At 39.6% G+C, this 425,086-nt stretch overlaps 3 protein-coding genes and 1 long non-coding RNA gene across 17 annotated transcripts; 2 read left to right on the plus strand and 2 right to left on the minus strand.

Annotated features, from left to right (window-relative positions):
* Nucleotides 1–19,338: 19,338 nt before the first annotated feature.
* dnah5l (dynein, axonemal, heavy chain 5 like) lies at nt 19,339–280,733 on the minus strand. Its single transcript, XM_059972318.1, has 76 exons — nt 280,572–280,733; nt 275,946–276,046; nt 275,185–275,373; nt 272,559–272,633; nt 270,257–270,340; nt 270,075–270,146; nt 268,726–268,827; nt 267,552–267,738; nt 266,144–266,309; nt 261,880–261,973; nt 261,629–261,727; nt 261,361–261,542; nt 251,976–252,095; nt 238,806–239,007; nt 237,212–237,307; nt 236,955–237,128; nt 236,514–236,603; nt 236,241–236,396; nt 232,308–232,447; nt 231,092–231,243; nt 230,436–230,643; nt 225,298–225,385; nt 224,809–224,932; nt 222,863–223,041; nt 215,766–215,858; nt 215,447–215,650; nt 212,810–212,890; nt 212,309–212,713; nt 200,876–200,994; nt 198,579–198,715; nt 193,656–193,818; nt 191,983–192,094; nt 189,211–189,339; nt 188,490–188,689; nt 186,494–186,647; nt 185,592–185,858; nt 183,663–183,791; nt 170,292–170,507; nt 168,304–168,450; nt 168,043–168,215; nt 167,292–167,470; nt 165,873–166,060; nt 165,530–165,724; nt 161,132–161,266; nt 159,818–160,007; nt 159,301–159,518; nt 158,627–158,938; nt 158,149–158,238; nt 157,823–158,059; nt 156,154–156,321; nt 147,770–147,976; nt 147,334–147,663; nt 145,687–145,893; nt 137,947–138,189; nt 137,007–137,161; nt 135,297–135,961; nt 132,374–132,654; nt 130,085–130,300; nt 125,209–125,376; nt 124,371–124,589; nt 123,192–123,368; nt 110,497–110,691; nt 104,850–105,005; nt 104,051–104,233; nt 100,612–100,782; nt 97,402–97,780; nt 82,576–82,847; nt 76,869–77,033; nt 70,627–70,894; nt 62,278–62,399; nt 60,416–60,763; nt 59,331–59,519; nt 49,661–49,793; nt 33,100–33,308; nt 28,241–28,462; nt 19,339–20,563 (listed from the first exon to the last, which is right to left on the minus strand). The coding sequence occupies exons 1-76, from the start codon at nt 280,717–280,719 to the stop codon at nt 20,345–20,347; spliced, it is 13,968 nt and encodes a 4,655-aa protein (XP_059828301.1). The 5' UTR covers nt 280,720–280,733; the 3' UTR covers nt 19,339–20,344.
* A 98-nt stretch (nt 280,734–280,831) lies between these two features.
* Nucleotides 280,832–330,941, plus strand: ift57 (intraflagellar transport 57 homolog (Chlamydomonas)). Of its 3 annotated transcripts, XM_059972335.1 has the most exons (12): nt 280,832–280,970; nt 289,180–289,283; nt 292,883–293,045; nt 301,085–301,203; nt 305,344–305,434; nt 309,303–309,377; nt 309,880–310,002; nt 320,437–320,508; nt 322,953–323,084; nt 323,167–323,229; nt 323,989–324,055; nt 329,958–330,941. In XM_059972335.1, exons 3-12 carry the CDS (start codon nt 292,926–292,928, stop codon nt 330,134–330,136), a joined length of 1,041 nt encoding a protein of 346 aa, XP_059828318.1. In that variant the 5' UTR covers nt 280,832–280,970; nt 289,180–289,283; nt 292,883–292,925; the 3' UTR covers nt 330,137–330,941. The 3 variants fall into 3 exon arrangements, with proteins under 3 accessions (XP_059828318.1, XP_059828319.1, XP_059828317.1); XM_059972336.1 differs by lacking the exon at nt 289,180–289,283 and having other exon boundaries at nt 280,834–280,970; XM_059972334.1 differs by lacking the exons at nt 280,832–280,970; nt 289,180–289,283 and adding an exon at nt 291,480–291,773.
* Nucleotides 330,267–331,771, minus strand: LOC132395552 (uncharacterized). Its single transcript, XR_009512666.1, has 2 exons — nt 331,640–331,771; nt 330,267–331,228 (listed from the first exon to the last, which is right to left on the minus strand). It is a non-coding gene; the product is annotated as an uncharacterized LOC132395552 (long non-coding RNA).
* LOC132395548 (zona pellucida-binding protein 2-like) lies at nt 331,655–418,415 on the plus strand. 12 transcript variants are annotated; one of them, XM_059972321.1, is made up of 10 exons: nt 331,655–331,984; nt 346,105–346,272; nt 362,951–363,076; nt 371,740–371,883; nt 375,502–375,714; nt 377,272–377,351; nt 397,517–397,679; nt 402,636–402,797; nt 404,593–404,665; nt 417,771–418,415. In XM_059972321.1, the coding sequence occupies exons 1-10, from the start codon at nt 331,840–331,842 to the stop codon at nt 418,159–418,161; spliced, it is 1,665 nt and encodes a 554-aa protein (XP_059828304.1). In that variant the 5' UTR covers nt 331,655–331,839; the 3' UTR covers nt 418,162–418,415. The 12 variants fall into 12 exon arrangements, with proteins under 12 accessions (XP_059828304.1, XP_059828306.1, XP_059828307.1 ...); XM_059972323.1 differs by having other exon boundaries at nt 375,502–375,666; XM_059972324.1 differs by having other exon boundaries at nt 363,023–363,076.
* The last annotated feature ends 6,671 nt before the right edge of the window (nt 418,416–425,086 follow it).

A 425,086-nucleotide genomic window follows, 5' to 3' on the forward strand; every position in this document is an offset into this window, starting at 1 on the left:
ATTGGGATTTCTGATTCCTCAGAAATAGGAGGGGAACAAAAACAGGCAGAATCACAATTGACAATCTATTTTATTTCCAATTTATCAGTCAGTCTAAGAAGAAGTTACTTGTCTTTGTGCAGGATATAAATGCACGTTGCTCTTGGCTGAGTCTGAAGGAAAAGGAAGGTAGATGGAGCATGATCATTTAAGGAATCGCAGAGAAAAGAACATGTAAGAATTAATGGAAGTGAATTCAATAAGAAAATTAAACCTGACTTGGTTCGAAACAGAAAACAGGAACAGGAGTAGGCCATTCAGCCCTTTTGTCCTGTTCTGCTTAATATGATCGAACCTGTTCATGCACTTTATTCCCTTGTTCCACTTTTTCTCCCTATCCATTAATCATTCCAGTTAAAGTCTGGATAATTAATGCAAACAGAATTTGAATTAATACATCAAGTTCATCTTGTTGAAACTGAAAATTATGGTCCATCTCCAGCGGCTGCACTTTAAAAAGTAATACTCAAGAGCAAGCACAGCCAATAGCTTGACATAGCTTCCGTTCTGGACTCAGTAACTAAGGTAAACTAAACATTGGAGGAAAACTAACATTTTCCTTCCATATATAAAATGGTACTATCAATGTCCAGCATCATCTGACAGGTCAGACAGAAAACTTAAACAGCCTTTGCAATTCGCTTCCAGCTTTTAAACTATCCTGATGTTCAAACATCTGAAATGGTAATAAAGTAAACTTTCTTTGTGCCTTTGCATTGCAAGTTTTAATGGAGCTTCAAGAAAAAGGGGCTCCTGTCTCTTCCTCATGAAATGAAAGTGGCAGCTCCTGAACAGAAAAGAAAAGCCCAAAGCTCAGCTTGCACTGAGCAAGGAATCCCCAGTGGCTGGGCTTGACACACGCTGCTGTGTGACAACCCCAGGTGCAGCAGGCAGAGAGGAAACTAGAAATGGGCAGTAACAAGCTCAGAATTCATTTGAATATTTAAAGAGAAAATTCTTTAATACAACCTCTTCCGTTTCTTCAAATAATTGATCAATTACAGTAAAGTAATATTTTTTGTTTTGATCTAAATGCTCACTTCCAAAATAAAGGTCAAATCAGTCATGTTCCAAAGTTGATATAAACATGTGTTTGATATATTAAATTTAATTAAATACACCATTAAATGTCAGGCAGATTCAAATTCTTTTTGCTAATTTATTGGCTATGCTGATTTGACATTGCAATTATAGAATAATTCTCTTTTATGGTGGGGTATTTTAAAAACTAAGCCAGTTTTTATTTGTATCATAATCCTTATAATTAGCAGTTTAGAGAAGTTGAATTGAATTACTGGAGCAGCAATATATCCATTGAAAGATAAACACATTCTCATAAGAGAAAAATTAAGCAGTCGTTCAGCATTGACATTGTGCTGGCACACTTCGAGCACAACAATTTGATGAAATTTTCACAAAGCAATATGTACGCACGCCCTAAAACCTTCCTTAGAAATTGCCTTTCACAAGTACGTACTTATAAATGAAAACAATTAAGTGATAATGGAAAGTGCTCATCCACGAGAAACACACATTTATTAAAGTGAGCTAAGATGAGTTATGGATTCATATCACCATGAAATCATATCACTATGAAATGCAAAAAAGTTTTTACTAATTCCTTTGTTAATGTATTGGCAAAGTTTTTAACTAGCACCAAAGCTATTTGCAAAGATGAAGTAATCTGGCTATTTGTTTTACATCACATGTTTTGTACCACCACTTTATGCATAAAAATATTAGATTTAAGCAGCAAAGCAAATATATATTTTGCCTCAAATGTTGTTTTAAGGAAAAGGAAAATGTAATGTCTCATGTTGGACATTCTAGGGATCAGGCTGTGTAAATCGATGCATTCTTTAAAACAGTATCCATATAATATGGATCAGAATCACAGTTGATCTGTCCTTTGAATTAGACCAGCATATAAGCTTCAGTAAACCATAAAGAAATTTTATGATATGAAATGTTGATCTGTAAACATGCCCTTTGGCAGATGTGAAATACCAGATATAATTTTTTAAAAGTCTCCAAAGAAAATGAAAATGCTGGAATATGTTCACAGATCTCTTCATACCTGAAAAAAGAATTTATGTCTCTAAAGAAGATGATTAATCAAGAGCTATTCACCAGAACATTAACCCATCTTTCCACTTTTCCATACTAAAGACTATCTGAAGATTATTTTCTCATTGTGACACTTTCTGATTTTACTGCAGATTTCCAGCATTTATGGTTGTCCATTTCTCAGGTGTGTTCACCGCAGTTTTAGCAGAAGAATAAGAGACAGCCTTGCTTCCCAAGTTTCGAGAGGACTCAAAGGACCTATACTAGGATATATATTTTATTCTTTCATTCACTATTGCATGTGCCTATTTAGAGCAGTGGCATTTCCTAGAAATGATGATATCATTAATGTGTTATATTCAACATTTTCCAATTACAGAACATGGAAACGCACAGAGAATGAGCTTAAAGTTTTAAGTACGTATGTTAAGCTGCAAGCTCTTTTCCTGACATCTCCCTAATTTCCACAAGCTGAGAGGCAGACATACATATAAGTTTGGAAGAAGCAAAATAAACCATCTTCTTCTTTAGTCTAATGTTCGATGCTCTTCTCTATGTTTTAGGCACTTAAACAACTGCAAAATATCCGTTATGCTGCTGTTCATTGATTATAGTTCAACAATTTCATCTCCTCAGTACTAATCACTGAAATTCTAAACCTGGGCCATTGTACCACCCTCTACAACTGGCTGCTCAACTTCATCATTGGGAGACCACAGTCATACAGATTGGTAATAACATCTCCTCCTCACTGATGATCACCAAAGGAGTGCCTCAAGAACATGTGCTTAGCCCTTTGCTCTACTCTCTCTACACTCATGACTGTGTGGTTAGGCATTGCTCAAATGCCACTTATAAATTTGCTGATGACACCCCTGTTGTTGGTGAAATCTCAGATGGCAATGAGGAGGCATACTGGAGTGAAATAGATCAACTGTCCATCAGTGAGATAAATCAGGAATGAGATAGTGGTGTTGCAAAAAGCAACTTCACATGCAATGTCGGCCAGATCAAGGAATTGGTTATGGATTTTTCTATGGGAAAGTGGGAGAACACATGCCGGTCCTTAGGAGGGCTTAGCGGGGGAAAGCGTACGAGCTTCAAATTCCTGGATACCTTCTGGGCCCAACACTTCAATGCGAGCATGAAGAAGGCACACCAGCGGCTTTGCTTCCTTCAGTGCTTGGGAAGATTTGCTACATTACTAATGACTTATATAAATTTCTGTAGATTTACAGTAGAGTGAATAATGAATTCTAACTAGCTACATCACTGCCTAGTATGGATGTTCCAACGCACAGAATCGCAAAAGACAGAAGGCGGTTATAGACTCACACACAAAAGGCTGGAGGAACTTAGCAGCTCAGGCAGCATCTATGGAAGTTAATAAATTGTTGACATTTCGGGCCAAGACCCTTCCTCGGGACTGAAAAGGAAGGGGGATAATGCCAGATTAAAAAAGTGGAGGGAGGAGGAGGATAACCTGAAGGTGATAAGTGAAGCCAGGAGGGTAAGAAAGGGAAATGGCGGGATTGGAAGGAATCTAATAGGAGAGGAGAACATCTTCAAGGGGCAGCATCCGTCATTATTGGCCCTCAGCATCCAGGACATGCCCTCTTCTCATTACTACCATCAAAGAAGAGGCACAGGAGCCTGATAACCCATACACAATAATTCTGAAACATCTTCTCTTCCATCATTTGATTTCTGAATAGCCCACAAACCCATGAACACTAACTTGTTGTTCCTTTTTTAACTATTTATTTGGTTTTGTAATTTCTAGATGTTTATGTTTTTGCACCATTACCTCTGTGGTGAAACAACTAATTTCACATCATATAGCGGTGAATCAGATTCTGTTTCTGAAATAATGAGACTCTAGCTTCACAAACCCACTGAAGGTAATGTTCATTCAGTGCAATCATAGTTGTTGGACATTTTGTTGGCAGATTGGTTCAGATTGTCCAGGATAGTGAGGGTCTGTAATGGTGGTGACTGATGCATGTGTCTGCAAACTTGTAACATTAATTGTGCCAGCGACTGAATTGGGAAGGGAGTTACAGCAAGCTTTGCTGACATCTTGTGGATGTGCATAGAGTAAGTAGATCATGATGTTGAGCAGTAGCAGTAGAGCTAAATTGCAGCACTATACCACCATACCTCAAGTCATTCTTGTACAAATGATTGCATGAAGAACCCCCATGCCATCAGATAGTTGTTTTCCACTCTGATTTACAATTACTCTACGAACGCTTGCTGCAGTCCAGTGCTATTTAATGTTGCTGAAGTGTACAAACAGCAGTGCATCGTGTATTTAAGAACTTTGAAGAAATTTTTGCACAAGGCAATTGTTCCTCGGCAGAGGCCGATCAGCAAGCCTTCTACCTGCACTGAAGCAAAACTGGCAGGAGGAGCAGAGAGCAGACAAGCTGAACCAAGCTTGTGAAGGTAAGGGGCAAGGAAGAAGGAGAAAGACATACCCTGATGGCGCAAAAGTAGATGGAACGGCATGTTGAGATGAGAATATTGTGACTCTGCAACGAGATATAAATTATTTGAGTGGATGGGTGAAAACCTGGCAAATGGAATTTAATGTGTGGAAGTGTGAGGTGATGCACTTTGGAAAGAGAACCCAAAATTAAAGACCATGATCTAATGGATAGAACCTCAAATGAGTAAAGTACAGTGGGATCAACGATAAAGTAGAGAGGAACAGCTTTATGGGCCAAGAGTTCATACTGCACTGTAGGTTTGGAGGTTCTAAGTACTAGGTGTTCTCGTTCACGAATCACAAGAAATGTGTGGGCAGCTGCAGCAACTAGAAGGCAAGTGGTGTTTTGACATTTACTGCAAAAATGATTGTGTTTAGAAATAGGAAAGCTTTGTTACAATTGTGTTATAACAGTGTTGCTGAGGCCACATAGGCACAGTTTTAGCTCCCTTACCTAGATCTCAAAAGACGGGATATAGTTTCAAGTAAGAGGCTAGTTATTTAAAACTGAAGTATATATTCATCTCTCCTCACAGAGCCTGGGCTCTCTACCCAAGGAGTTGTGGAAGCTAGATTATGAGCAATATTTAAAGTAAAGAAAGCTACATTTTTGATAGACTGAGGAATTGCGGGCCTGGGAGCTCGGAACAGAGGGGGAGTTAAGGCCTGCATTATGTAGTGGGTGGGCTTGATTAGGACAGGTGACCTGCTCTTGTTCCTATGTGCTGGGTGTCTTTGATTCTTGTGTCGCATTATTGGAGGAAAATTCCTCGCCTGAACTTCAGATTGGAAGGATCTGTGAGGCACTAACAATTCAGAAAGGACTGAAATATGTTGGCTGCTTCTTGTAAATTGATTTAAATAAAATTAGTTAAAGGCACTAATTCCTTTCAAATGACTAGAATTGTGGGGGAATGAATGAAGCTGGTTGACCAAATGAGAAAAGCATTCCTTCTCCAGAACACGAAAGCAGCGCTTTGTCAGTGGTGACAAAAACCAACATCATTGTATGATTATTTACCCATTCAATTTATGCACTAGACTACTTCCAGGCAGGACCAGGAGATAATTACATCAGATCATGGCTGCATTAGGGAAGCAGTTGATATGGTCCTTCCCAGGAGAGCTGAGTATAATTGCTTGACTCATGTCAGAGAACAGGAGGTGCAGCGGGCAGTCAGTGTGATGAGGAAACCAGTTTTCAATGAGTTCTCCATGTCAGCACTTGGAGCTGTGCAACCACTGACTTCCTCAATGACCAGCCGGTGTCTGACCAGACACTGTGCATCATGTAGGTGTCTTTGCACTGAGCAGCTCTGATGACTTCTTCATTCTGTTGCAGTCTGCCCTGTCTCTTGCACCAGAATCAATTCAACAAACCAAAGGTTGGCTATTGAATGAGAAAACATGTCTTGCTCTGGAATCCATGTACAATACGTGTCAACAAATGACTTGTTATTATAACAGGAGAGACTAGTAGTATCCTCAAATCGATTTGCCCAGTCCTCACTTCACCATCAACCCCATGGCGCACTAATCCTGTGTAGCCATCTGCCTTCTAAGGTCCGCCTGCATGACAGTCTAAAGCTTTCCTCAACCACAAATAGCAATAAGGCTGCAAGCAGTGGACACGATGGCCCTGTTTACTGACCATTTTGGAGAAAACTTCTGCTACCAGCAGGCCTTCCCAAAGATCTCTGATAATCAATGATGTTTAAAAGCCGTTGAAAGAAAAATATGCAATTTAAAGTATATTTAACTTATGCAAATTAAGGGAGGATGGAGTTGCACAGAGTGGAAGATTAACTGTTGGCTCCATCTATCTGGCTAGTGCTGGAGGTTATGTATGTTCATGATGAGTCCAGGGACAGAACCAGACAACAGATGCACCTGGTCACTTCCAGTTCTACTCCAGAGACTTGCTGATTACTTGTCATCAGTGCATTCTGGGTTAACAAACCTACAGCTGACACCACTCAGGGAGCGAGCTCAACATTTGATTGCCAACACACCTAAGTTTCTTTACTGCTGTTTAAAAACATAAGAGAAGCCATTTAGCTCATCTTGGCTGCTCCATTTTGCATTAAGACCATGGCTTATCTGTTGTTTCAGCACCTCTTTCCACAACCATGTCCCTCATTTCTCCTAATATCAAAATATCTATTGATTTCTAGTTTAAATAAACTCAGTAACCGAGCTTCCACAGCCTACTTGGGTGGAAAATTCCAAATATTCACCACTTCCTGGTTGAAAAAATGGTGCCTATAACAAGTATTCTCCCGCTTGGAAGTTCTCATGATTTGTTGTTTTACAACTTTGAATCACGGTGGATTTAATTTTTGATACTGATAACAGAAAAAGACACTTTTGTGTCAAAGTGAAAACAGACCTCTGCAAAGTGATCTAAATTAATTACAAATATAAAACACAAAATATTTGATTGCATAAGTTTTCACCCACTTTAATTTGACACACCAAATCATCACTGGTGCAGCCAATTGGTTTTAGAAATTGCTTAGTTAGTTAAATAGAGATCACCTGTGTGTCATCAAGGTGTGTCAATTAATTATAATTAAAATACACCCTGCGTCTGGAAGGTCCAACTGCTTGGGAGTCAGTATCCTGGCAAAAATTACACCATGAAGACAAGAGAACACTTCAAGCAATGTTGCAAAAAGGCTATTGAAAAGCACAAGTCAGGAAATGGATACAAGAAAATTTCTGGTTACTTTTAAGTCAATCATCAAGAAATGGAAATATATGGTGTACCTGTAAATCTGTCTAGAGTGGGCTGTCCTCAAAAACTGAGTGACTGTGCAAGAAGGGGACTAGTGAGGGAGGCTGCCAATAGACATGTCAACTCTGGAGGAACTACAAGCTTCAGAGGCTGAGGTGGAAGTGACTGTGCATACAACAACTGTTTCCTAGGTACTTCACCAGTTGCAGCTTTATGGAAGAATGCAAAGAGAAAAAAAATCTAATTTGAAATATTGGCTAGAGTTTGTCAGAAGCATGTGGGAGACTCTGAAGTCAGCTGGAAGAAGGTTCTATGGTCTGATGAAACCAAAATTGAGCTTTTTAGCCATCAGACTAAATGTTATGTCAAACTCTGCACAGCATCAGAAACACAGCATCCCTACCGTGAAGCATTGTGGTGGCTGCATCACGCTCTGGAAGCTTGAGAAGGTAGAGGGTAAAATGAATGCAGCAAAATACAAGGAAACCCTGGAGGGAATCTTGATACGGTCTGTACAAGAGCTGTGACTTGGGAGGAGATTTGTTTTCCAGCAAGACAATGACCCCAAGCATACATTCAAAGCTACACAGGTATGGCTTTAAAACAAGAAAGTTACTGTCCTGGAGTGGCCAAGTCAGAGCCCAGATCTCAATCCAATAGAGAATTTGTGGCTGGGCTTGAAAAGAGCTGTTCACTCATCATCCCTGGGCAATCTGATACAGCTTGAATAGTTTTGCAAATAAGAATGGGGGAAAAATTGCACTGGCCAGATGTGCAAAGCTGGTAGAGACCGAACCACACAGACTCAAGTCTATAATTGCTGTCAAAGGTGCATCTACTAAATACTGACTTGAAGGGGTGAGAAATTATGCATTCTATTTTGTGCTTAATAATTGTAATAAATTTAGATCAATTTGTAGAAATTTGTTTTCACTTTGACATGAAAGACTTTCCTGTTGATTTGTATCAAAAAAGCAAAATTAAATCTGCTGTCATTCAATGTCATAAAACAAAAAAAGTGAAAACTTGCAGGGAGGGGATGGGTGAGTACTTTTTATAGGCACTGTATATCTTTTCTTCATTCTAACTGGCCAGAATTCTAGCAAAATGTGGGGAAATCCTGGATGATCCCCAATTCTAGGTATCCCCAGCTTAGATGAGCATCTTCCCCATATCTGCACAGACAAACCCTGTAAGGTCTCCTTGTAAACACTGGAGCATATAAACCCAGCATGTTAATTTTCCACACAAGATGTTAACTTGCCTCTCAAATCAGTCTTGTGAGCTTCATTACCTTCCTTCTATCTCAAGGTACCTCCCTAAGTAGGGAAACAAGACCTGTACAAAATAATCCTGGTGGAATCTCATTAGGGGCTTGCATAACTGCAGTAATCAACATGTGCAAACACGCTGGAGAAACTCAGCAGGTTGGGCAGCATCCGTGGAAACAAGCAGTCAACGTTTCAGGCCGAGACCCTTTGCCGTTTCCACAGATGCTGCCTGACCTGATGAGTTCCTCCAGCGTGTTTGTACGTATTGATTTGACCACAGCATCTGCAGTGTACTTTGTGATAACTGCAGTAATATGGCTACTCTTGCATCTTTTCTAACAAGCTACGGTAACTTCAGTGATTCTTGTTCAAAGATGCCTAAATCCTTTCAAACATGAATGCAGTTAAATGTCTCATTATTTAAAAAAATTATTCTACAATCAAAGTAGTTAACTTCAAATTTTCTCTACATTGCATTTCATCTTAACTCATTAAGGCTATCAAAATCTTCCTGAAGACTCCCTTCCTCTTCACAACCTGGAGCTTCATCCTATCCCTGTAGTTTGTATCATCAGAACACAAGTATATATTGCTGATTAATCCTTTCATGTAAACCATTGATATAGATTATGAACAACTGGACATCCAGCAATAATCTCATTGTATCTCACTTGTCAAGGGCTTCCAACGTCAAAATAAGCTTTTCTGTCCTGGTCTCTCTCATTTTGTTACAAAACAACCAACTCGCTTAACTCTTTTTACATTTGCTTATCATTCTGAAGGTGGTTAAAGGTATGAACACACTAGTAGACATTGTACTCAGAGGGCACTGTACTCTGTGCTTAAACACGCCAGGAAACACCTTTCCATATTGATGATTGATCCTTTGGTCAGTCCATTGTGGAACAACATTTTTTAGTGCATTTTCAATAAAAACAGCTCCACTATTATTGATATCCTTACAATCAGTTTTGGGCAAAGGGTAACCAAAGTACAAAGTTAACATTCGGAGGAATTACGTGCTGCAAGTCTTATGCAGATGGAAATGTTTGTTTTATTTTACTAAAATAATATTTTGGGTATGATACTGTAAATTTGACATGTATAGCTCAGATAGTTTTAAACTTGCTCTAATCAAGTTTCACCTATTTGCAGAAGATTGCATAATTTTAAAAAGCAGTGGGAGTTATTTACTTTGAATCTATCTGGTAGCTCTAATGATCTGTGTTCTGTCCAGGTCTCTGGTGCTTTCCATCTGCAGTTTCCATGTTCTTCCTGAGTGTAGTGTACTGGTTTCCTCCAGTGTATCTGATTTGATCGGTTAATTTCCCACTGTAGTCTGTAGGTGAATAGAGTAATCTGAAGGGAGCTGAAGCTAAGGACAAAGCAAAGTCAGTAGCTTGGTCTTCATTGGCCCCCTTCTATGTCATGAAGAAATGCCATATGGTAGAAGAGGTTTGGCATCCATTTGGAAGTCCACTAAGATGAAAATCAGATAATTATTGAAACTGGCATTTGATCCAACCTGCAGGATTAGTTGAATTGGTAATGTATATTTGCTGTGAATAATAATTATCACTTCAAAGTTGTCATCTCTAGCTGCCTTTGGGCTGCAACAATATTTATAGCTAGTTTCAGAGTCCATCTGTGAAGAGTCTTTGAATAAATTCTAGATAGTTTACTGTGATCGCTATGTCTCTGGTGTATAGGCATGTTCGGTCTGCAATGGATTTCTAGAAAATTGAGATTCCCTGACTGTTCTTAGTTTACACAAACATTCAAAAATTGACTCAGTGACTTTACTTGCATTAATATTTTGTATCTTTTCTCTCTTTCCATTTACCTTACCCTTTTCTCCCTCTCTTTGAGGACTGAGAGAATTGGTGATGATTATTCTTGAACCTAGAAATTCCAGCAATCTACTAACTCTCTGCCCCAGATTCCTATTCGTATTCCCAGCTCACCATGCACCCTAAGCTTACTTAATGCAATTTTGGTTGTGGTTTAATCCTTCCAGCTTTGCTTCCCTCAGCAACCTTGGAAGGCTGAAACCAGCACATAATTCTCTGTAACTTCCGCCATCTCCAACGAGATCGCACATCTTTTCTCCCCTCCCCCCCCCCCCCAAACTTATCGCTTTCCACAGGGATTGCTCCTTGCGCATCTCCCTTGTCCATTTGTCCCTCCCCACAAGTGGAACAGGTGCTACACCTGCCTCAACACCACTCCCTCACTATCATACAGGGCCCCAAACAGTCCTTCCAAGTGAGGTGATGCTTCACCTGTGAGTCTGTTGGGCTCATGTGCTCCTGGTGTGGCCTCCTGTATGTTGGGGAGACCTGATGCAGATTGGGAGACTATTTCAATGCTCTATCCGCCAGGGGTGGGGGGGGGGGGGAGAATAGGATCTCCAGTGGCCAACCATTTTAATTCCACTTCCCAATCCCATTCCGACATATCAGCTGATAGCCTCCTCTAGTGCTGTAATGAATCCACACTCAGGTTGTCACAACAGCCCCTTGTATTCCATCAGTGTAGCCTCCAACCTGGCAGCATGAACATCAATTTCTTGAACTTCCAGTAATGACCCACCCTTCTGCTCACCGTTCCCCATCCTCTTTTCCCTCTCACCTTTTCTCCTTTCCCACCCATCACCTCCCTCTGGTGCTCCTTCCCACTTTTCTTGCTTCTATGGCCTTCTGTCCTCTCCTAGTTTCCCCCTTCTCCAGCCCTGTGTCTCTTTTACCAATCAACTTCCTAGCTCTTTACTTCATCCCTCCCCCTCCTGGTTTGATCACCTTATGGTTCTTCCTCCCCTCCCAACACTTTTACCCTGAGCCCTCTTTTTTTTTCCAGTCCTGATGAAGGTCTCGGCCACAAATGTCAACTGTACTCTTCCTGACCTGCTGAGTTCCTCTAGCATTTTGTGTGTGGACCTCGGAAGGATCACATTTTGACCTGGAGTAATGTCAATTAAATTCAATTCATCGGTTTCATCCAATGTCTTCACCACCTCATTCATGGTGATAACTTCAGTGAAAGGAAGTGGAAAGCATTTTTTGCCTCCTTTTTGTTTCCCCATTCAGCTTTGTTCTCTATCGATTGTCAACCTAATGTTTGTGATTGGTTTTTGTTTAATTGTTTTACTCACCATACACATGTCTCGAAATGGATCCTGCTTCCTTCCTTAATGGAGAAGAAAATACTTCAGAAATTGTTCCCTCCTTTCCCCTTTGCTATATGTTTAGACAATAAAAATAACTCAAAATCACCATACTTGTAACTATACCCTGTAGTTTCCTTTGCTATCTTAAATTTCTTCTTTACTAAAGAATTGTAGCCAAGATTAGAAATTGTTTTACCTATGAAACTGCAGCATAGACTTTAGATAGATAGATTCTTTATTGGTCCCAAAGGAAGTTACAGTGTCACAGTGGCACTACAAATGCACAGATATACAAATATTAGAAAAGAAGTAAGAAAGAATTAAAAATTATTTGCCTCAAGCAGCCTAAAAGAAGGGGGCCATCACTTCCCTGGCTGTAGGTTGACTCATTATAGAGCCGTAAGAATAATCTCATACAGAGCTCTTTGGAGCACTCTTTGTCTTAGTCTATTACTAAAAGTGCTCCTCTGTTCAGCCAAGGTGACATGCAGAGGGTGAGAAACATTGTCCAGAATTGCCAGGGTTTTCTGTAGGGTCCTTTGTTCTACAACTCCCTCCAGTGTGTCCAGTTTGACTCCTGTAACAGAGCCAGCCTTTCTAATCAAGTAATCGAGCTTGTTGGGATTACCAGTGTTGATACCATTGCCCCAGCACATCACCACATAGAAGGTAGAAGATTGTACTGGCAACAACAAACTGGTAGAACATGTGAAGTAGAGAGATGCATACTTCAAAAGACCTTCTCCTCAGAAAGTTGAGATGATTCTGGCCCTTGTGCCCTGTGTTGGTGCTCCACTCAAGTCTGTCATCCAGGTGCAACCCAGGTACTTGTAGATCCTCACCACATACGCATCCTCACCTTCAACAGCAACAGGGAGCAGTGCAGGCTTAGTCTTTCTAAAGTCTATTACCATCTCCTTTGTCTTGCATGTGCAAACGTGTTTAAAAACTTCATCCTGCATTGATAAAAGTGCATAGGACAGCAGGTTGGATTTGGGCTGAAGAGAAGCTCATTGAGTGAGATGGAATGAGAGTGGTAGTGATGATTGGGGTGGGATGTAGGCATCTGGGGAGATAACATGATGGTGAAAATCCTAAGGATTGTTTGTGTAAGTGGGCAAAAGGGAACAGCAGATCTGATGATTAGCAAAGGAAGACAGTGATTGGAGAAAGGGTCATATAGAAGTTCTTGGGATCTTGAAGATATTGTCTGATGTTGGGTTGGTATTAAGTTTGATCAGAGTGTAAAGAACTTCACTTGAATATCTCCACGTCCCTCTATCCACTTGTTATTTTTCCTACTTGCACTGTAGGTCTCTCTGAAAGCCCAAGTATGGGTAGATCCTTTAGATAAAATAGTGTGTCTCAAGTCTCTGTCACTGCTTAAATTCTGTGCAACCACAAGTGTTGTTGGCACATTTAAACTTTGTCCTTGATTTCATTCATGGATGTATACCAATTGATTACACCGTGCAGCATTTGTATGAAAGATTTGGACTGGACATCGCAGGTACCTTGCACATGCACAGGATGTGATGACATTCAATGTTTTTCCAAATTTACTCATGTAACATGTAAAACTTTACACCGTATGAGAAAACAGAAGGTCAAAGTGTTCATTCATCCATTTGTTTGGGTATCTTCCAAGTTATTGTTACTGTTCTATCAACTCATGTGACTCATTTGGTAAATGATGTTCAAACAATGCACACAAAATGCTGGTGGAACACAGCAGGTCAGGCAGCATCTATAAGGAGAAGCACTGTCAATGTTTCGGGCCGAGACCCTTCGTCAGGACTCAATGTGATAAAATGATATTCAATGTGTTTCTTTAAATAGTACATTTTGTATGAAAGAATATAGAAGCAAAATACTCCTGGGAAAATCTATCTAAATTAGTTAGATATATAAATCATTGAACCAACTGATGCAGTTAATAAAATCCATGGACTCAATTTCATTTCTAGAGGGGAAGGAAAGCAATTGTTTTAAACCAACTCTTGGCTTAGGTTATAAATTGAGTACTGTGTACAATGCTGCTTTTCATAAGCGTAGAAAGATCTGCCAAAATGATACTAAGTAGGGCAGGGCTCCTTCTCCAAGAAAAGAGAACCTCGAGTGATTACCTGATAGAGAAGGTTTGATAGGATATGCACAGAGAAGACACTCACATTTGCAAAAGAAATCAGAATTGGAGACCAGAGACAGAATAGATCTTACAAACTAGTAAGAGAATAAAATGCCATTATACAGAAAAAGATTAATTAGTACATGGAATCATAAGTAGTTGAACTGTCTAGCACTGTTGTATTCAAAGGGAAGCCAATGAAAGATAAAGTAGAAAAGGATACTTCAATGTTTTTAGATAAAAAATCATGCAAGAAGGTTTGTCTAAAGTTTAAATACAGCTAGAAACATATTGGGCTCATTTTGGTGCTGTAAATACCATGTAATATCTGCTTACCAGCATTGTATAACACGCACAATCCAATGACAAACACATTGTTTAAACTATCTCAATTTGCCCCATGTGTTCCTTCTTATTTCTAAAGTCCCAACATCTCTCCTACACTATTTCAGAATCAGGTTTAATATCACTGGCATATGTCATGAAATATGTTAACTTGGCAGAGGCAGTATAAAGTAATACATGATAAATGGAGAAAAAAATAAATTGCAGTATGTAAACTGTATATTTATATTAAATAGTTCAATTAAAAATAGTGCAAAACAGGGGGGAGGGGAAGTGAGGTAGTGTTCACAGATTCAATGTCCATTTAGGAATCGGATGGCAGAGGGGAAGAAGCCGTTCCTGAACCGCTTGAGTGTGTGCCTTCAGGCTTCTGAACCTCCATCCTGATGGTAACAATGAGAAGCGGACATGTCCTAGGTGATGAAGGTCCTTAATAATGGACCATAAGACACAGGAGCAGAATTGGGCCATCTGGCCCATCAAGTCTTCTCCACCATTCAGTCATGGTTGATCCTTTTCTTTAAATAAATAAATAGATCTGCACTGCAATCCTAGTTCCTAGCCTTCTCCCTGTAACCTTTGATACCATATCCTATTAAGAACCTATCAATCTCTGCCTTAAATATACCCAGCGACTTGACACCCACAGCTGCATGTGGCAACAAATTCCACAAATTCACCACGCTTCGGCTAAAGAGATTTCTCTGCATCTGTTTTGAAAGGGTTACCCTCTATCCTGAGACTGTGCCCTCTTGTCCTTGACTTTCCCACCATGGGAAACATCCTTTCCACATCTCTGTCTAGGCCTTTCAACATTCAAAAGGTTTCAATGAGATCCCCCCCCCCCCTCATTCTTTTGAATTCCAGCGAGTTCAGACCCAGAACCATCAAATGTTTTTATATGATAACCCTTTCATTCTTGGAATCATCCTTGTGAACCTCCTCTGGACCCTCTCCAATGCCAGCACATATTTTCTAAGATGAGGAGCCCAAAATGGTTCATAATACTCAAGGTGAGGCCTCAACAGTGCCTTAAAGCTTCCGCATCACATCCTTGCTTTTGTATTCTAGGCCTCTTGAAATGAATGCTAACATGGCATTTGCCTTCCTCACCACTGACTCAACCTGCAAGTTAACCTTCAGGGTATTCTGTACAAGGACTCCCAAGTCCCTCTGTACCTCGGATTCCTGGATTTTCTCCCTGTTTAGAAAATAGTCCACACATTTATTTCTACTGCCAAAGTGCATGACCATGCATTTTCACAAGTTGTATTTTTTTTGCCACTTTCTTGCCCATTCTTCTAATCTAAGTCCTTCAGCACCTTACCTGTTTCCTCAAAACTACCAACCTCTCCACCAATCTTCATATCATCTGCAAACTTGGCAACAAAGCCATCTGTTCCATCATCTAAATCATTTATATACAGTATAAAAAGAAGTGGTCCCAACACTGACCCCTGCAGTACACTACTAGTCACTAGTAGTCAACCAGAAAGGGATCCTTTTATTCCCATTCACTGCCGCCTACCAATCAGCCAATACTCTAACCATGTTAGTAACTTTCCTGTAATACCATAGGCTCTAAACTTGGTAAGCAGCCTCTTGTATGGTATCTTATAAAAGACCTTCTGAAAGTCCAGATGTACAACATCCACTACATCCCCTTTATCTATCCTACTTGTAATATCCTCAAAGAATCCAACAGGTTTGTCAGGCAAGATTTTCCCTGAAGGAAACCACTTTCAGTGAAGTACTTCACTTTCAGATGAAGTACTCCATCACCTCATCCTCGACAATTGATTCTAACATCTTCTCGACCACTGAGGTCAGGCTAACTGGTCTATAATTTCCTTTCTGCTGCCTTCCCCCTTAAAGAGTGGAGTAATATTTGCAATTTTTCAGCCCTCTGGCACCATGCCAGAGTCCATAGATTTTTGAAAGATAAGTTCTTATGCCACTACAATCTCTAACGCTACCTCTTTCAGAACACTAGGGTGCAGTTCCTCTGGTCTGGGTGACTTATCCACTTCTCTTCCTTCACACTCTACAACATTGGGCATACTGCTAGTGTCTTCCACAGTGATGCAAAATACTCACTTAGTTCATCTCCCATCTCTTTGTCCTCCTGCCTCAGTTTCTAGCGGTCCTATATCCACTCTCATTTCTCTTTTTAACATACTTGAAAAAGCTTTTACAAGCCACTTTGATATTATTTGCTAGCTTACTTTCATATTTCATCTTTTCCCTTGTAATGATTTTTTAGTTGCTCTCTGTAGATTTTTTAAAAAACTTCACAATCCTCCATCTTTCCACTAAGGATGAGGTAATGGAGTGATTGTGACATAAGGGAAAATCTTGCCTGATGAAGCTGTTGGAATTCTTTGAGGAGATTACAAGTAGGAGAGATAAAGAAGATGCAGTGGATGTTGTATATTTGGATTTTCAGAAGGCATTCGTACATGAGGCTGCTTACCAAGTTAAAAGACCATGGTATTACAGGAAAGTTACTAGCATGGTTAGAACATTAGCTGATTGGTAGGAGGCATTGAGTGGTAATTCAAGGATCCTTTTCTGGTTGGCTGCCAGTGACTAGTGGTGTTCTGCAGGAGTTGCTGTTGGGACCACTTTTTATGCAGTACTATTTTACCATTTAAGTACTTCTTCATTTTTGGAATACATGTGTCCTACACCTTCCTCATTTCCCCCAGAAACGCATGTCATTGCTACTCTGCTGATATCCCTGCCAGCAGCTCCTTCCAATTTTCTTTGGTCAACTCCTCTCTCTTGCCCTTACTCCACTGAAATATGGCTACATCAGAATTTACTTTCTCACTATCAGATTTCAAGTTGAATGCAATCATATTGTGATCACTGGTTCCAAAGGGTTCTTTTACCTTAAGCTCCCTAATTGCCTCCAGTTCATTACTTAACACCTTATCCAGTATAGCTGATCCTCTAGTAGGTTCAACAACAAACTACTCTAAAAAGCTATCTCATTCAACAAACTCATTCTCTTGAGATCCATTACCAACCTGATTTTCCCAATCAACCTGTATGTTAATATCTCCCATGACCACCAGAACATTACCCTTTTGACTCTCCTTTTGTATTTCCTGTTGTAATCTGTGGTCCACTTTCCAGCCACTGTTGGGAGGCCCGTATGTAACTGCCATCAACGTCCTTTTACCTTTGCAATTTCTTAACCTAACCCACAAGGATTCAACATCTTCTGATCTGTGTCACATGTTTCTACTGATTTGATGCTATTCTTTACCAGTAGAGCCACACCACATTCTCTGCCTACCTTCCTATCCTTCTGATATAACGTGTAACCTTGGACATTCAGCTCCCAACTACAACCATCCTTCAGCCACAATTCAGTGATGGCTACAACTTCATACCTGGCAATCTGTAATATTGCAACAAGGTCATCCACCTTATCTCTTATAGTATGCAATTTGGATACATCACCTTGAGTACTGTATTTCCTATCCTTTCTGACTCTGCATCCCTAATGATTTGATATTCAGCCTTTTGGCTGCCACTAAGTCCCATCACCTGCAAGCCCTTCCTGACAGTCTGACTGCACGCCATCTTTACTTTACTATCCGTCCTTTCCCGAGTCCCTTCACTCTGGTTCCCACGCCCCTGCCACATTAGCTTAAACCTTCCCCAACAGCTCTAACAAAACTGCCCGCAAGAATATTCGTTCCCCTCTGGTTCAGGTGCAACTAGACACTGCCTTTCTGAGGCACTGCTCCTTGAAGAAGTCCTGGATATTACAGAGGATAGTACCCATGATAGAGCTGACTAATTTCACAGCTTCTGTAGCTTGTGATCCTGTGCAGTAACACCCTTCCACCCCACCCTCTCATACCAGGTGGTGATGCAGCCAGTCAGGTACATCTCTAAAAAGCTACATCTCTCCATGGTACATCTGTAGAGGTTTTCAAGTGTCTTGGGTGACAAAACAAATATCCTCAAAATCTTAATGAAATATAGCTGCTGTCTTGCTTTCTTTATATCTACATTGATATGTTGGGTCCAGGTTAGTTCCTCTGAGGTATTGACAAGCAGGAACTTTAAAATGCTCACTCTCTCCACCTCTGTTCCTTTTATCAGGATTAGCTTGTGTTCCCTTGTCTTACCCTTTTTTGAAGTCCACAATCAGGTTTTTGGTCTGATACTGAGTGCAAGGTTGTTACTTGGAGACATCACTCAACTAGCTGGTATATCTTGCTCCCGTATGCCCTCTTGACTCTATCTGTGATACTGCCAACAATAATTGTATCATCAGCAAATTTATAATGTCATGTGAGCTATGCCTAGCTACACCGTTATGGGTGTAGAGAGAGTAAAGCAGTGGCTGAGCATACATCCCTGTGGTGTGCGAGTGCTGATTGTCAGTGAGGTGGAGATGTTTTTTCTTACCGCTGCAGTCAGAGGGGAATGGCTTGAGCTGCCTTAATGACCATCATCCAGTAGTGCACTCATCTATGATCCAGAAACTACAGATTGTGATATTCCAGTTAGGAAGTCGAGGAACAGTTGCAGAAGGAGGTACACCAGCCCAGGTTTTGTAGCTTTTCGATCAGTACTGTAGGAATGATGGTGTTAAATGCTGAGCTATAATCAATAAAGAGCATCCTGACATACATATGTACATTGTCCAGGTGATGCAAGGCCACTGAGATCAATTCTGCCTTAGACCTATTGTAGAAATAGGCAAATTGCAGTGGGACAGGTGTTGATTCTAGTCATAACCAACCTCTCAAAGCAGGTGTTGATAGAGGCCATAACCAACCTCTCAAAGCACTTCACCTTTGTAGATGAGAGTGCTACTGGATGATAGCCGTGAAGGTAGCTCAAGGTGCTCTTCTTGGACACTGGTATAATTGTTGCCCTTTTGAAGCAGGTGGGAACTTCCAACCATAGCGGTGAGAGGTTGAAAATGTCTTTGAATACACCCGCCAGTTAGTTGGTACAAGTTTTCAGAGCCTTTTTTTTAACTTGAAGGTTTTGTGTTCAAAATTAGACTTCGAGCTTACTCTGATGAGGTGAATAATACGTGAACACAATTTTTTATTTTTTGGGTTCAAACATTTTATTCAGGGTGTATTATTTTTTCAATTATTGTTATCTACAGTAAAACAATTATTTAATGGCATGGAGAAACAAATACCTCAACTCTGGAATAATTCATTTATTTTTGAAGAATAATCTAGGAAACTAGGTAGCCTAATCACTAGAGTGTTGCTAAAATGAAGAGTTTCTGATAAGAATTGTTTAGGCCCCTTTTAAAAGTAAATTAACTTCTTAAAATATTAATGCAGTAAGGCATTCTTGTGAATTTTTCCCTGTTCAATTGAACTATTTATGTGAATACAGTGTTTCTTTAAGAAGATCATTCCCACTACATCCTCAATGGCAGTTAAACTGCTGATGTTCTTCTGGTGGAGGTACTCCTACAATGCTCCTGGGGAGGAGTTAGATGATGGAAAATACTGTTTTTCAAAATCAGGCATGTGAATCGGAGGAGAGCCTACAGGGTGCTGTTTCCACGATCCTGCTTCCATTGTTCTTCTTGCTGATTGAAGTCATTGGTGTTATCAAATATTGTAGTAACTATAAACTCTGTTTGCCTGTGTGGAAGGAGCATGTTTACGGTGATGCAAGGTGTGTTAGTCAATGGGGCTGCTTTCTCCTTGAGGTTATAGGTATTGTTGGAGCTGCATTCATCCAGGCAAGTGGAGTATATTCCTTCACATTGCTTGATAGATGAAGAGAGTGGTAAGGTTTTGGGGATTCAGAGATAAAACCCTGTTTTGTACGCTGCCTAATATTGTGAGGCAGACTTCCTGTTCATCATTTATATTTGTGAAAGAAGATCTGGTAAGGTGTAACACAGGTTGAAATAATCCTCTATTCTCCAAGATTAAGTGCTAAACTTTACAGGCCATGTTCAAACAACTCCCAGAATGCTACACATACATTACAAGATTATGCAATAGGATAAACATATTCTCAGCATGTAATTTCAGGTTGCATTAAACACAATACTTAAATGAGCTTTGCATAATTTGCATTGCTTTTTCTGTGTTTATTTGGAGTCACAGAGTAAAGCAACACCACGCAGAGTCCAGTGATCTGGATTCTGCATTGTTTTCAGATACAGAGAGAAGATGAACGTCAGATCAGTTCTCCTGGGCTTCTTATACACAGGGCACGAATACATCGCCCCCTGCTGTTTCTTGGAATCAGGAGGTGCAGTGGCACTAATGGCATACACATGAACTACTGGAAGCAAGGTGAACAGTACCTGCAAAGACAATTGGAAAGAAGAGTCATTCAAAGAAACACAAATAGGTGTACAGAGGCAGACTTGTCAGCCCAAGTATCTATGTATATTAATACCATTTTCCAGGACTTGTTTGCAGCCTGCGGCACTCTTGTCATTTAAGTGTTCATCCAGATGATTTTTAAATTTCGTAGAGTATCTGCCTCCGCTGCTAACTAAGGCAGTGCATTTTAGATTACAACCACCCACTGGAAAAATGATTTTCCGTTGGTCCTTTATAACCCTCTCACTCCTCACCTCTAATCCATGTTTTCTGGTCTTGGCCAGCCCTTGCAATGGGGAAAAGGTGTTTTTTATATCTCAAATCTTTTAAAAGAGAATTAGTAAGAGCTCAGATCCACTGTAAGGAGGAAAGGCAAAGATGGCAGAATGAAGGAATGATAGATGACAAAAGGTATTGAGGGACTGATCAGGTAAAACTAAAGGAAACCTATGGCTGGCATGGGCAACTGCAGAATGAAGGAATAACAAGTGTGCAGGAGAGGTGGCCAAAAGGGACCATGAAATGATCCTGACCATTAAGATTAAAGAGAATCCCAAAATCTTCTCAAGTACATTAGGAACAAGAGGATAGAAATAGCTTTGATGCTTCTTCTGACCTAACGTTGCATCTTGGAGTGTAAATCTGAAAAACTCATGGGTGCAGGAGAAGTAGTATCAGAATATAGTTAAGTATTTTGTCAAATCTTATTATTAATCATTAATTTTCTCTGGTACTGATTTATGATCTTTCAGGTCTTTTATGTTTATATTCCCTCTTATCTCATATTTTTCTTACATACTTTGAAAATGGATATGCTGCAACACTTAATTATCACTTGCAGTTCCACAAATTGGATGCAACCAGACAAACACCCGACCACAACATTTTTAAAAGCTATAATTTAACCTCAGTTTGTGTCATTAACAATGGGAGGAATGAAGGTCTTGGGGATGGTAAGCTGTTTCCACATTTTTCTGTTTGCTCTGATCTTGCCACTCGTTTTGTTTGTCAGAACAAATTATGAAAAATTAAGGTTGCTGTTGCTGTTTTAAAAAAAAACCTATATAGAGTTGTAGAATTATACTGCACAGAAAAAGGCCCTTCAGGCCATAAGTGTCCATGCCAACAAAGATGCATCTTCAAGCTAATCCATTTAGCCCATAACCCTCTAAACTGCTGTCATCCATGTACGTCCACATACTACTTAAATGTATCTACTAACCTGCTTCAACCATATCCTTAGGCAGCTGTGTAGAACAATTGTGTAAAATTCATACAGCTTGGAAACAAGTCCTTCAGCCCAACCCATCCATGTCAATTCTGTTGCCCAATAAGTTAGTCCCATTAGCCTGCATTTGGTCCACAGTCCTCGAAACCTCTCCTATCCACATACTTATTCTAGACATCTTTTAAATATCTCTAATGTGCTTGCCTCTGGTGGCTCATTACAAATATGCGCCGCCCCTTGCATGAAGAAGCTGATCCTAATGACCCTTATAAATCTTTTGCCTCTGATATTAAACCTATGATCTCTTGCTCATAGTAGCCTTTCACTTCACTCCCTATGTCGCTCATAATCTTCCATACCTCTATCAGGTCACCCCTCATTTTTCTATGTTTCAAGGAATAATATCCCAGTCTAGATCCAAATTGTTTATATAAATCATAAACAAAGATCCCAGCAGTGACCCCTTTAGACACATAAATCACCTTCTGCTTCCCACCAATTATGAAGCCTGTCCGCCATCTCCTCCTGGATCCCATGTAATCTAATCTTCCAGACTAGCCTGTCATGAGGTATCTTGTCAAAAGGCCTCACTAAAGTTCATAAGCAAGAGGGTAGATGAGCGTAGGGCAGAGGACATTATTGATTACCTCCTCAAAGAGCTTCTGAATTGTTTTTGTTGCCCTTTCTAAATAACATTATCACATTAGTCACTCTCCAGTCTTCCAGAACTTCACCTGTGGCCAAAGATGAAGAAAAAAGTCTCTGCAAGGACCTTCACAATTTGTTCCCACAAAGTCTAAAAATCCACCAGGTGAAGATCTGGGTATTTATCCATCTTAATGTATTTTATGACCTTAAGATATAGGAGCAGAATTAGGCAGTTTGGCCCATCGAGTCTACTCCACCATTTCATCATGGTTGATCCAATTTTCCTCCAGCCCCAATCTCCTGCCTTCTCCTTATTTCTCTTCATGCCCTGACCAATCAAGAATTTATCAACCTCTACCTTAAATATACATGAAGACTTGGCCTCCACAGCTGCCTGAAGGAAAGAATGCCATAGATTCAAGACACCTCAATGTGGTCCAAGACATCCCACTCATTTCCTTAGCTTCATTGTTTGATCCATAATAAAAACTGAAGATAAATATTCATTTAAAATATCACCCATTTCCTTTGCTTCCACACAGACTATTATTAAGGACTTATTCTCTCCCTAACCACCATTTTACTCTTAATAGACCTATAAAATTTAGTTTGACATATTCATTAGCACAAAGTACGATTAGAGTAACACTAAGTTTGAGAAAAAAAGCCTCCAGTGAAGAATCTGCAGATTTTTTCTTGTTTGTGATTGGATTACTATACTGTAGTGTCTTCTAGGGATGCCGACCCTGAAGAAGTTTAAAACTTTCCTTTGACAGGAGGTCAGTAAAACCACCTCTCACTGCTCCCCCTCAGATCTCAGCAGCCCTCCAACTCCTCAACCATGTGCTCACGAGCCCTGATACCACAGCCATATATCGTCACCACCAGCTTGTACCATGCATCTCATAGGATCCTTCCGCCACCTTTTAGATCTACTCCTCAGCTTTTTTTTTCTCCAGCCCTGCTTAAGGGCCTTGGCCCAAAACATTGACTGTACTATAGAACCATAGAACATTACAGCACAGTACAGGCCCTTCAGCCCTCCCTGTTGTGCTGACCCATAAAATCCTTTTTAAAAAAAGTACTAAACCCACACTACCCCATAACCTTCCATTTTTCTTTCATTGTCCAAGAGGCTCTTAAAAACCCCTAATGTTTTAGCCTTCACCACCATCCCTTGCAAGTCATTCCAGGCACTCACAACCCTCTGTGTGTGTGTGTGGGGGCGGGGGGACACTTACCCCGATGTTTCCCCTAAACTTCCCTCCCTTAATTTTGTACATATGCCCTCTGGTGTTTGCTTTTGGTGCCCTGGGAAACAGGTACTGACTATCCACCCTATCTATGCTTCTCATAACCTTGTAGAACTCTACCAAGTCCCTTCTCATTCTTCTATGTTCCAAAGAGAAAAGTCCCAGCTCTGCTAACCTTGCTTCATATGACTTGTTCTCCAAACCAGGCAACATCCTGGTAAATCTCCTCTGTACCCTCTCCATAGCTTACACATCCTTCCTATAATGAGGTGACCAGAATTGAACACAATACTCTTAAGTGCGGTCTCACCAGAGATTTGTAGAGTTGCAACATGACCTCTCTACTCTTGAACTCAAACCCCCTGTTAATGAAGCCTAGCATCCCATAGGCCTCCTTACCTACCCTATCAACCTGCGCAGCAACCTTGAGGGATGTATGGATTTGAACCCCAAGGTCCCTTTGTTCATCCACACTCTTAAGTAACTGACCAGTAATCCTGCACTCAGTCTTCTGGTTTGTCCTTCCAAAATGCATCACCTCACATTTATCCAGATTGAACTCCATCTGCCATTTTTCTGCCCAATTCTGCAGCCTGTCTATATTCTCTTGTAACCTTCGACAACCTACAGCTCCATCCACAACTCCTCCAATCTTCATGTCATTTGCACACTTACTCACCCATCCTTCTGCCTCTACATCCAGGTCATTTATAAAAATCACAAATAGCAGGGATCCCAGCACAATCCCTGTGGCACTCCACTAGTTACCGACCTCCAGGAAGAATACTTTCCTTCCACAACTATCCTCTGCTTTCTTCCTTTAAGCCAATTTTTTTTATCCAAACAGCCAAGTTTCCACTTATCCCATGCCTCATGACTTTCTGGATGAGTCTCTCGTGAGGGGCCTTGTCAAATGCCTTGCTAAACTCCATGTAGACCACATCCACTGCCCTACCCTCATCAATTTCTTTTGTTACCTCTTCAAAAAACTCAATCAGGCTCATGAGGCATGATCTTCCCTTTACAAAGCTTCTCTTCCATAGATACTGCCTGCTTTGCTGAATTCCTCCAGCTTGTTGTGTGTGCATATTGCTTGGATTTCTAGCATCTGCAGATTTTTTTCTTTTTAGTGAAGAATCCTATTTGAGCAATAACATCAACAGAAGCATCCAAATGTGATCTTGTGTAGTAGCTAAATCTTTTTGTTAAGCTAGTAAACCAAAGCTACGTTGGGTCTGTGACGTGAATAAAAATGACCACATTGCATTTTCTATGAGATTAGAGAAGGAGGGTATATCCCACAGTCAACATTACTAAAACTGATTGCCTGATCATTATTACATTTCTTTTTATGGGAGCTAACTGCAAAAATTGGATGCACTATTTCCTATGTTAGTACAATAATCCCACTTCAAAAATCAATTTTAAAATGGTTTCGGACATCCACAAGAGAATAGGAAAAGAACAACATAACTGTAGATCTTTCCTTTCTTAATTACAGTCTGAACACTAAAATGAATAATGAAAGACCTTCAGAATAAATACAAAGATTTCAACATGTGCCTAAGTGCTGTCATAAATTACTGCTTAATCAAAATGTATTCATCAAAGGACTGTGCTGGGGCATCTGATGTTTAGATAAGGGACTGATGGTTTGCTGATGATGCAAAATTCTGTGGAATGCAAGTTGTGAGAATAGCAAAGTTTATGAAAATAGCCAGAAAGAAGACAGATGCTGTATAATGTGCAGGAATATGAGGTAGTCCTATTGGTAGGCAGAAAAGCAGAGTAATATATATATCTTTTTTATGTTAAATAAATATTAGTGTTTTCAGAGATCAGGGTGTTCTCTTAAAAGAAACAGTATAAGAATGCAGATAAAGCAGGTGATAAAGAAGATAAATAGAATGTTGGTCTTCCATGCAAAGAGATGGAATACATCAGCCACATAGGGTTTTCACAACTTCATACTTCAAGTATTGATTGCAATGATATTCTAAATTCAGGAGACTTGCATTCGAGGCTGGTGCACTGATGTTTCACTAAGTTGATCACGGATTATTTTATGGAGAAAAAAGAGCAGACTAAGTCTCTACCAAAGAGTTTATAAGAACGATATATATCAGATTCATTGAAACAGGTAAAGTTTCGACAGAGCTTTATAGAGTAGATGTTAGGAGGATTTGATGTCTTATCTCTGTCACATATGTAGCTCAATAAAAATCTTGTATTGCATATTACATGTTTTACAACATAGAAGGATGTCATTTGGCCCATTGAGTCCATGCGAGCTCTCAGACAGATCACATCAAACTCAATCCCCTATTTCCCTGCAATCTGTTCTCTCATACATAGGCAATTAAATACTGGCTCAACCTGTCAAGCCAACACCCCATGAATGAACCTTTTTATATAAAAAAAAGTCCATTAACCTTCCCCCAACCATCCCACACCCTTCAATTCTCCAATCACCCTCTTGCCATTGACTGTTTTAGAGTAGCCAATCCACCTAATAACCAGCACACTTTGGGAATGGAGAATGAAATCTAAGCCCCCTGAGCAAACCTACACGGTCACGAGGAGAACGTGCAAACTCTACACAAATGACACTCTGGATCGGAATTTAATCCTGACTGCTGTGCTTATGAGAAAATACCGGCCGGAGTCCCGCTGCTTCCCATTGAGAGAGCTGAACTAGATGAAACTAGTTACTTGTCTACTAGAGAACACACAGAAAGAGAAAGACTGACCCTTCTGTAATTTCTTTTAATTTACTGGCTTTATTCCAGTATTTATTTATTTCTATTTATTGAGATACAGTGCAGAGCAGGCCCTTTTGGTTCTAGAAGTTGTGCTGCCCAGCAAACCCAATTTTATCAATAGACAGTAGGTACAGAAGTAGACCATTTGGCCCTTCAAGCCTGCACCGCCATTTTGAGATCATTATTCCTAACCCTAGCCTAATCACGGGACAATTTACAATATTCAATTAACTTACCAACTGATATGTTTTTATACTGTGGGAGGAAACCCAGGTGGTCACGGGAGAGTGTACAAAGTCCTTACAGATAGAGGCAGTAAATGAAACCAGGTGGCTGTTACAGTAAAGCGTTTTGCTACCCACTATGTTACCATACTGATAGATAAGGCTAAAAATGTTAGTCAATGAGGCTATGAAATTTAAATTCCATGCCTGAAAATTAATCTACTGGGTCAATGTGGACTGAAAGGCAGCAAGTTATGTAAACCAAGTGAGATTATATAAAGTCACAAGTCATCAAACAGAGTAATGAGGGAGGTATTAGAGAGAAAGAGTTGCACCACATAAGGATCTGTCTACACCAAATAAACTTCAATATATGAAAGAGACCACGTCCTTATATCTTAATGATAAGGACAGTGCATTGCACTCTACCATGAAGCCCTTCAATAAAAACTTTGACAATGTATTAGCTACTTTATAAGTATATTGTAACCCACCTAGAAATGAAACATGAACAATATTGGGTCTTTATTTGTTCAGAGAGAATCTTTTGGTACTTCCTTATTGGGGCTAGGCCTGTTACCAGATAATTGCAGCCTGGCCTGCTGCATTCCTCCAGCATTTTGTGTGTGTGGCACGAATTTACAACATCTGCAGGTTTTTCCTCTTGTTTGTGATTTGGATGATGGAATTGATGGCTTTGTGGCAAAGTTTGCAGATGATATGTAGATGGGTAGAGGGGAGGGTAGTGCTGAGGAAGCAATGCAATTGCAGCAGAACTTAGACAAATTTGAAGAGATGGAAAAGAAGTGGCAGATGGAATACAGTTGGGAAACGTATGATGCATTTTGGTAAAAGGAACAGTAGTGTGGATTATAATCTAAATGGAGAGAAGATTCAAACATCAGAGATGCAGAGGGACTTGGGAGTCCTCGTGCAAGACTCCCAGAAGGTTAATTTACAGGTTGAGTCTGTGGCTAAAGAAGACAAATGTAATGTTGGCATTTATTTCAAGGGGAATAGAATATAAGACACAAGTCAGGCCACACTTGGAGTATTGTTAACAGTGTTGGGCCCCGTATCTCAGAAAGGATGTGAGTTCAGAGGAGGTTCATGAAGATGATTCTGGGAATGAAGAGGTTAACATGAGAGTTTGGCAGCTTTGGCCCCGTACTCATTGAAATTTAGAAGAACGCAGAGAGATCTGATTGAAACTTGCCAAATGTTGAAAGGACTAGATAAGGTAGATATGCAGAGGGTGTTTCCTATGGTGGGGATATCCAGAACTAGACAGCACAGCCTCAAAATTGAGGGGTGACCTTTTAGAAGAGAGAAGGAGGAATTTTTTAGCTAGAGAGTGGTGAATCTGTGGAATGCTCTGCCACAGACTGCAGTGGAGTCTAAGTCATGGGTATATTTAAAGCAGAAGTCAGGGCATCAAAGGATAGGGTGAGAATGCAGGCGTATGGGGTTCAGTGGGATCCAGGATCAGCCATGGTGGGGCAGATTTGATAGGCTGAAGGCTTCTGAGTCTTATACTTACCTTTGGAGATGATTCCATAAGCCTTACATTTTTTTTGTCCCAGCCACCTCCATCCAGAAATAGGCCATAGACATAAACACCACCAATATCTGCAGCAGGAGGAGCATTAACGTCTTCTTTCATCATTCTGGTGACTTCATTATAAAGAATAACACTATCTAGGGCCCAGCCCTTGCTCAGATTCATCCGTGTGGTTTCTTGTCGCATTGCCGTCAAAAAACCCTGCAAAGAGATATCCCATTTTAGATTTTTTTAATACAGATGTAAGATCTACTAAATATAGGTATCTGTACAATTCATTGAAGGAGAAACAAAAATACATTTCAATGCTAACTTTACATGATAGGATAGATGGATGATATTTGAAAAATTCCTGCATTCTAAACTTGAAATATTGTTTCAATATTGTTTGTAAAATTAATATTGTATGGCTCTCCATGTTATCTTAGAGACTTTCTTTTCAATTGTTGAACAATGATCAATAAATAGGCTGTACTAAGATATTTCCAATCAGTTTATTCAATATACAGAGAAAATAGATATAGCTCCTGGATATCAATATAACTTCCTCATTTCAAGTCAGTAACTATTCATTGCCAAAGTTTGAATAGGGACAGATTTAGATGGATCCTATCAGCTAAGTGGTGGCATTTATGGGCAGACTATCTGAGGTCAGACCGCCAAACGGGAACATTGGCCAAACGAAAATTTCACAAAACCCCACAGTTGAAGTCCATAAGGGGATGATCTGTACTGGAAATGTTGGCCAAGGGCTAGCATTCACGGATAGTGTACACTGCCTTTTTGTTTGTGGAAGCTGAATGATTAGGAACTGCTGTTTTAGTAGCTAGATCCATTTTGTACTAATCCATTGTGCAGCCTTGCTGAAGGGTATGAATATTTAGAGAGATGGAAAGTACCACCAATTTGGTGGGGTTACTTTACTACATTCAAAGTGGTCCCTCTGTTATTAGAATTGCACTCATTTAGACAACTGGAGAGTATTCCATTGCACCTTTTTGTCACTGTGTTGATGGTGAAGAGGCTGTGGTGTATCAGGAGATGAGTCAGGAAATCCAGTCTTGAAACCAGGATATCTGCTCTTACGTTAGAGTATTAATTTGGTACTGTAATGATATTATATCCTCAGGACATTGATAATAGGGGACTGGACAATGGCAATGCAATTGAATATTAATAATAGTTGGTTAGACTCAGTTGGAGAAGGTTGACACTTTTATGGGGCATATATTACTTTCCAGTGCGGCTCAGCTGATTAGGGAATAATCGGAAAGAGATCCTCAAAATTATTATTAAAACAATAATAATATTTTCCTAGCGACTCACTGCAGATCAGTAGCATTAAATGAGCTATATAGTATACTGCTACCATATAACAACAAATTTCTCACATAGATTAAATAGATAGACATATGTTGGTGATATTAAACCTGAGTCTGATAGTTTGTTATGCAGTGGCTCTGTAATTTATTCCATTGACTTCAACATTTAATACTACAGACCAAGGATGAAATTCTCAATATAAATATGCAAATGATCTTAGATTGTAATAAGAATGCATAAATTATGAAAAAAAAACAATGGAAAAAACACAAATTTTGATCCAAACCCATATTACTGTGGATATAAGTCTGCAATTTAAAGATGGTTATGGGGAGAAGAGGGGAATTGGACCAAGCAGAAATTGGTTAAACGGCCTATTTTGATTCTGGGACATTTTACACAGAAATACAAATGTGTAAGCAACGGCTATACCTTACTCTCACTGGTGTGAATGGATTATTAACTTGTTGGCATCAATTACTTCAGGTTCCAGCATATTTTGAATTAAGTGTATTACTTCATTTATTTTGATCACTGTTTTACAACAGTTCTGACTTTGGTGACAGTGTCCTACAATAGCTGAACAAGGAGTAAAATCTCTGGACACAGTGCCATTCTAGAGGCAAGACAAACAAGACCCACCAATACTCCTACTGAATACAACAATGCCAGATTTTTGTTCATTTATTGTACAGCCCTGGCTACCCACCTTGATGGAAGCTGACTACATGCATCAAGCTCAGATTGGTAAAACATTCAGACATGGATCAAATCAGGTCAAGTAGCCCTGTCATGACAGGGCAGGATTTGTTTCATATTACTTTGTGTGAATAGAACATTTGGGAATTATTTTATTTGTTGCAAAGGTTGGATCAGATATATCAAATATCTGTTATTGGTGTAGGAACTCAATCTGGTTTGCATTGCCATTGTTGGGTTGGATGAGGATCAGGTTTTAATTTTATTCCTGAGCACATACCTAATTAATTTTATGCAACAGAGAACACCTGGTGATCAGAAAATAGTCACAGACTGTGTGAGAAATGTTACATTCTATTCACAATTGCTTTTACATTGAGTCAATGCTATACAACTTGCTCCACAATACAATGGCACAAATTCCTTAACACTGACAGTGTATAATCCTGCAGTGTGATTAAGCCAACAAGCAGAACCAAATCTCCGAAGAAACAAGCCAGAAAATTGCCAAAAGATGAGTCTAATTATGCTAAAAGAGATTCTGCTCAGAAATGAATTGTGACTCAACACGATTCAGCCATACAGAGAGACTGATGCACTATACTTGCAGAAACAATTAAATCCTAGGGTTGGGTGGACGATTACAGAGAGGAAGGAGGATTGGTGACTGGGGTTGGAGAACTGAGGCAATGCCATTGGCAGGGGAATACATGGGTTTGGAGTTTTAACCAAGAGTGGGATCAGCTGGTGGTTGGACTGCAGCTTAGGTAACCTGGGGACAAGAAGTAGGTGAGCACAGAAAAACTAGAAAACCTTTTCACAGCGTCCATAAGACCAGCTTCCAAATGTATTAGAAGGGATCTGCTTAAAAAATTGTTAATCCTTCTAAAACGTATGAGTCTCTCTCGAACCAATCTATGGATTCTACTAGTACAGTGAAATAGTTATTGTAACTTTCTGACCTACCAACCCTCTACTGCAAGTATTGGCTTACACCAATCATGCAACGGACTGTATAACCACCAATACACCCAAATCATGACAAATGACTTGCAGTAAGCAAATACTCCAAATCATTCAACAGTCCTCCAAACATGAACCTCATATCCCAGCCATGCACACACATTTCCTAATGCTCACAGCACCCACCCACCCTCCCAACTGACCACCCCAGCCATGACTACTAACCACTCCCTAACATCACCTATACCCATGCCAACGTCAATCTTACCTTCTGAGTGCAAAATCCATCTCTCTGATCGCCAATCCCATAGCTAGACTATCAATTCAACCCCATTAACTATAATCCCTTCGAACAACCACCATTCAAAATTCTGACTCATAATCCCTCTGCCTGATGATGAAGGCAGATGACTACAGTCCCTAGCTGTAAGAACTCGGCCTGAATACCCTGTTGATATGTTCCAACTTTACACCTTACAACTCTGTTGCCAGATCCAGCTGTGGATCTGACCCAGAAGGATAGGATTCCCTCTTCCTGTTTGGAAAAAGCGTAAGTGTGCAAGATCTGTTCTTCTTTGCACTGTGCACTTGGGTTCACACTCTCTGAATTTCCCAAAATATTCATTAGACTACTGCAAAGCATCTGACACGCCTATCATGATACCAAACATTTTCTCAGTGCCTCAGTTAGCAAAAAATGAAGCTTTAGCCAAACAGTTTGCTAATTACAGTCTCCCAACAAAAAACACTAGTTTAAGCAGCATGATGTATTTATTAGGACCTTTAGTGTAGCAGTACATACCAAATCACTTCATAACGGTATCATGAATTTTGACAGTTTCATAAAATGATACTGGATCAAAAGCTCAATCAAAGATCAGTTTGTAAGGAGAACTTTAATGTGGAAAAAAGTGATATGGAGATTCCTAGATTTTGGCAGCTAACTGGAGGATTTGTATCAGTGAGGTAATTAACCTTGTGGATAATAAACAAGCCTGAATTGTCATTAAAATTACAGACATTAATTGAGTGAAGAAATGTACAGTAGACAGGATTCAATATAATAAAGTGAAAGATAATTTGGACCCAAACAAGATCGTGAAAGGCCAGGAACTATAAGGATCAAAAGAGCTTTTGTGCACAGATCACAAAAATGTAATAGGCAAGTACAATTTAACTACTGGAATGTTAGTCTTAGGACCTAGTGAAATGACATAAAAATGAAGAGCTTTACCACAGCCAAACAAAGATGTCAATTCAATAAATAGTTTCAAATTTATGATCAATAGATATTTTCCAGTAAATAATAGTAATGTAGGTAAGAGGAGTTTAACCATACTCTCATTGAAAGGTAAAGGGACTAAATGACAATTCTTGTCCTTCTGCTACTAAATTGTGTTCACCCAGATGGTGAAATTAAATGGGAGAGAAATGCACAAAGAAGAAATAATTGCTTTCTGTCTAAAACTTTATACTGAGCTTTCCTTAATATCATTACAGATATATATGCAAATTAGTTTCTCAGTTATTCAATTGAGAATTAATGTAGAGTAGATCACGCACCCTCAGCCTACAACAATCCCTCATTTTGTAGCTGATTCCTAATACCCAACCCCCCCCCCATGTGTTCCTGATGAAGGAATGAAGATTTCTTTATAAATTTTCCTGATATTTGTCTTGCATTTTCTAACTTATTACTAATTCAGTAGAGGCCTATAATTGCAGCTGTGAACAATAAATACATTTTGTGTTGTCAAAATTATAAAAGATAATAGTAACATTCACTTATTAATACTTTTCTGCTAAAGCTTTAGTAGTGATCTGTAAAAATGTTTAATATTCATTGCTCAAACCTGAGGATTAAAAAATCCCGTCATCCAAAATTGGTTTGGTCGTCCATCAAAAATCCAGGTGTGAAATTGTTGATTTCTTTCAAGCAGCTCTGTAAACCAGAATCCAAGAGTAGCCGACTCCCAGGAAATTTTAAACCAGAGTTTTGGAATCCGGGCATCATACATGTTGTCAAGTGCATCTCTAAGATCCTCAGACATTATGATTGTTCCTAAATTAAAAAGGCACCTTTAGGAAACACAGTGATGACTGTTTTGTCTTCTCAGTGTTGAACAATCCTTTAAATACTGGTAACAATTCTATAATTTCCTGCAGCTAGTTTCTCCAAAGACTGTTACTACTATGTTTTATTGTTCCCCATAATTCCTTTCCAGCTACAAACTGACACAATTATGTTACAAGCACTCTGCAAACCAGCTTTACATGGTTTATTGATGACAACTTGCCACACATTTGCCTCCAGCTGTTCTTTGCCATATTTAGAGTCTTGTTGTTATGAGTCTTAATTTTCTCACCCTAAGTAGCTGGTGTGCAAGTGAATTTTGTTTTTAGCAAGATATTCTCATTCTGCATTATTTCCTTCTGTACCACCTTAAAACGCATCCGTATGCAATGGTCTGTCTGGATAGTATGCAAACTGAAGCTTTTTGTTATATCTCAGTACAGATGACAATAATTAATCAATTACAAATTTCACTCATTCACAGAAATAGCTACATTTCATACCCTGAAGAGCCCAGATCAATACAAATTAAATTCATAGAGCAAACACGAGGAAATCTGCAGATGCTGGAATTTCAAACAACACACACAAAATGCTGGTGGAACACAGCAGGCCAGGCAGCATCTATAAGGAGAAGCACTGTCGACGTTTTGGGCCGAGACCCTTCGTCAGGACTAACTGAAAGGAAAGATACTAAGAGATTTGAAAGTAGTGGGGGGAGGGGGAAATGCAAAATGACAGGAGAAGACCAGAGGGGGTGGGATGAAGCTAAGAACTGGAAAGGTGATTGGCGAAAGTGATACAGAGCTGGAGAAGGGGGAAGATCATGGGACGGGAAGCCTCGGGAGAAAGAAAGGGGGAGGGGGGGAGCACCAGAGGGAGATGGAGAACAGGCAGAGTGATGGACGCAGAGAGGAAAAAAAACCAAATAACTAAATATATCAGGGATGGGGTAAGAAGGGGAGGAGGGGCATTAACAAAAGTTAAAGAAGTCAATGTTCATGCTATCAGGTTGGAGGCTACCTCCAATTTATATTTCATTTCATCCAATTTTGGCTATTTGATATTCAAATAATATTATTTTTCAGATACTAGGTCTTTAGAGATTACAAAGTACATGAAACAAATAGATCTGCTTAGCCTGCTTTTAACTATATTTGTCTTTATTGTCCAATACTAATTTCTGTTAACAAGTACTGTACATTTAGTTAGAAACTACAATCTTTTTTAAGTAGCAGATATAGGAACCTTAAATGATGTGTTAAGTATTTGAATGATAATTTCCTATAATTTGATTATTTTGTTAGGCTGATAGCAAGTGAAGGTACTTCAATGGTGTCTCACTTGCTTTTTATTATATTTTTGTATATAATTATTCTACAACAAAGGTGAAGAAATATGAAATCCAGAGAACACTATGGATTTAATACATATACATAAACTGTTTCTAAAGAATGAACTCATATTATTTTATGGTGGTGTTCTGAATTACATGTCTTTAAGAACAGTATTAAGTACTTTAAGTATTTACACATTGACTTGGACAAAATATTTTAATCCGATCCTTTTGAGCTTTATAATTCAATTGGAAAAAATAACTGACTTTTCTAAACTTAACTTCACTCCAAGCACATAAATGATACACAATATGAAACGGGCATAATATTTTTCTCATTTATATTGGGATCTAAAACTCACTTATAATAAAGTCACACAAGAATTATTGCTTGAGGTATAATTTCACAGTCTTGTCATTCTCTATGTAGAATTCCAATGAGAAACATTAGCCATCATCTTTTGTAATCTTAATGTAAAATTCAACAGGAATTGCAAGAAAGTTTGCTCGATTCAATCCATTAGAGTCTTGTAGAGTAGATTAATTGCTTATTATAGAACCTATCAGACATTCATTCTGATGAAAATTGGAAAGGTTCAATAATCAACATATGATCTACTTTACTCCCAGACAAGGAAAACTAAAATAAAATACTTGGGTTGATGCAGAATGGGTTGTGAGGTAATTCCACGTTCATTATGAAATTGTTCCCTTTGAGTCTAATCAATAATTGCACAAGTTGAAAGGGAAGAATGTCTGCTGAAAACCTGGTCAAAATGTGGGTACAAATTGCCTTATCATTTAAATTTCTGCTGAAACTTATCTGCATAAAGACAGAAGTAGAATAGCTAATGAACTAAGCCATTTGGGTGTTTGAAAATACAACTTCCATTGAACACAATAATATATCTTGATGTGTTTAAGAGTAACCTGGTGCACTGGTACTAATGCAGCTGAAAATGTGGTTATCATAAATAAACAAAGCATTAATGATCAGAGTATCTTGTTCATCACCAGTGAATAATCTGATGCAATAATTTATTGTCATAAAGTAGTCAGGCTCTAAGCAAAATATTTTGGAGATCTTTAAAGAAACATCTTATGACATCCACCTGTATTCTCCTTGAAATCAAAATAGTTAAGATAGAACTCAGAAAATGGGTGCATTACAAAAAAAAAAATCTGTTGGTTGATTTTTCCTGGGGAAATGGACAGTTTTGTAGGCAAGGCAGTCACACTATGACGTTTTTCTTCAAAAGAAATAGTACCAGACATCTAAAATTGTACTGAAATCGATCTAACTGACCTTGGGCAATTTGTAGCAAGGAAAAAAGACAGTGTAAATCTAGCTGAAACTCTAGACCATACTATTTATTGCTGAGGCAGGAAAGACCTTTGGCTTGTTTTGGATATGTTATCTCAAAAGCCATGGAAATAAAGATTGGTTTGACGAAGTTTCATTCTATCTAATTAACCCATTTGAAATCTATTCAGATTTCATTGTTACTCTTCTATTCCCATGACCTGCTGAAATTATTATTTCAGAAACAATGTAAGGTTAAAACATGAAAGGTGACAGTTCGGCTCATTAATTTCATGTCTGTTCTATAACAAGAATAATGCATCAGTTCTTGTATGCATAACCTATTGGATTGCATTTCTTTTCCTTTTAGGAACTTGTACAGTTCTCTCTTAACATCCATTATTTCCCCTGGAGTGCATTCTAGATTCTAACCACTCGTTGCTTTAGGAGGATTTTTCTTATGTTTAATTGTCTTGATTGCATATATGAATGTTTGTGACTTTGTCTAGACACATCATTGATCAGATATTGTTTCAACCTCCTTTGTTCCGAAGAGAATAATTCTGTTTACCCAGTGATTCCAGTAAAAATAGTACCCCATTCTTGAAATCTTACTGTAAATTTCTTCTGCACTGCTTCAAAGGTCGTCTTGTCTTTTTCAAAGTGAGTTACAATCAGCTGAATACAATGTTCTTTCGGTCAAAGTTTGAAGTAAATTTATTATCAAAGTATGCATACTGTATACAACCTTGAGATTCATTTTCTTGCAGGAACCCATAGGAAAATAAAGAAATACAACAGAATTCATAGAACATAGAAAGTTACAGCACATTACAGGTCCTTTAGCCCACAATGTTGTGCCAACCATGAAACCTACTCTACAGACTGCCTAGAATTTCCCTAGTGCATAGACCTCTATTTTTTTAAGCTCCATGTACCTATCTGAGAGGCTCTTAAAAGACCCTATTGTATCCGCATTCCATACATCCACCACTCTGTGCGAAAAACTTAACCAACTTCTCCTCGGTACCTGTTTCCAAGCACCTAAAAACTATGCCCCCTCGTGTTAGCCTTTTCAGTCCTGGGAAAAAGCATCTGGCTATCCACATGATCAATGTCCCTTATCATCTATACACCTCTATCAGGTCACCTCTCATCCTCTATCACTCCAAGGAGAAAAGGCCAAATACACTCAACCTACTCTCACAAGGTACGCCCTCCAATCCAGGCAACATCCTTGTAAATCTCTGCACTCTCTCTATAGTATCCACATTCTTCCTGTAGTGAACCCCATAAATATTAAAGACAGAGTCTACAGGCAGTGGAGTCGGTGCTGAAGTGAGTGAAGCTATCCATGTGGGCCCAGGGGCCTGATGGTTGTAGGGGAACAACTCTTCCTGAACATGGTGAGGTGGGACCCAGGACTCCTGCATCTCCTGCCTGATGATAGCTATGAGAAGAGAGGTAGGTAGGTCAAACACAGGCAAATGGATTGAGCTCAGAGGGGGTATCTTGGCTGGATCAGAGTACTGGGACTAAACACGGATTCGTTTTCCACTCTTCGGCCTTGACACTGTAATCTGGCTTGAAGTCCACCCCAGCGTCCTCACTTCTGGCGATGGACGTACCTGCATTCCTGACAGTCTAGTTCACCCACCCAACTCTTCGGAAGAAATTAAAGAAGATTCAAAATTTTGTTTTTTAAAGATGAGCTGAACAATGCCCAGAAATTAGATCTATATGCACCTGTTTTTTTTGTGTGTCCTGCCTGCTTTGAAGCATTTGTGCCTGTTTTCTTCTAATGCTGACCCTAACCACTCAAAAGGAAATTGGGCTAGGTACCTATTAGTCACCTAATTAAAGTGTCATTCCTCCATATTTCATACATATCAGGACATCTGTTGTCAACAGAAATTGGCTTAAAATGTCACAAACTACAGCTTGGTTTAACTCTCAACATAAGAAGCAGATCATGTTGAAGGTAATGAATCACGTGAGATTTAAAGTGTGTGCTTGAGGGTGATATATTTATATTTTATAACTCTCACTAGTCAATTTAATGTATTAAAATTTAATTGTCCACAGCCTTGAGCAAGGTCAGAACATTGATACAGGGCCATCATCAGCTCATCAATGCCTTGCTCTGTAGCTCAAATGCTAAGAGTGCCTGCAGGGAACAGGGACACTGGCAGTCTGGGATAGGACTACATTGTGTATCTGGAAGTCTCTATCAGGGGAGCTATACACAATTAACCCTGTCCTTTCCACCACCAATTTCCTCACTCACTCCTCATGAGTCACCTGGTGACTGGTAGAACAGTGCTTACTTACTTGTGTGAGCTAGAGTTTAATATTTCTTAAATGGTAGTGACCATGATAATCATTGCAATGTCATCTGAATAGGTTAAAGTTCTTGTGCTTTTAAAATAATGCATGTTTATTTTTCTTAGTATCCAAACATGCATTGATTATTACTTGAAGGTTATACTGTGAGATTGAAGCCTACATTACCTGCTGAGATTTATAAACCTAAATTGGATGAATCATCTTCTGTGGATTTGATCTCAAACACAAAGAAAGCCACAGGCTGAATTTGATGGGAATAAATCCCAGAATTCACACTATTGCCAGCAATGTCCAAATCCTGAAAAAGGTTTTACAAATGCACTGGCCTAGCAGAAATTAAAATTCTTGCATAGAGTATAGACTTAATTCTGTCTGTTCCTATCTGTATTATGACAGTAAGGACACCTTTTTTAGATTAATGTTTATTGACTACAGCTCCAACCTGTGTACTACAATTTTAAGCAAAGTCCTCTAAACTCTGATAAATGGGACTCAACACCTCCCTTAGCAATTGGATCTTTGACTTCCTGACCAACACTCCGCAGTCAATAAGGCTAGGCAGCAACACCATAGGCAAGATTACCCTCAACGCTGGTGCTCCACAGGACTGGGTCCTCAGCCCTCTGTTCTACTCCCTAGACACTCACGACTGCATGGCCAGATTCTATTCTAACTTCCATATAACCATAAAACAATTACAGCATAGAAACAGACCATCTGGGCCCTTCTAGTCTGTGCCAAATGCTTACTATCACCTAGTCCCACCAACCTGCAATATAACCATATAACAAGAATTCATCTAGAAGAATTCAGATAATACCACTGTAATGGGTCGCATCTCAAATAATGATGAGTTAGAGCAAAGCATGGTGATAGAGATCCCAATGACATGGTATCATAACAACAACCTTTCCCTCAAATTCAACAAAACAAAAGAGCTGATCACTGATCAGGAAGAGGGGTGATACACTTGCTGCTGTTTCTATCAACAGTACAGAAACTGAGAGGGTTGAGAGCTTCCTGTTTCTAGGAGCGAACAACACCAGTAGCCTGTCCTGGCCCAACAAGAAAGTTCATCAGTGCCTCCACTTCGTCAGGAGATTACAGAAATTTGGCATGTCCCTTTTAATCTCACCAATTTTAAATTGATGCAGCATAGAAAACATCCTATTCAGATCTATCACTGCTAGGATTGGCAACTGGTCTGCCCATGATGCCAAGAAACTGCAGAGTTGAGAACACAGCTCAGCATATCACAGAAGTCAGCCTCTTGTCTATGGGCTCTGCCTACGCTTAGGCAGCCAGCATAATCAAAGACCTCGCCCACCTGGGCATTCTCTTCCCCCCCCCCCCCCTTCGGGCAGTAGAGAGCTCGAGGACTGCTTCTATCCTGCTGTTATAAAACTATTGAAAGGTTCCGTTGTTTGATAAGATGGATTCATGACCTCTAAACTTGTCTTGTAAAGACTTTGCAGCTTATTGTTTACCTGCACTGCACTTTCTCTGTAACTATAACACTTTATTTGCATTCTGGTATTGTCTTACCTTGTCCTATGTATCTTATTACACAATTGTAATGAAATGGTCTGTATGAATGATATGTAAGACAATTTTTTTTCTCCGCACCTCACTACATTTGGTAATAATAAACCATTTTACCATTTATCCTGCAATTATCTGTGTAAATATCTTGGGCAACATCATAACTGCTTCTCTCTCAAATATTCAGTATAACTATCAGCATCTGCCCATATGACTTGCTTAAGTCATATGAGAAGAGAATGATATGTACAGTACCTTGACTCAGCGCATATTTTTACAGGTGCAATTCAAGACTTAAAATGGGCCACAGAGCCATAGCTTATACAGCATGGATACAGGACGTTTAGCCCAATGCTCTCATGCTAACCTAGTTGTGCTCCTGATCTAATCCTATTTGCCTTCATTGAGCCATATCCCCTTAAGACTTTCTTAATTATACACCTGTGTAGTGTCTTTTAAATATTGTAATTGTACCTGTCACTTCCTCCAGCAGCTCATTCCACTCACCTACCATCCACCGCAAGAAAATAGGCAAGCAGTCACAAAAACAGGCATCCATTAATTCTATTTTTTCTGCTGCTGATGAACAAGTCATCGATCTGCTTACATCTGATTTGTATTGTTAATTCGATGTCATTAATTAAAGGAGAATGCTAAAAAAACTCGTTAGAATGTTTTTAAAAAACATACACAAATACACAAATCTTTCTCATTCTATAGTATGTATAGCAGAGTAAATTGTATGGGATCCTCTGTGCATGTACTGCATTGAAGCAAGAAGGTGTGGCAGTGATGGGAATTAGCAGTCAATGCCTAATTGTTATTGCTAAAACAAGATTATAGTGTAGGTACTTATTTTGATGTGGTGAGGGCTTTGAGTGCAGGATGAGGCCTTAAATGAAGAGTCTCTCCCTACACAAGCCTTTGTCAAGGTGGGTAGGATGAGGAGTGGAAAGAACCAATGGTACAGAATTACATCAGATAGAAAGACATGGTATCCACTGCCATAATCTAGCCACCACTGGGAACAGTAGTTCCACTACTTCAAGTCAAGTCACTTTTATTGTCATTTTGACAATAACTGCTGGTACAATACATAGTAAAAAAGAGACAATGTTTTTCAGGACCATGATGTTACATGACACAGTTCAAAAACTAGACTGAACTATGTTTTTAAAAAAAACACAGGAAAAAAAACTACACTAGATTACAGACCTACCCAGGACTGCATAAAGTGCACAAAGCAGTGCAGGCATTACAATAAATAATAAACAGGATAATAGGGCAGTAAGGTGTCAGTCCAGGCTCTGGGTATTGAGGAGTCTGATAGCTTAGGGGCTTAGCACCAGACGTTACATAGTCTGGTCATGAGAGCCCTAATGCTTCGGTGCCTTTTCCCCCAATGGCAAGAGGGCGAAGAATTTGTATGAGGGGTGCATGGGGTCCTTCATAATGCTGTTTGTTTTGTGGATGCAGCATGTAGTGTAAATGTTGGCAGGAAGAGAGACCCCGATGATCTTCTCAGCTGACCTCACTATCCGCTGCAGGGTCTTGCGACCCGAGATGGTGCAATTTCCAAACCAGGCAGTGACGCAGCTGCTTAGGATGCTCTCAATACAATCCCTGTAGAATGTGGTGAGGATGGAGGGGTGGGAGATGAAAGTAGAAGTAGAGACACTGCTGGGCTTTCTTTGCAATGGAGCTGGTGTTGAGGGACCAGGTGAGATTCTCCGCCAGGTGAATACCAAGAAAGGTCTCTACCGAAGAGCCATCGACGTTCAGTGGGGAATGGTCGCTCCGTGCCTTTCTGAAGTCAACAACCATCTCTTTTGTTTTCTTCACATTCCGAGACAGGTTGTTGGCTCTGCACCAGTCCGTTAGCCGCTGCACCTCCTCTCTGTAAGCTGACTCATTGTTCTTGCTGATGAGATCCACCACGGTCATGTCATCGGCAAACATGATGATGTGGTTTGAGCTGTGCATTGCAGCACAGTCATGGGTCAACAGAGTGAACAGCAGTGGACTGAGCACACAGCCCTTGGGGGGCCCCCCGTGATCAGTGTGATGGTGTTGGAGATGCTGCTCCCAATCGGGACTGACTGAGGTGACAGTTGTAATTAATGGGAAAAGCTTCTTTAAAATTTGCATATTATGCAAATGTGTTGCTTACTTATTTCCTAGACAGCAGGAATTATTAAGCCCATGAACATCCTGATGTTATTGTGATCATCAAATTATAATTCATATGAATTCAAGTTTTAAATATAACTAACCAAACGCCAAGTATCATAGACAGAAAACATTCTCTTCTAGACGTTAGTCATAGTCATAGAAAAGTACAGCTCAGTAACAGGCCCTTCAGCCCTTCTAGTCCATGCCAAACCATTTAAGCTGCATACCACCATCAACCTGCATTATAGTGCATTCTTTTGTAGAATGTGGCATTAAGATAATCACTAAAAGGGTTTCTGGCTTGTTCTGAAACTCAAACACATAATGCAAAGTGACAGTAATACATTTTTGCAAGGTCTCTTGCAGAAAGAAAATTAAATGTACTCTTAATATCAGTGTGCTATTAGGGGAACTTTAACTCCCAGGCAGAAAGATGACAGGATACCAAAGCTATTTTAATAACTGGATCTCATTAATATTCCATTGGTTGTCTGCCTGCATGAAAATGGCTTTTAGGAGCAATTCAGACTGAGCTTTTCAGCAGTCGTCAGATAGCAATTAAATACAGTGCACAGGTTCGTTTTGAGGCAGAAATGAGGAGGGAGGAGGATCCCTTTATTTTAAAGAAAGCTTCGAAGTTTAGAAAATGAATTATAATTATGATAGAATGTTACATTTCTCCTTGTTTGGGAGCCCCAAACACAGTATTATGTGTTTTTTTTAGAAAACAAAGCCATGGAATCAACTCTGTTAACAAAGGTTTTCCTATTGTCAGCAATCCTGAGTAGTAAGCTATCATCTCATTAGACCCAGTAGGCACCAAAAGAGTTCAATAGCTTCAGGTATACGTCTTATCTTCACCATAATAGCCATATTTATAATGGTCAGCTTATTTAGATAATCCAGCTGTAAGTCAGTTAGATCTTCTACAATAAGCACAAAGTAACATCGAATTCAGACTCTCACAAATGCATTGATGGAATTCAACGTGAGTCTACATGACAGATAATGCACCCTCTTCATTTTAGGAAGTTAGTTGAGATTGAAAATATCCTGCCCTTGTGCTGGTTTTGTGCATTCTGTGATGACTAATTAGGCCATTCTGAGAAACACAGATATTTACTTTGAAAGAGCAAGAGGTGCCTGTTGGAGTGCACAAGTGGGTAGTTATGAGATTATGGACTCCTTCCTCTGCTTAAACCAGTCCTGGTGTAAGAAGGGACAACCTTGAGTCCATGGATTAAATGTTATTTATAATCATTTTGATTACTTTACTTTGTTTTTATGTTTTAATTGTACATTGTACATTCAGAGACATAACGTAAAGACTTTTACTCCTCACGTATGTGAAGGATGTAAGAAATAAAGACAATTCAATTAATTTATGATAAATTAATACAAAAACTAATTTTATTATTTTATATCTAAATATGTTTTGATTTTTTAAAAATCTACTCTTTTAAAATGACACAGTATCAGAGACATTTGAAAATATTGCAAGATGCCTTGACATTAATTAGTAAGAGGCCATACAGACTTGGGGGAATGATTCTAGGTCCTGGTGTCACTCTCCACCCCCTCCACGATGTGCAAGAACTGCAGTGTGGTGGCCTCCAGAATAGACCATTTAATGAATGCTACACAAGGTAAAGGGGGCTTGTGATTAGTGTGGGAGATGGAGCAAATTGGGCATAATTCAGTTCTTTAAATTGTAGAGAAGAAAAGAAAATTGTCAAGCTCCTACAAAAAAAGGAAACTAGCGATGAAGATGTACAGTAATTAACCAGAGAAAATTTTAAAGCTGTAATAGAATGAAGATAATTGTAGTAATGAGAATGTGAAATGCACAGAAGCTGCTAACTTTCAATGGACATATTTAGAAAGGTAATAACTGCATTCTCAGATGGTAAGGATCCACAAATTAGAATATATTTTTAAAAAATCATAAAAATTAGTGCCAGTAAGCTCTGTTTCACCGAGTAAGATATTGAATTTAATTGTCTTTTCATTTTTTTAAAAAATACTAATCATCAAAACCTACTCTGGAGATCGTCTTAAATTAATTTAATACAATTTTAGTCCAACTGACAGAACTTCTTAGTGAAACTAGATAGTAATTAATTCTCACATCTTCAACTCCAGAAATCCAATGTAGAGTCATGACATACATAACAAAACCTATGGCTTTGGAAAGGCAGAGGAGGTGCAATATGCTTTATGATTAATTCCTCATGGCACACAAATATGGGCTTACTGTCCCTGTCCTGTTCAACTGACTTGGAAAATCTGGCAAACAAGTGTTGTCCATTTTATCTGCCATGGGAGTTTTCAGCCATCACCTTGGCAGCAGCGTATATTCCAGCTCAGACCCATATCAAACAGGCTCTAGATCAGGGGTTCCCAGACCTCTTGCTTAATGACATTGGTCCATGGCATAAAAAAGTTTGGGAATGCCTACTCTAGATGAACTGAGCAACATTATCAACAGATGTGAAACAGTATAACCTGATACCTTCCCCATCATTTTAAGAGATTTTAACTGGGCTAGCTTGAAAAAAAAAATTCTAAATAATCATAAGCAACTGGTGGAATCAGAGGAGTCAACACACAGGACCACTGTTATACTACCATCAAGAGCACTTACGGTACCATCCCACGCCAGCACTTTGTAAAGTTTCATCACCTGGCTGTATTTCTACTCCTTCCTTGAGAATAGGCAGAGATTGAAAACTGCAGTACCAGTAGAGAGGGCCAAGAAGGTATGGACAAAGGAGGCAAAGGAACACCAAAAAGGATTTTTTTGAGTGTGTGGACTGGACAGTATTCAGGGATTAAATTTGAGTCCGAACGAATACACTACTGTTGTCACTAACCTCATTAAAATCTGTGTGGATCGGTGTGTGCCCATGTGAACATACCACATATACCTAAATCAAAAGCTGAACCAGGAGATTAATACTCTGCTGAAGCTAGGTCTGTGGCATTTAGGTCTAGAGATCCAGAACTATACAGTAAAGGTATGTGCGACTTATGGAGGGCTATCTCTAGAGCAAAAGAACAATTCTGATTGTGGGAGGCGAAACTGGATCTACATCAACTCTGGCAGGGTTTGCAGGGCATTACTTGCTACAAAGCAAAACCTAATGTCATGAATGGCAGTGATGCTTCCCTCTCATTTAATTTAAATGCCTTTTATGCTTTCTTTGAAAGAGAGAATAAAACTATCTCTTTCCTGCAGCACCCAGTGACCCTATGATCTCTGTCTCAGAGGCTGACAGCAGAGAGTGAACCCTCACAAGGCAAAAGGCCCCAATCGTGTACCCTGTAGGGCTCTGAAAACCAGTGCCAATCAACTGGCAGGTGTGTTCAAAGACATTTTCAACCTCTCACTGCTACAGTCAGAAGTTCCCAACTGCTTCAAAAGCACAACAATCATACCAGTGCCCAAGAAGAACAGGGTGAGCTACCTTAACAGCTACTGTCCAGTAGCACTCATGTCTATGGTGATGAAGAGCTTTGAGAGGTTGGTTGTGGCTAAAATTAACTCCTGTCTCAGCAAGAACTGGGACCCACTGCAATTTGCCAATCACCACAATAGGTCTACAGCAGATGCAATTTCATTGGCTCTTTAAGGGGCCTTGAATCACCTGGGCAATACTAATACTTACGTCAATGATTACAGCTCAGCATTTAACAGTCACTCCTACAGTTCTGCTCAAAAAGCTCCAAAACCAGGGTCTTTGTACCTCCCTCAGCAATTGGACCCTTGACTTCTCCTGACAGATGAGGATAACTTCATTCATCTCAATTCTGAACTTATTCCACAACCTACAGACATTCTTTCAAGGACTCTAAAACTCATGTTCTCAGTATTATTTATTTTGTTTGTATAATTTGTCATCTTTTTGCATATTTGTTTTTCAGTCTTTGTTTTATGTACAATTTTACATAAATTCTATCTATTCTATAACCTTATTTTCCTGTAAATGCCTGAAAAAAATTAATCTCAAAGTAGTAAATGGTGACATATATGTATTTTGGTAATAAATTGACTTTGTTTGGTCCACAAAAGAGCTATGGGATCCACACCTTAGTTTCCATGGATCAAGTCTGTCACAAAATAACTTGTAGACCTTTGTAGAAACTGTTTCAAGCTCGTCATCTGATGCACAAAAGAATTGTATCCGCAACATTTTCTATCCACTGCTTGGGCAATTTAGGGGGGAAATTGATTCTCAGGTGGCTGTCAGCTCTTCCTCACCATGAACAATAAAACCACCCTGAACAACATATACCACGCCTGTCAATAGCTACAGCAAGTCACATAAATAGATAATAGTCCTGAAAAAAGGCTTTGAACAGGAATATCTAGGGCAACTCTGAGAGGTAAACTAGAATGTTTCAGAATGACCAAAAGATGCAAAGATTTGTATTTTCAAAATCAGAAGTATCAGAATCAGGTTTATAATCTGCCTGTGTGGCAAAATTTGTTCCTCATCAGCTATCTAATCTACAACAGGTACTCACACTTAGGCAACAATGAGGACTTACAGATTGTGGTGATGGCATTTGAACTTGTGACCTGATTTACTCCACTGGATCCAGCACTACAGTTCAGTTATATTCTAGTCTCTCAGTTGTCAGCAGTGCTGTCTGGGTTATTCTGTGAGGTTAAGGGTTAATGTTTTCCTGGGTGCCCTCACTGAAATAAATTTTGTTTTATTCTGTCTTGCTTCACCAATTGTTCGATTTACTTGAGAGAAAATTATTTCCTCATACTCTTATCCTTGATGTATAAAAGATATTTTATACAGTATTAGCTATCCCATTCACAGTTTTAAGTCACAGCAAATGCACGAGCAGTTACTTTCTCATCATACTCACAGGTGACAGCTTCTTTCCTTCTGGGAAAAAGTTTCAAATAGTGCAATAGGGTAGTGAAACACTAGTGATGATTCTAAAATCCCATGAGTCTGAGCAGGCCCCTCACCCATGACCTGAAATCTCATTTAATCTCTTTACCAAAATTACTACTTCCCTTCAGATAGAAGAAATAATATAGCTGCACATGGAATCATTAATCAAACTCCTGGATAAAGCTGTAAATGTTTTTGAACATCTACAGCTTTAATGCAACTTATCACAAATGTGCAGCTATTTGACAACCTACAACCTTCGAAATGCGTACTTTCACCCATTCGAAGGAAAGATTACTTTTCAACTCAAACATCATGGAAATGAAAATAAAATGGGAAGTCTAAGTAATTAACCTATTCTTTTACAGCTAAAATGGAATCCATTCACCTTTGGGCACATGGGAAATCAATTTCTGTATTTGAATTAAATTCTGTGGGGAAAGATAGCAAAGCTTTAAACATATAAAATGACAAACTGCACCATCAATCTAATATTGTAACTTCCTGAGATAAAAGGTTAAAATAAAATGGAAGCTCTATGTAAAGAATACTAATACCATCACACTGCTGAGTACATGAAAACTTTGCAGATTCCTTCCCATCATGAAGATCTGAGTCTCACCTGGAGAACACATGCTTCCAGGCTAGTTGTTAATAACACACCATTGACCATATGACCATAAGATATAGGAACAGAATTAGGCCATTTGGCCCATTGAGTTTGCTCCAACATTTCATCATGGCTGATATATTTTCCTTCTCTACCCCAGTTTCCTGCCTTCTCCCTGTATCGCTTCATGCCCTGACTAACCAAGAATCTATCAACCTCTGCCTTAAGTATACCCAAAGACTTGGCCTTCATAGCCACCTGTGGTGACCAATTCCACAGATTCACCACTCTCGGGCTAAGAAATTCCTCACCATCTCCATCCTAAATGGATGTCCCTCTCTGCCATCTGGTCTTAGATTCCTTCACCATAGGAAATGTAAATGTCCTCTCCACTTTGTCAAGGCTTTTCAACTTTCAATAGAGTGTTGGTAATAATTAAGTTCTAACCTGAAATTTCAGATGCCCACTTAGCAATTGCAACATAAACATAATTCTATAATAGGTATAGAAGCATAACAAGGTTGCCACTTAAGTAATCCAGTGGTTAGTATTAATTTCCGAGTGATATCAATTCAAGTTCTGCCATGCCAACAAACTTGATCTTGGTTAACTAAATATTTGGAGTTAAAAGGCTAATATAGGCTTACAGTAAAAAACAAACAATTTGGTTCATTAAAATTCTTTAGGGAAGAAAATATATCATCCATAAGTAATCTGGCACAGATGTGACTTAAGACACACATAATGTAATTGGTTCTTAAATGTCCTCTGAAGTAGCTTCATATGCCTCTCAGTTGTACCATCTCAGTACACAGAATGAAATCACATGGACCGCTGAGCATCAAATGAGGTATTCTCTCGGCTTTGGAGAAAGTGAAGACATCCTTAGCCAACATAATGCTGCAACATCCTCCTCAGAACTATCAACAGACTAGTCAGAACTACCAGTAGACTGGCCAGTCAGCTGCTGGCACTTTCAGACTCACATAGTTATGTCTCTTTGCCAATGTCCTAGACTCCTCTATCACAGATCATGGGTACATTCTGTCCCACAAACAGGACCAGCCTGATAGACAAGGTAACACAGCAGCAGGCATACTGGAAAACTAGACCACGGAGTCCTTAAGCTTGCATCCAGACCTTATACAGACTCCATGCATAAGGTCAAGGATGTAAGCCTTTTGTTCCTAAACAAATAGTCCACCCTTGGTTGATGAGTTTGAACTCCTCCATGTTGAACAGAAACAGGAAGAAGCAGAGTGCAGTATAGGCACAGAATGTGTAAGCACGTCAATTTTCATTACCAAAGTAGATTGAGTACCACCAATGAACTAAGTAGTTGACTTCTGGAAGTTAAAACTGTAAGAGAGTGTAGCAGACAGTGAGGTCCAAAAGAAGGGAAATATATATATGTGACTTTTTCCTCATTAACCTATCTGCTGCAGGTGAATTAGCTCAGGACAGTTTTAGAAGGTGTAACCACTACTCGCTGAGACAAAATTCTGAGAATATTCTCCAACATGTGTGGAACTAGCACCATGGAAAGTGGATCAAGAAGTTGAAAAGCGGGTATTCATGTATGTAACAAACTGTAACCAAATGGCTCTGCATATCCTTTGATATCGGGGATCAACCTTAATTCAAACAGAAGCATAATTCACATCTGTTACCTGGGAATTTCCTTGTCAGCTATATGACATTTAGGTACATTCAAGATTAACATAGAATATATAGGTAAATAAATATCTACTCATTAAAACCTATTATAGTCAAATAACCACAAATAAAACAATACGATGAAAATATCGACAGAAATTGTTTTGAATATTCATCACATCTTTAATTATTGTCATTATTTTAAGAATGATATCATAGGCACAAAGTCATTGTTTTTCCTATTGCAATGCATTCATGAGAACACCATATTGTCTCCTTCAGAAGAACAGGGCTTTTAGTCTGACAATAAAGATGATATAAGCCACAGACTGAGTGTTACTGTGTAATTAAGAATTAGTTCAAAGAATAAAAAGACATAAACATTGGTTTCTAATACAAGTTCAATATTGTAACAAGTTTTTCTGATTTCTTGCCATGATAATGAAAATTAAATCTTACCATCTATAGCCAATTTCAGGTCTGTCAGTGTACTCCGAACTCGTGAAAGAACTCGTTGCATTCGATCAATTTCCTGACGTAAGAAAATGTTCATTGGCTGGATTGCACCCATTTTCTGCAGTCGAGCTTTTACCTGCAAATCATGGTGTAAATAATGTTATTTTACATCACCCTTTGATATATAACATAGAAAGGTGCATATGATATACTCTTACTAAAATTCAAATAGCTTTCGATACAAAAACAAACGTTCTGTGAAATAATTTGCCAAAAAATAATCCAATATCAACACAAGTAATTGTCTGTTAATTCCTTCCATACATTAAGCATGACGAAAATGTCAATCCTGAAAAGTGACATACATTTTATTCAATATAATGGCAAATACTTACTGCATTATTATATATTAATATCAAAAGTCTATGGTTCAACAACTGCTTTCACAGAGATCACTCACGACTTCAGAGTAAAATTTCACTTCAGTAGATGTAACCATTAACACTGCAGACAATGAGAAATCAAGAATTTGACAAATCTGAAACATTAACTCTATTTTTCTTGCCAGGTGCTGTCTGACCTGATTAGTGTTTTCAATATTTTCTGTCTTTACTGCAAACATATTTTAATGTTTTCAGCAATGATCATGTTGGCATTGATCAGTACAAAGTAAATCAGTAAGTCACAAAGAGCTGCAATGAAAGTGATGCTTTAAACCCATTCTGGGTTAGCTGGCTTGGTACTGTAGGAAATAATTGGACTCATTATTCCACTCACTGTCAGACATTTGCTTAATATAGAGGTTATACTGCAGCAGTTGTGCAAATAATATGAATAAGAAATCTGATAACACAAAGTTTTACTAAGGATTTAATTTCACATATAACCTTTTCTCTAACAAGCAAATGCTTAAAAAATGTGTTGCAATGAAATAACGCTGAAAATATTTATTATGCATGTTAAAAATTCTTTAAGAAATACAGCTGAACCGTCAAAAACAAACATACCCAAATACAATCTGTATTATCCAGACTGTACAAATATGTAATTTCCATAGCTCTGATCTGACACATATCCCATGAGAGCTCAGTTCAGTTATTATATGCAGCAGGTTAGTTCATACTCTGTTTTAGTCTTTCCAATCTCTAGTTTAACCTTAGGCCATTCTCATTCTTATTCATCATACTTTTTCATAGTAAAATGCATCTTCCATTTTTATGCAACTCTGCTAACCTTCCCATGTCTTGTTGAAAAATGTAATAATCCTCGATATTTTCTAAACATTCTTTTTTCAGATTTGAGAATGTATCCTCAACATCCAAGTCCAAATCACTTATATTAATCAGAAACTTCTGATGTACATTTCCAATTCTTTAACCAGTTTGACCACATTTCTTATCTGTCACAATTGAGTGTTAATGGGGCAGAAATATAAAACAAAATAGACAGTGTTTTATTATTATTTTCTTCCATGAACTCAGAAACAAACACAAGGACAAATTATTCTTCCTGCTTCTAAATAGGAATGATCCAAGTGAAATTACCATATCTGATTAAAGAAGAAACATAAATATCATTACAAAGTGTTTGTGGTAGTGATTAGGGTACTGAACCAGGCTTATACTTCAGTGTCCATAATTATAAATTATGAAACTGAATTTCATAAATCTATTCAATCGTGAATTAGCATGAGATAAAAATAACCACACAAGTTTCTGAAAAGTTGTGGAACCTCAATAATTCAATGAATGCAAACAGCCATCCCTACATGATTTTGTCCATACATACTACATGCCCTCATTTACAAGTTTAACTCACATAAGTATTTCTCTGTTGTAAAACCAACACAATCAAAGCTACACATGGTTTTAATAAATGAAAGATCATCTTAATGGGCTGAGTGGCCTATTTCTGTTCTTAATTTCTATGTACATTAATATTATTGATGTCCTTGTTAAGTATACTCTAAGATATACATGCTTAGAAATTCATAATTGCTCACTACCATTAAGTGAACTGTATACACAAAAATGATAGCAATTGTTTAATGCTACCATCTGCAAATGAATTTCTCAGCACTATATTTTAGATTTGCATTATGCTCTCACCAAAGTTTCATATAAAATGCAGCTCATCTTAAAGCAGCGAATGGTTTAAAATTTGGTGAAGAAAGGTAGCCTTGAATTATGGGAGCTATATTAAAGCTGGATCAGGAAACGATATCGACTGCTGAGTTCCCCAAGGACTTCTGTCAGAACCATATTTTTCACTCATTTTATTGAAGCAGAATCAAACCTTATTAAATCTAAAGACACTAAAATACTCTGCTATGATTAGGCCATGCAAAGATGAAAATGAGGATTTTCAGTTTTTGTTAGGATGTTACTGAAAGATGTCCAGATTGTAGTATTAGATTTGTTAACTAAATAAATATAGATCTCCCTTCAAAATTAATCCATGATAAGTGGACAAGATGACAAGTTCAAACCACTAAAAAGAAAAAAAAATCATATAAACATATGTTCCTGCATATATCTTGTAGAGTTGTGCAAAATATTAGTGAGACCACACTTGGAATGTTATATATAATTGTGGTCACTGTACCATAGGAAGGTTGGAATTAAACTTGAGAGGGTACATAAAAGATTCAGGAAGATGGTGCCTAGAACAAAGGGATTGAGTTAAGAGGAGAGATTGGGTAGGTTGGGACTGTTTCTCCTGGACAAAGAAGGATGAAGGGTGATCTTAAAGAGTTCAATGAAATCACAAGGGTCACAGAAAAATGGATTGACTGTCTTTTTCCCAGGGTAGGAGAAACTAAAATGAGAAGGCTTAGGTTTAAATGAAAGGAAAAAGATTTAAGTGTGTCAGAGACAAGCTTTTCACACAAAAGGTAATGGATATTCAAGGTCCAAAATTGTTTAATATTTTTAGGACAGAAGTGTAAAGGAGAACAAAATATTTGCTACTCTGGATCCGAAGAAGCACAAAAAAGTACAATACGATATAGAACACAATAATAACAAAAATAAATATAAAATTTTATATACATAGATTGACTGTATGTCCATAAAGTATCGCTAGGCACAGGAATGTCCGTACATAAGGTGACTGACAGGAAATGATCATGCTCTGGTGGGTTAGTGGGCAGTGTTGTTGATCAGACTTGCTGCATGCAGAAAGTATCTGCTCTTGAATCTGATGTTGCTGGTGTGGGTGCTACTTAGTCTGCTCCCTGATGGGAGTGGGATTAAGCCAGAGGAATCCATAAAGGTAGGGACAATTACAACATTGAAAATACATTTGTATGAGTACTCGGAGAGGAAAGGTCTAAAGGAATATGGGCTAAATACAGTCAAGTGGCAATAGCTCACGTTGACTCCTTGGTTGACATGGAAGTATTGTTCTGAAGGATTGTTTTCCAAGCTGTATAACTCTTTGTAGATCAGTTTAAGATACTTACTCTAAAGATTAAGAATTTCCTCAATGAAGCAGCCCAGTCATTTATTGATAAAGAATGATTTAGCTCATACATTGAGAAAGAAAATATTCTAGGATACAGGTGCTTTAGGCAATACAGGGACAGAGGTGAACTTGTTTTATTTAATTAAAGAGAACATTGCAGCAGTGGCTGGAAATGATATTACTGAAGAATTAAATGGTGAGGCTTTAAGGGTGGAACTGAGAAATACAAGAGGAAGATTACCTTCTTGGAGTTGTACTACAGTTCTCAAAATAATTCTTGGGAATTAGTGCACCAAAGGTGCAGGGAGATTAGGGGGAGTTGTAAGAATAATACATCATAGGAGGTTTCATAGGTCTTCAAAGGAGATATTAATTTTCCTAACTTTGAATGGAAATGCCATAGTGTTAAAGGTCTAGATGGAATATAATTTATTCAGTGTGTTCAGGGAAGTTTCTTCAGGCTGGATTGAGAAGACCCCACTAGGGAGGCGCAAACCTTGATCTACCCTTTGGATAAAAGAAGGGGTAAGAGACCAAGGTCATGGCAGGGCAGCCACTTTAGAACCAGTGACCATAATTCTATTAGTTTTCAAAGTAGTTATGCAAAGGGATTGACTGGAATCTGAACTGGGGAAAGGCAAAATTTGTCAATATTAGACAGAAGGTTGCAGAGGTTGTTTGGGTTAAGTTGTTTGCTGGCAAATGGCCCTGCAGCTAGTGGGGAGTTTTCAAAAGTGAGATAGTAGGAGTTCAAGGAGTATATGTTCTTTTATAGTAAAAAGCAAAGGAATTGGGAACCTTAGATAACAAAGGTTGTAAAGCTGGCCAAATAAAAGGAGGCTTCCGGAATCAAGTGAACCTCTGGAGATATGTGCATAAAGGATTCCAGGGTATACTGAAAAGGAACACTATGAATGTGAAAAGAGGGAATGAGATGGCTCTGACAGAGAAAATTTAAAGAGAATCCTAAAAGATTTTTTAAGAATATTAAGGGAAAAAGAGAGAGAGCAGGGTGCCTCAAAGACCAACAGCATAGATTTATGTGTGGAGCTGCAGGAGCTGAACACTTTCTCAATGTTTTTTTTACCATGAAGAAACATGTGAAGACTTGTGAACTTGCCAAAGTTAATTGAGATGTTGTGTGAACTGTCCATGTTACGGTAGAAGAGCTATTGCACGTGTTAAGGTGTACAAAGTTAGACAAATCTCCGAGTCTGAATGAAGTATATCCAAGACCACCATGGGGAGCTAGAGAAGAAATTGTGGGAGCCCTCACTGGAATATTTGTAAAATACCTATCCTCTGGCAAGTAGACTGGAGGATAGCAAATTTTGTGCCTTTATTTAAGAAGGGCAACAAAGATAGACCTAGTAATTATAGGCCAGTAGGTAATTTACTGGGAAACATTCTGAGGAATAAGATATACTTATATTTGGAAAGACAGTTAATAATTAGAGATAGCCAACATGGCTTTGTATATGGACACATTTGTTCATATTTGATTGCATTTTCTGATGATATGACAAAGTTCAAAATAAATTTATTATCAAAGTAGATACATGACACCATATACAACACAGATTCATTTTCTTGTGGGCATACTCAGTAAATACAAAGATGCAAAAATACAAGCAAAATAATAATGTTAAATAAATCTGCAATATATATCAAGAATGAGGGATGAAAAGTCCTTGAAAGTGAATCTATAGGTTGTAGGAACAGTTCAGTGTTGGGGTGAGTGAAGTTTATTTCCACTGGTTCAGGGGTAATAACTATCCCGGAACCTGATGGCATGAGTCCTGAGACTTCTATACCTCCTTCCTGATGGCAGCAGCAAGAAGAGTGTGTGGCCTGGTTGGTGGGGGTTTCAGATGATAGATATGCTTTCCTGTGACAGTGCTCCATGTGGATGTACTCATGCTGGGGAGGGCTTTATCCCTGATGGACTGGGCTATATCCACTAATTTTTGGAGGCTTTTCCATTCTTGGGAATTGGTGTTTCCATACCAGAGTGTGATGCAGCCAGTCAATATATGCTCAATTACACATCTATACCAGTTTGGCAAAGTTTTAGATGACATGCCAATCTTCGCAAACTTCTGGTTCAAGGCCTTCCGCTTTCTTCCTTTTGAAGTCAATAATCAGCTCCTTGGTCATACTGACTTTGAGTGAGAAATTGTTGCTGTAGCACCACTCAGCCAGTTTTGAATCTCCTGATTCATCAGCATCTTTGATTCGGTCAATGGCAGTGGTGTCATCAACAAACTTAAATATAGCATTGGAGCTCTGTTTTGCCTCACAATCATAAGTATAAAGCAAGTAGAACAGGGAGCTAAGTACACAGCCTTATGGTTAGAGGACAAAGAAGGGTAAAGTGGTAGATGTAGTATATATATATATATATATATATATATATATATACTTCAGTAAGGCTTTTGATAATGAGCATGGGAGGATGCTCTGGAAAATTACATTACTGTGTGAAGGTCTTAGGCACATATACTGTACTTAGCTAGAGTGCCTAAGACTTTTGCACAGTACTGTATTTGTCAATGTGGTGCAGAAAGTGAGTTTGTAAATCTGGCGGGAGCAAAGGGTATTGGGAATGGCAAGGGAGGAGAGCTGCATGAAGGATGTAGGACAAGTGGAGGAGTGCCACGGGTGGTGCGGAGGTGCTGTGATGCAGACACACCCAGCCCTGAGACACCAGGCAAGGTCATTTGATTCCAAACAATTAGTTTATTGATCATTACAGAATGTCAGTGGAGAGGGTTCAAAGGAGGGTCAGAGGAATGATTTTGGGATTGAAAGGTTTTTCATATGAGAAGTACTTGATAACTCTGGGCCCGTATGAATGGGGATCTCAATGAAACCTATTGACTATTGAAAGGATGTAGATGTAGAGAATATGCTTCCTATGGTGGGAGAATCTAAGACGCGAGGACACAGCCTCAGAATAGAGTGACATCCATTTAGGATGGAGATGAGGAGAAACTTCTTTAGCCAGAATGGTGAATCTGTGGAATTTGTTGTGACAAGCAGCTTTGGAAGGCAGATCATTTTAAGCAGGGGTTGATAGATTCTTGATTAGTCAGGGCATGAAAGAATATGGGGAGAAGGCAGGAGACTGCGGCTGAGAGGAAAACAGATCAGCCATTTTGGCCAAATGGACTAATTCTGGTCCTATACCTTATGGTCTTATATCAGAATCAGGTTTATAATCACAGTACTGTGCAAAAGTCTTAGGCATCCTGCATTTTTAATGTAAATTTTGTTTTGGGTGTTTCGTTTTCGTCTTCTGTATTAGTAACTCAGTAGAAAAGAGCAAATTTTAGATTTCAAAACATTCATTTTCCAAAATGTTAAATGTTGCAGCGATTTTTTGTATTTTGTTAAAAAAGTGGCATATTAACTAATAAACCACTTTTCAAATTAAAACTTGATTACATTGTAGGTATACAGCCCAGTGTTTGATTAAACAAAGGTAACAAACAGGATGCTAATGATCAATGACGTAATGAGCTGAGTGAACTAAACTGATTAACTGACACAGAAATAGGTGGTAAAAGGAATCAAACTGGAAAAAGGAAAACACAACTAAAAGGTGATGGTGTGGCAGATGTGACAGCTTAACCTTCAAATTATCGATTCTTACATCATGGCTAGAGTGAATATAGCAACAAGACACAAAGTGTCTCTCCCAAGCAGAAATGTTGCTGCAGACAGGAGTTTCAAGGTGTGTTGTCAAGCTCTTCTGAAAAAGCATTAAGAAATGGACAAGGTTGAGGACCAGAAACGCAGTTGCCAGCCACAGAAACTGAGTACAGCAGATGGGAGATACAACGGATTGACATCCCTTCTAAATTGGAAGTCCAGCACTACTATCAGCTCTGAACTCGCAGAAACTACTACCTAAGTCCTCTCTACAGTCCGCAGAGATCCTGTCAGAAGTAGTCTTCGTGGAAGAATTGCTGCCAAAGAGCCGTTCCATTGAAGTGGAAACAAAGTTAAGAGACTTACCTATGCACAAGAATCACAAGGACTGGGTTGCTGAACAATGGCAGCAAGTGCAAAAATTTGACATTTTTGGCTCAAACAGCAGACAGTTTGTCCGTAATAGAGCTGGAGAAAGCTACATACAGCTAACAGTGAAGCATGGTGAAGGTTTCCTGCACGTTTGGGGTTGCACTTCTGCGACTGGAATTGGTGATCTGGTCAGATTTAATGGGATATTCAATGCTGAGAAGTAGAAGCAGGTTCTCATCCATCACACAATACCGTCCGAGAGGAGTCTAATCAGTTCCAACTTCGCTCTGCAGCAGGACAATGACCCCGAACACACAGCAAAGGTCATAAAGAAATACCTTTAGTAAAAAGAACAAGGAGTTCTGCAACAGATAGTGTGGCCTCCATGGATCCCTGATCGCAACATCAGCAAGGCCTACTGGAATTCCTGCAGAAGAACTGTGGCAAGTTCTCCAAGATGATTAGAGTAACCTATTTTCTTGTAAAACTACACAATAGTGTACCTAAGAGAACTGATGCAGTTTTAAAGGCAAGGGTGGTCACACCAAATATTGATTTGATTTAGTTTTTCACTGTTTACTACTCTTTATAGTAACCTTTTTGATATTTAGAAACTTTTCATTTCATTATTTTTGAAAGCATGTTTGCTTTATGGTATTTTTTTTACATGTGTCTGAGACTTTTACACAGTATTGTGTGTCATGAATTTTTTTTTTTGTGTGTGGCAGCTGTACAGTCCAATACATTAAATTACTACAGTACTATGCAATAATCTTAGGCACCCTGGCTATATATATGTGCCTAAGAAATTTGCACAGTACTGTAAATCACATGGCACCCAGGGAGAATTAGTAAACTGGGTATAACATTTATTGGACAGAATAGGATGCTGAAAGGATGTTTCTCATACATCTGTGTATAATGGTCTGCTCCAGTGGTTGGTGCTGGGCCCACCTATTTGTCATCTGCTGTATATAACAATCTAGATGAGGAGTGGCAAATGGAATTTAATTCTGATAAGTGTGAAGTGTTATATTGTGGAAGGATAAATCAAGTTACGTTGAATGTAAGGCTTTTGGGCACTGTTGCAGAACAGAAGGGCCTTAGAAAACAGGTATATAGTTTTCTTAACATGGAGACATAACTCTACCATGGACAGTCCCAAATCCAGTTGTGACAGGAGGAGCCAGCAACCCCATCCCATAAAATACCCAGCACTACAGGAACATCAACAGAAGCTACCAACACCTCATTGTTGGGAGAGGAAGGATACACCAAGAAGATGGGTTACACCTGGGAAAACGTGAATAGCTGACCCAGGACAGATGACTCTGGTGAGCTACTGTAGGGGTGATGGGCTTCAGAAGGAGAAGAAAAAGAAAGAGGAGCCACTGGTAGATAGGGCAAGGAAGCATACTTTTGCATGTTGACTTTTATCAGTCAGTGCACTGAATATAGAAGTTAGGTGGTTATTTTACAATTGTACAAGACATTGATGAGGCCACACTTGAATTACTGTGTTAATTTTGGTCACCCTGTTATAGGAAAGATGTAATTCAACTGAAAATAATGCAAAATAGATATACAAGGATGTTACCAGGGATTGAGGGACTGATTTCTAGGGAGAGGTTAGATAGGCTGGAGCTTTACTCCTTGGAGTGTAAGAGATTGGGGAGTGATCTCATAGAAGTTTATTAAATCATGTGGGGCACAGACAGGGTGAGCAGCCTTATTGTCAAGGTTGGATAATCAAGAACTAGAGCATGTAGTTTAAGGTTAGAGGTGAAAGGTTTAAAATAAACCTGAGAGAAACCTTTTACCCAGCGGGTGGTAGATATATGGAAGCAGATGCTAGAGGAAGTGATTCCGATTAGATTAGATACATTTAAGAAGTATATGGACAGATATATGGATGACTAGTATTTAGAGGGACATGTGTTAAATGCTGGGAAATGGGATTAGCTTGGATAAACATCTTGGCCAGTATGGACAAGAATGGGCCATGGGGCTGTTTTCTTTGCTGTTCGATTCTATCATTATGTCAAATAGAACATCTTTTCACATTTGCACAGGAATTGACAATTAATTTCAAAATGATATCAATAAAGCAGCTAAAAGAAGTTTTATGATGTTATTTCTTATCAAAAGAAAAGGTGAAAACCTGAGGTGTTTCATATTTTACCTCATGTGGGATATAGTCTGGTGGCAGCTTTTCCAGCATTTCATTTGCAAGCCGTTGTACAGTGCTTTCTCTAGTCTCTCCTCCACCACCACCACTGTCCTTCGGTTGGATGTTGACTATCGTATTCAGAGTCTCATTTGCCATGTTAGTCTGATAAGTTATATCTGCATTTGAATGAAGTCCAAATACCTAAAAGGATAAAATATTCTAAATGCCTTTTTGTTACATTAAGTGGTAAAGTAGATTTCAAGTTTCCCATTAATGTTAAAAAATGGGAATCGAGATGTGAACATGTTGAGTTAATTTTGTAGTGAGTGGTATACAATTTTTAGTTCTAAAAAAGTAACTTATTTTTCCCTATGACAATGATTGACACATACTTGTTGAAGCATGCATATACAATAAGACAAAAAATGTAAACATTACAGACAAAGAGAAAATCTGCAGATGCTGGAAATCCAAGCAACACACACAAAATGCCAGAGGAACTCGGCAGGCCAGGCAGTATCTATGGAAATGAGTCTTGGCCTGAAACGTCGACTGTACTCTTTTCTATAGATGCTTCTGACCTGCTGAGCTCCTCCAGCACTTTGTACATGTTGGCCCGAAACATTAAATTTGTTTCTCTCACCACAAATGCTTCTGTATCCACTGAGTTTTTACAAAATTTCTTGTTTTTATTTCATATTTCCAGCATACAGATACTTTGCTTTTGTAATTACCTTGCTTAGCTTCTTCCTCCCACTTCTTTCTGAATTAAAGTTTCTCCAAAGGACAAATTAAACAGCAGCCCTGATATCAATAATACCGCCCTTTTTAGAAGTCATGCAGTTACAAAAAAGATCTAACCAGTAGTTACTACCTCAACTCTATGATATTATCTTATTATTTTTCCATTTGTCAAGTTATTGATCAATCATGTTTCTCATTTATCAATGTTTATTGTATCCTGTAATACTGTTTTTGATGCCTTGAACAAATGCATGCACAAAAGGTGGATAAGTAGCTGGTTCACTCATATAGTACACAAATATTCAAAATGCTGTACACAATGATATGATCTTGGCAAATAAGTTCTTAAATACCTCAGGACTATCAACCAGTGGCAGACCCTCAATGTACTGCAGAATATCTTGGATTGTCTTGCCGTTTGGAATGACATAGCCTTTGTAGAAGCAGAATTTATCTGTGAACATGCTCTCCCCAAACCAGACATTAGCAAATGTGTTGAGTAGTCGCTTGTCCAGATCATCTGTTACACGCCCTCCATACTGTACTTCCCCCAGCATGTAGCGCAAGCAGTTCCAGTTCACACCGCGTTTAACGTCCATGTCATCCAGGTGATTTTGCACAAACTGAACACTGGCAGTAAAATCTGCCTGATTAAATTCATATGGTATATTCCATCCAAGAGGACCAAACTTACGCCTTTCCTGGAAGGTTCATTGGGAAAAGGAATATAGAATATTTTAAAATTGCATATAATCATTCCTGGAACTTCAAAGCTCTATTGTGCAAATTTGGATTTTCCTATATATAGTCATCGTAATAATATGAACCTGTGTTGGGGTGATAAAATTTTTTCAGCAGCAGTATGCTAATTATGCTCAGATAATGCATAATAATGACTTCAAATTAAGGATAAATACTGATGAGCAAGTATTCTTTTGATCTGCTCCAAAATAAGCCTCATCATCTCTACATCTGCCTGAGAGGACATACAAGGCCTTCAGGAGCTCTTTAGGACTATTATACAGATCATCCTTCTCATTTTACGTAACAACTCTTCCACTAACTGTTCTTTCATTGACAGTATTTCATTTAGGTATATTGAATTATATAAAATAAACAAGTACAATGCCAAAGCTTGGTAGACTATGTGTCTTTCATTCAAATGCATTTACAACTGTTGAAATTGGGTATCACTTGGGTCACTCCATTATCTAGAAATTCATGAAATGCATTGTAATGTTCAGATAAATGTCAGAATTGCTTCATTCTCAGCTGTGTGCTTCCCAAAACATTTCATATTTAGCTTCCAATTATGTTCAGTAGGTTGATGAAATTAGAAAATAAAAATGTATGGAAATATCTTTTCAACAAGTTGATAATTGTTAATGAAGAGTTATTTCTCCAGCATATAAAGGCAAAAATTAAAGTTCTCATTTTGCAATGTTAAAAAGGTATTTGGGCAGATACTTGCAATGAAAGAAGCCAAAGGGATACAGGCCTAAGGTAAGAAAATGAGATTAACGTAGTTAGACAAAATGGTCAGCATGAATGATTTGGGCAGAAAGGCCTATTTCTGTGCTGTACAGATCAATGATTCTATGGCTGTGTTCATGCACATAGCACACTTTTCCTTGAAAACTCTCGCAACTTCTAAAACATATACATTTTCCCTTTCTATGGTTCTCTTTCAGGATTTGTATCAGCTATAATGCATCCTTCTACCATTACTCAGTTTCCTTGTCAATTGTTAGATCTCATCGATAAGGCAGGCAGACACTTGGCAATGCTGCCCACTAAGACCCCAAGTGCCTTTCCAATCAATTTTGTAATCCAGCACTTACACTAACGAAACAATATGTGAATTCAAGAAGACAGGAACAGTTTTAGTTCACTGTGTGAGACAAAAAAAATAACAATTCTGGAAAGATTTGGCAAAGTAAAATAAAATGAGAGGCAGTTTGATTTTACTGTTGCTAATGGTAAATAACTATTATCCACAAATTATAAAGGCATTTACACCCCATGGACAATTGAATTATTCATAAATTTTGTTGTAGATGGTAAGAAGAGAATGGTAGCTGCAGTCACAAGTGATCTTTAGCAATGGATGACCATAATATGGGAGAATTTTAGTGACTTAAAATATTTAATATTGTGCCTTATAGTTAGAAATGTGCCATAAATTAAGATCTAATTAATTAAAAGAGGGAAGTACCTGGACAGTAGTATGGAGGAAGGCCACAGCATATAATAAAGGTTTCCACTGCGGCATGTTACTGACATCCAGCTGTTCCTGACTAATACTGCAGTAGGTACGCTTCAGTCCAGCTTTCACACCTACACATTTAGAGAAACAGAGACAGTCAATCTGTTTTAGTAAGCCTATCTTTAGTCATTCAAAGAATATACCAGGTTTGTTATCTGCATCCAAAGTCATTTTTTTAAAGAAATTAATTACATTACTTTTTTGATGTGGGACCTTCAAAGAAAGTAAATTTCAGACAATTATTTCTAAATTGTTTCAATTTTGAGTATAAAATACAAATTACAACAATAATGACCAACATTTGTTAATGACGAGTAATAACTAAATCAATGATTCTCTTATATTTGCTTTCTCTGAAGTTTAAGTTTGAAAATAAATTTATATCATGAAATATGCCTTCATATACATATAGATAAAGGCTTTATATGGTCCTTTGAATAATCTGCCTGTACTTCTGCTGAAAAACTATATAATAAGACATAAGTCATAGGAGCAGAATTAGGCTACTTGGTCCATCAATCTGTTCTGCCATTTCATCGTGGCTGATTTATCAACCCCATTCTCCAGCCTTCGTCCCATAACCTTTGCCACCTTTACTAAGTAAGAACTATCTGTCTCCACTTTAAACATACACAATGTCTTGACCTCTGCAGCCGTCTGTTGCAATGAATTCCACAGATATACAACTCTCTTGCTGAAGAAATTATTCATCTCTGTTTTAAAGGGACATCCTTCCATTGTGAGACTGTGCCTTCTGGTCCTAGACTCCTCTGCAATAGGAAGCATCCTCTCCACGTCCACTCAATCTATGCCTTTCAATATTCGATAGGTTTCAATGAGATCCCCTTTCATTCTCTGGATCACTCTCATGAGCCTTCTTTGGACCCTCTCCAACCCCAGGATATCTCTTTTTAGATAGGGGGCCCAAACTGCACACAATACTCCAAGTGTGGTCTGACTAATGCCTTACAAAGCCACAGCATTCCATCTTTGTTTTTATATTCTAGTTTTCTTGAAATGAATATTTGCCTTTCTTACCACCAACTCAACCTAAGCAAGTTAATCTTTAGGGAATCCAGCATGAGTACTTTCAAGTCCCTTTTCACCTCTGATTTCTGAATTTTCTCCCCATTTAGAAAATAGTCTATGCCTTTATTCCTTCTATCAGAGTGCATGACCATAGAATTCCCTGCACTAGATTCCATCTGCTGCTTCTTTGCCTATTCTTCTAATCTGTCTAAGTCCTTCTAGACTCCTTGTTTCCTTAGAACTACCTGCTCCATGATCTATCTTTGCGTTGTCCACAAACCTGGCCCCAAAGCCATCAATTTTCTTATCCAAATAATCGACAATTGTTCTCTATTATAAATGAAGATCATCCAGAACAATTGCCTAGCACTAGAGACTAGAGGAGGATCAACTCAATATAGGACATTGATTCTTCTAGAGGAGAGAGTGCAGGACTTGATGGGTGAAGGGGAAGATAAGCCCCATAACCAGGAGAAAAAAAAATAGCCAAAATCTGTATGATTTCATTGCACCTTAGGAAAACTTCATTCATTGGTACAAGTGTCTTTACCAATGGGAACTGCACTAATTACCAAAGAGGTTCATTTCCAACCACTTTCAATTAATGGAGCTTTCACACGTATGTAAGTAGAACATTAAATTAATACATTAACAGTTGAAAGCAATAATCCATTGGTCATGCATTATTGAAGGGTACTATATAATAAGTGGACATCCCAGCAAAGTCAAAGTTTTTTTTTGCATAACCGCATTGCAAGTCCATAGCACAGTACTTCTTTCCTATGTCAAAACTCCAATGTAAACCTGTTGAAGACTCACACCATCCTGATACCAGAAAAGGCCCTTCATAGTCGGTGGTCCAGAAGATGAAGTCACATGGGATCTATAGTGGGTTAATAAATCGGTTCCAAAATATACTTATTTATAGAAGACAGAGTAGTAGTGGAGGGATTTCTTTTTCTGACTGGAAATCTGTAACTAGTGTTTCACAAAAATCAGTGCTGGGACCTTTGCTGGGGACTCAAAAATCCTAATGATTTGAATGGAAATGTAGGAAATTGATTTAAATAACTAACTTGAGTTGTTTTCTCTGTAGCTTCGGAGATTCGGGGGTGACCTGGTTGAAGTATGTAAATTGATGAGAGACAGAGATAGGAGAGATGGTCAGAATTGTTATATTAAGTATTGAAAGGAAGCAACTGCTGAAGATGGAGACACAGAAGACTGAAGATGCTGCAATCTAGAGCAAAAGTAAATTGCTGGAGGAACTTAGTGGGTAGAGCAGCATCTGTAGGGGAAAGGAGTTATGGATGTTTTTGGTTAAGTCCCTGTAAATGGACTAAGAGTAGGGAGGGAAGATTGCCAGTGTATAGAGGAGAGGTGGAGGGATGAGACATGAGTCAGTGGGGATTATATGGAAGCAACTAAGGGGAAATAAAAAGGGTAGATAAAAAGGAGAGGAGAGGGTACAGGTGGAGATACTGTAGCTACTGGAGGATGATAAAACAGAAACACAAAGACAACCAATTCTGGGATCCAATATGTAAAGAAGGTGACATGCACAAAATGCTGGTGGAACGCAGCAGGCCAGGCAGCATCTATAAGAAGAAGCACTGTCGACGTTTCGGGTCGAGACCCTTCGTCAGAACTAACTGAAAGGAAACATAGTAAGAGATTTGAAAGTAGGAGGAGGAGGGGACAATGTGAAATGATAGGAGAAGACCAGAGGGGGTGGGGTGGAGCTGAGAGCCGGAAAGGTGATTGGCAAAAAAGGATTCAGAGCTGGAGAAGGGAAAGGATCATGGGACGAGAGGCCTAGGGAGAAAGAAAGGGGGAGGGGAGCACCAGAGGGAGATGAAGAACAGGTAGGTGGAGAACAAGAAGGTGATAAGGTAAAACATGTGGATGGATGCAGGAGGGCGTCAAATAAGTGATGAGGGCTGGAGGGTGTGCATGGGGAAAAGGAACAGAATTGGGAGAACCAGAGGTAGATTGGAAGGAGAACACAGGAGTTAAGAGTCAGCTAAAGTTGTAAAATCCAATGTTCATATCATTGGGCTATAGACTACCCTGGAGGAATATGAGGAGTTGTTCTTGTTTGCATTGGACCTCACCCTGCCACTGGAGACTGAGTATGGACAGCTCAGTACAGGAATGTAAAGGAGGTTTGAAATAGCGCGCTGCTGGGAGCTTGGCACGCCCATACCAGATAGAGCACAGGGGCTCTGCAAACCAGTCGGCTCTTTTCTTTTCTGTGATGGATCTCACAGAAGCAGAGTAGGCTGGGGAGGTGCCCATGAACCTTGAGAGAATAGTCAGCCTTAATTTCCTTGATAACTCTTGGATTTTGTCAATGTGCCCTGTCATGTCGTGCTGCAACCACGTCTCAGGCTGTCCTCACTGGCATCTCCTAACACTAGTTTGTATGTCGCAGAACAGAGCCTGTTCACGCAGGGCACAAAATCATTATGTACTGCACATCGTGACAGGGCATCCATCTCTCAAAGACAAGAAAAGAGCCAGCCTTTCGGCAGCTAGCAGCCGCCACAGGGGAGGCACAATGCTGCAGCTGTGGGATTTCCAGTGAGAAACACAGAACAATGAGATGTTAATAGTAAGTGGATTTTGATTCATTGTTTTGTAACGTTTTCCTTACACCTTGATATTTCATTTCATTATAGCTGTTATTTTTCCCCTTGCGCTGGGTGAAGCCATTTAATAAACAGCACATTTTATTCCTGCTTTTCACTTCTCAGTGCCTTTCCCTGATTCAACCAAATTAAGTAAGCTGAAGGGATTGGAGAGCTTGTGCATCTGTCACTTTGAGACACAAGATGAATACCAATGCAAATGGATGCAACCTGCATTCTATTATCAAACGCTCAAGGGTATGAAGTCCCTTTCCTGAGTGAAACTTGCTCACTGCAGCGATAATCTTCAGACAGTCACTCATAGGAAAGGACAGTGAGCCTAACCTAGAATGGTGCTTATGAAGGAATTCACCAAGGTTATTTTAAAGAATAATGCTGCTGGCCAGCAGCAGCCGACAATTGACAGGCCCCCTTATGGTGTAATGATTTATTGCTGGCGATAGCAGTAGAATCATGAGGCGGTTCAAAGGCTCATAACAATGACTCATTATAGAGGGAGGATTTAATAATTTTGATTTTTTATTTAGAGATATATCACTGTATCCGATCCTTCCAGCCCAATGAGCTCACACCACTCAATTACACCTATGTGGCCAATTAGTCTACTAACCCTTTGGAACCAGGGGGGAAACCCATATGATCAAGGGGACAGCATTCAGACTCCTGAGAGAAAGTGGTGGAATTGGTGCTGTTATGACTTTACGCTAACTACTACGCTACTGTGCCAGCCCTCTTCCCTCCCCCAGAAGTTGTACAGTTGGGAATAACACTGTAAGGTACATGATCCTACTGACAGACTGAGTACCCAGTCATTGAGATGTTTCTGAAAATCTGAGAAAGACCTTTCACAAAAAAATTACATCAACAGATACCACACTTAGAAATAATTCCATTTCTGTTTCAGAAGTGCCTGCATTTGAAAAGTCATCATTGTTTCAAAGCAAATCAGAATATGTTGTAGATATGACTACTTGTGTTTGAAGCACCTCACTGCACAGCTCCAATGTCATGTTTCTTTCACAGAAGAAACCTGGAAGTAACAAGGCTGTCAAAATCTGAAGATGGATCTGTAGATGAATTGATGAATATGCTGAATAAATGCCTGCATTGTTGGGCTGTAATTCAAATGAGAGAAAGCAACTACTAACAAACAATAATTGAGTCCTGAAAAAGGGTCTTGGGCCAGAACGCTGCCTGTTCATTCATTTCCATAGATGCTGCCTGACCTGCTGAGTTCCACCAGCAATGTGTGTGTGTGTTGCAAACTCTGCTGAACTAGATCAGATAGATGTTATTAAGTGTCCTTCTGACCTCATTGTTTAGTCCCAGTACTTTGTATCATCAAATATCCATTAGCATACTTGACTGCTAGAGTTGTTAAGCAGGATATTTGATGAGCACCTTGAGGGTTGCAGAAATACATGTTATGAAGATATTCAACCTCTGAGACTAATTTGTGACGCAACTACCTCAGGGCTTGAAAACTGAAACCAATGTGGATAATGGGGCATGACATTTAGGTCTTTTAGAAGAATAGACAATTGTGGCAATGGACTTATGCATTTGTCTTTTGTTCTAACAAAGACCTTGTCACCATGTCTGAGTTGGTCTGTGAAATGAAATAGTAGCTTCAGTTTTCTGTTGATGGGAGAGAACTTCCTAGAAATAATTTATAGTTGCAGATGGCTGCCATTGCCTGCGTCATGCCGATTAAAGAATGTTCATCTGGTACAGCAGTGGTTTATAACACTTTCTGATATGAGTGTGACTTGCAAGGGATATTGGCTGTGGTCTTTCCAGATTCAGATATTGCCCATTGGACATTAAAGAAGGAGTTTTCTACCGTCAAACTGGTGGGAAGATCCTACTGTTGTAAGTCCAGACTGAATATCTTCTCCAGCTTCTCTTGGTTATCCTATTAATAACTTTCATTTGTGGCTCCCAATCTCTTATCTACCCTTCCCCCTTGCTCCCTCAAGTGGCAATGTGTTCATTTGATGGCAATATTATGGAAAGCACAGCAACACAATATTCTGGATACTGCATATGTTACAGCTTCACCAGGATCGTACCAACAGTGAAACTGTATTTTCGACACCCCTGCAGTGGTCTCCCTGAGGTATTGGGCATTGGTATGGCTTTTGTTGTAGCATGACTATGCTGGCTTGTCAGAGCAAAATAATCAACTATTTTGACTATTCCCCAAAATCCATCCTTATGGGCATTGTGACTTTGATAGATGAGAGGCAGCTGTGATTTCTATGAATCATGCAAGATTGTATTATACATGGAATTGATCTTCGAGTCTGCGACTTTCATCCTGTTAATGAATATTTCCGATTGTAAATAAAAGCTATAATGGGTACTGGGTGCAGTTTGTAAATGCCTGATCTTCAGGAAAGCCTACAATTCCAGTAAATACCTTTGCTTAGTCTCTCTACTCTTGCGGACTGAAGATGGAAATATCTCTTCCTCTGGAGGAGAAAGAGTCTGTGTCCTGCTTATTGCAATGCTAAGTGGCAGCTAAGGGAGTGCAACTGCGATTTTGAAATAATCCTGAGGCTACAAAGGTGAGAATTATGGTGACCTCAGCTTTGACTGTATGTGGTAAGTATACAAACAACTCCTGTGTTATGGACCTTCACGCTATGAAAATTCACCCTGACAAAATTCACAGATCACCACCCAAAAATTTGAGATAATGCACAAAATTTACTCTCACAGAACTTATGGGAAAAAAGTAAATAAATCAACATAATCTTTTTCAACTAGTGTTTCTTGATGTAAGCATAGATGAAAACTTTGCATTACAAATCTTTATGTTATGGAAAATTATAATATGGATCATTTTCTAGGATAGCAACCCCTGTAATATGGTGGTCACCGGTGCATTGAACAAAAAACAGTACAGCACAGTAACATGTCCATGACGTCTGCGCCAACCATATTGCCAATTCATATTAATACTGCATATGCTCTATATCAGTCCATCCCCAACATGGGGCCCATGGACCCCTCAGTTAATGGTAAGGGTCCACAGCATAAAAAAGGTTGGGAACTCCTAGTCTAAATGCTCCTTAAATGTTACTGTTATAGCTTTCTGCCGCTTCGCCTGGCAGCACACTCTAGGCACTTACCATAATATGTAAAAACAAAACTGGCCTTGCAAACTTTCTTTAGACTTTTTACTCCTCACCTTCAATCTATGCTATGTAGGGTCTGACATTTCCATCCTGGGGACTCTGGTTATCTATCTATGCCTCTCATTATTTCATCTGATTGATTTATTGATTTATGATTGATATTGGTATGTGAGACTGATGAAATCATTGAACCTGTAGATGTGCAGATGGTCAGCATTGTTGCTTTGAGAAATCAGATAAGGATGCAGTTCTTTGGAAACCCTGTATAGGTAAAGTCTCAGGAAGGTGACTCCAGTCATCTGGTTTCAATGTGTGCCTGAAAGGTGTCTTTTGCTGATCCATTCAACAAAAGAAACAATTCCTGCATGCAGTAAATTGATTCAAAGTTCAAGCTGTCAGCATGTGCAGAGTTGTATATGATTGGCTTTAAAAGAATACTTTTGGGCAATGAAGTCAACAAAAAAGTGATCTTCATGGATTGGACAGCAACTGTTGTCTTTTCCCAGATATTCTCTAGCTTTTGAATGAAAGGAAGTTGAAACTTATCGCTGATGATGTATTACTATCAAAATCACTAAGGCATTTTGGTACTGAAAAATAGCACTAGTGATAATAAAATGTTGCCCAAGAATAAGTGAACAATATCAGCATTTAGCAGTGAAGTACCAAGAAAATAGGCAAAATAGTTTCATCCTGCATTAATCTACTGTTCAATTTTGCAATGCCATTTTTGGCATTGCAAAGGTTAATTTTTAAAGTAATAACTGTGGATAGAATTCTACCTTAATAATTGCATGGATCAATTATTAGGTACTACTGCTTATTAAATCATTGGAAATTCATGTCCATTAACTTTGCTATAGGAAAAAACTTATTTCAATGCAAATAGTAACAAAACATTCTTCAATTTTGCCAAGTTTTAAGTTTTAAAGATGAAAGTTTCAAAGTGCATTTATTATCAAAGAATGTATGAATTATACAGCCTTGAGATTTGCTTGCTTGCAAGCAGTCAAAAGCAAGGAACGTGAAAGTTTCAACTACTTTATTCTTTGAGCTATAAATCAAATAGAAGTGACCTGTCAGTTCTATTACCATTCATTGTATATATCCATAGGTTTTAAATAAAAAGAAAGCTAAGTGGGCAGGAAAAGAAGTTTTCTTGGAGTTGCTGCTTCTTCATTACCATAATTTCACTAGAATTCCACTCAAAATTCTTTTTATTATTAAGGGGGCTTTTTGCCACATTTCATATATTGTTTTTAAATAAAATCTATAGCTCTAAAATAAAAGGAAAATTGAATGTGCATAAAGAGACAAGAAAGTGTCTTAGAATTGCTCCTTCTTCACCACCACAGTTTCTTTGGAGCTCTGCTGAAATCCGATTTATGCACATAACAATATTTTATGCCTTCATGCCACATTTCCATTGTTATGGAACAACCACAAGAAAGTTCACAAAACAAATTCCTTCTTACCTTGAGGGGGCTCATTAGTAAACTTAATAGATGACTGTAATAAATTGATAGGAAATTTTGGATGGACTTCTGTGGTGATCCAGGTCCTAAATCCATCGTGCATTGTCTCTGTTGTGGTTAGAGTATCTAAAAGTTCATCCATGAAATTCAAGCCCAAATGGCAGTTCTGTAAAAGGAGCCAGCCACCATCCTGCATGCTCTGAGTCAACAAACGCCTTGCATGAACTTCCTGACCCTGGCCCATGGATATGGCTCGACAAGGGACATTCTAAAGGAAAATTTTAAACAGTAAGTCTTTATCTGCAGAAAAATGAAGTTTCTTCACTCAGTGTTCAATTGCTTCCATGCAGTTTGAACTCTATGTTCACTACCAATCATTTAATTTGAACCATCAGAACATTGGAAGTTTAAAAAACTTTAGAGTTATAATGTAAATTGTTCGATTTTAAATTGCAAGTCATTAGGTTAAATTATAGAAACAGAATTTGCGATTAAAATGCAATGGATTTCAAAAATAGCTTTGCATGTTCCCATTTTTGTATATTTACTGTCTTGTATAATTTATGTAAAACATTTTCTGTGTGTCATTTGTAGCTAAATGCCTGTGATGCTGTAGCAATCAGGTTTCTCAATGTACCTGTATCTCACTGTATTTGTGCACTATAAGACTATAGAACAGTCCACTGATTGAAGATATATGACGCAACTTCACAATCTACATAGCTATGACCTTGCATCTTACAGCCTGTATGCACTGCCCTTTCTCTGTAGGTGTTACACTTTATTCTACATTCTGTTGTTTTCTCTTGTACTACCTCAATGTACAGTAGAGATGAAATGATCTGTATCCCTGGTATGCAAAAATAAATCTTTCACTGTACTTCATTACGTGACAATAATAAGACAGTTTATTAATTTACATGACAATAATTTGACTTGACATCAAAATGCAATTCATTACATAATTAGCAAAGGGAAAGAGTAACTTAGCACTTAGATTTAGAAAGAAATGTCAGTTATAATAAACATATGCAGTGGATTCCAGTTAATTGGGCCATCGGTTAATCAAGGCAGCCACTTATTTGGGACAACTCTTAAAGAACAAAAGCTATTAAGAAAACTGCAGGGATTCCTTTACTTTATTTGGGACACCATGCCACTTAATTGTGGCAAAAGACTATTGCTGAACAGTTTTGAACTAATGTCAGTTGCAACAACATCCTTTGAGTGAAGATTTAAATAGCTCCAATTGCATGTGTTTGTGTCATTGTGCCATTCAATCATGGCAGATCCTTTATTTTCCCTCCTCAGCCCCACTCTCTAGCCTTCTCCCTGTAAGCTTTGATGCCATGGCCAATCAAGAATCTTTCAATCTCTACCTTAAATACACCCAACGACCTGGCCTCCACACCTGCTTGATGTAATAAATTCCACAAATTCACCACCATCTGGCTAAAGAAATTTCTCCACTTCTCTGTTTCAAATGGACACCACTCTATCCTGAGGCTGTGCCCTCTTGTTCTAGACTCCCCCACCATGGGAAAGATCCTTTCCACATCTACTCTGTCTAGGCTTTTCAACTTTCGAAAGATTTCAATGAGATCCTCCCTCATCCTTCTAAATTCCAACCAGTAAAGACCCAGGGCCATCATACATTCTCATATGATAACCATTCATTCTCGGAATCATCCTTGTGAACCTCCTCTGACCCCTCTCCAATGCCAGCACCTCTTTCCTTAGATAAGGAGCTCAAAACATTGCATTTGTCTTCCTCACCCTGACTGTTAACCTTTAGGGTGCTCTACACAAGAACTCCCAAAGTCCCTTTGCATCTCAGAATTTTGGATTTTCACACTGTTTAGAAAATAGTCTGCACATTTATTTCTTCTACCAAAGTACATGACCATGCATTTGCAACATTGTATTTCATTTGCCACTCTCTTGACCATTCTCCTAATCTGTCCAAGTCATTCTGTAACTATCCTGATTCCTCAACACAACCTACCCCTCCACCAAACTTTGTTACATCTACGAACTTGGCAACAAAGCCATGTACTCTACATCTACATCACTGATATACATCATAAAAAGAAGCGGTCGTAACACTGACCCCTGTGGAACACGACTAGTCACTGGCAGACTACCAGAAAAGGATCCTTTTATTCTCACTCATTGCCTCTTACCAATCAGCCAAAGCTCTATCCATGCCAGCAACTTTCCTGTAATACCATGGCCTCTTAACTTGCTAAGCAGCCTCATGTGTGGAACCTTGTCAAAGGCCTCCTGAAAGTCCAAATATACAACATCCACTGCATTGCCTTTATTTATCCTACTTGTAATCTCCTCAAAGAATTCCAACAGGTTTGTTAGGCAAGATGTTCCCTTAAGAAGACCATGCTGACTTGGTCCTGTCTTACCCTGTATAATCAAGTACTCCATAGCCTCATTTAACAGCCAGAGGTGAAATTGAAACTATTTCACTTCTTCAATAAGTTAGAAGCTATGAAAAATTTGAAGGATTCGACAATGTTACAATAAAAATGAAGATTTGGAGGGTGCAATCATCGACAGCATTATATAAAGGTAGTCCATTATCTGCACTGATTTTGTTAACTTACAGTCAAAGGAACATGACACAGATGAATTTCTCCAACAATAAGAACTAGGAAACATCTTTCATTAAAAAAAATTCCCTTCCCCCTCTCCTTTTCTTCTATTCCCAACACTGGCCTCTTGTCTCTTCTCACCTGCCCATCACCTCCTCTGGTCCCCTCCTATGGTCCAAGTCATGTCTCCTATCAAATTCTTTCCTCTCCAGCCCCATACCTTTCCTACCCACCTGGCTTCACCTATTATATTCTAACTACTCTCCTTACCCTCCCACCCCTCCCCCACCCCTGGCATCTTCCACCTTTCTCTTCAGACTGGAAGAAGGGTCGCAGACTGAAACGTTGACTGTTTATTAATTACCATAGAGGCTGTCTGACCTGTTGAGTTCCTCCAGCATTTTGTGTGTGTTACTTAGGAACTAATACACAGTTTTATAGTACTGCAGTAGTATTGGTAGTGTTCTAGTTTTATACTGTATTTCAGTTAAATACATAATTTGTTATTCAGTTTGTCTCTTTTTATACATTTTCAATTATTTCCATGAAACCACAGCGGATGGGGACAGCCATTTAATTGGGCCAAGAAGTACTGGTCCCAACATGTCCAAGGTAAGAGGAATCTACTGTATTTGATTTCACTCACTGCAATTTTAAGACCTTATTTTTAACAACTGCCACATGCAGCTGTTCTACTGCTTGTGTTGCATCTTAAATGTAGTTTGAACAGCGTTTGAGTAGGATACAGGTGTGGACTTTAGAACACACAACTACCACAGTTTTACACTGTGTGACTTTCTACTAACAAATTCATTAACAGAGAATCCAGTTGGGCCAAAAGGCTAGTTTCCATGTTGTATGACCCTATGACTATAAGTGGATCAATGTGTTTATACAAATATATGTAAAGTTCTTGCATATTCATTCATAATGGGAATAATATTAGCAGACTTGGTTACTTTGCCAGGAGGTTGGAAATTCAGAAATGTTCTTTTTTCAACTACTTGTTAAATTTTCACTTGCTTCCTATTTCAATTGGCTGTAAAATTCCACTGCAGTTTTACATCCACTGCATTTTGCCATACCTTTCCATCACAATGAAAATATTCTGATTAACTTAACAGAATTTTCATAATTGGTTCCTATTATGTTTGGCAGGATCCATTATCCATTTTCAACACCAAAAGACAAAAGATATAGGAGCAGAATTAGGACTGGATATATAAGTATTTGGATTGATTACGTCAGCTTGGCTTTGTGCATGGTAGATCATATCTAACCAATCTTACAGAGTTTTTTCGAAGAAGTTACCTGGAAAGTTGATGAAGACAGGGCATGGCAAGTCACGTTTTCTACACGGACATTAGTAAAGCATTTAACAAGGTTCCGCATAGGAGACTGGTCGAGAAGTTTCAGTCACTCAGCATTCATATTGCGATAGTAACCTGGATTAAACATTGGCTTTGTGGGAGAAGCCAGAGAGTGGTAGTAGAGGTTTGCATGTCTGACTGGAGACCTGTGACTAGTGGTGCGCTGCAAGGATTGGTTCTGGGCCCATTGTTGTTTGTCATCTATATCAATGATCTGGAAAATAATGTGGTTAACTGGATCAGCAAATTTGCTGATGACACCAGGACTGGGGGTGTAGTAGACAGTGCGGAAGTCTTTAATGGCTTGCAGAAGGATCTGTATCAGCTGGAAAAATGGGCTGGAAAATGGCAGATGGAATTTAATGGAGACAAGTGAGAGGTTTTGCACTTTGTTAGGACCAACCAGGGTAAGTCTTAAACAGTGAACTATAGAGCTCTGAGGAGAGTGGTAGAACAAGGGATCTGGGAATAAAGGTACATAATTCATTGAAAGTGGTGTCACAAGTAGATAAGGTAATAAAGAAAGCTTTTGGCACATTGGTCTTCATAAATCGAAGTACTGAGTATAGGAGATGAGATGTTATGTTGAAGTTGTATAAGAACTTGGTGAGGTCTAATTTGGAGTATTGTGGGTAGTTTTGGTCACCTGTCTACAGGAAAGGTGTAAACAAGGTTGAAAGAGTACAGAGAAAATTTACAAAGACGTTGCCGGGTCTGGTGCACTTGAGTTATAAGGAAAGATCTAATAGGTTGGGGGGCTATTCCATGGAACATAGAAGATTGAGAGGAGATTTGATAGAGGTATACAAAATTGAGGGGTATAGATAGGGTAAATGAAAGCAGGCTTTTCCCACCGAGGTTGGGTGGGACTACAACCAAAGATCATGGGTTAAGGATGAAAAGAGAAAAGTTTAAGGGCAACATGAGGGGAAACTTCTTCAGTCAGAGGGCTGGGAGAGTGTGGAATGAGCTGCAAGTGCAAGTGGTCCATGCAAACTCAATTTCAATGTTTAAGAGAAGTTTAGATAGGTAGATGAATAGTAGGAAAATGAAGGACTGTATTTCCAGTGCAGGTCATCGGGAGTAGGCAGTTTAAATAGTTTTCAGCATTGACTAGATAGGCTGAAGGGCCTTTACTGTGATGTACTTCTCTATAACTCCATTTGGCCCATTAAGAGTGCTATGCCATTTCATCATGGTCAATCCATTTCCCTCTCAGCTCCATTCTCCTCCCAATCTCCTACACGTATATGTAGTGCTGATCCCCAACACTCCTGATGGTCACCCTGCTGTCAATTCTCACAAAGTCTCCAGCATTTGCAACTCTGTCCACAAACATTTTATCATATCTATTCTTCCTCACATATAACAGGGGTTTGTGGAAAATGTGAAACTGCTGATGCTGGAAAGACCAAACCAAATGGAGAATCCAGGAATATTCAGTAGATCGGGCAACATCTCTGAGAAAGAAGGTTAATATTTCAGCTGATGACTTCATAAAACCACTAAACAGTTCTAATATGAACAGAAAAGTCTGGTTATTTGATTATTTTAAATTTTGTGCTGAAGTATAAGGGCTGCAAAATACGTAATTGGAAAATGAGATTCCTTTTCCTCAGCCTTCTGTTAGGTTTTGTTGGAAAAATAGCTAATTGCAATAAAATGTCATCTACCTGAAATACTACCTCTGATTCTCTCTCCACAAATACATTCATAGAGTCACAGAGTACAGAAAAAACACTTCAGTCCACTGAGACTGTCTCAACCATCAAGCACCCATCAATACTAAACCCTTTTACTTTATTGACATTCCCACATTGTCCCTAAAGATTCTACCACTTACCTACACTATAGAAGAGATGTACTGTGGCCAATTACAAACCAGTATGCTTTTGGCTATAGAAAGAATCCAGGTGCCCATGGAAAATCTTTATGGTCACAGTGAGAGTGTACAAAATCCATACGAGCAACGTCAATGGTCAGGATTGAAACCCAGGTTGTTGGAGCAGTAAATGGAATAACTGTACTAGCTATGGCATCATGCTGCCTTGATTTTATTTCAGATTCCTGTCACCTAGGGTATGGTGCTGATCCGGTTGAAATCTTTGTTTTCTTCTCCTTAATTCTAAAAGTTCTTGTTTTTAGATGTGGTTGTTCATATAGCAAAGTCACATTTGTGTGTCACTATAAAATTAAGAAAATTAGCACAGATGACATTGTCACCAATAAAAAAGCCTCACTCAGACCCTTCCACTTTTTTTTGTACCTTGGTCTTGGCCAAACGCTCAATATTTTCAGTAGGATCAGAACCCATGGAAAGGAAGCAAACCAAAGGTGTTCGATTATCACCTTCTGCCCACATTGCTTCCATATCTAGAATAACCCCTTCTGCATATTTTGGTCCAAGGGACTCAGCAATATAATAACGTGCCTAGAAAAAGAAAGATTACTGTGAAATATGGATGCCATCAAATGTACCAGAAGATGTTACAAGCTTTTTGGCTGTTGAAGAAAATTCTCTACAAAAACTATACATTAGCAAATTTTGGGAATATAATTTGAACAAAAAATATATGTAAACTGATTGATGAAAATCATAACCAGCAATATAAAAATGATTTATTGCACTTAAATAAATATAGACTGACTAAACAATGCAAAATTAATCACATTTTTATGTTCTTCGTGAAATCATTTCAATGTTCAATAAAATAATATGTTCTGCTTATGCCTCATGCACTGTAGGGAACAATTACCAAATGCACTCAACTGATCTTACTTTAAAAAAAACATTTAGTACAAGGTCATAATTTGAAACCTTAAAATATTTTTGTATTTTTTCTTATTGTAAGTTGTATTGCAAAGTATAAGATATAATGCCTTGCATTGGTGAAATATCTATTCAGAGTTTCTTCAGCAATAATAACTTACAAATATAAACAAGTTCATTTGGTTTCACATTCAGTCTAACCAGTAGTTTTTGTATCCATAGCAACTCTTTCACTTTGAATACCCTTTGCTATTTTAGAGCTGTGTATGAATTTTAATACCTCATGAATGCAGCACTGACCTTTGAAACCCCTAAGCAACACACTATGGATAATACCTAAATAAAAAATGAATAACACCACCTCACTAATATCATGGCCTGATGCCTTTATGAGCATATGCTCTATCAAGGCATTCTGGTCATGAATGAACATAGACTAATGATGACAAATATACTTTAGTAATAGCTTGCACAGCATGAGATTGTTTACAAAGCAAGACACTGCTGAAAATCATTAAATACCTGTGCTTGTTTTTCCTTCTGGTAAACCTCTGACAACATTATAGTGTTATATTCAAAGTTATTTTGAATTCAAAGAATAGATAATAGTTGAAAACAGTAGCCATGTCAATGTTTCTAAGTTAAATTGGAAATGAAACACTGATGTTGGGTCTACTAATCTTTTTTAATCCAAGTTGTTAGCTTTTAGAGGATCTATGGGATCTGTAAAGATGACAGAAACAGCGAGGTTGTTACCCAGTCAAATGAAAGAATCCTCACTGAAACATGCATATAAATCAGACCTCCAAAATCAATTTAAATTTGACTGGATGTAACTCATAACTTAAATATTCAGGGTCAAAAAGGTTGCTTGTTAAGCAATGTAGGTGACAACAAAGCTTCACTCCAAGATGAGCCCAATGCCTTTTATGCTCGCTTTGACCATTAAAACATGGAGGCACCTTCACAAATTCCCACAGCCTCTGATGACCCTATGATTTCAGTCCCTGAGGCCAATGTTAGATCATCCTTCAGTGGGGTGAACCCATGGAAAACATGTGGCCCAGACAGGGTATGTGGTCAACTAACTAATCAACTCACTGATCTCTAGCCTCCTGCCTTGACAGTCTGAGGTAACCACCTGCTTCATGGCAGCTTCAATTATACTAGGCCTAATAAATTGTGTGGTAACCGGGCTCAATGACTATTATCCAGTAGCACTTACATCCACTGTAATGAAGTGCTTTGAGAGGTTGGGGATGAAACATACGAACTCCTGACTGAAAAGCAGCTTGGATCCTTTCCAATTTGCCTACCGTCACAACAGGTCAATAGCGGATGCTACTGCATTGGCTCTTAACTCAATCCTGGAATATCTAGACAATGATGCATACATCAGGATGCTCTTCATTTACTACAGCTCAACATTCAATACTACTATCACCTCAAAACTTATCAATAAGCTTCAAGTCCTGGGTCTCAACACCTCCTTGTGCAACTGGATCTTCAATTTTTTTCATTTTCAGACCCCGGTCAATTCAGATTGGCAATATCATCTCCTCCACAATCTCCCTCAGCGGAGGTGTACCACAAGGCTGTGTGCTTCAGCCCCTGCTATACTTGCTTCAGTAGATCACAGCTCCAAGGCCATATTTAAGCTTACCGATGACACCACTGCCATTGGCAGAATCAAGGGTGGTGATGAATCAGCATATAGGAGGAAGATTGAAAATCTAGCTGAGTGGTGTCAGGACAACAACCTCTCACTCAATGTCAGCAACACGAAAAAGCTGATTTGTTAATTCTGGTGGAGGAAATCAGAGAACTATGAGCTAGTTCTCATCGGGGATCAGAGGTGGAGAGAGTCAGGAACTTTAAATTTCTCAGTGCAATTATTTTAGAGGATCTGTACAGGGTCAGCATGTAAATGCAGTTACAAAGGAAGCACGACAATGCCTCTACTTTCTTAGGAGTTTGTGAAGATTTGGCATGTCATCATTTGGGCATGGGCAAACTTCTATAGGTGCATGGTAGAGAGTATATTGACTGGTTGGATTACAGCCTGGTATGGCAACACCAATGCCCTTGTATGGAAAAGCTTATAAAAAGTAGTGAATACAACCCAGTCCATCAAATGTAAAGCACTTCCCCACCACTGAACACATCTACATGGAGCGCTGTCTTAGGAATGCTGCATCCATAAGCAAGGACCCGACCACCTAGGCTATGCTCGCTTCTCACTGCTGCCATCAGAAAAAAAGGTATATAAGCCCCAGGATCTGCACCATGTCAGGAACAGTTATTACCTGTGAGACATCAGGTTCTTGAACCAGAAAGGATAGATAACTTCACTCGCCCCATCACTGAACTATTCACACCGAACTCGACTCACTTTCATGGGTTCTTTATCTAATGTTCTCAATACTTAATGCTAATTTATTTATTACTATGATTGCTACTTTTTTCTATCATTTTGAACTTTGAAGAATTCACTATTTAATTTATTCATTTTTGAAACATTGCCACCGTTGAAAAGGTTAGTATTTGAGGAGCTGAAAAGGTGGTGATGAGGCGTTTTCTTGAACTATACTGCATTTATAGTCTTCTTTAAAATATGGTTCCACAATGCTGTGGGCAGATTTATCCACAATTTAGTCTGAATTATAATAAAGGAACAAAGATATAATCTAGTTCATTATGTAGTGAAACTTTGAGAGAAAATTGAAGTACCTGTTGCTCTTGTCATCTTAATGGTAATGGGTTTGTGAAGTGTAGTCAAAACAGTCTGGACAAGTAACTCCAGTGAATTTAAGGCCTAGTTTGTGTCAGGTTTGTGGGTGGTGTGATGGTAGAGGGAATTAATGTGAAGTCATTTGTTGCAGATATTACTAAACTGGAGAATATAACATCCTGTTCCTGGATTGTGCTTATCAGATGATGAAAAGTCCTTGCAATGTCAAGTGGTGAGTTACTCACTGCAGGGTACTCAGCCTCTGACCTGCTCTTGAAGTCACTTTTTTTATGTCTGGTCAAATTCGGTTTCTGGACAAAGCTGACACCCCTTCAGTGACGGTAATGGAACTCAATATCTCCAAGAGATTCCCTTTGACCCTTCATCACAAATTGCTAATTATCAGCCCGTGCTTGAATGCTGTCTCAGACTAGCTACATGTATTATGGACTATTTTACTTGTTGAGGAGTTACAAATGAAAGACTCTGGAACAGCAAACTAACTTGGATCGCAACTTGCAAATTTCTATCTTAACTATGCGTGGTCATGCTCAAGGAATATCTTTTGGCTCCACTACAAAAGAACAGAGAGTGCTGTAACATCACCACTACTCACACTGGTAAAAATTAAAACAGGAAAGCCAATTTATACTCAAAGGACAAAGGGAAATACAAAATGAAGAAAACATGGAAATGGTGAATGAATAAATAATGAAATTCAATAGAAACAAATGGAAAATTCCACAGAGGATGAAAAGATGGGAAAAAATTTAGTCCATGAATTGTGTTGAACATCTAAGGATGAAAATGAAAAAAAAAAACATAAAATTTGATGCCACTGAAGAGTACTGGACAACAAATTATACAAATTTCTGAAATGTACAGACAAAAACTTATAGAAGACTCAACCTATTATCTGCCAGCTTGTACTCCTCCCCCTCCTCCACCTTCTATTCGGACTTAGGGACAAAAGAGCTGATTGTGGATTTCCGGAAAGGTAAGGCAAAGGAACACATACCAATCTTCATAGAGGGATCAGAAGTGGAGAGAGTGAGCAGTTTCAAGTTCCTGGCTGTCAGGATCTCTGAAGATCTAACCTGGTCCCAACATATTGATGCGGTTATAAAGAAGGCAAGACAGTGACCTTTTTTATAGTTAAAAGTTTAAAGAAATTTGGTATGTCAACAAATGCACTCAAAATCTTCTATAGATGTAGTGTGAAGAGCACTCTGACAGGCTGCATCACTGTCTGGTAGGGGGGGTGGGGGAAGCTACTGCACAGGTCCGAAAGAAGCTGCAGAGGGTCGTAAATTTAGTCAGCTCCATCTTGGGTACTGGCCTACAAAGTACCCAGGACATCTTCAAGGAGTGGTGTCTCAGAAAGACAGCGTCCATTATTAAGGACATCCAGCACCCAAGGCATACCCTTTTCTCACTGTTACCATCAGGTAGGAGGTACAGAAGCCTGAAGGCACACACTCAGCAATTCAGGAACAGCTTCTTCCCCTCTGCCATCCATTTCCTAAATGGACATTGAACCCTTGGACACTAACTCACTTTTTAAAAATATATAGTATTTCTGATTTTTGTATGATTTTAATCTATTCAATATACATATACTGTATAAAGTATACTGAATAAGATTTATTTATTTATTCTATATTATGTATTGCATTGAACTGCTGCTACTAAGTTAACAAATTTCACGTCACATGCCAGTGATAATAAACCTGATTCTGACTCTGCACCCTACCTTCCACTCCTAATGAAGGGTCTTGGCCAAAGCATCATCTTTTTATTTCCCTTCATAAATACTGCCTGACTTGCTGAGTTCCTATAGTATTTTGTGTGTGCTACTCAAAATCTCTGAGAAAGCTGTAATCAAACTGCATGATGTTTGGACAGATAACATTTCAAGTATCAGTGAAGCACAGAATCATTAAAGCACCAAAGGTTGTATTGAGAAATGTCAAATAGTTTTTAGTCTTGAAATTATCTTAGCCTTGTAATTTTTAAGATTTTTACAAACTTGCATGGTGACAACAAAACATGAAAATTTACTTTGAATGTGATTACATGGCAAGTAAGCAGAATTTCAAACTACGAAAACAAACCGAGGATTGAAATTAGTTTGTATGCGAAAAGCCATTAATACATTAATCACTTTGAAAAAAAAGTAACAAAATACAAAAATCGTTTAGCTACCATATTGATACCACAAAAAGGATGGTTGTTCTGTTTTTTTCCTGGATAATCAGAGTAGAATTATTCTGTTTAACTATTTTGTATCTTCAAATATTATGGTTGTGCACAGATGTTCTTCAGAAAACTTAGAACTTTAATAGAGCAACCTAAGACTATTGCAGTGTTACTCATGTAATAGTGTTGACCAATTTAATATGCATGCAGCATATACACTGCTCAACATAGAAATCAATAAGTATACAGACTATAAAGATTGAAGAAATTTACCTGAGCAATAGTACGATCTGGGCACCAGCTCCGAATAAGCAATAATTTGCGGAACGTGTCCAAAGTCGTGTCGTATCCATCAGGGAGAGGTGATTCCTCAGGAGCTTCTTCATCAAACCAAGCCTTCCAAGCTTTATCATTTTTGGTCACTTGTGCAAGTAGTTGGGTGAATGGGTACGATTGAGAGAGCTGTACCAGATTTAGCCAGGTTATGTCAATGATCCATTTCTTTGGTTTGGTCTCTACAGAATTGAGGTCTAATGATGCCCCACCTGGCCAAGTAAAATAATGTTTATTGGATTATTACTATTAAACTCAGAAACATAGGAAGTGTAAAACTTCATTACTAATCTTCAAATTTAATACAACATGGAGAATTATTAAGAATGTATCATTTAGCACTCTATGCTTTCCCAATACAGTACTCTTTACCATCAGTTAAAATTAATTGCTAATTCTAAATCTTATTTATTGATATTGATTAATGAACGTAGGAAAAATGGGTACACAACAGTTAGTCATAGTTCAACCATAAACTCAATAAACAAAGGATAGGATTAACAGACAATCTGCTGGAGGAACACAGTGGGTTGGGCAACATCATTTATGTGAAAGGAATTGTCAATGTTTCAGGTCTTGATTCAGGGTTTTGCATTTCTCCGATGACATTTTGCTCCAGATTCCAGCATTTGTTATCTTTTGTGGTTCCAAGGGACAGGGTCAATTGGCTAAGAAGCCTACACCTTTACCTATTTTTTTAGATCTGAGAAGGTTGTGTGAGAGGTCTTCAGCTGAAGAGAAAAGGTCAGTGTATTCCCTTTACTGCTCTCTTTCAGTCTTTAACTTATTAAGCTGACTCTAACATTGCATTCACATTGCTTCCAACATTGCATTTATCATGAGTAGCACCTTATCATCTTTCATCACTTGTGTGACTAATTAAGTAAACAGGTGTTCTGAGAAAGCTGCACCAGAGTTGACCAGGTCATATCAATGGTCCATTTGTTTGAAGGGAGTTCTACAAGACTAAGGTCTAAGAAAGCCCCAGGAGGGAAATTAAAATGAGTGAAGTTTGAAGATATATGTTGCTATGCACAAATCACCAAAGTCAATAGGAGGTTATGAGGGCAAATATTAACCCTTATTGCAAAACAGTTTAGAAATGAGGACTATTGTTAACAGTATACAAGATGCTGTTGAGGCCGCTCTGGGAAAAAAAAGCATTAGGAAAGTTAGAGACCTTGATAGTGTCTCACCTGGCACTCTAAGGCACTGTGTGGATCAGCTAGCACTTATCTTCACTGAGATATTTAACACCTCCCTGAAATTAGGCAGGGTACAGGACAGGACAGTTTTGAAGATGCTACAGTTGATTATAAGCCAGTCACTCTGACTTCAGTAGTTATGAAAATTTTTGAATGTCTGAAGTTGGCCTATCTTAAGCCCATTATTAGTCCTCTATTGACCCACTACCGTTTGCTTATAGAACAAATTGCTCAGTTAACGATGCAGCTAACTTGTGCCTTCATTACGTTCTTCAACATTTGGACTTCCAACACCAATGTATGGATCTTGTTTTTAGTTCCGCTTTTAACACTAATGTTCTAGAGTTGCTCCAGAGCCAGCTAACCCAGCTAGCTGTGCCCAACTTCCTGATTACAAACTTCCTGACAGGGAGGAAGACTTGTCAGATGTAACGTCTATAAGCACAGGCTCTCAACAGGGCTATGTTCTTTTACCCCTCCTGTTCTCACTTTATACAAATGCCTGTACCTCCTTAGACAATCCCACTAAAATCCTAAAGTTCATAGATGACATGACCGCAGTTGGTTGCATCTCTAATAACGCTGTGACCTGCTAGCAAAGAGAGGTAGACCCTCTTGCAGTATGACGTGCTCATATCAACTTAAAACTCATTACTAGCAAGACAGTGGAAATGAGGATTGACTTCTGCCAACAATTTCCTACCTGCTCCCCCTTTGAAATTAATGGGTCAGGCTGTGTCAAGTTATTCAACGTCCTGGAGACAACCATTATTAATACATTGAAGTGGGAAAAGCACACCACCAGGAAAGCCCAACAGAGATTGTCTTCCGACACCAGATTAGGAAACTTAACATCTCAGGGTGTATCCAGATGAATTTTTACTCAGCCATCATTGAGAGTATTGTGACCTGCTCTATTACAATTTGGTTTCCCACCGCCTCCTCCCTCTCCAAGTCCACATTGCAGCGAGTAGTCCACTCAGCAGAGAAGATCAGTGGCTGCCAGCTACTGACACTAAAAGAACTCTTCATCACCAGAGCGAAGTAAAAAGCTGAAAAAATTACTGCTGACTCAACCCATTCTAACAAATTGCAATCAGGGAGATGCTACATGTCTAACATCACCAGGTTTACACGTTATCTCCAAAGCTTCTTCCCTGTAGCTATCCAGCTTCTCAATAAATCTCACTCAGGTGTTATACCTCAACTGTCCCTGCACAAGGTTCATTAAGACCATAAGATATAGGAGCAGAAGTGGGCTATTTGGCCCATCGAGTCTGCTCTGCCATTCAATCATGGGCTGATCCAATTCTTCCAGTCATCCCCACTCCCCTGCCTTCTCCCCATACCCTTTAATCCCCTGTCTAATCAAAAACCTATCTATCTCTGCCTTAAATACACCCAATGATTTGGCCTCCACAGCCATACGTGGCACCAAATTCCATAGATTTATCACCCTCTGACTAAAGTAATTTCTCCGCATCTCTGTTCTAAATGGGCGTCCTTCAATCTTGAAGTCGTGCCCTCTTGTCCTAGAATGGACTTCCCTGCTCTCCATAGAACCATAGAACACTACAGCACAGTTCAGGCCCTTCAGCCCTCCATGTTGTGCCAACCCATATAATCCTTAAAAAAAAGTACTAAACCCACACTACCCCATAACCCTCCATTTTTCTTTCATCCATGTGCCTGTCCAAGAGGTTCTTAAATACCCCTAATATTTTAGCCTCCACCACCATCCCTGGCAAGTCATTCCAGGCACTCACAACCCTTTGTGTAAAAAACTTACCCCTGATGTCTCCCCTAAACTTCCCTCCCTTAATTTTGTACATATGCCCTCTGGTGTTTGCTATTGGTGCCATGGGATAGGTACTGACTATCCACCCTATCTATGCTTCTCATAACCTTGTAGACCTCTATCAAGTCCCCTTTCATTCTTCTATGCTCCAAAGAGAAAAGTCCCAGCTCTGCTAACCTTGCTTCATATGACTTGTTCTCCAAACCAGGCAACATCCTCGTAAATCTCCTCTGCACCCTCTCCATAGCTTCCACATCCTTCTTATAATGAAGTGAGCAGAACTGAACACAGTACTCTAAGTGCGGTTTCACCAGAGATTTGTAGAGTTGCAACATGACCTCTCTACTCTTGAACTCAATCCCCCTGCTAATGAAGCCTAGCATCCCATAGGCCTCCTTAACTACCCTATCAACCTGTGCAGCGACCTTGAGGGATGTATGGATTTGAACCCCAAGGTCCCTTTGTTCATCCACACTCTTAAGTAACTGACCAGTAATCCTGTACTCAGTCTTCTGGTTTGTCCTTCCAAAATGCATCACCTCACACTTGTCTGGATTGAACTCCATCTGCCATTTTTCTGCCCAACTCTGCAACCTGTCTATATCCTTGTAACCTTCGACAACCTACAGCTCCATCCACAACTCCTCCAATCTTCATGTCATCCTCAAACTTACTCACCCATCCTTCCGCCTCTACATCCAGGTCATTTATAAAAATCACAAATAGCAGGGGTCCCAGGACAGATCCCTGTGGCACTCCACTAGTCACCGACCTCCAGGCAGAATACTTTCCTTCCACAACTACCCTCTGCTTTCTTCCTTTAAGCCAATTTTTTATCCAAACAGCCAAGGTTCCACTTATCCCATGCCTCATGACTTTCTGGATGGGTCTCTCATGAGGGACCTTCTCCTTGTACTGTTGATAATTATTTAGTCTGTTTGTATGTTCATATGTATTTGTTTGATAATTGACATTTGTGCATATAACCATTCTGCTAATTGTTGATTGCTCATGGCAGTCTGCACTACTGCATTGTAAATTGTTGGTTGCCATTGTGTTGTCCATAACATATTGTTCTGTGTTTTATACTTAGTGCCGAACTACAGTCAATTCTATTATGTTTCACTCACTGGCAATAAAGTTCTGACCAGCTGTACTGAATTGCAAGACAGGCTAGAAGGGCTGTGTATCCTACTTGTGTTTTTATTCTTTTGCTCCTGCACTTTTACTGCAGCTGACATCACTGGCAACATTCATCTAACATTTCTTTAGTATGTTAGTGGGCTTCTTCCCATTATGGTAAAGGAGATCATTGGCCTTGTTCTCCTATGCATCATATCCAGGAAGCTATTATTAAAATAAGCTCAAGCCTTTGAACGGCAGTTTATTCTGTTGTATTCCCTAATGTCTAAATTCTGTTGATCTATATTAAAACACTGGAATTAAAATTGCCATATGCTGATTATTTTAATCAACAACAAAAACAGGATGCTAGAAGAACAGAGCAGATTAAGCAGCGTCTATGGGAGCAAATGATTGAAGTTAATGCTACAGGTCCAGACTTTGCATCAGGACTGAGAGGCACCAGGAAAGATAGCCAGGAATCAACAGTAGGTAAGAGGAAAGGATAAAGGCAGGTAGGGAATAGATGGAAACAGATTGGACTGGGTGATGGGCAGATGGGAATAAGAGGGGGAAAGTGTGGTGACCCAGAGGCTAGTAAGGTAATAGGTAGAGCCGGATGAGGAGTGGATGATGGATAAATGGGACCAGGTGCAGGAAGAGGAAGGTGGACTGGTGTAAGTATGAGTGAGAGGAGAACATACGGAGTGTAGGTTACTTACACAGGAAAACTGGAAATTAGAATTGGAAAATTCAATATGTGTATGCCTTACCATCATAATCTGAGTGGAATGTGAGAAGACAGAGTGTCCAATATGGGACTGCAGAGAAGAATCAAAATCATATGTATGCAGACAGAGCACAGGACCTCTGCCAAACAATTGCCTAATCTATGCATGGTGTCACCAAAGTGGAGGATGCCAAATCACAAACACTGAATGAGGAGAAAATGATCAGAACATGGAGTAGAAAATGAAATTATTATTTTCCATGCCAGCCCCTGATCTTTTCCATATCCTTTTTAGCGATTTGGAAAGAAGCATGGACATGGAAATGCAGAGACTAGGTTAAAAAGCCATTGCCAAGTACTTGTTGCTTCCACACATATACACCCACCACACAAGGATGATATTGCTGTTAAGTTGCTTAACGAGGACTACAATTGTTTCCTACATTTAACAACAAAGATCAAAGGTTCCTTTAAGCTTTTTAAGAGACAAGAAATATTGTACTTCACTGCTTGCACACAGTAAAGGAGGTGGCATTCCCAATTTCATTTCCAATTTTATTTTGTCTGATTAATGTAAAATATAAACACAAGAGATCCTGCAGATGCTCAAAACCCAGAGCAACACATTCAAGATGCTGGCGTAACTCAGCAGCTAAGGTAGCACCTATGGAAATGAATAAACAGTCAACATTTTGGGATTCAGCCAGAAAAGTCGACTGTTCGTTAATTTCCATAGATGTTACCTGAGCTGCTGAGTTACACCAGTATTTTCAGTATGTTGCTCTAGAACGTAAAATGATTATTTGTACCTAATTTTAACTAAGACAGTAGTAGAGTTTGCAGAATATACAAAGTCAGTACAATAACCTGAAAAATATTACATATAATAGAACAATATAATCTTAAATCACAAAAATGGCTTCCTTAAGCTAGGCATAAAATTTCCTGAACACGTTAATGAAAAATTGTGATTGGAATTCAAAATACTGCAGCCCTTACGTGAGTCATTTTATAGTGATGACAAGGTGTGGGCTCTGTAACTTTGTGACACCACAAAGTATAAACAGCCCATTACACATCAGTCATAAAATATTATAGCCAATAACCATAAGTGCAACAGAAATAAAATGGTTCATCAGCTGCCACTAAATTACTCCATGTAGGCCATTAACACATTCTATGTCTTTGGATATGACTTGCTTGTTAATGAGTGATTAATGGGAAGCAGCATAGGACATAAAGTTCAAGGCTATCTGGGTTTATTGAAAATTTACTGCAACAAAAAAAAGCTTGTAAGTATTTTGCAAAATGTTCTCGAGAGATATTAAGGCCCTGGTTAAGAAGAAAAAGCAGGTATCGGGTGGAAGGAGCAAATGAAGTTCTTCAGTAGTATGAGATATGCAAGGGAACAGTTAAGAAGGAAATCAGTAGGGCTAAAAGAAGACATCAGGTTGCTCTAGCAGACAAGGTGAAGGAGAATCCCAGGGGATTCTACAGATATATTGAGAGCAAAGGGATAAAAAGGGACAAAATTGATCCTCTGGAAGATCAGAATGGTCATTTATGCATAGAGCTGAAAGAGATGGGGGAGATCTTAAACTGATTTTTTGCATCTGTATTTACTTGAGAGACAGGCGTAGAGTCTATATTAGTGAGGCAAAGCCCCAGTGAGGTAATGGACCATACACAGATTACAGAGGAGGAGGTTTGCTGTCTTGAGGGAAATCAGGATGGATAAATCTCCAGGGCCTGACAAGGTGCTCCCTAGGACTCTCTGGAAGGCAAGTACAGAAATTCCAAGGACCCTAGCTGAGATATTTAAAACATCCTTAGCCAGGAAGAGGTGCCAGAAGATTGGAGGATAGCTGATTTTGTTCTGTTGTTTAATGAAGGCTCTAAGAATAAGCAGGAAATTATAGGCCAGTAAGCCTGACAGCAGTAGTGGGGAAGTTATTGGAAGGTATTCCAAGGGACCAGGTATAGAAGGAACTAATTAGGGATAGTCAACATGCTTTGTGCATGGGAAGCCATGTTTAACCAATCTCATAAGGTTTTTTGAGGAAGTTACCAAGAAAGCAGATGAAGGCAAGGCAGTGGATGTTGACTTTAGCAAGGCACTTGACAAAGTCCTGTTTGGGAGGTTGGTCAAGAAGGTTCAGGTGCTTGGCATTCAAGATGAGGTAGTAAATTGGATAAGACATTGGCTTTGTGGGAGAGGCTAAACAGTGGTAATAGATGTTTGCCTGTGACTAGTGGTGCACTGTAGGGAACAGTGCTGGGTTAGTTATTGCTTGTCATCTATATGAACGAGCTGGAAATCAGCAAATTTTCAGGTGACACCAAGTTTGGAGGTGTAGTGTACAGTGAGGATGAATATCAAAGCTTGCAGTGGGATTGGACTATCTGGAAAAATGGGGTGAAAAACAGCAGACGGAAATTACTACAGACAAGTGTGAGATGTTGCACTTAGGAAGACAAATCACGGTAGGATTTACACGGTGAGTGACAGGGCACTGTGGAGTGCGGTAGAACATAGGGATCTGGGAATGTAGATCCATAAATCCTTGAAAGTGGTGTCACAGTTAGAGAGCATCATAAAGAAAGCATTTGGCACATTGACCTTCATAAATCTAATTATTGAGTACAAATATTACGTCAAAGTTGTACATATAAGACATGTAAGAGTAGGTGAGGCCTAATTTGGAGTATTGTGTTTAGTCTTAGTCACCTACCTACAGGAAGGATGTCAATAATATTGCAAGACTACACAGAAAATTTACAAGTATGTTGCCAGGACCTGAGGACCTGAGTTATTGGAAAAAGTTGAATAGATTAGGACTTTATTCCCTTGAGCATAGAAGAATGAGGGGATATTTGATAGAAGTGTACAAAATGATGAGTGGTATAGATAGGATAAATGCAAGCAGGCTTTTTCCACTGAATTATATAAGACTACATGGGTACATTGGAGTCATGGATTAAGGGAGGCAGGTGAAGAGTTTAAGGGGAACATGATGGGAAACTTCTTCACTCTGAGGGTTGTGTACATGTGGAATGAGCTGCCAGCACAAATGGTGAACGTGAGCTTGATTTCAATGTTTTAGAGAAGTTTGGATAGGTACATAGTTAGTAGGTGTATGGAGGGCTATGGTCCCAGTGCAGATCAATGGGAATAGGCAGCTTAAATGGCTCAGCAGAGACAAGATGGGCTGCAGGACCTGTTTCTGTGCTGTACTCTATGACTCTATAACAGATAGGGAAAGGCAATAAATTCCAACTGACACACAAATGCAAAGGACAAATCCTTGAATTATATTCATCGTGTACACATTCATCATTTCATGTTTATGATCCTGATAAGCATTTAATTATCAAGAATAGATCCAAAAATAGTTAGGCCAGCTCATTACAATATTACCATCTCTTTCATGCTATCATCAGTCAAGATGAAATTATAATACATTATGCAACTTAAAACTCATAGTTAAGCAAATGTGTGCATGACTCTTCACTCCACATTTGTATAATGTTCTACATATCTTCAGGGCCAATGTGTAAAGTTAACACATTAATTTAACAGCTCATTTAATTCTTTTAGAGGTGATATTTAAAACTGACAATTTTCTTTAATTTGAAAAGTGAATAAAGTTAATCCTTTAATTAAAATGCTTCCTTCACGATCCTTGCAGGATGAATGAACACTATTACACTGGATCTCAAAAAGATATAGAATTGCCTACTAAGTACTTTCAGCAACATTTCAAAAACCCATCAGCAAGCCACTAATTCAATAACACAGCACTTCCCCATGCATTTGACCATAATGTTTGTAATGATAACATATTGTTGTTCTCTTATTTATTAATGAGATCTGGACTACATGATTATAATACATTAGGCTTAATGTCAAATACGTTTAATATATTTATTCTGACAGCTACCACGCTTTTTTGTGCTGTACAAAACAAAGCATGTTGACTTCCTAATCAAGAGTAAATATCATAATAGCATAATAATTCAAATCATTTTTAAGTATCAGCAACTGAAATAAAGGTTTTAGAAACCTTTTTTTTTTCCTGGTGCAATTCTCCCTGGTTATCCATTTTGATGTTTTACACACAGATGATTCCAGTGTTTAACTTAGGATACAATTAATCAAACTGCACAGTTAACTTTTGTATTTTGTAGAAATGCTATTAAATATGTTACATTACTGCAGACTTGCTAAGTAAATTAATATATTAACATCTGGGCAGTGCAGTTTTTCCATTAAAAAGAAACTTTCTGATAACCTGATCCATCACAGTAAGGAATAATTAGAATTAAAAGTAATTTTTACCTGATATCAGTTAATCATGGAACATAAAAGGTAGAAAATCTACAGCACATTACAGACCCTTTGGCCCACAATGTTGTGCCAACATCAGTGAATATCACCAGCAATGTTCCCTCTAATTTTTAGTAGTCAGTGTGCACAAAAATCTTATGTTGTGCAATTTTTTTTCCTGTGACAAAAGTATGTGTGCACTGAATGCACACATGGCAGAGTTTATGTAGGTTTACAAAATATTTGACATAAAACTTCACAGAACAACAACAAAATAACATACCTATTTAAGTCACTCAGTTACTTTTTCTCTCTCCTGTCTTTGGCATTTACCCATTCTTTGTAAACTCTATCTAGAATAATAGAACTTCCATCCAATTAATAGTATTTGATTCTCATTTACATATCCAAATGACATTCACCTGAACGGTTTCTCAGGTTGTTTTTGAGTTGATTCATTAGGCTAAAACCTCACTCACAGTCCGCACTAGACACAAGAAAGGTCCCCCCAATGTCCATCAACTGCGCAAGATCACAAAACTGTTCATTTTGAAGTACAAATGCCACCATTTGAGCAAAGTTTGAAATCAGTACAACAGCAACACACACAAAATGCTGGTGGAGTGCAGCAGGCCAGGCAGCATCTATAGGAAGAAGCACTGTCGACATTTCGGGCCGAGACCCCCCCCCCCCACTGAGTTTACTAGTTAACAAAAACATTTAGCTAAAAGATTACTTTCAATAAGTATAATTATTAATTACTGCCTTCTCCCCATATCCTTTCACATCCAGACTAATCAGGAACCCACCAGCCTACATCTTCAATGCACCCAGTGACCTGGCCTCCACAGCTACCTGTGGCAATGAATTCCATAGATTCACCATCCTCTGACTAAAGAAATTCCTCCTCACCTCTGTTCAAAATAGACATCCCGCTATTTTGAGGCAGTGCCCTCTGGTCCTGGACTCCCCTACCAAAGAAAAATTCCTCTTCACGTCCATATTATCTAGGCCTTTCCACATTTGATAGGTTTCAATGAGATTCCCCCTCAATCTCCTAAACTCCCATGATTACAGGCCCAGAGCCTTCAATTACTGCTCGTATGATAATCCTTTCATTCAAGGAATCATTGTTATGAACCTCCTCTGAACCCTCTCCAAAGTTAGCACATCTTTTCTTAAACAGGCAGCCCAAAACTGCTGACAATATTCCAGCTGAGGCCCCACCAGTGCCTTATACAGTCTCAGCAATACATTCTGACTTTATATTCTAGTCCTGTTGAAATGAATACTAATATTGTATTCGCCTTCCTCACCAATGATCCAACATGTAAATTAACCTTTAGGGAGGACTGCACGAGGACACCCAAATCCCTTTGAACCTCTGGTTTTTTTAAAACTTTTCTTCCTGTTTAGTAAATAGTGTATGTTTTTATTCCCTCTGCCAAAGTGCATGACCATGCAATTCCCGACACTGTATACCACCTGCCACCTTTTTGACAATTCTCCTAATCTTTCTAAGTCCTTCTGCAGCTTCTCTGCTTCCTCAACACTACCTTCCCTTCCACCTATCTTCATATCGTCAACAAACATGGTCACAAAGCCATCAACTTCATCATGCAAATCATTGACATACAACAGAAAAAGAAGCGGTCCCAACACAGACCCCTGTGGAACAGCACTAGTCACCATAACTCAAAAAGAAGAAGAGAAGAAAAATATCCCTTAACTCGGCAGTGGAGTTATTGGGGCACAATGATGACGGTGTTTCCATAGCAAGCTATTCTTGCTTTTACAAGGCCAAGTTGCTAGCTTGACGCTCAACCCGACTTGGATTCGAACTCGGGAACCTTCGCTCCGGAGTCCGGCACTGATATTATTGCGCCACCAAGCGGGACAGAACATATAAAAGAGCCATTTATTCCCACTCTTTGCCTCCTGCCAATCAGCCAATGTTCTATCCATGCTAGTATCTTTCCAGTAATATCGCAGGCTCTTAAGTAGTTTAGCAGCCTCGTGCAGTACAGTACCTTGTCAAAGACCTTCAGAAAATCCAAGTACACAACATCCACTGATTTTTCTTGTTTATCCTGCATGTTATTTCTTCAAAAATTTCCAACAGATTTGTCAGGCAAGATCTCCCATTGAGGAAATCACACTGCTTTCAGCCTATTTTGTCATGTGCCTACAAAGAATCCGAAACTACATCTTTAGCAATCAATTCCAACATCTTCCCAACCACTGAGGTCAGGCTAACTGGCCAATTTCTTCTGCCTCCTTCTCTTCTTGAAGAGTGGAGTGACATTTGTAATTTTCCAGTCCTCTGTAACCATGCCTGAATCTATTGATTGAAAGATCTTTATTAATGTGTAGTCCATCAGGTCAAGGTTACTTACCTACCTTTGGAGCTTTCAATTTCCCAACTAACTTCTCCCCTGTAATAACAACTGCACTCTCTTCTGTCCCTTGACACTTTCAACTTTTCTGCATACTAGTGTCTTCCACAGTGAAGACTGATGTAAAATATCTATCTCCAGCATCATTTTCAAGTGATCTGTTATCTATCTTTGCCTCTTACTCATCATACACCTGTAAAAATTTTTGGTATCATTTTTGATATTTTTGGCTAGCTTACCTCATTGTTCATCTTTTCCCTCCTTCCTGCTAATTTTTGCTTTATTATATGCTCTCTCTTCTGCTTTTATGTTGGCCTGGACTTCCCTTGTCAGCCGCGATTCCAGCATCCTGCCTTTAGAAAATTTCCTCTTTTTTGGGATGTATCTATCCAGCACCTTCTGAATTGCTCCCAGAAACTCCAGCCACTGCTGTTCTACTATCATTCCTGCTATTGTTCCCTTACAAACAGCTTTGGCCAGCTCCTCTCTCATGTCTCTGAAACTCCCTTTACTCCCCTGTAGCACTGATTCATCTGACCTTAGCTTCTCCCTCTCAAATTGTGGGTGTATCCCATCATATATGATCACTTTTTCCTCAGGATTCCTTTACCTTAAGTTCCCTAATCATATCCAGTTTTTTGCAAAACACTCAATCCAGAATTGTTTATCCCCTAGTGGGCTCAACCACAAGTTGCTCCAAAATGTCATCTTGGGGCATTCCAGTATTTCTCTCTCGTAATCTAGCATCAACTTATTTTTTTCCAATCTACGTGCGCATCAAAATCCTCAATGACAAATGTAACATTGCCTTTTTGACATGCTTTTTCTATCTCCCACTGTAATTTGCAGACCTCATCCTGGCTACTGTTCAGAGGCCTGTAAATAACTCCTACTGGGGTCTTCTTACTCTCTGCTCTACTCTTTGTATACATACGACTGTGTGGCTAGGCATAGCTCAAATACCATCTGTAGATTTGCTGACTATACAGCCATTGTTGGTAGAAACTCAGGTGGTGACGAGAGGGCGTACAGGAGTGAGATATGCCAAATAGTGGAATGGTGCCGCAGCAAAAACCTGGCACTCAGCATCAGTAAGACGAAAGAGGTGATTGTGGACTTCAGGAAGGGTAAGACAAAGGAGCACATACCAATCCTCATAGAGGGATCAGAAGAGGAGAGAGTGAGCAGCTTTAAGTTCCTGGGTGTCAGGATCTCTGAGGATCTAACCTGGTCCCAACATATTGATGTAGTTATAAAGAAGGCAAGACAGCTGCTATACTTTATTATGAGTTTGAAGAGATTTAGCATGTCAACAAATACACTCAGAAACTTCTATAGTTGTACTGTGGAGAGCATTCTGACAGGCGGCATCACTGTCTGGTATGGGTAGACTATTGTATATGACTGAAAAAAGCTGCAGAAGGTTGTAAATCTAGTCAGCTCATTCTTGGGCACTAGCCTACAAATTTCTCAGGACATCTTTAGGGAGCGGTGATGCAGAACAGCAGCATCCATTATTAAGAACCTCCAGCACCCACAGCATGCCCTTTTCTCACTGTTACCATCAGGTAGGAGATACAGAAGCCTAAAGGTGATTTAGTAACAGCTCAGTGATTTAGTAACAACTTCTTCCCCTCTGTCATCCAATTCCTAAATGGACATTGAAGCTTTGGACACTAATGCACTTTTTGTAATACACAGTATTTCTGTTTTTGCACATTTAAAAAAAAATCTATTCAATACTGTATTTACTTCTTTATTTATTATAATGTTTTATTTATTATTTTTTCTCTCTCTAGTAGATTATGTATTGCATTGAACTGCTGCTGTTAACAAATTTCACATCACAAGCCGGTGATAATAAACCTGATTCTGATTCTGATAGAAAAAGAGAGAATTTGTGGAATGCTCTCAGATGGCTTTTTGGAGCAGGTTGTGGTTGAGCCCACTAGTGGATCATCAATTCTTACAGTTTCTTAACTCTACTCACAAGGATTCGGTGTCACCTTTCTAAAGATTTGATTTTTTTTTAACCAGGAGAGCCATTCATCTTCACCTGCCTACTTGTCTGTCCTTTCGATAGATTGTGTATCCTTGCATATTAAGCTCTCAATATAATTGGTTTTAGCCATGACTCAGTGACACTCACAACATCATACCTGCCAATATCTGACTATGCTACAAGATCATCCACCCATTTCATATTCTGCATGTTTTCAAGTATAACACCTCAGTCCTGTATTTGTCACACCTTTTCAACTTTGTCTCTCTTTTACACTGCAACCCATCCCACTGACTGCAATGTTGCCCTATTATCTGCCCATCCTTCCTGACTGTCTCACTGTACACAACCACTGCTTGTAAACCAACATCCCTACCCTCAGCCCTATCACTCCGATTCCCATCCCCCTGCCAAATTAGTTTAATTTAAATCACCCCCTCACTGAACTGTTCCTACAATCTGTGGACTCACTTTAGAGGACTCTACATTTCATGTTCTCGATATTTATTGCACATTTATTTTTATTTTTTTGCATTTGCACAGTTTGATGTCTTTTGCACATTGGTTGTTTGTCCATCAAGTTGGGTGCGGTCTTTCATTGATTATTGTGTTTCTTGGATTTACTGAGTATGTCCACAAGAAAATAAATCTCAGGGTTGTATATAGTGACATATATGTACTTTGATAATAAATTTACTTTGAACAGGCATGTTTCAAGTTGCAGAAAAGAGGCAAATACTGAGAGAACAAAGGAAATGGCTATGGAGATCAGCAGAGTCTGTGATGTATATGGCAATGATGCTGGAGAAAGAGTAATGAAGGCATTATTTACTGTTGTACCTGGAGAAGATGTAAATAATGGAGATGATCAGGACAGAGAAACATATAAGTTGTGAGATACAGACACAACTCTAAACAATCTCTGAAAATATTCAACATGTCAGGCAGCAGCTTGAAGGAGTAAAAGAGAATTAATGTTACATTTTGACTGTCTTTCATTAGCATTGGTCGACTGTGAAGCAAATGAACACTCAGGGATACCCTTGCTGATTGAATGGAGGGGTCCACGAAGTGGCCCCCAACATACATTTGTAATTTCCATTGTACAAGAGATTACATTTCTAATGACTCTGATGCTAAGTAAATTTAGACTATTTACAAATTATTATTTCATTATCACAATTACCTTTAATCAGAGTCTGAAAGTCTTCATGAGAAATCTTCTTGCATTGCAAATCAATCTTTAGTGCCATAAGCAGGGTGAAGAGGTATTTGTGATTCTCATACAGGCCCCGAACAGTGTACCTGAATACTTCGTAGGTAAGATATTCAATGATATTGGCAATTCTTTTGGAGGTGACTTGTGATTTTGCTGATCTCTCCATGGATATGTCAAAAATACCCAGGAACTGTCGAAGTGATGTCTGGTACATCACATTCACTAAACTCATTTCAACAATGAGGAAGTAAAGAATGCTGCCACGCGATGCCACAGGCCGATATTCCTCACGGGCTGCGTTAATCTTCACCTCTGTTTCTGCCGCTATACTCAGTTTGTCACTCACCTGAAAAAAAATTAAGTTAGAATCATACTAAAATATCTGTAAAAGTCCAATCACAAACAAGAGAAAATCTTCAGGTGCTGGAAATCCAAGCAGCATACACAAAAGAACTTAGCAGGCCAGGCAGCATCTATGGAAAAAGCTACAGTTGACATTTCAGGCCAAGACCCTTTGAGGAGTGAAGGAGAATATGAGTATATTTAAAATATGGGGGAAGGGAGGAAGAAACACAAGGTGATAGGTGAAACTGCGAAGGGGAGGGGGTGAAGTAAAGTGCTGCGAAGTTATTTGGTGAAAGAGATACAGACCTGGAGAAGGAGGAATCTAATAGGAAGGGACAGAAGGTCATGGAAGAAAGAAAATTGAAGGGGAGGGGGAGAGGAGCACCAGAGGGAGGCAATGGGCAGGCAAAGACATAAGGTGAGAGAGAGAAAGGGGGATGACGAATGGTGAAGAAAAGGGTGGTGGGCCATTACCAGAAGTTGGAGAAATCAATGTCATGTCATCAGGTTGTAACCAGTCAGAATATAGGGTGTTCCTCCTCCAATCTGAGTGTGGCCTCATTGCAACAGTACAGGAGGCCTTGGTTTTACATATTTGAAAGGGAATGGGAAGTGGAATTAAAATGGGTGGTGACCAGGAGATTCCGCTTCTTCTGGCAGATGGATTGTAGGTACTTGGCAAATTAGTACTTGGTCCACTTGCAAGGATAAGTGCCAGGAGGGAGATCAGTGGGGAGGGATGAATGGACAAAGAATTTGAGTGGGGAGCAATCCCTGTGGAAAGTAGAAAGTGAGGGGGAGGGTAAGATGTGCTTGGTGGTGGGATCCCATTGGAGGCGCAGAAGTTTCAGAGAATTATGTTCTGGATGCAGAGACTGGTAGGGTGGTAGGTGAAGACAAGGGAAACCCTATCCCTGGAAAAAGCACTGAAAGTAGCAACATACTTTGAGTGGAAGCCTTCAAAGTCCAACAAGAATGACTGAGTAGAATGACCACTGAACTGAACTGGCCAAGTCCGAAAAGAAATAGCTGGCAGACTGCATCTGCAGCATATAATGTATCAATCAACATGAGGAATCAACTTCCATTCATTTTCTGGAACTGAGCCAGCATTAATCCAATTTTCTCTTGAGCTAGTGGGGTGGTGAACTACTTCCTTGATTGGTAGAGTCCTTCTGATGAAGGTAGAGAGTTTCAGAATTTAGTTTCAACATCAATGAAAGTCACAATGCTGTGTCATTTGCAAGGAAACCTGCAGGTGGTCATGTTTTAATACACCTGCTGTCCTTGTGCTTTTTGGTGATAAGTAACTCAATGCACTTGTGATGAAGGGAATTAATATAGAAAATCTACAGCACAATACAGGCTCTTCAGCCCACAAAGCTGTGCCAAACCTTAGAAATTACCTAGGGTTACCCATAGCCCTCTATTTTTCTAAGCTCCATGTACCTGTCCAGGAGTCTCTTAAAAGCCCCTGTCATATCCATCTCCACCACTGTCGCTGGCAGCCCATTCCAAGCACTCGCCACTCTCTGCATAAAAAACTTACCCTTGACATCTCCTCTGTACCTACTTCCGAGCACCTTAAAACTAACCATTTCATGCTAGCCATTTCAGACCTGAAATATGTAGGGTGACTAAGGCCAATCAAGCAAATAACTGAGTTTTGTGAAAATTGTTGGCATTGCAATCATCACAGAGAAATTTCCATCACACTACTGCTTTGTCCCTTGTAGATGGTGGAAAGGTCTTTAGGTGAGAAGAGGTCAGTCATTCATCAGACAATACGCAACCTCTGATCAAATCTTGTAACCACAGTGTTTATGTTACTAGTGTAGTTTTGTATCTGCTCAGCAGTGACACTCATGATTTGATGCTATGTAATGGCCATTACTTTGAATATTGAGGGTAGGTGTTCAGACACAATCTTGATAGAGATAGTCATGGTCTGGCAGATTTATGGTGCTCTGCAGTCCTGATCCTGAATGGTAATGGACATTTAAACAGTTAACCTGAAGGAGAAAGCTTGAGGATTATCAACCGTGGTGAATCCTAGCACATGATTACTGATGTATTACTGAAGTATTCACAGCAAAGTTCAGCCAAAAATGCAAGTTGGAAGATCCACCTCAGCTTCCCCAACCTATTCAAAATACTCTATATGATGCCAAGAAATAGTGAAGACAGGGAACCAAGCAACATCCCACTGTAGTACTGAAGACCTCTACCTCAAAACTAGCTACATTTCAGGCCAAGTTGTTTCTTTGCAGTAACTTCACAGGCTCCTGCCCAATAATGTGGAAAATTGCTCAGAGCTGAAGCCCAGAAGTGAACTGAGAGTGACTGGCCTTGACAGTATTATTCAATTGTGTCAGCAAGATGTCCTGGAAAAACACAAGGGCATCAGGGAGGAAACACTCCTTTATTTGGAGTCATATTGTGCACGAAGGTGGATAGTTGTAATCATTGGAGGTCAATTGCCACAGCCCCAGGACATAACTGCAGGAATTCCTTAAAGTGGTGTTCTGCTGCTTCTTCAATAATCTTCCTTCCATTATGAAGATGCTTACTATTTTTGTTATTAAATGGTATGAAACAACACAAACAAAACAATAATTTTATTTTGGTGGAACCAGCATTTTGTGTGTGTTGCTTGAATTTCCAGCAACTGCAGATTTCCTCGTGTTTGTGTAATCATTTTATTTTACTTTCATTTTGAGTCAGCTTTTAAAAAAAATTAAAATGGATTGACTTGACTGGAGTTGTAAGAAACAGCATGGGCCAAACTAGCCGAACATAAAATTAAGCTTTGATTTGCAAATTCGGTTTTACCTCTTCAGCTGTTATCTTAGTAACCCGGAGCACTTCAATCAATGATTCATCTTCTACTAGTGATCCTTCAGTGCTGGTTAAACGATATAGCAAATTATCTTCCAACTCCTGCATTCTCCTTTTGTTTGATGTAACCTCTTCCATCAATTGTACTCTCTCCGATTCCAGTTCCTAATGTATAACCATAATGAAAAAATACATTTGTACAATTCTCTTAGTTGTGTGAGCCTAGAAAGCAGAAGGCATCTTTCCAGTATTTTTAGCACAATATGTTTGAAAACTGTATTTGCAATTGGTTTATTATGAAAACCCCTGGACCACATTGCATGAATTTGGAAAATTATTGGGCACTTCCTGGTGATTATCATCCTTATGAATCTAATGCAATTTGTGTATCAACGGTGCATGTAGTGGTAGCTATCCACATGTCTCACTCCTTTAAGAACACCAAGTATAATTTGGACCATGTTATACATAGAATAACAATCACTGTACACTCCTGAGGTAACACATTCTAATTTGTGTAGTACTGACTTGAAAGGCAGCCAAGGTTGTAAATTAATCCACAGGATCAGCCCACCACATCCACATAGATAGGGTACTACATTAACCTTACCTCCTAGCACTTGGCACATAGCTTTCTATGCCTAGGCAATTCAATTGCTCATTTAAACATTACTTAAATGCTGTCAGTGGCTCTGCCACTCTCTTGGACAGTTCTTCCAGGTACTCAACACTCTTTGGGAAAAAATGGTCCCCCAAAGATTGCCTCTAAACCTATTACCTCTTAACCTCTTAGCAGTATTTCAAAGGAGTAAAGGAAATGACAGTGGTATTTGAGAGGAGTTGGCCAAGGTAAATTGGAAGGAGATGCTGGCAAGGATGACTTCAGAGCAGAAATGGCATGAGTTTCTGGGGAAAATGAGGAAGGTGCAGGATAGATGTATTCCAAAAACGAAGAAATACTCAAATGGCAAAATAGTAGAAAGCTAATTTAAAAGCAAAAGAAAGGGCATACAACAAAGCAAAAATGAAAGGGAATATAGTGAATTGGGAAGTTTTTAAAAACCTACAGAGAGCAGCTGAAAGTATCATTAGAAGAGAAAAGATGAAATATGAAAGCAAACTAGCAAACAATATCAAAGTGGAAAGTAAAAGTTTTTTCAATTACATTAAAAAAAGGGAATTGAAAGTGGATATAGGATCACTAGAAAATGAGGCCAAAGAAATAAAAATGGGGGACAAGGAGATGGCAGATGAACTAAATGAGTACTTTGCATCAGCTTTCACTGTGGAAGACACCAGCTGTGTGCCAAATGTTGAAGGGTGTGAGGGAAGAGAAGTGAGTGCAGTTACCATTACAAGGGAGAGGGGTGTCCATTTAAAACAGGGTTGTGGAGGAATTTCTTTAGCCAGAGGGTGGTAAATTTATGGAATCTGTTACCACAGGCAGCTGTGGAGGCCAGGTCGTTGGTTGTATTTAAAGCAGATCTTGATAGGTTCCTGATTGGATATGGCATCAAAGGTTACAGGGAGAAGGCAAGGGAGTGGGGCTGTCGAGGTGAGAAAAAGATCAGCCATGATTGAATGACAGAGCAGACTTGATGGGCCAAATGGCCTAATTCTGCTTCTATGTCTATTGGTCTCATGTCTTCTAGTTTTATCTACTTCTTTAAATCCAGAACAAGAGGAAGAGAATATAAGGAACTACTAAGCTGTTAGCCTAATTATTAGTGATTGATAAAATGCTGAAATCTATAAGGAAAAATGTAATAACAGAACACCATAGAATAGAATTATATAATTAAGCACAGTAAGCATGGATTTATACTTGATCAATCATATTATACATGATTCCTCCCAGAACTTGCAACTGGAATGGGCTTGAAAGAAAGGAGTAAAGTGTTAGTACAACATTATGGGCCAAAGGGTCTGTACCATACTGTACTGCCCTATGTTCTATGTTCTGAAAGGTATAACATCCATATTGACTCAAGAGATTCCAAGGAATCTATGATCCAAGAACATTCAACCTGACAGACAAGTTTTAGGAAAAGCAAAGGAAGGAGGTATGTAACATTCTCCAAGCAACCCACCCATCTATGCACACGTCCAGCTCCACGAGTTAGAAACTATGAAGTATTTGAAGGTATTGACAATCCTCTTGAATGTTATAATGAAAATGAAGATTTGGAGGATGCTACTGTTGATAGCATTGTACGAAAGCAGTCCATTATCTACACTAGGTCTGCGCTGAATTTGTTGATTTACAGTCGATCAAAAGGACGCAGCAGCATAAACTTGATTAATTGTTCCATCGGTAACTAATACATAGTTTTTCTGGTACTGCAGTAATAATTATAGTGTTCTAATTTGTTCTGTATTTCATTTAAATACATAATTTGTTAGTCAGTTAAATGGTAGTTTGTTTTTTTTTAATACATTTTTACTATTCCATGAAACTTCAGCTAACTGGGACAGCCGCTTAATATATCCACTTCTATATACAGTGGATTCCAATTAATTGAGGCACATTGGGACCAGTACATTTTGGCCCATTGAAGCAGCTGCCACAATTAGCCAAAGTTTCATGGAAATTGTTAAAAAGTTTTAAAAAGGTATAAAAAAGACAAACCAACTAACAAGTTATGTATTTAAGTGAAATACAGAACAAATTAGAAACTACCAATATTACAGTGGTATAAAACTGGGTATTAGTTCCTAATAGTTAACATCAGAGGAATTAATCCTATGTACGTACTGAACAAAATCAGCACAGGCATCTAGTACAGACAATGGACAGCCTTCATAAAATGCTATCAATGATTGCATCCTCCAAATCTTCATTTTCATTGTAACATTCAAGGTGATTGTTGATAGCTTCAAATTCTTCATAGTTTCTAACTTGTTGAAGTAGTAAAATCATTTCATTGTCACTCCCAGTCATTTCTGGTATGTCCCGGCCTGAATGCTTTAAATCGCAGTGAGGAAAACTGGTCTGAATTGTCTTACTGCATATTTCTCGTCAAGTATCAGTTACAAAACTCAGTGCTTTTTGAACATAAACACACGCAACTGACGTTATGTAAAAACTATTCGCTATAAGGACAATGTAGCAGCCAAACAAATACAGGTGACTGACTGTTTGCCAACAGCCTCCTGTCCCAATTAAGCAGCATAGTGTCCCAAATAAATGAAGGGAATCCCAGCGGTTTTCTTGATTAGTTTTTGTTCTTTAACACTTGTCTCATATAAGCAGCTGCCCCAATGGCCCAATTAACCACAATCCAATGTATACATATCAGGGCTTAAGAGCAACACAACAAAATGTATTTTTGATGTCAATCAATTTAAATACATAATTGCTGATAAAAATTGAATATAAAATCAGTAGTTTGTTTGCCATGACTTCTCTCTACCACTGCTTGATTCTACCTACCTGTTTTTCGATGAGGATCACTCGACCAAGAAGTTGGTCTTCTAGTCCTCTCATTGTGACAGTAAAGTCAATAATGGCTGTTTTTGCACTGATTTCAGGTGTATAGGCAGGATTGGCTAATTTGGTGGTGATATACAAGGTAAATCCCGACATTACATCAACTTCTTTGTCACCAACTTTCACCTAACATGAAGGAAGCAACAGGCATAGTTCCTTTCATTCATTTGTTTACATTTTAAGTAAATATAAACTATAAAATGATAAAACTATCTGAATACTTCCATATTATAGACTTGGCCTTGAGATATTTGCTTATCTGAAATAATTTGGGTAGTTTTTGTAATACTCTTGTGCTAATTTAAGGAACAATATATTGATTTAGTTCAATTTAAACCAATAATATATTTTAACTGTTTTAATAAAAAGAATTTTAAGATTAATGTCAAGCTATAGTCTAAAATTTTAAACTAGATCATATTCTTGCTCAGTTTGAAAAGTATTGCTTCTGCAGCCACTATCAAACTCAAATTCCACCAGTGCCTTTTAACTTTATAATATTGGTACAATGAAATTCCCCAACACTATTGATTGTACAGTTCTAATCACTGCAGCAGTGGATTAAGTATTGCATTCTAGCACAACGACGCTTTTGCTGTCAAACATAAGTCATCTATTGGTCATTTTTTAAAATCAATTAGTTTTGATTTTTGCATGAGATATAATTATAACAATATAAAAGTCCCACTCTGAATAAATATTGCAATTTTTAAAGGCATCTTTTTTTTAAACATTATCTTACTTTGTAAGTTGATCCTGATTTAATAAAGTTCTTTTCCAACACATTGTCAAGAGCAGGATCCAGTTCCTCGCCTATATCCTCCATTAGCAGGGGGCGCCCCAAAGAAAGACAGTCCTCTAGATGTGTCCTGAAGTACTTATGATTCAATGATGTTATCTACGGAAACAAAATTTTCAATTATTTGGTTACCACAATGCAAAGCATTAAACAAAATAAATAAGAAATTCAATGTACCATAAATTCCGGACTACAGAGCGCACTTGATTAAAAGCCGCACGCTCTAATTTTAGAAAGAAAATCAATTTTGTACTTGTACAGGCCACACCGGATTTTAAGCCGCAGGTGTCCCATGTTGTAATATGAGATATTTACACAGAAAGATATTACATGTGAGGATTTTTTAACTTTTAATTAAATCCGTATGGTAACATAAACAAATACATATTGCAAATGCTTTTTTTCGAACAGTGCCTGTAACACAGCTACTTTTAAATATACATACGTATCGGTAACACACAAATTACATTGCGTATACTTTTTTACTGAACAGTGCACAAACAACATTCCAATATCTCCTAACGACTGGTAAAAAATATATATATACTGCAGCCTACCAGGAAAAGTTATTGATCGCCTTCTTCATCTTCCTCCGCTATCTTTGTTTGAGTGAATGTGCGGAAGTTAGCAAGTTTTTCCTCGTGGTCGGGAGGGAGCTGCTGACACAGAGTCATGCGTACCCTGACGGACAGGCCTTTTCGTCTCATAAATCTAAAACACCACGATGGCCCACCTCTAAAATCTTCGATTTTCATTTTGGTGGTGATTGCTTTAGCCTTCAGTCTGATCTGCACGGTGGAAACACCGCGGCCGCCTGCTCTCTGTGTGTTAACCCAGTCTTCAAGAAAGTTTTCAAGTTCGGGCCATCTGCTATGATTACCTCTGAAAGCTTTTGTCGTCTTTTTGCATTGACTCAGTTCTTCACGCTGGCGTCTCCACCGTCTCACCATCGATTCATTTATGCCAAGATTATGTGCAGCAGCTCGATTTCCTTCTTCAACCGCCAGATTGATCGCCTTTAACTTAAAAGCTGCATCATATGCTTTTCTTCGAGTGTTTTCCATGTTGATCAGGGTGAGTACAAATGACTGATTTACAATAATTTAATTGTGAAAGTGCGCTTGATTTATCGTACAATTTCATTGGACCTCTGTGAACTACTCATCAATTTTATTGGTCTACTGTTACGAGGCAAAATGTTTTTGGCGGCATGAAAAAAAAACATGCATTAGCCGCACCGTAGTATAGGCCACAGTGTTCAAAGCGTGGGGAAAAAAGTAGCGGCTTATAGTCCGGAATTTACGGTAGTTCCAAGAACTGCTAAAGAACATTCATGAATTGAAGACAATGAATAAGTACATCCTGTCAAGACAACCTCTTTCTCCCCCTTCTTTTTCTTTTCCTTTGGAAGTACAGGACATGCCTAGTGCTCTTCCATGGGTGGTGTTAGAGGCAGATGCAGAGCAGACTCAATTGGCTTAATTCTTTTCCTATGTCTTATGGTCTCGTGGACATATAAGAGACTCTTAGATAGGAACATGGATTAAAGAAAACTGGAGGGCTATGGGAGAGGGAAGGCTCAGTTTGGTCTTGGAATAGGTTAAAAGTTTGTCACAAAATCCTGGGCCAAAAGCCTGTACTGTGCTAGGTTTTATGTTCTAGCCTGACCTGCTGAATGTATCTTCCTACTCTGTATTTTGCAATTTTGACATTCTTTTGACTGCATTGCTACTCACTCATTGAGCAGATAACCTTGTTTTCAGCTCATCATTATGGTCACCCTTGTTGTACCCTATCAGAGACAATCCCTCCCCTCCATCCCTGCAATTTAATGAACTTCTTTACGCTCCTTCCCACTTTGGATGAAGTGTCTTTGACTTGAAACATTAACTCTGTTTCTCTTCCCAAAATGCTGAATGTTTCCAGAATTTCAAGTTTTCCCTTTTGAATTTCCAGCATCTTTATTTCTTTTACCACTTTCATTCTCTCCAAGCATGTTTTCTTGTACAGTGTTTGTTAATTTCATATCAATTTATGTTACAACTTCCAAAAATATCCTATTTAACTGTATATATAGGAAGCTGATCTGATACATTTGCAAACACTTTAAGCTGACAAATGTACAAGTAATGCAAAAGAGTCTCTCAGAAAGTCTCCATTTTCTTGAAATGGCATGGAATTATATAGCACAGGAGAAAAATATCTGGCACACCATTCCATATTCATATGTTGCAAATATGAGATATTTACACTCTATTACTGAAGATACTAAATTACTTGTAATTACAGGAAAACTTGAAAGACAGGTTCTCAATAAAATTAATACCAAAGTAGAATTAAGCATTAATTAGAAACTTATAGCAGTTTGGAAATAATACAATTATTGTTTATGTGTGGCTGAAGAGATAATAACTAAACAAATGATTTATTGCCATATATTTTACAGAGTTAAGTTGGATAGTTAAGCATCCAAAGTGATGCAGATATATTGGTAAAGGCAATAATCATATCACTTCGTCCCACTGCAGCCCTTACTTTACTTGAGGGTTTCATCATCAGATAAGTAAATGCAGGTTATCTGAAGGAAGATGTCTTGCAATCATTCACAGATTGTCATTCTCAAGTAAATAAGCCCTAAGTTCCCATGTCAAATGCAACTGGCCCCTACCCCAATGCCATGAGCCACTTTGTATACAGTCATTACAGGAATGAATCCTTATTTTCATCAAATTCACACAACCATTAATCACACATGAAACTTAATTTTACATTAATGCCATGTTTTAAACCTCCGCATCTTCTCAACAACCCTGGATTCTACTGCTCCCTTACGTACTGGGGACAAAGGCCAATTAACCTACCAACCCACACGTCTATGGGATATGAGAGGAAACTGGAGAACTCAGAGGAATTTCATGCCATCACAGGTAGAAAATGCAAATTCCACACAGACAGCAACTGAAGATCAGGACTGAATACAACTGTCTTGCACTGTGTGGAAATGACTCTAATAGAGGCACCACTGTGCTAACAAAAAATGTCCAAGCTAGGCAAAGACTTTTTGTGGGTATTCTACTTACGTTAAAAAATAACCTGCATTTTTAGTTTTAATTAATGATGTTTTCTTGTGTGTTTGTATAAAGCAAGGTACCAATGAATAAGATGGTCAATGCATGAAGATAGTGTTGTCCTGGATGAAGAAAGTCAACTGGTGTTTTGAGTTTTCAAAATAATTCAATACTTACAGAGCATCACATTGTTACATCCAATCTTATCATATCTTCTTTCCATAATAAGATTATTAGAAATTATTTTTGTAGAACAAATAGCTAGAAATATCTGAGGGCACTGGGGTAATTTTATTAGGCAGTTCCTGGCAAACCAACAATGATTTGAATAAGTTAATAGCACCCAAGCTCTAAAATGTTACACATTCATGGTCTTTTCCTTGCATACTTTGCCTTAATGGAATTCACAAAGGAAAACATGTAATCCAAGACTAGAGCTGAAAGTTTAGAGGCCAGAGGGACCGGGGGTGGACATTTATCAGAGAAGATGAAGGATTGGCTCACATTGATGGGGAAAGCAGTGAGGGTGAGGACTGGCTCAAGAGGATCAGTGGCAGTAGAGTCATCATAGCCTAGGAAGGGGTAGAATCATAAGTTGAGGGATGAGATAGGTACATGGAGCTTAGAAAAGCAGAGGGCTATGCACAAGGGAAATTCTAGGCAGTCTCCAGAGTAGGTTACATGGTCAGCACAACATTGTGGACTGAACAGCCTGTAATGTGCTGTAAATTTCTGTGTCCTATGTCCTATGTTGAAACATGAGAGTAAGTTCAGTGACTGCAAGGATGATATTCAAGGATAGAACTCCAACTTGAAGAATAGGGCTTAGTAGTTAGGGTTTCCAGTTGTAATCTCTAGACTTGGGCATGCATTCAGTGGCCAAGATATATCAATAAACGCAAAATACCAAAGAAACTCAGCAGGTCAGGCAGCATTTATTTAAGAGAATAAACAGTCAACGTTCCAGGCCAAGACTCTTCACCATGACTGGAAAGCAAGGGGGAAGAAGCCAGAAAAAGAAGGTAGGTGGAAGGTAAGGCATACCAGCTGGCAGGTAAAACATTGAGCCAGGTGAGGGGGAAGGTAGATGAGTGGGAGGGGAGATGAAATGAGAAGCTGGGAGGTGATAAGTGGAAAAGGTAAAGGGCTGAAGAAGAAATAATTTGATAAGAGAAAATATAATAGAGAATATGATTGCTGGTCAGGTACTGTTATCAGCAGACCTGCTGGATCAATGGATAGAATTGATGAATTCCATTGCTAGTAAAAGATGACTATAGGGAGCAGTGATTATAGGCTTGGGTGGTTTGTCAACACCAGTATGTTTGGATGAGGCTAACTGGGCTTTGAAGGAGAGTTATCTTAAGTAGCTATCTAAATAGAGTAATTATCTGAACAGAGCTCCTACCATTGACCTAGGATGTACTCAGGTAGGCTCCATTCATTAGGACATTCTGAAACAGTTTTCACAGATACTGCCAAAGCCTTATTTTGACATGAGTGATAGGTTATTGCATGTGCTAGTTTGTCAGATCCATGGAAATAATATTTGCATGAAATCCTTGATTTTCAATAATATTTCAATTTTCAATGATATGGATGCACAGTGCACTAAATATGACACCTCATTCATTTTCTAGCTCTGGGACTTCTATTTCTACACTTCCTTACCATACCTCTGTCTCATAAAGCCTGACATACAATTAATAGCTTTATGTGCATAAGAGTTCCTGCAGCTGAGGGATATCCAAGCATCATACACACACACACACACACTGCTGGAGGAACTCAGCAGGTTAGACAGCATCTATGGAAATGAATAGACAGTGAACATTTCAGGCCAATGCCCTTCATCAGGACAGGAAAGGAGGGGAGAAAGCACTAAAATAAAAAGGTGGGGGGAGGGAAGGGGGACAAACTAGAAGGTGATAGAGGAAGCCAGGTGAGTGGTAAAGAGCTGGAGAAGACACTCTTTGATAGGAGAGGAGAGTGGACCATGGAGAAAGGGAAGAAGGAGGGGCACCAGGGAAAGGTGATAGGCAGCTGAGGAGAAGCAAGAAACCAAAGTAAGAAGTAGAAGAGGGAGGGGAGAGGAGAAAAGATAGAAATACCAAAAGGAGAAATCGATGTTCATGCCATCAGATTGGAGGCGACCTAGACAGAATACAAGGCCTCTTCCAGCCTGAAAATAGCCTCATCGTGGCAGAAGAGGAGGCCATAGTCCTCCTCTATGGCCTCCACCTCCGTACATGCACGGCTCCTCGATTATGCAGAGGATATGTGACAGCCATCTGGCAGTACAAATTTCACAAGCAGCAGTGGCACCAAGTATTTGGGTATACTGTAGTGCTTGTTAAGTAATAACTACTGGTCAGGATATATTGAAATGTCCTGGTATCTTTAATAAAACAAAAAGGTTGAACAGAAATATATTCTTCAAAACTTCAAATCTGTATCTGTTAATTAGATTTTAAATTTTAATTACTTAAATGTATAACATACAAGTAAAATTCCACACTTGCCTGCAGTTCATTGTCTTTTTCTTTATTTTTAATCCAGATTTTGCCTTGTCCTTGTGGATCAATCAGAAGAGGGTACCTTGTTGCTTTGGTTACTATAATGCCATTCTGTATTGACAGGTCATCACTTGGAAGGCCCTGCAGATTCCATTCACCAATGGTAGCATTATCAACCAGCATACTAATTAGATTAATGTCCTGAATGTTAAAAGGAATAAAAAATAAATCAATGTTGGAATCATTTTACAAGGTTGGCAGCAATTCATAAATATAAATAACACACACAAAATGCTGGAGGAACTCAGAAGGTCAGGCAGCATCTATGGAAAAGGGTAAACAGTCAACATTTCAGGCCGAAATCCTTTATCAGGACCTGCAATGTAACTTTACGAATCTATGAGCCAATGAACTTCTATTAAGGAATCCCAATTTCTCACTTTTCTTTCTCAAGAGGTTCACAGTATACCCAGATTCCTTTGTACCCTATCATTTAGTCTCTTCATATTCTGTTTGATAAAATGGTAAATGTTTTTCAGACTGGAAAGCAGCAGACTAGGATGTTTCCCAAGGAACAGTGTTCAGGCCAATTTTTATGCATATTAATGACCTGAACACTTCTCTATTAAGTTTTCATTGCCACTTTTTTATATATTTCTCTAACTTAGCTCTGCCTATTCACAACCTGTTACTATACTCTCACTGTTGATCACATCTTCAAAGTTTGCAACATCTGAAGATGTTCAAATTTTCTCTCACATTAAATTGGGCCCCATATATCAGAAAGGATGTGGTGTCTTTGGAAAGAGTCCAGAGGAGGTTCACAAGGATGGTAGCTGGAATGAAGGTGTTAAATATGAAGAGTGTTTGGAAGCTTTGGGCCTGTACTCACAGGAATTTAGAAGAATGTGGGGGATCTCACTGAAACTGACCGAATGTTGAAAGGACTGGATAGAGTGGAAGTGGAGATGAAGTTTCCTATGATGGGGGTATCCAGAACTAGAGGGCACAGCCTCAAAATTGAGGTAAGGAAGAATTTTTTTAGCCAGAGAGTAGTGAATCTGTTGGATGCTCTGCCACAGACTGCGTTGGAGACCAAGTCCGTGCGTATATTTAAGGCAGAAGTTGGTCGTTTCCTGATCAGACAGGGCATCAAAGAATATGGTGGGAAGACAGGTGTATGGGGTTGAGTTGAATCCAGGATCAGCCATGATGGAATGGTGGAGAAGTCTCGATTGTCTGAATGGACTAAATCTGCTCCTATGTCTTCTGGTCTTATGGTCTGAATTCACAATCATTAATAAAAGTAGTGCCACACTGATCCTTGGGAAACATAACAGTCTGAAAAAACTACTACGATTCTCTGCTTTCCACACTTGAAATGTTCTTATCCATGCTGTGACTGCTCCGTTGACCTAAATGCTAGCAAGCTTTTTTTCATGTTTTCAATTGCCATCAGAAAATCCATGCACATAACATCTACTGAATCCCTTCATCAACTGTCTAAGATATGTTGTTTATATTGTAGGGTAATGTAATGAGTGACAGATGACACACATTGTTCATAATAGAAACTATTCTACATATTTCACAAACACTGCCATTGAGTTGTGTTCACTTTATGAGATGGAGTCTGAGGTAATGACATCATAGAACATAGAACATAGAATAGTACAGCACATTACAGGCCCTTCAGCCCACAATGTTGTGCCGATCTTCAAACCCTGCCTCCCATATACTCCCCACCCCACCTTAAATTCCTCCATATACCTGTCTAGTAGTCTGTTAAACTTCATTAGTGTATCTGCCTCCACCACTGACACAGGCAGTGCATTCCACGCACCAACCACTCTCTGAGTGAAAAACCTTCCTCTAATATCCCCCTTGAACTTCCCTCCCCTTACCTTAAAGCCATGACCTCTTTTACTGAACAGTGGTGCCCTGGGGAAGAGGCACTGGCTGTCTACTCTGTCTATTCCTCTTAATATCTTGTACACCTCTATCATGTCTCCTCTCATCCTCCTTCTCTCCAAAGAGTAAGGCCCTAGCTTCCTTAATCTCTGATCATAATCCATACTCTCTAAACCAGACAGCATCCTGGTAAATTTGCTCTGTACCCTTTCCAATGCTTCCACATCCTTCCTGTAGTGAGGTGACCAGAACTGGACACAGTACTCTAAGTGTGGCCTAACTAGAGTTTTATACAGCTGCATTATTACATCGCGTCTCTTAAACTCTATCCCTCAATTTATGAAAGCTTTCTTAACTACCCTATCTACCTGTGAGGCAACTTTCAGGGATCTGTGGACATGTACCCCCAGATCCTTCTGCTCCTCCACACTACCAAGTATCCTGCCATCTACTTTGTACTCTGCCTTGGAGTTTGTCCTTCCAAAGTGTACCACCTCACACTTCTCTAGGTTAAACTCCATCTGCCACTTCTCAGCCCACTTCTGCATCCTATCAATGTCTCTCTGCAATCTTTGACAATCCTCTACACTATCTACAACATCACCAACCTTTGTATTACCTGCAAACTTGCCAACACACCCTTCTACCCCCACATCCAGGTCGTTAATAAAAATCACAAAAAGTAGAGGTCCCAGAACAGATCCTTGTGGGACACCTCTAGTCACAACCCTCCAATCTGAATGTACTCCCTCCACCATGACCCTCTGCCTTCTGCAGGCAAGCCAATTCTGAATCCACCTGGCCAAACTTTCCTGGATCCCATGCCTTCTGACTTTCTGAATAAGCCTACCATGTGGAAGCCTATCAGTGTAAGGTGATTGCTTTTGCTTTGTTTCTTAATAGAAGTGATATTGATGCACCATCAATAACTCACACTGAGACGTAGGCGAGATATCGGCTTTTATTGACTGGAAGAAGGAACCAGGAGTGAGTGTCTATCATACAAGGTCCTGGAGACTGAGGCCGATCTTCAGGCCGCAGGTCTCCTTTATACAGGGGCCTGTGGGAGGAGCCACAGGAGCAGTCAGCAGGGGCGTGTCCCAACAGGCACATAGTTCACCACATTCATCCCCCCTTCGTTTGAAAAAGTCCTCATGTAGCGAAGGTTCTTACAAGTCAAGCCGATCAGGCGGTCGAATCTGTCGCTGCGATCTACGTAGCACCGGCTGTGACCGCATAGGTGCCGGCAACATTGGCGATTGCACAGGGGACGGGGGTTGCGCGTGTTCTTGCCCACTAGGCGCCGGTGATCCCTCATGCATGTGCGAGGCGCCTGGTATAAATGCGTACGAAACGCCCGGTATACAAGTGTCGTGAGGAGTCTGTGTAGGGCCTGGTGAGTACGGTGTCACCTCTGGTGCAGGGTTCACAGTTACCGGAGAGCCTTCAGGGTAGTGGTCTGCTGCACCTGCGGGTGCCAGGTCGCGGATGGAGACCGTGTCCTCCCGCCCATCAGGTAAGACCACGTAAGCATACTGGGGGTTCGCATGGAGAAGGTGAACCCTCTCCACCAGCGGGGAGTATTTATTGCTCCTCACATGTTTCCGGAGCAGCATTGGCCCCGGGGACGTCAGCCAAACTGGTAGGGTGGTCCCAGTGACAGACTTCCTGGGAAAAGAGAATAGGCGTTCGTGAGGGGTGGCATTGGTGGACGTACATAACAGAGAGCGGATAGAGTGCAGTGCCTCAGGGAGGACCTCCTGCCATCGAGAGACCGGCAACCCTTTGGACTTGAGGGCTAAAAGTGTGGCCTTCCACACTGTGGCATTCTCCCGCTCTACCTGGCCATTACCCCGGGGATTATAACTCGTGGTCCGACTGGTAGCAATGCCCCTAGCTAGCAAGTACTGGCGCAGCTCTTCACTCATAAAGGAGGACCCTCTATCACTGTGGATATAGCAGGGATACCCGAACAGAGTGAAGAGCTGGCGCAGGGCTTTTATGACGGACGTGGCAGTGGTGTCGGGGCAGGGGATGGCAAAGGGGAACCGTGAGAACTCGTCAATAACACTGAGAAAATAGACATTGCGGTCAGTGGAGGGAAGGGGGCCCTTAAAGTCAACACTCAGGCGTTCAAAAGGGCGGGTGGCCTTGACAAGTTGTGCCGTGTCAGGACAGTAGAAGTGCGGTTTGCACTCGGCACAAATTTGGCAGTCCCTGGTCATCGTCCTGATGTCCTCCAGGGAGTACGGCAGGTTCCGAGCTTTCACAAAATGGTAAAATCGGGTGACCCCCGGATGGCAAAGTTGTGCATGAAGGGCGTACAGCTGGTCGAGCTGTGTGCTAGCACATGTTCCCCGGGATAGGGCATCAGGGGGCTCATTGAGTCTGCCAGGCCGGTACAGGATATCATAGGTGTAGGTGGAGAGTTCTATCCTCCACCGCAAAATCTTATCATTTTTGATCTTGCCCCGCTGTTGGTTGCTGAACAGGAACGCAACCGAGCGCTGGTCGGTCAGCACAGTGAATCTTTTGCCAGCAAGATAGTGCCTCCAGTGCCTAACAGCCTCCACTATGGCCTGGGCTTCTTTCTCCACCGCGGAGTGCCGAATTTCAGAGCCTTGGAGGGTGCAAGAAAAGAATGCTACTGGTCTGCCTTCCTGATTAAGGGTAGCAGCCAGAGCGAAATCGGAGGCATCACACTCCACTTGGAAGGGAGCGGTCTCGTCCACTGCATGCATCGTAGCTTTGGCAATGTCCACTTTAATGCAGTTGAAGGCTGCGCAGGCCTCAGCAGAGAGGGGAAACGAGGTAGACTTGACCAGGGGGCGAGCCTTGTCTGCGTAATGGGGGACCCATTGGGCGTAATAGGAAAAAAAACCCAGGCACCGTCTGAGTGCCTTGAGAGTGGTGGGAAGAGGGAGCTCTAACAGGGGGCGCATACGTTCGGGATCAGGCCCAATAACCCCGTTTTCCACGACATACCCAAGTATAGCAAGGCGGGTGGTACCAAAAACACACTTGTCCCTGTTATAAGTAAGGTTCAGAGCTGCGGCCACTTGGAGAAACCGTTGGAGGTTGGCGTCGTGATCTGGCCTGTCATGACCACAGATGGTGATGTTATCCAGATAGGGAAATGTGGCCTGCAGTTGGTACTGGTCCACCATCCGGTCCATTTCCCTCTGGAAGACAGAGACACCATTCGTGACACCGAAAGGGACGCGCAGGAAGTGATAGAGCCGGCCGCCCGCCTCGAAGGCGGTGTAGGGGCGGTCCTCTGGGCAGATGGGGAGCTGGTGATAAGCGGATTTCAGATCTATTGTCGAGTACACCTTATACTGAGCAATCTGGTTGACCATATCCGCGATGCGGGGTAGGGGGTATGCGTCAAGCTGCGTAAACCTATTGATGGTTTGACTATAGTCCACCACCATCCTATTTTTCTGCCCAGTCCGAACAACAACCACCTGGGCCCTCCAAGGGCTTGTGCTCGGCTCAATGATCCCCTCCCTGAGCAGCCGCTGCACCTCCGACCGAATGAAGGCCCGGTCCCCCGCGCTGTACCTCCTGCTTTTGGTTGCCACAGGTTTACAGTCGGGGGTCAGGTTGGCGAACAGCGGTGGGGGAGGGATCTTGAGAGTGGAGAGGCTGCAAGTGTCGGTAGCGCAGCTGTTGGCCTGGTTCTGGATGGGATGTGTGTGTCCGTGTGTGTGTGTGGTCAGTAGCGGGGTATGTGAAGAAGTCCCACAAAACTGAGGATTCTTGACAGTGAGTGGTGGGAGGGGCCCGTCGTATACCATAGTCACACTTTCGAGATGGCTCTGGAAGTCCAGCCCCAATAGCACAGGTGCACACAGATTAGGCATGACCAGCAGTTCAAAGTCCCGATATACTGTGCCTTGCACCACCAAAGTCGCTACACAACCCGCCCGGATGTCTGCGGACTGCGACCCAGAGGCCAAATGGAACCTCCGACTGACCGGCCGCGTTGCAAGTCCGCAGCGTTGCACTGTGTCCGGGTGAATAAAACTCCCAGTGCTGCCCGTGTCAAACAGGCATCCAGTCCAATGCCCCTCCACCTGGATGTCCATCATGGATCTTGCAAGCTGGTGTGGGGCGCTTTGGTCGAGAGTCACAGTGGCCAGAGTTGGATCGCCGTCGGGGTACCCGGTCAGCATCGGAGGGTCGGGGGCGGGGCATGCTGACGCCGACAAAGATGGCCGCTCACATCCGGGGTACCCGGTCAGCATCCGAGGATCGGGGGCGGGGCGTGCTGACGTCGACAAAGATGGCCGCCCACATCCCGGCATGCAAGATGGCGGCCCCCACGTTTCACCCGCAGCGCTGCACTCCGCTCGAGGTTGAGACTTACAGACCTTGGCGAAGTGGCCCCGCTTTCCGCAGCTGGAGCAGGTCGCTTCTCGCGCTGGACAGCGTTGTCGAGGATGTTTCTTTTGGCCACAGAAATAACAAAGCACGAGTTTCTTACGGGCCACAGCCGTGGTCTGGGTCGGGGAGCTCGTGGAATGGCGACTGGCGGCGGCGTTGGCGAATTCGCTCCCGGGAGCCGGCGGTGGCGGGGTCTGAGGCGTCCACGAAACCGGCGGGGAATCGCGCGACTGGACAGCGTTGGCGTTATGCCGCGCAGCTTCTAGAGCGTTGGCCTTCTCTATCGCCGAGCTTAAGGTAAGATCCGAGTTCTCCAGCAGCCGCTGGCGCATGTACACTGACCTCAGTCCCGTCACAAAGGCGTCTCGCACCAGCAGCTCCGCATGCTGTTCTGCCATGAGCGTCTTGCAGTCACAAGCTCGGACGAGTGTCTGTAGTGCTCGGAGAAACTCAGCGCACGATTCGCCAGGCCGCTGTTGCCGGGTAGCTAAGCGATGTCTTGCGTAGACGGTGTTCACCGGCCGCAGGTACTGTCGTTTGAGGGCGTCCAGTGCCCCTTCGTAGGTCGGCAGGTCCCGGATAAAGGAGTAAACTTTGGAGGAGACCCTCGAGAGTAGGATTCTGTGCATAACGGCGGGTTCAGTCGCACGAAGCTCCGCCAAGTACGATTGGAAGCATGCAAGCCAGTGTTCAAAAGCGAGAGCTGCGTCAGGGTCTTGAGGGTCCAAATCCAACCGGTCCGGACGCAAAACGGGTTCCATGTTTTAAAACTTCCAGTCAATAAAATTGATGCACCATCAATAACTCACACTGAGACGTAGGCGAGATATCGGCTTTTATTGACTGGAAGAAGGAACCAGGAGTGAGTGTCTATCATACAAGGTCCTGGAGACTGAGGCCGATCTTCAGGCCGCAGGTCTCCTTTATACAGGGGCCTGTGGGAGGAGCCACAGGAGCAGTCAGCAGGGGCGTGTCCCGACAGGCACATAGTTCACCACAAGAAGTAAAGGATTGTGGCTTTTGTTAAGCACATAAAATTATTTTCATGTGTTTTATTCACAAAATCCTACACTCGTGACCCCAGCGCTCTCAGATAATTCCAGAGTTATTCAACGACATATCAACCATTACAGTTGCTTTGAAGCTGCTGGAGTTTTGGGAGCAACATGCAGAAGCCCAATTCACTTTGTGAGAAATCACCGCAGACAATAGCAAATTTTACTATGTTGTAGCATCGCTAAGTAGTTCCATTGGAGTCAGAGTGGTGAGTCTACTAGAAGATCCACTGCACATGATAAATGTCACTCTGAAAACTCACCTCTGGACTGTCTGTCTGAGCACACCAAACAGTTGCTCACCTTGCCTGGCCTGAGTGGTGCTAGGCCTTCAGAACTAATGGACCACATGCTGTCTCTCCTGGGCAATTCACCATCCTTGCTTTATTTTTAAAGAACTCTTTATGCAACAAATGCCTGATCAAGTTTGCATAGTCCTCACTAATACACCTGCAAATGACTGTAGGGAGCTTGCTAAAATGGTCAATTGTCTACACTTGGCTGGGTAGAGATGCATTGATCTTCCTCCTTGCCCTGTCTCAATAAGCCCTGTCAGCAGAGCCTGCAGCAGACTCATTCCCGTGGTTTAGAACCAGACAAGGCCAGGTCTATGTTTTTACCATGCATGCTTTGGCATGGAGGCCAAAAAGTGCTGACCACCATGCAGCTTCGACAGTGACAGCGCAGTCACAGGCCTGTGGTTGGCTGAAGTCAATTTCAGGGATGCAGTAGTTTCTCTCCTGTGCACGTCTCATCCAGTTGCTCTCACCCCATAGTGTCTGCAAATTCTAGGCATATTATTTTTAGCTCCATTCATGGCCTCTCACATCTGGGCATGAAGGCCTCACAGAAACTGGTTGCTTTAAAGTTTGTGCATCATCAGCACCTTTCGAGGTCACTGAGCGATGGTTTGACCACGTAACATGGACCTGTTTAGGCCTCTCCCCACCTCCCACGGTTTTACACATCTCCTTACCAAAGTGGACCTTACCACCAGGTGGCCAGAGGTCGTCCCTCAAGTGTCAACGATGGTTGCAGACGTGGCTTGAACATTCATCAACACCTGGGTCACTCAGTTTGACACCCCTTTGGATATTTCATTTGACTCCAGACCCCAGTGTACATTTGACCTCTGGACTGCAATGGCCCAGAACCTCAGTGTTAAATTGCAACATATCATGGCTTATCACCCGCAGCCCAATGGCCTGTGTGTGCAGTTTCATCCTTCCTTAAAGGCTGCTCTGAGGGCCTCCCTGATGGACGAGTGTTTGTACAATCATCTCCTATGCGTCCTGCTGAGGCTCATAACGGCTCCAAAAGAGGAACTGCAGTCCTCAGCAGCTGAGCTGGTATATGGGCAGCCACTACGAGACCCGTGATTTTATTCCTGATACCTTGACCAGCTAGCTGGTATCTCAGCAACATTCAGCTCTCCTCAGTAAACTCAATTATTTTATACCTATTCCTATCTCCCTTCACGGTGTATGGCACTCCTGGGTTCCAGCTGACCTACGTTCTGCCTGATTCGTTTTGTCTGCCATGCTGCACACCAACATCCCATTAACTCCCAATATGATGGCCCATTCTGTGATTTGGAACAAAGTGAAAAGTTTTTTAAAGTGGATAGGAAGGGTAAACGTGTATGTATTTCTGTCGATCACCTTAAAATAGCCCACCAAGATCTGGTTCCACTACCATACCCCCTGGATCATCACACGACCATGTGTGTGACACCCTTGACAAGCCAGAGGCACCTGCTGTTACTCCAACCAAGGTATATAGGACCCAAGCCAGGAGGCTCATACGAACTTCAGACAGACTGATAATGCCAGTTTTGGTGACTTCTGGGTGTGTGTGGGGGGGGGGGGGGGAGAGAACCTGTGTAGGTAATGTAATGGGTCATTGATGTGCATAATAGAAACTGCTCAGTGTCATTGAGTTGTTATGTTCACTTTAAGAGATGGTGTCTGACGTAATGACATCAGTGTACGGTTACTGCTTTTGTTTTGTTTGTATTGGAAGTAAAGGGCTGCTAAGTTAAACAAGATTTGCCTTTAACAGGTTAATGCTAACTTCTATGCAGTGACTTTAACTTCTCCTAGTGCTATTAATATATTTTCTGATTATTATTTCTAAAAGCTGCCTCACCACCAAGACTAAACTGACTGGTTCATGTTGTTGCACCTCTTTCCTGAGTGTTGCATTAGCCACTTTCCAATCATTGGCACCTACTTACATCCAGAGAGGGTTTGAAGATTCCTTTACATCTACTTCATTCAGTAACCAAAAATGGTTCCCTTCCAGACTAAGTGAGTCTTTAACCACAGCTAGTCTTTCCTATATGTCCTCCTTACCACTTATTGTACCAACAATTGCATTTACTATTTTACCTTCATTTTGGCAGCAACGCCTTTCTCCATAAAAGTTGATACAATAACTCATTTTCTTTACCAGCCAAGCCATTTGCCTCACTGCACAGATCACTTTCTTGTTTTCTAATTGACTTTGTCTTTCCTCCACTGCTTATTATTGCCCATTTTATGCTCTTGGATTCCTCTTTATGTTAAGCATATTTATCCTTTCAATTGTCATTTATCCATCTAATTTACTTCCTCATCAGCTTATTGTATTCAGTTTGGTTCCAAGAATTATTCAACAGTTCACGATATTCTCTATCTTATAAGTTACTTAGGTATTTCTAGTTTTTGTTTCATAGAATTCTACAGCACATTACAGGCCCTTCAGCCCACAATGTTGTGCTGACCATGTAACCTACTCTAGAAACTGTCAAGAATTACCCTACCACGTAGCCCATGTACGAGTTCTCTAAGAGTCGTTTAAAAGACCTTTATCTGCTTCCACCACTTCACTGGCAGTGCATTCCATGTACCCACCACTCTTTGTGTGAAAAAATTAGAACCCTCCACTTCTCCTTTCTGGTAATGTTCACAGTCCATAACTTTCCAAAAGTTACTTATTATTCTGATATAATTATGAAGCTGCAGATAGATACCGACTAATTCTGGCAAATGTGATTAGTATAGATAGGCATATGGTCATAATGAAAGGCCTGGTTCAGTGCTATAAAACTATGATTTTTTGAAATTATTATTTCTGTTTTTGCACTACTTTTAATTTAATTATTTAATATACAGATGTATACTTACTGTAATTGATTTACCTTTTTTTCTATATTATCATATATATTGCACTGTACTGCTACCGCTAAGTTAACATGTGCTGGTGATATTAAACCTGATTCTGATACTGATTCCATCATTCCATTGAAAATCTACTTAACATTAATTAGTACTATCTTAGCCTGGCCAGATCGCTTCCCCAAATAAAATGCCTTACTTTGATTACTCATCAACCTTCTCTGTAATTAATCTCAGATTTATAATATGGTGATTACTCCCCTCCAGCGTCTTACCACTGATAAGTTATCCAATTGGTCTACCTCATTCTGCAAATTTAGATCCAATGATGTCACATTCTGTTTTCGATACTCCTCTTACACCTGTATTTCTTTGATTAATTTTCCCCTACTCAGAACCTCAATTAGTTTTGCAGCATCATTCAACTTGGTCCCTTCAATCAAACTGCTGAAGCCAGGCCTCAAGCACTGATCTCTATTGTACTCTATTAGTCACAGCCTACCAAGCTGAGAAAAATATGTTTCTTCATACTCTGCCTTCTGACCGTTAGCCAATTCTCAGTTCCAAGTACTTTAATTGTGTTCACCATTCACGATAAGGGATTTTATGAACAAGCTTTTGAAAAGTTAGATAGACAAAATCTACTGAGGTTTTATAAGATCAGACCACATTTAGAGTCTTGTGAGCAGTTTGGGCTCCATATCAAAGGAAGAATATGCTTGCATTTGAGAGGGTCCAGATGATGTTTACAAAAGTGATTTCAACAATGAAAGGATTACCACATGAGAAGATTTTATTTCTTTGGGCCTGTACTCCCTGGGGTTTAGAACAATGATGAGGGGACCTCATTGAAACCTTATGAATATTGAAATAACTGGATAGAGTGGACATAAAGAAGATGTTTTCAATAGTGAGAGAATATAGGACCAGTGGGCAAAGCCTCAGAATAGAAGAATGTCTCTTCAGAACAGAGATAAAGAATTTCTATAGCCTGAGAATGGTGATTCTGTCAAATTCATCCTCACAGACAGCTGTGGAGGCCAAATCATTGGTTATATTTAAAGTAGGTATTGACTTTTTCTTGATTAATAAGGGTATCAAAGGCTACAGGAAGAAGGTAGTAGAATGGAGCTGATAGGGAAAATAAATCAACCATGATTGTATGACAGAGAAGACTTGATGGGCTGAATGGCCTAAATCTCCTCCTGTCTTATGGTCTTATAATCGCTCCCCCTTCATATATATTTCCTTTTCAAAAATCCTTGCCAGCCTTCCTGTTGTTGTTTTCCAAATGTTGTTGATGACAGCATTTTCCTAATATTAGTGTTAGGCTGATAGGTTTGTAATTCCCCCTTTTTTCTCCCTTAAAGGCGACCTTCCAATCTGCTGGAGCAGTCCAGAATCTATCGTACTATTGAGTAGGGAGTTCCAAGATTTAGATACAGCAACAATGGAGGACTGGCAATATACTTCCAAGCCAGGGCAGTGCAAAGTTGGAAATGATCCTGGAGGTAATGATACTTTTATCTGAATGCTGCTCCTGTATTTCTTGATGACAGAAGCCATGAATTTGAGATGTGGTGTAAAGTAAGGCAGATGATTAAAATTGGTGTACATTGTAAATGGTACAGACTACAACACTGTGTACTGGTGTGGGAGTTAATGTGAGTCTGGAGTGCTGGATGTGTTTAATTGGGCACAGTAATTAAGATTGGCACGGCTTTGTCTTGCACATACCCGGCTTTGTGAGAGTTGTTTTATCCATCCAGCAAAATAGAGTGGATTCTGTCACACTCCAGATTTGTGCTTTGTGGATGGTGGATAGGTGTCAAGATGATAAGGGATGAGTAATCCAATTCAGGTTACGGTAAATGGTGGTAAATGGTGAACCCCCACCCACCTCCATACACTGGGGATGTTGGTAGTGGAAATTTACTGATGGTAATGCCATTGAATGTCAAGTGCAGGTTGCTTAGACTCTCTTATGTTGAACATGCTCTTTGTTTGGCATTTATTTAACAGGAATGTTATTATTAATCACAATTTCATATAACATTCTGTGCCTGTGCTTGCCAAACTTACACTCCATGCTGCACACTCACCTAAGTGAATTCTGAACACGCATCCTCTATGGAAACTGCACACAGATAAAATACGAAAATATTCAAATTTCTAGAAGGGTACTTACATCACTGAACGGAATTTTGTTGCTACTCATCTCATCTTTCCATATCTGAAACAGAATGTTCCTGTATTCTTGATTAAAAGGGCCAGAGTAAGAGAGGAATCCAGTAGCTAACAGAACATCACCCACTAAACGTATAATCTGGTCCTGGAAGAGTTTACTGCTTTCTGTCCACCGAACCTGAAGAATTAAAGATCAAGAAAAAAATAATAAATGTGCTCAGTGTTGCTTCATATCTCTAAAATTAGATACATATGCAGCTTCGAAGCTCTTTTCTAACATTTAACTAATAAATTTGCTTATGTCTAGTATCAGCTTTAACACTTGTCTCTTTACCTCAGTGAATGTCAATGCTAAGTGATTTGCTGTACATAGGATAGGGCTATAAGAGTTAAATACCAGTGAATTCTTTATCGTAGATAATTTATATTTTCATGTTTTCCCAGTCTATGCCAATTTAATCATTGTGCCTATTTAAAATAATACTACGCAAAAAAAAAAACCTCACTGATATGCCTAATGTTTGGGAATGATCTTCAAGGATTTGAAAAAAACTATTGGTGTAAAGCCCAAATATTAAACAAAATTTTCAAACCTTCTGATTCTATAGAAGCGATTGATATCTGATTTTCAATGGCTTAAATTTTAATAGTTTTAATAGCTTTATTTATTCCTTCAAACTAAAATTGAACATTTTTTTAACTTCAGCTGCAACCTTTACAATTAAGGAATTGAATTTAATTAAATAGCGCATGAATAATTGGAATTAAATTCCAATATATTCTCTTATACAGCCTTCTGAGTTCGGAGTCTCCATTTTGCAATACACGTCAATGAATAAAAAAATGACCCAAAATAAATAACTCCCTTTGGAAAACATAATTTTGCTGATATTGCTTTTTTGACAAAATAATATGTGTTATGACAATGTTGTCTGAATTAATAACCCAATTATGTTCCTGCTCAAGTTACAACCCAGTAATTTTGTAAACCCCTGGGATTACAAAGATTATGAAGTCCTCTTAAAACTTAAATACCAGTTTGAAGAATTTAATATTATCAGTATTTGCACAATCACATTGCTCTAATTGCTTAATTTTATCTGTGCAGACAATGACTATTTTGAATTTGTTCAATATTCACTAAATATTGTCATTGTGTTTATGACAAATAAAAGGTCACCTTTTCACCACCCAGACCTTCAATGAGGGCCGTGGCATTATTCATTCGCTTCCTGCAGGCCTCAGCATCATCAAGTAATGCTTGTTTTTCTGACATTGCAGCATCGTACATGGCCTGTACTTGATCTAGCTCCCGTTGCTTCTCATCCAGTTGTGCTTGGGCATTGTTCAGTTCTTCTTGGGCAACAACTAGCTTGGCTTCTTGCAGAGTCAGATTTGCCTTTTTTGCAAATAGACACATTGAAGCAATTAAAAAATATGGATGGTGAAATAGATCTAATCTGATTCCAATAGCATATTCTTTCTAATAGCTATGCAACTTAAACGACTAGTCCTTAAAGTAACTACAGTTATAACTTTAAAATAATTTAAAGTTAACATTTGGTGAAAACCTCATGAACAGTGAAACTTAATTTTTAATATTGTGCAGAAACATTCATCCCAGAAATTAACCCACATGAAATTAAAACAGCAGGGAAAAAAACAAAAATACAGCAAATTTATGTTGTTGCACACACTCATGAGCATTTAAAGTTCATTTAAAGCATTTAATATGTGTATTGTATAAACTTCAGAAATCTCATAACTTGGAAAATTCCATGAACAATTGCAAATTCCATTTATACTAATTTTTATATGAAAGAACTGAAAGCATTCACTACAACTTTTCATGATTCACAATAACCTAAATAAAAATCCACGGGAGTTTATTGAATGATATCAATGGTATCACCACATTTAATTATCAAAAACATCCATGATAAGTTAGGTGACATACGGATGACATGGATCCCATGGATCACAAGATGTGCAATCTATTTAATGCATTGAAATTATACCTTCAATGGAAGTACTTCTTTATTAATATCATAGAAGCTTGCCATGGCCTTCGTCCATGAACATAGGCCTGCAACATTCCCACATACTTTTTTAGCAGTCTCGAGATTGTAGTCATCCATATCTAGGTATGGTTGCAGCAAATCCACAACCTCTCCTGTGATGCTATCCTGTCCATTAAGAAAAAAGTATTTTTTAAGCAAAGAGAATTAATTAGTTAAGAAGAGTTTTCCAAAACTTGAAAATGTATCCAAACAGTTGTAATTGGCAATAATATTACCAAACTAGAGATCTGATTCTCCTCCGAGTGAACTCCAGGGTATATATAGGCATTATATTTCTCCAACTAAAATTATGGACTAGACAACCAAGAAATATTATACACCTAACCTTGTCCACTCAACCACTAATCACCCCAAAATCTTCAGATCCGGAGACCACTAGTTTAACCACTACATTACCCTCAATCCTGGTGTCCTACAAGGTTGCATTCTCATCCCTATTCTCCCTAGTCACTTAGAACTATGTGGCTAAATTCTGCTCCAACTCCATTTATAAGTTTATAAATTAGGGTGCTATCAAACAAAAACTAGATGGAGTACAGGAAAATGATAGAGAGTGTAGCAGCATGCTGTCAGTACAGCCACCCTTCCCTCAATACCAGCAGAGTGAAGGAGCTTGTCATTGACTTCAGGAAATGATGTATACACACCCCTGTTTGTATTTAGGGCCTGAGGTGGAGATGGTTGAGAGATTCGGATTCCTAGGTATTATATAACCAACAATTCCTTTGTCCATCTGAATGCTATGGCCAAAGAAAACATACCAGAGCCTCCACGTCCTCAGAGGGCTAAGGAAATTTGTCATGACCCCAATCATTCTTCCAGGTGTGTCACAGTCTGGTATGGTAACTGCTTTGATCAAATCCACAAGAGAATTGTGAACAAAACCTGGTCCATCATGCAAACCACTCTACCCTCTATACTTGCCACTGTTTGATAAAGCAGCCAACATAATCAAGAACCCCTCCTACTCTACTCATTCTCCCTTCCCTCCTCTTCCATCAGGTAGAAGACATGAAAGCTTAAAAGTACATACAACCCAACACAAAGACAGCTCTTATCCACAGTTTTCACACTACTAAATGAAAATCTCATGTAGTGGAAAAACCCCCACTCCTAAACAACCTTGTTGTAGCCTTTGAACTTTATTTGTCTACCTGCCCTGCACTTCTTCAGTAACTGTAACACAATATTCTGCATTCTCTTTTCTTTTTACTGCCTTAATGTACTTATGCATGATGTGATCTAATTGGATGGTATAGAAAACAAAAGCTTTTGGCTATTTATCAGTACATGTGACTATAGTAAACCAATACCAACTACAAGATTGTCGCCCAAGTGACCCCACACCTCCTTCCTGGAAACAAGCTGCAGGTAATCAGTTCACATATCGCTACAATAATTCTTAAAAAATCTAGTCCCACAAATGTAGCCCTATCCTCTGGTCCAACCAAAACCAGTGACATAGGAACAGTACTATTAGAAACCCCTACTTGAAGGCTCACCTCCCCTTGTGATTATGGCACTGTAAGCTGTTATTTGGAAGGGCTGCCCCACAACGCTACTCAAGAAACTTCACCACGGAGAGTTTCTGGTCCTGCGTAATGATTGAATTTTAAGCCATTTTGGCATAATTGAAACTAAGTTGGTCACACAGAAAAGTCTATGAATATTTGGGACCTCAATTTTTTGAAGACTTCAGTTTTGTACTCCCAAATCTCTAATGCTATTGTCTCTACAGCAAAATAAAAACACTGGTATGAAGCATAATCACAGAGTCAAGCCATATGGAATATTTCAAATTATGAAGTATTAGTCATGTTTTGGAAAATAAACAAGATAAAACAATTCCATTTGCACTACATACTTTGACAAAGAGTAAGATGTTATAAGTTATATTTGAAAGAGAAAAAAATCAACCCTTCCTATTGGGTAGACCTATTACTTGGTTTACAGACAATTAATATTTGTTAATAATTTTTCATTGTGAGTGAAGAATACAGCAACACAGACATAGTGGTTTTCAAGAAAATATATAATTGCAGATGTGTTGTCAAGGTTACCATATAAGATGCAGATTGAGTGTGGGAGCATAATTGTCACGCTGAAAATAGTAGACCACAATTTTTTTAGCTATAGCAATGGAAGCTGTCAAGAAGACTTAAAATGCTGTTCTCAAATGGATATATGAAAAGTATTTCAGTGATAAACCAAATTATACAAATATCCAGATGAAGAACGTATACTAAAATATAACCAATGATACGAGTTGTCAATTAAACAAGCATGTGTTAAATAGGGACACAATGTATCAAGTGGTTTAAGGGGTCAGATTTTGGAAGAATTTCAGACTAAATATTCAAATTCACAGGTATAAATGCATAGAAGTTTTGTTACTTGCTTGGGTTAGATGAAAATTTGAAAAACTGGCAGACCCTTGAATTAGTTACTGAGACTTTTAGAGTTAAACAGTAAAGCAACAGAGCATAAGCAGTACAGATGAGCTATTGCAAGAAAGTGGTTTACAACTTTTGTAAAGTCACATACTTATTTAAAATGTGTTGAGGTAGAAAATGCTGTCTTTGTGTACAGCAGAGAATTGAGTAATTGTGATCTATTTCTTCATGCCATAGTTTATCAAGTGAGTAAGCCTTGAATAATGGCCCTCAGTTTTGTTCACTTCTAACTAAGCATTTAAAAAATAACAAGATCATGTTAAACACACACATATAATCCTGCAGCAAATAGTATGGTGCAGATATCAACAAAGATTGAGGAAACAGGCATTTCAAGTCTATACATTTTCACAATGATACAGCTACTGGGTAACTTCTGCTAAACTCCAGAACAACCATGTTGCACAGTAGATTAACTCCTGTTGAATTATTCTTGTATGTTCCCTCAGGACCAAAAATGACTTCTTCCATTCTGGTTCTTAGATGACTGATGAGACCAATGCATGTTTTTGTCCTCTGTAATGGGTCGTGCATTGAAAGCTACAGGGGTGGATAGTTTGTTAATGGTGCATTGCTATCACCAGTTATAGAAACATAGAAAACCTACAGCACAATACAGGCCCTTCAGCCCACAAAGCTGTGCTGAACATGTCCTTACCTTAGAAATTACCTCGGGTAACCCATAGCCCTCTATTTTTCTGAGCTCCATATACCTGTCCAGGAGTCTCTTAAAAGGCCCTATTGTATCCGCCTCCACCACTGTCGTCTGCAGCCCATTCCACATACTCACCACTCTGCGTAAAAAACTTACCCCTGACATCTCCTCTGTACCTCCTTCTAAGTACCTTAAAACTGTGCCCTCTCATGTGAGCCATTTTAGCCCTGGGAAAAAGCCTCTGATTATCCACACGATCAATGCCTCTCATCATCTGAAACACCTCTATCAGGTCACCTCTCATCCTCCTTCGCTCCAAGGAAAAAAGGCTGAGTTCACTCAACCTATTCTCATAAGGCATGCTCCCCAATCCAGGCAGCATCCTTGTAAATCTCCTCTACACCCTTTCTATTGTTTCCACATCCTTCCTGTAGTGAGGCAACCAAAACTGAGCACAGTACTCCAAGTGGGGTCTGACCAGGTGTTATTTAGCTGCAACATTACCTCTCAGCTCCTAAACTGAATCTCATGATTGATGAAGGTCAATGCACCATATGCTTTCTTAACCACAGAGTCAACCTATGCAGCAGCTTTGAGTGTCCTATGGACTCAGACCCCAAGATCCCCTGATCCTCCATTCTCCTACGAGTCTTATCATTAACACTATATTCTGCCAACATATTTGATCTCCCAAAATGAACCACCTCACACTTATCTGGGTTGAACTCCATCTACCACTTCTCAGTCCAGTTTTGCATCCTATCAATGTCCCGCTGTAACCACTGACAGTGCATTCTAATTATTTCACCAGCAAATTTGATATGATTATTCCTCCAAAAGGTAAATGTTTCAGCCATCACCATTCTAGCAAATATATTATAGTGCTAGGGAGATGAGAATATTTGATAACATTTGTCTGAATAAGGGAAAGCGATTAAAGAGAGAAAAAAATCTCAAAAATATATACAGTGAAAGTCAAACCATAACATTCAGTATTCCATTGTATGCTAATTTTTTCAGATTCAGCAACACTTCAGGATTTAGTATGATTGCACAAAATATGTTTGTGATATTAAACCCGATTCTGATTACTGTAGCTCAAATTAATGATTTAATTTTTGCATTTATTCTGATGAGCATTACTCAATTTCAACAGAACAATCATGTAACAGTATGCAAAATTATTACTACGTAATGAAATTATTTCAAGGTAAAGTAAAATTTGTATAAGTAACGGGCAGGCCTATGGAACTACTGTGTATGATTTCTTGAACCAGATGACACAGTACAAGTGATTAGAATTAGCAGTGTCAAGGAGCTTGGCTCTAAGTATGTCAAAATAAAAGTTAGAATATCGGAACTTACAGGTACCCATCGTTAATTAAAAACTAAATAATAACATTTTAGTGTCAAATTGCCTGATACCTTTGAACAGCAATGCAAAGAATCACAATTCTGTATTTGTAAGTGGCCCTTGTTCATTAACAGGAAAAGGAAGGGAAAATAAGGAATCCAGTTTTGGAGATCTGTAGAGAAACTTGGAATCATGTAGTCAACTGATTCCAGGTCTCCCCACTGTTCTGGGAATACAGATTATATAAAAATAATCACATAAAAAACCAGCATCAAACATTTAAATGAATGTGATAATTTACAAGTGGAAACACTAAATACTCACAAGAAGATAGCAATTATTGCTTATTACCTTTGCAAATGTCAGCAACATGTTAAGAAAGGAAGAGTTGTTCATCAACTTTGAAGCTTCACCCCAGGAAGGTTTCACACAGGGTCGATCTGGATCAACAGTGACAAGGTCTACTTTTCTTTGGAAAAGAAGCAGCACACAGTCCATGATTCGCATGATCAAGTGAGGTGGCTTGCCTAATTTGCGTACTGTGGCAATATCAGCTGGTTTAATAGTCTGTAAATATTTTTAAACAATATTAATAATAACTTATGACAATTTTTAATATTCAAGAAAAAAAATCCAAAAGAATACTGCAGATGCTAGAAATCCAAAATCAAAAGAATTGTTAACACTCAACAGGCCATGCAAAAAGAAAATAACAAAGTTGTAGAGAAGGCAAGAGTAGGAAGGGATAGAAAAAAAGGGAATATTTCTGATTGAAAACAGGGTTGCTCTGGTGATAAACTGCAAACTGCAATCATAATTTTCTGCTGACTGTGAAGACAGTCACACTCCAAATGTGAAAGTTTAAAATAAATTTATTATCAAACTACATATATGCTACCATATGCTACCCTGAGGGTCATTTTATTTCAGGTATTCACAGTAGAACAAACAAATACAACAGGATCAATGAAAGACTACAAACAAACAAAAACTGACAAACAATCAACTAAATAAATAAATAATACTAAGAACATGAGTGTCTTGAAAGTGAATTCATAGTTAGTGAATTCAGAGTGAAATTATCCATGCTGGTTCTGAAGCTTGATAGTTGTAGGGTAATAATTGTTGCTGAACCTGGTGGTGTGGGACCTAAGTCTCCTTCCTGATGGCAGCTGCAAAAAGACAGCATGGTGTAAGTAACCTTTAAGCAGTGTGCCTGACTTATAGCAATAATGAGTAGAGAACCCAGGTCCCCTTTGTCACATTATATTTTCCCATCATGTAATGGGATCACAAGAGCAATTTGATGATATTACATAAATATCACAAGCAGGAGAAAACTGACAGAAGGTCTGCTGGCATAATGAAGTAATGAAAGAACAAGAAAAAAATCTTAGGAACTGAAATTTGAGCTATTTATGGGAGTACAAATAGTCACTTCTTGGTGTTGTGAAATGCTAACATTTTTCTGAATACATAATTATTTGCTCATTTTGGATGACTGAATTATACTATGGAAGAATTAACGTACCACATTGCACTGGTTATATTAATGTTATCAGGTCTTAAGTCACTGATCTGTTAACAAAATTCCTAATGGCTATTTTAGCTACGACAATTATTAGTGATACCAATGAATGTGAAGCTGCTACTGAGATCTCCAATGTCCAAGTGGTAATGCTGATAATCAAATTGTTGAGGTATGATTTCTTTCCCAGTAAAATACTTCTCCATTCTTATTTAAACAATATCTCACACTTGATATACAGCTTTAGATACCAGGACGTCCATCTTAGCATAGCTCATGCATTGTATTTGCCCCCACCCAATCTGGGGTAGATCTCAGGTGTTCTGCAGGAAAACTCAAGGTTTAGCCTTGCTGCCATGTATTTGACCATGACCAGGGTCAAGGCACAGATGTCAAATCCTGAAACCCCAACACACCTCTCCAAGATGGCCTATGATGTGCTATTGTTAAGTGCCTTTTCAAAATGTTTATTATAATTTGAGAATTTAAAATACATTGATAAAAATTTAATTGCAAATCATTTAAATTATTAAGAATGTCAAGAACTGTAAATGTATTTAAAATACATTTAGATGCTATAAGTTCATTTTAAATTTTAATATTAATGGGAGGGTGTAATATTTATCATCATTGACTTTTTACATCGAGGTCAGAACTTCATTCAAGTGAATAGGATCACCCTAGATATGCCTTCTATGGTCGGCAATAAGCCTGTGCTAAACACAAAGAGTACTCTGCTCCTTAAAACATGGTTAAGCTCTGCCCTGGCCTCAGCGCTGAGTCATGGAGGAGACTGAGAAGTCAAGAAGATCAGAGCTGCCATGAAGAAGCTAATCCTCAGTAAGGACCACCCCAGGGACCTCTTCAGCACATTGCTAAAAGTATGAGCATTCTGTACTGACATTGAGGGTTAGAATGCCAACAACAAACATACACACTGGAATGGGTTCTGATCAAAATCACTTAGTGCCAGGGTAAGAGAACGTCCTTTTAATAACAGCTAAGTAAGTATTTGGGAACAAGAAAAGGAGCACGAGTTTCTCAATGGAATGGAAAAAAACTCAAGACAAACTTCACTCCATACATTTTATATTCAAGTATTGGTTACAAACCTGTAAAGCTGCTTCAGCTTCTTCTAATGCAGGCTTAGCTGCTTCCAGTTTAGTTTCAGCTACGTGCTTGTCAGCTGCTATTTCATCTACAAGGAGCTGAGCTTTGTCTTTCACTTTCTGAACCTGTGTTTTAACAGTCTCGGCGGCCTGAGCCTTTAAAGTCACTTCCTGCAGAACTCCATCTGCCTTTTTCGAAGCGACTGCTAAATCTTTTTCCTTAACCACCAGTTCTTTAGATAGTTCATTAACTGACACCTCAGCCTCCATTAGCTTAGCCAAACCTGTAGTGAAGGAGAAAAACATTGAGTAGGAAATAGGTACTGATTTTTTAAAAAACACTATTACAAACCTCCAAATATATCCAGATAATACTTCTAAGAATTATATTCTCAATGCGTTTATAAATGTTTTGGGAAACAGCATTAAGAATTTCTTGAGAAAAGTTCATCAAAGTTAAATAAATGACTGAGGAACATATTTCCTGTTGTATTAGGATATATCCCAAATATCAACTTTTCCTTAAGTCTGAAAACTTGTTCCTACTTCATTTTTTCTGACCACATTATGACCAAAGTAAGTGGCATTGCAGGGAGTTGGGGGTAAAAGATTTTACATCTGCTGATAATCTTTAAGGCAATGGAAATACAATATGAAAGAGCAAAGACAAGTTATTGAACTTCATTATATTCTGTAACATCCAGCATCTCTAAAAGGATCCTCCAACCAAACATATCTTTATCTCCCTCCCCTCTCCGCTTTCTTCAGGGATTGCTCCCTCTATAATTACCTTGTCCACTCATCCCTCTCTACTAATCTCCCACCTGGCACTTATCCCTGAAAGTGGCCAAAGTGCTACACCTGCCCATTCACCTCCCCCCTCACCTCCATTCAGGACCCAAACAGTCCTTCCAGGTGAGGCAACACTTTACCTGCGAATCTGCTGGGGTTGTCTATCCAGTGCTCCCGATACAGCCTCCTTCAAATGTAATCTTCACTATATTGGTAAGACCTGTCATAAATTGGGGGACTTCTTCATTGGACACCTTCTATCCATTGGCCAAAAGTGGAAATTCCCAGTGGAAAAACATTTTAATTCCCATTCCCATTCACATGACTTCCTCCTGTGCCATGATGAGGGAACTCTCAAGATGGAGGAGCTACACCTTATATTCCATCCGGGTAGCCTTCAACCTGATGGCAGGAATATCGATTTGTCTTTCTGGTAAAAAAAATTCCCTCCTCCTCCCTTCTTCTTCTGTTCCCTATTCTGGTCTCTTACCTTCTCTCCTGTCTATCACGCCTGCTTGGGACCCCTTCTCCTTCCCTTTCTCCTATGGTTCACTCTTCTCTCCTATCAGATTCCTTCATCTCCAGCCCTTTACCTTTCCTACCTACCCAGCTTCACCTATCACCTTTTAGCTATCCTCTTTCTCCTCTCCCACCTTTTTATTCTGGCATCTTCACCCTTCCTTTTCAGACCTGAAAATGGGTCTGAAATGTCGACTGTTTATTCATTTCCTTAGATGCCTGACTTGCTGAGTTCCTCCAGTACTTTGTGTGTATTGCATTGAATTTTAATGTACTGTCCAACAACATCTGCGTCAAACAGATCGGAATGTACAGTAGAATTTCCATTTGAGTCATGTACCTGAATCTTAAAGTACATATTTAGAAGTGCACATCACAAAGGATGCAAAAGAAAACTTAACAGTTGCTGTTTTTCTGACTTTCGTGCTCTCTCTTTCTTTAGCTTGTGTCTCTTAACAGTTTAACACAGCCATAAGATGTATTTTTTCCAGTTATCCAAGCTTTGCAGAGAAATAACATAAGTCCTCCATTCAAACTTACAATTTTAATGCCATATTTTACTAATACTGCCAAGAATTAAAAAGCTTCATATCTAGAGACACAGGAGACAGTAGATGCTGGAATCTAGATCAACACTCTGCTGGAAGAAGTCTGATGCTAGATGTCAGGTTCTGATGCAGGTTTTCAACCTAAACATTAACAATTCCTTCCCTCCTGAGTTCTTCCAGCAGATGATTTTTAACTTCACACCTAAATGTGTTTTGCTTGAACGAGTATGTGCAGATCTTTCCATTTGCCAGTTTTTGTTTGGGAGTTGCTGAAATGGTGGGAAAGAAGATGGGGAATTTATGTATAAGTGTTCATGACCTCAGGTTAAATATATTTTAATTCAAATAATTATTAAGGGACCAGTGCCTCTGCTTACCATCATTCCTCATCCCTTCCCATTACCCCACTGACCAGACAAATGCAGCATAGTTAGTACTAACATGAGTTAATAAAGCTGTTGGATCCATGCCTCAGTGCCTATCTCCTGATATATGCAAGAGAGCGAATTATTATTGGCAGATATTAATTAGCTGCTCAGTCACTTAAACTAAACAATATTCTGTCATATTCCCAATTAATACACATGGTCACTGAATGATTCAATTTGTTCCCTTATTAATTGTCTCTCAATTTGCAAATAAAATAACTTATTTCTAATCATTAAAGTTAAAATAGATTTTAAGGTAGGGATGTGTCTTGCAACTTTAAATCCATTTTGATTTTATTTAAATTGTTAACAAGCTGGATGTTAAAAATTTTAGTTGAATACCATCCAGCTAAATTAGCTTGTTAATAGTCCTCCTTAAATTTATAAGGAATATTGATGCAAAATAATATTGTTAGGTTTCAATGAATTAATTCTGATTAAATATTTCTGTTGCTGTTTAATTAAAAACTAAAATGCGAACTCATTTCAGTTTCTTCAATTAGAGTTTCCTGAATGAATTTTTAAAATTAAAAAAAAGTATTTAAACTGTATCCACACAGATGAATGCAGGAATTGTCTGCTTATAGATAATTATAGGTTATGAGCATCAACACGCTAATTAAATAGATAAATCCACACCTGTTTTCATTCTGTTAGACAACATTTCCACATGTGCAAATTTCTCTCCATAAATAGTTTTGAAGCCTCCAATAAAAGACAAGTAAGATTTGGGGGTCACATAGGTCTGACGCCTGAATCGTTCGAAGTATTCAACACATTTCTCTGCCACGGTATCTTGAAATGTCCCCATGGTGTTCACAACACTTTGTTTAACTTGTGCTGTGCACTCAATTTTATATGAAGCTAAGAAATGCTGAGCAACAGCAACAAGAGCATCTTTGGGCCAACGCTGAAACCAGTCCATTGTGCAACCAGAAATCAGGCCAGGAAATTTCAATGAACGAGTACGGAACTTCTCCCCAACAGGAGAAAAGCAAAGAACCACGTGTAGATTACTACGCACTCTTGAAAGGAAGTAATCATAGAGATTCTCAGGAGTAGGTGGTCGCCTAGGATACTCTTTTTTCATTACGGGGATTAAATCTTGGGTGATTTCGTCAACTTCATCACGAGCAAAGAGGTTTGAGACTTCACCAGAGGCGAGAACATTGTTCATGTATTCCAAGAAGGACTCATCTTTTATTTCATTGTCTGTAAATATGAATGCCATTCCCAAACCTTTTTGTCCAGCTATTCGGTATAAAATCTTCAGATCATCCATTAGATTGCTTGTGTTGTATGTTCTGAAAAAAACATTAATCTTGTGATGATATTCCACAGTGCCTTTAAGATAAGATTGCTCTATGGTATTTTAGAAAGATGAATAGTAAACAGATGTTATATCAGGGAGAGTTTCAATAGATGATTGAAAAAGAAACTTTGTTAAAGTTTTATGATGATTTTTTAAAGGGAAAATAGACAAAGTAACTTATAGACAGAAAGTAAAAAGAAAAAGAACAAGGCAATAAGGGTCTTTACTTTGTATTTACTTGACATCACTGGGGGGAGGTATAAGATAGGAAAAGGGAGCTACAGAGCAACATTTTATAGGGAATAATGATGACATCAAGGTGTTGCCCCAATTGTGGGGAATTAGATAAACTGTGACATGTTGGGAAGGCTTGTTTTATGGAGATAACCAAACCAACATTTATTAACAATTATTTTGTAATTTTGATCAATATTAAGGGCAGTACGGTGGCATGATCCTAACCCTCCATGTGGAGACTGAATATTCTTTGCATCAGTTTCCCCCAACTCCTCTGGTTTCCTCCCACATGCTGGCTGGTAAAATAATTAAAGCCAATTGCAGCTTGATGATAGAAAAATAGTGTGCAGTTGATGAGCATATGGGAGGGAATAGGTTACATGAGAATATGTGGGGGAATAAAATTGATTGCTTCGAAAGTTGGTATTGACATGATATGTCAAGTTGCCTCCTTCGACATTAGAAGTAAATATGAAAATATTAAAAATTATGAAATTATAGTGCTGTCTACACAATGATATTCCTTATTCACAAAGCATTATCAAGTCGTGTCAGCATACACATCTCAACAGTTTGATGGATGAAATTCAATACGGTTGTATCACTTTCACAATTTAATAAAAGAAAAAAAACTTTACAAGTTATATAATACATTATCCAATGTACTATATATGCAGTCAGTTGCATACATTCTGAATACTGAAGATTTACATAAGCATCTACCTTGCCAAAAGTGGACTAGTAAAAAAATAAAGTCATCATACAGAACTGGAACAATAAAAATACAGCAATACATTTACCTTGTGAGTATAATCTGAAAGCTTTGATATCCTGCAATATATGATGCCAATCTAGTAAGGCTCTGTTTTCCAGATCCACCGACACCTACCAGCAAAGCATTTCCTTGTGGAGTTCGAATGATCCGAGATATCTTTACCAAATGTATCATGGCATCCTTTTAACAACAAGTGATGACATTTTAAAATCTGAATAAAGTCACTCTACCGCACATGTTCTCAAATACTTCTCAGTCCAAGTCCTTCAACTGCTTACCCAATAGCACTGGGGGAGCACCTTTACCAAACAGACTGTAGTATTTCACTAGTTCAGGAAGTTATCTGATCATCACTTTCTCAAGAGTGACTATGCAATAAAAGTACATCAATCAGTATATGTGTTTTTTTCTGACATCACAAAAGCCTTTGAATGCCAACATAAGGGGAATATTGAGGATCTTTTCCATGCTTGGCTGTCTCATAAAATTTAACACCATCCCTTGTCTGCTTCATGATAACAATCAAGACATGATCCTCATCAACAGATCCTCCATAGACTATAGACTGTAATAAAAAGATAACGGTTTCATTGCATTCACCTTTTTCTCAATTGTCCTCACTGTGATTCTCCAAAACCTTTCAGGACGGAATTTCTCCAAAAGTGGAAGGAACATACAAGAACCCAATTAATCTAACTGCCCTTTCTGCAACAGAAATTGTGCATCCCACATAGGACTATACACAAAACAAATCATCCTTGGCTCACCCAAAACCGCCCAAAATATAACCCAAGGCTTTCAGGGACTAAACTTTAATGTGCTCTTTTTTTCTTCACCTGTGACTGTGAGGATATAAGTATTTCCAAATAAACAATTTAAAAAAATTATTGTCTCTTGTTCTTAATTACATTATATCAGTCTGCCACAATTGGCATTACCACAGACAAAACAATTTAAGCTTGTACCTTGAAAAACACCAAATCCATCTTTGCACCTCTGATAGCTTCATTGTATTGCTCCATATACAACTTCAGGCGTTCACTCAACTCATCAAATGATGGAATAGGTTCATAAATTTTAGGAGCTTCCAATTCCATGTCATCTGGTTCATCTCCAGTTGCCTCTGGAGCATCACGTAGGAAATCAACAAAGTAGGCTTCTTTCTGTATATTTGCTAAAATCGTATCACCGTGATCTTCTGAAGCTATCTGTATGGAAACATATTAAATTGGTGATTTGACAGCAAATGTAACCAGACAGATAGTGTAAATTTGGCATGGAGATACAGCAAATCATAGAAAGTCATGTAATATGTCAGCCTGCATTTAAACGTCTAGACAATGAGTAATGTCTTGCCACAATTGTACAAGGTTTTGGTGCAAACATAGCTGCAATACTATGTCAAGTTTTGATCTGTGTATCAGAAATAGATCTCTCCATGTAGATTCACCACGGAAATTTCTGTACAGAAGGACTATGTGAAAAGATTGAGCAGGGTGAGTAAAACTCATTCACCTGACAGAACTTGTTCTCACTTTTAGTGTGGGAGGAGCTAGAAAAGATAGCTCCAGAGGTTTTCACACTTCTGGGCAACTTCTACCAGTTTGTCCATGAAACAGCTTATTCTTCTTTTCTCACGTCTCTCTTTTCTTTTCAAGGTGGCTGGGGTCCTGTCGGAGTCCATGATCTACAGCTGCAACTCAAACTATGGTTCACAGGCAGTGGGTTCTCACTCTTGGACTTGCTGTGCAGCCTGGTGTTTCAACATCTCTAGGTGCAGCCAGGCAGATGTGTACCTTTGGGGTGCAGCCCCATGGACGACCTGATTCCTTGCTGATGTTGCTGACAGAAACATCACGGGAGATTGAAACATCAAGACAGCAGACTGTCGAAAGAATCTCTTTCTCTCTCTCTCTCTCTCTCTCTCTCTCTCTCTCTCTCTCTCTCATGTGTGAGAGACTGTGGCTCCTCAAGTTGGTGGGCTTGGGGAAGTGACAAAGCAGATGTTAACATCGAAACAGTAAGCTGCTGGTCTCCCCTCTTGTTGTTGCAGGAATGATATCTCTATCCCTCGCTAGTGAGAGAGAGTCTGTCTGAGATGTTGAAGTGTTGGGATATACAGCTGCTTTAATGGACTATAGACTATGGTCTCTTTGGGGGCTTTTCTGTTGGTTGCACAAGGGGGGTAAGGTTACAGTGCTTTTGCTGGAGCAAGTGGGAGGAGGGTTGTTGCTTTTGCTGCTGCTTGTGCATGAGATAGAGGAGGGTTTCTTTGGGGTTCTGACATTTCTGTCATTCAATCTTTGGGTTTTTTTCTGTCTCACGGACGTCTGTGAAGAGTAAGAATTTCAGGTTGTAACCTGTATACATTCTCTAGTGTTAAATTGAACTATTGAACCATTGAACAACTTCTACTTCATTTACTTTCTCCAAATCAAATGTGTTGTCTGGGCACTCACGTAGGCCCAAGTTGTGCCTGTATTTTTGGGGATTATAAGAGACTTTATTTCAGCCCTACCTGGGCCGACTCCCTCAACTCTTTTACTAAAACATTTATGACTGCACTGATGCTACCTCCTACGCTCATGCAGAACACAAATGGTTCATTCATTTTGCTGGCAAAATCCCATCACACTCCCACCTTACAAAGAACATGAAACTCAAGAATAATTCAGGGCATTGAGTACAGGAATTGAGACATCATGACACAACTGTAGAAAACATTAGTGAGACTGCACTTGGAGTTCTGGTTGCCTAGCTTTAGCAAAAGTATTATTAAGCTGGAAAGGGTGTAGCAAAGATTCACAAAGATGTTACCAGGATGGTGGGGGGGGGGGTGCTTAAGTTGTGAAAGACTGGATAGGCTGGAACTGTTTTTCCTGGAGCATAAATGACCTAACTGAGATATATAAAACCATGAGAGGCATAGACAAGGTGAATGACCAGTCTTTTCCCAAGTTAGGGGAGCGTAATACTGAAGGTCATAGATTTAAATGGAAACTAGAACAATTTAAAGGAACTTAAGGCAAGGTTTTCCACACAGAGGGTGGTGGGTATGTAGAACGAGTTGCTAAAGGAAGCGATAGATTCAGAAAGGCACATGGTTAGGAAGGTGTTAGCGGGATATCAGTCAAATATGGGAAAATATGACCATCTCAGTAAGGCAATAGACCGTATGGACAAACTGTACTGAAGGGTTTGTTTCCGTGCTGTATAACTCTATAACTCTATGACAACAGAATTGTTGTAGTGGCCAGTTTTAAATCCTCTATTATTGACTGAGATTCCCTTGATGTCAGTGGTGTAGTTGGGGCAGAATTTGTTAGGTTGTCCAGGAGGGTTTCTTGAACCAATATTAAAATCCTTTGAATCCCTATTGAAATAGTCCAACTAGAGGTATATTGGAGAATGAGCCTGGCCAGGTGATTGCCATTTCAGTTGGGGAGCATTTGGGGAACAATGGTCAAAATTCCATATACTTTAAGATAGTTGTTGATAAGGATAAGAATGGTCCTTGTGTAAAAGTTCTAAATTGGGGGAAGACTAATTACAAAAGTATTAGGAAGAATGTTGGGGAAATGGACTGGAGGAGATCAGTTGAAAGTAAGTCCGCTCATGTCGTGTGGAGACCTTTAAAGGCTAACTGAGTAGAGTTCCAGTCCAGCATGTTCTTGAAGGTAGAAACATGGCACTGAGAATAGGTCCTTGGTGCAGAAGGGAAAGATGAAGCAGAGGGGAGCGTTAGTGATAGGGGGTTCAATAATCAGGGCAACAGAGAGGAGATTCTGTTGACATGAACGGGACACCCAAATAGCACGTTGCCTCAGAAGTGCCAGGGTCAGGGACATCTCCGACAGTGTCCACAAAATTATGGAGAGGTGCGGAGAGCAGCCAGGTGTCTTGGAACATATTGGTACCAAAGACAGAGGAAGGAAAAGCAAAGAGGTCCTGAAAAAAGAATTTCGAGAGTTACATAGAAAGCTGAGAAGCAGGACCTCCCAGGTAGTAATTTCTGAATTGCTGCCTGTGCCACATGCCAGCGAGGGTAGAAACAGGATGATAAGGCAGATTAATGCATAGGATGGTTTAAAATAATTTGGTAGGGGGTGGCAACTAGAGTGAAGGGACTCAGGATAGGGCGAATGGCAAAACAGCAAAGGCAGTGTATAATCAGACTGTCAGGAATCAAAAAGGGCAGCAAATACAGTACTCAAAGTGTTATATCTCAATTGATGGAGGGGCAGGTAGTGCTGAGGAAACAGGTAGGCTGCAGGAGTTAGACAGATTAGGAATGTGGGCAAGAATGGTAAATAAAATACAATGTTGGAAAATACATGGTCATGCACTTTGGTATTAGAAATATATATGCAGACTATTCTCTAAGCAAGGGAGAAAAGCCAAAAATATGAGATGCAAAGGGACTTGTGACTCTTTGTGCAGAACACCCTAAAGGTTAACTTGCTTGGAGAGTCAGTGTTGAGGAAAGCAAATGCAATGTTAGCATTAATTTCAAGAGGTCTAGAACACAAGAACAGGGATGTGATCCTAATGTTTTATAAAGGCACTGGTGAGGCCGCACCTTGGGTATCATAGACAGTTTTGGGCTCCTCATCTAAGAAAAGATGTGCTGGCATTGGAGAGGGTTCAGAGGAGGTTCACAAGGATGATTCTAGGAATGAAAGCATTATCATACGAGGATAGCTCTGGTCTATTCTCAATGGAATTTAGAAGGATGAGGGGGAATCTCACTGAAACATTTTGAATGTTGAAAGGCCCAGACAGAGCAGATGTGGAAAGGATCTTTCCCATGGTGGGGAACTCCAGGACAAGAGGGCACAGCTTCAGGATAGAGGAGAGTCCATTAAAAACGGAAATGCAGAGAAATTTCTTTCACCAGAGGATGGTGAATTTGTAGAATTTATTACCCCAGACAGTTGTGGAGAGCAGGTTGTTGGGTGTATTTAAGGCGGAGATTAATACATTCTTGATTGGCCAAAGGTTATGGAGAGAAGCCTGGGACTGGGGTTGAGGAGGGGGAAAGAAAGGATCAGCCATGATTGAATAGTGGAACAGACTCGATGGGGCAAATAGCCTAATTCTGTTCCTATGTCTTATGGTCTTATGTTTAAAAGATAAGGATGGCATTATTTGGGGAACTTGGGATGACAGTGATATTATTAGTTCAGTCAAACAGATAAGGGAAGCATATACAAGGCATAGGAAGCTGATATCAATCAAAGCATTTGAGGAACATAAAGGAAGCAAAAAAGAACTTCAACAATAAATTCAATGATGTTGCTGTAGAGAAGGTGCCAAGAATCCCATGACGACCAGCAAACAGAGATCTTTCCACCATGGATTTAGCTGTGGATAGATTCTGGCTCAGCATCAAGGATATGGATGAAGAAGTGAAAATACAACCTTTAAACCCTCAGGATTGTGTAGGTGGATGAGTAATCAAATGTTACATGAAGGTGAAAGATGATGCTTGTTTATATGGTAACTACTTTAGAGCATGAGCAGTGGACAAGAGATGTGTAGGAAATGAAGTGAAAGAGAAATACATAAACAGTGATACATGAAAATCTGAGATTTGGAGCAACACATAAAACACAGGAGGAATCCAATTATGGTGGGAAATGGACAGGTGTCAGTTTGGCTGAATCACAAACAAAAATACACACAAAATGCTGGAGAAACTCAACAGGCCAGACAGCATCTACAGGAAAGAGACTGGAAAAAGTTTGCATTGAGACCCATCATAGGATTGAAAGAATAGGATTGATATTCATTATAAAAGGAGGAGAGAGAGTTGGAGCAAAAGCTAGTAGATATTACGTGGATCTGGTTGAGGAAGGAGAAATGGGAATGATGGCAGAAGCTGGGTGGAACCTATGAAAGAAACTGGATAGGAAGAATAATGTTCTGGCAGATCACAAGAAATTGTATAAAAGAAGGATCATTGGAGAAACCAACACAGAGAAGAGAAACCAACACAGAAAAATTGATGAAGTTCTGTACTGTAAGGAGAGTTGTCAAATGGTACAGCAGGACAAACATGAGTTCTAAATTTGTGTGGAGAAATGGCAGATGGAATTAAAATTTAGACAGGTGTGACATGTTGTATTTTGAGAAGTCAAATGTAGGAGATGTAATAAATAGTAGGAGCCTTAAGAGTAATGATGTACAGAGTAGTTTAGGATGCTCTCCAGTGGATAGGATAGTATGGAAGGTATATGGATTTTATGTTTGCATCCATGTGCAGGCAGTTGGGATTAGTTTAGATAAGCATTATGACTGGCATTGACCTGCTGGGCCAAAGGCATGGTCCTCCACTGCACTGTTTGATGTTCCACAGTCTATGATCCTATGACTGTATTCCATTCCCATTTCATCCATCTCTGTCACAAATGCTCAGATTGTACACATGCTTCTGAAATGTCCTCTTCTGTTATGAATCACAGCTTCCCCTCTACCATTGCTAATAAACTTCCTGACTGCATTGCATCTCAATTTTCTTTGTCTTTGCTCTCAAGCCTTCCCTCCTGGACAGTACAAGGATAGATTCCCCTGGACACGGAAGATGCTGCAATCTCGAGTGAATCTGGAGCAATAGTATCAACAGTTGGGGAAGGGGAAGGGGCTGGAATTGTTGATGTTTCTGGTAAAAATATTGGATCAGGACAGGAGTTTCCCTCATAGTTACCTTCTACCACACAGCCTCTGCATTCAACAGATAATATAATGAATCTTCTGCCTCCTTCAAAAGGATTCCACCACCATCTTCCCTTTACCTCCCTTTTCAGCATTTTGCAGGGACAATTCCCTTTCTGATTCCATGGACCACTGCCATGCCTTCTTTGTAACTTCAGTAATATGTTGAGCCCAAAATAGATCATTAGAAATGTTGACATCCAGGAACTTGAAACTGTTCACACTTCCCACTTTTGATCCCTCAATGAGGACTGGTGTGTGTTCTCTCGACTTCCCTTTCCTGAAGTCCACAATCAATTTTTTGGTCTTACTGATGCTGAGAGCAACATTGATGCTGCAACACTGCTCAACCAGCTGGTCTATCTCACTTCTGTACGCCTCCTCATAATCATCCGAAATTCTGCCAACGATAGTTGTGTCCTCAGCAAACTTACTGATGCCACAGCCACATACTCCTGAGTGTAGAGAGAGTAGACCAATAGGCTATGCACTCATTCTTGAGGTGCATCAGTGTTGGATGTCAGTGAAAAGGAGATACTATTTCCGATTTGCACAAACTGTGGTCTCCAAGTGAGGAAGTCAAAGATCCAGTTGCGGAGGGAGGTACATAGGCCCAGGTTTTGGAGCTTGTTGATTAGAACTGAGAGTATAATTGTGTTGAATGCTGAGCTGTAATCAATACACAGGAGCCTGACATAGGTATTACTATTGTCCCGTGACCCAAGGCCAAGTGGAGATGCAGTGAGATTGCATCCACTGTAGACCTATAGTGGTGATAGGCAGATTGCTGTGGTCTAGGTCCCAGCTTAGGCAGTAGTTGATTGTGGCCATGACTAACCTCTTGAAGCAGTTCATCACCCTAGATGTGAGTTCAAACTGGGCGATAGTCATTAAGGAAGTTCACCCTGCTCTTCCTGAGTATTGGTATGATTATCACCTTTTGAAGTAGATGGGAACCTCCAACTGCAGCAGTGAGAGACTGAAGATATCCCTGAACACTCCTGCCAGTTGGTTGGCACAGGTTTTCAGAGTCCTACCAGGTACTCCATAACAGCAGCTTACCTTATAACACTTAGGAATGAACACTGAACTTCTGACTTCAGGTAAACTGCTCTTTTACATTGCCCATGATGCTGCTCATGTTCTTGTCTCACTTACTTTCATCTACAGACCTTGTTAATCATCAGTACTCACTCACATTCTCTATGACGTAGAACATAGAAATTACAGTATGTTACAAGCCCTTCGGTCCACAATGTTGTGCCGAGCATGTAACCTATTCTAGAGACTGCCGAGAGATTCCCTACCACATAGCTCTCTATTTTTCTAAGCTCCATGTACCTAAGAGGCTCTTAAAAGACCCTATTGTATTCCCTTCTACCACCGCTACCGCCATTGCATTCCATGCACCCACCAGGCTCTGTGTGAAACTCTCACCCCTGACATCCCCTCAGTACCTGTTTCCAAGCAAATTAAAACTATGCCCGTCATGTTAGCCATTTCAGCCCTGGGAAAAGGCCTCTGGCTATCCACATGATCAATGCCCCCCACCCCCCATCAATTTATACACCTCGATCAGGTCACCTCTCATTTGTCACCACGCCAAGGAGAAAAGGCCAAGTATACTCACCCTATTCTCATGAGGTACGCCCTCCAATCTAGGCAACATCGTTGTAAGTCTCCTCTGTGCTCTCTCTATAGTATTCCCATCCTTCCTGTAGTGAGGTGACTAGAACTGAACACAGCACTTAAAGTCGCTTATAACCTACATATGGTATTTTGTCTTCAATTCTCCTCCCCGAGCTCTGCATCGAAAACTATAAAGCCTCCACTACCATTGATTGAAATGCTAGCTGATTCCTCTCTCTACAGATGGTATTTCTAATGTTTCTATTCTTCAATGGACAACAAATATCATGAATGTGTTTATAGATTATATTAATTTCCACAAAGACCCTTCTTTAGGTAGGAAGAAACATATATTGCCTAACCTTGTTTACAGTGGCATCAAACCAGTCCTTGTCCTGTTGATTGGTAAAACGATCTGCAATAACACGAGTACATTCATGCTGAAAGAGAGATACCAAAACATATGCAGACTGGCACACCTCCGATGTGACATTGAGAATTCCTTGCCAAATACGACTAAGGTCACGGAGATTGAAAATATAGTGAAATTTGGCTGGAGTGGGAAGCATCTGTAAAACAAAACATGTGAATAAAGTAGACGAGAAGATTACATTAGAAAATGACATAATCAAGAATGCAAATAAATGTAATCTATTCTGTTTCTTCATCGTAAGTACACTAATTTGCAAGTGCCCCATTTCAGCAGGCTGTTAATCTGGCCATTCCCAGTTAGCAAACATTCACTTAATTAATCTCTGTGATAACAGAAATTGAAATTAACTTAATTTCTCATTTAAGTAAAGTTTCAACCAAAAGGAGGGGATCTGGGTACACAAACATGTAAAAATGTGTGATTTTCTTTTTGATCAGGTTAATGGGAATGACTCTGTAAATTACATAAACCATTTAAAATGCAAAACAAAATTCATTTAGATTGAGCAACTCACCAAAATGCTGGAGAAACTCAGCAAGGGGTCAGACAGTATTCATGGAGGGAAATAAACAATTGACTTTTCCAGCCAAAACACTTCATCAGAATGGATTTTGGCATAGCAGAAGAACTAAGGGTTATGGGGAAAGGGCAGGTAGGTGGAGCTGAGTCCACAGTCAGATCGGCCATGATCTTATTGAGTGGCAGAGAAGGCTTGATAGGCCGTTTGGCCTAAAACTACTTCTATTCTTAAGTTCTTATTTAAGCAATAGCAGTCTCCTATCCCACAACAAAAGTCTACAACCTAATGATATGAGCACTGAACTGTCCATTTTGAGATAACCCAGTTCTTCGGTGTTCTATTCACACTCCCACTAGTCTACCCAGTTTCTCACTCCTCTTGTTCAAAGTAAATATATTATCAAACTACATATTCAACTCTGAGATTCATTTTCTTGAGGGCATTCACAGTAAATCCAAGAACCATGACAGAATCAATGAAAATTTGCTCCCAGCAGGCTGGACAAATGACAAATGTGCAAAGAACAACAGACTTTGCAAATACAAAAGAAAACAAGTAAATAAATAAATAAACAATAAATATTGAGACGTGAGATGAATAAGACCATTTCCATCCTCCACTCTGCAAACTCTGATTCTATCTGCTCATCATTGTTGAGAGAACAAACCTAGACTACCTTCATGAACCACTGTATTCATTTGTTGAAGAAACTCCCACTGCAGCAGATTTCTGGAATTCGAACTCAATGATGAAGAAGATCAGCTAAAGATACAAAAGCCTGAAAGCACATACCATCAGACTCATAGACAGCTTTCACCCCTCTGTTTTCAGACTCTTGAACAGTAAGATGGACTTTTGACCTCACAATCCACCTCATTGCAATCTTTCACTTTATTGTTTACCTGCACTGTTCTTTCTATATTCTGTTATTGTTTTACCTTGTTCTACCTCAATGCACTGTGTAGTGATACTGCATGAACAGTATGCAAGACAAGCTCTTCACTGTATCTTGGTGCAAGTAACGATAATAAACTAATACCAATACCAATATCGTACCTTAATCTTGGTAGCTTGCCACAATTTGCGAGTGGTTGATACTAAAGCTGAGGCTAGTTTGCAAACCTCTTCAGGAAAACCACGCTGCTCACAAAAATAGCCACTTGCAATGGTTCTGAAGATCTTATCAATGGATGCATTTGATGGTAATGTACAGTTATAAATTGTGAATTGTCTCTTGAGACGTTGAGGGATGTCATTTCTGCCACCGCCAGGATGGATCATGGCAGCAACAAACTGTACATCAACAATGCTGGTGAACTCTCCAGGTTTTTCTAGGTTGTAGAAGCCCTTCTGCTCCATTAGCTGCCGGACAATTTCATTGGTTATCTGTTTAATGAGAAGAGATTTATATTCAGCAAGCTAATGCACAAAGTGCATGAAAGCAGATTTTTTGAAAAAAAGTATCAACAACCGAATTAACGAACACATTTACCTGATCACCCCATTCATTGATCACAGGCATGTTAATGTCATCAATAAACACAGTCATTTTTTTACCACTGGGTGGACCATATGTACTGCCCATGCGTTTATCCACGTAACTTTCAACAGTCCTTTGGAACATATTTGGCAGAGTGGCAGAGGAGAAATTCAAACTTTTGGTTGCATGGACTTCAGGATTATACTTGCTCATATAGCCCTGCAAATGAATATCAGAAATGCAAATTAATGATTCAAATATAATCCAAAAAAATGGCATTCATCAATAAATGTACTAAGAAATTCTAGTACAACCAAATGGGTGCAGCTGCTGGGCATCAAGACTTTGAGAGCAAATGACCAAACTTTACACAGTTTCAAAGCTGTAAGCCAAAGATCAACAGCCATAGGCACAACTGTGGCCAGAGATGAATGGGCATCAGGGCTCAAAATCTTAGAATGTGAGGCAGTGGAGGCTGGGTCAGGACCAGCAACTGAGCATACAGGAGCTGGGGTTATAAGGGAGCATCAACTCTGCATGCAAGTGTGAGAGTATCAGTGAATCAGGACCTAGGACAGGTAGTTTGTGGTGAATGGTAAAGTAAGGGCAGCAGATCATAGGCCTAGTAATGGGGGCATGTTAGACCATCACCATAATAAGGGCCTAGATATGAGACCAATGATGAAGCTAGGAAATGCACTAAGCCAGAAAACAATGTTGCATTTTGAGTGGCCATCAATAAGCATCTCCCAGATAATGCTGTCCAAAAGGAGAAATTTTCAGGGAATGGCAACATATTACGTGCACCTGATATGAAAACTACATCAGTCACAACTGTGACTAATGCCACAAAGCAGCCGGGAATTTCCAGAGAAAGCACAACAACACTGAAATGGTCACTCCAAAATAAATGGGTTATAGCAGGACAATGCTGATATCGCAGTGCCACAAACTTCCAACCTTGGTAAATTTATCTCTAATTTCAGATTATGCCTCCTGCTAACAAGGAGAAGCAGTTTTTCTTCACATCAGCTGGTCTCCTTAATACTGTGAAACCTTTGCTTAAATCACTCTCAGCCTAAATTCTAGAAAACCACAATCAAAATTTGGTTTGGGATCTTTTTTTCTTGGAGTTCAGTCAATTAAATCAATAACAAACCTCCTCCAAAGTCAACATATCCTTCTTAAGGTTAGTCTTCTTGCTGTTCATAGTAATCCAAGTATTGTTCAACTAGCTAACCAATACGTTCTGTTTGTCTTTTTTTTAAAACTTTCAGTATTTATCATTGACAAGTTAACAATCTAATCATGTGGATCCCAAACTTCCTTTGGAGCTGTGTTTTTTTATATATGTTTTTCATTTATTCATTTATTTAATTTAAAGATAAAGGATAGTAACAGGTCCTTCCTGCCCAACGAGCCTGTGCTGCCCAATTACATCCATGTGACCAATTAATCTGCTGATTCATACGTCCTTGGAATTGGGATGAAACAGTTGCACCCAGAGAGAACCCACATGGCCGCAAGGAAACCACACAAACTCCTCAGAGACAGCAGCAGTTTTGAAGCCAGGTCAGCGGCACTGTAATAATATTACACTAACCACTCTGCTACTGTGCCACCCTCCATCTTGGGAGATATTAGTGTTATCCTATTTTGATATAAAATTATCACCATTTGGCCCCAGGTTGCTGGTTTTTCTCATTTGTTTATTGAATTCTCCTTGTAAGTTAATGTTTTAAAATCCAATAATTTAGAAAGTTAAAGAGTGATTTAATTGATTTCTAAAATATTAAGCTCACACAGGCTATAAACCAAGAGCAATTAAACTATTGCAGTGTCATTTCTTAAGGTATAGTGTAACTGATGGCCAGGTCACCAGGTGAATGCTCCTGCTTTTATATTAACCCGAGATCAGATGAGTTTTTTTTAATTTATCAAGTAAAGGATAGAAGTTACAATAGTGTTTACTGAGGAAGTGCAATACTGTGTTCATTACTCACTCAATACAGCACTGAAGAATCAACCTAAACAATATATTTAAGTCACAGAGAGCCCATCAACTGCAGAGTATAGAGTGGTAACACTGAGTCAGTTTGACACCTAATCAACTATAAACTGGAATAAGTAAACAAGAAGATAATGACTAATAAACAAACTGATTTGGAGTGTGTTTGATTTTCCCCCCAACCCCCCACTTCCTGGGCTAAGCAAGACAGAGCTAGTAACCACCTGAAGTGCAATCTATGCAATGTGAAGTGAGCATTTCTGGATTTATCAGTCTTGCCTGGATGTTCCCCAGTTACAGATTCACAAATACATTGCCAAAGTCAGAAACAGAGATCAAAAGCAATTGCTCACCAGCAGTAATATTGTGGAACAGCCTTACAGAATTTTAATACTATATAAATGTATTGATGGAGGGTAGAGCTTAGGACATTTGTGCTTAACAGTGACTCCTTTACTTGCTTCTTCAGAAACAGCTCTATATCTATCCTTAGTATCTCTTTTTTTCCTTTTCAAGGTTCCTTTGAAGACCCTGACCTGGGGTTAAATGCTGACTTCAGTTCTTTGCGGGAACGGAACCCACTCTCAGGGCCTTATTGACCGGCCACTTTTCAATATGCCAAGGACATGGCCTAGAAGTCTAGCGTGCCTTCAGGGTGTTGGATTTTTGTGGCTCTGGAGCCAGGAAGGTCGGTGCCACCTGTGACGAGATCCTAAGGTTTATTCAATATGGACTGTGCCTTTAAAAAGAGAGAGAATGTGTGTACACTGATCCAGAGAGAGAGAGAGCACTGAACAGCTTGTGAGTTGCCATGGTTACAGGAGGGCAGAGCTATATAATGGACAGCTGGCGTTCGGCATGTTTGGGATATATACACGGTCAGCTGGCTTTTCAGACAGACATACAGAAGACACACAGAAGAAATAGACACTGGATGAGCCTTGAGTGCCCATGAAAGTGTGGATTTTGCTCGCAGTGTGGAAAAGGGGTGACCGGTGGAAGGCTATCAGTGTGTTTAACCTTTGCCTAGGTTGATAGCTTTACCGCATAAAGACGGTACCCTTTTGTGTGATCACAGTCATTGACTTTAACAGGACTTCAGAGGACAACTTAGGAAGAATCAACGGCATCTGCTTACTTGGAGAACAAATCACCTCCCTCTCCTAAATCTACTCAACTCAATATCACACACTGAACTGATTCCATTCCTATACCATCGTAAGACTGTATCATTTACCACCTGAGCTTTAAGAAGTTTGGGGTTTATATTTACACCCTTATATGTGCATAAACTCTGCTAACCTGTTTGATTTATCTGTTTTTATATTACTATATTACAAGGTTCCACATGGAAGGTTAGTTAGGAAGGTTCAATCGTTAGGTATTAATATTGAAGTAGTAAAATGGATTCAACAGTGGCTGGATGGGAGATGCCAGAGAATAGTGGTGGATAACTGTCAGGTTGGAGGCCGGTGACTAGTGGTGTGCCTCAGGGATCTGTACTGGGTCCAATGTTGTTTGTCATATACATTAATGATCTGGATGATGGGGTGGTAAATTGGATTAGTGAGTATGCAGATAATACTAAGGTAGGTGGCGTTGTGGATAATGAAGTAGGTTTTCCAAGTTTGCAGAGAGATATAGGCCAGTTAGAAGAGTGGGCTGAGCGATGGGGATGGAGTTTAATGCTGATAAGTGTGGGGTGCTACATTTTGGTAGGAATACTCCAAATAGGACATACATGGTAAATAGTAGGGCATTGAAGAATGCAGTAGAACAGAGTGATCTAGTAATAATGGTGCATAGTTCCCTGAAGGTGGAATCTCATGTGGAAAGGGTGGTGAAGAAAGCTTTTGGCATGTTGGCCTTTATAAATCAGAGCATTGAGTTTAGGAGTTGGGATGTAACGTTAAAATTGTACAAGGCATTAGTAAGGCCGAATTTGGAGTATTGTGTACAGTTCTGGTCACTGAATTATAGGAAAGATGTCATCAAAATAGATAGAGTACAGAGAAGATTTACTAGAATGTTACCTGGGTTTCAGCACCTAAGTTACAGGGAAAGATTGAACAAGTTAGGTCTTTATTCTTTGGAGCGTAGAAGGTTGAGGGGGAACTGGATAGAGGTATTTAAAATGATGAGGGGGATAGATAGAGTTGACGTGGATAGGCTCTTTCCATTGAGAGTAGGGGCGATTCAAACAAGAGGACATGAGTTGAGACTTAGGGGGCAAAAGTTTAAGGGTAACATGAGGGGGAATTTCTTTACTCAGAGAGTGGTAGCTGTGTGGAATGAGCTTCCAGTAGAAGTGGTAGAGGCAGGTTCGGTATTGTCATTTAAAGCAAAATTGGATAGATATATGGACAGGAAAGGAATGAAGGGTTATGGGCTGAGTGCAGGTCAGTGGGACTAGGTGAGAGTAAGCATTCGGCATGGAATAGAAGGGCCGAGATGGCCTGTTTCCGTGCTGTAATTGTATGGTTATGTTACGTAGATACTAATAGTGTTTTGTTTGTAGCAAAACCAGACTCCAGGTGAGTTCCATTTCTGCTGGTTCTTTTAACCCATTATGGGGTATGTAACACTGCAGAAAACTGGTGTGTCTTGGGAGTACACAGAAGATTGAAAGCAGTGAGCTGGCTGCTGGCTGTGCATCCAGAGACCCGAGATCTTTGGGCACAGAGCTCGGAAAAAGTGACGCAACAGACTTTTAACACCATAAAACGGCGAGTTGTTTTATAATGTCTCCCCTCTCGCTGTGAAATGGAGATACCCCTTTTTCCCTTATTAGGGAGGGAGAGAGCCTGGGGTATGTTGAATACCAGGTGAACTAGTAATCTTTGGGGTACTGCAAGTCTGTGTCTTTACCGACAATTTGCTGCATGCTTGAGTGCTTGGTGTGGGGTGCCGCTGCTTGTTTTGCTGGTGGGGGGGGGGTCATTGCTTTGCTGCTCCTTATGCATGGGAAGTTGGGGGGGGCTTTGGGGTTCTATCATTTAACTGTCATTCATTCTTTGGGGCACTCCTCTGGTTTCGTGGATGTTTGTAAAGAAGAATTTCGGAATGTATACTGCATACATTTCTCTGACATTAAATGTATCTATTGAATAAACCTATTGAAATGTATCTTTAAGACTAAAGGCTTCAAAATACCTAAATGATGAGAGATTCAAGAACCTGTAAAATCATTCAACACTATACAGTGCTGTGGATAACAAAGAAGGTTGTCCAAGTTCATATGAAATGGTAAGTTGAGTGGAGCAGTGACATATGGAATTTAATCCCAATAAGTGTGAGGAGTTGCATTTTGGGAAGCCAAGTAGAGTAGGACATAGACTGTTAATCTGGGCGTAGAATATAAAAGTTGGGAGATTATGTTACGACTGCTTAGACCACACTTGTGTGTATCCCTAATTAGTACAATATAAGAAGAATGTGACATTGGAGAGAGAACTTCACTACAGCACTGTCTGGGATGGACAGCAATACATATGGGGAGTGGTTAGATAGTTGGGTTGTTTTCCCTAGAACAAAGTAGGCCAAGGATTGATCAGACAAGTGACATATAAAATAAAAGATTAGCTTTATTTGTCATGAGCTCATTGAAACATCAAAAGATACAGTGAAATGTGTCATTTGCGCTAACAGCCAACACAGTCTGTTAATATGCTGGGGGCAGCCTGCATGTGCTGGCATGCCTCAGGTGCCAACACAGCATGTCCACAACTTACTAACCCGAACCCTTATGTATTTGGAACATGGGAGGAAACTGGAGCACCCACAGTCCCAGTGAGAATGGACTAACTCATCTTAGAGAGTGACAGGTACTGAACACGAATCATGATGCTGTGAAGCATTGCACTAACCACTAAACTACTGAGCTATAATTTTAACAGGCAGAATGATTATTCCCACTGTGGGTCTATCTGAAACAAGAGGGCACAGATTGAAGATAAGAAAGAGTTTTAAACTGTATTTGATAGGAAAAGGTCCAGTCACCACATTGAGACATTTGGGCAGGCAGGGAATACAAGGATAGGACCTCATGTGCACGTAGGATTTGTGTAGCGGGATGTGGTAGGATAAAGACCCATTTCTATGCTGTATAAATTTATGAGACCAACACACTGTAACATTGTCTGAGAGTATAATCTGTATCTCAGCTTGGGAAGTTGCTAAATATTACAACACTCAATCCATGGTAATTGAATACAGATTACCAAGATATTATTTAGTGCATGGAACATGGAAGAGTACACCACAGGAAAAAGCCATTTGGCCCACAGGATTATGCTGAACCAGTTAAAAAGCAAATCAAAAACACCCAAACACTGATCCCTTCTATCTACACCATGTCTATATCCCTCCATCTTCCTTACATCCATGTGCCTATCCAAACGTCTCTTAAAAGTCTCTGATGTATTTGCCTCTGCCACCATACCAGGCAGCACATTCCAAGCATCCATGACTGAGTAAAAAATTTACCCCTCACATCCCCCTTTCACCTTCAGTGCATGCCCTCTGGTATTAGACATTTCAACCCTGAGAAACAGATACTCCCTGTCTACTCTATCTATGCCTCTCATAATCTTGTAAAATACTCTATCAGATCTCCTCTTAGCCTCTGGTGCACTCCAGGGAAAACAACCCAAGTTTGTACAGCCTCATGTGCTAGCACATGCCCTCTAAACCAGGCAGTATCCTGGTAAACCTCCTCTGCACCTTCTCCAAAGCCTCAACTTCCTTCCTATAGTGGGGCAACCAGAACTGTAAGCTATACTCCAGATGTGGCCTAACCAAAATTTTATAAAGTTTAAATGTAATCTCCTGACTTTTGAACTCAATGCCTCGACTAATAAAAGAAACCATTCCATAAGCCTTCCTAAACATCTTACTAACCTATGTAGCCACTTTCAAGGAACTATGAACTTGGATCCCCAAGATCTCTCTGCTCAGCAACATTCTTCAGGACCTTGCCCTTAAGAGTGTACTTCCTGTCTCCTTGCATTTGGCCTACCGAAGTGCAATGCCTCACATTTATCTGGGTTAAGCTCCATCTGCCATCTCTCAGTGCACATCTGCAACTCCACCAATATTGGTATCATCCACAAATTTATGAATTCACCCATCTTTATTTTCATCCAGATCATTTATATATATCACAAACAGCAGAGGTCCCAGCACAGATCCCTGCTGAACTCTACTAATTACAAACCTCCAGCTCAAATGAGTGCCTTCAACCACTACCCTCTGTCTTCTATGTGCAAGCCTGTTCTGAATCCAAACAGCCAATGTTCCACGGACCCCATGCATCTTAATCTTCTGGATTAAGTCCCCCATGAGGGACTTCATCAACGCCTTACTAAAATCCATGTAGACAACATCCACTGTCCTACCCTCATCGATCTCTCTCTCTCATCAACTTGTAAAAAAACTCAATCAGGTTGGTAAGGCATGACCAGTTACACACAAAGCCATGCTGGCTCTCCCTAATTAGACCATAGATTTCCGAAGAAACCCTAAGAATTTTTTCCAGCAATTTCCCTACAACTGACATGAGATTCACCAGTCTGTATAGTTCCTAGGATTGCCCCTTATTTCATTCTTAAATAAAGGTACAACATTCACCTCTTGCCAGTCCTCTGGGATCTTGGCTGTGGCTAGAGAAGGCACAAAGGCACTGGTCGAGGGCCCAGCAATTTCATCTCCTACCTCCTTCAATAACCTGGGTAAATCCATCAGGCCCTGAGCATTTATCCACCTTAATACTCATTAGGAGGCTCAATACTTCCTTTTCCTTGACCTCTAAACAACCTAGTGTATTTATACACTCAACACTGAGCTCCTGGTCCTCCACATCAATTTCCTTGTTAAATACTGAAGCAAAGTACTCATTAAGTACCTCACTCATATTTGCTACATCCAAGCAAATGCTTTCCCCTTCAGCTTTGGGTGGTTCCACCCTCTCCCTAGTTGTCCTTTTACTCTTGTATGTATAGAATGCCTTGGAATTCACCTTAATCCTGCTTGCTAAGGACTTTTCATGGCCCCTCCTAGCTTTCCTAATTCCCTTCTTTAGTTCTTGTCTGGCTTCTTTATACTCCTCATGAGCTTTGTTTGATCCCGACTTCCCAAGCTTTACATACTTTTCTCTTTTCTTCTTGACTAAATTCATCATCTCTCTGGATATCCAAGGTTGTCTTATATTTCAATCCCTGTCCTTCCTTCTAATTTGAAAATTAGAATCTAGTGAACTTAAATCTCTCATACTAATTATATTAACCTTGTAAATAAGTGGATTCCATTGGCAAATATAAACTTCTTTTTATAGCATTTACCTAATGTTTTATTGTTCTTATTTTATTTGTGTTAAGATTCAATATCATACCTTTATCATAACAGTCTTGGCTGTTCCCTGTTCACCAATGAGCAATACAGCCTTTTCCTGTTTCATCACCGTGTGCATGAGAAAGTCAGTGCAGATATTGTCCACATTTGGTACAAGTATTGATAAATAGTCTGGGACTGAGTCCGATGGGTATGTATATTCAGGCACCTGAAATTGGGAAGTTAAGGTGTTCATTCATCTTTACTCCCATTTACAATGCAGGTATAATGTTAAATTTCAACTCTTCTCAATATTCTGAACTGCAAATTTGAATCAGAAAATTTTAATGAAAGTTAAAAAAAATACATCTAATTTGGATCAACCATAAGATTCTATTTGAAGCCAAATAGGTCAGATTTCCATCACTCAGATACTAAGGAAACCAAGAATTCCTCTACATGTCAACCTTCACAATTTGTAGCATTTACTTATACTTTAAAAATAAAAAATAGCAGTCTTCACAATTATAATCAGCAAAATGTTTCATAAAGTTAAATTATAAGAATTAGCTTCATATTAAAGGGCATAGTGCAACTGAAATAATTTAAAAGCCTGACAGTGCGGTAGTTTCCAAAGGGAATATTTTGTCATTTACATCTCACTATACAAAAGCTGTTACGACAGCGTTATTAGCACATAACTCTTCAATGCAGAATTCATTATATGCACAATTAATTTATTCTAACAAAAACCTAGTAGCATTAAATATTATGTTGCTAAATGACTATCTTATATTGCATATGTTTGTATGCATGAAAATAAATTTTGATTATTTTGCAAATTGCAAATTCCTTGGACAGTTAAGATAAAATTACTCAGCTGTTGAGGCAAAGATATCACAAATTAAATCATGCAGATATATGCCTCCATCTGATCTATATCACTGTTACCCATTTAAACTGTCACACTTCTGGAGTAGAATCCAAAAACTTCTAATTTAATAGGCTTTCAAAGAAGTTTTCTGTCACATGATTACATTGCATTATTGTAAAGAAATAATATAAGTAACTTGAGAATGTTAAGTAAAACTGGAGAAAACATCTGATAAAATTTTAAAGAAAAGATTAGCATAGAAGGGGACAGGGAAATGTTTATGGTAGTTACTTGGTTACTAGCACTTCACAAACCAATTTTTGCCCAGGTAGGTACACATCAATCACAGTAAGAATGAAACAAAAATTTATTAAGGACTTACAAACACAAGAAAATCTGCAGATGCTGGAAATCCAAGCAACACACACAAAATGCTGGAGGAACTCAGCAAGCCAGGTCACACCTATAGAGAAGATTACAGTCGATATTTTGGACCGGGACCCTTTAGCAGCAGTCCTCTGAAGGGTCTCGGCCCAAAATGTCGACTGTACTCTTTTCCACAGATGCTACCTGGTCTGCCAAGTTCCTCCAGCATTTTGTGTTTGTTGCATTTATTAAGGACTCATCGTTTTCCTGGTGACAGTTTCAAGTGACCATAGCTTTGTGATGCCTATTCTGTTTCCACCTCAGATGCACTTTCTGAAAATTTTATAAAAATATTATATTCATCTTGGTTACAAATATTCCTCCTCCATATATTAAGTAGATAGGAAGTTGCCTTTCCTTGAGGCATCAGTTTATTGATCAGTAACACTGACAAGAGATACTTCAATTATTTTTGTGGCAAAATACACACCCTCTTTGACCAGTGCTCCCAATGACCATCAGCACTAACAACAAATTCAAAAATTGTTTCTTCTTCTCCAGTCACTGGAAGCTGCAGAGGTGCAGCACGATTCCGCAGAAAACTTTCCATTTTAGCTCTGTCATCCAATTCCAGAAGCGCTCCAACTGACCACATAACAGCAAAAATGAATAACCGTTCCACCTGCTCCGGGCAAGGCTGCTTGTCTTCGGTTTCTGGCAACAGGCCCTAAAAGAAGTTGAGTTTTATGGTTTACTCGGTATGAAATCTTTAATGAGACAAATAAATATTCTTGCATTATTTCACCATTGCATTACCTGCAGAAGGTCAATGGCTTGTTTAATGTACATACATTCCAGAATTTGCATCTTCGGTGACACAGCAGTGAAGACAAAACTGATTAGATCCTTCAGAAGATGAAATCAAACATTAAAATGTATAATTATAAAGTGCACCAAGTGCTATGAGGAAAATATATTACAAACTTAATTACACATTATTAGTAATTTTCAGCAAAGATTATTGGAATTTTTATTATACACCGTCGCAAATTAAAGTTAGATGCTAGTGAGCAGAACTAAAAATCAAGAGAACTTTTGGATTACAGACCACAGAGTTCCACCACAGCTAGAGTCAGAAGTCCAATCATTCACAAAAATAAATATTGAAACAAATTGCTGAAAATCTATTACCAAAAATTGAAGGCAAGCACATCAATAACTAAAAATGGTAACCTTTTAATTGCTGTGAAATATTAGTAAAGCTGAACATAATCAAAAATAGAACTATGAATACCTGGAAAACATTATCAAAACAGTTCCAAAGTTGTTCAGATAGTGCTTTGGGCAATTTTTGAAGCCACGCTTTAAGTACAGGTCTCCAGTCTAGGACTGAAGAACTCATGAACACCATACCATTTCGGGATACAGTGGCTGGAGAGGCATTGTCAATGTTATGGGGTTCAAATACGATTTTACAGTTTGGTGCCATTGGGATGCGATCACCATTCGCTAGTGTAAGAGTTTTGTTATCATCTAAAACGGAGTTAAGGTTCTCAATCCAAATGGCATCTACAGGTCCATCCAGTACTATCCAAATGTGTTCTCCCTGCAAGACAAGTATGTAATATAATTCATCAGCTGAAATTTTACCAGTACTAACGAAAAATTAGCAATTATATGCATGTATCTATAAAAATCTTGTCACTGTCAAAACCAAATTTTCAAAAAGCTCCTTCCTTGTTTTTTGCAGGTTTCATTGTTTTGGTTATACATTTCTATTTTGTTATAAATGTAAATGCTTTGGCTCATTTAGAGCTAATTTTAACCAGATATGCACAAAATAAACAATTCCTATAACAACTTGATAACATATGAGGCTACGCATCATGAATTTCTAGCTCAATAAGCATATGTTGCTCACGTACATATACAAAAATTAATTGCACTTGAATAGAATCATTAACATACCTTCTTTGCTTTCAATGTTTTCCTCCACAGAGTTGAAAAAATACCATCTGTCCAATCATTTGTTGCAACATCCAAGGTACCAAACATTTGGGAGGCTGTTATTGCCTTTGGATTCATTCGCATTTCTTTGTGTGGTGCTCCACAGTCTGTCATAGCTTTCATCAAGGTATTGATACATTTTGTTTTCCCCGCGCCGCTAGGACCGAGAGTCATCATACCTAACAGTTTGTTTTACAAAAACATCATGTATTATAAGACAGACAAAACTACTCTTAACTAAGATCAACATCGTTGACATTTTAGATTAATGAACTTTCACAGATAAGCTTGACTTGCTAAATATTTCCAGCATCTACAGTTTTTGCATTTGGACCAGTACTTATCCAGTTATTTGAAGAAGGTATTAGAAGAATAACAGATATAAATCAAACTTGATGAAAATATCCATTAAATAGCTGCTGAAAATTTATGTATTCATTGTAAATTTAGTCCACCTTTCAATAAAATGCTTCATTACCATGTCGAACTCTTTGAGTTTCATAGAGTTGAATCAGCTTTAGGATCCAAGGAGGATGGTAGATAATTCCTGCATCTGTGGTTTGCTTCTCAATGGCAGTTTCTAGCTCGGGGTAGCCAGCTTTATCCAATGTAATCCCAGGAAACAGATCATTTATTAAACTCATAAACAGAGGCTCATCTTCATCCACCTAAAACATAATAAATATTCTTTAATGCTTTCATATTTTCACCTCATAATCTGTTCTTTCAGAATTGCAATACATGAAGAGAAGCTTGGAGGGATAGATTTCCAAAGGAGAGATTCTGATCATTATTTACTAATCATGTAAAGTAGCTGAAATGGAACAAACAATATAAGTACAACAGGAGAGATTTTCAACACATTATTGTCCATTTGGCTCTTAGGACTCCAGAAGAAACAGAACTACACGCAAACACCTGTGCTAACACAGCACTCTGATGATCCAATGTTTAGCTGGGCCTGCATACAAGTAGCTAGTTAATGAATAGGGCTATGGCACTTCATACAAAAGTGCAAAGAGGTACCCAGAAGTACAACTGGTACCCCTAGAACATTATTTCCTACTCGTCTGAGTTGCTCTGCTTTTTTTTCACCAAAATAATAGGGAAGAAATTATCCATTCTAAAATACAACAAACTTTACTAAGCTTTCTAACACAAGCTTCAAATAAGTTTAAAGGTTTTCTTTACATTATAGATAATTTCCAGTACCAGAAGAATCTAAATCCAGAATTCATTGATTTAAGAATCACAAATATTTTTTTTTATGTGACTAGCGATTAGGTTTTAGAGGACATTGCCTCTTTGGAAAGAAGTCTATTGTAATTTTTGAAAGGAAACTGAGTAACTAGTTGAAGGAGAAAAAACTGAAGGGGTATTGAGGAATAATAAGAAATTTTAGCTTTTTGAATGGCCGAATTCAGAATAGCCTCTTTCTGTGCTGTATTACTCTATATGCCTTTGATACAGATAAAGGAGAAATGACCATCTTCATTTTTGGTAAAAGAGCAATTTGGAAGTGATAAGTTGCAGGTAAAGATTCCAAGGAGGCAACAGGAAATCAAGATTGAGGTGTGAGGTTTGAATTTAGAGTTGCTTTAGGACGGAATACTATGGACAAATAACGTTAAATATATTTTTTTATACAATATCGAGACAGACCTTAATGGGAAGTGAATAATGCTCATGTATTAATCAGGTCTACGTGATGTTAACAGTGCAAATAAAATCAATGAATTGGTATAAAAATCTGTTTTTTCAAGATGGAACGATGCTGTTTCACAGTACATACCAGTTTAGAAAGATTCATGTCCCGCAGAACTCTCATGACCACTGTCTTCTCAGGCTCACTTGGGTTTGATCTCTTAACAGCACCCAGAGTCCTCAGCACAGACAAAATGTTACGCAAACCAAAGTCATAATGCACCTGCCAATATTTGATGATAATTAGATAACATTGTAATGCAACAAACAATAGTAAATGCTAATATGTTGTAGAAGTCAGATAATAGCCAGAATATAAGTTACCATTTTGTGAAATACCATAAATTTCAGTACTGTCAATATATATATATATATGTTGAGCTCATAATTAGTTCCACCACGTTTTCAATATTAGCATATTTATTAAATTGTTATTTAATTTATCAACATAAAATTCTTACATTTCACTAGCTTTATAATCTCATCATTGCATTTTATTAATGGAAACATTTCATTTGAAGATGCATGACTACAGTTTCAAGCACAGTTTGCATTTGTGTTCAGATAAGCTGACCATGCACCACTGGCCACTGCATTGGCTTCAACACATACTTGAGGTTGACAATCCACTGTAGGCCGCAGTGATCATCAGGGAGCATTTACTTCAGATTAGTTGTTAATGCAAGATGCTGCATGATGTATCAAAGTTTCTGAAAGATCCCAAGGCACTAATTTGATGAAAGGAAGTTTTCCTCTTTATCTGATCAATGGGTGTCACTCAAACAGCCTAATAGTCATCATCACCTTTCTTTTTGTAATATCTTCCTGTATGCAGTTTGGCTCTGACGTTTTCTTTACTACAATTGAGGTCTACAACATAAGTGGCTAGAATGTGCTTTGTGAATGGTGCTTTATAAATGCAAGTTATTTATTTTTTCAATTTTATAGCCTCGAAAATAAAATCTATTCTAAGCACTGTTATAAGTTATTCAGTGAGAAGAGCTTGCATGGAGTTCAAAGATTTGCGACCCAAAATTACCTACCCGTAGCTCCTCACACTCTCTGTTGAACAGTATGAGAAGGACAAGTTTATTTTTTGTGGACCCATCTTCGTCAATTTATGTTCCCAATCTAGATCTGAACTCACATCTGAGGCCTTAGATCTCAGCGAGGTCTTGCAACATTTATGCTATCATGTGGAGGAAGGAACTATAATGATCCAAGCCCAAGAAACAGCTCAAGAAAACTGACACCCAGCTGTGATTTCTGGCTCAATTATAAAATCTGTCAATGTTTTGAGTGTCGCTGACAAACTAAAATACCATTAAACATTCAAATAAGTTTCCAAAATGTGTATTTTTTTAAAAGAAATCAAGTTATAAAATATATAAAGGCTTAAAAACAATTAAATTAACCCAATTTAAATTATTTAATATTTGTCCTTGAGAGTATTTCTTTCTATACTATTGAATAAAATCATTGTTTCTGCAATAGGCTAGATCTGTGGATTGCCCAGGTCTGACTGCTGAGGAACTATAATTTCCACTTTTGCATCTGGACTCCAGCAATAAAAAAGAATCATGAACAGGCTGGTAAAGGCAGGCAGGGAAGATTGTAACTTTGATATTTGCACAGATATCTGAGCAATTAAATGATTAGACTGGGAATTGATCCAACAACCTCCTGCTTCAGAGATAAGTGTGTTACAACTGAGCCGCAATTGATATATCAAACTAAATTAATATCTGTCTGACATGGTTGATGCATGTCTAAATAAACTAAGACATGAAAAGGGATCTAGTGCTTTCCCAGCATATATGACAAATAAACTCCTCTCAAATAAATGCACACATATACTCAGGTTAACTGTTTCTGTAAATTATTGGGACTTGTCTAAGTACAGGTTGACTTTTGCTAATCTGAATACCTGCAATCTGGTTCCTTCGATAATCCAGCACTGATTTCCAATTTTCTGCGCAACTGTAATTTCAAATTTCCCAGGCCACCGTACCAATCTGTTGTGCATTGTTTTGGTTGCATTAGGTCTGTTCATGTGTTGGCATACTCTTGTAAGCACAGACAGGTGATTCTTGCTTGTTTTCCTGCATTTATTAATATCATTTGCATGAGGTGCGGCTGCCCGGCACCCGCCCTTCTCACCCACCAGCAGCGGGGGAGCAGGTCAGTCCACCTGCTCTCCCGCCTGCCGGTAGTCGCACACTACCTTCCAGCATCACCTACAACCTCAGAACAGTTGTGGCAACCCGCTGAATTTAAGCATATTACTAAGCCGAGGAAAAAAAACTAACAAGGATTCCCTCAATAACTGCGAGTGAAGAGGGAAAAACCCAGAGCCAAATCCCCGGCCGCCTGGCGGTCGCGTGAAATGTGGCGTATAGAAGACCTCCTTTCTCCGACCTCTGCTTCTGCTCACCCAGATGTGCTGCCACCATCATCAAGTTTTTGAAGAAACTGTTGTGCCAGTTTCAGCACCAGTTCCTGATGCTTCACTCATTTTTCAAGATGACGATGTTGATGATCTTGGCAACCCCACACTTGCAGATATGTAACTTTGCCTGAAGGTATATTAAACATCTCACTTTAGAAGCAGAAGTGCTCAACTGTTCTGTATAAGTTAATTCCTGTACATGTACCTGCATCCCTTATTTTATCTGTGCCTGTACAGTACATTACTTAATTAAAATTTCACTTGCTACTCATTTAATATTTCTGCTTCATTATTATCTAACTTGTACTGATTTACATGATATTTTAAAAGTATGATGAGGCAGTTAGCTATTAACTACAGATCCTTCTGTAGTTCGGCATTTTCACCAATCCAGCACTCCTCAGATCTCAATGGAGCCAGATTATAGAAGGTCAACCTGTGTTAAAATGTTTTAACTTACTCAGCTATTATTTGAATTGTGACAGGTGCAGTATTGCATATAAGCGGCAAAGAACTGTTCATAATTGTTTCGGTCCAACGCTCCAAAAGCTGAAGCTAGAGAGAAGTACTCTTCAGTTTTAATTGTGCATACGTTACCAGCAAATGCCAACAGTTCCAAATGGAATCATCATCATTTAACCCTTAACTGGCAGGAAGTCCAGAACTTCCTCAAGCTGGTTAAGACAGGATACAAAAATTAATTATAATCATCAGTTTTGATGGAGATGGAAAGAGCGATCACTATAATCTTCAAATGTTTGTTTGATACTGGTAAGGTCACAAAGGTTTGGTATCCCACATGTGAATGTGAGATACAAGAATGGCTATATGGATATTCACAATAGCCACATTCTGGTCAGTATATGCTGATATGTAGGATGCCAATATCAAATAATCAGCAAAATATATTAACAGATACTTAGAGAGATGTACAGATTTGAAATGCCTCACTATATTTAACTAATTCATTGACTTTTTTTGTTGATCGAACAGAAAATGAAATGGAATTTTAAGACAAAAATATGAGGTAATGCGTTTTGGCAGAACCTACAGCACAAAACAAAGACAAAGAATGGTGAAACTAGAGGTGATGAATTATTTCTAAAAGGTATAGACTAGGCAGCAGGTATGGCTTCTATAATCCAATTGGTCAGCATCTGTACTATAAGGACTTGCTAAGCTACAAATGCAGAAGTCCCAATATCACTGAAGAAAAATAATAATACAAGCATTGCATGCTGTTACTGGATTCCTCATGGACTCCAAAGGCACTTTATCTTGTGGGTTTCCTCAGAATTTACACTGGATCACTGTACATAACTGTATCATGTGAAGGGAATTGGCCTGATGCATAATCCATCAACCTAATAGTTTCAATGGGGGCTACAAGGCAGAAGACATTCAGGAAAGGAGAAGACACCTGTAAAATTGTTGTTAGTTGGTTTACTGTTCTCATTACTTCTTTAATTTTGTAATTTTAAAAAGTAACTTCATGTTTAATAGTTTTTAAATGTCACTAAATAGCAAGCAATTATGAACTCTTATATACTGTAATTAAGTTTTAATTTTCTCAGAAAGAGGCCTGCAACATGCTGCCAGAGGCGGTTGTGGAAGCAGATAGAGAGCAGCATTTAAGAAGCATTCAGACAGATATGTGAACAGGCAGGTAATCGAGGGAGGTAGACCACATGCAGACAGATATGCTGTTTAAATTGGCATCATGGTTGATACAGATGTCATGGACCAAAAAGCCTATTCCTGTGCTCTACTATTCTCTGCCCAAGCTGTCACATCCATTAATCTGGAGATGGGCTTTATCACTTTTAGAGGCTGCCTGCAAGCAGAATTTTTTTAATGATTAATGATGGCTCAGCTCAGGTTGGGTCTCAATAGGCCAATTACTTAGGCCCTCTGTACCTGGGTAGTTACAGCAAGATTCAGTTGAAAGTCCTGACCCTCCAAAGTTAAAAAAGACCTGAGGAATTCTCATCGAATGGAACAATAGAATAAACTATAACATACAATAGTTAGGTTTACCTGTTTAGATAACTGCTCCTCACAGAGTTTATAGAGTGTATAAAACTTCCGACTGAGGATCTGGTTATCACGGAAACCGGCACTGGCTAACTTGACTCGCATGATAATAGCACGATCTGGCACCATCATGGCTACGGACCGGAACTGAATCTTTAGATTTTCAGGTAGTTCCTGACGTCCTGCATAACCTGGATTCTAAAATTAAAAATGATAGAAGCAATTACTTGCAAAGCATAAACACTGAACTATTAAAACTGCAATGTCATATTCCAGAGAAATCTCTGCAGTTGTATTTTGTTTTAACTCAAAATTAATCTCTTTTTTATATTTAATTTTCCCTTACCATAGTTAGAAATATACCAAACTCTCTGTCCATTTCTACGGTGTCACCATCAGTGAACAGAAAATGTGACTTTTTGTTCTTCTTACACTGTAGTACAATATAAATCTGTTGAGCGGCTACTGATAGCACAGGCAACTCAATACGATTAAATTCATCAAAGCAACCCCATGCACCAGACTGTGCCAAACCTGAAAACAAAAGAATATTTCACATGTCGAATACTCAAATTCGTTTGATGATTTATCTACTGAATCCACCACTACACGTCAAAATTAGTTAATTGATTATAGAGTATTTTGTGGAACATAAAGTTAAAAGTATAACAAACACACAAATAGAAGAAAATTGGGGCAGGAATTCTGCCCACTTTCCTCAGGCCTGTATCCAGTACTTTCAGTGCAGCCTCCTCTACGTTGGTGACACCCAACATAGAATGGAGGAGTACTTCCACTCTATCCACAACAAGCAGGATTTCCCGGAGGTCAACCACTTTAATTCCAGCCCCATTACCATTTGGACATGTGGGTCGATGGCCTCCGCTACTACCATGATAAGGCCAATGTCAGTTTGGCTGAGCAATACCTGTGGTGTAGGGAAATCACATCTGGGTAGTCTCCAAACTGACGCCATCAGCAGTGATTTCTCTAGTTTCTGGTAATTTCTCCACTCCCTTCTTCTCTCTTTATCCCTTCCCCATTTTGGATCCCCTCTGACCTCTTATTTTTCTCTTCACCTGCCTATCACCTCCATCTGGTGCCCGTCCTTCTTCCCTTTCTCCCATGATCCACTCTTGTCACCTATCAGATTCCCTCTTCTCCAGCCCTTTACCTTTTATCCCTATCTCTCCCAGCTTCTCACTTCACCTCCCCGTCCCCCAGCCACTGACCTTCCCTCATTTGGATTTGCCTAGCACATTCTAGCTTGCACTCCTTCCCCCCCCCCACACCTTTTTTAGACTTGCTTCTTTCCACCTTCTCTTCCAGTCCTGATGAAAGGTCTCAGCCCAAATCACTGACCTTTTATACTTTTCCATGGTGCTGCATGACCTGCAGAGTTTCTTCAGCATTATGTGTGTGCTAATTAGAACGGTGAATTGCTTTTAGAGTGCTTATAATGTTACTATAGTGTTTCTTAAGTAAGAGAAGCAAAATTGTAGACAGTGCACCAGGCATTTGCCAACATCCTGTAAAATCACATCAATGCTTCTCTATTTTTAAATTCTAGCTTCATAGCAACAAAGGCCAATATGATATTTACCTTCTTAACTACTCATAACAATATGTAATTACTAATTTATTTTCAATTGCTCTCCCAAAATATTGCACCTCTGAAATTCTAGCATATAATATAGCTAGTAATAATATAGCATATGTATTGTAAACTGCACATTCTCAAACAAAGTAAGAAATTACCCCTTACCTTTATAGATGCGGCCTAGACCTCTATAGTCCATCTGATCTGAGCAATTAAATACAACGACGTACTTGCCGAGACACTTCCCCATGTCTTTGGTAGTTTCTGTCTTCCCTGTGCCTGCAGGTCCTGCTGGTGCACCACCCATGCTCATCCCCAAGGCCTGAGACAGTGTAATATAACACCTGAAATGTTCATTAAAAAGAAGTAAGTTTTATATTGTGAAATAACAATAAGTGGTAGGAAAGAATCTATTACTGAAGGAGAAAAAAAGGAAAAGGTCTGAAGTATGACTTTGAAAAGCTAACATAGTTCTCAAAATGTGATTTTGACTGGCAAACCTCACTGAGGAGATATCAGAGAGAATAGGAAAGTGTAAAGAAGTGGAAGCAATAGACTTAAATCTGTAAAAAAAATTTGATAAAGTGGATAAAAAGTAATGATTAATGTCAGCATATGTGGTGTCAGGAGACAGAAAGGATAGCTAAATGGTTGAAAGATAGAGAAGAGAGCAGTTCAGACATGCTATAAAATCTCATTTAATTTGTTCTGGAACCACTGTTTTACACAATTTATATTACCGATTTATACTTTGGACAAAAGAATCATTTTCAAAATTCGCAGATACATAGAATGGCAATGTACAGTTGTATGAATTTGTTCCTGATGGTATCCAAGTTCAGAGTATATTAACAATGTGTATTAAATATTCAGCATAATACAAACAAAAGACTTTTTCTCAAAGTAGATTTCTTACCTGTCAGTTAATGGTGTTATTACAAGTCTATCTGTACAGCCCAGGTATTCATTGCAATAGCAGAACTCAACATCTGTGATCTGAATAACACATTTGTCTGTATCCTCTACAAAGTAAAACCGGGATTGCTTTTGCCATTCAAAGTCAGATGGAGATTTAATGTTCATTCGAACCTATTACAATATTACCAGAAATAACAGGATTACAAACATCCAACATTATGTTGCAATAACATTTGTTTTAGAAAACAAGACTACATACCAGATCATCAAAAATGTCTTTCTGGTGTACATGGATGGTGATAAGGGTTTCATATTTTGTTCGTTCCATTTTTGTTAATTCTCGAGTTGTCATATCGATCAAATCATTAAGCATATCCAGAAATGCCTGATTTGTTGTTTGCATTATCTGTACAAAACAAATATTTAATGTTTCAATATGTTTAGAGTTATATTATTCAGATTTTGTGTTTGGGTAGATGTCTTACATCTCACACTCACGTAATAATTACATTATATTCAGCAATGTAAACTTTATGCCTGCTACCTTACCTAAGATTTGGAACATATTTCAAAAAATTGTGAACAAGCCACTAAGACTTAATTATGACTACTTGTCATATATTAATTGCTGTATTGGCTAAAATCAGTAGAGACAGAGGCAAAAAAATTCCCAGAAGTGTTTAAATGGAGACGAGGAATGGATAGGAGGGGGGCAGAGATCCCAAGAGAGGATGACAGCAAGACCAAGGCACCAGGAATAGCCAAGAAGGAGGCTAGAGATGCTTGTAATATCAGAGTGTTGGCCAATCTGACCTATTGAATTAAAGGTCTGATATTGAGGATGCGTAATGCAATGCTATTCTTCCACAGCACAACTATTGGGAACAATATATCTTTAATTAAATAGGCAATGGAATGTGAATATTGCTGGCAGTTCTTTAAAAGATGTTAGTGAGCTCCAACCTTGAAACATTGTCCATGTGGTGTACAGACTCTTAAAGTACAAACAGGGGCCTACAAACTTTGAAATTTACTACTCAGATGCAGGTCAGAAGGCTGAATAGAATAACAAGGGGATAAAAACATAGAGCATTAGATAAAGCTGGCCAGCAATATAAAAACAAATATTTCTACAGATAACTACAAACGTATATGCCAAACACGAAGGACATGTTCTTAAGGTTAGAGGATGGAAGTATGAAAACATGTGAGAGGCATATCTTTTTTAATAGGGAGTGTAATAGGTGCCTTGAATGAATACCAGGGATCTGAAATGGAAGTAGGCAATTTGGTGGAGTTTTAGGTACATATGAGAATGGGAGGAGCATGGAGGAAAGTGATGATTGTTATTGAAGTTTGTCAAATAATTGTCTGACTCTGTTCGAAAGCTGTCCCAACCAGAATTCCACATTTCCCTAAAGAATGAGATCATCAAAGAAATCAGATAACGTGTCCACAGTTCAGTCTGAAAGCGCACTGTTTTAGAAAGTTGCATAATAAAACTTAATCCTGTAATAAAAAGAGAAATTGGTTTTAGACAATTTTCAGCATAAAGTCATACAGTTTGGAAACAGGCCCTTTGCTAACAAGCCTGTGCTGAGCATCAAGCACCTCTTTATACTAATCCCATTTTATTATTGAAACAGAGAATCATACTGCACACAAATGGGCCTCTCTGCTCACCTCATCGATGCCAATCATGTTGCCTATCTTTGATAATGCCCTTTATCTGCATTAGGCCTTCATCCCACTATCTGCTTCTACCACCTCTCTGGCAGTTCAAGTTTCTGTTAACATCCCCCAGATTCAACACAGTAGAGCCAGTTTGCTGTGACTGATTAACCCATTAACTTGAAAATCAGTGGGATGACAGAGGGAGCTGCAGCATCCAGAGGAAATCCACATTTGCAAAGTCGGCATGAATAGCTCTTGAGGTCAGGATTGAACCGAGGTTACTGCATCGGTGAGGCTGCAGCTCTACTGGGTGCAAAAACGGTGTATCTGGGGCACTCAGACAGGCAAATGGAAAGGAAATACTAAGTCAGGAAGAGGTTCCATTAGAAGACCAAAAGATTTGTTGAAGTTTTAAGGTGTTTCTAAAAAAAAGGAAACATTAACAAAATGAGTATTGATCCTATTGTAATTGAGTCTGGCAATTAATGGAAAACAAGGAGATAGCAGATGAATTAATGGTACATGGACTGAAACAAGAGTGACTGAAACAAACTTATATTTAATTTCCATTACCTTCTTATCAAATCTGGCATTATTCAAAGCTTCTTCAGAATTTTTTGTCCAGATCATCTGAATACCTAGCAAACCTATCTGTGCGGGGAACATGTTTTGAAACTCGTATAGTTTAATTTCACTATCAGTGATTGCTATTGAAGCTTGTCGAATAATACTGTGAATTGTCTTTCTGACTCCATTCAGAAGCTGCCCCAGCCAGACTTCCACATTGCCCTAAAGGAGAAGAGAATCAAAGAAATCAGATAATATGTCAACAGTTCACTCTGAAAGCATACAGTTTAGACAGGTTGTATTAAAAGTTGTATAATCATGTAATAAAAAGACAAATCACATTATAACAGTTTTAGCATGGTCATTTTATAACCAAACTCCTATCATTCTCAGTGATCCTATGTCAATAAAAACATAAAGGTAACCATGTTTTATCTACCCTAAAATGTGGGAGTGACAACAGAAGCAAGGCAAACAGCATCAACTCAATGTGCCCAGAACATTTATTTTGCAACTCAATCATGTTCTTTCCTGCATGAGTAAATCTTCTTCTAGAACATAAAACAAAGAACAGTACAGCAATAGACAAGACCATTCAGCCCCTGATGTTGTGCCAATCTTAATGCCAAATTATACTAAATATCTTCCTCCTGTACGTCATCCATGTTCCCTCATTTCTTTCATATTTACATGTCTACCTAAAAACCTCAAACTCCACTAAACTGCCTGCTTCCAGTACAGACCCTGGTACACATTCCAGGCACCACCATCCTCTGCATTACAAAAAATGTCTCTCACGTCACTTTTAAACTTCCCTCCTCTAATTTAAAAAACAACCCTCTCAAGATTGACATTTTTACCCTGGAGAAAATACTCTAGATGTCTATCCTATCTATGCTTTTCATTACTTTGAAATTTTCTATCATTTCTCCCCTCAATCTCCAATACGCTAGGGAGATCAACCAAAGTTTGTCCAACCTTTCCTTATACCTCATACCCTCTAATTGAGGCAGCATCCCGGTAAACCTCTTCTGCACCCTATCCACATCTTTCCTATAATGGGGTGATTGAGCACACACAGTAGTCCAAGTGCAGTCTAACTAAAGTTTTATATAGCTGGAGCATGACTTCCTTACTCTAGTGAACAACACCCCTAACAATGAAGACAAGCATGCCATATGCCTTTTTTTTAAACCATCTTATTTACTTACATAGCCACTTTCAGTGAACCATGGACCTGGATTCCCAGCACTACCTTATCCTTAAGCAGGTTCAGTGCTTAAGCAGGTTCCTGTTTACACGATCCTCTGATTCCTTTTCCTTGACAAGTAATGACACAGGATACTCATGTAGTAGGTCAACCACTTGCTCTTGGTCCAAGCACAAATTTTTTCCTTTATCTTTGAATGGACCTACCCTTTCCTTTGTTATCCTTTTTTTAACATGTATATAATCTTGGGATTATACTTGATCTTGTTCACTAAGATCATTTCATGACCCTTTCTGACTTTCCTTATCACTTGCTTGAGCACTTCCCTGGCAGCTTGATATTCCACAAGGGCCAGTCTGATTTTAGTTTCCTAAACCTTCCATATGCTTCCTTTTCCTTGCTGACTAAATTTAGGATCTCGCATGCATCTAAGGTTCCCTTAGCTTACCACCCTTGGCCTTATCATTAACAGAATATGTAGGTCCCAAATTCTGATCAGCTGGGCTTTAAACAAAAGATGTGGACTTGTCCAACAGGAGATGCTGGCAATCAATGTCCACTAGTTCCTGTCTTCATCAGCACATGCAAAATACTGAAGGAACTCAACGGGTCAAACAGCATCTTTGAAGTAAAATGAACAGTTGACACTTCAGGTTAACTATTCAATTTTTTCATGGATGTTGCTTGACATGCTGAGTTCCTCCAGCATTCTGTGTGTTTATCCCAGCATCTGCAGTCTCTCTTGCATCCTATCTCCTGTTTTATGCTGTTCTAATTTGTCTTCCTCCAATTTAGCAGCTTCCGACAAGATCCAACTTTATCCTTACTCATAACTATCTTAAAATACAGTAAGTCATCATCACTATTGCCAAAATGTTCACCCATCAGTTCTGAAACTCATCCTGGATTATTTCCCAAAACTAGGTCCAATATGTTCTCTCCTCTCATTCGACTCTTCACATACTGTTTCAAGATCACTGTTGAATACACTGAAGAAATGCTGCTCCATCTAAGCTTCCTGCATTCAGGAGATCCTTATCGATGCTAGGGAAGTTAAGATGCCCCACTATGTCAACACTGTTGTTTCAGAATGTTTCCATAATCTGTCTATATATCTGTTCCTCCTCCTCCCAGTGACTATTGAGAGACCTATAGTATTATCCCATCAGCATAATTGCACCTATCCTATTTCTGAGCTTCACGCAAATTGCTTCTGTGGACGAGTCCTCCAGTATGTCCTCTCTGTGTACTACTGTGATGTTCTCCCTTAGTAGTGCAACCCCTCCACCTCTTTTACTCCTCCCTCTATCATAAATAAAGCAATGAAACTCAGAGGTGTTGAGCTGCCAGTCTTGTCCCAACAACAACCAGACAAGCAGACCTCAGTAATCACTTTTCAGTTTCATGAATGAAACTTTCAGTGATTCAGTTTCAGATCAGCATGGCCTTACCTTGAATAACTTTATTTTCTGTTTACCTGCCTCTTGTTTCCATTCTTTCTCTTTCATCTTATCGTAATCAACTTGGCTTAGTAATTGTTCACAACTGCAGTTTGTAGTAACATATCTAATTTTCTACTTCACTTTCCAGTGTAATTCAATATTCTATGTTTCTCTTGACATCCACAAATCATCACTATTCCCAAAATGTTCATCCACTATCACATCTGTAACCTGTCCTGGCTCATTTCCAAAATTAGGACCAAATCTATCAATTCATTTTGACTTAGCACAATTGACTGGGACTTCACAGCCTCTTGATTGAAGAATTCGAGAGATTTGTCACCTTCTGAATGATGAACTTCCGCTTCACAGTACTCCAGTGCAGTTTCAACAAGAATCTATTCAATTGCAATGAAGGTCACTTGTCCTGTAATCAAACCCTCTTGTAATATAAGCTAACATACAAATTACTTTCCTAACTTCCTAATTTATGGAACTGTTCTATAGATTTGCTGAGTATGCCTGCAGGAAAATTAATCTCAGAGTTATATATGGTGATATATACCTACTTGGATAATAAAAGTTACTTTGAACCTCAAATCTGTCACTTCTTTCCACATTCTCCCAATCTGTCTTGGTCCTTCTGCCCCACCACCTATCTTCATATCATCCACAAATCTGGCCACAAAGCCATTAACTCTGGCATCCAAATCATTGACAAATAACATAAAAAGAAGTGGTCCCAACACTGTCCCCTATGGAACACCAGTAGTCACTGGCAGCCAACCAGAAAAGGCTCCCTTTATTCCCACTCTTTGCCTCCTGCCTGCCAGCTGATCTTCTATCCATGCTAGTACCTTTCCTGTAATACAATGGGCTCTTATCTTATTAAGCAGCCACGTGTGCAGCACCTTGTCAAAGGCCTTCTGAAAATTCATGTAAACAACATCCATTGACTATTCTTTAACTAATAGGCTAACTAGCCTATTATTTCCTTTTTTCTGCCTCTCTCCCTTCTTAATGAGTGGAGAAACATTTGCAATTTTCCAGTCTCTGGAACCATTCTAGAATCTATTGATTCTTGAAACATTATTTAAAAGGCCTCCACGGTATCTTCAGCTTCCTCTTTCAGAAAGCTGGAGTGTAGTCCATCTGGTCCAGGTGAATTATCTACCTCAGGCCTTTCAACCACCTTGTCCTTAGTAATAGCAACTACACTCACTTCTGCCCCCTGAAACTCTTGTATGTCTGGCATACTGCTCCACAGTGAAGACTGATGAAAAATACATATTAAGTGTGTCTACCATTTCTTTGTCCACATTCTTGCCTCTGCTGGGTCATTTTCCAGTGGTCCATTATCTATTTGTGCCTCTCTTATATTCTTTATATATCTGAAAAAAACATTCTGTATCCTCATATTTCATCTTTTCTCTTCTTATCACCTGTTTAGTTGTCTTTTGTTGGTTTTTAAAAGCTTTCCAATTCTCTACCTTTCAACTAATAGTTGCTATATTATTGACCTCTCTTTTGCTTTTTTTCTATCTTTGACTTCCCTTGTCAGCCATTTGACAACCTTATTTTGGAATACTTCTTCATCTTTGGGACATATTTATCCTGCACCTTCCAAATTGCCTTTCGTTAGTGGACTCAACCACAAGCTCCTCTCAAAAGCCATTTCATAGGCAATCTACAAATACCCTCTCTTGGGATCCCACAACAACCTGATTTTTCCAATCTACTTGCATATTGAAATCCCCCATGACTATCATAACATTGTCCTTTTGACATACTTTTTCTATCTCCCATTGTAAGTTGTAGCCCAGATCCTGGCTGCTGTTCAGATGCCTGTATATAACTCCCATCAGGAATTAAATTCTTACCCTTGCAGTTTCTTAACTCTACCCACAAGGATTCTACATCTTCTGATCGATGCCCTGAGTGCTCATTATATATTCTACTTGTACATTTTTAAAGAACTCCAGCAGTTTATTCAAAAATTACTTTCCCTTCATAAATCCAGTAGCTAAACTATTTCCATTTCAAAGACCTCGCATTGTCAATCACTATTTTGCATGCCATGCTTTTATTTAGGTCTACCCAGGACAGGACTTTTCCTACTTCATTGAAATCAATCTTACTCTGATTGACTATTCTTACCATGAAGTAATTTATATCGTTTTCCATTCCTGTTCCAAACATTTGATATTATGAGAACGATTTCCAAAATGATTCTTCTTTTGTTAGGTTTTGTTCACTTCCCAGAACCCCGGGTCATTCGATGTATCAAGTGCAGCGATTAGCAAGCAAGAAACTGCCTACCCTGATGCTTTAAAATTATTGCCAGGGACTTCAATCAAGCTTGCTTGAAGAAATCTCTGTCCTATTATGACAGAGGTTAAAGAGCTAGGCTCCAGAATTAAGTATAATGAAGAGGTGGTCATGGGAGGCAGACAAGTGATACAGGACTGTTTCAAGTCAGTGGACTGGGCCATGTTCAAGGACTTAACAAAGGACCTGAATGAATACGTCACAGTTGTCACAGACTTTGGAAATCAGTCATGGATGACCGTGTCCCCAGAAAATCATTTAGGGTTTTCCCAAACAGAAGCCCTGGACGAACCAAGTGATTTGCAATGTGCCATTCAGGGCCAGATCAGTGGTGTTCAGGTCTGGTGATCAAGTAAAATACAGAAGTTTCAGGTACAACCTTCAGAAAGCCATCTCACGTGTGAAATGGCAATTCTGGACCAAACTGCAGTCACTGAAGGATGTTTGAATGCTATGTCAAGGCTTAAATGCTATTAGCTCCGACAAAGTAAAACCAAGTGACGTATTGTATGTGACAACAAGGTTTCACTCCCAGATAAGGTCAATGCCTTTTACGGTCACTTTGACTCAGAAAATATAGAGATACCTTCATAAACTCCCATAGCCCCTAATGACCCTGTGATTTCAGGCTCTGAGGCCAATGTGAGAGCATCTTTCAGGAGGGTGAAGCCACAGACAGCATCTACCTCAGACAGGGTATCTGGCTAAGTACTGAAGACCTGCACTGATCAACTGGTTGGAGTGTTCAGTGAGATCTTTAACCTCTCATTTTGGCATTCTGAGGTACCTACCTGCTTCAAGCAGGCTTCAGTTATACAGGTGCCCAAGAAGAACAGCGGTGCTCTGGCAGGATAGATTAGAGGGCTCATCTAGGGAGGCTATTTGGGTGGAACTGAGGAATGGAAAAGGTGTAGTAACACTTATAGGGGTGTATATTGGACAACCTAATGGGGAGCGAGAGTTGGAGGAGCAAATTTGCAAGGAGATAGCAGATATTTGTAGTAAGCACAGGGTTGTGATTGTGGGGGTTTTAATTTTCCACACATAGACTGGGAAGCCCAAACTGTAAAAGGGGTGGATGGTTTGGAGTTCGTAAAATGTGTGCAGGATAGTTTTTTGCAGCAATACATAAGGTACCGAATAGAGAAGGGGCAGTGTTGGATCTTCTGTTAGGGAATGAAATAGGTCAGGTGACAGAGGTATATGTTGGGGAGCACTTCGGGACCAGTGATCACAATACCATTAGTTTCAAAATAATTATGGAGAAGTATAGGACTAGACCCAGGGTTGAGATTTTTGATTGGAGAAAGGCTAACTTTGAGGGGATGCAAAAGGATTTAGAAGGAGTGGATTGGCACAATTTGTTTTATGGGAAGGATGTAATAGAGAAATGGAGGTCATTTAAAGGTGAAATTTTGAGGGTACAGAATCTTTATGTTCATGTTAGGTTGTAAGGAAAGGCTAATAGTTTGAGAGAGCCATGGTTTTCAAGGGATATTGGAAACTTCGTTAGGAGATATCTACAATAAATATAGGCAGCATGGAGTAAATGAGGTGCTCGAGGAATATAAAGAATGTAAGAAGAATCTTAAAAAAGAAATTAGAAAAGCTAAAAGAAGATACGAGGTTGCTTTGGCAAGTAAGGTGAAAATAAATCCAAAGGGTTTCTACAGTTATATTAATAGCAAAAGGATAGTGAGGGATAAAATTGGTCCCTTAGAGAATCAGAGTGGATGGCTATGTGGAGAGCCTAAAGAGATGGGGGAGATTTTGAACAATTTCTTTTCTTTGGTATTCACTATGGAGAAAGATATTGAATTGTGTAAGGTAAGGGAAACAAGTAGGGAAGTTATGGAAACTATGATGATTAAAGAGGAGGAAGTACTAGTGCTTTTAAGGAATACAAAAGTAGATAAATCTCCAGGTCCTGACAAAATATTCCCTAGGACCTTGAGGGAAATTAGAAATAGCAGGGGCTCTGACAGAAATATTTCAAATGTCATCAGAAACAGGGATGGTGCTGGAGGATTGCCGCATTGCTCATGTGGTTCCATTGTTTCAAAAGGGTCCTAAGAGTAAACCTAGCAATTATAGGCCTGTCAGTTTGACGTCAGTGGTGGGTAAATTAATGGAAAGTATACTTAGAGATAGTATATATAATTATCTGGATAGACAGGGTCTGATTAGGAACAGTCAGCATGGATTTGTGTGTGGAAGGTCATGTTTGACAAATCTTATTGAATTTTTTGAAGGGGTTACGAGGAAAGTTGACGAGGATAAAGCAATGGATGTTGTCTATATGGACTTCAGTAAGGCCTTTGACAAGGTTCCGCACGGAAGGTTAGTTAGGAAGGTTCAATCATTAGGTATTAATCTTGAAGTAGTAAAATAGATTCAACAGTGGCTGGATGGGAGATGTCAGAGGGTAGTGGTGGATAACTGTTTGTCAGGTTGGAGGCTGATGACTAGTGGTGTGCCTTAGGGATCTGCACTGGGTCCAATGTTGTTTGTCATATACATTAATGATCTGGATGATGGGGTGGTAAAATTGGATTAGTAAGTATGCAGATGATACTAAGATAGGTGGCATTGTGGATAATGAAGTAGGTTTTCAAAGCTTGCAGAGAGATTTGGGCCAGTTAGAAGAGTGGACAGAACAATGGCAGATGGAGTTTAATGCTGATAAGTGTGAGATGCTACATTTTGGTAGGAATAATCCAAATAGGACATACATGGTAAATAGTAGGGCATTGAAGAATGCAGTAGAACAGAGTGATCTTGGAATAATGGTACATAGTTCCCTGAAGGTGGAATCTCATGTGGATAGGGTGGTGAAGAAAGCTTTTGACATGTTGACCTTTATAAATCAGAGCATTAAGTATAGGAGTTGGGATGTAATGTTAAAATTGTACAAGGCATTGGTAAGGCTGAATTTGGAGCATTGTGTACAGTTCTGGTCACTGAATTATAGGAAACATGTCAACGAAATAGATAGAGTACAGAGAAGATTTACTAGAATGTTACCTGAGTTTCAGCACCTAAATTACAGAGAAAGGTTGAACAAGTTAGGTCTTTATTCTTTGGAGCATAGGAGGTTGAGGGGGTACTTGATAGAGGTATTTAAAATGATGAGGGGGATAGATAGAGTTGATGTGGATAGGCTTTTTCCATTGAGAGTAGGGGAGATTCAAACAAGAGGACATGAGTTGAGTGTTAGGGGGCAAAAGTTTAAGGGTAACACAAGGGGGAATTTCTTTACTCAGAGAGTGGTAGCTGTATGGAAGGAACTTCCAGTAGAAGTGGTAGAGGCAGGTTTGGTATTGTCATTTAAAGTAAAATTGGATAGGTATATGGACAGGAAAGGAATGGAGGGTTATGGGCTGAGTGCAGGCCAGTGGAACTAGGTGAGAGTAAGCATTTGGCATGGACTAGAAGGGCCGAGATGGCCTGTTTCCATGCTGTAATTGTTATATGGTTAAGAAAATGGTAACCTGCCTCAATGACTATCATCCAGTAGCACTTACATCCACTGCGATGAAATGCTTTGGGAGGTTGGTGATGAACCATATCAACCCCTGCCTGAGGAGTGACTTGGATCGATTCCAATAGGGTAGGAGCTTAGGAGGTTTAATGGCACCTAACGGTGACTCCTTTGTTTGCATCTTTGGAAACAGCTCTATTTCCATATTTAATTTCTCTATTTTCCCTTTCAAGTTCTTTGGAAGATCCTGACCTGGAGTTGCATACTGACTATGGTTCTTTGCAGGAATGGGACCCACTCTCGGGGTTTAATGGATGATCGTTGTTCAGCCTAAGAGCTTTGTTCGCCTTCAGAGGACCAAGATTTCATGGCTCTGGAAATGGGGGGGGGGGGGGAAATCAGAGGTCAATGCCTCTGCAGGAGATCGGTGTGTCATTGGAGATGGAAGATCGCTGGCTGTGTCCCCAGAGACCCGAGATCTTTGGGCACAGAGTTCGGAAAAAGCAATGCAATGAACTTTTAACATCATAAACCAGTGAGCTACTTGTTCTGTTATCCCTCTCACCCTTATTAGGGAGAGAGAAAGCCTGTGGTATGTCAAATACTGGATGAACAATGTTATGAATGTGGAGCAAATCTGATGGGCAGAAGGGTCCAGAATCGCCAGTGCCCGCCCCCTCCCCCTTTTGTGAATCACAAGATCGCTATAATTTCAGGTCTGAGACCCAGGAAATGAGAGCGATACACATCATGTCAATAATGAGAGAGCGAGACGCAGGATCACAGCAAAGGCAGTTGCCAGAGAGATGCAGAATACACAACCAGGTGGAATGTCTCCTGACATAAGCGGAACAGAACCATTGATTACCGCCATTGTCTCTTGGAGATGGAATTGTGTATTGAGTACTGTACTATTCATTGAAACCCCTCAGGGGCCAACCAGAGTGGTCTGGTTGAGGGATTGCATCATCCCAACCTGATTGACATCTGAGATCCCATGAGTGAGGATCAAAAGAGGGGGCTGGGGAACACCCCTTTAGACGCACCCGGAGAAACACCAGAAATCCCGTGACAGCGTTTTATAACGAAAGCCAGTGGGAGCTCGTGTGCATCCTCCCTTGCCTGGGTGGCAGGCTCATCACAGAAGAACGGTTTAGTTAAAGGAGAGGTCACACTTGAACGGCCACACCGACGAGACACCGATGGATCAAAATTATAAAGGAAGGTTGGCAAAACCCATAGCGGTAACTGTTCCCATTCTCCTATCTCTCTCTCTCTCTCTCTCTCTCTCTCTCTCTCGCTCTCTCTCCAACAATTGCAACACAGCGACAAATGACGGCAGCCTGTGTGAACTGAAGCAAACTTTATATTTCCATTGGACAATTCATTATCCCCTAGACAGCGATAGAGCTTATTTCTTATTGATTATTATTATACCCACACTTTTAGGTTTAGTATTGATGACGTATATTATCTGTATATTTGCATTGATATTATTTTTGTGTATTTTTATTAATAAATACCGTTAAAAATAGTATCACCAGACTCCAACGGACACCTCTATGTTTGCTGGTAAGTAACTCAGTTACGGGGTTCGTAACAAGAAGTAGTCTTTGGAGTACTGAAAGTCCGCGTCTTTGCTATTGCTTTGCTCATGCTTGAGTGCTCGGTGGTGGGTGCCAATGTTTTTCTTTCCCAGTGGGAGAGGGGGAATTGTTGTTTACTGCTGCTTACATGCAGGAGGGAGGGGAGCTGGGGGGGGGGGATGGCTTTGGGGTTCTAACATTTAACTGTCATTCATTCTTTGGGGCACTCCTCTGTTTTCGTGGATGTTTGTGAAGAAGAAGCATTTCAGGATGTATATTGTATATGTTTCTCTGATATTAAATGTACCTTTGAAACCTTTGAATATGCCTACCATCACAAAAGTTCAACAGCAGATGCCATTTCATTGGTTCTTCACTGAATCCTGGAACATCTGGACAGTAAATATGCATAGATAAGGATGTTCTTTATCACCAACAGCTTGGCATTCAATGCAATCATCCCCTTAAAACTCATCAATAAGATCCAAGATCTAGACCTCAATACCTCCTTGTGCAACTGGAGCCTCAATTTTCTCTCTTGCAGACCCCAGTCGGTTCAGATTGGCAACAATATCTCCTCCACAATCAACATCAGTTCAAGTGCACCACAAAGCTGCATGATTAGACCCTGCTCTACTCACTTTATATTTTGACTGTGAGGCTAAGCATAGCTCCAATGGCATATTTAAGTTTACTGACGACATCACTGCCATTGGTTGAATCAAAGGTGGTGAAGAATCAGCACATAGGAGGGAAACTGAAAATCAGAGAACTAATTATTAATTACAGGAGGAGGAAACCAGAACTCCATGAACCTATGTTCATCAGGAGATCAAAATGGAGAAGGTCAGCAACTTAAAATTCCTCTGTATTATTATTTCAGGGGATCTGTCCAGGGCCCAGCATGTAAGTGTCATTGCAAAGAAACAATGCAGTGCCTCTACTTTTTTAGAAGTCTGCAAAGATTCAGCATGTCATCTAAAACTTTGACCAAGTTATACAGATGTGTGGTGGAGAGTATATTGACTGGTTGCATCATGGCCTGGTATGGAACCACCATTGCCAATGGAAAAGCCTATGAAAAATAATGGATACAGCCCAGTCCATCTCAGGTAAATCCCTTGCCACCATTGAGCACATCTACACTGACCGCTGTCGAAGGAAATCAGCATTCATCATCAGAGACCCCTACCATCCAGACAATGCTCTCTTCTCACTGCCGCCATCAGGAAGGAAGTACAGATGCCTCAGGATCAAATTGTATTTAAGAATAGTTATTACCCCTCAACAATTAGGCTCTTGAACCAGAGGGAATAACTTCATGCAAATTCACTACTGCAACACTGAACTGTTTCCATAACCTATGAACTCACTTTCAAGGACTCTTCATTTCATATTCTCAATATTTATTGCTTATTCATTTATTATTATAACTATTTTGTTTGTTTTTACTTTTTGTATTTGCACAATTTGTTGTCTTCTTGCACATTGGTTGTTTGTCTTGTGTGTGATTTTTTTACTGTTGCTGTTGTGTTTCTATTTACTGTGAATGCCCACAAGAACATGAATCTCAGGGTAGTACATGGTGACATATATGTAGATTGGTAATAAAATTACTTTGAACTTTGAAGAACGGCAAAGGAACCTTTGTCAATAGGCCAGAAACGTACTGATGTAGAAAGGTCTTCAGATGTCAGGAACTCCTCCCCTACTTATCTTGTATCATTGCTATCACAATCTATTCTACCAGAGATTCTAGCATGGGCAAAATCAATTGTAAAATGCCAAGGAGAGTGGAAAAGTATCAGAAGAGAAATAATTTAGAATAAAAGGCGGAGGAGTTTGATTGATTAAAGTAGACTAGTGAATGTTGTATATGTGGGGTTGTGTAAGCCTGGCATGGTAGGCTGATCCAGAAAATTAAAATTCATGTGATCTATGGTTACTTGACTGACTGGATCTAAAATTGGTTTGACCATTGAATACTAAACATAATGGTAGATGGGACTCATTCTGGGTGGAAGTCAATGACTGGTAGTGTGCCACAGGAATCTATATTGAGACATCTGTTGTTTGTGACATACATAAATGATTTGAATGAACGTGTGATAGGGCATATGAGTAAGATTGCAGATGACACAAAGAGTGTGGCATTGCAGATTGTATAGAAGATTGTCAAAAGATAGAGATCAATTGCAGGTATGGATAGAGAAATGGCAGGTGGAGTTTAGTCTGGGCATGTGTGAGGTGCAAAACTTTGAGAGATCCGACACAAAGAGAGAGTAAACAGTTAACAACAGGATCCTTAAAATGTGAAAAGGGGGATATTGGAACACAGCTCCCTAAAATTGGACACATGAGTTGACAGAGTCATAAAGATGTTATGTGGCATGCTTGCCTTCACTGAGTTCAAGAGACAAGAAACTATGTTACAGATTTTTATATTTTATATATATATATATATATAGTTGGATCACATCTATAGTATTGCATTCATTTCTGGTCACTTCACTACAGGAAGGATGTGGAAACTTTGGAGAGGATCCAGAGGAGGTTTACCAGGAAGCTGCCTGGTTTTGAGAGCATGTGCTGTGTGAAGAGGTTGAACAAGCTGGGGCTGTTTTCTCTGGAGTGGGGGAGAGGCCGAGGGATAATTTGATGGAAGTTCATAAAATTATGCAAGGCATATATAGAGTAGGAGGCCAGTAACATTTTCCCAAGAATGAAGTGTCTAGCACTAAAGGGATTGCATCTAAGGTGAGAGAGGGAAAGAACAAAGTAGTTGTGTGAAGTAATTTTTATTTACAAAGAGAGTAGTTGAGGCCTGGAATGCACTGTTGGTAGAAGCAATTGAATAGGAGCATTTAACAGTCTCTGAGATGATGGACTTGCCAGGTCAAATGGCCTCCTTCTTGCTGTAGCTTTCCTGTGATTCTGTAATTCAACTTGTATAATGCCTTGGTTCACAGCACCTTGAGTACAAGGCCTCTGGTTTCAGAAAGCCCTTTATCACAAAAGAGGTGATTAACATGCATTCAAAAGTATCAACACAAGAAATTTTGCAAATGCTGGAACTCCAGAGTAACAAACACAAAATCCTGATGAAGGGTCTCGCCCGCAAATGTGAACTGCTTATCCCTTTCCATATAGATGCTGCCTGACTTGCTGAGTTCCTCCAGCATGTATAAATATCTCCCGGATATATATGAAGCTAAAAATTGCGGGTGGATACAATAAGCAGAACTTCTGAATCTTCCAAACTAATAAAGGTGTTTCTGTCATTACCTGACATTCCTTAATCTGCCTCAGTTACCTTGAGTCTGTTCTCACCTGTGCTGTAACTGGTTCAATGAGATCAACAACTTCTCCTTCCTGAGATTCAAAGCAAAGGATCTGGTCGTAATTTTTTTCATTAAATCTCACTCTATTAACATTGTCAAAAAGACTTAAGAGGTGAGCCTGAAATAATCAAAAGATTTTTATTTTAATATTCTAATATAAATAAAATACATTATTTGTGCTAGATATTATTATTCAGGATACATTTTCAATGTAGTTTTAAATGAATTCTCTTCTCCAATGTAATATTATTTTCTCCTTAGTTCCCTTATTACAATTGTATAGGCTATTGTGCTGTCAATAATTTTGATAATTTTGACACGGACCCACTAAATTAGTTTAATATTAATCACTTTGAGGTACTCAGCGTTCATGAAGAGAAAGCTAAGTCAGAAAATTTGTAATCTAAAGAGCTATATTTGAAGCATTAATTTCTCTTCTAGATTAATGCCAAACAAACATCTTTTTTAAAATCTGTTTCATGTGGCCATGAACTCAGTGGCTGCTTTAGTAGGGACCTCCTGCACCATTGTGTGTATGTGGTTTTCTGCTGCTGTAGCCCATTCATTTCGAGGTGTGCATTCAGAGATGCTCTTCTGCATACCACCACTGTTATCTGTGGGTATCTGAGCTACTGATGTCTTCCTGTCAGCTTGAACCAATCTGGCCATTCTCCTCTGACCTCTTTCATTAACAAGACACATTTGCCCACAAAACTGCTACTCATTGGAAGTTTTATTTTGTTTTTCATACCATTCTCTGTAAACTCTGGAGACTGTTCTGCATGTAAACCCCAAGAAATCAGCTGTTTCTAAGAGACACAAACCAATGTATCTGGCACCATCAATCATTACATAGTCAAAGTCACTTAGATCGCATTTCAAGTACGAACACTGATTTCTCCAACTTCTGGTAATTTTTCCCCTCCCACTTTCCTCTTCTTCATTTCCCACTTTCGCCTCTGACCTCTCCTCTTCACCAGCCTATCACCTCCCACTGGCAGTCCTCCTTCCACTTCTCCCATAATCTACTTATCTCTACTATCAAATTCCTTCTTCTCCAGCCCTTTGACTTTTTCACTTATCACCTAACAGATTCTTACTTCATCCCCTCTCCCCCTTCCAGCTGGTCCTTCTTCCCTTCCCCTCACCTTTTTCTGGTTTCTTTCCCCTTCCTTTCCAGTCCTGCTGAAGAATCTCAACCCAAAACATTTTCACTTTCATAGATGCTGCCTGACCAGCTGAGTTCCACCACCACTTTGTGTGTGTTGCTGTAGATCACAATTCTTCCATAGTCTGATGTTTGGACTGAACGACAATTGAACGTATTGACCATGTTTGTGTGTTTTTATGCATTGAGTTGCTGCTATATGTTTGGCCAATAAGATATTTGCATTAACGAGCAGGTGTACAGGTATACCTAATAAAGTGGCCACTGTGTGTATTTGCTTTCTGTAACCCTATCTTTGCAACTGACCTCAAGGCCTTGATTTACCAGCCATCCTGAGAAACAAAGTGATCACCAGGTGATGATTCAGCCTCATTTGAGACCCTGGTGTTGGGCCACCATGATGGCATTTTCTTCCACTCAATGGTCTTTAAAGATACTTAAGTATCTCTGATAATCAGTGATATTTAAAAACTGTTCAGAAATATTTTAATAACCAAAGAACAAAACCATTTTAGAAATAGAGAATAATTGTAAAAACACCTCAGCACACTATAAATTAATTAAAATATAAAGTGGAATAAATAAAACACTGACAAGTGTTTTACATCATATTCCATCTGTTCCCAGTTGATATTTTGAGAAACATAATACTTGGATAGAAGATTAGTATTGCTGCAAATACAGAACCACAAACATGTAGTTACACAAAAAAAAAATTTAAATCCAACTGTCAGACTAAAATCATCCTACCTGTATTGTATGAGAGTCAGAGGCTTGACCAAGGATTTCTAGCAGAGCTGGGTCAGAAACAAAGAAAAACCTGGGAAATAACAAGCGTTTCTTTTCCAGATACCCAGTAAGTGATTTCTGACACATCTCTAACTGCTCCAGTAAATGTGGTAAAAGTTGTGCTAAGGTTTCATCACCTACACAGCACAACACAATGTTTGTATTATCATGAGCTCGTTGCATAATTTTCTGCCATGACTTGTCAATGTTCTGAAATCTTTTGGCCTCCTAGAACAGAGCAGAGAACTTATTTTAACCAAAACAGCTGATGATAAATGATACTGCAGCAACTTCCAGATGACAGTAAATAATCATCATTTTTTAATGATCTTTTTATGTCTGGACTAAAAAGATATATGTTGAGCTAAAAGTCAGATTTTATTAATGAGAGCTAAGCTGTTAGAATCTATACATTATCCAGGACACTGATTGTTCATTAGTCAGGGTACTAATTTAAGTGGTTATTCATGCAATGTCATTTCAGTTTGATATCATAACAGCACACTCCAGAAGCCTTGCAGCTGTTCTGAAAACCCTTCATGTGAACCAGCATGCTTACTACTTGCAACATAATGTTTCATGAAACCTAGCCAAAACAAAAGGAGAATTTCTGACATGGAAGGTTAAAATCCAAGTTTCCATTTTTTCGGAATTATTTAACTTCACCACCACCACAGATAGAGCATTCCATCTCTTCAGCCGAGGCAGATGTAAAGAATAAATAATTGAAGAAGAATAAAGATCATCATTGTTAGTCATTTATTTTCTCATTCACAAAACGTTACTGGCCATTTATGGTTTGGATACATGCAAAGAGAGAAGAACTGTAGTCAAGAAAGCTTTTTTCCCCAGTTTGTACAAACCTGTGGTAGCTGCTTTGCAATATCTCCACCAACAAACACGGCTTCCAGGTAAATCCAAAGGTTTTGAACTGTAAGCCAGTTTTCAATTATTTCTGTGGTATTTGAGAGCTTCTGCACCCACTGTTGAATTGTGGGCTTAAATGGTGCATTATACCTGTCAGAAAAAGCAACAAAAATTCAAAAGAAAGCCAAGGATGTATGAATGCAGAAAGTGGATCTTTGTTAAAACATTGATACTTCCAATTTTATACCTGTATACCTTGACTATTCAATTCATCATATAAAGCAAAATTCAAATAAATTTTACCAATGCACACTATCATCTTGAAAATGTCTTTAGAACCCAACTTAAGAAAGAAATTTTCTAAGTATATTTCATCCCCTGCTTAAAAGTTTGGAATATAAATTGCACAGCTTTCAAACAAAACAGTGCAGGAAATGCTATGCACATTTAACTCTACCTATCAATTAGAATGCAGGCAACTCGCCAATTTCATACTGCCTACTCATTATGATGATTTGTGTGTGCAGCAAGCAGCAACTGTGCTTTTGGTTGTTTGCATTTATCAGCAGCAAGCCCAGTAACAGTCCTTCAGCTATCAGAGGTGACATTCTGTCGCATCCCTATCACTCAACATTCCACAATCTTTTACCACTTACATGCCACAGATGTTGTTAGCACATGTCGCTGTTTCCTCCTCCACCAAACAATACCCTGCTTGCTCCTACCAACATCCCCTATTCATCACAATCTACCCCTTGTCTTCTTTTCTTTTAAATTTAGACAGTGAAGAAATGCATTTCAGCCAAAAATGTGGAGGAACAGCAAACTGGCCTGCAACTTGCTTTCATACTTGTAGATGCCAGCTCAGGCTCAAGTTGTGACATGACATATAAGGGCAAGATGTGCATAAAATGAGCTTCCAGGCACAAGTGACCACAGACCAAGCGGAGAGTAATTCATCAAGAGTGGAATGAGATGGAGAGATGTTATGACTGGGTTCAGCTTCAGCACAGTCAGATGACGACTTTGAAGAGTAGCTCACTGAAGAAGATGAATGTCTTTTAAAAAAGGCAATCAGAAGACCTGTTTTCAATGTCAGGGAGCATTGAGAAGTCCAGTGTCAACTGGCACAGAGCTTTGTCCAGAGCTAGAAATCTATGCTTTTTGGATCAGCAGCAATGAAGGAACAGAAAAATATCCCAATTTCTATTTGCACACTTTTGAACAAAACTATATTGTGGAATATGATTGCTGTTGGTGCAACTTCTACTGCAACAACAGCACAGCCACCAAATGTTTGCATGCTACACCAGAAGTTTAGACTAATCTCACATGAGTTCAGGTTGTTGTCACCATCTGAGTTACTGTACTTATAAGTACTTTCAGTATGTTCCAGTAGTCCAACAACCCGTCCTCAAAAAAATTCATAGGATCACAACAAGTTGACAGTCACTTGCACAACGCCAGAACTGCCATCTTCCCTTAAATTGCATGATCCCACCACAGCACGAGGCCAGTGAACTTGATGGAGATAAGTAGTCAGCCAGACCAAATGGCAGGATGACACAGCCCATTCCCGAGATTTCTAGATCCAGAGAAGCCAAAGCTGTTTAGTATCTTGCACTGAAAGGTGGCAGGCTTCCAGCAAGGATGTCATCACCAATAAGTCAGCAGTGGGTGAATAGACACAGAATATGAGTATCAAGGGATACACGCAAATGATCAGCTTTAAGGAAACTAAAGTCTTTAGCGTACACATGATTAAAACATAAAGGATTTGACTGTAGGATTGGGGATAGGGCAGTGGAGAAGGAACATTTGCAGCTTAATTTGACTTAACACAGAAATCACTACTGCCTTGAACAACAAAAGATTGAAGGTTTGATATTTTCTTGATTCTGTAACTTAGTTGATGTTGCTTGGCTTGCTGCATGGTTTCAGCACTAGATCTTTATATTCTAGAATACGCCATGTAAACTATTTGTAAGTTACCTGTTACTCATTAATGAGCCCAATATCATTAGGCTGTCCTCCATCAGTGCAATGTTCTCCACGATGTCTGATCCTTTGAGCAGCAATTCACCCCTCGTCTTGAATGGGGCAAAAGTGAGCACGTGACCATTCCATTCATTTATCACAGCTTTTAGTTTTGCTTCAATGTCCTTTTCTTTGCCTGCACTAATACAAATGTCCTGAAAAATAGATTATCTTGACTTAGCATTCACTGTATTTCCTATTGAATCTTTGATTTTATTGCATATTTAGATCAGTTAGTCCTTGAAATGTGAAAATTGCTGGCAAAAATCCATAAGCTTGACTGCCACTTTTATTTACACAAACCTATTATTTCCTAATATTTTAAAATAAAACTGAATTTGTCAAGTTGTCATGAGATTGTATCTTACATTCTCTGGATTATTAGTCCATGCCAAAATGTACTACTGTGTAAATTAATTTATAATAATCTAATCAATTAAAATGAATATTTGCTCAATAAACTAAAGAGTGATTTTGGGTTACTTCTTTATTGCGACCTTTCATAATATACATTTCAAACATTCACTGATTTAATATTTTTTCAATAAAGTACATCTCATGGAACTTTATTGCACAATTATTGTAAATTTATTTGGAAATGATGTCTTAACCAGAAAATCCCTTAAGTTGGTTCTAAGTTAGTTCTTCTTTAAAAAGTAGAAAATAAGCATGTTACCTCAATATCCTCTTTATATTTTAGTAATGGTGCCTCTGTTACATTCTTAAGAGAAAATTGTTCAGATTCCACATCAAAAGTATGTCCAGTGACCTGTGCAATCCTTTCCCAGTGTCTTGGCATCATAGCCTATACGAGAACAGAGAACATAGAACACAATAGCACAGTACAGGCCCTTCAGCTGACAATGTTGTGCAGACCCTTTAACCTATCTAAGATCCTAAGCTTCCCTCCCATGCAGCCCTCCAGTTCTACACCATAAGACCATAAGATACAGGAGCAGAATTAGGCCATTTGGACAATCGAGTCTGCTCCACCATTTCATCATGGCTGATCCAATTTTCCTCTCAACATCAATCTCCTGCCTTCTCCCTATATCCCTTCCTGCCGTGAACGGTCAAAAATTGATGAACCTCTGTCTTAAATATACATAAAGATTGGGCCTCCACAGCTGCCTGTGGCAAAGAATTCCACAGATGCATCACTCTCCGGCTAAAGAAATTCCTCCTCATCTCCATTATAAAAGGACACCCGTCTATTCTGAGGCTCTGTCCTCTGGTCTTAGACTCTCTCACTATTGGAAACATCCTCTCCACATAAAACGTCAATCCTGAAGCCTGCTAAAATAAGGTATTGCCAGTGATGGTAGTACCAGGTCACTCAGTAAATGAGAAGCCCAGTAGTTAGATGCTGATACAAGTATTCCCTGATTGTTTGAGTACCTGCTCTGAACTTTAGAAGGTGGTTAAGCAACCTGCAGTTAGTTCAGATGCTGTGTTGTGAGGAGCCTTGGCATCAACAGAGTGCACAGTCCAGATTTATGGAACCTAAATTTCTGACTGGTACAATTTCACACAGACTCACTTTTATTTACTCTAATGAGATCAGTTGCCTAGCTCTGAAAAATAACAACACTACATGATACAGTTTCGAGGCAATGCAGTCTACTATTTCATACATGTCCATCAATCACAAAAATATCATTCTTATTTGTAAAATTATCTGGCAATCACAATTGTTTTTTCCAGTTTCTACCACCTTTATGTGAAGTTTTTCTTAACCTTATGGAAATACTGTTTCGAATTTTTCTGTTTGACGATGCCCATTGGTCCAAGACACCCAAAGGAGCCCAAAAAATATCTCCCTAAAAACAAAAACTGCTAAATACATTCAGGAGATCAGGTAAATTGTGTACACAGGTGGCTAGTTTATCCTTGGTCCCATGTGATCTCACTTTCAGCAGATTCAAAGCACACACCAACGCAAGATGCTCTCTCTTCTAACTCTCCCATCTGGCAGAAAATATTAAAGCCTGAATGCATCACCAGGATGGTCAAGGACAGCTTCTATCCCACTGTTATACAACTACTGACCATTTTCCTAATATGATAAAATGGACTTTGGGCTTCACAACCTGCCCTATTATGACCTTGCATCTTAAAGTCTACCTGCACTGCACTTTCTCTGTAACTATAACACTTTATTCTGCACCCTGTTAATATTTTACCTTAGGTTTTTCACTCTAGCTTAGTAATGTAGCAATAATAAACCAATTTACCAATTTCTGAACCAACCTACCATGCAGGACCTTGTCAAAAGCCTTGCTAAACTTCATGCAGGCAACCTTTACGGCTCTGCCCTTGCCAGTACTCTTGAACACCTCTTCAAAAGTTAACAGAGAAGGAAGAAAGGAGGAGAAAGCAATGGGAACAGATCTGTTCCAAGGGGAACAGATATCACTGAACATTGTGGTCAACAGTTCATACTCACCAAAGCAATGAGGGAAACAAAAACCATTTCTGGTGAGTGAGATAAATGAGTCAAATAGAACCTACAGAAAATTTACTCTCTAGCTGCCCAATCAATTCCAACTAGAATTCTGATAAAATGTTCTTAAATTAGAAATTTATGGACATCTGACTCTCAAGTTGAAGGCATCTATTGGTAGTTCCTATGCTATCAATTCCTTAATAGTTCACATTGTCTCTGTTATTGCACAAATCTCCTAGTCTTAGGGTATTATATAATTCTTACAATGTGTTGAAATCTGGAGTTGCCTTCTTATCCATCAGCTCAATACAAAAAGTATTCTCTCCTCCATTAGGTTTTCACTCTATTATATCAGCACATGTAAAAAAATTAATATACTGTATGAAAGCACTTGAATCCTTAGCCAAAGCTATTTTTCTTCTCTGCTCTCCTCAAATATAATTTTGAATTCAATAGCTTCAATCTATATAAACAAGATATTCATCAGACCATTAATTTAAAGAATTATTTTATTTATGCTACATTGTGGACATTGTTAACAAACCACCATTTATTGCCAGTTCCTAATCACCCCTAAATAAATGGCTTGCTAAGACACTGCAGAAGCAGTTACAGGTTAATAAGAATGTGTAAAGGTGAAAGGTTTTCTTTATAGACTAGGTATATTTTGTTTTAGCAGCTTCATCAATATGATTAGTTAAACTAGATCATTTTGATCATTTAAGTTCTCCAGCAACCGTGATAGGATTTGAACTATATCTGGATGAGTAGTCTAAGCTTCTATACATTGGTTTGGTAAAATGACTATGCTGCCATCCAGTTATAGCTATTAGAATAAAAATTATTCAGAGATGGACAGAACATCTCACAGTATCAAGGGGAAGCAAATGTATAAAGACTGTCAATTGGATGCTGTATTTCTCTCAAAGGTTAATTTCCATTTCTTACTGTAACTTGCTAAAATATTTCTTTATTTTTACAATGAATCAAAAATTCACTCACTTTGTTTGCCATCATTTCAAGCAATGGACAAGTTTCACTGAAATCATCAATCTTCTTTTTCAGGTCATTGAAAGCTTGCCACTCCTTCAAGGCTTTGGGTAATTTCCGTATTCTACACACACAAAAAATATTAAATATAGAATATTTTAAAAAATTAAGTTACTTTATAAAAGTTCAATTTTTCTTAGAATTTAGAAATTATATTGACTTCCATCACTTACAAACTGTGTCAATTTTAACTTTACTTTTTCATTTATTCAGGCTCAATATAAAACAATAAGAAAATAAAAAGTTACAAAATTAAAGGAAATAGTTTAACTAATCTATTATTCTATGTTTAGTATAGTTAACCTATAAGGAAATCATGTATAGTAAACATATCTAATTGCCTGAGAAAAATATCAGCAGTGGATGAACCTCTCCCAGACTCCCCCATAGCTTTGTCTACTAAAACACCTGCCGATGATGAACATCCAGTACGCTACAAGTGATGATTCTTCCTGATAGCTTAATCTCACTGTTACAATTTCTGGATTCCTTATGTAGTTTATAATCCAGACATGTTGAAATAATTCCTTCAACTTGTCCTGTCTATTTCCAAATACATCAGTGTGGCTACGTTGGGCAAACCAGCAACTGAAGCCTTCAAATTAATGAAGTGTTGGCACTATAACATTAGCAATTTTTAACGTAAATAAAGGAATGCATTTTAGGAGTACCCACCAGCTAGGTAGCAGGTGCTAGGTTTCAGTCTGGTTCTAGCTGATTTATATTTATTCTGCACTATTAGACAGGTGGCTCCTTGTTACCATTCTCCTCAACATGCCATCTCTGCATGAAGCTAGACAGTTCTTTATAGTTCAAAATCCTTTTGCAATTTTAATTCAGACCTGGAGAACAAGGGATCCAGCACTCTCTCACCAACTAAAGGAAAATACATACTTTCGGGGACAATAGGATACAAAAAATTGCATCTCTCTTGACTGGGTTCCACTACATTCCATACCCCCCATGCCCTTCTGCATTTTTCAAGGTACCTGGACTTCAAAACTGAAAATAACATGCTTGAATCTGGAGCCTGGCGACTGTTTCCTATCCACCTCCATTATGACAGTAGTTGCATCTCTAGATTCCATTGTCCCTCCTAAGTATTAATTTGTAAATTGTGTTGAGTTCCTGGCTCAATTGCATTGAGTTCCTGAATCCAATTAAAAACAGGAATGGTCCACTATGCTGTAGTATAGAAAAGATTTGATTAAGATATCGAAGATACAGAAAATATTCTCTTTGTCTGATGAAGGCAAGCATGCCTCTTTTAGGAGCTATACATTTGTACCCTAAGCCTGTCTTGTCTGAATTAAATTCCATCTGATATTCTTTCGATCCTGTACCAATCGTTGATAGCCTTCTTCACTTTCCACCATATCTCCAATTTTGCATCAACAAAAAAGTTTCAAGTCATTCTCATCCAATATATGGCATTACCCAGTACTGATCCCTGCATTACCATGCACTAACTCCTTCCACTAAACTAGTTTTGTAGCCAGCTGTCCAGCTCACCCTGTCTCCTTCATGTTCCATAGCATTTATTAAACATTATAGACTCTGACACACATTGGACAATGCCAAGGTAAGTTATTAAATTATGTACATCCAGCATAAGCTCTACATACTTGTTCTGAAAATCCAGAAGTTCATTGTTGATTTTTTCAATATCCAAATCGCTCCACAGAATGTCATTGTAACCACTGACGTTATCGATAACTGAATTATACAGACCATACAATTTCTGAAGTAATGTGAGTTCACGTCTTATTCTTTGTAAATCAGGATAATCTATTTTATAACAAAAAGAGCCATATGCAATTTTAATTCTCAAAAAGATCTTAAGTATTTCTCAACATTTTATTCTTAAAAGTTTCAAACACGAATGCTGTCCTCCCAGATGCCTATTGCAAATAACTATAACAAATAACTTGAATTATGTTGCAGCTGTTGTAAGGTCTGATGAATTTCCTAGAGATTTCTGGCAGCTTTTTATGGGTTTTCTATTTAATGGTGCCTGTTCCAATGTGGTGCCACAGAAAGGGAAGCTGAGCCACTTGTAGGCAGATTAAGGCACAAGGAGAATTTTTGACCAATCTACGATCAAAATTCGAATGATCGCCACACCTACACAATAATTTCAAGTTAAAAGTCAAATGAAAGCACCAGAAAAATAAATTCTATTTATGTCATTATTCTTAAATAGAACTAAAGATTTGGATTAAAGGAAAGTGGTACGAGCTCTGGGTCTCCTTGTATACAAGAAAGTCATAAACAAAAATGAAAATTGCATTTGTTTAAAAAGATCTGCAAAACTAATGTTAGTAAATATCCGGTGCTGTTAAAGTATATAGATTCTTTTCATTAACTTTGTGCATTAAAGTCCTATTTCAGAGACTTGAGCTCAAAATTTTTTAATCACAAGTGATTGTTCCACTGTAAAAAGTGAATGCTTTTAAATAAGTTGTTATACTGAGGGCTAAATACTTTTTGGATCTTAAGAAAAGTTTCCATGCCACTATTATGAGTAAGAGAGGAAAGGTTTTGCTAATCTGAGTCAATATTTGCCCATTAATCAATGACACAACAGATTGGCCCAATATTTCTCCTGTACCTTGAATGGTGTTAATTTCCATGTGAAACTATTTAAATTTTTATGAGTTAGGATGGTAATCAGAGACGGTTTTGCCTTGAGTATTATTGGAAATATATTTATCAGGCATATGCAGAGCATTCCTTCATATTACAAAATTCCTTATCACGTAAGAACTAAGGGCCAACAGAGATGCTGGGAAAAATCAGGATCATCAACTGAAGGGGTGTTAGATTGGCTTCTGAGTACAACTTAGCTGCCAAGTACAGTTCCATTTGTTGGTCTAGGCATATCAGGGCAGGTCAGCTTAAATTGTCTTCAGTGTAACAAATTGTGAAACAATCCCTCATTACTGAAGAATTCTGTGAGCTCCAATGTGAACTGTTGCATTCTGAAGTCTTGTCCTTTTGGTTAATGTCATCAGTTTGGGAGGCATTGTTAGAGGTGCATAATTCACTGCTGTGCTCGATGCAGCCACACTAGAGAGAATGTGTGCTGCTTGTGGAGTCAAGATGCTAGTTAAAAACTGCTTTGCCCTGAGGACAATCAGGTTTCTTGAGTATTATTGGAAATACATTCATCAGATATGTGCAGAGTATTCCTGCATGTCTATTTCATGTAGATATTGAAACATGTGTTGACATTTCAGTAGGTAATTCTCTTGCATCAGAATGCCTATTCTTGGACTTGAACTTAAAACCATGATTTTGATGTCACTGGATCAGTTGCTTTTCTGGTCATTGGAGTTCCCCAGGATGTTAATGCTGATACACTTGATGCTGGTAAAGTAACTGAATATCAATCATAGATGGTTAGACTCTATCATCTGAAGACGATCACTGCTGTGTGCCTATGTGGCACAAGCATTACCAGCATCTGGCAAGCCAAGTTTGAATTGTTCACTTGATCTCGTTGTGCATTTTCTAAGAAGCTGAGAATGGGATGAATGTTGTATGATCATCAGTAAACATCTCCATTCTGGCTTTATGAAGGAAAGAATAATTGAGGATGGTTAGATCTAGAACAATGCCCTAGGAGCTCGTACTGGAATAATTGTTCTCCAATAACTACTACATTCTTACGTTTTCTCAATTGGAGTGATTTTTGTTGTTCACTAACCTAACTTTTACCTGTTTTACATGGGGGAGGCATCAAACTTATAAATTTGTTGTGACCCTCATTCAAAACCTGCCTTGATCTCAAGGGAAGTCACCATCACCTCATCTCTGGAATACAAGTCAAGGCTGTGATGAAGTATCTAGGGCTAAGTGGTGATGGAAGACCCAAAGAGAGCATTATTGAACAGGTTGTGGTAAATAACTGGAGCTTCATAACAATGATAATAACATCTTCCACCACTTTGCTGATTATTAGACGCAGACCGATTGGGCAGTAATTAGACAGAATAGATGAATCCTGCTCTTTGCGGACAAGGCAATAGTGAACAATTTTTTTTTACAAGTTCAGATAGATGTAGAAGTTGTAACCTTACTAGAACAGCTTAGACAGTTTGGAAGTGCAAATCTTCATTACTATTGCTGTAATATTACTTAGTTCCATAACCATTGCAGCATCCAAATGTTCTCTAACGTTTCATGCATCAAGTGATTAAGGTGATGACTTTCTTCAGTGACAGTAAGAATTTCAGAGGAGGCTGAGATGGATCATTCATTCAGAACTTCTGGCTGAACATGGTTGCAAATTTTCAGTTTTGCTTTTGATTATTCACGTACTTAGCACTGAGGACTGGAATGCTTTTGGTGCTCCTTCTACAACCATTCAGAACTTTGGCCTGATCAGTTAGTTGTGGGATTGTTTAGTTCTCTGTATTGCATGATGCTTTTGTTGTTTGACACAGGTGTTCAGCTTGGGACCTCAATTTGAGCACACCTGGTGGTGCTCCTGGTAGATCTTTACGCACCTTTCAATGCACTTGGTTTGATCTCTTGACCTGATTGTAATGCCAGGATGAGTAGTATACCTAACAGATTGTGACTGTGTTCATTTTTGCAGTGGCTGACAGTTCACAGTGCCTCAAGGATGTCCAATATTGAGCTGCCATACCTGTTCTCTGCCAGTCCCATATGATATAATCATAGTATAACACATAGAACCTTCAGCAGTGGGAGTTTGTCTTCCAAATCACTGTGCAGTTGCTGTCCAAAGCTGCAATGGACAGATATGTCTACAACTGATAGAGCAGTGAGGAAAATGGCAAGTGGGTGCTTCTTTTGTATGGACTCTCTCTGAAAAGTTTGTCCTTCAGTGTTCTGCCAGCACCATAAATGGCAGTGGTGTGAGAATACTTCCGGTTAGATGGTGGTGCACTCAGATGCAGTGGCTTCTACAGGGCCAACCATAGCTGTTATTGTCTTTTTTAAACATTTTTTTTATGATTGCAAGATATTGCTGGACATTAAGAACCTCAAGTACTGCAGATGTGCCCCCTCAGTGAGTTGCACGTTGTAGACCGTACTGCTGCCTGCTGCAGCGAGGCTTTGGAGCTGGTGCATGAAGGCAGTGTTCAATCCAACTGCGAATGATTGTCGTAATCATTTTTCTTGTGATCGCAAGATCCTGTTGGACATTGGTAATTTGGAATGTGCAAGTCTGGTTCACTGATTTATTGCTGGAACTGACAGTGGGGGAGCTGCATGACCTCGGTTGTAGCACGGACTAGGCCTCATGCTTCAATGTTGCCTGATGCAGCCACCCAGGAGAGATGATGCTGGAGCTGGTATGACACGGTGCCCATGCTGACGTCAGTGCTGCCCTCCAGTGTTTGCTTAGTGGAAAATAAACTCGATTGAGTTCATGAGTTCATCTGGAGACGGCTGCAGGCTTGCATCCACTGACTCAGGGACTTGGGATATGTTATATACTTTTTTGTGTAACTATATGTTTACTGCTCTCTTATATGTGCAATATGTTTCTTGTGCTGTGTATAATTCTTGGCACTCCTTGAGGAACACTGTTTCCTTCGGCTGTATTCATGGGTATTTATGCATGATTGAATGACAATTAAACTTGAACATTAGAATGTTTATATGACAATAGTTTTGCATCAAAATGCATTAACTGTAAAGATATGGGACTGAGACTACAAGAGGTATTACAGAAATACAAATTATATTTTCATGGATATTTTCATTCTTTTGAGTGAAAGAGACTCGGATATATACAGTATTAATTTTTAAGACCAGCTAGATTTTCAGCATTAATGACCATATTAAATGCTCAATTGTTCCTGATTAACTGCTACGTTTGTCTTTAGTGCAAATTATTGGCTGATTAGCTTGTGTTCACACAATTACAATAACCTCTGTGTGGATACCATTGGCATAGACTGCATGCAGCAGAGCAGATAGCACTCAAAGCAACTCCTGCATTTCTGCTTCTAACAATGCATGCTTGATGCCTATATTCATTTCAGATTTACATAATGATGATAAAAATGAATAAAAACATTGGAATAATATAACACAACACTGGGAATGTAATCTAGAATCTAGAGCCAGGGATCACTGTTTAAAAATAGGGGGTTGTCCATTTAATACATAAATGATGGGTAACGTTTTATCTTAGAGCCTGTGGGATTCACCTTCCTCGAAGGAATTAGAAACTGTTCCTTTGAATATTTTACAGCAGAAGTAAATTAAATCCTGGTAAGAAAGTGAGGTGCAAGGTGAAAGATTACTGCAGGTAGAAAGAAATATGGATCCAGGGTTACAACTAGATCAACCATGAACTTAATAAATAGCACATTAGATTTGAGAGACTAAGTGGCCTACTTCTACTCCTAATTATACATTTGTGTGTTTGTTTGTAACACCCTCTCCCTTATTACTCCATTAGCATTCTTATTTAAATAGAGTAAGTTAATTTACCCAAAGATATCAAAAAGCTGAAGGTTTATATTATTTAAAATGAAAATAAAATTATAATAAACAATTGGTACCTATGACAGGCAACCCAAAGAGTTCTTCTCCTGCAGAATAAGTAGTAAATTTCCGCCAGAGCTCATCAAAGTTGGTCTGAAAAATCTGCAGCCTTTCACTGGCTTCTTGAGGTGGAAGGCCTTCAACACCAGGGCCCCTATCATGTGAAATTAAAAGCAGAAGGCAGTTGACTTCTTTCAGTAATACCTGGATTCATCTTCTAATAGATTGGACAATATAAAGCTAAAAAGCAATTCATAAAATTAGGAATTGAAGCTGTTTTTTTTATTATTAATTTTCAATTAAAGGTTAAAACAATAATAGAATAATTCACTGTAGATGGAGCTGCTCATCTTTCATTTGCACTGACCTTGAAGAAAACATTTTCAGAAAATCTCATTTTCTTTTTAGAATCATTTCCAACCTTGTGCATTGTCACCCAGATCTGTTGAGTGTTTAGTACTACTATTAGTTTCTAATTTTCAAGGCAATGTGGAGCCACAGTGTCCTGTGTTAAGGTAAGATAAGGTATAACATGACAGTGGCGAGTTTTGACAGTTGAGTAGGAAGTAAATCTGAGCTGAAAATGAAAAATGTTAGATTGGAGAAAATGGGGTTACATTTTTTTTGTATATTGAACTTGAGGCTTTTGTGGAGGAGGTGCACAGCAGCAGGGATGCCTTCTGCTTACAAGAACTAGAATGCCCTCCAGACACAAGCTCAGAAGGCAGTAGGAGCAAATAGCCATGAAGGACAATGTCAGAAAGTCTTGGATGAAATGCTCAATGACTTCAAACAAGCAGCATCAGTGAAAGCATTTTTAAATTCTGAACTGTACTATTAACTGTTAATTGTACAATTAACTGTTAATTAGTTAATTGTATCCTCTATCACTCACCTAGCTGGAATCATGATAGAAGTTTGAAGTTATAGGGTCATTCAAAATGGACGTAAGCCCTTCAGCCCATCAAGTCCAAGGCAATTCGCTTTCCCCTTTACATGTATTTTTTAGAATGCCATCAAACACATAAAATGCTTGTAAATATGTACAAGCAAAAAAATAATGGATGAAACGTGAAGCTGGTGGGAAGCCTGCATTCAATGGCAAGGAACGTAGAAGAAATTGATAGCACTTGAGGAGAAGGCTTTACACAGTGCTTGATCCCATAAAACTTCAGGTAGTGGTCAATACTACTTAATTAAACATTGTCATAATTGCCCCACTACGACTCATGGCAGCACATTCCAGTACCCATCACTCTGTGCAGGGCAAGTTTTATTGTATATCTCCTTTGATGCATGCCCTCTAGTATTAGGCATTTTGACCCTGGGTAAAAGAAACTGGCTGTTTACCCTATCTATATCTCTTATAATCTTTTATCAGGACTCCCCTCAGTCTCCAGCTCTCCAAAGGAAACAACCCAATTCTGTCCACCCTCCCCGTAAAGTACATACCCCCTAATGCAGTCAGCATCCTGATAAACCTCTTCTGTACCCGCTCCATGGTCTCCTTAGTCTTCTTATTAGGGGGCATATAGAACTACATACAATAGTCCAGATGCAGCCTAACCAGAATTTTATAAAGCTGCAATATAACCTCACGATTCCTGAACTCAATTACTTTATTAATAATGACAAGCATGCGAGATGTGCTCTTCTTTATCATCCTTTCAATTTAAACAATTATCTTCCTTCTTGAGAACGCGACATTGCTTCTTTCACTACAGTAAATGAAATAGTACATAGATCAGATCATGTGGGCCCTATTATACCACTATAAAATTCATGATTCATAAAATAAGGCACTGTGTGGTATATGTGCAATTTGAATGCAGCCTGTGCACTGTTCATACTTGGCCAACTAAACCCAAATTAACATGTAAAAATGACTCATAATTCTTAGCATCAATCTATGTGAAAATACAGCACTCCATTTGTCCAGAGAGAGAAAACAATTGAACATCCTCTTTAGAATACTAGTTCCAACATGTAATCCAAATGGGCTTGCCTTCTATTTGTCTTGTCTGCAAAAATAAATTATTGGGAGTAATGTGTAGCTGCTATATTTGGCTGTGCATACATTACACTTGAAAATATGAGCAGCTTTCACAGTAATCAACCTAATACCACACTCTGCATGATGTTGGTGCAGCACATATTCAGATTCTTCTAGCAGAAACTCTTCAACAGAAATCTATTAACAGTATGAGTCACAAGAAGATCTTAACTTTATACTGACTGGCATTTCTATAACAATTCTGTTTGCATTATGTAATATATAATTATGTAATAAAATAATATTTCCTCCAATACTTACTTTGTATCATAATCGTGATAAAAGTTCTGAATGTTGGATTGGAAGACTTTTACCCCATCCAACAGATCAGTCTTCATGGCAGGTTCCACTTTTAAAAGTATATTCTGCGTCTGCACAACCTGTCACACAGAAATTTTTAAAGGTTAGATAGCTATAAAAATATACTATACTTACTAATGTAAGTATTTACCTTAATTGAAAATAGAGTGGAATTTCAATGGCAGAGTTCTACCTTTCCCTGTGGGATAGGAAAGCAATTAAAGTGGAATTCTTCCACTTTTTACCAAGATTGTAACCTATCTGGATCACAGATTGATTTTGGAGGTGAATTGCCTCAGCATAACTACAAATTGACCTAGCGTCCTTAACTTCCCCTCAGTATCTCAAACATATTGATTATATCACCCATTAATTACTTCAATTTTATAAAATACAACATTCACAGGATCTCTTTGTTATAGTATTTCTATATTGGATTCTCTTTAAACTGAATATATCTTCATGGAATACATTTCTTCAGCTGGGGCCTAAATAGAGCTTTGTACTGTTGTTAATATTCTATTATAATACACATCCATGATATTTTACTAAAGTACCAGTGAGGTACTTTGGATTTTCATCACCTTCAGCTGTTAATACTCTGATAAATCTTTTAGATATGAGCCACAGCTTGCAAATAAATGCATACGGCCTTCAAATAAAACACATGGAACAGCAACCACTCATGAAATTATAAGAAACTGTCGATGCTAAAATTCAGAGCAAATTATAAACGGCTGGGAGAACTTAGAGGGTCAAGCAGCATCAGTGGAGAAAAATGGTTGACTCATTTTATTTGCTGCCAACTCTGTCACTAATAAACAATGCTTACAATCTTGCTAACAATCATTAATGTTAGATCAGAGGAAATAATGCAAAAGCTGGAAACGTTAAAGATTAAATAAATATTTTAGAACTACCTTCACGGTAGAAAAGGTAATGAAAATATTAATCGAGAAAATGGTTCCAAGGGGAAGAACTCAAATATAGTCTAGATCCAGTTAAAGTCTGAAAAACTAATGAAGCTGACAGCCAACAATCCCCCTGGACTTTGATCTGTTCATCCCTACTCTAACCTGCTAAAACAGGTGGCTGGAAAGGCACAGCACTGATAAACTTACAAAAGCCCCAGTTTCCAGAATGGTATCAGTGTATTGGCAGAAAATGTAGTGCTTGCCTTCACCACCACCTCAGGAGCTCATTCCAAGCACTCAGCATCTCCTTTGAATTTACCCCAATCACCTTATATGCATACTGTCCTCTTATATTAGACATTTTTACCCTGGGTAAAAGATACTATCTATCTGCTCTATAATATCCACTTTTCATACAGTCTCCACTTGATCTCCACTCCTTCAGAGAAAACAACACAAGCTTATCAAACCTCTCTTTACAGCACATTACCTCTAATCTAGATAGCAGACTGGGAAACCTCTTCTGAATGCTCTCCATTGCCTTCTTATCCTCCCTATAGCATGTGAAAATACCGGGTGAACGAGTAGTCTTTGGGGTACTGTAAGTTGGTGTCTTTACTAATGCTTTGCTGCACACTTGAGTGCTCAGTGGAGAATGCAGTTACTTATTTGCCGGTGGGGGTGGGGGGGCTGTCGCTTTGCTGCTGCTTGTGCATGGGAGAGGGGAGCTGGTGGGGGCTTTGGGTTCTAACATTTAACTGTCATTCATTCTTTGGGGCACTCCTCTGCTTTTGTGGATGTTTACAAAGAAAGAGAATTTCAGGATGTATATTGTATACATTTGTCTGACATTAAATGTGCCTATTGAAGTCAATGATTTTTAGAACAGATTCTTCATGTAGAACAAGGGATGGTGTATCAGAGGAAACGGAAATGCAATTTTAATCAAGGAATTCTATTACAGCAGTGAGGAGGGAGGATTTCCTGAAGCTTCTTCAAATGAGGCCATGTAGGAAGCAAAAGTGACCACTTGGAAACACTTTGCTGGGATATACTTTAGGCTTTCAAATATGCAGGTGGGTATAGAAGAGCAGATATGTAGGCAAGTTACTGTAAAAGTTATAGCATAATAATAGACGGGAATTTCATCTTCCCCAATATTAACAGAGATTGTCTTAGAGTGAAATACTTCACAAGGGTTGAACTTTTAAGTGTTTTCTGAGGAGCTTATCAACCCAGTGTTTGGACAGTCTTACTGTAGAAGGAGCAGTACCGGACAATCTTAGACAGTAAAGTGAAGCAGGTGTTTGGTGTCGGTGTGTGAACATTTGTCAAAGAATTACCATAACTTCAAGATTGTTAAAGAAATGGACAAGGAAAGACCATAAACATAGGTCCTGAATTAGGTTGAGAATTGGAAGGTTGGGGTGGAGGGGGGGGAGGGAAGGAAAGCTGATTTCAATATGATAAGCCAGAACTAGGCAAATGTGGGCTGTAAGCAGCAACTTGCAGGAAAGCAGATAGGCAAGCAGTAGATGGAGTTCAAAAATGGAATAGTGAGAGTTCAGGGTGAACACACAGTATTCCTATTATGGGGAAGGACAATGTCAACAAACCCAAGGAGCATGTACAGTATATCAAAGACCATTGAGGGGTGGTTAATGGCAAAAAAGTAACTCATAGCAGGTTAACATGGGTGAAATAAGCTGTAGCCATACAGGAATATAGAACCCTACCCAATACCTGTATTTTTGTTTATATGCATGTCTGTAGGTGGGAAAGATGGGAGAGGGAAGGACAATACTTTTTTAAAAATTTTACAACTACTTAAAAGAAAGATTTTTGTCCCTATTTCACATTAAATGCAGTTAACTACTTAAAAGAAAGTTTCTTGTCCCTATTTCATATTGTGTCTGAGTCAGCCCTGTGATTTATCTTATGTAGATAAGATAAGCGTCGAGCGCGCACTTTAAAAGGCAGGACTTCTTTTCAGAGTGGTCATTTGAATCGGGAGCAAGTTACAGCTTGTGATTCAGCTGGGAGCTCAGAGAATTCAACCGTGTAGGTAGGATTTAAGCCTACCTGGTCAATACCTGTGGAGGAGGGGGAACTGCGCAGGCGTTGGTGACGTCAGCGTCAAGCACGCACTTCAAAAGGCAGGACTTCTTTTCAGAGCGGGCAGCGGAGTCCGTGGAAGCAGAGTCCTGGGCTTTGGCTAAGTGGGCTTCGGCAAGCCTGTGTTTTTGCTCGCTGAGGGGAAGAAGGTAAGGTCGCTAGGTGCTTTTTAGACTTATTCTATTAATCCAGTTCAGGTATGCGGGAGACTGTCAGAGCAGTGGTGTGCTCCGTATACAGTATGTGGGAAGTCAGGGTCAATACAGTTGTCCCTGATGACCACACCTGCAAGAGGTGCGTCCAGCTGCAGCTCCTATCAGCCCGAGTTAGGGAGTTGGAGCAGGAGCTGGATGAACTACGGATCATTCAGGAGGCAGAGGCAGAGATAGATAGGAGTTATCAGGAGGTAGTCACACCAAAAAACCAAGAAGTAGGCAGATGGGTGACGGTCCAGAGAGGCAGGGGGAGCAGGCAGAGAGAGCAGAGCACCCCTGCGGCCATTCCCATTAACAGTAAGTATACCGTACTGGATACTGTTGATGGGGATGACCTACCAGGAATGAGTTGTAGTGGTCCTGCCTCTGGCACAGAGGTTGAACCCTCAACTAGGAAGGGGAGGAGGGAAGAGAAGAGAGTGATAGTTTTAGGGGATTCTATAGTCAGGGGGGCAGATAGGAGATTTTGTGGGCAGATCGGGAGTCTCGGATGGTATGTTGCCTCCCTGGTGCCAGGGTCCGGGACATCTCAGATCAGGTGCAGGCTATTCTTGAGAACGAGGACATGAACCCAGATGTAGTGGTCCATGTAGGGACCAACAATGTAGGTAAGGTGAGTGAAGGGGTCCTGCTTAGAAAGTTCAGGGAGTTAGGGGTGAAGCTGAAAGGCAGGACCTCCAGGGTGACAATCTCGGGATTGCTACCTGTGCCACGTGCGAGTGAGGCGAAGAATAGAATGATTATGCACATTAATACGAGGCTGAGAGCATGGTGCAGGAAGGAAGGGTTCAGGTTTTTGGATAATTGGTCTTTGTTCCAGGGACATTGGGATCTGTTTCGAAGGGACGGTCTACATCTGAACCGTAGGGGTACTAACATTCTTGCAGGAGTGTTTGCCAGTGCTGCTCGGGGGGGTTTAAACTAGATATGCAGGGGACAGGGATCCAGATCCAGAGGGTTGGTCAGAAGGAGCATGGGGTTAAACGTGTACAAGGTTTGGGTGATCTTGAGAAGGTCATCAAAATTCAGGGTGCAATTAGCCCAATGGAAGTTCAAGGAGCTGGGTTAGGTACAATAGACAGTGTTTTAAGCAAAGAGAGGAGGAATGGGCTAAGAATTCTATACTTGAATGCGCGTAGTGTCAGAAATAAGACAGATGAGCTTGAACTACGATAATGTTGGGATAACGGAGACATGGCTGCAAGGGGATCAGGCCTGGGAATTGAGTGTACCAGGGTAAACGTGCTATCGTAGAGACAGAAATATGGGAAGAGGGGGTGGGGTGGCCCTGTTGGTGAGGAATGAGATTCAGTCTTTAGCAAGAGGTGACTTGGGAACAAGGGAAGTAGCGTCTATGTGGATTGAGCTGAGGAACAGTAAGGGTAAAAAGACCCTAATGGGTGTTGTGTACAGGCCCCCAAACAGTAGCGTGGATATTGGGTACAAGTTGATTAGGGAGTTAACATTGGCATGTGCTAAAGGTAATGCAGTCATTATGGGAGATTTCAACATGCAGGTGAACTGGGAGAATCAGGTAGGTGCTGGACCTTGGACTTGGTGATGTGTAATGAACAGGAATTGATAAGTGATCTTGAAGTAAAGGAGCCATTAGGAAGTAGTGATCATAACATGATAAGTTTTTATCTACAATTTGAGAGGGATAAGGGCAGATCAGAGGTGTCAGTGTTGCAATTAAATAAAGGAGACCACGGAGCCATGAGGGAAGAGCTGGCCAAAGTTAAATGGGCAGATGCCCTGGCAGGAAAGACAGTGGATCAGCAGTGGCAGATATTCTTGGGGATAATACAAAAGATGCAAAAGCAGTTCATTCCAATGAGAAGGAAGGATTCAAAGAGGGGGAAGGGGCCACAGTGGTTGACAAAGGAAGTCAGAGATTGTATAGCGTTAAAGAAAAAGAAGTATGACAGGGCTAAGATGAGTGGGAATACAGATGATTGGGAAAGTTTTAAGGAACAGCAGATCTTAACTAAAAAAGCAATACGGAGAGAAAAAATCAGGTATGAGCTCAGTCTAGCCAGGAATATAAAAGGGGATAGCAAAAGCTTTTTTAGCTATGTGAAGAGAAAGAAGATAGTTAAGAACAATGTTGGCCCCTTAAAGAATGAATTGGGAGAAATTGTTATGGGAAACAGGGAAATGGCAGCAGAATTTAATGTGTACTTTAGATCTGTCTTCACCAGGGAGGACACAAGCAATCTCCCAGATGTATGGATGGGCCAGGGTCATAAGATATCAGAGGAATTGAGACAGATTGACATTAGGAAAGAAACTGTGATGAGTAGACTGGTAGGACTGAAGGCTAATAAATCCCCGGGTCCAGATGGTCTGCATCCGAGGATTCTAAAAGAGGTGGCTCAGGAAATTGTGGATGCATTGGTAATCATTTTCCAATGTTCCTTAGATTCAGGATCAGTTCCTGAAGATTGGAGAGTGGCTAATGTTATCCCACTTTTCAAGAAGGGAGGGAAGGAGAAAACGGAGAACTATCGCCCTGTTAGCCTAACGTCAGTCGTGGGGAAGATGCTTGAGTCCATTATTAAGGACGAACTAGTGGCATATCTTGATGGCAGTAATAGGATTAGGCCGAGCCAGCATGGATTTACCAAGGGCAAATCATGCTTGACTAATCTGTTAGAGTTTTTTGAGGGTATAACAAGGATGTTAGACGAGGGTAAGCCAGTGGATGTTGTGTACCTAGATTTTCAGAAGGCATTCGATAAGGTGCCACATAGGAGATTGGTGAGTAAAATCAGAGCTCATGGCATTGGGGGCAGGGTTTCAACATGGATAGAAAACTGGTTGGCAGATAGAAAGCAAAGGGTAGCAGTGAATGGGTGTTTCTCGGACTGGCTGGAGGTGACTAGTGGGGTACCACAGGGCTCTGTATTGGGACCACAGCTCTTTACGATTTATGTCAACGATTTAGATGAGGGCATTGAAAACTGTATCAGCAAGTTTGCTGACAATACTAAACTGGGTGGCAGTGTGACATGCGAAGAGGACGTTAGGAGAATACAGGGAGACTTGGATAGGCTGGGTGAGTGGACAGATACTTGGCAGATGTCATTCAATGTGAATAAATGTGAAGTTATCCACTTTGGAAGCAGAAACAAGAGGGCAGAGTATTGTCTGAACGGTGTAGAGTTAGGTAAGGGAGAAATGCAAAGAGACCTAGGAGTCCTAGTTCACCAGTCAATGAAGGTGAATGAGCAAGAGCAACAGGCAGTGAAGAGGGCAAATGGAATGTTGGCCTTTGTTACAAGGGGAATTGAGTACAAGAGCAATTTGTACAGGGCCCTGGTGAGACCACACCTGGAATATTGTGTACAGTTTTGGTCTCCAGGTTTAAGGAAGGACATTCTGGCAATTGAGGAAGTGCAGCGTAGATTCACTAGGTTGATTCCTGGGATGGCAGGGCTGTCATATGCAGAGAGATTGGAGAGATTGGGCTTGTACATGCTGGAATTGAGGAGATTGAGAGGGGATCTGATTGAAACGTTTAAGATAATTAAAGGATTTGATAGGATTGAGGCAGGAAATATGTTCCAGATGTTGGGAGTCCAGTACCAGAGGGCATGGATTGAGAATAAGAGGTCAGTTATTTAAAACAGAGTTGAGGAAGAGCTTCTTCTCCCAGAGAGTTGTGGAGGTGTGGAATGCACTGCCTCGGAAGATGGTGGAGGCCAATTCTCTGGATGCTTTCAAGAAGGAGCTAGATAGATATCTGATGGATAGGGGAATCAAGGGATATGGGGACAAGGCAGGGACTGGGTATTGATAGTGAATGATCAGCCATGATCTCAGAATGGCAGTGCAGATTCGAGGGGCCGAATGGTCTACTTCTGCACCTATTGTCTATTGTAGTTAACTGCATTTAATATGAAGATCTTACTTTCACTGACAACATTACGTTTCTCATGCAGAAGCTACGACTAAAGCATCTACAATGACCATCTCTTTGGAGTTGATTTTATAGTCAGAAATAAAGGATTGCTCAACCTCTCTATGACAGGTATTACAGCTTTGGGACCCAGTGTTATAGAGCAATATGACACAGAAACAGGCCATTTGACCTATCTAAACCTGCTGTTCTGCCAAGACCCATCTACCCACACCTGGACCATACCTCTCCATACATCTCTCATCCATGTAACTGTCCAAACTTCTCTTAAGTGTTACAATTGTATCAAATCCACCACTTCCACAAGCAGCTTGTTCCATACTCACACCACCCAATGTGTGGAGAAGTTCCCCCTCAGTTGCCCTTTAAGTATTTCACCTATCACCCGAAACCTATGACCCAACAACACCAGCATTGACTGATGATCCATTACCAGGCTAAATTATCTTAATTCCAATCATCATTCCAGTGTATCCTTCTCAAATTGTCTACAACCGTGGTCACTGCCTGTGCTTAAAGCAAAGATTATGCCTTTGTCTTGCTCATTCTTGATCTTAAATCTGTCACTATACTTGTACTGCAATATAAGACACCATACAGCAATTTCAATTCTTGCCGATTTAGTAAGGATAATTTCACTTGCTAATCTTGCATTCAATGCATGCATTTTTTTTACTACTAGTCTCATTTTTTAACAGCTCTTTTTTAAGAATGTAGCAATGTTAGTACATGCATGAGATCAAAAAAGAATCTTACACGACACTTTGCAACACACATAAGATGCTGGAGGAACTCAGAAGGCCAGCAGCATCTATGGAAAGAAGTACCGTCGACGTTTCGGACTGAGACCCTTCAGCATGAATGGAGAAAAAAAGCTGAGGAATAGATTTAAAAGGCGGGGTGAGGGAAGAGGGAAACACAAGGTGATAGTTGAAACCTGGAGGGGGAGGGATGAAGTAAATAGCTGAGAAGTTGATTCGTGAAAAAGACAGAAGGCCATGGAAGTATGAAAGGGGGAGGAGTACCAGAGAGAGGCAATGGGCAGACAAGGAGATAAGGTGGAAGAGGAAAAAGGGGATGGGAAATGGTGAAGGCGGGGGATGCTGTAGGGCATTACTGGAGTCTGAGAAATCGATGTTCATGTCATCAGGTTGTAGGCCACCCAAACAGAATATAAGCGTTGTTCCTCCAATCCAAGTGTGGCCTCATCATGACACAGCCCCCACTATTATTCAGGGCCCTAAACAGTCTTTCTGGGTGAGGAAACACTTCACCTGTGAGTCTGTTAGGGTCATATACTATGTTCGGTGTGCCCGGTGTTGCCTCCTGTATTACAGTGAGATCAGACGTAGATCAGGAGACCACGTTGCTGTGAACCTACAACTCCATCCACTGGAAAAAGCAGGATCTCCCAGTGGCCACCAATTTTAATTCCACTTCCCATTCCCATTCCAATTCGTCCACCAATGATCTCCTCCACTGTTGTGATGAGGCCACACTTAGGTTGGAGGAACAACACCTTATATTCCTTTTGGGTAGCCTTCAACCTGTTGGCATGAACATTGATTTCTCAAATGAATAATGCCCCCCTTCACCATTTTCCCATCCCCTTTTCCCTCTCTCACCTTATCCCCATGCCCACCCATCACCACTGCCTGGTGCTGCTCCCCCCTTTTCTTTCTTCCATGGCCTTCTGTCTCTTTCACCAATCAACTTCCCAATTCTTTACTTCATCCCTCCCCTCCAGGTTTCACCTATCGCCTTGATTTTCTCTTTCACCTCCCCCCTCCTTTTAACTCTACTCCTCAGCTTTTATTCTCCAGTCCTGCTGAAGGGTTTCAGCCTGAAACTTCAGCTGTGCATTTTTCCATAGATGCTGCCTGGCCTGCTGAGTTCCTCTAGCACTTTATGTGTGTTGCTCGGATTTCCAGCATTTGCAGATTTTATCTTGTTTGTGATTGGATTACATAATACTATACTATTTGCTAGAAAGACCTTAGCTTTACTGGAATTCAAGCTTTGGTGCATTAGTGAAAGCCTTTGTCTTTTCCTTTCCTAGTTTTAGGCCATTGGCACCAGTCTTTAAACTAATGAATTGTACACAACAATGTGTTGCAAAACACCCACTTCACATGCACTTTGAATACTTCCCGTAAAATTCAATATTCATAACAATCACCTGATCCACCTTGGATACACCAACAATGATAGACTAGTTGCCAGATATTGTCTGTCATGTTCTGGAAAACAATGGATGGAGACTTTACTCCATAGGGTAAGTGAATGTGAAAAACCATAATTTGTGGTGATGTTCAGATGCAGCTATCTTACCTTAGAAATTACCTAGGGTTACCCATAGCCCACTATTTTTCTAAGATATATGTACCTATCTAAAAGTCTCTTAAAAGACCCTATCATATCCGCCTCCACCACCATTGCCGGCAGCCCATTCCATGCACTCACCATTCTCTGCGTAAAAAAAACTTATCCCTGACATCTCCTCTGTACCTACTTCCACGCACCTTAAAACTGTGCCCTCTTGTGTTGGCCATTTCAGCCCTGGGAAAAAGCCTCTGACTATCCACACGAACAATGCCTCTCACTATATTGTACAACTCTATTAGGTCACCTCTCATCCTCCATTACTCTGAGGAAACAAGGCCAAGTTCACTCAACCTATTCTCATAAGGCATGCTCCCCAATCCAGGAAACATCCTTGTAAATCTCTTCTGCACCCTTTCTATGGTTTCCATATCCTTCCTATAGTAAGGCAACCAGAACTGAGCACAGTATTCCAAGTACTCCGATGATACATTAATACCATGCTGATTTCCACCTCAATGCCAATTAAATCTCTATTTTGATCAATATCCGAAAATCTATTAATCTCTGTCTTGAATAAAGATATATATTGTGCAATATATTGTACAAATTCAGGTACTCAGGAATAGCAGAAGCTATTCTTAAGTGTAAGCATTCATATTGATGCCTTGGCACACAGAAATTGCGAAGGAACAGATAACAGCAACTGAGTGAAATCTTATCTGTGGCTGCTTGTGATTAGATCAGAGATTAAGGTGAAGATATAGGTAAGCCAAAAATATGAAAATTATGCATTGTAATGATTTGATAGTTCTATCAGCTTGGACTTTTATAGACCCTTCCCTGACCCTTACTATTTTTTATTATCAATTACAATATCTTCATTTTTTCCACCCCACAATCCAAAGGCTAACCTCTTTAAGTGGCAAAGGTATAGAGCATCAGCTGATAGCCACAAATAGAAGATCATACAAAAATGTTAAATTGATACTCTCTTTTGGGAGGTCCAATGACCTGTTCAACACGACTGATAAATTTATGCCCCCGGATGCAGTTCTCCTTGAATTCTAGGCTTTAAGATATGGGACATTTCAAAGAAACTTTATACATAAACAGACTCCAGGTAGCAAGGACCTTTCAAATGGAACTGATATGTCACACGTAATAACAAACTATAAGGTTACCACTGATATTCTCAAGCACCTGGCAAAGACCGTGGAAAATCAACCCAGGGTGTTGAGAACTACAGAGCTTATTGATTACTGTAGAATGCTCATACTGGTAGTGGAAGTCCTTTTGATCTATCCACTTCAAAAACTATCTCAAACAGGCATTTCCAATATACAGTACAACCGCAAATCATATCCAAATACTTCTTCCATGGATCTTTTTTTAAATTTGAATGCAGGTATTGCTATATACCCAACAAGTACCATCCTTTGTTAATATTAAAATTCATTGTCCAATCTCACATAGCATAATTTGTCATTACTGGTTCAGATTTACGTGAAGGTAATGAATCTCTTTTCAGTTATTTGTCTAGGGGATTTTTTTTATTTATATGGTAAAGCATTGAAACAACATTCTGGAAAAAAGTGTAGCTACAATTTCTAATGATGCTGAATTCTTGAAGCCTCCTTTTTGGGGAGATACTTAGCAGGATTTTTTTCCATTGAATAAAGGCAGTTCCATGCCTTTAGACATAAAGAAAGAGTCCTAAAGGAACAAAGTACATCTACCCTGTTGCTCATACTTGAATTGTGACCAACTAATAGAAAATATTCTCAAATAATAACACTTACTTCATTTCAAAGTCCCCTTTGTAAATGTGAATTCCAAAAATAATGTCTTAATTCAAATCCTTTCAGAATCTAACATATCTTGTGCTTTATTTCAAAGGGAGTACCTGTGCATTTAAGTTTTTCCAGGCATAAGCTAATCCATCAACTCTCTCAGCATTTCCATCTTGAAAAAGTAGTTCATGCTTATTTAGGAGGGCATACGTTTCCTCAATAGGTTCAATGGTCATGTCAATCTTTATCTCGGCATCTCTGATTTCTTTTAGTGCTGCCATGGCTCCACGCACATCATCCAAATCATTAATTGGTCGGTTCAGTCGTTTGCTGAGATTTTCAATGAAAGAGAAAATCTCATCCATTTCTGTTGCAGTTTTTCTGTTCAAGGCTGTGCCAAAGGCTCTCTTCCACATGCGACATTCCTGTATTAAAGCCAGCTTCAACTGCTGTGTGTCAAATTGAACTGAGCCCACTTCATAACAAGAAGGCAACTCATCAATCTGACTCTCCAATCTCTATGTAAAGCAGAGATTGCAAGGGTTATTTTCTTTTAGTTAAAAACTGCATATTTGCATTCAATGCACAATAATGATAATCAGTTTTATACATACAGCATAATTTGTGATTTGCTCATTGAACTCAGCAAAGATTGGATTTGAATCCATAAATTCCTTCACTTTTTCAACTGGAATCTAAATAAATAGAAATTTCATAGTCATTTTAAAGTGTTTAGTTATTGATTCCACATAAGGCTAGTGATAGCGTAATAAATTCCTTGGGTATATAAATCATCACATGTATGCTTAAGAGATCTACAACTGAATGATGGATGAGGTGAAACTACCAGTATAATCAGGATAAATCTTGCATATTACACTGGCTTGGCGCAATCACAAAATATTCAACTAATTCCAACTTTTGAACCTGACATTTCTCACAGTGTCAGCAATTTTCACTAATTATGATTGCCCTGGCTTTTATCTATATTACTGCCAATATTTCCTGTCAGCAAATCTGAGAGTTTTATTCAAGTACATTAATCACATAGGTTTGGTCAGCTGCTCACATTTGTTTCATTTAATATGCTCTGGCACAGGATTACATGCAGAGACCAACTTGATACATTGCACTGGTTTAGGCCACTGTACGCACTGCTTCTCAGTTAACTTCACGGAGCTGAAACTCTGTGAGGAACTAAGCCAGGTATTGGTTAACACAATCTTAAGAATTATTATTTGAGTAGTGAAATCATTTAAATTTGTCTTTAAAGTGTTGAAGTTTTAGACTTTAACCTTACATAAATTTTAATAGATTTTACTGGCATCTTGATATTTTGAATGCGTTTGAGATCTTTGGTATTTGTGACAACCTAGCTGGGGAACATGGTTTAGCTGGATTTCAAAGATTTTTTCATAGAGAAGCCTTGTTCTGCAGCATGGCCATCTGATTCCACCTCTGCCATTGCTATTTTCGCAAAGTTGCCAGGTGACCTTATTAATTCCATTGTGCAATGGAAAGCCGTTTGCCACTGAAGGCTGGGAAGCAGCATCACTTAATCCTGAACTTTGTTCAGATCTCATTTTCTGGACTGCTTGCTTCAAATTGCAGGCCACACATTCCATTATGCATTTACAAAAAAATAAGAAGTAATATTCAAGATGAAGTAGAAAATGGGAATAGAAGGGACTGCAGATTCTGGAATCTGGAACAAGACACAGAAAGCTGGAGGAACTAGCAACTCAGGCTGCACCCATGGAGGGATCTTGACAGTCAACGTTTCAAGTCAAGATCTTTCATTTGGGCAGAAAAATAGTCAGAACAAATCCAATATTTTTAAAAAAATGAATAGAAAGGCAAGGTACAAGAGCTGGCAGGTGAAAGGTGGATCCAGGTGAGGGGGGGGGGTGACAGGAAGATGGGGGATGGGAGACTGGCAATAGTGCCAGGAGGTAGAAGTGTGTGAATGGTGGGCAGATGGAGGGGAAAGAAACAAAATATTGGGACCTGGTGTGAATGTTGGAAGAAATGCATAGATCCAGAGGAGAGAGAAAAGAGGAAGAGGGTAGGAAAATTCAATGTTTCTGCTATCAAGTAATAGATTACGTAGGTAGTATATGTGGTATTATTCCTCTATTTGGACTTAGCCTCACCCTGGAATAAAATACAAATTTGTTACCATTTCTCTGTTCATTCCAGATATTTTCTCTGTAAGTATGATACAGAAGGGTTTATTATGTAACCATGCTCAGCAACCAATTCTAACCAACTAGAAAAATGCAAATTTACCCTACAAAGGACCTCAGCCAACAGACGAACTACCATTGATCATGATGTAACCAATTTAAAGAGAAAAATGAAAATCAATGAAATGTCAACTTCAAAATAAATACTTATGAACTCCATGTTCACTGGGGTATGATAAAGACCAAATCTGGTTCACTGACAGTTGATCATATAGTCAACAAATGTTGGAACATCATAAACTAAAAATTGATCTTGTCATATCTCTGATACAGGAGGAACAACCTGTCAGATCTATTGACTGAGGCAAAGCTGTTTTTTCAATTTACTTTTCAGCTAATGAAGAAGTCAGAAATACACTGGTACTCCATTTCGAGATCTCCACAAAGCATCATCCATTACAGTACACTTGTTCGTGGACAGCAGCTGGCAGATGCCACATTGTAAAAAGGGTAAAAAGGCTGGAAGGGATGGGATCCAAGTTCCATACAAGGTTGTGTGCAAGATTGGAAGTGACCTCCCCAAAATGCATGGCATTTTAATTCACCTTTTCAATGGGTCTTCAACTCCAACTTATCTATTGAACTGTTCTTTTATGCCTCTAGACAAGAATTTGTGTGGAACTTCACTTTCTGGGAGCTGGCACTTGAGGTAAGAGCACATCTTGCCTATGGTCAAATGGACCAAGGTTAACTGAGTCGCACAATTTCAACATAACGTTATTACATTATCCAATTCCTTCTACTAAATGTTTGCATTCTTTTGGCTTTTCAGGTCATGATTAAGTGCTTAAGAACGTATTGCCATTTTGTTCTCCTTAGCCTGCGTATTCAAAAATTTTTTTAACATGCTTCCAAATTCTGTTTCTTCTCAGAGAATATGAGACCTCAAAGCAATTGAAAGTTTAAATAGCAATGACTGTAGTATCAAATTTATCTTTCAGAAATCTATATCTCATTAATTCATGCAAATACACACAAATAAATATAAAAGAGATATAAACTCACTTGATTCCACAAGTGGGAGAAAGGAGAGAAGGTGTCAAGAATTTTTGCTGCATCGCTCTTTAAATTGGAAATAACGGAACTAAGTTGGATCACAACCTTAGTGACATCCTTGTGTTCACTAATCTGTTTATCAAGAGATTTGAGCACCACCGGTTTACCAAGCACACTGTCATCACCCAGTTCTCGAGCAGCATTCTGTTCAATCTAACACCATGCAAAAATAAAAGTTACATGTCTGAAACTAAATTAAAAAGCAAAATAGATAAATATATCATAAACAGGCAGGGAATGATGCCTGAACAATAAAGACAATGAATACCTGCTGTTGTTTCAAATGCAGATGGGCAAAGGACCAAAGAGGAATCTCCTTAGACATGGAAAGAATTATGTTCACTGCTCTGTTAAGGATGGACTGCAAAATTAAATTATAAATTGATAATAGTCTGTCAATTGGAATTTATTACAAGAGGATACATGAGGGATGATTTTTAATTTGATATTTGCATTAGTCTGTGAAAAAAGCTATAGTATACATAATTTAATAAGATATAAGCATGTTTCCAGCCTTGCTCATAGAAAAATACATTCTGATAATGTATTTTATTTAAACGAATAGTAAATGTGAAAAAGACAGATAAACCTCTCAAAGCTACTTATGTCCATAATAGTACTAGAACATTGACATTGCACAATTATAATGTAAACCTGACTAATCTCAATCTCCTGCGCATGGTCCGTGTCCCTCTATTCCTTGTTTGTTCATGTGCCTGTCTAAATGCCTCTTAAGCATTATAATATCTGCTACTGCCATAAGACCGTAAGACAAAGTAACAGAATTAGTCTGCTCTGCCATTCAATCATGACTGGTTTATTATCCTTCTCAAAGCCATTCTCCTGCCTTCTCCTGTAATATTTAATACATTTACTAATCAAGTAGCAGCCTCTGCTTTAAATATACCAAATGACTTGGCCCCCACAGCTATTTGGTGTAATGAATTCCTCAGATTTATCACCCACTGGCTAAAGATTTTCCTCCTCATCTCTGTTCTAAAGGGGCATCCTTCTATTCTGAGACTGTGCCCTCTGGTTCAAGACTATTTCACTCCTGACAACATCCTCTCCATGTCTAATCTGTCCAGATGTTTCAATATTTGGTAGATTTCAATGAGATCCTCGCTCATTCTTCTGAACTCCAGTGACTACTGGCCCAGAGCCATCCTCAAACATAAACCCTTTCATTCTCAGAAATCTCCTTTGGATCCTCACCAATACCAATGCATCCTTCTTTAAATATTGAGCCCAACACTGCTCACAGTACTCCAAATGTGGTCTGATAAACACCTTATAAAGACTCAGCATAGCATCTTTGCTCTTATATTCTAGTCCTTTCAAAATGAATGCTAATATTGCATTCTTTTCATTACTACCCACTTAACCTGCAAGTTAACCTATATGGAATCCCAGCACTCAGATTCCCAAGTCATTTGCACCTTCATTTTCTGAATTTCTTCCCTATTTAGAAAATAGTTTAGAACTTTATTCCTTCTATCAAAGTGCACGACCATACACCAACTATCTTTGTATCATCCACAAACTTGGCTACGAAGCCATCAATTCCGTCGTCCAGATCATTAACATATGGGCTCCACAGTATGATGCTGTTACAGCTCGGGGCATTGGAGTTCAGTGTTCAATTCTGGCACTGGCTGTAAGGAGTTCATATGTTCTCCACATGACCGCGTGGTTTCCTTCTAGGTGCACCAGTTTCCCCTACAGCTCTGGTTAATAGGTTAACTGGTCATTGTAAATTGTCCTGTGATTATGCTACTGTTAAATAGGTGGATTGCTGGCCAGCACAGCTCATTGGGCCGGAAGGTTTAGTCTGTGCTATATCACCAAGTAAATAAATAATAAATAAACATGTACCACTCGACAATACCACCAGGCATCAGCAGCAATCATAAAAGGCTTCCTTCATTCTCACTCTTTGCTTCCTGCTAGTCAGCCAATCATCTATCCATGCTCATAACTTTCCTGCAATACCATGAGCTCCAGCCTTGTTTAGCAACCTCATCTGTGGCACCTTGTCAAAGACCTTTTGAAAATTCAAGTAAGCAACATCCACTGTAACTCCTTTGTATTTCCCACCTATCTGCCTGTCACAACAGATATGTCAGGCAAGATTTTCCCTTAAGGAAACCATGCTGACTTTGGCCCATTTAAAGTGCCTCCATGTACCCCAAAAGCCCAGTGATAACAATGGACCCTAACCTTTTTTCAAACACTTAAGTCGTGCTAAGTAACCTATAATTTCCCATATTTTACCTTCCTCCCTTCTTAAAGAGTGGAGTGACATTTTCAGTTTTCCTGTTCTCCTGAACCATATTGGAATCTAATGATTCTTGAAAGATCACTACTAATGCTTTCATAGTCTCTTCAGTTACCTCTTTCAGAACTCTGTCATGTAGCCAACCTGGCCCAAGTGACTTACTTACCATCAGACCTTTCAGCTTCCCAAGCACCTTCTTCTTATTAACAGTGACTACACCCTCTGCTGTCCCGATTCTCCCAAATTCCTGGCATATTGTAGGGGTCTTCCATAGTGAAGACCGATGTGTAATAGTTACTCAGTTCACCCATCATTTCTCTGTTCCCCATTACTACCCCTTCAGCATCATTTTCCAGCAGTCTAATGTCCACAATTGCCTCTCTTTTACTTTTTTTACTGGTATATATCTGAAAAAATTTTGTATCCTTTTTTATATTATTGATTAGCTTGCCTTGATTTTTCAGGTAAAGCTAAAGCTTTATTTTTCACATGTACATCGAAAATTTATGACATGCAGTGAAATGCATCATTGTGTCAATGACTGACACAGTCGGAAAATGTGCTGGGGCAGTCTGCAAGTGTCACTATGCTTCTGGTGCCATTATAGTATGCTCCATCATGGGTACCCACCTCCATATTATTCATAGAGTGGTGCCTCAGAAGGTGACCTCCATTATTAAGGACTCCCATCACCCAGGACATGGCCTCATCTCATTGTTACCATCGGGAGCTACAAGGCCAGAGGGCAAACACTCAGGAACAGCTTCTCCCCTCTGCCAACCGATTCCTGAATGGCCATTGAGTCCATGAAAACTACCTCACTTTTTTTTATTATGACTGTTTTTGGACTACTATTTTTAATTTATCTATTTAATATACATGCATATACCTACTGTAATTCTTTTTTTTGCTCTATATATCATCACGTATTGCTGCTGCTAAGTTAACAAATTCCATGACATAGGCCAGTGATATTAAACCTGATAGTAATGCCCATTACTGATCCATATGTCTTTGGAATGTGGGTGGAAACTAGGAGCACCCAAAAGAAACCCACATGGTCACAGGGAGAACATACTACACATTCTCCTTTCTGACAGTGGCATGAATTGAACGCTGATCACTGGCACTGGATAATGTTACACTAACCACCATGCTGCTATGCTGCCCAGCTACCGTGCATTCAGTTGGTTTTTAAAAGCTTCCAAATTCCATAACTTCCCATTAAGTTCTGCTACATTGTGTGCCCACTCTCCATGTAAAAAACTACCCTCTCAAATCCTTTTTTAATTTTCTTCTTCCATTCACTTTAAATATGCTCTCTTGTATTTGACATTTACACACTGGGAAAAAGACTCTGACTATCTACTTAATGGGACCACCGCTTTTCGCATTATTTGGATAATGGAACTGATGGCTTTCTGACAAAGATTGCGGATGATATGAAGATAGGTGGAGGGGTAGGTAGTGCTGAGGAAGCAATGTGATTGCAGCAGGGCTTAGACAAATTGGAAGAATGGGCAAGAAAGTGGCAGATGGAATACAGTGTTGGAAAATGTATGATAATGCATTTTGGTAAAAGGGACAATAGTGCAGGTTGTTATCTAAATGGGGAGAAGATTCAAATATCAGAGGTGCAGAGGAACTTGTGCAAGACTCCCAGAAGATTAATTTACAGGTTGAGTCTGTAGTAAAGAAGACAAATGCAATGTTGACATTTATTTCAAGGGGAATAGAATATAAAAGCAAGGAGATAATGCTGAGTCTTTATAAGACACTTGTCACTTTGCACTTAGAGTATTGTCAACAGTTTGGGGCCCCATATCTCAGAAATGATGTGTTGTCATTGGAGAGAGTACAAAGGAGGTACAAAGGAGGTTCACAGGATGAGTCCAGGAATGAGGGGGTTAACATATGAGGAGTGTTTGGCAGCTTTGTGCCTGTACTCACCGTAATTTAGAAGAATGAGTGGGGGGGATCACATTGCAACCTACCGAATGTTGAAAGGACTGGATAAGGTAGAAGTAGAGAGGATGTTTCCTGTGGTGGGGGTGTTCAGAACTAGAGGGAACTGCTTCAAAACTGAGGGATGATCCTTTAGAACAAAGGTAAGGAGGAATTTTTTTTAGACAGAGAGCAGTAAATCTGTGGAATGCCCTGCCACAGATTATGATGGAGGTCATGTCTGTGGGTACATTTAAGGCAGAAGTTGATTGTTTCTTAATTGGTCAGGGCATCAAAGGATATGGCGAGAAGATTAGCGGTGGTGTAATGGCAGAGCAGATTCAATGGGCTGAATGACCTATTTCTGCTCCTATATCTTATGTTCTTATCTATACATCTTGTAGTTTGCTATTGTTCTATCAAATCACCCCACAGCCTCCAATGCTCCAGGAAATACAATCCACATTGTTTCTATTTCTCCTTATAGCTAATATTGCAGTTTATAATCCATGCAATATACTGGTGAACATCTTCAGCACCCTCTCCAAAGCTTTTCCATCCTTCCTGTGACCAGAACTGCATACAGATCTCTGGTTACCAGAGCAGGTCAAAGGCTAGGAATCCTGCAGCATGTAATTCATCTCCTGAATCATCAAATCCTGTCCACCAACTACAAAGCTCAGGTCAGGCATGTAATGGAATAATTGGCACTCGCCTGGATGAGTGCAGCTCCATCAACACTCAAGAAGCTTGACACCATCCAGTACAAGGCAGCCCACTTGATTTGTACCCCTTCCACAAGCATCCAATCCCTCCACCATCGATAAACAGTTGCAGCAGTGTGTACTATCTACAAGATGCACTGTAATAACACACCAAAGTTCCTAAGGCAGCACCTTCCAGACCCACAACCACTACCAGCTAGAAGGACGATAACAGCAGATACCTGGGAACACCACCACTTGGAAATCCTCCTCAAAGTCACTCACCATCCTGACTTGGAAACATATCACCATTCCTTCATTGTCGCTGGGTCACAATCATAGAATTCCCTCCCTAACAGCACTGTGGGTGTACCTATGCCTCAGGGACTGCAGTGGTTCAAGAAGGCAGCTCATAACCACCTCCTCAGGGCAATTAGGGATGGGCAATAAATGCTGGCATAGCTGGTGATGCCCACATCCCATAAGCAAATAAATAAAAAAAATTCCAAAGGTGGTCTACCTAGACTTTTATATAGATACAACACAACCTCCAGACGTTTACAGTCAGTCCCACAACCAATGAAGACAAATTTGCAATACACCTCTTTACCACCCTATCCCACTGGTGTTTTCCACTTTCAGGGAGCAATGGCTGTTGATTGCAAGATCCCTCTATACTGCAGTGTTCCAGATAAATAGGAACAAAGAATATATAAAAAAAACATCGATAGGTCCATTGGTCCTTATCCCTAGTCAAGCGTTTATTAAAATCATTCAGCAGAGCCTCATCAAAACTGTTCCAATTTTATATTTTTCATGGACCTTAAAGTGACTCAAAAGGGAAATAAAAAGCAATTGCACTGATTCGCATTTAATGTGACTTAATATACATTAAGCTGAAAATGACTGTTAAACGATCTGTTAATGAATATCTATCAGTTAACAGTATTTTCATTTTTAACATGAATAGTCTTGTTCCAAGGGAAAGAAGGATCAGTCATGATTGAATGGCAGAGCAGACTTGATGGGCCCGATGCCTAATTCGGCTCCTATGTCTTATGGTCTTATAATGATGGGCAGATGTGATTGGTTTATAAAATAGTCAATAGATTGTTGGATAATAGTTGAATCAATGGCATCAAATGAAATATGATCCTAACTAGTTATAGCAATTTCTGTTCTACTATAACAACCACCATGGAAGTTATTGACTGAAGCTTGACTACAGGCCATGCCCATCACCCCTTATACACTTGTGTGCAGACATGTGTGGACTCCTGTGGGAGTGCTCTGGAATTATTCCAAGGTTTCGAAGTTGAAGAAATGGTGAGTGACAATCACAGGTAACACATGATCCCTAAGTTCAGGTACAGTAGGCAGCTAATACCTTCTACAATCTGACATAGTGCTCTGATCCTCCTGAGACACTGATTTTCAGATATATCTAAGATGTCTATCCTCTCTGTCTGTAGCCCTGTGTATCACGTAGTGCCTCTTGCAAGCTGCATCAGTCCAATGTACTCATAGTCTTAGTGAACAATCCTGCTGATATTGCTGAGGCACAAATTAATACTGAATATGTTGTGTTCCCCCCCCACCCAGTCATAAAAATGGCTGCAAATAAGGCTGATGTGGATGTAGACAATTGTAACTTGAACTTCACAATAGTCACATTCAGAATTTAGTAACTGAACTGCATGGGTCATTCCGATGTTTATTAATGTACCTCTATTTTTTTTTAAAGACTAAGCACTATTTACATGGAGAAAGTAATCTTAAATTACTCAAGAAAGCTGCAGTGAAGTCTCTATTCCTGGACTAGCCTATCTCTTCAGTCTAATTCAATGTTATCAAACCATCAATGAAACTTGATAAATTACAGGAAAATTGAATTATTCATTTTGAACAACAGTTAATGTTATTCACCATAAGCAATATTGAAATTGACAGCCCTCCTCTCCTAAGGTCATTTCATCAAGGTAACCTGATTCACTCAAATTAAATACAGAGATCAGCTCATTATTTCACCATCATCTAAACATGTTGGATCCCACCCCTTCCGAAAATAAACATGCACAAAAGTTAATTATGTCCTTTCCTTTCAACGTATTATTTTCATGAGTAAAATTATAATAATTTATTCATATTATTGAATCCCAAGATGTATTATTGACAACAGCTTTATACATGTAAAATATGTAAAGGTATTTTTATATTTTTCTGGATCTGGAATGCTGTTTCTACTTTTGACAGTGCATATAAATAAAAGAAAGATAGAAAACTGCCAGCTGCTTATGTATCAGCTGATTTAAATGTAGTTAATATTATACCCAGCTTATGTCAAAAAACTAAGCCTAATTAAATTTTACGAATATAAAGTGATGTTGTAACTTTTATACTATTACAAAACAATATATTAATAACTTAGCATTTAACTACCTGAATATCCTCTAAGCTTGGTCGCATGACTACACATGGAATTGCCAGTAAAATCTTCGATTTGAAGAATGGAGCTTTTGGTGTCTCAACAGCAGCATTAAGAAGTGGTTTTGTTGCCTCATATTTAGAACTGCTGACATGTAAATGACGTTTGAGAGAATCCAATGATAACCTGGTACCTACAGACATATTTACAAAATATCATATTACAGATCAAGAGATTAAGAATTACATAGAAGTTAATGTTTTCACGGTGTACTTTAGGATTGCATTAGGAACAGAGAAAAATTACACTACCAGAAGAATCAGCCTAATATCATTTTCCTGCAGGTGCTACCTCACAAACTGTTGCACCACGTTTATGAAACTAATCATGTTAATTTCATATTTTTGCTTCAATAAGGCTCAAGGACTTGGTTGGTTTTAATTATATCTACTGGCCATATGAAACTAGAGCAAACATACAAATTTCAACATTCAAAATTTATGGCTTCCTTTATGTCCATGGAACTGAAATTTGGAAGCAACATTCAAAAAGCATACGTTATGATATCAAGTATTTTGTGCACAAAATTAGTTGGGTGAAAATTCTAAATTTTGCACAAAAATATTAAATCTTATGCATTTTATATTGTCAGGTTTGTTCTTATTCTGTTTGCTATAAGCGTAATGGAAAATCTATAGGTGCTCTGAAGCTCTGGGGAGGAACTGCTAAATGAGGGTATATGTTTAAAATCAGAGGCAAGAGATTTGAAAAGAACATCAGGGCAGCTTCTTCACACAAAGGGTGGTGTGTATTTCAAATGAGCTGCTAGAAACAGTGTTGAGGTGGGTACATTAGCAACTTTTTAAACCCATCCAGGTGATTAGATAGATCGGAGAGGTTTAGAGCACCATGCAGCAAATGGTAGTAGATGGGACTAGATCCCTGAGCAACACATTAGCCATGGACCAGTTGAGCCAAAGGCCACGCTTATGACTCTATGACTGTCCTTCCTACCATCTCACCATGCCCATGTCAACTTTCCTTAATTGTTATTTATTTTGTGTTGGAGTCCTTCCCAACCTAGAAAATTTCATTGTTTCTGTGTGCCCACTTACCTACAATTTGCTCTGATCAATATGTCTTCTGTGTCTGAACTTGTGTGACGAAAGACAACATCCCATTTATGCAAATAAGCTATATATTATTGGTCAATCAGATGTTTTATACCATAAGACATAGGAGTAGAATTAGGCCATTTGGCCCATCAAGTCTGAGCCGCCATTCAATCATGGCTGATCCTTTTTTTGCCCTCCTCAGCCTATTCCCTGGCCTTCGCCCCGTAACCTTTGACGCCGTGTCCAATCAAGAAACTATCAAGTCTGCTTAAATACACCCAACAACCTGGCCTCCACAGCTGCCTGTGGTTATAACTTCCACAAATTCACCACCCTCTGGCTAAAGAAATTTCTCTGCCTCGCTGTTTTAAATAGACGCCCCTCTGTCCTGTGGCTGTGCCTTCTCATCCTAGGTTCCCCCACTATGGGAAACATCCTTTCCACATCTACTCTGTCTAAGCCTTTCAACATTCAAAAGATTTCAATGAGATTCCCCCTCATCCTTCTAAATTCCAGCGAGTACAAGACCCAGAGCTATCAACCGTTCCTCGTATGATAACCCTTTCATTTCTGAAATCATCCCTGTGAACCTCCTCTGAACGCTAAGCACACCTTTTCTTAGATGAGGATCCAGAACTATTCACAATACTCAAGATGAGGCCTCAGCAGTGCTTTATAAAGCTTCAGCATCACATCACTTCATCTATAGCATTTGTTTCCCAATGACGTAATAGTTTTACCATTATCTCATTAGGGCTGCAAAACAAATACAATGGTAAAAAAGCTGACAACAGCATTGCAAAACCAATTTTAAATTATTTTTCATACCACAAATTCAAACTTACATTTCACCAAGGCATCGATATTCTTTTGCCAAAGATGTCCCATTAGGTTATAGAAGCAGCAGGGCAAGCATTCCTGACAACGAGTTTTTTGCTTTGCATCGGGATGCAAACATGCATAGGTATCCTGTACACAAGCCAAATTGTCATTGCAGCAAGGAAACGGAATAAATCAAGATCCTTCCTTTCAACTTAGTAAGTTTAATTAGCTTCGAAATGTAATGATGAATGCATTCCAGATTAACAATCAGCATAAAATATTCTCGGCTTAATTCTCACTAAATTGACTTGAATCTACCAAAACTGCTCTATATAAAAGTAGCCAACATAAGAGCATTCATTTTTTCAGTGCAATAGAAAAGTAAAATTAAGATTCTTATCTAAATATGATGTTCAGAGTTTACAGCTCCAAAATACTATGATTTGAAGAATAATGCATACTTAGAACATAAAATAATAGTAGCAGTGCTGGAATAATTCAATGGTAATTACCTCAAGATTGACTTGTTCTGTTGACTTTAGTTTTTGTTTCAATGAGTCCATTAACTGATACATTGAATGTTCTACCTGCTGGCTTTGTCTACATGGAGAAAATCAAACAAATAAGAAATCCCGCATTTCCATTCTATGTTCTTCTCAAAAAGGCAGTAGGTTATTTTAAAGTTAACTCAACCATTTCACGTTTTGTGGACAAAAGGTTAATAGACTTAGATTTGGATAAATAATTACCATTGTGATGTGTAAATCACAAAATTGGATCATATTAGAGATCAGAAGACATATTCTCTTCAGAGCACAGTTCATATTAGTGATCCTAATGACATAATCATTCCTGTACCGCTGTTTCTGCCTCTACTGTTCATTGCACAATTGTTGAACAGTCACAGTACAATTAAGTGCTCGTCATACAATTTAGTGGTGCTTAAGAGTATTTAATGGGGCATTCTGCCAAAACTAAGAGACTTGATTGTTTAGCTTCAGAACTGATTGCAGACTGCTCAGATATCTTCCAACATTATCAGCAAGACAAGTCCACACTAGACCGGATAATTTTGAAAACGCTGGTTTCACGTAAAAGTGTAAGGCATCCGCACCAAGCATTTTTGAAAATACCTCCGTCCACATTAAAACGGGTATTTCGGCGAATCTCCTCCTACTGGGCATGCGCAGGACACATCTACAGAAAACAAGTGACATGTTTGGTGTCGAATCTCGCTGTGAAAGTGTGCATTTGTGCAGTTACAGATGAGAAAAACTTAAAAGGAAATTGCCAAATGATGAAAAGCTGTTGGCTCTCATGCAAGAGGAATTAAAACTAAGAAAAAAACAAATATTGGAGTGTATGGAGGCAACCAACAGGGAGTTCATGGACAGTATGACCCGGCTGACAGTGAACATTGAAAAACTGACTAACTCAGTTGCATTAATAAAGCACCTTGTTAAATGTATAAAATGTGTCTGCATCAGTGTTATCTTGTATTTCCATACAATGTTACATTAGGCTGTTACACATCTATTGTCAAAGAAGTACTGTACTTGCAAAGATAGGTAGAAACATAGAAAATAGGTGCAGGAGTAGGCCATTTTGCCCTTTGAGTCTGCACCGCCGTTCAATATGATCATGGCTGATCATCCAACTCAGAACCCTGTACCTGCCTTCTCTCCATACCCCCTGATCCCTTCAGCCACAAGGGCCATATCTAACTCCCTCTTAAATATAGCCAATGAACTGGCCTCAACTGTTTCCTGTGGCAGAGAATTCCACAGATTCACCACTCTCTGTGTGAAGAAGTTTCTCCTCATCTCGGTCCTAAAAGGGTTCCCCTTCCCCTTCCAAAGTAAACCACCTTCATACAAGCAAGGACAGAAAACAGGAAAAAGTGAGTATACTTATTTATTCAGTAAGTTATGGGTCAAAGTATTTGGTGAGTACATTTTTAACTCTTCTGGCTTCAATCTCATTGCCATCTGATCTGAAATTGTTAGGCTGTGTGGGGGTTGTGTTCAAGAAAACAATGAAATTCCATGCTGCCGCCAGCATCTCTTCCGGCACGTCATGACAGCATTTTTAGAAATCTCTGGTTACCCCATCCATACTACTCTGCACAATCGGCGTTTTCAAATTTAAACACTCTGAAGGGCGTTTTAGAAAAGCTCTGTTTTTGGGGGAGGAATATGCCATTTCAGTGTAGATGGAGGGTCCAAATGAAGAGAAAAAGCTTTGGTTACTGATTTATCCAGTCTAGTATGGACATAGGCTGTCCATTTTCTAGCCTTTCACTGCTAAGATATTCATTTTTTCACTGGGTCAGAAGTGATACAGCTGGCAACATTCCATTGCTGAAGGCAACATTGTCATCATGACTGGCTATGCAGAGTAAGTCAATGATCTCAGCCCTGGGTCCAAGGACATACTCATCCCATGTTCTTCAAGCGTTGATCCTGACTGATAAATAACATGCATGCTAGCTCAGATTTTCCCAGGTTGATTTTACAGAAATGCTGCAAGAAGATTTAAAGAAACTGGTAGAGGGTTAAGAGGGTAGATGTGGAAATATTTCATTCTCACCCGGGGAATTACAAAAATCTGGAAATCACTGCTTAAGTAGATGTTAAAACAAAAATATTATCACATTCAAACATATTTAAATGCATATTTGATATGCATCGTGCTGGAAGGTAAAGTTAGCCTGGATGGGTATTTTTACCTGGCACAAATATGCTTCCATCTATGCCATAAATTTCTCTTTTGATTCTAGGATCTTCAGACCTTTTCTTTCCTGGGCCAGTCTCTCTAAGATGTCAAGATAATCTTGGCCTGAAAAATCCTTATTTAGAGGGATTGACTAGATAGGGTGTGTTTGTTTTCCTTTAAGTGGTGGAGGCTGAAGGGGGCCCAAAGAGAGATATGAAAGGCACAGATAGGGTAGATTGAAAGATATTTTCCCCTATCAAATGTATCTAAAACTATAAATTATTGGCTTAGGGTAAGGAATAATATGTCAGAGTGTATCGGGGAAAGAATTATTTCACTTACAGGGTGGTTGGAATTGGAATATTTTGTGATTGTAGTGGAGGCAGGTACTCTCATGACATATCTCACAAAGAGTATCTTTTCTTACTGACTGCCTAATCATGATTACCAATACAAGGTAGGCCTTTCCATATTACAACCATTAACAGCAATATTTTTATCAATGATCAACTTATTACATATCCCCCACTGTCACTGATCATAATCTACTTCTACATTGTTTGAAACAGTGAGCGCTCTCACAGCTGATGAAGTCACATCCTATGGTGGACTAAGCAGTTCATCTGATCATTACGTAATACCTGCCTCCTCACCATGCATCTCACTGATACGGATTTTGTCTCTTTCAGAAAGCCTGCGCCTTTCCCTGCCAGTTCATTGCCTTCTGTGGTAGCATAGTGTTTGTTGCTGGTATCTAAATGGGAAGAGTACTTATAAATGATGATAGATATCTTAGATTCTTGAGCAAGAAATCATCTGATACTTATTTCAAATTAGCACCTCTAAGAACAGGGCAAGTCTTGTTTTGGTGTACATTTGTGGGTGCAACCTTAATACAATCTCTAATAAGTTTTTTTTGCTGTGCTTTTTATATTTTGGAAGAATGTGCTGGTTTTGAGCACAAAGGTTGAACCATCTAGTCCACATTCCCTGCAAAGGAGGATAGATTGCAAATTATCTTGCAATTCTAGGCATTGTTTGACAGAACCACGTAGTTTAAATAAAACAAAAAGGTAATTACAGTTTAATTTTCTGTTGGCATTAAATGGATAATGCTGGGTAAGTGATAAAACTTTGGCCTTAACAGGATTTGTAAAGGAAAATTTACATTTGTCGCAATTTCTGATAAACCTTCTTTCATATAGAAAGTTTATCATGCCTATACCAGGTCTCCAAAGAAGCTAGCTGATAAATTCCACCATTTTCATCTTTACCCAAAATCTTGTTATCCTCTGCCAAAACCACCAACTTGCCAGCTGCCTCCACCATCCACTGGTTTTATTAGTACCAAAAGTTACTACTGCGTTTGCCTTTACTAACCACCAGCCTGACAGCTCAAAGTAGAAAACATTTACTTTGTTTTTATTGTTGGAAAAATGTATGGAATTCAAAGAGTTATGCTCACACAGCTCTTCACCGTGGCAGCAGCCCACATTATTAAATAAGCTACCAGCTCTTATCTGAGCTTAACAATTTAAGCAATAGCAATGGAGATTTGCATGAGTGAATTGCTAAGGGTAGACTGAGCCTTAATTACTTCCTAAAACCCTCTCTCCGCCTTAAGGTTATTTTTATGTTTGCATTATTATTTCCTCAGATAATTATCAAATGTTTTGAAGCTACTAATATTTCAGTCATTCCCATTGGTAGATGGTTCAAGGAAGGGGACACAGGATACAATATAAAAACAAAAGAAACCTTTTGTTTTACTTGGAGACTGGTTACATTCTGGAGTTCACTGCCTCTAAAGATTGTAGAAAAACAAGTTTACTGTTGCTTATAGTAATCAACAAGGTTCTTTCAAGAATGAATTGCAGGGGTAAAGCCAGGAAGAATGGACAGAATTGCTGTATAAGGAAGTGAAATTGTCTCGATAAGCAATTTCAATCCTATCTCTTTGCCAAAATGCCTGTATGATTCTGTATATTATTGTAAAATTCTATGCTTTCTAACACAATAAGAATATTATTTTCTATATCTGGTAGATATTACTGTAATCAGTACTAAGTTTCATCTTCCAGGCAGTTTTCTAAAGGGAAACCACAGACCAAATATTACAAACTGACTGTGAAATCCGCGATATAATTCAGAAACCTACCTCTGCCAGAAAAAGTGGGATCTCCCAAAGGCCATTCATTTCAATTCTACTTCCCATTCCCATTCCCATTCTCATTCTGACATGACAGTCCATGGCCTCCTCTACTACAGTGATGAGGCCAAACTCAGGATGGAGTAGCAAAACTTTATATTCTTTCTGGGGTAGGCTTCAACCTGATGGCATGAGCACTGATTTTTAGAACTTCCGGTAATGTCCCCTCCCACCTCCCTTTCACCACTCCCACTTCCCTCTCTCATCTTATTTCCTTGCCTGCCCATCACCTCCCTCTGGTGCTCCTCCCCTTTCCCTTTTTTCCATGGCTTTCTGTTATCTCCTATCATATTCCCTCTTCTCCAGCCCTTTATCTCTTTCACCAATCAACGTCCCAGTTCTTTACTTCAGCCGTTGCCTTCTCCCAGATTCATCTATCACCTACTGTCTTTTATTTCTTCCTCCCCTGCCCAAAATTTCTTACTCTGACCTAATCTTTTTTCTCCAGTCCTGATGTGGGGTTTCAGCCCAACAAGTTGACTATTTACTCTTTTCCATAGATGTTGCCTGGCCTGCTGAGTTCTTCCAGTATTGTGTGTGTGTTGCTTTGGTATAATTCAGAAATTTGGTTATTAACTATTTAACGGTTGATTTTGTAAATCTCATTAAAACACATGGTGGAAATTAAAATAATGTTTAGAAATGCAAACATTATGCATTTCTTTTCAAAATTCATTTATATATTACATTTGAGTTTAACTTAATTATATATTAATGAAAACATACATAGATAAAGTTTGTCCAGCTGAGGCAACAATATTTTCAGTCATCTCTAGAAAAGCAGGGACTTCTACTAAATCATCTTCAGGAAGGTCGACCAGGGCAATAAGAGACATTCCATGCAGAACCCTCTCAATCCTGCACTCCAACATGTCAGATACTTGTTTCACCACCTTCCTCAGCTCCGTCAGTGGAAGGTACACATTACCTATAACTAAAAGTGAAAAGACAATGTGTTAGGCAACTTAATAAAACATTACACATTATGTTTTATAACAAAACTTACAACTATATAATATACAAAGTCTGTTCCCCGTACCGATATTTTCTAGCTTGAAATAGGAAATAGTGTTCTAAAATCATCTTATTTTCATGCAGACTTGCTGCTAATTAAAACTCTCACTGAGTGTCTGGACAAGAAAGTCATGCAGCTATAAGTGTCATAAAATCAAGGGGTGGGAGGTACCCAGTAGGAAATATTCCATCATAGAACACATCACAGCATCTGTATGTTAGGCATAAAATCCTGCTGTAAGATCCCAGCTGCTTTCCATAAAACCACTCCGAACATTTTAACCAAACCCCTTTCATCATAACAATACAATTAATTTCAACTCAGTTGCACTCCTAAGTGGTTTTTATACTGGTGAAAACTCTCATACATTTTTCAATGTTTAAGGAGGTCCAAGACAACATAGTTAGTCCAGGGATGAGAGCTTCATCCACTTGGCTAACAAACGGCTTCATCAGTGGTTGAATAGTAGATGGGATGCTGTTCACCACATTTTGATAGTTGCGTAAAAGCTCCTGAATGCTGTAAATAAGCAAAAAAAAACTTATTAAATATAAAACCACATTAAAAGAATCAAGAATAACAGTAAACGGCAATGAAATTTTTCGCCAGTTCTAGTAAATTCACATTATAATTTCATAGAATGGCTGGAAACTGTAGACATGTTTTATTTTATCTTATCAAAGTAATTCTCCAGCAATCTGATGTAAGATTGAAACAAAATTTATCTCCATTTTTTCTCTTTCAATGCACATCGAGATTTGTGTATTTCTCCTTCTGGTCCAATGGCACCCAATGCACATTTCGACAACATTCTGGCAGCGCTTTAATTTTGTATTCAAGGACTGCATACTGTGCATACTGTGTCCACAATGAAGCAGGCCTACAATGGAAAGCTGCAGTCTACATTGCCATGTTAAAAGCCACCATATTTACCCAGTTTGTCGCCATGGAACAAGTAGCTTGTAGATAGATCATCAAGGTATTTTTATGTTCATTCCCATTAACAGCCTTAATTGTTCTGCCTTTTCTATCTCCACTCAAACATCTGCTGCTCCTTTCCTATGTAATCCTGCTTCCACCTACCTGATCCCCAAACCCTTAATCCCACAACCAAACATGTACAATTCCAGCCCTTCTCTACCTCTCCCACACCCACCAATTCCACCATCATTGGAATGCCATCAAATTGTAAGTCCATTTCTGCCTGCTGCCAATGCCTTATCCCCAAATGTTGATACTCCATTCAACCTCTGATGCTCCATCTACAAATTTTCCCATACCATCCCCACCCGCACCTGGGCCCAATACTCTCTGTTTGTTGCCCACCTCATCTTCCTTCCCCATCCCAATTCCATTATGAACCATTGTCCACCTAATTTCCTTCACTAATTCCACAATGACGGAGCTGAGGGATGGAAGACCTTCATACAATGTTTCCAGTGTAAACTCTATTATATATCAGTGATAATAAATCTGATTCTGATTCAAACATTCAGGATGCTTTGAGCCCATTGTATGACAGAATTTTTCTGCCCCAATGCAAATATTGAAAAATTAACCTTGAATTTAATGGAAATACTAACCTTAAATAATGGTGCTTAATTTCTGCCTCTTTTAACCATAGGTTGAGAGCTCCTTGTGGCACTTCAAGCCCCATTTTATACAAGTACTTTGCTTCAGAAAGTAACTCAATCAGGGCAGGATCGAAGTTCACTAAGACTTCCTAGTTGGGAAAATCAAGACAATGTCAAAAACAGAAATAGTTCAGTAAAATAAAAGAAATGGAATACATTATTAATTAATAATACATATAATTCATGTTAGGCATCCAATTATGCACTTCAATAGCCCATATATCTGTTAAGTTTTCAGTTTCATTGTTAGCTATTAGTTGGTTAGAGAAAGCTGATATTCCAAACTATTGCCTACTGCAGTGAGATTTTACCATCAGAAATATCATCCCCTGCTCTCATTCAGTATTTTGATGGGACATTTCTCTCAGCAACTCTAGGTTTACTCTTCCACCTCCAACAAATTCATTTCTTTTCACAGCGCACTCCATTAGAGATACCGCTCCTCTTCCAGGAACCTGAATAGCTCTTCCATGTGAAGCAGCAATTTATTTGCAGTTCTTACAATCTAGTTCATTACATTCTGTGTTTACAATGTGGTCTTCTCCTCATTGGAGAAAGCAAACTAAACCCACTATCTAGAGACAAACAGTCCAGCTACCTGTCACTTTAATTCTCCATCCCATTCCCATTCACATTCCCACTCTGGCTTCTATGCATCTGCCCTCCTACTTCAGTTCCAATCAGGAGCAACCCAAGAAGAAGAAAGTACCTCATCTTCAGTCTTGGCATTTTGCAGCCATCAGGACTCAATAATGAAATCAACAATTGTGGAAAACCAAATTTTCTTGTTTGTGTCAGCATTGTCCCTTCTGATGTAAGGTCATCCATCCTTAATATTAATTTAGTTTCACAAATCAATAAAATACACATGAAGTCTAATTCAGTGTGAGCTGCAAGATTTCTTTACAGATAAGGTAGAAAATACAATTTCTGAATTTAGAAATACAAATGATTACAGTTAATTGGGCCATCAGTTAATAAACAGTAAGACAATTCAGAACTAATTTATTCACTGTAGTTTTACTGGAGATGCCAGAAACAGCCGGGAGTGAAAATGAAACAATATCAATACTTCAACAAGTTAGAAACTAAGAAGAGCGTGCAGGTATCAACGATCATCATGAATGTTACTATGAAAATGAAGATTTGGAGGATGCGATTGTTGAAAGCATTGTTTGAAGGCAGTCCATTATCTGCATGAGGTGTCAGCATTTATTTTGTTCATATACAGTCAATCAAAAGAACACGGCAATGTACACTGGATTAATTCCTCATCAATAACTATTGGAAACTAATACACAGTTTTATAATACAGTAGTACTCTTGGTGGTGTACTAATTTGTTCTATATTTCATTTAAATACATAATTTTTTACTCAGTTAACAGTAGTTTGTCTGTTTGCATACTTCTTTAAACTTCCATGACACCTATTCTAATTGGGGCAGTCATTTAATTGGGCCAAAATGTATTGATGCTTATGTGTCCCAATTAACCAAAATCCACTGTACTGGTTCATGTAATTCCACGAAAGTCAGGAAACAAATGTGAATTTCATTTGTAACAAAAAATAATGCTTTCTGATTTGAATAGCAAAATGTATTGACTTTTTGCATAAATTCTTATAAATGGAAACAATTAGCTTCTCTATTCTAAGTTGCATATTAGAAAATGAAACATAGAGCTTAGACCATATATGTCAAACTCAAGGCCCGCGGGCCAAATCCGGCCCGTGGTGGAATTATCTTTGGCCCGCAAGATAATATCTAATTACTATTAAAGCTGGCCCCAGTAATCGAAGCGCCAATGGCGTATGATATGGCTAATGCTGAGTTTATTCAGGTACCAGGTTTTCAGGGGTTTTAGTGTTTATTCGGTTTCCCTGGTTTATTTCCTGATTGTCATTAATGAATAAATTTTTTTTCTATTAGAGCTGGCCCGCCGGTATATTGCATGCACCACTAATACTACAAATCCCACAATGCACTGCCAGTGCATTGCTCGCGCTTGCCTTACTCTCTCATCATCATCCTTATGGCGCTAGTCACGTGTGGTCAACTTTCAGCTATCCCTCACCCCAAAAATGGCTGAACGAAAGGTGGACTTTGAAAACAGGGGTTTTCAAGGCAGGTGGGAGGCGGAGTATATGTTCACAGATATAAAGGGCAAACCTGTTTGTCCTGTGTGCGGAGACGGTGTGGCTGTAATTAAAGAATATAACGTAAGACGACACTATGAAACGAAACACCACGACAAATACAAGCATCTGGACAAGAAACAGAAGCCCGCGATGTGCGGTCAAAAGAGTGGATTGGTGGGCAGGATCCGGGAGAAGATATGGGAGGAAAACGGCGCAGGTGAGCTGACAGCTTATCACTGCATCATACACCAGGAATCGTTGTGTGGCAAAGCCTTGAAAATGGAACATATAATGAGCACCATAACACGAGCAGTTAACTTCATAAGAGCCAAAGGTTTAAATCACCGTGAGTTCAAGTCGTTTCTGGAGGAATATAATGATTTGCCCTATCACACAGAGATGCGATGGTTAAGCCAAGGAAAAGTGCTGAAAAGATGTTTCGAGTTGCGTGAGGAGATCTGTCAGTTCATGGAAAGCAAAGGGAAAGACACAACAGAGCTCAGGGATAAAAAGTTGCTTTGTGAAATGGCATTTCTGTGTGACATCACGAGCCATCTCAATGCACTCAACCTGCAGCTTCAGGGGCGGGGTCATGTGATCACAGACATTTACGCTGCAGTGAGGGCTTTTAAAACCAAGCTGTGCCTGTGGGAGACGCAGATGCAGCAAGAAAACTTGAGCCATTTTCCGTGTTGCCAAACTATGAAAGAGCAGGTTTCTACTGGAGTGTTCCCACATGCAAAGTTTGCTGAGAAACTTAGCATACTTGGTGCCGACTTCACTCGGCGATTTGTCGACTTTGAAGCCCAAAAAAGCAGGTTTGAACTGCTCAGTAATCCATTTGCAGCTGACGTGGAAAGCGCACCAACCAACATACAAATGGAGCTGATTGAACTCCAATGTAGTGACACACTCAAGGCAAAGTATGACTCGGTGGGCGCTGCACAGTTTCCACGTTTCATTCCCGACACAATGCCCCAGCTGCGTACCCAAGCTGCTTAAATGCTCTCTATGTTTGGCAGCACATGTCTGTGTGAACAACTGTTCTCTTTGATGAAGATAAACAAAACATCACACAGGAGTCGTCTTTCTGATGAACACCTTCACTCAATTCTGAGGATTTCCTCAGCTCAGAGCTTGACTCCAAACATTGATGAACTTGCATCCAAGATGAGATGCCAAGTATCTGGCTTAGACTAGTGTGAATCACAGACTGTTGGCCTGTGGAAAAATGTTTTCATTAGAAATTACTCCAGAAAAGCTGCAGATAAAGCCATAAGAAATAAATGCAACTGATTTTTTATTTATTTAATGTTCAATGTTGTTTTTGTAGGCAATAACCTAAGCTTTGTTAGTTCCAGGTTAATATGTGTAATAAATTCATTTCAATAAGTTTTGCAATAAACGCTGAACCAGTCCAGCCCTCGACTTGTACCGATTTTTTAATTTTGGCCCACTGTGTATTTGAGTTTGACACCCCTGGCTTAGACTATAGAACATGTAGAATATATAACATACAGAACTAAAGCACAAGAGTAAGCTCCATTTTGAAGAAAAACAGGACAAAAGAATTAACTTGTATTAATTCTGCATTAATACAATATTAATAACTGCATTAATTTGATTTTCTCCATTATTATAAAATTTCGAGAATGTACTGTATGCTTTAGGTGTAATCAAACACTAGATGCAGTTGATTGACTTATTCCATAATTTATAAATAATGAGTAAACACATGTTGTAACCTTAGTCTCAGGATGTCGCACAATTAGTGAAGCCTGAAGTCCATTTCGAGCTATGTCAACAGCTCGGCACCAACCCCTGTGATACAGCATCTCAAACTCCAGAAGAACAGCTGCCATTTTGTTGTAATTCTTTATAACTTTTTTCATTTCAGGGCTCTAAGAATATAAAAAGAGACTAAAATAAGTTTTGCTATGTAGTCTTAAATTGCGAGGATTTTTGTACTCAGTCCAATAAATTGCTTTCAAATCAGGAAACTATACATATAGAACTACCTTCAAAATTTCAGTGTTATTTTTCAGAAACTTCATGGGAATGTCTATTTTTCTGAATAGCTGTCGGGCCCACATAATCTTCCCAGATACCTGACAACCAGAAAATATTTTTAAAATATTAATAAAATCAATGATTATGCATTTAAAAATTAAAAGAAAAACATATAGATTCATTTACATAGCACCTATCATGACTTCAGAATTTCCTAAACATTAGTAAATTACTTTATAATGTAATGACCCTATGATCAAATATCCCTTTCTATGAAAAATAGAAACTTCCATGGTTTGGATCATATCTAAAATTCTAAAGAATGTTCAAATACGATCATCTTTAAATCACTTAATGATTTTATTTTAAGGATTTTTAAGGAAAAATTGGAACTATATATAACAATAATAAACTGGATTTGAAAAAATGTAATTAAAAAGGAAATTTACAGGTGGAATGTTACGAGGTACAGGTGGATTTTCTCTTTGTTTCTGATAGATCTTCCGCACTAGGTCTAAATCTCGCGCAAAACGCTGCAGGACAATTAGATACTTGTCTGTTAGTTCCAGTTGTGATCCAGCAATACATTCAAACTTTCCCAGTAACTCAAGCAAGCGTTCTATCTGGAAGAGATTTCAGGAAAATGGTGAAGACGATAGATTTGTTTCAGTGGCAGATTTGAATGCTGGTGTTTTATATTACTTACAGTTATGGATCGTTCAAACCAAGAATCCATGAAAATCTGCATTGACTGGTACAGTCCTTCCATCTGGAGTTTGAATTCCTGATAATCATTGTCAAACTGGAAAGTAACATGGAGAGATTTAATTATAACAAGAGACTACCAGAATTCTTAAAAGAATGTATATAATGGATTAAGCTGTATAGTAATGTTTCTGGAACACCTTCTTCCCCTCCCTGATCAGATTTCTGAATAGACAATAAACCCACGAACTCAACCTCAATATCCTTCCTATTTTTTTGCACTGCTTACTTAATTTAATTTTCTTTTTTATATATACTTACAGTAATTTACAGTTTTTATTATTATATATTACAATATACCTCTGTCACAAAACAATGAATTTCTCAACAGATGCCAATGATATTAAACCTGATTCTAATGTTAAAGGATACAAACTTACTAGAGATAGGTACTAAGATTATCACTTGAAGAGCAAATCAATGGGTGATTCATGAAATGTAATATTATATCACAAATGGAGGTGCTCTACATGGATATTTCAGCTGTACCACAATGTATCAGTTTAAAAGTATGGAAAAAATTGACAGGTCAGATCATCAGCATGACCCTTCTCAAGATTGAAATTCAAGATTGTTTAAGTGTCATTTCCAGTACACAAATATAAAGGAAAACAAAGTAATTGTTAGTCCAGATCTCATGCAACACAAAAAAAAAGATGAGGAACACAATAAGATAACAAACACAGTAAATATGGAAAATAGTTTGTATACTATTCACAGATTCATTGTATGTCCATAAAGTGACACAAGGCACAGGAGTGTCTGTACTTAAGATGACTGACAGGAAATGATAAAGCAGTAGTGGTTGGGAGTGTGGAGATGTTAATTATTTGGTGGAGATGTTTATCAGTCTTATTTAAGTAACCATTTTTGAGTCTGGTGGTCCTGGAATGGGTGCTACACAACTTCCTCTCAAGCTCAAAGTAAAGCAGAAAATGTTGCAAATGTTCAGCAGGTCAGTTACTGATTCAGATCAGCAACCCATCTAGCTGTACTGGCAAAGAGTCCTGTCCTTGAACTGCCATCTGGCTTTCTTTCCACGGTTGCTTCCTGGCCTGCTGTACGTTTCTATCATTTTCTGGTCAAGCTCACTCTTACCTAACAAAGCCATGCACCTGAGTTGTTATCAAAACAATTGAAACCTCAGTCACTGGGAAGGGAAAGTAGGAATGTCATGGAAAAATAGCACTGTCCAATATCCATCAAATTTTTTTTTTACCAAAAGTCCATCCACCTCTTGTTCAATCCCCAGGCGTTCAGTACTTTATGTATCTCCATTTGACATTTTTTTTCAGACATTCCACTCTCTGTTGGAGGTAGTTAACTTAACTCTTCTAAACTTGAGCAAAGAACCTGTGTACTACTAGGACCTTTGTAATGTCACATGTTGCCATTGTGTGTAGCTCATACTGAATTACGTTACCATCTTTACATTTGCAAACAGAAGAAAAATATTTTAAAACTACTTTCTTATGAAAGGAAATTGTCAGCCGACCTTCTATGATCTACAATAACAATTGAACATGATACTGTACCTCCTGCTTTCTGTGATCCAGTACATCATAAGTCTTTGATTTCAAACTGGTGATTATTGTCTGATATCGCAAGTATATTTTGTCAAATCCCTCCATTTTAACATTCTGCAGATCAGAGAGGCTTTCCATGGTGCTTATCACATGCATAATCTTCTCCAGTCGCTTACAAAATGTGTCAAATTTGCCAAATATATAGTTTTCACTAAAAGCAAATTTGATTACAATTTTATATATAGAAAATTATAAAACAGTTAAATTATAATATGCATGCTTGAACTTTACATCGACCAGAAAAAGAGATATTCATCTTTACATATTCCAGGAGAGCTTGCTACTTCCTACTAAGCATTATAGCCACAATATCTAGAGAGGGTCAGGATGCTGAGGACAGTTTTTCTGTAAGAAAATGCTTATTTCAAACTGCTGAACCTGAACTGAATTCCACACAGTTAACAATCATCCAGTTGGAATTCCCCACACATCTCATCACTTTCTGATCCACTTCCCTCCCTCCTCACTCTGGACTACTCTCCCAACAACTCCCTCAAGAAGACCCTGCCTCATTCTCCTGAATGCTCTACGATGTTGCACCCGCATAGACAGTGAAAGATTGACTCTGTAGCTTCCAATGCCTTGAATGTATCCTTGCTTTGATGTTTATTTCTAAGGCAGCTCAGAACTCTATCTTTGAAAAATGATGTAGAAGTAATATAAGGTTTGTCATCAAGACATATTGGGCTAAATTTTGGTAGTTGTTAGCAATTGGTTCCAATGCAAGTTACAGATCATCAGCCAGTTGTTCCTCAGGAAGTCAGAATCAGAAACTGGTTTATTATCATCAGCATGTGAAGTGAAATTTGCTAACTTAGCAGCAGTAGTTCAGTGCAATACAGAATATACAAGAAAAAAACAAAATAACAACAACAACAACAACAATAATAATAAATAAATAAATAAATAGATAGATAGATAGATAGATAGATAGATAGATAGATAGATAGATAGATAGATAGATAGATAAATAAGTCTTATTCAATATACTTTATTATACAGTGGAGAGCATTCTGCATCACTGTCTGGTATGGAGGGGCTACTGCTCACTGTTACCATCAGGTAGGAGGTACAGAAGCCTGAACGCACACACTCGGAGATTCAGGAACAGCTTCTTCCCCTCTGCCATCTGATTCCTAAATGGACTTTGAATCTTTGGACACTACCTCACTTTTTTTAATATACAGTATTTCTGTTTTAGAACATAGAATAGCACAGCACATTACAGGCCCCTCGGCCCACAATTTTGTACCGACCCTCAAACCCTTTGCACATTTTTAAAAATCTATTCAATACATGTATACTGTAATTGCTTTACTTGTTTATTTATTATTATTATTTAATTTTTTATTGTTATTATTATTCTATCTCGTAGATTACGTATTGCATTGTACTGCTGCTGCTAAGTTAAGAAATTTCACATCACATGCCGGTGATAATAAATCCGATTCTGATTCCGATTCTGGTATATTGAATAGATTAAAAATCATGCCAAAAAAAAGAAATACTACATATTTTTAAAAAGTGAGGGTTCACTGTCCATTTAGGAATCAGATGGCAGAGGGGAAGAAGCTTTTCCTGAATCCTGGATTTCTGTGTGCACAGAGTCAAATGTGGAAATCTGAGATTTCATGAAGATCCAGTCCCAGGATATCTGGTGGTTAGCTCCATCTGTGGACTCACCACTGAGTTCAGTAATGGAGCTGAGATTTCATGAAGGGCAGTTCCAGATGCACATAAAATGCTGGAGGAACTCAGCAGGTCAGGTAGCATCTATGTGAAGGAATAAAGATTCAATGTGTTGGGCTGAGACCCTTCATTAGGAATAGAAAGGAAGGGGAAGAAGCCAGATTAAGAAGATGGGGGGAGGAGAAGAATTACAAGCTAGAAGGTGAAAGGTGGAAAAGGTGAAAGGCTGAAGAAAAAGGAAACTGATAGAAGAGGAAAGTGGACCATGGGAGAAAGGGAAGGAGGAGGGGCATCAGAGTGAGGTAATAGGCAGGTGAGAGGAAGACAAGGGGTAAGAGGGTAGTCACAATAGGAAAGGAAAAAGAGAGAAGGGGGAGAAATTACCAGAAGTTAGAAATATCAATGTCAATACTGTCAAGCTGAAGGCTACACAGAATATGAGGTGTTGCTCCTCTAACCTGAGGGAGGCCTCTTTGCGGCAAAAGAGGAGGCAATGGACCAATATGTCAGAGCGGGAGTGAGGAATGGGATTGAAATAGGTGGCCACTGGGAAATTGTTACAGAGGTAGGGGAAGTGCTTGACAAAACAGTCCCCCCAATTTACACCACATCCTCACAGATATAGAGGCGGCTGCATTGGGAACACCAGGTAAAATAAAACAGAGTAGAACTAAGCAGAATGGTGGATATAATGGGGGTTTGGGGCAATGAAGCATTTGTCACACTTGCAAGAGAAGATTCAAGATGGAGATCAGTGGAAGGTGACTGGACAAGGGAGTGATGTAGAGAGCAATCCCTGTGATCATGTCTGATTTATTTGGCTGCTTTCTCATGCTGTTCAGCATCTTTCCTTTGCAGATGTCTCAAGTGTTTTATATACATCACTCAGGAATAAGATGAATTTTAAACACAAGGAAGTCTGCAGATGCTGTAAGTCCAGAACAACTCACACAAAATACTGGAGGAACTCAGCAAGTCAGTCAGCATCTATAGTAAAGAATAAGGAAAAAAGTAAACGGTTGTCATTTCGGCCAAGACCTTTCTTCAGGACTGAGAAAGAAGGGGCATGATACCAAAATAAAAAGGTGAGAGAAGGGAAGAGGCTAGCTGGAAGGTGAGAGGTGAAGCCAGGTGAGTGAGAAAGGTCAAGGGCTGGAGAAGAAAGAATCTGATAGGAGAGTAGAATGGACCATAGGAGAAAGGGAAGGAGGAGGGGACAAATTTGTTGAAAAATCACAGGAAATGTTGGATTCTAGGAATATCTGCCAGGCTTATCATTTCCATCACTGCCTCTCTCCCCTTTCAACTTTCTGCTTCTTTATCTCTGCAGTTCTTTCATGCTTATCCCCTCCCCCTCCCCCCTTTATCTTTCCTCTGATTGGTTTTCCACCTGGTGCCCTACCCCCTTCCCTATCTCTATTACTGGGCTTCGGCCTTCTCTTTCCCCCCATTACTGATAAAGGGTCTCGGCCCGAATCTTTTCTCACGGATGCTGCCTGACCTGCTGAGTTCTTCCAGCATTGTGTACGTATTCTCTCTATTTATTGCCCACCTCATCTTCCTTCCCCATCCCAATTCCATTATGAACCGTCGTCCCCCAATTTCCTTCACTAATTCCACAATGACGGAGCTGCGGGGTGGAAGACCTTCGCACAAGTTTCCAGTGTAAACTCTATCATTTATCAGTGATAATAAATCTGACTCCAATTCCAACATGCAGGATGCTTTGAGCCCATTATATGACAGAATTTTGCAGCTCAGGCCCCACAAGTAACTGATATGGGCTCCCAGTATAGAACCAGTTTAATTTGCCTTTCAGAGCAAAGCTGAATTTCTAGATATGTTCTTCAAATACCTGTGTAAATGAAGTAGGTTTTGAAACTGAATTTGAGGCTTTTTAGATAGATAAATAGATAGATACTTTATGGATCCCAAAGGAGATTACAGAGTCACAGTAGCATTACAGTAGCATTGCACAGGTATTCAAATATACAAATATTAGAAAAGAAGTAAGACGAAATATAAAAGTTACATTAAAAATAAAATGTACAAGATTTACGAGTCAAAGATTACAAGATCTACAAGGTTTCCAAGTCCACATTGGTAAGTTGGTAGAGCAAGAATTACCATAATATTATACAGTAATGGGTCCGTGATAGCACGGCGTGGTAAACAGAGCTAAACAGGGCTTAAACAGAGCACTGGTAAACAGAGATTAATAACGGTCTCACAGGAGGGGTTTCATCACTTCCCCGGCTATAGGTTGATTCATTATAAATCCTAATGGCCGAGGGTGAGAACGACCTCATATAGTACTGTTTGGAGCAGTGCAGATGTGTCAGTCTGTTACTGAGAGTGCTCCTCTGTTCAGCCAATTTGGCACGCAGAGGATAAGGAACATTGTTCAGAATTGCCACATTTTCTGGAGGGTCCTTTGTTCTACCACAATCTCCAGTATGTCCAGTTAGACTCCTGTAACAGATCCAGCCTTTCTAATGAATTTATTAAGTTTATGTAAAACGCACAAAATGCATGAAAGGAATAAACAGCTGATGTTTTGGGCCAAATAAAATCAACAGTTTATTCCTTTTTCCATAGTTGCTGCCTGACAGCATTTTGTGTGTGTTTCTCCAGATTCCCAGCATCTGCAGAATCGCTTGTGCTTTTGGCTATTTATGTGTCAAGTGCTCCCTCTCCTGGTTAAAGTAAGACTTCTCAATGTAAATTATCTTAACCACAGAGCAATGTCCTGTTACATGCACTTAGTTACACCATGTCAATTACTATAAATAATATGTTTTGTGAGTAATACAGAAGAATCAGGACATGATAATAATTTTTTTTAATCAAATACGTTGTGTAGAGTTAAAACTACTGCTGGTTAATTACAATGACAACCACAAAGTAAACTGCAGATGCTGTGGTCAAATCAACACGTATAAACAAGCTGGAGGAACTCAGCAGGTTGGGCAGCATCCGTTGAAACGAGCAGTCAACGTTTTGGGCCGAGACCTTTCATCAGGACTCAGTCAGTCCTGACGAAGTGTCTCGGCCCAAAACGTTGACTGCTCGTCTCAACGGATGCTGCCCAACCTGCTGAGTTCCTCCAGCTTGTTTGTACGTGTTGATTACAATAACTTAAGTTTAACCCCTGCTTTTGGTTGTTGCCTCGCCAGAGTTTACACATTATCTGCATGACCAAAGTATTGTTTAGTAGGTTAATTAGTTACTGTAAGTTAGTATATATGGGTGGCAGAAAAATCAACAGAAGTTTAACTGGTTACAGAGAAAGAAATGAGGAGTGAAACCAATAGGAATCCTCAGGGTACCCATAGAAACATGAAAGACTGAATAATCTTCTTGTGTTTCATAAAAAATTTAAAATTGAAAAGATCAAAAACACATATTAACTTTACTACAAAAGCATTCAAGTCCACTGTTAATGTTTAATCTGATATTAATATGCATACTGTAGTTTCAAATTATATTAATGCATTTTAAAATAATCTGCTTATGGTGTTTTGTAATAGCTGTCCTAGTGCACAAAGATGTAGGCTGTTACGTCAGTCTTCCATTCCCCACAATCTCCTTGTAAAACAATTAATTTTTGACACTTTTGACACAAGAAAGGAAACTGTGAATCATCCCCTAAATGTACATGGCTGTCAGGTCAGCTTCAAAACCTATCTGTTAAAGCTCACACTGATGGATTCTGCATATTTGCTAAAGCAATAAAATTTCCAGCTTTATAATTAGTAAGATGTATTAAGCCAATGTACCCAAAGACATACATCTTCTAGTAGCAGTTCCTACATTCATGGCCCTCCTCAATTTCACATACTTGTAAAAATAAAGGTTTCTGGCTGAGATAAATAGTGGAACTAAGTATCCTTCTCCAACACTAAAGATATTACAAAAAAAAGGTTTTTAAGATGAAGTTGACTACATTTGCTTCCACATCAATCAGTTTGGTTGACATAAGTATCAGATTACTAGAATTCGTAAAATTAATTGCTGTTACTCATAACAATGAAATTATCCCAAATTTAGACTTCTGAATTATATAAAAGTGCATTCCCATCATATTACAATTTAAAGTGTGGCCAACGTGTGAAAGAAAAATGGAGGGCTATGTGGGAGGGAAAGGTTAGATTGATGGTAGAATAGCTTAAAAGGTCAGCACAACATCGTGGGCCAAAGGGCCTGTACTGTGCTGAACTCTTCTATATTTTATGTTCAAACATTTATGACCTCAGAGCAGTTCTGAACAACAAATCTGAAATTAAAAAAGAAAATGTTGAAATTACTCAGTGGATTGGGCAGCATTTGTAGAAAGAGAAATAGTTAATGTTTCAGGTCAAAGACAGGATATTTTCACATTTAAATACAGAAGTAAATAGAAAAGTATTCTCACATTTGTGTCCTACCCCATAATGCATCCTAAGCATATCGGTTCACTCTCCTTATTATAACTGAACCGGCTCCATGTAATCTCCACGTCTGTTGTCATGCAACGTTCTCACTCATCCTTCCAGTCCTAGCAGTATCCTCTTACTCTTATCAGCAGAGTTTATGAGCCTTAAGCTCCTACCATTTCAGAATCCCCTTAACCCAACCGCTATATCTCTACTTCTGAAATTTCCTAATTTTTTTCCCTTCCTTTCCACTTTCAAATTCCTTTGCCTATGATAACTCAGTTTCCAGCTGCTTATAGTTTCTCAATTTTAAGCCTTTTAAGATACTTTGCTACACCGATTACTCTCATTAAAGTTTGGGATTTCTACATTAGGGTTTTGCATGATGTTTAGAGTCAATGTCTCATAGAAAGTCATAAAGCCATACAGTATAGGCTCACTGGTCCTCTGGTCCAGTGGGACTATGGTCCTCTGTTCATAGGTACCCTGCTAAGGGGAAACATTTCTTACTATCTATACTACCTGTGCACCTCTTGGTTTTGTATACCTCAATCAGTCTTTTTTCTACAAGAAAATCAAACTCAGCCTATCCAGCCTTTTGTCATAGCTGATCCATCCCAGGCAACATCCTGGTAAATTGCCTCTGCACCAATGCGATCACGTACTTCCTATAGTACAGCAAACAGAACTGCACACAGAACTGTAGCTGTGGCATAACTGATGTTCTGTATGGTTGTGTCATAACCTCCTTATGCTTATATTCTGTACATTGTTGAAAGCAGAGCAGTGGATGTAGTGTATATAAGTCTTAGTATGGTGTTTGATGATTCTGCTGTGTGGATACAGAATTGGCTTGCCCATAAGAAGTAGAGGGTGGTAATAGATGGAGAGCATTCTGCCTGGAGGTTAGTAACCAGTGGTGTTCCATGGGAGTCTGTTGTGGGATCCCTGCTCATTGTGATTTTTATAAATGACTTAGATGAGGAAGGGGAACGATGGATTAGTAAGATTGCAGATGACACAAGGGTTGGTGGAGTTGTGGATAGTGTGGAAGGCTGCAATGGGATATTGACAGGATACAGAGCAGGGCTGAGAAGTAACTGGTGAACTTCAACCCAGAAGAGGGTGAAGTGCTTCATTTTGTCAGGTCAAATTTGAAGGCAGAATGTTGGAGCTTCAGCACTATTCTTAGGAGAGCAGAGGAACAGAGGGATCTTGAGGTCCACATCCATAGTTCCAAAGATGCCGCATAATTTGGTAGGGTTGTCAAGAAGGCATATCTTGTGTTGGTCTTCATTAGTGGGGGATTTAGTTCAAAAGCAATGAAGTAATGTTATATAATTTTATAACCATAGAACCATTGAACACTACAGCACAGTACAGGCCTTTCAGCCCTCCATGTTGTGCTGACCCATATAATCCTTTAAAAAAAGTACTAAACCCATAACCCTCCATTTTACTTTCATCCATGTGCCTCTCCAAGAGGCTCTTAAATACCCCTAATATTTTAGCCTCCACCACCATCCCTGGCAAGTCATTCCAGGCACTCACAACCCTCTGTGTAAAAAACTTACCCCTGATGTCTCCTCTAAACTTCCCTCCCCTAATTTTGTACATATGCCCTCTGGTGTTTGCTATTGGTGCCCTGGGAAACAGGTACTGACTATCCACCCTATCTATGTCTCTCATAATCTTGTAGACCTCTATCAAGTCCCCTCTCATTCTTCTACACTCCAAAGAGAAAAGTCCCAGTTCTGCTAACCTTGCTTCATATGACTTGTTCTCCAATCCAGGCAACATCCTGGTAAATCTCCTTTGCACCCTCTCCATAGCTTCCACATCCTTCCTATAATGCGGTGACCAGAATTGAACACAATACTCTAAGTGCGGTCTCACCAGAGATTTGTAGAGTTGTAACATGACCTCTCTACTCTTGAACTCAATCCCCTTGTTAATGAAGCCGAGCATCCCATAGGCCTCCTTAACTACCCTATCAACCTGTGCAGTGACCTTGAGGGATTGACCATTAATCCTGTACTCAGTCTTCTGGTTCGTCCTTCCAAAATGCATCACCTCACACTTGTCCGGATTGAACTCCATCTGCCATTTTTCTGCCCAACTCTGCAGCCTGTCTATATCCTCTTTTAACCTTCGACCACCTACAGCTCCATCCACAACTCCTCCGATCTTCATGTCATCCACAAACTTACTCACCCATCCTTCTGCCTCTACATCCAGGTCATTTATAAAAATCACAAATAGCAGGGGTCCCAGGACAGATCCCTGCGGCACTCCACTAGTCACCGACCTCCAGGCAGAATACTTTCCTTCCACAACTACCCTCTGCTTTCTTCCTTTAAGCCAATTTTTTATCCAAACAGCCAAGGTTCCACTTAACCCATGCCTCATGACTTTCTGGATGAGTCTCTCATGAGGGACCTTGTCAAATGCTTTGCTAAAGTCCACAAAGACCACATCCACTGCCCTACCCTCATCAATTTTTGTTACCTCTTCAAAAAACTCAAACAGGCTCGTGGGGCATGATCTTCCCTTCACAAAGCCATGTTGACTATCCATGAGTATACTGTACTTCTCCAAATGCTCATAGATCCTATCCTTAAGAATCCTTTCCAGTAGTTTGCATACCACTGACGTAAGACTCACCGGTCTATAGTTCCCAGGTTTCTCCCTATTACCTTTTTTAAACAAGGGAACTACATTTGCCATTCTCCAGTCCTCCAGCACTTCCCCTGCAGCCAAAGAGGATTCAAAGATCATGGCTAATGCTCCTGCGATCTCTTCTCTCAATTCCCACAACAACCTGGGGTGTATCATATCTGGCCCTGAGGATTTATCAATCTTAATGTTTTTAAGAAGATCCAGCACTTCTTCTTCCTTAATCTCCACATTGTCCAGCACACAGGCCTGCTCTACTTCGACCTCATCCTGATCAAGATCCTTTTCACTTGTGAATACTGAAGCAAAGTATTCATTTAGGACCCCAAACTCCTCCACCTCCAGGCACATGTTGCCCTCTTTATCCTTTAGCAGTCCCACCTTCGTTCTCATCATCCTCCTATTCTTCACATACACATAGAACACCTTGGGATTCTCCTTAATCCTACATGCCAAGGCCTTCTCATGCCCTCTTTGAGCTCTCCTAAGTCCTTTCTTTAGCTCCTTCCTGGCTACCCTATATTTCTCATAAGCCCCTCCTACTTCCTGCTTCTTATATCTAACATATGCTTCCTTTTTCCTCTTGACAAGTTGCCTCACATGCTTTGTCAGGCACAGTTCCCTTTTCCTACCATTTTTTCCTTGCCTCAGTGGGACAAACCTATCCTGAACCTCGCTCAAATGGTCCCTAAACTTCTCCCATATTACTTCTGTGCTTTCTCCTTTGAACATCTGTTTCCAATTTACTCTCGCTAGTTCCTGCCTCATCCCTTCAAAGTTAGCTCTTCCCCAGTTAAGCACTTTACCATTTCGTCTGATTTTATCCCTTTCCATAGCTATGCTGAAGCTAAGGGAGTTGTGGTCACTCTCACCAAAATGCTCCCCCACCAAGAGATCTGTAACCTGGCCAGGTTCATAACCAGAACTAGATCCAGTATAGCCTCTCCTCTCGTTGGCTGGTCCACATACTGTGTCAGGAATCCTTCTTGAACACACCTGACAATTACAGCCCCATCTATCCCCCTTGCACTCAGGAGGTGCCAGTGAATATGAGGGAAGTTGAAATCACCCATAACCACTACCCTGTATTTCTTGCTCCATTCTAAAACCTGTCTGCTTATCTGCTCCTTGTTGTCCCGAGGGCTATTTGGGGGCCTACAGACTACTCCCAGCACAGTGATTGATCCCTTCCTATTTCTAACTTCCACCCAGACAGACTCCATGGACAGTCCTTCTGCAGCGTCCTCCATCTCTATAGCCGTGATACTACCCCTGACCAGCAATGCCACTCCCCCCCCCCCTTTTCTACCTCCCATCCTATTCCTTTTAAAACACCGGAACCCTGGGACCTGCATCATCTAATCCTGCCCTTCCTCCAACCAAGTTTCAGTAACGGCCACAACATCGTAGCTCCACGTACTAATCCATGATCCATGCTCTAAGTTCATCCTCCTTGTTCCTAATACTCCTAGCATTGAAATAGACACATTTCAACCTCTTTAACTGGCTACAATTATGTTCTGTCCCCTGCCTGTCCTTCCTCATCAACTCAGAACTCTTAGCATCATGCCCTTGTCCTTCTACCTTAATCCCTGCACTCACATTCTGATTCCCACCCCCCTGCCAAACTAGTTTAAACCCACCCCAATAGCACTATCAAACCTGCCTGCCAGGATATTGGTCCCCCAGGGATTCAAGTGCAACCCATCTTTTTTGTACAGGTCACACCCACCCCAAAAGAGGTCCCAATGATCCAGAAATCTGAATCCCTGCTCCCTGCTCCAATCCCTCAGCCACGCATTTATCTTCCACCTTATTCTATTCCTATTCTCACTGTCACGCGACACAGGCAGTAATCCTGAGATTACTACCTTTGAGGTCCTGCTTTTCAACTTCCTTCCTAACTCCCTGTAGTCTTCTTTCAGGATCTCTTCCCTTTTCCTACCTATGTCATTGGTACCTATATGTACCACGACCTCTGGCTGTTCTCCCTCCCACCGCAGGATATCTTAGATGTGATCAGAAACATCCTGGACCCTGGCACCTGGGAGGCAAACTACCATCCGAGTTTCTTTCCTGCATCCACAGAATCACCTATCTGAACCCCTGACTATAGAGTCCCCTATCACTACTGCCTTCTTCTTCCTTTCCCCAAACTTCTGAGCTACAGGGCCAGCCTCTGTGCCAGAGGCACGGCCACTGTCGCATGCCCCAGGTAGGCTGTCCCCCCCCCCCCCCAGCGGTACTCAAACAAGGGGTACAGCCACAGGGGTACTCTCTAGTACCTGACTCTTCTCCTTCCCTCTCCTGACTGTGACCCATTTCTCTATCTCCCGTGGCCCCGGAGTGACGACCTGTCTGTAACTCCTCTCTATCACTCTCCCTGACCAGATGAAGGTCATCGAGCTGCAGCTCCAGTTCCCTAACACGGTCCCTTGGGAGTTGCATCTCGATGCATTAGGTGCAGATGTGGCTGTCCGGGATGCCAGGAGACTCCAGGACCTCCCACATCTGACACTGACCATAGAAAACTGGCCTTGCTTTTATGGAAATGCAGCATTACCTCAAGGCTCTTGAATTTCAGGTTTCTTGCCCATAGGACGTAAAGATCTAAATTTATGTGTAAGATTTTTTTATACATACTCTACCAGGAAGATTTCTTTTACTGTAAATTTCCAAACAATGGAGAATGAGGGGAGATTTGATGGAGGTATACGAAATTATGAGGGGTATAGATAGGGTTAGTGCAAGCAGGCTTTTTCCATTGAGGTTGGGTGAAACTAGAACTAGACATCATATTTAAGGGGAACCTAAGTGGGAACTTCTTCACTCCAAGTAAACAGAAGTGGTGTATGTGGGTTCGATTTCAACATTCATGAGAAGTTTGGAATAAGCACATTGACATGAGGGGTTTGGAGGTCACGGTCCAGGTACAAGTAGACGTAACTAGGCAGAATAACAGCTCAGATGGGCCAAAAAGCCTGTTTCGGTACTGTAGTGCTCCATGACTCTATAACAGCAGAATGACCATTTTACATAGTAAGTCATAGTGAAGTTCAAGTCTAAAGTTATTTTTCAGACCTCATTTGGTTACTTGTTCCAAAGAGTTCTTCAGTTGCTTTTCTTTTTGCTGTAGTCTGAAATATAAAGCCAGCAAATGGAAACTGCAATCTGACAGTCCTATTCATGAGCAAAATTATGACTGTCTCTTTGAAACTTGAATGTCAGCTTGACTTCCAACATGTCTCTAAGCCCTGCCACTTTGACAAAGACAGCAATCACACAAAACATTTACATTTAAAAGTTCAAACAATCTTCCAAGAAACTTTTGGATCTGTTCTGATTAGTATGATCAGCCCATAATGCTGGACATTAACACCTGTCCAGATGTTTGTCAAATGTATGGCACACAATAAATGTTAACATATTTTCTAGCATTCCACAGGGAAAACTAGGAGATGCATATCTATGCCTTCAGTATACTAAACTGCAACATGAATGTTAAAAGGATCAATGTGCTTCAGTAAATAATTCATTATTAACAAAGAAATAGGACTTTGTCCCGCCTTCAGAAGCTGCTGTGATTGAGGAATTTGTGTTCCTTGCTCACTTGAGCAAAACAAACATTGAACTCTACTGGGGGAAATACAATAAACATTTAAGATCAGAAATGAAAACAGAAGGTGTTCAACTGTCTCGGGAAAGATAAAACAGCAAAAATAATTTCAGGTTAATTACGTTTACTAGAACCAATAACTTGTTCTCCTCCATAAATGCTCCCTGATCTGCAAAATATTTCCACATGGTTTAACATTTCATACACTTTTTCATCCAAAATATTCTGTTATTCACAAGCTTATCAGCATTTTCAAGTTACTCTTTTATTCTCTGGGGTCAGGCATTGAACCTTCTTTTTCTACAATCTACACAATCATTTATTGGCACACTACCTGGTTGAAGGAGGTCTATTTAGGTGCCACTAATGACCCTATATTTTGAAAAAAATAACCCTACCTGCATTGGAGATAGAGGCAGACTTCAAAGGACTGAAAAGTTAACAGAACAAGCATGACAGTTGGCATGCCTGAGATAGAAATGGAGCAACAGAACATTACATTACTTTTCGTGCATTAAAACATATTAACGATGCTTACATACACTTCAAAGTCTGTGCTTTAAAACAGCGTTAGTTATTTGCCTGTCCCATAACTTCTATAACTCTAGCAGTGTGGATAGTGCAGAAGCTTTAAACAGGAATCAACTTAGAAATTAAAATAAAGAGACAAATTAAGCTGCATATAGTATTTAGGATAGTGTTAAGTCAAAACAATGTAATTACCTAAATTCAAACTGTCTCTCCTTTGGATTTTCCCGAAGCTTCTCTCTGATTCGTTGAAAGTGTTTTTGATATTCAAGATTTAAGTGCATACAATCCTTGATTCTCTTCAAAAGTTCCTGTCTGAAATGGACAATGAGTAAAAAGTTGTGTTTGTTTCTCATCAAATGAGTTCATACAAGTTTACTATTTTTAATGAAGGATCTCAGCCTGAAGCGTCAACTGTACTCTTTTCCATAGGGGCTACCTGGCCTGCTGGGTTCCTCCAGCATTTTGTATAAGTCGCTTACTATTTTAAATCATCACCAAAATTTCCAGCATTTGTTTCAATCAGGAAACTTTGGGGGAAAAAATCTTGTATATAATTAACAATGAAGTGTATTATAATTCTTAAATATATACATTATAACTATCAAAAACTTATTACGTGATGATATCTGATCACTTATCAATACTGTAGAAGAAGAGCTGAATTCCAGAGATTAAGTGGAAGTGACTGCCACTGAGGACAAGGCAGCATTTCACAGAATGTAAAAATTAGCTCATCACGCTTCAAGAGGAAAACACATCAGCGGTTGGAGTCCTATTTCACAATAGTTGTAGGCAGCAGAGGTTAATCATCACAGCCCTAGGATACTGCTGCAGGGAGCCCCATCTATCATCAGTAGCAGTTTCATCCCTAAACTTCTCTCCAGCATTAAGTCAGATTGACTGTATAATATTCAAATCCATTGGTAAAGCCTCTGGTAAGAAAACAATAGATGTCTCGAGAGCAACACAAAAAGAACCAGGGGAATTCAGCAGGTCAAGCAGCATCTAAGGAGGGAAATGGACAGTCAGGGGAAAAACTTAGTTAACCTATCTAATAGATGCCTCTTTACAGCAATCCCTAGACAACATTAAGATGTGAGCTGATACTATGGACAGGTAGTTAAATTTCCCAAGGAGATGTTGGATTGCGTAGTGGGAGAGAGGGGGTTAAAAACCAAGCAAGCGGGGGCAGTTAGGACATTGTGCATGCCACAGTTCTCAAGGAGAGCTTGGATTCTGCAGCTGGAGGGAGAATTCAATACAGGCGAACGGGAGCAGTCGGGTCATGCTACACACCACAGTAAGGTAGAATGCTGAAAACCAGGATCTCCAGGGTAGTATTCTCTGGATTCCTGCCTGTGCTACATGCCAGTGAGTGCAAGAATAGGATGATTTGGCAGATCAATGCATGGCTGAGCAATTGGTACATTGGGCAGGGTTTCAGATTTCTGGATCATTGGGATCTATTCAGGGGAAGGGATGATCTGTACAAAACAACAAGTTACACCTGAATCCAAATGGGACCAATATCGCTGTGGCAGGTATGCTGGAGCTGTTGGGGAATGTTTAAACTAATGTGGCAGGGGGATAGGTACTGGATTGATAGGGCAGAGGATGGGGCTGTTGGTATACAAGTCGATGTAGTGTGTGGTGAGACTGTGAGAAAGGACAGGCATATGGTAGGGCAAAGTTGCAGTCAGTGAAGAGTGACATGGGAGCAAAATTGAAAAGGGTGATGAATACAGGACCAAAGGTGTTATATTGAATGCACACAGTAGACCAGATAAGGTATATGGGATAAGTTAGAGATGGGCAGGTATAATAGTGTGGGCATCACTAACTCATAGCTGAAAGAAGATCATAGTAGGGAGCTTAACATCCAAGGATACACATTGCATTGAAAGGACAGGCAGGAAGGCAGAGGGATGGGGTGACTCCATGGTAAAAACTGAAATGAAATCCTTAGAAAGAGATGATATAAGAATGGAAGATAAAGAATCCTTGTAGGTAGAGTTAAGAAACTGCAACAGTAAAAATACCCTGATGGGAATTATACAGTATACAGGCCTCCAAACAGTAGCCAGGACGTGGGCTAAAAAATTACAAAGGGAGATTCAAAAAAAAGCATGTAAAAAGGGCAATGTTACAAGTCATGGGGGAGTTTCAATTTGCAGTTAGATTGGGAAAATCATGTTGATGCTGGATCCCAAGAAATAGAATTTGTAGAATGTCTACGAGACGGATTTTCAGAACAGATTATGGTTAAGCCCACTAGGGGAAAGGCAATTTTAGATTGTGTGTTGTGTATGAGGAAGCTTAAGGTAAAAGAACCTGCAGGAGACAGTGATCATATTATGATAGAATTCACCCTGAAGATTGAAAGGAAGAATCTAAAATCAGGTGCATCAGCATTACAGTGGAGTTAAGGGAATTACAGAGCCCTGACAAAAAAAAAGAGCTGGCCAAAATTGATTTGAAAGGGGATACTCAGCAGGGATGATGGCAAAACAGCATTGGCTGAAGTTTCCTGGAACTATTTAGAAGATGCAGGATAGATACATCCTAAAGATGAAGAAGTATTCTAAAGGGAGGATGACACAACCATGGCAAAGACAGCTTAAAAGCAAAAGAAAGGGCATATAACAAAAATTAGTGGAAAGGTAGAGGATTGGGAAGCTTTTAAAAACCAACAGAAGTCAACTAAAAAGCCATAGGAGAGAACAACCGATATATGAAAGGAAGTTAGCCAATAATATAAAAGGATACCAATTTTTTCCAAATATATAAAGAGTAAAAGAGAGGCGAGAGTGGATATTTGACTTCTGGAGAATGATGCCGGAGAGGTAGTAATAGGGGATAATAAAATGTCAAATGAATTTAATTAATATTTTGCATCAGCCTTCATTGTGGAAGACACTAGCAGTATGCCAGAAATTCGAGAGCGTCAGGGAACAAAAGTGAGTGTACAGTAGTTGCTCTTACTTAGGTAAAGGTGCTTAGAAAGTTGAAAGGTCTGAAGTTAGATAAGCCACCTGGATGAGATGGACAACTCCTTAGTGCTCTGAAAGGGGTAGCTGAAAAGATTTTGGAGGCATCTTTAAATAAATAATGATCTTTCAATACTCACTAAATTTCTGGAATGGTTCCAGAGGACTGGAAAATTGCAAATGTCACTCCACTCTTTAAAGAGGGAGGGAGGCAGAAAAAAGGAAATTATAGGCCAGGTAGCCTGACTTCTGTGGTTGGAAAGATGCTGGAGTCTATTATTAAGAATGAGGTAGCAGGTACTTAAGGCACATGATAAAATAGGCCAAAGTCAGCAAAGTTTTTTAAAGATAAAATCTTGCCTGACAAATCTGTTGGAATTTTGAGGAAATAACAAGCAGGCTAGACAAAGGACTTAAACGGACTAGGAGAATGGGCAAAGAACTGGCTGATGGAATATAATGTAAGTAAGTGTATGCCCATGCACGTCAGTAGAAGGAATAAGGGCATAGACTGTTTTCTAACTGGAAGAAAAATTAAAATTCAAACATGCAAAGGGACTTGTGAGTCCTTCTGCAGGATTCCATAAAGGTTAACTTGCAGATTGAGTAGGTGATAAGGAAGGTAAATGCATGTTGAGACTTTTGATTGGAGAAGGGCTAGCTTTGAGGAGATGCAAAAGGACTTAGAAGGAGTGGATTGGGACAAGTTGTTTTATGGGATGGATGTAATAGAAAAATGGAGGTCATTTAAAGGAGAAATTTTGAAGGTACAGAATCTTTATGTTCCTGTTAAGTTGAAAGGAACGGTTAAAAGTTTGAGAGAGCCATTGTTTTCGAGGGATATTGGAAACTTTGTTCGGAAAAAGAGAGAGAGCTACAATAAATATAGGCAGCATGGAGTATATGAGGTGCTTGAGGAATATAAAGAATGTAAAAAGAATCTTAAGAAAGAAATTAGAAAAGCTAAACAAAGATACGAGGTTGCTTTGGCAAGTAAGGTGACTCCTGGTGAAGGGTGTCAGCCTGAAATGTCATCACTACCTCCTCCCATAGATGCTGTCTGGCCTGCTGAGTTCTGCCAGCATTTCGTGTTTTTTATTTCCAGCATCTGCAGATTCACTCCTGTTGCCTTTGAAAGTAAATCCAAAGGGTTTCTACAGTTATATTAATAGCAAAAGGATAGTGAGGGATAAAATTGGTCCTTTAGAGAATCAGAGTGGACAGCTATGTGTGAAGACAAAAGAGATGGGGGAGATTTTGAACAATTTCTTTTCTTTGGTATTCACTAAGGAGGATATTGAATTGTGTAAGTTAAGGGAAAAAAGTAGGGAAGTTATGAAAACTATGACGATTAAAGAGGAGGAAGTGCTGGTGCTTTTATGGAATATAAAAGTGGATAAATCTCCAAAGCCTGACAGGATATTCCCTAGGACCTTGAGGGAAGTTAGTGTAGAAATAGCAGGGGCTCTGACAGAAATATTTCAAATGTCATTAGAAACGGGGACGGTGCCAGAGGGTTGGCATATTGTTCATGTTGTTCCATTGTTTACAAGGGTTCTAAGAGTAAACCTAGCAATTATAGGCCTGTAAGTTTGACGTCAGTGGTGGGTAAATTAATGGAAAGTATTCTTAGAGATGGTATATATAATTATCTGGATAGACAGGGTCTAATTAGGAACAGTCAACATGGATTTGTGTGTGGAAGGTCATGGTGGACAAATCTTATTGAATGTTTTGAAGAGGTTACTAGGAAAGTTGACGAAGGTAAAGCAGTGGATGTTGTCTATATGAACTTCAGTAAGGCCTTTGACAAGGTTCCGCACAGAAGGTTAGATAGGAAGGTTCAATCTTTAGGTGTTAATTTTGAAGTAGTAAAATGGATTCAACAGTGGCTGGATGGGAGATGCCAGAGAGTAGTGGTGGATAACTGTTTCAAACAACAACACACACAAAATTCTGGTGGAACAAAGCAGGCCAGACAGCATCTATAGGAGAAGCGCTGTCGACGTTTCGGACCGAGACCCTTCATCAAGACTAACTGAAAGGAAAGATAGTAAGAGATTTGAAAGTAGTGGGGGGGAGGGGGAAATGCGAAATGATAGGAGAAGACCAGAGGGGTGAGATGAAGCTAGGAGCTGGAAAGGTGATTGGTGAAAGTGATACCGAGCTGGAGAAGGGAAAAGATCATGGGATGGGAGGCCTCGGGAGAAAGAAAGGTTGGGGAAGCACCAGAGGGAGATGGAGAACAGGCAAACAACTAAATATGTCAGGGATGGGGTAAGAAGGGGAGGAGGGGCATTAACAGAAGTTAGTGAAGTCAATGTTCATGCCATCAGGTTGGAGGCTACCCAGCCGGTATATAAGGTGTTATTCCTCCAACCTGAGTTTGGATTCTTTTTGACGGTAGAGGAGGCCATGGATAGACATATCAGAATGGGAATGGGACGTGGAATTAAAATGTGTGGCCGCTGGGAGATTCTGCTTTTTCTGGCGGACCGAGCTTAGGTGTTTAGAGAAACGGTCTCCCAGTCTGTGTCGGGTCTCACCAAAATATAAAAGACCACACCGGGAGCACCAGACGCAGTATACCACACCAGCCAACTCACAGGTGAACTGTCACCTCACCTGGAAGGACTGTCTGGGGCCCTGAATGGTGGTGAGGGAGGAAGTGTAAGGGCAAGTGTAGCACTTGTTCCGCTTACCAGGATAAGTGCCAGGAGGGAGATCGGTGGGAAGGGATGGGGGGGGATGAGTGGACAAGGAAGTTGCATAGGGAGCGATCCCTGCAGAAACCAGAAAGAGGGGGGAAGGGAAAGATGTGCTTGGCAGTGGGATCCCATTGGAGGTGGTGGAAGTTACGGAGAATTATACGTTGAATCTGGAGGCTGGTGGGGTGGTAGGTGAGGACAAGGGGAACCCTATCCTGAGTGGGGTGGCGGGCGGATGGGGTGAGGGCAGTTGTGTGGGAAATGGGAGAGATGCGTTTGAGAGCAGAGTTGATGGTGGAAGAAGGGAAGCCCCTTTGTTTAAAAAAGGAAGACATCTCCTTCGTCCTGGAATGAAAAGCCTCATCCTGAGAGCAGATGTGGCAGAGATGGGGGAATTGTGAGAAGGGGATAGCATTTTTGCAAGAGACAGGGTGGGAAGAGGAATAGTCCAGGTAGCTGTGAGAGTCTGTAGGCTTATAGTAGATATCAGTAGATAAGCCGTTTCCAGAGAAGGGGATAGAAAGATCAAGAAAGGGGAGGGAGGTGTTGGAAATGGACCAGGTAAATTTGAGGGCAGGGTGAAAGTTGGAGGCAAAGTTAATAAAGTTGACGAGCTCAGCATGCGTACAGGAGGCAGCGCCAATACAGTTATCGATGTAGTGAAGGAGAAGAGGGGGATGGATACCTATATAGACTTGGAACACAGACTGTTCCACAAAGCCAACAAAAAGGCAGGCATAACTGGGACCCATACGGGTGCCCATGGCTACACCCTTGGTTTGGAGGAAGTAGGAGGAGCCAAAGGAGAAATTATTGAGAGTAAGAACTAATTCTGCTAGACGAAGGAGAGTGGTGGTAGAGGGGAATTGGTTAGGTCTGGAATCCAAAAAGAAGCAAAGAGTTTCGAGACCATCTTGGTGGGGGATGGAGGTATATAGGGACTGGACGTCCATGGTGAAAATAAGGTGATGGGGGCCAGGGAACTTAAAATCATTGAAAAAATTCAAAGCATGAGAAGTGTCACGAACATAGGTGGGAAGAGATTGAACAAGTGGGGAATAAGACAGTGTCAAGATATGCAGAAATGAGTTCAGTGGGGCAGGAGCAAGCTGAGACAATAGGTCTACCTGGACAGGCGGGTTTGTGGATCTTGGGTAGGAGGTAGAAACAGGAAGTGCGGGGTGTGGGAACTATGAGGTTGGTGGCAGTGGATCCCCAGAGCTGATAAGGCTGGTGAAGGTATTGGAGACAATGGCCTGGTGCTCCTTGTGGGGTCATGATCAAGGGGTAAATAAGAGGAGGTATCAGAGAGTTGTCACTGTGCCTCGGCCAGGTAGAGGTCAGTACGCCAGACAAAAACAGCTCCCCCCTTATCAGCAGGTTTTATAGTGAGGTTGGGATTGGTGCAGAGGGAGCAGAGAGCAGAGCGTTCGGAAGGAGTTAGGTTGGAATTGGAACAGGGAGCAGTGAAGTTGAGACGGTTGATGTCCTGTTGACAATTAGTAATAAAGAGATCCACAGCAGGCAGAAGACCAGAGCGGGGTGTCCATGAAGAGGAGGAGGGTTGAAGATGGGAGAAGGGGTCATCGGAGGGGGTAGGATAACTGTTTGTGAAGTTGGAGGCTGGTGACTTGTGATGTGCCTCAGGGATCTGTACTGGGTCCAATGTTGTTTGTCATATACATTAATGATCTGGATGATGGGGTGGTAAATTGGATTAGTGAGTATGCAGATGATACTAAGGTAGGTGGCGTTGTGGATAATGAAGTAGGTTTTCAAAGCTTGCAGAGAGGTTTAGGCCAGTTAGAAGAGTGGGCTGAGTGATGGCAGATGGAGTTTAATGCTGATAACTGTGAGGTGCTACATTTTGGTAGGAATAATCAAAATAGGACATACATGGTAAATGGTAGGGCATTGAAGAACGCAGTAGAACAGAGTGATCTAGGAATAATGGTGCACAGTTCCCAGAAGGTGGAATCTCATGTGGATAGGGTGGTGATGAAAACTTTTGGTATGCTGGTCTTTATAAATCAGAGCATTGAGTATAGGAGTTGGGATGTAATGTTAAAATTGGAGTAAAAATTTGGAGTATTGTGTACAGTTCTGGTCACCGAATTATAGGAAAGATGTCAACAAAAAAGAGAGCACAAAGAAGATTTACTAGACTGTTATCTGGGTTTCAGCACCTAAGTTACAGAGAAAGGTTGAACAAGTTAGGTCTTTATTCTTTGGAGCATAGAAGGTTGAGGGGGGACTTGATAGAGGTATTTAAAATTATGAGGGGGACAGATAGATCTGACATGGATAGGCTTTTTCCATTGAGAGTAGGGGAGATTCAAACAAGAGGACATGAGTTGAAAGTTAAGGGGCAAAAGTTTAGGTGTAACACACGGGGGAACTTCTTTACTCAGAGAGTGGTAGCTGTGTAGAACGAGCTTCCAGTAGAAGTGGTAGAGGCAGGTTCAATGTTGTCATTTAAAGTAAAATTGGATAGGTATATGGACAGGAAAGGAATGAAGGATTATGGGCTGAGTGCAGGTTGGTGGGACTAGGTGACAGTAAGCATTCGGCAAGGACGAGAAGGGCCGAGATGGCCTGTTTCCGTGCTGTAATTGTTATATGGTTATATAATATTAGCATTCATTTCAAGAGGGCTGGAATATAAAAGCAAGGATGTAATGCGGAGGCATTAAAAGGTATTTGTCAGACCACACTCGGAGTATTCTGGGGAGTTTTGGGCCCATTATCTAAGAAAAGATGTGCTCGCATTGGAGAATGTCCAGAGGAAGTTTCCAAGTATAATACCAGGAATGAAAATATTAATACATGAGGAGTGTGGATGGCTCTTGGCCTGTACTCACTGGAGGTTAGAAGAATGGGGGGGGGGGGGGGGGAAGAATCTCACTGAAACCTGTCAAATTTTTAAAAGCTTAGATACTGTGAATGGGGAGAGGTTGTTTCCTATAGTGAGGAAGTCTAGGACCAGAGGGCATAGCCTCAGAATAGAGGAATTTCTGTTTATAACAGAGATGTAGAGGGTGGTGAATCTGTGGCATTCACAGATGGCTGTGGAGGCCAAGTCATTGGGTATATTTAAAGCAGAGGCTGATCATTTCTTGATTAGTCAGTGTGTCAAAGATTTTGGGGAGAAGTCAAGAGAATAGTGTTGAAAGGGATAATAAATCAGCCATGATGGAAGACAGAATAGACTCAATGGGCTGAATGGCCTAATTCTGCTCCTAAGTCTTATGGTCTTACATGGAAGAGGCTAAAAGGGATACGTGCAAAACATAGGTAAATGGGACTAGCTCAGATGGGAACCTTGGTCAGCTGTTTCCCTGCTGTATGTCCTGATAACCAAGACTCTATGGCAGGTAACATTTAAATCACAAATGTGGCAGGTGAGGTCACAGCTGATACAGAAATACATCACTTCTTCTCATTGTCACTGTGTCTGAACCCTGGAACTTCCCATCCATTAGAAATAATGTAATATCTCCATTAGAATGTTTGCTACTGGTATGTTCACCAGAAGTACTGCTGCAGTTTAAGAATGTAACTCATCACCATCTCATTAGCAATCGTGGATAATGATATGCATTAAAAGTTGTAATTCCACTCAATGTCATTATATTTATGCTGTTCCTGGAAGAACCAGGACGGAATGGGCTAAAGTAAAAATGAAAGAATACTCAAGCAATGAAGAAAATCTTCCTTCTATTACTTGAATGAGTCGAGTCTCAAGAAACCAATTATTGATCAATAAATTCCATGGAAATTCACTGTTTTCCTTCTTTAATTTTGTGCTCAGCAAACTTAAAAGATTTGGTTAAAATGTTGTTCAGCTAAAATTTCTGTATCAAAAATAAATAACTTGATTACCTGTCATGCTCCCAAATTTTTCCAGTGTTCTGACAGAGGTACTTTTTGCATGTAGTGATCATTTGATTGGTAACTTTGATAAAAAGAGAGGTCATATGCTCTGATGTATTGTAGTACTTTGAAATGCTGTGGATCATTCGAATACTGTTCAACAAATTAGGGACATGTTCAATCATGGTGGCCTGAAACAATAATAAATATTGAAATATATTCTGTTCAATGTTATACATTTTCTTCCAGTAGAATTAATCAGAATGCATCAACCAACCGGTGAACATTTCACAAGGGGCCCAAAGAACTTGTCCAGTGTGTAGAGATATTTCACATTATCTTTAGCTTCATTGGCCACATCTGTAATATTGCCATCCTAGGTAAAAAGAAAACAATAGATTATTGCAAAGAATTGACACTTCCAAGGATTGGTTTGATGAAAGAATATATGACTACTCAACTGTGAACAGCTTCTTACAAACAATATAATATTTGCCTATCAAACTTAGTTTAAAAGGTAAAATTTACCAGTTTTCTCCAATGTTTCAGTGACCTGGACTTTGCAACCTGAAGAATGCCTATAACTCTTCTTACTTGATGACTCTTAATTTGATCAAGAAGGCTAAAATTAAAAATAAAAATAATAAAATTTTAAAGGCACGGAATATACAGATTCAACTTCACAAATCTAGATAAAATGTTTACTTTGAGAGCCTGAGAAATTTAGGATTCAGTAGCATCGAAATTCAGATATATTGTGATGCCTTTGGACTAATAAAAAATGAATTCCGGTATTGGTGATTGGACAATTAAGAAACAGCAGTTAGTTATTTTTATGGATCTCCTATAGCACGGGGACAATTATAAACATAGATATAGTTACAAACATAGAAATCATCATTGTGGCAGAAGTGGGAGATTTAATTTTAACATGAGAATTCAACAAAAAGAATATCTGAAAAAGTATTCCATTTCTAATTCACATTTGTTGAAGTTTGCTAGGATAACCATCTATAAATTTCTTAGGAAGGTAAGGAAGGGAACTAGAAACTACCAATTCAATTTACAATGAGACAGAATAGTTGAGCACTATTTCATTAGATAAATGTGCAGTTAATGTTTTGAGATATGTTGATGGGGAGGGAGGTGGTTTGAAAACACGTTGACTATGGAAAATTCCTGAAGGGTATAGATGAATGATTGATCAGTCAACTGTTTGGAAGTACTAATTCACCAGTCATTAATTGCTTTGTTTATGGAAGTGAAAATATGAGATTTACTATCTGGCTTAAATGAATTGCACTACAGTCTCATGTCTTCATGAGTTGTTTGTTTTTCACCATTTTTGAAATCTCTTTGCTGCCAAGGTCAGCACTTTTTACCCATTTGTAAATGCACTTCAGAGGTGGTAGTGAACCACAACAGAATTAACTACACGGCCCTTTCTGTGTCAACCAACCACTTAATGGTTGATGTGAAATCATAAAAGGCTAGTTTAAATAAGAATAAAGACCACACAATCCAACAGCAGAATAGGGCTATTTAGTCCATCAATTATTTATCTGAACCATTCATGACTGACTTTTTTCAACCCAATTTTTGAGCCTTTTCCCTTTAATCTTTAACTCGTTTACCAGTCAAGGATTCCCCTGAAAGACATTATTAAATCTGATGGGATCTTTGTGACATGTTTTTTAGGCTTTTTTATAGTTGCTGTAATTACTAATGAATATTTGTTCCAAATTTCAGAATATTAATAGAACTTAGACATAGAACACCAACAGACACCATTGTTGGATTTAAAATTAGTTGTCCAAGCTTCTGGTTTATTAATTTGGTGTCCTAAACATTGTGCATTATGGTAGAATCAAAATCAGAATCAGAATCAGAATCAGGTTGATTATCATTCACATGGGACATGAAATTTGTTAACTTAGCAGCAGCAGTTCAATGCAATACATAATCTAGCAGAGAAAAAATAAAAATAAAAATAAAAATAATAATAAATAAACAAGTAAATCAATTACAGTATACATATATCAAACAGATTTTTTAAAATGTGAAAAAACAGAAATACTGTATATTTTTTTTAAAAGTGAGATTGTGTCCAAAGATTCAATGTCCATTTAGGAATTGGATGGCAGAGGGGAAGAAGCTGTTCCTGAATTGCTGAGTGTGTGCCTTCAGGCTTCTGTACCTCCTAGCTGATAGTAGCAGTGAGAAAAAGGCATACCCTGGGTATTGGAGGTCCTTAATAATGGACCTCCAGCACCCAGGTCTTTCTGACACACTGCTTTCCAAAGATGACCTGGGTACTTTGTAGGCTAGTGTCCAAGATGGAGCTGAATGGATTTACAACCTTCTGAAGCTTCTTTTTGGTCTTATGCAGTAACCATTCCGTACCAGACAGTGATGCAGCCTGTCAGCCTCTCCACTGTACAACTATAGAAGTTTTTCAGCGTGTTTGTTGATATGCCGGATCTCTTCAGACTCCTAATAAAGTATAGCTGCTGTCTTGCCTTCTTTATAACTATATGGCATGTTGGGACAAAGTTAGGTCCTCAGAGATCTTGACACCCAGGAACTTAAAACTGCTCACTTTCTCCACTTCTGATCCCTCTATGAGGATTGGCATGTGTTTCTTCTTCTTTCACTTTCTGAAGTCCACAATCACTTCTTTCATCTTACTGATGTCGGGTGGCAGGTTATTGCTGCAGCACCATTCCACTAGTTGGCATATCTCACTCCAGTATGCCCTCTCGTCACTACCTGAGATTCTACCAACAATGGTTGCATCGTCAACAAATTTATAGATGGTATTTGAGCTATGCCTAACCACACAGTCATGTGTATATAGAGAGTAGAGCAGTGGGCTAAGCACACACCCCTGAGGTGCATTAGTGTTGATCGTCAGTGAGGAGGATATGTTATCACCAATCCGCACAGATTGTGGTTTTCCGGTTAAGAACTTGAGGATCCATTTGCAGAGGTAGGTACAGAGGTCCAGGTTCTGCAACTTCTCAATCAGGATTATGGAATGATGGTATTAAATGCTGACATACCAATCCTCATAGAGGGATCAGAAGTGGAGAGAGTGGGCAGTTTCAAGTTTCTGGGTGTAAAAATTTCTGAGGATCTAACCTGGTCCCAACATATCGACGTAGTTATAAAGAAGGCAAGACAGCAGCTATACTTTATTAGGAGCTTGAAGAGATTTGGCATGTCAACAAATACATTTCTATAGATATACCTTGGAGAGCATTCTGACAGACTGCATCACTGTCTGGTATGGGGTTGGGAGGGCTACTGCAAAGGACCAAAAGAAGCTGCAGAGGGTTGTAAATCTAGTCAGCTCCGTCTTGGGTACTAGCCTACAAAGAACCCAGGACATCTTCAGGGAGCGGTGTGTCAGAAAGGCAGTGTCCATTATTAAGGACCTCCAACACCCAGGGCATGCCCTTTTCTCACTGTTACCATCAGGTAGGAGGTACAGAAGCCTGAAGATACACACTCAGCAACTCAGGAGCAGTTTCTTCCCCTCTGCCATCCAATTCCTAAATGGACATTGAACCCTTGGACACCACCTCACTTTTTTTAATATACAGTATTTGCTCATTTTTTAATCTATTCAATATACATATATAATAATCGATCTATTTATTTATTTATTTATTATTATTTCTATTTCAGTTTTTCTCTTCTATATTATGTCTTCTATTGAACTGCTTCTGCTAAGTTAAAGAATTTCATGTCACATACCAGTAATAATAAACCTGATTCTAATTCTGATTAATTCTACTAGAGGAGGTGCTGAATTAACAATCCATAAGCTCTTGTATTTATTATATAAATGTAACTGATTAAATCCTATCTTAATCCAGAAAGTTCAATTTGTAAAAATATAAATTGAGAAAGGAAGTGGAATCTCATTACAAGTCAATAAAAACAATCGATGAGCATTGGCTCTTCAGTGCTCATTGCAGGTATGTGATATTTTCAAGACAAGATACTGCCAATGTAAAAAGGAAATTCATTTCTTTACTTAGCCAGAAAAAAAACACAAGACAGTAGGATATCCATCTGACATTGTCATATAGTCTATATATAGTCTATTCTAACCAGTTATATTCAGAAATTAAACTCCCAAGGTTTCAACAAGACAAAAGCCACAAGCAAAATCAATCTAATTCCAGCCCTCTTCTGTGTTGAGCTGATCTTTAGTAATAATTTAGAATCTGTTTGGTGTTATTAGGATTTAACAAATTCTAGGACTGCTACCGAATCAAGACGCAAGCATGCAAAGCCAATGAAAGCATGCTGTGTGAATCTTAGAGTACTACCATCTTTTTAGAAAAGTGCCACAACGGTCTTTTTATTATGGATTGATCACTGGAGCCTAAACAAAATGTGGGATGAGAACAAAGAAGAGCAATTGAAAGGAATAGACCATAAAGAGAAAATAAAACATAAATTTACAGACGGGCTACACCCCACCACACTCAATTTCCCCCATCCTATGGGTAACATTAACATTTGGGTTTATGTTTTATTTACAATATTTGAACAGGTTTCTATATGGACAAAAATGTATGATGTCCTCAGTGTGCAAAAGGCATGGAACAGACTTCGGGCCCATTCACACAACAATATAAAGCACCTGTACTCAAAGCAGTAAAGTTCATCTGTTTAGATCTTTTTTAAAACATTTTTAAATCCAGTGGTAACTGAAGTGCAACCAAAAACGATTAGTTAACTGAACTATACAATGAGCTGGAAATATATCAAAGTGTACCTATTAAACTTGGCCATTCTCATCTTCCAATGATCGAGTTCTGCAGAAGGACCAATGTCATCTGCTTCTTTTCTCATTTGCTCACTTTCAGCTAAAACTTGTTCAATTTGTTTACTCCATGACATCAGCACTCCCTCTAGTTGCTCCACACATTCAGAGTTGTTAGCTAGAAGTTAAAAAGTAAACCCAATTTAGTTTAATTTATTTAATGTATATCAATATCTATACAAAATAATTAAAGGATTTTCAGTTGTTTCATAAGACGAAGTATTACCCTTGCCTCTGTGCCAGTCAAGAATTACACAAAACAGTGGAGTAGACCATTTGATTTTTTTGTGCCTGCTCTGCCATCCATTAAGATTTTTGCTCTTCTTAAGATTTTACTTCAATATCACTTTCTGAATAAGTCCCTTAATCATGGATTCTGTTAATATCCAAAAATCTATCAATTTCTGTTTTAAATGTACTAAGTAATTGAGCTCCCTTTGGTAAAACAACTCCAAAGGTTCCTTACTATCTTGATGAAGAAAGTTTTTCACTCAAAGCAACAAAATACTTAACATTGAGACTAATACTTCTGGTTCTAGGCAGCCTAATTGGGGAAATATCATCTCTGCACTAACCCATTTAAGCCATGTTAAAACCAATGACACCACCTCTTATTTTTGAAAACTCTATAGAGTATAGATCCAGTCTGTGCGATCTCTCCTAATAGAACAATCTTCTTTTCTTCCACGTTCTATGCTATTGAAAACCAGCCTGTTTTCTCTCCTTCCCAGTTCTGTTGATCTTAAGCAGCAATTTTCTTGCCTCAGATACCGCCTTATACTCTCAGCATTTCTACTTCTGATTTACAGTATTTGCACTTTTTTATTTTCATCTACTGAAGAGACTTGGCAATTTTAAATATTCAATACACAGACAGATTTTTTTTTAGAAATTAATGAATCAAGGAATATTGGGTTAAAGTGGGATAGCAGCGCTGAGGTAAAAGATTATCCTTAATTTTATTTAATGGCAAAACAGACAGTGCCTAGGTATCGTTATCTCTCCACAACTGTGGTTTGCCACAATATTTTATGGTTCCATGGGCTTGTAGGTGGAAAAGATGTATCTGCAGTGGCAAAGAGTGTAAATTACGAGGCCTCCTGTCAACCCTGTTAGATGTCAATGCAAATGATATCATGAAAAAGTAACCATAGATTTTGAGTTCTCACATCTTAATGTTCTCTATATTTCTGAATTAAATAAGATTTACTTCAAAGCATGGAACTGCTGAATAATTTGGAAAACCTAAATAAGAATAAGAAATGCACATTTATACTTAATAGCATTACATTTTGAAAACATTATCACTGAAACAAATTGAAAACTTAAAGCTATAAAAATTATAAATAATATACAATACCTGCAATCAAATAGTCTGAGGGAGTATGCAGGTCATCAATGTTGTAAGCCGTAGTCACCTCTGTAAGAATAATTTGCTGTTCCATGTTTTTTCTGGCTGAAGTCAAGTTGCTAACAAACTTGTCCAAGGATTCAAAGAACTCTTGAATCTGAGCATTCTTTATTCCTTCTTTAATAGATCCCCAATTCTATGTATTAGTAAAGAACAAAATGTTGACACTGCCAACAAATGGTTGAAAATACATTATGAAAATTAAAGAACCAGTTGCATTGAAGCCTCTAATTGCAATACTTTATAGTTTTTAAATAAAATTCAATTTTCTGAACTGATTTTATATGACTGCCTTGATTAGAACATTTAACAATAAAATCTTCAGTTCTGGTCAATACTGTGAAAGATCAACCTGCGTTTTGTAGCATTTTGGAAGTTTGTATTTAACTTTATGGACTCATTCAATGTACAAATTACTGTATAGTAGTTCAAGTAACAGGATGTCCATCTTCTTGAAGGCAGCAAAAGAAACACCAAAAAAGTCAATCTTGTCAAAAATGCTAATGTTCCAAAATTTCATACACAGAAAATCTACATAAGAAGCTTTTTGTTCTGTTCTGTTCTATTATACAAGCCTCTTTCCTGTCTAACTAACGTGAAGCTAGTATCATGTGCTCGTTCTTCAAGAAACTTCAACCTTCCATGAAGAAATAAAAACTCGTGTTTATTAAGTAGTTACTACGCACACTGAAAAAGACAATTGTCAATATTGATGGACAAGTCCTCAGTGAAACTACTGTATATATAAACTATAACACGCCATTGCACAAAGATTAGTCTGGAAAATATCTATTCAGATTTTTATTCCAACAGCAGATGTCAGTGTTGTGCCAATGTTAGTTTTTGCTGGCAATCAAGTTGAAAGGCAGCTGTATTCATTGCATCAGTTCATTCAGAGATCATGGGCAGTTGATGATGATAGCTTTCCCTCATGATATATTTGACTTTGGCCACACATAAACTGAATTTTCAATAGATTTTACTAAATTGCATGTCAAATCCATGCCTAATTAATTTACTCTTCAATACAAAGAGCAGGATTAATGTAAAACTACAATCAATTATTTTATTTTTTAAAAGTATACAATAACTGTGCCATGTATCTCAATTGGAGAAAGGTTACCTCTTGAGATCGCAGTGCAGGTACCATTACATTACCAAGCAGTTTCTCCAACCCTTGAAGAAGATTCTCCTCAGAACAATTCAGCATGCCAAAATTTACTTCCTAAATAGAAAAGATGCATTTTATATTAATGAATAAAATCGGCTAGGGTTGATATTAGCTTAATAAATTAATAACAATAATTTTAACAATCATTATCCAGTATCTATCCTCTTTGCCCTCCATGACTGATTCAACTCAGCAATAAAAACAATTGTTAAAAAATTGATGAAGGATGACCTGTATATAATTTTTCCTCTTTGCTGGTAGGTCTTTATACTTCTTTGAGCATTTTGTATGTGTTTTTCAGACAGTTTAATTTTTTTGTTTTATACACCAGGATGCAATGAAATTCTTTGCTCACAGAGCAAACAAAATACATGGTAATAATAAATTCTACACTAAATAGTGCAAATGGTGTATTTCTGTTCCCCTGATGTTAAAGCATGTTTAATAAGACAAATTCTTGTCTTCTTATCTAGATATTTTCAGAATACTCAGGTGTTGATTTTATCTGTTACATTCTTTAAACTCTCTGGCCTAAAAAAATACTTTATCACAATTTAATTGTATTAGATCGGCATTATGTTTCAGCCTAACATTATTTTTTAAATTTTCAGTTGCAGCTTTCCCAAAACAGCATTATCCAGTTTCCCTCTGTACCACTGCATTGTGTCAGTTTTACTGCATTACTCCATTACGGCACTCCTTCAGAAGTTGCCAATTGGTCAAGCACTACAACCACTTAAAACAACAACACAAGCAGAACTTCCACCTGGGCAAGTCTACCACTTAGAAAGATGGGCACTACAATGTTGGGGTTGCAGTGTAAGAAAGTGTTTCAGCAGTCAGAAAGATCTGGACACGCTAGTGAAATACAATGCTTGCAGGATGCATGCTCTATGTGGAATAGGACCAAGGATATTCTCCCGGGTAACAGCAAGTGCTTCTAGTGGAAGGCTGTTAGAGAGGTCTTTGTCAAGACTATATGACCTGCGTGTTGAGGAACCTTTAGTATAGGCAAATCTCTCTGCCTACCCATCCTGCTTCTGTGCACAGAAGGAAAAGTAGATCAAACCTTCTCTTCTTGATCATGGAGTTTTGGTGATTTTGATAAATGCAACCGTGAGTAGCAAACACTAAGATGTGCCAAAGATCAGCCTGGCAACCTGGAAAGATCTTGAGACCAGGAAGCCAAAAATCACCTTGACTTTTTTAGTCAAAGCAGTCTTTTATGTAGAAGTGCTCATTCAGACATTCTTAAGAAGTTCTTAACATGACTTTTTTTTGGATTGGACCATGCAACTGACCTGAGAAACATTTGCTGAGCTGATGCTTTTATTCGTAGTTCGGAGAAAAAATAAACAAGTTCCTGTCAAACCCTGAAGGACGAACAGAAAAAAATTGAAAAATTGAAATATCAGCCTTCTGAAACCAAGTGTATTTATAAGTTTGTAGATTACAAGAGAAACTTTAATGTGAATAACCCTACCTCAACTGAGCCATCCGTGATGAACAGCCTTTTCTGAGGCATGCTTCTGGATGTGTCAGCACTTAGACGTTTCAAATCTATGTTCTAAAGGGTTAAACAACATATTCTTAAACAAATCAATGTCAATCATTAGAAATGTATAAATTATTTAAGTTCAGTTGAGTATTGTTAATAATCATGGTTTTAGTTGTTTTAAAAACCTACAGAAAGCAACTAGAAGGATCATTAGGAGGGAAAAGATGAAACAATATCAAGGTGAATAGAAAAAGCTTTTTCAAGTATATAAAAAAATAAGAGAGATGAGAGTGGATATAGGATCACTCAAAAATGAAGCCAGAGAAATAATAACAGGGAACAAGGAGATGGGAGATGAACTACATGAGTACTTTCCATCAGTCTTCACTGTGGAAGACATGAGCAGTGTGCCAGGTGTTGAAGGGTAGAAAAGTGAATGAAGGGATGAGGGAAGAGAAGTGAATGAAGTTACGATTACAAGGGAGAAGGTGCTCAAAAAGCTGAAAGACCTAAGGGTGCGTACATCACCGGACTAGATGAACTGCATCCTAGGGTTCTGAAAAAGGTAGCATTAGAGATTGTAGTGGCATTAGAAATGATTTTTCAGAAATCATTGTACATTGGCATGGTGCCAGAGGACTGGAACATTGCAAATATCACTCCACTCTTTAAGAAAGGAAGAAGGCAGCAGAAAGGAAATTATAGACCAGTTAGCCTGACCTCAGTGATTGGGAAGATGTTAGAGACAATTGTTAGGGATGAGGTGATGGAGTACTTGGTGACACAGGACAAGATAGTACAAAGTCAGCATGGTTTCTTTCAGGAAAAATCCTTCCTGATGAACCTGTTGGAAATCTTTGAGGAGATTACAGGAGATTGAGGATAGATAAAGGGGATGCAGTGGATGTTGTATATTTGGATTTTCAGAAAGCCTTTGTCATGGTGCCACACATGAAGCTGCTTACCAAGTTAAGAGCACATGGTATTACAGGAAAGTTACATGGTTAGAGCATTGGCTGATTGGCAGGAGGCATTGAGTGGGAATGAAAGGGTCCTTTTCTAGTTGGCTGCCAGCGACTAGTGCTGTTCCGCAGGGATCGGTGTTGGGACCACTTCTTTTTATGCTGTATATCAATGATTTATATGATGGAAAAGATAGCTTTGTCGCCAAGTTTGCAGATGATGTAAAGATTGGCAGAGGGGCAGGTAGTGTTAAGGAAACAGGTAGGATGCAGAAGGATTTAGACAGATTAGGAGAATGGGCAAGAAAGTGGCAAACGAAATACAATGTTGGAAAATGCAAGGTCATGCACTTTGGTAGTTGAAATAAATGTGCAGACTATTTTCTAAATGGGGAGAAAATCCAAAAATCTGAAATGCAAAGGGTCTTGGGAGTCCTTGTGCAGAACACCCTAAAGTTAACTTGCAGGTTAACTTAGGTGGAGATAGATAGACTCTTGATTGGCCACAGGATCAAAGGTTGCAAGCAGAAGGCCGGGGCATGGGACTAAGGAGGTGAAAAAAAGATTCAACTATGATGAAATGGCAGAGCAGACTCAATGGGCCCGATTGTCTAATTCTGCTCCTGTGCTTTATGGTCTTATGGTCTAATCAAAATCAGTTTAGATAGCTAGAAAGAAATTAAATTGCATTTCCTTTTAAATACACCCTTCAATGAGTTGACTTGTGCTTTAAATAAAATTAATACTATTTGAAATTGAACTATTATATAAAACTTTAATTTTAAGCAAAACAATATTCTGTTAAGCATCCTAGGACTGCAAGGATGGCTGTGAGGATCATTGTGGCCTCTTCTCCACCCATCAGAAATATTTATCAGGAGTGCAGTGTATGCAGGGCTTTAGTATTATCAGTGATCCCTTCCATCCATCCAACAATCTCCTTGACCCCCAAGCATTAGGCAGGAGGTAACACAGCATTAAGAAAAGAACTGTTAGGATTGGTAGCAGCTTCTTGCCCCAGACTGTAAGACTACTGAACTTGCTGCCACCATCCAGGTCTCATCACGCATGAAGCAACAGTAGCATTATATTGTTTACTATTTAACTTGTATCATAAATGCACCTTCTTTTTTGTTATTTTTACTTTATGTGTTATGTGTGTGAGTTACATGTTCTGTGTTGTGCACCATGATCCAGGGGAACGTTTGTTTGACAGTATATATGTGTACAATTGAATGACAATAAACTGAACCTGAACTTGAAGTTGATATTGTACCTACATTTAGGCATATTCAAACGTTTAAATTCTACTAGTAGATACTTACTGCAGCTATTTCTTGGTAATAAAATAATAATTTTTTAGAACCATTTGGTGCAAAGAATTCTTCAATCATATGATACTAGAAAAGAAAAATATCATAAATGTGAAAACTTGTTTTAGGATTTAAAATGTTAAAACTCTGATTTACTAAATAAATGTAATTAAATTTTAAACTTTATTGTATTAATTATCAAATATTGCAATTCTATCACGAACCATCATACATAAGTTTATACCATGCCTTTATTTACTGTTGTTAATTATTTGTTAGCCATTTTTTCCACACAAGGAGTAACAATGAAATTTAAGTATTTAAAATAAAGGAAAAAAACATGCATTCCGCTGCTTTTCATTTACCATATTATCAAAAAAAACCAATGAAATTGCATTTACATATGCCATTTGGCTTTGCAACATTTTAAAAGATTAACTCTAGTAGAAAATAACTTCAGCATTTTCCACGTACGCTTCTAAAGCATGATCAAAAATTCCTAATATTAAATATCAAAATGAAATATTTAAAGTACAAATCCTTAGACATTCAATTACATGACATTGCTAACTGCAGGCCTGTGTGGTTAACAATGGATGTTTCCTAGTGCAGAATACAGCAAAGGTCTTTTCAGATTGTTTCATGCAACCCTACAAATTTGACTAAATGCTTACTGGTATGAATTGTCCTTGCAGGTCAGACAGGAATCCTGCAACAGACATGCATCAAATACCATCCTTTTAGAACACTGTGGAAAATTTGTTCATATTGTCCTCAGGAATGGCCGTAATCAGTCACTATTGAAATAACTAAATTTTAGCATTGCAGTTGAGAGACCCTTATCTGAAATGCTTGGGGCCAGAAGTGTTTTGGATTTTGGATTTTTTCTGAATTTGTTATATATAATAAGATAGCTTGGGATCTCCATCAGTTCCAACTCTGAATTTATGTACTACTGGTATGAAGTTTTTGTCTTACATTTGTTCATCACATTTTTTCTTAAGAGTAAGTATTATTATATATCATTAAAGTAATGAAAATATAATGTGTGTGAAGTAATGAAAGCAGCACAACAGCATTGGGAGAATACCTGAATCAGCTGTTGTACAAAAACAAACAACGGCAAATTTTCAGTCTCCATCGATGATGCTGTGTTCTTTTAAGTTTTATATAAAGTATAATAACAATCGGCATTATAGACTTGTTCATCAGTGATGATCTTGGCAAATACATCAATGAACTTCTCTGCTGCTTAATGATCAGCAGATGCTTTATCACCACAAATATTTAAAAAATTAATGTTATGCCTTCTCTTAAACTCTTGCTACCAGCCTGCTAAGTATTCACAATTAACTTCAATTTTCAGTTCGTCACGAAAGCATGATCAGCATACCATTAAATGGCATATGTTCACTCCAGCACTGACGAATTCATTCTTTCAATACATGCTCTAGATCTTCATTTTTCACTTTATGCATTATTTTTCATTAACTTCAGTTCATTACATATTTGAGGTCACTTCCTAGAAGAGTCTGTGCTACACAGAGACCTGAGCATCACCTGAGAACCTTCCAAAACATCTTGTGGAATTTTCCATTTGTGACGTCATGTCAGCACTTAAAAGTATCTGATTTTGGGGGGGGGGGGGGGGTTTACTTTGGATTTTTGGATAAGAGATACTCAACCTGTACTTATTAGTAATTAGAAATAATTTCTTCACTGGACTGTCACCCTTTGAGATTCATCAGTGTTGATTTTCCTGATTTGATTGCCTCTTCCCGAAGCTTTCCAAATGCACCATACCCCATTTATCGTGGCCCTGGCTTCAAGCCCGACACTCCAGCTGGCACTGGAGTTAACATTCTCCCTGGCACCTAGCTATCTATTATGAAAATAGACTCTACAAAAGGCCCAGATAAAAGACCTGTCTCCATTCCCCAACGCAAAATTTTCTTAATCTTCAGACTTCAGCCAACCACACATCCCATCTCCCCATGGTCTGAATTGTGCCCTTAAAGATGGAAATATTCTCCAATTTTCCCATGGCCCAAACACCACCCCAGGCCCTTTTCCACCTATGGCCAACCCCACTCCCAACTATGTCACACCAGGTCCCCAATAATGGCTGAACTGGATCCTCTATGCTCCAATTATCCAGTGAGCAAAATGTAATATGCTTCCTCCTTCTGTTCCTCATACAGCTGAATATCCTCTCAGGGGTCACGATATAATAGCTGAGTCTCCCCATCAAACTCTGGTCCTCCAATAGACACATTGACTCATATCCTCACAGGCCCTGTTTTTCAGATGGTTGGTCCAGCTACCTAAGTACGACTTCCTGACAACCCCAAACACCCAATCAATATTTCAAATGTGAATCCTCTCTCTCACACATCTGATCATCGTGGACACTAGTAGTGAGCAAGATTAGTAGTGTGCAGTGATTGTTGGTGTGCACTGACCACATGACAAGCCTTTCATTAGAAAACATTTGAGTGGACTGAGCATCTACCTTGTAATAATATTCATTAGTATTACTCCTGAAATCTTACATTTCTAGCTTGATATAGATTTGTTACTATTGCATCAAAGGAGCTTTAAAATGCAAATTCTATGCCATTAAAATCAGAATGCATACTTTTTCATCTGATATTATGAAATCCTGCACAACTGTTTCTTCCAGACCTGTTCCATCTGCCAATTTAGATATAATATAGTTATGACGTGAATCCATTTGAGACTTTCGTTCTTCCCTTGCTGCTTTGGCTTGTTTTATCATTTCCTTTTTTGCCTCAGTGGAAAGTAGCAAGGTCTTCTTTCCTTGAGTCTGCAATGGGCAATAATAGGTTGAAAATTATACATGTCAATAACAGAGTCATAAAGTTATACAGCATAAAAATGGATTTATCAGTCATCTACCTTATGCCAACCTTTTTTCCCCATCTTCACTATTCCCACTTGTCACACTAGGTCTGTATCATTCAATGTTTTGCCTGTCCAAATATCACTTACATAGTAATTATAAATAATTCCACCGCCTCCTCTCACAGCAAATTCCAGATATCAAGCATCCTCTGTATAAAAAAACTCCCATATAAAATCCCTTTTATTATCTACTGAGCACTACATTAACAAATCCATCCATTAAAACAGTAGACAGCAGAAAATATTTATTCATGCATTCAACACTCTTAAGACAATATTAACAGTGGTCATTTGCAGGTTTTTCAAATGGAGTAACTGCTTCAGACTGAATGTTATGTGAACCTGGTTGAGAAGTGGGCAGTTCCAGGGGGACTGAACTTGACCTGGGCAGGTTTCCCAACTAAATCAAACTTAAGATACATAAAACTGCATTCAGATTAATCAGATAGTATTGCAATTTTGAAAGCCACTTACTGAGACCGATGTTGTTGGAGATGCTGCTGTTCTAGCTTGTCCTAATCCTAAATTTTTCAATCTCGAAGCACCTACACGTCTGTGCCGATTTGGTTCTCCAGCTATGATTTGTTAGAAATAAATATTTGTAACTTATAAACAAAGATGAATAGATAAAAAATTATGAACATACAATGTTTCTTACAAGGTGTTATGAAATATATTGCTATATGTGATATAGGGTCTGGAAGAAATAGTTGCATATTTCATGGGCACTCAAGTAGGCCCCAGTTGTGCCTGCCTTTTCATTGGCTACGAGAAATAGAGCGTGTTCCAAAACTATACTGGTAATGCTCCACAATTCTTTCAATCGACATTGACAACTGCATTGATCCTGTTTCCTGCACCCATGCTGAGATTGTCAATTTCATCAGCTTTGCCTCCAACTTCCACCTTGCCCTCAAATTTACTTAGTCCATCTCCGATACCGCTCCTCTCAATCTCTCCATCTTCATCTCTGGAGACAGGTTATCAACTAACACATTTTGCAAACCTATTGACTCTCACAGCTATATTGACTATACCTTTTCCCACACTATCACTTATAAAATACTACTTCTCTCAGTTCCTCCATCCTTACTGCATCTCTTCTCAGAATAAAACTTTCCACTCTAGAATACTAGAACATTTCAGATGTCCTCTTTTTCAAAGAATGGGTTTCTTTTCCACCACCATCAATACTTTGCTCATCCATATCTCCTCCATTTCTCATACATCTGTCCTCAGCCCATCCTTCTGTTCTCACAAACAGGGTCAGTACCTACCACCCCACAAACCTCCATATCCAGCACGTTATTCTCCATAATTTCTGCCATCTCCAACAGGATCTTGCCATCAAGCACATCTTTCCATCTCCACACAACCCCTTGGCTTCCATAGAAATTACTCTCCATGTGACTCCTTTGACCACTTATCCTTTCCCACTGATCTCCCTCCTGGCACTTTTCCCTCCAAGTATGACATGCTACACCTCTCCTAACATCTCCTTCCTGATCGACATTCAGTGCACCAAACCGTCCTTCCCGATGAGGCTACACTTCACTTGTGATTCTGTTGCCATAATTTATTGCATACAATGCTCCCGGTATGGCATACTCTACATCAGTGTGACTGGGGAACCGCTTCATTGAGCACCTTCACTCTGTTCAACACAAATTAACTTCACATTCCCATTATATCATGCTTGTCTATGGCTTCCTCTACTACTAGAATGAGGCTAAATTCAGGTTGGAGGAGTAACACAAATTCCATCTGATGACATGTACATTGATTTCTTTAACTTCTGCCAGTCACCCCTTCTCTCCCTCCCAACCTTTTTCTATTTCTCATTCTAGTTACTCTCTTACCGCTTGTCCTCACCTGCTTATTACATTCTTCTAGTTCCCTTCCTCCATGGCCCATAGAGTCATAGAGAAGTACAGCATAGAAACAGGCTCATCAACCCATCTTGTTCACGCCAAAACCATTTCTAGTCCACTGGCCTCTCCTATGAGCTTCCTTCTTCTTCAGCCTTTAACTTTTTCCACCTATCACATCCCAGCTTCATACTTCAATCCCCCCTCCCCCTCAACTGGTCTTACCTATGACCTGCCAGCTTATACTCCTTCCCCTATTCCCACCTTCTTAATTTGGTTTCTGACCCCTTCCTTTGCAGTCCTGATGAAGGGCCTCAGCTCAGAAGATCAACTCTTTATTCCCCTCCATAAATGTTACCTCACTTGCTGAGTTCCTCAGCATTTTATGTGAGTTGCTCATGAAATATGCCATCAGAATTTAAAATCATTATCCCATTTATTTTATTTCAATTCCTTTTAAAATTATCAATTTTCAATCCATCCTTAGTTTGTAGCTCTATCATCCAAGGTATAGTTATCTCCTCAAGGCTTTTTGGTCCAATTTGTCCATGCTACAGTTTGCATGCATTATGTCCATATCCTCCCACTACTTTCTTATTCAAGTACCTGTCCAATTTCCATGTAAATGTTGTAACTGGATCTGACTCTACCTCCTGCTCTGGCAGTTCATCCATATAATCACTAAGTAACACCTGTCCCTCAGGTCTCCTTTACAATGTCTCCCCTCTAACCTTAAACCCATGTTCTCTGGCTTTAGACTTCCACACACTCCGAAATAGACTATCTTCCCTGTCTATGCCCCTCATTATTTATAAATCTCAGTAAGATCATCTCTTAGCTCCCTGCATTCAAATTTCCATCCAATCTCTCCTTAAAACTAAAGTTCTCCATTCCTGGCAACACTCTTCGGTACTCTTTCTAATGCTACCACATCCTTCTTGCAGAGTGGTGACCAGAACTATACACAATTTTCCAAATGTGGACTGACAGTGGTTCATATAGCTGCAAAATAACATCCCAGCCCTATACTCAATGCCTCAACCTATGAAGGAAAAAATGCCAAATACCATATACACTACCTTATAAAATGCATTAAACTTGGTTACTATATACAGGGAGCAGTGAACTTGCACCCCAGTTCCCTCTGTGCATCAACAGCACTGAGGTCCCTGCCATTTACTGCATGTGTCTGTATACTTTTTGACATCCCAATGTGCATTATATGACACTTGTCTGGATTAAGATCCATGTGCAACTGCTCCAACTGATTTTCCAATTTATCAATGTCTATTTGCATTCTTTCATAACTTCTTGCTAGCAACTAATAAATGAAATTTCTGTGCCATCAGCAAACTAACAAATCAATCCATCTATATTCTCATTCAAGCTATTTATATACTGCATATTGACAAGCAACAATGGTTCCAGCAACAAAATTGCAAAGGTATCTCACATTTGTCTGGATTAAATTACATCTGCCACCACTCCAAAGGTTTCTCTAATATAGTGTGATAGGGATGGAAGAGCAGACTAGGAAATCAGGAAGGCTGTGATCCCTATTTAATGCTAAAAGGCATCTGATGGTAGAACCTTGTTGAAGCTGGAGCACTCTGCTCTACAGGAGATGTAACACCTATCATTTCACTTCTACCCCTCCCAAGTTAGCACATAGTATAGGGTAGTGCAGAAGGTATTCAGCATATTTTCCTTCCTAGGCTGAAGCATTAAGTACAAGAGTTTGGCCACTATGTTGGACAGAGCATTGATCAGTCCACACTTGGAATACCGTGGCACCATCCTATAGGAAGGATGTGGAAGCATTAGAAAGAGTGTCCCTTGGAATGGAGAACGATCATCTTAATTCCTCATATCATTTCCATTCCAATCTATTAATCAATGGCTTCCTCCCCTGTTATGTCAAGGCTCAATGCTAGTTTAAAGAACAGTATTCCATCTTCCTTCTGGGTTTTGCGTGGCCTTCCAGATTCAATATTGAATTCTGCTACCTTGAAAACCAGATCTGTCTTTTTCAGAACTGGCCACTTCTGCCAGTTATCCATCTGTGCATTTGGTTAAGTTTATTTTCTGTTTCTATGAATGTAATCTGTCCTGAACCATAGCTTTGCCATTAGCAACAGATAATACAGACAAAGAAGCTTAACCTCGTCTTTTTAATGGGTTCAATGATTAATTTACAACGGTAGCTCAACCATATTTAAGGGAAATTTTTTTTTTTGGGTAGTAATTTATCAATGGAAATCCCAGATAGCCAGTTATCTTCCATACGGCAGCAGCTGGTGGTGGATGTCCATCGTATCTGACAATGAAAGGAGACCCGTGCGGGACAGTTTTTTTTAAGTAGAAAAGCAGTTGCATTGGGGCAACCAGTACAATGGAGGTTCAGCAAAAGGTCACTGAGCATTTGACAAACTATCAGCACATTTCAAGTAAGACAACAAAGCGGGAAAAGTAACAGAAAATGTGAAAGGCTAGTTTTCCCTTCGTTCAAAAAATATAGGTCTGCTGAGTAATGTGACATGCAGAGTACAATACACACTGAGACATAGATCAGGGTATGTACCTCGCACTCATGAATAATGCATTTTCTGTTAACAATTATACCATAATTGGGGTAGCAAGGTAGTGTAGTGGTTGACACAACACTTTAACGTACTAGAGATACGCGTTCATTTGCTGCAACTGCCTATATGGAGTCTGTACGTTCCTCCCGTCCCGCGATTAAGTGAGTTTCCGCTATCTATTTCCTTTCACAGTCCAAACACGGTACCAAAAATTGTACCGGGATTAGGTTAAGATTAAATTGGGGCGGAATTGCTGGGTGGCATTGCTCGAAGGGCTGTAAGGGGGCTATTCCGTGCTGTATCTCAATGAATAAAATTATAAATAATTAGCATGAAATTATTAGAAGCATACTAATCCAATTTTGTACCCTATGTACCTTATAAACCATGCATACTTCTACACACATCTCTAGCCCTTTTTACTTTGATACCTGTTTCCTTATTTCTGCATGCTAAGAAAAATTGCTACCCTACAAACTTTTTGAACAATCTACATCCAGAATAATATAGCTCAAAACTCCTAAACCCATAATTGACCCATTTATTTATTTTGCCAATTCCGTTTTGACCGAATTTTATGCTGAGGTGACAGTAAGGCTTATCTTGTTGCCTTTGTCACCATTAACAACTGCTGGCAAGTACGGACTCACATTGGTCTTCCGTGGTCTTTATGGAGATGAGCGGAGGTGAGATCTCCGTGTCAGGTTTAGCCGACGGCGCTTTGTCCACGTCTCTTTCTCCTGGTGTGCATTCTGAGGGCTGAATGCTATTGTCGGCGGCATCCTCATTATCAGCCATTGCTCTCTGCAGCGCCGAATGTCACAGACGAGCCGGACAAAGGCTCTCCGATGGACTGCGGAAACCAACTCCCTCTAACCCGAAGTTCAGCTCCGGTGTATTTGAGCCTTAGAAACCGTCGCACACGAACTGCATCCGGAAAACCTACCTGCAAATGACCCAATTAAAACAAGGAAGGGCTAAATTCAAATCATTCATTGCGGGAAAGGATTTGTTTTCCAGCCTTGAACAGCAGGTTGACCCAGTGAAAGGTAAATGTGGATGCAGGGTTTATGGAACCTTGGTTGCTTGGTAACTCTTGAAGGGAACACGCAGCAAACTTTAGTTTCTTTTCCAGTATCCCAGCAACACTCGTCCAGTCATTGTGCAGAGCTTTCTGTAACACAGAGCAGATATAAGTAAACCTGCCTGCATTTTACTCCCGCAGAGTTTAAGTATAGCATTTTCGCTAAATTGTTGATATTCGATATCCACCTTTAGTTTCGTCCCATGTATTACCTGTGAAGACAAGCACGCAAAATTCAGTATTCTCCAATTGAACTTTTCAGTACAACAAACCAATGAAACCACAACTAGCACTTTACTGTCTAGTAAATAGTAGAAATACAATAGTAATTCTGTGCATATTTTATGTGGTTTCACTTTGCAAAGTTCCCAAACCGGAAAGAAAAGGTGTGATTTTCACTTGTGCAGAAAACTCAGCAGAAGAAGAAATCAGGGTTGACTCCAGTAACTCTCCGATAAACTGGAGGAATGTTAGTCAGCAGGTCTTTTTTCTTGCATGGTGTTTGAGGTTGTAATCGAGTTAAAAATACTGTTTTGAAAACGAGCAGTAGAGTTATTTCAGCGGTACAGCTCCTTGATTTACAATATTAAAACAATGTCCATAGTAGTGGGAGTCATCGTGTTTAAAATGTCTACAAAGTTTCCAACACTACAAAACTGACTACAGTCAGAAACTGCTCAATTGACTACAGTCTGTGTTGGGCTGGCATCGCCGTCCTTTATGAATGTAATATTATATAATGTAATATTTCTTCTAAATGGTAAACTCTGACATCGGACTGTGTTTTATAAAACAAAACTCTATAAAAATAAAAGCAAAGGTAATTTCATAAAACAAAAGCAGAAAATTCTGGGAAAACTCTGCAGGTCAAGCAATATCTGTGAAAACAGAAATAATTAGTATTTCAGGGAAATTTCTGACAATTTCCAACAAATTTGGATTAGAAGTATAGAAGCATTTAAAATGATATAGAAAATTGATAAGAAAAAAACGAAAGGTATAAATTTGTGATGGTCTGGAAGACAGAGTGATAAAATGACAAAGTAAATAATGGTGAAAGGAGGAAAAGAGACAGAGTTGAATAAGGTCAAGAAAAAGATGGGAATGGACATGGCATAAATAGAAGCTGCATTATTGCCCACAGCAATTGATTGTCCCAAATCAAAAGACCATGAAAATTACCTAAAATTGTTGAACTCATTGATGGACCTGGAAGGCTGTAATTTGCTTTGATGTGCTGCTATTCCTTGTCCTCTGTTAGTCAATGTAGGAGAATAAGGAGTGGATCAGAATGAATCAATTAGTCCTGAGGCCAATACAGCCGTCTGGGAACACTGGACGTTGCAAAGTGGTGATTCTCCATCTGTGTAACTAATTGAGCTCAATTCTGTTCTCCAGGTAAAGCCAACAACCACTGGCATTTGTAGGCAACCTCCCATCAAAATACTAATGAGGTATATGTCTTTGTAGTTTCTGAGGTTAGACAGCATCAGCTATCTCCAAACTAGCACTGATAGCCCAAAAATAGATAGGAGCTGTAAAATAAGAACTTGCCTTTCCGTAGTGTCTTTCTTAATAGTGGACAGTGAATGGAAGATTTTTGGCGGTGTTGCTCTTAAAACATGAGAGTGCAGCAAATTCACACAAATAGCAATAAGATAATGTTTTTGTGATGTTGATTGATCATTATTGACCAAACTGTTGAAGCTAGCTTCATGTGTTTTACATCCTGTGAATGCAAGGATGATGTTGGTGTGGCAAAAGAATTAAAATGATGAAACAAGATCTTCAGCAACTCACAAAGGGCTGGAGGAACGCAGTGGAATGGAGGAAAATGGCCAGTTGACATTTTGTTTCAAGCTCACCCGGATTGAAGAAAAAAAGGGGCAGGAATAGTCAGTATAAAAAAAGGTGGAGGGTTGAGCAAGAGCTGCCAGGTGAAGTGTCAAAGGACTGAAGATGATGGAATCAGATAGGAGAGGGCAGTGGAGTATGGAGTAAAAGGAGTGAATGGTGGAAAGGGGAACTAGTGTGAAGAGTATGTGGGTGATGGGCAGATGGAGTATGTTGGTGTGGGGGAGGAGATATAGTGCTGAGCATCAGAAAAAAAGGGAAAAATGTGTAAAGGTGGAGTGGTCACTGTAAGTTTGAGAATTTGATGTTCATGCTGCCAGATTGAAACAGGAATAATATGAGGCGCTGTCCCTCATAGTTGCATTTAGCCTCAATCTGCTGGTGGAGGAGGCTGTGGACAGACATATCAGTGTGGGAATAGTAAGTGGAATTAAAGTGGCTGGCCTGCAGGAAATTGCACCTTTCAGTGGATGGAGCGAAGGTGCTCAGCAAAGTAGATTTGTTAATCGTTGACTTCAGAGTTACCAGGAATCCAAGATATCACTCCCAATGCCCTGTGTTTTTTTGTAGATGGCACAATGGCATAGCTAAATGAGCTGCTGCCTCATAATTCTATCTATCCTCTGCTGTCTGTGTGGATCTTGTATATTTTTCCTGTGATCGCATGGGTAATGAGGAGGTGCTCCAGTTTCCTCCAATATCCCGAAGAATGCAGAGCAGCAGGTTAATTGTTCATTCTAAATTACCCAAATATTCAGTTGAGTGAGAAAGTCTGGGGAGAATTGAAGGAAATATGGACAGAATAATCTTAATAGTGGATTAATGTAAGTGAGTATCAGCAAACCTAGAGGAGGCTTGACCCAAATGCAGAGCAGTGAAGACAATTCAGCAGTGAGCAGTTGCTTTATTAATAAACTGCAAAATAACAAGCTACAAGGGGCCACAAAACAAGAGAGAATGGTACTTCAAATGACAAGGTGACAAGGTAACTGGAGCAGCTGGTTGAGCCTGACTGGTTCAAACTAGGACTGTTGAAAATAGCTGGCTACAGGTGATGAGTTGGAAATGAGTGGCAGGTTTCTCCTCTAAGCTGGGTGGAGACTGGGAGATGCCTGTGTCATAAGGTGGGCATTGAGAGCAGAACCACATGCAAGACACAGACACTGAAGTACTAGGGACAGGACTAGGTGTGTCAAGAAAGCAAGGGAAGTGGGGAAGAAATGACGCTGGACAAGACACAGGCCCTGGATGAGACTAGGATACAGGGCCTGGGCTAGGACTAGACTAGGAAAGCAGGACCTGAACAAGGAACTAGAAACTTGGAATCTGGACAAGGACTCTGAGTCAGAGACTGGACAGGGACCCGAAACCTAGGTCTTTACTCGGGCTCAGACTCCGGATCTGGGCAAGGACAAGATGTGGCAAGGCAACAGGACTGGACGTGGGGGCAGGACACAGGACTCCTGGGCTGGATGAGGACATGAAGCTCAGACTCAGACTTGGGAGACTGGAACACAGAGCCTTGGACTTGGGAGACAGGAATGCGGAATATGGAGCCTTGGACTTGGGAGACAGGTACGTGGAACACGGAGCCTTGGACTTGGGAGACAGGAACGTGGAACACAGAGCCTTGGTCTTGGGACAGGAACGCAGGACACTGAGCCGGGACTGCTCCTTGGGAACAGGACATAGTGCTGAGACTAATACACAGAAAGCTGAACGCAACAAAATGGTCCCCAACACAAGGTAGCGGTAAATGGCCGGACCTACCTAGTGAAGGTGAGGACACAAAGAGACAGTTCCAAACAATGAAAGACAGTTCCTTATCGGGACACAGCAAAGCTCCGGTCTAGCTCCGGCAGTAGAACTTGATGGTGAGAATAGGTGAGGATGCAGGCAAGGCTCCAGGCGCAAGGTAGCAGGCAAGGCTACAGCCAAGGACTACAGAAAGACGGAGAAAGGAGGGGAACAGTCCAGTCTCAGGGTAACAGCAAAGACAGCCTGGTTTACCTCACAGAGGCGAGGATGGGATACTGACGAGACGAACCAGCACCTACACTCGAACCCAGCGCCACTTATATTCCCAGCCCCAAGGTGCCTATGATTAAGCCCAACTGAAACAAGGGACAGCTGGAAGACCCAGAGTCCAGAGTCCATGGATTGGACCGTGAACCGGAATGCAGACTTCATGGACCGGACCATGACAGCCTGCTTGTACAGGCCTGACCTCATCCCCTACAGCCAGCCCTTGATGGACCAGGGCAATCCAGATGTCTGGAGGAACTCCTCAATGAATGAAGGATCCAAGATATCAAGCTATCTCCTCCAGATCGTACCGTTCCCATCCATGATGATGTGAATGTAGCAACTTGTGGGAGTCAGTGCACAGGGAATCTCAAATGGACAGCCAAACATAGTCTCCAGTCCGGAGTAGACTTGCTATGCACTGAAGGCAGGTAGCCTGGTGGCAGTAGGCACAGTCGACAGATAGAATGGCCTCTATGCTCTCTTCTAAGCATACAGGCATTGGTTAACCAGGGCCCTAGCAGGCAGGACCTCCACCATTGGCTGCTCTGTGGGAAACAACAGGAATTAGTAGCCATGAAGCACTTCAAAGGGTGACATTCCCATTGCAGAGGAGGTGATAGATTGTGGGACAGCTCAGCCCAGAGCAGATACTTCTTCCATGTGGAAGGGTTAGAGCTGGCAAAGCATTGCAGAAACTTCTCCACTTTCTGATTGTCCATTGGACTGTGGATGGCAATCAGAGGGCAAACTCATTGTGGTGTGGAGTATCAAATAGATAGCTCACCAGAAATGGGAGAAAAATTTTGGGCCCTGTATGACACAATGTCTGAGGGAAGCTATGATGGCCAATAACATGTTGAGGCACCAGAACTGCCAACATAGTGGCTGACTGAAGTTTGGAAAAAGCAATGAAGTGCATGGCTTTGGACAACTGGTTCACTTTTGTCATGGTCCCAATGGAAGGTGGCAAACCTGTGATGAAATCCATGGTGATGTGGGGCCATGAGCTTCGAGGGACCAGCAGGGACCATAAGGAGCCCAGAGGTCACTGGTCAGAGGAATTGGACTGGCCACATTGAGAGCAAGCAGCGATGAACTGACATACATCTGTGATCATGCTAGGCTACCAATACTGGTGCTGCAGAAAATCCGGAGTCCATCGTGTGCCTGGATGACCAGAGAGGGATGAGTAGTTGGCCCTCTGGAGTGCCTCAGAACACATGGCCATCGGCACATACATGTGATTGTCGGGTGTGTCAGCCAGAGCAGGCTCAAACTGTATGGCCTTGCGGATCTGGCTCACAAGGTCCCAAACAATCAGGGCGAGGATCCAGGAGGATGGGCTAAGAGTTGATCTCCATTTCAACTGGGTCAAACTGTCATGACAGAGCATCCATCTCAGTGTTACAAACATGAAAAATTCAGCAGATGCTGGAAATACAAAGCAACACACACACAGAGCTGGAGGTACTCAGCAGGCCCGACAGCATCCATAGAAAAGAGTAAACAGTCGACAATTTGGGCTAAGACCCTTCATCAGAACTGGAAAGGAACAGGAGAAGTCAGAGTAAGAAGGTGGGAGGAGAGGAGGAAGAAGTATAAGCTGGCACGTGATAGGTGAAACCGGGAGAGGGTGAGGTGGTGAAGTAAAGTACTGAGAAGTTGATTGGTGAAAGAGATAAAGAGCTGCAGAAGGGGGAAATTGATAGGAGAAGATTGAAGACCATGGAAGAAAGGGAAGGGAAGGGAGCACCATAAGGGGCAGGTAAGGTGAGAGAGGGAAACAGGAATGGGGAATGGTGAATTTGGTAGGGGCAACTACTAGAAGTTCAAGAAATTGATTTTCCTACTATCAGGCTGGATGTTGCCTTAATGTGGCCTCATCGTGGCAGTAGAGTTCTTGGAACCAAGTTGCTAGGAGATGGAGAAGTTGAATTGCTCGAAGAAAAGGGGCCCAGTGAGTCTGAAGTAAGTTGATTTGGTGGGTTAGTTGAATGGATATGAGGTTCTGGTGATCAGTCCAGATCAGGAAGGGCTCAGTGCTCCCCATCAGCCAATGTCTCCATTCCTGGAAGGCCCATTTGATAGCGAGTATCTCTGTCTTCTACTCCATAATGGCACTATGTAGAACTGAAATTGCACAAGAAGAGAGCACAGGGTCTGTCTTCTCGTTTTTGAGGTGATGCTAGAGAATTGATTGGACATGACAGATGTCAACTTGGGAGTCCTTGAAGAAGATAAGAATATCATCAAGGTAGACAAACACAAAACTGTCAGAAGATCTTATTAATGAAGGATTCAAAAACGGCTGTACTGCTGGAAAGTCTGAAAGGGATCACTAAGTATTCTGGTGGCCAGTGGGTGTTAAGAATACCATTTTCCACTCATTTCCCTACTGAATGTGGATCAGATTGTGCATGCTTGTAGATCAAGTTTGGTGAAAATCTGGTCCCCGTGGAGTGTTGTGAATGTGCTAACCACCAAGGGGCGAGGATTAATGGTTCTTAATAATGATTTTGTTAGTTCACAGTAGTCAGTGCAGGGAAAAAGAACCTCATGTGACAAGAAGAATCCTGCATCGGCTAGGAACTGGGATGTTTGAATGAAGCCATGCTGTCGTGCTTCAGCAATCTCATTCATGGTTTGAGTCTCAGGAGAGGGAGAATAGCTGACCTCGTGGAGGTTGCTATCCATCAGTGGCCGTGATGCAGAAAGGGTGAAAGAGAGGCCTAGTAGGGAGTCAAAGCAGCACATACAGAGTCTGGTCCAGAAAGTTAACTGCTGTACCAGACTCCACCAGAGCCCCCAGTAGGGTGTAGAGCATCATGGGCAGATACACTTATCTGTGATAAGATCTGGAGCTGAGTAATTCTGACAAAAACGAACATGGGCATTGTTGAGCAGAGCAGAGCAGAGTACAGGAGTGTAACAGCAGCTTGATAGCACTTTTGATGAAACCTCCCATCATCTTATTGACAATTAAGAGAAGACTGATCAGGCAATAACTAGCTAGAATTTTTGCATAACTGAGCAAAATTATATGCCGTTGGGCACATGTATGTGTTATAAATGTGCAATGACAACTTATGTATAGGTGCATCTAGTTGTCAAGTGAAAGTCCCAGCCAAGGTGGTGCTGAACTGTGCTCTCTGCAAAGGTTGTGGATCAGACTTAGTTGTTTTTTAGTTCTGTAGGGATGGTTTTGGCAACAGCGCAAATGTTAAGGGGCAGCTTATGGTCTAGGGGCAGGGATGAGGGAAGCTAGAGGACCGAGGCAGGAGCTGGAGTCCAGGTCAAAGCAAACTGCAGTAGAGGCTAGTGATACCTGTGATGGATGCTGGACAGCAAGCCCCAGGATCAAAGTTCATGTGGTCAAAGCCTGAAAGCCGAGGCCCAACTTTGGTGTGTCTGTAAGTCAGAGGCCCAATGTTTACAAATCTGAGACCCGCAGGTCTGGGCAGGAGACCTGGATTGGAATCCCGTGCTAGTCCAGAGTTCGAGACCAAACCATGATCAGCAAATCCTCAGGTTGATAGCAAAAATCAAATCTTGAAGTTAAAAGACCGAAGTACATACATATCATTCTCAACCATTTCTGGATAACACATGGAGTATATCAAATTGCATTAGCTTTAATGATGGTGGAGAAGCCAAGATGAATCATCCACTTAGTACTTTTGGCCTAGGCTTTAGCACTTAAAAATAGACTCCACAATCCCTGAGGATACAAAATATACTTATAGATTCCTTCTCTTGTGATTTGCTTAATTATCCACCATCTTTCATGGTCCTGCCTTTGACAAGGTAGGACTGCAGGCTTTGATTTGATCTGTTGATGGCTAGATTGCTTAGCTGTGATTAATGGAAATTGCTCCCCTTCTCCTGGAACCATCTTATACAACAATAAATAATGCAGTGCTTGCCCTTTCTCTTTCCAGCCTTCCAGCAATTTACTGCTTTTGAGTACTCACAACATAGCTCCTTCTATATTGACAGACTATTTCCTTTCAATCTGCAAGAGAGACATTGAGTTCCTAATAGCCCTTATTTCCATTTCCTTTCCACCTTCCCTGCCTTTGACCTTTATACTGTTACATCAAAGCTGGATAAAGCCTCAAACTAGTTATATTGAGCTTTCTGAACTAAACATTGAATTCAGCAATATCTACTAATCAGCTATTCCAGTCCTGTATTGCAGTTCCAGGATTTGCACTGTTTTCCTTTTCTAATGAGTTTAGATTTTATTTTTTTAATTTACACATCCCTCTGAAAAACTATTTGTTATTCTCTAGATTTAACACCTGCTTTGAAAACTACATTATCTGTGGAGATGATATATTGGACTTAAGCAACAAAGCAGTGATGTACATCAAGCACCAGCTTCCCATGTTGCGGGGTATGTGAGAAACAAGATTCATTTAATGCATTTACAGTTATTGTCAAACATGCTTTGGAAGCATGGCAGACAGAACTTAATCCAGATACACGTCAGATAATGAATCTCGAGACATCAAATACTGTACAGGATATGCAGAGTAAATGGTAGGGACAGAGAAACATATGGTGAATGTTTACAGATCCTTGAAAATGACAACACAGGTGGAAAGGATAGAGAATAAGGCATTCCATATTATTGCCTTCACAGACCCAAGGTATTGAGTATAAAAGTCAGGATGTCATGTTGCAGTTGTACTGAACATTGGTCAGGCCAAATTTGAAGATTTGTATACAATACTGGTCATCACACTATATGAAGAATAAAGAGTGCAGAAGAAATTCGCCAAGGTATTTTCTGGAAGGAGAGATTGGATAGGCTGAGTTTTGAGGCCCTCCATTAGTCGAAGTCGACCATGGATGTTGAGCCACGGCTGTCTACATGAAATGCAGGCCAGTACACAAGCCAGGGCGGTACCATATAGAATGCAAGCTGTTGCCTGTGTGTCAGGCATCCCTTCTCCATGAAGCTGATGAATCTAAAGGAATGGCAGAGACTGATACAGTTTGGCACCAGTGGTGTCACAGGGATTACCAGTCAGTGTTGAGCTCAACATCGGACTGCCTTAGGGACTCCAATTCCATATTTTTCCTTGGAGTTTACTCCTGAAACCTTCTCCATGAGTGGGTGCAGTTGAAAGGCAGCAGAGGTGTTGAAATTGGAGCTTTCCTTCTCGATGAGCTGCCAACTATGGCTGACGAGCCCCATCTGCCCGCTGAGTCTGTTCTCCTGAAATATAGGAGGCTGAGGGTTGATCTTATAGAGATTATTAAAATAATGAGGGGTACATATAGAGTAGATAGTAAAAGTCCTTTTATAAGGTAGTAAGGCAAAGATGTAAGGGGAGAGGGGAGAGATTTAAAGAGAACGATGGGCGAGTTTTTCACACAGGGATTGATGGTTACATGCAATATTGTATCTGCCATGGGAAGTGATAGACCCATGGAGTAATACAGCATGGAAACAGGTCCTTCTACCCAACTCATCCATGCCTGCCATGGTGCCCAACAAGCTTGTCACATTTGGCCCATATCCCTCTAAACCCCTCTTTCCTTTGTACATCCATGGACTGTATCTGGTAAAGGCAGATAAAATATTTAAAAGACATTTGGACAGACCCTGTATAGGGAAGGAGCAGATCAATTCAGGCCTAATGTAGGGAAGTGGGATTAGTGTATAATGGATGAGTTTGGCTGATGGGCCCATTTCTGTGCAGTTTTATTTTTATCTTTGAAGCTCACCTCATTTTGTCCCTTCTCTCCTTTGAGACTTACTGAGACCATGTTTCCCAAAGTCCTTATGAATTTAACAGGTTCACTGAACACACTATTTATCTACTGTGCAATATGTGAAAAAAATTAGCAAAATCCATTGATCTCTGATAGCCTGGCATCATCAAAGTCCCCTCCACATATGCCTGAACCAGTGTTTTACCAAGATTATACATTTCACTCTGTAGACTTTGCCTGACCTGCAGAGTTCCACCAGTGATTTGTGAGTGCCTTTAGATTCCAGCATCTGCAGGCTCCTGCATTTCCACTTTACCCTTTTCTTGCACTGTGCCTGTTTATAAAGCCTTGTGACACATATGCTTTTTAAACATTTGCTCAAACTGCCCTGCGGTCATCAAAAATCAACAACATTTCTACATAGACTCCAAACCTGCATCTTCTCGTGTTTGTGTCCAGCATTTGCATGTCTTGTTCCTCTGAGACACATGAGCGTGTTCTGATGCTAGAAATCCTGAGCAAAACACAAAATGCTGGAGGAACTCAGCAGATCAGTCAGCATCTATGGAGGGAAATGAATAATCGAAGTTTTGAGTGAAGATATCGACTGCCCATTTTCCTTCATGGATGCTGCCTCACCAGTTGAGTCCCTCTGACATTTGTGTGTATGTGTTCCTCACTAGTGTACATATTACCTCTTCTCATTCTCGTTCTTCTGACCAAAATGTAACAATTCACATTGCTCCACATTAAATGCCATCCTGCCACCAGTCCACGGCATTGATGCCCGCTAATTCCCAGCAGCGACGCAGGCGTTCAAGATTCTCTGTCCTTAGCAACGACTCCGATCGCTGTCGTCACTTCCTGGATACAAGGCGCCTCTGCCGCTGGAGCTACCTCTGAATCGCCACTGTCAAGCCTTTTGCTTGCCTTTCGATCGGCGGAGCGGCGCCACAATACCGGTGTCTGGGTCGGTGCCCGTCTCTTCATCGGGGGGCCGCAGCCCGATGGCCGACGACGGCCGGCGAGGTGATGAAGGGGAGCGGGGCCCTGGTGCCCTGTACCAGATGTTTGTTACCATGGAGGACCTGCTGGACAAACTGAAGCTGATGAACTACGAGGAGAATCTGATCCGAAAGAACAACATGAAGGCTCTGTCCAGGTCTGCGGAAGTCCCGCCGCTCTGCTGCTGTAAACACGGGGAGGGTGAGCTCTGGGCGTCCAGTCTCTGGGTTTGGTGTCCTTATCAGAGGACCGTCTGTTATAGGCCACCCTTCCCCTCACTGAAGGCCATTTAACGTTTATCTTTGCTTTAATTGCATAGTCTTAATAGTTTTGTACTTCAGAGCTGTGATTATGAAGACAAAGCAACTTGCATCGCTTAGACTTCTATGCAATATTTTGTGGGGAAAGGCATGCGATTTTAACAACAGTTTATATAGTATGGATGATGTGAACGATTTAGCTCGTTATTCCATGTGTGGGTTAACGCCGTGATTGATCTACAACCAAATGATTCGGGCAAATCAAAATTAGGATGGTTAATGTTGTTTAAATGCATTGATGGCAATACAGTTAACATCTTCCATCATTTTTCTGATGACCTTATTGCCCATTGCTAAATTTGTCTGTAATTTGTGAAGTGACATATGGGCACTTAGCCACATCGTTGGTCAGATGATCGTGTTCAATACCTGCAATTCTGGAGCATAAGGGTGCAGACGTGTCCTTGGTTGAATATGCATGCTATGAAAGAAATTTCTTTATTAATGCAGTACTCCTTCAATACCATCTGAAAATGTCAGCTTTGAACCAATCACTCAGGTTTCTAGAGTGAGGGTTGAGCTCACCCCCTTAACTCTGACATTGTTATTGCTGTTGAGGCTGAAGGATTATAATATAAAAAAAGCAGATCAAAGGAAATTAGGCAAAACTAAAGGACATTTACAATGCTCTGGAAATGTTTCTTGGTAAATAGTGAATATTGATTCACAAATCAATGACAAGTTTTCAAATGTATCACAAACTTACTAACAGTGATATTTTGTTTAATTGTTTCATAATCTTTCTGTGAACCATTTCATATTCGTATCTGGACTGCATCTGGATTAATATGTAAATGATAATCAGTATCTACAATGAGGAAATATTTTGAGTGTGCAGATATCTGAGTCATTTTAAATAAATACTACATAATACACTTATCAATATATATTATGATAAATACCTTTCAGATCTTGGAGTTATTAATAAAAATGTTTATTTAAACAGACACTACTTTGCTCTCCCTACAAATCCTGGTGAACAATTCTACATGTTTACATCTATCGCAGCTTGGCTGCTAAACCAGGCAGGACGCTTATTTGAGCAGCCACAAGAATATGATGATCCCAATGCAACAATAACTAATATTCTGACAGAGCTCCGTGCATTGGTAAGTACTGAAAGTTCATTAACTCATAATGCAGATGAAAGTTTAATTAATTTGGGTATATCTGATTCACAAATTATTTTTCCATACCTACTATGAGAAAATATTGCAGAAGAAAATATTGTTATTTACTATCACTCCTAATTTAGAGATTTTTGTATAAATGACTAGCAATTTTTAATTTAGAAGTTCATTATAATCTTTTATGTCAGGCAGCATCTATGGGAAAAAAGTACAGTTGAAGTTTCAGGCCGAAATGTCGACTGTACTTTTTTCCCTAGATGCTGCCTGGCCTGCTGAGTTCCTCCAGCATTTTGTGCGTGTTGCTTAGATTTCCAGCATCTGCAGATTTTCTCTTGTTTATAATTTTTTATATTCTTCTTCAGTGACCTTATTTTCTGATAAGAACTGGGGTTATTTATTAATTTTTCAATGTTCAATTCTATTCATTGTTCCCAGGAAAATGGAGCAACCTCTGATTAAATGCTTCACAACTTAAGCAACGTTCAAAGATTCAAATGACTATTTAGAGGCTCAATTCTTTTGCCTTCTGATGGTATTGACTTTCTGAATTTTGTGTCTCAGTCAGAAGTTGCCATAACTGATTACCACTATATCTTACCTCAATTTCCATGAGCGCATTTCCAATATAGACTGCTATTGGTAATAGAATAATGCAGAAACAGTTAACTCAGTTAATTTTGTGCTGAGTCCCTCTAATCAGCTCCTGCCTATCCAGGTGAACATTGAATCTGTTCCTTGGAGTTCTTTTCCATTTTCTTTACTATACTTTTTATCAGTAGAACAGAGTGATCTAGCAATAATGGTGCATAGTTCCCTGAAGGTGGAATCTCATGTGGATAGGGTGGTGAAGAAAGCTTTTGGTATGCCGGCCTTTATAAATCAGAGCATTGAGTATAGGAGTTGGGATGTAATGTTAAAATTGTACAAGGCATTGGTGAGGCCAAATTTGGAGTATTGTGTACAGTTCTGGTCACCAAATTATAGGAAAGATGTCAACAAAATAGAGAGAATACAGAGGAGATTTACTAGAATGTTACCTGGGTTTCAGCACCTAAGTCTTTATTCTTTGGAGTGAAGAAGGTTGAGGGGGGATTTGATAGAGCTATTTAAAATTATGAGGGAGATAGATAGAGTTGACGTGGATAGGCTTTTTCTATTGAGCATAGGAAAGATTCAAACAAGAGGACATGAGTTGAGAGTTAAGGGGGTAAAAGTTGAGGGGGTACTTCTTTACTCAGACAGTGGTAACTGTGGAACGAGCTTCCAGTAGAAGTGGTAGAGGCAGGTTCGATTGTGTCACTTAAAAAAAATTTGGATAGGTATATGGACAGGAAAGGAATGGAGGGTTATGGGCTGAGTGCAGGTAGGTGGGACTAGGTGAGAATAAGAGTTCGGCACGGAGTAGAAGGGCCAAGATCGCCTGTTTCTGTACTGTAATTGTTATATGGTTATATACTCATGTAAGGCTCACCAACATGTTGTTTTCTGGCTTAACCCTACTACCCTTTCGAATAGGGAAGATTAGCTATCCTCCAGTCTTATGGAATTTCACCTGACGCTAGTGAGGATGCCACTCTTGGAGTCTCAGCAATCCCTGAGCTAATTTTACCTTGTCTAAGCCAAGAGAAGGTAAAATCCAGGTTGGTTTTAGGGCTCCACTTGTAATCTAGTTAAATTACACTTTCAAAAATAAGAGCTGGAACTTCTTATGGTCCAGCTTTGCTGTTTTATTTCATCTTCTTGTGTATAGTTGGGTGAAAAGGTTTCCTCCTTGATAATCCAATATTCCCATAATTTTTAACATTTGTGAAAGACTGTTCAATAAGTTTTTCTTTCTTTCTTTTTCTTTCTTTTTCAATCTTTTTATTGATTTTCACATATACACAAAAAAAAATGACATAATAATAAGTAAATTATAAATACAATAGACTTGAAATCACATTGATAATAAGATAATAATATCCTACTAAACATCAACAAAAGAAAATACCTTAATCAAGTCCACATGATTATATGAAAAAAAAACAAAAATAACCATTAAAAAAGAAAAAAAATATTAAAAATATGTGAGAAAAAAAAATATATATTAAAAAAAAATAAAACACTAAACTAAACTAACATAGGCAATAATAACAGTTTACAAGTATAAGATAGTGTCAAAGAACTCCGGAACTCCATACCTGAACATGAATAAGCAGAAAGGTCTGGAGAAGGCCAAATTAATTCATATGAAAATGTCGAATAAACGGTCTCCAAGTTTCTTCAAATTTAATTGATGAATCAAAAATAGTGCTTCTAATTTTTTCCAAACTCAGATAAGAAATAGTTTGAGAAAGCCATTGAAATGTAGTAGGAGGATTTACTTCTTTCCAATTTTGTAGTATAGACCTTCTGGCCATTAATGTTACAAAAGCAATCATTCGTCTGATTGAGGGGGAAAACTGATTACCATCTTCATTTGGTATGCCAAAAATTGCAGTAATAAAATGAGGTTGTAAATCTATATTCCAAATTGAGGAAATAGTAGTAAATATATCCTTCCAATAATTATGTAAAGTGGGACATGACCAAAACATATGGGTCAATGAGGCCACTGCTAAATGACATCTGTCACATAGAGGGTTAATATGAGAATAAAATCGAGCAAGTTTATCTTTAGACATATGAGCTCTATGTACAATTTTAAATTGTATTAAAGCCTGTTTAGCACATATAGAAGAAGAATTAACCATTTGCAAAATTTTTTCCCATTTATCTGTTGATATGTTGTATTGAAGTTCTTTTTCCCATTCTTGTTTAATTCTAACTGATATTTCTGGTTGTATCTTCATAATCATATTATAAATAAAAGCTACTAATCCCTTCTGACAAGGATTTAAGGTAAAAATCAAATCTGTAGTGTCCATCAAAGTTGAATTAGGAAAAGATGGTAAAACTTTATGTAAAAAATTTCTAACTTGTAAATATCTGAAAAAATTAGATTTAGGTAATTCAAATTTATTAGAAAGTTGATCAAATGACATCAAAGTATCTTCAAAAAAGAGATCACGAAAACATTTTATACCTTTCCTTTTCCATATGTTAAAAGCTTGATCTGTCCAGGAGGGTTTGAAAAAGAAATTAAATAAGATAGGGCTATCAAGAACAAAGTTTTTCAAAATAAAAAACTTACGAAATTGAAACCAAATTCGTAATGTATGTTTAATAACAGGATTAAATATTTGTTTATTAAATTTAACTAAATCCGCAGGAAGACAAGAACCAAGAACAGAGAATAGAGAATATCCCTTTACCTCATTACATTCCAAATTTACCCACTGTGGGCACAGTGGTGAATCCAAATCTAATTTCCAATACAATAAATTACGAATATTATTTGCCCAATAATAAAATCTAAAATTAGGTAAAGCTAAACCACCATCTTTTTTTGATTTTTGTAATTGCTTTTTACTTAACCTAGGGTTTTTATTTTGCCACACAAATGAAGAAATTTTTGAATCAATGTTATCAAAAAAAGATTTAGGAATAAAAACTGGTAGGGCTTGAAATAAATATAAAAATTTCGGTAAAATCATCATTTTGACAGCATTAATCCGACCAATTAATGATAAAAACAAGGGAGACCATCTTGTAGTAAGTTGATGAATTTGATGAAGCATAGGTAAAAAATTCAGTCTAAATAAATCTTTATATTTCTTGGTAATTTTTATACCTAGATAAGTGAAGTTATCAGTAACAACTTTAAATGGTATCCTAATAAAGTTTGTGCATTTAAAGGAAATAATTCACTCTTATCTAAATTTAGTTTATAACCAGAAAAAGTACCAAATTGAACCAACAAGGATAAAATAGCAGGAATAGACCTATCAGGGTCAGAAATATATAACAGCAAATCATCAGCATAAAGAGATAATTTATATAACTTCTCATTACGGGTAATACCAAAAATATTAGGAGAATCACGAATAGCAATAGCTAAAGGTTCTAATGCAATATTAAATAATAAAGGACTTAAGGGACAACCTTGTCTCGTACCACGAGATAATTGAAAAAAAGAGGATCTGTGGTTATTCGTAAAAACAGAAGCAACAGGTTTATGATATATTAATTTAATCCATGATATAAAATTAGGACTAAAATTAAAATTTCTCAATGTATTAAATAAATATATCCATTCAACTCTATCAAAAGCTTTTTCAGCATCTAATGAAATAACACATTCTGGGATTGTGGGTGGTGAAGTATGAATTATATTAATCAATTTTCTAACATTAAAAAAGGAATACCGATTCCTCATAAAACCAGTTTGATCTTCTGAAATAATCTGAGACAGTACTTTTTCTAATCTAATAGCTAAAATTTTTGTAAGAATCTTAGAATCTACATTTAATAATGATATAGGGCGATAAGATGTACATAAAGTAGGATCTTTATCTTTTTTAAGAATTAGAGAAATATTAGCTTCATAAAAAGATTGAGGTAATCTCTTCTTAGCAAACGCATCATTAAAAATTTCACATAACCAAGGAGAAAGCAAAGAAGAAAAAGTTTTAAAAAATTCTACTATATAACCATCAGGACCAGGAGCTTTCCCTGAGTTCATTGATGAAATAGCCTCTCCTATTTCCACTATAGAAATAGGAGCATCTAACAGACTATGATCTTCATCAGTCAGTTTAGGAATATTCAAATTGTTAAAAAAATTATCTATCATGGACTGATCACCATCAAATTCTGAATGATATAAAGATTTATAAAAATCTTGAAAGGTATTATTAATTTCTTTATGATCAGTAGTTAAATTACCGTCTGATTTGCGAATTTTAATAATTTGTCGCTTAGTCGAGATAGCCTTTAATTGATTAGCTAACAGTTTACCAGTACGGTCACTATGAATATAAAATTGAGCCCTGGTCCTAATTAATTGATTTTCAATTGAAGAAGATAATAGTAAACTATGTTCCATTTGAAGCTCAACTCTCTTCTTATAAAGTTCTTTGGTAGGAGTCACGGAATAAATCTTATCAATTTCCTTAATTTTATCCACCAATAAAGCAATATCTAAATATCTTTGTTTTCTTTTACCAACAGAATATGAGATAATTTGACCACGAATAAAAGCCTTAAAAGAGTCCCAAAGTATTCCTCTGTCGATTTCTTCAGTACAGTTTGTAGAAAAGAACAAGTCAATTTGCTGTTTTATATAAGTAATAAATTCTGGGTCTTGAAGCAAAGTAGCGTTAAGTCTCCAAGATCTGGTGTTATTGGAATAGTCCGAAATCTTAATAGATAACTTCAAAGGTGCATGATCCGAAATAGTAATAGAATCATATTTACAATCAATAACATCCGTTAATAACCGATGATCAATAAGAAAATAGTCAATTCTAGAGTAGCTATGATATACATGTGAAAAAAAAGAAAATTCTTTATCTTTAGGGTTCAAAAACCGCCATATTTCTGTAATTCCCGAGTCAACCAAAAATGAATTAATAAGTAGGGCTGATCTATTCGGAAGAGTGCGAATAGGTTTAGATCTATCCATCGAAGGATTCAAACAACAATTAAAATCTCCACCCATTATCAACATATATTCATTTAGATTAGGAAGAGAGGTAAATAAACGTCTAAAAAATTCAGGGCAATCAAAGTTTGGAGCATAAATATTAACTAGAACAACTTTCCAATGGAAAAGTAAACCAGTTATCAACAAAAATCTACCCTGTGGGTCAGAGATAATTTCATGATGTGTAAACGATATTGAGGGATCTATAAAAATAGACACACCCCTAATTTTGGCGGTACAATTCGAATGAAATTGTTGACCCTTCCAGAACCTAAAAAAACGTTGATTATCCTCCCTCCTGATATGGGTCTCCTGTGCAAAGATAATATTAGCATTCAGTCTATGGAATACTTTAAATATTTTTTTGCGTTTAATCGGATGATTTAAACCATTAGTATTCCAGGAGATAAAGTTAACAGATCTATCCATCATACCAATATTAATTGTGTGTATCATAAAAGGTTAAAAAGACACATAACCCACAATTCAGGAAGGAGGAAAATTGATTCAGGAGCAGCCGGAGAACATGACACCTCAACAATATTAGTAATTTAAAGTCGGCCCATAAACTAAAAGCAAAAAAATAAAAAGCAAAAGCGTGAAAAAAGATCCCTACCCCCTCCCCCCACCCTTCGAAAAAAAGCCAAGCGGCAGGCGCATAATCTAATACTAATATTACCCCCATTTCAAGATGGCAGCTCTATAAAAAAAAGATTAAAAGAAAACTATATATCACCCAAATTAAAATATAGAGTTGCAAAAAAAAATATATATCAATCAGAATAAAAAAAAAACTAATATAATACAACAATCATTAATAAAAAAAAAGGTATAAACGTCAAAATTTAAAAGTGTAATATACCTTTAAAAAAAAATCCCATATTCAAATACAAGATGACGTTTCAAGAGCAAAGACTTATGGGAAGAAGAAACGCCATTTTGAAAAAGCCATATTACTAAATACAAAAGTGAGTTCAGCAATCTGTTAAAAGACAAAATAACATTTAAAAAAAGGGATATAATAAACAGTACAACATATATATAAAAAAAACTAAAAATCCAAAACATTCGTCCCATATCTGAGTACAGGCAAACAGATAAATGCTTGTAAAAAACAGAATCTTACGGGAAAAATAAACATCTTAAAAAAAAGATAAATCATTAATGCAAAATATAAATGTATATAACCAAAACAGAAAGGAAAAAAAAGAATATTATCAAAATTAAAAAGAACATCTATAAACAATGATGCTAGTAAAAGAAAACCGGACCCATAGATCAAAAAATAAAAAGTTATAACCCAACTTCATAGGTTAAAACTTAAAATAGAAAGATATCCTCTCTCCGAAAAATCTTCCACGTAACACATAGTTCAAGTTGCAGTAGAAGATCGAAATTCTTCAACAAATTTCTTCACTTCTTCCAGAGTGTTGAAAAATCGTTGACTGTTGTCGGGCAGCACAATTCTAAGCTTCGCTGGATACATTAAAGCTTGTCTAAGTCCGATCGAATGAATCTCTGCCATCACTGGTTTAAAAGCGATCCTGGCTTTCATTACTTCATAAGAATAATCCTCAACAATTCGAAATTGAAAGTTTTTGTAGGAAATCATACCTTTTTTACGAGCTAATCGAATTAAAAGCTCTTTCTCACGAGGATAATGAAGGCGAACAATCACCGCTCGTGGTTTATCAGCCATAGACGAAAACCTCGCAACTCTGTGAGCACGGTCGATAACAGGTTTAGTTTGCAAACCTTCATCACCGAAAATTTCCCATAGTAAATTAGAGAAAAATTCAGTTAAATCACCGGACTCAACTTTTTCGGAAAACCCGATAATACGCAAATTCTGTCTGCGAGATCGATTTTCGAGATCAGAAATTTTAAACTTATACTGATCTACAGTCTTAAGAGTCGATTGTACCTTCTTATCCAACACTTCAATTGTACGTACTTTTTCAACAATTAATTTTTCAAGAGTCGCCAACTTATCTTCATGCCGCTGAATAACCGATGCCTGCGACTGAAACTTAGTATCAAGCGATTTAACAGCTCCTTCAAGTTCAGACATTTTCGTGGTAAACGTGTTTTCCAAACTTGCCATTTTACTTTCCAAACTTGCCATTTTACTTTGCAGCTTGTTATCCAAACCTGCAAGTTTAGTGTCCAGAAGATTAGAAATTGTTTCAACAGATAAAGGCTCCTTAGACGATTTCTTGCTTGTAGCCATTTTAAATTCGGCAAAGTTAGATCAAATATAGTTTTAAAAGAAAAAAAAAGTCAATCGAAAATATCAACTCATTTGATTAAATTCGAAAAGATTAGATTAAAGGGTGATTATAGTTAGAAAAGTGAAGAGCGCCTAAAAGGCAGATGTTTACGTCGCCATCTTGAAACTCCACCCCGTCCCAATAAGTTTTAATAATGCGATTGTTCTAAAACTTTGTTTCAGGGTGGCTCAGTGGATTTTCCTCCTTCCAAACTAAAGCAAGGTTATGGGGAACAGGTCTGTTATGTCCTGGATCGTTTGGCTGAAGAAGCCTTAAAATATACTGGTTTTAATTGGAAGAGGTAAGAATCTGTAAGGGTCATGTGAGTTGCATTGCAATTTTCTTGTTGGATAGTACAATATTGGTAATAGTTCTGCCATTAAAATTTTTTAAAACAATAACAATAATAATTTTAAAACAATAATAAGATCATAACATAGAGGAGCAGAATTAGGCCATTTGGCCCATTGAGTTTGTTCTACCATTTAATCAGGGCTATTCCAATTTTCCCCTCAGCCCCAATCTCCTGCCTTTTCCCCATATCCCTTCATGCCCTGACCAATCAAGAATCTGTCGACCTTTGCCTTAAATATACATAAAGAGTTGGCCTCCACAGCTGCCTGAGGCAAAGAATTCCACGGATTCACTGCTCTCTAGCTAAAGAAATTCCTGTTCATCTTCTTTGTAAAAGGACGGCTCTCTACTCTTGAGGCTCTCAGGTCTTAGACTCTTCCACCATAGGAAACATCCTCTCCACATCCACTCTATCAAGGCCTTTTACCATTTGATAGGTTTCAATTAGGTCACCCCTTTTCTTCTGAACTCTAGTGAATACAGGCCCTTTAACCTTTGGGGAATCCTGCAGAAAGACTCCCAAGTTTCTTTTTGCCTCTGTTTTATGTATTTGTCTCCATTTAGAAAATATTCAACCCTTCCGTTTCTTCTACCAAAGTGCATGACCATACACTTCCCAACACTAATCCATCTGCCATTTCTTTGCCCATTCTCCTAATCTGTCTTAAGACCTTCTGTAGCCTCTCTACTTCCTCAAAACTACCTGCCCCTCCAGCTATCTTCATATCGTTTGCAAACCTTGCAGCAAAGCCATCAATTTCATCATCCAAATCATTGACATAAAACATAAAAAGAATTGGTCCCAACACAGACCCTTGTGGAACACCATTAGTTACTGTTAGCCAACCTGAAAGGCTACCTTTATTCCCACTCTTCCCTGCCTGCCAATCAGCTACTGCTTTATCAATGCTGCAATCTTGCCTGTAAAACCACGGGTTTGTAGTTTGTTAAGCAGCCTTATGTGTGGCACCTTGTCAAAAGCCTTCTGAAAATCCAAGTACACAACGTCAACTGATCCTCCTGTGTCAATCCTGCTTGTTATTTCTTCAAAGAATTGCAAGAAATTTGTCAGGCAAGATTTTCCCTTGAGGAAATCATGCTGACTAAGGCCTACTTTGTCATGTGCATCCAAATACCCTGAGACCTCATCCTTAATAATCAACTCCAACCAAGCATTGGCCTATAGTTTCCTTTCTTCTGCCTCTTTCCCTTCTTGAAGTGTGTAGTGACATTTGCAGTTTTCAAATCTTCCAGGTCCATTCCAGAGTCTAGTGGTTCTTGAAAAATCATTACTAATACCTCCACAAACTGTTTAGCTACCTCTTTCAGAACCCTGGGATGTACACCATCTGGTCCAGGTGACTTAGCTACCTTACAGTTTCCTAAGAATTTTCTCTTTAGTAATGGTAACTTCATTACCTGTAATGAAGTGGTCTGATTTCCATCCTCGCCTCTCTTTTACGCTTTATGTATCAGAAGAAAATTTTAGTATCCTCTTTAATATTATTGGCTAGCTTACTTTCTTAATGACTTTCCTAGTTGTCTGCTGTTGGTTTTTACATACTTCCCACTAATTTTTGCCCTATTATGTGCCCTCTCTTTGGCTTTTATGTTGACTTTGACTTCTCTTGTTAGCCACAGTTGTGTCACCTTGCCTTTAGAACACTTCTTCCTCTTTGGGATGTATATATCCTGTGCCTTCCAAATTGCTTTCAGAAATTCCAGCCCTCTGTTGGTTTACCATCATCCTTGCCAGTGTCCTTTTCCAATCAATTCTGGCCAATTCCTCACTCATGCCTCTGTAATTGCCTTTTGCTCCACTGTAATACTGTCTCACTGTATCACCTGTCTCAGGAAGGACCTGGACCCTCTGCAGTTTGTGTCTCACCATCATCGTCCACAGCAGACACAATCTCAGTGGCTCTCCACGCAGCCTTGGATCACCTGGACAATGCAAATACTTGTCAGGATGCTGTTTATTGACTATAACTCAGCATTTACCACCATCATTTCTGTGGCCTTGATCGAAAAACTATAGAACCTAGGCCTCTGTACCTCTCTCTGCAACTGGATCCTAACAAGAAGTGTTATTTCCAAGTGTGATTGGAAATAACATCTCCATCTCACTGACAGTTAACAATGGCGCTCCACAGTGATGTGTGCTTAGCCCACTGCTCTACTCTCTCTACACCCATGAATGCAGTTCAAACAGCATCTATAAATCTGCTAATGATACAACCATTGTTGGCAGAATTTCAGGTGATGTTGAAAGGGCGTTCAGGAGCGAGATATACCAGTTAGTTCAGTGATGTCGCAGCACCAACCTTGCACTCAATGTCAGCAAGACCAAAGAGCCAATTGTGGACTTCAGGAAGGGTAGGATGATGGAACACAAACTAATTCTCACAGAGTGACCAGAAGTGGAGAGAGTGAGCAATTTCAAGTTCTAGGTATCAATATCTCTGAGGACCTAACCTGGATGCAACATAGTGATCCAGCTATAAAGAAGGCAAGATAGTGGCAATATTTCATTGGTAATTTAAGATATGGTTTGTCAACTAAAACATTCAAAATCTTCTACAAATGTACCGTGGAGAGCATTCTGACTGGCTGCATCACCATCTGGTATGGGGTGGGAGGGCGACTGCACAAGATCAAAGTAAGTTGCAGGAACTTGTAAAATTTGACAGCTCTATCATGGGTACCAGCTTTCGCAGTAGCCAAGACATCTTCAAGGAGAGATGCCTTAGGAAGGCAGCGTCTATCATTAAAGAGCCTCACAGCCCCACCACCCAGTACATGCCCTCTTCACGCTGTTACCATCAGGAAGGAGGTGCAGAAGCCTGATGGCACACACTTAGTGATTCAGAAACAGCTTTTTTCCCTCTGTCATTTCTAAATGCACACTGAACCCGTGAATACTACCTCACTACTTTATTTATTTCAGTTATTTTGCACTATTTATTTTTACCTAACTCTTTAATATATATATATATATATATATATATATACACACACACACTTAATGTAACTCAGTCTTTCTTTTTCTTTATATTTATTTTTCATGTATTTCATTGTACTGCTGCCGTAAAGTTAACAAATTTTATGACCTATGCCAGTGATATTAAATCTGATTCTGATACTGATTCAACTGACTTTAGCTTCTCATATTTCAGGGCGAATTCGACCATATGGGTGAATCACTGTCCCTTACAGGTTCTCTATAATCAATTCTGGTTCATTGCACAACACCCAATCAAGAATAACTGATACCCTAGTGGGCTCAACCACGAGTTGCTCTAAAAAGCTATCTCGTTGGCATTCTAAAGATTCACCCTCTTGGATTCCAGCACCAACCTGATTTTTCCAAAAAATCTACATTCATTTTGAAATCCCCATTGACTATTGCAACATTGCCCTTTTGGCATGCATTTTCTATCACCCATTGAAATTGGTAGACCACATCCTTATTACTGTTTGGGAGTCTAGTTTAATTGCTATGTTAATGCTATAAAATTTCAGTGCATTTTCAAATGAAAGGCAATAAATCAGATGCTAATGATAATAATAAAAGAATTTGAGATGCAGAGGAAAGAAATGGTAACTTGGGTTAAAACAGCTGATTCCCCAGTCAGTAGGTTGAATCAGTTCTGTAGAACTAGTTTTAAAGGTTAGTTTACCTTTATGTTATAAGATTATGTATATTATGTAAGTATTAACAACAAATCAGAGTCATTAAAGGTTAAGTTCAGTATCTTTTACTTTTTGCCTTGTCTACATTGAATAAAATTCAATGTTCAGAGAATGCTTGTACTTTCAAGTCGACATCTTGAAAATTGAAAAGATCTTTAGGAATTTGGAAACCCTAATCAATTCATATATACTAATGTAATGTTTCTACACAGTTTGCAAATAATATTTTGAATCAGGAATATTACTATGGTGAAGAATTTTTTTGTATAAAGTTAAATTGGTAAAAATATAATTCATTAAAGAAATTAAGTTGTTTGAAAATTATATTTTATGATGATTTTATGTATAATATTCATGAGAAGCTTGCTTTAAATTTGAACTGTAATCAATTTAGGCCTGTATATCCAGCAGAAGAGATGGAAGAAGAAGCATTAATAGAAGATGATGCCGAATTAACATTAAGCAAACTTGAAGACGAAATGATCGTATGTTCAACCTTATATGCAATCATATGCAAACTTACTCTAATTTTAGCAGTTAAAGACCAAGCTTTTTTTTCCACAAAACTGAGTATTATTTTTATATTAACTTAAACCATCATAAATTGTAGTTAACTATAAACCTTATTGAGAATAAAAATGGATGGAAGGAATGAAGTAGGAGAAACTGCAGTGAAAATTATGTGAATAAAGATGGATTTGTTTGTTCTTCTTGGGTGGGAAATTTTAAGTTATAAATACAGATAATTCTAATAACCTTTGAAGATATTACATGGAACATTAATTTTCTTGCAGTTTCTATCAAAATAAGATGGCTTGTTTTTTTAAAATATTGTTGCTCTTAAAGAAATGGGACAGTTTGTTAGTTCAATTGTCACTTCCTATTGTCCTCACCTACCACCCTTTGAGCCTCCACATTCAACACATCATTCCCTGCAACTTTCACCATCTTCAATGGGATCCTACCATCAAACACATCTTTGATGACTCCTCTCTCCGCTTCCATGGGGATCGCTCCTTCCATGATTCCGTTATCTGTTTGTCACCTCCAATTAATCTTCCTCCTGGGACTTATCCCTGTAAGTGGAAGAAGTGCTACATCTGCCCATTCACCTCCCTCACATCTGTTTAGGGCTCCAGGTGAGGTAACACTTCACCTGTGATTCTGATGGCATTGTCTACTGTATCTGGTGCTCCTAGTAACAGCCTCCTCTACGTTGATAAGACCTGACTGCTTTGTCGAGCTCCTTTGCACCATCCACAAAAAGGCAGAATTTCCTAGTGGCCAACCATTTTAATTCCAATCCCCATTCCCATTCCGATATGTTGATCCATGGCTCCTCTACTACCATGATGAGGTTGGATAAGCAACTTCATATTTCGTTTAGGCAGCCTCCAGCCTGCTGGTATGAACAATGGTTTCTGTAACTTCTGGGAATTCCCCGCCCCCCCCCCCTCTTCCATTCCCCACTCTGGCTCCCCTCTTAACTCTCCTGTTCTCCTCACCAACCTATCAACTTTCCCTGGTGCCCCCCCCTTCTTTCCCTCTCTCCCATTGTCCACTCTCATTACAACTCAAGCCCCCCCCGGTCCTGGTAATATCCTTGTGAAATGTTTCTGCATCCTCCCAAACCTCTTTTATTTTAGTGAACAGAACTGCAGTTTTAGCAGAGAATTTTAAATGCTTTGTAACATAGTTGCTGATTAAAAAGATTTTTCTTGTTTTGAGCACTGTTTTGGCAGTTAGTGAAAATGAGAACACAAAAGAAGGCACAAAATTACTGTATTTTACATTCTTACAGTATTTCACAAAATATTCTATAGGCTAACAATTATCCTCACAATGTTTTGTAAGGCACTGTCAATAAATGCTGACAGATGTGATTCTTTGCTAAAATATACAAAATGAGGAACAGGATTGTGGAAGGTGAACTGAATCAATTTTGTTCTTTTCTCCTTCAGATTTTTTTGTGTTCCGACATTTGCCTAAGTCATAGCCCTCTATTTTTTTTAACTCTATGTACCTGTCCAGAAGTCCCTTAAAAGACCCTATCATAACTGCCTCCACCACGGTCGCTGGCAGCCCATTCCATGCACTTACCACTCTTTGAGTGAAAAGCTTACCCCTGACATCTTCGCTGTGCCTACTTCCAAGCACCTTAAAACTGCGCCCTCTCGTGCTAGCCATTTCAGCCCTGGGAAAAGCCTCTGACTATCCACATGATCAATGCTGCTCATTATCTTGTACTCCTTTATCAGATCACCTCTTCTCCTCTGTTGCTCCAAGGAAAAAAGGCAGAGTTCATTCAATCTATTCTCATAAGGCATGCTCCCCAATCCAGGCAACATCCTTGTAAATATCCTCTGCACTTTTTCTGTGTTTCTACATCCTTCCTATAGTGAGATGACCAGAACTGAGCACAGTACTCCAGGTGGGGTCTTGACCAGGGTCCTATATAGCTGCAACATTAACTTCGGCTCCTAAACTCAATCCCATGATTGATGAAAGCCAAGGCACCATATGCTTTCTTAACCACACAATCAACCTGCGCAGCAGCTTTGAGTGTCCTATGGACTTGAACCCCAAGATCCTTCTGATCCTCCACACTGTCAAGAGTCTTACCATTAGTACTATCTTCTGTTAACATATTTGACCTACCAAAATGAACCACCTCACACTTAGCTGGGTTGAACTCCATCTGCCACTTTTCAGCCGAGTTTTGCATTCTATCAATGTCCGGTTATAACCTCTGACAGCCCTCCACACTATCCACAACACCTCCAACCTTTGTATCATCAGAAAATTTACTAACCCATCCCTCCACTTCTTCATCCAGGTCATTTATAAAAATCACGAAGAGAAGGGGTCCCAGAACAGATCCCTGAGGCACTCCACTGGTGTCTGACCTCCATGCAGAATATGACCCATCTACAACCACTCTTTGCCTTCTGTGGGCAATCCAGTTCTGGATCCACAAAGCAATGTCCTCTTGGATCCCATGCCTCCTTACTTTCTCAATAAGCCTTGCATGGGGTGGGTACCTTGTCAAATGCCTTACTGAAATCCATATATGCTACATCTACTGCTCTACCTTCGTCAATATGTTTAGTCACATCCTCAAAAAATTCAATTAGGCTCGTAAGGCATGACCTGCCTTTCACAAAGCCATGCTGTCTATTCCTAATCATATTATGCCTCTCCAAATGTTCATAAATCCTGCCTCTCAGGATCTTCTCCATCAACTTACCAACCACTGAAATAAGACTCCCTGGTCTATAATTTCCTGGGCTATTTCTGCTCCCTTTCTTGAATAATGGAACAACATCCGCAACCCTCCAATCCTCTGGAGCCTCTCTCGTCCCCATTGATGATGCAAAGATCATCCCCAGAAGCTCAGCAATCTCCACCCTCGCCTCCCACGGTAGCAGGGGGTACATCTTGTCCGGTCCTGGTGACTTATCCAACTTAATGCTTTCCAAAAACTCCAGCACCACCTCTTTCTTAATATCTACATGCTCAAGCTTTTCAGTCCACTGTAAGTAATCCTTACAATTGCCAAGATCCTTTTCCATAGTGAATACTGAAGCAAAGTACTCATTAAGTACCTCTGATATCTCCACCGGTTCCATACACACTTCCACTGTCACACTTGATTAGTCCTATTCTCTCACGTCTTATTCTCTTGCTCTTCACACACTTGTAGAATGCCTTGGGGGGGTTTCCCTAATCCTGTCCACCATGGCCTTCTCATGGCCCCTTCTGGCACTCCTAATTTCTTAAGCTCCTTCTAGCTAGCCTTATAATCTTCTAGATCTCTATCATTACCTAGTTTTTTGAACCTTTCATAAGCTTTTCTCTTGACTAGATTTACAACAGCCTTTGTACGCCATGGTTCCTGTACCCTACCATCCTTTCCCTGTGTCATTGGAACGTACCTATGCAGAACTCTACGCAAATATCCCCTGAACATTTGCCACATTTCTTCCATACATTTCCCTGAGAACACCTTTTCCCAATTTATACTTCTGAGTTCCTGCCTGATAGCCTCATATTTCCCTTTCCTCCAACTAAACATTTCCCTAACTTGTCTGTTCCTATCCTCTCCAATGCTGTGGTAAAAGAGATAGGTTTGTGATCACTATCTCCAAAACGCTCTCCCACTGAGAGATCTGACACCTGACTAGGTTAATTTCCCAATATCTGGTCAAGTACAGCCTCTCCTCTTGTAGACTTAACTATATATTGTCAAGAAACCTTCTGAACACACCAAACAAACTCCACCTCATCTAAACCCCTTGCTCTAGGGACGGTGGGTTTATTTTCTTTAACTATGTTTCTAAAACTTTTCTTCAGGAGGAAGCAGAAGATTATGAAGAAGGGGAGCCTTTTCTGGATCTGGAGGTTTTGAAAGCTCAAGGACAGAAAATGGTACAATTTTCATCTCTGTTTAAAGATTTTTAATTTCAATGTTCCTTAGTAAAAATAAGATCATAAGTTAAGTTTTCTTATCCATATGTCTTACAGTTGAGACTGTAAATCTCATCATAACTTCATAATTTGGAGATTATACAGTTCTTTATAATACTCCTAGCCTGCCAAAGATAGATGTTTATCAATAGACTCAGCAAATTTATAGAAATTACACTCTGCTCATCATTAAAATTAATTACTATGTTCCATCATTTTGGTAAGACTAGGCTTGCACCCTTGATTATCATGTGATGAAGAATAGAGAATATTTTAGAGAATTGTTGGTTGGAGGAGGACCATTTTCTAGCCAAAACTGTTATCCTGAGGTCCTCGCAGATTTATTGTTGAAAATTATATTAACACAGATAGAGGAACAATCCTTAATTATGACCTAATGCTGTGACAATGAATAAATGTTTATACTGCAGAAACTCCTGAATTAAATGTATTTAATTTTTAGGAGGGAATAGAGTGCTCAAAGCCAGAAGAGATCTTGGAATCAACAACAGATATTGCTGAGTGGAATCTAGAGGTAGAACGAGTTCTGCCACAACTTAAGGTTACCATCAGGACTGACAACAAGGTATGTTACTTCCAAGTTTGAATAAATGTTCACTTTTAAGTCCATGAACCTGGCTTTCAGCACTTAGAATTTTACAGTGGGCCTCCCTTTTGAAAACTTAATGAGCCATTCAGTTTCTGTGATCCAATAGTACATTACTGTTTAAACTGATTGTAACTGCAGTCAAATGAAGTATTAATATTCTAATATTTTACTGTTGTAGTCCTTCTAAATGCATTTTAGAGGACAACCTTTTAATCTGATGTGTTCAGCATAGTCTAATTGAATCAATGAAATACACACCAACACAACAGACAACCAGGGTGCAAAAGACAACAAACTGCAAATTCAAAAAGAAATAATAATAGTAATAATTAATAAATAAGCAATAAATATCGAGAATATGAGATAAAGAGTCCTTGAAAATGATTCCATAGATTATGGGAACAGTTAAGTGATGGAGCGAGTGAAGCTGAGTAATGTTATCCCCTTTGGTTCAAGATCCTGATGGTTTGAGGAGTAATAACCATTTCTTTCTTTTTCAATCTTTTTATTAAATTTCATATATAAGGAAAAACATAACATGATATTAAATAGGTTATAAATGCACTAGGCTTGAAGTTAAATTAGTAATAAGATAACAATATCTTATTAAAATATCAGCAAAAAAAAATCGTACAATAATCACTCAAACCTATATTGATTATACATGAAAAAGAATAATCACCAAAAGAAAAAAAAGGAAAAAAATATGAAAATGCAAGAAAAAATGTATATTAAAAAAAAATAAACCTAAACTAACATGAGCAATAATAACAATTTATATGTATATGATAGTGTCAAGAACTCCGGAACTCCATACCAGAACAAGAATAAAAAGAGAAAGCGTCTGGAAGAGGCCAAATTAATTCATATGAATATATGAATTAATTTATATATGAATATATGAATATATCCCCAAGTTTCTTCAAATTTAATTGATGAATCGAAAATAGTACTTCTAATTTTTTCTAAACTCAGACGAGAAATAGTTTGAGAGAACCACTGAAACATGGTAGGAGGATTTACTTCTTTCCAATTTTGTAATATAGACCTTCTGGCCATTAAAGTTGCAAAGGCGATCATTCGTCTAATTGAAGGGGAAAGTCAACTACCATCCTCATTTGGTATACCAAAAATTGCAGTGATAAAATGAGGTTGTAAGTCAATATTCCAAACTGAGGAAATGGTAGCAAATATGTCCTTCCAATAGTTATGTAAGGTGGGACATGACCAAAACATGTGGGTCAATGAGGCCACATCTGAATGACATCTGTCACATTGAGGGTTAATATGGGAATAGAATCGAGCAAGCTTATCTTTAGAAATATGAGCTCTATGTACGACCTTAAATTGTATTAAAGCATGTTTAGCACATATAGAAGAAGAATTAACCATTTGTAGAATTTTTTTCCCATTTTTCTGTTGATATATTATATTGAAGTTCTTTTTCCCACTCTTGTTTAATTCTACCTGACATTTCTGGTTGTATCTTCATAATCATATTATAAATAAGAGCCACTAATCCCTTCTGACAAGGATTCAAGGTAAAAATCATGTCTGAAAAATCTATCGAAGTTGAATTGGGAAAGGATGGTAGAACTTCATATAAAAAATTTCTGATTTGTAAATATCTAAAAAAATAAGATTTAGGTAACTTAAATTTGTTGGAAAGTTGGTCAAAAGACATCAAACTACCTTCAGAAAAAAGATTACGAAAACATATTATACCTTTCCTTTTCCATATGCTAAAAGCTTGATCTGTTAAAGAAGGTTTAAAAAAGAAGTTAAGTAAGATAGGGCTATCAAGAACAAAGTTTTTCAGAGTAAAAAACTTACGAAATTGAAACCAAATTCGTAATATGTGTTTGACAATAGGGTTAGATATCTGTTTATTAAGTTTGACTAAATCAGCAGGAAGAGAAGAACCAAGAACAGAGAATAAAGAATATCCTTGTGCATCATTACATTCTAAATTTACCCATTGTGGGCACAATGGTGAATCCAAATCTAGTTTCCAATATATTAAGTTTCAAATATTATTCGCCCAATAGTAAAATCTGAGGTTAGGTAAAGCTAAACCACCATCTTTTTTAGATTTCTGTAACTGTCTTTTACTTAACCTGGGGTTTTTATTTTGCCACACAAATGAGGAAATTTTTGAATTAATGTTATCAAAAAAAGATTTAGGAATAAAAATTGGTAAAGCATGAAATAAATATAAAAATTTCAGTAAAATCATCATTTTAATAGCATTAATCCGACCAACCAATGATAAGGATAAGGGAGACCATCTAGTAGTAAGTTGTTGAATTTGATGAAGCATAGGTAAAAAATTCAATCTGAATAAATCTTTATATTTCTTGGTAATTTTTATACCTAAATAAATAAAGTTATCAGTAACAACTTTAAATGGTATCCTGTCATTCAATAAAGTTTGCGCATTTAAAGGGAATAACTCACTCTTATCCAAGTTTAGTTTATAACCAGAAAAACTACCAAATTGAACCAACAAGGATAAAATAGCGGGAATAGACCTATCAGGATCAGAAATATATAACAACAAGCCATCAACATAAAGTGATAACTTGTATAACTTCTCATTACGGGTAATACCAAAAATATTGGGAGATTCACGAATAGCAATGGCTAGAGGTTCTAATGCGATATTAAATAATAAGGGACTTAAGGGACAACCTTGTCTCGTACCATGAGATAATTGAAAAAAAGAGGATCTGTAATTATTTGTAAGAACAGAAGCAACAGGTTTATAATATATTAATTTAATCCATGATATAAAATTAGAACTAAAATTAAAATTTTTCAAGGCATTAAATAAGTATGTCCATTCAACTCTATCAAAAGCTTTTTCAGCATCTAATGAAATAACACATTCTGAGGTTATGGGTGAAGAAGTACATTAATCAATTTTCTAACATTGAAAAAGGAATACCGGTTCCTAATAAAACCAGTTTGATCTTCTGAAATCATCTGTGATAGTATCTTTTCTAACCTAATAGCTAAAATTTTTGTAAGAATCTTAGAGTCTACATTTAATAACGATATAGGGCGATAAGATGCACATAAAGTAGGATCTCCACCCATTATCAACATATATTCTTTTAGATTAGGAAGGGAAGTAAATAAACATTTAAAAAATTCAGGGCAGTCAAAGTTTGGAGCATAAATATTAACTAGAGCCACTTTTCGATTAAAAAGTGAACCAGTAATCAACAAAAATCTGCCCTGTGGGTCAGAAATAATTTCATGATGTGCAAACGAAATTGAGGGGTCTATAAAAATAGACACACCCCTAATTTTGGCGGTACAATTCGAGTGAAATTGTTGACCCTTCCAGAACCTAAAAAAGCGTTGATTATCCTCCCTCCTAATATGGGTCTCCTGTGCAAAGATAATATTAGCATTTAGTCTATGGAATACTTTAAATATTTTTTTATGTTTAATCGGATGATTTAAACCATTAGTATTCCAAGAGATAAAATTAATAGACTTATCCTTCATGCCAATATTAATTGTATATATCATAAAAGGTTAAAAAGACACATAACCCATAATTCAGGAAGAACGAAAAATGATTCAGGAGCAACCGGAGAACATGACACCTCAACAATATTAATAATTTAAAGTCGGCCCATAAACTAAAAGCAAAAAAATAAAAAGCAAAAGCGTGAAAAAAGATCCCTCCCCCTCCCCCAACCCCTCGAAAAAAAGCCAAGCGGCAGGCGCACAAACTAATACTAATATTACCCCCATTTCAAGATGGCAACTCCATGAAAAGATAAAAAGAGACTATATAGCACCCAGATTTAAATACAGGGTTGCCAAAAAAAAGGATATATATCAATCAAAATGGAAAAAAATGTAATATAATAAAGCAAAAGATCATTAATAAAAAAGGATAAACATTAAAGATTAAAAAAGTGTAATATGCCTTTAAAAAAAAAGATTCCATATTCAAATATAAGAAAGATGACGTTTCAAAAGCAAAGACTTATGGGAAGAAGAAACGACATTTTGAAAAAACAAATTACAAAATATAAATGTAAATTCACCAATCTATTTTAAAAAAAAATTTTAAAAAGTCATCAAAATAGGATTGAAAAAGGATTCAATAATCATTACAATATAAAAAAAAGGTCCAAAAATCCAAAACATTCGTCCCATTTTCAAGTACAAGCAAACAAATAAACGCTTATGGAAAGCAAAGTCTTATGGGAAGAAGAAACGACATCTTAAAAAATAAATCATTATTACAAAATATAGACATGTATATCCAAATCAGAAAAAAAAAATTAAGAAAAAAGACATTATAGTAAAATTAAAAGAGCATCTATAAACCATGATAATAAAAAAAAACAGGTCTACAGACCAAAGTAAAAAGCTATAACGCAGCTTCATAAGTTAAAGCCCAAAACGAAACGGCATCTTCTCTCCAAAAATTCTTCAACATAACAGATAGTTCAACTTATTCTAGAAGATCGATATTCTTCGACGAATTTCTTTGCATCTGCCGGAGTATTAAAGAAGCGCTGACTGTCGTCACTCAACGTAATTCTGAGATTCGCTGGGTATCTTAAAGCTTGTTTAAATCCAATCGAATGAATCTCTGCCATCACTGGTTTTAAAACGGTTCTTGCTTTCATCACTTCAAATGAATAATCTTCAACAATACGAAACTTATTGTTTCTGTGAAAAATCACAGAAGCCTTTCTGATGAGCTAATCGGATTAGAAGCTCCTTCTCCCGAGGATAACGGAGGCGAACAATCACAGCTCGTGGCTTGTCACTCGAGACCGAAAATCTCGAAACTCTGTGGGCACGATCAATAGTAGGTTTAGCCTGCAAAGCTTCAGCACCGAAAACTTCCCATAATAAGTTAGAGTAAAATTCAGTTAAGTCACCAGACTCAACTTTTTCGGGAAGCCCAATGATTTGCAAATTCTGTCTGCGAGATCGGTTTTCAAGATCGGTGATTTTAAACTTATAATGCTCTACTGTATGAGCGGTCGACAGTACCTTCTTCTCCAATGTTTCAATTGTACGTATTTTTTCACAAATTAACTTTCCAAGAGCCGTGAACTTTTCTTCATGCCGTTCAATATCTGCTGCCTGCGATTGAAGCTTGGTATCAAGCGATCTAACGACTTCTTCAAGCTGAGACATTTTCACAGTAAGCTTATTTTCCAGACTTGTCATTTTACTTTCCAAACTTGCAAGTTTAGTATCCAGTTTAGTATCCAGAAGATTAGAAATTGCCTCAAGAGATAGAGGCTCTTTAGACGATTTCTTAGGTGCAGACATTTTAAGTTTGAAAAGATTAAATCAAGTATTATTTTAGAAAAGAAGTAAATCGTAAGTATCAACCCATGTAATTAAGTACGAAAAGATTTGATTAAAGGATGATTATAGTTTAAAAAATGAAGAGCGCCTAAAAGGCAGATGTCTACGTCGCCATCTTGAAACTCCGCCCCCAGGAGTAATAACCATTTCTGAACTTGGTGGTAGGAGTCCTGAGGCTCCTGTACCACTTTCCTGACAGCAGCAGTGAGGAGAGAGCATGATCATGGAAGCCTTTATAATATTATTAATACTGAAAATATACTTGAAGACTCTTGCTGCATGGTCTTTAACACTTAATTGTAATGCAACAAGGATAGACTTTGCTCACAAGGGAGAATATTAAACATTTCAAGATATTAAATCAATGATGCAGAATACTCAGTGCAGAAAAAAAGATGTTTTATGCAGAATGTTTTCATAATATTAAGGTGCCCTAAAGCACTTAACAGCCAGTTATATTTTGTGATGAATTTTCACTGTCAGGAACTTGACAGCAAATTTCTGTAAACAATTTGATAATCTGGTCTAGATGTTTGTAAGATAAATTTGTTCAGATTCTTTGGTGGAACTGCCTGATCTTCTTGGGCAGTGGTGCAAGTGTTTTACAGACATTGAAAATAGTAGACAGTGTGTTGGCACCACTGAAGGATGACACAGGTGTCACTTTTCAACACTTCACAGAATACCAGCTCATATTAGTTTGAAAATACATTTAAAACTGCAGTCCCTGGGATGAGAAGGGAAATAACACAAAGTGCCATTCCATGAAGGTTTCGTGTTGCCAACGAATAACTGTATATCTCTTCTGTTTACAAATTATTATAAAGTCAAAGTTGAGTTTGTTATGTGCTCAAGTATATGTATGCACAGGTGTAATGAAAACTTACTTGCAACAGCATCACATTGACTTTAACATTATATAAGTGGCATTCATATCACTGTTAATAAGAATACACTACAAGATCTACAAGCACAAGTTTTTAATAGGCTGGGCATTAAATGATTAGACTGCAATTTATTTGAAAAGTAACATGTGGGGAGTATTGTGGGGAAGGCTGATGAGCTGAAGGCGTGGATTGACACGTGGAATTATGTTATTGTAGCCATTGGTGAAACTTGGCTACAGGAAGGGCAGGACTGGTAGCCTAATGTTCCAGGGTTCCGATGTTTCAGACGTGATAGAAGCAGAGGGATGAAGGGTGGCATTGCTAGTCGGAAAATGTTACAGCAGTGCTCAGGCAGGACAGATTAGAGGGCTTGTCTACCGTGACCATATGGGTGGAGCTGAGAAACAGGAAAGGTATGACCACATTAATGGGGTTGTATTGTAGACCACCCAATAGTCAGCGAGAATTGGAGGAGCAAATCTGCAGAGAGATAGCAGACAACTGCAGGAAACATAAAGTTGTGATAATAGGGGATTTTAATTTTCCACATATTGATTGGGACTTCCATACTGTTAAAGGTCTAGACGGGTTAGAGTTTGTAAAATGTGTTCAGGAAAGTTTTTGAAATCAATATATAGAGGTACCGACTAGAGACAATGCAATATTAGATCTCCTATTAGGAAATGAGTTAGGACAGGTGACAGAAGTGTGTGTAGAGGAACATTTTGGTTCCAGTTATCGTAACACCTTTAGTTTCAACTTGATCATGGATAAAGGTAGATCTGGTCCTCGGGTTGAGGTTCTAAACTGGAAAAAGGCCAATTTTGAAGAAATGAGGAAAGATCTAAACTTGGATTGGGACAGGTTGTTCTCTGGCAAGGATGTGATTGGTAAGTGGGAGGCCTTCAAAGGAGAAATTTTGTGAGTGCAGAGTTTGTATGTTCCTGTAAGGATTAAAGACAAAGTCAATAAGAATAAGGAACCATGGTTCTCTAGGGATATTGGAACTCTGATAAAGAGGAAGAGAGAGATGTATGACATGTATAGGAAATAGGGAGCAAATAAGGTGCTTGAGGAGTATGAAAAGTGCAAAAAAATCTTAAAGAAATCAGGAGGGCTAAAAGAAGACATGAGGTTGCTTTGGCAGTCAGGGTGAAGGATAATCCAAAGAGCTTCTACAGGTATATTAAGAGCAAAAGGATAATAAGGGATAAAATTGGTCCTCTTGAAGATCAGAGTGGTCGACTATGGAACCAAAAGAAATGGGGGAGATCTTAAATGGGTTTTTTTGCGTCCGTATTTACTAAGGAAACTGGAATGGAGTCAGTGGAAATAAAGCAAACAAGTATTGAGGTCATCAAACCTAAACGGGTTGAAGAGGAGGAAATGCTTGCTATCTTGAGGCAAATCAGAGTAGATAAATCCCCAAGACCTGACAGGTTATTCCCTCGGACCTTGAAGGAGACTAGTGTTGAAATTGCAGGGGCCCTGGCAGATATATTTGAAATGTCGGTATCCAGGGGTGAGGTGCCGGAGGATTGGAGGATAGCTCATGTTGTTCCGTTGTTTAAAAAAGGTTCTAAAAGTAATCCAGGAAATTATAGGCCAGTAAGTTTGATGTCGATAGTAGGTAAATTATTGGAAAGAGTACTAAGAGATAGGATCTACAAGTATTTGGATAGACAGGGAATTATTAGGGAGAGTCAACATAGCTTTGTGCATGGTAGGTCATGATTAACAAATCTATTAGAGTTTTTCAAGGAGGTTACGAGGAAAGTGGAAGAAGGGAAGGCAGTGGAGGTTGTCTACATGGAGTTCAGTAAGACCTTTGACAAGGTCCCGCATGGAAGGTTAGTTAGGAAGATTCAGTTGCTAGGTATACATGGTGAGGTAGTAAATTGGATTAGACATTGACTCAATGGGAGAAGTCAGAGAGTGGTAGTGGAGGATTGCTTCTCTGAGTGGAGGCCTGTGACTAGTGGTGAGCCACAGGGATCAGTGCTGGGTCCATTGTTATTTGTCATCTATATCAATGATCTGGATGATAATGTGGTAAATTGTATCAGCAAATATGCTGATGATACAAAGATTGGAGGTGTAGTGGACAGTGAGGAAGGTTTTTAAAGCTTGCAGAGGGATTTGGACCAGCTGGAAAAATGGGCTGAAAAATGGCAGATGGAGTTTAATGCAGACAAGTGTGAGGTATTGCACTTTGGAAGGACAAACCAAGGTAGAACATACAAGGTAAATGGTTGGGCACTGAGGAGTGCAGTAGAACAGAGGGATCTGGGAATACAGATACAAAATTCCCTAAAAGTGGCGTCACAGGTAGATAGGGTAGTAAAGAGAGCTTTTGGTATATTGGCCTTTATAAATCAAAGTATTGAGTATAACAGTCAGAAAGTTATGGTTAGGTTGTATAAGGCATTGGTGAGGCCGAATATGGAGTATTCTGTGCAGTTTTGTTCACCAAATTATAGGAAAGATATTAATAAGGTTGAAAGAGTGCAGAGAAGGTTTACAAGGATGTTGCTGGGACTGGAGAAACTGAGTTACAGAGAAAGGTTGAATAGGTTAGGACTTTATTCCCTGGAGCGTAGAAGAATGAGGGGAGACTTGATAGAGGTATATACAATTATGATGGGTATAGATAGAGTGAATGCAAGCAGGCTTTTTCCACTGAGGCTAGGGGAGAAAAAAAACGGAGGACATGGATTAAGGGTGAAGGGGGAAAAGTTTAAAGGGGGATACAGATACATAAAAGTTTAGGGGGAGCTTCTTCACACAGAGAGTGGTGGGAGTGTGGAATGAGCTGCCAGATGAAGTGGTTACTGCGGGCTCACTTTTAACATTTAAGAAAAACTTGGACAGGTACATGGATGAGAGGTGTATGGAGGGATATGGCCCAGGTGCAGGTCAGTGGGACTAGGCAGGAAAATGGTTTGGCACAGCCAAGAAGGGCCAAAAGGCCTGTTTCTGTGCTGTAATGTTCTATGGTTCTATGATTCTATCTCTTTAGGCTTGGGAATAGTGATGCAATAAAATGGTGTGTAGCTTTCTGGATTTGTGAACAGCTGATTATGTTGTTGCTGTCCAAAAAGCATAACATCCATTATGTACACAACAAGCTCCTACAAACTAATAATCTGTTTGTAAAGGGATGGTTATTGAAGTTGAATTCGAGCTTATTGGCACATAACACAGTTGCATTACAGGATTTACCAGGAACATAAATTATCCTCTTCAGAATAATATAAAGAAGCTTTAGGAAAACAGATGGGATGTCAGCAGAACATTTTATGTGAAAGCAATGAAGCACACCTTCACTGGATTATCATCCTGCATTTTGTATTCAGGTTTCTAGAGCTGAGCAAACTTCTGAGCTAAGCAAGAGTGTAACCAAGAAACCTCAATATAAGAATGCAGGATATTCATGAGTAATCTGAATTTCATATTTCACATAATTTGCTTTTTCAGTTCCTTGCAAAGTAGCAAAATAGTAAAAGCTACCTTTCATGCAAGACACAAAATATAGATAAAGATGCGTTTGGTAGAAACTGTGTTATGTTATTTGTAATTAAGAATCAGATTTTCGCAGAACTTTTCAACCAATTTTTGAGTCCTTATAAATTATTCATTTTTCTATAAATAGCACAAGTAGTGAGTGTAATAAGTTTAATTATGTCTTAGTTATGTACATCATAATCAAAATACTGCAGTTGTTGGAACTGAAAAGAATTCCTGGAGATAGTTGGCAAATCAAGTGAACTCTCAATGCACTTTCAAGTGACTGGGACTGTCTTTTTATTTGTTTTTTTAACACGAGAAATTCTGCATATATTGGAAGTCTGAGCAATATGTAAAATGCAGGAGGAACTCCATAAGTCAATCAGCATCAATGGAGGGAAACAAGCAGTCTATGTTTCAGGCCAGAACCTTTCATCAGGACAGGAAAGGAAGGATGTGCTTTCGCCTTGTGCTCAACCAGAGCTCTTTCCCATTACCTTTTATTCTGACTTCCCCTTTCTTTCCATTCCTAATGAAGAATCTCAGCCCGAAGCTTTCACTATTTAGTTCCCTCCATGGATGCTGCCTGACCTGATGAGTCCCTTCAGCACTTTGTGCAGAAATGTTTTATTTAATAACATGAATTACTTTGCTTTAACAGGACTGGAGAGTTCATGTTGACCAAATGCACCAGCATAAAGAGGGAATTGAGACATCTCTTAAAGAGACAAAGGTATTACTTTATTCAAATTCAGATGTATAAATTTTAATCCTTAGTTCTCACAGATCCACAGATCTTTGTTAAATAACCCAGCAAGCTGAAGTTGCAGAGTTAAAGCACACATGAGCACACACATGCAGCTCACCGCTGCATTTTTAATAATTGCTGGAAAAAGAAGAGCTAATTGCCCATCCTTAATTGCCATTGAAAAAGTACCAGTGAACCTTCATCTTGAATTTCTGCATTCCTTATAGTGATGAACTCCCAGATGTAAAGTCAGGTTAGTAAAGTCACTTGAAGAAAACTTGCAGATAATGGTTTGTCAGGTGCTTTCCACCATTGTCCTCCTTAATATGAAGATGAAGCATTTAAAACACTTGATTGGAGTAGTTTTGCAAGTAATATCTGTAATATCTGTATCTGTATATTTTACAGATGCTACAAAATGGCATTCACAGTGTACTTGTGGTGGAGGTGTGGGATGTAGGAGGAGAAAATACATTCAGTGGCCACTTTTTTAGGTACACCTGTATACCTGGGGCTCAATGCAAATATTTAATCAGCCAATCATGTGGCAGTAACTCAATGCATAAAAGCATGCAGACATGGTCAAGGGGTTCAGTTGTTTTTTTTTTTCCAGACCAAACATCAGAATGGGGAAGAGAAGCAATCTCAGTGACATTGACTGTGGAATGATTGTTGGTGCCAGATGGGGTGGTTTGAGTATCTCAGACACTGCTGATCTCCTGAAATTTTCATGCACAACAGTATAGAGTTTACAGAGAATGGAGAAAAAAACAAAAAAATGTCTAGTGAATGGCATTCTGTGGGTGAAAATGCCTTGTTAATGAGGGAAGTCTGATGAGAATGAGCAGACTGATTTAAGCTAATAGAAAGGTGATAGTAACTCAAATAACCATGCTCTAAAACAGTGCCATGCTGAAGAGCATCTCTGAATGTACAATATGTGGAACCTTGCAGTTGATGGACCATGACTCAGTGACACTTTATTAGGTGCAGAAGGTAGTTAATTCTGGATTTAAATACCAGTTGAGAATTGCCTTTTGCCTAGTAGGCTTCATGACAATCTGCTCTAAAAAGCCATCTTGTGGGCATTCTACCAATTTCATCTCTTGGAACCCAGAACTACCCTGATTGTCCCAATTTACCCATATATTTAAATCTCTCATGACTATCGTAACATTGCCCTTTTTACATGTTTTCTGTCTCCTGTTGAAATTTATATCCCACATCCTGGCTACTGTTTGAAGGCCTGTATATAACTCCCATCATTTTACCTTGCAGTTTCTTACTTTTATCCACAAGGATTCTACATCTTCCTATCCTATGTCACATCTAAGGATTTGATTTTATTTTTTCCCAACAGAGTCACCCCAGCCTCTCTGCCTACATGCCTGTCCTTTTGATACAATGTGTATCCTTGGATATTAAGCTTCCAATACTGACTTTCTTTCAGCCACAATTCAGTGAAGACCACAATGTCATACCTGCCAATCTCTAACTGTGCTGCAAGATCATCTGCCTTATTCTGTATATTATGTGCATGTAAATGTAACACCTTCAGTCCTATATTCATCACCCTTTTCAATTTTTGCCATCGTTTTCTCTTCAACACATCTCACTGAATATAAATTTCTCCTATCATCTGCCTGTCCTTCCTCCCAATCTCATTACACACTGCATTTATTTATATACTAACTGCCCCATCCTCAGACTTATCACTCCAGTTCCCATCCCTCTGTCAAATTAGTTTAAACCAGGGGTTCCCAACATTCTTTATGCCGTAGACTCCTACCATTAACTGAGGGGTTCATGGACCCCAGCTTGGTTTAAATCCTCCCCAACAGTTCTAGCAAACCTACTGCAAGGGTATTGGCACCCCTTGGGTTCAGGTGTAACCCATCCTTTTTGTACAGGTGATCCCTTCCCCAAAAGAGATCCAAATGAACCAAAAAGCTGAAGCCCTGTGTCCTGCACCAGCTCCACAGCCACTTATACATCTGTACTATCATACTATTCCTGTCCTGACTACCACATGCTATTGAGAGCAATCCAGAGATTACAAATTGGAGGTACTGCTCTTCAGCCTCTTCCCCAACTCCCTATACTCACTGCATAGGATCTCTTCTCCCTTTCTACCTATGTCAGTCATGCCAATGGAACCTCTGACTGTTCACCCTCCCTCTTGAGAATATTCTGCAGCCACTCTGAGGCATCCTTGAAGCTAGCACCTGGGAGGCAAAACACCATCTTGGTGTCTCTTTCATGGCCAAAAATACCAAATACCAAAATACCTTAAATACCAAGTCAAGATTATGCAAGCAAATGTTGCAGGTCACTTGTCCGTAGTAATGGTTACTTGCTTTATTTGCTAATTCTGTAGTTATTTTTTGATTTTTTAATATCTAATTGCTAAATATTCTGTATATTTGGAGAGTTACTTGGATAAGCTTCAGGATGAGATTAGTCGAACTCTGGAGAAAGTCAGCAGCAGAGAGAAATATATCAACAACCAGTTGGAGAATTTGATTCAAGATTTTCGAACTACTCAGGCTCAACTAAGTGAGGTAACCTGTAATTCTATTTAATATCAATTTTTAACTTTGAATTCTTGATGATATTTGGTTAAAAAATTTCACTTCCTTCCAGGCCAAAGACCGGTATCAACAAGGAAGTGGAGGAGTAACAGAACGGACCAAACTTCTGTCTGAGGTAGAAATCCTATCAATGGCAATAATATTTGTTTTTTTTTAAATCAAGAAGTTACTTACTCAAGCCATTCAATTTTAAATATCTTTCATTTAGTTTAGAATGATGCTTTTACACATGATATTACTCAAGCAAATAAATAAGGCATGTGGTAAGTGGTAACGCATCAGGCAATATCTCATTGAATGGCAGACTAGATAGGAAGGGCAGAATGGCTTACTCCTGCTTCCCAAATACACCTCGGTGGAAGTGACTTTCAGCATTATGTTTTTGTTTTGTTCCTTAGTGCTCTTAATTAAGCAGAAAAAAAATCTGCTTGGAGTTCCAATTCCTGATCATGACGCAGCATCATATGTTGAAAAATGTGTGTTAGTGACAAGATTCTTGTTTGCTGAATTGCCCCTTAAGAAAGATGACCAATATTTTTTTTCATTACCACTTATCTATAATTGTGAAATGTTTAAGGTGTTGTTACATGTTACTTATTTTCATTTAGTCTGCTAAATATTTATTTGAATGCATATAAAATTTGTGCCATTATGGCTATATGGATGACCACACTAAGAATACATGAATTGACAAAGTGTGGTGCTAAAGTTGGATGAATTAATAATTAAGAATGTTCAGTCCTTCTAGGCAAATAGTATATATGCTTTGTATTTTGCTCCTTTTAATCATTTAAAAAAGTATTAGTGGATCTCAAATAATGGAGGTGTTTCTATAGATTGTTTTTTTTATATCTTGTGTGTGCAATTCTTTAAGATAAGTGAAGAATTGGAAAAAGTGAAACAAGATATGGAAGAAAAGGGAAGTAGTATGACTGATGGAGGTTAGTAAAGCTTGGATTTTTTTCAATAATCTTGAAGAATGGATTTAAAATAATTATTATAGGGAGAGCAAGAAGATTCTATTTTTGAGAGGCTTGTTAGGATATGAAATGCTCCAGAAGAAACACTCATAAAATTCCACAATATTGCTTAAGGGGGAAAAATGTAAATGTTTGTGAGGATAACAGCCAATGGTTCTTTCAAATAGCTTTGCTCATCTTTGTAAGTAGTATCTTCCAGCATAAAGATTAGTATCGGACCCACAGACTCTTTCACAGATATGATGGCCAACGGGGCAGGTAGGAGTGTACTTTGTAATTTAGTCCACTCCTTCTGCCAAGTAGGCAGAGGCCTGTGTGTGCTTCTGATACATAGCCTTTAGATTTTCCATACCATCTTGAATGCTTCTTCTTCACTTTGAGCAGTCACAAGTCAGCGATTTTCAGGAATCTGTGGGGATGCTTCAGTTGTTCAGGAAAGCTTTGAGGATATTCTTGAATCTTTTCCTTTGAATGCCTGAAAATCTCTTTAAATGACAGAGCTCAGACACTGTCTGCTCAGTAGTCCAATGTTGGGCATGCAAACATTAATCATCTGCATATTGCTGTTTAACTGCTTAGCGTTGGGTAAGCTAGGTTCTGGGATTTAGTTGCCATTGGTTGAACTGCTTTCCATTATTTCTGAAAGTTATCCTTCCTCATATGAGAAGTTTGAAAATTTGAGCTAAGTGCAAAATTACAGTGAGAAAAACTGTGAAGAGCATTGGACCAATGGAACAGCCTTATTTGACACCAGTTTACACTACAAATTGTTGTAGACCTGTTGGTTAACATCTCAGCTTGAATACCATCTTGGGCAAGTTCCTCTGGGCAAACAAATTTGAGAAGAGTGTCCTCTCAAATTGATGGAATCAAAGGTTTTAATGCAGTCAAAGAAGACTATGTATAGTGTCTGGCATCACTCCCTGTATTTCTTTTGCAATTGCTCTACAGAAAAGATCACATCCACTGTGCCTTGAGACTAATGGAATCCACACTATGACTTCAAAAGTGCTGTTTTGGCGACTGTGAGGAGGTGGTTGAGAAAGATCTTGTCATGTTCCTCCTAGCAGACAACAGGGATCTCTGTAATTACTGCAATCAAATTGTCTCCTTTCTTGTAAATATAAAGATGGAACCTCGTGCATTCACTTCATCTATCATATGTTCTAAGGGTCACAGGCTTTGTGAAGGATCCGTGGAGTGTTTCTGTTCCCTTGAATCAACCTAGTGCTTCCAATCCAGCAGCACTTTATATTTGTGGCTGGTTAGACCCTCGATTTCCTAATCATTTTCATCAAATCAATCCTGTTTCTTTTTGATAGAGAAGCCAAAGGTTGCTTCACATTTGCCAATTAAGGCAAACATTACAACAGCTCCTGAGCCTTGGGGCTTCCATTGGCAAGAAGTCAGTTTCCGTAAGAATAACCAGCTTTGTCAGGTCCTTAAGAGCTTCAGTATGTTGCACAGGGGGTGTTGGGGGGGATGACCCAAATGCAAGACACAGACACTGAGGTAGAAGGAACAGGACTAGGTTTATCGAGAAAGCAAGGGAATTCAGGAGGAAACGACGCTGGACATGGACACAGGCCTTGGGTGAGACAAGGACACCGGTCCTGGGCTAGGACTCCGAGCCAGGGCATCCCTGAACACGGGTCTTGACTCAGGCGAGGACTCGGTACTAGGAGCAGACTAGACACTTGATAGTACTGGGAATGCAAAGCCTTGACTGGGACTGGACGAGGTTCTAGGACTAGGCTTGGAGTGGACGAAGTATCTCCAGCACAGGACAAGGAATCTCCAGCACCGGACTGGGTGAGGTACTCCTGGGCTGGGCGAGGCACATGGACTGGAAGAGGCACCAGAACTGGATAAGGACATGAAGCTCAGACTTGGACAGAGCTGGAACATGGACTAGGTCTTGGAACACAGAGATTTGGACGAGCCAGGACCCCGCCTTGGGAACAGGACGTAGGGCCAGGACTCGTACAGGGAACATGGAGCCAGGACCCCTCCTTGGGAACAGGACGTAGGGCCGGGACTCTTCTTTGACACGGACACTGAACACTGGAACACAAAGAGACAGTTCCAAACTCAATGATAGATAGTTCCTTATCTTGGCATGGCAAGGCTCCAGTCTCACTCCGGCAGTTGACCTTGTTGGTGATAAAGCCAAGGATGCAGGCGAGGTTGCAGGCAAGGTAGCAGGCAAAGATAACAGACGAAGATTACAGACGAAGGTTAGTGCCGAAGTAACTGCCAGGGATTTAGGGGGAGGGGGGAGAAAAACAGAGAGAAAAAACAGTTCAGCGACCAATCACTGATTTGCAGAGGTATTTATGTGCCAGCCTGAAACACAAATCAGGTTGCCTCAACGGAACCAGGGAAAAATGGAAAACTTGGAATAAGGATTGATGGATCAGACCGTGAACCGGAATGCGGACTTCCATGGACTGGACTATGACACAGTTCTTGAGCTTTGGTAGCAGAACAATGTTCAGATCTGTCATTATTGGGATGCCTATCGGGTCCTCTCATTACAAATCCTGATCTTCAAATCATAGAATGGTAGTTGCCTGTGCATGGTTTCTTTAACACAGGCAGATGTTGCACACCAGCTATTAGTGGATACACAGAGGAAGATTTAACGTGGCCCCAAATTACTATAGGTCAAGCTCTGCTATATAAGTGTTAATGTTCCCACATTAGTGGGCATACTTGTTGTTGCTGCAGAGTATCTGGGCTCTGGCATATATGACAGCATATATATATACTTGCTGGTCAGCACATGACCACAGCCTCCCTCCTGCTTGTCTCTTACCCCTTTCCCATGCTTCTGAACAATGCTAATACTTCATTAGTAGGTCTGAAAACGTCAGAATCCTGCAAGGTTTGAAAACATTTCAACTTAAAAAGGTGACCGTATTAAGCTTTGAAAGAATGTTTTAGCAACCCTGACCATTTTGTTTCTGTAGGCTGTATAGTTCAGCTTATTGCACTGTACTATGATAATCTGCAGATGCTCTTTGAGCTTACATTACTTGTATTGGAATTTTACTGCCAGCTTACATTAACCAACATGCAGAATTATTTATCAATTCTTAAAATTTGAGATATTATATACAGTGCCTATAAAAAGTATTCACCCCCCCTCATGAAAGTTTTCATGTTTTATTGTTTTACAACAATGAATCACAGTGGATTTAATGTGGATTTTTTTGACATTGATCAACAGAAAAAGACTCTCATGTTAAAGTGAAAACAGATCTCTACAAGGTGATCTAAATTAATTACAAATGTAAAACACAAAATAATCGATTGTGTAAGTATTCACCCTCTTCAAGTCGGTATTTAGCAGATGCACCTTTGATAGCAATTACAGCCTTGATTCTGTGTGGATAGATCTCTAACAGCTTTGCACATCTAGACACGGCAATTTTTCCCCATTCTTCTTTACAAATCACCGTTAGACAGACAGATAGACATACTTTATTGATCCTGAGGGAAATTGGGTTTTGTTACAGTCACACGGACCAAGAATAATGTAGAAATACAGCAATATAAAACCATAAATAATGCCAAGTGGAAATTAGTCCAGGACTAGCCTATTGGCTCAGGGTGCCTGACACTCCGAGGGAGGAGTCGTAAAGTTTGATGGCCACAGGCAGGAATGACTTCCTATGACGCTCAGTGCATCTCGGTGGAATGAGTTTCTGGCCGAATGTACTCCTGCGCCTAACCAGCACATCATGGAGTGGATGGGAGACATTGTCCAAGATGGCATGCAACTTAGACAGCATCCTCTTTTCAGACACTACCACCAGAGAGTTCAGTTCCATCCCCACAACATCACTGGCCTTACGAATGAGTTTGTTGATTCTGTTGGTGTCTGCTACCCTCAGCCTGCTGCCCCAGCACACAGCAGCAAACATGATAGCACTGGCTACCACAGGCTCATAGAAGATCCTCAGCATCATCTGGCAGATGTTAAAGGACCTCAGTCTCCTCAGGAAGTAGAGACAGCTCTGACCCTTCTTGTAGCTAGCCTCAGTGTTCTTTGACTAGTCCAGTTTATTATCAATTCATATCCCCAGGTATTTGTAATCCTTCACCATTCTTAGGTGCCATCATTCCTCCTAAGCTCCATCCTTTTAAAGTATACCCACAAGTTCTCAATTGGATTGAGGTCTAGCCTCAGACTTGGCTACTCCAGGATGTTAACTTTGTTGTTCTTAAGCCATTCCTGTTGTAGCTTTGGCTTTGTGCTGGGGCTATTGCCTTGCTGGAAAGCAAATCTTCAACCATGTCGCAGTTCTCTTACACACTGCATTGGGTTTTCCTCCAGAATTTCCCTATATTTTGCTGCATTCATTTTGTCCTCTACCTTCACAAGCCTTCCAGGACCTGCTGCAGTGTAGCATCCCCACAGCATGATGCTTCACAGTAGGGACAGTGTATTTATGTTGATGTGCAGTGTTTGGTTTATGCCAAGCATAGCTTTCAGTCTGTTGGCCAAAAACCTCAATTTTGGTTTCATCAGACCATAGAATCTTCTTCCAGCTGTCTTCAAAGTCTCCCATATGCCTTCTGAGGAACTCCAGCTGAGATTTCATGTGTTTTTTTCAACAGTGGCTTTCTTTTTGCCACTCTCCCACAAAGCTGCAACTGGTGAAGCGCCAGGCAACAGTTGTTGTACATGCAGTCTCTCCCATCTCAGCCACTGAAGCTTGTAACTCCTTCAGAATTGTCTTTGGACTCTTGGTGGCCTCCCACCTTCACTAGTCCCCTTCTTGCATGGTCACTCAGTTTTTGAGGATGGCCTGCTCTAGGCAGATTTCCAGCCCCACCATATTCTTTCCATTTGATAATTGACTAAACCGTACTCCAAGGGATATTCAGTGACTTGGAAATTTTCTTGTATCCATCTCCTCACTTGTGCTTTTCAATAACCTTTTCATGGAGTTGCTTGTAGTGTTCTTTTGTCTTCATGGTGTAGTTTTTGCCAGGATACTGACTTGCCAGCAGTTGGACCTTCCAGATACAGGTGTATTTTTACTACAATCAATTAAAACACCTTGACTGCACCAGTGATGTTTTGGTGTGCCATATTAAAGAGGGTGAATACTTATGCAATCAATTATGTTTTGTTTTATATTTGTAAGTATTTTAGATCACTTTGTAGAGGTCTATTTTCATTTTGACATGAAGTCTTTTTCTGTTGATCGGTGTCAAAAAAAACACATTAAATCCACTATGATTCAATGTTGTAAAACAATAAAACATGAAAACACGGAATACTTCTTACAGGCACTGTATTTACACTTAGGCAGCTGAACACATTTGAATAAACAGTTCTGTGCAAAAGTCTTAGGCGCATACAAATAGTTAGGGTGCCTAAGACTTCTGCGTAGTACTGTATTTGTCACCGTGGAACGTAGAGCAAGTTTTTAAATCTGGCAGGAGCAAAGAATGTTGTGAATGGCAAGGGTGGATTGCTGCAATATGGGTGTGGGACAGGTGGCAGAGAAGGAGTGCCAGGGGTTTTGATCTTTACAGAATGTCTCTAATACTTCCCGCTCTCCCCCTTCTTTCTTCCCCTTTTTCTTACCATGAATTCCCCTCTCCCTGTCCACACTCACTACCCTCAGCCCACAATAGAGACCCATATAACAAAACATGAAGTTACTATGGCACTATGCATAGCCTTAGGCACTCTAACTAACTTGGGTGCCTAAGACTTTTGCACAGTGCTGTATACTTGAAATTTATTGAGAAAGATTTAGAAAGACTGAAGGCTATGTACTAATATAAAATAAATAATTCAAGTGGATTGATTCCTTGGATTAATTGACACTTCTATTTTCAGCTCCATTGGTGAAAATCAAGCAAGCTTTGACTAAGCTGAAACAAGAGATAACTCAAATGGATATCCGAATTGGAGTTGTGGAGCATACCTTGTTACAAGCCAAACTCAAAGAGAAGTCAAACATGACCAGAGACATGCATGCAACCAATATTCCAGAAACCACAATAGGTGGTTATTGACTTCCAATATTTATGTACAAATCATAACTTTATCTGTTAGTACTGTATTGGAAAATTATTGAATCTTGTTTTCTACCTGAGGAACCAAAGGTTTTGAATTGTTGGTGCAAGATAACTTCAACAAATCACAGTTGCATTATAGATTTATCAAAATCAAAATACAAAGTCAGCTTAAAATAGTGCCAGTGCTCCTTTCATTTACAAAATCAATAGTCAGCAAATCTTGCACTTCATATGTTATCAGCAGGTCTTTTGCCCTTAGGCTCATATTCCTAATGTTTTATTAAATACTCATTCCTCAATTACTGACTCTCTAAACAAAATTGAAATGACTTTAATTGCAATGAACTATTGCAGTTTTCTTAAGAAACTTAAGTATTTCTAAAGAGTTTCAATAAATGCCTCAAAATCTAATCTTTCCTTTATAAGCAGCACTGGCTCTCTAAGCATTATGAAGCTTATCTAAAATTCAGTATTTAATCCATACACAATTATAAAATTAACCTCTATTTTCGAGCTCTTTGCTATTACTTTCTTGAAGCACTCCCTAATGTACATTTTCCATCCATTATCTTCTTTATTACTTTAACATTAACTTCATGACTGGCTTTTTGAATTGATCTAAATATAAAGTAAATGTACAGTGAAAATTTTTGTAGAAATTGTATATAATTAACTCTAGTTTTAACTTGCAGTTAACACTGCAAGCATTGCAGATGTTTTAAGCAAGCATTTTATAAATACTTATTTGCAATTTTGTAATCTTTGAATACAATTATTTTATCAATAAAATGTTATCTGTTGAGCCAACTGTGCATATTTTTGGAACCAGCATGTTAACATGGTGTTAACCAACTTTTAAACAAAAATGAAATCATATTAAAGATTGTTTGGTTGTGAAGGAGACCTATATAACTTGAAATGTAGGAAGTTCATCCAGCAGTTAACAAACTGCATTTGTTATAATTTAAAATGCAATATGTATTCAGTATTATTCAAAAATTTAAAATGTATTTGATAACAGCTTCAATCATCAGCTGAAGCCCCAAGTCTTCATAGTTAGCAGTTGATGCTCTTCCATTCATGCTGGGGCTGTTGACAAATAAAACATGGAATAATTTAAATGGAATTTTATCCAAATTTGCTTTATAAAATCTGTAATGTTTTGTTTATAGTTATTTCATCACATTGAGCTTCTGAACTTGAAAATAGGGCCAGCGTAATACTGCCGTGAAGATGCTCTTTATAAAACCAAGCAGTCAAAATTAAAAGCTATTTCACTTTAGACAAGTATAGCAGTACCAAATCTGTGAAACGGTCGTAGAACATGCAACGGTTGCTTAAAATGGAATATTTGTTCAGACGCAACTTTTCGTTCACTTGAACCTAATACTAAAACTTGGGTTAATTTGAAGGACATGGAACAGCAATAATCCATGCTGCAGAGCGAGAGGAAAGTATCTATTTTTAGACGCTATGACCCGATTCTGCTCTTTTCTTTACCTCAGTGCTAGATACTTCATTCCCACTGACGGAAGCAGCCCGTATGGTATGGTTCCTAACGCTGGGAGGCGGTTGCGCAGACAACGAAGCTCCCAGCGTTCTGGCCGCGGAATGTTATTTTTTGAGTGGAGCAGCAAGTGCTGAAAATGGAGGAATACCGGAGCGACGTGGGATGAGACATCCCGTCCACCTGGTGAAAAATGTGGGAACCGCACAGAATTATAACCGTCCTTTCCCTTTCAAAGTCGCATTGTTCCAGTCAAAAAGCTTTAAAAGAAACAGTTGTGGTTTTGATAATATTTGCGGCGACTGTTTATGGATTGTTCCTCTTTTTGCACACGTCAGGTATGTAACTATTTCACGTTCAGCTCATGTCCGTCTGAACATACAACCTTGGGGAATTTGAACGGGATATGTTCGTTACATTTGCCTGCTTTTTATTGGTCAAACGGGAGAGGCGGAATCGGGTTAGAGGGACGTCAGCACCAAAGGGCTGTTGGGCTGTGCGGTACTGTACAATTTTGATATAACTTTCTAAAATGTTAGGAAATAATTGTCTTTGGGAATATCAAATTATACCATTTTAATTATTTCAGCACAACAAAGGATTTGGAGAGGGTACCGAAAACGTTCACAAGAATTAGAGAGTATTAGCCAGGATTACAAATTTGAATTGTTTTCTCTGCAGTGTCAGAGATTGGGGGGAAATCTGACAGAAGTATATAAAGTTACGAGAAGCATAGAAAAGGTAGATAAAATACCCCTCCCCCCCCAGGTGGAGAGGGTAAAGCTTTAAAGTAAAAGGGTAAAAGTTTTATTGATTCAGGGGTCTTGCAACCATCTAATTGACAATCCCCAGCTTTTGAGAAGGTAGTGATAGCCTGCCTACTTGAATTGCTGCAGTGCTTGAGTTGTGGGTATGTCTGTTGGGAAGGGAGTTGCATTTGACCCAGGAGATCTAGGAGGCTTTTTTCTAACACGGAGTAGTTGGAGACTGGAATTTGCTGCCTGGGAAGTGGTGGAAGATGATATGATCCTGATATTTAAGAGACATTTAGAAGCATGAAGAAGCAGGGAATTGAGGGAAATAGACTATGTGCAGGCAGATGTGTGGTTTCATTTGGCAGTGTGGTGACACAAAAATAAAGGCCCGCAGGGAGGCTGCTCCTGTGCTGTACAACTCAATATTCCACGTTCTTCAATACCTGACCTTGCATGGATAATATCCTCACTGCTTTGGTGTTCCCAAAATGCATCACCTTTCACTTGTCTGGATTAAATTTCATCTGCCATTTTACCCATTTTCATTCACACATTAATACCTATCCACAGCCCTGGACCATCTTCCTCTATATTAATGGTTCTGTAGCGGGGTGCTACAAGCAGCGCTAAAATTACGACACGGAGTCGGTAACTGCAGTCGAAGGAAAAACTTTATTCGAAAACTTCAGCCTCACTTTTAAGCCTCTGTCAACCGGCCCCCCATGGCGAAGAGGCTCCAAAGCTCTGTGCTCGCAAACCCCCGTAGGCTATCTAATTGTGAGTCGGTTCGCATACGCTAGGAAATGAGCCGCCACATAACCCCCCCCCAGAACCGGCGATACACCCCCCAATGTCCACAGCCTGGGCCAGAACCTGCTTGGGAGGTCGGCCTCTGCGCCGAGGCGCCGGAAACTCGGCCGGTTGCGCCAGGTCCACATGGGCCGGCTTGAGGCGGTCCACCGTGAAAACCTCCTCCTTCCCCCCAACGTCCAGCACGAACGTGGACCCGTTGTTCCGGAGCACCGTAAACGGCCCCTCGTATGGCCGCTGCAGCGGTGGCCGATGCCCGCCCCTTCGTACAAACACAAACTTACAGTTCCGTAGGTCTTTGGGTACGCAGGTCGGGTGCCGCCCATGCTGTGAAGTGGGTATGGGGGCCAGGTTACCGAGCTTCTCGCGAAGTCTGCCCAGGACTGCAGCGGGTTCTTCCTCTTGCCCCCTCGGGGCTGGTAGGAACTCCCCGGGGACGGCCAGGGGCGCGCCGTATACCAACTCGGCCGACGAGGCGTGCAGGTCGTCCTTGGGCGCTGTGCGGATGCCGAGAAGGACCCAGGGAAGCTCGTCCGCCCAGTTGGCTCCTCGCAGGCGGGCCATGAGGGCCGACTTCAGGTGACGGTGGAAACGCTCCACTAGCCCGTTCGACTGTGGGTGGTAGGCAGTGGTGTGGTGCAGCTGAGTCCCCAAAAGGCTGGCCATAGCTGACCACAGGCTGGAGGTGAACTGGGCGCCTCTGTCGGAGGTAATGTGGGCTGGTACACCAAAGCGGGATATCCAGGTGGCGATCAGGGCTCGGGCGCAAGATTCGGAGGTGGTGTCGGTGAGCGGGACCGCCTCTGGCCATCTTGTGAACCGGTCCACGATAGTCAGGAGGTAACGCGCTCCGCGCGACACTGGCAGGGGGCCCACGATATCCACATGAATGTGGTCGAAACGCCGGTGGGCGGGATGGAACTGCTGCGGTGGGGCTTTGGTGTGCCGCTGAACCTTGGCCGTCTGGCAGTGCATGCACGTCCTGGCCCATTCACTGACCTGTTTGCGGAGTCCGTGCCAAACGAACCTGCTGGAAACCATCCGGACAGTTGTCCGGATGGAGGGATGCGCCAAGTTATGAATGGAGTCGAAAACACGTCGCCGCCAGGCTGCGGGGACGACCGGACGGGGCCGGCCGGTGGCGACGTCACAGAGTAGGGTCCTCTCACCTGGGCCCACGGGGAAGTCCTGGAGCTGCAAACCAGAGACTGCAGTCCTGTAACTCGGAATCTCCTCATCTACCTGCTGTGCCTCTGCCAGTGCCTCAAAGTCTACCCCGTGGGAAAGGGCATGAACGGTAGGGCGAGAGAGCGCATCCGCCACGACATTGTCCTTACCCGAGACGTGCCGGACATCCGTTGTGTATTCAGAGATGTAGGACAGGTGGCGTTGCTGGCGGGATGTCCAGGGGTCGGATGCTTTCGTAAACGCAAAGGTAAGCGGTTTGTGGTCCGTGAACGCGGTGAAGGGCCGGCCTTCTAGGAAGTACCTGAAATGCCGGATTGCCAGGTAGAGCGCCAACAGTTCCCGGTCAAAAGCACTGTACTTGAGTTCGGGTGGCCGCAGGTGTTTGCTGAAAAACGCCAGGGGTTGCCAGCGACCTGCGATGAGTTGCTCCAGCACCCCACCGACTGCCGTGTTTGATGCGTCCACTGTGAGGGCGGTAGGGGTGTCCATTCTGGGATGTACTAGCATTGCGGCGTCAGCCAAAGCTTCCTTCGTTTGAACGAAAGCGGCGGCGGACTCCTCGTCCCAGGTAATGTTCTTGCTCGGACCCGACATCAGGGCGAACAGGGGGCGCATGATCCGGGCAGCTGAAGGGAGGAAGCGGCGGTAGAAATTGACCATACCTACGAATTCCTGAAGGCCTTTGATCGTGGTGGGTCGGGGGAAGTGGCGGACCGCATCTACCTTAGCGGGCAGAGGGGTTGCCCCGTCTTTAGTAATCCTGTGGCCCAGGAAGTCAATGGTATCGAGTCCGAACTGGCATTTGGCAGGGTTGATTGTAAGACCGTACTCACTCAGTCGGGCGCAGAGTTGACGGAGGTGGGACAGATGCTCCTGACGACTGCCGCTGGCTATGAGGATGTCATCCAAATAGATGAACGCGAAGTCCAGGTCCCGTCCCACCGCGTCCATTAACCGCTGGAACGTCTGTGCGGCATTCTTCAGGCCGAACGGCATGCGGAGGAACTCGAAGAGGCCAAACGGGGTGATGAGAGCCGTTTTGGGGACGTCGTCAGGATGCATCGGGATTTGATGGTACCCTCGGACAAGGTCGACCTTGGAGAAGATCCGGGCGCCGTGCAGGTTTGCCGCAAAGTCCTGAATGTGCGGCACAGGGTAGCGGTCCGGTGTGGTAGCCTCGTTCAGCCTGCGGTAGTCGCCGCACGGTCTCCAGCCCCCCGTCGCTTTGGGCACCATGTGCAGGGGGGAAGCCCAGGGGCTGTCGGACCGCCGGATGATCCCCAATTCCTCCATTCTCTGGAACTCCTCCTTCGCCAGTCGGAGCTTGTCTGGGGGAAGCCGCCGAGCACGGGCATGGAGGGGTGGTCCCTGTGTCGGGATGTGGTGCTGTACGCCGTGCCTGGGCATGGCTGCTGTGAACTGCGGTGCCAGAACCGATGGGAACTCCGCCAGGACCCTGGTGAAGTTGTTGTCGGACAGCGTGATGGAGCCGAGGTGAGGGGCTGGCAACTGGGCCGCGCCCAGGGAGAACGTCTGAAAGGTCTCGGCGTGTACCAGTCTCTTCCTGGGCAGGTCGACCAGTAGGCTGTGAGCTCGCAAAAAATCTGCACCCAGAAGCGGTTGGGCTACGGCGGCCAGTGTGAAGTCCCACGTGAACTGGCTGGGGCCGAACTGTAGCTGCACCTGACGGGTGCCATAGGTCCTTACTGTGCTGCCATTCACGGCCCTCAGGGGGGGACCCGGTGCCCTGCTGCGAGTGTCGTAACTTGTCGGAGGTAAAACGCTGATCTCAGCCCCAGTATCGACCAAAAAGCGGCGTCCCGACCTGCTATCCCACACATACAGGAGGCTATCCCGATGGCCAGCCGCCGTAGCCATCAGCGGCGGCTGGCCCTGGCGTTTCCCGGGAACTTGCAGGGCGGGCGGCAACGGCGGGCTTCTGCGCCCCACCGCTGGTGGTAGAAGCACCAGTGGTCATTGGGCCGGGGGTTAGTGGGCTCTGCGGCCGGGCCTGGACTGGTTTGCTGCCGGGAGCGTGGCTGGGAGATCTGTGCGATGGACGCCCCGCTCACCTTTTTGGCGTTCCACAGCAAGTCCGCCGGGGGTCACTGAAATCCGCGTCCCTTCCGGGGGTCACTGAAATCCGCGTCGGACAGCAGCAGGCGTATGTCCTCGGGCAGCTGCTCCAGGAATGCCTGCTCAAACATGAGGCCTGTGTGTCCCTCGGCCAGAGACAACATCTCATTCATTAAAGCCGATGGAGGTCTGTCGCCCAAGCCATCCAGGTGCAGTAAACGGGCAGCCCGCTCGCGCCGTGAGAGTCCGAAAGTCCTGAGGAGCAGGGCTTTGAATTCCGTGTACTTGCCGTCTACCGGGGGCGACTGTACGAACTCCGCGACCTGGGCAGCTGTGTCCTGGTCGAGGGAGCCCACCACGTAGTAGTAGCGGGTGTCTTCTGAGGTGATCCGGCGAACGTGGAATTGGGCTTCGGCTTGCTGGAACCATAGGTCCGGGCGCTGTGTCCAGAAACCCGGCAGTTTCAACGAAACCGCATGAACAGAGGCGGCGTCGGTCATTTCTGGTCCAAAAATCGTTTGGACCGTCGGGGTCACCAATTGTAGCGGGGTGCTACAAGCAGCGCTAAAATTACGACACGGAGTCGGTAACTGCAGTCGAAGGAAAAACTTTATTCGAAAACTTCAGCCTCACTTTTAAGCCTCTGTCAACCGGCCCCCCATGGCGAAGAGGCTCCAAAGCTCTGTGCTCGCAAACCCCCGTAGGCTATCTAATTGTGAGTCGGTTCGCATACGCTAGGAAATGAGCCGCCACAGTTCTATCAACTTTGGTGCTATTTATGAACTTACAAATCATGTCATCCACATCCGGATCCAAGTCATTCATGTATATTACAAACAGCACATATTTCAGTATTAATCCTTATGTGACACAACTAATCATGTAATCCGATTGCCAAAAACTCTGTGCCACCGCCATCTGTCTCCTATTTCCAATCCCATAGGCCCTAACATTTTGAACCAGTGTCCTTTTCAAAGGCGCTGTAAATGGCATCTACTGCTCTGCCTTCATCAACACATCTTGTTACAAGTTCAAATTGTTCAGGTAAGATTTACCTTGTTGGCTGTAGCACAGGAATAGACCCTTTGTCAGAAAGTATCTGTATCAAGCATGATGCCAAATTAAATTAATCTGCCTGCACATGGTCCCTGGGTCTCCATGCCCTGTATTTTCATGTGATTATCTATCTGAAAGCTGCTTGAATGCTACCATTATATTTGCTTCCAGTATCAGTCCTGACAGAACATTTCAGGCACCTGCCACTCTCTGTGTTTAAAAGAATTCTTGCACCACCCATCCCCTGCAAACTCATCCTCTGACCTTAAACCTTTGTCATCTAATATTTGGCATTCCTACCAGTCAGTATAATTCTTCCACCAGTACTGTATGTCTTTTACAGATAGGCAAGGCAATTCTGAATCCAAACTACCAATTTACCATGGATCCAGTGCATTTTAATATTCCTGATCAAACTTCTATGAGGGACCTTTATTAATGTCCATGTTCCCTTCAAGATGGTGCCAATAAAGGGTGACTGCATGCAGTTCCAATGGGAATAATCAAATATTCCTGTTCAGGACTACTACAGCTAATATCCACACTCACAGCCATGGGTACTTCAGTGAGCAACATTGATTTAAGACGTTTAAAAAAAATATTGACACTCATAATGCAAGGATACTGGACTGCAGACTCAGTTTGCAAATACAGTTCGCTTTTAAGAAAATGGAACAGCGGAAGCTGAGCGGGCTAAGGTACAATTGAAACGCCAATTCTTGAGACGCTCCCCCTCTCCCACAACTTCAACTTCCCTGCTGGCAAATATACAGTCTCTGGAAAGTAAAATTGAAGCCCTCAGAGCACAATTGCTGTACCAGAGGGACATCAGGAACTGCTGTTTACTTTGTTTCATGGAAATACGATTTTAAACCATTTTAAACACAGTGCTGCGGCTCAATAGCTTTACCATCCTTCACGAAGTCAGGCAGCTCAGTCCTTTAAAGGTAGAGAAGGTGGAGTGTGCTATATGATTAGGTCATCGTGGTGCACAGGCTTGGTGGTTCTCTCAGTCCTGCTCAACCAGCTTGGAACATCAAGAGATCAAATGTTGTCCTTTTTATCTACTGAGGGAGTTTTCTGCAAACATCCTGGTGGCGATGTACATTCCACCTAAGGCCAACGTCAGGCAGACACCGGAGGAGCTGAGCTCCGTAAACAGCAGGCACGAAACAACGTGCCCTGATTCTCCCCAACTTCCCGCTGCCATAACAAGGATAACTACCTTCTTGTCCTTTCCTACCATCCCACTAGTCTCCACATCCAGCACATCATTCTCTGTAACTTCTGCCTTCTTGAACAGGATCCTACCACTAAACACATCTTCCACTCCCACCCCACACCACTTTCTGCAAAGATCGCTCTCTCCATGATTCCCTGTCCACCCTTCCCTCTCCACTTATCATCCTCCTGTTGCTCTTCCCTGCAAGCAGGTCAATTGCCGTATTGGTCCTTACCTCCTCCCTCACCACCATTCGGTGCCCCAAACAGTCCTTCCAGATGAGGTAACACCACTTCACCTGCATCATCTACTGTGGGCAATGCTCCCGCTGCTGCCTTCACATCGGTGAGACGGAATGTAGATTAGCAGACCGCTTTGTCAAGCACCCTTGCTCCATCCATCACAACAGGTGGGGTTTCCTAGTCGCCACCCATTTTAATTCTACTTCACATTTTCATTCCAACATGTTGATCCATGGCCTCCTCCACTGCCAAGAAAAGGCCATTGTCAGGTTGGAGGAGCAGCACCTCATATTCCAAATGGGTAGCTGCCAAACTGACAGCATGAACATTAATTTCTCTAACTTCTGGTAATTCCTTCTCTACCCCCCTTTTCTTTCTCAATTCCCCATTCGAGCTCCCCTCTTACTCCCCCTTTTCCCCTCACCTGCCTATTACCTCTCTCAGGTGCCCCTCCTTTTTATCTTTCTCCAATGGCCCATTCTCCTTTCCTATCACATTCATTCTTATTAACCAGCTATCACCTCCCAGTTTCTCACTTCATCCCCCCTCCCACCTACTCACCTTCCGCCTCACTTGGCTTCACCTATCACCTGTTAGCGTGTACTCCTTCCCCTCCCCCCACCTTCTTATTCTGTCTTCTTTCCCCTTCTTTCCATTCCTATGAAGGGTCTTGGCCTGAAGTGTTGACTGTTTATTTGCCTTCATTGATGCTGCTGAGTTCCTCCAGCATTTTGTTTGTTTACTGGTCTTATCAGACATTAATCCACAATGGTGTAATGCAGAGATTTGCAAGGACCTCTGGTGTTTGTGCTATACTGCATGTTAACAACTTGTTGAATGGAGGAGATATGATTAGCAAGTTTGCAGTTGGCATGAAAGTTGGTGGAATAAGGAAGGTTGCCTAAGGACACATCAGACTATGGATCAGATGGAAAGTTGGGTAGAGTCTTGGTAGATAAAATTTTATCCTGATTTGTAAGATTACACATTTTGAGAAGTGAAATAGGGAGAAGAGACGTATAGTAAATGATTGGGCGATCAGTGGAACCTTGAGTTCAAGTCAATAGTTCCCTGAAAGAGGTAGATAGAATGGTGAAGGAGGCACAATTGCCTCCATAGCTGATGGTATAGCATATGAAATTTTGAATGTTGTGTTTCAACTTTAAAAAGCACTGTTTGGATTGTAGTTGGTGTTCAGTTCTGGTTGCCAATTATAGAAGGAATGTGGTTGTGTGGGGAGTGTGCAGAGGCGATTTACTACTATTGAACACTGGACCTTTTCTCTGCTGACCCTTTTGACACTTGGAGATCATCACCTGTATTGGAGTAAGTAGGTAGTGGAAAAGCTTTTAAAAGGAACATGTACAGACTCCAAGGGCATCATATTTCAATTAAGGTGAAGGGTAGCTCTGCTGATAAAAGATATCAAGGCACCAGTAAGGAAAAAGAAAGAAGCATACATTTCATGGGCACAATTGAATCACTTGACAAATGTAAAAAAAATTGCTCAGGCTTAATAAGGAAATCAGGACAAAAAGAGAGAGTGAGATGGATTTAGCACGCAGGGTTAAGATCATCATTGAAGGTTCTTCAGTTATGTTAATAGTAAAAGAATGACTAGGGAGATATGAGGTCCTCTCATAGCTCATTAGAGCTCCCTAGGTGTGGAGCCACAGGAGATGGGTGGGACTTTTAATGTCTATTTCTCCTCGGTGTTTACCGAGGAAAATACTGTAGATGTCAAAGAAATAAAGGTAATGAAGTTTTGGATCATATGCATTTTACAGGGAAGGAAGTATCTGCAGCCTTGTTAGAAATACTTGCTTGGAACTTGCTGAAGTTCCAGAAGACAAGGGGATAGCTAATATTATTCCATTGTTGAAGAAGGAAAGCAAGGGCAGACGGGTGAGCCTGACTTCAGTTGTAGGGAAGTTACTGGAGGGAGTTCTGAGGGACAAGTTCTGTCTTTTCTTGGATAGTCAAAGCTTGATCAGGAATAATCAGCATGGCTTTGTGCATAGCAGCTCATGTCTGACTAATCTTTTAGAGTTTTTTGAAAAGGTGACTATAGGGATAGTTGAAGGTAAAGCAATAGATTTAAGTTCAAAGTGAATTTATTATCAAAGTGCGTATATGTCATCATATGCAACCCTGAGATACTTTGTTTCAGGCATATACAAAAAAAATCACAGAAATATAATAGAATCAATGAGAGACCACACACAACAGCACAGACAAACAATCAGTGTGTGAAAGAAACCACTGTGCAAATACAAAAGAAAAAAAAATAGGCTGCTTACCCTTATCCGAAATGCTTGGGTCCTGTTGTGTACCATTCAGCTGGGTCTTCCAACATAAAGAGACAGACTTCACCAAATTCAGAGTGATCACATTATTAATGCATTTATTATTTTACTTGCAAGGGGAGGTATACTCCCAGCCAAGTTTCATCTGGAAGTATATCTCCGCCTCTTCTGCTTCAACCAAAGTACTTTTAGACTTTTTTTGCGAAGAACAGTGATTAGTTTGCTCAGTTCCATGGAACAGTTGGATCTGGTTGTACAGGTGCACAGTTCATTGAAAGCAATACTCAGGTGGATAGGGTGCAGAAGAAGGCACTTAGCTGTTGGCCTGTATCAGTAGGGACATCAAGTTTGCAAGTAAAGAAATTATGCTATAGTTTTACTGTCAGGGGCCACTTTATCAGGTCCACCTGTACACCTGTTCATTAATGCAAATATCTAATCAGCCAATCATATGTCAGCAACTTGATAACATAATCAACAGAAGTATGTAGACGTGGTCAAGAGGTTTAGTTGTTGTACAGACCAAATATCAGAACGAGGAAGAAATGTGACTTTGACCATGGAATGATTGCTGGTGCCAGATGGGGTGGTTTGAGTATCTCAGAAACTGCTGATTTCCTGGTGCTTTCATGCACAGTGCTCTTTAGAATGTTGCAAAGGACAAACAAAATAATCCAGTGAGCAGCAATTCTGTGGGCGAAAGTGCCTTGTTAATGAGAGCGGTCGGGGAGAATAACCAGACTGTTCAAACTGATCAGAAGGTGACCGTAACTCAAATATCCACACATTACAACAGTGTCAAACCTTAAATTAAATGGGCAAGTGCAGCAGAAGAACCCAAATAAGGTGAGGCATCACCTGGAGTATTTTGTACAGTTTTAGTCACCCTATTGTAGGAAGGACAAAGTCAAGCTGGACAGGATGCAGAAGAGATTTACAAGGACGTTGTCTAGATGAGAGGTATGAGTAACGGGGAGAGATTAGCCAGGCTGGATCTCAAACTCCTGGAGTGCAGGAGAATGACAGCATAGAAGTTTATAGAATCCTGAGGGTAACATGGATGATGAAATGCTTTTCCCAGGGTTACCGTTTGACTCTAACAGCTAGTGAAATCACTATGTCAACTGCATAAAAATAGTTTTGATAAGTAGTTCATAACCATCTGATATCATTAGTCTCTTACCACTTTAGATTTGTATATCTCTGACGCTGAGTTGTTCTGGAATTCTTTGTTTTAATTTTAGCTTTTCTGCATTTGTTGCTTTTCAATTACATTTCATTTTCCTGTATTTTAAGCTCTAGTTAATTGAAGTTAATTTTCCAATTAATAGTGTAAATAAATTATCAGCTACCATGCTTGGTCTTCATTGACGTTAAATTTTACCTTTCACATGCTCAAGAATCCATAAAGCTTCCACTAGATTCTGTTTTATGCACTTGGAGAACCTTATAGTATATTGTGCTGATGTTAATTGACAGTGGAGTTTTCACTTGCTCCTGTTGCCTTGATCTTGCCCCATAACCTTGAAATGTTCTCCCTTTTAAGTACATTTTGAATTAACATTACATTATTTCTGACAATGAATATATTAACTTTTTAGACAGCAATTTAAGAGATCATAACAACTCACATGGAATGGAAGAAAACAAACCTTCTCCATGGTCCCCTCTGGTATTTTTTCTAGTTATCCTAAACCTGCATCCAACTTCAAGTTTAATATCATGGTCATACATAAATGCCATGAAAATTAACTTTTTGCAGCACAGTACATGACAAACACAATAAGCATAACTCAGGTGAGACAGGAGAACTTGTATCATGAGCATTTATGGGTGGAACTGAAGAATAAGGTATAACACATTAACGGCAAACACGAGGAAATCTGCAGATGCTGGAAATTTAAACAACACACACAAAATGCTGGTGGAATGCAGCAGGCCAGGCAGCATCTATAGGGAGGAGCGCTGTCGACGTTTCGGGCTGAGACCCTTCGTCAGGACTAACTGAAAGGAAAGATAGTAAGAGATTTGAAAGTAGTGGGGGGAGGGGGAAATGCGAAATGATAGGAGAAGACCGGAGGGGGTGGGGTGAAGCTGAGAGCCAGACAGGTGATTGGAAAAAGGGATACAGAGCTAGAGAAGGGAAAGGATCGTGGGACGAGAGGCCTAGGGAGAAAGAAAGGGGGAGCGGAGCACCAGAGGGAGATGGAGAACAGGCAAAGAGTGATGAGCAGGGAGAGATAAAAAACTAAATATATCAGGGATGATGTAAGAAGGGGAAGGGCATTAATGGAAGTTAGAGAAGTCAATGTTCATGCCATCAGGTTGGAGGCTACCCAGCCGGTATATCAGGTGTTGTTCCTCCAACCTGAGTGTGGCTTTATCTTGACAGTAGAGGAGGCCATGGATCGACAGATCAGAATGGGAATGGGACGTGGAATTAAAATGTGTGTCCACTGGGAGATCCTGCTTTCTCTGGTGGACCGAGCATAGGTGTTCAGCGAAACAGTCTCCCAGTCTACGTCGGGTCTCACCAATATATAAAAGGCCACACCGGGTGCACCGGACACAGTATACCACACTGCGTGAAGCGGAACAAATGCTACACCTGCCCTTACTTCCTCCCTCACCACCATTCAGGGCCTCAGACAGTCCTTCCAGGTGTGGTATACTGCGTTCAGTGCTTCCGGTGTGGCCTTTTATATATTGGGTAGCCTCCAACCTGATGGCATGAACATTGACTTCTCTAACTTCCGTTAATGCCCCTCCCCTTCTTACACCATCCCTGATATATTTAGTTTTTTTTCTTTCTCTGCCCATCACTCTGCCTGTTCTCCATCTCCCTCTGGTGCTCCCCTCCCCCTTTCTTTCTCCCTCAGCCTCTTGTCCCATGATCCTTTTCCTTCTCTAGCTCTGTATCCCTTTTTCCAATCACCTGTCTGGCTCTCAGCTTCATCCCACCCCCTCCGGTCTTCTCCTATCATTTCACATTTTCCCCTCCCCCCCCCACTTTCAAATCTTACTATCTTTCCTTTCAGTTAGTCCTGACAAAGGGTCTCGGCCTGAAACATCAACAGCGCTTCCTGGCCTGCTGCATTCCACCAGCATTTTGTGTGTGTAACACATTAATGGGGCTATATCATAGACCACCCAACAGTCCACAGGATTTAGAAGAACAAATTTGTGGAGAGATCATAGACTGTTGAAAGAAATGCGAAATTGTTATAGTAGGTGATTTTAACTTCCCACATACTGATTGGGAATCCCATACTGTAAAAGGACTAAATGGGATAGACTTTGTCAAATGTGTTCAGGAGTCCCAAAGAGACAGAGTGGGATACTAAATCTCCTATAATGGATTGAGACAGGGCAGGTGACAGAAGTTTGTGTAGAGGAACACTTTGCATCTAGTGATCATAATGCCATTAATTTCAAAGTAAAGATGGAAAATGTAGGTCTGTTTCTTGGGTCAAGATTCTAAATTGGAGAAAGGTCAATTTTGATGGTTTCAGAAAGGTTCTGGCAAGTGTGGATTGGGACAGACTGTTTTCTGACAAATGTGTACTTGGTAAGTGGGAACTTTTCAAAAGTGAAATTTTGAAAGAACAAAACTTGTGAATGACTACTGAGATTTAATGCAGACAATTGTGCTGTGTTGGACTTTGGGAGAACAAGCCAGTATAGGTCTTATGCAATGAGAGGTAGAACACTGAGGAGTGTGGTAGAACAAAGGGATCTGGGAATACAGGTACATAATTCATTGGAAGTGGTATTACAGGTAGATAGGGTCATAAAGAAAGCTTTTGGCACATTGACTTTCATAAATCAAAGTTCTGAGTACAGGAGTTGGGACGTGATGTTGAAGTTGTCTAATTTGGAGTATTGTGGGCTGTTTTGGTCACCAACCTACAGGAAAGATGTAAATAAGGTTGAAAGAGTACAGAGAAAATTTACAAAGATGTTGCTGGGGCTGAAGGTCCTGAGTTATAAGGAAAGATTGTATAGGTTATGATTTTATTCCTTGGAACTTATAAGATTGACAGGAGATTAGATAGACAAAATTATGAGGGGTATAGATAGGGTTTTCCACTGAGGTTCGGTGGGACTACAACTAGAGGTCATGGATTAAGGGTGAAAGGTGAAATGTTTAAGGGGAACATGAGGGGAAACTTCTTCACTCAGAGGGTTGGGAGAGTGTGGAATGAGCTGCCAACATAAGTGGTGCATGTGAGCTCAATTTCCATGTTTAAGAGAAGTTTGGATGCCAGGAATATGGAGGGCTATTGTCTGGGTGCAAGTCGATGGGACTAGGCAGTTTAAATGGTAGGCAAGACTAGATGGGTGGAAGGGCCTGTTTTGGTGCTGTATTTTTCTGTGACTCCATAAACTTAAATTAACTCTCTTAAGGTGCATACAATATATATTACATTACTTCTTAAACCGTTCTGCTCTAAAAAAAAGCTCTCAATGTCTCCTCTAGTTCTTAATGTGAACTTCAATAAATTTCCTCTGTAACAGCTTCTAATACAGCTCTTCATAGAGAAAATGTGTAAAGGATGATTGTTGACTTGCCCATGCCCTTCAGAAAATCCTCTGTCCAACAATATACACTTCTTTCCTAGGGTAATTCAAGAAATTATGTTCCATATTCATCTAAGTACTTACACTTCCCTGGCAAATAACATATCATCAATGTATAAAAATCTAGATTGTCTAATGAACTGATGATTGCTTCACTCTGTAGTGATTTAATTTTTAAATTAACGCATTTAAATGAGTCACTCATAATATTCATAATTTCAGATTTAGATGCAAATATCTGTCAGAAAAAAGCTGAACTGTGTTTACATAAAAGAAGTTCAAGAGCAAAGCGAGCTGGTGACAATAAATTACAAGTAATGTTCCCAAGCTCACTCGCTACATCATCACAGGCTTTAAAAGAAGAAGTCATTGGTGTAGAAGGAGAAGTTGGTAAGATAGCTTTGCATAATCAAGATTAAACTATACAATACCGTTTTACAAACACATAAATGAATGATTCACCTGGCAATTATTTCAGAAGTTTTAATCAGAAAATTCATGTGTCAAATAGTTTTGAAAATGTTTCCTCATTTTGTCTCTTACTAATTCCTAAATAATCTTCAACTTCACCATTTCATACTTTCCATTAGTTCATAAACCACCTGTGTATTCTTGTCATAGAAATTATATTGCATAGCACAACATTTATGCTGTATAGTAAAAACAAGTTAATGAAAATGGAGACTATGTGCTTATGTGTACAATGTACAGGCTCCTCAGGTCATGATCACCTGGCATGCCCCATAATTGAGCCTGAGAGGATGGGTTTGCTGGCTGTTGCAGGGCCGAAAGCATCTCCTGCTCCTTGGGAACTTGGTTTATGGCTGCAGTTCCATCTTATGAACTGTCCAGCTTACAAGCAGTTCACAGGAGTGGGACCCTGCTGCAACCTGGGGACAACCTCTGGTACATTTTTTGTCAGTGACTATTTTAGTAGAATGTGATTTGCCACCAATAAAGGAAACACGTTGGAAGTTCTGATCTTCTTTTCTGTCTAGCAACAGAGAGAAGAACATATAGACACTGCTGTAAGATAAGATTGGGATATTGCTGCTGAGAAAGTAGGGCAAAAGAAGGAAGAGTGATATTCTCTGTAAGAAATAGTGCATGTGGCAAATTACATCTGGTAAAATGAAAGAGTTTGCAGCTATATGCTGTGTACATTGAGATGGGTAGAGATATTCCAGAGAGTTCCATAGTTCAGTAGTTCCATTTAATATCAGAGAATGTATACAATATACGACCTGAACTTCTTGCTCTTCACAGCCATCCACAAAAACAGAGTACACTGAAGAATGAATGACAGTAAAAACCCCCACTCCTCCTCCCAAGCACAAGCAGCTGCATAGCATCAACCCTCCCCTCCCCCACACTTCAGCAAAAAGCATCAGTACCCACACCCACCAAGCAAGCAATAGCAAAGCCCACAAGTAAGACCATAATCTGCAGTACAACAAAAATCTAATCGTTCACTTAACAATTCAACATACCACAGGCTTTCTGTCTCTAATAAAGGTGTCACACATCGAGAGGAGAGATTAACAAGACAGAAATGCAACTTGCTGATTTACAGTGTTAAATTCTGCCCTGTCCTTTTCTTCTGCCATGAATTCTCTGACTTGAGAATTGGCAACAAACTCACCATCACCAATGAGTGAAAGAGAGACAGATCTGAGTACAGAGGCCTTCAGCAGCTGATCCGTTTCTCATGGTATTCCATTTTTCTCCCATAACCCTTCAGTCAGCAACACTGGCGTAGAATAGGCTCGTCCCCAGGGCCGTAAGGCCTCAGTACCTCAAGGACGTGCTTCTCTTCTAGGCCGCATCCTTGGGATATCGAAAAACGGGTGGTCAGTGAGGCCTGGGAGCAGGAACCATCACCATAAAGAATCGAAGTTAGAGTACAGCTGTAGGCCAGGGACTTTGACAGAACCCCATCCACCTTGAAAAGGAAAAAGAAGAGATATTTAAGTTAGAAATTAAGCTATTTCCACCAATGAGCTTGAATAAGTTGCTCTCCAGCACCATCGTAGCTCCGCCCTGTCATTGTCAATATCTGAGAGGAGAGAGTCAGTTAAGCAACAAGGCCTTGCTATAACTAGAGACATACAAAATATCATTTAGTTTATTAGTGCTATAGATCACAATGTTTCCTGTATGGATATTCTAACAATTTTGATGAAGCATTTTAGTTGAGTGACTTCAGATATTCATGACCAGAGAAGGTTGAGAATATATCGTCAGTTTAAAAGACATCACATAAAAACAGATTCATCACTGGCATATGTCATGAGATTTATTGTTTTGCAGCTGCAGTACATTGAAATACATTAAAAATTACTATAGGTTACAAAAAGAAATAGGAAAATGTATAATAAATAAGTAGTGCAAAGCGGGCAAAATAAGGGCGTAGTGTTCAGAAATCTGATGGTGGAGGGAAAGAAACTGTTTCTAAAATGTTGAGCATGTGTCTTCAGGCTCCTGTATCTCTTCTGTGATGGTAGTTATGAGAAGAGGGCTTGTCCTCAACAGTGAGAGTCCTTAATGATGATGCTGACTCCTTGAGGCATTGCCTTTTGAGGATGTCCTTGATGGTGGGGAGTCTCGTACCCAAGTAGGAGATGGCTGAATTTCCAACCTTTGCCAATTTTTCAATTCTGTGCATTGAGATCTGCAATACAGATGGTGATTCATCCAGTCTGAATACTCTTCACAGTACATCTGTAGAAATTTGCTAGAGTCTTTGGTGATGTACCAGATCTCCTCAAACTCCTTCATAACTGCATTGGGCTCAGGATAGATCTTCAGAGATGTTGACACACAGGAACTTTAAGCTGCTCACTTTTCCTTAATGAAGACTGGTGTGTGTTCTCCCAACTTCCCCTTCCTGAAATCCACAGTCAGGTTCTTGGTCTTACTGACATTGCAATACCATCAACTAGCCAATCTCTCTCATTACTGTATATCTCTTTGTCAATGTCTGAGATTCTGCCAACAACTGACGCCTGTCATTGTCAGTGAGGAGGAGATGTAAGGCCCAGGTTTTAAAGATTGTTGATTAATATTCAGGGGATCATGGTGTTGAACTCTGAGCTATAATCAATAAATAACAACAGACCTATTATTCAGGTGGTCCAAGGCCAAGTGGAGAGCCAGTGAGATTGTCTTCACTGTAGACTTAATTTGACAGTAAGTAAATTGTAGCAGATCCATGTATTTGCTCAGGCAGGAGTTAATTCTAGCCATGACCAACCTCTCAAAGTACTTCATCACAGTAGATGTCAGTGCTACTAGGCAACAGTCATTAAGATCTTGGATAGGAGGTAGAAACAGAAGGTGCGGGGTGAGGGAACTATGAGGTTGGTGGCAGTAGATGGGAGATCCCCAGAGTTAATAAGGTCAGCGATGGTGCGGATGACAATGGCCTGGTGCACCTAGTGGGGTCCTGTTTGAAAGGGGAATAACTGGCAGTCAGATTCTTAAAGGGACTGTGGCAGCTAACCATACTCCGGAATTGGAGCACTGAACTTGGATGATTGCTACTGTTTATTCATGACACTCTGTGAGCTTCAACAAGGTACTTGATTAGGTTCGGCATGCTAGTCTGCTATGGAAAGGTGGATTACATTGGATCCAGGGAGAGCCTGTTAATTGGGTATAGAATTAATTGATGTTAGGAAGCAGAGAGTGATGATGGAGGGTTGTTTTTTGGACTAGAGACCTGTGATTGAGGTGTTTGGCTGGGGCTCATTGCTCACCACACTGCTATTTATCAGTGATTTAGGTGTGAATATGCAAGATATGTTCTGTACATTTACATATGACACTAAAATAGGTGCTGTTGACATTGAAGATGGTTATCAAGAATTACAGCAGGATATTGATGTATTGGATAAGTGGGCCAAGGAATGGCAAATGGCGTTTAATTCAGATAGCGTGAGATGTTGTATTTTGGGAGGGCAAATCAGATTAGGACTTTCACAATCAATGGCCATGTTGTAGAACAGTGAGTACATGTACATGGTTCCTTGAAAGTGATGTTGCAAGTAAACAGGGCCGTGAAGAAGGCTTTTTGCAAGCTGGCCTTCAATAAAGCCATTGACTCTAGAAGTTGGAATATTACATTCTAGTTTTGCAAGACGCTGGTGAGGCTGCATTGGAATATTGTGTTCCATTTTTGGAAAGAATGCAGAGAAGGTTTACCAGGATATTGGAAAGAATACACAGGAGATTTACTGGGATATTGACAGGACTCAAAGGGAATTTTTCATTGGAGTTTCAGAGAATGAAGAATAATCTTATGGAGGTGTATAAAATCATAATTGTCATAGATGAGGTGATTCTGCACAGTCTTTATCCCAAGGTTGAGGCATCAGAACAAGAAGGCATAGGTTTAGCATATGAGCGAAGCAAGCAGAGGGATGTCCCTTTCACCCAGAGGGTCGTCAGTATATGCAACCGCAGACACTGCTGTTAAGTAACCTTGTTTCAAGTCATTTAAAAGAAAAGGTGATCTTCAGAACTGACAGACTATCTAGAGAGTAAGTGCAGTAGTTGAAATCTCAGGGGAGACTCCATTGTCTCAGGAAATGTGGTTGCTAAGGAGGACTCCAGGTAAAACTGAAACACAGGGCTCTAAGGCCCTACTCCCTACTATCCTCCTGGCTAACATACAGTACCGTATCTGGAAAATAAAATTGAAGACCTCAGAGCAAGACTGCTGTACTAGAGAGGCATCTGAAACTATTTTTTAATCTGCTTCACAGAGACATGTCTTCCTTCAGCACTTTGGACCCAATGCTGAAGATTCACCATCCACCAAATAACTGGACAGTTATTGTTTCACCATCATGCACAGGCATGGTGGTTCTTTCTCAGCTCTGTCCCCCCAAACTGGAACATCTGGTGGCCAAATGTTATCCGTACGACCTGCTTAGGGAGTTCTCTGCCGCTATTCTGGTAGTGGTATACATTCCAACTCTGGCAAAAGCCAAGCTGGTACTGAAGGAACTGAACAATGAGACAGTGCACCCTGACACCATTTTACCAGTCATCGCAGGGGACTTCAAGCAAGCCAACAAAAAGGAGTCTGTGACAAACTACATTTTTCATTTTTAGAATCTTTTTATTGATACATAATCTTCTACAGCTATAGAATAATACAAGACTTCAACAAATTAATATGTATACAATTAATAAAGCTGAAGAAAAAAACTGATCGTAATATATAAAAATGAAAAAAATTATATAGAGAAAAAAGAAGGAAAAAAAAACCCATCTAACTAAGAAAAAAAAACCCACTAACTACAAAATTAAATTAAACAGTGATTGGCACATATAGAAGGAGAATTTACGTTTTTCAAAATTCGAACCCAATCTTCATTCACAAAGGTTAAGTTCTCTCTCCAAATCTTGTTTAAACAATCTTGTTTAATCTTTAATGATAGGTTCTCTTTTCGTAACAAAAATAAATTATAAATTCTGCTAATGGAGCCTTTCACTAGGGGATTCAATTTCAAAATGGTATCCAACAAATCAGATTCTTGTAAATATGGAAACTTAGGTAAATATTGTTGTAAAAAATGTCTAACCTGAAAATATTGCAAAAAATGTGTATGAGCGAGACAGTATTTGGTAATTAACTCTTCAAAAGTCATCAATCGACCATCACAAAATAAATCTGTAAAAAAACGGATCCCTTTATTTCTCCACAGGAGAAAAATGGGGTCGGTTATTGAAGGTTTAAATGAAAAGTCCCGATATAAAAAACTAGACAACTTAAATTGTTTAAGATTTTAAAAATTGCAAAGTTGAATCCAAATCCGTAAAGATTGTTTAATAACCAGGTAAAAATTTAAATTTGGAATTTTAGAGAGCTATAAAGGTAATGGAGCTCCTAATAAGAACATAAGAACATAAGAGATAGGAGCAGGAGTAGGCCAATCGGCCCCTCAAGCCTGCTCCGCCATTCAACAAGATCATGGCTGATCCAATCTTAACTCTAGTTATCACCGAATCCCACAAGGCAACAGTGCCAACCAACAGGGCACCATGCCGCCCATTTTATTTTATTATTCATCTCGCCCAAACCCATGTGATCACCCGGGGAAAAAAAAACGATTTGCCAATTGAGGAGAAAAAATCTGGAAGACTCCTCTCCGACCCGTCCAGGCTATCGAAAACTGGCCCAGGAGATCACATGGCTGATCTAAACCTAGCCTCGTGTCCACTTACCTGCTCGCTCACCGTATCCCCTAATGCCATTTTTATCCAGGAAAATGTCTATCTCCATTTTGAATTTATTGAGTGTAGTAGCTTCCACAGCTCTCTGGGGCAGTAAATTCCACAGCCCCACTACCCTCTGAGTGAAGAAATTTCTCCTCATCTCAGTCCTGGAACGGCATCCCCTTATTTTAAGATTATGCCCCCTAGTCCTAGTTTCACCCATCATTGGGAACATTCTCCCCGCATCCACCCGATCAAGCCCCTTCTCAATCTTATATGTTTCAATAAGATCGCCTCTCATTCTAATATTGAAGTTAAATGAAATTGTGTAACAGCTTTTAATTTCAAATCAACCAACAGTGGTTTTTGGCTCTTATTGAGCTAGTATAACCAAAAACATAATTGTCTAATATTCACTGCCCAATAATACAGTCTTAAATTAGGAAGTGCAAGTCCACAATCTTTTTTGGGTTTTTGTAAATGGTACTTGTTAATTCTTGGTCTCTTACTGTTCTAAATAAAGGAAGAAATAAGAGAATCAATTTGATCAAAAAATTTTTGGTTAAAAAAATAGGTATATTTTGGAAAATATATAAAAATCTAGGTAAAATCATCATTTTCACAACATGGATACAACCTATTAAAGAAAGAGTAAGTGGATTCCATCTGGAAAATAGTAGTTTCATGGGGTCTATTAAAAGAACTATATTAGCTTTATAAAGATCTTTGTATTTTTTAGTAATTATAATACCTAAATATCTAAATGTATTAACAATACTTTTTTTGTAATTTATTTTTTTACTGAAGTTCATCAAACAAACATTTCCATAAGATGTATTTCAGACATTGTACATGTATATCATATAATCATATATATCACAAAATCTCCACAAAGTATTTATCTGGGGTATACACTTATAGAAAAGAGTGGAAAGAAAAAAACAAGCAAAAGGAAAGAACAATGTACAAGTAGGGAGTGATCTTTTTTTACAACAGTTTTATTGATTTGTGAGAATAAAATCAGGCCTATGAGGCATTATGTAGTTAAACCATTTTTCCCAGTATGAATCAAATTGTTCCAGCTTATGATTAACAGATGCTGTTATCTTCTCCATTTTGTAAATGTCCATTGTAATTTCCATCCATGTATATCGGAATATCCATGGATATTAAGGAATATCATTATCTGTACTAACAGGAGCATTTAATTGAAACAATTCACTTATATTCAAATTAAGTTTATATCCTGAAAATTTTCCAAAATCTTTAAGTGATTCCAAAAGATTAGGAATTGATTCCTCAAGATTTGAAATAAAACTCTAAAGATCATTTGCATAAAGAGAAATCTTATGTATGGTTCCATTTATAGAAATACCATGAATGTTTTTGGCCTCCCGTAATGTTATAGCTAAAAGCTCCAGTACAAGATTAAATAATAAAGAGCTTAATGGACATCCCTGTCTTGTACCACGAGAAAGTGAAAAGAAAGAAGACCTGTAATTGTTAGTAATGACCATGGCAATAGGGTTCTTATAAATCATTTGAATCTATCTATTAATATTATTACCAAAACCAAATTTTTCTAATACTTTGAACAAATATGGCCACTCAAATGCCTTTTCTGCATCAAGAGAGTTAACACATTGAGGTTGCTTAGATAATGGTGAATAAATAATGTTCATCAATCTCTGAACATTAGAGAAAGAGTAACAGCCTTTAATAAAGCCCATTTGGTCCATAGAGATGATTTTAATTAAAATTATTTTCCAAGCGATTAGCCATTATTTTAGAAATATTTTTGCATCCACATTTAATAGCGAAATAGGTCTATATGATGAGCATTCGACAGGGTCTTTATCTTTTTTAAGAATTAAGGAAATAGATGCTTCATAAAAAGAAGAAGGTAAATTACCCTTCTCAAAGGATTCATGAAATATTTCCAAAAGATACGGAGAAAGTAATCTTTCAAATTTTTTGAAAAATCCCACCAAATAACCATCAAGTCCAGGAGTTTTACCTGATTGCATTGATAAAATAGCTTTCTGAATTTCATGCTTGGTAATTGGAGCATCAAGCAGCTGTTGATCTTCATCAGAAATTTGTGGAAATTTAATCTTATGTAAAAAAGCCTCCATTTTGGAGGAATCTGCAGGAAATTGAGATCTATAAAGGTCAGAGTAAAAATCTTGAAAAGTTTTATTAATATCCTCATAGTTACTTATTTTATCTCCATTGCTTTTATGAATCTTTAAAATTTGTCTTTTAGCTCTAACTGCTCTTAGTTAGGAAGCTAAGAGCTTATTATTTTTATCCCCAGAAATATAAAATTGACTTTTCAATTTAAGCAAATACCCTTCAATAGGATATGTTTGTAATAAGTTATACTGTGATTGTAGTTCTACTCTTAAATGAAACAACATTTGGAAAGATTGTATTAATGTCATCTAATTCTTTAATTTGTTTAGAGATTTTATCTAATTCCATTCTTGTTTGTTTCTTCAATTTAGCTATATATGATATAATTTGACCACGTAGATAAGCTTTTAATGTATCGCAAATTACTACCTCTGAGACGTTTTCTATATTATTAAAGAGAAAAAACTCCTTCATCTGAGTTTCAATGAACTCAACAAATTCTGAGCTTTGTAATAAGTGTGCTGGAAAACGCCAAAGTGGTCTGGTAGAAACAACATCTTTCAATTCAAATATTAAATTTAAAGGAGCATGATCAGAGATAGCAATTGCATCATACTCACATTTCTGAACATTACATAAAAGTCGAGGGTCGACTATTAAATAGTCGATTCTCGAATATTTATTATGAACATGTGAGAGAAAGGAATATTCTCTATCACTAGGATGCATATGCCTCCAGACCTCAGTTAAACCATAATCAGTTAAAAAGGAATTAATAAGTGATGCAGAACGATTAGGAAGTTGATGTTTGGATGATGACTTATCCATTAAAGGATTTAAGCAAGTATTAAAATCACTACCCATTAATAACATATATTCATTTAAATCAGGTAATAGAGCAAAAACAGCTTTAAAAAATGTGGAATCATCATCAACATCTGGTCCATAAATATTAACCAAACCATTTTCTTATTACAAATTATTCCTTTAACAATTAAAAATCTACCATTAACATTGGCTATAATATCCTACTGATTAAAAGGAATATCAGAATCGATAAAAATAGAGACACCTCTAGTTTTACTCTGGGAATTTGAAATTGAGAGTCCTCCCAAAATTTAAAAAATCGATTTTTATCATATAACCTGATTTGCGTCTCTTGAGCAAAAATTATATCAGGCTGGGATTGGTTTATAATTTTAAATGTTTTCTTACGCTTAATAAGGTGATTCCAGCTGCAAACATTCCAAGTTAAAACATTTAACTGTTTAGATATCATCGTGAAACCTTGTATCTAAAAAAAGTAGTTTGACGCATGTCAGGATAAAGTGATCGAAAATGGCGGAGATGAACAACAATAAAGATAATTAGCATATGCTCCGGGATTCCATAATGGGGATAAAAAAAGAAAAAAAACACCCAAACTACAAAGCCCAGAAACAAGTCGATGTCAATTGACGCAAGCCCCAAGAAAAGCATAGATGCGAATACAACTCTGCCTATCTAAGTAATAAAAAATAATAATAAAAAAAAGTAATCTCTATCTCCCTTTACCAAATATAAATCTCATTACAGTCAACATATATCTCAGTATAATTAACTTGGAAGGATATTGTTTTTCTTGTAAAACAAAACGACCTTCAATTTGAAAGTAACCTTCATAATATTAAATAAGAGAAGAAAAACACATCCAAAACAACTCTTGAAATATTTGCACAAAAGAAAAACAATCACTATCTTTAAATTGTCCAATCTGTCTTTAAAACACAAGGAAATCCAAATAATTACTTTAAAAAACCTTCAATAAAGCATATGGAATAAAAAAAACAATTAATTTATTTAAATGCTGCAAAAACAAGTTCTAGATAGTTCAAACTTAACTACAGCCTATCAACAGTTTTTGCACCATATCTTCTGAGGTTAAAACCCTCCAAACCAGTCTTTTTCAGAAATAAAAATGCATTTTAAGATAAAGACTTTCTGTGACCATCAAATCTTCCAATCTTATCAGTCTTTACACCGCAAAACATTCAAAGCATTATAAATCATTCAACTTAAGACTTCAAATTCGTCGTCATTGAAATTTTTGCACAGAAGAAAAAACAATCACCATCTTTAAATAGTCCAGTCTTTCTTTAAAACGTGAAAAAAAATCCAGGTAATTACGTAAAAGAAACTTTATAAGAGCATATGGAACAAAAAAAAAGTTGGTACATTTAAATGCTACAGGAAAAAAAAAGTCCAGATGGTTCAGAATTATCTACAGTCTTCCAACAGTTCTCCTGCTATATCTTCGGACCAAAACAGTCTTTTTCGGAGTTAAAAATACATTTTAAGGTAAAAACTTTTATAACCATCAAATCTTCCAATTTCTTCATTTTACACCACGAGACAATCAAACTATTATAAATCATTCAATCTTCAGACTTCAGATTCGCCATTGGACTCTTCAGACAAAGAGTTAATAAAACAGTGCTTCAGCTGGATCATAGAAAATATAAACTCCAGAATTTTTAATAAACAACCTTAATTTTGCTGGATATTGTAATAATGGGAAGAGCTTCTTTTGATACGTTAGTTTCATAGAAGGAGCAAAAGCAGCACATTTCTTAACAATTTTGCGTGGAAAATCTTCAAAAAAACGGACTTCTGAGTCTTGAAATGAAAATATTCTTTGTTTTCTTGCAGGCTTAATAATGCGATCCTTGTCTCTAAAGCGGAGAAAACGCACAACAATATGCCTATTTTTACCTTCATCCAAAGATTCTAAAGCACCGATTCTATAAGTCGATTCAATCTCCGGGAGTTGCGAACGAACCCCCGGAAATAAAGACTGAAACATTTTAGCAAAATAATCCAGTGTGTCGGCAGATTCTGATTTCTCTTTTAATCCAACAATTCGAATATTATTCTGACGCAACCGAGCTTCCAGATCCACGATCCGTTGTTGAGCCTTATCCAAACAAGAAGAAATATCAGCCACATTTCGATTAACTTCTTTATGATCAAGTCACAGAGTCAATTTTTTCTTCAAATTTCTCTTTTAGTTGAGTTATTTCAGTGCAGATACTGCTGATTCGAGATTCTAATCTCTTGACCCAAAGGGGTTCTTCGGCAAACTCGTCAGCCTTTTTAGATTTCCCATTAGACGTGTCCGGATTTTGTCTGGTGCTCTTCGAAGTAGCCATAATTATAACTATTGCTGTACAGATTCGACTGAATAAAGTTGAAATTTCAAAGTTTAAATCGGAAAAGGAAGAGATTAAAGGCAGACAGTCAGCAACTGAGTCTTACATGTCCAAGAGCGGGAGGCAGAGTCCGACAAACTAACAAGGTATCACCGGCAGAATCAGAAAAGCCAATATATTCAATCTCTATTACACCATGTGCTATATTCAAGTTTGCTGATGACACCTCTGTCATAAGCCAAATTAAAATTAATGATGAATCAGCATATTGGAGGGAGACTGAAATCTGGCTGAGTGGTGTAATAACAACTTCTTACTCAATGTCAGCAAGACCAAGAAGCTGATTATAGTCTTCAGGAGAAGGAAACCAAAGTCCTCATTGGAGGATCAGAGGTGGAGAGGGTTAGTGACAAAATTCTTAGGTGTTATTATTTTGGAGGACTTGTCCTGGGCTCAGCACATAAGTGCAATTGTGAAGAAAAGACGGCAGCGCCTCTATTTCCTTAGGAACTTGCAGAGATATGACATAACATCTAAAATTTTGACAAACTTCTATAGATGTGTAGTGGAGAGGATATTGACTGGCTGCATCATAACCTGGTATGGAAATAACAATGCCCTTGAATGAAAATCCTGCAAAAGGTAGTGGATAAGGCCCAGTCCATCATTGGTACAGCCACCCAACTATTGAGCATATCTATATTAAACACTGTTGCAGGAAAACAGCATCCATCATCAGGGACCCCCACCACCCAGGACATGCTTCCTTCTCAGCTGCAGCCATCAGGAAGAAGGTACAAGAACCTCAAGACTCACAACACAAGTTTCAGTAACAGTTACCACCACTCAGCCATCAGGCTCTTAAAACGAAGGGGATAACTTTACACAACTTCAGTTGCCCCATCATTAAAATGTTCCCACAACCAATGGACTCAATTTGAGGGGCTCTTCATCACAGGTTGTTGATATTTATTGCTTATTTACTTATGATTGTTGTTTCTTCTGTTTGTATTTGCACTGTTTGGCATCTTTTGCACACTGGTTGAATGCCCTAGTTGGGCATTGGTTCTGTTACGGCTATTATTCTGTAGATTTGAGTATGCCCACAAGATAATGCATGTCAGTGTTGTATGTGGAGAAAATTAGAATATGAAAGAAAGGATGTAACACTGAGGCTTTATAAGACACTGATGAGGCCTCATTTGGAGTATTGTGAGGAGTTTGTGCCCCCTTATCTTAGAAAGGATGTGCTTGCACTGGAGAGGGTTTAAAGGAGGTGCATGAAAATGATTCTGGAATTGAAAGGTTTATCAAATGAGGAGCATTTCAGAAGAATTGGGGGATGGGGGGGATCTCATTGAAACCTATCAAATGTTAAAAGGCCTCGATAGAGTAGATTTGGAGAGAATGTTTCCTATGGTGGAGGAGTCTAAAACCAGAGGACACAGCCTCAAATTAGAGGGACATCCATTTAGAAGGGATACAGAGAGGAGGCAGGAGATTGGGGCTGAGAAAGAAATGGGTCAGTCATAATAAAATGGTGGAGCAGGCTTGATGGTCAAATGGCCCAATTCTATTCCTATATATGTGGTCTTGTATCTGTACTTTGATAATAAAGTTACTTTGAACTTTGAGTAACCATCAATTATACTTACCGTGCTAGCTCATGCTGCACTGTGGCAAACCTGATCACCTGGCTGTACCTCTACTTTTGGCTCGAGGCAGAGACTGAGAACTCCAGCACCAATAGTGAAGATCATAAAGGCATGGCCAAGGGAGGAGGAGGAGCTTAGATTTGATGGACTGGGCTATATTCATGAATCTGAGGGCTATGGCTGTATCCACTTCATCAAGACCAGTGTGCCTTCCAGAATTCTCCTGACAGATAAACCAGGAGTTTCGCAATCTGCTAAGCACTGGCACAATGGTGTTCAAGGCCTGTGATTCAGAACCCTACAAGGGTTTAACCTATGGAAGCCTTTCAAGAGAGTGAAAAGGCTGTTTTGTATGAAATTAGAGGCAAGCGGTTGCATGACAATTGTGGCAGAGTTTGCATGGTACTACTCCCTATTAGGCAAAATCTAATAGCATAAATGGAAGTGATGCTTCACACCCCAATGAGCTCAACACCTTGTACATCTGCTTTGAGAGGGATAATATTGCTACACTAATGCAAATGCCCACAGCATCCAGTGACCCAGTGATCTCCGTATCAGAAGTTGATGTCAGAATACCTTTCAAAAGGGTGAACCCTAGCAAGGCGTCAGGTCCCAAGGGTTTACCTAGCTGGATACTGATAACCTGTGCCCATCAACTGGCTGGAGTATTTAAGGACATCTTCAACTTCTCACTGCTGCAGATTCCCATCTGGTTCCCATCTGCTTCAAAAGGGCACATTCATACCAGTGCCCAAGAAGAGCAGGGTGATCTGCCTTGATGACTGTTGACCAGTAGCACTCACATTAATTGCAATGAAGTGGTTCAAAAGGTTGGTTATGGCTAGAATTAACTCCTCCCTCAACAAAGACCTGAATCATCTGCAATTAACCTACATCAACAGATCTACAGCAAACACTATCTCTCTGGCTCTCTAATTTGCCTTGAATAACAGCAAAATGTAGGTCAGACTGCTGTTTATCAATTACAGCTCAGCATTCAATACTATTATCCCATCAGTATTTATCACCAAGCTTCAAAACCTGGGCCTCTGAAACTAGATCCTCACTTTCCTCGTCAGGAGTCCATAGTCAGTATGAAATGGTAGTCACATCTTCTCCTCACTGACAGTCAACACAGACAAACCTCAAGATATGTGCTTAGCCCACTGCTCTTCTCTCTTTACACACATAACTAATAGCTAAGCACAGCTCAAACACTTTACAAATTTGCAGATGACACCACTGTTGTTGGTAAAACCTCAGATGGCAATCAGAAGGCGAGAAATGATCTGGCTGAAATGTGTCAGAACAACAATCTAGGACTCAACATCAACAAGACCAAGGAATGGACTGTTCTCTCAGAAAGGGGACATCTGGAGAACAGGTTTCGGTCCTCGTTGAGGGGCAAGCACTGGAATGGGTGAACAACATTACAGTATGTTCCTGGTGTTAACATCACTAAGGATCTTTCTTGCGCCCAGAATATTGATGCATTCAAACAGAAGGCACACTAGCTTCTCTGCTTCATTAGAGCTTAAGGAGTTTTGATATGTCACCATAAACTCTTGCCAGTTTCTACAGATGTATGGTGGAGAGCATCTGACTGGTTGCATTACTGCCTGGTGTAGAGGCTCCAATGCATAGGGTCAAAAGAGATTGCAGCAGTGTGGTGGACTGGGTCAGCTTCCTCACCATCGATGACGGCTTTAAGAGGTGGTGCCTTAAGGTGACATCCATCATTAAGAACACTCACCATCCAGGACAAGCCCTCTTCTCATCTATCATCAGGGAGAAGGTACAGGAGTCTGAAGACTCACAGTCAACAAACAGAAACAGTTTCATTGCCTCTGTCATCAAATTTTTGAATGGTCCATGAACACGACCTTGTTATTCCTTTTTTGAAAAAATTATGTATATTGTAATTTAAAGCCATTTTATGTCTTTGCACTATACTGCTGCTGCAAAGCAAAATATTCATGACTTATAAGAGAGTGACAATACAATCTATTCTAAATGAGCTGCCAAAGGTAGGTACATGAACTACATTTAAAATAATTCACTTGGACAGGTGCATGGAAGGGAAGGATGAAGATTGGGCCAAATATGGAAAATGGGACTAGATTGGGTGGGATCTTGGTCAGCATGGGCCATTTAGGCTGAAGGGCCTGTTTCATTACTGTGTTAGAAAGATTTTGGCTGTCCCTACCCGCTCATAATTTTATAAACTTTTCCAGTCTTCCCATCAGCCTCTACTCTAGAGAATGCATTCCTAGTTTGTCCAACCTCTTGTAGCTAATTCCCTCTAATCCAAGCAGCTTATTGTTAAACCTCTTCTGCACCCTCTTGAAAGCCTCCACGTCCTTCCTTTAAGGAGTGCATGCTCATAATGCAGTTGTATTAAACTTTCCCAGTGCAGCCAAGCCTAAATTGTACATAACTTCACCATGACTTTATGACTCTTATAATCTGTGCCCCTCCCAATGAAGGCAAACATGCCACTCACCTTCTTTACTACTTGGTTTACTTGCATTGCCACTTTCCGGTGGCTATGGAATTGGACCACACGATCCCTCTGTATATCATTGCTGTTAATCATCCTGCCATTAACTGACATTTCCCTTTACATGCGACCTCCAAAACTGCAACATCTCTCACTTGCCTCAATTAAGCTCCATCTGCTAAGTCTGGAAACAATGTTTGACAGTTTTACTCAGGATGTGTCCCAGAGATGCAGACAAGGAGTAAACTTTCAAATATGGTAATGGCAGTATAGACTTCTTCAAAACCAAGTCACATAGATGTACCTGTTACTCCTATAAAGCTGAATGTAATATACAGTAAGCCTGAAGCAGAATGAAATTCATGGAACTGCAAACTGATAAATTGCCAGGGCTTAATGACCTACACCTCAAGTTATTGAATGAGTTAGCTGTAGGATTAGGCAATACATTGATCATCATCAACTAAAACCCTATAAATTCTAAAGCAGTTTCTACAGATTGGTAGGCAATGAATGTTGCCTCTTTTAAGAAAGGAGAATTAGATTGGAAGCTATAGACCAACTGGGCTGACATCAGTCAGAAGATGCTCGAGCATATCATCAACAGAGTGGTAGTAGATCACTTAGAAAATAATTGCAGCACTCGGGCAGAATTGATATGCTTTTGTGAAAGGGAAATTCACGTTTGGCAAACCTGTTGGGTTTTTGAACCTGTATCTAGCCGAATAGTGTACTTGCATGTGTAATAAAGTATTTAATCAAGTTCAAGAGTAGAAGTTACTAATACATTTAGGGTGTGTGGGTTTGGAATGTTATGAAAATGTAGCTGGAAACCTTTAGAGAAGGAAGATCAGAGGAGATGATTTCCTGGTATTGAAAGGCTCAGCAAGGGAAAGGTAAGGTATAGTTTTCAGGGAGATCTGAGTAAGAGTTATGATGTGAAACAAAATGTGTATGAAAATGTGAAGATGAAAAGCATTAAGAAAATTCAAATGAATTGTTATTATTGTTAATAATACTTTATAGTAGTTTGGAAAAACTTTTACAGCTGCAATTATTGTAGTAGTTAACAGAGTATTGATCCAAAATAAATTTTAGGAATATAGTTAAATACTATTTGCACCTGTTGATAGTTATGAATAGTTGAAGTAATGCCATAGCACAAACTGTGAGATTTGTTATAAATAAAATGTACAGTTGAAGTAAGTTATCCAGATTGTGACTTATGATTCAATTGGAATTTGTGATCAAGAGTTTAAACAAAATATTAATAGATTTCTACAGATTATTTTCACTGATGTAACCATGAATATATAATACTATTTCAAAAATTGTAACTGAATTAAACCTTTTATTTCTAGTTCCAGTTTTCTTCCATGTTTACTCAGTTGGCCAGACTCTTCCATGCCTAATGAGAGATCTTTTGTTTCAAGGCTTTGTGGATCCAAAGTTTGAGTGGATTGGCCCTAATGGACTAATTTCTAAAGGTTTGGAGAAATGCTGTTTTTATTAGTGTGTTTTTATTGCTATATTACAATCATCCTTGAGTTGTAAATGAATAATGATCCAGGCCATGGATCTTTTAACAAACACTGTCAATGTTATTTTTCCACTGATTAAAAACAATTTGTGTGAATGGTGGCATAAGTTTTCTCTCATCTCTTCAAATATTTTTCTACTGTGATGTTTTCCACTCAAGAGTGTGATTAAAAAATAACAGAGCATCTTTGCATAGTTGGGTGTGAATATAAGATAATGTCATTAGTACTATTTCTAACACTGAAATTAAATAAAGATAAACAGTTACCTAAAATATTTAAATCAGTACATGGAAAGAGGAGCAAAGCATTCATTTGTTCACAAACAAGAGAAAATCTGCAGATGGTGGATATCAAAGTAACACACACAAAATGCTGGAGGAACTCTGCAGACCAGGCAGCATCTATGGAAAAGAGTACAGTCGACGTTTCAGGCCGAACCCTTTATCAAAAGTCCTGATGAAGGATCCTGGCTCGAATAGTCAACTGTTTACTCTTTTCCATTTATTTATTTAACTTGCTTCTGCTGTTTGTGGTTAATCTGAACCCTATCTCTATATTTGCATATATTTATTCTTCTGTTTTCTCAGCTTTAAAATTAAATTGTTGTGTGTGGAGGGCAGTTCCAGATTTGGAATACATGCTGTAATAGGCACTAACTCTAGCCTTTCAGACAACCTCAAACCATTGCAATATGGCTTCTACTGAAATAGGTCTAAAAGGAGACCCTTATCTCCCTGGCTCGGCACTCATCTCTGGAACATCTGGACAGTAAAGACACCTATTGTTTGTTGACACAGCTCCACTGTCAGTGCTATTATTTCAAACATACTCATCTCCAAACTCCTAAACCTGGGACTCAAAACTTCCCTTTGCAAGTGAATCTTGGGCTTCTAGACCAAGACTGCAATCATTAATGATAGGCAGCAACACCTCCACCATGATTATCCACAAGGCTGCATTCTCACCGCTCCCCCCCCCCCCCAACTCTCTTTCCTATATACAGTACTCATGACTTCGTGAGCAGCATATTCAACTCTAACTCCATCTATGTTTGCAAATGATTCCACCGTAGTGGGCTGTGTCTCAAATAATGATGAGTCAGAGTACAGGAAGGAGCTTTTGAGCCAAGTCTCATGATGTCATTAGAACAACCTTTCCCTCAACATTAGCAAAACAAAAGAGCTCGTCATTGGCTTCAGAGAGGGGACCAGTGCACATGTTCTTGTTTATGTCAGCAGGTGCTTTGGTCAAGATAGTTTAAAGCTTCATGTTCCTCAGAATGAACCAATAGCCTGTCCTGATTCAATCAAGCTGACACCATCGCCAGAGAAACTCGCCAGCGCCTTTATTTCCTCAAGAGACCAGGTGACAAAAAAAACTGCAGAGTTATGGATACAACTCAGTAAATCATCGAAACCAGCCACTCCTCCATGGACTGTCTGCACATCTCACTGCCTCAGTAAAGCAGCCAGCATAACTAAAGACCCTCCCACTCTGGACACTCTCTCTTCTCTCCCCTCCTGTTGAGCAGAAGATACAAAAGCTTGAAAGTATGTACCACCAGGGTCAAGGGCAGTTTCTATCCTACTGGCATAAGACTATTGACCTGTTGCCTAGTATGATAAGATGGACTCTTGACCTCATTATGACCTTGAACTTTAGTGTCTATTGGCACTGCACTTCCTCTATATCTGTAACACTTTATTCTGTGCTCTGTTACTGTTTTACCTTGTACAACCTCAGTGCATTGTAATGGATTGCTCTGTATGAACAGTATGTAAGACAACTTTTTCACTATACTTCAGTACATGTGACAATAAAATACCAATTTACCAAACTTTGGATATGCTCTGTGAGGCAATCTGTATCTTAATTGCACTCGTAAAAAGACCAAATCCAATTTTTACCACAGACTTTACACCTAGCAGAAATAGTCATCAACCTATTAGTTTCCCTTCCAGTATTGAGAGTCCCATTGTTAAGCATGGAATTTTAATTATAAACGTTACTCAATAAAAATTTTTACCGATTATGGGATTATGGCAATTTAGACCTGAGCTGCTCCAGGATTTGGATCTAAGAACTCAGTTTGGTTTCAGAATGCTGTTGTTGCACACTTCTGTGGTTTGTATGCTTTGATTTGATTTTTTTTCTCTTTCTCTGTGGGCACTGGAGGTTGGTCTTCCTTGTTTTAAATTGGTTCTTTGTGTTCCTTGTTTTGCGACTGCCTGTTAAGCAAACAAATCACAAAGTTGTATAATTTATATATTCCATGATAATAAATGCACTTTAAACTTTTGAACTTTGAACTTTATATGAGAAAGGTTTTGAGGAGCTGTTACTTTCTGTTACTTACAGTTTTGCGACACAATGAATGAAGCATATCTACAAAGAAATAGCAAGGAACTATCCAACTCTTCAAATGATCTTTTCCTGATCAACCTGATTCCCCTTTCTGTACTCATTAACATTAGCTTCATTTCTCAACTATGACTAGGACATGAGAAAATATTCATTTGTTCAACAGTTGTGAAAGCAATTTTACAATAATTTGATACCTGACCTAAATATATCAACATTATTTGAGTTCCTATAGATTCTGTCTTTAAAATTATTGTTAACTGTAGGAATTGGTTTCCCCATATGTGAGGGTAAAAATCTGTTTTTTCTCTAGGACCACAATCAGTTTATATGCTGAATCACCAGTTTAAAGCTAAGTCTAGAAAGAAATGGCTTTGGCCAGATACCTGTAGACTGAGTGAAAAATAGTTGTAGATGAAACTCTCTTTCTGACAGGGCTAAAAATAAAAGATAAGGCATTCAATAAGATCCATTGTGATAGATTTATCCAGAAGGATGATAAAGGAGATTTATGCATGCTTGCCTTTTTCTGAGGCATTGAGTTCAAGAAGTTAAATTGTAGCTTTGAAAAGCTCCAGTTAGGCCATACTTGGAGTACTGCATTCGGTTCTGTTCACCCCATTATAGGAAGGATGTGGAGAAGGTAGAGAAATTGTTTGCCTGGATTTTCTCTGGATCAGCGGGTGTACACTGTAAGGAGGAGCTCCACAGACTTGGGTTGTCTTCTCTGAAGTGACAGAAGCTGAGGAGAGACCTAATAGTACTTCATATAATTATGGTAGAGCAGACATCCAAAATCCCTTTCTCAAGATCAAAATGTCTAATTCTAGAGGGCATGCGTTTAAGATGAGAAGGGAAAAGTTCAGGGCATATATTTTTTGCAAGGTTTGGTGTGAGCTTGGGGTGGAATACATTAGAGGATTGCCTGATTGTTCTGCTGTCAACTTGTAGGATCAGTGCAATGATTCTACAGCAGACAAGAGACACTGCACGCAAACACTAAAGCTTAAAATCTATCCTCTGGACTTGTGATGTAGGACCAGTTTAAATATCCTCTGCTTTGGCAGAATAAACAATGCTGCCAAAAACAATGCCTTGGGAGAAAGACATTTTGTATTATATTGTTGCAGACTAATGATTGACCCTGACTTCATACTGTCTTGATGCAGATAATTCAGCCAGAATAATTTTTTATCAATTCTTACAATTAGTCCCTGGTTATAACAAATTTGGCAGAAGGTGATTTCTCACCAGTAAATTTCTTCCTGTTGTTATGTTCCAAATGTTGGCTTTGAAATGTTGAGCAACATTGTGGGAGTCTGCAGCAGTTCATGAAGTCAGGTCACCATGCCATTCTCAAGGACATTTAGGGATGGGCAGTAAGTAGTGCTCAACCTACAATGTGTCAATCCTGGAAAAATGAATGGGTGTATTAAGATGAAGTTAATCCAGTTTGTCATAGATCCTCAGTCAATTCTGGACTATTGTAGCAGATCTGCAGATCGCCCTAGCTGCTGGCCATAAGTTGGTGGGGGCGGAGGGTGTCCTGTCATGAACTCTTTGGATCTGTCGGTGAGCGTCGGGTCATGGTACTCCAATGCAGCTTAACGTCATTGATTTGTTTTAACTAGAACTTCTTAAGCAACTAGTTTAGTCATTTTCCTTATGTTCTTTTTTTCTTGCCACTTGGTTTTTTTTCAATGCAGGTTCTTCGAGCACCCAGTTCTTAGTTTCTAGAGTTTTGATTTTGCTATGCACAGGGTTCCCATGCTATATGCACTGTTTGAAGTTTGTCACGAATAATGTTCATCACTGCGTCCTGAATTTGGGTTCTGGCTGATCTAATATCTGTGTACTCTAGTCCGCTCAAGTAAATTTACTCTATAAGTCATCTGTTATTCCTCTGTTATGTTCTTCGAGTAAATCCTCACTGTTACTTTCTACGTTTGAGTCTCGAGTTTACTCTGCACCTGGGTTTGTTTGCCTGAAGATTTCATTACAGCAGGACTCAGCCGAGTTTGATCCCCTACCAAGGAAAGGCGGCTGAGATACTCACATCATTGCAGAAAGGCTCTGAAACTGGTAGACGAGATTTATGTTCTTCAGGTATGGACTCTTGTTCTGAGCATTCACCTGTGCATCCTGCAATGTTTGCCCAGAGCTAGTCTGAGGGGTCAAATAACCTACCATCTCGGGGTGGCACAATGGAGACCCCGAGTCTTGCCGGGATTTCTTAATACAGTGTACCCTAGTGTTTGAGTTACAGCCCACTAAGTTCCCCTTGGGCAGGAGTAAGGTGGCTGTTGTAATTTCCCTCCTTTCATGGGCTACGGCCTCTGGGAGAAGGACTCTATGGTGTGATTTGATATCAGTTTATTTTTAAGAATTTTGAAGAGGGTATTCTTTCACCCTGCCCGGGGTCCAGAGGCAGGCAGCATACACTTCCATTTGCGTCAAGGGGCTCGGTCCATTGCCGACTATTCAATTGTGTACTGGACATTGACAGCAGAGAACTTGTGGAACACGGAGGCTTTAGGTGCCCTGTTCCAATGAGGATTAACTTACCAACTCAAGGATGCTCTAGTGACCGCAGACCCAGTAAAGGATTTGGATGAGCTTATGGATATGGTATTAGAATTGATAATAGTATGTCTGAGTGAAGGAGAGAGAAGCATGGCGAGTTTGCCCAGAGAGCCAGCTCTCAAGATTGCCCAACGTTCCACAATCCGAGACTCAGCCCAGACCCTTCTCCAGAGGAGCCCAAACAACAGGGAAGAGCCCAGCTTTCCTCAGAAGAGTGAGAGAGATGTGTGAAGCAAAGGAGCTGCTTATGCTTTGAGGCTTTTACCCTGATTTGCAGGGAATCTCCCAGGACCGTCCAGTGAAGGAAGAACTGTGATAGTCTCCGGTCTCTCTCCTGGTTTGTCAAAATCTGGACTATTGTTACCTTCTCTATTGACTTTGGAGGGGGGGGACATCAACATTCCCTTTAGGGCATTGATGGACTCTGGCTTGGCAGGGAATATTTCAAATTTTGGTCTGGCCAAGAGGATCCAAGTTCCTAAGTTATGCCTCGACAAACCATTCGCTCCTGTAGCCCTACACAGGAGATCATTGGGACCTGGTCAAATTTCTTAGCTTTCTGTTCCGCTCAAGTTAATGATGGGTATGCACGAGGAAGCAGCGCATTCTCCAGGTATTCCCCTAGTCCTTGGTTACCTACTTTCCCAAAGTCCGTCAACCTTATGTTGGAATAATTGTCTTTCTGAAGATTCCAAGAGACCAGCAGAGGTCCCGAGAGTCAGTTGGAGGCCCTCAGAGGCCAGCCCAAATTTCCAAAACGCCAGACTGAATTTCTGCGATACCAACAGGAGTGTCTGAAATACCTGCTGTGAATTAGTCTGGAGTGCCTCCAGAGTATTCGGACTTGGTGGAGGTATTTAGCAAAAAGAGTGCCACAATGCATCTTCCAACTAAGGACTATGATTGTACTATCAACTTGCTACCAGGTATTTGTCCTCCTGGGAAAAGGCTGTATGCCTTATCTGCTCCTGAGAGAAGAGTATTCTTTTCACCTGCTGAAGTGGGATTATTTTTCACATCCAAACAGGATGGCAGACTGAGACCACCAATTGATTACAGGGTTCTAAATACGTTCAATCGGAGTCATTTGTTATTCCTCTGTTACGTTCTTCAAATAAATCATTGTTAATCTCTACCTTCAAGTCCGGAGTTTACTCCACACCTGGGTTAATTTGCCTGAAGATCTTATAACATAGTTGGGCCATAGCTGGGATGTTGAATTTAATTCTGGAGAATAGCAGAATAAGCCCCACCTACAAATTGTCATTTAAAAAATAGTACCAATGTACAAAAGTGAAATAAACACTTAAAACAATGAAATCAAATTAAGGTAAATGTTTACATTGTTCATCTGCATTCAAATGGATGCCTCACTGAGACATTGTCGATACAAGCAAAGCTGCACTTATGTTCAGTTTGTTCACTCTGTTACTGGAAAGATGTTATTAAAATGGAAAGAGTACAGAAAAAGATTTATGAAGATGTTGGCAAGACCTGAGGTGCTGAATGGTATACTGTATAGAGATAGGTTGAAGAGGGTAGGACATTTTTCATTGTTTCATGGGAGACTGATTTTGTACAGTGTATAAAATTATTTGGGGCACAGAGGGGAAAAGAAGTAGAGGGCATTGCTAAAGGTGAGAGGGAAAATATTTAATAGGAACCTGAGGGGTAACTTTTTCAACAGAGGAACTGGTTGAGGCACGTTCAATAACAACATTTAAAACACAGTTGGACAGGTAAAATTTAGAAGGGTATTGACCAAACTTGTGCAAATGGGACTAGCACAGACTGGCATCTTGGCCAGCATGGACCAGTTGGGTAGAAAGGCCTATTTTGTAAGTCTCTGTGACTATGAGATTTTAGATTAATAGAGGCAAATCCAAAAATAGGAATCCCTGTCAGGCTTTAGATACAAACTTAACAGTTTTCTTAGTTTATAAAACAACTATTGCAAACTAAAGAGTTAAATCTAAACATTATGTTTCATGTTTAAATTTTTCACCAGTTTTCAACACAGCCATTAAATTTCAGTTATAGATATAACTATTTATAGATATAAAACTATCAATATTGAAAGGCCTAGATAGAGTGAACGTAGAGATGATGTTTCCTGCAGTGGGGCAGTCTAGGACCAGAGACCACAGCCTCAGAATAGAAGAACGTTGTAATGTGTCAATCTATTAGTTTTAGCGGAATGACCCCCCCCCCCCCAGCAGTAATTATTGACTGAAATCTTATGCATAAACACCGATTTTTTGCTCTCTTTCTGCAAAATGAACATATACGTTAACTCTCTTCCGAGTGCATGACTTTATTTATTTGATATGTAGTCATACAGACACAACAGTCATCCCTTTGGAACAGAGATAGAGGCATAGAAACATAGAAAACCTACAGCACAATACAGGCCCTTCGGCCCACAAAGATGTGCTAAATATGTCCCTACCTTAGAAATTACTAGGCTTACCCAAAACCCTCTATTTTTCTAAGCTCTATGTACCTATCCAAAAGTCACTTAAAAGACCCTATCGTATCCACCTCCACCACCGTTGCCGGCAGCCCATTCCATGCACTCACCACTCTCTGAGTAAAAAACTGAGGAAAAACATCTCCTCTCCTTAGCTAGAGAGTGGTGAATTTGTGGAATTAATTTCCACAGACGGTTGTGGAGGCCAAGTCATTGGTTGTATTTACAATGGGGGTTGGTAGGTTCTTGATTAGTAAGGGCATCAAAGATTACACTGAGGAGGCAGTGGAATGGAGTTGAGAGGGCTTGACAGATGAGCCATATAGCCTAATTACGGAATGACAGATGAGCCAAATAGCCTAATTCTGCGCCTATGCCATATTATCTTGTGCTAATACACTTTGGATAATTGAACTCGAAAGTGGAGTACAAAGTCAATGGCAGGATTCTTTGGAGTGTTAAGGAACAGAAGGAATGGGGTCCAAGTGAGAGAGGAAGTATATAATAGGAACTAGGATATCCCAGTAGGATATGCCCCAGCAGTTGTTGGTGTTCCTTTCCACGCCTTGTGGCACATCATGCAGCAATCTTGCCATATCTTTAGCCTCTTTTTGTTGGGTTTTTACAAAAGTGAGTTGCTAGCTTGACGCTCAACCCAGCATGGATGGAAAGCATGCAAGGAGCCAGCTGAGTTCAAGCCCGGGATCACTCTCCTCGAGGCCCAGTGAGGATGCCACTACACTACCAGCGGCCGGCTGTGTTCCAGGAAATAAGATGGCAGAGCACACCTGATGAGCCAAGTACCCTAATTCTGCTCCTCTGTTTTATGGGCATGTATGGAGGAAGGTATATATTACATAAAGTAAACATAGAAAGCATACATTTTCAGGAATTGTCACAGACCTCATACATCGACTACATTCTCTTTCAACAAATGCTACTTGAGTGGCTGAGCTTTTCCAGCATTTCTGCTTTTATCACATAAATTTCTCTATTCCCAAAATAAACCTATCTGTCTTTTTTCTTTAGAAATGTAGAGCGATGAGTAATATGATGCCTGAAGTGAAATATAGTTAGAAATTATGCTGTTAGCCCATCTTTTGGAACTGATTATATAATACTATTTTGTGTAATGTTTTCCATTACATTATTACAACTGTGACTGTTGTAAATCTGCTGTTTTCATTTTATTTAGAATCACAAAGATTTGTCATCACAGACAATGGAAACTTGGTGTTTGATACCATTTATGTAGTTGATTCTGGAAATTACACCTGCAATCTTATGTACAGACTTGATTTGAAACAAGTGACAAGATTGGTCAGATATACAGTCTATGGTAAGTCTTGCACTCTTTTAGAAATGTTGATATTCCCAGCATGAATGTTTTCCTTCATTTACTCCTTAAATTCAGTTTAAAAACTTGTAATTGCCTTGGTGTATCTGGTGCTCCAGCATGAGGTTGTGGGTGGAAACGAGAAGCACTGCGTCGAATAATTTTAAGATCTCTATTTAGTTATTAACATTTAATAACTGTGAACAGCTGTAAAAAAATTCAGTTGTTTATTTAAAAATTAGTTTCCATGTATTTTTATGTTGTAAAACTTATTTAAATATCTTCCACTTCTGGCTTATTTTTAACCGTGTTCTATGTTTTGGTTCCTAAAGTATATTACACTATTGTCCTTTTACCTTTGACATCTCCAGAGATATTCCAGATTTTGCTATTCTAAGCTGCAAAAAATATACAGTGCCTGTTAAAAGTATTCAACACCCCTTGGAAGTTTTCATATATTATGGTTTTACAACATTGAATCACAATGGATTTAATGTGGTTTTTTGACAATGATCAACAGAAAAAGACTCCTTCGTGTCAAAGTGAAAACAGATCTCTACAAAATTATCTAAACTAACCTAACAAATATAAAACAAAACATAATTGATTACATAACTATTCACACCCTTTTATATGACACACTAAATCATCACTGGTGTAGCCAATTGGTTCCAGAAGTCACATAATTAGTTAAGGTGTCCTAGCTATATATAAACCTGTGTGCAGTCAAGGTGTTTTCATTGATTGTATTAAAACTACACCTGCATCTGGAAGGTTCAACTGCTGTTGAGTCAGAATCCTGGCAAAAACTACACCAGAAAGACAAGAGAACACTCCAAGCAACTCCGCAAAAGGGGTTTGAAAAGCACAAGTCAGGAGATGGATACAAGAAAATTTCCAATTTACTGAATACCCCTTGGAGTACAGGTAAGTCAATCATCCAGAAATGGAAAGAATATAGCACAGCTGTAAATCTCCCTAAAGCAGGCTGCCCTCAAAAACTGAGTGACAGTGCAAGAAGGGGACTAGTGAGGGAGGCACCAAGAGACCTATGACAACCCTGGAGGAATTATAAGCTTCAGTGGCTGAGATGGGAGAGACCTGTTGCCCATGTGCTTAACCAGTCGCATTTTATGGGAGAGTGGCAAAGGGAGAGCAACTGTTGAAAAAAACACATGAAATCTCAGCTAGAGTTTGCCCAAAGGCATGTGGGAGAGTCTGAAGTCAGCTAGAAGAAGATTCTCTGGTCTAATGAAATCAAAATTGAGACTTGTGGCCATCAGACTAAATGATATGTTTGGCGTAAGCCATAAACCACACATCATCAAAAATACATTATCCTTGAAACATGGTGGTGGCTGCATCATGTTGTGGGGATGCTTCACTACAGCAGGCCCTGGAAGGCTTGTGAAGGTAGCGCGTCAAATGAATGCAGCAAAATACAGGGAAATCCTGGGGGGAAATCTGATGTAGTCTGTGAGAGAACTGATACTTGAGAGAAGATCTGTTTTCCCGCAAGACAATGCCCCAAGCATAAAGCCAAAGCTACACAGGAATGGCTTAAAAACAACAAAGTTAATGTCCTGGAGTAGCCAAGTTGGAGTCCCGAACTCAATCAAATTGAGAATTTGTGGTTGGACTTGAAAAGGGCTGTTCACTCACAATCTCCATGCAATCTGACGCAGCATGAGCAGTTTTGTAAATAAGAAGGGGAAAAATTGTAGTGTACAGATGTACAAAGCTGAAAGAGACACAGACTCAAGGCTATAATTGCTGCCAAAGGTGCACCTAATAAATACTGACTTGAAGAGGGTGAGTAATTATGCAATCAGTTATTTTGTGTTTGATAACTAATAAATTTAGACCAATTTGTGGAAATGTTTTCACTTTCACACAAAAGAGTCTTTTTTTTTGATCAGTGTCAAAAAAGCCAAATTAAATCCACTGTGATTCAATGTTGTGAAACAATAAAACATGAAAACTTCCAAGGGGGTGTGAATACTTTTTATAGGCACTGTATGGTTGGACTGTCCACCTTTTCTTCATACTCATTCCAAGAATTAATCCAGTTCCAGAAATTAATGCCCATTATACTTTCACTTCAATTATGAAACCAATCCCATACACAGTAGTCTGGATGTAGCCTGACGAATGCTCTATTACACCTGCAGCATGCTTTCCTCCAGCAATAAGCAATATTATTCTGTCAGCTTTTTCAATGGTTTGTTGAACCTATATACAAGACTTCTGTGAATCATGCATTGGAACACACAGCTTCCTCTGCATCTCAGAGCTGTGCAGTCTCTTACCATTTAAACAATATTTTTCTTGCCCAACTGGACAAATTTACATTTTCCTGTGTCATCAGCCTTTGCTAGATCTTTGCCTGCTGATTTTCCATTAGCTTTAGGCCCTTTGGATTGTCCAAAATCATGGGTGTCTTTCTTTGTGTATGGTATGGTTTCAGCCAGAAGAAGTTAGAGCATTTCTCCAATCAAATTCAGCCTTCTGCAAACATTTGTTGCATCCACCTATCACCTACCAGCTTCTGTCATTAGTCCTTTTCTATTCCATTTGTCTATCACCCCTCCTCCCCTTGGTCGGCATATCATTTGCTAGCTCTTGTTCCATCCTTTCTCATCTCCTTTGTATACTGGCTGGTTCCCATTTTTCATTTGCACCAAAACATCAGACGGTTGAGGAAGTTTGGTATGTGCCTTCAAATCCCAAGAACTTTCTACAGGGGCGCAACTGAGAGCATCCTGACTGATTGCATCACTGCCTGGTATGGGAACTGTACCTCCCTTAATTGCAGAATTCTGCAGAGAGTGGTGCGGACAGCCCAGCTCATCTGTAGTTGTGAACTTCCCATGATTAAGGACGTTAACAAGGACAGGTGTGTAAAAAGGGCCCGTAGGATCACTGGGGACCCAAGTCATCCCAACCACAATCTATTCCAGCTGCTACCATCCAGTAAGCAGTACCACAGCATAAAAGCCAGGACCAGCATGCTCCGGGACAGCTTCTTCCACCAGGCCATCAGACTGATGAACTCACGCTGATCTGAGTGTACTCTACATTACATTGACTGTTCTATTTATTATAAATTACTATGATTGCACATGGCACATTTAGATGGAGATGTAATGTAAAGATTTTTACCGCTCATCTATGTGGAGGATGTAAGAAATAGTCAATTCAATTCAATGTCCATCAACAGATGTTGCCTGACCCATTAACTTCCTCCAGCATTGTGTTTAATTTTGGCTTCTGATTCCTTAATTAGTGCAGTTCCCTGACTCACTTTCCCAATACGAACTCCTTCAACAGAGCCCAGGCCTCATAGAGATCATCCATATGCAACCATTATCATGAATCTCTCATGCTTTCTATAACAGCTTGTGCTCAGCTAGTGGGCAACTTGAACAGAAACTCCCCTACCATTTTAAAATGAGAGAAATTTTAAGATTTACTGCCATTCCAGGGTAATAAACTCTTACATTCAGCATTTTAATGTGCATCTTCTGACTGCTTTCATTTGTATGAATTAATTTAAAACATGCTGCATAATCAGCAGATTGCTATTTACTAATATATTTGTTGTTAATTATCTTTTTCAAGTGTATCACAATCCAAACAAAAGTGTCCGCCTGGAAGCAGATTTCTATGCAACTAAGTGTAACAACAATGAAATTACTAAGTTTGAGAAACACTTGCAGAAGCAGTTGGAAGATGCTGTCCAGGATTTGCAGTGTGAGGTGCATCACTGGAATTCTGCATGTCACGGTATCAAACCCTCACCAATGAGTCATATATTTAATTTTCAATTCATTGGTAGGTAAATTTTAATTCAGATTAATGGTCAGTTTCCCCTACAGTACATCCTTTATAAGATTGAAGTTTGACTTGGTGAGATAGATAACCATTTTCGTTGTAAAATTAACAATATCTTTGGCTTCCGTTGTTATATTTTCCATTCCATTTGGGTCGTAGACTGATACAGTTTCACTTACATGGAGAAACGCAAACTCAAATGTTGGATCTTCAATCAAATAACAAGTGCTATTACAGAACTACAAATCCAACATCAGCATATTATCAGGATGGCACTGTAGCACAGCGGTTAGTATAGTGCTTTACAGCACCAGCCATGAGACTGGGGTTCAGTTCCTGCCACTGTCTACAAGGAGTTTTTGTGCTCTTCCCGTGACTGCAGCGGTTTCTCTGGGTGCTTCAGATTCCCCCCTCATTCCAACGATGTACCAGTTATGATTAGTAAACTGTGGGCATGCTATGTTGGTGGCAGAAGCATGACATTTCCCGGCTACCCCAGAACATTTGGGACGTTGTTGATCATGCCACAAAAAATGCATTTCACTGTACATGTTACAGGTAAAGGTAATCTTTAATCTTACAAATGCCAGACTAAACAGTGAACTTGGTCACAATAAACATGCTCAACCATGTATAGTGATGCTAGAAAGTTTGTGAACCCTGTAGAATGTTTTCTACTTCTGCATAAATATAACCTAAAATGTGATCAGGTCTTCACGCAAATTCTAAAACTAGATACAGAGAATCCAGTTAAATAAGTAACACAAAAACATCATACTTGTTCATTAATTTATTGAGAAAAATGATCCAGTATTACACTTATTTGTTGGAAAAAGTATGTGAACTTTTTTATTTTTTGAACTTGCTGGCTTGGGCATGCAGACATAATGAAGAGGCAATTTCTTAACTCACAGCATTACAACCTTCTGACAGTGTGAAAACCACCATAGAAATGAAAATTCCTCAAGTTGTTTTCATTTCGCAGGATCTTCTAAAATAACAGATTAATAATACAATTAAGTTGTATTATTTTCCTCTCTGTGAAGAATAAAACTTATGAGCAGATGAAAATTTTGGGCAGCAGAAGTTCTAATAAAAGTATAAGATTCCTACATTATTCCCCACATGTCTCTTATTAAGATGCAGGTTCTGCTATTTTTAAATGTTTACATCAGAAAGCTAGGCGAATGAAAGAGATTCCAACTATTAATGTAAATAACTGTAAAATCATTTACAAGTATGAAGTGAAACCCACATACAATTGTATACTTTCAAATACACTTTAATTATTTCATTGTACCATGTTCTACTTCTACTTCTCTCATGTTTGGGACACGTAGCAATGAATTTCATCACATAATATTGTCAGATTTGAGAGAGCTGCAGTATGATTATGAAAAGACTTGGAGGAATAATGCTAGCAACTACACAAGTTAGTTCATTGTCCTAAGAAGAGAGGTTTTGTCTTGCGATTGCTCTGTAATGGTAAAGCAGTGTATCTATCTATCTGAGAGAAAGCAAAAATATATAATTAGAAAAAAAAAACATCTTTTACAGTGTTTCCATTTGCACTTGGCTGGGCTGATGACTGTAGTGATCCACAATGTGACCAACAGTCAGAAGAACGTGTAAAAAAGGTAATATTGAGTTTACCGTGGAAGTAAAATGTAATCATAATTGGATACACATCATTAAGTGCCAAATATGTTGTTGTATAAGTAAGAGCGGTAGGTGTAATAAGCTGTAGCTTCACCCTACACCCTTTTGTCTGTTTTAAAGCACATTTTTTGTTGTAATTTTGTCCTATGAAATCATCATTATGAAATCATCATTGTAAATGATGCTTTTTGTTACGTTTGTACTGACCAAAATAAATTAATTCATTCATTTACTCATTTATTATAGAATAGAATTGTGTACAGCTTAACAAATAGCCTCCCAAAGGGTTAAAATGTGAGCCGCACAGAGCATTTGTAGAATCAATGTGAAACATTTTACTGCAGCTTTCTTTTAACTAATTTTTGGGTTTCTCCTATATAATCTTGCTGGATATAGTCAGGTTCCTACACAATTATGAAAATTGCAAGTACAGTTTTTTTTTGCATTTATCCACATAGTATTTTAAATTAATTGTTGTGCCAATTCAAAAGAACACAACAGTAGGAGAATTTTAGCAAGGAGGATGCAAAACTTCAAAATGTTCAGCCCAAGTCTTTGGATAGGCTAAACAAAACAGGACCAGAAACCATGAAAACAAAATTAAAATGTCATAGAAGGGAACCATGATTGACTTTGCAAGGAAGTGATGTGGCTGCTGGGATCACATATCATCCATTCTGAAATTGGCTTGTATGTAACTTTCCAGCCATTGTAATGAATGGACAATAAACAATGCACACTTACATATCCAAACTTTTCTTATGAGCAAGATTCCCTATTGTAACACAACAGAAGATATTCACTGTACTTAAGAAATAATTCCTTAAGTAGGAGTAATTTAATTCAGTAGCTACAATAAAAACAAACAATAAAAAAGCGGTTCGTAACTAATTTATTTTAGTTACATAAATTTAATATGTATTAACTGAAATTTAGAGCCACAGCTGGCGTGCATTGTGCAGTTCTGTTCATGATACCATAGGAAGGATGCATTGCACTGCAGAGACTATAAGACATAGGAGCAGAATTAGTCCATTCAGCCCACTGAGTCTGCTCTGCCATTCCATCATGGCTAAATTAATATCCCTTTCAGCCCCATCTCCTTCTCGTCATACCCTTTGAAGCCCTTACTAATCAAGAGGCAATGAGCCTCTGCTTTAAATATACCCAATGACTTGGCTTCTGCCATCCATGGCAATGAATGTCACAGATTCACTACCCTCTGGCTAAAGAAATTCCTCCCAATCTCTGTTCTAAAGGGATGTGCTTCTATCCTGAAGTTGTGCCCTTTGCTCTGAGATGCCCCCCTCCCCCACTATAGGAAACATCCTGTCTATGTCCACTCTATCTAGGCATATCAATATTTGACAGATTTCAATGAGATCCTCCCTCATTCACCTAAACTCCGGCAAGTAGTGGCACAGAGCCAATAAACGCTCCTCATAGGCTATTCCTTTCGTCCCTGGAATCATTCTTGTGACCTTCTGTGGACCCTCTCCAATGCCAGTACATCTTCTCTTTGATAAGGGACCCAAAACTGCTCACAGCACTCCATGCAGTCTGACCAATGCCTTACAAAGCCTCAATGTTACATCCTTTTATATTGTAGCCTTCTCAAAATGAATGCTATTATATTTGCCTTCCTTTGCTTCCCGTTTAGAAAATACTCTAGACTTTTAATCTTTCGACCAATGTGCATGACCATACACTTTCCCGCACTGTTTTCCATTTGCCACTTCTTTGCCTATCCTCCTAATCTATCTAAGTTCTTCTGCAGACTCCTTGTTTCCTCAATACTACCGGACCCTCCACTATCTTCATATTGTCTGCAAACTTGGCTACAAAGCCATCAATTCTATCATCCAAACCACTGAAATATAACATTAAAAAAGTAGTCCCAACATTGACCTCTGTGGAACAGTACTCATCACTGGAATCTAACCAAAATAGGCCCCTTTATTCCTACTCTTTGCCTTCTGCCAGTCAGCCAATCTTCTACCCATGCTAGTACCTCTCCTGTAAAAGGGGATTAACTGGGATGTCGCTTGGTCTGAAGCAGTTTAGTTAAGAAACTGGATAGCCTGTCTGTTTTTTCTTGGAGCAGAGAAGGCTAATGGAGTATCTGACAGGGGTATACAAATTATTAGGGGACATGGATAAGGTGAATAATAACCTTTTCCAATAGCAACTGCATCTAAAACCAGAGGAGATAGGTTTATGTTGAGGGTTGGGAGGATTAGAGTGCATCTACGGAAGAATTTTTTTTTTCACCTGAAGGGTGATTAGTCTCTGAAATGCATGTCTGCGTGGCGTTAGAGGCAGAGACTATCACAACATTTAGGAAGTATCTAAACAATCCTTGAATTATTAAGGTATAGAAGGCTACTGCTACGTATTAAAATAATGGCATTAGTATAGATAGGTGCATAATGGTCAACCTGGACCTGCTGAAGGGTCCGTTTCTGTGTTGTATGACTGTGACTCAGTGACATTAACATATGTTTCCTTACTCTAGTGGTCAAGTTCTTAGCCTCAAGTGCGCACCTGACTGTGAAAAGTTAGTAATAGACATGACACTAATATTGTTATAACCAGGATAAACATATGTGATGAAGAAAAATGTACACTCACTTCTGCCCACTGATTTCTAGCATACTGCTAATGTCTTCCACAGTGAGGACTGATGCGTAATACTTATTAAGTTTGGCCACCACTGATCCCTATTATTAAATCTCTAGTCATTTTCCAGCATTTAGTATCCAGTCTTACCTCTCTTTATTTATCTGAAAAAAATTGGTATTTTTATATGATTGGCGAGTTTATCTTCATATTTCATCTTTTCTCTCTTTATTACTTTTTAAATTGTCTTTTGTTGGTTTTTAAAAGCTTCCCAGTCCTCTAACTTTCCATTAATTTTTGCTATATTATAAGCCTCCTCTTCTGCTCTTTTGCAGTTTGACATCCCTTGTCAGACACTGTTGTCTAATCCTCCCTTTAGAATACTCCTTCTTTGGGATGTATCCATCTTGCACTTTACAAATTGCTACCAAAAACTCCAGTCATTGCTGTTCTGCCATTATCTCTGCTTGCACCTCCTTCCATTCAACTTTAGCCAGTTCCTCTCTCATGCCTTTATAACGAGGAACATTTGCTGTTTCTGAAAGATACACTGACTTAAAAGGTGGACTTACAGGAGCTTTCCACTCAATTATAGACAGGATAACTGGGTTTATGGATAATTGGATACATCATCAATGGGGGAAGTTCAGAGGAGGATAAGATTCCTTTGCCAATCAGGGAAGAAGCTCATCTCACCTTTTCTATCTCTCCCTCATTCTGTCCTCTTCCTGTTCCACCTCACTTCCTACATGATACTGTTCTCTTGTTGATTCTTAAACTATTGAAGACAAGTTAACAATATGCTCAATTACTTTAAATCGCTAAATTCTTTAATCTTAGTGAATTTCCAGAATTGTTAGGAATTAAGGGTTTGGTGGTGTTTTAAGAAAACGTAAGAAAGTAAGTCAATCTGTCTCAAAGTACATTCAATCCTTCAGCACCATTATGGGACTCGCATAAAGGCTTCCAATTAGTAGCCAAGATGTGGGATTGAGATTGCAAAGGGAGCTGGAAATGGCATGTAATAAGGGTTATGTCACAATTGTAATGGAAGACTTCAATATGCAAGGAGATCGGGAAAATCGGGTTGGTGTCAGATCGCAAAAGGGGAAATTTGTTGAAAACCTACGAGATGGCTTTTTAGAGCAGCTTGTGCTTGAGCTCTCCTGGGGAAAGGACATCTTAGATTGGGTGTTGTGAAATAATCCAGATTTCATTAGGGAGCTTAAGGCAAAGGAAAACTTGGGAGCCAGTGATCATAATTTGTTTGAATTCACACTGCAATTTGAGAGGGAGAAGCATAAGTCACGTGTATCAGTATCGCAATGGATTAAAAGGAACTACAGAGGCATGAGAAAGGTGCTTGCCCAGGTCGATTGGAGGGAGATGACGGCAGAGCAGAGGTGGCTAAAGTTTATGAGGTGTAGGATAGATATGTCCCACAGAAGAAGTTGTTCTCAAATGGCAGGGGTAGGCAACCGTGGCTGACAAAGGAAGGTAAGGACTGCGTAAAAACCAAGGAAAGGGCATATAATGTAGCAAAAGTGAGAGGGAAGTTGGATGATTGGGAAGCTTTAAAATCCAACAAAAGGCAACTAAAAACATTATAAGAAGGGAAAAGATGAAATATGAGGGCAAATTAGCCAATAATATAAAGCAGGATACTCATTTTTTTCAGTTATATAAAGAGTAAAAGGGTGACGAGAGTTGATACTGGATCACTGGAAGATTATGCTGTTGAGGTAGTAATGGGGGACAATGAAATGGTTGATGAATTTCATAAGTACTTTGCATCAGTCTTCACTGTGGAACACAAAAGCAGTGTGCCAGAGGTCTGTGAGTGTCAGGGAGCAGGAGTGAGTGCCATTGCTATTACAAAGGAAAAAGTGTTAGACAACCTGAAAGGTCTGAAGGTGGATAAATCACCTGGATTAGATGGAATCCATCCTAGAGTCCTGAACGAGGCTGCTAAAGAGATAATAGATGCATTGGACATGATCTGTCAAGAATCGCATGGCCCCAGAGGACTGGAAAATTGCAAATGTCAGTCCACTCTTTAAGAAGGGAGGAAGGCAAAAGAAAGGAAACTATAGGCCAGTTAGCCTAACCTCAGTGGTTGGGAAATTGTTGGAGTCCATTATTATGGATGATGTTTCGGGGCACTTGGAAACTAATGATAAAATAAGTCAAAATCAGCATGGTTTCTGTGAAGAGAAATCTTGCCTGACAGATCTGTTAGAGTTCTGTGAAGAAGTAACAAACAGGGTGGACAAAGGAGAGGCAGTGGATGTCATTTACTTGGATTTTCTGAAGGCATTTGATAAGGTGCCACACATGATTCTGCTTAACAAGATAAAATCCCATGGCATTATAGGAAAGATACTGGCATGGATAGAGGAATGGCTGACAGGCAGGGGGCAGTGATTGGGAATCAAGGGGCCTTTTCTGGTTGGCTGCCAGTGACTAGCAGTGTTCCTCAGGGGTCAGTATTGGGACCGCTCAGTAATTTAGATAATGGAATTGATGTCTTTTTGGCAAAGTATATGGATGATATGAAGATAGGTGGAGGGGTAGGTAGTGCTGAGGAAGCAATGCAATTGCAGAAGGAGTTGGACAAATTGGAAGAATGGGCAAAAAAGTGGCAGATAGAATATAGTGTTAGGAAATGTATGATAATGCATTTTGGTAAAATGAAAAAAGTGCAGAGTATTGCCTAAATGGGGAGAAAATTCAAACATTAGAGGTGCAAAAGGATTCAGAAGTCCTCATGCAAGACTCCCAGAAGGTTAATTTACAGGTTGAGCCTGTGATAAAGAAGGCAAATGCTATGTTGGCATTTATTTTAAGGAGAATAGAATATAAAAGTGAGGAGATAATGCTGAGGCTTTATAAAACACTAGTCAGGCTGCACTTGGAGTATTGTCACAGTGTTGGGCCCCATATCTCAGAACAGATGTGTTGTCATTGGAGAGAATCCAGAAGAGGTTCACGAGAATGATTCTAGGAACGAAAGGGGTTACATACGAGGAGCGTTTGGCAGCTTTGAGCCTGTACTCACTGGAATTCAGAAGAACGCTGTGGGATCTCAATGAAACTTGTTTATCTTGTTAAGCAGAATCTCAAAGAGGATGTTTCCAATGGTGGGGCTCCAGAATTAGAGGACACAGCCTCAAAATTAAAGAGTAACCCTTTAGAACAGTGGTAAAGAAGAAATGTTTTAGCAGAGAGCAGTGTATCTGTGGAATGCTCTGCCACAGACTGTGGTGGAGGCCAAGACCATAGGTATATTTAAAGTGCAAAATTGATAGTTTCCTGATTGGTCAGGGCATAAAGGTTATGGTGAAAAGGCAGGTGACTTGGATTTAGTGAGATCCAGGATCAGCCATGATGAAATGGCAGAGCAGACTCAATGGGTTGAATGGCCTAATTCTGTTCCTATGACTTATAGTCTTATACAGAGCTCTCAAAATCCTTTGCAATGTCTTGTTTTCTCCTATCATTGGTGTTGCTTCATATACTCACACTCAATGCTGTTCCCTTTTTAGTAAGGACTCTCAGACAAACAGAGTGGAATTAGATGCTCTTTCTAGAACAAACATCAACTGTTCTACTAAAATGGCATCATGTGTTAAATGCTGGTTAAACCGTAGTTTAAGTTTAAGGCTCATCTTGATCACTATGGAGGCTAGCTTCAACTAACTAGAATCCCAGCATTTGATCTTTTTTTAAAAAATACATTCATGAAATATTGATGGATATGTTGTTAGCTGGCATTCTAATTATCTACATAGGACTTAATACTTTGCAAAAGGAAAAACATGACACTGAGCCAAATGTAAAATTAAAAGATCTTAATCAGAGAAATGGTTTTGAAGAGGAAATTAACTGGAATCTGAAGAACAGTGACTTGGTGGGGAAAAATACAAGAGATCGTGAGAAGGATATTGCTATGGAAAGACTTGAACACAAAGGTGTGTATTTAAATTTGTGATGTTCTGAGCTGCATTCAGTCAGTGCAAACAGTATGATGGGCAGACATGAACTCTTGGAATAATTTGAAACTCATGGATGTGTATTTTTATCACGGAATAGGTGAGACTCTTGCAGTGGAGCAATGCAGCAAAGGGAAATGAAGGCACTCTCATTCATGTTCGAGATAATCTGGAGATGCGATCTCCAGATGAATGGGGAGATGAATGGGGGGGGGGGGGGTGGAGAGCTAGGATTTGAAAAGTAAGTTAACCGAGAATATGACCAGGAAATGGGCATGAAGCTGATTATGGGCCAAAGGTCGTGGTGTCTGTCCATATTTTAGTTGCAGAAAGTTAGAGCACATCCAAGGTTTGATGTCAGTGAAGCAGACAATCATCACAAATCCAGTGAGGTGACCAGGAAAGGAAGGAAGTGGCCGGATATCACCAGTGTGCATCTGGAGTTTGACCAAGAATGCTGATAACACTGTCAAAAGCAGGCATACAACTGTGAAAGTTGAGTTTGTTGAGTAATTCAAATAGTGCTAATGCAATCAGGATTGCAAGGGAAGTCACTGCTAAAATGCTCTAGTTATGATTTCATAGGTAAAAGTCAAACCAATTAAAAAGTGACCCATCAAGCTAGTAAAATGAATTTTTAAATACATATGTGCATGAAAACTTCAATATGTCAGAAATGCAGGACTGTGGATAGTGTATCTTATCCTACTTGGCTGTATTTAATATACTGTTTGAGAGGAGTTAAACTGGGGATTATAGGAGTGGCACATAATCACACCAGTAACAAAATTTAGACTGAAAAAGCATTTAATCACCGAAACTCACCTTTGAACAGTACTATATTCCTTCCTAGGAAAATATTCTTTATAAGTTAGCCAATATAATGGCTAGTTTAGAGTGTGTAACTTGTGCTTAACATTTCTGCTATTAAAAGGACACTGAGCTCAGATATTTCTGACTTAGTGTATTTTCCTAAAATAAGTAAATACCTGCTCCATTGAAGATGGGATTCTGAAAGTTGGAATTAAATCAAATAAATTACATACTATGGGAAGGGATATACAGAATAAATTTACAAAGGTACACAACATTTTCATTCATTGATTAGATATATGGTGCAAGAACAAGGAAAATCAGAGGTCTTTCAAGAAATTTTAGGTAGGAATCGTGTGATCTTTCCTTACTTTGCATTAGATTGCATTCTTTGTTTTCACCAACCGCTGCTGTAAAATGACCTATTTGACATGAAGGAAAATGACCAACAAATTGTACCAAGCAAATCTGTTTTTAAATGTATAAGGAAAGATAGTACCGTATTTGAAATCTATCTGGGATGCAGAAGTTTGCTCACTTGTGCTTTAGGTTGCTGATTCTACGATGTTCTAAGTTTTACCTAGATTCTTCAAAGTTCACAAAGGCAAAAACAAGAGGACCTTCACAAAGATTTACACATCATAAGCTAGCCTGTATTTCCTTTGTGGATGGGAGAAGCAATATTGAAAGAGAAAAATCGTGTAACTTGCATCCATATTGCACCCTTCTTCTGGATGGCTTGATGTCAATCCTACTAGGATTATTTTCCAATCATATCCTTTATCAACAAGGATCTGCGAGTCCATCCGGGGCAATACTAATTGCTTTATGTTGATTTCAAAAATGGGTTTTATTAATTATATTAAAAAAAATAAGGAAGAAACCGTTTTATAAAAAGCCACAAACATTCATGGATGTTACACTCAGTAGTATAACAGATATGTAAGCTTTAACTTAAGCAGCCATAGCTCTTTTGCCCCTCTTGTGGCTCCCTGAGGTGACTCCTCTTTCATTGAGGGGCTCTCCAGTCTTAATCAACCCCTCCATGTGCAGTCATGGAGGGATCCTGTCCTTGGTCCTTGGCTACAGAACCTTAACATTGGCTGTACCGAGGTCATTGTGTCCCTGAGCAGAAATTTGCAGCGTGGGCTGCGCAAGATTGCAGCAATATCTTACAGGCACCTCGCAGTGCTGGAAGACCAACAAAGTTTGGGCAGGTCAAAGGGTATCCCTCACTGACTTGATGACCTTCCAGCAGCATTTGAGATCTGTCTTGGTATCTGTCTTTGAAAATAGCCCATAGATAAGAAAATCCACAGTTAAGCTGCTGCTAGGGACAAACCAGCGCATGGACCCTTGCATCCGTCTCCACTTCCTATTAGCAAATCCACAATTTATGCCATTCTATATGACAGTAAGGCCACTGACCGCATGGGCTCCCAAAATGTCCTGGTCTCTATCACAGAGGTGCTAGAAATGCTGGATCTCCTGCTGATGCAGAGCAGGAGAGTCTGGATCAGCCACTGCCCCTGGAGGAGCTGGCTGGCTCCTTCTGTTTCCTTGGCACCTTCAAAGCCCCCAGAAGTGATGGCTTACCAGCAGAGATCTACTCAGCTTTGTGGAGTTGGATGGACTGGACCTGCTGGAAGTGTAAAACACTATGTTTCTGGCAGGCAGCATGTCAGACTCCATGAGGAGGGCATCATCAAACTCATCAACTAACAGAAGGGGAAGAGAGAGGACGTGAGGAATCAGAAACCCATTTCACTGTTGAATGTGGATTATAAGATTCTGTCCAAGGGCATCGCCAGCTGGTTCAATCCTGCTCTGGAAAAAATTATCCACCCAAACCAAACTTGTGCTGTACCTGGGAGAATCCTCACTGACAGCCTCAGGCTACTCAGAGATATCTTTGCCTACGTGCAGGACAGAGGGATGGATGCTTGCCTGGTCATCTTAGACCAGAAAAAGGCCTTCAACAGAATGTCATTCATAAACTTGATGGTTGTGTTCTCCAGAATGCATTTGGGGAGGGTATCAGAAATTGGGACCATCTGCACTATCTGTAGTGCAGTTAAAATCAATGGGTAGGAGACAGTTTTCTATTTAGTCTGGAGTCAGGCAGGGTTGATCACTCTCTTTATTGTTTGATTGCTGCTTAGAATTTGCTGAATCCATTAGGAAAGATAAGAGCATAAAAGGGTGATATTGCCAGGCAATGAAGGCACACAAGTCAAAACTTCCCTGTACAAGGAAAATGCCACTATCTTTTGCTTGGGTTCATGGCCATCTTGCAGGTTGATCAACATCTGTGATCAGATCAAGTTGGCATTGGTGCTAGAGTCAACTGCAGGAAGACCAAGGCCATGCTCTTCAGTAATTGGTCTGGCTGATTCACTGCCAGGCCTGTAGACACTGGGGATCTGGTTTGGGGAGGGAGTGCTGAGGTATTTAACAACAACTGACTGGAGTGGATTGGGAAGGTAAAACAAAAATTTGGAAATGGTACACTCCATCAATAACAGGGAAGAACAGTCATCAGGTAAGATATACTTCCAGGGCTGCTGTACTTGGCACAGATGTGGCCTGTTCCTTGCTCCTCTGCCTCGGTAATTACCCAAGTCATCTCCAGGGTATCTGGCCCATGATGAATGGGTCCAACAGGTGGCGATACACAAGTCCCCTGAGAATGGGGGTAAAAGTGTTCCCAATGTTGTCTACATCTTGATGACCACTGTCACATGTTGCTGCATCAGTTGGGCATGGACCCAAATACATGGGCAACAAGTGTCACCACTTGCTGAGATTCTTCTTGTCCTTTGTGTTGTAGAAGATAGGCCTGGCCTCTACTGCTCATTACCCCAGTGCTCCTCAACCTGTCCTTTGTGTAATAGATCTTCCAAGTAAACACCTTTGTCCATGTCCAATAGGCAATGGTCAGCACAAGAGGCGCTGTCAGCACTGCGGACAGGTATGGTTTGTTCCTTGAGCAGGCAGTCCAAACCGTATGGCAGAATGGCCTATTACCATATCTGACCAACAAGCACCAGGGCTTCCCTTGGCTGGCAGTGAGGGGTGCTCTCCTAGTTAGAGTTTTCCTCTGCAGATGACAGATCACCCTCAATGTATGCTGCCCTTGGGCAGTCTGGGTTGAGAAAGAAACAGTCACCTATCTCTTTGCAGGACAGTATTAACTGCATCTGAATAATAATCCAGTGAAATTTCATATGCATGGCATTGCTTTTGATTGTTACCACCGTGAGGCACCTTCAAATCATGCCCACAAAATGAAGTTCTGTCAATTCAAATCTTCAAAGAATATTAATTTTCCTAGTTTACACTTAGCTATTCTTAGGTCCTCTCTGCACAATCCAAAGCAAGTTATGATTGATATATATCTTTTTGCTGCATTTAGATGGGCTAGTAAATCTTTAACACATCATAATTTTTGTTTAGGGAGCTTGGAGCATTCCAGACACTGGAGTGAGATTGATCACTTTATAATTTACAGGATAACCATTATTGTTAGAAGACAACTCTTCATTCATCCTGATGGAACTCTGTCACAGATGGCAGAGATGAAAGTAAATTATACCATTTGATTTGATTGCATTTGCATTCCTAATAATTATAATAATTATATTTCCCATTTTTTCAACCCACCCCCATCACTTTCTCATTCTTTGACTGGATTAGAAAATGCAGGATAGAGCAACATATCTAAAAAAGGGCCAATCTCCCTTATTTGATCAGTCCAGTTTTGAAACTCCATTGAGGAAAAGCTCACAGTATAATGCTATTTGAAATATCATAAGCACTAAGAAAACAACCAAAAAAAAAAGATGGTATCCAGCAGTTACTGAGAAAGTTTAGAATTTTAAATGGGTTTTATCAAGTTCTTTGTCCGGCGGAGGGGTTGAGAGAAAACACAGCTTAAAAGTTTTCATCAGGTTTTGGTGATAGAATACATTCAGGCTAAAAGACATTCTTCATGAATGGTAATGCACTATCATGGCAATTCTTGTTTAAGCTCCTTCCTTTTCTTCCTTTCCACACTAGATCTTGGTGATATCATCTGTCATAATGAGGTGAGCTTTTGTTTTTTTTTACTGAGGATACCAATTTACAATATTGGAACCTCTGTCCATCCTGAAGCAAACACCTTTTTTTCAGTTTAACTTTGGCAGGAGGGAAAGTTGCCAGTGTGACTGCATGTTATTATCTAATTCTCTGTTGTTTGTTCAGGATGACTGCAGTATTGTAGAGTGCTTGTATTTTGCTTCGCTTCCAATTGAATTTTAAACACTCTATTTTGTCAACAAAACTATCTGTTGCTGCAGCTGTGCGATTCCCACTGTTATCGAATCCCATGCCTTGCCTATACTTTCTATATTCTATTGTTACTCTTTGTTCTCTGATTTCAAAAGTTACATCCTATTTTAACATCAAGTTGACCAAAAATTCACCATCAACAACTTATCCTACATTAGTTCCCATGTCCTCGCAACCTTAATTGGATTCTGTTACTGCCACCAGTGTTCAAAATAATTCCACTCATCCACTCATCTTTTGCCTGTAAATTCCTTAAGCTTTAAATGTCACTAGATGGCATCTATTCTTCTACCTCTAGCCTTCTTGGTAATCGTACTTCCTCACCCAGTATCTCTTGTCAGAGATATGAGACCCTCCCGCTGGAAATTTAAATGCTTTTTTCCCCTTACAATCTGTCTCACTGCCCTAGCAAAAGCCACTTCCAGTTCTCTTTCTTTACATTTGCCTTTGGTTATTTACTCAGTGACTATATTGATCTTTTAAGAAGTGTTCAAAAGACAATTCTACATTAAAGTATCTGCAAGAAAGCAAATCTAGCCTCAATTGTGAACACAAAGTCCGCAGGTGCTGGAAATCAAAAGCAACACACACAAAATGCCGGAGGAGCTCAGCAGTTAATAGACAATAGATGCAGAAGTAGACCATTCGGCCCTTCAAGCCTGCACCACCATTCTGAGATCATGGCTGATCATCTACTATCAATACCCGGTTCTTGCCTTGTCCCCATATCCCTTGATTCCCCTATCCATAAGATACCTATCTAGCTCCTTCTTGAAAGCATCCAGAGAATTGGCCTCCACTGCCTTCCGAGACAGTGCATTCCAGACCCCCACAACTCTCTGGGAGAAAAAGTTTTTCCTTAACTCTGTCCTAAATGACCTACCCCTTATTCTCAAACCATGCCCTCTGGTACTGGACTCTCCCAGCATCTGGAACATATTTCCTGCCTCTATCTTGTCCAATCCCTTAATAATCTTATATGTTGCAATCAGATCCCCTCTCAGTCTCATCAATTCCAGCGTGTACAAGCCCAGTCTCTCTAACCTCTCTGCGTAAGACAGTCCGGACATCCCAGGAATTAACCTCGTGAATCTACGCTGCATTTCCTCTATAGCCAGGATGTCCTTCCTTAACCCTGGAGACCAAAACTATACACAATACTCCAGGTGTGGTCTCACCAGGGCCCTGTACAAATGCAAAAGAATTTCCTTGCTCTTGTACTCAATTCCCTTTGTAATAAAGGGCAACATTCTATTAGCCTTCTTCACTGCCTGCTGCACTTGCTCATTCACCTTCAGTGACTGATGAACAAGTACTCCTAGATCTCTTTGTATTTCTCCCTTACCTAACTCTACACCATTCAGATAATAATCTGCCTTCCTGTTCTTACTCCCAAAGTGGATAAACTCACACTTATTCACATTAAACGTCATCTGCCAAGTATCTGCCCACTCACTCAGCCTATCCAAGTCACCCTGAATTCTCCGAACATCCTCATCACATGTCACACTCCACCCAGCTTGGTATCATCAGCAAACTTGCTGATGTTATTCTCAATGCCTTCATCTAAATCATTGACATAAATCATAAACAGCTGTGGTCCCAATACCGAGCCCTGTGGCACCCCACTAGTCACCACCTCCCATTCCGAGCAACGCCCATTCACTGTTACCCTTTGCTTTCTATCTGCCAACCAGTTTTCTATCCATGTCAATATCTTCCCCCCAATGCCATGAGCTCTGATTTTACCCACCAATCTCCAATGTGGGACCTTATCAAATGCCTTCTGAAAATCAAGGTACACTACATCCACTGGATCTCCCTTGTCTAACTTCCTGGTTACATCCTCAAAAAACTCCAATAGATTAGTCAAGCATGATTTGCCCTTGGTAAATCCATGCTGGCTCAGCCCAATCCTATCACTGCTATCTAGATATGCCACTATTTCATCTTTAATAATGGACTCTAGCATTTTCCCCACTACTGATGTTAGGCTGACAGGACAATAGTTCCCTGTTTTCTCCCTCCCTCCTTTCTTAAAAAGTGGGATAACATTAGCCATTCTCCAATCCTCAGGAACTGATCCTGAATCTAAGGAACATTGGAAAATGATTACCAATGCATCCACAATTTCCAGGGCCACCTCCTTTAGTACCCTAGGATGCAGACCATCTGAACCTGGGGATTTGTCAGCCTTCAGTCCCATCAGTCTACTCATCACTGTTTCCTTCCTAATGTCAATCTGTTTCATTTCCTCTGTTACCCTATGTCCTTGGCCCATCCATACATCTGGGAGATTGCTTGTGTCTTCCTTAGTGAAAACAGATCTAAAATACTCATTAAATTCTTCTGCCATTTCTCTGTTTCCCATAACAATTTCACCCAATTCATTCTTCAAGGGCCCAACATTGTTCTTAACTATCTTCTTTCTCTTCACATACCTAAAAAAGCTTTTGCTATCCTCCTTTATATTCCTGGCTAGCTTGCGTTCGTACCTCATTTTTTCTCCCTGTATTGCCTTTTTAGTTAAGTTCTGTTGTTCCTTAAAAATTTCCAATTATCTGTCCTCCCACTCACCTTAGCTCTGTCATACTTCTTTTTTTTTTAATGCTATGCAATCCCTGACTTCCTTTGTCAACCACTGTGGCCCCTTTCCCCCCTTTGAATCCTTCCTTCTCCGGGGGATGAACTGATTTTGCATCTTGTGCATTATTCCCAAGAATACCTGCCATTGCTGTTCCACTGCCTTTTCTGCTAGGATATCCGTCCAGTTAACTTTGGCCAGCTCTTCCCTCATGGCTCCATAGTCTCCTTTGTTCAACTGCAACACTGACACCTCTGATCTGCCTTATCCTTCTCAAATTGCAGATAAAAACTTATCATATTATGGTCATTACCTCCTAATGGCTCCTTTACTTCAAGATCGCTTATCAAATCCTGTTCATTACACACTGAACAGACAGCATCTATAGAAAAGAGAGAACAGTCAACAATTCAGATCAAGACCCTTCTTCAGCACTGAGAAGATGCTGGAATAAAAAGGTGGGGGTAGGAGAAAAAAAGTGAAGGTGATGGGTGAAGCCAGGTGTGTGAGAAAGATCAAGTGCTGGAGAAGAAAGAACCTCATTGGAGAGGAGACAATAGGAAAAAGGAAGTGGGTGAGAAGAAGTGAAAGGTCAGAGTGGACAATAGAGAAAAGGAAGGTGGGAATTTGTTTACCAGAAGGAGAAATTCATATTCATGCCATCAGGTTGCAGGGTACCCAGACATAATATAAGATGTTGCTCCTCCACCCTGAGGATGGCCTCATCTTGGAACAACATGTCAGAATAGGAATGGGAATTAAAATGTTTGGACAATGGGATGTCATGCTTGTGGTAGATGGTGCGGAGGTGCTCAACGAAGCAGTCTCCTAATTTACATCGAGTCTCACCAATGTAGAGGAGGCTCCATTGTGAGCATAAGACACAATAGACGACCCCAGAAGATTTGCAGGTGAAGTGTTGCTTCATCTGGAAGGACTGTTTAGGGCCCTGAATGGAGGTGAGGGAGGAGATGTATCGGCAGGTGCGGCCATTTGCAGGGATTTGTGCCGGGAGAGAGATTAGTGGGGATGGACGAACGGACAAGGAAATTGTGGAGGGAGCAATCCCTGTGGAAAGTTGGAGGAGTCTTAATTTGTCTAGTCTCCAACTTCAAACTGTCCTCAAAAATTGTTTAAGAAAGCATCACACACATATTGGCAGGGGATCTCAGCAAATGAACATCTGTGGAGGCAAATGAGCAAGCAAAGTTTCGGGACAAGGCCCCTCATCTGGTCAAAGAGTTCAGTACAAGGTCAGGAATGGATATTAAATGCTGATCTTTCAGCATGCCCATGTTCTATAAATGATAAAAAGGAGTATTACTATTGTTAGTTCTGAATTATCAATATTTTTTAAGGTTGTATGACTTTGTTTACTGCTTTATGAACCAAAGTTTTATACATTTATAAATATTTATTCTGATTTGTATTGAAGATTAATTCCAATAAGGGTTTCTAAGGGAACGTGTCTATGGATCTTTTCACAGTGTCTTATATTAGTCACAAGAAAGGAAGAAACCCCAGCAGCAAGAGAATGTCTTGTAGATACAGTAAGGAAAGATCACATATTTTGGCTTCTGGCCTGGAACCTCAAAGGGAAGCCTCCCTCTGATTTTCCTGGTAATGTAGCTTACTTCAGCCCATGGTCTATAGCTTTTAGTTTTAAGCTTGAAGAGTGATGATCACTGTAATAAAAGGTGGGTAATCTATCCTTTTAAATAAGTAATGGAAATAGTTAATCATAAATCAAGGTATAGCTGTCCATTAAGCTGCTTTTGAACCTGCCTTTGATAGTACAGGAACAGTTAAATGAAAACTACTGATACAGAAAAAAATTAAGATGAAGTTGCCTGTGTTTGAGGATAGCCACAGAATATCATGCATAGCGTTGGCTTGTAACAATGCACAATCTTGTGTTTGTGGCATGGAGTGCAGATAAGACATTCACTCACCTGATCTCTACTGGTATTTTGTGTTCCATCCAAGGCTCCACCCATCCTTCCTCTTCAAACTCTGTCAGATTTTCCCAATATACTCCTCTCACATATATACTAATCTAGCTTCTCCTCAAGTAGGGGTGTAATGGCAGTTGAGGGAACAGGGACTGAAAGTGTGTTGGATTAATTTTGAATTTGATTAACTCTGGTGAGAATAAAAGACAGGTGGAAAGCTTTTTTTATGTTAGAATAGGAATCTGAAATTACTGTGGTAGTTCAATTACAATTTTTTCAGTTTGAGATGTTATTAGTTATTATATGTTATGAGTCCTGATGGTGGGTCTTGGCCCAAAACGTCGACTGTTTATTCCTTTCCATGGGTGCTCTCTGACTGCTGAGCTCCTCCAGCATTTTGTGTGTGTGTTACTCTGGATTTCCAGCATCTGCAGAATCTCTTGTGTTTATATTGTAAGTTATGCAATTAATCTAAACCATATCAGCTGTATATAAGAAATACAATATATGAACTTCGCAAAGTGTTTTGCTCTTAAAGGGCTTCTACTCCACTTCAACGAATAATCACTTTCTAATTTTAAGAGTAACTCTGAAAGAAAACGTAAAACAGCCTAAAACACTAGAAACTGGAATCAGGAACAGGCCCCCTGGTCCCCGAAGCCTGCCCTATCACACAACACAATTTTGGTTGACCTGACTCTTGTGTTTGTTCCAAGTAGCCCTCAATTCCCCAATCTATCAAAGATTTATCTGCTTCCTTTTTAAAAACCTCTAGTAATCTGTACTTGTTTTGTACAGAATTTCAGAAATTCACCACCCTATGCAAGAAGAAATACCCACACACATCCATTTTAAATGATCTCCTTGTTTTGTAACTAAGTCCCCCCTCGTTCAAGATTCTCCCACTAATGGAAGCTTCTCAACATCTACCCTATCATGCCACCGTAGCATCTTATAGGTGTTAAAATAAGTTCAAAGTACATTTATTATCAAAGTATGTTTATCTTAAAGAACCTTGAGATGCATCTTCTTACAGACTGCCACAAAACAATGAAACACAATAGAATTCATGAGAAAGCCCTTACCACAAAGATAGGCATAGAGGCAATGTATGAAAAAAGAGGATAAATTGAGAAAATCATAAAAAAGTAAACAAACAATCCACAGAACATGAACTGAGGAGTCCCCGAAAGTAAGTGAACAGCCACAGCGCCAGATTCAGTGCTGAGGTGAATGCCGATATCCTTCACCCTCATCCTCAACACTTTAATCATCTTAATCTAGCTTGGCACTTAAGTCAGTCAAACAGCAATTTGTTATCTGCTCTCAGGCCACACTGCGTCAATCTTGCCTGAAGTTTCGGACCAGCCCCAAGTTCACTCCAGCAAGAAAGCTTTTGGTTTGTTGGCCTTTATAAATCAGAGCATTGAGTATAGGAGTTGGAATGTAATGTTAAAATTGTTCAAGGCATTGGTGAGGCCAAGTTTGAAGTATGTGTACAGTTCTGGTCACTGAATTATAGGAAAGATGTCAACAAAATAGAGAGAGTACAGAGGAGATTTGCTAGAATGTTACCTGGGTTTCAGCACTTACGTTACAGAGAAAGGTTGAACAAGTTAGGTCTTTATTCTTTGGAGCGTAGAAGGTTGGGGGGGACTTGATAAATGTATTTAAAATTATGAGGGGGATAGATAGAGTTGACGTGGATAGGCTTTTTCCATTGAGAGTAGGGGAAATTCAAACGAGGACATGAGTTGAGAGTTAGGGGGCAAAAGTTTAAGGGTAACACGAGGGGTAATTTCTTTACTCAGAGAGTGGTAGCTGTATGGAACGAGCTTCCAGTAGAAGTGGTAGAGGCAGGTTTGGTATTGACATTTAAAGTAAAATTGGATAGGTATATGGACAGGAAAGGAATGGAGGATTATGGGCTGAGAACGGGCCAGTGGGACTAGGTGAGGGTAAGTGTTCGGCACGGACTAGAAGGGCCGAGATGGCCTGTTTCCGTGCTGTAATTGTTATATGGTTAAAGGCTGCCACAGCTGTACCTGCATTCTCCAGAGTCCAGTTCACTGAATATTTCAAGATGCCAGATCGTTTAGATGGCTCAAAAGCAGAGTTCTCAGCAGGAAATTGCGGACTGCAGATTGCAGAGATTCTAGTCCCAACAAAGTATATTTATTAGAATTGTTAGTAATTTTGTTAGCTGACTGCAAAGTGTCACACTATCTCACCAGCACCATCTTTGACAGGAATGTAACATGAAGGAAGATCATTTCTTATTCTTTCAAACAAAGAATACTGATCTAATACTTTTAGCTAATTGTGAGTCAATAACCTTCTCTTCCCAGGAATTAGCCCAGTAAATCTCTTCAGGATTACCTCAAATGCTAGCATATTCTTTCTTAAAGAAAAGGACCAAAACTGTACACAGTACTCCAGATGTGGCCACAACAACACTCTGTACACTTTTAGCAATAATTTACTTTTGAACTTCAACTTACTAAAAGCCAATAAACCATTTTCTTTTTTGGTTACTCAAAATGGGAGAAAAGATTGAGAACTATAGCATTGGGAGCAAAACCTATGAACTGAATGCAGCTAGAGAATTAAGAATACAGACACAGGAACTTAAAGAAATGAGTGGGCCCAATAAGTCAGACTGCCCTCAGTGCCCTCCATTATTCCAATGGCTGGATAAACTCTACCACTTACTCCCAGTAACAAGCCTGCCCTCATTCATTCATCCATTTCTTTCCCACCTTCTGTGTACTTAAAACTAATCTGCTTCCTCAGTACTGACAAGAGTCTTCAACCTAAAATGTTAATTCCGTTTTTCTTTTTGTCAATGCTGCGTATTTTAGTATTCCATCAATTAGAATTTTTTTGATTTGTAGCCATTTTATTTTCTGGCTTCTTATGTTAACCTGGTTGAAGGGGAACACTGGAGTCTGTAAATGATGGAACCTGGAGCAACTTACAAAACACTGGAGGAACTCAGTGAGTCAGGCAACATCTGTGGATGGAAATGGGCTCTTGGGTCATCTGGATTAGAAGCTAGGGGGGGAATAGCCAGTATTAAAAGGTGGACAGGAGGGGTAGAGCAAGTGCTGGCAGCCATCTATTGCTTGAGTTCTTCTCGCTGCCTGCCAGAGATCTGCTGTCTTGACTGGATCAGCTCTACCTCATCACATCCCTCCTCTCAGTTCTGGATATTGTCCAATTTAAAAGAAGAGATTCATATCGGTAATACAGGGCCTTTTAAAATTTAGGTGAATTTAAAAATCTAGACATTCTAAGATCATGCCCCATTTAGGAAAGGAGAGGTATGGAAGTCACATCCTCATGCCTGTTTTATTCTTGAGAAGCATTTGCAGTAAAGCTATTATGTTTATTATTCTATGTTATTTAGCAATACAGCACGGAATAGACCTTTCCAACACTTTGAGCCACACCGCCCTCAATGAACCTGATTAACCATAACCTAATTGCGGGACAATTTACAATGACCAATTAACCTACCCAGTATTTCTTTGGACTGAGAAGAAACCAGAGGACCCAAAGAAAACCCATGCATTCCATGGGGAGGACATGCAGAGACTACTTACAAAACAGCAGTGGAATTGAACTCCACAATCTGGAGCACCCCAAACTGTAATAGCAGCATGCTAACCATGGTGCGACCATGTTGCTTGAAAGTACTATTTAAACAAGTAAATCTTAATCAAAAGATTGAGATTAAATTAAATAATGTCAGCATTATCAATATTGGATACCAACTGTAGGAAATTGACATATAAATTAGATAAGTAAGGAGCATTATGATCATTATTGACTTGTTCTTTACTCAACAGGCATACACACGAATCAGATCTTTCATTGAGGACTATCCCTTCAAAAGGAAGCTCCAAAATATTGACTACATTGCAAATTCTCTAAATGGTGTGAAAGTAGATCACTGCAAACCAGGATTTGGCAAAAATGTCATAACAAGTAACCAGTGTGAAGGGTGTTGTGGTAAGTAGCAATTCATCAGACAGAATCATAGAGTTTGGAAATAGGCCATTCAGTCCAACTCATTCACCGACTAATGTACAACCTTCAGTATTGGCATCAAGACTTCGCCCATAGCCATCTATGCCTAAGCAATCAAATAATCATCTAGAAACTTACTAAGTGCTGTCAGCAACATAGTTTCAACCATTTGGTAAAGGAGTTATCCCTCATATCCCCTCTGAATCTCTTCCCACATACTCTACACCTATGTCCACAATTCTGAGATGGAGAGAAGTTCCTGCAATCTAGATTGTTCCTGCAATCTAGCCTTTAAAAGTTTATGTACCTCAGCCATGTCCGCTCATTATAAACCATGGGACCATAAGATATAGAAGCAGAAGTTGACCATTCAGCCCATCGAGTCAGCTCCACCAGACAATCGCGGGCTGATCCATTTCCACTGTTTCTTGCACTTTATGTAGTCCTGGGTAGGTCTGTAATCTAGTGTAGTTTTTTTCTGTGTTTTTTTATGTAGTTCAGTCTAGCTTTTGTACTGTGTCATGTAACACCATGGTCCTGAAAAAACGTCTCGCTTTTACTATGTACTGTACCAGCAGTTATGGTCGAAATGACAATAAAAATTGACTTGACTTGACTTCATCCAGTCATCCCCACTCCCCTTCCTTCTCCCCATACCCTTTGATACACTGGCTAATCAAGAACCTATCTCTGCCTTGGCCTTGGCCTCCACAGCCGCTCGTGGCAACAAATTCCACAGATTTACCACCCTCTGACTAAAGTAACTTCTCCACATCTTTATTCTAAATGGATGTCTTTCAATCTTGAAATCATGGCCTCTTGTCCTGGACTCCCCTACCATGGGAAATAACTTTGCCATATCCAATCTGTTCGTGCCTTTTAACATTCAGAATGTTCCTATGAGATCCCCCCTCATTCTCCTGAACTCCAGGAATCCAGCCCAAGAGCTGCCAGATGTTCCTCATACGGTAACCCTTTCATTCATGGAATCATTCTCATGAATCTTCTCTGAACCCTCTCCAATGTCAGTATATCCTTTCTAAAATAAGGAGCCCAAAACTGCACACAATACCCCAAGAACGGTCTCACGAGTGCCTTATAGAGCCTCAACATCACATCCCTGCTCTTATATTCTGTACCTCTAGAAGTGAATGCCTTCTTCACCACCGACTCAACCTGGAGGTTAACCTTCAGGGTCTGCCTGTTTATTTCTTCCACCAAAGTGCATGATCCTACACTTTTCAACATTGTTTTTCATTTGCCACCTCTTTACCCATTCCCCTAGCCTAAGCTATCTTTCTGCAGGCTCTCTGTTTCCTCAACACTACCCGCTTCTCCACCTATTTTTGTATCATCGGCAAATTTAGCCACAAATCCATTAATCTCATAGTCCAAATTATTGACATACATCGTAAAAAGCTGCAGTCCCAACGCCAATCCCTGTAGAGCTCCACTGGTAACTGGCAGCCAGCCAGTATAGGGTCTCTTTATTCCCACTCTCTGTTCTCTGCCAATCAGTCAATGCTGCACCTACGCTAGTAACTTCCCTGTAATTCAATGGGCTCTTATCTTGCTAAGCAGCCTCATGTGCGGCACCTTGTCAAAGGCCTTCTGAAAATCCAAGTACACCACATCTACTGCATGTCCTTTGTCTACCCTGCTTGTAGTTTCCTCAAAAAAAACTTCCCAACCACTGATGTCAGGCTAGCAGGTCTATAGTTTCCTTTCTGCTGCCTCCCACCCTTTTTAAATAGTGGAGTAACATTTACAATTTTCCAGTCATCCGGTAAAATGCCAGAATCTATCGATTCTTAAAAAATCGTTGTTAATGATTGGACAGGCTAGATGCAGGAAGATTGTTTCTGATGCTGGGGAAGTCCAGAATGAGGGGTCACAGTTTAAGGATAAAGGGGAAGCCTTTTAGGACCGAGATGAGGAAAAATTTCTTCACACAGAGAGTGGTGAATCTGTGGAATTCTCTGCCACAGGAAACAGTTGAGGCTGGTTCGTTGGCTATATTTAAGAGGAAGTTAGATATGGCCCTTGTGGCTAAAGGGATCAGGGGGTATGGAGAAAAAGCAGGTACAGGGTTCTGAGTTGGATGATCAGCCATGATCATACTGAATGGCGGTGCAGGCTCGAAGAGCCGAATGGCCTACTCCTGCACCTATTTTCTATGTTTCTATGTTTTAATGCCTCCCCAACTTCTCCAGCTACTTCCTTAAGAACCCAAGGGTGCATTCCATCAGGTCCAGGAGATCTATCCACCCTCAGACCATTAAGCTTCCTGAGCACCTTCTCAGTCGTAATTTTCACTGTACATACTTCACTTCCCTGACACTCTTGAATGTCCAGTATACTGCAGATGTCTTCTACTGTGAAGACTAACGCAAAATACGCATTAAGTTCCTTTGCCATCTCTACATCTCTCATTACAATATCTCTTCTCTTCTCTAGAGAGAACTGATCTAACTTCTTCAGTTTCTTCTCATAACTGAACTGCTCCATCCCTGGCAGAAGATCCAGATACACTACAATGTCTGGTTCCTTCCTATCTGTTCTACTCAGTTTTAATCCTAGATGTAACAATTCCATGACAAGAGATAAGCATATTGGGCCTATCTTCTTTGGAAATTTTAAAGAACGAGAAATGATCTGATTGAAACATAAAATTGTAGCAGGGTTACACAGGGTAGATGTGTATTTGATCTTTCCTCCGGCTGACATTTCTAGATCAGGGTCTACAATCTCAAAATATGGGACAGCCATTCAGGACAAATATGAAAAGAACTTTCTTCGTCCTGGTCGTGGTGAATGTTGAAATTCTCATGAGATTTGTAGAGACCTAGTTAGTGAGTACAATCAAGTTAGTGATTACAGAATGTTAGCTGAGACACTGGAGCCAAATGAGCTACTCCTCTTCAGTTTCTTGTTTTACATTCTGAATGTGAGCTCTGGTCCTTTATCAAGTTAAGAACACCATTAGATTTAAGTTTGTCGCTCTCAATACAGAACTGGACATTTTCCCTGGATGAGTATGCTGGAACCTTCTTTCTAGTTATGGTATGGGAGCAGCCTTGCCATTTCTCCTGCAGTGGTTCAAAGAGGAGGAACACAGGTTCACTTAGGCTAAAAAGAAACTTCATTCTTCAAGTTAAGTTTATTGTCATCCAACCATATACACGTATACCACCAAATGAAAAAATGTTCCTCCACAACATGTATGTACAACTCACACACAACACATAAAGTAACATTACCACAAATACCAAAATATATTCCAGAAGATTGACATTTAGCATAAGATGCACTTATGACACAAGTCAAAGAGTAAACAGTATAACACTACCAGTGCTTCATAAGTGATGAGACCTGGGAGGTGGCAGGGAGTTTCGTTGCCTCATTGCCTGGGGGAAGAAGCTGTTTCCCATCCTAACAGTCCTTGTCCTAAGGCTATGAAACACCCTGGCTGGTCGTAGAGAGCCAGAAAGATTTTGGGATGGATGGGAGGGTTCCTTGGATTTCCTACAGCCAAAGCTTTTCTTGCTTCAGCTTATCCAGGTGACCTCCTGGTACATCAGAATCAAAATCATTTTGTTTTTTTAAATCACTGACATATGTTGTGAAAATTTTCAATTTATCTTACTCCTGTATACCTCCTTGTCACAATCTAAGATTCTGCCAACAACAGTTGTGTCAAAGGTGAATTTATAGATGGCATTTGAGCTGTGTATAGCTACATGGTCATGGGTGTGGAGGGAGTAGAACGACGGGCTAAGTGCACATCCTTGAGGTGTGCCTGTGTTCATTGTCAGTAAGGAGAAGATGTTATTACCAATTGCACTGCCTGAGGTCTCCCAATGAGCAAGTTAAGGATCCCATTGCAGACGGAGGTGCCAGAGGCCCAGGATTTGAATCTTGTTGAATAGTCCCAAGGGGATGATGATGTTGAATGCAAGCAAAGTTGTAATCAATAAACAACAGCCTAATGTAGGTATTGCAGTTGTCTTGGTGGTCCAAGGCTGAGTGGAGAGCCAGTGAGACTGCACCTGTTGTAGACCAATTGTGGTATTAGTCAATTAGCAGCGGATCCAGGACCTTGCTCAAGATGAGGTTAATTCTAGCCATGATCAACCTCTCAGAGTACTTAATCACAGATGTGTGTGCTGCTGTGTGATAGCTGTGGCAGCTCACCCTATGCCTCTTGGGCACTGTTATTTTTGAAGCCCTTTTGAAACAGGTGGGAACGTCTGACTGCAGGAAAGAGGCTATGGCTGTCTTTACACTCCTCAGCACCTCTGTGGTCAGCACCGGTTTTCAGTACCCTGACAGGGTACACTAGCAGGGCCTGACACCTGACAATGGTTCACTCTCTTAAAGGTTATTCTGCTACTGTTAATCTGATCTAGTTCCCATCAACCGAGTCCAGCTTCTGTTCTTCAATTCTTCTTAAAGTAATTTCCTTGGATCTGATGACATACTTCTGATTTAATTTCCCTTTGAATATCACCGTTGACCTACTTTAATTTAGTTTTTGCCCTCCACTTTTCAATCCAAGAGCCTGCTGACTACCACTAACAGCATCACAGAAAAATAGATTCTGGCCTGAATTTTAACCGTCAGCATGTTTCCAGTGGCAAAATGTGATACTGAGTTGATCATTTTGCCAGAGATGAACATGAGCCTGTCAGTTTTGATAGCTGGGCCTCATTAAAATCTCAGTAGCCAAAAGGCAAACATGCTCGATACTTCAAGAAACCTCGTACATAATTAGTGATTATGTTATTTTATGCAGCTATTTTAGAAGGCTGGTCAGTAAAGTGTATCTTTTTCATTAATAAGAATAGTCCACATACAGTTGATCATTACATATATTGATTAATATATAAATTTACTCCACGGTTTTAATATATTATTATTTTCTCTCCCCATAAACAGTGGCATGTCCACCTGGACATTTCAGTGCAAGGCAAGATACAATCTGCACTCCATGTGCCTTTGGTTCATTTAATAGGCATTATGGAAAGACTGAATGCACAAACTGCCCACATAATGAAGCTACCAACAGAAGTGGGGCAACATCTCAACAAGAATGCCATTGTAAGTTTATTTCGTTATCTTTCCCCTTTCCTTCGTTAAACACTTTGTTGGATCTTAGTCGCCTGCCTCTATGTATCCTTTGTCTGACAATCAGTTGCCACAAGGCATAGATTAGGAATTGCTTCGATGGCTCAGTTAATGGACACACACGGTAATTACGGGGATAATTTGCTCCATTGAAATACTCTTCATACACTTTCTAGAACTAGGTACAAATGCTCCTAGTGCTATCTGCGCTCCCTATTGACAGACATGTTGGCCTGAATGAATTGACTCCCACACGGGTTCCAAGCAATGGCTAGGCACCAGGAGGCTTACTCAGAGTCACTGCCCCCCAGAACATCAAGACAGCCTTTGAGAGCTGCAAAAGATTTTTAATTGTTTCTAACTGTCCCTACTAGGAAGAGAACAGTTAAAAACTACTATTATTTAACTAATTTAAATTCATCATCGTCGTCGTTATGTGCTGTGTCATATGATGTGGGCGAGCATGATCACTGACCATGATTGGTCTTGGCAAATTTCTCTACAGAAGTGTTTTGCCATTGTCTTCTTCTGGGCAGTGACATTGCAAGGCGGGTGACCTCAACCATTATCAACACTCTTCAGAGATTGTCTGCCTGGTGTCAGTGGTCGCATAACCCGGACTTGTGATATGTACCAGCTGTTCATACGACCATCCACCGCCCACTTCCGTAGCTTCAAGTGACCCCGATAGGAGGGCTAAGCAGGTGCTACACCTTGCCCAAGGGTGACCTACAGGCTAGTTTCCATCTCTTCAGTGGAGATGTATTTGCACCACACCACCCAAATCTTAACACTTAATTAAAAATACAGTAATAATAAGTATGATCAAAACATTAAAACAAATTCAACCAATATAGAATAAACTTTACCTTTTTTTTCAAAGGGATGATAATGTTACACAATGGATAGGTTTGTATGCTATGTCTGTGCTGAAGAGGGTAGCTGAAAGCAAACCCTGTGTTCAGTGCATCACTGCTGGACCCAATAGCAAGTCTGTTGATGAAGCAACTGGCCAGATGCACATGTCATCCATTTCATAACAGATTCCTACCTTATACCATGCATGTGAAAGCAAATGCAGATGATAGTTCCATTATTGATTACTACAATTAATTGAGCTCTGCAAAGGTAACTGAGGTCAAACATACAAATTAATTACATAAATGTTGTGGCTCTAAAATGCCCAGCTGAAGTTAACCAGGTTCAGTCTGTATATTGTTCTTATCTTTCCAGAGTGGGTTAATCTGCATCAGTTTTTCATAAAAATGCATAAGATACTTATTCTTCAGATCATGAACAAGATAATAAACTAATTACAATTCGTTTTTGAACTAAGAATCTCCATGGGTTTTTTTACAAAGTTGAAGATAAGAAATGGGGCAGGTTTCTGCACAATTCAGCAATTTCATGTTTAACAGTACAGGTGTCCCCCACTGTATGAATGTTCGCTTTACGCCACTTTGCTTTTACGAAAGACCTACATTAGTAACCTGTTTTCGCATTACAAGGAGCATTTTCACTTTTATGTAAGTTTTTCCCATATAAATTAATGGTTCTTCACTTTATGCCATTTCAGCTTAAGAAAGGTTTTTTAGCAACGCTCTACCTTTGTAAAAGGGGGGGGGGGGGAACACCTGGTATTAGAGGACAGTCCTACAAAGAAGTTTTTGTCGGTGTCACCATGCATTACTTAAGTCTTCACTCTTAACTTGTTAAATATATTTAATATTAAGAACTGTTTAACCAAAATCACCATTATTTCTTTTAGGGATAATATATCAATGGATGTTACCTGTGACCTCTACAATAGGAACTTGCATCTTTTTAATAACCATTTGGATGTAAGTGTCTGTCATTACGAAAACATCAGAAATGTTTTAAAATGCTGTCAATAAGTGAAATAATCTCATAATTGAAGTATAATTAAATCTTCATTTTGTACACTGTATGTTAGGAGTGGAATGGTGGAGGAATAGGGCCTGGTTCCTCAGTTTGGGTGATGGAATTATCCACGGGGTTGTTGCAACTGTTCACTAGTTTGAAGAGCATAACGAAGTTTGCTGATGATACTAAATTGAGTGGAGAAGCAAATTGTGCAGAGAATGCAGATTGCCTGCAGATATAGATTGGTTAAGTGTGTGGGCAAGGGTCTGGAAGATGGAGAACAATGTTGGTAAATATGAGTTCATGCATTTTGGAAGGAAAAAAATAAACAATCAGATTATTTTATTAAAATGGTGACAGATTGTATCATGCTATTTTGCAGAAGGACTTGAGAGTGTGTGTGCATGAATTGCAAAAGCTGCAACAAGTTATTAAAGGTGCAAATAGAATATTGGCCTTCATTGCTAGAGGGATTTAAAGTAAGAGTGTGGGGTTATGCTACAGGGTACTGGTGAGGCCACACATAGAGTACTGTGTGTAGTTCTGGTCTCTTGCCTTAAGGAAAGATATACTGGCTTTGGAGGTGATACATTGAATGTAGATTCTGGAAATGAGGGAGTTAGCCTTTGAGAAGAGATTGAGTCACCTGGGACCATACTCACTGGAATTCAGAAGAGTGAAAGAGGATTTTATGTGAAATTATAAAAGGGAAAGATAATATACGGGCCAGAAAATGGTGTTCACTGATGAGTGAGACTAGAAGTATGGGACATAGCTTCAAGACTCGGGAAATACATTTTTTTCCCAGTGGGTAGTAAATTTGTAGAATTCTCTGTCTAGGGAAGCAAGTGGTAGTGGCTATCTCAACAAGAACATAGATAACATAGTTAGAGTTTTGCATAGTAGTAGAATTAAATGTTAGGGAGCAGATGGCCTATTTCTACTACGATTTCTTATGTTTTTGTGAATGATCCAATCCCTGAGTTGTTGTGGGGTGGTGTGGGCTGGACCGGGATGACAAGTGTGGATAAGGAAGGAGCAAATCAGGTGGGGGAGGGGATATTGGCCGATACTGGATTCAGATTCAGATACTGATTCAAGTTCATTTATTTATCACATGTACATTGAAACGTACAGTAAAATGTCTTTTGCGTTAACAAACAGCATACCCAAGGATGTGGTGCTGGGGACAGCCTGCAAGTGTCGGCATGTATTGCATGTCCACAGAAGAACAACACAAATAGTATAAACAAATCAAAACTAGACAACAACAGCAAAACAAATCTTTTTCTTCCCAAACCCTACACACACAGACAGATCTCCAGCCACAGGATATGCCACTTCCAGACCTCCTGAATTCTCAGACTCACAGACATCAGGCTGTGGGAAAGCATTTGGACCAGTGCCTTGTGCAGGGAGGTAGTTACAAGTTGTATATGTGCTTGTTTGAATGGATGTAGGAGTGTGGGTGTGTGCCATTAGGGTAAATTGTCCCTTGATTAGGCTAGGGTTAAATTGAGGGTTTCTGGCGACATGGCTCGAAGCAATATGCAGTTAAATTTCTAGGCCTTCCAGCATATCATGATAATACTGATTCTTGAAAAGAGCTATCCAGTTAGCTCAATGATCTGATCTTCCTCATTAAAAATCACAGACAGAACAAATATAGTACCGGAGGAGGATGTCAAAACCATCCCAGATTTGTATTTAACTATCTAGCTAGACTGTTCAACGGTCCTTTCCTTGTATTCTTTCCTTTTAGTAGTTTATCAATTTGCCTTTAAATGCTACAGTTAAATCTCTCTTCTCTACCACCTAGGTAGTACATTTGAAACCTTTACAACTTATTGCATAAAAAAGGTTGTTCCACATGTCTGTTTTGCTTTATTTTGCCAATTATGCACATTCTTGTCCCCTAGTTCTTGACTTCTTTTAATAGGTACATTTAATGTCTGAGAAATGTATACAATATACATCCTGAAATTCTTCTTCTTTGCAAACATCCATGAAAACAGAGCAGTGCCCCGAAGAATGAATGACAGTTAAAACTTTAGAACCCCAAAGCCTCCCCAGGTGCCCCCTCCCACATACATGTAGCGGCAAGGCAACGACCCTTTTCTACCAAGGGGAATGATTTCTCTCTAGCTACTCCCTGTGCCTAACGTGCTTTTAAGTGTCTCTATGTCCTCTTGCAACCTCCTCTCTTACCAGGAGAACAAACCTAGAATCTAGTCTCTTCTCCTTCCAAATTCTATGCTCTACCCTCTCCAAAGTTATTTTCCTTTCATGTTCAAGACCTTCCTTTGTCCGCTCTGTCCCTCGATTTGGTATTCTGGCCCTACCTGTTTCAAACACAGACATTAGCACTATCTTTAGTGAAGCAGCTTACAGACCCATACGATGTGAAAACTGTATGAGATATGAGATTAACAAGAAAAAAAAGAGGGTGTGAATGCAAGTTACATACAGCATCCGTTAGTCTCGTGAGATCATGGATTTGCGCCTTGGAAAGTTTCCAGGGCACAGGCCTGGACAGGATTGTATGGGAGACTGGCAGTTGCCCATGCTGCAAGTCTCCCCTCTCCATGCCACTGATGTTGTCCAAGGGAAGGGCACTAGGACCCATGCGTGAATGCGAGTATCACCAGAAGTTTGAGAATGTACTGTCAACCAGAAACAGCAGTGATTCATTCACTTTATGCACAGGGTAATCAATGTGATTATGGCTGATTAGTATTCAAGCTTCATTTTCCTCCCAAATTCCATATCTGTATCTTGTTGATTCATATTTAAAATTACTAATTAAACTGACATTTATAGTTTCTCATGGGAAGAGTTCTACACTTTGAGTGAAATGTTTCCTAATTCCTCTTTCAATGGCTGATCATTTATTTTATGCTTATGCCCCCCTTGACTTAAACATGGAATTTCTGTCTGTCTTCCTATCGATTTCCTTCAAAATCCTGAAATACTAATATGCCATTTAATTCACCCAGGGAATACAGTGCTAGTATTTTAATTCTCTTTTCATAATTTAGCCCTCAGAGCCTGGGCAGATTCTTGTTGCTTTTTTTCTAAGACTGATATATACACTATAAGAACTGATTGTGGTGTAATCAAGGCTTTATGTAGCTGCAACGGAAGTTCATCAAAAGGTCATAGAGTCATATAGTATAGAAGCAGGTTTTGTAACCCAGCATGTCAACACCAGTAATCAAGTACTTATCTAATCCTATGCTTTGGCAGTTCAAGTGGTCATTTAGATAGATCTTAAATGTTCTGAAAGCACCTGAGTCTACCACCAACTCAAGCGATGAGTGCCGGATTCCAACCTTCCTCAGATTTGTTGTCCTTTACCTTAAACCCTGTGTCTTCACATTCTTGATCTTAGATATAAAGGGTAACACCATTCTGTCCTTTTTAATAATCATTGGAGTTTAGTATTCTGTAAACTCGCTTGCAACTCTGCCATTCCTAGCTTTTCAGCATTTATACAATACTTAGATCTATCTTTTTTTGGGGAAAGTGGATTGACTCACACTTAATTGGTCTATTTTCAAGGGTTGCAAGCACTGCAACAAGGAACAATGCCACAGGAAAGCAGCATCCATCTAACAGGCCATGATGTGTTTTTGTTGCTGCCGTCAGGAAGTAGGTACAGGAGCCTTGGGGCCCATACCACCAGGTTCGGGAGCAGTCATTGCCCATCAGCCATCTGACTTCTGAACTGGCATGGATAACCTCACTCATGTCAATGCTGACCTGATTCCACAACCTATGGACTTACTGTAAAACAAAGAAACACAGAAAACCTGCAGCACAATACAGGCCCTTCAGCCCACAAAGTTGTGCCGAACATGTCCTGACCTTAGAAATTACCAGGCTTACCTATAGCCCTCTATTTTTCTAAGCTCCATGTATCTATCCAAAAGTCTCTTAAAAGACCCTATCGTATCTGCCTCCACCATCGTTGCCGGCAGCCCATTCCATGCACTCACCACTCCGTGTAAAAACCTTACCCCTAACATCTCCTCTGTACCTACTCTCCAGCACCTTAAACTTGAGTCCTCTTGTGGCAACCATCTCAGCCCTGGGAAAAAGCCTCTGACTATCCACACGATCAATGCCTCTCATCATCTTATACACCTCTATCAGGTCACCTCCAATCTTGTGTCGCTTCAGGGAGAAAAGGCCGAGTTCACTTAACCTGTTCTCATAAGGCATGCTCCCCAATCCAGGCAACATCCTTGTAAATCTCCCCTGCACCCTTTCTATGGTTTCCACATCTTTCCTGTAGTGAGGTGACCAGAACTGAGCACAGTTCTCCAAGTGGGGTCTGATCAGGGTCCTATATAGCTGCGACATTACCTCTCGGCTCCTAAATTTCATTCCACGATTGATGAAAGCCAATACACCGTATGCCTTCTTAACCACACAGGCAACCTGTGCAGCTGTTTTGAGTGTCCTATGGACATGGACCCCAAGATCCCTCTGATCCTCCACACTACCACGTGCCTTACCATTAATACTATATTCTGCCATCATATTTGACCTACCAAAATGAGCCACTTCACACTTCTCTGGGTTGAACTCCATCTGCCAATTCTCAGCCCAGTTTTGCATCCTATCAATGTCCTGCTGTAGCCTCTGACAGCCCTCCACACTGTCCAGAACACCCCCAACCTTTGTGTCATCAGCAAATTTACTAACCCATCCCTCCACTTCCTCATCCAGGTCATTTATAAAAATCGCGAAGAGTAGGGGTCCCAGAACAGATCCCTGAAGCACACCACTGGTCACTGACTTCCATGCAGAGTATGACCCGTCTATAACTACTCTTTGTCTACTGTGGGCAAGCCAGTTCTGGATCCACAAAGCAATGTCTCCTTGGATCCCATGCCTCCTTACATTCTCAATAGGCCTTGCATGGGGTACCTTATCAAAAGCCTTGCTGAAATCCATATACACTACATCTTCTGTTCTACCTTCATCAATGTGTTTAGTCACATCCTCAAAAAATTCAATCAGGCTCGTAAGGCACAACCTGCCCTTGACAAAGACATGCTGACTATTCCTAGTCAGATTATGCCTCTCCAAATGATCATAAATCCTGCCTCTCAGGATCTTCTGCATCAACTTACCAACCACTGAAGTAAGACTCACTGGTCTATAATTTCCTGGGCTATCTCTACTCCCTTTCATGAATAGAGGAACAACATCCACAACCCTCTAATCCTCCAGAACCTCTCCCGTCCCCATTGATGATGCAAAGATCATCGACAGAGGCTCATCAGTCTCCTCCCTCACCTCCTACAGTAGCCTGGGGTACATCTCATCCCATCCCAGTGACTTATCCAACTTGATGCTTTCCAGAAGTTCCAGTACATCCTCTTTCTTAATATCTATATGCTCAAGCTTTTCAGTCCGCTGCAAGTCATCACAACAATCACCAAAATCCTTTTCCAAACTGAATACTGAAGTAAAGTATTCATTAAGTACCTCTGCTGTCTCCTCTGGTTCCAAACACACTTTCCCACTGTCAGACTTGATAGGTCCTATACTTTCATATCTTATCCTCTTGCTCTTCACATACTTGTAGAATGCCTTGCAGTTTTCCTTAATCCTGCCCACCAAGGCCTTCTCCTGACCCCTTTTGGCTCTCCTAATTTCCTTCTTAAAAGCTCCTTCCTGTTAGCCTTATAATCTTCTAAATCCCTAACATTACCTAGTTCTCTGAACATTTTCTAAGCTTTTCTTCTTGACTAGATTTATTACAGCCTTTGTACACCACAGTTCCTGCACCCTACCATAACTTCCCTGTCTCATTGGAACGTCCTTTTGCAGAACTCCACACAAGTATCCCCTGAACATTTGCCACACTTCTTCCATGCTTTTCCCTGAGAAGATCTGTTCCCGGTGTAACGTGTACAACACACTGGAGGAACTCAGCAGGTCAGGCAGCATCCGTGGAAATGAGCAGTCAATGTTTTGTGCCGAGACCCTTCGTCAGGACTGAAGGGGGGGGCAGGGGCCCCATAAAGAAGGTGGGGGAGGGTGGGAAGGAGAAGGCTGGTGGGTGTCAGGTTAAAAACCAATCAGAGGAAAGATCAAAGGGTGGGGGATAGACAGGAAATGTGAAGAAGGAATGTAAGGTGAAAGCACTATGGGTTGTAGAAGAAGGCAGAATCATGAGAGAGGTGATAGGCAGCTAGAAGAAGAGGTTAAGTGAAAGTGGGATGGGGGAAGGAAGAGGGAGGGAATTACCGGAAGTTGGAGAATTCAATGTTCATGCCAAGGGGCTGGAGACTATCCAGACCGTATATGAAGTGTTGCTCCTCCAACCTGTGTCCTCTGTTACCACCATTTAGGGCCCCAAACAGTCCTTCCAGGCGAGGCAACACTGTTGGGGTCACTATTTCATCGGGTGCTCCTGGTGCAGCCTCCTCTACATTGGCGAGACCCAACGCAGATTGGGGGACCGCTTCGTCGAGCACCTCCACTCCATCTGCCACAACAGACAGGATCTCCTGGTTGCCACCCACTTCAACTCTGCTTCACATTCACATTTGGATATGTCCATACATAGCCTCCTCTACTGCCATGATGAGGCCAACTCAGGTTGGAGGAGCAACACCTCATCTACCGTCTGGGTATTCTCCAGCCCCTTGGTAGGAACATCGAATTCTCCAACTTCCGGTAATTCCCTCCCTCTTCCTTCCCCCATCCCACTTTCACTTAACCTCTTCTTCTAGCTGCCTATCACCTCTCTCATGACTCGGCCTTCTTCTACTACCCATAGTGCTTTCCCCTTACATTCCTCCTTCACCTCTCCTGCCTATCCCCTCCCTGCTTCCCCTCCCCCACCCCTTGATCTTTCCTCTGATTGGTTTTTAACCTGACACCCACCAGCCTTCTCCTTCCCACCCTCCCCCCACCTTCTTCATAGGGCCCCTGCCCCCTCCCTCTTCAGTCCTGTTGAAGGGTCTGGGCCCAAAACATTGACTGCTCATTTCCACGGATGCTGCCCGACATGCTGAGTTCCTCCAGCTTGTTGTACATGTTGCTTTGACCACTGCATTTGCAGTGTATTTTGTTTTCCCAATCTAAGCTTCCAATTTCCTGCCTGATAGCCTCATAATTCCCCCTTACTCCAATTAAACACTTTTCGAACTTGTCTGTTCCTATCCCTCTTCAATGCTGTTGTAAAGGAGATAGAATTATAGACAATAGACAGTAGGTGGAGGAGTAGGCCATTCGGCCCTTCTAGCCTGCACCACCATTCACTGTGATCATAGCTGATCGTACACAATCAGTGCCCTGTTCCTGCCCTCTCCCCATATCCCTTGCCTGCACTATCTATAAGAGCTCTATCTAACTCTCTCTTGAATGCATCCAGAGAATTATGACCACTATCTCCAAAATACTCTCCCACTGAGAGATCTGACACCCGACCAGGTTCATTTCCCAATACCAGATCAAGTAGTCTCCCCTCTTTTAGGCTTATCTACATATTGAGTCAAGAAACCTTCCTGAACACACCTAACAAACTCCACCCCATCCAAACCCCTTGCTCTAAGGAGATGCCAATCGATATTTGGGAAATCAAAATCTCCTATCACGACAACTCTTATTATTACACACCTTTCCAGGATCTGTTCCCCTATCTGCTCCTCGATATCCCTGTTACAATTAAGCAGCCTATAAAAAACACTTAGTAAAGTTATTGACCCCTTCCTGTACCTAACTTCCACCTACAGAGACTCCTTAGATAATCCCTCCATGACATCCAGCTTTTCTGATCAACAGTGCAACACCCCCACCTCTTTTGCCTCCCTCCCTGTCCTTTCTGAAACATTTAAAACTCAGCACTTGAAGTAACCATTCCTGTCCCTGAGCCATCCAAGTGTCTGTAATGGCCACCACATCACATCTCCAAGTACTGATCCACACTCTAAGCTCAACGGCTTTGTTCACAATATGCCACAATCAACACACCTCAAACCGTCGGTCTGAGCACGTCCCTTCTTGATCACCCATCTATTCTCCCTCTTATACCGTTGCCAAGCTTTCTCTATTTGTGAGCCAACCGCCTCTTCCTCTGTCTCTTCAGTTTAGTTCTCACCTCCCAGCAATCCTAGTTTAAACTCTCCCCAATAGCCTTAGCAAACCTCCCTGCCAGGATATTGGTCCCCCTGGGATTCAAGTGCAACCCATCCTTTTTGTACAGGTCACACCTGCCCCAAAAAAGGTCCCAATGATCCAGAAATCTGAATCCCTGCCCCCTGCTCCAATCACTCAGCCACTCATTTATCCTCCAACTGACTCTATTACTATACTCACTGTCACGTGGCCCAGGCAGTAATCCTGAGATGACTACCTGCGTGGTTCTGCTTCTCAACTTCTTTCCTAACTCCCTGTAGTCTGTTTTCAGGACCTCTTCCCTTTTCCTGCCTATGTTATTGGTACCAATATGTACCACAACCTCTGGCTGTTCTCCCTCCCACTGCAGGATATCGTGGATGCGATCTGAAACATCCCGGACCCTGGCACCTGGGACACAAACTACCATCCGAGTTTCTTTCCTGCATCCACAGACTCGCCTGTCTGACCCCCTAACTATAGAGTCCCCTATCACTACAGCCTTCCTCTTCCTTTCCCCAACCTTCTGAGCCACAGGGCTGGACTCTGCCAAAGGCACGGCCACTGTTGCTTCCCCCAGGTAGGTGTCCTCCCCAACAGTACTCAAACAGGAGTACTTAATGTCAATGGGTACAGCCACAGGGGTACTCTCTAGAACCTGACTCTTCCCCTTCCTCCTCCTGACGGTGACCCACTTGTCTGTCTCCCGTGGCCCCGGAGTGACAACCTGTCTGTTACTCCTCTCTATCACCTCCTCACTCTTCCTGACAATACGAAGGTCATCAAGCTGTATCTCCAGTTCTCTAACTCGGTCCCTTTGGAGCTGCAGTTCGACACACTGTGTGCAGATATGGCCGTCCGGGAGGCTGGGAGACTCCAGGACCCCCCACATCTTCCAAGGACTCTGCAAGTTGTGTTCTCAGTACTGTCGATGTACTGTATGAGTTTATTTATTTGTACTTTCTCAGTTTGTCTTCTTTTGCACATTGGTTGTCAGTCTTTGTATTTAGTTTTTCATTGATTGTATTGTATTTATTTGTTCTAATGTGAATGCCTGCAAGAAAATGAATCCCAGGGTAGCATATGGTAACATTTACATAATTTGATAATAAATTTACTTTAAACTTTAATCAATTATGCCTCCTTGTAATCTTATATTCCTTCCTATTCCACATCTATCTTTATTCCATCAGGTAATTTAGATACAGTATTGGGTTTCCATTGGTTTAGCTAATTTACTAATCAAAGTACTGAATTATTGAGGGTCTGCACGGATGGTTATAGAGGTAATGGCAGATAAATAGGGCCTTCAGCCTATTGAGTCCACACAGTTATCAAACACCCATTTTACACTAGTATTACTTTAATCCCTTTTATTTTATTCTCTCCAATTTCTCATTGGCTTCAGCCACTACCTCCCACCCCCCCCCCAAAAAAAATCCGATCTTCATGCTAGGGGCAATTTACTGTAGCCAGTGAACCTACCAGTATCAACCAACGTGCATAACTTTCTGTTGTGGGGGGAAACCAGATTACCCAGAGGAAGTGCACGTGGTTATAGGGGGTACATTAAAACTCCATCCAGACAGCAAACAATACGACACAATGAAAAAGGGTGAAACTAATATTTTTTGGTATCTTGAAGTAGTGCAAATAACAGAAAGGAACAGTTAAATGAATAATAATTCAGGGAAATAATACTATGCCCTTACTGAGTTCTATTATCAGAAGAAGATAAGAAATTGGAGCAGGCATATGCCATGTGGCCTGCTGAGCGTGCTCCACCATTCGATAAGTTTATAGCAATCTAGCTATGGACTCAGCACCACCTACCTGACTTTTCCCCATAACCCTTCATTCCCCTGCAAAAATCAATCTAACTGTGTCTTCAGTGTATTTAATGAGATAGCTCCCACTGCTTCCCTGGGCAGAGATTTCCACAAATTCACTAATCTCTGTGAAAAGCAGTTTTTCCTCATCTCCGTCCTAAATCTAATTCCCATATTTTAAGCCTATGTCCTCTCTTTCTAATCTCACTCACCAGTGGAAACTACTTTCCTGCCCCTGTTTTATTTATCTCTTTAATAATTTTACATAAGACCCTCTCTCATTCTTCTGAATTCCAGTTTGTATAGTTCCAGGTGATTCAATCTCTTCTCAAAGGCTGACCCTCTCATCTCCAGAATCAGAATCAGGTTTAATATCTCTGGCATATGTCATGAAATACACTGTTTATGACTGACTCTGGGCTCATTAAAGAAGTCAAGGATCCAGTTGCAGAGGAAGGTACAGAGGATCGTTGACTAGTACTGGGGCTATGATTGTGTGGAATGCTGAGCTGTAATCAGTAAACAGCAGTCTGACATAGGTTTTGATATTGTCCAGGTGATCCAAGGCCAAGTGTAGCCAATGTGACTGCATCTACTGTAGACCTATTGTGGTGATTGGCAAATTGCAACAGGTCCAGGTTCTTGCTTAGGCAGGAGCTGATTCTGGCTATGACCAACCTCTCAAAGCACTTCATGACAGCAGGTGTGCAATTGGGCGATAGTCATTGAGGCTGCTCTTCTTGGGCACTGGTGTGGTTGTTGCCCTTTTGAAGTAGGTGGGACCCCCCCTGCAGCAGTGAGAGATTGAAGATGACCTTGAGCACTGCAGCCATTTAGTTGGTACAGGTTTTCAGTACCCTGTCAAGTACACCATCACGAGTTCATCCTCATGAAAGGTGTTCTGGCCTCAACCTCTGAGACAAAGATTACAGGGTCACCAGATGCCGCAGGCATTCACACAAGTCTGGTTTTATTCTTCCTTATAAAGTGTACATAAAATATGGTCAGCTTATCACAGTTATCAGCATCACAGCTGAGCATGATGTTAGGTTTCGCCTTTTAGTAAGTAATAGCCTACATACCCTACCAGAGCTGACGCGCATCCAATTCCATCTCTAACCTCAATTGGAAATGTTTTTTTCTTTCTGAAAATAGTCTTCCGTAGGTTGTACCTGGACATCTTGTAAAGTTCTGTATCATTGGTCTTGAATGCCACATATCTAGTCCTCAGAAGACTGCAAATCTCCAGGTTCATCCATGGGTTTTGGTTTGGGTATTTCCTGTGTGTTCTCACAGGCACACACTCTTCCGCACAGGTCTTGATGAAGTTGATGATATTGTGGCATATTATTCAGAACCAATGATGAACCCCTGAATATTCTCCAGTACATTGACCCAAAGCAGTCCTGCAAGTGTTCCTCCACCTCCTTTGATCATACCTTCTTGATCCTCACCACTATGCTGTGGTCTTTAGTTTCTGCCTATACGCAACTTGGGGAGCATCTGCTGCACCACCACCCAAATCAGTATATCTTTCCTCAAGTAGAAAGACCAGAACTACACACGGTACTCCAGGTGTGGCCTTACAAATACTCTGTACAGTTGCAGAATTATTTCCCTGCTCCTAAATTCAATCCTTCAAGCAATAAAAGTCAATATTCCATTTACCTTCTTAATAACCTGTTTTATTTGCAAAACATCTTTTGCCTTTCATGCACAAGCACTCCCAAGTTTCTCTGCAGAACAGCAGGCTGCAATCTTTCACCATTTAAATAATAATCTGATCTTTTATTTTTCCTTCCAAAGTGATGAACTTGTATTTACTAATATTGTATTCCATCTGCCAGACCCTTGTCCACACACTTACCCTATCTATACCTCACTGTAAACTGTCTGTACCCTTGGCACAATTTGCCTTTACACTGAATTTAGTGTCATCAGCAAACTTTCTGTGGATACACAATACTGTCTTACCTTTCAAATCATTAATGTATGTCATCAACAGTTGCAGGCCCAGCGCCGACCCCTGCAGCTCTCAGCTAGACACTGATCACAAATCAGAGAAACACTGTTTATTCCAACTCATTGCCTTCTATTGGTTAACCAATCCTCTATTCATGCTAATACAGTACCCCAACTCTTTGTATCCTTACGTAATTGATGTCTTTTATGCAGCACCTTATCAGAGAGCTTCCTCTTTCCACTGAACTTATTATACCCTCCAAGAACTCCATTAAGTTTGTCAAAGAGGACCTCCCTTTGTGAGCCCATGGTGTGCCTGCCAGATGTCTTCCTATTAATAATAGCTTCAAGCATTTTTCCCATTTAAAACATTTTATTTAGCTTAACTGCTGGATCAAAATTGGTAATGATATAATAATGGAAGGAAGTTTGGATGGAACTTAAGTAAAATAAAAACACTCCCAAATTTTACATCGTTATAATCATGTAGAATATGTATATAACACTGTAGTTTAGTAAAGAAAGGTTCTGATGGACCAGTTTTTTTTGTGATTTCATTCTGGTAAACATTAAAGCATCACTTTGGCTTTCATTCAGTGAACAGGAGAAATACCATTCTCTTTAGTGAGAAGGAGACAGTTTCAGCTAACCAGAAAAAAATACTGTAGATGCTGAAATGTTACCACCACCACTCCCACAATAACTTTAAATTAACAGTTTTAATCACCAAATTTTCCTTATAAGTTAGTTGTTTTGATAAAGTTTCACAAGATAAAGTATCAAACCAAATAATAGAGGCTGAAACATTACCATCAACACTCCCCCAATAACTGTTTCAATTACTAAATTTTCCTGATAAATTAGTTGTTTCGATAAAACTGCAGAAGGTAAAGTATCAACTCCTGCAGAATACCATGAACACCAATGTAAGAGTTGCATTAGCAAGTTATAATTTATAATTATATCGTACATACGAATTTAAATTTAAAGGAAATGCTGGAAATGCTTTGATGTACAGGCACCTTCTGCAAAAGATAAAACAGAATTTAAATTTCATGTTGGTACCCTTCATTAGAACGAGCATTCTGATCGTTGTACTGCAATTCTTGAGCTATTTATGTGCATTTTACAGAATATGTCGGAAGTATTGCAAGACACCAATGAAGGGGAAATACGTTCAGGTGAAGGAGGAAGATGTAAAAGAAGAGGTGAAAACACTGGCAAATATTATTAAAAATGTTGACTTATTGGAACAGAAAAGCAAGTTAAGGCCTTCAGAATTTATTGTTAGGCATTCTCCAAAACATGGAGTAGAATTTTCAGATGACCAGTGCATTGACTTACTTAGTGAAACAGACACTGAAACATGCAGGACCTTTGACACTTTGAAGTCTGATGAAACTACATGCCCAAAGAGCAGTATGGAGGAATGCATTTCTCCATACACATCAGATGATTCCTGCTTTACATCAAGAAGTTCAACTCCACAAAATCTAGAAGCAATCTTCAGGCATGGAAGGTAGTTCATAAACTTCATGCCAAGATCTGTACCGACGTAAAATCTCACAACAATAGTCTGTAAATTGCAGGCTGCATATTGTTCTTTGAGGGCGTACCTGTAGATAATGCTAAATATAAAGAGATCGAAGATAGAATGTCATATCATCTTAAAGTGTTTATTTAAATGCTTTAATTCATCAATGTTAACAAAATGGTTTAAATTATACTGTATACATATGAAAACATACACATGGGAATAAAGTTCATATTCTGATATACTAAAGATTGTTTTCTTTTTATTGTAAAACACTTTATTTGATGAGATTTCCTTAACTGCTTAATTTGTGTAGATTATTAAGCATTCAAGGGAGCCTTCAGTAGATTAAAATGTGAGCATGATCATTTTCAGGAATTTTGAGAGTTTCTTATTCTATTTTGAGTTTGAAATAGTTACTCTATTTGAAGTTTAAAATTACATGTCTTTTCTAGTCTATAACATCTCCATTTTGAAAATATTGGAAGCATAATCATTTAAGTCACTAAAATAAAAGATTGAAATGCATTTTATGAAATAATTCTTTACGATTTTAAGGCAAAACAGTCAACTTCAGTTTAACTAAAGTTTCCAAGTATAATTTTATATTTCACGAGGAATATTAATATAATACTATTCAACTATTTTCCAGCATCGCTAGATTCTCTTGTATTTACTACTCAGCTTGATACTTTCTCACATGTATTTTAAATATTTATGTAAGATGAAATTAACAGCAAGGAAAACAGCATGATGCCCTTTTAAAAATATCTAAATAAGATAAAAATAGGAAATATTGAATATGTTACATGATTAAAAAGAACTGAAATGGGCTTGAAAAGTTTGAAGTTTACAAACAAGATATGAACTGCTCAATGTCATACAACAAATACAAATCACTATTTCTTAACATAGTCAAATTTAAGTACATCATCCTTAAAGCATGTAGTAGGTTTTCCATATTAAGTGCATTTCTAAATATTGATTGTTGAACATTCAGTTTCCTCATTTACTTATCACTTAAGAACTGCTGTATTTTTCTCTTCATCGTGGATTGTGTGATCGCATTGCTGTAAAGTGGGGACTTACCGGCTTTAAGAGACAGTTTGCCTTAACAGCTTAAAAACATGCCTTTAGATATCCAGAGATGGTTACTTGATTTGAAAAACTGAATACTACAAAATTTTAAATAATTTTATCTCATATTGAAATATACAGTGAAAAAACTTGTGAATAATTCAATACTATCTGGAATAGGGGAAATAGTTAACCAAGTATTCAATATTTTTTGATATTGTTATGTTTTAATAGGTGATGTATCTTCAGTTGCAAATGCTTTTAATTATGGACTCGTCCTTGATATTCCTGAAACATTGTGTGCTATTTAGTAGTTGGTAGGAATTAAATAATTTTAGAGCATTTGGTTTCTTTTTCATTACACTAGACAACAATTTTTTTTCTGAAGTGTAGCTTCCTCAAAACTTTTTTTTAGTTTATGATAAACTGCATGAAGCTGAACACAAATATAATTTCAGACTACTTTTATCACATAGGAATTTGGAGAAACAAGTTTATTGAATATTAATTACATAATGGTGCTGATGCTTTGCAATAGTTCATCTAAGCTAAAAATGTTTTGTTGATGACTTTCATTTGTATTCAGTATCTCACTTAAGTGTCCAACAATAATCAGCCAGCTTGATGGATTCCAGTTGCCCTGATACCGTTTCCCCATGACCACAATGACATAGTGAAACATTTCACCATGCTCGTCGCTGACAGTGTCAAGATTTGCAGGGAAGAAGTCTAAATGGGAATGCAGAAAATGAATGTTCGGTGACATGTTGCGCTTCATGGTTTTGTATGCTTGAAGTATGTTGTGAACCGGCTGCACGTAGTTTGGTGCACTATTATTGCCAAGAAAATTTTCCACAACATCCTTTTGAATGGCTTTCATGCAATTTTCTCCAGTCCTACAAGAAGTTACTTGAATTACCGGCCATTGATGACCTGTTTGATTTTTGGACCAACAAAAATGCCTTCCTTAATCTTTGCATCAGTTACTCTGACTGAATTATGAACTGAAATAACAAATAGAAAATATTGTGTGATAGGAAAGTTTCAGAGTGATTTTCATGATCAGCAGCCCAAAATCCATAAGATATACCAAAAAGTACTCAGGAAGCATAATCTTTGTTGTCCAGTGTTATTAGTGAATGGCTTAATACAGCTGTGATATTCATTGAATTATTGGAGAGGAAACTACTCTAACTGATCAGACAACTTATGTTATAATTCGGTTTGATAAGTTTTGTGAAGAGGCCTGTGAAACCTTCAGCCACTGAACTCTGATTAAATCTGGCACATGGACTAATTTGCAGAGATTGGAATATAAACTAAATAGCCAAATCTAGTGAATTTATGAATTAAATATAGAACATAGTAAACCTGCAGCACAAGACAGGCCCTTTGGCCCACAATGCTGTGCTGAACATGTATTGACTTTAGAAATTACCTAGGGCTACCCATAGCCCTCTATTTTTCTAAGCTCCAGGTACCTATTCAGGAGTCTTTTAAAATACCCTATTGTATCCACCTCCGCCACCATTGCCAGCAGCCCATTCCATGCACTCACCACTCTCTGCATAAAAAATTCACCCCTGACATCTCCTCTGTACCTACTTCCAAGCACCTCAAAACTGTGCTCTCTCATGTTAGCCATTCCAGTGCTGGGAAAAAGCCTCTGACTATCCACATGATCAATGCCTCTCATCATCTTATACACCTTAATCAGGTCACCTCTCATTGCTCCAACGAGAAAAGGCCAAGTTTAGTCAATTGATTCTCGTAAGGCATGCTCCCCAATCCAGGCAACATCCTTGTAAATCTCCTCTGTACCCTTTCTATAGTTTCCCTATCCTTCTTGTAGTGAGGTGACCACAGCTGAGCACAGTACTTCAAGTGGGGTCTGACCAGGGTTCAAACAGCTGTAACAGAACCTCTTGACTCAAGTACTCAATCCCACGGTTGATGAAAGCCAATGCACCGTATGCCTTCTTAACCACACAGTCAACCTATGCAGCAGCTTTGAGTGTCCTATGGACACGGACCCCAAGATCCCTCTGATCCTCCACACTGCAAAGAGTCTGACAAATAATACTATATTCTGCCATCATATTTGACCTACCAAAATGAGCCACCTCACATTTATCTGGGTTGAACTCCAACTGCCACTTCTCAGCCCAGTTTTGCATCCTATCAATGTCCCGCTGTAATCTCTGACAGCCCTCCACACTATCCACAACCTTTGTGTCATCAGAAAATTTACAAACCCATCCCTCCACTTCCTCATCCAGGTCATATATAAAAATCACAAAGAGTAGGGGTCCCAGAACAGATACCTGAGGCACACTACTGGTCACCAACTCCATGCAGAATATGACCCGTCTACAACCACTCTTTGCCTTCTGTGAGCAAGCCAATTCTGGATCCACAAAGCAAGGACCCTTGGATCCCATGCTTCCTTACTTTCTCAATAAGCCTTGCATGGGGTACCTTATCAAATGCCTTGCTGAAATCCATATACACTACATCTACTGTTCTACCATCATCAATGTATTTAGTCATGTCCTCAAAAAATTCAATCAGGTTTGTAAGGCACGACCTGCCTTTGACAAAGCCATGCTGACTATTCCTAATCAGATTATGCCTCTCCAAATGATCATAAATCCTGCCTCTCAGGATCTTCTCCATCAACTTACCAACCACTGAGATCTTCAATTATACTCATTGGAATATAATTTCCTGGGCTGTTTCTACTCCCTTTCTTGAATAAGGGAACAACATCCGCAACCCTCCAATCCTCTGGAACCTCTCCTGTCAACATTGATGATGCAAGGATCATTGCCAGAGGCTCAGCAATCTCCTCCCTCGCCTCCCACAGTAGCCTGCGGTATATCTCGTCCAGTCCCTGTGACTTATCCAACTTGATACTTTCCAAAATCTCCAGCACATCTTCTTAATGTCTATATGCTCAACTTTTCAATCCGCTGTAAGTCATCCCTACAATCTCCAAGGTTCCTTTCTGTAGTGAATACTGAACCAAAGTATTTATTAAATATCTACACGATCTTCTCCAGTTCCATACACACTTTTCCATTGTTACACTTGATAGGTCCTATTCTCTCATGTCTTATCCTCTTGCTCTTCACATACTTGTAGAATGCCTTGGGGTTTTCCTTAATCTTGCTCATCAAGGCCTTCTCATGGCCCCTTCTGGCTCTCCTAATTTCATTCTTAAGCTCCTTCCTGTAGCCCTATAATTTTCTAAATCTTTTATCATTACCTAGTTTTTTGAACCTTTGGTAAGCTTTTCTTTTCTTCTTGACTAGATTTTCAACAGCATTTGCACACGATGGTTCGTGTACCCTACCATCCTTTCCTTGTCTCATTGGAACGTACCTATGCAGAACACCACACAAATATCCCCTAACCATTTGTTACATTTCTGCCATACAGTTCCCTGACAGGATCTGTTCTCAATTTATGCTTCCAAGTTCCTGCCTGATAGCTTCATATTTCTCCTTACTCCAATTAAATGTTTTCCTAACTTGTCTGTTCCTATCCCTCTCCAATGCTATGGTAAAGGAGGTAGAATTGTGATCACTATCTCCAAAATGCTCCCCCACTGAGAGACTTGACACCTGACCAGGTTCATTTCCCAATACCAGATCAAGTACAGCCTCTCCTCTTGTAGGTTTATCTACATATTGTGTCAGGAAACCTTCCTGAACACACCTAACAAATTCCACCCCATCTAAACTGCTTGCTCTAGAGAGATGCCAATCAATATTGGGGAAATTAAGATCTCCCACCACAACAACCGAGTTATTATTAGACCTTTCCAGAATCTGTCTCCCTATCTGCTCCTCAATGTCCCTGTTACTATTTGGGTGGTCTATAAAAAACACCCAATAATGTTATTGACCCCTTCCTGTACCTAACTTCCACCTACAGAGACTCTGCAGATAATCCCTCCATGACGTCCATCTTTTCTGCAGCCATGACACTACCTCTGATCAACAGTGCCATGCCCCCACCTCTTTTGCCTCCCTCCCTGTCCTTTCTGAAACATCTAAAGCCTGTCACTCTAAGTAGCCATTCCTGCCCCTGAGCCATCCAAGTCTCTGTAACGGCCACAACATCATATCACCAAGTACTGATCCACACTCTGCTAATCCGCTTTGTTTCATGATACTCCTTGCATTAAAATAGACACATCTCAAACCATCGGTCACAGCGTATCCCTTCTCTATCGCCTGCCTGACCTCCCTCTCACACTGTCTACAAGCTTCCTCTGTATGTGAGCCAACTGCCCCTTCCTCCGTCTCTTCAGTTTGGTTCCTGGCCCCCAGCAATTCTAGTTTAAACTCTTTCCCAATAGCCTTAGCAAACCGCCCTGCCAGAATATTGGTCCCCCTTGGATAAATCCTTATAATAAGTAATTAAATTCTTAAATAAAGCTTGTAGTCCCTCGGCTACCCTCTTGCTACTGAACCCCCTCTTATTTTATTGTTCTCTTAGAAACTCTCACGGCCCCCGAGGAGGCAACATTGCCCTCTTTGGGAACTACTGAATTCTAGATGATGGACCGTGATTGTGTTTTTTTTGATAATGGGATCATGGGATTCTTGGTATAATTGTGCAGATTTCTATTATGTTCTGGTTCTCCACATTTCCCAAAGATGTGATGATAGACTAAATGCTCAATTACTAAATGGCTACCGTAAGTTGTCACTTGATAGAGGATCGATAAAGCATCAGAGGCAAACTGAAACACACAGAATCATAGAGTTATACAGTATGGAAACTGGTTCTTCAGCCCAGCTGCTTTATTCTAAACAAGATGCCACATCCAACATTGTCCTACTTGCCAGCGATTGAACCATAACCTTGATGGTAGAAAGCAGAGGGTGTTGGTCAAAGGCTATTTCTCAGTCTGGAGACCAGAGACGCCTGTACTTCACCCATGGCCCTTTTTTCCTGACCAAGACCTCCAAATCTCTTGTCAGTCAGGATTCCTTAGTCCTCCTGGTTTTGCGCTTCACTCTATGAGGAACATGCAGCATTAGGCTGCCACTCTCTCAACTTTAAAAGCTTCCTACTTGCCTGTGGCCCCTTTGCCTGCAAACAACCTACTCCAATCAAATGCTGCAAGCTCATATTTCATACTGTCAAAGTTTGCCTTGTCACAATTTAGAACTTGAACTTGTGAAGCAGCTCTGTCCTCTTCCATAAACATTTTAAACTTTTGAAACTTGTGGTCCCGAAGTGTCCTTTCCACTGTCACCTGCCTGATCCACAGATAGTTTGAGTATTGCCCTCTTCCTAGTAGGGCCCTCGATATTTTCCCTAAGGTCAGTTTCCTCAGTGCACTTAACGTATTCTATCCCATCTTAAACTCTTAACAATATGGCACTCCCAGTCTATATTAGGAAAGGTAAAAGTATATTATTAAGTATATGCACAAGAAGTTGCATCTCAAGGTTATATATGGTGACATATGTACTTTGGTAATAAATTTATTTTGTACTTTGAGCATCCTTGCACATCTTTGAATTAATTTTACATGCAACCATATCTGTTTTATTTATACTAACATCTTGTTCACTCAGTTCCCCTGTATTTGACCTACAATGGCAAAATCTACATCATTTTCAGATCCCAATTTGGTTCATTGGAACAACACACACAAAATGCTGGTGGAACACAGCAGGCCAGGCACCATCTATAAGGAGAAGCACTGTCGACGTTTTGGGCCGAGACCCTTCGTCAGGACTAACTGGAGTCCATTGGAATCCGTAAACCCCCGCAGACCTAACACCATCTTAGTTTTCACCGAGCATGCATCTGTA

The sequence above is a fragment of the Hypanus sabinus genome, chromosome 6, assembly GCF_030144855.1.
Source record: "Hypanus sabinus isolate sHypSab1 chromosome 6, sHypSab1.hap1, whole genome shotgun sequence".
Classification (NCBI taxonomy): domain Eukaryota; kingdom Metazoa; phylum Chordata; class Chondrichthyes; order Myliobatiformes; family Dasyatidae; genus Hypanus; species Hypanus sabinus.

What these genes read in the sequence shown, in the direction of transcription:
- dnah5l (XM_059972318.1), bottom strand. Translation starts at nt 280,719, where the DNA reads ATGGCTGATAATGAGGATGCCGCCGACAATAGCATTCAGCCCTCAGAA. An exon ending in TCTCCCACTTGTGGAATCAA is followed by an intron (nt 212,891 to 215,446) that starts GTGAGTTTATAT and finishes CTATTTATTTAG; the next exon opens with ATTCCAGTTGAAAAAGTGAA. An exon ending in CCTGAAATTGGCTATAGATG is followed by an intron (nt 33,309 to 49,660) that starts GTAAGATTTAAT and finishes TTTTTAATTTAG; the next exon opens with GAACAATCATAATGTCTGAG.
- ift57 (XM_059972334.1), top strand. Translation starts at nt 291,619, where the DNA reads ATGGCCGACGACGGCCGGCGAGGTGATGAAGGGGAGCGGGGCCCTGGT. An exon ending in AACTTGAAGACGAAATGATC is followed by an intron (nt 305,435 to 309,302) that starts GTATGTTCAACC and finishes ACTTTTCTTCAG; the next exon opens with GAGGAAGCAGAAGATTATGA. An exon ending in AAGCTCAAGGACAGAAAATG is followed by an intron (nt 309,378 to 309,879) that starts GTACAATTTTCA and finishes TTTAATTTTTAG; the next exon opens with GAGGGAATAGAGTGCTCAAA.
- LOC132395548 (XM_059972321.1), top strand. Translation starts at nt 331,840, where the DNA reads ATGTGGGAACCGCACAGAATTATAACCGTCCTTTCCCTTTCAAAGTCG. An exon ending in TGGTGTAGAAGGAGAAGTTG is followed by an intron (nt 346,273 to 362,950) that starts GTAAGATAGCTT and finishes TTTTATTTCTAG; the next exon opens with TTCCAGTTTTCTTCCATGTT. An exon ending in GGTCAGATATACAGTCTATG is followed by an intron (nt 371,884 to 375,501) that starts GTAAGTCTTGCA and finishes ATCTTTTTCAAG; the next exon opens with TGTATCACAATCCAAACAAA.